The sequence below is a fragment of the Balaenoptera borealis genome, assembly GCF_965194805.1.
Source record: "Balaenoptera borealis genome assembly, chromosome: 1".
Taxonomy (NCBI): domain Eukaryota; kingdom Metazoa; phylum Chordata; class Mammalia; order Artiodactyla; family Balaenopteridae; genus Balaenoptera; species Balaenoptera borealis.
In genome coordinates, this window is record NC_138860.1 from 162,155,499 (window position 1) to 162,638,864 (window position 483,366).

General features: G+C 44.1%; 6 protein-coding genes, 1 long non-coding RNA gene and 4 pseudogenes across 37 annotated transcripts; 4 read left to right on the forward strand and 7 right to left on the reverse strand.

Annotated features, from left to right (window-relative positions):
• Positions 1–2,024: 2,024 nt before the first annotated feature.
• On the forward strand, positions 2,025–16,164 carry PABPC4 (poly(A) binding protein cytoplasmic 4; the record flags this gene model as incomplete). 10 transcript variants are annotated; one of them, XM_082388053.1, is made up of 16 exons in its annotated part: positions 2,025–2,217; positions 5,005–5,198; positions 5,924–6,039; positions 7,284–7,423; positions 7,787–7,881; positions 8,544–8,681; positions 9,295–9,390; positions 11,139–11,411; positions 11,767–11,854; positions 11,999–12,118; positions 12,621–12,707; positions 12,802–12,929; positions 14,100–14,193; positions 14,308–14,438; positions 14,701–14,803; positions 15,856–16,164. In XM_082388053.1, 15 exons carry the CDS (start codon positions 2,025–2,027, stop codon positions 14,788–14,790), a joined length of 1,983 nt encoding a protein of 660 aa, XP_082244179.1. In that variant the 3' UTR covers positions 14,791–14,803; positions 15,856–16,164. The 10 variants fall into 10 exon arrangements, with proteins under 10 accessions (XP_082244179.1, XP_082244182.1, XP_082244181.1 ...); XM_082388056.1 differs by having other exon boundaries at positions 11,999–12,070; XM_082388055.1 differs by having other exon boundaries at positions 11,767–11,839.
• Positions 16,165–23,943: 7,779 nt separating this feature from the next.
• Positions 23,944–34,878, forward strand: LOC309620931 (peptidyl-prolyl cis-trans isomerase E-like; annotated as a pseudogene). Its single transcript, XR_014249837.1, has 4 exons — positions 23,944–24,063; positions 26,507–26,630; positions 32,219–32,416; positions 34,765–34,878. The product of XR_014249837.1 is annotated as a peptidyl-prolyl cis-trans isomerase E-like (transcript).
• Positions 34,879–42,732: 7,854 nt separating this feature from the next.
• LOC309627165 (bone morphogenetic protein 8B-like) lies at positions 42,733–87,066 on the reverse strand. Of its 2 annotated transcripts, none has more exons than XM_082388881.1 (7): positions 85,774–87,066; positions 60,934–61,123; positions 60,346–60,494; positions 46,536–46,730; positions 45,669–45,748; positions 45,001–45,111; positions 42,733–43,122 (listed from the first exon to the last, which is right to left on the reverse strand). In XM_082388881.1, exons 1-7 carry the CDS (start codon positions 86,108–86,110, stop codon positions 42,973–42,975), a joined length of 1,212 nt encoding a protein of 403 aa, XP_082245007.1. In that variant the 5' UTR covers positions 86,111–87,066; the 3' UTR covers positions 42,733–42,972. The 2 variants fall into 2 exon arrangements, with proteins under 2 accessions (XP_082245007.1, XP_082245008.1); XM_082388882.1 differs by having other exon boundaries at positions 44,944–45,111.
• LOC309627064 (succinyl-CoA:3-ketoacid coenzyme A transferase 2, mitochondrial pseudogene) lies at positions 55,356–58,239 on the reverse strand (annotated as a pseudogene). Its single transcript has one exon. The product of its transcript is annotated as a succinyl-CoA:3-ketoacid coenzyme A transferase 2, mitochondrial pseudogene (transcript).
• On the forward strand, positions 86,586–90,417 carry LOC309627602. Its single transcript, XR_014243846.1, has 2 exons — positions 86,586–86,636; positions 87,423–90,417. It is a non-coding gene; the product is annotated as an uncharacterized lncRNA (long non-coding RNA).
• MACF1 (microtubule actin crosslinking factor 1) lies at positions 90,330–436,576 on the reverse strand. 15 transcript variants are annotated; one of them, XM_082387382.1, is made up of 100 exons: positions 436,342–436,576; positions 315,199–315,260; positions 303,027–303,116; positions 299,060–299,137; positions 294,127–294,219; positions 264,748–264,914; positions 263,847–263,959; positions 263,639–263,745; positions 263,099–263,218; positions 262,859–262,954; positions 261,753–261,880; positions 261,577–261,670; positions 261,219–261,373; positions 260,256–260,532; positions 259,098–259,226; positions 258,289–258,366; positions 257,391–257,552; positions 255,933–256,037; positions 255,049–255,144; positions 253,490–253,615; positions 250,672–250,824; positions 248,723–248,877; positions 245,069–245,195; positions 244,487–244,670; positions 243,900–244,069; positions 238,443–238,621; positions 236,929–237,067; positions 236,071–236,264; positions 234,681–234,843; positions 233,773–233,856; positions 230,556–230,663; positions 230,263–230,361; positions 228,204–228,356; positions 227,809–227,897; positions 224,754–224,889; positions 215,791–221,229; positions 215,072–215,225; positions 213,567–213,778; positions 213,327–213,479; positions 209,590–209,823; positions 207,170–207,319; positions 206,008–206,241; positions 204,711–204,914; positions 201,946–202,464; positions 200,972–201,148; positions 200,595–200,718; positions 199,576–199,784; positions 198,878–199,195; positions 187,822–187,988; positions 186,382–186,538; positions 184,342–184,459; positions 180,944–181,006; positions 180,046–180,287; positions 179,091–179,220; positions 178,190–178,389; positions 174,715–175,210; positions 172,553–174,024; positions 144,210–144,371; positions 143,866–144,036; positions 143,064–143,230; positions 139,624–139,783; positions 138,950–139,276; positions 137,921–138,005; positions 137,179–137,420; positions 135,958–136,164; positions 134,469–134,588; positions 133,920–134,027; positions 132,775–132,993; positions 131,759–131,962; positions 129,868–130,099; positions 129,025–129,251; positions 127,800–127,922; positions 127,601–127,702; positions 126,863–126,964; positions 126,596–126,769; positions 126,348–126,503; positions 126,009–126,206; positions 125,326–125,454; positions 124,346–124,519; positions 121,784–121,939; positions 121,473–121,679; positions 121,215–121,334; positions 120,618–120,787; positions 119,435–119,594; positions 118,166–118,360; positions 117,708–117,836; positions 116,394–116,537; positions 115,740–115,928; positions 113,121–113,241; positions 112,400–112,563; positions 110,860–111,022; positions 108,676–108,830; positions 107,720–107,794; positions 106,626–106,643; positions 103,586–103,703; positions 102,713–102,766; positions 96,265–96,476; positions 95,634–95,744; positions 92,946–93,075; positions 90,330–91,800 (listed from the first exon to the last, which is right to left on the reverse strand). In XM_082387382.1, the coding sequence occupies exons 1-100, from the start codon at positions 436,559–436,561 to the stop codon at positions 91,544–91,546; spliced, it is 22,638 nt and encodes a 7,545-aa protein (XP_082243508.1). In that variant the 5' UTR covers positions 436,562–436,576; the 3' UTR covers positions 90,330–91,543. The 15 variants fall into 15 exon arrangements, with proteins under 15 accessions (XP_082243508.1, XP_082243501.1, XP_082243503.1 ...); XM_082387375.1 differs by having other exon boundaries at positions 102,698–102,766; XM_082387377.1 differs by lacking the exon at positions 436,342–436,576 and adding an exon at positions 375,894–376,057 and having other exon boundaries at positions 102,698–102,766.
• LOC309627544 (cytochrome c oxidase subunit 7C, mitochondrial pseudogene) lies at positions 224,896–227,802 on the reverse strand (annotated as a pseudogene). The gene has a single exon. The product of its transcript is annotated as a cytochrome c oxidase subunit 7C, mitochondrial pseudogene (transcript).
• LOC309627189 (uncharacterized protein) lies at positions 279,239–287,870 on the reverse strand. The gene has a single exon (XM_082388920.1). The coding sequence runs from the start codon at positions 283,702–283,704 to the stop codon at positions 282,529–282,531; it is 1,176 nt and encodes a 391-aa protein (XP_082245046.1). The 5' UTR covers positions 283,705–287,870; the 3' UTR covers positions 279,239–282,528.
• LOC309627471 (uncharacterized protein) lies at positions 422,125–435,950 on the forward strand (the record flags this gene model as incomplete). 3 transcript variants are annotated; one of them, XM_082389458.1, is made up of 3 exons in its annotated part: positions 422,125–422,507; positions 432,831–432,877; positions 433,833–435,950. In XM_082389458.1, the coding sequence occupies 2 exons, from the start codon at positions 422,125–422,127 to the stop codon at positions 432,841–432,843; spliced, it is 396 nt and encodes a 131-aa protein (XP_082245584.1). In that variant the 3' UTR covers positions 432,844–432,877; positions 433,833–435,950. The 3 variants fall into 3 exon arrangements, 2 of the variants coding, with proteins under 2 accessions (XP_082245584.1, XP_082245583.1); XM_082389457.1 differs by having other exon boundaries at positions 432,831–435,950; XR_014243747.1 differs by lacking the exon at positions 422,125–422,507 and adding an exon at positions 423,417–423,510 and having other exon boundaries at positions 432,831–435,950.
• Positions 436,577–468,745: 32,169 nt separating the features above from the next.
• NDUFS5 (NADH:ubiquinone oxidoreductase subunit S5) lies at positions 468,746–474,357 on the reverse strand. The gene is made up of 3 exons (XM_082389442.1): positions 474,205–474,357; positions 472,475–472,692; positions 468,746–468,969 (listed from the first exon to the last, which is right to left on the reverse strand). Exons 1-3 carry the CDS (start codon positions 474,347–474,349, stop codon positions 468,865–468,867), a joined length of 468 nt encoding a protein of 155 aa, XP_082245568.1. The 5' UTR covers positions 474,350–474,357; the 3' UTR covers positions 468,746–468,864.
• A 579-nt stretch (positions 474,358–474,936) lies between these two features.
• On the reverse strand, positions 474,937–482,020 carry LOC309627435 (rho-related GTP-binding protein RhoG pseudogene; annotated as a pseudogene). Its single transcript has one exon. The product of its transcript is annotated as a rho-related GTP-binding protein RhoG pseudogene (transcript).
• Between the last annotated feature and the right edge of the window lie 1,346 nt (positions 482,021–483,366).

A 483,366-nucleotide genomic window follows, 5' to 3' on the forward strand; every position in this document is an offset into this window, starting at 1 on the left:
CCTGAGGAGGGGATCTACCTATAGATGGAGTGCTCCCTAAATGTTTCTTGCTTTAATACACTAACTAGAATATAAACTTCATGAGGGAGAGAGGGACTTCCTCTGCCTTGTCCATCATGGTATCCCCCAGCACCTTTATCCGGTGTTGACAGAGAGTGAGCCCATTTCTTTGAATGAATATATAAATACTAATATTTCTTCATTCATTTAATCAAATCAATGCTTTTCAATGGGAGTGTCTGTGTGCTTTTAGTAATTTCCATTTTTGGTCATCACAGTGATGATGAGGGTGGTTCCTGGCATTTATGGAAGAAGAGATGCTGTCTCTATTATATCTTGAAATGCACGGCGACAGTGCCACATGGAGTAGACTTGTCCCATGTACCACATGACTTTCAAATGACCTGCCAGATCCTCATGCAGATGAAAATTCTTTTCATAACTATCAGAGCTTAGACCCTGACTCCCTTTTACATGGGAACAGAACATATTTTGTGCCCTTAAATATCAACTAAATTTCCAGGAACACCACTACCTTGTAAATAGAAAGATGATTGTATTTTGTTTTATTGAAGCTTTCCCCAAATTTGTTCATCTTTCCAGAGAATCCCATCACCCACGGGCACTACTGCATTAGTAGCTGTCGTGTTCCCAATGATTCTACCTTTAGGTCCCAGTATTCTAAAAACTTCAGAACGTCTTCTCCGTTATTTGGGCCCAGTCATTTACATAGCGGAGCACCTGTTATGTAACTATAATTTATTTTATGTCATCTTTATTTTACAGTTAGGCAAGACATCGATTATAAACATGATGCGTGCCGGTGGGTAACTTTATCCCTCGGTTCTAGTCCCGGAGGGGCGGGTGATTTACTCTCTACCCACTCGTAGGGAAAGCGGCCCTTGGGTTCGGCGGAGGCCCCAGCGGAGCGGTCCTCCGCGCGCCAGGGGTCGCTGTGGCGCCGCGCGGCCGTGCCGGGACGCTCTCGCGTGGCCGCCCCGCCTCGGGCCCCCGGGCCGAGTGGGCGGGCACGACTGCGCCCAGGTCGCGAGGCGCCCTTCGACCAGCAGCGCCCGGGGCGGGCGGGTATAAATGGAGCGGTGGCTCCCCCGGCCGCCTCTCTCCGCCCCGGGTCGCCGCAGCCTCCGCCGCTTTCGGGCCTAGTAGCCTGAAGAAAAAAAAAAAGAGAAAAAGATAAAAAAAACCCGAAAACGCTTTAAAATCTTAAAAAAAAAAAGAAAGAAAGAAAGAAAAAAAAAAAAGAGCGAATCCTCCTCGGAGAACCCGCGGGGAAGTCACTTTTGCACGCTTCCGGCCTGCCCGACGCCGCCGCCGCCGCCGCACCTGGGCGTCCGTCGGTCCCCGTCCGTCGGTCCGGTGGTGAGCCGCTCGCGCGCCCGCGTCCACGCGCCTCCGCCCGCCGCCCGGCCGCGCCGCGTGGCAACCCCGCGCCCGCCGCCCTCGCCCCCCGCGCGCCGGCCTCCGCGCTCCACGTGTCCGCGCTGCCCTTCGCCGGCTCGGCGTGGGAGGCGGCTGCGCGCTCCGGCCGCCCGGGGATTGCCGAGTCGGCACCGACAAATATTTGGTTTCCCTCTTCCCCGGGCTGCTGTAATCTTAAACCGCCGGGAGCCCGAGGCCTATATTTATAGAGAAACGCACGTTCCGGAGGCCGCCGTGGGCACCACTGGGTTGCCTCGGGAAGAATTTTTGTAATTTGGAGGACAGTCCGCGTTTTCATTGTTTCCATTTTTTTGAAATTGGGAGCTTCCAGACCAGGACAGCTGAAAATTAACAAACTCCCAGGGAGGGAGGGCCATATTGTTTTTGAGAGCCTTTTGTCTGCGGTTGGGCAGTCTCGTCCGAGTCGTCCCCGCACTCCTCTCCGGCCTTCGGAGCCGACTCCAGCTTCTCTGAGCTCCGCTGCCACCTGTGGGCCGCGGCTCGGAGCGGAGCCCCCTTTGTCCTGTGTGGCCCCCCCCTAAGAAGTCCTCCTGGCGGGGCTCGGGGTGCTGGGGGCTGGGGAGATGAACGCTGCGGCCAGCAGCTACCCCATGGCCTCCCTGTACGTGGGTGACCTGCACTCGGACGTCACCGAGGCCATGCTGTACGAAAAGTTCAGTCCTGCGGGGCCTGTGCTGTCCATCCGGGTGTGCCGCGACATGATCACCCGCCGCTCCCTGGGTTATGCCTACGTCAACTTCCAGCAGCCGGCTGACGGTGAGTACAAGCGGTGGCCACACGTCCGTGGGCTTTCTGGGGACCCTAAGATTCCTTCTCCGGGCAGGTCCCCACCCCCGTGGAGGGAGCATCGCGACAGCACGTTGCCGCAGAAGCCCTAGTCGGGGACGGGCCATGGGGGTTGAGAACGCGGGATCCTGGCATCAGAGGACCGGAGTTTCAGTCTTGCTTCCACAACACTTGCTAACCGGGTGACCTTGGGCTGATGGGTGCTGGTGGGGTTGGAGCCCAAGGAGGCTGTAAAACGGGACCAGAAGGAAGTCGCTGTCATTCTGTATGTGGGCGGTTTGCTCTGTGAGCTTTACCTGGTCAGTGGCCAGGGGTTCGGGCCCCTCACAGGCCTGCGGAAAAGGCAGGATGATTGAAACACAATTCCTTCAAAAATTTTACTAGGCAAAGCTGTTGCCCCCTCACCTAACTGTACCCTGGGCTAAGAGTCTTTGACTTTGTGCTGATAAAGGGGCTTTTCCGGGCAGGTAGGAAGCAGGGGAGCAATGTTGTGTGTTGAACTTGAGCAGGCACTTGTGTTAACACCACCAGAGTGTGTGTCGTGCTGGGCCAGCTCCCTCGTCTGCGTGTTTGCCACTGGGGCGGAGGAGTTCTTTCTCTGGACAAGCCCTGGGCTGTGGAGCGTGGTACGCAGGTAGTCTGGGGAAGCGCCTCTTGGAAATCCGCTAGGCTGGTGGGGATTATCGCCTCACCTGTGCACAGTGCTTTATACTTGTCAAAACCCTTTTACTTCATCCCATCTGAAGAAAATAGGACTTCTGAGGGAGAAAAGCAGCTGCAAAAGGTGGGAGGCTAAGCTGGGACTGTGGGTGCAGTGCTCTGCCAGCCCTGACTGGGGCCATAGCCTGGAGCGTGGAGAGGTATGCTGCAGGCCTGGCCCGAGTGAGGCCAGAAGAAACCTAATCAGGGGCTGCACGTGACTGCAGAATAAAAGGGAACAACTGTAGAGACCATTACTGGGAGAAACAAGCCATTCTGTGGCCAAGGATCTCCGGGTCCCTATTTTTGTCGCCACTTTGTTCAGTGTCCGTGAAGCACAGAGAATGTCACTTGCCCAGGATGCAGCTGAGACCAGAGAATTGGACTTATTGAGAGACACAAGGTACTGCTACTGTCAGTTCAGTGTACTCTGAGTTGTGTCTGGCCACAGGGCACAAAGAAGGTAGCTGAGTGTGGCCTTTTTCGGGGGGAGTAGTGGGCACATTGGCTGTTGTCTGCCTCCTTGACTCTTCTGAGCAAAAGTCCTGTCACTTAGAGATAGTAGCAGAAGCCATTGGTTAGTGTGTCTGCCAACACATACCTCTGCAGGACCTCTCCCTGCTATAAATAAGTGCAGCCAGATTTGTCAGACTAAGCCGAGTTGCCTTGTGCAGCCCTCTCTGGAAATAGACAGGAGCTGTGTTGAAATGGGCTCCTTCGTTGCTAATTCACGCAACACAGTTAGGGGTCCCAGGCTGTGGATCACAGAGTCGTCACAAACGAGCCCTTCTTTCTGTCCCGGACTTGCACTGACTTGGATCTGCCGTCCCCCCTTTCCCTGATCTCCTCCCCTCTCATGCTGAACCAGCCCACCTGAGGAAAGTGGGAAAGATGGTTGGAAATAGGGAAAAGAAGATACCTTGCTGGCTGACCGGACAGCTGAGCCTGTGGAGGGGCAGAGTTAGGGATTGTGTTCCTGTTGTAAGTGAGATGGTGCCTTGAGGCAGGAGAAACCCCCTCTACCCCCATCCCTTCGTGGAGGAGGAGATTCTGGGAGATGTCAGTGCATAAGTCAGGGGAAGTGGGTCTGGGTCCTTGTTACTACCAGTAAAGAGAAGTGTTCTGCTGACAGGTGAGGGTTATTTTGGCCTCTGGTTCTTTAAATGGTCTCCATGGTGTATGCATGGATTTGGTTGGGAAGCTAAGGAAGCATCCCCAAGCACTGGGTTGAGAACTGTGTTGGGCACCAAGGCATTTGAAAGTCCTGGAATTCCGTAGAATGCAGATGAAGGCTTCTAGATAGCCTAGAAACTACTAGGTACAGGGCCTGCCTCCACTGTCAACTTAGGCAGAAAGGGGTTGCAGTTTCATCCTTGTCCTGATACAAAGAACATTTCCATATGTGGCCATCATTTTGATGATTGAGGCTTTTTTGTCTGAATCAATTTCTGTTCGCAGAAATTGAAAATATAAGAAACTGGGCTGAATTTGGAGATAGCACATTTTCCCCAATCGAACGCTCACAGGTTTTTTTAGTCATTTGTCTCATAGACAGGTTGTAAACTAAGTGACAGCTAGTTGATAACGCTGATGCAATACCTTACTGAAAAATAATCAGAAAGTCTGCCATTAGTTTCTTAGTCAGTAGTTAGCTATACCGTTTAGCCATCCTGAACATAAGTTTGTCCATTTTATAAGAGGGATCATTTCACCTCTTCCACCTCCATCCTGGTGGGTAGTAGGCTGCAAAGTCGTTTATAAATGATAAAGCTTAGTCAAATGTGAGGTGTTATTTGATCCTGGTGCTATAAACCCATTTAGATTTTCTTGCGTAACCTCCTTACCCCAGAGGGGTTGAGACTTCTACCATGAAGGAGGACGATTAGCTAGAACTTAGCCCCAGTAGCACTGCAGGCTAGAGGAGTCTGATGTCCTTTAATTTTGATAGAGTTGCATTTCATCAGAGTGCTTACCTTGAAAGTTCTGGAGTTATCTGTTCCTGGGATGGTGGCAGGTAACATTCTATATCCTTGACTGAAATATGTTTCTCTCTTGCAGCTGAGCGGGCCTTGGATACCATGAACTTTGATGTGATTAAGGGAAAGCCAATCCGTATCATGTGGTCTCAGAGGGATCCCTCTTTGAGAAAATCTGGCGTGGGAAATGTCTTCATCAAGAACCTGGACAAATCTATAGATAACAAGGCACTTTATGATACTTTTTCTGCTTTTGGAAACATTCTGTCCTGCAAGGTAAACACTGATTAAATGATTTCAGCAGAATAGTTACAGAATCATGAGAACAAATACCAAATGAGGAATTGCTTGGAATTAGGCGACCGGGTATGATAATTTTCAAAATGCTGGAAATGGCTCTGAAGTCTAAAAGTTCACTGCAGCAAATCTCGATGCCACAGCCCAGCATAAACCAGCAGGCGCTTTCGTGTCTTTGTTTATTCTTCCCTCTGCCTGAAATATCCTTCCTGTTTTCTAGTTTTGGAAGGCATCAAAAGGTTTCTCCTGGGGAGTGGGGGGGGCTGGCAAGTACCAGAGCAATGCCTCTGGTCTCCAGGAAGCTGTACTTAGTCATTTTAGAAGCATGAATTCACCCTCTTCCTTCTCCACACACCTGTTTATGTGGAGCATTTTGTACAACTTGTGTGGTGGTGGTTTACATGTCTGACTCCACACTAGACTGAAATTCTGTTGTGGGCTTGGAAAATGGTTCATCATTCTGTAGCCCTGTGGTTTTGCACCCAGATCTTAATATATTTTAAATGGAGTAAGAAAACATTTGGAATAGAAGCAGCATAATGGTGGCTACCATTTGTAAATGGAACATCATTGGGTACCTGCTGTAGTCTCCTGCCTTTTGAAAATGGATGGGCTACAGGCCTCTCAGACCCAGGAGCCCACACGGCTCTCGAGTCTCTGCAGCTGGGTAGTGGCGCTGAAGTGGCCCGCCTTGTCTTTGACAGGTGGTGTGTGATGAGAACGGCTCTAAGGGTTATGCCTTTGTCCACTTCGAGACCCAGGAGGCTGCCGACAAGGCCATCGAGAAGATGAATGGCATGCTCCTCAATGACCGCAAAGTGTGAGTGTCCCAGTCCGGAGCAACAGCCGTCGCATGAGCCAGCCGTGGCCCCACCTCGGTATTAACTGGCACACACAAGGCGGCTACTGGTTCTCGGCCCAAGTGTGGCCTGCTCCTACCTCTCCACTCCAGGGCTGGTGAGTCTCCCTGCCCGAGCCGTGGCAGCCCTTTTGACTCGCCAAGGTGGGCTTTCTGCCCAAGCCATGGCTGGCCTGCCGCCTCTCCCTTAAAAGCATCCGTCTGTGGGTTTTGTGAGCGTCGGCAACAGGGGCTGGCTGGAAGGCAGCTCTTAAGCCCACTCTGAGCAGGGGTCTTGGCCAGCGGCAGAGTGGAGAGGGCCCTGGACTGACCAGGAGCTGTGTACTAGCCATGTGACCTTGGCCTTCTGTGATTCAGGTCTGTCCGTGGGGTCACTCGCTAGGGGTTGATGCAAATTGTCCCCTCCACTTGGCTAATTTATGACTCGGTGGCCTTCAAATACAAGGCTGGCTCCACAGCAATAATTAATTTGGTTACAGTGAAAAGTTTTGTCCCATAGAAGACTGTTCATAATAGACCTGGTTGCTGTGGTGTGGTTATTTCAGAATGGAGAGATGGGGATCTTAGTTAAGCCATGCAGGGAGAGAAGGGACAATAAATCTTGGTTATGACAAGCAAAAGTCATTTCTGTCCTTTTGTTGTGTTACTGAACAGACCAGGGGATGGCTTGCGTTAATGATGTGCATGTGCCCAGTGGTCTTCTAAAGGTATCACTGAAAAGAAGCCTAAAGAATTTTCATTTATGGATACCTTTCCCTATTAAGTGTAAACAGCACCAAAACAAATAAAGTAAAAAAAGCAAAGGCTACCTCTTAGTTCACTCCAACAATCTCACTCCTAGGATTAACCACTGTTAACAGTTTGGTTTGTATCCTTCCAGACCTTTTCTATGCATTTACATAGATGCACAGAAATGAACGTTTTAAAAACATGGTCATCAGGTTTCTTCACGAAGGCAGTGTGATGTGGTAGGAGGAGCCCTGGCCTGAGCCAGGAGCCCTGGGGCTGGTCCTTGTAGGACAGTCCTGCCTCTTTCTCTTTCTGCTGGGGAGTTGGGACGTCTCTGAGCTTGCTCTCTTGGTGGTTGGATGGGAACTCGTGTGTTTTAACCTCTCCTTTCAGCCTTTAATCTGCATTCCTTCGGGCCCCTGGAAATCATGTTTTGTTCCTCTGAGTGATCACAGTTTTTCACGGTTTCTTTTTAGGTTTGTGGGCAGATTCAAGTCTCGAAAAGAGCGGGAAGCTGAGCTTGGAGCCAAAGCTAAGGAATTCACCAATGTTTATATCAAAAACTTTGGGGAAGAGGTGGATGATGAGAGTCTGAAAGAGCTATTCAGCCAGTTTGGTAAGTCAGGGTCCTTTGCCCCATGTGTCCCCTTTCACAGTCCACCAGACCTGGAATTCATCTATTTTTACTTACCAGATGAGTCCACCTAGACCCAGAAGTAAAATGCCTTGTATGACAAAGGCCACAGGGTAGATAGGAATAGACTCCAGGCCTCGGCTCTTGGCTTCATCCTACTTTGTCCCATCCCCAAGGTCATCTCAGCAGCTTGGTCAGAAGTAGAAGGCCAGGCATGGTGCCTCTTGTTTAGAGTCCATCTGGGCTCAGCAGGAGGTTGCTTCAAGTGGGCTCCTAGAGGAGAAGCCTTCTCTCCTTGAGCTGTGATAGAGATGCTGTTACTAATAGTTCTGTCTTTGGTAATAGGTAAGACTCTAAGTGTCAAGGTGATGAGAGATCCCAGTGGGAAATCCAAAGGCTTTGGCTTTGTGAGTTACGAAAAACACGAGGATGCCAATAAGGTGAGAGCACCATGAGGGCCGGGGAGGATTTGTAGGGAGTGGCCCTAGTGTGTGGGCAGGGCCTTGCCAGCACATAGTAGAGCGGAGCTGTAATTGTCTTAGTACCTAGTAGTGATGCCTGGTCACTGAGCTCTGGAATTGTCTTCCCGAGGGATCTCACAGAACTGTTTTCAAAGCACTTGGCATGTGCCCATCACCTCAGCTCTTCAGCCCTGTAGGTTGAAAGAGTAGGGCAGGCGTTTGTTCCCATTCATAGGTGAGGGAACCAAGGGACCCGAGTTGCTGATCTGATAAAAGAACAGTAGCCACTTCCAGGAGAAGCATTGTGCTAGGCCCTCAACATGTATCACTCAGTACCCTGAAAGAACCTAAGAAATTTAGTGACAGCCAGATTATCAACCTCGGCTCATGTCTACCATGCTTGTATTTATACAGCTGTACAGTCTTTTCACTGAATTATCTGGACCAGTGACCCATTTAAATATTAACCCCATTTTACTGATGAGGAAGTTTGGATTGGCTTAGCTGACTTCAGAGTGAAATTAATTTTTAGCCCTGTAGGGAAGATTTTTCTCTCAGAATATTTGGTGGGACTTAACAGACCTCCAGAGCAAGGTCCCTGCCTCTGCATCTTGATTTAAAGTCATGTATTTCCTCTTCAGGCCGTGGAGGAGATGAATGGAAAAGAAATCAGCGGGAAAGTCATTTTTGTCGGCCGTGCACAGAAGAAAGTGGAACGGCAGGCCGAGTTAAAGCGAAAATTTGAACAGCTGAAACAGGAGAGAATTAGTCGGTATCAGGTAAGAGGTGGTCTCAACCCAGCCTACCAGCAGGGGATGTACCACAAGATGTTGGCAAAAGCATCCTTAGTTTGGCAGGCTTTCTCTTTGGGGACCATGAGTCTCCTCTTCTCATTTCTCTCAAGATCATCAGGTTTAACAGGATGTACCTACCAGATAACAGCAGCGGTTCTGGAACAAGGATGAAGATAATTTATTCATTTAGGGACTCTATGCTGGAAGCCTCATCCTGTTGTTCTTAGTCATACGCGTTCTGTTTACTTAAATGATACCACTTTGTTTGGAACGGTGTAAGGAGAGCCCTGCTAGGTCAGTGGTCAGCCAGACCAGCTGTGAGAAAGGCTGGGACTGTATCGATGGTCCTGTCAGAGTCTTCGGCAGTAGATTCTCAGCTTTGAGCCTGCATCAGAATCCCCTGCAGGGCTTGTGAAAACAGATTGCTGGGTCCCACAGCTTTTGATTCATTAGGTGTGGGTTCTGGCCTGAGAATTTACATTTCTGACAAGTACCCAGAGATACTGCTACTGCATGTCTGGGGCCCATATTTTGAGAACCACTGTCTTAGGAAATGTGTGAGGTATAGAAGTGCAATTAACAGATCTTTCTGCTTCAGGGGGTGAACCTCTACATTAAGAACTTGGATGACACCATTGATGATGAGAAGTTAAGGAAAGAGTTTTCTCCTTTTGGATCAATCACCAGTGCTAAGGTATTTTATACTGAGATGTGGGGATTGAAAGCAAAAGTTGTAAACTTGCAGAGGTTTATTGCATTTGTTTCATTGAAGGAATAGGATCTAAATTTTGTTCATTTCTGAGAGTAGCTACCACATTCATCTAGCAAATTCCTCCTGACATTCGGTTACCCATCTGAGTATATGCTCTGGAGAATGACATTTCGTTAGGTTAACATTGCACTGTCTCCCAAGTACTGGGATGTGGAGATGCATCTGACTCAGTCCCTCCCTGCCAGCCCCGCAAGCGCACCTGAATCTTTCCCATTCTTTGCTGCTTTGTGCTGGTGTGGGGACAGATGGTGCCACAGCATGAGCAGAGGAAATCCAGACGGGTTGTCTTCCATTTGTCTTGAGGCCTGTCTCTACAACTCTGCCACACTTCTTCCTTGAACGAAGGTGTTTGAGGATTTTGGAGCTGGGGTTGGGGACTTCCATCTGGTGTCCTAAAGAAGGAGAGGGGAGTGGAAAGTTTGTTTTCCCGTGTTTTGCAATGTGCATCATCTGCTTGATTTTCTTTGATAATCATAGCAACTGAGTTAGCTGGGGGAGTAAGTACAAACCCCCTTGTGAAGATAAGGAATTGAGTCCTTGAGCAAGAGAATGGTGGTTAGGTGAGGATGTTGTACTGTGTGTCCTTAGTGCTTTGGGTGTGTGGTGGGAACTGATGGCATCGGAAAGGAAAGTTCTGGGGTGTAGCCTGATGCAGACTCTGTGCCTGCTCCACAGAGGTGCAGCAGATGCCACAGAGTCCTTCAGGGGATGAGAAAGGAGGCCAGCGGGCCGGTAAAGACTTGGTGACCCTGCCCTGGCCCTTAGCTTGTCACTCACAACCCAGGAGCATTGTCAGTGGTCGCAGGGCGTTGGCCAGAAGCCACCTCCAGGAATTTCCTCAGTTCCTCACCCCCTCCCTCCTATCACCCCCGTGACGGGCCTCCAGCAGCGCAAGGAATGATAGTCTCTCCTAGCGGACCAGCACAGGAGTCAAGATGGCATTTGCAAGAAGAGAGCAAAAGAACTGTATCTTGAAGTTCCCCGGCACCATGCCCAAGATCAAGGTGTCACATTACTTTCACACACCTTACTGGTCCACCTCGTTGGTAGACAGGTGTTGGGTTGATACACATCTTTACTCCCATGTCCTCCACTTTAGGAGGCTCACCAGGCGGTGAGCTAAGACATGAGTGAAATGTAGAGATTACAGAGCGAGACTAGAATCCAGCTGCTTGTCTCCCGGCTGGTTGTAGTTCTGCTGTGTTTATTCCCATTGAATTAATGGTGGCAGTCATTGATTTTATGACTCCTGCCCACATGTGGTATTTCAAAAGCGTGTCCTAACCTTGCTAAGAGCTTACTAAGTTTTGTTCACCAAGGTCTTGGGCAGATGAGTTTTACAAATAAATTGCTTGATGCTAATGTCCAGATCTGTGTGAGTTCCCAGAGATAGCTGTGCTTCTAGGTATGAGGAAACATCTTTGGGTTCCTGGTTCAACCATTAGCCATATCACAGTATTTGGGAACTTTAGAGTCACCTGGGGATCTGAAAAGGAAAATGCTTAGTTTCTCCCTTTAGAGTTTGTGATTCAGTTGGTGACTCAGTTGGTCTGGGGTCCATCGTGGGACTGGACTGTGAAGCCCTGACCTAGACCTGGTAACTCTTGCAGTGGAACCCAGGTTTTAACACACAGACATCTTTGTCCTAAGTGGCTGGTCTCATTTTGTAGGTGATGCTGGAGGATGGGAGAAGCAAAGGGTTTGGCTTTGTCTGCTTCTCATCCCCTGAAGAGGCAACCAAAGCAGTCACGGAGATGAACGGACGCATCGTGGGCTCCAAGCCACTGTATGTCGCCCTGGCCCAGAGAAAGGAAGAGAGAAAGGCTCACCTGACCAACCAGTATATGCAGCGGGTGGCCGGGATGAGAGCGCTCCCCGCCAATGCCATCTTAAATCAGTTCCAGCCTGCAGCTGGGGGCTACTTTGTGCCAGCAGTTCCACAGGTGGGTCTGCAGTATGCTCATGTCTCCTTGGAACCTGCCTGCTGACAGCTGCTCCTATAGTCCGCAGTGGTTGGGGAGAGGGATTTTTGGATATTGGAGTTCTAGAATGTCACAGTAAAGATCCTTCAAATAAAACAAGGAAGGACTTAACTCGTGGTTTTGCACACACAGTGGCAGGGGTAGAGTAAAAGAGTCCCTGTTAACTGGCTGTCCCTCCCCCAAGCTCCTGAGTAGACAGCGCCTCTGTCCTGAATAATTAGCCTAGGGCCTGGTAGTGAGATGAGGTGAGATGAGATACTTCTCTAGTGTGGCTTCAGGTCCTTAAATAAAAGGGCTTGGCTGCTCTTTCTTACAGGCTCAGGGAAGACCTCCATATTACACACCTAACCAGTTAGCACAGATGAGGCCTAATCCACGCTGGCAGCAAGGTGGGAGACCTCAAGGTAGGTGGTGGGGAACAGTGATTTGATCACCCAGGATGTACCTGTCCTGGGCTCCCCTGCCTCCCCTCCCTGCCCCCTCTGAGGCACAGCCTAGGTTCGGTTGTGTCGTTCATCAGTGATGTGCATTTTTTGTCTCTTCACCAGGCTTCCAAGGAATGCCAAGTGCTATACGCCAGTCTGGGCCTCGTCCAGCTCTTCGCCATCTGGCTCCAACTGGTAATGCTCCGGCCTCTCGTGGCCTCCCTACTACCGCTCAGAGAGTCGGTGAGCAAACTGGCCTTAACGTGTGGCCCGGGGAGGAGGGAGTCAGGACCACTAGGCTCTGCGCAGGGTTGGTCAGTTCGTTGGGCTCACCGTGTTGTCCGGTCCTGGTTCTGTACTCTTAGCTGTGTGCTTAGGTGGGTACTTAAGGAGCAGGGAAACAATATGAGTTCTGAGTGTTGGTTCCTTTTAAGTTTCTTTGCCTCATCGGTGAGTCATGTGAACAAGGTTAATTGTAGAAATTTGTTAGCTGAATGACGACAGAGGCAGCCTGTTCCTTGGGTGGGGTTGGGAGATTCAAGGGACTTTTTTGCAGATTATGTCCTGAGTTCCAAGAGGTGGCAAGAGTTGTATGTTTTCTGTTGGCTCTTCCTCAAAAGTAGCGGTAGCGGCCCCATGTGTGATGTGTGCTGTATGAACATGCTTTGGAATTGCTCCTTCCGTGGGACGTGGCCAGTTGGACATCTGCTGCCAACACTGATGTGCATTTGCTGGTCTGTTGTAGGGTCTGAGTGCCCGGACCGCTTGGCTATGGACTTTGGTGGGGCTGGTGCCGCCCAGCAAGGGCTGACTGACAGCTGCCAGTCTGGAGGTGGTATTGGATGCACACAGAATGGGGAAAGATGGGATTTGACGGGTCTTTGCCCAGACCGAAGGGCTTTAATTTTACTTGTCCTTTTCCTAAGGTGTTCCCACAGCTGTGCAGAACCTAGCGCCTCGTGCCGCTGTTGCTGCCGCCGCTCCTCGGGCTGTTGCACCTTACAAATACGCCTCCAGTGTCCGCAGCCCTCACCCCGCCATCCAGCCCCTGCAGGTGAGGTCCACCAAACAGAGCCCTAGAAGGGTTCCCCCCGCTTCCACATGATTCAAAAGCTGCCTTGCTTGGATTCCCTCAACAGGTATTAAATGCCTGCTCTGTGTCAGGGAGCTGTGTCCCATGTGGTGACCCTGCCCTTGGGTGATGCTCTAGTGGGAGAGAAGGGGCTTGCAAGTGTTCTTCTGATAACGGTTGACTCAGCAATGCCCCAGAGGAGGCAGCTGTGCTTCCTGCTCTCCTCCTCACCACGTGCATGGGCTCTCTCAGCTCTTTGAGCTTCCATTTCACTTTCACATCCAGTGGTCGAGTTGATCCTTAGCTGCTTTTGCAGGTGACTGGGTGGGAAAGAACATCTTAGATGAAAGGTTCATCTTCAGAGGTATTAGGTTGGGTGGAGGAATTGGACCTGGATCTCAGGGTCTCTAAGCTGGAGCTGCTGTCTCTAGAGTTGTGCCTCTCAGGCAGGCCAAGCAGCTAGCTTGTGGCAGAACTCTGCAGTCTGCTTGGAGGAGCTGTGCCGGCCCTTGCTTCCTCCTGCCTCTGTGCTCTAAGTTGGAAATTTCCCAGAACTTGGCACTGTGAGAAATATTTTTGCCTATAAGGCCCTACTTTTAGGACTGTGACTGGTATTGACATTGTGTGTTGATGGTCCTCAAGCATTTAATACAATAAAAACGTACGGTTCAGTAGAAGTGATACAGGATGTAATTATAAGCATTTTCCTATTCATGTTCTTCGACCCAGTCTCTACTGGGAATTCACCCTAAAAGAAAACTAACTTTCTAAAGGGCTACACATACAAATGTTCACAGTACCTTATTTATTAACAAGGCTTCGATGTCTTGGGCAGCCTTGGGTAAATTATGATCATTGTAGCCTTGAGTAAAGTAAAATCATTTGGTAAATGATTGTGTAGCATTGTAGGTTTTTCTTAGTCATTTCCCTTCTCTTCGAATAGCATGTGGCATTTTAACTGTGATTGTTTGTGTTTTTTGCTCACACCACTCTGTTCCTCTCCCTCAATCCCCAAGACTGCAGTCAGTTCCCTGACAGCAAAGACAACTACCTCCTTCTCCTCTTTAACTCAGTAGACTCGAGTGGTTGGGCACATGACCACTGTCACTGTACTTACCCGAGTGCTAACCTGCCGCCTCTCCTGGTTCCCAGGCACCCCAGCCTGCAGTCCACGTGCAGGGGCAGGAGCCGCTGACCGCCTCCATGCTGGCCGCAGCACCGCCCCAGGAACAGAAACAGATGCTGGGTGAGTGACCCACGTGCTTGCAGAAGAGGGGGCCAGAGCTGCTGCTGACCTGGACACCAGCGTCCGTTCTCTACTGGGATGCCACTGGGTTTTTCACAGAATACCTTCCCACAGGTGAACGTTTGTTCCCGCTCATCCAGACGATGCACTCAAACCTGGCTGGGAAGATTACGGGGATGCTGCTGGAGATTGACAACTCGGAGCTGCTGCACATGCTGGAGTCCCCCGAGTCTCTCCGCTCCAAGGTGAGCAGGCTACCAGACCCCCGCGGCTTTCACTCACTCGGCTCAGGGGGACAGGGGGTGGCCTTGGACACCCAGGGGAGGCAGAGAGAAGGGTCTGCTGCCCCGTGACCTCTTCGTGCCTCGCCTGTGACCTGAGGGCTGCTGGCGCGTGGGTATCTGGGAAGGCGGTCAGCACCAGGAGAGGCCACCGCTGGGCCCAGGTGCCAGTGAGGGGCGGAGGGGCTCTCCTCAGATGTCACTGACCACCTGGAGTTTCTCACAGGTGGATGAAGCTGTGGCGGTCCTACAGGCTCATCATGCCAAGAAAGAAGCTGCCCAGAAGGTGGGCGCTGTTGCTGCTGCTACCTCTTAGACAAGGACGAACCGTATGTTTGGCTATTTTTATTTTCTGCAATGGTTATGACTCTTGAATATCTCCCTGAAAGATCAGTGGCAATGTATATGTAGAGCTATGTTTCTGTCCCTTAACCTGATAACTTGGGCATGCTGTCACCTGGGTTTTCTCTGTCACCTGGATGAGTTAATATGGAGAAAAGAGAGTCCTGGTGGTAGATTAGAAGACACAAACAAGAGTTTTCTTCATAAAGAGCACCTGGTTAGATCTTTCTCCAGAATCACCTTTTCGTCTCGAATAATGGTGGGTATATGAGGTGTCGTCATAATCCCATCCCACAGCCTCACTTCCATGAGCATCTCCCTAGTTCGGCTTGAGGTTGTGAGGTCAGTTGTGTGGCATCCGCAGTTTAGCTCTGGAAACACAGCGGGCAGAGGCCTTGGTGTCAGAGTGAGAGAGACAGACACACCTGGCTAACAGTTACAAGGTGTGTTCCCATCAACTTCTGCATTTGGGGGCCAGGGCCTCTGTCTGCAGGGACTTGGGGCAGTGAAGCTTAACTAGGACCTCTGACGAGGACTGGTGGTTGCCTCCAGATGGAGAAGAGAGGACCAAATGAACATGGGCAGAGGCAAGGGAAAAGAGCACATGGTAAGGGCCAGAGCTCGTGTGCTGGTAGGGCTTGACTTGGCATAGTCATAGCTCCTTGTCAAGGGGCTGAGCCCTGTCATTTGGAGTTTAAGCAAGGATGGCCAGGAAGGGTCAAGGGTGGGGCTTTACATACAAGTAGCCTCGAAGGCACTGGTTCTTAACCAGGGGTGCCTTCTCAGAGGACATTTGCCAATATCTGGAGACATTTTTGGTTGTCAAAACTGGGAATATTACTGGTATCTAGTTGGGTAGAGGCCAGGGATGCTGCTAAGTGTCCTGAAATACACCTGACAGCCCCCACAGAATTATCTGGGCCAAAATGTCAGTGGGCACCAAGGCTGAGACCCTGCTCTGTAGTTACTTATATCAGAGATTTCCGTGAGTCTCTGAGGTTTTTTTGATTATTTATAGTGTCGGTGCTTTTCTTTTCAGGATTCAAAAGCCAAATAAACCCTCATGGAATTCAGCTCAAGGTTTGAAGACGTCCTAGCTTGTCCTATGGACCTCAACACCAAGAACCACAAATTGCAAATTTAATAGGTCATTTTGTATCAAAAGGTCAATTATGAAGCACCTAGAATTTTTCAATTAAAAGAATATATTCTCTGGGTTCTGATATGGCCCAAACAGTGTTAACTTTTGTTTTTCTATTGTGAGTTTTGATTTTTTCCCCCCAGAAACTGGTTTTATTTGATGTACCCAAGTCTTAAGTTTCTCAATAAAGAAAAAATCTCCATAAAACTGCCTCTGTTTTTCTCTGACCACAGTTTTCTATATAAATTCCAGTTTTCACTGCAAGTAATTTTTGGATGTAAATAGGGTCAATTGAAGTTCTGTATAGCTTATCATCCTTTCCTGATGGTTATAAGCAGATTATTTTGGATTAGCAAGGAGTGCAGAACTGTCCCATTGTGTTCTACTGTGGGAGGACCTTTATATTGGGAACAGAAGTCTAGTACAGTCGCAGCAGACCTTGGGTCTGGCACAGGAAAATCGGGTAAAGGGTGGCGTTGGCGTGCTTTCCAAGGACACATGGTGAGACACGCAGAACCTATCTTGCCTCTCCCTTCTTGGACTGTGTTGCTCGGGGGTTTGCCAGTCCCGTCTTATCTCCTACTCTCAGTTTATCCTGCAAGCAGGTCCACTTGCTCAGATTCTGCAACTGGCAGTGGGAAGAGTTTCCAGAGATCCAAGTGGCTGAAGGCCTAAGTGTTCTGTGGATCCTTCAGTCCTTGAAGCGACCTTAACCTGGTCAGGGTCAACTACTCTACTTGCCCTCCCTGTCCTGCAGCAACACTTTTTTTTTCCCTTCTTCCTTGAAACTTGGCAGGCTGTCCTTCCTCAGGGCATTAGCCAGGCGGTCCCTTTCCCTGGAATGTTCCCTGGTTCGTGCCTCTTGGCAGGTTCCCCCTTTTTCTCAAGGTATGCTTTCACCTTAAATAACTGATGTAAAGGCCCAATCTAAAGTGGGTTCCCCTGTTTTCTAATGTCTGTGGTTAATGTGAGTATGTGTGTTTCTTCTATTAACGTCAGACTGTCCCTCCAAACCTCGCTTCCTGGGACCTGAGCGGTGTAGGAGCCTGAGCGCCAGCCGCCGAGGGGGCGGGGCTGTAGGCGGGGCCCAGGTAACGGCTTCCGGCGGAAGAGCCGAGGAGCAAGATGGCTGCCACCAAAGGGGTGTTCAACTTGGGTGAGCTGGCGTGGGGGTGAGGCGGGGCTCGGACTGAGTCCAAGTCGGGGGCCGAGTGGACTGGGTGCAGACTCGGGGCCCCAGGCGGCGTGTGGCAGCCCGGGCCGGGGTCTCTTGTGGGGGACTACCCCTCAGCTTGTGAGCAGCACCTGCGACCTAATGGCTTTGCTGGCCCTAGCTCTGCCCAGAGCCCTTTCCCCTCTGACCCTGGACCCTGGGAGGTAGTGAGATCTGTTTTTGCGACCTCAGACCGCATCCCAAACTGTCATGCTCATTCATTCCCTAAATTCTGCAGCCCTGCCCCCTTAGGTAAAGGAACTCCAAGAATAGTTGGGAAATTACGGAAATAGCCTCGCGATGCGGGTTGGTGAACTCTATGATGCTACTGTATGGCAGTGTTAACAAGAGGCGGGTTGGGGGTTTTGGGAAATGACCACTCCATCCAGAGAGGTAAGAGCAAGCTTCCTGGAGGCACAGGGGCCAGAGATTTGAAAGATTAGGAGTTAAGCAGGCAGCAAAGCTGGAAGAGGCTGTTGCTTGAATGGAGAGCAGCGAGAGTGAAAGCCCAGAGGGGTGAAGCAGTCTAGCACTTGGGGCAAGTAGTTTGCATTGGGGAAGCAAGGAGAGAAGAGGCTAGAGAGGTGGGCAGGGCTCAAGTTCTGAAAGTCTTACATGCCATGCCAATAAGAATTTGGATTCTGTCCTGTGGTCATTGGTGAACTTTTGGAGACTATTTGGCAGGACAGTGATGTAATCGGATTTGCCCTTTCTTGGAATCATTCTAGTGGCTGTGTAGAGGAGAGAGAGAAACTGGAAGCAGTCAGCCCATTTAGGAAGCTGTCAAAATAACCAGGGGCTCGATGTAGGTCTGAAGAGGGATGGTGAGAGGAGTGTACCTCACAAGTCATTTGTATACCCAAAAGACTGTAGGGACCCCTCCTTGCCCTCCCTGTGGCTGTCTTGCTGACAGAGTGTTGCAGCAGCCGTACCAAGAGTGTGGAGGACATCGGTTCAGAAAGCACTTGGTGTCTTTGCAGGTGGGCTGGCAGAGGAGATGGATGACAAAGTTCTTCGTGCTGCTTTTATTCCTTTTGGAGACATCACAGATATTCAGATTCCACTGGATTATGAAACAGGTGTTTATTCAGTGTCTCTCATATTCAGCTGCCTAATGCCAGGAAAAGAACTTGAGGAGACATTTTAAGTCATGAACATTCTGCATATGGTTGGTATGTATTGAAGTTCAGGAGGATATCTCTCTAGGTCAGTGTGACTGTGATCTTGGTGATGGAATGTTCTGAGGACAGCAAGGCCAGGATGGTGGTGTGGTTATGGGCTGAAATTTACAGAGATTGGCAATTTGTTGGATTTGAGGAAAGGCTTTCTCTACCTTGGAATCATTTGGGGGCTTTGATTTCTGATCATTTAATATATAAACCATATAGTAAGAACCAGTGGCGGGGGGTGTGTGTGGGATGAATTGGGAGATTGGGATTGACATGTATACACTAATATGTATAAAATGGATAACTAATAAGAACCTGCTGTATAAAAAAATAAAATTCAAAAAAAAAAAAAAAAGAACCAGTAGGAAGATAGTCTTAGAAAAATCTTAAAAGGTCTGGGTGTTGTATCACCCCACCATGCCTGTTGACCAGACCTCCCTTCTTGGCAGCTATGCTTTTATTTTTGTTTTTATTTTTTTTAATTTAATTTATTTATTTTTGGCTGCATTGGGTCTTCGTTGCTGCACGCAGGCTTTCTCTAGTTGTGGCGAGCGGGGGCTACTCTTCGTTGCAGTGCACACGCTTCTAATTGCAGTGGCTTCTCTTGTTGCAGAGCACGGGCTCTAGGCGTGCGGGCTCAGTAGTTGTGGCTCGTGGGCTCCAGAGCGCAGGCTCAATAGTTGTGGTGCATGGGCTTAGTTGTTCCGCAACATGTGGGATCTTCCCGGACCAGGGCTTGAACCCGTGTCCCCTGCACTGGCAGGCGGATTCTTAACCACTGAGCCACCAGGAAAGCCCGGCAGCTATGCTTTTAAATAGCAGAGGACAGAGGGCAAGCTTAGCCTCGGTAGGGGAGCCTTGGCCTCTGCTCACCTGGGTGAGTTTTCCCTCAGTTGGTGTCACAGTTATATGCACGTTTCTATTTGATCCTTGGCTGTTATTTTCTAAGATAGGAGTTTTAGACCCAGCCCCGCCACTAACTTTGTGCGACACTTAAACTCTCTGAGCCTCCATTGCTTCAATGCTTAAATGAAAGGATAAGATTGGCTTTTTGGTCCTTCTACCTCTGAGTTCTATAAATTAGTAACTCCTATTGCTCTTGCTCTCCACCAACTAAATTAACTTTTTCCTGAGGCCAAGCACTGTGCTTTAATAGTCACCTAACCCGGTAGTGAAGTCAGTGCTCTGTATGCAGTTGATGCTCAATTGGAATGAGTAATTGACAGATTGACAACTTTTTCTACTTTCTGTAAGTCTTGTAAACAAAGATTCCCAAAATGCTTGGAAAGTAACTTAAATCTTCCATTCTGTAGTGGTAGAATTGAATACTACAAAATTTAAAAACTTAGTTCACTATTTAGTATGTTTATTTAAAACACACAAAATGACTTTAATATTTCTGGAAGCATTGTTGAATAAACCAAGAAAAATCTAAAAATTAGATTTTCGCTTTTTGAATGGCATCTGGATATGACACGTTTCCTCCTATTGCCCACATATTAACTACCCATTTCTGCTATTATAGAAAAGCACCAAGGATTTGCTTTTGTTGAATCTGAGTTGGCAGAGGTAAGAAATTTTCCCTGGTTAGTATTAGACTAGTGTTGCTGTTGTCATTGGTTACAAAAGGTGCCACTCTCCATTTGAGCGGATGTAGTAATTTTCTGGGGCTGCCATACAAATTACTACAAACTTTGTGGCCTAAAAAAACAGAAATTTATCCTCATAACTTGGAGGCTAGAAGTCTGAAATCCAGGTGTTGGCAGGGCCGCGTCCCTCTGAGGAATCTTTCCTTGACTCTTCCTAGCAATCCTTGGCATTTTTTTGGCTTATAACTGCATCACTTCAGTCTCTGCCCCCGTCTTCACATGGTCTTTTCCACTGCGTGTATCTCTCTGTCTTCTCTTCTTATAAGGACACTAGTCATTGGAGTTATGGCCCACCCTAATTCATTATGACCTCATCTTAACTAATTTCATCTGCAAAGACTATTTCTAAACAGGGTCACATCCTGAGGTTTGGGTAGACCTGAAATTTGGGGGGACACTATTCAACCCCCTATAGTGGCTTGGTGGTGACAGTTGCCAAGAGACAGGAAGTTCTGGTTGAAGGAAGACCCACAAGCCCTGGTTCAAAGTTCCCTTCATGTAGTCAGAATGTGAAAGACAGGCCCTGCAGAGCCCTGAGCCTTCTGGCCTGGCACTGCTGTTTCCTATTTCCTGTGTGTATTCTGTCTCCATAACCTGAGCACCTATCTTTACACCACCAGCTCCAACAATCAGTTAGTACATGCTCTTTGTTAAATACATACAATCTAGGCCGTAGGAAGGGAAGTAGCATCTTTTTTTCCAAAGCTTGTGGTACTGAGTTTTTATTTGCGTGCTAACTACAAAAAGAGTTGAACTACACACGTCAACTTTTTCCTTGTATTCTTTTGGCAGGATGCCGAAGCAACTATCAAAAACATGGTATGGCTGAGAATCTTGCTTTTCACTGAAGCTGTTTTTTGGTGCTACATGGGACCCTGATGCACATACTGTGTTTCCAGTTTCCACAGTTTCAAAGTTATAGAGGAAGCAGAAGTTGCCGTTATTTGAAAGTATTCACTAGGAACTGGCTGCTTATAAAATTAATTCTTATTCAGAAATCCTCCCCATTTAACATTTGTATAAATGTCAACCATCTTATTGGCCAATCTCTCCCTGACATTTTTATATCTATGTCAGGAGTCAGCAAACTAAGTCTATGGGCCAAGTCCATTCTGCAGGCTGTTTTTTATATGGCCTATTAGCTAAATGGTTTTTATACTTTTAAAGGGTTATGAAAAAAAAAAAAAAAGAAGAAGAAGAACACGCAGCAGAGACTGTATGTATCCCACAACACCTAAAATATTTACTATCTAGCCCTCTATAGAAAGTTTGCCAACCTGTAGGCTAGGGCAATATACTGCAAATAGAGTGTAACTTGATTGCAAGGTGAAATGGTGAATCTTGTATAAGAGGCAGGGTCTCATGAAGTGTATGGAAGGGATTGTGGAAAACTTCTGTAGTTGGCTCTAGTCAAAAATGTGAGGCTTTCTTGAGCCATTGAATAGTGATGCTCTCATAAAGTTAAACCAATTGACAACTGAGAAAGAGAAAACCTACAGAAGGATTATGACAGGTTGGGCACTTCAGAAGAAAATGATTTGAATTCCTGTTGCTGAATTACCACAAATTTGGTGGCTTAAAAACAACACTAATGTGTTATCTTGCAGTTCTGGAGGTCAAAAGTCCAAAGTGAGTCTCACTTTGGAGCTAAAATGAAGATTTCAGCAGAGTTGTGTTCCTTCTGGGGGCTCTAGGGGAGAATGTTTCTTTGCCTTTTTCTCAGCTTCTAAAGAATGGCTATATTCCTTGACTCTTGGCCCCTTCTATCTTCAAGCTGGCAATGGCAGGGTGAGTTTTTTTCACAGCGCATCACTCTGAAACAAAGTCCTCTGTCTCCCCCTTCACATTTAGAGGATCCTTGTGATTACGCTGGGCCCATCTGAATAATCCAGGATAATATCCTTATTTTAAAGTCAGCTGACTAGCAACCTTAATTCCTTTTTGCCACGTAATATCACATATTCATAGGTTCTGGGGAGTCGGTGGACATCTTTGTTTGTTTAATATTTATTTATTTACTTAGGCTGCACTGGGTCTTAGTTGCGGCACGCGGGATCTTCATTGCGACATGTTTAGTTGCAGCATGTGGGATCTTTAGTTGCGGCATGCGGACTTCTTAGTTGCGGCATGCATGTGGGATCTGGTTCCCTGACCAGGGGTCAAAGCCAGGCCCCCTGCATTGGGAGAGCAGAGTCTTACCCACTGGACCACCAGGGAAGTCCCTAGGTGGACATCTTTGGGCAGGCCATTAGTTTGCCTGCCATAAAACCCTTAAATGCTTTTGCCCTTGTTAAAAATCTTTATGATCACTCTTCATGACTAAATGTGAAATAAGGATGTTATTTCATGCTATCATTCAATTTTTTCTTAATCGCTAGAAATAAAATTAGTACTTTATTTGTCTGTTTCTAAGAACAAAGACATAGCTATAATTGTAACCTAAATCTTTAAATTAAGGAATCCTTTTTTCTTTCTTTTTTTAGTTTTCATGAAAAGGCCCCAAACAAACCTTTTTTTTTTTTTTTTAAGTATTTTATAAATTTACTTATTTATTTTTGGCTGCATTGGGTCTTCGTTGTTGCACGCTGGCCCTCTCTAGTTGTGGCGAGCGGGGGCTGCTCTTCGCTGCGGTGCGCGGGCTTCTCATTGCGGTAGCCTCTCTTGTTGTGGAGCACAGGCTCTAGACACGTGGGCTTCAGTAGTTGTGGCTCGCGGGCTCAGTAGTTGTGGCTCGCAGGCTCAGCAGTTGTGGCGCACGGGCCTAGTTGCTCCACAGCATGTGGGATCTTCCCGACCAGGGCTCGAACCCGTGTCCCCTGCTTTGACAGGCGGATTCCTAACCACTGCACCACGAGGGAAGTCCCACAAACCTTTTTTAAAAAGCTGTCTACTTACCTTTTCCTGGTATCAGTTATTCTTGGATTTTGAAATATTCTTAAACATTATTCCATGTTACCATGTTCTCTGTCATTATTTCATCAAACGTGCCCTCAACAGTCAGCAATACTATCTTTTTCCAGTTCAGTACTGCTCTTGTCTTTTTAAGGTGGACTCAGGTACTTGGTAACTGCGTTTACCCTTTTAATTTCAGAGTCCTGAGCTCAGATCCAAAGATTATGCCAACACAGACCTTTCTGTTGTTGGTGGTGAAATAAAGGAAGTGTGTGGTGGCTCAGGGGCTTTCTGTGGTGAGCTTTGTGCTTAGCTGGCCATTGGGGGTTGCAGGCTCCCAACTTAGGACTAATCATGAGCAAGTCTCAGGCTTCTTAGAAGTAACTGGAAGGCTGCCAGGTCTTCTTTCAACCTAACAAGGTTTAAGCAGCTGAGTTGTATTGCACTCTTTTCAGAATGAATCTGAAATGTTTGGGTGGACAATCCATGTCAGTTTGGCCAAACCAGTGAGAATTAAGGAAGGCTTGTCCAGACCAGGTAAGTGGCGGCAACCACAGATACCCCATCACGTCCTCAACTGTGGTCTCTGTTGCATTTTTATCCCTGTCTTACTTCCTGCTGTGGGGTAATGTGCACATGAGTAGAGTGGTGTAGAGTAGAGAAGAGAATGCAGCACCTCCAAGGAAATAAAGAGTTTGAGATTCTCAGAAAGCTAGAGGCCTTGTCCCCATGAAAGTCTTGCTTTGGGACATAGATATAGACTGTGCCCTTCCAGCCTTGACAAGGGCTGGGACTTCCCTTTTGACACGGCTGAGTCCTTCCTCCTTATTCTCACCCACCTCTGCTAAGAGCTGGACTTGAAGGCCTGACATTCCCCAGTGACAGCTTTCATTGCCCTGGGGAGCTCCTAAGACGTAACTTCTTTTCTGTGGCCTGTGAGAGCCACGTCGTGTGTCCACGTAGTGAGTCCACGTTCTGCGTCCACGTAGTGCTGACCCAAGCAGCAAAGAATTGGACGTGGCTCATGAGCAGTTGGCTGATAGCTTGAGTTTCTTAACATCTGTTTGATTCTTTCCTTTCACTTTGGTCACATGATGACTGGTTGAAAAAGTTTTCTAGGAAGACTCTTGAAGAGAGGAAAGAGGAAGAAGGGTCAGAGCTTCCCAAAGTGGAAACCCAGGAGGTGAGATTGCAGGCTGCGCTTCCAGAGAGGCTGGCGCTCTGCACCCAGCACACTTCTGCTGTGGGTGGTGTTGGGGGAATTGAATGGAGAAACTGTGGGTGTCTTGTCCTTGTAGGGCACTGGGTGAGAAGTGCCTTATGTGTGCTTGGTGTCGATTTGTGACGGCTGTTCAACGAGGGGGTATCTCAGATGAGAAAGGACACCACCAGGACCCGTCATCCACCGATCTTTCCCGCTCCGTCACTGAAGACTTTGGCTCCAGGCTCCCTGTCTTCCTGCTCCTACCCTGATTCCACAGAGGCCCCTTCCCCAGGTCCAGGGCTCCCCATGCCTGGGCGCTTTCTCCTGCTTCTTGACACACATCTTGACCCTTGCTCCTCAGAATAATTCAGGGGCTCCTTCTCCTCTGTCCACCCTTTGCACAGTGGTGTTTCTCTGAGTTCCTTCCGTAGCGCTCGCCTCCTTTCTCCACACTGTCCTTGTGCATTTCAGCCACTTTTGTCCCTTGTCTGAGATGATCACAGCCACTCAGGCAGGGTTCTGGTGATTTCTTTATCTCTAGTCCTAGCCCTGACCTCTCTCCTGTGTTTCACATATTTCTGCCTGAATGTCTCACAGTCACCATAAATAAACAAAGCACATCCCAAGTGGATTTTCTCTTGCCTTTCACTCTGGTCTCCCCGTGTGCCCGATTTTAGCTAATTTTGCTGCCTTCTGGTCACTCAAACCAGAAGCTGCAGTTTATTTTAATTCACACATGATGCGTTGCCATATTCTGCTTATTTTATCTTTTAAGTCTTCCTCTTTCCTCTCCTGTTTGTTCCTACTGCATTATCTTGGTTTAGCCTCCATCTTCTGTCCTGTGAATAATGATAGTAGCTTCCTAACTGGTCTCTCTGTCGCAGGCCTGCTTCCTCCTGATCTGAGTAACCAGGAGGAGCTTTCTGAAGGATGGATCTGAGGATAATTGCTCTCCACAAGCATTTTAAGGACCTCCCTCATGTATAGGATTGAGTCTGGGCTACATCAGAGGCACAGAAGGGCTCTCCATGTTCTGACCCTGCTCATCTCTTTATATTGTAGCCCCATTTTACATTCTAGGAAACAAGAGACTATAGTTACCTATAAATCTGTAGTTATCTACAAATTTATAGTTACCTACAAATCTCATGTGTTGTTTTGTTCTATTAAATTTGGCCACGCTGCGTGGCTTGCAGGATCTTAGTTCCCAGACCAGGGATTGAACCTGCTCCCTCGACAGTGAAAGCGCAGAATCCTAACCACTGGACCGCCAGGGAGTTCCCAAATCTCTTGTGTTTTTGCATAAGCAGTTCCTTTGCCTAAAATGACCTTTCCAACTTAATCTGGCTAATTCCTACTCACCTTTCATCCCTCCCTTCTGGACTTGCATGGCCTCTGGGCTTCCATGGGACCTGCTATCCTAGCATTTACTGCATTGTTTTGACATTACTTATTTAACGTATTTTAAATATTGCTTACTCTTTGCCGGGCACTAATGGCTTTACAAATATTTAATCCTATTGGCAGTCCTTTGAGGTAAGTACTATTATTATCCCCAAGTCTAGGTGACGAAGCTAGGGCACAGTGAGGTCGAATAACTTGTGGACGTTACATAGCTCAGAAGTGGTGGGGCTGAGGTTTGAACCACGGCTGTGGGGCTCTAGGATCTGTGTGCCCCTCACAGTTGTGGCTGCCCGTCCCTCACTGAGTAGCCAGTCCTTCAAGGGCAGAAGCCCGATCTTGTTTAATCACCTAGGGCTTGGCCTGAGAGCTCATACCTATGTGTTGACCTAATCCACACTACAAAGAGGTCAGACAGAGACAGTAGAGTTTTCTCTGTCAAACAGATGGGAAGGTTTCTATTGAATGTTTTATCGTCTAATCAGCCTTGTCCATTTGGAGCACTAAGCAAGGCCCAACTTCCTCCACTGTCTCCTGAGCACTTAGGCCCTCCTTGCTTCCACTGCAGCCAGCCTGCGGATACGCAGGGCCAAGCATAGGGGAAGGGGGTGGTGTTGCAGAAGTGGGTCTGTTTAACTGGCTAGGGTGGGTGGGCTTGAACTGGGGTTGAAGTTGTTGAGAGTTGTGTGTTTTGGGCCAGAAAAGCGTTGTTCTGTGACTGCAGGGGAGGGTGAAGGCGAAGCGAGCTGACGTGTCTGAGGCAGTGAGATGAGATAAAATGCCTGAGGGATGGGGCTCCGGGTAGAGGGTGCTGAGGTCTCCTGTCACTGGGTGTCCAGCTGGGGGCCGTGGCCGTGGCCTCCGCCTTCTGCAGCCCCATCAGGGCCCAAGGCCTTCCCTGTCGGTGCCTTGCTCAGCCCGCTCGCTGCAGTGGGTTCTGGGGTGTCTTCAGAAGAACACTCGCTCTCCTAGTCGGGGAGTCAGCTGTTCTCTCTAACCTGGCCATTTCTCCTGCATCTAGGGAGAGCCCGCTGTAAAAAAGGCCCGGTCGAACCCTCAGGTGTACATGGACATCAAGGTCAGGAACAAGCCAGCAGGCCGCATCCAGATGCTCCTGCGTTCAGGCGTCGTTCCCATGACAGCAGGTGAGCAGGACTCCGGTCAGGATGGCCGGGAAGCTAGTGGCTGAGGAAGCTGCCTGGACTCCTGGGCCCTTGACTATTTCTACCTGAGTCTATCTGAGGCGTCTTAGATCCCAGCATCTAGTGACAAATGAGGCAGAACAGGCTTTTCTTTTTTTTGCCACGCCACATGGCTTGTGGGATCTTAGTTCCCCGACCAGGGATCGGACGCATGCCCCCTGCAGTGGAAGGATGGAGTCCTAACCACTGGACCGCCGGGGAACTCCCAGAGCAGGCGTTTTCGAAATTCCATAAAGGCTTAGGACTGTTAGAAAGAGTAAGCAGTTGAAAGTTTTGTGATTTGTTTTAATTACTCTCCCATTTGGTTTTATTGGGTTTTTTTTTTTTATAATTTTTTGATATATTTTCAAATTTACAGATAGAATGAATAAGAATTCTATACGAATAGTACAAGGAACTCTCATATGTCCTTTAACTGTTGATTAATTTACTTTTTTGCCCTTATGCTTTATCATTTTGTTTATATACATACATACATACGTGTATTTTTTTACCCCCATACTAGTTGAGAGGAAGTTGAAGACATACATCATTCTTCAGTATGAATTTCCTAAGAACAAGAATATTCTCTTACATAATCATAGTACAGCTATCAAAATCAGGAAATTTAACATCAGTACAACACTATTAACTAATCTTCAGGTCATATTCAAATTTCATCACTTATCCCAATATTGTTCTTTATAGTAATGTTAACAATTTCTGTTCCTTGACAAGGAGTCACACATTGCATTTAGTGGGTGGGTCTCTTTAGTCTCCTTTTATTTGTTAACAGTTTCTCAGTTTTTTATTGTCTTTCTTGATCTTGACATCTTTGAAGAGACAGGCCAGTTGTTTCTAAGATTGTTTCTCGGTTTGTCTTTGCCTGGTACTTCCGCGTGATTAGACTTAGATTTTGTGTTTCGGCAGGAATACCGCAGAAGAACATTGTTTCCTTGTTAGTGCATCATATGAGGAAGTACTCGAGGTCAGTTCCAATGTTTGTGATGTTAACTTTGACCACTTGGTTAAGGAGATCTCTGCCAGGTTTCTCCCTTGGAAGGTTACAATTTTTAAGTTATAAATTAAAAGCTAAAATTTTTCTCCTCACTATCTCCAGCCCATCTCCCAGAGGTAACTACTATTGACAGTTGTTGTATGTTGCCTATTTCCTTAAATATTCATAATTACTCTTTTTACCTATGATCCTTTTTTTTGTTTGTTTCAATCTAGCTTTTTTTTTTTTAATGCTTATCAAAGTCATAATTGCATACAGTTTAAAGAAAATTGTTCTTTGGAGTTTGTTACAAGACATGACCTTCTTCTGCTCCCCCATCGTCATAATTTTTCTGCCCTGCCAGAGGCAACATTCTTTTCTTTTAGGTGATTATTTTGACTTTTATTGCTGTATCTCTGAAAAATATATTCATGTTACTGCTACTTGATTTTTCTCAGTTTTTGGCTGTTATAGGTCAGTTTTTCTGGGAAACAGACTCATGGAGAGGTGGATGCAGAAAGTTTATTGGGGAGTGATCTCAGGAACAACTTCTGTAAAAGAATGAGTGGAGTAGATGGGGCAAAAATAGAGTAATTGAACAGCCTTGCAGTCACACAGAGACCTCAGCTGATCCCATGGGGAGTTTGGGCACTTGGATATCCCTCCAGAATGTCCAGCTCTGAATTTTAGGCCAGGGGGCCAGGCTTTTGTACCCTCACATGGACCAGTCATGAATTCTGGCTGATTCCCAGGAGTGGTGAGGCAGCTCTCTTTGGCCAAAGGCATTTCCTGGATGGGACCCATCCTGGGGCTGGTAGCATCCAACACTCCTGGGAGGTGCGGGGGTGAGGGAACGCGGGTCTCGGTCTTGGAGAGGATCTGTGGGCTTAACCGCAGCGTCCACTGCAGTCCACCCATCTCGCAACTCGGGTCCGCTTACTTCACCTGGGAACGGCTCCTCCAGGACTCTGGTTGGTCTCTTTTTTCTGGGGAAATTTCTAGAGGAATGTTAATGGAACTATAATCCCATTGCTGCTCTTGGTCTCAGAACCACAAACGATACTTGTCATCTCCCTCCTCTACTTTATTCCAGATTCCTCTCACCCTCACCTCAGCTGGTTTCTCTGCTTGTCTACATGGCTTACCTGATGAGGTGACCTAGACCTTTATCCAAGGGGATTTGAGCTCCTGGTCACTGTGCCCTTCCCAGGCCATGGCTGCCCATCAAGATTGGGCAGGGCAGTACAAGAGAGGTCCCATGGGTCCCCCAAACATATTCTGACCAGCCCTGTTGTGTAACAGCAGACCTACCTCCTAAAGACCAAGGTCAAGAATCCCGCCAAGATGATGACTCCTTTTCTTACCTGCTTGTCTCCTGGCACAAGGAGCCTGAAGTGATCACCCAGTGGCATAGCTTAAAGTGTAATGGAGTCTGGTTGTCTCCACTGGTGAAGGTGTGCCCTCTAGGAGCCAAGACCTCTAGACCCACAGAGGCTTGAGTTGCAGGGATGGAAAGTAACAGGAGTGATGGTAACCAGGACCACTCCAGCTTCTACTTCTTGGTTCCTGGACCCCCAGGGACATAGCACTCGCTAATGAGCACTGATTTAGGGCTGTCCTTACAGGAAATCTTTTTTTTTTTTTTTGGCCGAGCCATTCAGCATGCAGGATCTTAGTTCCCCAACCAAGGATCTATCCTCTGCCCCCTGCATTGGGAGCACGGAGTCTTAACCACTGGACCGCCAGGGAAGTCCCCAGGATATCATTTCTGATATCCTAGTACTGTCCTTCATAGAAACCTTTCTCCCCCTAATCTAGAATCATGCACTGTGTTTGTTGTGTCAGTTTAATCTCCTTTAATCTGGAACTGTTCCTCAGCCTTTGTCTTTTATGACATTGTCATTTTTGAAGACTCCAGGCCAGTTGTTTTATAGAATGTTCCTCATTTGAGTTTGTTTCCTCATGATTAGATTCAGGTTATTTTTGGTATTCTTTGCAGTACTCCAGAAGTGACATGTCTTTCTCCCTGTCACTAATGTTGATTTTTCCATTACTGGTGAGGGTTACTTGGTTAAGGTTGTGTCTGCCAGTTTTTCCCACTCACAAGGTACTTTTATTCCCCTTTGTAATTGATAAGTGACTTTTAAGGAGACACTTTAAGACTTTTCACCTGGTGATTTTTGGTATCCTGTTTTTGATTCTAGACTAAGTCAATTATTACCGTGATGGTAATTTTCTAATTATTGCTCCCTCTGTGTTAAAAACATTAGCGTTTCTACATTTATTCTAATTAGCCTTCTGCTATGAATAAGAGCTTTCTCTTCTTCCTTCCCCCTTTATTTGTTTTGCGTTAGTAGTCCGTGTGTTAGTGTGCACTCATGAGTCTTTTTATTCATGTTCTACTCCGTTACACTCACTCACTCACTTGTCAATTGCTCAGACTGTCCTAAGTTTGGCCATCAGGAGCCCCCTCAAGTCTGTTCTTATATCATATCCATTTGACACTCATTTTTTGAGCACTTCCTTACTTTCTGGTACAATAAAAAGATCTGGGCTTATCTGGTACTCTCTCTGCTCTGACCCTGGAATCAGCCATTTCTCCAAGAAGCTCCTGTTCCTTTTAGTAGGAAATAATAATTAGAAATCAAGATCTGGATCCTGGGTGGGTACACTGCTTCTGGGGTGTCATTGATCCTAGGCCCTTTCAGCCTTTCAGTAGGAAGTGTGTGTGTGTGTGTGTGTGTATCTTTAAGTCATGAATTCATACTGATACTCTAATTTCTGTCTAATACTACATATTTATATCTCTTTTCTCCCACAGCGAGAGCCTTGGCTCCCAATAACATCAGTATTTTCACATACTGTTCAATCCTACAGTACAAAATAGTTTCAGAATTGCTACAATTGTACCACTACCAACAAACAATTTTTTTTGCATTTCTTTTTCTTCAGTCTGTAAAGAGTCCAAATACTGTGTTCAAAGAGTTCTTAGATTCCTTTCTTTCCTTCTGTATGGCTAAGTTATCCATTTAACTTCAGTTCTCACTTGTTTCTCTTTGTGTTCCGTTTTAGGGGTTCCACCCCCACCCCCAGCCTTATTGATTAAGTTTTATTTTTTGAATAAACTCTGACAGTCTTCAGAAATCAAAACTATACCAAGAGGCACACATGGAGTTGTGTCACTCCCTCCCACTCCCTCTGCCCCTATTCCCACCCACCTTCTATGAGTAACCAATTTCATTAGTTCCTGGTTAATCCTCCTTTTGTTTCCTTTTGCAAAAATGAACAGATATAGGAATATTTCCTTATTTCCTTCCTTCTTTCACAACATGTAGCATATTGTGTATTCTCTTTTGCACTTCGCTTTTTTCACTAAACAACATATCCTGGAAATCACTCCATATCAGTTCACAGAAATCTCCTATTCTTGTTCATAGTACTTCACAAGGTGGCCATACCATAGTTTATTCAACAAGATTCTGGTGCATGGGCATTTAGGTTGTTTCCATTATACTGCGGTTACAAATAATGTGTATGTGGATTTCATATCGTTGGAGGTATATCTTCAGGGTCATTCCTAAAAGTAGGGTTACTGGGTCAAAGGGTAAATGCACAGGTAATTTTGTTAGATATTGCCAAATTCTCCTACAAAGAGGTATCATTTTGCATTCCCTCTAGTGATGTGTGGGAATACCTGTTTCCCTGGCTTCACTCACAGATTGTGTTTTTAAGTTTTTGAATTTTGACCAGTCTGATAGGCAAGAAATGGATTCTCAAAGTATTGGTAGTTTTAATTTACGTTTTTCTTATTATGATTGTCAAAGAATATCTTTTTATATATTTAATGACTTATAACAAAAACTGTCCCCCAAAAATGATTTTTTTATGTCTTCTGTCGCTTTTTCTGTTAAGTTTGATCTTTTTTTTCCTTCCAGTTTTTAAGAGTTCTTCATATATGGGGATATTAGATTTTCTGTGATATATGTTGCCAATGAATATTTCTCCCAGTTTGTCATTTTTTGTTGTTGTTTTTACTTTGTTTATGGTTTTTTTGCCATGCAAAAGTTGTTGAATTTTTTTTTTTAATTGCCCCTGGATTTTGAGTGATAGTTGGAAAGTCCTTCCTTACACCCAGGTTATAGAAGAATCCAACCCATGTTGTCCTCTAGTACAGATAATTAATTTTTTTCTTTACATTTAGATATCTGATCCATTTGGAGTTTATTCTTGCAGTGAGGTAAGTTGTAAATCCAACTTCACCTTTTTTCAAATGTTTGTTCATATGTCCCAGCACCATTTTAGAAAATGTCCATTTTTGCCCGAACGATTTTAAGATGACAACTTTTATGAAATACTGAATTATATGTACCTTGGTCTGTTTCTGGACTGTCTGTTCTATTCCCCTGGTCTGTTCAGTCTCTTTGTGTGCCATACCACTAGTAAACGTTTACTTCAAGTGAAGGTAATATATACTTTCTTAGATTCTGAGAGCTGGAGGTTTAACTATCCAGTTAGATATTTTTAACCCCGGCACCTTTTCCTTTCTCGGCGCCAGAGAATTTCCGCTGCCTGTGCACCCACGAGAAGGGCTTTGGCTTCAAGGGCAGCAGCTTCCACCGCATCATCCCCCAGTTCATGTGCCAGGGCGGCGATTTCACCAACCACAACGGCACCGGGGGCAAGTCTATCTATGGGAAAGTTTGACGATGAAAACTTCATCCTCAAACACACGGGACCAGGTGGGACCCGATCGGTGGGTGGTGATCGGTGGGCCGGGCTGGGGCCGGATGGCTGAGCAGGGGGAGCAATGGGCTGTGGTTCCGGTCTCCTCCAGACCGCCACCCAGTGAACAGAGGAGAGGTGTTCAGCCTGGCTAGAGCTTTAGGCTTCTAAGGGTTTTTTTGTTTTTTATTTTGACTTACTCAAGTTCACGCTTGCCTCCTTTTAAGTGGAAGAGGCATATAGCCTGGTCCTGCTGCTACAGTGATGTGTTGTTACTGTTTCTGTAACTTTTTATTTTATATAATTTCAAGTTTACCAAAAACTTACCGGAACAGAACAAGGAGCCCCTGCCTGTAAACCTTTATATGCCGTTCACCCACATCACCAGCTGTTTACTGGTGACCATCGTTCCCCACTTATTCTAGTCTCTTTCTGTATATATTTATAGACAGTGTCTATTTGGGGGCAGCTGTTTGAGAGTAAGTCAGAGACCTCACGCACTTTCACCACTAAATACCTCATTGTGTTATTTCCTAAGAACCAGGGCATTTTTAGTATTACCACAATATATAGTTATCAAAAGCAGAAAATTAACACTGGTACAGTACTGTCACCTACAGTGCATATTCAGGTTTCATCGTGGTCACGGTGATGTCCTTTCCGAGGTATTTATAGTTGAAATGTATCATCCGCTCGCCCAGTCATGGTCCAACCCCTCCCCTCCCCCACCCCCAAAACACTGCCGTTTGGTTGCATCTGCCTCCTCATATCCCAGGCTCCATCACCAGCTGTGCTTCCCTCACTCTTGCCTTCCAGCCGCACTGCCTTTTTCTTGCTCTCTGCTGCTCACCTGGTACAAAACTCGCATGTACTGGAGGAAAGCACATGCCCACGCACCTGGTGCCCTTCAGGGTGAGGAGCACAGCCCAGCAGTCCTCGCAGATCGCTGCTTGATCCTCGTCGCAGTCTGAGAAGAAAACACTCCTTTTCCTCGAGCCTCAGACCTCCAGCGTTGCCCCCGCCACTCTCCCTCCCAGCTAATGATCTTGCTTCTTATCTCACTGAGCAATAGGAACAATGAGAAAGATCTGCTGTGCTCTTCTTCCCAGTTCCCATCAGACCTGGGTCCTCCCCTCCCTTTACTGCATCCTCCAGTCTCCCTCATGCTGCAGTGCTGCCAGCCTTCAAAGAAATAAAATAACTCTCCCTCGACCCTGTGTTCCCCCTCCAGCTGCCACGTTAATTCGCTGGTCCCTTTTTAGCAAAACTTCTTCCGAGTTGTGTAGGCTCATGGCCTCTGTTTCTTTCCTCCGCCCCCTCCAGTGAGACTTTCTTCCCCACCACGCCTTGCTCTCGTTGAAGATGCCAGCAGCCTCCACCTTGCCAGCAGCCAAGCCTCCGCCCTCTTTTTCCACCTCTCAGTAGCACTTGATACTATGAATCACGCCCTTCCTGAGCCCCTTTCTTCACTTGCTGGCAGAGCACCTCATCTTCCGTTCTCGTTGTGCCTCATAGGCTGCTCCTCTTCAGTCTCCTTTCCTTTCTCCCCCCTCCCACCTCCAAGTCGTTAGAGGGACTCAAAGCTCAGCCCTGGTTTTTCTTCTCTGTCTACACTTACTCTTTACTTAACGGTTCTTAACGCATTAGCCTCGTGCCCACCTCTTAGAACTGATACTTTACTATATGCTGAAATGAAAGTCACAGCTAACATATCCTGCCAATACCTAATTTTTAAAAAGTAGTATTATAACATAAAGGAAAGTAATTTAGAATAAAATAATATGCATTTCGATATTTAGATGCTTGGACACAACTGCATGTATGGAATATTTGAACACATGCACTTCTGCCTGGAGCAGGTTAGCAACGTGGACTGACTGACACTGGCGTATCATGTCACCAGAGTCACGGCAGCATGATTTTCTGAAACAGTGAAAATCTCTTGGTAATATTCTGAACAAAAAGAAAGTGACTCTTCCCTCAGCTTATGTGATAGGTCCATTTCTGAAAAAATTCAACATAATAAATCTTTGGATTTACATGTAAAATGGAGTTAGGGTCTAGGCTTAGATCATTATAAACAGATATTTGTCATCTGCATGAATGTTTGTCTGGGCATTGAAAGTCTAAGGATTTAGAATAATTCTTCATTAGGTGGGACATTGCAGGACATGCCTGCTTCCTCCCCAGTATTACTGACAACCAAAACCATGCCTTGAACTTTCCAAGTAGCCTCGAGGGGGCAGCATTACCCTATTTAGAGTCACTGCCCTAGACAATCCTGTCCGTCCCGGGGCTTTCCCTCCTGTCTGCTGAATTTCTCCCGCCCCCACGTACGTGTTGCTGCTGCCCTCCCGCTGTCTTCCCTGGACATCCCAGCGGGGTCGCAGACCTCACGTGCCCAAGCAGCTCTTGCTCTTCGCCCCCAAGCGCTTCCTCCCCATCTCCCCTGTTTCAGCCGCCGTCTACCCGGCTGCTTGGTCAGAAGCTTAGGACTCATCCTTGCCCCCCTCCTCTGTCGCCTGGATGGCAGGTCCATCTGTCTTCAGTTCACCTCCCAGTGCAGCTGCTCTTCACCTTCCTCCAGCACCTCCAGCGTCCCCGAGCTCGTCTCCCTCCTTCCACTCTTGCCTCTTCCCCCGCAGAGTCTAATCTCTGCAAGATGGTCAGAGCAGTCCTTTTTAAGGGTAACTCTCATCACGTTGCTCTCCTGCTGACAACCCCCGCGTGGCGCATCTCGTGTAGCATCTGGTCCTACAGGCCGCTGACCTGGGTCCTGGCCCCTCTCCAAGCTCATGGACTGTGCTGCCCGCCCTCTGTGCCCCCACTGCAGTCTGGCTGTTCCTCAGACACCCAGAGCTCACTGCCCACAGGGCCGTGGCAGGTGCCGGCTCCTCTCCTGGAGGCTTCCTCCTCCAGCACCCACAGGCTTCACCCCTCATCTTCTCTGGGCATCGCCCACAGGTCGTCTAGCCCAAGAAGCCTGCCCTTGCCTCTCTGTCTCAAATGGGCTTTCCTACCATCTCGCTCTTCTTTTTAATCAGCTTCATTTTTCTTCAAGCACTGGTTACCTGAAATCATATTATAGATTTACTCTTTTACTTATTTATTGTCTTATTTCTCCTGAGAATGTCAGCCTCATGAGGGCAGGACTTAGTCTTTCTTGTTCACCATTGTATTCTGGAACAGTGTCTGACACATAGTAAACCTGCAGTAAATATTTAAATATTCAAAACAGATATTCACAGGGCCAGTCCATTATGTGTCAGGCACCCTGATCAACTCCGGCCTGAAAGTAGAGTGGGACTCAGTCCCCATTTGAAGGGAGCACACGTTCTAGAGGCCCAGCCATGAGGGGTGGGGTTTCTTGTTGCCACAGATGAACTGCAGCTCCTCATGCTACACTCCTTCAGCCCCTGCCAAACTTGGGCCTTTTAGACTGAACTCGGATGTCACTTCCTCCAGAAAGCCTTCTGTGATACTGTCACCAGTGTGTGTGTGTGTCTGTCTGAGGTGACTGTCTTTTGTGCTCTCATTCACTGAGCAAACATCTCTGCCACTAGGCTTCACTATTTCAGAGCATAATTATCTTTTTTTTTAACAGTTTCATTGAGATAGAATTCACATACCATTCAGTTCACCCATACATTTCGGGACTTCCCTGGCGGTCCTGTGGTTAAGACTCCACGCTCCCAGTGCAGGGTGTGTGAGTTCGATCCCTGGTTGGGGAACTAAGATCCCGCGTGCTGCATGGTGTGGCCAAAAAATAAAAATAAAGTGTACATTTCAGTGGTTTCTAATGAATTCACATAGTCATGTAGCCATCCCCACATATAATTTTAGAATGTTTTCGTCACTCCCAAAAAGAAACCCCACACTCTTTAGCAGTCATTCCCTAATCCCCTTGTCCCCCAGCCCTAGGCAAACACTAATCTACTTTCTGTCTTTGTGGATTTGCCTATTATGGGCATTTAATGTAAACAGAATCATACAATTGTAGGCTTTTGTGACTGGCTTCTTTCACTTAGCATAATGTTTTTAAAAATGTTCATCTACAATATAGCGTGTGTCAGTATTTCATTCTTTTTTATTGCCGATTAATATTCCACTTATGAATATACCACAGTTTATTTATTCATAAGTTGATGGACATTTGGGTTGTTTCTATTTTTTGGCTATTATGATGCTGCTGTGAACATTCATATATAGGCTTTTGTGTGGACGTATGTATTTATTTCTCTTAAGTATATACCTAGAATTGGAAAACTATGTGTTTTTTGTAGATATCCTTTATCAGATTAAGGAAGTTCCCTTTTATTCCTAGTTTGTTGGGTGTTTTTATCATGAAAAGGTGTTGGATTTTTTTCCTGCATCTATTGAGATTATTATGTGGTTTTTGTCCTTTATTCTATTGATACGGTTTATTACATTGGTTTCTGGATATTAAACCAAGCTTACATTCCTGAGATGAATCAATATTTAACTTGTGAGTGACTCTTTTCCGCTAGACTGTGGGCTCCACCAGGGCTGGGACCAGTGTCCCCAGGGTTCAACACGTACCTGGTTATGAAGTAATAAGTATTTGTTGAATGAATTAATGAAAGGACAAACCAGTATAAAATGATTGGAACAACCATGCTTAGCGTTTCATTGACTGTCAGTTGAGTGGAAGACAAGGCATCCAAGACTCTGTACGTCCCAGAGTCTGAGCCTGCCTGACTGAAAGGCTGACGGCAGTGTGCGCAGGCATCCTCTGAGGGCCAGACATCCCAGCAGCGTTTACGCTCCTCCCTCTGCTCCCAGACGTCCTGAGGGCCGGGAGCAGGGTGGAGGGGGCCGACGTGGTCGTTCTCTCCCCCAGGCCTGCTCTCCATGGCCAACTCTGGCCCAAACACCAACGGCTCCCAGTTCTTCCTGACATGTGACAAGACGGATTGGCTTGACGGCAAGCACGTGGTATTTGGGGAGGTCACGGAAGGCCTGGGCGTCGTGCGGCAGATTGAGGTGGGCGGCCGCCCGGGCCCCCGGGGCACAGCCATGTGGGAGGGCAGGAGCGGGGGCTCCAGGGCCTGGAGAGAGAGGCCACGGCTGCTGCTGGGGGGCGGGTATCCTGAGCTGCCCTTTCCTCTCCACCCTCCCTCCCTCCCCTGATTCCTCCTCTTCTGTTTTGCCTGCAAAGGCCCAGGGCAGCAAGGACGGGAAACCCAAGCAGAAGGTCATCATCTCCGACTGTGGGGAGTACGTGTGAGAGGGGAGCTGTCAGCCCGGGGAACCGGCAGCCAAGGTGTCCCGTTTGCAGCAAGCAGGGCTTTGTGTCCTGGCCCGCCCTTGGGGTCAGCGTGGGGCAGCTCCTCTGCAGGCACGGCCTGGGCCGCCTCTGGCTCTTCCCCAAGTGGGGCCGTGGGCCAGGGTGCTGCCCTCCCCACCGTGGACGGCTGTGCGTGCCCTTTCCAGGCCAGGGCCTCTCCTGGGCCCACCTGTGTGGATCTTGGCTGTATCTTCCGGTAAAATCAATCCTAGTTCTGGTACTGCTGCCACGCAGCCAGGTCCCAGGTGTTTTCAGAGGTTGCACCTGTGACTGACGTGTCCTGCTGCAACGGATGACAGACCGTAGCACCTCCCTTGCTGCTTCCCTCCCCTCCAGGCTGGCCCAGAAGGCACACCCTTGTCAGACCACTGCAGGGCAGCAGAGGTCAGAGCTGCTGCCCAAGTGCCTCTGTCTCCTGTCTCTCACCTGCTGCCCGGCAGGCGAGGTGGGTGAGCCACGCTCCGTTCCTGCCCTCACACCTGCTGGTCTTGAGTCTAATGGGCACAGTGGTCAGTCTCAGCGGCCCGTTCACTTATTGTTCATTCGTTGAACCAATAGTCAGAATTGTATTACAGCAGAGTCCAGGGCCCTTCTTTTGCCAGGCCGTGAGCTTGGTACTGGCGAGGTACAAGAAGCCAGAGGCGGTTCCTGCCCCGCCCCCAGTCGCACCTGGAAGTTGAGCTCTGAGGCTGCGGTTTGTCACCTGCTCTAGGCTCGCCTCTCACCTACACCAGTGTTTGGCCGGCCAGGCCACCTCACAGCAACCCGCCGTGCCGAGGCTGAGCCCCGTCAGGTGCTCAGTCACCAGAAACCTCCTCCAGGGCTGCCACCTGCTCCCCTGCCGCCTGCGACTGGCTGTCTGGATCGAGTCTCAACATTCAGAAACTGCTGGGCTGGGCCGGTTCCCTCAGCCTGTGTTCTCATTTTGGGCTGAGATCAGCTTGAGTCGGGGGGTGGGGCAGCCTGCTGGCCCCAGTGCCCCCAGGTCAGTTCCTGCGGAGGGATGGATGCTAGGCCCCCCTCTGCCGCCCTGTGCCAGCCTGGCTCTCTGCCTTCAGGTGGGGCTTTGTCCCGTCTGGCTGGCTGGGGTCCACTCCCGGGGCTGGGGTCCACTGCTGCAGTATTCCTGGCCGGGGTCCTCACTACTTAACAGAGGTGTTCCTCTCACTGGTGGTCAGCTGTGGCTGTCAGAACACGCAGCAGTGAGGCCAGGAGAATGCCAGCCTCTCGGGGCTGGTGTGATGTCCAGGAGACAAGGGAATGTGTGTGAAGTACTCAGAGTCAGCATGGCTGGCCCTAGGGGCGATGTGGGGATGGGGAGCAGGCTGGCCTGAGGCCCCAGGAGGGAAGACTGGTCACAAAGCCCTTGTGAAACAAGGGCAGGGTGGAGGCGGGGGGGCTATGTCACTGGACCTCCCTGATTGCCCTGGGAAGGTGGGACCAGTGGACTGGCCGGAGAGGCTGGTTGGGGGGTCATCAGGGGCCGATTGCTCACCCTGTCCTGTGTAAGGGCTTCCCCAGAAGCTGCTGCACGGTAATCACCTGTGACCCTTGTGCAGGTGGTGACCTAAGCCTCAGGGCTGAGGTGCCTGGTCCAGGTGTTCTGGGCTAATGGCCAGCCTGGTGGCCATGCCCTGGCTCCCTGCTTTCCCGATGCTGGGCCAGGGCTGCAGGTGATGGGATCGGGGGGCCCACACCTGCCCTCCGGGGAAGGAATAGTGAGCCCTGGTTTGTAAGTGACAAAACTAAGGCAGAAGTCAAGGGATGGAGTGCTACTGCAAACTATGTTCCCAAAGAATATTTAATAACAGAAATGTTCAAAATATGTCATAGATTGAATAATTCAGATCACCAAGCAGTGCATAGAGTACGATCCTAACTTTGTAGAATACCCATATATTATATAAAGAGACCGATAGGAATGTGCTAAGGAAAGAAGCCTGGAAGGAATTATTAACACCGGTTGTCTCCATGTGGTGAGATTGTGTGTGTTTGTATTCTGCTTTTGATTTTCAAGAGTGTCCCCGACACACATGTAATATTTTCTTAAGTGAGAAAAACTTTTTTTTTTTTTTAAAAGAGGGCCAAATGCTTGCTCAAGGCTTCCCAGTGAGGAGACAAACCCCAGAAAGTTTCCCTTGAGCTGCACTAGTGAGCAGGGCCGTGGGAGGACAGGGAGGGGGCAGCGCTGCCATGTCCTCTGCCGGCCGCGACCCCCCACCCCCACCCCACGGAGGGGCGAGCAAGTCCACACCTCACCCCAGGAGACTACCAAGTTTTTATTTTTTTAGGAAAAGCACAGCTTTGAAGTAAGTACAGCAGCACCTCCAAGGACACATTCTGGGAGGAGTGGGTTTTAATAGGAAGGCACACGGGAGAGGCCCACGTTTGCAAATTCACTTAGAATAAGGCCACTAATAATGCTATTCATTCAGTGCAGGTGTGCAGACCCAGTGCCGAGTGCTCCGGACGGCCCTGCTCCCCCTGCTGGCCTTGCCAGGGCAGAGCCAGTAGCCCGTTCTGCAGAGGGAGAAGCCGGCTCCCCGGTGCGCAGTGTAGTCAGATCAACAAGAGGCAGAGCCAGGGCTTGTTGCCAGCGGGTCTGCTGGCTGCAGAGCTCACCCTCTCCTGTCACAGCTTCCTTTCCTATGAAGTTACAGGGAATTTCTTGAAGAATGTCACCTACTTCCCTACATAGAGACACACAAGAATAGGGCTTCGCCCGATGGGCTGGCATCTGGGCCAGGATCATGCTTCGGTTATGAAGATGTGCACCAGGGGTGAGGTGACAGAGCAGTGTGCCCACACAGCGTGGCCCCAGGCGCCGCTGTTCCTTTGGGCCCACCCTCTCTGGCAGCGTGTACTTTGCCGCCAGTGGGCCTGAGTTGACCGCCCTTATTTATGCTTCTCATGTGCAGCCTTGAATGTGACCCAGACTGCCAAGGGCAACCAGATAAACGAGGTGGGCCTAGTGACTGACCACTGCCACCTCATCAGCTTTCTGTCCTTAATTGTCTCCCTTCTCTGAAGCCTTTTCTATTTGATTTCATTTGGTGGCCACCTGGATGGCTGAAGGTGCTAAAAGTGTCAGGAAGGCCATGACTGCAGGACTTTTGGCTTTATTGCACGAAAAGGGAGTCGTATCACAATCCTGTGTTCCTTTTATTCTACACCTCTGATGGCAGGGCAGTCCACATCTTCAAAACATTCACTTCATAAACTTTCCTGGTGCCCCAAACCATGCCAGGTTACATGCTTAGGCACTGAAGAAACCTAACATTGACATTTGTCAAAAGTTTCCAAGCCTCCACTGCCCTTGATGTTGGGAGGAGAGAGCTCTGAATAAGGCCCTGAAATGGCAGGTTTCAAGTCCTAGGACAACTGGGTGCTCAGGCCATGTCTTGGCTCTCTGAGAGGAGAGGGCCAGAGTGGCAGGCAGATTCTCTGGCTGGAACAGCCTTTGGAGATGTGAGAGTCCTTGTATGTCCTCTTGCCAGAGACGGGAAACTGAAGCCTGAATCAGGGGGCACTTGCCCAGACATCAGACAGGTCAGTGGCTGAGCTGGAGCCAGAATACGGGTCTCCTGACACTTGGGCTGGTACCTGGTGCTCTCACTGCCAGCCTGAGCTCAAAGCCCCAGGCTAAAGAGGAGACCACCACCTTCCTCTGTCCATGGGGAGGGTCTCTTCCTGTGCACTGGCTCCCAGAGGCCCTCCCAGGTCCAGGCGGAGGGGCTGCTGTCCTGCAGCAAGGCCCCAGCCTCCACCCCTGCTGCCAGACCTGCGCTCCCGGAGCCCCTCCTTGGGGCGCAGAGTGAATTCCAGGGCTGCACGTCCTGGGCTGTGCCCGTGGGTTGGGGCGGGCCCAGGCTCTGCTTTTAATGACACAGTATTTCAGGGTTCGGGCAGCTGGACGCAGTCTGCTCCACCAGGTAAATTACAGGCTTACCAAGTCAGAAATCAAATAAACACTCCAACTGCCGGCGGCCGCTCCAAGGAGAGCAGTGGTTTCCGGGAACCTCCCCACCCAGCTCAGCTTAACTGCTGCCTGTCATTCCCCTGGGACAGGGGCCTTTTCTCTGGCTCACAGGCCCCAAGAAACAGGACAGGGCTCCTGGGCACACAGGGTGACGCAGACTTGGGTGACCAGTCTGTTTTTGACAGCTTCTGGACGGGGGCAGGTGCTAACAAGCCTTGCCCTCGCTCCACGCCTGGCCCCAGGCTGCCCAGTGTCCCAGAGCACTGGGGGCAGTGGATCGCTCCTTAGCAGGAGATGGCAGGTAGTTTTCACTCCACATGCCAACTCTAATCTGTTGGTGGTGGCCACCTGGAGTTCTGTGCTGGTCATTTTGAAATTCCATCCAGATTTGAAAGAAAAAATATCAAGGTTGATTATTGATGACTGCCGTGCAGAAGGTTACGGGAAACTATGTCACCCGTGCTGGGCATTGTCATCCTGGGCCACCCGCCGTATCCACCGTACTTGGCTCAGCAAAAAGATAACTTTTCCACAGAGCTGAACTCCTGATGGTTCAACATGGTGACCAGATGGGGTCAATAACGCCCCCAAGATTTTTTGTTTCCCTAAAGTGTCGGCGCACTGCATGTCTTCCGCAGACAGCAGAGGCAGGTCAAGGGAGGAAGACAGGGAAGATGAATGCCATCGGTCTTAGCCCTAAATCATGCTGTTCATTTAGCTCTTTCTGGAGGTGACCCACATGCCTCCTTATGGCCAGCGGTTTGGTAATTCAGATCCACAAATATAGCACACCAAGGGCAACTCCACACTCTAACAGAAGTGCCCAGAAATGCCCACTTTTGCACCTGGGAAGGGCAGGCAACTGGAGATGGACCAGGACCTGTCTACACATCCCCAGACCCCGTTGTGGATGGTGAAGGGCCTGGGGTGGCCATCCTGGGCTCCAGGTGCCTCTGAGCTCGTCCCACGTCCGCCCACAGCTGGGCCAGCAGTGGACAAGGGCAGGTCCTCAGACAGGGCTCTGCCAACCGCAAAGAACGGTCAGCCCGTGCCTCTGGAGAGGGGGCTGGGGTAGGACCCTGCTGCGGACGCAGACCACCAGGCCAGAGTTCCACCACCGCCTCGGGCGCCGGGCGGGGGCGGGGCAGAGGGGCCTGGGGAGGACCAGCCCCTGGCAGGATGTGGGCAGCGGAGGGGCGCCCTGGCTGCCGCCCTGCCTGAGCTGTGAGGGCGTTGGGGGTGCCCCCTGCGGAGGGTTGAGCTGACCCGGGAGGGGCGGCGCAGCAGGCGGGGCGGGGCCTCAGTGGCAGCCGCAGGCGCGGACCACCATGTTGCGGTGCTTGCGCAGGATGACGTTGTTGCTGCTGTCGTAGTAGAGCACGGAGGTGGCGCTCAGCTTGGTGGGCGCGCAGCACGCCTTGGGGACCGCGTCAGGCTTCATCAGGTGCACCTGGCGGGGAGGGGGCGGCAGGCAGACGCGTGAGAGCCGCGGGGACCCCGTCCCAGCCCCCAGCTCCTGCCGCCCGGGCTCCAGCCGCTCGCCCCTCCTCGGCTCCATCTCGCCCCGCAGCCCGGCAGGTGCTGGCGCGAACTCTGCCCCGACCCCGCCCCCCTTGGCCACCCCGCCTCTGCCCTCAGGCCCAGCCTGGGCACCTGTGGCTCCTGTCACAGCCCCTCCCCTCAGACAGGACGACCCTGACCCTGCTGGTCCCCGGCACGTGTGCCAGGTCCTGCCTGCGCCCCTGCAGCGCCGCCCCTGGCGTCCCCTCTGCTCCCTTCCCCTCCCTGCGCTTCTGCAACGTCCCTGATAGTGTCTTGTCCGCATGAGCTGTTTCTGGTCCGTCTCCCCTTCCAGACTGGGAGCCGGTGAAGGTCCGTGTTACACCTGCTAGCGGCCAGACTTCTAAGCTCACCCTTGGGGTGTCCGACACTTGTTTCTCAAAGCACCTCCAACCCCTCGTAACAATTTCTAGGCAGGGATTGTTCTGGGCAGATGACCACTGAGGGCACTGGGACCGAGTCACCTGCCCAGTTCCATGGCTGAGGCCGAGGCCGCGGCACGACTGGGACCTGGCACGGGGATCCTGCTACCCTCCTCCAAACAGCTCTGCCCCTAAAGACAGCCCGACTGAGTGAGCTCTTGCAGCCTCTACAAAAATATTTATCTGGAGACTCGGCAGGATGAGCTGCTGTTCACCGTGGACTCTTCATCGGGGCCCCACGTGGAAGGGCCCGGAAGGCAGCTCCCCAGCCTGTCAGGGGCTGGAGGGAAAAGGGAACCTGCTTCCATCCACCAGGACCTCCCAGGCCTCACGGAGGCCGCTGAGCAGGATCTGGGCGAAGCCGTCTCATGGGGACCCCTGTCCAGCAGCCTGGCCCCCGGTCCCCAGAGCCCAGCCTTACCCCAGAAGCCCCAGCTCTGAGCAGCCTGCTGCCAGGACAGGCTCCATCACCCCTGACCTTCTTCAAGGAAGGCAGCTCCCCAGGGGTCCAGCAAATCCCATGTGACCATTGGGAAAGGAGGCATTATCCTGGGGTCCATGCTGCCTTCTTAACTCATTTGCTCTAGGGTATCACCTTGAGCAACCTGTAACTAGAGTGTCCAGGTCAATGTTCTAGAAAGAAGCCTCAGCACAAAAAAACATTTAAAACACTTAGCAATAAGCAGCAGCAACAGTGTTCCTATTAGAAACTTTTTCAGCATTTAAAGTTTCCCCAGACATCGGGGCATCAAAAGCCTGTAGAGACACAAAGAGCCGAGAGGGACCCAGAAAAAAGAGCCAACGGGAAAGGAACGGGAGGGGAAACCAGAAGGGCACGGGGTACCTGGTGACTCCTGCACAGGAAGAGGGGGCAGAACCCACACGTGTGTCACCCCCCACCTCGACCCTGAGGGCGTGTGTGACACACAGGAGGCCGAACGCGCCAGTGAACATGGTGCACGTGTGTGTTCCGAGGGCACAAGTAGCCATGTGGGATGCCCGCCTATCATGCACGGGCTGTGCCTCTGACCACCAGCCGGCAGGCCTTTATAAGTCTGGTACCCACCGCATGGACGTGAAAGTCCCCCACGTGCACGTGTGTACGTGTGCACACCGATCAGCAAGAGTCTAGTGCACGTGTGTTCAGGTGCACGGGTTGGGGGTGCCCCACACGGGGACCAGTTGCTGCACAGCTGTGGGATTTCACTGCACATGCACACAGAAAGGTTTCCATGTAGAGAAAGCTCCCTGACACAGCAGTGCTGCCATCACCTGCTGGCTGCACGCGCCCCTCTCCTCCGCAAACCCCTCCCCTGGGCGTCCAGGCAGAGGGACGCGGTACTGACCAGGGACTGCAGGATGGCGTGGTTGGTGGCGTTCATGCAGGAGTCCAGTGGGAAGGAGCACTCCCCTTCACAGTAATAGGCTGAGTAGCCTTGGGGGGCGATGACCCAGTCCTGGGGGCAGGTAATGGGAGAAGGTGAGTCCCACCCATGTGCCCCTCCCGAGCCCCCCAGTCCAGCACCTGTCACAGCACAACTCAGGGCTGCCCCTTACCCTCCCTCAGCCTCAGGGCCCATCACCCCACCCTCGGGCCCCTCCCAGGGCAGTTTCCCCCAGAGGCCTGACATCCACCCGAAGACCCTCAGCAGACAGGGCTGGGCACGATCTCCGTCCCCTTCATGCGCCATCAGCGCTCAGCTTCGTCCTCCCCAGCCCACTGCCAGTCACAGCAGAGGCCAGAGGCACTGCCCACCCTGGCCTCAGTTTTCCTGCTGCTGCTCTGACATTTTATGGCTAAGGATTCAGACAGTCTCCATTTTCATGGTTTTCACAAAAAAGCACTTTTCACTACAAAAGCAACACATTCTCCCTTTAGAGAACTTGGAAAAACACAGAGGAAAATAAACCAAGAAAATCCAAATCCCCCATGATTCTACCTCCTCTTGGACATACACTTGCCATCTTCAAGGTGGGGACTGTCATTTAGGAAAGAAGGAGAGTCAGGAATTACCAGCCAGCCAAGGTCCTGGAAACTGACATAGAGCTCATGCCGACGGCACACCTGTCGGCCGTGGGAGCCGTGGACGTCGTCTGCGGGGGACAGAAGGGACAAGGTCTTTTCTGGGGGTCATGCTCTGTTCACCTACGACGGGGAGCTCCCGGGGCGGGGGACGCCCTAATGGGCTTATTTGTTGAATAAATGAATGATGGGAAACTAACCCATTTGGTCTCATAAAGCCCATCTCTGCAGCTCTGCTGGCGCCGTGACCCAGGTCAAGAACCTTCGATGGCTCCAGATGATTCCCCGTGGTCACAGTCACCCCACACTCAGCCCAGCCTCCCCTGACTTTCAGCCTGTGACTCCCGGTGGTCCAATAAGCAGCCCGGGGACCCTCTGCCGTCCAGCAGCCCCTCCTCCTTTCCTCCGGAGACACCCCTGACCTCATCCGCCTCTCCAGCCACGCCCATTCCACAGGATAAGTGGCTCCCACTGAGGCCAAGCAAAGCCTGGCTCCCCGTGAAGGAAAGGAGGGCGCCAGGGGGCTCTGGTCCCGAGGGGCTTGGTCTGGTGGGGACACCTTCACACGAACGCTTGGATCCTGCAGGGCGCCCGGGGCAGCACCGAGGGCCACCAGGGGCACCTGATTTTGACCGGGGGGATGAGGGGGCCGTGGTGAGCCAGGGCGGGCAGGAAGGGACTTCAGGGCGGCAGGGGCAGCGAGGGCAGATGCTCAGAGCCCTGATGACCGTGCAGTGGCTGGTCCCCAGGGTGCAGGGGCAAAGTGGTGTCAGGAAAGGTGGCTGGGTGACTGACCATCAGCCTGACCCCACTGAGGCCACGAGGGTTCTGTCCCCACCACCTGGTCCCCAACCTCACCGAAGATCCCCAGCAGTTTGTTTGGGGGCGGCAGCTCGTTGGTTCTTTTCGGCAGCCTCCTTTTCACGGGCCTCACCGCCCGAGGGGCTCGGACGGGGCCGGGGCTCGCCCTGAAAAAGGTGACCACGAAAGGCTGTTTGGAGCGCGGTGCCTGTTGCCCCAGCAGACCGGCCAGGCCAGGATCCACGCTGCGCCCTGAGACAGAGAGAGCAGAGAGGGCGGTCACTCGAGGGTGGGGCCCTGCACGGGGACAGAGTAGGGACCTCTCTGTGGGCGGGCCAGGAGCACGGAGCCTGAGGCTGCAGGGGACCCACTGGGCCTTGGTTTCCTCCTCTGAAGACCCGAGTCCCAAGTCCAGCCCCAGCCCCCAGCGGGCAGGTCTGCAGGAGAGGGGGAGGGTCCTCGTGAGCACAGACTTGGGATTAGTGACGGTCCAGGGCACTGCCAGTGGTGACAGCGCTTTACAGCTTTCAGTCAGTTCACGTGATGATCTCAACCAGTCTTCATGGTGACGCCAGACCCATCATTTCCCTGAGAAACATCAGAGCCCCTCAGTGACAGCTCAGAGCTCCACTACCGGACACTCTCAGAACCAGGGTTCCCACCCATCTCGGGGCTCCACGGCCCGAGTTCTACCTTCCACCCCATCCTTTCTGGGGATCAGTGTAGGATTTACAACACCCGGCTGGCGGGAGCGGCTGCCAGGACTCAGTGCTTGCTCTGCTGAGTACCGCCCAAGAGCAGGCCACTCACTGTCCCGATGCCCCCAAAAGAGACCCCAGACTCCGCAGACAGAGACATTTACCCCAAGTCCACGTTCAAACACCTGCATCTAATTCCAGAGCCCTTCTTATCCATTTAAGTTCTGAACCAGCGGGTTTGTGGTTTGAAAAGGAAGAAAGAGAGAAAAGGCTGTGGGCAGAGACATGACGGGGGCCTCAGCCTAGGAGTAGTGATGCTTGTAAAACTGGGATTTTACCCGCAGCTGCTTAAAGCCTGAGGACGCCGGAGAAACACACTGGTTATCCCTGGAAGTCACCTCCACCGATAAAACTATCCTCCTGTACCTCTTTGTAGTTCCAATGACCTCTTGTTTTTTAATTGTCAAAGTGATATATAACAACTGTAAAGAAACTTAGAAAAAATATCACCCATAAAACCCCTCCCCTGCTACAACGCATCATTTTCATTTTTCTGGGATATTTTCATATGTTAATTTAAATTGTGAGCGTAAGAAAGAAGTCTGTATTTTTCCCAATTTTTCCACATAAACATTTTCTCGCTTGTTAAGTCTCAACTATGAACATTTCAAATGTATAAAATTCCTTTGAGTGGATACATCTGAATACTTAGATATTAGTTCATCTTTAGACATCTATTTCCTGGCTTTCATCATAAAGATGAGAATGTGACAGAACCTCTTTATTTCCTTTCCCTGTGCAATTTTCTCAGACTAAACAACAGGGGATGACTACAAGCTCACTGTTAATGTTTCTTATAACACTGGGCGGAACATCCCACTTCCATGTACATTTCACCCCAATGTTGCAAGAGTGATGCACAGGCATATACACACATGCACATATATGTATGTGTACACACACGTGTGCATTTATATAGCTAGTGTACACATGTGCACATACATAAACATATGTGTTCTATTAGTGGGTCTCATGATCCTCCACTGCACATTACAGGTCAAGGACATCGCCGGCCCTTACACAGCTGTGCTTTAGCCCTGAGTCCATGCGCCAGAGTTGACTAAACAACTAATCGACCAGAGACTAACCTTTGACCTATGACATCACCTGCCACAAACATGCACTGGGCCCATCAGAGGTGCCACTCAGGGATGACCCTGCTGAGACAGGAGCTGACACTGGAAGGGGCCCAGGGAGAAGCCGTTCGGGGAGTTTGGGTCATGGCAGGTTAGGGTCACGAGGAAGAACAGCAGGCCCGTGAGGACGCAGAGCCACAAGACACACAGCAGCCCCGCCACAGAGGGAAAGGCGCGTGAGCGCACCAGGAGGAGGCCGTGGAGCGACGGGGGCAGGGGGGCGGCTGTCGTCCACGCGGCACTGGAGCGGAGCCCCACACCTGGTGGGCACGTGGGGCGGCCTTGGCCCGGCAGCCCTCCGGGCCTGTGTGTGCAGCCGCCGTGTCCTGTGAGTCCCTGGAGAGCCCGGTCCACGGAGAGGCCAGGGGGACCCTCGGTGCTCCCGAGGCCGTGTTCACTGTAGGCTTTTCTTTGTGCAACTGTCTGGTCAAGGATCGTGTTGGGGTCTCCTGGGCGCAGAGAGATTGGGTCACAGGGCAGGCCCCGGCTGTCCAGGTGCTGGCCCCCAGGCTGCCTGGCTCTGGCAGGACCCTTTCCAGAAAGCAGAAGCAGGAACTTCAGGAACCTCTGAGGCCCAGGGTCCCTGCCTCTAGACCTGACCTGTGAGGGTGCTGGCAGGCATGCTGTCCCCTCTGTGAGAGACGTGGGATGTGTGGCCACACCTCGAGGTGGGGGCCACACTGTGGCCTCCCCCCGCACGCAGGTCCAGGTGAAGATGCTGCTCCTCTGGGCCAGGAAGGCCCCCGACACCTCCAGCCTCCCCCCATTTCTGAGACCACCCCATCAGGGCCCGGATGTCTTGGCAGCTCCCCTGACCTATCCCATCCCTGGGGATTCATGCCCCCTCCCCCTGGGCCAGGCCAAGATTGCTCCCATCTCTCCCCAAGGCCTCTTTCTGCTCTGGTGCCACCTGCCCCTTCCCTGCAGCCCCTGCCCCACCTCAGCCTGCGGTCATGGATGTGACCCTAGTGCCACGTTGAAGGACAATCAGGACGCCTGGCTGAAACCCTTGGAGGGGATCCAGCTGTGACCAGGTGTGCTTTTGTCCCACAGGGTATTTCCTCACCGCATGAGAAGTAGGAACTCAGTGCTTTTCCTTCTTTCTACTGTTTAACAGTCCTGTAACTCGTCTGCTTCTAGAACCTCTGCCTGTCCCAGGCTGCTGCTGTAGGACGTCTCCCACCATGCAGGGCAGATCAGGTCCTCTTCCCCGGAAGCCCCAGAAGGTGCTGCACAGTCCACTCAATGACGTCCATCCACTGCCCGCCTGGTCACGGTCCCCTGACACTCTGTGGCTGTCCCCTCAGGTACACTGTCTCTCCACTCCAGGATCCGGGCCTCCCGTCAGGGTGAGGCTTCAGGGAGACCTCTCTGAAAGGCCTTCCTTGACCAGCTGGAGCTTCTTGTTCTTACCTATGAGCTCCCATCCATTTTGTGCAGCCCTAGAGCCGCATTGAGAAAACGTGGGCTCCACGGCAGGCCTGGGTTCGAACCTTACACACGCACACACGCACGCACACACGCACGCAAATGGAAACTCATTTTTTTCTGTTTAGTTTGTGAGACTGTGGATTCAGGATGAAGTACTTCACTGCCCCTCATGAGTTTCAAGGGAGTATGAACAAGAGGCTGGTTTAGGCTCCGTAACAGAGAAGAAGGGTCTAAGTGTCTGATCTGGACGACACAGGAACGCTATGATTTGAGATGAGAAAACCCATCTAAGTCCATTGGTCAGGTTTGTAGAACTCCTCCCATCCTAAGTCGCAGCCTTTGGCCACACACAGGCGAGCTGTTTATTCACAGAGGAGACTTCCCAGCGAAATGTCTGCACCAACGGTCTCTCCCCCTTCAGTTGCCCCTATTACCAGTTTACTGGCTGCCTAAACCGTCTTGCTTCCCTTCTAGAGACATCTATTTAGCTATGAGGAGGAGATATGTGGGGGGCAGGGGAGGTGAGGCTACAAGGAGACAAAACTTAGCGACAAAATGAAAGGCCCCAGAAGGAAAGTCAGAAGGGCCAAAGGAAAAACATCTTTCATTCAGACAGCATTTCTCCCAGTTACAAATTCACATTGTGTATGTTTTTATGGTTCTAATAAAACAGTGCCTTACATAGACTCTGGGTGGAGTTGTTCTGTAATAGGGGTGGGGCAGGTGCAACCTAAGCAGTCCTGCTCAGCCATTGGTCAGTGCCACAGTGAGCCCTTCCCCCAAGCAAGCAACTGTCAACAAGTGACCACTAGTGGTCCTGCTAAGCCATTGGTTGGCACTGCAGTAGTCCCCTCCCTCTTCTCCTCTTCTGTATAAAAGGAGCCCAAATTTGGACTGGGACAAGATGGTGTTTTTGAGACACTAGTCTGCCATCTTCTCAGTCTGCTAGCTTTCCAATTAAAGTTGTTCTTCCTTGTCCCAACAACTTGTCTCCTGATTTATTGGCCTGTTGTCTGCTGAGCAGAGTGAGCTTGGGCTCGGCAACAAATTTTGGTGAGCTGGCCAGGAGCCTTGGTGCTTGTGGCTGGCTGGCCTCAGTTGGGGAATTTTCAGGTAAGGCCCTAGCAGCCACTGGGACCATTTGTCCTAAGGATCTTTCCTTCAAAATTCCCTGAAGTGGCACTGGCTGCCCCAGCGCTGGGCAGCTGAAGTGGGGAATCAACATTTGGGAGCCAATGGGCCTCACATAGTAGGGTAAGTAGCTCCAGTATATACAACTGGGAACATTTTCCCCTCTGTTTGGGCTTTTTTCCTTTAAGGGAAAAGCCAATTTGTTCATTTGATTGGGGTACCCTGCTGGAGAGGGGAATTGTTGTTGGACTCTACCTGCTTTGTGAACCAGTTTGTTGGCTTTTGTTTTGCATTCATTCTTGATGGAATCTCTTTGTGCTTTTGGTGTTAGAATTTGCTTGTGCTTTTTGTGTTTTGTTGTTCTTGAACTTTTTAAAAATTTTATTTATCTAATTTATTTATCTTTTTGGCTGTGTTGGGTCTTCGTTGCTGCATGCGGGCTTTCTCTAGTTGCAGTGAACAGGCTGCTCATTGTGGTGGCTTCTCTTGTTGTGGAGCATGGGCTCTAGGTGCGTGGGCTTCAGTAGTTGTGGCATGTGGGCTCTAGAGCACAGGCTCAGTAGTTGTGGTCCACGGGCTTAGTTGCTCCACGGCATGTGGGATCTTCCCGGACTAGGGCTCAAACCCGTGTCCCCTGCCTTGGCAGGCGGATTCTTAACCACTGTGCCACCAGGGAAGCCCATTTAACTTATAAATATGGGGAATACTCCATCTGTCCCTAAGGAAAGCCCTTTGGGGCGTATCTTAAACAAATGGGCAAAATATAGCTGTGGGTCTATGACTAAAGAAGAGATGATATTTTACTGTAATAGTGTGTGGCCCAATATATGTTAGGATCAGGCGAGCAATGGCCATTGATCGCTCACTTAATTATTAGACGATCTTGCAGTTAGAATTGTTTTGTGAAAGAGCAGGTAAAAATGATGAGATTCTGTATGTAGAAGCATTTATGCTATTGTATCAGGAGGAAAAGAAGTCAGACTGCTGCCGCCTTATGGTACAGCAGTTGAAAGAGAAAACCAAGGGAAAACCTGTTCTACAAGAGGAAGGGGAGAAAGTGAGAGTGGGGACATGTTATTTTGAAACTTACACCCCCCTCTGGCCAGCCCGGCTCCCCCACTGGCCGAGCAGACTGCACCAGCAGTTGTTCTGGCCACCCCCCGCCCACATGCCACCAACATATTCACCGCCTGCTGTTTCCTTTACTTATGAGGATCAATTAGAAGTTCCTATGCTAACCTCCGGGGCACAGGGGCCAGGTTTGGTGTCACCATCTAAGACCTGACAGGGCACCCAGTTTGGACTAGGAGCCACTTCTGGAGCAGGGCAGTTTCCCTTGCACCAATATCCTATAGGAGGCCTTAATGCAGATGGCCAACCAGCTGGGTTTCTATGGATGCACAAGCCATTCTCAACATCAGATTTGTTTAATTGGAAAAACTATAACCCTACTTACTGAGAGGACCCCCTCCGCGTGACTGAAATTTTCACTTCTATCTTTGCCACTTACCATTCCTCTTGGGCATTCACACTCTTATGAATATGATACTTACTGGGGATGAAAGAAGGATGGTCATTGACAAGGCTAGAGAGGAAGCACACCAGCTTCATCCAGCAGATCCAGATGGAACTCCAGAAGCAAATCTGATAGTTCCTACTGCTGAGCCTGACTGGGAGCCTAATAATGGAGGTATGCTGCTCCTAAAGCATTATAGGAAGTGTATCTTAGTGGGTCTTCCAAAGGGAGCACCTAGGCAAAAGAGCTTAAACAAAATTCAGGAGGTACACCAAAAACCCACTGAGGATCCATCAGAGTCTCTAGAATTTATCAATCTTATAGGTGCTACACTGATGTAGATCCTGAGACCCCCGAAAATATGAGAATGCTAAATATGACCTGTATTGGGCAAAGTACCCAGATATAAGAAGAAAATTACAAAAGTTACATGGTGCAGTTGGAATGAACCCTTCTCAATTGGTAGATGTTGCTTTTAAAGTGTTCAACAACAGGGAACGACAGAAGTGAGAGGATGCAAGACGGAATGCCACTTTTCTGGCAGCAGCATTGGATTCCTGGAAGACAAGTAACTGGAAGAGAGGTAAGCCACCATTGAGGAGGGAACAATGTGCTTACTGTAAGGAGGAAGGGCATTGGAAAAAAGATTGCCCTAGACTAAAGAATAAGAAAGAAAACAATAAGAGAAAGACTGGAGCCTCTCATATGGTAGAAAGAGAGGAACACTCTGATGATGAATGAATAAGCCTGGGGGCTCCCTTGAACTTGAGGCGTCCAATTCCAGTTTCCCCACAGGAGCCCCAGGTAACTTTGATAGTGTGGGACAAGTTGATTGACTTTCTGATAAATACGAGTGCAACAATCTCTGTGGTAAACACCAAGGTGGCACAGAAAACATCTCAATCCATCCACTTCACGGCAGTTTCTGGAGAAGTACAAAATTGTTCTTTCTTACAACCTCTATGCCAATGAGGAGACCTCACCCTGAAACACAGTTTCTTATGTATGCTGGTGTGTCCAATCCCTCTTTTGGGCTGAGGTCTCCCTTGTAAATTAAATGCTCAAGTAACTTTTTGCCAAGACAGCTTGACATCAGGGTCCCACCAGCGCACACGGTAAGCCTACAGATGGCATTCATGGATGCCCCAGAAAAGGAGACAGAGCTCTTCCCCTGCACCCACCAGAGGTTTATGAAAAGGTAAGGCTGGAAGTGTGGGCTGACGGCACACCAGGGAAGGCCAAAAATACATGGCCAATACAAATTCCATTTAAAAGGAACACTGGGACATCTAATCTAAAACAATACCCTCTGAGGCAAGAGGCCCAAAAGGGAATTCAGCCAGTTCTCCAAAAGTTTGAAAACAGGACTGGTTAAACCTTGTAGGTCTCATTTAACACCCCTATCCTCCCAGTCAAAAAGCCAAACTCAACAGAGTATCACTTTGTCCAAGACTTGAGGGCTATTAATGAAATAGTCCAAGATTTGAACCCTGTGGTATCTAATCCATACACTCTGCTTACAACTATTCTTGGAGAATACAGCTGGTTCTCAGTTTTGGACTTGAAAGATGCTTTTTTTCTGCATTCTTATTGCAGAAGAATCACAGCAGCTGTTTGCTTTTGAATGGCAGGATCCAGAAACACAGGTAGTCCAACAGTATTGTTGGACAGTCCTGCCTCAAGGATTTAAGAATTCCCCTACCTTGTCTGGGGAAATGTTGGCTAGGGATCTTAGAAACTTAATATTGGATGAAGGACTCTTACTCCAATATGTGGATGATTTGCTTATAGCAATCCTTGCATATGATGTATCTACAAAATACCATAAGAACCCTGAATTATTTGGCCAATTGTGTATATAAGGTCTCCCAGAAAAAAGCCCAAGTATGTAAGAAACAAGTCACATATCTGCGTTTTGTCATTTCTCAAGGACAGCGGGGTCTTTTGCCTGATAGAAAATGGGCAATTGCAGGCTTGGGAACACCCAAGACTCACAGACAAATGAGGGGGTCTCTGGGAATGGCAGGATTTTGTCGGATTTGGATCCCGAACTATGGATAGGCTCATAGTAAAGCTCCTCTATGAGGCTTTAAAGGGACATGATTTTAAGCCCCTTACTTGGACTACAGAGTGCAAAAATATATAATGGGGCCTAACCTACAAAAGACCAACCAGCAAGTCACTCAAAATTGCATGATTTGTGCTAAAAATAACCCAAAGACTGCTGTCAGGCCTCCCCAGATGGGAACTCAACACAGAGGAACCTGCCCCATTGAGGACTGGCAAATAGACTTGACTCAAATGCCTCAAGCCACAGAAAATTTCAGACACCTGCTAGTATTTGTGGACACTTTTTCAGGATGGGTGGAGGCATATCCCACCAGGACAGAAAAAGCCTCTGAAGTGGTTAAAGTCCACCTTAAGGAAATTATCCCCCGATTTGGACTGCCTAACTCCCTTCAAAGTGATAATGGGCCTGCTTTTGTCTCTACCATAACCTAACAAGTATCTAAAGCACTGCGAATTAATTGGAAGCTACATTCATCTGGAGACCACAATCAACAGGAAAAACTGAGAAAATGAATTATATATTAAAAAGGAGCATTGCTGGGCTTTCCTGGTGGCGCAGTGGTTGAGAGTCTGCCTGCTAATGCAGGGGACACGGGTTCGAGCCCTGGTCTGGGAACATCCCACATGCCGCGGAGCGGCTAGGCCTGTGAGCCACAATTACTGAGCCTGTGCGTCTGGAGCCTGTGCTCCACAACAAGAGAGGCTGCGACAGTGAGAGGCCCGCGCACCGCGATGAGGAGTGGCCCCCACTTGCCGCAACTGGAGAAAGCCCTCGCACAGAAACGAAGACCCAACACAGCCAAAAATAAATAAATAAATAAATAAATTAAAAAAAAAAAAAAAGGAGCATTGCTAAAATATGTCAAGAGACTAATTTACCTTGGGATAAGGCCTTGTCAGTTGCCCTGCCAAGGATCAGAGTGGATCCCAGAAGCAGCTCAAATTAAGCCCCACTGAGATATTGTATGGTAGGCCATTCCAGGTGTCTGCCGGGGAGGGAGAATCTATAAATGCTCTGAAAGATCTAGCAGTTGCCAATTATGTTAAAACTCCGGGCACTATACTAACCTCTGTGCATGAGTTTGCTTCCAGTAGGTCTGCCTATCCAGCTGAGGTAGCCTTACATCCTTTCCTGCCTGGAGTCCTCCTTAAAATCTAGAGAGAACAAGGGCCTGAGCACCATCTGACTACAAGGTGGACAGGACCACATGTGGTATTACTTACCACGCACTCATCTGTCGAGTTAGCTGGAGTAAAGCCATGGATTCATCACACTTGGGTTAAAGTAGCCCCACTGTCATCAGAAAATTACCCAACTCCTGAGAGACCTAGAGAGCAATGGGTTTGTGAACCCTTAGAAGACTTAAGGTTGCTCTTCAAAAAGGATAAGTATTGAGATTAAAATTTCATTGTAGAAGAGATTTCATCAGGTTCAAATAGTTGTAGATAAAGAAAGAGAACTGTATTGCTTACTAAAAATTTTAATGAATATTCCTGACCCAAAACTGATCAATTCCATTTCACAATTACCCCCTCATCACCCCTGTTCAGTGGGAAGTAGCCAGAAAGATCATTGCTCCTTCTTCCCACAAGATTGTATAAAAGCAGCCTGAATTGGGACTAGGACAAGATGGGTTTTCTGAGATGCTAGTCTGCCATCTTCTCTGTCTGCTAGCTTTCCAATTAAAGTCGTTCTTCCTTGTCTCAACAACTCATCTCCCGACTTACTGGCCTGTCAGGCAGTGAGCAGAGTGAACTTGGGCTCGGTAACAGTTCCTCCCACATCACTTTTCCCTACATTTCATGATTCACTCACGAGAGTAGGCACTTCAGTGAAACCTTTCCCATGGGATCATCTCAAGCTGCATAGAATTTAATGTAAATATCACAGACAGGGAGGAGGGTGATTGGAGCAGAGCTTTCTCAGAACTCACAGGACATATAAGGTCAATGCCTCTGTTTTCCTTTTGTTTTTAATTAAAGGCATGTCCCTCTTGAGAGAACAAAGCCTATCCAGTGGCAGCCAGTCTGGGACAGCAGGAGAAAGCCAGCCAGATGCTGGTGAAATGTAGAAATGTGATTGCGGCTTTCTCGGGATGCAATCCAGGAGGTTAAAGGGAGAAGCACATGCTCTGGGACCAAGGTTCACTTTCCGGCTAGGTTTCGACCTGCTGCATGGGTCTGAGATTTGGGGAGACGCCGAAGTTTCTCCCTGTGCTCTTTTCGATGTCCTCCGTCGTCAGGTCGCCCCAGAGCTCGATCAGGGTCAGTCCTCTCACGTCAAACACGGCCTTCTCGGTGATGATTTCACCTTCTCGGTCAAAGCGGTCCACACACCAATTCCCAGTCAACAGTCTGGTGCATTACTCCAAGATTTTGGGTTCATTGGCCTTGGTGCAGTGCTCCATGGTGACCACCACTCTGGTCTTGGTACTGGACACCAGATCCATCGCACCCCCCATTCCTTTCACCTTCTTGCCGGGTATCATCCAGTGAGCCAGGTCACTGTGTTTGGAAACCTGCATGGCTCCCAGCAAGGTTAGGTCAATGTGTCCGCCTCGAATCATGGCAAATGATTCATCGCTGGAGAAAAAACAGCCCCCAGGAAGAAGGGTGACTGTTTGCTTGCCCACATTGTTGAGATCTGCATCCACCTCCTCTTTCAGCAGAAACAGACCCAAGCCCAAGATTCCATTTTCACTGTGAAGATGAACGGTTATACTGGGGCTGATGTAGTTGGTGGCCAGAAGAGGGATTCCTATGCCCAAATTGGCATACAGGCCGTCCTCAAATTCAAGAGCTGCCCCCTTGATGATCCGTGTCCTTATACTATCTGCAGACTTGCATATTTCATCATCCTCTTTCCAGATCATTATGTGCTCATTTCTTTTCTCATATTTTTCTCCCTGTATTCCTCGATCTAAGTAAGTGTTAGGAACATGGATGTCCTCTGGGGCAAAGGACCCCAGGTCCACAATTTCTTCAGTCTCCACCACTGAGGTTCTCGCAGCTTTGCACATGGGCACGTTGAAGTTCCTGGCACTGGCCCTGAAGATGGCGTTTCCTGCCCGGTCGGCCTTCCACCCTTTCACCAAAGCAAAATCGGCCGTGATGGCGTGCTCCAGAAGGTAGTGCTGTCCGTGGAACTCCCTCACCTCCCTGGGCTGACTCAGGATGGCGATGTGGCCGTCCTCTAAGTACTTGCTGGGTGCGCCTCCCTCCTGGGCCAGGGTCCCGTAGGCCGTGGGGGTGTGGAAGGCGGGCACGCCGGCGCCCCCTGCGCAGATGCGCTCGGCCAGGGTGCCCTGGGGCGTGATCTCCAGCTCCAGCTCGCCCGCCAGGTACTGGTGCTCGCAGAGCGCGTTCTCCCCCAGGTACGAGCAGACGATGAGGGTGATCTGCTTGGTCCCCAGGAAAAGGTCGAGCCCGAAGTTCCCCTCCCCCACGTTGCTGCTGACCACGGTCAAGTCCTTCACGCGGATCTTGAGCAGCGCCCCTATCAGGTTCTCCGGGATCGCGCAGAGGCCGAAGCCCCGGACCATGATCCTCGCGCCGTCCGAGATGTCTCTCACGGCCTCCACGGGGTCCGCGTAGGACTTGGCACGCGCGCGGGCGCTGCTGGCGAAGCCGCACACACCGCCCGTCGCCAGCGCGGGCACCGAGCGGCCGGCGGGGACCCGGCGGCCGAGCGCAGACTCCAGGAGCCGCAGGGCTGCCATCGTCCGCTCCGCTCCGGCTGGGGCTCCGGCTCCGGGCCCAGCGGGGACAGGCGGCGGCCGTGCGCGCCTCGCCTGCGCGTCACAGGGCAGGGGGCCCCCGGCGGTGACGCGCCCACCCGGCTGGCTCCCCGCCGCCCCGCTCCGTCTCCGCGCTCCGAGGGCGCGAGGCGCCGAGCTTCCCGGGCCGCGAAGGCGGGAGGCGGGACCGGTCCGGACAGTCAGGCGGGACTGGAGGGACCCGGGGACTGGCGCACGGAGGCCCCGAGGCGACGTCCCTCCGGGGAAGCCTGGGAGCCGTCTCCTTCCTCTCCATCGTCACCCTTCCTCCCAGGCGCGCTACTCCCGTCCCCCCGTCCCCAGATCCACCTCCACGTCAGCGGTTCCCACACGCGTGTCCCCAGCACGTACTGTCCTGAAACCACATTTCCATGGATGTCTACCACGACCTCAACAACATCCCTGCCGAAGGACATCTCTTTACTTCCCACCTCAAACCTGCTCCTCGTCTATTTTTCCCCAACTCGGGCAAAAACCAAACCAAACCTATTAAAAAGACCCGCTGGCTCAGCCCCCATCACCCGCGTTCCCTGCACGCACCCTCCTCCATTTCCGCTGCTGGACAAGCGCTCCACCCCCCATCCCAGCTCCCACCTCGACCCGGCGAGGCTCCCGGGGGCCTCTCTGACTTCACTCTTGTCCCCCGCAGTCTACTCTCCCCACTGAAGTCAGGGGATCTTTATTTTGTACATAAGATAAACAAACTTTTTATTTTACCGCAGTTGAGATTTATAGAAAATACGCTAAGATAGTACAGAGAGTTCTCATATACCCAGACCCAGTTTCCCCTGGCAAGTGTAACATCTAAATGATTATGGTACGTTTGTCACAACTAATGAACCAATATTGGTATCTTATTATTTACTAAACGTCACGATCTACCCAGATTTCATTAGTTTTCTCCAGCGTCTTTTTTCCAGGATCCCACCCAGGGTCCCACATTGGCATATAGTCATCACAACTCCTTAGGCACCTCTGGGCTGTTACAGTTTCTCAGACCTCCCGTGTTTTTTGATGACCTTGACAGTTTTGAGAAGTACTTGTCAGGTATTCTGTAGAATGTCCTTCAGTTTCAGGTTGTCTGATGTTTTTCTCATGGTGAGACTGGGGTTCTGGGTTTTGGGGACGAAGACCATGGAGGTGAAGTGCTGTTCCCATCCCGTCAGATCAAGGGTGTCTGGGAGCTACATGACGTGCTCATGGGACCTGAGCACCAGCTGAGGGGTGCCGCTCAGGTTGCCCCTGCAAAGGTACTGCCCCAGCCCATGGCATACTTTGGGAAGCAAGTCTCTAAGCGTAGCCCACACTGAAGGAGGGGGAGTGTCTCAGAGGGTTGTTTGATAAAAAGCTGAATCAGATCCTGTCCTCCTCCACTGCTGTTAAATAAAATAACATTTATTTCATAGTTAATATTTTGCCCACTTCTCTCAACCTCCTCACAGTCGCTGCCTAGTCCCCTGTGCTCCAGCCATGGTGGCCCCTTGCTGCACCTCAGACACACCAACCCTGCGCCCACCAGGAGGCTCTCCCCCAAACACCTGCTAAAGGAATGAAGGTGTGAATCCTCATTCTACAGATGAGGAAACCGAGGCTTAGAAAGGTAAGTAACCTGCCAAGGTCACCGAGTTAGAAGGCTGCAGAGCCGAGATTCACACCCAGGCCTCTGCCTCAGAGCCTGAGGGTGTGAGCGCTTCCCCTCGCCCAGCCCAGGACGGAAACTCCTGGTGCAGGAGGCAGCTCCGTAGAGTAGAAAGAATCTCCCATTTCTTGGGGAGGGAAAACATGGACTCACTCTGAGCAACACAACTGTTTGTCCTGCAGAAGGAGAGGAGGGACTCTCGGCCGGTAGGGGGTCGCCTGCTGTCCCGCACTGCGGGAACCTCACTCTCTACCCACTGAGCCCCGCGGAGGGGTGGAGGTATCCCCCAGCGGCACAGGTGGGAAAGGCCAGGCCTCCAGGGCCACGTGAGGGGCTCCAGCTGCGCCTGCCGCCAGCAGCTTCCTCGGAGGAGCCCCCAGGGGAAGGTTCGCTGCTGACCTGAGTCTTACCATCATCTGTTTCCACATAGAGGCGGAGTCCCAGGTCCTTGTTACGGTTTAAGAGCCATCGGTCACTGGCTGCTGTCACGTCCAACACCAGCCAGCCCTCGTCCCCAGATCGGAGCGTCTGAAGATCCAAAAAGAACAAGTCAGACTCCCTGTGGACACGAAAGAACAATTAACCAAGGGCCGGCACAGCTGCCTTTGTTTCCAGTGCCCTCCTGGGGGACCATTAGTGGGGCATCTACCCCGCCCGGCTCTGACCTGAGTGCCTTACATGGCTTTTCTCACTGTGTCTACCGTACAAAGGTGTTACTGTGCCCGTGTACAGGTGCGGAAACTGAGGCTCAGGAGCTCAGTGACCTGTCCATGGTCCCACAGCTAGGACAGTAGGATGGGGACTTGAATCCAGGACTGATGCTGGGCCTCTCCCCACAGTGACACGAGGCCTCCGGCCAACCATCTTTCTTCTCTGAGGGTGGGCTGCCCAGGAAGGTCCCCTTCTGTCCTCTGGGAAATGTCCCCCCCCGGCACCCAGGGCTGGGCCGGACACTCCGACAGAGGCTTGAGCGGGCCTGTGGGGCGCAGGGCAGGCACCTGTTGGACTGCTCCAGGACCACCTCGAACATGCTGATGTGGAGGGTCCGGTTGAGTGGGTGGGTACTGGGCAGCTTGTAAATCCGGAACTCCGCGGCCGTGATGGCCTCCCCCGCCGGGATCTGGGTCAGGTCAAAGCGGAACTCCTTCCACTGGGGCTCCTGGTGGCCCAGGGTGCAGTCCCGCTCCACTGCAAGACAAAGTGGAACTGGCGGTCACTTGTGGTTCCAGCTCGGGTTCCGGGGTGGGCAGGGCCGGGTGGGATCTGGGGGCCTGGGCAGTCTGGGTGGGACCGCTCCCTCCTCGAGAACAGGCTTGTCCCAGCTCTGCCTCCTGGGTGCCGAGAGGGCTCCGGGAGCTGTGTCGTGAGGCGCCTGGCACGGCACCTGGCACACGGCGGTGCCACAAGGGCAGTGTCAATGTCTGGTCCGCAAGCCCCAAACCCAGCCTGCCCCGCTCAGCACCCTGCTGGCTCTGGGACCCACAGATGGGGCACAGGACAGGTCCCTCCTCTGGGGAGATGGACATCAGACCCAAGGCAGAAAAGGGCCACGGTGGCAGCAGGGACATAGCTGGGTGCACTTGAGCAGGACGGGGCTCCCGGAGTCAGCCAGTATGTGGATGGGAGTTGAGGGGAGAGTGGGCTTGTAGCTGAATTTGGAGCTGGGCCTTGAGGGGTGAGAGTGAATTTGCCACGATGTCAAGGGAGAAGGACAGTGCAGAGGCAGGGTCCAGCCTGAGCAAAGGCCTAAAGCCGAGGAACGACAGCACCAGCAGGGAATACGACAGCCATAAAACCCAGCAAAGGGTGAAAGGATGGCAGGACCCTTTTTGGAACAAGGGGAAGCAGGAAGGGGGGCCGGAGAGAGACATGGAAAGAACCAGGAAGAGGCGAGGTAGGATGACAGCTCCTGGAGATGCTGGGTCAAGTGCTGGGGAAGCTGCAGGGTCCCATGGCATGATCTGAGCAGGCTTCCCGGAGGAGGTGACACCTGAACTGGCCTTGAAGGATGGGACTGAGTCTTGGTAGGTGGATAAGGTGGGGGAGAAGACATTCTAGGCAGAGGTCCTGCACAGGTGTGGGGTGCTGGGGCCGCCCACCATCCAGCAATGTGCGGCTCAGGGCATAAGTCTGGCTGTGGCCTGACTGCGGAGAGCTGGAATTCTGGCCTCGGAGCGTGGGCTGTGCTCTGGCCAGTGGTGGGGTCCAGGGTTTTGGGCAGCAAGGGAGTGTGGTTTAAGGGTTGAGTGGAAGCTATGTGTGGAGGCGAGGGTAAAGCCAAGGCTGGAGGGGACCCGAGGCAGGCTGGTGGCAAAGCTGCTCTAACATTCTGGGCAAGAGACCGCAGGAGCAGAATAAACCCCATATTTCCCCAGCTGCCCGGAAATGCCCAGGACAGTATATTTAGAGCGTCTCACTTTTGCCTCCTGTCACTTTCAAACACTAAAAATCTGTGTTTCCGCAAAGCAGGGGCGGGAGCCTCCCAGAGCCTTCCCCCAAAACCAACACTGAGATTTTAATTACATGTCTGTGAGTCTTTTTAAAAATTCTCTGACTACTGGACTCAGAGACCACAAGTCACCAGGCTGGTGGTGGAGGCGGATGGGGGAGCACTTCCTGTCCTCGTGGTGGGGACCTGGTCCGGTGATGGATGGGCAAACAGCTGTGCTGGGCGGGGCCAGTGGACACATGTTTGGGCAGGAGATGGGCTTTTCATCACCAGACCGGGGAGGAGGGAAAATAGAACCTCCATCATCTGACAGGGTGCTGGACCTGCAGCAAATGCCCACCCACAAGCCACGCTGTTTCAGGGGCAGCGTGACATAGGACGGATCTGGGTCCTCCCACGGAGGCAGGATGTGGAAGGCAGGGTTCTGGACCTTTGCCCAGTGATGCTCGCCATGAATATCACCACAAGAGTCCCATCCTCCCTACACACTCACACACAGAGCTTTAGGGACAATTTCTGTGGATTCGGTAACAGCAGAGACCACCTCGGTTACGTGACTGTGTAAGCATCCCTGATCTGCAGGATGAAATAGGTCCAGGCTGTTAGCTGTCACAGGAGGTGGCCCTGATAGTGAGTAGGGATCGTTTAGTCATGCTCTGCCCCCAACCCCTCTCAAAGCATCCTTAAATGTATCTGCCCCCAAGGCACAGGGGGGTGCTGACAGGTGGGTCACTGAGAACCTCTGTCTGCAGGCCTGACACTGACTCATGTTGGATCCAGGACTGAGGGAACAACCACAAACCTGCCAGCTCCTGCGGGCACCAAGCTCTGTGGCCTCCATCCCTTGCTGACCTGGGGGCCCGCTTGTGCTGGGTCAAGAGAGCCCTCTTCTCCTGGACTGACCTCAGCTCCAAGCTTCTGTCCTGTGGGTTTGTGAAATCGATACCTGCCCCCACCAACCCCCCACCCCTGCCCAATAGTTCCAGCACAGGAAACTGCCTGCCCCAGTGTTCCAGGCAAGCATGAGAGGTGGGACATTTTTAGGAAAATGATTTCATCGGAAATTGATAAAACTTCTGGGATGCGTCATTAAACTGGACATTACTGTAACTGGCCAAAGGAGAGCACCCCCTTTCTTTGCTGGAACCACATGAATGTACAGCTTTCAGTAGTTGCTTCTGTGGATTAGGGGAAGATGTTTCTCAAAAGCTGGTGTTAAGAAACAGCATTTGTTGGGACCTGGATGTCCCCTATGGTAGTTCCTGGGCTGGCTTCCCCTGCTTTAGCCACTAAAACAGCATTAAGAAGTGTAGATGCTCTGACCTGCAGCTGGGGCTTCTGGTCCCAGCCCTGACCCTGTCAGCAATCAGGTACTTTCCCTGGGTGGCCTCAGTCTGCTCATCTGGGAAGTGGGGATCCTAGGATCCTTTCCACATAAGGCTGTGAAAGGGCTTTAAAAAGGACAGGGAGGGAGGAACCAAGATAGTGGAGTAGAAGGACATGCTCTCACTCCCTTTTGCGAGAACACCAGAATCACAACTAGTTGCTGGACAATCATCAACAGGAAGACACTGGAACTCACCAAAAAAGATACCCCACATCCAAAGACAAAGGAGAAGCCACAGTGAGACGGTAGGAGGGGCGTAATCAGAGTAAAATCAAATCCCATAACTGTTGGGTGGGTGACTCACAGACTGGCGAACACTTATACCACAGAAGTCCACCCACTAGAGTGAAGGTTCTGAGCCCCACATCAGGCTTCCCAACCTGGGGCTCCGGCAAGGGGAGGAGGAATTCCTAGAGAATCAGACTTTGAAGCCTAGTGGGATTTGATTGCAGGACGTCAACAGGACTGGGGGAAACAGAGACTTCACTCTTGGAGGGCACACACATAGTAGTGTGCACATCGGGACCCATGGGAAGGAGCAGTGACCCCCAGGGGAGACTGAACCAGACCTACCTGCTAGTGTTGGAGGGTCTCCTGCAGAGGCAGGGGGTGGCTGTGGCTCACCGTGGGGACAAGGACACTGGCAGCAGAAGTTCTGGGAAGTACTCCTTGGCGTGAGCCCTCCCAGACTCTGTCATTAGCCCCACCAAAGAGCCCAGGTAGGCTCCAGTGTTGGGTTACCTCAGGCAAAACAACCAACAGGGAGGGAACCCAGCCCCACCCATCAACAGTCAAGTGGATTAAAGTTTTACTGAGCTCTGACCACCACAGCAACAGTCACCTCTACCCACCACCAGAGCCTCCCATCAAGCCTCTTAGATAGCCTCAACCACCAGAGGGCAGACAGCAGAAGCAAGAGAAACTATAATCCTGCAGCCTGTGGAACAAAAACCACATTCACAGAAAGATAGACAAGATGAAAAGGCAGAGGGCTATATACCAGATGAAGGAACAAGATAAAACCCCAGAAAAACAACTAAATGAAGTGGAGATAGGCAACCTTCCAGAAAAAGAATTCAGAATAATGATAGTGACGATGATCCAGGACCTCAGAATAAGAATGGAGGCAAAGATCGAGAAGATGCAAGAAATGTTGAACAAAGACCTAGAAGAATTAAAGAACAAACAAACAGAGATGAACAATACAATAACTGAAATGAAAACTACACTAGAAGGAATCAATAGCAGAATAACTGAGGCAGAAGAACGGATAAGTGACCTGGAAGACAGAATGGTGGAATTCACTGCTGCGGAACAGACTAAAGAAAAAAGAATGAAAAAAAATGAAGACAGCCTAAGAGACCTCTGGGACAACATTAAACGCAACAACATTTGCATTATAGGGGTCCCAGAAGGAGAAGAGAGAGAGAAAGAACCAGAGAAAATATTTGAAGAGGTTATAGTCGAAAACTTCCCTAACATGGGAAAGGAAATAGCCACCCAAGTCCAGGAAGCACAGAGAGTCCCATACAGGATAAACCCAAGGAGAAACACACCGAGACACATAGTAATCAAGTTGGCAAAAATTAAAGACAAAGAAAAATTATTGAAAGCAGCAAGGGAAAAATGTCAAATAACATACAAGGGAACTCCCATAAGGTTAACAGCTGATTTCTCAGCAGAAACTCTACAAGCCAGAAGGGAGTGGCATGATATACTTAAAGTGATGAAAGGGAAGAACCTACAACCAAGATTACTCTACCTGGCAAGGATCTCACTTAGATTTGATGGAGAAATCAAAAGCTTTACGGACAAGCAAAAGCTAAGAGAATTCAGCACCACCAAACCAGCTCTACAACAAATGCTAAAGGAACTTCTCTACGTGGGAAACACAAGAGAAGAAAAGGACCTACAAAAACAAACCCAAAACAATTAAGAAAATGGTCATAGGAATATACATATCGATAATTACCTTAAACGTGAATGGATTAAATGCTCCAACCAAAAGACACAGGCTTGCTGAATGGATGCAAAAACAAGGTCCATATATATGCTGTCTACAAGAGACCCACTTCAGACCTAGGGACACATACAGACTGAAAGTGAGGGGATGGAAAAAGATATTCCATGCAAATGGAAATCAAAAGAAAGCTGGAGTAGCTATACTCATATCAGATAAAATAGACTTTAAAATAAAGAATGTTACAAGAGACAAGGAAGGAAGGACACTACATAATGATCAAGGGATCAATCCAAGAAGAAGATATAACAATTATAAATATATATGCACCCAACATAGGAGCACCTCAATACATAAGGCAATTGCTAACAGCTATAAAAGAGGAAATCGACAGTAACACAGTAATAGTGGGGGACTTTAATACCTCGCTTACACCAATGGACAGATCATCCAAAATGAAAATAAATAAGGAAACAGAAGCTTTAAATGACACAATAGACCAGATAGATTTAATTGATATTTATAGGACATTCCATCCAAAAACAGCAGATTACACTTTCTTCTCAAGTGTGCACGGAACATTCTCCAGAATAGATCACATCTTGGGTCACAAATCAAGCCTCAGTAAATTTAAGAAAATTGAAATCATAGCAAGCATCTTTTCTGACCACAGCGCTATGAGATTAGAAATCAATTACAGGGAAAAAAACGTAAAAAAGACAAACACATGGACGCTAAACAATACGTTACTAAATAACCAAGAGATCACTGAAGAAATCAAAGAGGAAATCAAAAAATACCTAGAGACAAATGACAATGAAAACATGACGATCCAAAACTTATGGGATGCAGCAAAAGCAGTTCTAAGAGGGAAGTTTATAGCTACACAAGCCTACCTAAAGAAACAAGAAAAATCTCAAGTAAACAATCTAACCTTACACCTAAAGGAACTAGAGAAAGAAGAACTAACAAAACTCAAAGTTAGCAGAAGGAAAGAAATCATAAAGATCAGAGTAGAAATAAATGAAATAGAAACAAAGAAAACAATAGCAAAGATCAATAAAACTAAAAGCTGGTTCTTTGAGAAGATAAACAAAATTGATAAGCCATTAGCCAGACTCATCAAGAAAAAGAGGGAGAGGACTCAAATCAATAAAATTAGAAATGAAAAAGGAGAAGTTACAACAGACACCACAGAAATACAAAGCATCCTAAGAGACTACTACAAGCAACTCTATGCCAATAAAATGGACAACCTGAAGGAAATGGACAAATTCTTAGCAAGGTATAACCTTCCAAGACTGAACCAGGAAGAAACAGAAAATATGAACAGACCAATCACAAGTAATGAAATTGAAACTGTGATTAAAAATCTTCCAACAAACAAAAGTCCAGGACCAGATGGCTTCACAGGTGAATTCTATCAAACATTTAGAGAAGAGCTAACACCCATCCTTCTCAAACTCTTCCAAAAAATTGCAGAAGAAGGAACACTCCCAAACTCATTCTATGAGGCCACCATCACCCTGATACCAAAACCAGACAAAGATACTACAAAAAAAGAAAATTACAGACCAATATCGCTGATGAATATAGATGCAAAAATCCTCAACAAAATACTAGCAAACAGAATCCAACAACACATTAAAAGGATCATACACCACGATCAAGTGGGATTTATCCCAGGGATGCAAGGATTCTTCAATATACGCAAATCAATCAATGTGATATACCATATTAACAAATTGAAGAATAAAAACCATATGATCATCTCAATAGATGCAGAAAAAGCTTTTGACAAAATTCAATACCCATTTATGATAAAAATTCTCCAGAAAGTGGGCATAGAGGGAACCTACCTCAACATAATAAAGGCCATATACAACAAACCCACAGCAAACATCATTCTCAATGGTGAAAAACGGAAAGCATTTCCTCTAAGATCAGGAACGATACAAGGATGTCCACTCTCACCACTATTATTCAACATAGTTTTAGAAGTCCTAGCCACGGCAATCAGAGAAGAAAAAGAAATAAAAGGAATCCAAATTGGAAAAGAAGAAGTAAAACTGTCCCTGTTTGCAGATGACATGATACTATACATAGAGAATCCTAAAGATGCCACCAGAAACCTACTAGAGCTAATCAATGAATTTGGTGAAGTTGCAGGATACAAAATGAATGCACAGAAATCTCTTGCATTCCTATACACTAATGATGAAAAATCTGAAAGAGAAATTAAGGAAATACTCCCATTTACCATTGCAAAAAAAGAATAAAATACCTAGGAATAAACCTACCTAGGGAGACAAAAGACCTGTATGCAGAAAACTATAAGACACTGATGAAAGAAATTAAAGATGATACCAACAGGTGGAGAGATATACCATGTTCTTGGATTGGAAGAATCAATATTGTGAAAATGACTATACTACCCAAAGCAATCTACAGATTCAATGCAATCCCTATCAAATTACCAATGGCATTTTTTACAGAACTAGAACAAATCATCTTAAAATTTGTATGGAGACACAAAAGACCCTGAATAGCCAAAGCAGTCTTGAGGGAAAAAAACGGAGCTGGAGGAATCAGACTCCCTGACTTCAGACTATACTACAAAGCTACAATAATCAGGACAATATGGTACTGGCACAAAAACAGAAACATAGATCAATGGAACAAGATAGAAAGCCCAGAGATAAACCCACGCACCTATGGTCAACTAATCTATGACAAAGGAGGCAAAGATATACAATGGAGAAAAGACAGTCTCTTCAATAAGTGGTGCTGGGAAAACTGGACAGCTACATGTAAAAGAATGAAATTAGAACACTCCCTAACACCATACACAAAAATAAACTCAAAATGGATTCGCGACCTAAATGTAAGACCGGACACTATAAAACTCTTAGAGGAAAACGTAGGAAGAACACTCTTTGACATAAATCACAGCAAGATCTTTTTTGATCCACCTCCTAGAGTAATGGTAATAAAAACAAAAATAAACAAATAGGACCTAATGAAACTTAAAAGCTTTTGCACAGCAAAGGAAACCATAAACAAGATGAAAAGACAACCCTCAGAATGGGAGAAAATATTTGCCAATGAATCAATGGACAAAGAATTTATCTCCAAAATATATAAACAGCTCATTCAGCTCAATATTAAAGAAACAAACAACCCAATCCAAAAATGGGAAGAAGACCTAAATAGACATTTCTCCAAAGAAGACATACAGATGGCCAAGAAGCACATGAAAAGATGCTCAACATCACTAATTATTAGAGAAATGCAAATCAAAACTACAATGAGGTATCACCTCATACCAGTTAGAATGGGCATCATCAGAAAATCTACAAACAACAAATGCTGGAGATGGTGTGGAGAAAAGGGAAGCCTCCTGCACTGTTGGTGGGAATGTAAATTGATACAGCCACTATGGAGAACAATATGGAGGTTCCTTAAAAAACTAAAAATAGAATTACCATATGATCCAGCAATCCCACTACTGGGCATATACCCAGAGAAAACCGTAATTCAAAAAGACAAATGGGGGCTTCCCTGGTGGCACAGTCGTTGAGAATCTGCCTGCTAACGCAGGGACACGGGTTCGAGCCCTGGTCTGGGAAGATCCCACATGCCACGGAGCAACTAGGCCCATGAGCCACAGCTACTGAGCCTGCGCGACTGGAGCCTGTGCTCTGCAACAAGAGATGCCATGATAGTGAGAGGCCTGCGCACTGCAATGAAGAGTGGCCTCCGCTTGCCGCAACTAGAGAAAGCCCTCGCACAGAAACAAAGACCCAACACAGCCAAAACTAAATAAATAAATTAATTAAAAAAAAAAAAAGACACATGCACCCCAATGTTCATAGCAGCACTATTTACAATAGCCAGGTCATGGAAGCAACCTAAATGCCCATCGACAGACAATGGATAAAGAAGATGTGGTACATATATACAATGGAATATTACTCAGCCATAAAAAGGAACGAAATTGAGTCATTTGTTGAGATGTGGATGGATCTAGAGACTGTCACACAGAGTGAAGTAAGTCAGAAAGAGAAAAACAAATATCGTATATTAACGCATGTATGTGGAACCTAGAAAAATGGTACAGATGAACTGGTTTGCAGGGCAGAAGTTGAGACACAGATGTAGAGAACAAACGTATGGACACCAAGGGGGGAAAACTGCGGTGGGGTGGGGATGGTGGTGTGCTTAATTGGGCGATTGGGATTGACATGTATACACTGATGTGTATAAAATTGATGACTGATTAAAAAAAAAAAAAGAGTATGAGGCCAGAGCAGCATTACTAATGCAGTCAACGAAGCACCAAGAGAACACAATGCCCGTCTGGGATCATTTCCGTTCTTTAAAATCTACCCCAGGTGTCTGCCATTTTCCACCTACAAATTCAAAATAAAAGAATACAAAGCTAAAAACAAAAAAAAAGGACAGGGATCATGGGATAGGAGGGATGGCCATTCCTTAGGAGGTGGGAGGGGTTTTGACCTCTAATTTCCTAATTTAATTGACATATCAAAGTAATAACATCCTGCCAGCACCATCGGGAGTTTCATGTGTGAGACTCAAAAGCCATGGAAGAGAAAAGAGAGACATTCAGTTTTCTTCCTCTAAATAAAAGTATGAAATGAAAGATTATATAAAATAAAAATATATCAATGCATCTGAAAGGCATTTGGACGGCTTCAAAGTGCCTCCTTTCCACCTGCCTGACCTTTGTGAAGACACTTGATCCTCTGGGCCTCGGAATCCACATCTGCAAAATGTTTGATACAGAGATGAAATTGAAATGAAAGTGTAAAAAGCCCTGTCTGCAACTGCGGCCGCACTTGGTGTGGTCCAGCAAATGTTTCTAACCTATTATTCAGGAGCATTTCCTTTTCGGTGCACATTCATGCCCAACCTCCACCTTCCCCTATAACCAAGGTCTGGAATCTCCCAAAGATGCCCAGGCCTGGAGAGGCAGCCCTTCAGCAATGCCAGTGGCGCCATCCACTGTGTTCCAGCTCGGGCACAAAGCAAAAACTGACCCCTTCTTTATGAAAGTGCTGAAGATTCCAAAACATCAGAGCTCAAAGGACAGATCACTGCATACAGTCTCCTCCCACTTTTATGCACACGTGGAGACAGATCCCAGGAGTCCTGGCTCCCGTCTGGGTTCCTTTTCACTGCAGTGGCCCTCCACCGTCCAAGGCTACAAAACAGCATAAGCCCTCCACCTTGGAGTTGGCCTGTCCCTGCTTCCTGCCCCGCTGCTACTGTGGGATGCTCTGTAGAGGGAATTTAGGGGAAAGGCCAAGGTCTGCACAATGTGATTTCTTGGGTTTTCCTGGTAAAATTGGCTGCGGGTTGTGGAATTGGGAAGTTCATTCCCGGGTCCCCTGGCAGATTAAGACAGGCTGGGGGGTGCAGGGAAAGGGGTGCTCCTTGTCTGGCCTATGTTCTGGATCCTGGCCATCTGAGATAAGTCCTGCCAGGAATTCTCTCTCCGTGGTCGTCCTGGGGGGACTGCTGATGTTTGAAGCAAGAGGATAGTAAATTATTCCCCCCCTTTGCAGAATCTGGGGTAGGAATTCCTAATCTGGCGGGGGTGGGGGGGGTCCTATAAGTTCACCTTTGGGCACATGGGAGAAGATTCCTGACTCAGCTGCCTTCTCATGCTCTGGAGGTCTTCTAGAACACTCACTTTTCCCTTCATGTTTCCCTGGCACATCTAGGAATTCTAATTAATTTGTGTATGCAACACATTTGAAAGCAAGTCAGTATTTAGGCACTGGGGAAACTGTGGCCCTGTGCCTGTGAAGTTTATGTGCAGGGGGGAAGTCAGGTAGGAAAGAGTGAACAAACAAAGTCATTGTATGCGATGAGCTCTGTGAAGGACACCAAGAGAGAGGTGGGATTGCAGATAATGCAGGGAGGGCGTGTGGGGTTATTTTATGTTTCTAACTTTATTCTGTAGTAATTTTAGATTATTTAGATTCAGAGAAAAATTGTTGCAAGAATTGTTGCAAGAGACTTCCCATATACTCTTTACCCAGCTTTCGCTAATGATAACCATCTTAAATAACCAAAGCACAGCATAATGACCAAAACCAGGAAATTGATATTGGTACAATATTATTAAGTACACTACAGACTTTTCTAGAATTTTGCCGGTTTTCCAACTTATGTCCTTTTTCTGTTCCAGGATTCAATCCTGGATCCCACATTACATTTCATTGTTAGGTCTCCCTGATGTGCTCTGACCTGTAGCAAGTGCTAAGCCATTCCTTGTCTTTCATGTCCTTTCTTTTTTTTTTTTTTTTTTAAATTTATTTATTTATTTTTGGCTGTGTTGGGTCTTCGTTTCTGTGTGAGGGCTTTCTCTAGTTGTGGCAAGCAGGGGCCACTCTTCATCGCGGTGCGCGGGCCTCTCACTATCGCGGCCTCTCTTGTTGTGGAGCACAGGCTCCAGACGTGCAGGCTCAGTAGTTGTGGCTCACAGGCCCAGTTGCTCCGCGGCATGTGGGATCTTCCCAGACCAGGGCTCGAACCCGTGTCCCCTGCATTGGCAGGCAGATTCTCAACCACTGCGCCACCAGGGAAGCCCCATGCCCTTTCTTATGAAGAGCACTGGTCAGGTATTTTGTAGGCTGTCCCTCAATTTGGGTTTAGCTGATGTTTTCTCATTATTAAATTGAAGTTACAGATTTTGGAGAAATCCACCTTGGAATCTGTGTCCTCTTCTAAGCACATCAAATTGGATGATATAATGTCAATATGTACTATTACTAGTGATGTTAACTAATTCTTTGGTTAAGGTGGTATCTGCCAGGTATCTTCACTGTAATGTCATTATTTTTCTTTTGGAAATAATAAATATCTTTAGGGAGAGATATTGAGATTTGCACATATATTTCTCCTCAAACTTTTGCCCACTGATTTTAGCAATTATTACTGTAATATCTGCAATAGTGATTTTCTGTTTCCTTCTTTCCCTCTACTTTTATTAAATGGAATTCTTTTGAAAGGAAGACTTGCCCTTCTTTCCATAATTATTCTGTTATTTATTTATATCATTATGGGTTCACGGATATTTCATTTATTCTATGGGTTATAATCCAATAAAATTGTTGCTCAGATTGTTCTAGCTTTGCCCATTGGGAGCATCTTTGGGTTGGCCCCTTGTCCCTTTGACATGCCCCCCTCCCCATCCTTTTTTTGAGTATTTCCTAATTGTCTGGCACCACCAGATGCTCCAGGCCCATCTTGTGATTTCCCATTCCCCGCTGCTGACATCAGTCACTTCTCCAAGGAGTTCTGGTTCATTTCATTTACCATGTATAGAATGGGGATTTAAACACCAAGCTCTGAGCACACGGTGTGCTCATTAAAATAAAGTGTCATGCTTTTAGGCGCTCTCAGTGGACAGAGCTAGGAAATGTATCTGTGTATACTAACCCATGCATAAACACACATCTGTATTTATTTCTATTTTTCTGGATATATCTATTTTAAAAATTAGAGTTATACCTTTAGTTCCAGTTCAGTGTGGGGTTACTTTATTATTTTTTAAAATAAATTTATTTTATTTATTTATTTTTTGGCTGCATTGTGTCTTCCTTGCTGCACGTGGGCTTTCTCTAGTTACAGTGAGCGGGGGCTACTCTTCGTTGCAGGGTGCGTGGGCTTCTCATTGAGGTGGCTTCTCTTGTTGCGGGGCACAGGCTCTAGGTGCATGGGCTTCAGTAGTTGTGGCACGCGGTCTCAGTAGATGTGGCTCGTGGGCTTTAGACCGCAGGCTCGGTAGTTGTGGCGCACAGGCTTACCTGCTCCGTGGCATGTGGGATCTTCCCGGATCAGGGCTCAAACCCGTGTCCCCTGCATTGGCAGGTGGATTCCCAACCACTGCGCCACCAAGGAAGCCCCCAGTGTGGGGTTACTTTAGATGTGGTACTTTGGAAAAATATTTCCAGAAAGACACTCTAAGACCGGATCAAGCACTCGTGCATTGCTGGCAGGAACACAAAATGGCTTAATCCTTATGGAGGGGAATCTGGCAATATCTAGCAAAATTATACATGTTTTGACCCAAGCATCTCACTTCTAAGAAATTGTCCCAAAGACACACTCACAAAAATACAAAAAGATGTACATACAAGACTATTTGTTATGACCCAATTTTGTAACTTGTTACAGAAAAAGACTGGAAACAACCCAAATGTCTATCAACAGAAGATGGAATAAATGAACCACGGTACCTCTTCATGATGGGGTGCTAAACAGCTGTAAATTAGAACAAAGAGATCATCTATATTCTGCAATAAAGTGATCTCCAGGAGACAGTTTTTTTAAAGAGAACTAAGGTGAAAAGTACAGATAATATACCTTTTATCTAAGAACGGGTCAAAATACAAATATTATAAAAATGCATACACCTCATAGGTACGTATATATGTCATTGTATTTTTAAAATGGAGATAAACTACAAACTAATAAATTAATTAAGAAATAGTTGGAGTGGGTGAAATAGGTGAAGGGGATTAAGAGGTACAAATCTGCAGTTATTATAATAAATAAGTCATGGGGTGTAATATACAGCATAAAGAATATGGTCAATAATATTGTAATAACTTTGTATGGGGACAGGTGGTTACTAGACTTATAGTGATCATTTCATAATGTGTGCAAATGTCAAATCACTATGTAGTATACTTGAAACTAACATAATATTGTATGTCAACTATATTTCAACTTAAAAAATGTAGTTATCTTTTGCTGGAGGAAGAGAACAGAGACAGAGTGTAGGAGACAGGCATGGAAGCCAGGCGTCTCTGAATGTCCCTTGCTTTGTAAATTTTGTAAATATTTCACATAAGTATAAAACAAGAATAATTCAAAATACAAAAACAAAGAGTAATACCTAAGACTAAAATGCAAAATAAAGTAAATAAATGGTGGGTATATTGAGTTGGTGGCTTACCCACACAGTGAGGAATTATTTCAAGTCATTTTCAAACAGAGTAGTTTGACTGTATATCCCTAGTGGGATAGCTTAAGGACAAAATAAACTAAAAATAAATCTTAATTTTTCAGTAATCATATTGTTATGATGATGTTATTCTATACCTATTATACGTGTAGGATATAACATATTTATATATATAATATATATATGTAATATATATATATATACTTGTAGGATAAAGCAAACGACTATCATATTAATGTTGTTAGGACCAAATTATTCAGTGCAAAAGAAAATAGAAATATAAAATATACAAAAAAGAATTTAAGTAAGTCTATAATCCTAAGCTTGAATTGGAAATATTAGTTTGAGGGATAGATTGGGAGTTTGGGATTGACATATACACACTGCTATATTTAAAACAGATAACCAACAAGGACCTACTGTATGGCACAGGGAACTCTGCTCAATATTCTATAAAAATCTAAATGGGAAAAGAACTTGAAAAAGAATAGACATGTGTATGTATAACTGAATCACTTTGCTGTACACCTGACAATATTGTTAATCAACTATACTCCAATATAAAAAAAAAATTAAAAAAAAAGAAATATTTGGGGACTTCCCTCGTGGTCCAGTGGTTAAGAATCCGCCTTCAAATGCAGGGAACGCAGGTTTGATCCTTGGTTGGGGAACTAAGATCCCACATGCCACGGGGCAACTAAGTTCGCTCGCACAACTACTGAGCACGCGGGCCACAAACGAAGAGGAGCCCGCGCGCCACAGCGGAGGATCCCACGTGCCGCAATGAAGGTCCCACGTGGGGCAACTAAGACCCGACACAGCCAAAAATAAAATAAATAAATAAATAAATATTAAAAAAAAAAAAGAAATATTAGTTTGGGGAATTCCCTGGTGGTCCAGTGGTTAAGACTCCGCACTTCCATTGCAGGGGGTGTGGGTTTGATCCCTGATCAGGGAACTAAGATCCTGCATGCCGCCCGGCGGGGCCAAAAAATAATAATAAAAATTTTTTTAAAAGAGGAAATTTTGTTTGAACTCGTGATTTTTTTCTCTTAGAAAATACATATTCCCTAGCTCTGTCCACTGAAAAAGCCTAGAAATGGTGGCCAAGGAGGGACAGTGGGGAGCTCTAATGCCCCGAGTGTAGTCTTAAATGATCAACTCCACCACAAGGCACCAGGGCTCTTAGAGAAATGGCCCATTTCTGACCCAGGGCAGGAAATGCATAAGCACAGCCTGGAACATCTCATCGCAGAAGGCAAGGAAGCTCCCTGAACCTCCTAGGAGAGAGTTAAAAGTACTCTGAAGCTAACCTGAAGAGGCTTCATAATAGGCTTGGAAGGGACAATCTGAGCATCAGAGAGAACTGTAATAGATTGAAAAGTATCACATATATTAATATCCATTAGGTCAGCAGCAGCAGCATTGGTCATCTTTGGACAGAATTTCTCAAACTTGGCACTATTGACATTTTGGGGCAGATAATTCTTTGTCGTGGGTGATAATTCTTTGCTGTGGATGACTGTCCAGTGTATTGTAGAATATTTAGTAGCATCCCTGGCCTCTGCACACTGGATGCCGGTGGCACCACCTTCCCTTCCCCAGCTGTGACAACCAAAAATGTCTCCAGATATTCCCAAATGTCTCCTGGGAGATTGAGAACCACCACCTTTGCAGAATGCTAGGAATCAATTCACTATTCTAAACCCTGGTAAATGAGGGAAATAAATAGTCAAGTCTGGAGGAGGAAAAACCAGTCATGTGAAGAGGTGGTGGAAGAGCCTTCCAGGCAGATGGAACCACAAATGCAAAGGCCCTGAATCTTTGAGAAACATCCAGGAGGCCCACAGGGCTGGAATCTAGTGGTCCAGGGTCTAGGTGTCCAAGATGAGGCTGGAGTGACAAGCAAGGCCAGTTCATGTACAATAAATCCTACTTCTCAGCCTTTAAGAATTCATCACAGTGATTCAAAGAAGTTCTGTGACCTAGGAAGTATTTAATAAAGTTCACCTCTTGCTGATGTTATGACACTTCACGACCCTGTGAGGTGGGTTGGAAGCCACTTGTAGTTTCTTGAAGCCAACAGAGACTCTTGACAGCCAGCTCCATTGAGATACCTGAGTGGTGAGGCATGGGCCCAGCACTGGGGACACACGATGCCACTGCTGGTTCCACAGGTACCTTCTTTTCTACAAAGCTCCGCTTAGGGAAGCAGTCAGAGTGTTTACTTTCTTAACCCCTTATTGTGGCTCTTGGAAAATAAGCAGTCTCAGACCCTCGGCCTTCTCCTCCAGCCTCTGATAAAAAGGCCTCCAGATCCCACATTTGCAGGAAGAGCCTGCCGGGGGCACGAGGCAGCCTCCACCACCACGGCCACCGTCCATGTTCTGCCTTCCCATGTCTGAGGCCTGCACCCTCCACACAGGCTAGATCTCCAGATGTCACACCCTGTATCCGCCAGCCTGACACCAATAAAGGCTTGGGCTATTTTTGTGCCCTGGACCAAATTTAGAGTCACTGAGACAACCCAAATCTGTCTTGTTTCTGACTAAAATTTATCTTGTTTCAAAAGACACCCTCTTCTTCCAGTTCAGCATGCCTATTAAGAGAATGGAATCTGCTTCTCTGGCGGTCCAGTGGTTAAGATTACGTGCTTCCACTGGAGGGGGCTTGGGTTCGATCCCTGGTTGGGGAACTAAGATCCCGCATGCTGCACGGCACAGTCAAAAAAAAAAAAAAAAAGGAATCTTTTGACAGCCACCTATGGATTGGGAGAAAATATTTGCAAATGATGGGACCAATAAGGGCTTAATTTCCAAAATATATAAACAGCTCATGCAATTCAATAACACACACACAAAAAAACCAACAAACAACCCAATCAAAAAATGGGCAGAATACCTAAATAGACATTTCTCCAAAGAAGACATACAGAAGACATACATCCAATAGACACATGAGAAGATAATCATCATCACTAATTATTAGAGAAATACAAATCAAATCTACAATGCAGTACCACCTCACACTGGTCAGAATGGCCATCATTAAAAAGTCTACAAATAATAAATGCTGGAGAGGGTGTGGAGAAAAGGGAACCCTCCTGCACTGTTGGTGGGAATGTAAATTGGTGGAGCCACTGTGGAGAACAGTATGGAGGTTCCTCAAAAACTAAAAATAGGGCTTCCCTGGTGGCGCAGTGGTTAGGAATCTGCCTGCCAATGCAGGGGACACGGGCTCGAGCCCTGGTCTGGGAGGATCCCGCATGCTGCAGCGCAACTAAGCCCGTGCGCCACAACTACTGAAGCCCGCGCGCCTAGAGCCCGTGCTCCGCAACAGGAGGAGCCACCGCAGTGAGAAGCCCGTGCACCGCAATGAAGAGTAGCCCCTACTCGCTGCAACTAGAGGAAGCCGGCGCGCAGCAACAAAGACCCGGTGCAGCCAAAAATAAATAAATAATTTTAAAAACCCAAAAAAACAAAAAAACAAAAAAAAACTAAAAATAGAACTACCATATGATCCAGCAATTCTCTTCCTAGGCATATATACAGACAAAACTATAATCTGAAAAGATACATGCACCTCTATATTCACAGCAGCACTATTTACAATAGCCAAGACATGGAAACAACCTAAATGTCTATCAACAGATGAACGGATACAGAAGATAAGGTATACATATAAAAAAGAACAAAATAATGCCATTACAGCAACATGAATGGACCTAAACATTATCATACTAAGCGAAGTAAGTCAGAAAGAGAAAGACAAATACCATATCACTTATACGTGGACTCTAAAATATGACACAAATGAACTTATCTACGAAACAGACTCACAGACATAGAGAATAGATTTGTGGTTGCCAAGGGGGCGTGAGGGAGGGAAGGACTGGGAGTTTGGGATTAGCAGATGTAGACTATTATATATAGGATGGATAAACAGCAAGGTCCTACTGTATAGCACAGGGAACTATATTCAACATCCTGTGATAAACTATAATGGAAAAGAATATCAAAAAGAATATATATAACTGAATCACTTTGCTGTACAGCAGAAATTAACACAACATTGTAAATCAATTATACTTCAATAAAATTTTTAGAGAGACAGAATGGCATCTTCTGACCTGACAGTCCTTCCTGCCCTCAAACCCTTCCCCAGCCCCTCAGGGTCCATGGGAGGGTCTGACGCTTGGCTCTGCTGTCCAGCCACCACCCCTCACCCACACAGGCTGGCCCTGCCCATCCTCACAGCCTCCTGGGCCTTCTGGTGCAAACACCCTCCCCCTGGAGTCCCTACTCGAAGCCGCTCTCTCCGGGGTTGCCCCGTCCCACCAAGTATAAAGGCTACTTTCTTCTCAGTCCAGCTGTGAAAGCCCCCTTGCCCGCCTCTGACCCCACACACATCAGCCTGCCGGTCTCTCCCTTTCCCTGTCCCGGGGGTCCCCATCGCTGGTTCATCTGCCCTCTGGACGGTGACCAATTTGAGGACAGAGACTGAACAATGTGGGGTGGAAACGGGAGGCCTCAGCGGTCTGCCCCTGGGGCTGCTCATCCAGCCCCTCGTGTCCCGGGGGCCCAGAGAGGGGATGCCCGGCCCCTCATCCTAAGGGCTCCTGGTCCCCAGGACAGCGGCTCAGCATCCAGCAGCGCAGCCCCTGGGCTAGGCGTCCTGCTGGTCTGGGAGTGGCTTCCTCGTCACCGAGGGTTTCCAACCCAAGCCACCCATGTTCTCACTTTACTGTGGGACTCGCCTCCGTTCACAGCCCGGCCCTGAGGTGGAGGACCGGCTCCCTCGGGGCCCCGGAGGCGGATGGGGTGGGCCCGTCTGGCTGGTCCTGCTGGTAACAAGGCCGAGGGGGACCCCAGACCTAAGGAAACACCCGGGTCTCTGCAGCCCATGCGGGTCCCGAGTGAGCTGCAGAATCCATCACCTCCCGGTTCTGCCTCTTCAAGGCTTCCTCCCGCCCAGGAATCTCAGCGCTGCCCAGAGCAGGCCCCCCGCTTCACTTCTGGGGGTATTTTTAGTCAGTTCTCATTACTGACTTTTTCAAGAGCTGTTTCCATAAATGGCTCTGTGCTTATAATTACCGGTCCAGGCCTCAGCCGGCTTCACAGCCCAAATTAAAAGGGAACAACCTGCCCACTGCACCACATCAAGCCCGCCAAGGCCAAAAATAGATCCAGGGAGATGTGAGCAAGAAGGATGTGGTTCCTCCAGTTCAAACCCAGGAAAGACCTGAACTGTGGGGTTTTCCAGAAAGACGTGGTCACGGTGACACATCCCCTCTCTCCCGTGGGGAGTGGGTACCCGTGAGGAGTGGCGGGTGTCCTCCCTCCCTGTGCCTCAGCCCTGGAGGAGCCCCATCAGTGGGCAGGGAGGGTGGGGGACACATTCTTCTGTGGGAGCTGGAAAGGCCTTCGTGGCAACCCTGCATAGATGGGAAACTGAGGCCCAGAGAAGCAGAGACTTGCTGGGGGTCACGTGTCAGGTTAGGGGCCTGGATTAACCTGACATGTGAACTTTGCAGACTTGGAGCCCATGTAAAATGAGTGGCCCTAGACTACCTCTGGGTGGCAATTCTGAGATGGGGGGGGGGGTCACCTGTTCACAAGATTCTTTCATCAACAGGTGCCTGAGAGGTGGCCTGCTGAGGCCACTGTCCTCCAGGCTGGGTCCTGCGGGGATTCGGGTCCCAGGGGAGGGCCAGGGTGATCTGCAAAGACGAGGAGGCTGGCCCTGCTTCTGTGCCACCCGCCCAGGCCCAGGCTCCTTCGCCTGGCTCTGGGCACTCCCTGCTTTCCCGCTGCCTTCCTCTTCCCCTCAACTTTGCCAGGCTGCCCTGTGGCCATGCGGGGGCAGGGGGTACAGTCTGGGGGTTGCCATGAGACGCATATTTGGTCCCTGTTCTCAGGTTATTCATGGTTTCCTGGGGAGTAGCAGAAAGAGGGGTTAGATGTGCCCCCAGATCAGACAGGCAGAATCCTAAGGAATACAGACGATCAAGGCTGAGGGCTCTAATCATGGAAGGAGTCTGTCTCTTTGGGAGGAGGAGGAGTAGGAAGAGTCAGACTTATGGAAAACCCTGCCCATCTCTTTTAAAAGAAGAAATGGGGGTGAATATATTCTATGCAGAGGGTACAATGTGAGCAAAGGCACGGAAGTCGGACGCAATATATCTGCTCCCATTTATTATTCTCCTCCCGTGTGGCAGGCGCGAGGCTGGCCTGACCGCATGTTTCACTTAGTCCTACACAACCCTGGGAGGCAGCCCTTACGAACCTTGTTTTAAAGGTGAGGAAATGAGGTGCAGAGACTTTAAAAGGAAACTGTGTGATGTCTCACAGCTCCCCAGTGGCAGAGTCAGGATTAAAATCCACGTTTAATATATCCACAGAGGAATGTGTACAAGGATGTCCAGATAGCTTTATGAACAACCCAAAACTGGAAACAACCCAAATGTCCCTTAATACGAATGGTTTGCGATGCAAACAACTCATTTACATGAGAACAACATATATAACAAAAACATGGATGAATTTCAAGAAAATACGTTGTGTGAAAGACTAGACCCAGAGTATGTACTGTATGATTCCATTCACACGAAGTTCAAGAACAGAGCAAAGGAATGTTTTGTGATAGAAATCAGAAAGTGGCTGCCTGAGGAGATTGGATGGTAGAAATAGGGTTCCCAGGGGCACTTGTGTTATATGTTCCTCTGTGGTCTGAATTTTGTACAATGAGCATGCATTATTTGTAAACCCCAAAGCAATAAAGACAATTTAAAAACGGGATTCTCAGTTTACAACACACATTCAACACAGTCTAGCTCAGCAGCATGTACTGCGCCTAACGATGGCCCCTGGACTCGGGGGAGAGGCCACTTCTGTGTAGGACAAGAGCAGAAGATGTGCAGGCAGGGAGTTGACCAGCTGTGTGGCCTTGGGAAAACCACCTAGCTTCTCTGAGCCTCACTGTCTTCTTATTAAACAAAGATGTGACAGTAAATGTGAGATGAAATGAAAGGACAGACATGGAGGTTCTGGGCATGTGGTCATCACTGGGTGTCATCTCACACAATCGCTGTACAGCCCCTAGGGTGGGTACCGTGAGTATATCCGTTTTATAGAGGAGACTGAGGTTCTGAGAGGTGGACTGAAAATCCAGATCACACCGAGAGTAGTGGGTGGAGTCAAGATGCAAATTCTGTTGAGTCCCAGGTCAGAACCCCCAGCCCAGTCCTGCCTGCCCTCCCACTGTCCTTCCCCTCTCGGTTTCCAGAGAGAGGCGGCACTGTCTAGACCACGTGACAATCACCCTGTGGCTGATGTACTGTTATCTGTCTCTCCCACTGGAAGGTCAGCTCCACAAGGGGGGACTTAGTTTCATTCCCTGTTATAATCCAGGAACTAGAACGGAGCCTGGCACAGAGCAGGTACTACATGACTATTTGTGGAGTGAATTCAGGAAAATATGCAAGAATTGCCTACTAAAGAACCAAAGAAAGTGACCCTGGGGCTCACGGAGGTGAGGTCAGGGGGCTGAGCAGGACCCGGGCCAGGTCCCTCGCGCGCACTGAGCCCGGCGCCTCCCGAATCCAACAGCCCCAGCTCATCCCCACCCCCGTCCTCAGCCCCCCAGGATCGCGGGAGTGAATTAGTCCAGTCCAGGGAAGGGGCAGGACAAAAGTGAAGATGGCCCATCCAGTTCTGACTACACTTCTGCCTGCAGTGCCGTTTGTGCCTCAGTTTCTCACTCTGGAGCATGGGCACCTGGTGCTCCCAGGACAGGAGGCGGAGAAGGGCTTAGGAGGAACATGCAGAGGTGGTCTCTCCTGCCTCATTCCTCCCTCAGGACTGGCTGGGCCGGCTCAGGCACTCGGGGGTCCCGCCAGTCACACCGAGCTGGGCGGAGGGATGGGTGGTGGTGTGAGAAGCTGCCTCCGGGGAGCCACAGGGCCGGAGCTGGGAGGAACCTCGTCTTTCTGACACCATCGCTGTGGACTGGACAGGAAAGCAGAGGCCCAGAGAAGGGAAGGGGTGTGGCTCGGGACGTGCAGGAGTCCACGGCAGGCCCAGGAGGGACGAGAACCTGGGCGCTGCCTCCCAGATCAGGGCCTCCTCCCCTGAGCTCAGGCGGCACCAGGGACAGGCTCCGTCTGCTCCTCGAGGGCAGCGGCCCCGTCACTGTGTCCTGGCCAACGGGAGCCAAGAGTCCACAGGCGGAGGTCGACAGGCAGGCCAGGCAGGGCCCAGCTCTGACCGCGGCCCTGGCCCCCAACACAGGCCCTGTCAGTCACGACACGGCTCCTAAAGCATCTGCGCAAAAGCAGAGGCCTGACCCCTGGACGGCAGGCCCAGGCCTCTGGGTCCTACAGGTGCCACTGACGGTCAGCGGCCCGGCAAGCACCAGGCCCGGCTGGCTTCTCAGGAGCTGATGAGGCCAATAGCAGAGGTGGAGCTGGAGCCAAGAGGTGTGGGAGCCTCGGCGTGGGCACTGATGCCACGGCGACTCTGTTATTAGACTCCACGGTGGTTCAGGGGCCGCTGACCTTCAGGGGCCTGGAGCCGGGGCCTCCAACGGAGGAAACAATCCTGGTAGGTTCTAATCCCCCACATCAGCCTAGGTAATTACCAGTTAACTCGAACTGAAGGAGTTTTACTAGTGCAATTAGTACATGAGAATAAAGAAGGCCCTCAGACAGCTGGCTGGACTGCCCACAGGCCAGGCTTCCACTGAACAAAGATCTGCTTGTTAATCCACAGCGTCAGAGGCCTTAGACCTTCATGAAACACACAGAGGTGGTGTGGGAAGAAACTGGGATTTGGAATCCACAGCCTGGATGATGCCATGGACGTGCTGTGTGGCCCTGGGTCGGTTATTTAACCTCTCTGAGCCCATGAAATAAGACTGGTAAAACAGAGTTGCTGCATGGATGAAATGAGTATTTATAGGACTATGGAACTTCAAATGCTAGTTTTTATTCAAAAACAGAAACACCTTTGGTTGGCTTTAAAAATCTGTTTCTGGGTTTCACATGTCTACAAGACATGTGGGGACATTTCCATCACATCCACACCAAGGCTGAGCAGCAGCTGGGAGGGTCTGGGATCAGCACTGACCAGGGCCAGGTTCACCCTAAAAAGGGGGCTGACTTTCTGCCCCTCCCCCTCTGTCAACCTATCACACAACAACTCTGAGGATAGATCACTAGGAGCCCCATTTTACAAGGAGAGATCTGAGGCTCAGAGAGGGCAAGGGACTTGCCTAAGATCACAGAGCAGAAGCAGGAGGGCAACCAGCTCCTCCTGAGCTCAGGGTGCTGCTCGACTCACAGCAGCAGCTCCCACCAGGGCTGTGCACCCCTTGCCCCAGGGGATGCTGGGGGAAGAGGGACATGGGCTAGGCGGTGACTCACTCAGATGGACGGCTCCCCTGGAGGCATTCTCAGGGTGGCTGCATCCACAGCTCTTCTTGGTCCTGAGCCCGGGGTCAGCTTGCCCCCAGCACAGAGCTCCAGCCTCAGTTCCACATGTGGTCGCTTCTGTCCCAAGTCCCCACCCCTGCCCTCTAACCAGGAAGGTGGCATCTAGAACCCGCCAGCCCAAGTCCTGGGCCTGGCACTGGGCTCTCAGCACAGGTTAACGGCTGCCTCCTGCTGCTCGCTCCCCCACCTGAGCCCATCACGAGCTCTGGTTTGGGGGGGACGGGCCTCCTTGAGGCAAATGGCTGAAGACCCACAAAACTTACTGTCACTCTGACCCCTGGGTTCCTCTGCCGAAATCCCTCTGAAAGCTCTCTCCACCTTGAAAGCCTGCCCTCCTGACACAGAATGTCACCTCCTTGAGCACTGGATGGAGGGCCAAACAACCTGGGCCTGTCCTGGCTTGGCCACATAGAGGCCACGTGGTCCTGAGCAAGACACTACCTCTCTGAGCCTCACTGTCCTCACCTGGGAGATGGGGATGAATATCATGTCGCTCACAGGGCTGTTGGGAGGGTTAAGAGCGGTGCTGTAGGTGAAGGGAGGCTGGTGGCCACGGCAAGGGTCCTCTCCCTGCTCTGGGTCCCACAGCTCTCCCCACCTGGGGCTGAGCTGTAGTCCTTGGGTCCCCAGGTCCAGCCTAGTGTCTGCCTCAGCCCAGACTCCTGCCCCTCACTGGCCACAGACAGGAGGCAAAGCAGGTGGGGGACATATGTTCATGAATGTAGATTAAAGAGAGTTTAGTAATGGAAAACGTTATCTCTGAGAACTTTAAGGGTAAATGACTCCACGATTTGGAGTATAATTTCTGCAGAGAGGAAAAGCTGGGCTTTACCTGGGAGAACAAAGAGGGTCCAAGCTGCCCATCAGGTCATTCAATGGCCTGGACACTCATTCCATGACAAGCCAAGTCCCGGGTGTGAGCCCAGGGTGACAAGACCACAGTCCCTGCCCCGCCGAGCTCAGAGTCTACTCCTTCCCCACCGCCCCACCCCCCAGCAGCACCCCGCCCCCAGGTGGCCCGGGGAAGAGGCTGCTGTGGACTCAGAACATCCGGGTCCTCATCTCTACCTGGTGCTTTGATGATGTGACCAGGGTTTTCCACGCTGAACTTTGTCCCTCTCTTCAGTATCGCCCTTATCACCATGACAGCATCACAGCCTCTGTTTACTCATCTGCCTCCCCAGGACCAGACTGTCTTCCTGGCACTGCCCGCGTCCACCCGACACTACATGAATCTTACCGTCGGGTGTGTTTGGCCGCGGGTGAATGTACGCCTCTGGGATTCACATCCCTCATCTGTCCCTGCCGGATCGGCCGCTCACCGACCCCCACCCCCCTGAGACTTCGCTGCCCTGACCTGGTCGGTTTTCCCTCCCGCGGTTCCTCGTCCACGACAAGGTGATTCCCCGCTCCCAGCAGGGCGCTCGCCCTGCCCGAAGTGGCGCACACGACCCTGCAGCCCGCGCTCAGCCCCCGAGGGGCCCCTCGGCCCGCCGTCCCCCACTCGCCTTCTCGCGGGGTCGCCGCCGCCCACCCCGGGCCCGCTCTCACCCATGTTGACGAAGCTCATGACCAGGTCGGCGCGGCCCAGGCGCCGCTCGGGGGTCCCGCCGTCCTCGTCGTCGTCGCCGGCCATGGCGCGATACAGGTCCAGCATGAAGAGCGGCGCGGACGCGGGCAGCCGGGCGGTGGCGGGCGGCGCGCGGGGCCGGGGCCGCCCGGGCAGCCGGAGCACCGCCAGGATCTCGCGCTGCAGGTCGCGGCGCTCGCGCGGGCCCAGGCGCCGTTGCGGGCAGCCGGGCGAGGGGCGCGGGCCAGAGGCGCCGCCGCCGCTCAGCGCGCACAGCGCCAGGCCCAGCAGCCAGAGCGGCCCGGGGCGCACAGCCATGGCGGGACCCGGGCGGCCTCACCGCGCGCGCATCCGCTCCCGGCCGGGACCGGCGCTGGGGCCGCCCCGACGGCGAGCGGCGGGCCGGGCTTGGGGCCGGCGGGACGGGGCTGGCGTCGCCCGCGAACGCAGCGCGGTCCCTAGAGCGTCCGGCCCGCGGCGCCTGTCGCGGCTCCGGGTAGTCGGATGCGGCCGCACCTCCTCGGGCAAGGGCTCCTCCGGGGACCGGGGACCGTCGGCTAGTCTGTCTGTGCCGCCGCGCTAGACAGTCCGGCTGCTGCCGAGGCCGCTCAGCTCAGAGGCGTAGGGCGAGCTCCCCGCCGGGCTCCGGGAGGCGCGGCCCCTCAGTCTGTGCCGCGCGCCCCGGGCCGAGGTGGCCTCTCTCAGTCCAGCTCGCAGCCGTCGGGTCCCGCCCCCTCCGGACCCGACCAATGGGGGCACAGCGGCGGGACTAAGGCCGCGGAACAGACGCCCCAGGATGGGCTCTGGATGCCAGGTGTTGGCGACCGTGAGATGCGACCCGCTGGTAGGTGGTCGTCGAGGAATCCCTAGCCCCGCCGTCGGGGGTATCGCGGTCGTCCTGGGCTCCCCTCCCGCCGCTGGCCGCGCTGTCGGGCGGGCGCGGGGACTCGGCCTGGGGACCCAGGGTAGCTGCGCGGTTCGGGGAGATCGGACCCTGCCCTCCCGCGGGGCGTGTCCTTGATCACCCTGCCCGGGCGGCATCCCAACTCTCGATCCGGCCCGAGGAGTGACCCGGCAGCCCCTCCGGGTGCACGAGTGTCGCTCCAGGACCCGAAACGCCTCAGTCGGGTCTAGAGGTAGAGGGACCCCACGGGTGACCGGCAGGCCCGAGAGTGGGGCGCATCCCTCTGCGAGCAGCCGGGCCCGGGTTCCCGGCCACCGCAGCTCCTCGCCGGCCTCTTGGCGCCTTCCCCACAGTCCCCTTGCGTGCGCCTCTGGGAGCTCTCTCCCGGACACCTGACGCCGGCTCCGTCACTGCTCCTGGCGCGCCCACCCGCCTGGCTTCCGCGCGCTCCCGGCTGGCGCCTCCGGCGGGCCGCCCCGGCAGCTCCAGCAGCCGCACTGACACCACTAGGTCTGGCTGGGCGCCCCTCGGACTCTGGTGCCGGTCCAGCCGCGCGCGAGATACGCGCACCCGCTTCCCGCCTCCCGCCGGTCAAGGAGCTCTGGTGCCCTTCCTGAGCCTCTGCGCATCTGAATTGTCACGGCCCTCAGCGGCTTGCGAGAGAAGGCTCCTCACGGAAACCCCTCCATTGACTAGCCCCCTTCTGCACGCCCTGCTCTTCCCTAGGTGCCTTCTCACCGCATTTATTCGTTTACGGTTGAGGCGCTGCGCTGAGAGGAAGAGACACTTAGACTGAGCTCTGAAGGCCGGAAGGAATTGGCTGGGATGAAGGAAAGGTCAGTGGGAGGGGAATGTTCCAGGCAGAGGAAATAGCTTGTGCGAAGGCCGAGACTCCAAGGAGCGTAACAGTGGCAGGTGACAATCACCACTGTCCATGTGCCAGCCATGTTCTGTACCATTTCTTTCACGCTCACACGTTGTCACAGGGTAGATACCTAACCGCCCCCCCCCCCCACCTCATTTAACAGACGAGGAGACCGAGGCACACAAGGGGTAAGGGACTTCCCTCAGGTCACACAACACTGGAGCTGGGCTGCAGCAGGTGGGCACATGCAGGTGAGCTGTGCAGTGGAGGCTGGAGAGCCTGGGGGGGGCAAATGGCCAGCTGAGGGTGAGGCTGGAGGCACTGACAAGGGACAGACCACAAAGGGCCTTGGGAGGCTAGAAGAGGGCTTTGGGCCCCTGACCATAATGGTGCCCTAATGTAAATTCAAGATTAAACTTTAAAATTATGTCCAATAAAATTCACATTTTTCCATGATCACTTCAAAAAAATTTTAAATATCAAATAAATCCTTAAATAATCATCTGCTGTTGCCTTAGCAACAGGCCTAGTCTGTCTTACCCAACAGATAGATTTCCACACCACGTGTTTAGGCAAGATAAGAATGCTGAACTTTATCATAAGGATAATGGAGATAAGCCATTGAAAGTGCCCAAGACAAGACGAGAGCCTGGATGCAGAGGGGACTGTGGATTGGAGGGAGGGAGACTGGAGTCAGGGCCCACAGGTGGGGCAGGTACAGTAATGGGAGGGGCCAGGGGATGATGACAATGATCCTCTAATGGAGAATCATTAGAGGAATGGAGGGCAGAGGAGAAGGCTGTTAGGAGGGCAAATCCACAGGGCTTGGTGACTGCATGCAGAGGCAGGGGGCAGAGTTAAGGGGGTGTTCCCTTGTCAGAGTTGGTCAGGGTCTCTGAATCTCCTTCTGCATTCCCGTGAGTCCATACATCATTGGAGGTCTCCGATCTAGCCTGTAATTCTCCAGTTGTGTATTGTAAAATCCTGGCCTCCCAGCAAGACTGCAAGCAGCCCAGTGCTGGTCTGACTCATAGAAGTCATTTATCTCAATTTAGGATGAGTGGAGATGGCTGTGCTCTTTAAACAATGGCCTCACATTCCCATAAACCAGCAGTGCTGCTCTGTGCTGTGCCCTGAGCCAGAGATGAAGCTGACCAGCTCCCTGCCCTCTAGTGGCTCCCAGGGGTCACCCCAGGGGTGACAGGTGAACATGCAGTCTTTTTGAAGGCAAAACAGAGGCTGTGCTCCGACAGAGGGGCCGGCAAAGTGCCCGGATGGGCAGAGGAAGTGGGGACCGGCGATCTGTGAGTGGAATCCTGGAACTCCTTAACTGGATGGGAACTGACATGGGGAAGGTTTCTTGGAGAAAGTTGTGTCAAACAAGGGCTTCCCCAGCCATCTGGCAACTCTGTGACCTTGGGCAAGTTACTCAACCTCTCTCAGGCTGTCTCTCATCCGCCAGTAAGGCTCATGATTGTAGGACTGTGATGGGAATTACATGAGAATGTACACAGAGCACTTAGCACAGTGACTGGCACACGGGAAGCACTCAATACATGTTAGCTATTGTTACTCAAAGCCCCAGAACCTGCCCTCCTCTATCCTAGCAGACACCAAGTTTGCATTACTTATTTAGCACTTGTATCACAGAACTGCAATTTTAACCCCTTTCCTGCCATCCCTATATTTCCCACATGGTCTTGCACACAGGTGTTCACTGAATGGAAATACACTTCCTGCAGATTGCACCACTAGCTGAGCTTTGTTGCAAAGACTGAGGGAAAACCTGAATTAGTTGGTAAGGAAAACAAGTGACCATGGTCCAGACTTTGAGAAGATGGAGGTCAAGCTCCTTTCAGCATGCTTCTGCAGCCAGGAGGCCTAGAGGGGGAAGCAGATTTGGGTGAAAACACCATCCTACAAAGTTCTGGCAGCCTGAAGTTATTCAATTCCATGGAGAATACAGTAAGCACTTCCTTCAGAATCCATCAGGCTGCACATTCCTTTTAATCTGGATATTTGGCTTCAAACAGCTTTGGCAAACATGTGTCCATCTTACCAAATTCCCCTATCACAAGGGGAGTATGGCCTAATGATCAAGAACACAGGCGGCTGATGTTCAACAACCCCTCTTACCTCTCAAGTTCTCTAGTTATTTCTTAGTCTAATTCCTGTCATCAGAATTAGTTAATATTTGGCTGTTCTAAATATTATAAAGCCAACCAGGGACAGGAGGGAAGAGAACTGCCTGACTTGGACAGGGAGCCCAAGACTAGATTCGAGGTCCTCTTCTGCCATTTATTCATTATGTGATCTCAGGCAGATCACTTTCTCACCCACTTTCCCATTCGTTTCTCCTTCTGTAAAACAAAGGAGATAAGATTTGAGGACCAATTTTGTTTCTACCTCTGAAATTCTATTCTACCATTTAACCAGAAATATCAGCATACTGTGGGAAACTGGCCCCATTTTCTCAAAACCCAGGATCTGTGATTTCTGAAACAAAAATCTTCTTACATACTGGTTATTTGTTTAATCATGTAAGTGGGCCAGATAGCCCTACAGATTTACATTAACAACAGTCTGATTCTTTGTTCCCTTGTTAAATAAAATTAATGAGGATAAAATATATAAGAAAAAATCTATTAATGAGCTCCATAATTTATCCATCAAGATATTTGGATTTGAATAATGCACTGAAGTACCTAAAAGAGTAATATGTTATACATAAGGTAATGGTTCAGAAGTAAAGCAGGAAATACAAAATATTTGTTACTGCAAGCAATTTTAATACAAAAGTGTGTCTTGTTTTTAAACAGTTCATTGGTAGAGCTTCAGTTTCTGCCTCAATTAAAATCAATTGAGATAATCACACAGCAACGTGGTCGGAGCTGAAGAGGAACAGCAGCTAAAAACCAGGAGCCCCAGACAGCCCCTCTTCATGATCACTTGGTCAGCTGACTTTATTACGCACAAAAAAAAAGACGGAAGCAAACGGGACTTCTTAACAAGTGTGCTGGTGAACTCCTTTAAAGGACGAGCGAGTGTTTGTTTTATGTCCACATTTTCAGAATAGGCTTGTGGAATTCATTCCTCAGTTTGTGGGAAGTTGATCGACTATTTTAAATAAATAGCAAAAAATGCAGATAAACAAATCTGTAATTCATGATGCCACCAAGGAGTCTCCCCTTGCCGACGGCCTGGGTCCCGGTGAGCACAGGAGTTATTGGTGGCTGGGTTGGATAGGAAGTTATAAACCAGGACTCTTAAAAACCCCAATGTTCTCACATTTTCTGAACAGTTACATTTACCCCTGAATTCTAGCAGCTATTTGTCCTTTAAACACCTAGTACTGTAACAGTATTCAAAGACAGTATTGCAATGAACTCCTTTTGCTGTACCATGTGCAAACATTACCTAGATGCGGTTCCCTCTCTTCAGCTAAAATTACACGACATTAAAAACAATGGAAAAAGCAGTCAGAAGTGCCCTCCCCTCAGTTCTTGCTAATTGAGGTGTCTGTGATTTACAAAAAAGAGTTCCTTAAACACTGCAGGATTCTTATTTTTTTTTAATATAATTTATCTTGCTGAGACAGCAAGTCAAGTTTATAAAGAAGATGCATTTAGGAATAATCCTAAAAGATAAAGCAGGTTTACAACCCTGCACCGCACAGAAACCCTACTTAGAGGCTTTTTAAAATTTTAATACACATTTGCATCTTGATCTTTTTGCTTATTTTTCTCAAATATTTCATTTCTGGGCCCCATCCATTACAGGGTTACCAGGAGGCAAATTTTATCTACATAAATATTCACATGAAAATAGTAACTTACAAAAAGAAAAAAAATAAGGCAGCTTCATAACACAATTATTCTTTTACACTTTTAACAATATAACTTCTCCCATTCAGAATAAATATACACCCAATGTGTGGAGCAGGATTCAAAGTGGATAGAGGCTTGGGGGTGCTTGTGCAGTGTTACCGCTTGGGACCTGGAGTCCTGGGGGAGGCAGTGGTGGTCTTCTTAGACATGGTGGGGATTTTGGAAGGCTTATTTAGCCCTCTCCTCGAGCTGCCCTGGCCCCCTGCGGCACTGCTCTCTGAAGTGTCTGAACAAGCAGACTGCGTCTCTAAAAGGTCAAAGTCAGAGGCATCGCTTCCTCGCCGGCTGCTGGCTCGACTCCCGGCCCGACTCCCAGCTCGACTCCCAGGGCGACTGGCTGACTTTTTAGGGTCTGGAATTTAAGAATAAAGCCACAGACTTAATAGAGACAGCATTGGAGTGGGGGTGGGGCTGGGGGGGGGGACAAGTTACCAGAGGCCGGGGTTCTTTTTTTTTATTTTAAAAAATTTTTTATTAGAGTATAGCTGATTTACAATGTTGCGTTAATTTCTGCTGTACAGCATCTCCTATTACTTATTAATTTTTTAAACATCTTTATTGGAGTATAGTTGCTTCACAATGCTGTGCTAGTTTCTGTTGTACAATAAAGTGAAATCAGCCATATGCATACATATATCCCCATATCCCCTCCCTCTTGCGTCTCCCTCCCACCCTCCCTAACCCACCCCTCTAGGTGGTCACAAGAGGCCAGGGTTCTCATCCTAATACCACCTGATATGCTGTGTGACCTTGGGCAAACCACAGCCTTTCTGAACCCCGGTCCTCTCACCTACACAGAAGTTGCTGAAACCCTTTCTGGCTTTGTGCTTCTACTTGAGAAGCGTCCTGAGGATTAGAAACCAGCTTCTATCAGCAGCACTGTTACCTCACACGCCCCCACGGTGGAGTCGAGCAGGGCTGTCCCATGGCCTCGGCACAGAGGAGAGAGCCTGCTAGTTGCATGGGCAGACTGAGAATGGGGGCGAAGGGATGGCAAACAGAGAGCAGGAAATGGGAGCCAAATCCCTAGGCTCGCAAAAGGAACATCAACAGGCGAGCAGATGTAATCTTTCCCTGACTTTCTCAGCTCCCCAGCAGCGATAATAAATATGGGGTGTCGGAAAAATTACTAGCAAACTGCCAGGTCCAATACTGGACGGGCTTCTGAGGAAGGCCCCGCTTCAGGAGGCCCTTTTTTCCTTCTACTTTCTCTCAAATACTATCATTTCTGATCAAGAACAGGTGGTCTGGCTTTGGCTGTGAGAGCATCTGCTCTCAGAAGGCAAGGTTCGAGCTACTTGTACCGATAGGAGAAGAAGTCAAGGTCGGCAGGAAATCTGCAGGGCTGTCTTTCGGCATCTCACCTCAGTGCTACTCTCATTATTTGCTCCTTGGGGAGCAGTGAAGCATTGCTGAGAGGCTGCTGTTTCCAAATTCCTAGCCTGGCCACTCCCCTCACCCTCATCCTGCTGCAGAAGTGCTGGGGCAGGTACTTACCTGCCCGATTAGTCTTGGCACCTGTGGAGGCTGGGGAAGAACTATTGCTAGTATCGCCAGCAAGCGATGTTCGACTCGAATGAAAAGTTGGTGTTGGTCGTTTCAACTTGCTGCCTGTTGATGGAATAATCTTAAAAAATAAAAAATAAAAAGGTCATATTTACTTGGTGTAATCTTTGGTAGAAATTCCACTTTAAAAGGTCTACTTAAGCCCTCCTTATGTCTAATCAATTGAAAAGCCAATTAAAAGTCCAGGAAAACAAAGATTTATTTTGAAAATGTCCTAGGTCATGTATTTTTTTTTTTTTTATTCTAAAGGTCATGTATTTTGAGGATTCCCAAAATAAAGATTTCATGTCCCAATTAAAAGTTTTAAAATGTCTTCCAATACCTTTTATCTTACAAATTTCTACTAAAAAAAAAAAAAATCCTCAAATGGTAAGATTATAGTAGTTATAACAAACAGAAACATGGTAAATGAGTAAAGGAAAAAAATCCAAATACTCCCAAGTATCAAAGTTTTGGGGTTAGAAATGTGACATATGAGTTCTAACCCCAAATATTTAACATGGAGATCCAAATATTACTCCAATCCCTACTAGATAGATGCAGTAACTTCAGTCAAGTAAAGATCTATTTCCTCACTGGCAGAATGCAGATTAAATTACTTGACTTGATCAAATAAATGATTAGGAGAGCACGCAAGAGTGGGGCTGTGATGTCAGGAACAAGGCTCTGAACAAGGGGCCAGAAGAACTGAGCTTGAGTCTGGGCTCTTGGCTTATCTAAATTGGCATCTGTGCCTTCACTTCTCCCTCTGGAAACCAGGGAAGGGTCCTGCCTTTCAGACCCCATCCCTACCACACTCCCTCTCGTTCAGTCCACCGCAGCAACCGGCCTCCTGGCTGTTCCTCCTGTAACAGCCCAGGAAAGTTCCCTGTTTGTTGCCTGAATCTCTTGCATTAAAGCAGAAACTCCATAAAAGCAGGGACTTTGTTTTGTTCCCTGTCACACCCTTGGCACCTAATACCACGTCTGGCACAGACGAGGGGCTCAATAAAAACTTGTTGAGTGAATAAGTCATGTGTGGAAGCACTTCCTAAACTGGAGAAGAGCTGGAAAGATGTACATAATCATTACTGCTGCTGATAGGAGCTCCACTTCCCATTTGAGTGTATTTTTTTTTAAAGATTTAATTTGGAGAAAGAATATTTTAAATCTGTTTTAAGTATCACTCATGCCACAGCATGCTATTCCAATTTTTCTTTGAAATCAATCGTGTAAATTGTTTTCCAGGACTTTTAAGATGTTTATACAAAGAGAAGAGTAAAGCAACCCATTGCATGGTGTTTCTTATATCTTTATAAAGAAAGAGCAAAAGCGACAGAGAGGGATTAACATTCCAGCACAAACCCTCCTGGCCCACACAGGAGGAAGAGCACCAGTTTCAGAAGCTACTGCTGCTGGGAAGACGTGGCGCCACAGATGCCGGGCTGGGCGTCCGCGTCAGGACACAGCCTGCAGAACACCAGTAGGTAAGGAAAGATGAAACCTCGAAATGAAATGAAACCAAAGGTAAAACCTTAAGACAAAACAAAAATGCTCATCTATCAGAATCCTATGAGAATTGGCACTTCATAATTAAAACATTAAAAATTTTAGAACTTTTGAGACTTTCATGAAACTGGAGCCATTAAAGAAGAAAAGCAGGATAAGCAGGTTGAGTCGTGGGGTTTTAGTGTCAGTGGGTCCCCAGATCATGTTCTAAGCCAGATGTATTTCTGAATTGGAGTTTTAGCTTGGAGTGGGATGAATCCCAAAGCAGCAAGTCCATTCGTGGGCATTGGCTTCTTGTACCTCCTGCTTCTATTGGCTGAAGCTTTACGTGACTAAAGGCAACGCTACCTTTTGCGGCACAAGAACCCAATGTTTCCCAGCAGGAGCTACAATGCAAATTGTAGCGCTATCACACAAGCCTCTAGTCCACATTTTATTTCTGAAACACTGCTCTTCCAACAGTACTTGGGCATTTTAATGACTGTACTTGAACATGCTTAATTGCTGGCATGTGTATTCAAATCAAGGCTACAGAAACCCAAGTGCCTAGGCCAAGGAATTCAGAAGCTAAAACCTGAGCCTCAGAGCAGTGTTCACTGATACTGTGTTTGGCTGAAGGAGAGGGCAGCACCCACACCCGGACCACTGTGGCAATACCACCACCCCGGGGATGTGGCTCGGGCGGGGGGCGGGGGCACCAGCCACTCTTCTGTCCTAAGCAAAGATAGAACACTGTTGAACATGCACCGTCGTTGAATTTCAAGTGTTCGTAACTCGTCTGTGTCAGATATGACGTTTGGAGGCTCCAAGAGGCCTGATTATAAACAATATCAATAAACAAATCACCACAGATGACCATTGTTTCTCACCCTGAACAAACATCATTCTAAAGACTGTTAGGAAGTTGTTAAACAATTCAGTCTTAGGCATCTCTTATTTATCTCCAATTTTGGTGAATCCGAGTTAGAAACCCCTGAAAAACACTGGACGAGATGAATCAGCTGTGAGAGCAAGCACCACAGAGATGGAAAAGAGCACGGACTCGTGTCAGGAAGAAGAGCTGGTCAAGTCCTCGGCATGAGCGAGGGCCTGGTCTTGACTGTGTCCTTAGTCAGCAAAGCCATACTCTACCTCGGGGCTGGACAGCTGGAGGTCAGGATAGTGGCTGTCCCTGACAGGGGTGCCAGCTTTACTGTTTACCAACCAGGGTTTGTCATAACAGCGAGAGAACTGAAGTGGAGTCTGTGAAACGGAAATCCAAAGGGAAGGACGGGAATAATTGAAAGTGGAACAGAAAGGGAGCAAATTGGGAACATAAAAAAAAAATAAACAGAAGACACTAAATTTTAAAGAAATAGAAGACAAAATAAAATGCGCATCAGTCCAACGGGATGAAAGGGACCAGGCAGAAAGGCAACAGCATTCTTCATCCATCACCCGTCGTAACAACAAACTTCTCTGTTAGCTCCAGCAGCACAGATAGTGCCTGGATTTTCAAGATTAGTAACTGGATGGGCTCAAACTCAAAATGGGAATATGTGGAAAAGAAGCGCTTCGGACTTAACAACCCGAGTTCCTATTTAATAATGTCCTCTTCAGTCATGTTAAAGGTCCGGATCCGTGTACCACTAGGGCCTGGCCAGCCTGGTCTGCATGTCTTCAAGTGCCTCTCCTCACTGGGGTCTTTCAGAGGCTACACTGAACAATGGACATCTGCAAAGCTGGGAGCGGGGAAGGAGGTCACGCTGCAGGTTGTACGTACCTTGGTGCCACTGGCTGGGGTGGCTGGAGAAGATGGCATGGACGTACAGCTGTGGTTACTCTGACTAGCACTTGAGCTGGAGCGGGTAGGGGAGGCTGCCCGGGAAGACGGTTTGGACCTTCGGCCCCGTGATCGGAAAGGGGTCATTCCCTGGGATGCCCCCTCAGGCAGGATGAATTTCTCTCTAAGTTCGATGTTGGTTCTACCTCGTGCTAAAAAGGGAATAAACACACACACATACAATAACAGTTAACCTTGAAAAAATAAATCTTTGATGGTCATACAGATGCTTGACCCCATGATAACAGTTATATAATTTATAGGTTTAGTACCATCTGTGGATTCTTTTAGAATAGGGATAAATTCATGATTTATCAGCCTTGTCATGATTCTTACCCACAGCAGACACACTAACTAATAAGCCCCTTGGTTTGCTGTAATAAAGAAGTCTTTGTGTAGAAAGCACCATCCCATGCTGTGGTCACGATCTTGCCTTGCCACTGTCCCCTGGGGTCAAGAGAAAGCAGATGAAGCAGTTCACAAACCTCTGAGGTTAAATCAAAACCCCTCTTTTCTCTCTCATAGTACATGTGTACTTTTTGCTCAACTGTTGCATGATACACGGTAATGAAATAGTAGAGAAAAACAGATCATTGAAACTGATGTCACCTAGACTCTTCTATTTGAATTCAGTCGATAATAATATTAAAGAAAGAGGTCCAGGAACTCAGGACAGTAAAAAGATCCAGACTAAATCATTAAGAAGTAAACATGTGGGAGGAGAGAGAGAGATCAAGACCATGCACAAAACTTGCCAGTGAGAAACCGTTAAGTCAAAAGCTGAAAGCGATGAGAAGCTGAAGGCACACCTGCAGTGGGAGAGGGACAGCCAGCTGGAGAGTGTGGAAACACCACTGAAGGCCAACAGTGCTGTCCTGCGGCTTCCTGGAGCCATCAGACCAGAACCCAAAATCTGGATTCGGTCAGAAGATACCAAGTACAGCCAACACAAACATTAAATGTGAAAGACGCTATGAATTTAGAAGAAATAATTCCTCTGGAATGTGTTCTTAGATTATTCCTCACTGAAAGGTGCTATTCTGCAACCACCTTCTGTCTGCTCATTCATCCCCAAGCTGCTCACTTTTTAGGATGTACTAGATAGATCTAATCAAACAGAACTGCTGGTAAAGCCTGGGAAAAGGGAACCATTAGAAACAAAGTATTTGTCTTTCTTTCCTATATTAGATTTTTTACTTTGGCCAGAAACTACAAGTTTAGAAGATTTCAGGTAATTGTGCCTACCCTCTCTCCTGCCCAACTCCACATGTCCTCAAGAAATTTGAGGAATCTTGGTAGAATCGGATTTTAAATCAGGTTGCATGAGTGTCCAAGCAGAGAGGTTCTAAATTCCTAAATCAAATCCAAATTCTTTTCAATATACTCAGTTGACATAACATATCAAAGTATCAGGTTAAAAGGACTAACCTGCATGATCAAAACCCCTGAGTTACAGCCCAGGCTCTGCCCCCAACTGGGATCCTTCCTGCTCTGGGCCTCTGTTTCCTCAGGCTCACTAGAGGTGATCAATCAGGCTCACTGATGTCCAAGAGTCCTTCTTGTCTGGACGGTCTAGGACTTTTGGTCCCTGGAATGCTAAGCTGTCTCCTCCCTTCTTAGGCCCCAACAGAACATGCCCTTCAAGGTTCATTCCTTGGCCGTCTGCTCCCTACTCATCCATTTTCCAAACTCCAGCACTTTCCTCAGTGTCCAGTTCTCAAAGAGAATTTCCTTCAGCGCTAACCTGGGTACTTCAGTAAGATTCCACATCGCTAAACACTTATTTATCTTATGTTTGCTAAAGGGCCAAGCACAAGGGTGGACACACAGCAAGCACTGAGATAACACTGACAAATGGAAATCATTACTCAGCTGAGGACTTGGACCCCAAAAGAATTGTTTATGGCCCTAAGCCATAAAGAACTTAAGACGTGTGGTTTAAACCTAGTAGAGATTTAACAGTTCACTGAGCCCACCCTCCCAGAAAACAACACAGTGACACAAGAGGAAGACTTTGAAATGGCATTGCAGATGAGGGCAATGACATTTTAAGTGTAACGATAATAACATGTTCCCCATGCACTGTACAGTTTACAGAGTGTGATCACGTGTAACACTGCACTTGACTGTTATCAGCGACCAGTCAGCATCCCCATGTCACAAAGGAACTGAAGCATTCAGAGGCTGAGGTCAAGGAACGCTGTGGCAGAACTGGGACCAGAACCAAGGGCTTGCACCTGAGCTGCCTTCTGCCCGGCCCAGCTCCTTGCATTCATCTACGCTAGCTCAGCCCACTCCGCCTTCCTTCCCCACCACACTACTGTAATCACTGGCAAAGGGTACCGACAACTTCTGCCTCAGGGGGATGCTTTTAGATTGTAGAAAGGTTGAGATCTACAGAAAAGTACAAAGAATAAAAATTGCTTAATCTTCGGGGACAGGACTACTAAAATGTTGGTGTCTTTATTCCTTTGCACAACCGTGTGTGTATATGTGTGTGTATATATATATAAAAAATACAAAAATATCAGAAACATTCCTCCATGCCTGAAGTGTCTTGCATAACTTCAGCTAGCTGCAAAGTATTGTTTCATCGTACCGACATAATTTATTTCACCAACCTTGTATTTTGTTCACAATTTTTAAAACACTGTACACAACGCTGTGACAAACTACTTGTAAAAAGTCTTTGTGCCCACCCATGATGACTTCCTTAGGATAAATTTCTACAAGTGGATCTGCTGGGGAGAAAGGATGCACACATAAGGTTTTTGATACTTGTCAACTGAACTACAAAATTTTACACCAATGTACACTCTCAAAAATAATGTATGAATATATTCAATTTACTTCACTCCAGCCAATGCTCTGTGTATTGAGAGAGAGAGAGTGTGTGTACACATGGGTATGTATCAGGTAAAAACCTGATAATCTGACAGGTAAAAACACCTCTCTGCTGTTGTCATTTGCACTCGGGGGAGTTACTATTTTGTTCTTGAAACACTCTCCGCCCTCGGCTTCCAGGACCCCCGCTCTCCTGCCTCTCCCCCTTCTCCCGACTACTCCATCCCACCCACTTCTTAAACGCTGATGTTCCCCTGGTTCCATCCACAGTCCTGTTCTCCCTCTTAGACTTTTGATCTGGTGATGAGTTCATGCATCTGAGACTTCAGCGCCATCATACGGTCCTGCCTAACTCTCAAATACATCCCCAGCATAGACCTCTCCTGGATGCCAGAACCTTACATCCAACTGATTAGACACGACTGAAGCCTGAAACCTGGTTGTTGACGTAGGTCCCTCCCTCCTGATGGCAGTTCAGTCTACTATTGATTCCACCTTCTAATGCCTCTTGAATCCCCCTGAGCCTTCCCTGTACCCCTTAAAATTACGTGGTTCATGGAGTATCTCCTCCACCCTGGACCACTGTAACAGGCTTCCAAATGGTCTCCTTGTTTCTCATCTTAACCCCATCCCTCCCTCACTCCTCATTCCCCACACTGTATTTCTAAATAAAAACCTGATCTCTCTAAACAGCTCCAAATCTTTCCATGGTCTTTCATTGCTTACAGCAGAATTTCCCAAACTGAGGTTTTTGAGGGGTTTCCTAAGAAGAGGAGTTTAGTAAACACTGGATTCTACATATCTCTCCCTAATGCAATCAATCAGCATTTTATAAGCTCCGAGAAGTCCTGCAGCAAAGAAACCTGTTTAGTTTTAACTCAGTGTCTTCCAAACGCATTTGACCATGATTTTTTTGGTTTTTTGAAGATCACATCTTGGGGGCCAGACCCCAAAGACAGCCATTTCAAGTTCAGTTTTTCCAACCACCAGAGAGACCACCATTTTCTAAGAGACTACTGCTGGCCACCGATGTTGGCTGGAACAGGCTTATTAGTTAAAATTCAGTTCTATTGTTTAATGGGTAGAGTTTCAGTATAACAAGATGAAGAGTTTTGTGGATGGGTGATTGTGATGGTAACACAACAGTGTGAATGTATGTAATGCTACTGACGTTGTACACTTAGAAATGGTTAGGACGGTAAGTTTTTATGTTATGTGTATTTTACCATAATAATAAAAAAAATCAGTTCTAAGCCAAATTGTGTCTTTTAAATCTTCATAAAGTTTTTCTACATTTTCAGTAAAATTTGGGGAATTAATTTGTCTAATGCTCAGAAATATTCACAGAACCCTAGGGTAAATGTACACCTATTCATTAGGCAGGGACGTTGTTTTACCTCCATCCAAACATCATGATTTCCTTTGCCATGGCTCAATTCAGAAAGTGAAATCTCCAATTCCGGCAGTACCAGGAACCTACCTAGTTGAATACTTTTACCTTTTACATTTGGCTAAAGCAACGTGCAGTCTGAGACAACTTTCATCTTCTTAAACGACTGTGTAAAGGCAGATAACATGATTGTGCAACACCGGTATTATAATCCCGTCATACATTTGGTACAGTCCTCAGAGTAACATTCTCTATGGTGCAGAGAGCCAAGGAAATGCAACCCAAATGAATAAAAAAAATCCACCCCAAGTGGTGCTTCTATAAGCCACAGTAATCCTCACAGAACCCTAGGTAGCTTCAAGGAACTTTTCTCTTTGTGATGTTCATGCCTTTCTAAGTCATGTATTACATCCACCTGGGCCTTTAAGTGTTCCCCTCGTAGCACAATTTTTTATTTGCTTAGATGTAGCTCATCCTGTCCATCACTGGTAGGGTTATGATATCTAAGATGCTGGGAGTTCCTGACCCTGTAGTCAATGGAATTGGGATGAGGGCATTCCTGGAAAGGCACAGGGGAAAGCCTTACCTTGTTTGCTCCAAGGGATGCTGAAAAAGGCTACTATGTTCCATAGAAAATAGCTCCTAGATGGCCCTCCCAAATCTCCTTGGGGTTCCAATTTCTAGCTAACAAGATAAGGAAAAAGCAAGCAGTGTTCTCCTTGGCCAGCAGCACAATGTTATCGTAAAGAGAGCAAGTACAGCAGGCAGCAAACAGGCAGTCAAAGATTCCAAAAATGTCACGTGCAGTATCTCTTTTGTTTGTTTAGTTCAATCACACACAGCATGAAAAATAAAACCTTATTAATAGACTTGGAAAGGAATAATGTTGTTTTACTGAGTTAAGGTTAAAAAGATATATATATATATATATATATATATATATATATATATATATATATATAGCTCCTCATTTAAAACAATCAGAGGGCATTGTTGTTGTTTTTTAAACTTTGAGTTTATTTATTTATTTATTTATTTTTGGCTGTGTTGGGTCTTCATTTCTGTGCGAGGGCTTTCTCTAGGTGCGGCAAGTGGGGGCCACTCTTCATCGCGATGCGCGGGCCTCTCATTACTGCGGCCTCTTTTGTTGCGGAGCACAGGCTCCAGACGCGCAGGCTCAGTAATTGTGGCTCACGGGCCCAGTTGCTCCGCGGCATGTGGGATCTTCCCAGACCAGGGCTCGAACCCGTGTCCCCCGCATTGGCAGGCAGACTCTCAACCACTGCCCCACCAGGGAAGCCCCAGAGGGCACTTTTATATCAAAGAAATTGGTTTGCAATATAATTAAGTTCTAAAACTAATTTAAACCCGCTCCAGTTTTTATCAGAATAGGTGTTTTTAAGACTACTTTATAAAAAGGAAATCCTAATGAAAATTATTACTCTGGTTTATTGGAGTAAATGCAGAATGAGTTAAGAGGAACTAATTCATGAGCGTGTCTGAATTCATGTGAGAACCTTTAGCTTCAAATGCTTCAGATTCTGACTATAAATCACTTCCAAAGAAGTGACATAACAGTACTGTAAACATTTCTGCTCGGTTTATAAGTAAGCCTTACTAATTTAATTATGCAGTTGGAACCAGTAAAACACATGTGAAAAAGGGTGGTGTTGGGTATGTTAGCATCTGAGAGACAGCATGGAGGTCAAGAGCCAGAGTGTGCTGGATGTGAATCCTGTTTCTGCCATTAGCTGCCTCTCCTCGGGCAAGTTATTTAACTTTCCTATGCTTCAATTTCCTATTCTATAAAATGGAGATAGTAATAGTAGCTATACCTCCTAGAGGTGTAAATGTGTTATTATTTGTAAGGTCTTATAATAAAACAGTGTGTGGTATATAAAGCTATAAGTATTTGTTAAATAAACAGAAACTCAGAACGAATTCCATGGGTACTGTCTCAACAGGCATATTTTATGTTTTGTCAAGTTATAATAGTTAGAAAAGCTATGGTTTGGCTATTTCAAAGCATTCATAAAGGCAGCAGATACCACAGAGCCAAGAGATGCTACAGTTTAAAAAAGCAAAGCCATTCTCAACGGGCTGGGATGTGGGTAAGAGGGACAAAGCTTAAAAGCCAACCTATGGGAGACTGACTGGAAATCGAAGAGCTGGAATCAGAGCGCTTTATTTTACTCCCAGGATGGTGAACTAGAATAAAAAATATATAAACACAAAGAAACAGAGCAGGAAACGCAGAAACTGGTCAAGAAAGACAAACTGGCAGACAGTGGGGGAGCCTCCTGTGTACCCACATGCAGCTTGGCTAACAGGAGAAAGGAAAGGAGCAGCTGAACGGGATGTAGCAACTGGAATCTGATCATCCCCCGCCTGCTGCGGCCCTCACACGCCTCTAGCTGCAGATGCCATCACTCACATTGAGTTGACTGTTATCTTTGGCCTTTGGGCTAAAAGAGTAGACCATTTTTGGCCTTTGGGCCTTTTTAGGTTGAAGCAGACTGAGACCCCATGGACTTACTTAGGTGACCATATGCCTTACAATGCAGTGCCTAGGCTCACTGCTAGGTGTTCTCTATTCCTCTCCTGGTTAAGGGAGCTCCCAGTCCTCCCCTGCCTAGGAGGGGCCCAATACCCTCTCTGGGTTTCAGACGCAGGAATTACAGGCAAAGTCATCTGCAGCACTAACAGGGAACCGGCAGGGCTTTATAGGGCTTCTTTCTAGGCTGGTGTTAATTTAACCCCTCACACAGAAACATTTGATGACACCAATAAATTCCCAATTCTCGTTAGTGTGTCCCTAGAAACCCGTCTCCAGCATCAAACCCTCCTGCTCTCTCTCCCTGGTCTGCCCTGCACCCCGAGTCCCAATCTGTGCTAGTGGGATGACACCTGGGCAGCTTAACAACAGAATCAACAAACAGACCCCACCACCAACACCCTGTGGAATCATGAAAGATCAGTGGTGAGGGCGTAGCTAACAAGTAACACGAGCTCAGAAGGGCTTCTTACCTCGGCAGGGGTCATTTTTCACTAGGAATTCATCCAGGGCCATCCATCCTCCCCCAACGCGGACCATCACTGTGCTGCGCAGGATGCGGACCAGCCGCAGCTGCTGGGAGTCCCCAAACTGCAGGGCCAAGGGGAGATGGTGAGCGAGGGCGCCCGAGAGCAGGGCTAGACTTTCTTCCCTAACTAAGCAGACTGTATTCAGACAGAATGACAATTTCACGGTTTGGGGGCAATTTTAACTCTCACTATTTTGCATTTTTCACAAAAAACTTAAAATATGGAAAAGCTAAAGGTCATTATCTTGATGTACTTTCTGTTCCGATAAAGTTAACTGTTGATGGTTGTGACCTTGCTCCAAAGGGGAGGGAGGAGGACAGACAAGGCATTAGCTCACTTTGATTCTTTTAAAGATTCTGCCCAAATTAAAACCCAATGATACAATTCTTTGTTAAGCTAGTTTGTTTCCATAAAAGAAAAGGTAGCTATAAGGTGGATGTCAGCTTCTGAATACAGTGTGCTCGAAAGTTAAATGGAGAACAGCAAATAATATTTCAAGTCTCAAGGAAAACCTTGCAAAGCATCATCATTATTACAAGCTTAGAAGGAAATTTGATTTTCCACATCATTTTCAGAAATAAACCCCTAAGTATTCTCTAATTGTGTTGTCACCAGCAGAAAATTTTCTTCAGCTGAACAAATGATTAGTGTTTATACTAAAATTCAGTTGAAGAAATTAAAATTTAAATCTACCATGCTGATTGTAAGTAGTTTTCAACAATCATTTTGGGATGTTAAAACAAGCATGATTTTCTGATATTTATTTTTCCTTTTTTACTTGCCAAATGTTCCTACTTCCCAGCCCTATCAACATTTGGAGTTTCCCATTGCATAAATTATCCTCTTCCCAAAATAAAAGTTAAGAGGTAACAAAAGAGAATCATGCTGAGATCTCAAAACAAAAATCAAACGTATGGTTGGAGAAATGGAATTCCTAAAATTGTTTAATTCAAGGAGAATGTTGAGGGGGGTAATTTAATCACTTAATTAGGATTTTCAAAGTTATAAAGGAGAACCATAACTTTGAAAGAAGGCACAAAATTGAAAATGCCAGAAAGGATGTTTAAGAAGGACCCGTAACCAACCTCCCTCAAAATTAATATTTCTGTGGTAATTCTCTGTATTACTTTACACTGATTCAAGCTGTTTATACAGGCAAGATGATTGAAAAAATATCATCCCCCACCCAAGCCCTTTTCTCTGGAAGTAAAAATGGTCCTCCATCTTTCATCTCATGCAGGTTTTAGGTTTTCATACAAAGTGACTGCAGCCACAGCATGGTGTAGTGTAAAGAGCACTGAAGTCAGGACCCAGAAACATAAGGGGATAAAGGTCCTGTCCCGGGAAGGAAGCTGCCCTCAGACACTGGCCCCACGCGTGGGAACGGGGAGGCCCTTTGGGAGGAACTGAGGATTCCACCAGATCCAAGGGCAGTGCCGGCCCAAGTCACTGTTTGGGGTTCTCTCTGGATAAGTGAGGGGAAGAAGGAAATAAGGGCCTATGTGTCCTCCAGAGGGAATCAGGAAGGCATCCCAAGCGGTACTTTATTCTTACATTACTGTGCCCTGTAATTTATTTGTCAGCCTTTAGAATTAACTCCATTGATTTCATTCTTGTTTCCCCCTTAATTTCTTACTAAAGCTCTCTCTGAAAGATTCTAACTTGCTTTTACTGAGCTATAGGGATAAGGAGGTTTGACCCAAGCTGGGGGCCAAAGTGTCTGGGGGAGGCCAGAGAGATGAATGTGGAACGAGTTATAGCAGCTCTAAAAACAGGGACCTGCAGAAATCCGGCAGAGAGGGGTTGCCAGTGAGGCAAAGACCTCCAAACAGTCTTAGAGGCGACAGTAAGGTCTGTTTCCTTCTCTGCGTCACTGCTCTAACCTTTGCCGTGTGACTGTTGGCACAGTTGTCCTTAAGGCCTCAGGTGCCTCGTGTATAAAGTGAACTTCATAATTCTGTTCCAAACATTGGAACTAACCCTCTGACCCTCTGCTGGTCAGTGGAGTAGAGGAGGACATAGGTGCCACTTCAAAGGGGCCCCTGGTACCCACATGCAGTCACTAGCAAACAGGTACAACCTTTAGGTACTACTTGGCACTCTTATGCAATGATTTATTTAAAGCCAGTTTGACTGTTCTTGTCTTTAGTTTCTTTCCATCCTTTGTTCTTCCCACTGGCCCAGAATGTTACTGTAGTTGGTGGTTAAAGCAGTGCCTGGAACTTTGATTGAAGGCTTCAAATCAACTCTTAGTGTTTCTGATTTCATATCACAAGACAAATTTTACCCATGCAACTTCCTTCCACTTTAAGACATAGGACCCCAGAGCCCTCAAAAAGATCTAAAAGGTTAGAGTTACCAAGTGGAGTCAAAAGCATTCAATCTTTGCAAGTCTAATTTGATCCCATTAGGTTATGCTGGCTGGCCATAATCGGCAAACGTCAGGCTACAGCCAAGTATGAGTTCCACACTCTACTTCTCACATCCCTTATGATTATAAAATATAACATAAGCACAGATAACTAAAATTTTAGTAAGGTATTTAAACACAGTACCTTAAATACCCTAAGACTTTTCTGACTTAGTGTGCGTTATAAAATTTGTGTTAACGGTCAAAAGACTTGGGTGTAAATCAGAACTGTGCTGTCTGGTATTCTGACAAGACTGGGCTCTTTTTTAGAAGTGGGATGGATTGATACCATAGCTTTAACTTCCCCAGAACCATACTACTTTTAACTCAGCCCGCCAAAATATCATCTTCAGCCAATCTAATTTTAAATGGAAAATTATATATACTTATATCCTTTTGCTTCTGAGACAGCTTTACAATACTAGCCCTGCTAGCAGTTTCTCCACTTGGTAAGACTACCAGACATGACCCAGGCATGCTTCAGATTACGTCCTCTCCCCACAGCAAAGAACAGGCAGCATTAGCCACATACACCATTTCCACCAAAAAGAACATTTGCAAGGCACACTGTACCTGATTGCCGAGGAAGAACTACAGACAGTAAGAGTAAAGGATGGAGGAAAAGGAAGAAAAAAAAAAAAAGAGAGAAAAGAACGTTTTGTCAAATTAACACTAAGGAATGAAAATCATGTAATCATATTACCAGTTCCAAGCAGAACGACACATACTGACCATATTCTTTAAGTCATTTCTCTCACAGGTAATTAAAAAAAAAAAAAAAAAAAGAAAACAAACCATTATAAGATTGCTTGGAGCCTTATTAACTCAAAGCCCTGGGCTGGATCCAAGGCAGAGTCACCCAACACTCCACTCCCCGGCTCAGAGCAGCACAGTGTAGCTCTGCTGGACCTTGAAGACAGTTGTGATGTGCTAATGGAACCTCATTTTCCTGTTTCTAACTGGGTGCACATAACTGTGCTATCTGGCCACCTAAATCCTCTTTGCCAATCCTAGATCTTCCTTAGGACTGTAGAGAACCCTGACAAACTGCTGAATACATTTTAGGGGTCCTGTCATAGATCCCTTCTATGCCCCGCCCTGGTCCCCAAAGAAGCTAAAACACAGCACGGTTCACTGTCAGTTACGGCGTCGCTCGGCACAGCTTTCCAGGGAAGACTACTGAGCAGGTTGAGCGTCCTGTGGGGCCTGGACAGAGCTTCTCCAGCCCTTTCGGAGCCTGAGAGCCACTTGGGCTCACAATGACCAGCTCCCTGGGGGCAATGGTCAGTCATTAGATAATTGTTTCCTTATCTTATGATAAAGGTGCCTCCATTTCCTCAAAGACCTGTTCGGCAGTGAAGAGAGGGCTCTGAAATGTCTCCTATATTGGATCCCATACAAGCTACTGCTGGCTAGATACGGCACTATTTTCCAGATGCAACTATCTGGGGCACTAAAGCTCAGCCCACAGGACACCTGACATTTGGCACCTACAGAGGTGAGGGGCCAGAGACTGATCGCATTACAAGTCCCCACTGGCTTTGGTACTCCAAGCATCGGTAACGGGAAGGTGGGATCAGCCATCTGCTGTGTGTCAGGCTGCTTTCACCTGTAAGGGCCACACAGCAGGAATGACCACCACAAAGGACTGATTTTCTCTTTCTTACCCGGTATTTATTCTCTCCAATCTGCTCCACCTGAAACCTTTTTGCACATTTGCACTGAGCCACTTGTCTTGTGACCTATTGGTTGTGAACAACAGAAAAAGAGAAAAGTGTGAAGGGTAAAGCAGGACTTCCTCTTCAGAGAAACAAAGATTTTTATATGTCATCAGAGAAGCTCTTCATTACATATTTTTTAGGCATCTCAGGCTTTTGACACATGCGTTTATCTTCTATTGTGAGTCTCACTAACTGGGATACTCAGACGCTGAGTATGAAAGAAATTCCCCAGTAATGATACAACACATTCTTCCATCCTGCTTCAAAATTTCCTCAAATGTGCTAATACGCATGCATCAATATTAACTGACTAATAAAGCAAACTAGGAGCTGATTTAAATTTCAACCTAGGAGCCCCAAATTCCCTGGAAGTCAGTCCTGGGCTGCCCCAAGCCACTCTCCAAGACCAGGCCCACTGCCTCTCCCATCCCAGGATCAACTCTATGTGCTCCCAATGAATTCACACTTTTTGATGTGATACAATTTTCAGTGTGATACAGTTCTTAATTAGGCAGAAAGTTTGTTGGGTACACACCATCTTAAACATTACTTTATGTTTCACCCCTTAAATGCTACACACGAAGACGCTCTCCTGCATCCCGAGGCAGGACCTCAGGACTGTTCTAAGCAACATGGTGCCCTGGAGAGGTTCGCTGCAAGCTGCAGAGCACCACACAGAGGTGACTCATTTAGGTACCAATGCATCGAGACTGAGATACAGCTCAAGAGTTGGCGATCCACTGGGGCAACACCATCCAAAAGGGGATCCCCAAAAAGAACTCCAGATAATCACCTCCCAACAGACACGCTGAAGGGCTGATATGGCAATTACACCCAACCAAATTCAGGACAGCAGTAACCTATGGTCAAAAACGTACTCAAAATACAACTGTTTCCCGTACCTCATCTTCAATTTTATCTGCATCAGTTGTTGGTCGATAAGCATCCTTGTTGGGATGGAGAGCAGCCACGAATTCGTAGTAATCAATGTAGCCATCCCCATCACGGTCAAAAATGTCAGCAACAGCAGTCATCTCTAACTTGGTAGTAGGGAACTCTGGAGAAAATCACATTTTGGAACATTAGCTAAGAGGGCTTACTTGGTTGGTTGGTGGTTATATAAATACTTCTTTAAAAAAAATTTGTCTTGATTTTTTTCTGGAAAACAGTACATACTCCCTTTAGAAAACTTAGAAAATATAAAATATTATAAAGAAGATAAAAGTCACCAAAAAAAATATTACACAGAGCATACTCAGTTTTTTGGCATTTTTGCTTATAGACTCATCTACCCCGCTCCCCAATGCAATTTAAAACCAGAGGCCTACCAACAAACTTCAGAATTTATTTATCCACTCCACTGTTGTTGGAATATATAGATTATTTCAGGAGAGTGACAATTTGGAATTAATAGGATAAAGTTTTTCTACATTTAGATTACTGCCTTGGGTTCTTGACAACTGCTTTCCGAAGTGTGAATGTTTACAACAGCCAGAGTGACTTATTAAAACGTAAACTGGACTATACTGTCTCTCAGATGGAAACCTCTGCTGGCTGCCCACTGTCTTTAGAATAAGATCTGATCCGTTCATGATGGCCAACAAAGCCCTGCATTGATGGCTGTTTCCTACCTTTCCAACTTCACATCTTACCATCTCTAAGGTCATGACACTCCAGCCGTGTTAACCTTTCCATTCCTAGAACATGCCAACTTCATTGCCATCTCAGCACTTTATATCTGCTGTGGCTCTGCCTCTATCTCTCCCCTGAAATCTTGACATGGCTGGATCCTTATCATCACCTAGGTCTCAGCTCAACTATTACCTCCAGACAGGCCTTCCTGGGCCACCCATGTGAAGTAACACAGCTGTGAGATGTGCTTTGTGATCTTGGCAAGTCACTTACAACTTTATGCCTTATTCCTTCTGCTGAAAATAAATGCGATCATACGTTTTGTAAGCTGTTATACAGATGCCAGAAACTGACATCATGACGGACGTGATGTACGACATGATAAATATAACTAATTAGCACTGCTGTATGTTACATATGAAAGTCGTTGAGAGAGTAAATCCGAAGGGTTATCATCAGATGGAAAACAAATTTTTTTCTATTTCTTTAATTTTGTACCTATGAGATGATGGATGTTCACTAAACTTATTGTGATAATTAGTTCATAGGCTGTAAATCAAATCATTATGCTGTACATCTTACACTTATACAGTGCTGTATGCTACTTATATCTCAATAAAACGGGAAGGAATAAAAATTTAATCTGAATTCCTATTGAGAAACTGATATTGTAAAAAACTTATTTTAAAAAACATTTTACAGGTGTACGTCATGTTACTGTGCTTCGCTTTACTGCACTTCACAGATATTCTCCCTCCCCCTTTTAAAACAAATTGAAGGTCTGTGGCAACCCTGTGTCAAGCAAGTCTGTCGGCACCATTCTTCCAACAGCATTTGCTCACTTCATGTCTCTGTGTCACAGTTTGGTAATTCTTGCACTATTTCAAACTTTTTCGTTATTATTATATTTGTTATGGTGATCTGTGATCAATGATCTTTGATGTTACTATTGCCAAAAGGATTATGACTTGCTGAAGGCTCAGCTGATGGTCAGCATTTTTTAGCAATAAAGTATTTTTAAATTAAGGTATGTACATCGTTTTTTAAGATATAACGCTACTACATACTTAATAGACTACAGTATAGTATAAATATCAGTTTTACATGCGCTGGGAAACAACATTGCAATATTTGCTCTATTACGGTGGTCTGGAACCAAACCTGCAATATCTCCAAGGTCTGCCTGTACTTAGAACCTCGTTATTCACAAAAGTTAGCTTTTTTTCTATACCTCGAATGTGTTTTGCTTGCCATAATGTGTCAAACAACACCTGCTTTTTTTATTCCCAGCAAAATGATGGAGGTTCTTCCCTCCATCAAAACAATAGACCAATTTTAGTAAGCAGGTACATTACTTCTTCCCTAAGACTACAGCTTTAACTTGAGAAAGACTGTTTAGCCAGAATATAGCCTGCTTCTACAAAGCAGGTGCAAGGAATTACGACTGGACTCACTGGATGCTAGAATGCCATCGATAAACTCCTGACGTGTTATCTTCCCATCCTGGTCCTTGTCAATTCGCCGGAAGAAATCCATCACCCGAGACTTTTTGTGATTCATCCAACGCATATACTTTTTCCTCCAGACATCAAAGTCAAAGTTGGCAAATTCCTTCAACTAGACAGAAATCAGAGGTGTCAACAAGACCTATTGTTTGGCCTTCAAACCTGCCCAGAGCATACCAAAACTTTCAGACATCCAGCAAAGCCATGCGGGCCTTTCGAGGGGGACCAACAATGATATCTGTGTATTGCATCTTTTGGGAACGCACACTCTGGCTCCTTCACTTAAAGCCATGATTATCTACACAAGCTGTGGTAAAATGGAGCAGCGAGAGAAACGGTAACTGAACAACCACCATGGAAAATACGGAGCACGCAGAACAAGAATGGGTGGAGCCAGCCTTGCTTTCCCTTGGCACTTTTTCCCCTTAGATGTAAGAGAATGGATTCTATCCCAGAAGAGACGTCCTCAGCACTCCTCACTTAAGTGATTTTGAAAGGAACTATAATCACACAGAGGCCTATGTTTTCGAGGCTCAGCCCCCCTCCCCACTGGTCTTCTGAGATAATTTGAGTTCCGGTTGGAAGCATCAAGAATCCAGTCCTGCACCCAAGCACATTTCTTTGGGATGGCAGCAGAGGGAGTGAACTGTCCTTCTGACTCCCATTTTAAATATTTGGCCCTGGTAGATGGCAGCAGGCCTATGCAGTGGGCAGAATGATGCTGAGCTACTTGGACTATGTCAGTGACACAGACTCAGAATGACTTAAACAGTGCAGCGGTTTTCCCCCTGGTCTTTCAAACTCCAAAGTTGGAAGGAATGGGGAAAAAAGAAAAAGCCAAAACCAAATATGCTTAAAACTCAACTGGATCTACAGAAATAACAACAAAAAACACAGAACACTCACTTCTGGGCATAGCTGCTTTGATATGCACAAATAAAAAAAATATAAAAGATATTAGAAATTTGTTTTAGAAACTAGGAAGTGAAGTACTATATTTTTTAGATTGGTTAATGATACTTCAAAATAGACTTGCTTTTCATAATCTACTGAAGAATAATATTGATAGAATAACAGGACGATAAAAAAATTACTCGTTTCATAATTGGGTAGCTTGCATCTACACAAAAGGCTCAGGAATGGTCATTTTTGTGAGAAACTCCACACTTGGCGGTGACCTTGCAGTTATGCTCCTGATCCTCAACCAAGGCCAGGTGCTGAGGAGGGTCGCGCCACAGGCCAGACCCTCCTGGACTGGCTGGCTGCCTGCTTTCCACCACCAGTGCTACGGCCTATCTGTTGTTGGTTTCCTCACATGTGTCTTTCCTCCCAGGGGGCCTGGAGGACAGAGTCCCGGCCTACACTGCTCTGTTCCTCCTTCTGCGTAAGTGGGTCAAGGCACACAGGTCATGTTCAGAGGGCCTCAAGAAGGGCTGTGTTTTGATAAAAGTCACCTCCCTCCAGGGAAGGCTGCTTGGCGGGGCCTCACCTCCTCCAGCCTGTCCAAGGCGTCGTTCAGCTTCCGCTGCCGCTCCAGTGCCAAAAGCCACACCTGCTGCCAGCGGGCAGACAGCTGGTTGATCCGTGGGTTTTTTGCTTCAGATTGTGAAAGGATTGGCATGGGAGGAGGTGTTGGCTGACTCAAAGACTTTCCTGAAAGGAAAAATAATCAAGAGGTTAGAAAAGCTGCTTTTGTCAGTTCACAAAGAGAAACTGCCATCTGTATGAACCTAAAAGATCTTCATAATGGTATCTGGTCAGTAACTGAGAAAAGGAAGTCAGGACCTGGCTACACTTAGACATGGAAGCACACTGACTTAAAAACCATTGATGCTCTTCCCCAGCCAACAGGTCCCTGTCTCATACCTTTAATCGATTCTGTCCTACCTTAGCGAACAGAGGAAATGTCAATGGTTCTGCAGGGGCAGATTTATTTTATGATGAAATTAGCGCAACAGTCAGCGCTGATGACCAAAACATAGAAAGGTTACTGCAAAAGAATCTGCTTAACCACTCCAAATTTCATACCAATTCAAAAAACTGGAGTCTAGTTACTGTTTGTCAGTGTAAGAAAAGTGAGTTTCAAAAAAAGATTTTCGTTCAAATCCAATATGGTTTTTGAAAATGGAAAAGAAATTTCTGCTGGGCACTTGGGAAGCACTCATCAATGAGCAGGAAGGAAGCATCCTGCACAACAGGCTGCCACGTACTGCTGCCACCGCGGGACTTCTCCATGAAAGGCGCATGGGCTGGCTCTATGATCTTCCTTTTGTACGTCTTGGTGACCCGGTCCACGTCAGGCTGTTTGCGAGTCATCTCCTCCATAAATGTCTGTTAAACACAAACAACAAGGAAAAGGGTTGAGAGTTTTCTTGGACTAAGATGGAATTAGGCAACTTCTTACTAACAAGGGTCAAGCCTGTGACAGATGGACCAATTGCAAATGCCTTCGTACACGGCTGCACTCCTTTCAAGAAACGTGATTGTGGCCTTGAGTGAGGCGCTTCATCAGGTGCTGGAGACCTGAAGGAATAAGACATGGCTCTGCCTTCCAGGAGCTCACAGCTGAGTGAGGAAACCAGATAGTCAGAGCAATGAGTGGCACCCAGGGCTCCGAAAGAAGGCCTAGGACAGGCAGCCACAGCCCGAGGTGGGGAGGAAGGCTGCCCGGAGGCTGGTGCCTGAGCTGTGTGCCGCGGGATGAAGAATGAGCCGAAGACTGGGGGCAGGGCAGTCCCACGGAAGCCTGACAGTGCAGCGAGCCAGGGCCCTGCTGATCACTGGCTGAGCTGAGGATACACTCAGAGGAGACGCAAGAGGGACGGCTGGAGTGGTAGGCAGGAGAAAGGTCCAGAAAGGCCTTGTGTCAGGCTAAGGGACTGGGGTTTTATTCTGAGAGCAATCTGTGTGTGTGTGGGGGGGGGGCGCGGGGGGGTGTTTACGGGTGGGTGGGCAACTGAAGGATTCCGATCCATAGAAGAGACACAATCAGATCTCCGTTTTAGAGCTATCATTCTGGCCTCAGTGTAGGAGGGAGGATGGAAAGGGGGGAGGCAGGCAAGTTGGGAAGCCACTGCAGTAATTGAGGCAAAACACAGTGAGGGCCTGAGCCAGGGCAGAAGAGAAGGAGCCAAGAAGTATTTCGAAAGTAGGACAGGTAAGACCTGATGACTGGCTAAATGTAAGGGGTAAAGAAAAAGGAGTCACTCCTGTGTTGGGTGACTGGGTGGATGAGGAGAGAGGAGGCAGGGGTGGAAGGGAGGGGTGGGGTCAGGGCCAGGAAGCAGGGATGAAATGGAGTTTTAGAGCTGCCTCTGGATTCCTGCATGCTGCAGACAAGCCAGGAGATGTGGAAGCCCTTGGTGTACAGGTGCTGGCTGAAGGTGTCGGGCCAAATACAGCCTCAGGTATGAGAAGAGGGTCAAGAATGGAACTTCGGGGAACAACGTTAACAAGTGGATAGAGGAAGAGGAACCAGCTAAGAAGACTGAGAAAGAATTGTCAGAGAGATGGGGGGACACAAGATGGGGGAGCTTAAAGGATGAGAGGTGATAACAGAAGGGAGAGGGACTGGCCCTGATGGAAGAAGATAATCTCACTCAGGAGAGAAGGGGTCAATGTAGGTAACCTTGACGGGAAGTACAGGGAGTCCTCACTGGCCAGGCTAACTACATATGCTAAAAAGACCTTATGTCCACAGTGTAACTAGGCAAGATCCATGCTTGCATTTCGTGTAAATTATCATGGTTAAAACCCACATTTGTCTCCTGAGCTTTCCTCTGTTCAGTTTAGTTTGATGTGTTGTCTGGCCCATCTCTGAGTTCATGCAAGAGGTCTTTCTGAATCCAGGTGTAATGGGATAGGTCCCAGGTAATGGGACCTTGGCACAGAGGCAAGTCAACAGAAACAGGATGCGGCAGGCAGATTTCTAAGCCAGGCCCCAAGACTCCTGACATACATGTCCTGTGTAATCTCCCCCTCAAGTGTGGGCAACACCTGTGGAAAGGGTGGGCAGTCACTCCCTGGATTATGTTTTAAAAAAAAAAAAATTAATTTATTTATTTATTTATTTTTGGCTGAGTAGGCTCTTTGTTGCTGCGCGCAGGCTTTCTCTAGTTGCGGCGAGCGTGGGCTACTATGTTGTGGTGCGCGGGTTTCTCATTGCGGTGGCCTCTCTTGTTGCAGGGCACGGGCTCTAGGCGTGTGGGCTCAGTAGTTGTGGCTCGTGGGCTCCAGAGCGCAGGCTCAGCAGCTGTGGCGCACGGGCCTAGTTGCTCCGCAGCACGTGGGATCTTCCCGGACCAGGGCTTGAACCTGTGTCCCCCGTGTCAGCAGGCGGATTCTCAACCACTGCGCCACCAGGGAAGCCCTGGATTACGTTTTATTCTATAAGATCTGTCAGAGCAGGATGGAGGGTCTCCTGCTGGCTTTGAAGACAGACGCTGCCATGCTGTGAGACTGCCGTGTGCCTAAGACCCGAGGGTGGCCTCCAGGAGCTGACTGCCAGCGAGAAAAGGGAGACCTCCATCCTACACTGCAGTGAAATGAACGACACCAACAACCTGAAAGAGCCTGGGTGGGAACTGCAGTGTTGGCCGACACCTTGATTTCAGCCTGGTAAGACGTCCCCTGGTCCCCTAGATGGGGAACCAGCTACTTCAGGCCCAGAGCCCCGCCCCACGGAAACTCTGAGACAGTAAGCGTGTTTTAAGCTGCTAAGTCTGCGGGAGTATGTTCAGCAGCAATTAAAACACGGATGCACAGGGCCAAGGAAACGGGCTCCATGAGCCATGCAGGAAACACGCGACCACACGACGTGGTGAGGATACCTGGTGCTCAGCGATGAGGGCTTTAACTCGGTCGATGTTCTGAGGGATTGGCTCCTGATCCCGCTGAATGAGGGTGGTCTCGGCCCACTGGATCCACGCCAGAAGTTCTTCCAAGAGCTCGGCGTTGGCCACCAGTTCTGACAGGGCGGCTTCGAGGCGCTGCTGGTGCTGCTTGGCCCACGTCAGGACCTGCGGGGGAGGGAATCCGTCGGCTCTCAGTCAAGCACATCCCTCGTTTTCAAAGCCCTTTTTTGTGTGAGCCTAACAATGACTTTTAGGGGAAAGACCACCCAAGCAGTCAAGAGGCTTCACTCTTATTCTGGAGACAGAGCTGGAATAAGAAATAGCTCCCCTGAAAGCAAATGTAGCACGTGGTATTAGACACAAAACTTCTCAGGAAGGAGGGAAGAACACACCACGTGTCCACCGGATGTCATCAAGGAACACATCACAACACCAGCACCATCCTTCCAGGTTTCTGCACATTATCAAGAAAACAGTCACTACTAAAATGCGAATGACTTGATTCTTGTTGAGATATTCACAGTGAGTGAAAGATTCCTTACGTGGCGGTGGGGAAGCTCTGGAGTATTTTACTGCTGTTCACCCATTTGACGGGGCACGTGCGGTCTTCCTCTAAAACTAGGAACTCACCTCCTCAAAGCGAGCCCGGATGATGGTGATCCAGTGTTTGATGGTGGTGATGCAATCAGGATGGCAGACCGCCAGGATGACTTCTCCCATGGCCACTGCTGTGTTAACATCCACGCGCTTTTCTTCCACTTTCTTCATGAATTCCTAAACAAACAGGATTTGAAACCAAAACCTTAAACCTAGTCTAGCAGCGACTGTTTACACTGAGAGGGAAAAACAACTTTAGTGTGTTTTTCGACTCTATATGTTGACACAGACCTCTAAAAGCCTGCATTTAGGCATCTCTGTCATTTTCTTTCCAGTTCTCAGAGGTGGGGGGAAGCGAGGGATTTCATAAAAATGACTTTCTCTGCACAGATGATAAGGACTAGAGAGACAGAGGCATGACCCTTTTCCTGATCCCTCTTTTTATAAATTCCTGCTTGGATTCATTTCCATATGTGTAAATGGTGTTGTCTTGGACACATATAGTGACAGCTACAAAACACTACAACGTTTTTTGTTTTTTTTTTTTGTTCAAGATGAGATAGGAAAAAGATTATGAATACTAATAGAACAGAAGGCAATTGAATGACCATAGCTTTTCTCCTGGACTCAGAGACCAAGTGTCCTTCCTAACAACCAGAGAGGAAGCTCCTAAAAGACACACGTCTGTGAGCTCCACCAGCTCCCAGCCCTGTCTTCCCATCAGAATCACCCCAGGTGCCTCAACCCCCTCTTCCCAAACTTCATATATGCACATTACGTTACAAATTTCAAAGGCAAATCTACTTTGTTGCCAACACTACAACGTTTTAAAAATACCTACAACACAATGCAATGACAAAACCATGATTAAAATCTCTCGGTGGGAAACACCAAAATTAAAAAAGGAAACATTTCCCACCTTGTTAGCACAGTCACACTGAAGCCCCAGACACTGTATTATATTCTGCAGCTTGGTGAGCAGTTCTAGGGGCACACATCAGGGCCTGGAGCTGGTAATGTAAGGAAAGTCACACAAGGCGTGTGCAGGTGGGGCGTAAAGGTAGAGCAGCCCATGTTTTCCTCTATATTAACACCAGCTGTTTGACTTGTTTACAACCAGCATGTGCTACTTTTGTAAAAATGAGTGGATGAGTGGTCTTTAAGGGGTCACAAAACCCACCAATCGTTTCCCTCTCATTCCTGATAACCAGTAAGCTGGGCCCATTCTGGCTTTGCTCCTTTTCACATGAGGTCTAACGTTTCTAAGCAAAAGCTGCTTTCCGTTGGTAGCGGGGCCGCCCTCCCCATGTGGGTGGCATGGGTCCCTGCACCCGGGGGCTGGATTACCTTATGAGTGTCGATGAGAGATCGCAGGGCCTCTGTGTCATCAGGAAGTGCCCCCCGAAAACGCAGCGTCTGCTCGGCTTCAGAAAGCCACTCCAACAGCATGTGAATTGTGTCCCGAAACTCTTCTGCCTGAAATAACCAAGCACAAGAGACTGAACCTCTCTCTGCAGCCAAGGCCCTGGACATGGTATGCCAGGGAACCGTCTGGCCTGAACTCAATGGAGTATCACAGGCACTTGAAGGCTCTATCAAAGCCCCACAAAGGTCATCTTTCATCTGTGCAACTTGAAAAACCAACTAAATTCATTATTTCTCTAATACGGATGCGGGTTAAAATCTTGTTGAGCATTTAGAATATCAATTCTTGACTTTGTGTTCCTTACAAGACTCGCTGAAACCGATCCTGATAAAGAGGCTAGACTGACTCTGCTCAGGCCCACCCCCAGGCGCTGCCTGACCTGCTTCAAGGCCTGCTCAAGCCGGCTCTGTTTGCAGACAGAGAGTTTACACACGGTGTCCCAGCGAGTGCTCAGTTCCTGGAGCTGCCCTTTCACCCAAGTGGTGTCATCTCGACTGTTCTCAATCAGCTCCCGGCCTGATCGCTTTAGGACCTGAACGGTTCCCGTTCGCTTTCCCAGTTCCTTCTGGAAAACCTGGAAAAGAAAACAGGAGAATTAGTTTGTCTTACAAATGTTTTGAATTCAAGAAGTAAAACCACAGAGAAAGTAGTCATTTCCTTCAATTCTCCTTGGTAGGTTCCAGTTGTGTGTCTTTTATGCACAGACGGAGGTGGGACCACAAGTAAGAAAGAACCACCACAGGATGTGGCTCTGAATGTGAGCGGCGTGACTTTGGGTAAGTTGCTTAACTGGAGTCCCAGTCTCATCTGTGAAACAGGAATTACGCTGTACTATAGCATCTCCAGAATTGTGGGAGTTTTTTTTTTTTTTTTTTAATTTTTATAGTTGATTTACAATGTTGTGTTACTTTCTGCTGTACAGCAAAGTGAATCAGTTATACATATACATATATCCACTCTTTTTTAGATTCTTTTCCCATATAGGTCACTACAGGGTATTGAGTTCCCTGTGCTATACTGTAGGTTCTTATATCTATTTTATATATAGTGGTGTGTACATGTCAATCCCAATCTCCCAATTTATCCCTCCCTCCCCCCTTGCCCCGTGGTAAGAGCCCACCTGCCACGCACATAAGAATTTGGTGTAACTTCAAGGTAAAGCTCAACGCTTTGTGCTGAAGCAGGAGGACAGTATGTAGTTCAACGTACAGGTGTAGGGTTACACTAAACGCTGGTGTGCACAGAGCTGGCTTGTTAGGTTCAGAAGTAGTTTAAAAAGCACTCATTTTCATTTTAAGAATCAGTGGAAATGGATATCTTGAGGGTTTCCTGAATTTAAATCCATTTCGACTCAACTGAGAGATATAAACAGGAAATTGCAGGGGGGGTGGCCCTCAACGTGAAGTTTACACACTGGCAAATCTGAATCAAACCAACTTTGGTAAATTCCTTGTGGCTGATGCAGAATCCCTGTAACAGTTTGTTTAAACACACAGAGCAGGGAGCTGCCTCTCTGACAAGCAGAGACACAGGCTCTTTCAGACTTCCTTTCTAGGGGAGCCGTAGAAGGGCAGCATGGGCAGAAGGCACACACAGGTGCAGGACCCAACGGCCTTGCCCTCCACGCAGCCCAGATCTCGCCACTCACCTTGTGGGCATCCATGAGGTTCATGACCAGGTCCAGGTCCCCGTGCACAGGCTGGTCCTCAGCCAGCTGCGGCTCCACCTTGTACAGCCAGTCCACCAAGGCCTGCAGAGCGTCCATGAACTGGCCCGAAAACAGCAGGGCCTCCTCCAACTTGTGCTGCCTGAGAGAAGCACACAAACTTCACTGGTTTTAGTGGTTCTTTTATGAATGCCTCACAATTCTGACCACTGAACAGGAATACTGCTTGAACTTTATCTAGAGAGGGACCGCTGTGTTAGAACAGTTAGAAATACTGTAAAAAGTGACTAAGAGATGTTTAGACATTTTAAATTAAACCACTCTCTAAAATGGATTAAGCATTGCAGTGCAGGAGACCGGTGTAGATGCCCTTCTGGCATTTTAGAGTCCAACTGCTATGCACACGCTATGTTATGCACACCCTACAACCCAAGGTCTTTTTATTTACATTACACCACTCCAGTAGAGGGTGGTGGTTCTATTAATGATCTGGAGCCAGGAGTTCAACTCCTAACTCTCCACCAGTTGTGAGACTCTGGCTGTCTCTTTGAACCTCAGTCACTTCATCTGAAAAACTGGGAGTACAAGTAATACAGAGGTATCATAATGCTTACATAGCATAGCTGATACAAGTGGATAAAAGTACAACTTTTAGAACCAAATCTCAGCTCTGCTGCTTAGTAGCTGAGTGAGCATGGGGGAGTTAAGAAACCTCTTTGTGACCATTTCCTCATCTGTAAAATGGGAAGAACAGTACCCACACCTCAGTGGTTCTTGTGAGGGTTAATGAGCCTCAAGATGGTTAAATGAGATACTACATTGGAGGCTTCATACAGCGTCTGACACAAGAGACACTCATTGAGACAGCTACTGGCATTACAAATTTGTGATTTACATGTACTTAGAGTTACAGATCTTCTATTACTGTTGGCCTGATTTTATAGGCTTCTCTCTTTGTAATACAGTAAGGTTCAAGTTTAAAATATGATAATTTTAATATATTTGATTCAAATTATTTCATAACTCTCACTGAATTCAATGGAGATAGCAAGATGCTACTGTTACTGATACATTAGCTTTATTACCACTTTCTAGAATCCTGTCACTGTCTCCTGGTTACTTTGGGGATAACACACAGATCCACAAAAGGGACATTCACACTCACCTCTCCACAGACTTGCCACAAACAGTATCCCATTTGTCTCTGACTTCTCCCAGTAAGTTGTCAAGTTTCTGAGTGTCATCAGGAAGCAAAGTCTTTTCTTTCAGTGCTCTGCCTGTTCTAATTGTGGTATCATACACAGGCTGTTTGCCACCAAGAGTCTTCTGGAACTCCTGTTCTCAGAAAGGAAAAAAAAAAAAAAGAAAAAAAAAAAAAAAAAACACGCTAAAAGTCAGATGACATTGAGTTTTCAGGTGGGTAACCAGAAACAGTATGAATGTCACTACTTCTTGAACTAAAATTAACAACAGCTTACCCTGAAGAAATTTATAAGGTTTTGTCTGTGCCACATACAGCAGTGCATGACTATTTCTAAAAGCCCACAGTTTTAGCTGGTTACTCCCACAGTCACTTTGTTTGAACTCTTATTCAAATGAGCAATTGTCATGGTTAGACACTGTCCAGATACAAAATGGCTCTATGATCTTGGCTGTTTAACATTAACCGATTAGTTTTCTTTTGACTAGTTCTGTGTTTTTATCAAGCTACAATCGTCAGTGAATACCAAGCTCAGGACCTAAGAGCAATGAATTGCTGTACCTTATGCTTTGAGAGCTGAAGTTTAATTTTGTCTGGGTCGTTGGATATCTCCAATTCTGAGTCCAGGTGACTCTCTGCATCTTCTAACCAGTCAATCAGTTTTTTCCAAGCTTCATGGAACTAAAATTATGTAAGAAATAAGTTATAACAGGAATGAATATGCACACTACACAGCACTTTTATGTGAACCAATGCGGAGACTCAACACCTGCAGCCCAAGGTTGTTCAGTAAATTAGTATCTTTCTTTTACAACTTACTTGTTTTGCCCGCTTTCTGGCATCATCCAGCAATCGCCCTCTTTCAATAGATCGCTGGACAACCTTCTCCCATCGAGACTGGACGCTAACCAGCAAATTTTTGATCAGAACAACGTCCTGTTTCTGGCTAAGGAACTTTAACTGATTCCCGGTTTGATCCAGCTCAATGATCTGGTCTCGATGAGCATTTACTTCATTAGCAAACACCTGAGGGGAAAATATTGCTCTTTTTAAACTGGAGATAAGATCAAGGAGCATCACTTTCAATTGGTGCTTTCAAAAGGAAGGCAGCATCATAATGCCATTGTTACCTTGTGCTCCTCTATCTGGGAAAGGACGGTGTTTAGAATCAGGCTGGGAGGAGAAGCGATGTTTAAACTCTGCTCTGCTAGAGTGAGCCAGTTGATAAATTCTTGCAGGGAATTCTGGAATTCTGTTGCCAGGTTGAGGGCCTCTTCCAGCTTTGACTAAATTTTAAGTAACACACACACACACACAGAAAAGTGCCAAATTCAAGAATTATAGCTTTAAGGACAAAGGCGTGAATTGTACACCAAATGAAATGACTTCTAAGAAGGAAGCCTCATTTAATCAACCTCCAAACATGCCCTGTTTGCAAAGAAGGGGACATTTTAGTGCCAGTGTTTGAAACTGAAACAACTGTGCTTGGAAAAGGAAAGAGCACAGTTTGCAGCTAAGTTGCTTTCTCTGCCATTCCCCACTTCCTGGGACATTAAAGAACAGGAATAAAGGCATTCAAGCCATTCAATAAATGTTAAGTGAACAGACCCTTTAGTGGTGACAGCTGCAGGATCTGCAACCTGCTTTGGGCAAAGTCTCAGTTTCCTTTAATGTCCTTTTTGTGGCATAAAACAACTAAATGAAAAGCACTTTACTGTGAAGATGACGGTCACTGCAGTGCTATTTGAATATGTTTTCAGAAAATATGGCACTTGAAAACGCCTGAGTCTGAAACTTATGCTTATGCTACAGCAGCAAAGGTAATAAAAGCCAGAACATTTCAAACAAAAATGTGACAATTTACAAAGATGTAAATTTTTAGTCATTTTGATCTAAATCAGAATGACAAAAAAGACTGGCTCATTCAGGGTGTGTGCTACTCTCCAAGAGTACATCCCAGTTCCATAGTCTACAAGCTCCATCCTCAGACACCTCTACCCCGAACATCTGGGTGATGGCCTCTGCCCTTGGCCCGTCTACTAGGCGGGCAAAGTAGAATAATGACAGGTTGTTAAAAATGAATATATGCAAAATATTCACAGAAAGAAACCCCAGAAGTATACTAAAAATGTTCATTGCTGTTAAATGGGTTGTGTATTCTTTCTACTTTCCTCTTGGTGTTTTCAGGTTACTTCTGTAACCTAAAAAACACTGTGATGAACATTATAAAAATGCATAGACCCCATCTAAACAAGTTCAGTGGAAAAAGGAAATCTACCTCAAATCTACCATAGAAATGCTTAGCAATTAATATATTGCAAGTTCCTAGATGGCAGGAAATCTTTTTACATCATTTTATCTACATAGTCTTTAACAGGGCTTAAATAATTTTAGCGATCCTGGAATGTAATGTTCTTACAAAATCAGAAATAACTATCACTGACAGCTAGCCTTTGCTTAATCAATTCACCAACTAATGTTGACCCCTTAACAACATGGGTTTAGGGGTGTCGATCCTCCGAGAAGCTGGAAATCCGTGTGTAACTTTAAAGTCAGCCCTCCACATCCACGGTTCTGAATCCAAAGATTCAACCAACTAGGGATCATGTAGTACCGTAGATATATTTAGTGAAGAAAAAACATCCTGCATACAAGTGGACTCGCGCAGTTCGAACCCATGTTGTTCAAGGGTCAAAACTATATTCCTTGAGGCAACTTGTTCCACTGTGGCAAAACCCTCTAGAAACTACTTGATTTTGAGCCAGAATCTACCTTTTCTTTAATTAGTCTTAGTTCTACATTCAGCAGGTGAATTATAGACAGACCCTGTCCCAAGTATTCGAACACAACCATACACTCAGGTCCTCTGCCCACTCTTCATGCAACGAAGTTACCAGACCCCACACTAGAGGGACCCTAGGAAATTAATGCTTCTCTCAAAATGTTCATTTTTATGTGTGAAGATGTGGTTTACTTCCGTCTGCACATTAAAGTTCATGATGACAGAGGTCATGCCTTTATTGTTTCCGCTGTACACCTAGCACAGTGCCTGGTACATACATGCTTAACGACTACTTGTTCAATGGATGTGGCCAATGGATTTGGACACATATTTTACCGTTTCAGCTGCCCAGCACAAAAACTCTATGCAGAGTGATATTCTAGAACTCTGTACTCATAAAAAACAATGTTTTGGGGCAAATGCCTTGATCTCTGATCACTTTTCATTTGAGGAGAATCTGATTTTTGAGGAAGAGTAAGAAGAAGACATACAATTTACTGCTCTTGAGTTTTAGTGACTAGACATCAAATTCTGTGTGAGGAATAATTAGTGATACTCCCTGCATGCTGTTCCCAACCTCCCAACTCCAACAAAACCTATTTTTAAGTCCATCACTGAGCAGTAACAGGTAGTAATGCCTTAACTGGTAGATGCAGAAAAGGAATGCAGTATTATAAAAGCAAGTATCGGCGGAAACTATCAGCATCAATGCAACTTGACATGGATGGAAAATAGAAATGTAACGGCAGAAAAGATGGCTTGATTTAGCACAAAGCCAGTTCTGAGGGTATCAGTTCTGCTAGCTTGCTACAATATAATGAAAAATCTTCCATAGAAACTAGATGATAATCGCATGTAATCATTAAGCAAACTACTCAAACAGTAATCAGACTGAATTTTGTGGTGATACCTTTCTTTCTTCCATCTTACTGCTGACCACATGCCACTTCTGTTCCAAGAGTGCTACGCTCTGTTCTGTCTTTGAGCCAGATCCAGAATCACCACGGCTGAGAAGCATGAGCCTGCCCTTGTCAAGCAGTTGATTGTAAGTCTCTTCCTTGGCTATGAGCTGGGAATAGAGTTCCTGTAAGGGCAAGAAAGATATCAGTAATGCCAATCCCCTGAAAGATAACCACACAGATTTACAAGCACAGTTTGGAAAAGCCAAGGCAGGTCTCATTTTGATTAAAATCCTTTCTTTTGGATTTAATTCAACTGCTGAACAATTAGGAAGTGAAACCCACCATTCTTCCTTAATTTAAAAATAATCCTGTCCCCAACAGAATTTTTAAGGGTCAGAGATCACACAAATAGACCCCAATAGTTTATTTCTCCTTTTCCTGAGGGATTTGCCTAGAAATTATGTTGCCTTTTGTTCTCAGCCACTTTCTTAAAATACTGTCAGTTTCTATTCGATTTCCCTAAATCCCCCTCAAGTAGTCTTTTCCTTTAATTTTTTGGCTGCTCCACGCAGCATGCGGGATCTTAGTTTCCCAACCAGGGATTGAACCCTCGGCCTCTGTAGTGGAACCACAAAGTCTTAACCACTGGAAGGCCAGGGAAGTCCCAGCAGTCTTTTTCTTAAATACAACCATATCTGTGTCAAGTATTTGTCTTCTTGATGCTCTCACCTTCAAATCAATATTCTTGTGCCAGTCAATCTGATCAACTCGAAATTTGCCAGCTCCCCAGGGCATTGCTGGTTGACTCTTCCCTGTCGCTGCCTATCACAGGGTGTTAAAAGCCTGTACATAAGCAGCAATCCCCAAGTACTATATTGTCAGTAACAATGCACTACTTTGTAGACTCCCAACTACATGTATCTCTGTGAATTCGGAAAGGAGCTACTGAAAATGGGATACTTATGCTCAATTTCAAGAAATCTATTACCATATGTGTATCAAGCTGTTCCCTAGCCGTTTCAGGAAGTCCTCCTGTGGGCTTCGATGCAGAAAGTTGGGTCTCCATTCTAGTCAGTTCCAAGAGGAAATCTTCAATTTCACTATGGAAACCCTGGGCCTTTTGAGAAAAGACATTAGCAAGGTCAGTAGTCAATTCTAGTTTCAAAAGTAAACTTTCTAAATGACCACATGAGGAGTCTCTTTGAGGGAGGAATTTTAGGCTGCTCACAGGCAGGGTTGTTCTGTTGCTGGATGATTATGGGGCCATTATATTTACTTATTTTCCGAATTGAGCAGAATCCTTCAGACCTCACTGTAACAGAGATGTCTGCTATAACCTGATGAATTGACTGACTAAGGTACTGCTGAATATGGATATGGAGGGACCTGACTTGATCCGAGAAATAACTAAATCTGTGAACAAGGTTTGTTATAGCAAAGATCTACTAACTTTGAATAGTAGATAGAGGGACTGGACCACAAACTAATCCAAAAAGAATGACCCAGTTAAAAGTTGTTCTTTCCAGACAAGTCCAGCACAGAACTGACCCTCCTCTCAAGGCAGAGGGGGTTCTACCCAAAACTGCTTTTCTTCTGTCGACTTAAGTGGACTTTCTGCTGAATGCTGCTATGAGCACAGCCCCAGCCGCCTGACTGGGACGGTGCACGCACCTGCTGCAGTGTCGACTGAAGCTGCTGCTCCCTCTCCTCTGTCTTTTGTAACACTGACTCCCAGCACTGGTTCATGGTTTCTAAACGGCTCCTTAAGCTGCTGGCATCATCTCCAGCGCTAGATTCAAGAAGCTCATTGCCAGCTTTGTTGACTGTTTCCACTGTGGCTTGATGGGCCAGAACATCATTTTTTAGAACCTAAAAAATGTTGAACAACATAATTTATCTCTATAGGTATCATTAAGCCTGGCTAAGGTACACACAACATCAAAAAGCTTCTGATGGCAATATCTGGTCTCAAACCAATAGGCTTAGAGATGAAAAAATGAGAATACTTACGTGGTGCTTTGCGAGCTCAACTTCGATGACTTTTGGGTCTCCACTTATTGGTCTCTGAGCATCTAGCAACTCTTCAGTGTGAGTCAGCCAACTCATTAGTTCCTCTAAGGCATGCTGGAACTGGCCAAGGGCCAAGAGAGCACCTTCCAGCTTATGCTACTCAGAAAATGATTTAAAGGGAACGTTTGTTAGGAAATTAGAAAACAGTAGATAGTAGTCCACTTTATGGACTCTACCATTTGCCTTACCTGTCTGTGAGCAATTTTCTCACCCAGGTTCTCCCAGAGGTGTTTAAGTTCCGTCAATGGTTCTCGTATAATGTCTCTGTCCGTTTCATCAGTAGCTTTCTTTAACATCAGTTCACCCTGGTGATTGAGCTTCTCCATCTCAATTTGCTGTTGGTAAACTTCCACTTTGAACTCCTGTCAAAGACATTCTGAATGTTAACATCAAACCAAGTCTTTAAAAACTAAAAAGAAGCAACCCTTCTTCAAAAACCATTCCCAGGTACAAACCTTCATTTCATTTAACTGATCTTTAACAGTGTTGAGGTCAGTGCCGACAGGGGGCATTGTGCAGAGTTTAATCACAGTGTTATCTAGCCAGTCAAACATAGCCTAAAATAAACATACAAATAAACAGTCAAAAAACAAAACCATGAGGACTTGGGAGACAATTAGCATGATCTCTGCTAATACAAGCAGAGATAAATCAAAGTATCAATACTTTGTGCTGTTGGTGCTCTGAGGTTGGGGGCAGAAATAAGGGATAATGATCTTTATTTCAGTAATATGGGGACTTAAGGATGAAGCCAACATGACTGGAATAATGTCCAAAATAAATTACAATCTGGAAAAACTAAATATGAAAAAAAACTACTATTTCTTATGGCCAGCTAGCAAGCCCACAATGTGCTGAAGCTACTGTACAGTGCTGTGCTTTGAGAAAACCTGGGTTGGGACCTCTAGCAAGCAACGACTTTGACAGCAAGGCCAGCTTTACTCTACAGCCACTGTGAGGATAGATAATATGATGAGCACACGATGAAAAACATGGCAAGAAGACTAGAAATTCGGATGTCAGAACTCTTCTTGCTAGAAGTGAGAAACTTTGGCTAGATATAAAGAAACAGCCTGTCTTTGGTTCGAGAATGTTGCAGTCCTGTGAAGGTGACCGACTCACGCTGGACTCAGAATATGACAAAGAGACCACGGAACCTGTGTTTCCGTGGTGGTCACCTCGTGGCCTCTCACCTGAAGAGTGTCCTGATACTGCACAGCGGCTTGCATGGCATCCTCAAGCTTTTCCAGCCTCTCTCTCCATGTTTTGTTTAAGTTCTCCCAGGCATTATTCATCTAGGGGAAAAACAGTGGATCAGACTCTCCAATTAATCCCACTCTTAGTGTGAGTCCAGTAACGTTTTGTCTGAACCCCTTGTCCACTTCTCCACACCTCATCAATGCTCTTCTTCACTTCTGGCTTCTCAGTTTCTCCACAGGCAAAAATCAAATCTGCTCCAAGGATTCGAATAAACTCCAATTCCTCATGCAGACCATCTGTCTCTTCCTTAATAGTCTACATGTAAATGAACAGAACATAAGCCAAAACAGAAAGCAGAACAGAACTTCCCAAACTTTGCAAATGTAATTTATACCCCCATCGATAGCAGATGTTGAACAGAACAGTCAATTTCATTAAAGTCTTTCAGTGTTCTTAATATTTCACTCATCTAAATAGTGAAGCTTCAGAGTCTGGTTATTTTTCTTATATATACATCAAATATATTTTTATATATTAACAATAAATACAGAAAACAGCCTGAGAAAGGTATAATGAGCTTCAATAATTTACCAAAGGTCCCAGGAGATTATAATCTACAACCAGAAGTCTATTACAGAGAAGAAAATTAACAAGGATAAAATAATAGAGTACAAAAGTCACATATTTAAGAGCTGGGAGATGAGCATAATAGGAATGTCAGGCTATATAATCTCAAAGAAAGTCAGTTCTGTGCCAGATCCTAAAAAATGGTTCATGGACTGGCAATGACAGGGGTGGGGAGGTGGAAATGGCTGAAATAAAAGAAAGATATGAGTGATAAGAGAGAGAATATAGAATAGCAAGACAGTCTTGCCTTGGGCTAAATGGACAAAATGAGGTGAGAAATGCATTTAATAAAAACTAGGATCCCCAAAAAGACTAGAAAAAGGTATGTGAAAGTAACAATTGTTATTTCTGGATGATGAGTCCAGGATTTATTTTCTTTTCTACTTTCTATTTTTCTACAATAAAGAAATTTACTCAAAAAATAAGTACACCAAAGAGAGGACTAAATTCAGAAATGAAAGCAAAACTGGATTTTTAAAGCACATGCTACTAATATGAATTAAGTTTAAAATTGATGACAGAATTACTTTTGTGTGATGGATCTGCTCTATATCACGACCAGTGGAGGGTGTATGTACCTATACAAAGTGGTAAAACTTGTACATTAAAAAAAGAAAAATCTATAATGAGCAGGTGTTTTTTTTCTAGTGTAAAGACATACTATTAAACTTAAAAAAAAAAAAACAGAACTTTTAAGGCACTCAGCCTGGCTAAGCAGTTAACACAACATACTTGGATACAGTGCTTTCCCAGAGGACAAACACATGAGAGAAGGGGTTTTGTTTCTTACCTCGGCGGCTTCAACCTGTTGTTTGATAATGGATGGGTCAATGCCAGGGCTTTCCAAGTCATGGACGATGTCCTGGGTGTCTTTGATGGTGGTGAGGAGAGCTGCCATATCATACCAGAACTTCTCCGCTAGTTCAAGGACATCAAGGAATTTAATTTCTCGCTCTTCAGCCCGAGCTTTGATGTCCTCCCAGAAGAATACCATTTGATCCAATTTGTCCTGGATTTCTGAGGGGTACAGAAGAGTGAACAGGCCTTTTCTAAGGACTTAAAATCAGCCTCATCAGAAATTAGATCTAATCCTATTTTCACTGAAATTATCCTTAAAAGGCTCTAAAAATGTATAACTGAAGGACAGTTTTCTATCTTAGCTTTATTATTAATTATTTCTATATTCTTATTTTCCACTTACGTCGGTCTCCCACATAAAGAGATCACAGAGGTAATCTGGAAATGAGTTATCATCTACTATAAAAGTACTGCTAAGATACTTACAAAGGAGCTGGAATGAGAACTCTGTTTGCAGTGTTCTGTGTTGAACCTGCTATGTTTCCCATGGAAAGTGTTATAAAAGCTAGTTATGTTCTACCCACTACTGGTACTGCAGTTTCCTCATATTAGGAGGTAAAGGAGCATTTGTTTCCTGGTCTGGGAATCTAACTACCAATTGTAACCTTATTTCAATGGGGAGATGTGTTCTGAATTCTAAATGACTTCATGGAATACTCATTACTTAGGCACTGCCTTTGCATTCAACGAAGTACATCTGGTGGGATGCTGGAGGTAACCACAGCCTAGAATTTATTCTATCGACTTTTTAAAAATGATTAGATTAATCAAGCACCTTTTGCAGCCAGATCCTTGTCAGCTCCCTGAGATCGCCCAATGAGCTCTTCTCCACGGCGCTTCAGGGCCTCAAAGGATGGCTGCAGTTTTTCCAGCTCCACGGTGGCACTCTTGTTGTCACTGATGCACTCTCTGATCTTGTCTACTTCAGCAGGGATCAGTGGTGGCATACGCAGGCGAGAGGAAAGATTCTCCAGAGTCTCCAACATGGGCTCAATTTTATCATGGAACTAAACAAATGTTGGACCATTAGCCATCACAGGAGTACTTCATCACACTTCTGGGGTAAATGTTAGGGATTAAGGCCAGTGTATAAATCTACTACTGTTTAGGATAAAAACCTATGCTCAGCCTTAGCCCCATGGCTGTCAAGTGTTGGGTTTGGCTAAGAAACTCTTTTGGGCATAGTACACCAGAGCTGGCCCATCAGAAAAAGTAAATGTTTAAGAATCAAAAAGCTATTACTTACTATACGAAAAATCAACTAAAATCCTTAATGCTGCCACAATACTTCCCCTATTCCAACTAACGTGATGAAAAAGGGACAAGACTATGAAACCAGTGAGAGTCAGTGTGTCAGCATCTCAGATGACAGTTGCATGCAACAGAGTAGACCAAGAAGTTAGATGCCCTCCACCAACTGTATAAATGGATGGGGAACTCAATATGCTACATGACTTGGAGTTTAAAAGTATCATGGCATGCAATTTGACAACCCACCAGTGTAACAGTAAGAAACTAAAATGTCGGCATGATGGAAGATAATTAGGGAAGGCCAAATCTAACCTTAGAGAACTACTGCCCTTTCCACTTTTCTGGTACTTTGAACAACATGTCTATAATTGTAAAATTTCAATTTGTAATATGAAGCAGAGAGGGGACAAAAGGGAGCAAAACAGACAAGTCTGCCCCCTAAAGCCAACTCTGGATTCATTAATAACGCTTACCAACTGTTAAATGTCCTATAGGAAATAACATGGTATACAAACAAAATCCCTTCCCATCACTCCCTCACTTCTAGGTTCTGCCCCAAATGAAACTGGCATAAAAAACTGCATTAATAAAATTTATTCCACTAAAGTTAAGGGAAATTTCCTTATAGATAATCCTCTCAATTCTCAGCTTCATAAGAACACCCTAATCCCAAGGGGGTGGGTACCTTACCTCTGTAATCTGTAATGGTGGGCGCGGTCAACACAACAATGAAATGTGACGATGTGGGGAAGACAGGAGCAGGCAGCAACAACACAAAGTAACACATTCCACAATGTGAGTGAGAGATGGGACGGAAGGTGGGGGGGGAAAAACTTGAGTAAGTACAAATATTAACCAAGAATATTGACTAAACATAGGAATAAATTACCCAGACATAACAGTAATATATTAGTTGGAAAGTATGTAGTTACATGCTTTAAACTCCACTGCTGGTGGTTTGTTTCTCCTTGACTCCACCTTCTCCCTAATCAAGCATCTTTCTCTGAACTAGGAGCTAGCTGGTGGCCTCTTGAATAGGAAAACGAATGTGCTGTCTAAATCTCGAAAGCAACAGGCCCAGTAGGAATTTGACTTCTTCAGGCATTTGTTGCTTCAAGATGAATTTACCCAAAATCATCCCTGCTAAAGGATTATCACAAAATAAATTTTCAAGGAAACCATCAACAGGCAATATATACCAGCCAAGATGCATTTCACCCTCCTTATAGTTGTCAGTATAACCAATGCTCCCTGGAATAAAAATGCAGACAGGCAAAGGCTCCCAGTCTCTTGATACTGTATCACCAACATACTAGTCTGGACATTCCTGAGCATAGGGGCATACTGATACAGAGTCTCTTGCTTAGACTAAAGGACAGTTGAAGGTTATATGAGTTTAAGAAACACACACATACCTGAGCTGACTGGGAAATAGCCTCGTCCAGAGCCAGGGCCCGCTGGCGCACCTCCTCTTTAATTTGGGCATACGTATTTTCTGCTTTCCGGTATTTTTCTTGCACCATTTCCCCCTCTTCAGGGTTTAACTCCTTTAGTTGAGGGCCTATCTTTAGCAGCTTATCGATATGAGGTTTGTGTTCAGCAATGGATTCCCTTAGTTGCTATGCAAAGAAATATGGGTTAAAATAAAATGAGCCTTCTTATACCAGGAAGCTTCCCAGAAATCCTCTCTCACTCTCACCCTCCAATACAAATGTATTCCACCGTCTTCTGTACGTGTAAATACTCCTCTGTACTCTACTGTAGTTTGCGTGATTTCATGTCTGTCTCCCTGCCCAGACTGGGAGACACTAAGCATGACCAGCTACAAACAGCAACATTTCTGGTAATCCAACCGCTCCTTGACTTTACTGCTGGCTACTTCCAGTTTACATCCTTCCTCTTACAGGAATACAGAGAATGCAATAAGCACGAGTCATATACCACAAATAAAATAAACATTAAAAAAACTATCTTTAATGGTAACAGCATCAGCTGAAGTGTCTACAAATTTCCCTTTCATCTCAACTCTAGGCAGCAAATGCTTTCTGACATTCCTGAGTGGAGGCTCTCACTCCAGCTAGGGCCTAACCACAAGGAAAGGGTCACCCAACCACAACCAAGTCTAATAACACCCCACTGTCACTGGGAAGATTTTAAACTCCCTTGATTTTTACGTGGTGCTTTGTTTACTTCTGCAATACCCAGGTTCCTGACATCTCCATAATCTTATTCTTTAACTGATTCATATTAAAGGACACAGGAAATAATTCAGATATGTATTTTTACTGTGCAAAAAAATTCTAACTGGTTAAGAATTAATTTCATAACATTTACTTATACTCAGTAGGTACTAATAAATAGGCTGTTTTTGAATAAATTGTAGAGCCCATTTTCAGTTCTGTGATTAAATAAAACTCGGCATGCTCCTTACCCTCATTTCCTCCTGTTGCTGCCTGAGCTGCTCATGATCAATAGCCGGAGGAGGTAACTGTGCTATTAGTGTCCGAGTTTCCTCAATCCAGGGGCTGAGCTCCTCATATGTTTCCCAAAACTGGTTCACCAAGACCTGTGCCCGTTCTAGGCGGGCGTAACGCTCTGAATTGAGCAGACTAATGGCTTCGTATTGTTGTATTAGAGACTCTGTCTTTTCCTGTGAACAACAAAAAAAGTGTAAGCATTATTATCATGATGAACCCTTCTTTAAAGTAAAAATGTAAGTATATATAGGTATATATATACACACTAAAAAGTTTAAAGGAATACACACTAAAATGCTAAAAAATATGGATTAATCTAGTAAGATTACAAGTGATTTTTATTTTCTTTATACTTAACTGAATTTTTCTATCATACATATGCATAATTTTATAATCTTTAAAATATGAAAGTAGTTTCACAAACAGTAAAATAGCACAAGCACAACACACCAAAATTAACCTTTTAGTGAACACCTTTTACAACTTTAGATACAGCAGTATTGTAATAGGCCAGTTTGACTGAATCTCTCAGGGGCTAAGATGGGTATTTGCTCATCAAGTTTCATTTGTCTTTTTCTCTCTGATAAATGTCTCCACAAACCTGGCATTTATGCTTTATATTTTTAGGATGAGTAGCTCAATTTATGAAGACTTCTGAGGAAACAGTGGTTACCCATACCCTTTATAAAAAACAAAACTGGTGTACAAATGGACTCTGTTGGCCAATTCTTTTAGAAATGGGTAATGATTTTTTAGAAGGACCTGAAGCAGAAATTAGTATCTGTACAGTTCTGAAAGATCTATCTACCTGGAAAGGTAACTCAAAGATAACTCATTATGAACTGAGGATGAGTAGCAATTCCTCTGTTATAAAGAAAATGGATTTGCAGTGTATTTCACATTATACAGTATGGCTGTTTAGACATCTGTGAACACAGGGTTAGGAGTCTGAATGCCCCAGAACATCAAGCTGGACTTAAATATCACTACCAGTAAGAGAGGGGAAAAAAAACTTCTTAAACTATCATTTCACAATTGTACTTCTAATTCACCATGATCAAGATAAGAACAATATGGTGAATAAATAAATGCAGTTTACCTGTAATATAGCTTTTTGCTCCTCCCCACATGTGCCAAAGATTTCACCACGATGACTGAATAGTTCATCCATGGAATCTTTGTGTCGAATGATGTCAATGGAGAAAGCCTTTGAAAAGTAAACTATTGTTAAGTCAAGAAATACAAGAAGCCCGAGCCTGTGTTAGTGAAAAGTTAGACATACCCTATGAAAAATTCTTTGCTTTAAAAAAGCCACATCAAAAACTGTTCTTATAAAGTTTGACACTTTGCCTATCCACACATCTTCAATGCTTATCTTTTAATAGCTTACAAGAATATCTGCCCTCCTGAAAACCAGGAAGAAAATTGCTAACTACTCTTTCCTGGATTAATGGGCCTATTTCTACCCTTTTCACAAAGCAAAAAATCTCTTCCTCATCCTAACCAAATATTTATATAATTAGTCTCTATCCACCATCATGACACTGACTCATTCTACTTTACTTGGGATAGTCAGAAACTCTCTGCTAGTCACTCTTAAGCGACTGATGATTCTTCTAGCTCAGGACACAGTGAATACGTGACTTACCTTCTGTACCTGCAGCTGAGCTGTGGTCTGGTCCTGTTCCAGGCGGATTGGACCCAGCGCCATCAGTTTCCGTTTTGTTTCAGCAACCCAAGCTAGCTCTGCATCAGCAGCTTGCTCATACTAACAGACATATTGAAGAAAAATGGACATATTACAGCCAACGTCCTCCTTCTGAGAATTCTGATTTATTCAACACAGACAGGCCTAGATTTTCAGTAATACGGTTTACATCTCACAAAGTAAAGCCAAAATTGGTGAGAATTTCATAAGATCACAAATCAAGATGCAGACAATTTAGAGTTGATTATACTTCAACAAATATGAGTTGATCCTATTTCAACTGCTTTAGAAAGACGTTACAGAACCCAGTTAGTGGTTCTACAGCTAGAAACCACCATGGAAACCAAGACTCTTCAAAAGAAATACACTTCCTAATGAGAGTACTTCTATGAGGCTGTGCTCTTTTTCTGCCAATCCTCTTTCCTACCCGTGCTCTAAACAGTAGTAGTCATGTGTTTAAATACAAACTAACATGGCGGCAGATGGCTGAGTCAAGTTAACTTGAAGTACTTGCTCAGCTGAAGAAGCCTAAGACCCCAGAAGAACACCAAACCTTTAAATGGAATGCAATAACGTATGCAATGACATCAACAAATACAAAACCTAAGAACATGTTCTATTCGACCATTGTTTAATGAGGTCCCTCAATCTTTTATCTCTTCCTCGTCAACGTTGCCAAATTACACTAATATTTAAAGGAAAGTGAACTCCCAAGCATGATAAATTTCATACTGAAATATCTGGCCAAGATGAGGGATATTAATTAAGACACAACAGGGATGCACTTGGCATCAGAGCAAACTTCTCTGTGGTTCAGAAAGCATTTGCTTATCACTACGAACTCAAGGAGTCATGTTATATTAATTTATTTTTTGCACCATGGCACATTAATAGGTGCATATCCAGCTACAAAGAAAAGCAAATAACTTTTCCCAGAAAGTAGGAAGGAAAAAGGATTGAGGGAAATATGACACCTGTGTTTACTTGGGAGGGTTCTATTTTGGATGGCTCTGCTATTTTGGTTAGCATATTTGATAGTAATTATAGTTCTTGGTTCTGTCCCCTTTTCCATCTAATGCTAAAACAGCTGATTATGTCAAACTAAGATTGTGATGCACTTGGACCTTTTGGATCTAGATATTATCTACCCCCATCACCATCTGCCTCTTAGCAGGGCAGTAGCAAGGAGGGCTCACACACTCTCTTCTCCAAGTTCTTTTCTGCTCAAAGGGGTCAAGTATTTTTGGTCAAACCTAGATCCATCCTCACATACCCTTTACCTAATCAGTTCCCACCACTGAAATGATTCGTCGCATCAGATTTAGCTTGATCTCATTTATTCCTATTCCTGAGCCCGTATTTATGTGGGTCATAGTTCTGTACTTCACGCTGCCTAAAATATTAATGCAGAGGTGTCTATAAAGATTACCTGTTGTGATCTCTGAATAGCAGCATCGATTTCATCCACCCTTTGTCCAACAGTGTCACTGACCAGCTTGTACTGCTCATTGGCATCAGACACAAGTTTATCCAGCCCTTCTCTGGCTCTCCAGGGCACCAGCTCTAAGAGAGCACGGCTCACCTCATTCACTGTGTCCAACACCAGCCTGTGCTCCATGACCTCCTTCTTTAGCTCCTAAAGAGGGAAAAAAAGTTTTCAGGCCATTCCTTGCTAAATTAAGCACATTAGCAGCTGTGCTGGGTGGAAAGTGCTCTCTCTACCACACATCCCAGCAGGGCTCTGACCTCCTTCCTTCACTTATTTTTTTAATTTTTTTTCTTGTCTCAGATTTTTCAATCACTCCACAGCCTGACTTTAGGCTTAGCCGCTTAGAACTGTCTGCAAGACTTCTCGAGCCAGACTGTCTCTGGGTAACATGAATGGTGCTTTTTGCTTTTTTTCTCCTTACTTCAGTAGAAATGATAAATAATGCTTTAATCATAGGTATTTAACCTCAACAAGTACCTACACAGTATTTCTGCGCATCTAGAACTGCACTAGATCCTGCAGGAGAATCAAACATAACCATGAAGTACCCTTTTAGAGAATAAACTATGACAGTAAATTCTAAAATGTTGCATACAAAGCAAGCTTCTTAGGGTTTTTTTTTTTTTTTAAATTAATTTTATTTATTTATTTTTGGCTGTGTTGGGTCCTCATTGCTGCGCGCAGGCTTTCTCTAGTTGCAGTGAGCGGGGGCTACTCTTTGTTGTGGTGCGCGGGCTTCTCACTGCGGTGGCTTCTCTTGTTGCAGAGCACAGGCTCTAGGTGCGCGAGCTTCAGTAGTTGTGGCACACAGGCTCAGCAGTTGTGGGCTTAGCTGCTCCACGGCATGTGGGATCTTCTTGGACCGGCGCTCGAACCCGTGTCCCCTGCATTGGCAGGTGGATTCTTAACCACTGCGCCACCAAGGAAGCCCTTCCTAGGGTTTTGAGAGTCAATCTTTTTTCTTCTTCAGACCATAACAAGTGCTCTTATATAGGTCTTTATATCGAATTTTATTTTCCAAGAATAAACAAAAAACGAGGCAGGCAGAAATTTTTGGTTTACATTTAAGGTATAGATAGTTGGTATTAAACACATGAATTTGAACTTAAGGATTCTAAGAGGAAAATTTTTTTCCCTTTACAGTGTGAAATGACAGCTCACCTTCTGCCTTTGCTGAAACTGGGGTATTTGCTCCCCTGTGGGAGACTGTCCTCCACTGGCTGCCAGCTCCTCCTCCACCTCCCTCAGCCACCAGGTCAGCTCCTCATACGTAGACTGGAACTTGGCGGCCAGCTGCCGAGCTTGCTCTAAGGTTCTGAGGGCCTTGGAGCTAGTGAGTGTGATGTCTGCGTAGCGAGTCTTTATGCCATCCAGTTTCTCTTGGATAAGCAATACCTCTTCACCTGTGGGAGACAGCACACAATTATTCACATTTAATAGGATATGAGGGAGCCCTCTTAACCTCCCTTTCTTCAAATCAGAGCTTAACTTTTATAGATGCTCTCTCCCTATGGCAGTGATTTCACCTAGCATCCCACACTAAGGGAGGTGGGAAATACACCTTCAATCAATAAAAGAAGTGACTTCTGAGATTATTAAGATCTGAGTTTGACTGCAGGTGTTCCTAGACATTCCCAGCACCTTTCAGTAAATGCTGGCATTCATATTGGAGGGCAGGGGGAGCCTTCATCTATAACCAGATCTGAGACAACACAGTGTTTTAGTTTTCAGAAGATTGAGCAGGAAATAGGAACCCAAGCTGCCAGTCACCTGGGAGCACATGGTAATACAATCGGTGAGTACTAAGCTCCTCCTATCTGCAAAGAGAAGTGGCTACTGCAGGGTGCTGATGTAATTGTCTGTGGGACCACAGAGGTGCTAAGAGATGCACTTTTCAAAGTACCTGTGGTTTGTTTTAGAAGAGCCTGGCCGTTTTTAATAGCTTGATCTACATTCTTCTTTCTATTAACAATTTCTTCATTTAACGCCTGAAAGGAAAGAATACCATTAATCCTAAAACTATGGCACAACAAAGGGAAAGAAATGTGAGCCCTTTAAGAGACCAAATTTAAAGTAAAGAGATGAATATCAGTTTAGTTTAAACATGAGATATTTGATTCCTTCATTTTCTCTTTGGTTACCCCCTTCTTTAATTACTCAAAACAATGAAATCAGCTACTTACAGGCAAACTTTCCTTTGATGAGAAGAGATTTAGGACTAAATCCACTTTACTAATCTATTGGTACCAAACGTGAACCCAAGAAAGGTAGAAGTAGAATTCAGCAAAAATGTCTATGTCCAAAATAAAGAATAAGGCAGAAAGTTCAACAGAAGAAAGTCAGCAAGAACGGGCTGACTTATATCAGGATCCTGGTTAAAAACTGTCAATATCTGAAGTCAACGAAGCAGAAGAATCTAAGATTATTAAAACCAAAACACTGCTTTGCCGATTTTTACCATCCCCAAGGAAATGTCACAAAAACGAAAACGAAAAGGGGCAAATTGTTGTTTCTACTCAGATGACACAGAATCCCTGGAATTTGAGTATATAAATTCTAGAAACATTAAAAAACCCTAGGCACTACTATTTAGGTAATCTGGTTTTGTTACAGTACATTCTCTTTCACATAATCGCTCAAGTGGAAACTGAATGATACATTCCTTAATGACGTAAAACATGAGTTGGAATTGAGATGGCCTGATTACATTCTGGACCATCTTCTAGAATTATTGATTCAGTGTGTTAAGTACAAGCATTTCCGTGCAAATCATCAAAAAATAGATTAGCCCAGTCTGTAACTATGCACTTGTGTATAAAATAAAGTCGAAATGTTTGGAATTTAAAAAAAGAGAGAGAAATGAAGAGAAACATGAATCAAAATTACAAAATAACTTAGTAACATAATCAGTAAGAATGGAAAACATGAATACCAGGTGGTCAGCATGCTGCTTCTGCAGGACATCCTGTCTGTAATCCTTTACGAACACTGAACTGAGCTTGTCCTCAACCTCAGCCAGCCAGTTGAGCACCTCCACCTCATCCTCCCCGAACAGCCTAGCGTTAGACAGTGCTTGTTCAAGCAGGGCTGCTTTCCGACAGCACCGGTCTTGAATCTCACTGAATCGGGCCTGCAATGAGTCTAGCTTTTCACACAGTACACCCTGCTCTGCAGAACATGTCAGGGAGGAGAGGGACTGCCCAATTTTGACTGCCTGGTGCACATCTGTTGCATGGCTTTCTATTTCTTCCTCCAGAGCCTGGAAATCCAGATGGAAAAAATGAATAACAGAAACAAAATAAATGAAAAGTAGACATGAAACAATGAATCACAAATGATATAATAAATAATAATATAAAAGTTCACCTACTGAAGGGCAAAAATAACATAAAAACAGAACAAAAGCTGTTTTTCCTGATAGCAGCCTATTAGTCCATTTCTATTTTTACTTCAAGAATGTGACTAGTCCAATTAATAACTGGACCATATTTTAAATTAAACTTATTAAAAAACCCCCACAAAACACATCTTCTAGAATGCTGCAGGCAGTTTTCTAGGATTTCTGGTTCCAGTTCTGTGTTTTCATTTACCATAACTACTTCCTACCTTGTGCCGAACAATCTGCTGCTGTATTTTGGCAGTCTGAGTGCCAACAGGTTCTGAGTTAGCGAGCTTTTTCTCTGTGACAGATAAGAAGTCAGAAATAGGCTCAGCTGTCTCATGGAATTGTTTGGCCAGAACCAGGATATCTTCCAGCTGTTTTTGCCTACACAAATATATAGAACAAGCTGCTCAGGCAAAAAGTCACATTAAGACTGATAATAGTACTATATTCAGTAAAAGACCAATCTTAATGAGGCACATTTGAAATATCAATAGTAAACAGAACACACATAAACAGCACTTTGCTGTTTTAAAGGCTTTCGTAAGCAGTACCTTATTTTGATTCTGTCATGCCCTTGTAAGGTAGGCAGAATTATCCCACTATTACAAAAGAGAAAACCAACCCTGAAGGCTTAAAGAAAGATCTGTCCAGGTCAGCCACTGGGTAGCAATAGTACAATGAGGATTATAATCAGACCTTCTACTACTCTTTCTCCTATTGGATGTGGCACGTGCATCCTCTGTAAATGTGATCAAAATAAAGTTTCAAGGAGTAAAAAAAAAAATCGTCAGTTTTCATTTTTCTTTCCCCATCACGGCTACCTTCACTTGTGAGTGAAGGGAAGAGAGAGCATTTGAAAAGCAAAGGCAGACCAAGCTATGAATGAGAACCTCCCTTCCTATCTCCCCCAATCCAGTCAGGCTTCTAGTAATTTCAAGCCCCAGAGCATAACTCTGAATTCTGATTCAAGGCAAAAAATGACCTCAAACTAGCTGAATTTGCCAAGGCAAACAGCAGCCAAAAGATCTATGGACTTTATAACTGGAATCTTAAATCTGGAATCTTAATTCTTATTTAATGTAACATCCACACTTAGCTTGGATTTCAAATACCCTGTAGATTAAAATCAGCAAATTACAAAAGGAGAGAGGAAGCCTGAATGCTGGAGGCAGCCTAATAAGCAACAGACAGAAAAACCACCGCAGAACTGCATGAGCACCCAGATTAACAATCAAAGGCCATGACGATGACACTGGAGCATTAAAAACAGACTCAGTGCTATGTCATCTGAAAAGGCCCTGGAAGCATGTGACTTTTATTTCAGAAAACCTTCACTGAACACCTACTCTGGACAAACTTATCTTAATACGAAATGATTTAATATAAAGATCTGCGATCTTAATTATCTGGAAATTTAATTATGCTCGAGCATAAAGAAAAATGTATTTCTAGATGCTATTTTTAAATGTCAATATACAGTATAGAATTTCCTTTCTTAGTTTATGTCAACTTGCAAAATACATCTTGAATTAATAATACAACTAAAATATATAATCTTAAATATTATTAATCAAGAATTTCATTTTTTAAATATTGCTTGGTGGATTATTTTAATTGGTTAATGACCTGCTTATAGATTTTATTCTTTTTTTAAAAAAAGAATAAAATATTATATTTTATACTGGAGTATAGTTGAGTAACAATGTTGTGTTAGTTTCAGGTGTACAACAAAGTGATTCAGTTATACATATACATGTATCTATTCTTTTTTAAATTCTAAATTTAAAAAATTTCATTCTTAAAAAAATTGCCCCTAATTTCTATGTCTTTCTGACTCATCTCTGATTTTGGAATCTGAAAGTTTGAAGAAATCAATGTAATAGGATTTGGGGTAGCAAAGAGAAGAGCTAAAAAATAATTTAGAGGCATCAAAAATCCAATATTAAAGAATCTAAACAAAAGTCTTTAGGATGTCTACAACAAATGACGCTGCTCTTGGTATTTCTCTTTAAAATATTGGCTCAGAAACTGTGTTAGACTAGGAGGATGGAAGCAAGTAGGGTAGAAGGAAAGAGTCATAAAAAAGATACATTAGGAACAAACCATGACTTTAGTGAGCTTAAGGACCTAGGAGATAAGTACATAAAATAATGACCATAATACAAGGTACAGATGATGAGTTATGGCAGTTAAGAGGAAAGTGAAATTGTTTTATGCTTGGGGAATAAAGAAAACCTTCATAAAAGCAGGGGAGATGAACAGAAGTATTTCATGGAAGATGCAACACCATCAGCAAAGACAGAATTAGGGAACTGACAGAAGATACTGAAGAACCGAATACGGTTTACTGTGCCCAAAAGGAATGAGAATAGTGGAAACTAAGAAAGGTAGGTTAGGGCCAAACAGTAGAGGGCTTTGAATGTTGGATTAAAGAGACTTTATTTTATAGGCAACAGGGAATCATTAAATGTCTCTGAGCGTGCAAAGAGGGGAAGGCCTGAGGGTAAGTAAGCAGCAGTAGAGTGATGATTAGTTAGGAGGCTACCTCAGGTAAGCTACCTCATGGGAACTAGCCCAAGTGAGAGTTTGTAAGTCATGAACTGAGGCGAGTGGGAATTAGAGAAAGGGACGGAGAGGAAAGACACTGTAGAAGTAAAATGGACAGAATTTAGCATCCTGATAGATATGGGACACAAAGCAGGGGGGAAAAAAAGGGTAAAAAATGAGGTTGAGGTTTTAAGCCTAGGAAACTGGAAGGTTAATGGTGCTATTAGGGGAAATGGATGGAGAGACAGAAGAAAAGTGGTGCAATTTGGAAATGAAAATAAGTTGAATTCTTTCATTTGTTTCTCCCACTAACGTGGAGCCAGCAAATACTTTGTAGCTCAGATAAGAAATAAGCAAGCCATGGATGGGTAGAAGTAAAGAGACTGAAGAGGGGGTTATCTGAAGACTGCCCGTGGCTACCTAGATAATAAATGATCAACTCTACAACTCTCATACTGATTTCTGATTAGTTATCATTTATTTTTAAAACTGAGAACAGTATAAGCTAAAAGTAAAGACATGGTGTGACTTATTAAGCTCAAGTGACACTGGGCTAACTTACAGCTATGGAAAGAGAAAGCACTTCCTTGGAGGAGAAAAGTATACTGCCTGTCTTGTGGCCATTTAGTGAAGAAAGTCCATGCATCTCTTGAATGCTCATTTAACAGAACCACAGACTAGCTCCTAGATGTAAGAACATCTAATATTAGGATAAGCTAACAGAAAAGAACATGATAAATTTCAATTCCAAGTATTGAAAACATTATTTATAAATATGAATGGAAAAAATCTGTTTCCAAAACTCAGAAAATAACTTGGCTGGATTGTAAGAGTCTGCGTCTGCTGTTTGGAACCAAGATTATATTGCAACAGAACACCACCAAAGAGCAATGAGTCTTCCAGGTCTCAGAAATTTATGGAGTAGCTGAGGCTCATTTCCTGAGTTACTCTGGTTATGAGGATCATCTCTAAAAACTTATCTCTCTTCAAGATAAAAGCCGTTAAACACCTACCAAAGCACTGTATGAATCATCCAGGGGCTTTTAGAGCACCTCAGTGATACAAGTCAGAAACCGCCTCTGACCTATATTCCTCAAAACCCCAGTGGCTTTACCTGGCTGCTGCCTTGCTGAGTAGTCCTGTCCATCTACTTTCAAGACTCTCCAACTGCCCAGTGATCTTCTCTCTATCAGCCCGCTCAGCTGACTGGGCTATTCTGCCTCCTTCTGCTTGAAGCATGTCTACTGTGGCCTTTCGATCATCTAGGAGCCGCTGGAGCAACTGATGTACATGTTTAAAAGGAATGAAAAGTGATAACATGGGGTCACTTTAAAATCTGAAACAAGGAAAACAAACAAAATCCAAAACCTCACCCCACTGAGCCCTAAGTTTAATTGAATAATGAAGCTTTTTTTTTTTCAGCCTGAGGCAAAAACATGAGATATAATTCCTACCACCCATATAAACTTTTCATACACTTAGGTTTTTAAATGGAGCAGTGACTATCATTATGTGACTGATAGGGAACTTAGTTTGAACCAGGAGAAAAAGGCACTGAAATGGAAATTCAACCAAAAATATATACATATATAGGTAGAACCTTATACATGATATACATTATTTAAATATTGCTGACCCAAAAAACACTAAAAACCTCTTAAGATAAAGTGGTGACTGAAACACTGAAATAGGATAAGTGAACAAGCAAAATTGTTCAGTTCAATACATGTCATGGTAGTCTAGGAGATTATAAAGTAAGATGATGAAAATCAATTTCCATCTTTCTTTTCTGGATCACACAAGGTAGGTTAGGATTCTACTAAAACTCCTGAATATGCTCCTGAAACCATAAGCAAATGTGTTGTCTGTCATTCCCTACGGCTCCTACAGTTCACTGCCCCAACACTCTCACTTACCTTCTGTTCTTGGATCTGTGCTTTCACCACTTTATACTCAGCAGATGGGGGTTTCTGATTGGCTATGAGCTCCTCAGTGTCTGCCAACCAGCTGAGCAATGGCTCCAAGGCATCTTGGAACTTCCCACAATGCAACAAAGCCTCCTGGAGTTGTGCGATTCTTTGTGCAACCTGTATCACAGACATGGAGGTTCATTACGAGAAAGGAGAGAGCTTTTAAATGACTACTCACCCCTTTTTGTAACTACAGATTGGAACTGCAAATTTTTATTTGCATTCAGGTGCCAGGGAAACCAGAGATTGCAATGTCTCTTTTCTCTGCCCTCCATTCCCAGTACACTCACCTTTTTATTCAATGTGTTCCACCGAGCGTTGATCTCTTCCATGTCATGTTCCAAACCCTGCACATCACAGTTTTTTCCGGCACTCTGGATCAAGCCCTGGCCGAGTCCATTCACCTGCTGTAGTTTCATCTGAAGAGGATCCACCTGTTCTTTCTGAAACATCTAGATAATTGTAAGCCAAAGAAGATTTAATCTAAAGGCAATGAGATCCTCTACACCACACAGTGACTGGTTATTCTTGGGAGATTTATGATTTAACAAGGAAGGGCCAGGAATAACAAGAGAAAACAAGCCATTTGTACGGGAAAGTATCAAGGAAACATGTGGTTTCATATTTCAATACATACATTCTCTTACGGACAAGTAATTACAGAGAGTTACAGCACTACTTAGGCATTTAACCCAGTGACTCATGGTTTGTTTTTGTTTTTTAATCTTCTTAATTTTTAATGCAAAAAGCTATAGAGAATAAAAGCAGCACCAGCCTCAAGATATCATGAAAGTGTGATGCATATCAGTCCTAAAAGGGAAGACTGACTAGTATTTAAGATTAAAAATACCTTGGGGAATAGCTTTAATTGACCACTGATACATGCAATGCTCTTCTCTGACTTGGACTAATAACTCAATTAGCCAAAACATATTAATAGTGTGAAGAACACCAACCTCATAGCTTAATTCCCCTGTGGCTATTTAACTCCATTCTGTTCCAAGGCCAGAGACCACACATGGCCAATAATCTTGAAATAGTATTCCTCTGATTACAAAGGGGAATGGGCCAGTAATACTGGGAGATGTCCTTAACAACTTCAGACACCTACTCTGAGTAAGATGCAGGTATACATAAAATATTTTTAAAACAATGATACTATATATCCATGTTCACCATGAAACAATGGAATTTTAAAACAATATGAACAAGTGTAACAAGCAATGTGAATGTTTCTTTCTAATGCAGTCAAGGTCCATTACTACTTGGAACTTTCTAAAAGGAAACAAAGAGTCACAAGAGAACAGTACTTTTGCCACTCTAATGGTATTAAGGAAAAGAATGAGATAAATATTTGTCCCTAAGATCAGATTTCTCTCAATTATCAGAGGATAAAATGAGCCATATTTCCACTAGTCTAGATCTATTTCCATTCTTTTCTCTTCCATAAAAAGTTCCCTCAGTTTCAGTGAGACAGGTGAGCCAATTAAAGCCAAAGAATGACAGAAAATCGAAGAGGACAAAAATAAATGTAAAAGAAAATTATAAGTTTGGGTAAGACTAATTTTGGCCTATGTGAGACCACAGATCACACTAGGATTAGGAAACTGATTCTAGCAAGAGTGGTCTGTGGCTGAACAAGTGAGTCACCAGGGAGGAAAGGTTCCAGGGAACACTGAAAAAGGAAGGTTATACAGGTACTCACCAGTGGGCTTCATTTTACACTATAATCCGATTACACCATATTTTGTTAGGCAACACTACAAGGCAGTTCAGCTAAAAATGACTGTTACTCCGACAGCATGGTTCCCAGAGAACGCAAGTGCTATGATTCTATTTTGTGTTAAAGATGTTTTCACTGCAGAAAAATCAGAGCAGAGGGGGGAAAAACAACTCCTATGGCTTAAGCTGCTTGAGTGCAACAAAATGGCTGTGGGGCAGGGGCTGGAAAGGCAAAGAAAGCAGAAATGCCTAAGGTACAGAGAGAAGATGTCAAGTCCACACCGAAGAGCCCCCTTTTACTCAGTAATTAAATCCTGTCTCATGCTATGACTGACATTTAATTTTTTCTCTGTTGTGCCAATATGGTAGCCAACAGCAGCTACCTGTGGCTCTTTAACTAGAAATTCAGTTCCTCAAGCACACTAGCCACATTTCATCGGGTCAACAGCCACGTGTGGCTAGGGCCTAATGTATTGGGCAACACAGAGAATACCTCCTCTTCTGGCAAGAAGCTCTACTGGCTATCGATGTAAATGACACAGAAAAGCAAAAATAAAATTTAAATAGCTTAACAATCTCTTTCATATAACAGAGCGAATTCTTTTCTTAAAATTTGGATTTACTTTGTTCGTGAACATTTCACATAGAAGCATTAGAGGTTACTTCATTTCCCATGTCCACTCTATGGATTAAGTTGACAGGGAATGGGTATTTGTCTCATTTTTTTCCTCAGAAGTTTAAAAATATATGAAAGTGCCTCTAGATACTAAGTACTGTTTAAATACTTATATTGAACACCAGTGAAGAGAAATGTTAAAGAAAGTAAATTTGAAAACACTTGCTCCTTTCTCTCAACTCCCAAGTAAAGTTGTTGTACAAAACCAGTGCTTTTAAGATACATTAAATTCCTACTCCTTACTATTTCAATGGGACTGTGCCATGTTATTAACTAACCAGTGCTGGCAGACATTTCCCAGAGCAGAACACTAGTAAAAATTACTGCAAGGCTGTAAGATGCAACAGGGATAGAAAACAGAAAACTTCCCGAAGAACTTCTTCAAATGCTTTTATCTTTGGTAACACCACAGTCTCCCAGTTTGCATCCTGACTGATCCTTTTTTGATGTCCTTTGCCCTCTTCCTCTTCTAGATCTCCAAATGTTAGCCTTTGGGGGTAGGGATAAGAGTAGCATGTCAGTCCTGAGCCCTCTTCTCATTCCACACTCTCCTCTAGGCAATTCTATCCATTCCTATGGCTGTAAATATTCACCATGATAAATGCTCATCACTCTAAAATTCATATATATCTTCTGAATTTCAAATCTGGATATCCAACTACTTGCTTAATATTGCCATACAAATGAATCACAGGCATCTTGAACTTAACCATTCCAAAATAGAACCTGCTAATTTCCTCTCCCCCAAATCTGTTCTTCCCTAAGCAATTTACTACTGCCCCCATTGTATGGCTGTGAGCATAAGTGACGCCATTTTGGGCCCTTAGAGCTTCTCCTGTCCTTTTGCAGACCCAACCCAGGACTGTACCGTACAGTAAATCACTTCTCTGTTGTCACGGGCTTTGTAGATAATAGATATTGTTTAATAATCATCAGGACCCAGTAGCCCCTATGTTTTGTTAGTCCCCAAACAATGATGAAAACCTTCGCTGACATATATTCCTGGCGCCCATCAGACTAGTACCCATTCATAAATCTTGACTTAGGAATGCACGTCCTGTTTCCAAGCACCTGCTGCCCCCACCCCATAAACCCCAGACCCTAGGTTAACTGTAGAATTGTCCCAGTGGCCCCCTGGGTGGTGCAGAGTGCAGCTGCAAATGCTTCGAGTTGTTGTCTGTCTGATCCCACCCTGACTGTAAGTTACCCTACAATAAACTGATCCATTGATTATATGGAGCTACCTGCCTCCTTTATCGGTCTCAAGATGCCTTCTCGGTTTAATGAGTACTTTTTGTTCCCTCCACCCTCCAACACCCATCCACTCAGTTGTGCAAACCAGAACCAGAAGCCATCCTTGATAACTCCCCCTCACTCCCTCCCAATATGAAAGCCATTATCAGGTCTTATTGATTCTGCCTCCAAACTGTATCTTAGATCCATCCAATTGTCTTCAAATCCACTGACATCTCTCTAGTCCAAGCCACCTGAACAATTGCAGTAATCTAGCAGGCTTCTTTACTCTGTCCTTGATCCCCTGCAATCCACTCTAAACACAGTAGCCAGTGTGATTTTTTTTTGTAAGTTGCAAACCATTCTGTGTTTTCTGTATTCCACGTCAATTATAATATGAACTAACAAATATAAGACAAAAGAAATCTGAGATTTATAAACCCCGGATAATGTTGAGAATGTTTACTGTCAGTGTGAACCAGTTTTCTCTATCTTTAAGCTGAGAGTCATCTTTTAAAAAACGTAAATGAAATCATTTCACTCCCCTACTTAAAATCTTTCAATAGCTTCTTACGGCTCTTAAGGTAGAAATCCTTTTGAGGACTTCTTTCTCAGCCCCTGCATCATCTGGCCCCTTCCTAACTCTGCAGGTTTACTGCAAGGCACTCTTCCGGAACCCTTGCTCACTGTGGTCAAGCCACTTGGCTTTCTTTTAGTTCTAACATGCCAAGCTCTTCCCAGTTACCATTTCCTTTGTCTGGAATCCTCTTCCCTCTGACTCTCTAAGTAACTAAGTAACTTATCCTTCAGGTTTTAGTTTTAAAATTCCTTCCCTGACACCACAATTGAAGTTAAATACCCCTACTGTTTCTCATCATAACCTTTATTTTTTATTCAAAGCATTTGCCACATTTGTAAGCATGTACTTTTGTCATTTTTGCTTAATGTCTGCCTCCCCTACTACAGTATAAGTTCCACAAGGGCAGGGACCATGCCGATGCTATTCACTGCAGAAGCCCTAGTGCCGGGCTCAGAGTAGCTACACAATAAATATTTATCCAGTAAATGAATGAACCCTTGCATAGAAATGGTGTTAGAGAAAGCAAACAAATCCATAAAAGTTCTGCTGATCAGCTGAGTATTCAAACACTGAACTGAAGTTGTGGGGCTCCCCAATTTTTGCTTAAAAAGACTTTCTTGGCAAATTTTAATTTTATAGAACCACTGTTTTATACAAAACGTTTTTTTCTTCCATTGAACCAATGACTGGAAATAAGACTAAGGAAGTCTATACATGAGAAGAGGGCTTAAATAACCACATATTGTTCTTAGTGGGCCTAGGATCCCACTACAGAAATAGCAAGCAAGTTCTGGCCTTTTGTTTCCTCAATCAAACCTTCTTGTGACTGCTATTGGAAAGCTTATATCTATTTTAACCATGTATACATGTGTACATTTGTACATACACGTGCAGAGGATCTAAAGCAGTTCATTTTAAATCACAGATTTTGCAGCTGGGCTACTATTTCCTTCTCCTGTCATTTATATCAGGCAATATTTCATAAAATGGCAACCTCCTGTAGCTGGAAGGATCCTTAGAGATTACCTAGCCCCACCTACTCATTTTGTAGATGGGGAAACAGAGATCCCAGAGACTGATATTAAGAGTTTCTCTGAATATTCTTCCTTTATGCAGATTTGACTGGCTCTTTATAATGTAATCCCTATATTTCATTGATTAGTGCTGTAGGCTTTATACTAGAAATATTCTGTATAATCAAGAATGCTGGTGACTTTGGATAGGTTGCTGGGATCTTAGTGTCAATCCCAAATTCAGTAAAACTCAGAAAACTGAATCAAATCCCTCAATCTGAAAGGTGATGCATTCTAATTTGATGGGATGCCTAATTACAAAATAATTGGTGAAGCCCAGGTGACACTACCACCACTCAGCTAAGCAGGAGGATCTGTGGCACAGTTGACGGCTTATAGCCTACAATCAAGATGATTTTTCATTGCTGGCAGCTGCATGTTTAATTGGTCCTCTAGCTAAGGCTGCCCTGAAAGGTTCTGCAATGGGGTGAACCCATCTTTCTTGCAGCATCCATGGATATTCAGGAGATTAATATTCATCCACTCGCAACAGGGAAGGCATACTACGAAGAAGGCACTGTTTTGGGTCCCGGGGATGGTGTAAAATCAAAACCACCTCCTCACTCAGTAACCCCTGACTGTATTTGACTAAACTTCTAACTCCTTCACTCCTTACCAGCGACCAAATGACGACAGGACAGTGAACTGTAGAAAGCTGCCACTCTCAAAATCCTTTGACTAAGAATGCTCAAGGATAGGAAACCTGGGAAAAGGGTTCACAACACATTCTGTTTTCTAACATCAGGAGTCTCAAAATCCTGGAGCTAAGAGAGACCCAGGAGGACATCAGCCCAATTCTTATTTTATGGATTAAGAAACAAGAGGTCCAGGAAAGGAAAAGTGACTGCTTCAGGATACAAAGTTTGACAAGAGGACTAAAATGCCTCTTTTTCATAAATATTACTGTGCCTTATTAGGCTTTTAAAAACACACATTTGTATTAAAAAACTGTTATTCACACATCTATATATGGCTTTCCCCCAATCCGCCTTGGTGAATTCTTCCAACTAACCAACATATCTATTTGAAAGGGAAAGGGGGTGGGGGTGCTTCCCTGGTGGCTCAGTGGTTAAGAATCCGCCTGGCAAGGCAGGAGACATAAGCCCTGGTCCGGGAAGATCCCACATGCCGTGGAGCAACTAAGCCGCTGCGCCACAGCTACTGAGCCTGCGCTCTAGAGCCCGCGAACCACAACTACTGAGCCCATGTGCCACAACTACTGAAGCCCGTGCGCCTAGAGCCCGTGCTCCACAACAAGAGAAGCCACCACAATGAAGAGTAGCCCCCGCTCGCTGCAACTAGAGAAAGCCCGTGAGCAGCAACAAAGACCCAACGGCAGCCATAAATAAATAAATAAATAAATAAATAAATAAGGGAAAGGGGGGAGCATATTGATAGTAATTGAAATCTTCTATGTTTGATGCATTGAATGGATTATCTCATTTTATCCTCACAACCCTCACAGGGTTCTTCTGCCTTAACAAATGAAGAAACTGGAGCCTCAGGACATTTAACTGTCTCAGAGTGGTTAAAAAGTACTCCAGGTCTCACTCCAAAGTCCACATTCTAGCTTCTACCTGACTGCTGACATCACCGATGAATAAGCAGCCTCTTGATTTAGGGAAGAACATGCTTATTGTAAAATTCAAAAGCAGAATCACCCTTTCCTGTTAATAATCTTTTTCAAAATGTAAGCCAAAAACTGTTTACATCCCTGTTTTCTTTGGGTTTTGCTTATGTACGAATTAAAAACAATGAGAGAGTCTGAATTATAAAGTTTTTCAGCAGATAAAAAACACATTTTCCCCATAAACTCAATAAAAAGACCAAAAAAGACCAGAAAAGCCCAGACACCCCAAAGAGAACCAAAGAAAGAACAATCTGTGCCCTTTCTAATCACCACCAAGTCAGAGAACTTGCAAATCTCACTTTACTCTCCAGATCCTTCCCCAACAATATGAGCAACAATTACCTCATTTGAATTTAATCCATCAACTGCAGCCAGAGGCACTTTCCCATGCAGCACTGTGCCAGTCACCTCTTTCATTCCAAATGCTGGGGAATCAAGGTCCTCCTTGATCCACATTCCAGCAGGGGAAGCCTCCTCTAGAACAGGACTTCCTTCTTCTAAGACAGGCACTGAGTCAGTATGGGCAGTATCTCCCTGGAAGGGTACGCCAGCAGGGAACACTTCCTCCAGAGCAGGCACTGCAGCAGCCGGGGCGGCAGGCTCCTCTGCGGTGGGCACTGCAGCAGCTAGGGCTGCAAACTCCCCTGGGGTGGGCACTGCAGCAGCTGGGGCGACAGGCTCCCCTGGGGTGGGCACTGCAGCAGCTGGGGCGACAGGCTCCCCTGGGGTGGGCACTGCAGCAGCTAGGGCTGCAAACTCCCCTGGGGTGGACACTGCAGCAGCTAGGGCTGCAAACTCCCCTGGGGTGGGCACTGCAGCAGCTGGGTTGACAGGCTCCTCTGGGGTGGGCACTGCAGCAGCTGGGGCTGCAAACTCCCCTGGGGTGGGCACTGCAGCAGCTGGGTCGACAGGCTCCCCTGGGGTGGGCACTGCAGCAGCTGGGGCGGCAGGCTCCCCTGGGGTGGGCACTGCAGCAGCTGGGGCGGCAGGCTCCCCTGGGGTGGGCACTGCAGCAGCTGGGGCGGCAGGCTCCCGTGGGGTGGGCACTGCAACAGCTGGGGCTGCAGGCTCCCCTGGGGTGGGCACTGCAGCAGCTGGGGCGGCAGGCTCCCCTGGGGTGGGCACTGCAGCAGCTGGGGCGGCAGGCTCCCGTGGGGTGGGCACTGCAACAGCTGGGGCTGCAGGCTCCCCTGGGGTGGGCACTGCAGCAGCTGGGGCGGCAGGCTCCCCTGGGGTGGGCACTGCAGCAGCTGGGGCTGCAGGCTCCCCTGGGGTGGGCACTGCAGCAGCTGGGGCGGCAGGCTCCCCTGGGGTGGGCACTGCAGCAGCTGGGGCTGCAGGCTCCCCTGGGGTGAGCACTGCAGCAGCTGGGGCTGCAGGCTCCTCTGGGGTGGGCACCACAGTAGTGGGAGGTGCAGGCTCCTCTCGAGTGGGCACTGCAGCAGCTGGGGCGGCAGGCTCCTCTGGGGTGGGCACTGCAGCAGCTGGGGCTGCAGGCTCCTCTGGGGTGGCCACTGCAGCAGCTATGGCTGCAAACTCCCCTGGGGTGGGCACTGCAGCAGCTGGGGCTGCAGGCTCCCCTGGGGTGGGCACTGCAGCAGCTGGGGCGGCAGGCTCCCGTGGGGTGGGCACTGCAACAGCTGGGGCTGCAGGCTCCCCTGGGGTGGGCACTGCAGCAGCTGGGGCGGCAGGCTCCCCTGGGGTGGGCACTGCAGCAGCTGGGGCGGCAGGCTCCCCTGGGGTGGGCACTGCAGCAGCTGGGGCGGCAGGCTCCCCTGGGGTGGGCACTGCAGCAGCTGGGGCTGCAGGCTCCCCTGGGGTGGGCACTGCAGCAGCTGGGGCTGCAGGCTCCCCTGGGGTGAGCACTGCAGCAGCTGGGGCTGCAGGCTCCTCTGGGGTGGGCACCACAGTAGTGGGAGGTGCAGGCTCCTCTCGAGTGGGCACTGCAGCAGCTGGGGCGGCAGGCTCCTCTGGGGTGGGCACTGCAGCAGCTGGGGCTGCAGGCTCCTCTGGGGTGGCCACTGCAGCAGCTATGGCTGCAAACTCCCCTGGGGTGGGCACCGCAGCAGCTGGGGCTGCAGGCTCCCCTGGGGTGGGCACTGCAGCAGCTGGGGCTGCAGGCTCCTCTGGGGTGGGCACCACAGTAGTGGGAGCTGCAAGTTCCCCTGTGGTGGGCACTGCAGCAGCTGGGGCAGCAGGCTCCTCTGGGGTGGGCACTGCAGCAGCGGGTGCGGCAGGCTCCTCTGGGGTGGGCACTGCAGTAGTGGGGGCTACAGGCTCCTCTGGGGTGGGCACTGCAGCAGTGGGAGCTGCAGGCTCCTCTCGAGTGGGCACTGCAGCAGCGGGTGCAGCAGGCTCCTCTGGGGTGGGCACTGCAGTAGTGGGGGCTACAGGCTCCTCTGGGGTGGGCACTGCAGTAGTGGGGGCTACAGGCTCCTCTCGGGTGGACACTGCAGCAGCTGGGGCAGTCCCCTCCAGGGAGGATTCTGCAACAGCTAGTACATCCTCCTCTGTGATGGCCACTGGAGCAGGTGGAGCAGTCCCCTCAGGAGGAGGCACTGCAGCAGCTGGGGCAGCAGCCCTCTCTGTGGCTGACACTGCAGCAGCTGGGACATGTGCCTCCATGGTGGCCACTGGAACAACAGGTACATCCTCCTCTGGGAAGGGCACTGTAAGAGCTGCTACAGCAGTTCCCTCTGGGGCAGGCACTGCAGCATCTAGGGCATCTTCTTCTACAGTGGGCACTGCAGCAGTTGGGTCAGGCTTTTGTGGGATGGGTATCCATTCCTCCAAAATTGGTTCCGTATTACTAGCCTTGGTAACTTGTTCCTCCAGAAGGATATTTAGCAATGCATCTGAATCTCTCATTTCTGTTTCCCCTCCCTCCAATGAGGCCACATTCAGCTTGGGCTTTATGTCATTCACAGCTTCCACTCCATCTCTGCTATGTCCCAGTCCTCCAACCTGCAGGTGCAGACTCAGGATCTCTGACTCTGGGGACTTCCTCTGGAGATCCTGGGAGACCCACTCTGGGAGGTCTCTAGGAAGATGTGCTGGGGCTCGGTCCTCCAGCCTGGCATCATAACCCAGTGCCTGTGCTTCACCATCCTCATCACAAGCTCCTTCCACGGACAACAATTCACAAAGGTCCACATCTCCCAAGGAAGTCAGACTGTTATTTCCTTGATTAATAGCTCCTTTCTCACCTTCCCAATGAATCTCATCTGTTAGTAAATGTGAATCATATGGTAACGCCTCTACTTCAGATCCTGAGGTAACATCTATTAGTTCACAGCTAACAGCAGAACTGAGAGGGACTCTCTCCACACACTCCTCGGCATCCCCCTCAACTTCACTACAGTCCAGCTGGGACAAACTGCCATTTTCTTTGGCCAGCTTGGCTTCAAAGCCTGATACATTTTCTTCATGAGAAGCCCTGTGATCAGAGTTGGACAATCCTCCTGGGTCTGGCTTTCCTGGTGACTCCAGATCAGCCGGGTGTCTAAAGTTAAATTCCCCTGCAGTCTCGGGGCTAAAAGGCACTTTTTCACCCTCCTCCTCACTAACAGTGGAAGCGTCCCTCACGGTATCAGAGTAGGCAGTAAGTTGCAAAGTATTAGGCACCTGAGAAGAATCCAGGGCATTAAAATAGTCACAATCCAACCCAGGATCAGAGTCCTTTGCTCTTACATTTAAAAGGCCTACATGCTCCTTTTCTAAGGCAGCCCCTGGAAAATGACTAATTACAAGTGAATTTTCTGCATCCTGGGATGGGGCCAGCCCTTCAGAAGAGGCTTGAGTCTCCAGCTCAACTAAAGGAGTTACTCCTTCTTCACATAAACACTCCTTTTCAAGTTCAAGAAACATCTGCACTGAATCTGTGTCAGAGAGCTGCTCTGAACTGGCAGGACCAACAGTGCATTCTAAATCTGAAACAAGACCCTCTAGCCCCTGAGCAGTTCTGTTTCTCAGTTCTCCTACAGCACTCTCACCTGTTAGAACACAACTGTAATCAAGAGATGCATCCTTGAGAACAGACGCCAAAAGGTTCTTAGCTGGCTGTGGGTCATCAGAGCAACAGATCTGACCAAGAGCTAGGGGGTCAAAAGTCCCCAAGACAGCAGCTGAGCAGTCGGCTCCTTCCTCCACCACTGCTACAGTGTTTGCTTGCTCTCTTTCTTTGAAAACATCTGCCAGGCTGTTCTTTTCCTCATCTGCCATTAGAAAAGTCTTTCCTCTCTCTGACAGTTTCTCTTCCTCCCACTCCTCCTCAGCCTCCATCATGATCCATCGCTCATCCTCCTCAAACTTTAGCTCAGACTCTGTTTTCTCTCTCAGGCTGGGGGTTATGAGAATATGCAACTCTGGATCCAACAGCTCTTCACTCAGGCAAGGGGAGAGAGGTGGCATTTCTACAGTGCAACCTGTGTCCTGAAGGGGGTGCTGCTTCTCGCCAAAGCCTCCCTTAGCCAAACTTTTCATGGCTCTGGGCCAGGTTGCACTTGAGAATATGTGTTCCTGCGTTACATCTGTGTTACCACTTGCTGCTGCAGCTTCTGACTCCAGAGGCTGGAATTCACGTGGAGAGAGCTCACTGTGCTGCTGAAATCTGAAGTCCTGGCAATCTCCATCTAAGTTTTTCACATCCTGCCCTTCTGGAATACCTATGGATTTGGACACATGTTCCAGAGTTACAGACTCTGACTGAGGTTCCCTGTGGTCCAAATGACCAGAACTTTCTGTTAATGCAGAACTGGATTCCTTCTTCTCTTGCAAGCAAGGATTTGAAGCACCAGCTTCGGACACCTCACTGAGAGAAGCTTCCATCCTTTCTGCAAATTCTGGGAAATTCGGTGGCATGAAGGACTTCCATGATCTCCTGTTAACATTGTCTTTGCGTTCTGCATTTGGCCGCCTTCTGGGTGGCACAGGTGCTGACTTCTGCACATCACTGCTTAGCTTTAGTGCATCAAATATTAGTCTCTCATCCAACTTTTTGCCTTCTGGTGCTCTGGATTCAAAAACATTAGCTGCTGCTCCTAATGTACCATTGCTGGATATACTACTTCCTTCTATCTTTTCCATGGTGCTTTTTGAAGTCTGATTAAGCTTTGACCCCTGGTCAATTTGTTCATTTATCCTCATTGTATCATATATAGATCGCTGCGGAACATAGCAATCCTCTATATAGCCATCCTCTTCCTCTCCTTTCCCCAGGCAGATGGGGTTCTGCCTTAAACAGTCTGGCCTGCTGAGTGGCTTACCCATATTTTTCAAACAAGATGAACCATCAACCTTTAAAAAGTTTCTCACGGGTTCCCCCAAAATGCATTCTGCATAAGTTAAAAATCCTTTTACATGTTCGTAACCTCAAACCACCAATTGGAACTTCCCTCCAGAAAGGCCTGGAAGTCCCACTTTGAAACCATTCTGAGAGACGCTCTAAGAAGAACAGCTTTTTCCTCACCGGTTAGCAGCCTCATAGTTGCAGGCAGATAAATGGTATAATGTATTCAACAAACAAAATAATTCCTTCTATGGCTTTTTTGTTTTTTTAAGAGCACTGCTCTTTCCAATTCAGTCAGTTAAAAATCATCTGATATTGACAAGTCTTATTCAATATCTAGTTCCACTCACTTCTCACCCAAGCAGAGTTGGAAGCAGAGGATTTATATCGATTGTGTCCTTTAATAACAATGGCACAGCCCCTCTGGTCTTCAAGTATGGCCCAAGCTCCTAGGAATTCCTTTCATTTTATCCTCAGTTCCAGCCCTGGAGAGTCCAGCTGGTCTGAATTAGCCATTCGTCCTCCCTAGTTCGGGTGTTTGCATTTGAACTGGGCTGGTCGGCGGATATTCCTGCAACTTTAAACACAGGAAGTCCTTCATTCGCGGCCAGCTTGGGGCTTCCTGTCTCCAAAACATCATGGCATTGTTGTGGCTCCCAGAACAGCCCTGCGCCGTGGCCGCCAAACAAGGCGAGTGGAGCCCGGCGCCGGGCCTTTCAGAGGCCGGCAGGCTGCAGCGGCGGCCGAGGGTCACTCGGAAGGGCTCGCTCAGCGCTGCTCCCCCGCGCCGTGCCGCGCGCCCCGAGGGCCAGGGTTGCCTCACCGCAGGCTGGCAGGTGGCTCCCGGCCGCGCCGGCCTCCGGTCCCGCGCTCAGGAAGTTAGTTTGTCCCTCCGGCAGATGAGTCCCGCGTGCTGTGGGCGCCGCCTCCCGTCCCCGGCCCGCAGCCGCCGCGCCGCGGGCTGCATGTCAAGCAGCCGCCTCTATTCTCCGCCGCCGCCGGCCCCGCCGTCCTCCCCGCCCGCAGCTGTCACGGTCCCGGCATGCAAACTTCTGGCTGGGAACAAAAGGCTCCGCTCGGCCCGAGCGGGGGCGAGCCCTCCTCCCTCGCGCCGCGCGGCCCGCTCGCCCGCCGCTCGCTGGAAGTGCTCGGCTGGCGGGCGGCTCTCCTCCCCTTCCCCGCGCCGCCCCGCCCGGGCAGCCCCGCTGGACGCCGGGGAGCGCGACGCGGACAGCTAGGGGAGGAGGGCAGGGGCGGAGCCGCGGCGGGGAGCTGCCCGAGCGGGAAGGAGGGGGCGGCGGAGGCGATTGGAAGCCGAGGCACCGAAGGAGGGGCTTCTGCGCGGCTCCTGGCGAGGGAGCCCGGCGCCGGCCGCTCGGCTCACAGGCCCACGCCCACCGCGCCCCGCCGGGCCGGAGGGAGAGCCCCGCCCCCCGAGAGGGCGAGGGGCGGGGAGCGACACCCGCGTGAGTCTCGGCCGCGCCGCGCAAATCCCTTGACAAAGGAAAGCCCCGCCCTCCTGCCGCGGGCCGGGCCCCCGCTGCCCCCGCCGCCCCCGCCGCCCCTGCCGCGTACCAACCCGCCGGGCTCCTAGCCCAAGGGCGAGCGAACCCAGAAGGGGCGCTCCCGCCGCCCCCCAGCCAGCCGGCTCTGGCGAGGGCCACTCTGGGCCCCATCTGCCGGCAGGGTAGCGATGCCGCCCGCATCGCTCCCGGATTCGGCTCTGCCACCAAAGGGGTGTCCCTAGTCCCTCCAATGTCACCTTTAGCGCGCCTCTGCCGGGCCCAAGAACACTCCAGCCTTAAACCTGGCACTTAAATTCGGACCAAGTTATTGGATAAACTCCAGCACCTTCTCTCGTCGGCTCCTCACGTACGTCAGGTCTTGTTCCATTCCCCCACCAGGATTTCTTTGCCCACAGATGTGAATGGTGTTGAGGACTAGGGAATTGGGGGGCTGCGCGACGGTGGAGATGCTGGCAGCAGTGCCCCACGCCCAAATACCTGGGCTCGTTTATTGCTGGGCACATCCAAGGAAACCTGAGCTCCTTGGGGCCAGCTGAAAAGCATGGGTATTTCAAGTCTCAAGATGGAAAATACTAGAGAAAAGTGGCCCACAATCCCGTCCACAGCTTTCTGGCTTTTAGAAAAGACATCTAGCACTTCCCTGGTGGCGCAGTAGTTAAGAATCTGCCCGCCAATGCAGGGGACACGGGTTCGAGCCCTCGTCCGGAAAGATCCCACATGCCGCGGAGCAACTAAGCCCGTGCGCCACAACTACTGAGCCTGCGCTCTAGAGCCCGCAAGCCACAACCCCGCGAGCCACAACTACTGATGCCCATCCGCCTAGAGCCCGTGCTCCACAACAAGAGAAGCCACTGCAATGAGAAGCCCACACACCACAACGAAGAGTAGTCCCTGCTCTCCACAACTAGAGAAAGCCTGTGCGCAGCAACGAAGACCCAAAGCCGCCAAAAATAAATAAATAAATTTATAAAAAGAAAAGAAAAGCCATCTAGTCACCTGGTGACTGTTAAAGTACAAAGGGCAACCCACGAAACTGTCCACCAGAGGCAGCTGCATATCTGAAGGGATGTAATATGCTGCTCCCTTTGTGATGGTCATTTTCTGATTTTATGAAGGAAAAAAAGTCTATTAAAATCACTGAATTGACCAAGTGGTCAATACAGGTAGTAAAACTTATGGAAAAGTTATTTCTGTCCTTTACACAGAGAGTAAGTGAAGCCAATAGTTGGTGTATGGAGATCTGGCAATGATAAGCTGAGCCTTAGGCTTACTTGAGCCAGAGAGGTCCTTGGCAAAAATGAAGTGTCAGCTGAAGCCTGTGATCAGAATTAAGCAACCAAAAGACTGGCAAAATGTCTTACACTTCATTTCTCACTTTGAAGCTGATCAATTTCTGCCCACTCAAATCCAGAAGACTCTATCTGTAACTGAAAGGGAGGATGTGCAGACTAGATTGTGTCTTGACAGCCTTTCTAACTTGAATATTCTTTAGTTCTAAAACTGTTAAAGGAGCTGCCCCAGAATCCTGAGTCCTCCTGGTCCTATACTGCAAGACACTAGAAAACTGTCCTCTGAGGAACAAACAGCAGAAAGAACCAAGAATGCTTGACCTAGAGAAGGTTCCAAGCAATATGATGAAGTATCTAAAGGGCTGGGAAGTGGGAGGAAGGAAGCTTGTTCTGGATGTCTACTGAAGCTGGCACACTAAGATCCAAGGGCAGATGTCAAACCAACAAAGAGCTTTCTCACAGCTATTCAAAGAATAGGGTGTCCCCTAAAGGGATGACTTTTCTGACCCTGGAGGTGTCTGAGCAGAAATTGGCAGAGATTTGGGGAACGAGATTTACAATTCCTCTAACAGTTTGTTCAAGATGAATTTTAAGGTCCCTTCAAACTCTAACACAATGTGACTGGAAGGCTTGATAAGCTTACAGATCTGATACTTTATGTTTCAGGGAATCTGGGTTTTAATTTTCCTTTAATTATTAAGTACAACTGGAAAAACCCAGGGAAGGCAAGATCAATTTCACTAGCAAATCTCCCTGGCCAAATACACTCACTTATGTGTTGAGATATCATAACAGACTGTTTAGTGTGCCAGGGGCCCTCTGGTTGGAAGAATCTGAGGAATTCTGGCTCTGGACTAAGGGTGGGTGGTTATTCTATTATGAAGAATGATACTGATGTGGAATCACAAACTTCATGGCCAGAAATTCCTTTCCTGTTTCCTCACCAAGGCAGGTGCCAGTCAATTCAGTCTTTTCTTAATCCCTCCCCACACCTATCTACCTTATTCTCACCACTCTCGCCAATGCTCCATATTATAATACAAATAAATAAGTGGAGCATTTTAGCAACTATGAAGTTCAGATTCAAATTACTTATCAGCTTAAGTCACACTCTCTGACTAGTGTATTAGGAGACCATTACAGATAAATCTCCCCAAAATTCAAACACAGCCCAAAATTCAAACACAGCCTTGTGGAAAGGATTACATAAAGTTGGCCAATTATCCCCCCTCCCCTGCAAAAAGTACTTCGCTCCTTGTGTAAAATCATCAGTTTGTGTTTAGAAGGAAAGGAGGCACAAAGTCTCTTTCCTCCATGTCTTATTTTTTTTTTAATCTGTTCATGAGTTTCTCCTTAGTTTTGGTATGTGGAACTCTGCCAATAGCCATCTCAGTGACTGAAATAAATACCTGATACAGCTTTCAACTTCTTGTTACCCTGACAGCTCCAACAAAAAAAAGCATCTGTTCATTTCACATGCTGTGTGTAAACTTTTAAAAAGAGAAGTACAGGGAGCATTCCCCCATTCCTATAACACAAATATCTGTGCTGATGCCAAATTTCAAATTAGTTTCCAATTAGTTGATTACAGAGTTCAAAGAATTCTCTACTCATTTCAAAATTCCTAAGAACAGAATTGGTGTCAGATTTTCCTTTGGTGAACTTGGAAGAAAGAACAATCCTGGCCCTTCCTGCTATCTCCTAATTAAAACAGCAAGGTGGAGTCTCCTCACACCCTAACACAGCTCCCTTTCCAAGTTTTGGACTTGGCACTTTGCCTTTGTCTGCTCCAGACTTTTAAACCACCAGCCTCCTAGGAAAATCTGGAGACCCTAGATCCACACTTCCTCAGATTCTATACTGCCTTTTCATCCACCTCTCTCTCGGAGGATTAGTGCTGACTAGAGGAGGGGACAGAAGACTGGTTGGATCTTGCACATTTAAAATTTACAAAATGCCTTTCATCTTAGGATCTCTAGACTTTACAAGCGTTTATTTAGTGGCAAGTGGAAATTCCACAGTATTCGTCTGAACCTGTTGGGCATCAGTCACTACCATCCTTTTATTACATAAAGATGGCTACAGAGTGGCTCATTAAGCAATGCAGCATGATGTGAAGCTTGCTTTAAATGGGACACTAAGGATTTTGATGCTATTTGAGTTCTCGTGTATTTTTGAACTCATGAGAAAACTTTCCACACACTCTTCAGGAACTCTCATGACCTCTGTAAGCCCTTTCCTGCTTGTAGACTTTCCAAAAGACAGTGTATTAATCCCTCTTTAGCCACTCCCCAAGACAGTAGTGATGACAAAAGCAGAGGGCTTTGTAAGTGAGAAAAGGCCTAACAGAAGAGTGGGAGGAAGGAAAGCAGGGGATTACGGAGGGAATCACATTTACTCATTAGGATCTGGATATACAGAGACAGTAAAGAAAGGATTTCTAAGTGAAGGACTAGAGGCAGGAAACCTAAAGAGGTAGGGACCCTAAAGAAGCAAATTCAAGGTTATCGTGGTTTAAGTTATAGGACATATGCAAGGGAAAAATGAAAGATCAGAATGTTAAGTAGCCCAAGGCCAGTTCACCAAGGCCCTTGAATGCCAAGCATGAACTTTTGCTTTATTCAGAACACCATGACTACACCAAGACTTACTTATTTAACTTACCAGGGGGTCATGCGAGTTATTGAGTGGTGTGTGGAAAGTTTCCTAAGAATTTGAGCCTGGCTGCTCATTCAACTGCCGTTTAATATATATTATTGCATTAAAAAAATCCAAATCCTTAATTTACAAATGACGCTTGGGGTGCTAAACTTACTTTTCCAAAGAAACACAGCTATTAAACACCTAAGCTCTTAAGATTTGAGCCTAGGTCTGCTGATACTGCCCTGGTATCAATATGTATAGAACAGAGCGTAGTTGGGGAAGATGGAAGGTGGAACAATCAGCTAGGAGGGTTACACAGTTTAGGTAACAGGTAACAAAAGCCCGGACTCGTGAAAGTGAGGAAGGCGGCGGTAAAGAAATTGCAGAGGCAGATGATTTGGACTTTACAACTGATCCGATAGAAGGTAGAGGTTAGGGGGAAAAATAAATTTAAAATAAGGCTGTCATATTACTCTTGGATGACTGAGGGCACAGTAGTACTATAAAACAGCAGCAGAGAGGAAGAAAATACTGAAGGAGACAGCACATTCCATGTGGAGCATACTGAGTGTGAGGGACTCAAAGGCTACCCATGTGGAGGTGTCCAGAAAGACTGAAGTTCAGGGCAGAGATAGATACGTGGAAACCTTCTCTTGTAGAACAGTGAGGGGTTGGACATCCTGGGGCTGAGTGTGGAGAGAGGGGAGAAGAGGGCAGATGACGGGATTTCAGGCACCACATGTTGGGGAGGTAGAAAGACAAACCAAAACAGAAAGCAGACGAGCAGCCAGAGAAGAAAATGGAGAGGGCACAAGGTCAGGAAAGTAAATGGACAGGAGAGTTTTAAGAAAGAAGCTATGACGTTAAATGGTGCACAAGGAATGAGGAAGACAATGAGTTAGACAAGGCCACTAGCCTTGGCAACTAGGACGTCAGTGAGTACTTCCGAAAGAATGGTTTCAGTGCAGTGATGGGGGCTGGGTCAGACTGTAGGGGATTAAGGATAAGCAGTGGTGAGAAAGTAAGTATTGGTCCTCCCTTATTGCGACTCTTCTTTTGGCTTCCATGACACTGTGCTATACTGATGGTACCTTTCTAGCCAGTCCTTCTTTTGTGTCTTTGGGCTCCTCTTCCCGTCCTCTTAAGGCAAGTAATTCCACAAGGTGTAGCCCTGATTCTTTTCATTTGTTCAACAAATATTTATTGGGATCTACTATGTGCCCTAAACTATGCCAGACACTAAGGGAGAGAGTGATGAGCAAGACATGATCAGGAGCCTACGTTCTAGTAGAGGAGACAGATATTCATTTTAATTCAATTGCAATAAGTACTCTGAAGGAAAAGCAAACAGTGCTATGAGAGCATCTGTCAAGGGCCCTGATGTGGTCTGGAAGTTCAGGGGAGACATCCTTGAGAAAGTGACCATGTGGGCTTTCACTTAACACCAAGAGTAGCCTTTCCAATTCTAGGATGGCATGACTTCACAACTTTCACAAAGTAGCAACTTCACAAAGGTGCTTAGCTATTTCTATGAAACAGATCCCTGGGCTGAATCTCTAAGGAATCTTGCTGTAGGGGTCCTCTCTCCAATATTAGAAAAGGAGGTAAAATAAGTAATACAGAGTCAAGAGATTTTTGAAAACTCTTTCATTTTGTTACTAAAGCAATTCTTATCACTGATCACAAACAAACAAGTTAGGTTTGAATTTAAAGAATTAGACCCAAATCAGAGCTCTTCCTCTGGGAGTGAACTGCAAGATGAGAGAGATATTAAATGGTTTACTTGAATGGATGCAATGAATTCAAGCTGGAGAAGACCTAAGACAGGTTCAATTTCTTTGAATTCTTATCATCTTCTTCCCTTGCTCACAAATACACGTAACCAAATACTAGAAACATATATTTGCTGAAAGCTTTTCTGTAAAACATCTTGATCTGGTATATGTGCTTGGCAGAGAGATTAATTATATCTGTGTTTTTAAGCTGCTTCCTCTGAAATTAAGCTGATATTTTTTCCCCTCACATCTTAATGTTTTAATTAAAGATTGATTAATATTAAGAGGTGTCTCTCTCCAAAGATGCTGACTTGGTAGTTGCCATTGTATGGCAACAGAGGAAGGTAACATGGTCTATGCTATAAGCTAATTAGGCCAAGGACCCTGAGATCATTAAAGCTGATCTGCTAGGTAACTGAGTGTCTGGGGAAGTCACTGAGCTGGTAATGGCTTCTGGTTAATTCTGGTTAATGATTTGAAAATAATACTGATTTGTAGAGCACATAAGCCAAGGTCAAAATGGTCTCAGAGAAACTTGCTGGCTGTGGGATTCTGATATCAATGAATGAATAAATTAATTAATAACCATGTATATGTGTGTATGTGTACATACAGTATATTTAAAGCTGTGTTAAGGAGTCATGACCTAAACCTGCCTATGTATTGCTGGTATAGGGCTGGAAACGAGCTCTTCATTTGTTCCCCAGAAAAACTGCTCAGGAAGGCTCTTTGTCCATCCACCTGTTTCATTGCTGTCATCAAACTAATTTACTTTATCTTCATCATTTCCATTTTTTCAAGAAGAAAAAGAACTAATGTAATCTGGTGCTGGGTCTTAGATCAAATCTTCTGGGGAATGATCAAGCTGTAGGCACCAAGGGAATAACTTTTCTTATTAAAAAGATTTCATAATATTATAATTTGTGTGTCTGGATAAACTTCTTAAAAGAATATTATCATTTATTGAGCACTTAATATCTGCCTAGGGTTTTCATCTACATCACTTCATTTAATTCTCATAAAAACCCTAAAGGTAGGATTTACCACTGTTCACATTTTATAGTTGAAATAACTATACAGAGAGGTTAAGTAATTTCCCCCAAGGTCACTCAGCTAGTAAATGATAGAGCCAGAATTCAAAGTTGAATATTTCTGACTCAACCTCATATTCAATTTTTCTCACTACGCCAAGCTGAATGAAGTATGAAGATTCTTCTTGGTGTCAACTGGTTGAGTAAATGACAATGACTCTAATGTAATGGGTAAGTAACTACAAGACAGTATTTCAGAACCTGGCTTTCTTCAGGTGCATCTAAAGTAGTAAATTCCTTAGTTTTACTTTGTTCAGGCTAATACTGAAATGAAACTGTGTTCCTTTAACATATGCTAACTAGTAGAGAAGGAAGGGAGCCCAGAGGCAAGATGTAGAGGTGAGGAATCCAGGCTAGGATTAGAATTTCTCAGGACACACAAGGATTTACCTCAAGTGTTGCAGAACAGTCAGCATTTTGAATCCTACAGCTCACGTGGCGCATGAGAAATAAAGAGCATTCACTCAATCAGTCAAATATTCACTAATCTCCAACTATGCATATACCCATATGCTAACTACTTTGAGAGACACAAAAATGGATATATTAAGATGAGGGATGGGACAATGCATATAATCATTAAATGCCAAAATTAGGCAGTATATGATGAAGGCCAAATGAGTTACACATATTAAGTGATTTAAGAGAACGGGAGAAGTAGTGAGCTACCCTGGGGGGGAAGCGATCAAGAAGGTTTTGAGGAGATCAGGTATGAGTAGAAATCAAATAGGTAAAATGAATAAGGAGTGTTTGGGATAAGTGGATGGAGTGGATGGTCTATATAGGAAACAAGACTGGATAGACAGTAGGGATCAAAAATGTGCTTTCTAAGACTGGAGAAGCAAAAGAGTGGAGGCACAGATACAGACCAGTTTTGCAGGATGCCACCACTTAATCCATCAGATCGGATGGCTCCTGTATTGATCTGGGGGAAGGATAAGCACTCACAGAAAGAAGGGTGAATACAGACAGATGCTAAGGGAAAACCACCTTGGAGGCCCAAGTTTTAGAAGGCTACAACATAATTTATGTCTGTTTTTTCCGTGGGAACCATGTGCGTACACGCTAGCTGTCCAATCACACTAGTTCTCTGCATTCCTAACAGAGGATCTTTTGTTCCAAATGGCAAGGCTCAAAAGAGACAGAGTCTGATAAAATCACACTGAGGTCAGTACTCCCAGCTGGTGCAGGGCTGATGCCATTCCACAACACACCCTACAGGAAGCAGCTTGAGATACACAGCTGATTGATTTCCACAGCAGGAACCTTGTGGCAGGCAGGGTGGGGTGGGGACTGGTGGAGCATGGAGAGAATTCTTTAGCCACTGACTCAAATTAGTTCCCCAAGATCCTGACTTGATCCAACGGATCTGTACAAGTCGTTCTCAGAACCAACACTGTTTCTTAACTAAATTTTGAAAAAAGGGAGGAAAACCACGAAGCTTCCCCAGGCAATGGGACTATTTCATCAGTTAACTCTTACTTGTTATGGAATCTGAAAAGGGCAAAATATCAAAACCCCCTACATTTCTAGAAGTGGGCTGAATAACCCTTTATTGTAAGGGGCTATCCTGTGTATCATAGGAAATTTAGCAGCACCCACTAGATGCCAGTAGCAACCTCCCCAGTTGTGACAGTAAAAAATGTCTCTAGACATTGTCAAATGTCCTCCAAGGACCAAAACTGCTCCTCCCACCCCCATTGAGGGCCACTGGTCAAGCACGAGTTTTGGTGCCAAACAGATCTTTCCAATCCCGGCTCTAACATTTATTTGCTCTGTGCTTGAACAAGTTACTTTAACATCTTCAAATCTCAGTTTTCTTACCTGCAACTGGGATTTTAAATGTCTGATTTACGGGGGGGTTAGGATCGGAGATAATTTAGACTTAGGTCTCTCTTACTGTTCTTACCACTATATCACCACCACTGCAATTCTTTGTGCCTGTTTCTCCTACTGCACTGTTAACTAGAGACTATCTGAGACCCCAGCTCTCACCACAAGGACTGGCCCAGAGCAAGTGCTCAATAAGGATGGACTGAAAGGAATACAGAGCCCCTTCCTCCTAACCCCCAAAAAGTGATCCACGGACCACCATCTTGCAGCACTTATTCTCATCCCTGGGTGGCCAAAGTTCTGAAAGGTCCACATTTCAAATCACAGTACTGGTGGTAGGAAAATAGCTTGTGAAGGCCCAGGGGATAAGTGTTATCCCATTAATCTTCCACAGTCACTAACAGAGACTGGTATTTGAAAAGCACTCGGTAGTGGCACTGGCAAAGTAATAAGGAAGGTGGGGAGGGAGTACATTCTCCCCATAGCTAGGTTTTTCCAACCAGGACAGCTGAGACTTGGGAAGAGTCTGTCTGGCAGGAGACAGCCTTTTGGTGCAGTAATGCTTTGGTGCAGTGACCTGACCTGACCTGACTCCCTGTGGGACTGATTTTATTCCTGGTAAACCAACCACCTCTAACAACAAAATGCCCTTAAAAGCAACTCATCGTACTTCCTAGAGAATCACCACTTATAGCTCGTGTGCCAGCCAGCTAGCTGCAAAGTGCCCAGGACTAGGCTAAGGCTGAGACCACTTAACATGCATTCTAGATACAGCGAGAAACAGCCCCGTTCTGCCAGTCTGTGCTTATCTCAATCATGTCCACTAATCAAAACTCAACAATAAACACAAGTTCTGCACAGGATAAATTCTAGTTTTTCTGGACACACATGTTTCACATGACGATCAATCTTGGTTGCAAATGATACATGCTGACACTACATGTGAAGAATTTCAGTAAACTCAAAGAGAAACTCCTCACTCCTTCCTTCTGGTTGAGGATATATTCGCTTTTGCTTTAAAATCTTCCCTTTGCTATCAAAATTTCCAGACGGATTTTTGTGAAATCCATCAACACTTTCTTGACGCCCTTCCATTTGATTTTACTACCTTCACTGAGGCGTGAGGCTCCTTCAAGATGATGTAATGGCAACAATCTTGGGATTTTGCTTGTGGTGCTGATATTTAAAATATTAATGGCAAAACTTTAAAATGGGGCTGGAAAAAGTTCAACATGAAGCAAACTTAAGGGTATTAAAGGCTCCTTCACCTTCTCCCCACCCAGCTGCTACGGTGTGGGTGGAGAGGATTATTACAGAGCATTGGAATTCTTGTGGGGGGGGAGGGAGGTGCAGAGGGGGATGGTCACATAAGGGTTATAAATATCAGCAGCGAACTGTGAGCTCCTGGGCTGAGAACAGACTGTAGTCTCCCCTTAAAGGCACAGAGCAAGGAAGCTCCCTCAAGTATTTCCACAAAGGAAGTTCCTCTTCTCCATAGAAATGCTCCATCAGCTGAACACCTGCATCAACCACTCTACGCAAAAGAAACCGCAGCTGCCAGGAAAAGTGACTGAGATTTTTAAACCAAACACAGATCAGCACCAGCAAAAATAAAGAATCCAGGGCCCAGCCTAAGGGTGTTGCTAACTACACAGTCATAATCAGATTACCAGAAGGTAGCTTGCCACGTCAATATTTATCTTAACGAGCACCTTTTCCAACTGAGTCCTAAATTTCCCACATACAGGTGGCAATTTTCTCCTATCTAGGGCAATGGTTCTCAACTGAGGGAAAATTTTTCTTTCCAGGGGACATCTGGCAATGTCTAGAGGCATTTTTGGCTGTCACACTGGGGAAAGGTTGCTACTGGCATCTAGTGGGCAAAGATCAGGGGTGCTGCTACTCAACATCCTACAATGCACCGGACAGCTGCCCCCAACAAAGAATCATCCAGCCCAAAATATCAGGAGTGCTCAAGTTGAGAAACCCTGTTCTAGGGCATTCGTTTTACTTCCTTGGACCCCAGTAGTTCCTATTGGAGTAGCCTTGTTTAAGGAAGAAGGAAAAAACCAAGGCAGGCCAAGGGTCAGCACAAGGCAGTGCAGGCAGGGGTGGTGAGGGTCTACTCATCTTATCTTGACTGCTGTAAAGCTGGAGATACCTAAACCTCCGCTGACAGACAGGTCACACCAAGTGTGATTTCCTTTCTCTCCAAAGGCAGGTAGATAATGCTAACCTCACTTGCTTTCTTCTCTGGTAAATCTAACTGGCAAAGACGCAGATGAGCTGATACTGCCTTTGTAATTATTTGAAAGTAAGGAGTGAATATCTATCATTGTGCAAATTGGCAGTCTCTCAGCTCCATGGCAGGCCCTGTCCTCCAAGAGTTTTCACATGTGCTCACAGTGAAGCTTATGCTTGCGTTCCATGAGGCCCAAAAATCAGATGAACAGGTTTATGGGGCTTTCTTGTTCTGGCTTCATAGTAGGATAGAGGTCCCCAGACAGAAGCTGCAAGTGTATGCAGTCCCTGACCCTGGGCTCTACTCAGACTGAATCAGGACTGAGAACAGTCCTAAGAAAGCCTGCTGCCTTACCTGTAGCCCACCAAACCCCAAACCTCCACATGTCCTGACTGAGAGGCAGGTGTGGTTCCTGAGGGCGATGCAAGGGAGGGGCTGGTGTAAGACTCAGAATGATCTCAATTCTTGATTACAAAACCTACATAGGGAATTTCAAAATGAGGAAAGCTTCTTGTTATCCTCAGACTTATAGATTTCTTCTCCAAATCTGGAGTCTTTCTCTTCCCTTCCTAGGAAGGTCACCCTGGGGGAATTCTTTGACTTAAGTTTCAGTGAAATAAAGGTCCCTCCTTTCTTGTTAGACTCTAGTTATATATATATATATACAGTTCCTTTTCCTCACTAATCAGAGACTCTCTTGTTCAGGAAAACGGAATTTCCTGAAGAGATTAGCCAAAGTCTTTTCCTTCCAGTTTTCTGCAAACATGCTCAATATTCTCTTTCGTGATTTCTGGAATGGCTTCTTCCTTTCTACTTCCAACAGAGAGCAGAACCCAGTAAAGCGCCTAACTCAGGAGGTTTGAGGTTTTTGCCTGTTTAGTGGGAAAGGACTCTCTTCCATTCCCATCTGATAGGTCCTCACTGGCTGTCCAGATTCTATCAATTATTCAGAAGCAATCGAGGGAAAAGTCTTTCCTAGGAATAATGACTTTCAGTTTTTCACATTCATTTAAGAAGGAAATAACTTTTCCCAGAGGCTAACTGCCTTTCCTAGCATTTTTCAGCACTGTTGCACAGTCCCAAGTAAGCCTGGGGTTCTCCACAGACCTGACTCATTTGTCTATTCTGACCATCCCCAGTGGAGTCAGCTAGGTCAAAGCACAGCCCACGTTTCCGTCTCACAGATTCATACCCTCTTCTCTACAGCAGATTCTGTGCTGAGAGCGTGATCCCATCGTAAAAAGACAAGAGTTGAAAACTTAAAGCGAACACTGTTTTTTTAATACTTACCTTCATCTCTGTTTTTTCTTATTAAAAACAATTTGAATCTGAAAGCAGAGTCACACTGTATGCATCTGGTCTGCTGCTGGTGTGAGGGGAAGATTAATCTATCGCTGGACTACTCAGCACATTAACCCAGGAACTCAACGCTCAGATCATGAAAATGACTCAGTCCTCAGAATGGGTCCAAAAAGACCTTCCCTTGGCTCAGCCTCTAGGGAACTGTGAACTGACACACAGAGCTTTTCCCTTCTCATTGTTTTCACTTCCCATGAGCTCAGCGTGAGCTAAGCCAGTACTGTATTCCTCCCCTCCTGCCTGAAAACCTTTGCTGGGAAGAGGCAAAAACTCTTCCCAAAGCCCTTGACTTTACAAGGTGGACCTGTGGAACCAGGCTTCTGATTTGCACCCCCAGCTGGAGGAGGGTACACACGGGCACCCAACTTCACCACCCTCCTTCTCGCACTCATCTTCTCATCTTGCCTTGTCACCACCAGTTGCCTGCAGATAAACACACTGGCCCCAGCCGCCATATCCACAGTATTGGTGGTGGGAGGCTTCTTCTTAGAAAGCAGCAAAACAAGTCTGTTATCCCAAGCAACTAAGCAGCTACTGAACCCTGAGTGCTGCTGGGCTACATACTAGGATACAAATAAAATACGGGAATGTCCAATAATTTCTCAAAAGCTTTCAGCAGCGTCAAAATTCAGAATGCCTCTAGAAACCAAGGATTAAATGAAAAGGAAACAATCGCTTGTCCTCAAATCCAAACACTATATATGCCTGCCTGTGGATTCTTTTTTATATCCTAGGTCATATTTAATGCAATTTTAACAGGCTTGTTTAGTTTGTTTTCTAGCTCACTGAAGATCAGAAGGAAGGGACAGACTGCTCAAGGCAGACTCAGTGACAGCAGTGAAAAGTAACAGCAGTGAGAAATAATACCTGATATCAGGGTAATGGGGGAAAAGGCAGAAACTACATCCCCCCATGTATACATACACATACACATACATCCAACCCAACCAGTACAGCAATTAGAGGCCCTGAACAAGGACTTCAATACAGAACTCAAACTGCACGGTAATTTAAGAACATTTAGTACAAAGCAGCCTCACCATAGTAGAGAACAGTATAATCCGTTTAGTAATGTTAACCTGCACTCATAAAAACTTACACACAATATAATGTTTAGGAAATTAGGCAAATAAAAGTTAAAATAATTCCATATAAACCAGAATCTAGTTTGATAAAACTATTTTGGTGCCTCAAGGGATAAGCTTCAATTTTCTAAAAAACTCATTTAGTTGGTTAGACAGTTGATTCTAAGTAACCCAGATCCAAGTAAATCAGATAAATGAAGCATGCCTGTAGCAGAGCCTCTGCTTTTGAGGGGCTTACAGTGGAAGAGGGAAGAGAAGCCCACGTGGTGAAGCAGGAAAGGCCACCCAGCCACTGGATTAGGTGTGGGCGTTTCCCAGAGGATAACATGTGGGCTCATGGCTTTGAACCTTCTCTACCTACCCCTTCCTCCCCCGGTGCCTCAAGAATCCCAAATACGACGACTTGTGTTGCTCCACATTGCACTGTAAGGGGGTCTTCAGCCAATGCCTCACCTTAGTGTGCTAAACATCCCCCAAGCTAGAGGGCCCTTGTGAAACAGCCACCTTTCTGCATCTGGGTCCTGTCTACAAATTTGTGATCTTTTTCGGGACCACGTGGCTCTGACCTGGCGTCAACACCACCTTTCCATCCATGTTTTTAACAGAAAGAATCCTAACAGGCAGGGGCTCTGAGAGAACAAATTAACTCTGATGGCAGTGTTACTGTGTAAATAGGAACAATCACCACTGGTGATGGAAGTAAGGTATCCTTTCCAAATCTACCCCAGGCACCAAGAAGGAAAGAGCAAGCAAACAGGCCTCCAGCAGGGAAGCGAGGCGCTTTTAGGTAAGTCTTGGGGTGAAAGGCTCATGCAGTGAGAGCCAAGACCCAGCAGACAGCCCTGGGTTCCAAACCCAAACCTGGCAAATTTGCGCTTTTGAGTCAACTCCTCTCATCTTCCCGGTTGTTTTAATATAGACTCACAAAACCTCAGGACTGGAAATTCTGACTCAGGCAAAGAATCAAAATATTTTTGCAGTTAAGGCAGTGCTTCTCAAACTCTCATACGGGCAGAGAACTTGTGCTCTTTAGGAGTCTAAGGTGTAGTCTTAAGCACTACTTGCTACAAGTGGAAAATTTCTTTGAAGTGTCATGTTTCGTCTTAATAATTCATGAGAATTTTTCATTTTATCTCATAATACATCAATAATTTTCCCTCAAAATCTGTGAAAAAATCCACACTTTAGCAAGATGAGCCCATGTTTATCTTATGGATTCTCACACCTCGATACGAAAAACAGGGCCCTCAACAAACATTCACTACTGTTACAAAATTGGTTAATTTGAAATCTCAAGAAATCATAGGAGAAGATTCTTAGAGTAAGAAATAAGGTTTGGACATTTCTTTCCATACCCTTAATTGGTTATAAACATTAAAATAAATTACAATAGAAAAATGTTTAAACCAGTTGCCCAGAAGTCCAAGAGACTGTCTAGTCTCCAAACTGTGTGCTATGGTGGTGATGGAAGTGAGAATAATGAAACCAGGGACAGAAGTTAAGATGTGTACTCAATCGGTCTCCAAGTTACAAGAAAAGAAATACACATATTAGACAGAAAAAGATTAAAAACCAAGGGTAAGACTTACTTTAAAATCTGCTAATTGTTGGTTGATGACATCCACCTCGGTCCCCACTACCCACTGGAGCGCCTCTCCCTCCTCTGCCGCTGTGGTCATGTCACTGAGTGCTTTCAGCTTCCGATAGAAGTCCTCGACCCGGCCCAGGGTCAGCTCCAGCTGCTCCTGCCGAGCTTTACTCCTCTCCATCAGTTTGCCACACTGTTTGCTCAGGGCTTCTAGCTCCCTCTTGAGTCCTAACAAGTCCAGAGTCCCTTCTTCCTCCAGCATTTGTCGGCACTCTGCTTCAGAGGCTTCTATGTCTAACTTGAGGGCTTGGATTTTGTTAAGGAACAGCCGTACATCCTCGATCTGGGACTGGAGGCTATCAGTGTCTCTGCCGATAGCACCCATGCCATCGAGCTCATCGTCCAGGTCTGCCAGCTGAGAAAACATTTCTCGGACTCGGCAGTGAAACTGGCCAATGCCCTCCAGCTTGTTTTCCATTGCCATGCAACCACTGTTCACTCTTTGCTTCACTTCTAGGAACTCCTGCTGGGTGACCTCAGCTTGACGCAGAAGTTGGGAAGCATCAGATCCGTCCGGGGCATCTTCTACCAGGCCCCGAGTGAAGTTCCTCAGATAGTCCACCTGTGGCTCCAGGGTCTGCAGCACTTCCTGTTGGGCTCTTAGCTTCTCCAGGTTCTTGTTGCTGCAGGCTTGAGAGCCAAGAGCATCAAAGATCTCAAGTTGGTGTTTGGCCCCTTCAACTTTCTTTTCAATATTCTTAAAGCTTTCCTGGAACTCCTTGAGCCTCTGAGTCATTTCTTCAAGGGACCCTGTTTTGGCCTGTAGCTCTTCTGTAATGGAATCCATGTTCTGGTTGATCCCAGCCTTCTCATCCCGGATATCATCCTCATCCGTTTCTGAAGAGTTGATCAGAATGTCAGCAGCACTGTTCAGGATTTCTAGCAGGGAGCGGCGCTTTTCCACCTCACTCAGCATAGCCTTTGATCTCAGGAGGTTGGACTCCAGCTGCACTGGATCCAGAGTGACCTGCAAGTCAGACACCTTGACCTTACAATCTTCTATCCATGGCACGAGATCTTCCACGTGCCACTGATATTTCTGAGCTTTCTGCAGACAGTCCTTGAGCCTGGACTGTCTGTCTGCAGTTTTTTTACTAAGCTCTTCCCAATGGCTTTTGAGCTCAAAGAGCTGGTTTTGTAAAGTTTTCTTCTCTTCTCCAGGAGGTACAGAAAGAAGCAGAGATTCTCCTTCTGCCACAATCACCTCATAGGAACCACTGTGTTGGTTAAGGTTCTTCTGAAACTCTTCATTCTCCTGTAGCTGAGACTGCAGCCGCTCTAATTTTGCAGAAATTGGGCGGTTTTTTGCTTGCTGGCTTTGTTTGTCATCCAACCAGGTTCTCAGCTCATCAAACATCTGCTGGAACTGCTGGGTGCTGGCAAGAGCTGCCTGGAGTCTGTTCATGCGATCGGCTGAAACGAGAAAATCAAATTTAAATCGTCAAGTCTGAACATGGCATTTAAAATGTTTGCTGAGAGCACACGGTCTAATCTTAGGAAAAGGAGGAAACTAATGCTAACTGAGGGTCTACCATAAAGGAAGCACATAGCTAGGCTCTTTCATATACTATATCCTATTTAACCCTCATATCAACCTTGTAAGGTGATCTGAGTAACAGAAGTAAACTTTTAACTTCTAAGCTGGTAAAAAGCCATAAATGTTTCTAGAAAAAGAGGCAACAAATTAATGACAAATTTTTTCTTGTATAAGGCCATCCTAAAAAGTCTAGAACATGTTCTAATTTTGTATATATGGTATATGTGTGTGTGCGTACACATACAGTATGAAGAAAATAAGTGAGTATCAGTGAAATTATGTGTGTAACTCCACCTATAAGTACCTCTACGAATCTCTACCTGCTGGCTAGACTTATATTAGTGTTCTTATCTCTTAGATTATGGTGTGTAAAGCTTCACATATTGCTAGTGCCCAATCAATGTGTAATGACCACGGCAGTCCTCACTGTAGGTGGACAAAGGGATAGAGTAAGTAACACTATTCTGAGTCCAAAAGCTACTTAAGGGTCGCCCTAGATTCTTGGGACCACTAATCCACTCCTCCTTTTGGCTTGCCACTAATAATGGCAGCAGTGTATTCCTCACCTGCAAGGTCTTCTAAACCTTGGAGAGGCAGGGCAACAGTCTCCAAACGCTTCTTCAGTTCATCCTTGAGGTACTGCTCTCCAATGAGCACTGAAAGTTCATCGCAGAGTGTCTGCGCCTCCTTAATCTTGTGGTCTAACTGCTCCACGTCAGATCGGATCTCACTGGTCTCCTCCAACTGCTGCTTCACAGCCTCAGGTTGGGTGCTGATGGCCGACTGGCCACTCAGTCGCTGTCTGACTGCCTTCACTTTCTCTGACAAGTCCTGGAGCAGTTCCTGGTACTGGGTGCTTCTGACAATAGCTTGGTCAATTTGGCTGGAACGGGAATTAAGTTTGTCAGTCAGCTCAATCCACTTCTGACTGACGCTCTGGAGCTCCTTCTGTACTTGGCTGGTGGAAGGAGAGACATCTCCAGGGCCTGTTAGGATGCCCTGAGCTGCCTCGTTCAGCTGCTCATGCTGTTGCCTACGTGCTTCAAATTCCTTCAGCATAAACTGTAATAGAAATGACACCAAGATGTTTAGAGAGAAAAGACAGATCTAAAAACACTGTCGAAACAAAAACTGATTTTGGATTGTGCCAAGCAGTGCCAACTCCTTTTGAAAATAAACCAGAAAACTCCAAAGACCAGGCTACTATGAAAATGCAGTATCACTTTTAACAACTGCTTAATAAAAACCTGTTGTTTTTAAAGGATCATTGATTGTGTCTATTTTATTTCTTTTCCTTATTTGTCCTATACTGTTTCAACATCAGTTACTAAGGTTGGCCTTGGTTGGGAAACCAAAGTTTGTTGACTGGATGGGCACTTGTCAGCTTTGCCAGGCAAAACCCAGGCCTCTGAATTGGGAGTTTGGGTTTGGAACCCTGGGTCCCAAAGTGAGCTATATCACTGGCTGGGCTCGCCATTTCAACTCTTAATGCCCTACTTTTCTTAGTTCCTTTCTCGAATTTCCATCAGCACATATAATCTGCACATTATAATATAGCACAATTAGATAAAAAGCTTCTTTAAAGCAAGTACCATTCCTTTTTATTTATTTCTATTCACTGTTTCACTCATCAAAGAAGTTGAGATTACAGGCTCTGTAGTTAGACGCCTGGGTTCAAATCCTGACTCCATCACTCACTAAACTGTATAAACTTAGGCAACTTCTTAAAAGTTCTCCAAATCTCAGCTTCCTTATCTGCAAAATGAGGACAGTAAACTACTTACTTGGCTGTTGTTAGGATTAAACAAGAAAACTTATGGAAAGTACTCAGCACTTACACTGCATAAAAATAAATATGACAGGACCTCAAGGACTAACAGATGTGTAAATAATGAACTATAATAGAATGTAACAAAAGTTAAAATGATAAAATGCTGACGTGAACGTGGAATTGTGAAAGCAAGAAGTAAAGGTGGTTAATTCCTCCGGGGATGACAAGAGCAGAAGAGGGAAGTCAGGAAAGGCTTCACAGGTGACACAATAAAGAATATGTGAGTTCTCCAAGAGAACAGAGAGTAAGGCTGGTTCAGAGGAGGGCCTGGGATTAGCAAAGGCACAGAGATCCTGAGATCTATGAGTGCAGTGTGTTCAGGAAAGAACCCGTTATCCGGTGTGGGAAGAAGCCCAGGTATATGGGGGAAGAGCCGGCAAGACAAACTGGGACCAGACTGTGAAAAGCCTCATGCACCACAGTGAGCAGGTATTTGAACTCTGTTCACTAGGCAGCCAAGAGCCACAGAAGCATTTTAATATATTCAGATATATGATTTAAGGGGATAATTTGATAATTGTGTGGAAGATAAACTAGACCAAGAGGCCCTTTAGCGAGCTGCTGCAATGCAACAGGCCCAAGATCCAGCCCACCAGCATTTAGGGTGGAGGAGAAGAGAAGCTTAGAATGGTGGTTCTCAAATTACGGTCTGGTGGCCCCTGGCAGTCCCTAAGCCCTTGCATGGGGTCAGTGAGGTAAAAACTATTTTCATAATAATATTAAGATGTTATTTGCCTTTTAAAATTCTTGTTCTCTCACGACATCCGATATCACAACAGACTGAGTGCAGAAGCAGATATGAAAATCTGTGAGACTGTTCTATTAGCCAGACATTTTTATTTTATTTCATTTCATTTCATTTATCGCCATGCCTTGCACGTCTTAGTTCCCCGACCAGGGACTGAACCCGGGATCTTGGCAGTGAGAGCGCGGAGTCCTAACCATTGGACCGCCAGGGAAGTCCCAAGCCAGACATCATTAAAGAGATTTGCCAAAGATATAAAACAATGTCACTCTTATTCAATTTTTTACAGTTTGGAAAATGTTATTTTTTCATAAAAATGTTATGTATGTTAGTGTTATGGTTGTATCATCATAATTTTAAAAATTAATTTATAAATATATACTTTAAAAATTCCTCAGTGTTTTAATACAGTTAATATTAATAGATATTAGTAGATAAACACAAGCTCTTTGGGATCCTCAATAATTTTTAAGAGTGTAAAGGGTTTTGGGATCAAAAAGTTTGAAAACCACTGGATTAGAAAAATATTTGTAAGTAGACTAAATAGGACTTGATAATTAACATGGATGCAGGGGCTAAAAGAAAGGGTTCTTTCAAGAACTACTCTTAGGGGACTTGGTGGGTGGTGAGAAGAAACAGAACAAGTTTAGGGAAGGATATAGAACAAGGAAAGGGTCTAGGCAGGATTTCACTGGAAATGACATAATTGGACCAACCTAAATTTCGCAAACGTTGGGTACAGAGATCTGATCAGCAGAAAATCTTTAAGTAAAGCTGGCAGATATAAGATACTGCATGAAGTAATGTGGATCACTACCACTGGGGATTGAAAATAAAATATGATTCTACCATTTAGTCAGAAGTTCCCTGTCTCCCATCTGCTCATCTTACTGCCTCAGTCAACGATATTAATAACACAGTTACTGACATTAATGATATTAACAGGGGCTTCCCTGGTGGCGCAGTGGTTGAGAGTCTGCCTGCCAATGCAGGGGACACAGGTTCGGGCCCTGGTCTGGGAGGATCCCGCATGCCGCGGAGCAACTGGGCCCGTGAGCCACAATTACTGAGCCTGCGCGTCTGGAGCCTGTGCTCCGCAACAAGAGAGGCCGCGATAGTGAGAGGCCCGCGCACCGCGATGAAGGGTGGCCCCCGCTTGCCGCAACTAGAGAGAGCCCTCGCACAGAGACGAAGACCCAACACAGCCATAAAAAAAATAAATTAAATAAATTGAAAAAAAAAAAATATATATATATATAATGATATTAACAATAGTGTTTGCTATTTGACAGGCACCATGATGAAGACCTTACAAGCATCTCATTTAAAGTGAGGAAATGGAGACTTTGAGAAGTTAAATGACTTGTCCAGGGTCATGTAAATCTACCTGTTGAGAGCAGCATTCAGACCCAGATTCAAGTGCCTCTGATTTCTTTGCTCGAAAGCTTTCAGCCATGCTGCTCACCTGCACCTGCTGCTTCTGCGCATTCAGCATGTTGGGATCAATAGACAGGGGCCCCAGCACCCCCATCATCAGCTCTTTCTCCATTAGCCAGGGCCGGAGCTGGGCTTCTGCAGCCTGGAAGCAGGCCAGATGACTTGCGGATTCCTCCAGCTGCCTTTGCCGAGCCATCGTCACCTCGGTGGCCATTTCCCATCGGGAATCTGTAGAGAGGAAATGAGAGAATGTATTCTTTTACCCTCATCAGCCACTAGCCTGGTCCCTAAATTACGTTCCTAAAATACTACAGGAAATGACCCCTGGAGCATTATTTAATATTTTTTTAAGTTAAAAATAACCTGCATTTAATTTTAACTAAAGTAACAAACAGTTTTGTATCTTGACTGCGGTGGTGGCTATAGGAAACTACACATGGGATAAAACTGCACAGAAGTACGTACATACATACACAACGCATGTAAAATACCTTATGCGACATATATATTATTTTATAACCTGTTTTTAAGCTTACTAATTATGAGCATCTTTCATGCCAATAATTTTTTTCATACCAATACACATTCACCTACATCATTTATAGTTCAATATTATGAGTGCAGCATAATTTATTTAATTCCTTCACAGAATGTTTAGATTATTTCCCATTTTTTATTTTTATCATCAATGCTCTTTGTCACAGCAGACTGTCAGTTTGACTTGCCCAAGAAAGCCAATATTGATGCTTTGAGTGGAATCTCTAAATTTTTTCCACAATCAGGCTCATTCTCTAACCCCACATGCCCCTTCTTGCTTGCTTATGACAATTAACTAAAAATCACTCCTGTTTGTTGGGTATGCCGAAAGCCTGTGTTTACTTTGAAGATAAGGAATTCAGTGAATTTGTAACACCCCAGTGATAACATACTGAGCTCCTCTTGCATTTTCTTCCAGTTTTCTGCTTCTTGTGAGTTGGGATATGTTATCAGTAATCCAGACAGGGCTTCCTTTACATTTTGGACTTTTGGAGAATTCTGTTCCAACTCAGCCAGGAAGGCCTAGGAGAAAGAACATCATGAATGCCATGAGATTTCTGGACAGGAAACAAACCTGTGAGTGTGGAGGAAATGACGGGAAGAGGGGGCAGCAATTACAGGCTCGACTTCTGATTCTATCCATGGCTTGTTTCATGATTTTAAGATACTTAACCTTTCTGCTTGAATATTTACTTAAAAGGAAAATCTAGATGGCAAGATTTGAATTTCTTTTATGTACAACACATCAGTAACCCAATAAGAAAATTGCTAATCCCTATAAACTAAAAGTGTCAGGAATTGATGATGATGATGACGATGACGATAATGGCGATGTTTACGCAGTTGTAGGATATGACATGCTAGGCTCAACAGGAATACTAAAATTTTTGGCAAAAAATTTTTACCGGATTTTCTACATGGTCTTATTTCTTCTGACATTTTCCCTAGGCCTACACGTCAATCTTAAGAATGAACTGCAATCACAGCTGTTTAGATCCCTCCAAGAGTTGGAAAGGTGCTTTGATGGAATGGTTTGGCTTATACCATCACATTGAAAATGAGATCCCATTCTCAAGGAACTGATGGTTCTGAGGAGGGCTATTCTCCTTCTGCAAACAGATCTGGTTTTGTTTCTCAGTCTGATGTGTAACAATTTCTAATTTCATAGGTAAGAAAATGCTCTGGGAGAGTTTAGGCATACTAGTCATTTGAAAGTCAAACATGCTGCTCGTAACGACTGGGTGGTTGGCTATGTCTCACTCTCAGGCCCCCGGGCTCAGGCGGGAACACCGGTACAACCACCCCTTCCTCTTAGTGTTTGAGATGCAGCTAATGGGAACACAGTACCTTGTTAGCTTCAGCTTGGGCTCTCACTGTCTCTGTCTTGGTTGGAGATAAAGAGGCATCCATGCCTTTCAGGACTTCCTCTTTTAATTCCAGCCACTGCAGCACCAAGCTTGCCTCCTTCTGAACTTCCTGCATTCGGCTGAGGACAGCCTGAAGACTTTCCTGGCGTTCCCGAAGCACTTCCCCGAGTTTCTCATATTTCAGGTTTACATCTGACATGTCACACTGGATCTCCGTCAGATCTAGCATCATAGAAACAGAAATCAGACTGGGAATAGCTCTCAAGCATCCCCATTGGTTCCTCACTAAATTATTCATCAGGATTAAGTATCTCTCCCACTCCTTCTAGTGAACTAGAGATGATCTTCCTGCTAAATCACATAGAAGTTCCTGTTTACATACAAAAAGCAAAAGAGCTCTCATTAATCGGATTTCTGATTTTGGCATTATATACTCAGATGTATAAATAAAATGCTAAGCAAACATGCGAGCAGCAAAAGTGAAGGGAGTGAAGGATTTGGGGCATTCTTCTACTTCCTCTTCTTTAAACTGCAGAGAAGAAAACCTAGCTGGGAGGCTGAGGGCTAGATTTAGACCACCTCTAGTATAGCTTCTTTATAACTGAAAGATTTGCATATATTTTCTTCTAGGTCTTTCCTTATTGGTCTTATCTAGTGGTCCAGTTTATTTGCTTAGTAACTTTATTTCACTGGTTGCCAACCTGTTTAGCCTCTAGCTAGCAACAAAGAGCCATCACAGTTGCTTCTCCCCAGACTTTTACCCTCACACCCATCCTGGCAGCAATCCTTCCACACATACGGAAACATACACAGATGCAAACATGAACACTGTCCTAACACACCCAATGAAGAGGCACTGTTGAAAATGGCATTCTCACCTTTGCAGGTGTGGTATCCGTTTACACTGCCTACAGAGCTTCCTACAGAGGGCAGTATGGAACCTGAGCAGAAGGACAGAGAGACAAACAAGGCAAGACAAATGTGTTAGGAATACATACAGGCACCGAATTTATTCTTTGGCACTCACTTTAAGCTCAGATATCAGGAAGTTAACACAGCACAAGACAACATACTTATGGAAAGAGACAAATCATTTTAGCTGCCGGGCAACAGTGTCACTCGAGGAGTTTCAGCTCCTTAACCCTAACCCTAACCCTTTCTAGAGGAAATCCAAATTCTCTTCTTAAATCTCCAATTTGGATTCTTTGAACCTTGCCCTAATTTTGTGAAGCAAGTATTAGTAGAATGACTAAGGCTTTAGACTGGCATTCGACATACTTTAGAATGAGGATTTATAATACAGCCAAAAAGGTTCAACTTTAACATCAATGTTCTTCAACATAATAAAAATAAACAATAAGTACAATTAAGGACATAAAAAGCAGCATTCTTTTAGTAAAGACATTAAAATGAGCCTTTCCTATATTGTTTCAAAAGATTCCCTGTTTTTTTTTTTTCATGACATTCTGCTCCCCTTCCCCCACCAGAAAACAGAAATTCTAAGCGTCAATAAATCTGGCTCATAAACATTCCCATAAATTCTGTTTAGGGTCTTTGGTTCTGTTTCTAATTACCACAATTTCACCTCTATTCTCCCCAAGTTGATTCCTTGTGTTTCAGAAGTATCCCAAGTAAGTAAAAACCAGATCATGTAATTACAAAGATTATAAAGAAATGTGAAGAACAGTCATGACATAATGTAACATTCAAAGGGCAGAATAAGACTCTCACGTGCACTGATTTCACTGTGGAAAAGGTCAAGTGCAAGGTTATATTAGACAATAATGACTGTAAAACTTTTAAATGTTAACATTATTGTAGTTTCAATTTAAAAAATGGATCAAACCAAAAGATCATATTCCACTGCAGTCTGGTGATGACCAAAAAGAAACCGGACTAGTAATTTGGAGAAGACAGTCGTAGCCAAGACTGTCACTAACTCAGTACGTGAGCCTTAATCTATGGACAGACCTCGGTATCTTCTCTGGGATATGAAGAGAATACTACCTATCTTGTCAGCTCTCATGGGGTTACTGGTGAGAAGTAGTGAGGTAGTGTACGTGAAAGCACTTTATGAAACCAAAAGAGCTCCACGACCATAAGGAACTAGAACACTCATGGGTTTTCAGAGATGGAAGAGAACTTTTTAAGAGCACTCAGGCTAGTGATCTTCAAACTGGTTTTCAAAGCACCCTGAGGAGGTGCTTTAGGGACTCTGTAAGTGTTTGGTTTAATTTTAATATTCAGAATATATTCCTAAGTACTTAGAAATGGCAGTAAAACATGCACATTCAATTATGTTGAACACCACATTTTAACCCAGCAGATATAGCCAATTTATGCTGCTTTTTGGGGAGAATAAAGTAGCTCCTGCACCTCTGTGCATACATTTAAACTTCTTTCTGAGTGTAACTGATGGGAAAAGTTGTAGTTCTTCATTAGCACTCTATAATTTTCAAACCTACATATGCCCACTTACGTACAAAGAAAAACATCTACAGCACACATGAATTCCATTAAATAAAATGACAAAAAAGGCTGAGGTACATCTACTCAGAGCAGGCTCTCATCAGAGTAGAATTGTGTAGTAAGAGAATTCTTAGCACTTCAGATTGTAAAGTGAACTTTTAAAAACATTTGTCATCATTTGCAACTATTTATCTGTGTGAACTGTATTTTCTGCATACAATGCAACCAAGGAAAAAACTGAGAAATAAATAATAAAGCTGTCATTCAAAAATTCTTTTTTTCCAAATTTTCATATTCACTAAGATAGCCTCAATATTCTTTTATTTATTTATGTATTTATGTATTTATATATTTATTTATTTTTGGCTGCATTGGGTCTTCGTTGCTGCGCATGGGCTTTCTCTAGTTGCAGCAAGCGAGCTTCTCATTGTGGTGGCTTCTCTTGTTGCGGAGCACAGGCTCTACGTGCACGGGTTTCAGGAGTTGTGGCATGTGGGCTCAGTAGTTGAGGCTCGCGGGCTCTAGAGCACAGGCTCAGCAGTTGTAGCGCATGGGCTTAGTTGCTCCGCGGCATGTGGGATCTTCCTGGACCAGGGCTCAAACCCGTGTCCCCTGCATTGGCAGGCAGATTCTTAACCACTGCGCCACCAGGGAAGTCCCAATAGCCTCAATATTCTCATTGATGAATTTCATAATAGATAAATGCTATAAATTCACTTATATTTTTATCTGTCTTATAGTTCTACTTGAGATTTATTTTTAAAAAAGATTACAGTACTTTAAAAAGTTCGAACAACCACTGATCTAGTCCCGAAGTCAGAAAACTTTAGTGCACCAGCCAAATCTGTCCCTCCGCCTGTTTCTGTATGTGAAGTTTTACTGGAACACAGCCACGCCCATTCATTTATATATTGTTTATGACTGCTTTTGTGCTACAATGGCAGAGACATGTAGTGTGACAGAGACCATATGGCCCACAAGCCTAAAATATTTACTCTATGGCCCTTTATAGAAAAAGTTTGCTGGGTGATGTCACACACTAATAAGTCACTGAACTTAGAAATTTAAGTGTTAGAATATAAAAATCACCAATTCTCTGAAATGTTGTCACTTCTAGATAGTTCTAAGACATCTTTAAACTTTAGGATACAATAGGAAAGTAGCCATTCTCAGGAGGAAAAAAGAAAGTAAACTTTGCCCTTACTATTTAAGTGACTATAGGAGTGCATTAACATAGTCTGGTAATAAAACCTAGGAGATCCCAATTAACAACCAGCAAGTGACTGTGAGCTCAGAACACATTCTGTTTGAAAGACTTAATTTGTAGGCAGAGATACTTCATATAGTTGGGCACAATCTTTGTATGCACTTCCAAGAAGTGTGTCAGCTCCTGGTGTACCAATACTGACTCCTAAACACTTAGCCTCTCCCAAGATATCATGCTTATACCCTCCAGGGCTGACCCTAATTTAAAGTTAATGCATAGCCATCCATTCACATATTTAAAAGACAGAAATTCCTCAAGATGGAAAATCCTATTTTAATCCTTCTATGTTCATTTGACAGTTCTAAGTGGGCCAACTAGTCCCTTTACTTTTTCCCATCACAGGAAGGGGTTTTGCAAAATAGAGCAATGTTACAAAGGAAATGGGAAAACAGATCAGGTTGAGGGGAAGACTGCTTCATGAAACATCCTTGGTTTTCATATCCAACCTTGATTCTAATGTTTATTCAATAAGGGGTCATCACCAAAGGGCAAAGGGAAGAATGATGTTTATTCACTACATTTTCAAGAGCCCGCACTCACCTGTCTTGGCTTGAGAATCAGGTGCTGTGATCTCCATGATGAGATTTTCTAAAGAAGTACCTTTGCAATTGATTTCTTCTACCAAAGTTCCCTTACTTGTCCAGTCATCTAGAAGACCCTGTTTAAAGAATAAAATAGCAAAATGTAATTATCTGGAGGCGTTCTCCTCATAAGTAGGGACACCTGTTCTACATACACTCCCTAAAGTTTTGATAAGCATTAAGCAATCATCCTCATTTATTCAGCCATTTCCAGATCTTGGTTTAGCCAGCCAAGATGTGGGAGAATGATATCCTGGAATATTCAGGCCCTTCTCATTCATTCATTCATTCATCAAGCAAATATTTTTTGAGCACTTACTATAGGCCAGGCATTGTGCCAAACACTGGGGATACAAAATAGGATTATGACACAGTTCCTAAAACCAAGAGTTCAGATTATCAATGGCATTATAATGTGATAAATGCTATTACAGAAATATGGACAGCCACTAGACTCTGAGAGCACAAAAGGAGACACATCTAACTCTCGCTGGAGAGAGGAAAGACTGGAGTTAAGATAAGAGTTTGCCAGGTGGACAAAGGGAATACCACGCTTGTAAAGAATATAAAGGAAATGGTAATTGGAGGGTAAAATGAGGAGCTAGATATTGAGATGTAGAGAAACATACAAAATCATAGGCTACACTTTGCCTTTTCAAGGGAATTTTATATTGGGTTTCAAGTCAGAGCTCAAACCACCATAGAAAGCTGTTAGGAAACAATGGCATTTGCTCTAAGACAAAAGTATCTGGTCATGTTGTCTCTAAGCTGTGAACTGCCTGCTACAGAAGTAGAATTTTACTCTTTTCCAAGCTGGGACACCATCCTAGCCTTCAATCCCTTCCTCCATACTGAATCTCCCTCACAATCTACTTAGTTTGCTTTTGACTTCAAGCTGCAAAGCAGCAGCAGAGAAAGACATCGAGCCATGAACATCTGGCAAGCTCATGCTGCCAAACTTCAAATTGAACCTTGCCAATTCAGAGTTTGTCAGTTCTTTTATTAGTCACTCTTGATTCCAAAGAGCCAACAGTTCCCAAACTATGCACTGACTCACAGGATATTTTAAATTTTTGAGGGAAAAAGAGTGACATCTGTTGGACACCATGTGAACAACTACTGCTAAGCTGTTTGGACCTGACCACATAGTAAGTGAGGTTTTTCAGTTTTTTGGGTGTTTTTTTGTTTGTTTGCTTTTTGCCTTGAGATGCCATGAAAAATGTCTTGAAACACAAAGGGAACCATGAACCGAGAAATCAGGGAACCTCTGTCCTAGGAACTCCCCACAGCAAACGCTCCTGGCACTCTCTCTGTGAAAGCTCTTCTCTTTCATCTATTCAAGATAAATCCTGTTTTACTAAGAAAATAAGGACAAATGCATGAGAGTTAGTTGGAGACTGGTTTCAACAAAAATAAGAAACATGTTAGAGGTGCAAATAGAGCTGGATGACTATGAATCAAAGATAGGAGAGAAGTGATTCTGCACCAGATGGGAGAAAGGCTGATGCTACCCTTGCAGGTACCTTCCAACCATCTGATTGTAACTTTTCCTTCATAAGTTGTAGTAACTTTTCTTTATTAGTTGAGGAGAAATTCTCTCCTCAATTTTCTGATCACATATCTGGTCACTTGCTCACATATAATTGTCTAATTCTCAAACATACAACGAGAGTGTAAGCTTCTCAAGACTGGACTCTGACAACTGTCTTTTTTATGACCTACCACAGCACGACAGGCAACCCCAAAACAGCTGAAACTTTACAGATATCATTCCCAGATTACTTTTTTGGTTTTGGTTTTTAAATAGGAGATGTTTTGGTGCTCAGTGCTTGGGTAGGGTAGGTTGGACTCACGTGGAGAGAATGGAGGAACTGCTATTCTGATACACATGGATAACTTGGATTTCTCACACCATTTGCCCACCACAGGTGGAAATGAGTCCACACAAGATTCCAAACTGCTGTCCAGCCTGATTCCTGGAGAGACTTTGTTCACCTACCTTCAGGTGTTCAATCTGTTTTTCCAGCTCTTTAGTGCTCACGAAAGTCTCTGTAGGTGGAATATTCCCTTCAGTTTCCTTCAGCCATTTCTGGAAAGTCCTAACCAGCTTCCGGAATTCATCTAATTGCTCCTGGCAAGATGATGCATCTTCCTCTCTGTCAACAGAGACAATTTGTTACTTGCCAGACTAAGCTTGTAAAGAAGTCAACGTGAACTAAAACTATATTCATTCTAGGACTCTAGGCATCAGTTTCCTAACAGGGCCTTTCCTTCTCATAATCTTTTCCATGGCAGCTTTGGCTAAACAACCACATATAATGTAGGAGAGCATCAAACTAAGGAATCTGTTGCCCTTGTTTGGACATTTCTGGGGAAAGGAGTCTTCAATCTTACTCTAGGCTAAAGTGAAAATGAGAAAAACTAAAGGGAGCCTGCTATTTAGGTACTATGATACAATGGAAAGAATGCAGGCTTTGGATCTCAAGGCCAGCTCTGCTACTTTTTAGGTATTTGACTCTTTCAAGGTCCAATTCAAATGCTAATTCCTTTAACAAGGAAGATGCCAAAATTGAGGCTCAGAGAAGTTAGGTTAAGCACACCAATGAGTAAAATAAATCAAGGAGAAAGAAGAATTCAATTTTGAAATTAAATTTTGGAAATGGTCACATCTATTAGACTTCAAGCCAGAGATCCTGGCTCTTCGTATAGCTAAACGGCCCTCAGCTGAGGGCAAGAAAAACAAAGCCTTCTTGGCCTTTGTCCTGTCCCTGTCACCTGCACTAAATAACCGCTGCTTACAGTGGTGATTTGAGCAACTGCTTTCCTCTAGTCACTAAAGCCGTCATCTGCTAAATCGAGATATTTATGGCTAAACCAAGAGAAGTCTTATCAAGCTTTTAAACCCACATGAGGCTTTCTAATGGAGGAATTATGGCTTTTCAACTGTGAGCTAATAACCTGAAATCATCCACCTTTGTTGTATATTCCAATGTTTGCCTTAAAAGAAGAATCCAGAAACTCCTCCATAACAGCAACTTAAATGTGGTCAAAACAAGCAGTGTGAGTTCCAATATAATCCTTAATTATGTCTGGGAAGTCTCTTCCAATTTTTCTCATTATTTCAAATCCTGCCACAATCCAACTTGCTGCCCCAAATTCGTTCTGTTTGGTCCAGGTGACCTGGGCTTTTGATTGTACTGAGGAGGAACTGAGTCCCATTACTAAGAAGGAACTCACTATTTACTAACAGAAAAACCACTAAGAATTAAGTAGACTGAATAGCTTTGTCTGAAAGAGGCACTTTCCAATCTCCTATGGCTCAGTAGCAGAATTTTGATGCCATCTTTTCTGGTGAAGAAGGAAGGAGGAGAAAGTCATTTCATTCAATAGCAAGAAAAAATTAGCTCCATGACACTGATCCATACATACGAAAACTCACCTTTCTTTAACTGTCTTTTGTAGCTCTGTGAAGTCCTTTTTGAGTTTCTGTACCCTGTCCTGGTGCTGGGACAGGTCCAGGGCAAAGCCACAGGAGCTCAGGTCAGTGACCAGGTGCTCAAGAGTATCCAGGTTTTCCTGTTGGTCTTCCATTTCCAAATTGAGCTCCTGTCAAGGAAATAAGGAAATGTATTCAATCCTCTGGTCCTTGTAAATAATGACTCTAAAGAAGGAAAGATATCTAGATTAAAGCTGGGGCATGCTCTCCCTTACCTGTAGAAAAAGAGGGAACAAGGAAAGAGGCATGTTCACTGGGTCAACTGCTAGATCAAAACATTAAATATGTAGGATTTCTCCAATCCACCTGAGAGTGGCTGGAAATTACAAAGGAGTCTTGTCTCCTTTAAACAAATCTTTAAAGATGCCAGAGGCAGCATGACAGAATAAAAAGAATGGAAGTTTCTGGAGTACAACAGACCTGAAAGTCGATCATGGTTTTGCCATTTACTAGCTTGTGATCTTAAGCTATTGAACTTCTCTAAGCTTCCGCAGTCTGTCTCTTCTTTAAAACAGGTAAACACACTCTTCACTATTATTTAACACTGTATTGACAATATTAGCCAATGCAATTAGGTAGGAGAAAACAATTTATGGCATAAGAATTTGAAGAGGTAAAACTATATTTGCAGATTACATGAAAGTATATTTGTAAAACCTCAGAGAATCAACAATATAACCAAATTGAACAGTGAAGTAATACAATAAGCAAGAATATAAAATCAACATATAAAAATCAAGAATAATATAATAGCAACACAAAAGGTACAATTTTAGGAACTGTACAAAACCTTTATGAATAAAACTTTAAAACACTTCTGAAAGACATGAAAGCAGACCTGGAAAAAAAGGAAAGATGTCCATAAAGCTATGTGTGTATGTGTATGTATGCATCTATGTGTGTATATATGCATGTGCGAATGAGTAAAGTAATGTGAGCCAAACAAAAATACCAACTTTTTTCTCTAGGACTGATAAAGTTGATTCTAATGTTCATATGGAAAAATAAATGTACAATTATAGCTATGAGAAATCCTGAAAAAGAAAAAAAAAAAAAAAGAAAAAGAAAAAAGAAATAAGGGAGATTAGCCTTACCAGATAGTAAAACATACCAGAAAGCCTCTAGAATTAAAAATAGTATGCTATTGTTAATGAATAGAAAGACCAGTGAAATAGAATAGAAAATCAAGAAATAAACTTCAATACATAAGACATTTTGTATGTGATAAAGACAGATTCTCAAATCACTGGGGTAAAGACAGACTTTTCAAATAAATGATATTGGGAATAACTATACAGAACTTTGAAAAAAGATGAACTTGTATTCATACCTCATACCATACCTCACAATAAACTTAAATTGTTGAAGTATTCAAATGGAAAAGAAAAAAAAGAAAAGAAAAAAAGAAACCATTTGGGTAAATTCCATCATAACCTGGGTGTGGCAAAAGGCTTTCAAACTATGACTAAAAATACAACTTCAATGAAAGAGTGGTATCTCTGGTTTCAAGCTATACTACAAAGTTACAGTAATCAAAACAGTATAGTACTGGCACAAAAACAGACATATACATCAATGGAACAGAACAGAAAGCCCAGAATATAAATCTAAATGGATAAAGAAGATGTCACACACACACACACACACACACACACACACACACACACAATGGAATATTACTCAGCCATAAAAAAGCATGAAATCCTGCCATTTGTGACAACATGGATAGATCTAGAGTATATCATGTTAAGTGAAATAAGTCAGACAGAGAAAGACAAATACTGTTGATCTCATACTTGAAATCTCAAAAACAAAACAAATAAACGAACAAACAAAAACAGACTCATAAATACAGAGAACAAACAGGTGGTTGTTAGAGGGAAGAAGGTTAGGAGAATGGGTGAAATAGGTGAAGGGAATTAAGAGGCGCAAACTTCCAGTTATAAAATAAATTTAAGTCATGGGGATGTAATATACATCATAAGGAATATGGTCAATAACACCATAATAACTCTGAATGGGGACAGATGGTTACTAGCCTTATCATGGTAATCATTTCATAATGTATTTAAATGTTGAGTCACTATGTTGTACACCTGAAACTAACATAATATTGTATGTCAACTATATTTCAGTTTTAAAAAAAGTGATAAAATCTACTGTGTAAAAAAAAAAAGAAAAAAAAACTTTTATATGGCCAAAAACACCATAAGCAAAGTCAAAAGACAAAGGACGAACTGTCAGAAAATATTTCCAACATGTTATAAAGGACTAATTTCCCTAATACAGAACTCCTGTAAGTTGAAAGGAAAAAAAAGATCAAACTCTTGACAGAAGATAGCAAAATACATAAACCAATGATTTACAAATAAATGTCTCTTAAATGTATAAAAATATTTTCAACTTAGAGAAGAAATAAAAAATTAAAACCACATTGAGATATGTTTTATTAATCAGATTAGTGAAAACTCAAATGCTTGACAATACATTCTATTGGTGAGGTTGCAGGGGAAATACATAGTACTGTCATACACTTCTGCTAGGGATGCAAAATGGGGAAATCCTCATGGAGGGAACTTGGCTACATCTAACAAAACCACACAACCGTTTACCCTCTGATGCAACAATTCCACTCTAGGAATTACTCTGAAGATACACTTCCAATAATACGGGGAAAATACACAAAATTATTCACTACAGTGTCATTTTTAATAGCACAATTTTGGAAACAACCAGAACAAAAGTCTGGTGGAATAAACTATGGTTCATCCTCAGAATGAATGTATAGTTAAAAAACAACAAAAAAAGAGGAAGATATCTATGAATTAAGTGATTTCTAAGACATATTAAGTAAAAAAGGAAAGCGCAAAAGATTATGTATTGTACCCCCTTTTGTGTAACGAAGAATTGGAAATGGTGTGTTTATTTTGGAAAAAAGAAATGGAAATAATAAATGTGAAATCCATTACCTGTGGGGGTGAATGGGATAGAAGACACACGGAAGAGAGTGAGAGTATATCCTTATTCACTTTTCTAACCCTGAGTATAACTTTTTGAAAAGTTTTGACTTTTGAGCTATCTTTTTTTTTTGAAATTTGAATTTTATTCTTTTATACAGCAGGTTCTTATTAGTTATCCATTTTATACATATTAGTGTATATATGTCAATCCCAATCTCCCAATTCATCACACCACCACCACCCCCTGCCACTTTCCCCCTTTGGTGTCCATATGTTTGTTCTCTACATCTGTGTCTCAATTTCTGCCCTGCAAACCGGTTCATCTGTACCATTTTTCTAGTTCCACATATACGCGTTAATATACAATATTTGTTTTTTTGTTTCTGACTTACTTCACTCTGTATGACAGTCTCTAGATCCATCCACGTCTCTACAAATGACCCAATTTTGTTCCTTTTTATGGCTGAGTAATATTCCATTGTATATATGTACCACATCTTCTTTATCCATTCATCTGTCGATGGGCATTGAGGTTGCTTCCATGTCCTGGCTATTGTAAATAGTGCTGCAATAAACATTGGGGTGCATGTGTCTTTTTGAGTTATGGTTTTCTCTGGGTATATGCCCAGTAGTGGGATTGCTGGGTCATATGGTAATTTTATTTTTAGTTTTTTAAGGAACCTCCACACCGTTCTCCATAGTGGCTGTATCAATTTACATTCCCACCAACACTGCAAGAGTGTTCCCTTTTCTCCACACCCTCTCCAGCATTTGTTGTTTGTAGATTTTCTGATGATGCCCATTCTAACTGGTGTGAGGTGATACCTCACTGTAGTTTTGATTTGCATTTCTCTAATAATTAGTGATGTTGAGCAGCTTTTCATGTGCTTCTTGGCCATCTGTATGTCTTCTTTGGAGAAATTTAGGTCTTCTGCCCATTTCTGGATTGGGTTGTTTCATTAATATTGAACTGCGTGAGCTGTTTATGTATTTTGGAGATTAGTCCTTTGTCCGTTGATTCATTTGCAAATATTTTCTCCCATTCTGAGGGTTCTCTTTTCATCCTGTTTATGGTTTCCTTTGCTGTGCAAAAGCTTTGAAGTTTCATTAGGTCCCATTTGTTTATATTTCCATTTCTCTAGGAGGTGGATCAAAAAGGATCTTGCTGTGATTTATGTCATAGAGCGTTCTTCCTATGTTTTCCTCTAAGAGTTTTATAGTGTCCGGTCTTACATTAAGTCTCTAATCCATTTTGAGTTTATTTTTGTGTATGGTGTTAGGGAGTGTTCTAATTTCATTCTTTTACATGTAGCTGTCCAGCTTTCCCAGCACCACTTATTGAAGAGGCTGTCTTTTCTCCATTGTATATCCTTGCCTCCTTTGTCATGGGTTAGTTGACCATAGGTGCGTGGGTTTATCTCTGCGCTTTCTATCCTGTTCCACTGATCTATATTTGTTTTTGTGCCAGTACCATATTGTCTTGATTACTGTAGCTTTGTAGTATAGTCTGAAGTCAGGGAGTCTGATTCCTCCAGCTCCATTTTTTCCCCTCAAGACTGTTTCGGCTATTCAGGGTCTTTTGTGTCTCCATACAAATTTTAAGATTTTTTGTTCTAGTTCTGTAAAAAATGCCATTGGTAATTTGATAGAGATTGCATTGAATCTGTAGATTGCTTTGGGTAGTATAGTCATTTTCACAATATTGATTCTTCCAATCCAAGAACATGGTATATCTCTCCATCTGTTGGTATCATCTTTAATTTCTTTCATCAGTGTCTTATAGTTTTCTGCATACAGGTCTTTTGTCTCCCTAGGTAGGTTTATTCCTAGGTATTTTATTCTTTTTGTTGCAATGGTAAATGGAAGTGTTTCCTTAATTTCTCTTTCAGATTTTTCATCATTAGTGTATAGGAATGCAAGAGATTTCTGTGCATTCATTTTGTATCCTGCAACTTCACCAAATTCATTGATTAGCTCTAGTAGGTTTCTGGTGGCATCTTTAGGATTCTCTATGTATAGTATCATGTCATCTGCAAACAGGGACAGTTTTACTTCTTCTTTTCCAATTTGGATTCCTTTTATTTCTTTTTCTTCTCTGATTGCCGTGGCTAGGACTTCCAGAACTATGTTGAATAATAGTGGTGAGAGTGGACATCCTTGTATCGTTCCTGATCTTAGAGGAAATGCTTTCCGTTTTTCACCATTGAGAATGATGTTTGCTGTGGGTTTGTCGTATATGGCCTTTATTATGTTGAGGTAGGTTCCCTCTATGCCCACTTTCTGGAGAATTTTTATCATAAATGGGTATTGAATTTTGTCAAAAGCTTTTTCTGCATCTATTGAGATGATCATATGGTTTTTATTCTTCAATTTGTTAATATGGTATATCACATTGATTGATTTGCGTATATTGAAGAATCCTTGCATCCCTGGGATAAATCCCACTTGATCGTGGTGTATGATCCTTTTAATGTGTTGTTGGATTCTGTTTGCTAGTATTTTGTTGAGGATTTTTGCATCTATATTCATCAGCGATATTGGTCTGTAATTTTCTTTTTTTGTAGTATCTTTGTCTGGTTTTGGTATCAGGGTGATGGTGGCCTCATAAAATGAGTTTGGGAGTGTTCCTTCTTCTGCAATTTTTTGGAAGAGTTTGAGAAGGATGGGTGTTAGCTCTTCTCTAAATGTTTGATAGAATTCACCTGTGAAGCCATCTGGTCCTGGACTTTTGTTTGTTGGAAGATTTTTAATCACAGTTTCAATTTCATTACTTGGGATTGGTCTGTTCATATTTTCTGTTTCTTCCTGGTTCAGTCTTGGAAGGTTATACCTTGCTAAGAATTTGTCCATTTCCTTCAGGTTGTCCATTTTATTGGCATAGAGTTGCTTGTAGTAGTCTCTTAGGATGCTTTGTATTTCTGTGGTGTCTGTTGTAACTTCTCCTTTTTCATTTCTAATTTTATTGATTTGAGTCCTCTCCCTCTTTTTCTTGATGAGTCTGGCTAATGGCTTATCAATTTTGTTTATCTTCTCAAAGAACCAGCTTTTAGTTTTATTGATCTTTGCTATTGTTTTCTTTGTTTCTATTTCATTTATTTCTACTCTGATCTTTATGATTTCTTTCCTTCTGCTAACTTTGAGTTTTGTTTGTTCTTCTTTCTCTAGTTCCTTTAGGTGTAAGGTTAGATTGTTTACTTGAGATTTTTCTTGTTTCTTTAGGTAGGCTTGTGTAGCTATAAACTTCCCTCTTAGAACTGCTTTTGCTGCATCCCATAAGTTTTGGATCGTCATGTTTTCATTGTCATTTGTCTCTAGGTATTTTTTGATTTCCTCTTTGATTTCTTCAGTGATCTCTTGGTTATTTAGTAACGTATTGTTTAGCGTCCATGTGTTTGTCTTTTTTACGTTTTTTTCCCTGTAATTGATTTCTAATCTCATAGCGCTGTGGTCAGAAAAGATGCTTGATATGATTTCAATTTTCTTAAATTTACTGAGGCTTGATTTGTGACCCAAGATGTGATCTATTCTGGAGAATGTTCCGTGCACACTTGAGAAGAAAGTGTAATCTGCTGTTTTTGGATGGAATGTCCTATAAATATCAATTAAATCTATCTGGTCTATTGTGTCATTTAAAGCTTCTGTTTCCTTATTTATTTTCATTTTGGATGATCTGTCCATTGGTGTAAGCGAGGTATTAAAGTCCCCCACTATTACTGTGTTACTGTCGATTTCCTCTTTTATAGCTGTTAGCAGTTGCCTTTTGTATTGAGGTGCTCCTATGCTGGGAGCATATATATTTATAATTGTTATATCTTCTTCTTGGATTGATCCCTTGATCATTATGCAGTGTCCTTCCTTGTCTCTTGTAACATTCTTTATTTTAAAGTCTATTTTACCTGCTATGAGTATAGCTACTCCAGCTTTCTTTTGATTTCCATTTGCATGGAATATCTTTTTCCATCCCCTCACTTTCAGTCTGTATGTGTCCCTAGGTCTGAAGTGGGTCTCTTGTAGACAGCATAAATATGGGTCTTGTTTTTATATTCATTCAACAAGCCTGTGTCTTTTTGTTGGAGCATTTAATCCATCCACGTTTAAGGTAATTATCGATATGTATGTTCCTATGACCATTTTCTTAATTGTTTTGGGTTTGTTTTTGTAGGTCCTTTTCTTCTCTTGTGTTTCCCACTTAGACAAGTTCCTTTAGCATTTGCTGTAGAGCTGGTTTGGTGGTGCTGAATTCTCTTAGTTTTTGCTTGTCTGTAAAACTTTTGATTTCTCCATCAAATCTGAATGAGATCCTTGCCAGGTAGAGTAATCTTGGTTGTACGTTCTTCCGTTTCATCACTTTAAATATGTCATGCCACTCCCTTCTGGCTTGTAGAGTTTCTGCTGAGAAATCAGCTGTTAACCTTATGGGAGTTCCCTTGCATGTTATTTGTCATTTTTCCCTTGCTGCTTTCAATAATTTTTCTTTGTCTTTAATTTTTGCCAATTTGGTTACTATGTGTGTCAGTGTGTTTCTCCTTGGGTTTATCCTGTATGGGGCTCTCTGCACTTCCTGGACTTGGGTGGCTACTTCCCTTCCCATGTTAGGGAAGTTTTCGACTATAATCTCTTCAAATATTTTCTCAGATCCTTTCTCTCTCTCTTCTCCTTCTGGGAACCCTATAATGCAAATGTTGTTGCGTTTAATGTTGTCCCAGAGGTCTCTTAGGCTGTCTTCATTTCTTTTCATTCTTTTTTCTTTATTCTGTTCCACAGTAGTGAATTCCACCATTCTGTCTTCCAGGTCACTTATCCGTTCTGCCTCAGTTATTCTGCTATTGATTCCTTCTACTGTATTTTTCATTTCAGTTATTGTATTGTTCATCTCTGTTTGTTTGTTAATTATTCTAGGTCTTTGTTAAACATTTCTTGCATCTTCTCGATCTTTGCCTTCATTCTTTTTCCGAGGTCCTGGATCATCTTCACTATCATTATTCTGAATTCTTTTTCTGGAAGGCTGCCTATGTCCACTTCATTTAGTTGTTTTTCTGGGGTTTTATCTTGTTCCTTCATCTAGTACATAGCCCTCTGCCTTTTCATCTTGTCTACCTTTCTGTGAATGTGGTTTTTGTTCCACAGGCTGCAGGACTGTAGTTCTTCTTGCTTCTGCTGTCTGCCCTCTGGTGGATGAAGCTATCTAAGAGGCTTGAGCAAGTTTCCTGATGGGAGGGACTGGTGGTGGGTGGAGCTGGGTATTGCTCTGGTGGGCAGAGCTCAGTAAAACTTTAATCCACTTGTCTGCTGTTGGGTGGGGCTGGGTTCCCTCCCTGTTGGTTGCTTGGCCTGAGGTGACCCAACAATGGAGCCTACCCGGGCTCTTTGGTGGGGTAATGGCAGACTCTGGGAGGGTTCACGCCAAGGAGTACTTCCCAGAACTTCTGCTGCTGGTGTACTTGTCCTCACGGTGAGACACATCCACCCCCCACCTCTGCAGGAGACCCTCCAACACTAGCAGGTAGGTCTGGTTCAGTCTCCTATGGGGTTACTGTTCCTTCCCCTGGGTCCCGATGCGCACACTAGTTTGTGTGTGCCCTCCAAGAGTGGAGTCTCTGTTTCCCCCAGTCCTGTCTAAGTCCTATAATCAAATCCCACTAGCCTTCAAGGTCTGATTCTCCAGGAATTCCTCCCCCTGTTGCCAGACCCCCAGGTTGGGAAGCCTGACGTGGGGCTCAGAACCTTCACTCCACTGGGTGGACTTCTGTGGTATAAGTGTTCTCCAGTTTGTGAGTCACCACCCAGCAGTTATGGGATTTGCTTTTATTGTGATTGTGCCCCTCCTACCGTCTCATTGTGGCTTCTCCTTTGTCTTTGGATGTGGGGTATCTTTTTTGGTGAGCTCCAGTGTCTTCCTGTCGATGACTGTTCAGCAGTTAGTTGTGATTCCGGTGCTCTCACAAGAGGGAGTGAGAGCATGTCCTTCTACTCTGCCATCTTGAACCAATTTCCAATCTCCGATACTTTTTAATTCCCAAAATAGTTTCTTCAAGATAGATATTATTATTCCATGAGCATTTAGCCACCTGCTGATCCTTTAGAAAGCAGTCTTGGAAAATCTGAGCTTTCTTAATGTTTCACATATTTAAAAATAAAACTTTACAAAGAAAAATAAAATCCTGGAGTTGAATACAAATAGAAACAAAGAAAGCTAATTATATAAGAAATTACAGGGAAAAAAATTTTCAGGTAACTTTGAACATAGTATACAGTAGGTCAGAGTCTCAGGACAAAAAGAAATCTAAAGAAATCTTGACTTTTACTTAGTAGGTTTGTTATTGGTAGAAATAACAGTGTAATTACAAAGTGATCTTATTTTATTATAGGATATAGCAAATAATATATTAAGTTGTTGGAAATGAGGGTTCTCCCTGTAGGAAGAGGAAGATACAAATAGGGAATGGAGGAAGAATCCTATGGTGTTGAGCTGGAGCTGGATTATCAGTATGAATACATGATATAAAAAACTTTCAAGATTTCCTAATCTTATCCACTTAAAGGACCTAGAAGCATTGACACCCTAATGGCTCATCTAGTATCTGGATTTTGACATCTAATTACAATTCCCCAGTAAAAATAGGGCTCCTTGGAGAAACAGGTGATTTCAGGTATGGGACAGGGAAACTACAAGGTGACCGTGACACATCTTATTGTACCAGAAAGTAAGAGAGTATTCATATACTGGTAGGGACATGTCAAAAAGATACCAGGAGACAGCTTAAAGGGGCACCCATTGACCAAATTTGAAAACGTCTGAGCATAAAAAAGAACAATGATGATAATGAAAATGGAAGCCCATAGTGATACTCTTTTACATATTTATAAAGAGAGAAAAAACAGCAATTGGGGCTTCCCTGGTGGTGCAGTGGTTGAGAGTCTGCCTGCCAATGCAGGGGACACGGGTTCGAGCCCTGGACCGGGAAGATCCCACATGCCGCGGAGCAACTGGGCCCGTGAGCCACACCTACTGAGCCTGTGCGTCTGGAGCCTGTGCTCCGCAATGGGAGAGGCCGCGACAGTGAGAGGCCTGCGCACCGCGATGAAGAGTGGCCCCCGCTTGCCGCAGCTAGAGAAAGCCCTCACACAGAAACGAAGACCCAACACAGCCAAAAATAAATAAATAAAAAAAAAATAAATAAAATAAAATAAAAAAAAAAAAAAAAAAAAAAAAAAAAAAAAAAAAAAAAAAAAAACAGCAATTGGTGGATCCAGGTGAAAAGTATGCTGATGTTTATTGTGCTGTTCCTTTTACTTTTCTGTAAGTTTAAAAATTTTCAAAACAAAAAGCAAAAAGTTAGGAGAGCAAACCAAACAAAACAGTGAGATCACAGTACAATATGGAAAACGTTAGATAGTTGGATAAACCCAAGGCAGCGATGTGGGAATACAGCAATGTTGAGGTGCTACAGGTGGGAATGTGGGCAGGTGCAGCCATTCTGGAGCTCAAGTTAGCTACTACTTGGTCAAATTAAGTACAGGCAGGTACTATGACCCAGCAATTCTGCTCCTGGATATACATCTATATCTACGGGAGGTAATAACTCTTCACCAAAGATTTTCAGCTCTGCACCTACTAGATATATGGTAGGATTACATTTCTCCACCCCCTTGAAAGTCAGCTATGGTCATGTGAAACTTGCTTTGACTAATAAAATGTAAATGGATATGATATGTCCTCTTTCCCTTGCAGTAGTAATCATGAAAACATATGTCAGGATGAAGTTTCCATCAACTTGAAAGACTGAGTGACCTTGATGAGCTAAGTGTTCCTGCTGATCTGGGTTGAACATGTAATATGAGTGAAAAATAAATCTAGGCTGTGTTCTTAAAAAATGAACAAACAATATCTAGCTTACAGGATGGCTGTGAGAACTCTTTAAGACAATGCAGGTAAAGTTTCCAGTACACTGACTGACATATTATGTGTTCAGTAAATATATTTTTTTCCTTGCCTTTCTTTCCCCTTTATTCTGCCCATCTGGCAGATATATCCTCACCTGGATCTGCTGGAAGAAATGTGCAATATCTTGATCTGGCTGATTCCCAGAGGCCAGCAACCGACTTTTGTTTTCCATGAATCGCTGCAGCTTATCAGAGAGATGCTCAAACATCTCTGCCTGGGGCAGAAGCTTCTTTAGGGAGCTCTCCTTTTCTTGCTGCTGTAGCCGGAGCTGTTCGAAGCGCTGGCTCACCTCGGCCAGTTTGCCCTGCAGCACTGCGGCCGAGGTGCTGTCTGCTGTCTCCGTGAATCGGGTCACCATCTCACGCGTGGCCTCCAAGCTGCTCTTCTGCCGAGCAATGTCCTGCTTCAATTTCTGTCATCAAGAACATGTCTGTCAGCTCCTGGCTCACTTATTCTAGGATATCTGAGCCACAAACTAATAAGCTTCTAGTAACTACATGCTCACCTCCTCAAGGAGGGTTGGAGGATTGCAACTGAACCTTCAGAATACCATCAATACCCTTAGTTCTCCACCCCATGCCACCAGTGACTTTGCCATCACCACTTTTCCTCAAGCTTACCAATGGTTTGGAAATTGGGTAGACAAACCTTTACATGGATTAGTCAATAATTCTAAGTCTTATTAGATGATTCATGGAAATGAATTCTTTTCCTGATACTTTTTCAAAATGATGTCATTATGGAACATGGCAAATATACCCTCTATGCTAACTCTTGGGGCACAGGTCTCACCATGTTAGTGGCCAGGGCTTCTTGGATGACTCCTGATGACAGCGGTGCCACCTTCTCCTCTTCCAGGTTATTTTCAACTTCACTGATGGACTGCAACAAGCTGTCCAGGCTTTCTTGGACACTCTGAGACTGGGCAATGGCTTTCTGCAGCACAGCAGAGCGCTCTGCCAAGCTACTGGAGAGGCTTTGGAAATGGCTGAGTATGGAATCTGGAAATTCAAGGCCATGAGAAGAGAGAGTGGGGACAATTTTTGTGTTGCACTTGAAAAAGAAAACGTATTTAAATTGTACATGTTAGTTATAATAACAACAGAAATCAAGACAAACAGAAAGAATAAGCCTAAATACATCATTATTTGAACCAAATTCAAGAAGCATTATATATTTAGCACCTACTAAGTGCCAGAAATTGTGCTCGAATCTGATGACTAAAGATTATTATGATAAAGTCCCTGCCTTCTACAAACCTTAAAACTCAAAAAGAGAGCATAGGTAGTGGAAGGCACATCAACTAACCATAATAATAAAATCATAAGTGCTATATTGGTACTAGGAGTACTGTACTAGAGAAACCCGAAGGAAGAATGACTATTTCTTATCTTTTACTTCTTCTTGGGGGTCGGGGCGGGGGTGGTGTCAGGACTTTACAAAGGAAGTAACTTCCCGGTTACATCTTGAAGCATAAGCAAGATTTCATCATGTATGGTAAGGACTCAATAAATGTTAGCAGCTAAGCAATAGGAAAAACTTCAGGGGTATAGTAATGAGGAAATGACTTGGGAAAGGAAAGAAGTCGGGTGTGGCTAGAAGGCGAGTGCCTGGGGAAAAGAGGTTGAAGTCAGACCATGAAGGCCTCGTATGGTGTAAGAATAAAGTTCATTAGACGGTGAGCTATTCGTGCTTATATCCACAGCCCCTAGCTAGCACCACAGATACTTGTACAACACAATGTGATATGTTACAGAACAGAGGCACATACTAGGAATTAGGGGAACGCTCTGGCTATTGCTGCTTCATACCTGTAGTTTCTTGAACACGCTTGTGGTCTGGGGCTGGCTCCCCTTCAATTTCCATGAGGTCATGAGCTACTTTTCGGAGCTTTTCTACAGGTACTTGATGCTCAGCCAATTCCTCCTGCAACTGCTGCTTGTCCATGAAAAAGGACACAAGAAAACCATCACAGTGCATAGTCAAAGCTGGTTCTAGGGGTCGAGAGCTACTGAGCAGCTTTACAGAATAATTCTGTTTATACATAGCCACAGACATCAGAATAAAGTATTTAGGAATCATATGTTGTCCAAGGCATCCCAACCACTGCCTTTAACCTATGCAAGCATCTGCTTTGCTTTGAAGCTACTCTAAGCCATGCAGTACAACAGCTTGTGTATTGGCTCACCTTTGTGGTCACAAGCTGCTGTTGCAGGACCCCAGGGTCAGAGGCGACAGTTTCTGAGAGGAGCTTCGCCACATTGGCCTCACAAGCTTTCATCCAGGCCTGCAGGCTTTCGGCACTGCTCTGGAACTGCTGATACTGGCCCAGCAGCAAGTTCAGGTGAGCGCCCAGTCGTGTACACTGTGCCATAAGAAAAAAAAAAAAAAAAAGGGAAAGCAGACTTAAGTGGGTCAGGCCAAAGGCAGCAGCTTCCCAGGCACAGTCCAAAGAGGTCTGGCTATGTTACAGGGAACTGACTGTAACTACGGTTAAGGTTAGTGTGGGCCCCCACAGATAGATGGTAGCAACCATTTTCTGTAAGTGGGGTGTGACTGTTTGATCCATACTATCCACCCCCACTTTATTATATACCTGGGAAGATTTAGTTGTATGACAAGCCACCAAAGAAATATACATCAGGTTGCAGGCAAAGGTGGGGACTGAGAGGTACAAAACGTGTTCCTTTTGGGGGGTGAAAGATGTTGGCAAAAAGCACAAGACAAGTAAGAAGAACTGACTGGATTCTATATCTTGGGAGCTAAAGGGAGTTCTTTGATAGGGAGGAAGATAAGGATTTACCCTAGATGTTCTGTCCAGGAATAAAGACTGTATATTTCGTTTAAGTCTCCCTGTGCTCTGTCTCTTGGGAGGCCATGGCTGCTGGTCAGGACACAGGGAGGTGAGCACTTCCACCTTCACCACTGCAGTGAGACATACCCCTGGATATTGCTCAGATCAGGCATGAGCCCCTGGGCCTCTATATTTTGCAATTTTTCAGAACTCATAAACACTCATAACTCATTCTACCCATGGTCAATCTACAAATCAGCTTGTTCACTGTGTCTGAGGTTCTTACTGTAAGCCCCAGAAACCACCCACAGTTGTGTGAGGGCTGCCATGACTGTTTCACCAGGGGCTGCCAGGAACCTCTCCTCTACCTTTGAATGGAGAGCACTGTATCTTTCTGCTGCATCCTTCAGCTTGTCCTTCACTAAGGTTCCAGCTGCTGATGGTTCTTTGCCTTCCTCAAGGCCATTTTCTGTGTCCAAGACTTTCTGTCCTGAGATAGTCACAAATCTCAAGTCTCCTTTGTGGGAAATTACATCCTCTGAGAAGCTCCCCTGTCGCTTTAGTAGGGCGGGAAGGGCCTCGGGGCTGCTGTCTCGCTTGTGCATATTCTCCAGCTCTTTCTCAGACCGTTCCAGCCAGTTTTCAAACTCTCGATGATCCTGCAGAAACTTCTGCAGCTCATCCCGTAGTGTCTGCACCCGCTTCAGTTCTGCCTCTGACTGGGCCAGGGAAGTCACATACTGCCCCTTTAGTTCTCCGAGCTTTTCTTGCAGCATCTGCTGCTCCTCGGGTGTGAGATTGTGGCCATGCTGGTCCAGGAACGTCTGAGCAGACTGGGTGGCCAGGATGAAATTTTGCTGCTGAGACAGCAATTCTTGGTGACGAGCCTGGCAAAAATCCCCCCAAACAAAGGACAATCAGTAGGGACACCACAATAACTTGTTTATGTCTACAGCTAGAAGTAGGGAGAGATCTCAATATGTCACTTTTCCAGCTGCTCAGAAATCATCAATATCTCTCACTCTCTATGCATTATGCCATCTGCTAATCCCAGATGAACTGACTCATCTAGGATCTGACAGTTTCCATGTATTATCTCATAATACTCGTGCCACCATCTGCAGTGTAGGCCGACCATGTAATTCCCATATCAAGGATTGGATAAGTGAATACCAAAAAGGTGTTGTATGGCTTGACTAAGGTCATGCAGATAGTTAAGGGACAAATTGTGACTTGAACCTGACTCTCTTCACTAAACTACCCCGGATCTAAGAGAAGGTACAAATGGCCAACTAAAACTACCCACACTGATGGAAGGAGACAGTAAGTTGGATAAGTCATACATATGACAGCATAAAACCTGCAAATGCTAAGCTGTGAAATATGTCATTCACATATCCTTGAAGACTGTCCCTACTAGAAAAAATGTTGGAAAATTAATTCTTTAAATAAACAATTTGTATATTAGTGAGAATAAACTGTATTTCTGGATAGTATAGGTAATATGTACGTTTTATTTGTATGTGTTATGTCTATATACAGACATGTAGACCTTTTTTCTGTTTCAGTGGAACATAAGTTCTTTTAGGACAGTTGTGGTTGCTTGGTTTTGTTCCTAAAATGTTCTTCCTGAGTCTAACAGAAGTCACCGGGAGCTCAGTTAAGTGTTCTTAGCTATCTATACTGTTTATGCAACTCCCTAGAGAAGGACAACAGCAACCTGATAGCTTCAGCTTCCGACGTCATCTCAGCGAAGCTGGGGTGACAAATATATCCTGCTCAAAGAGACAGAAAGGGGCAGTACTACAGCTTGTCTGTATACTGCCCAGATGTCCCCACTCTCATCCACCCACAGGTAAGACAGTGTCCTTCCTAGGTGGAGCTGCCAGCAAGCAGTATCAGGAAGCCCCTGTGACAGCAGGACCATTTCTGCTCTGTGCCAAGACTGCCATGGCTTTAGGGTACACGCTACAATGGATCTTCCAAGCACAGAAGTAGCATGCAAGAGGCAGAAATCCTATGAATACAAAATAAGGCAATGGCCCACACAGGCTGTTCAACAGAAGCATTTCAGCTAAACCAATTTTGTATGCTATAAAGGTATCACTAACATATGTGATCCGTGTGTTTTCTAAGTTCCCTAAATATGTAATAGTCTTTCAATCATGTAATACAATATGCCTGCATATGTCAGTTAATGTCTTGGAGATGGTGGATCTGGCTGGTTCACTGGTTTATCTCCAATACCTGTCATGCATCAGGCCCTCAATATTTGCTGAATGAATAGATGAGTAGAGATGAGTAAGAAATAGTTTCCTGAGGGCAGCAGGGAACTATTAAAAGGGTTAAGCAGGGACACAGCATCTTAAAAAGATCACTTAGTAGTGTGGGAATGGATTGGAGGGTAAAAGCCAAGAGGCAAGGAGACCAGTTGAAGTTACTATAACACAAGTGAGAGCTGATAGTAGTCTGAAATGCAATAATATCTCGATGGAGATAAAAACATGTGGATGACTTTAAAAGAGCTATAAGAAGCGTGGGATTTGATGACTGATTCAATATGGGAGAGTGAGGGAAGGAAAGGAATCTAGGATGATGTTTAGTCCAGGCAAGTAAGTGGGAATATAGGAAGGAGTACATGTTCAATGGGGGAGGGGTATTTTAGAAAATAGGAGGTCTATTTCTCAGGTTGAGGTGCTTGTGGTTCCAAGTTGCAAATAGGCAGATGGATTTATACACTGGTTTGAAGCTCAGGGCAGGCATCTGGGCTGGAGACAAATATATACATGGAAACCACTAGTACAAATGGGAAGTGAAGTGTCATGGGTGGATGAGATTACCCAAGGAAAATATATTCTGAAGACAAGAAGAGGCCTAGGCTACAACCTGGAAGCGTATCAGTATTTCAAAAGCTGGCCAGAGGAAAGGGAGGAGGATTATCAGGGCAGATAGTGCTATGGAAACAAGGGAGAAACTATTTCAAGGGGAGTGGTCAAGACTGTCAAGGCTGCTGAGAAATCAAAGAAGATATGAACTGAGAAGTGCTCACTGGATTTAGGGCAGGAGGTTATGGTGACTTGCCCAGGGCAGCAGAGATTCACCCAGCATTGTAAGAACAAGCTAACATGCTCACCTTCAACTTCTCACATTGCTTGCCCAGCGTCTCTGGGGCTTGGTTCACCCCCATGTGACCATCAGTGGTATCCAAGGCTCCTTTCTCCAGGTTATCTCCTGAGAGCTGCTCCATCTGTCCACCCAATGATCCCACTGAAGTCAGCCAATCCAAGAGAGCATCGATCTTACTCCTGTTCTCTTCCAGTTCCTTTGCTGCTTTACTCTGAAAGCCACAGGGGGAGTCTAGTGAGAAGGCCTTAGATACTCAGCTATCAGCCAAAGGGGTTAAGTAAAAGGGAAGACATTTAGGCTTTAAAAAAAAAAAAAAAAAAAAGAAGAGGCTCTAAGGCTGGGTATAAGCAGTCTTTGCACCCACAAAGAAAAATAAGCATCTTCTAAATCTGTTGAAGAATAATTATTTAAAACAATCCCTAAATTTGATCTACATCTCACTGCTTTTAATAAAGGAGCAGGAGGGCGGCAAATCCCAGGATTTGAAAGGGCTTTGTTAAGAGATGATTTAGTCCTGGCACCTCCAAGCTTTATGGAATCCTTTCTAGGTACGCAGAAGTTATACACTGCCTTGGTAGGATAAAAAATATCACAGTCACACTCAATTACCTGTCTGTTTTTCCTTAAGGAAAATGCAGACTACTCCCAGCATTTTCTCTGCCAAGTAGAGCACTGAATTCTGAAACTTGTCTCTCAAATTCTATTTTCTGACTCTTCAAGTACTTTAATAAAACAGGTTATGCCAAGTGATATATTCATGTATTTCAGAATTCATCTTCAGGTAACTTACTTCTCTTTCCACATTCTCTACCTCCCTCATTAGTGTACAAGTTCACAGCCAGAAAAAGAACTTTGATTCAATAAGCCAGTGCTGAGTGGGATGCAGAAGACCATGAGACTTTACCTTCTTTTAGGTTTATCCCAGTGCCATGACTTCCCACTGAAACTATAGTGGCAGCTTGAGGATAGCCTGTGGCCCATTAAGACTGCCCAGGTATTTTCATTAGTACCCTTGGATCACCAGTCCAGATTCATGTTAGAAATATGTCATTTGCTTTTTCCCCAAGGATGATGATGATGGTGATGATTTGGAATATGAATTTACTACCAACTACTCCTAACTTAAAGTCCTTCAGGATGTTTCTTATAAAAATAAATATTGACTCACAGATCTGCTCCTGAATTAACCCTTTTTTGTGATTCTATGCTCTCTGTAAAGCAGTTTCCCTTCATTACCTTTTATTTGTGTAGGTACCAAAATTTTCTTTTTTGAAAAACACCAAGCATCATAGCAGTCTGGTTACCTTTTCAGTCTCCTGCTGTAAGGCTGAGGTCACCACTTCCTCCAGCTCCTTCTGGGCCAGCTTCAACCTTTCCTGGAGAGCCTCATACTGTTCCTTAGCCTGATGAAGTTTTTCCCGGAGAGCTGTCAACTCATGGGGGCTCAGCTTAGTTTGGTTCTCTTCCAGGAACCCTTCAGCGTCTTTGACAACACTGGCAAATGAGGTGGCATGATTCTGAATGTCATCCTGTAAATCCTTAACACATGAAAACAGGATGGCAGAGGCTTCAACTTTAGAACTTCTAAGACCTCTCAACAGCATGAAGATGAATGACTAGGATGACATTATCTGCAATTGACGTATGTCCCTGAGTATAATTTGCTTAAGGTTTATGCCTAAACCAATGGAGATAATAAAATTTTAAATGCTTTTTAATTAAGAAACTTTTTTAATATTTAATTTTCTAAGTAAAATTTAAATTTAAATTTCTAAGAAGATTTTTAGTGAAGACAAAAAAGGAGACTGCCCACAAACATGATTTTTATTCTGCAATGAGTTATCCTCAAAGAGATCATTCTTCTATAAAGAAGAGTTGACAACAGGATTCTAGCGGAGTTGAGGCCTGGTTGGTCCTTTATAACTTTCTTGGTTATCGCTCCTTAATCCTAATGTAGCCTATAAGGCCCAGAGTGATCTGGGTCCTACCCTCCAGACTCATCATTCACTAATCTTCCTTTTTTTCTTCGCAGTCCAATTGAACTAGCTTTCTTTCAGCTCTTGAATACATTGTGCTCGACCCCATTCCCACCTCCAGACTGATGTACAGGCCTCTGCCTGGCAATTTTCTTCTTCCTCCCACACTTTCATGCATCAACCCCTACGTACCCTCTGTTTCTCAGTTTAAGTGACACTTCTTTAAGGTAATCTTGATATCCAAGTCAAGATTGGGTCTCTCTGTTATATGTTCTCATGTAACTTTTCCTTTATAGATATAATACTGAATAAATCATATGTTCATTTTTGTGATTATTTGTGCAATGTCTGTCTCTTCCACTACACTGTAAGCTTCATGAGAGCAGGGACGTTTACCATTATGTTATTGGCACTAAGCACTGTGCCTGGCACATAGCAAGCCTTTATAAATACTTGAAGGAATGAAAAAAATGAGTTAGCTCTTACTGACCTTCAAGTCACTTTGGTTCTTCTGCAAAGCAGGGAGATCCTGCTGGGTGGCTCTACCTTGATGGCCAGCCAATGCTCTTTCTGCCTGTCCTACCCAGTTGCAAAGATCCTCCAATTTCTGGTGACAGGTATTTTGTTGTTTCTGCAGGGTCTAATTAAAATGCAAAGGGGCCAAGAGACAATTAATGATTCTCATTTTATAAATACAAGATAACTCTCTGAAATGTAAAATAGGAAGGTTATATCTCAAGGATGGAAAAGTTGGTGGGAGACTAGAGGAGGAAAAGGCACAGAAATCATATTCAGAAAGCTCCCCTCAATTGGATCGTCTGTTAATCTTGGGCTATGGTCGGGATTATAATCAGCGGTGATTTGGGGTGAGAACGCTCCCAGGTTTTGGTCTGGAAGCTCCTTTGCCAGACTGCTGTTATTATCCTTGGAAATGGAGAACAGAGAGCCCAGATGCTTAAAATCCACAGATGATATTGGTGGTAATAATAAATTAGCGGTTCTGATCAATTCTACTGGAACTGGATGATACACTATATGTTAAGTCATAATATGGAAAATTAGAAGGACTAGACTAGGAGTAAAAATCAAGAAACTGGATAATTTATAAGCTAATTGAGTTTCTTAGTAATTGAGCTGATTTTATATAAATCAAATATCTCACAAATGCAGACACCCATTAAATGGAATGATTACATGCCAGGCATGAAGGGCTTGGCTATTCTGAGGAGAAGGGAACTGCCCCAGAATAGCAACGGGCTCAGTCCTTCAGGTGTCTATACCATTACCCAAGAGAAAAGCCAGCCCAAGGGGAGGAGGGAGTACACTTCTGTGCCTGATCCTTTCTCCAGACCTCTCAGTCGCATGACACTGAAGCACCTGATTGAGCAATTGAGCATGATGTGTTCTCCTGACCATCCTTCTAGAACCGTTTTCCACCAGTTTCTACCTTCTGATGGTGTTTTAGTCACCTGCACTTACAAACAGGTGCCCAAATTGGCCCTCTCTCCCCCTCTTTAGGACAAATAGAAGGGCTCTGGAAGAGAACTCCTAAGAGTTCTTCAGCTGTAAAACAGGATCTTCATGGGTTAGGATGGGTGCAGACTGAATCTGAAAAAAGCAAAGCAAACAAGTTAACACACAGACATACACATGCATTCAGGGCAAATATAGAGAGAAGCAGAGCATTTCTGACAATAACAAGGTTAATAAACATTGTGGAATTAATTACACGCTTAGAGAGAATGTTCACATGCAACTGTATCACCTTCTGCAGCTCAGGAGCCTATCCTGGATGTGGGCTGTGTCCCTGGATGTGGGTCTGGTGGCCCAGACCAATGCTATTTCGTTAATTATCCATAAGCTACACCAGGCTATATAAATTCCCAAGTGAGGACACTGCAAATTTCCAGATATGGAAGGTAACCTAACATATTTCATTAGTATTTTACTTCAAATTCAATACAGCTGAAACAACTAAGCAGTAATAAGGGACATAGAGACTTGACTTTAAGCCTTTAATATCCTTTAAGCCTGACTCAAAAGCTCAATTCTACTTTGCACAATATTTAATAAAAGAGACCCTGAGACAGTTTTGCTGGTGACAAGGACAATTCTAGTATCATCTTGCTGAATTCCAACTTATTATTCAAACAGCAGAAATGGCATAAGCATCATTCTTGGTATTATAAGGTTATGATGTTACCATTAATGCAATTATGTTGAGTCCTGCAAGAAAAGGCTTGTGATAGAAGGTGGTGAGATGATTAGTTGCTTCCCCCCACCCCCCAAAATGTATCAAGAGTGCCTCTACACACAGTTTTCCAATAACTGAATAAGCACTGGGCACAACAGTGTAAAGAACGGTGCTAGAAAATAATAATTTCAAATGTGCTTAAAAATTAATATGATTCTGATAAACATCTTTTTGTCAGCTGTTTGAAGGTGGTCAAGGAATCTTACTGTTAATCATTTGAAAAGCCCCAGAATAAAACTGATTTCAGGACCATTCTTCTCAAGAGCTCAGAATACCTAAATGTTCCTAACAGTCCTCAAGAGAATGCTGAGGGAGAGAGTAGGAGAAATAAGGGCTAGGGATCAAAATTTTCATCTGAAAGTCAGAGACAATGAGACACAGTGACAGTAGAGTCTCACTAAAAAGAAAACACTTGCACATGCATACACATGTAAACACACATATTCTCTCTCACACACACACACACATAAAACCAAAAACACGGCAAGAAAAACAGCCAGAATAGCTGCCTCCTGGACCAGAACCAAACTGGCCTGAACCAATCAAAACTGGTAAACGCAGGCTCCTGGAATCATGACAAACGGAGTCTGGCCAGAAAACCCAAAGATAGAGGACATCCAGAGACCAACTGAGCCCAGCTTCTGGTTCAGCCTGACCTTAAGCCGGGCTGCCTGCTCCATCTGTTGAAGACGGCCCCGCAAGGCATCCACCTGGGCTGCGGTCCGCGCCACATGGTCCTGGAAGGACCTCTGCAGTTCATTCAGAAGCCTTAGCATCTGTCGGTTCTGCTGAGGAGGCAAGTCCTGGGCGTGCTCAGAGATAAAGAACTGAATATCAAAGGCAAGTGCATCCAGCTGAGATTTCCTTTCAGCCATGGGCTGTTTCAAATCCTAAGGTAAGTGGGGAAAGGAAGAAAAAGAAAAAAGAAAAGAAACTTCTTATTCTCTATAGAAGCAGAAGCTGTTGGTTCTAATCAAAGAATCAACATGATCAAACAGAGGTTAATTTCTTGCATTTTTATAATTGACACTGATAATTTCTAGGGCCAAACCGAAGTCTCTCTCACTTCTGGCCTCTCCAAACCCCTCGCATATTACAGTTAGGTTTCCTTTACTAGCCCTTGATTTCTAAATGCACTAAGCTTTCAATTATTTATAATACCAGAATTACAGTACAGCTAATCCCAGGTGTCTGTGAAAAAATGTATTTTTTTAAGTTTTGGAAAGTATAACATGATTGGTCTGAGATATATCTGTCTAATTGTATTTCCTTAGATTCAAATACCTATTTGTATTTGTCTAGCCCTGAGTACCTGGTAGGCCAGAAGTGAGAAAATATTCAATTTATTTTTGGTTCACTGAAATTTGACTTTTAGAGTAAATAATGTTGCTTACATATTTTAAAACTGTAAAGGATTACAGTCAGACTTTCTTATATAATAGTTATATTGCTTCTTTAAAGCAGTAGAAAACTGCCTAAACACTAGAATTTATCTGTTTTCAGACAATTAAAAAGCATGCAATTTTCCCACAAACATTTAGTGATCATCAACTATGTTATACTGGATGCAATAAAGAACATAAAAACAAGTAAGATATCTACCCGTCTATCACTTTGAAATTGAGCGTAGTCAGCAATCTTGAAAAGCAGGCTGGGAGAAGGGCTTCTTGGATATTTATCACAAGACTATACTTCCTTCATGTGTGAACACATGGATTTGGGAAACTGTCACTAGGAAAATGAGGCTTAGGCTGTGGCTCTCTTTCTATAACAGAATTTGTGTAAGTTATAACTAGGCAAGGATCCCAATGCATGAGATGCTCTGTTTTCATATCTCGTACTGTATCTTAGAAATTTTTCTCACCCTTGCTTCTTTTAGTACTCTGCCCGTGAACAGATAAAGTATGCTACTCACTCCTCCAATGGTATATTTGGATAAAAGGCTATGAAAGAAGGCAGGCCAACTCTTGCAAGATAAAGAGGGACGAGGTTGCATACAAGGAAGCCTGACCACAGACAACATTTAGGTCTGTGTCTCCTAAGACTGGGGAAAATGAAGAGGATGGAATAGGATGGAACATCTCTAGTTCTGCTCTGACTTTAGAAAGAGTTTTAGGAGAGGAATATCTATAGCAGAGCGTGGATAAACCAATGTGAGTATTATCTGATATTACCTTAAGTATAACCAAAAGAAACAACAATGTTGAAGGTGGGGATGGGGGGAGAATCCTCGGCTCATATGTATCTCAGAATCTTTAACTTTCTCTCACTGACTTATAAAAAGAATCAAGTAACTTGGAGTTTAACAAGAAGAAAACCATCTCTCGAGATCAGAGGTCGGCAATCTACAGTCCCTGAGCCAAATCTGCCTGACACCTGTTTTTGTAAATAAAGTTTTATTGTAACATGTCCACAACCATTTGTTTATGTACTGTCTATGGCTGCTTTCATGTTTCAACAGCAGAGCTGAATGGCTGCCACAGAAACAGGTCACCTGCAAGGCCTAAAATATTTACTATCTAACCCTTTATAGAAAAAGTTTGCAAACCCATGCTCTAGATCACTGATCAAAGCTGGTGTGTGACAGGAAAACACAGGCAGAACACTCTGTGACATAAATCACAGCAAGATCCTTTTTGACCCACCTCCTAGAGAAATGGAAATAAAAACAAAAATAAACAAATGGGACCTAATGAAACTTAAAAGCTTTTGCACAGCAAAGGAAACCATAAACAAGATGAAAAGACAACCCTCAGAATGGGAGAAAATATTTGCTAACAAAGCAACTGACAAAGGATTAATCTCCAAAATATACAGCTCATGCCGCTCAATATCAAAAAAACAAACAACCCAATCCAAAAATGGGCAGAAGACCTAACTAAATAGACATTTCTCCATGGAAGATATACAGATTGCCAACAAACACATGAAAGAATGCTCAACATTACTAATCATTAGAAAAACGCAAATCAAAACTACAGTGAGGTAATCACCTCACACTAGTCAGAATGGCCATCATCAAAAATTCTACAAACAATAAATGCTGGCGAGGGTATGGAGAAAAGGGAACCCTCTTGCACTGTTGGTGGGAATGTAAATTGATACAGCCACTACGGAGAACAGTATGGAGGTTCCTTAAAAAACTAAAAATAGAACTACCATATGACCCAGCAATCCCACTACTGGGCATATACCCTGTGAAAACCATAATTCAAAAATAGTCATGTACCACAATGTTCATTGCAGCTCTATTTACAACAGCCAAGACACGGAAGCAACCTAAGTGTCCATCGACAGATGAATGGATAAAGAAGATATGGCACATATATACAATGGAATATTACTCAGCCATAAAAAGAAACAAAATTGAACTATTTGTAGTGAGGTGGATGGACCTAGAGACTGTCATACAGAGTGAAGTAAGTCAGAAAGAGAAAAACAAATACCGTATGCTAACACATATATATGGAATCTTAAAAAAACAAAAAAATGGTTCTGAGGAACCTAGGGGCAGGACAGGAATAAAGACGCAGATGTAGAGAATGGATTTGAGGACACGGGGAGGGGGAAGGGTAAGCTGAGATGAAGTGAAAGAGTGACATTGACATATATACACTACCAAATGTAAAACAGATAGCTAGTGGGAAGCAGCTGCATAGTACAGGGAGATCAGCTCAGTGCTTTGTGACCACCTAGAGGGGTCGGATAGGGAGGGTGGGAGGGAGACGCAAGAGGGAGGGGATATGGGGATATATGTATACGTTAGCTGACCTCACTTTGTTATACAGCAGAAACTAACACAACAATGTAAAGCAATTATACTCCAATAAAGATGTTAAAAAATAATAATAATAATAATTTAAAAAATACTGGTGTGTGTGCACCAAGGGGGGAAAGCAGGGGGTGGGGGTGGGATGAATTGGGAGATTGGGATTGACATATATACACTAATAAGTATAAAATAGATAACTAATAAGAACCTGCTGTATAAAAAAAATTAAATAAAATTCAAAAAATAAAAAGCAAAAAGAAAGAAAGTCTAGAATCATTAAAAAAAACAACAACTGGTGTGTGCGCATAGGATTAGATCTTGGGCAAAATAGAAAAAAGGGATACTAGATGCTCAGTTATAAAGAGAAGATTAAGTTGGATAATCATAGGCCATTCCACAGATTCTCAGTACAGCTGAAAGGAAAAATAATCATAATCACTGAAGAAGCTCCAGAGGTATGATAACCTAAAAAACTAAACGTAGCTGACTTTATTTCTCAAATGGAAAGTCAGACTTTCTAAGAAAGGCAAGTACAGATACCAGTTTGCCTAGCAGAGAAATAAAATTGATACAACTCAAAAGAACAAATAAAACATGCTTGAGAACTGGTGGACTGCTTACCTCATACTGCTGGAGATAGTGATTCAGGCTGTCGACGGTATCTGTTTCATTGACATGCTCCTTGCTGTTCAGAATAAGATGGGTATTGCCAACCCAGGCTCTCAGATCTTGAAGTCTGCCTTCTAGCTGTTCATACTGATTTAAAACTCTAGTCTAAGAAATAAATGGCAAATTAGATGATAAAACTCTCCAAGCCTACCCAGAGTTTGTGAGCCTTTGTGAATAAAAACAAGAAGCTACCTTTTTTACTTCTGCAGCATTCTGGAGGTGGAGTAGTCTGGAACCCCAGGTGTCACTCACAGAGCTGAGGGACTTTTGAAGATTCTTGGCATCTTTTTCTAGAGCCTTCAACAGTTGAGCCGGGACTTCCTGAGGCTGGCTGATGATAATCTGATTCACACATTCCAATTCCTGACTCACCACCGTGGACAGATCCTTTAGCTCCCTGTCTACTACCTGAGGGCATAAAGTGGAGTTACCTCCAAAATCAAGACTAGAAATCTTGCTGTCTAGGAATAAGCTGTGAACATATTTTTCTGTCACCTCAGGCCTACACAGGCTTTAGGGTTTATAAAATGTTTTTATAGACATTCACTAGTTTATTTGGTTCTCACAATAATTCTTGAAGTAGGCAGAGTAGATATTATTATCCTGGATTAACAGGAGAGATTCCTCAGTGCTTAAAAATGTGAATTTGTTTTCCCCTGAGGTCGCCCAGCTGATAAGCAAGACAGCCAAGACTTGGATTCAGGTTTTCTGACTCAGTGCAATGCTCCTTGCACTACAACTTGCTGCCTCTCCAAGAGTGTCATTATGCTTTACATAATGTTATGCAATATAAGTCAATCAAAGGACAAGTCTTCCACTCCAAAGTCCAAGGGAGCAGAACCAATGAACATAAAAATATCCCAAGCCAGCTTTCCCACTCAGCTACTCCTCAATAGTCTGCTCCTCAGTAGAGAAGCCAGAAACAAGCTGGGGAAGAGCTCGGTAGTTCTTCTGGGCATGATCCTCATTTCCCCTTCAGCCCCCCTGCCCAAGGCCATACTCTAGATACTGAGAGAACTGGTAAACCTCTACAATCTCTGTCCTCATCGTGACTCCAATCCTGTGACAACTCTCAGCCTCCAGTTCCAGTCAAAGAGCTATTCCTCCTCCTGCTCAAGGCTGTCTAAGTCTATGCCTTTCCATGTCCTCAGGGACCTCATTCCACCAGTCAGCACTTCCTCTCTCCTCTAACTTCAAATTCTCCTTTTCTATTGGTTCCTTCTCCTCAGCCTAAAAATTCACTCAAAACATTCCTCTTTTAGTCCATCTCCTCTAGCTAGTGTTCTACCTCTTTCCTTGCCTGCATTATCAAGCTTCTGGAAAGAATGACATATGTTAATTGTCCGTACCGTCCAACCTCCCGTTTATTCTCAGTGCCACCTAGTTTATATCCCATGACCGCACTGTAACTGTTCTTATCAAGGTCCCCAGCGACTCTCAGGCACTAAACCCCCTTTTAGTCCTCACTGTACTCAGTCTCCCTACTGTATTTAACACTGCCGACTACTCCTCCCTTGACTCTCTTCTGCTTTGGCTTCTGTGAGACTGGTACTCCCTGGTGTTCTTCACAGATCTCTAGTTACACTTTTCCAATCTATTTTTTGTCCATTAAATGGTAGTGTTTTTGAACACATTTTTCTTCCTGAATAGTCTTTATTTTCTCCACGCCGATGGGCCTGGAGGAAGTCTCTGGGAACCTACCTTGGCCTGACACAGCAGATCCTGTAGTTCTGCCAGGTTTAGCTCTAGAGGTTGAATTTGTTTGGTCTTCATTTCAATGTCTCGTAATAGAGACAGATAGGATACCAACTTCTCATCATGTTCTAGGCAGAGCTGCCGGTTAAATACATTCTGTGGAGCCAAAAAGAAAACTCACTCACATCTGACATACTCCTTTAAGTCTGCTTTTTAAGCAGGCAGGGTCTTAGAATAGAATAGAAATTTTTACTACACATTGGATGGAATGAAATAAAATATGTTATTTTGTCTAAATTGTCGCAAATCAATAGACAAAAAAGTGATTTTATTAAATTTCCTCAGGGAGCAGCAGCTCAAAATTATCAATCTATAAGCATCATTTTAGCAAAACTTCCAAAACCTATTCTGACTTCAGGTACCATAGCCTCAGTATTTTAAATTAGCTTCAACGTTACTGTCTAACTTAAAACCCTTGCAAATTTCAGAAAGACATTCAGAGCCACTGCCTAATTTTCCAACAACTATGTTACAAACAGATGATGATTAAGTTATATCTTAGAGAATCATCTAGTGCCCTGAAGTGTATTTATGTATACAATTATACATATGAAAGCTCAGTATCTTGTCAAGAGTCTTAGCATGAAATTAGCTATCACACACACACACACACACACACACACACACACACACACACACAACACACCACTGGGTAACTTACTTTGGTAGCTCTGAAGGGCTCCGGGTTCACACTCGTTCCCCCCGCTGCAGTCATGAAGGGGGTTTGTTCACTGCCAGGCTCTGACCTCTCTCTGAGCTTCTCCTGTGGTGTCTTCTCATCCATCTTCATTGTGGGGTATGATATTAGGGGTACCATCTCTTCTCCACTGGTCTCTGGAATAGGACTAATGGTGGCATCCTCTTGTCCTGTACTCTCTTTTCGAGATACATCTTTGGACAGTTTCTCTGGGAGAAGAGACACTGAAACTCTGGGAACTCCCTGAGTAACTATGCCTTCAAAAGACCCTGCTTCTGCACCTGTAACTATAGGGATTGACATTTTTAGAAATTTCTCCCCCGTTATTTCCTGAGGTGTTACTATTTTAGATTCAAGAATTCCGCAACGTTCACGATCACTTTTGCTGTCCTGAGGATGAAGGTCCTTTCTGTCTGAGAATTCCAAATAACTGACTTCTTTGGAGCCTACTCTAATTTCTTCCAATTTAACAGCGCTTGTTGAGTCAAAAGGTACTTCTTGGTATGATTTTTCTTTACTTTCACTAGATGAGAAAGTCAGATCTTTGGTTTCCCTAATCTTAAAAGTAACACAAGAATCTTGATGATAATTGGTCTCCTGTCTGGTGGTTCCTTGGAAAGACTTGTCTGTTGTGAAAATCGGGGATGTGTCTGCAACTTGGGCTTCTCCAACTGGTTCCTGGTAGTACAGTCCTTCAGGTCGTGGGGTCAAAGAAGAGAGTATTTCACTCTGGGTCCCAACAGTAACTTCTCGAGATAAATTTTCTTCTGGTTTTAAAGTCAAGCAGCGGCTTAAATTTTTCACATCTCCTTCACTGACCTGATTAGAGTTGAAGAATGTTAAAGCATCTTGATTTCTTACAGAAATTCCTTTGGGTATCATTTGGGAAGAAGAATCTTCAGCTTCACCAACAACAGAAAATCCCAGCTCCCCATCAGTTTCTTTCCCTTTTTCACTTATAGTTATTTCCACAGGTTGACTCTCTATATTAGAGTCATGGTCATCTCTAATGGCAGTTTCCTGATTCAGCTTTGCTTCTGAAAGAACTGCTGGTTTGCATGTTTTGACACTTTCTTCTACAATCATCTCCCTCTTTCCTCTCTTACCTTTCTCCCTGGTTTTCACTGGTTTCTGCATAACCTGCTGACTAGGCAATTTGCCCGGAGTTTCACAATTTGATTCTTGTACTTCTGAAATAATTTCTCCTTGGTTTCCCCTTATTTCTTTAGAATCTAGACCTGATATAAACTGTTTCATTTGAGAAATAATTTCTGTCTGTGCCACTATTTTTTCTTGCTCTTCATTTGTATTTTTTTCCATGGTATTATAAGCCACCTCTTTGGGGTTAAAATCACAAATTTCTGAGTGAGGGTGTGTCACTGAACCTTGGCCCAATGATTTACCTTTACCATCACTAGAAATTATGATACTGAAAGATCCTTTAGCACCTCGAGAAGATCTCCTATCCTGACCCTTGCATTCCAATTCCTTTAATGACATTTCCCTGCTCTTTTTTGCCTGCTCCCCATTAGAAACTCTCACTTTAACCTTTTTCCGTGCAGATTGGTTTTCAATTTGAAATAATTTCTCACTTTCTCCTTTACCACAACTCATTTCAGCAGTCTGACTACAAGCAATTAACATTTCCTTTCTTAGAAATTCTTTCTTTAGTTCACATCCTTCAATTCCACCTTGCTTTTCACTCTGAGCCTGGTGATCACTGGACTCGAAGGTATCTACTTGGATTATAGTTGCCAGTTCAGGGCTAATAAGTCTTTTCTCAATAGCTTCCTTTAAAGTCACTCTCTGATCATTAAATATGTCAATAATTCCTCCATCTAACACCTGACGGGATGCAATAATTCGGACCATGCTTTCATCCACTAATTTCTGTTCCAAAGCTGACGCCAATGTCAATCTTTTCCCCGTGGCAGTGTCTATGATTCCTCCAGCATTTGCCTGAGCTTCCAGAACCTTCAGTGTAGCTGCAAAATCTACTTTTCCAAGCTTAATTGCTTGAGACAATGTAAGTACTTTGTCACTTGCTCCATCTTTAATGTCTGAGAAGGGAATTACTTCTAGATACCTCTGTCCAGATTCAATATCAATCTTACACTTTTTTACTAATTCTGCATAGGGAACAATTCTGTAATTCTCAGGATCTATAATCCCATTCATCATTCCTGAAGACAATATTTCTTTATTAGTTAAGAGTCCTTCTTTTTCAGCTTCTGCCAAGGTCAATCTCTGGCCAGAAATGAGATCTACAAAGCTTCCAGTCAAGGCCTGAATTTCTTGGATTTCTCTTTTCAAGTCCAGGGTAACAAGATCTAATTTTATGGCTTCAGACAGGGAAATAGTTTCCTTTGTTTCAGGATGAGAGAACTGATGGAGGCTTAAGTTCTCAACTTTTTTGAGTTGCTCGGCTAAATCTTCATCAATGATGCCACGTTTAAAGGCACTATCAACAGAAAGTCTCATCCCAGATATATGGTGAATGATACCTCCATCTACCACCTGCTTTGTCAACAACCGCATGGCCTCATCCCTCTCCAAAAGCCCTCTGTCAATGGACTGCACAACTGTTAAAGGGGCTTTGCTGTCAGGGTCCATAATTCCAGTTGTTTCCAATTGTAAGCTAATTAATCTCTCCCTGACTGCTTTTTCAGCATCTCTGCCTTTAGAAGCTTTCTCCAGATTTATAAGCTCTGTCTGGTCAGCACTGTCCACCAAGCCCAGATTTGAGGCCAAAGTTACTGAAACCTTTTTGCCTCGTTTCAGGTCAACAATTCCACCAGTCACCACCTGCCCCTCTAAAATTCTGGTGGCTGTTTGTGTGTCAAGAAGTCCAATGGCAACTGCTTCCTTCACAGAGCAGAGTGTGTGGGTACGAGGGTCTAAGACACCACTTATAGCTTTGTCTGCCATGAGGACATTGTGTAACAATTTCTCATCCATTAGACCTTCATCAATGACTTCTTCAGTTTTCAAAGACTCGCAGGTCTGAGAGTCAAAGAAGCCCCGAAACATGTTCAGCTTTCCCAAAAGTTTCACAGCAGTGTGACTAGGCACAAGGCCTCGGGCTATTGCTTCATTTAGTAAGAGCTTTTGACCTGTCTGTTCATGAAAGATACCGCCCTCTAGTAATTGTGCAGATAATATATTTAAGGTAGCTTCTTCAAGCAACTCTGAAGGATGACTGCATGACAGGGAAGTTTCACTGCCATTAGCTTCCTTGTCTGTCTTTTCTAACAACATCATACCACCACCTGCCATGTTGTGTCCTTCTGTACTTTGTTTATGGTCATCCCTACCCAAACAAGTCTTATTTAATGCTTTCTTTCTGCCCAGAGAATGAATAGTCTTATCCTTTTCAGACTTTAGTTCCGATTCTAAAACTAGAGTTTTCTCTACCTGAAATTGTGACTTTTTGCTTTGGGGTTTTATGAGAGGTCTTCCAGTTTCACCTAGAGTATATTCAATTTCAAGTGTGTTTGCTTGTTCCTTCTGACACATAAAGGAAGTCTCTCTGAGAGTCTGCCATTCTTCCTTTGGTGGTTCAACAGGAAAAGGATCTTTGTCCTCCACCAAAGTCACATCTTCTGCTTCCTCAGGAGGTACCGTAAGGAGAAATCCTTTGTTGACATTTTCTCTGGTAGATACTTCTATTTGGTCTTCCCTTTCGGTATCTAACAATTGCCTTTTAAACTCTGACTTGACTTTATCTATGACCTTCAAAGTATCAACATTTGGATTTCCCACTTTTTGTTGCCCTACAAACAGGTCCCTTTTGGGGTTCTCTTCTGGTTCTACAATGGTCTTTTTGCCTTTTGCTTCAGTGCAATTTGCCTCATCAGGATCTTCTTTGCTCCGAGAAGAAAACTGGAACTCACGTGGCCTCACAGTCAGCCCATCACAGAAAGTTTCTGTGATTTTCACGTTCACCGATTCTTGTAATTTCTCAGGAGCTTCTAGTCTCTGATGCCCGCTTCCAAACACTTCTGGAGGACCTGCTTGATCACCTCTTGCTGTTAGTGCCTCTATCAGCTCACTGTCCAACAGGAGCAGCCTATGTCCATCCCGCACATTAATATAGCTGTGAGTCATCACATGAAACAGCAGCTTCTCGTTATGGCTTGCGATGCCCTCAGTTTGGCCCTTGCCGCACAGCACACCTGCCGCTCCAGGATTCGCGTTCAATTTGCTTCGCTCTGAAGAGTCTGCTAATTGCATGTGGGGCATCACATCGGGGATACAAATTGACTTCAAGTTATTGGCAAGATCTTTGTCTAACATACCATTTTCTATTGCTTTTTTCCAGGACCAAATCTCTGTGGTTGCTGGTAGAAATAGGGCTTTAATATGCTGTCGGCCACTAAGGATTTTATGAGCTAGGTCAGTAGACACAATACCTTGTTCCAGGGCATCTGTAATTGGGAGAATCTCTCCAGACTCGGGCCATAGCAACCCCATGAATGACCAAAGGGACTCCAGAATCACAAGTGCAATCTTAGCAGCTATTAGATCGTTGCTCACTGCTTCATCTACTGTCAGCCTACGCCCAGTGACAGTGTCTATGATGCCTCCTGTCTGAAGCTGCCTTATGAGAAGAGCACAGGCCATATCTTGGTCAATCAAATTATGTCTCACAGCCTCTCCCACTGTAAGTCTGTGTCCTGTTCTTGGATCTACTATGCCTCCAGCAAAAAGCTGAGCTTCCAGCACCCGGACAGTGACCTGCCTATCTATTAGCCCTTCCTGAACTGCACGGAAAATGCTAACCTTCCGGCCTGATTTCAAGCTCACCATTCCCCCTGCCAATTGCTTGACAGGCAGCAATTTCAACCCTGATTCCTGGTAGACAATACATCTCCGCATCAGATCCAGTAAACCGATTTTCTCAGCTGTGTTTGGGTCTATCAAGTTCTTGGATGATCTCAGGTGAGACTCTAACACTGAGTAAAGCCAGGCAGAAATGAGGCCTTGGTGAAAAGCCTCCTCTAGGCTAATACAGTTCTCATCAGGGGGGAGACTGAAACCTCCAGTTGCCAGGTGAGCTTCTAAGATTTTCAGTCCAACTTTCTCATTGATTATTTTCTTTTCAATTGCTTCCACCACTGAAAGAGGGCCTTTGTTCTCAGTAAGCCTGCTGATTAAGGACAGGGCATCCTCTAGCTCCTGGAGCTGCTGGTACATCTGGGGATTAATGAGGTTTCTGGCTAGGCCTTCCTCCAAAGACAGCTTTTCACTGGTCTCAGGGGCAATGAGGCCAGACATGATAACCTGGGATTCCAGGAGCACAAGGCCTGTGTCTTGGTCAATGAGGCCCTTTTGCATGGCTCTGAAGATGGGAAATATCTCCACTGTGCCTAGGTCAATCACCCCAGCAACTGCTCTGCAGCCCTACAAGAGAAAATGAAAAAGAACACTGAATCAGAGAAGCACAAATGTTGGAAAGAGTCATTCAAAGAACTACAGTATATCAAATTCTGACCACAAGAAAAACCCAGCCTGGATGAGCCCCAGCCTGTAGGAAACATTCTGAAGCCTGGCAGTGTTAATGCTAAAAAAGAATTTTTCTAAACTACAGAATGTTTAACATGGCCAGAAGTTCACAGATTACTCAAGGGATGGTAGCATTAAGCATATCTGAGTGACAAGCTCTACAAAGTAGCAAGCAGTGAAAGTGAGGGGACAGCTATTTATAAGACTAAATCACCACAAAGGCTCCTACAGACACATACCAGCTCCCCCAAAGTGAGAATTCAACCCCACACAACAACTTCTCAGTGTTGCAATCCACGCAGAAGACTCTTGAAGTAGGACCTCCCTGCCGATGAGTTCAGCGCGATGGGTCCACAGGATTCGAAGAGAGACTTAAGCAGCCCAGCAACAGCTGTGCGGCTCAGTAAATGGCCCTGTGTATATTACTCAGGCAGCTGTTTAGCAACTGGAGCGGTCATACTCTTGGTGGCCAGTGCTAGCGTGTCCCATGGCAATGGCTCTGAGTTAAATTAGCTCTAGGAATTGGAAGTAGCAAGTCAAGGAGGGAGCAGACTAGGGACTCTTGACTCTGGAACCACTAATAACTTTTCTTCTAGTCCAGGCTAGAATGGGTAGTACAATCATCATGATGACAGCTACTACTTGTTGGGCACTTAATGTATTTATTAAGCACTGACAACCTCACAACAATCCTATGAAAGCAATTATTTTAATTTTTAGTTTGCAGATAAGAAAATGAGGTACAGAGAGATAAGGTAACTTGTCCAAGGTCACAAAATGAATGAGTTCCAGAATCAAACCAAGATCTTACTCTAAATCTCAAGCTATTATACTGCCTCCCCAGTCAGATCCAGAAGAGCAGGAAGGATAAGTACAGTAGAGCTGCATCTTACACAGGAGTTAGGTACTAAGGACAGAGAATAAGGCAAGCCTTACACACTGTCAAAATTACCCTCACAAAAAAGCGTGAAAACAGCTTCTGAAGAATTCCTATTTTGAAGCCTTTCATCGCAATATGATGTTATTCAGAAATTAAGTCATTCCAGTGTTTTACCACTTAGAACACTTCATCACTTTTATTAATCTCCAACTTTCCACTTCTTCTTGTTAGTGTGCATTATCTTCGTCTTCTATACATGCTTTTATCTATCTCTCTTTAGTCAGTGTTACTTTTTGATCCTTATTTAACTCAACTTATTCATGGAGGATCTTATTGAAGTAACTGCCAATCACTTCCTTGCCTCCTATATAATGCATTTCATTTCTGTCTCAGTGAGAAGTAAGCTCCATAACAGCAGGTACTTTGCCCAGTGGATGTCCAGGACTCGTACCAGCAGTTAAAGAAACATTTGATGAATAAATGAATAAACTGATAAATAGTAAGGAAATCCTTAAAATCATTAACCTATTTCCCCCAGATTTTAAAAACATGCCCTGAGGACGTCAAGCTTGATTAGTTGCACACTATCGGAGACGCAGAACAGACAGCAAATGAGGAAGCAGATCTGGGTCGCATCTTCATCTCACTGTATTTGTTCAAATAATGGAATAACTGAGAATTCTCCACACTACTTAAAATATTATGTGTTATTCTTCATCTTCCCTCTGTTTTCTGACCCACAATGTAGAGTTTAACTTGTATAAGGTAAACGTATGCTATGTGAATCTACAAGTTATCTAGTCTTTATAGATTGAAGGAAAAATCCCACTGGCATGTGACTCTCTGAAATATATGAAAAATTTCTTTTACAAAATCCACGTAAAGACTATTCAGAGGCAGACAATATGACAAAGGAAAAGATTCTTTGGGGAAACCTCTAATTTCTTCCATGAGTTCACAGAGTCTCAGAAATGCTGGTATTGAAAAAAGGCCTGGAGTCCAGCCAAAGAGAAAAGACTGTTCTTTCTAACACCCTCGTAATTGGAGGAGAGGCAGGAATCACTGTATCGGGAAATAATCCAGAGAAATTCATTTCGGCCCCACCAAACATGGGCATTCTGACCTCAACAAGCAGAAAAAGACAGAGGGAGAAGACGAAAGAAAACATAAAAGGCTTCTACTTACCAGGGTTGCAGGGTGTGCCTTGGGCAGATAAGAGAGAGAGCCTTATGGGGCAGCTCAGCCGTATCGCACACACAGTGTAAGCTTGGTGTTAGCGTCCAGCATGCGACTGTTTGTTTTTTTGCAAAAAAGAACCCCAAACAGGTCGTCCTCTTTTCCCTTTGTGCATTTGTGCTTAAACTCCAAAGGGTTAGTGAAACTTGTAAGCAAGGATGTCAGTTAATCAGAACAGTACTTCACATGAAACACACAAACGGTAACAGGGGACACATCATGCTCAATGGAGTGGTGCTCAGCAGCTTGACTTTCTTTCTTTCCTTCTCCCCTTTTTTCACCTTTCAAAATGAGAACTGAATGTTCTCAGCAAGCAATTGTTAAAACTCTTCACGTACTCCCGTATATGGTGAAGCAATGAGCCATTAGAAGTGGGCTACCTCACACAGAGCATGTTAAACCAGCACGTTCTTTTCGGAAATCTGCTCTCAAATAAATCATAGCTGGTTCTGCACTGTGGTCTTTACAACTCTAGCCCCTGCTGCACAAATTTCATGACCAGAGTCAAAGCATGTTTTGTATGAATATCATTTTGAGCAATATCTAGACCAAATCTGATTGCCACAAGAGCTTCAATTCTGGCCTGCCCCCACGGAACTTGGCCATTGCTTCACAACATAGGAAATAAGCAGGCAAACACACATATATATCCCAGAGACACATGTATATAATATGGTAAGTTTACATATACACACAAGTATCCAGGAAGAACTTAGGACAACCAGCAGGAACTTAACAACTTCCATATGGTCCAGGAAATGAACATGAGAGGGAACTGGTAAAGATGTCACATGATGGGGCGACTATGGGTAAGGGGAACCAGTGTCTCAGTCAGTGCAGCTAATCCACCAGTTTCTTTTGGAAATTAACATTTCTCATTTATTTAGTAGACAGGGAAAAAAGTATGGGGGGAAGAGGTTCACAGCCTTTACTTCCCAATATTCAGAACTCTTGGCTATCAACTTTTGAGTTGACAATGCCACAGAGTAACCTTATTGCCTTCTGATCAGATATAATATAGCATTTAGGTTCTCCTTGACTGTGGTCTGCCACAAAATGGAAGATCACACAACAGTGAACCAGGTCTAACGGGTTAGCCGTTAAGCACCTTCTAGTGATTTTTGACTGACCAACACATCGTGGAACCCCAGTAAAGAAACACGAGACAAATGGCTGCTACAGTGAGGTTAAAAATCAAGTCACACTGGTCATGGAAAGCTAGTGATCATGACTCCCAATCAGCAAAGCTGCCGTCATACCGTTCAGAAGATACCCTTCCAACATTTGGAGAGAAAACTAAAAGTACCTTTTGTTCTGTCTGCTGGGCCAGCTGGCTCTGAAGCTGCTGCAGCTGGTTTGCTGAACCATCACAAAGGTCATGGTAAGCCTTATTCAGGGCATTCAATTGCTCAGATATCTGTTCCTTCTCTTTTTCTGAGAGCCTGGAAGATGAAGCACGAAAGCTCTTTTAGAGAAAAACCTTTCCCCAAACTCTCCTCTGTTGCCTCAAAATGACTTCTCCACCGTGGATAGTATTCTTCTTCATCACTGTTCATGATGGGTCATCTGGTCACTCTTCCGTACTCAGTGAACACTTAGGCATCTAGCTCACAGTTTTCCTGTCTATCTCCAACCAAGCCATGATTCTTGGTTATGTCAATGCTCATGTCACCAATTATCTAACACCCGATGCTTGTAGTCCTGCGACCTTCTCAATCCAAATGCGCTCCACGCCACTTCAGCCCCACCCGCACATGGTAAACTTGGCTGCTACCATCATCTAAAATTATTCCACTTCTGAAATTTTATTTTATTTTTTTAAGGATTTATGCCAGGAATTTATTTACAAACATATCTAGGATGCTGAGGTTCAAGAGTTTGATCCTTTTTCCAAAGAGACCGCACATCTTAAAATGCTCCTCTTCGTATCTGTCTCATGGATTATTTTTTAAGCAGTTGGTGTCTTATTATATAGAAAGGTGCAGCAAAAGTCAGAACCAAAGTACAAAGTCATCGTAGCTAGTGACCGCCATTTGTTTTCCACTGAAAATGGTAAATTCTTCCCTGGACCCTCCTCATAGTGGCTCCTATGGATCACAGAGGTTGTGAACCTCTGGGTGCTTTGTCCCAACATAGCGCTGTCAGAAGCCCTGCGAAAGGCGCAGAAACTGAAGGCGGAAGAAATGGCGGCAGCACACCAAGCACTCCTTTCCTCAAGACCTTGTTCCCCTGTGTGCAAGGACCGTCCACTTCTGAAATTTTAAACTTCAAGAATCTACTATCGGATTGTAACTCCTGATTATAATCCTACCTGGCTAGTTTTCCTTCTTTACTCCTACACCTCTTCTCTTTTAAAAACAAAATATCTTAAAGAGACAAAAGAGAAGAATAAAATATACTCTCATTTACTCATTACCCAACTATCCAACTTTACCAAATTTTATTGTAGTATTTTACCAAATTTTCTTCAGATCCTTCTCTTAGACATAACACATTACTGATAAAGTCCCATGTGTATCTGTCACCAACCCTGCTCCTATCCCTCGCTCCCCAGAAGTTATCACTATCTTCAATTCCTTTTCTCATTCTACATTGTGTTTTTGAGACTGAATCCTGTGATTCATCTTACAAGTATCCATCAGCTTACTGAGATTTCCCAAACCTTCCTTGACTCCTCCATCTCTCTTAATCCATCAGTCCTCTCCATTACCTTCAGTTTCTTCTCTTTGGAGTCCAGACCCACAGGCCACCATCTCAATTACTCCCTATTATCTTTGCACTCTCTCCTCACTATCAAGACTCCAGTCCCAGATCAACCAAACCCCTGGACTTCTCTGTTCCCACATGCAGCCTAAGTCTATCTAGTGGGGGGATTCCAAAACCATGTATCAACAGAAGAGGTCTTCCTGGTTTCTAACCTCTACTGGACTTCCGTGCTTCCTGACAATCCTCTTGGAGGCTCCCACTCTAACTTGCAGCAAATAACCTCTCTCCCTATTTCAAAGAGAAAATACAGACCACTGGGCACTAATTCTCTCACTTTCTAACTTCACTTCTGGCATATTTATCTGTATTCATACCTTTCCTAATCTCCTTTTCCTCAGACCTCAGAGGAAAAGGTGTCTCAACTCCTGTTTAAGGTTGTACTTTCTACCCATGGATAAATTTTATCCTCTCCTACATCCTTTGCAACCCCTCTCCTATGACTTCAATTTCTCTCTCCCTTTCGGTCCTTGAGACTCAGTCCATAAACACTGTTAAGTCTCCATGATCTTTTAACAAAACAAAACCTCTTCTTGATCATAAATTCTGCTCTAAGTATTTGCTGTATTATTTCTCTCCTTTCCCATGGCCAAGCTCCCTGGAAGAGTAGTCTCATTTCATTATCACTACCTTCCATGCCTCACGTGCTCCCCATTACTCTAAATCAGACATCATCCCCCAGCTTTTCACCAGAGTCACCAAAAGCTTCCAACTCGCCAAATTTAATAGCCATGTCTCATTCTTAACTTTTCTTGACTTTTGACCACTCCCTTCTTTTTGGAGCTCTGTTCTCTCTTAGGTTCTAAGGTATCACTCATAATTTCCTCTTACTTCTCTAAGGCTTCCTTTATAGGCCGAGAAGCCCTTGAACCCTTGTAAGCTAATCCAGTCATGGTTTCTTCTATGCTAACGACTCAAATCTCTGTCACTTCAAACGTCTCTCATTAATTCTAAATTTACACATAAAGCTGCCCACTGGACAACTTTAGTGGAACTACATAAGGCATAAATAATGTATCAGGTACTTCCAAATACATACTGGAAGTTTACCCTCTGATGTCCTGTGGGATCTTCACATTCATAATGTCTGAAACTATAGCTGCCTCCTTCGTCCTCAACCCATACTTTCTCCTGTACTCTCTGTCTTGGTTATTAGTAGCATCACCAAATACCCAGTGGCCTAAGCCAGAAACCTGGGAGTTATATCTGATAATTTTCATTGGTCACCAAACCCTGTAAGTTCATTATCCATACTATCTTTTGAATCTTTGTCCCCTCTCCATCTCTCATCGTTTCTTGCCTATATTATCAGAACAGCCTCTTAACTGGTCTCTCAGGCCTCTACTCTTGCCCCATGTCTATCCATTCTCTATAAAACTGTTCTAGAAACCTTTATCAACAATGTCCAATCATGTTTAAAATCTTTCCCCATAGCCAACAGGTAGAATGCAAACTCTTCAGGATGAACTACAAGGCTCTTCATAATCTGGCTCTTGCCACCCTGAATTCTCCAGCCCAAATTCTGATCATGACCTGAAGTTTTAGCCAGGTAGATCCAGTTCCCCCAGATGTGCTGTAATCTCTCATTTAATACTCACTTATGACCATGCTTGGCCAAGAAGATCTGTGAAGTTTTAATGGCCTCAGAGACTTGTTCCCTCTTGGTTGTTAGCTCCTCTGCCAGAACCTATGCAGTAGAAGAAAAAAGTTTCAGAACCCAAGATATTAAAGAACCAAAAATCATTTGAAATAACTTAAAATAAAATCCTAGGGAAAAACTTAGCTTAGGTAAGATGATTATTACCACTATATACAGTGATCTAGAAAGCAGAAGTACAAATAAGATGACGTCTTAAGTTTCTTTAAGTCCTGGAAGTTAACACTTAATGAGATCATAATTGTTCCTGGGTGGCCCATTGTGACATATTATTCCACCTAATGAGTAATCACATATTATGCTACCCAGGAAGTGACAGATGGACCTTCTACTCACCTGCTGTTCTAAAATAGCTTTTTCAATGTCTGTTGATTCTTTGGTCTGGGATGAGGTAGCTTTGCTTTGTGTATTCTTTGCTAGGGTAGACACCCAGCCCAAAAGTTCTTTAACCTTCTCCACATGTTCCTGTTTTTCTTCTTCTACCACTTTCTAGAAGATAAAATAGAAAATCAGTATCTTGGTCAATGTCTTACTACACCGGCCTGATTCAGAGTTCCTAAAACAAAGACATGAATGTTACCTAAATCATAGCTAAAATAACCCCAAGTTAAATATAATTTACCCAGCCTACAGCAATGCTCACCAGCGCCTGGGTGATACTAATAGCTAAATTCATTATATCTAGGCTGGCACTTTTCTAAAAAAGCATGCTGTTTTCATATGTGATGGGTAGTCAATAATTATTTACTGATTTTAAAGAGCCCTTCACGGGCTTCCCTGGTGGCACGGTGGTTAAGAATCCGCATGCCAATGCAGGGGACATGGGTTCGAGCCCTGGTCTGGGAAGATCCCACATGTCGTGGAGCAACTAAGCCCGCGAGCCACTGCTGAGCCCGTGAGCCACAGTTACTGAAGCCCGTGTGCCTAGAGCCCATGCTCTGCGACGAGAGGCCACCACAATGAGAAGCCCGCACACCGCAATGAAGAGCAGCCCCCGCTTGCTGCAACTAGAGAAAGCCCACGCACAGCAACAAAGACCCAGCACAGCCAAAAATAAATTAAATAAAATAAATTAATTAAAAAGCCCTTCACATATAGCATCTTACTTATGTTCATAATTCTTAGATTTACAGATGAAGAGATGGACATCTACAGAGATTAAATGAGGTAGGTACTGACAGAAAGGAAGTCTTGTGCTAATTTACATGGGCAAAAGTTGGTATGGGTTAATGTTTCCAACAGCATTTCTTTTATAAGTGTTATTGAATATGCGGAAACTTATTTTGCAAAGACATAGAAGATCTTCATAATTATAAAAAAAACCTGGGAGTTATATCTGATAATAATCTGATAATAATGAGTATGCTACTGCATACTCATTACAACAAATTCAAACAATCTGAAATTCATAATATATGTTCCTTTAATCTCATTTCCCCAGGAATTTGGTATATATATATTTCTAAACTTGTTTGTATGCCCATATTGTCCCTTTGTGGTACACACAGTTTTGTTATTACTGAAATCATAATTATACATAGTATTTCAACTTGCTTTTTTCCTCAAATAATATATTATAAATATCTTTCCTTGTTGGTTCATTTAAATCTATTTCATTATTTTTAACAGCTTCATAGCATTCCATCATATGGAATTTGGATATTTCCACTATTTCCCTTTAACAAATTACGCTTTATTAAGGATCTTTGTTCATATCCCTTTCTTCATGCTTATAATGTTTCTGTAATAAAGATACTTGGAAGTGGGAGTGTCAGACACAAGACAGTCAGTCCTCATTATTCATTAGAAGGCTGTGATGTGCCTTATGGAGAAAATGCGCTTAATAAGCTTTGTTCAGGTGTGAGTTATATTGCTCTCGGCCATGAGTTCAATGTCAGTGAATCAGTAAGATATATTTTTAAATGTATTTTAAAATAAAAACACACATAAAACCAGGTTGTGCATTATTCGTTGACAAAAATGTTGTGATGTGACCAGAAGCTGGCAGGAACCTAACCCTGTGTTCCCCTGGATGCATGAATTCAGAATTTGCTGGTACATGGGAGATCAGCTCGGTGCTTTGTGACCACCTAGAGGGGTGGGATAGGGAGGGTGGGAGGGAGATGCAAGAGGGAGGGGATATGGGGATATATGTATAGCTGATTCACTCTGTTATAAAGCAGAAACTAACACAACATTGTAAAGCAATTATACTCCAATAAAGATGTTAAAAAAAAAAAAAAGAATTTGCTGGTGCAGTGTGCACAGTGACTTCATAGAACATGACTACTGTGAACAATGGTCATCGGCTATGTGTGCATTTTAAATCTTGATAGATGAGGTTCAAGATTTTTCATTCTACTTTCAAGATGATTTAGGACCCTGTTGCCCTCACCTCCTCCTCCTCCAGCCGCCGGAGTGCATCACTGATGTATTTCACGTGCTGAGTTGTTAAGGTCACCAATGCTGTGTAGCGAGTCCTTAAGTCCATGAACTACAGTTCAAAAAAAAAAAAACAATTTACAATTTAGATAAGTTATCTGCCAGAAAAGTCAATTTAAATAGTTGACAATAAGAGGAAGTTTTCACGAAGTCACACGCTCGACAGTAATCAAGCTGTAAGGCCTCGATGAGCGAATCTTTCCTTGAGGGAGGACAGCTGCACAAGTCCTTGCCCCACCCTTTCACCTCTTGCGTGATGGCATCTGAAGAGGAAGGCGTGCGACGGCGCTTGCCCGGGGATTTCTGCTGTGATTCCACAAAGGCCTTGTATGTCATCAGTTGCAATTCATAGTCCTGGGGGAAGAAGACATTGAACTACGTTCACACAGGGCTTATAGCTCACACTGTCATGCAGTAGCATCACAGCATTTCAATGGTGAAAGGCATTTTGACGATCCTTTAGAATAGAGGTTAGCAAACTTTTCCTGAAAGTGGTACTGTCTCAGTCATGGCTACTCACCTCTGCCACTGCAAGTGAAAGCAGCCATAGAAAGTAAGTAAATGAAACAGCATGGCTGTATTATGATAAAACATGACTTAGAGACACTGAAAGCTGAAGTTTATATAATTTTCATATGTCGTGAGGTATTCTTCTGATTTTTTACAGGCATTTCTCATGGGCCATATAAAATAGGTGTGCAGGCTGGATTTAGCCTGTGGGTCAGAGTTTGCTGCTCCTGAATTTGCAGTTTGTTGTGTGCTGACCCCATCCTTTCATCTCACACATGGGGCAACTGAGCCAGGAGACAGGAAGTGAGCTTCCCTAATTCACTCAGTGGGTGAGTGACACAGTCAGGATTGGAATCTGTCTTCCGTTCCTAAACCAACGCTCTTCTCATGTCGCCATGCTATCTTGTCGCTTCCTCTGCAATCCTGAGAGTACTGCCCTGGTCCAGGCCCTCTTCATAGCTCACGTGACGGTGCAACAGCCTCTTACTCTCCTGCTTAGAGTCTCACCTCCAATTTACTTTCTGTCCTGCTACTAGCATAACTTTTCTAAGTCAAAAAGGTGACCACTTCGTTCCTCTGTTTGAAAGTTCTCAGTGACCTAGAGAAGATCTTCTCAAATATCAACATTCACCTGGGGATCCTGTTAAAATGCAGATCCTGATTCAGCAGGCTGAAGATTCTGCATTTCTGACTAGTTACCAGGTGATGTCAATGCTCTTGGTTCACAGACCATGTTTTGAGGAGCAAGAACAGATGGTTGTATAAAGCAAATTTTCCAAGAGAGAGAGATAACCCACAAACCATAATTTGCAATTATATTCTCTTGGTAACTTAAAGCTTGAGGAAGGTTGAATGTGCTTAGAGATGGTGCTGACTCAAATTAAGTCAGCAACAATGAAGAATAAAGTGAATACTCCCCCCCCAAAAAAAAGAAAAGAACAGATGGTAGATTGGGATTGACATATATACACTAATATGTATAAAATGGATAACTAATAAGAATCTGCTGTTTAAAAAAATAAATAAAATTAAATTAAAATTTAAAAAAGAAATCCAAAAAATAAAAAAATGAAAAAATAAAATGTTATTCAGATTATTTATCTTAACTTCTTACTATTTTACTTCTTGGCTGACTCCTCTATGTTCTTAGAATAAAATCCAAATGTCTGTGAGCCCCAGCCAGCCCTGTCTACATGTTCAGCTTTATCTGATGCCACTCTTCTTGCTCAGGCTGCCCAGGCCATAACCTGTCAGTTCTGAGAACCCGTTAAGCTCTTTCTTATTAAAAAAAAAAAAAAACAACAACAACAACAGATGGTAAAGACAAAGGAACTGAACAAGGCCTTTCAAAGGTTGGCCCCAATCTCCTCTCTCATTTTCCACAATCACTGTTTCTCAAGTAAAGTACACCTTCTAGCTATACCAGAATTGCTAGAATTTGCTATTTCCTCATATAATCATTGGATTTTATTCCTCCGTGCCTTTGATTATGCAGTTCCTTTTGCCTAGAATGTCTTGCTTTCTGTTGTCGACTTTGAAAATTCTAGACAGGAGGAAAATACTGAATGAGTTCCGTAAGCAGTCTATTTAAAAAAATAGTAGTAGTAACAATAAAATATTAATAATAATAAAAACACGTGCTACCATTTACTGAATGTATTTTAAGTTTGAGGCATTGTCCTATGTATAAATGATCCCATTTAATCTTTGCAAACACTTTGCAATCACAAGTGAGGTACTTACTGTTCACATTTTGTAGATATAGCAACAGAAACTCAGAGGGGCTAAGTGTTTGCTCAAAGTCTTAAGCCTAGAAGATGGTGAAGCTAGGATATGAACTCAATTCTTTGTGACACCAAGTCTTCTGTTATTAACTGAAGAAATGTATTCATTTAAAAAACTATTTGTTGAGCACCTATTATGTGCTTGTCATTGTTCTGAGTGCTACACGCATAGTGGGAGACAAGTCAGGAAAAAACCTTCCTCCCCTTGAACTTACATTCTCGTGGGAAGGCACATGTTAAACAAATAAATATATGAGAATCTCAGGTCATTTTTTTTTAAAGACCTTACCAGAGAAATAGGGAGCGGGGAGCCAGATCTTGCATAGCCTCATAAACCACAAAAGCATTTAAAATTTTAGTACAAGTATGATATGAAGCCATGAGACAGTTCTGAGCAGAAGAGTGACAGGATCTAATCTATCATGTTTCAGCTATGGTAAGGTACACATTTCCCTCACATTTTAGTATCTCTAAAATCTGCAATATGTCTTACTTGACATGTGCATAATTGGTGGAGTTTCTCCCTTTTTGGTAGTGCATAAAATAATATGGCTTATAATCGATGGTGTCTGAGGTTCTGTGATGTGTGGTATGTTCTTAAAAAGTGAGTCTGGCTACTGTGTGGGAAAACAGCTTGTGGGGGCAGGAGCAGAAGCAAGAGAGCAGCGCAGAGTACTGGAGTAGGCTATGGCAGATTCTTCACTTAGATGTGAACCAGGAAAATGGGGGAGGGAGGGGCAGTGAGGGGTAGTCAGATCCGGGACATACAGAAAGATGAAGACAACTTGTTCCCAGACTGTTGTTAAACATAAAGTTTAAGGTAAAGAGAAGAGTTAAGGATGACTCTTGGGGGGGTTTTTTGCCTCAGCAACTAGGAAAATGGTGACACTATTTCCTGAGATATGCAAGATAGTGAGAAGCATATTAGAGAAGAAAACCCAAACATTCTGTTTTTCACATGGTAAGTTTAAGAGGCCTGTGGGTCATCCAGATGGAGACTCCTCAAATCTCAGCTGATGTCTGGTACCTCTCTGAGCATCCCCAAATATGTGGCCATGAGAAGCACACATCTGCATTAACCTAAGGGTGGAGCAGAAGAGCTCTGCTTACTTGTCCAAAACCAAAACCTGGAGACGACTTATGTTCCTTCTGGGATATGGTAGCATTACCTTTACAATAGTGGAGTACTGCTGGGAAAATTTTTGACACTGGTCCAGTTTTCTCTGATTTCTCTCGATTTCTGCAAACAGCTCCTGGGAACCGAAATATCACCACCTTATCATTGTCATTATCATCACTGAAACAGCTGAGCATTTACCATGTTCTAAAGCAGTGGTTTTCAAACCTTAGCTGCATCAGAATCACCTAGAACACTGGATAAAGCATAGATTGCTGGGTTCCACCTCCAGAGTTTCTGATTCGATAGATTCGGGTTCGGGTGTGGGAACTCGCATGTCTAACATGTCCCCAAGTGATGCTGATGCTGCTACTCTGGTTGTCCACACTCGGAAAACCATCGTTCTAAGTCTTTTACATGTATCATTTCATTTAATCCTAACTACAAAAACCTCATGAGGGCAGTTGAACCAATAACGGACTATGTCCATTTTATTGTTAAGGAAAGTAGAATACTAAGAGACTAAGTAATTTGCTCAAGTTCTCATAATGAGTGAGGGAGCCAAAAAAAAAAAAAAACCCAAAATACCAACAAATAAAAACTGTTTTGAATGAAATAATTTTCTTCCACTCATAGCTTTCCCTGGGTTTTCATTCCCCTATATTCTAATCCTGGCAAAACAAAATGTAATATCAAGAAATGAAATAAAGCAAGATAATTCTACTCTGCCCATCTAGTGCTTTCAATATATACTCACAGAAACTCAGGACTGGAAGGGGCCTTACAGGTTACCTGGCCTAAATGCAAAACCAGTACCTAGAGACCATCCTGCTTGAACCCTTTTCAGAAGGAGCTCAGAATGTCTTAACATTGGAGGGAAGCTAATTGCTAGCATATCATCTTCTTTATGATGAGCTAGCTTCCCCCGTGCAACTTCCACTCGGCTACGGCCACACCCACCGTCTGCTGGCTGAGCTGCTCGGATAGCACTCTGCTGTCCTCAGCCTGGCCTGGCTTCATCATTTCCTGCTGGGCAGTGGTTTCCTCAATCCATTTGATGAGAGTTCCATGGCAGGCTCGGTAATCTCCCAGAACTTCCTGGATACTTTCTAGCTCAGATTGGCTGCAGAAGCAAAGGGAAACTGCTATCAGATATCTTGGTATAAATACAATTAAGTAAATGAGTCAATTCCCTCCAAGCCCAGTTGGGCTTGACCACAGAGGATACATCTTTATTTTGAGGAAAGAGCAAGGCAGCACTGAGTGGGAGCTATGCATTTACCCACTACCCTATGGGGTGAAAAGTGAATAGAAACCAGTCGTGCCCTGCTAGGCCTGGAATCGGCTTTGGGGCCTGGCATCCCATGATAATCCTTGTCAAATTTTTCACCTATGTTGCCAAGGATTACCACGTTGCCAATAATACACTGCCTGTACACTTTTGTCTCCTGGTGACAGAGTACCTGTCAGAGTACTCCAGCTATGATTTATGAATCACTGTAATTTCTTGGGGAGAAAAGTAGGGGTGGAGTGGGTAAAAAATAGTAGTTATTGACTGTTAATTCCAGTAACAGCTTCTTATACCACTTTTGTTAGTCTAACTAGCCTTGGGATAGTAATTCAATTATAGAGAATCAATCCAAGCTTATTTGAGTCTCTAGAACCCCTCTTCCTATATATTTTCCTAACTAGCCTAGCCTCAGATAGGTAGTTTCCGATCTTTGCTACTCAAATAAGTCATCAAAAGCAGGACCTCGAATAACAGATAAAAACCACTAAATCAGCAAATGAAAAGGAAGCAAGAAATTCTACAAAGCCCCACTATGAATAATAACTCATATTAAGATTCAAAGCTAGGGACTTCCCCGGCATGGCAGTGGTTGAGACTCTGCACTTCCACTGTAAGGGGGCGCAGGTTCGATCCCTGGTCGGGGAACTAAGATCCCGCATGCCGTGCAGCACGGCCAAAAAAAAAAAAGATTCAAAGCTAGTAAAACAAGAGCTAGAACTCAGGTTTTGTCCTTGAGAAAAGATCATTAAGTCACCTTTCCAGTCTATATTCTAAGACACCACTGTCATCATGGCTTAAATGGGTTAAGACCAGGGACACAGGAGAGGCACTGCTAATAGGACCATCACTGTGCCCCAAAAGCAAGCCTCAGGACTGCTTTGGGGTTGGTGGTCCCAACCTCCTGTCACTTACGTTGTCCAGAAGGTATACTGTCACTTAATTTCTACCCCTCCCTATCAATTCCTGCCTTTAAACAAGCATACACAGAAATAACTCTATTTTTGTTTAAAACCTGGTTCCTGAACCCTAAGAGAAGAAAAGGGCGGGGCCGCCACTTACCGGGTCTCAAGCTGGGCAATGACCCGGTGCCAACGCTCCTGCAGCTGGGAGCCCTTCTCCTGATAGCGCTCCAAATCCAGGTTTCGCTCTGGGGTCAGACGACTCAGCTGCTCTGCCACCACCTTGGCCTTCGCAATTTCCTCATCCAGGACTGAAAACACTGAATTCTTGTCCTTTGCATCACTAAGCCAGTGCTATAAAAACACAAGGACAGCAACAGGTTAAATATATTCCATGCTAAAAAAGGACTCAGACTAAGGTAAAAAACAAGGACGTTGTCTACAGCCAGCTCCATATAACATCTGTGATTCGGAACCTGGACTCTATACTGTTCGTGCCAGAAATGCCTCCACAGTCCTCATGCAAACTAGTCAGCCAGTAGAGTACAGAAAATGTGCAAAGAACTTGTGTCTGAAACCTGGCTCTACCGCTTATAAGCTATGAAACCATGATAAGTCACTTAGCCAATCTGAATCTTGGTATTCTATATGTAAATAGAGATAAAAATCCCTTCTCTATCTACCTCACATAGTTGCTTGTGAGAATCAAAGGAGATAACAGCTAAGTGATTTACAAACTTATAGCACAACCACTGATTATATCCAATTAAACTATGACTTTACTGGGGAGAAATAGGAAGAAATAAATAGAGAAGCATAGTCCTTTATCCCCCCTTTCTAGCTAGACATATTTCTCAATCCTTTCTTCTTTGGACCCACATCAAAAGATATTAAGTTTGATATTCTGCCTAATTCAAATGCAAACTTAAATCAGTGTCATGCCATCCAAAACTGCATTTCTCTGCTAACCCCAAGCAATGGATATGTTAAGTCAACCTAAGAACTGAGAACAACCAACCTGTAACGTAGACCGATGGGACTCCAGAGCTGAGAGATCTGCTGGTACTGTTTCTTCTTGACTCAGCTTGATTTCATAACCTTTGACTAAGAGTTCAGCATCCTGGATGCTACGCACTATAACACTGATTGTCTTTAGCCTGTGAGGATAAAATCACTTCCATTAACACACACATTTTAAGAGCTGAGCTACAGACCTGGAGTACTACAGAGAGATTCACCAAACGTAACTGTCAAAATCAACTTCGCAGGCTTCCTTGGTGCCACAGTGGTTAAGAATCCGCCTGCCAATGCAGGGGACACGGGTTCGAGCCCTGGTCCGGGAAGATCCCACATGCCGCGGAACAACTAAGCCCGTGCGCCACAACTACTGAGCCTGTGCTCTAGAGCCCGCGAGCCACAACTACTCAGCCCGCACGCCACAACTACTGAAGCCCGCGCCTAGAGCCCGTGCTCCACAACAAGAGAAGCCACCGCAGTGAGAAGCTGGCGCTCCACAATGAAGAGTAGCCCCCGCTAGCCGCAACTAGAGAAAGCCTGTGCACAGCAATGAAGACCCAATGCAGCCCAAAATAAATAAATTAATTAAAAATAAATAAATTTATTTAAAAAAAAATCAACTTCGCCATTACTAAATGATGACAGGGTTTCATAAAAACAAGAAAGCATGGTGTAGTGCTGCAAATTTAAGCCAATTAAAAATGAAGTTCTGGGTGGCACTGGGACACACACAAACATACACACACACACACACACGCACATGGTAGTCTCATGGGAAAAAAGGCATGAGGCCAGAAATCCACTCAATACCATGAAGACTCTAAGATCTTGCTTCTCAAGGTCATGGGTAGGGATGGGTGGGTAGAGGGAAGACCCTCAAAGCCTAGTATTTAGTTTGCTTATTTATTTATTTATTTATTTATTTATGGCTGTGTTGGGTCTTCGTTTCTGTGCGAGGGCTTTCTCTAGTTGCGGCAAGCGGGGACCTCTCTTCATCGCGGTGCGCGGGCCTCTCACTGTCGCAGCCTCTCTTGTTGCACAGCACAGGCTCCAGACACGCAGGCTGAGCAATTGTGGCTCACGGGCCTAGTCGCTCCATGGCATGTGGGATCCTCCCAGACCAGGGCTCGAACCCGTGTCCCCTGCACTGGCAGGCAGATTCTCAACCACTGTGCCACCAGGGAAGCCCTAGTATTTAGTTTAGATGAAAAATTTTCTTTCTTTAGTGTCCCTTTTTCTTTTTCAAAAGAGGTATCTAATCAATCAGAAATGGGGTTCAAAATAGTCCTAAAACTGTCAATCAACTCCCCTTCTGTATTCCTGGCATTTGTTCATTGCAGCCCAAATGAACCCACTCCGTGTTATTTGAAACTAAAGCCAAGGTCTCTTTTTATTGGTACAAGCTCTTTTTATGGGTGCACTCTCCCTGAATTGTTCATGAAACATTCCAGGCACTTTTTTTTTCATCTGAATGGAAAACATTGCCCTCTGGACCCAAATTCTCAGCTCACTCACTTGTTCAAATAGACAGTGGAGAGACCATACACATGGTCCATTTTCTCCACCAGCAGATTGAGTTCTGAGCGCAGAGTTGGGACACTCGAACCAGATGGGGACTGATGGAGAAAGCTGCTGCATTTCGTGGAAACAGCATCCAAGTCTGACCTCAGTTGCTGCAAATCCTCCTGGGTGTGCTGTCAGGAACAAGACACACAACAAACACAGAGACAGAATTGAACAAAGAAGTTAAAAAGAAGTCCTTGTTCATAATAGCAAAATATTGGAAACAAACCAAATGTCATATATAGGAGAATGATGGAATCAACTAGGAAACAGCAATGCAGGGGGAGCTGGGGAAAGAATATAGACAAGTAACTTCTGAACAAAGAATTGACTGTAGGCATACCTTCAGGATAAACACAAAAAGAATTACATTAAACTCTAGTTAGTAGGTTTGCTTTTTGTAATACTATGAGTTAGCAGTTCTGAAACCATTATCTGTACATGTTAGAACTGAGCAATAAATAAATTTACTGTGGATAATGTGAAGGAGGTTTTTCAGTCTTGGGGGAGTTACATATATGGAAAAAGGAAAGAACAGAAGAAGCCCTGAGGTATTGGTTTGGAACTGGATGGAAAGAGATACATACGAATTCGTGATCACTTGTACACTCTATCTGCTGAGCAGGCCTAGAAGTGGACACCCCAATAAAAATGAGCACACTCAGCACCTGATCTTGGTTTCTAAATAAAGGAACCTAAAAGGAAGCAAGACTCTTAGGAGAGACGCTGATTCTAGGGTTGGGAATGGTAAAGGCAAGAGGAACCCAGAAAATCCTGTTTTATTGAGAAATAAGAAAGCACTCAAAGAATGAGGAGGGCATGTTAAAATGACACAGGACCCAGCTTGAAGGGGCTCCCAATGGCTAAATTTGGGAAATTTTGAACATCAAAATAAAGACAGTAGCAAATTATTATACAAACCACTGAATTAAAATAAGAATCCATAAGTCCATACTGACATAACAAAGGAAGAAAGGAGGGAATGGGGGAGGCAAGTTCTTCCCTTTTGATAGAATGGAAAATTTTAAATGTAAAAGGAATGACAGAATTAGAAAATCACCTTTTGGCAAAAGTCATACTAATAATTAATTCGGTCAGAAAACTACTAGAACTAATCAATGAATTTGTTAAGGCTGCAGGATACAAAATTAATGCACAGAAATCTCTTGGATTCCTATACACTAAAAATGAAAAATCAGAAAGAGAAATTAAGGGAACAATTCCATTCACCCTCACAACAAAAAGAATAAAATACCTAGGAATAAACCTACCTAAGGAGGCAAAAGATCTGTACTCAGAAAACTATAAAACACTGATGAAGGAAATCAAATATGACATAAACAGATGGAGAAATATACCATGTTCTTGGATTGGAAGAATCAATATTGTGAAAATGACTATACCACCCAAAGCAATCTACAGAGTCAATGCAATCCCTATCAAACTACCAATGGCATTCTTCACAGAATTAGAACAAAAAATTTTACAATTCATATGGAAACACAAAAGACCCTGAATAGCCAAAGCAATCTTGAGAAAGAAAAACGGAGCTGGAGGAATCAGCCTCCCTGACTTCAAACTATACTGCAAAGCTACAGAAATCAAGACAGTATGGTACTGGCACAAAAACATATAGATCAATGGTACAGGATAGAAAGCCCAGAGATAAACCCACACACATATGGTCACCTAATTTACAACAAAGGAGGCAAGAACATACAATGGAGAAAAGACAGCCTCTTCAATAAGTGGTGCTGGGAAAAGTGGACAGCTACATGTAAAAGAATGAAATTAGAACACTACCTAACACCATACACAAAAATAAACTCCAAATGGATTAGAGACCTAAATGTAAGACCAGACACTATAAAACTCTTAGAGGAAAACAGGAAAAACACACTTTGACACAAACCACAGCAAGATCTTTTTTGACCCATCTCCTAGAGAAATGGAAATAAGAACAAAAATAAACAAATGGGACCTAATGAAACTTAAAAGCTTTTGCACAGCAAAGGAAACCATAAACAAGACAAAAAGACAATCCTCAGAATGGGAGAAAATATTTGCAAATGAAACAACAGACAAAGGATTAATCTCCAAAATATACAAACAGCTCATGGAGCTCAATATCAAAAAAACAAACAATTCATTTAAAAACTGGGTGGAAGACCTAAATAGACATTTCACCAAAGAAGACATACAGATGGCCAAGAGGCACATGAAAAAATGCTCAATATCACTAATTATTAGAGAAATGCAAATCAAAACTACAATGAGGTATCACCTCACACCAGTCAGAATGGCCATTATCAAAAAATCTAGAAACAATAAATGCTGGAAAGGGTGTGGTGAAAAGGGAAGCCTCCTGCACTGTTGGTGGGAATGTAAACTGATACAACCACTATGGAGAACAGTATGGAGGTTCCTTAAAAAACTAAAAATAGAACTAATATATGGCCCAGCAATCCCACACAGGCATATACCCTGAGAAACCATAATTCAAAAAGAGACATTGCACCACATTGTACCACAATGTTTATTGCAGCACTATTTACGATAGCCAGGACATGGAACCCACCTAAATGTCCATCTGACAAATGAATGGATAAAGATGTGGCACATATATACAATGGAATATTACTCAGCCATAAAAAGAAACAAAATTGAGTTATTTGTAGTGAGGTGGATGGACCTAGAGTCTGTCATACAGAGTGGAGTAAGTCAGAAAGAGAAAAACAAATACCATATGCTAACACATATATATGGAATCTAAAAAAAAAAAAAAACAAAACCTAGTAGCAGGGCAGGATGAACCTGCTAGCAGGGCAGGAATAAAGACGGAGACATAGAGAATGGACTTGAGGACACGGCGGGGGAGGGGGAAGCAGCGGCGAAGTGAGAGTAGTATCGACATATATACACTACCAAATGTAAAATAGTTAGCTACTGGGAAGAAGCAGCATAGGACAGGGAGATCAGCTCGGTGCTTGCGATGACCTAGAGGGGTGGGATAGGGAGGGAGGGAGGGAGGCTCAAGAGGAAGGGGATATGGGATGTATGTATGCATATGGCTGATTCACTTTGTTGTACAACAGAAACTAACACAGTATTGTGAAGCAATTATACTCCAATAAAGATCTATTAAAAAAAATCAGGGCTTCCCTGGTGGCGCAGTGGTTGAGAATCTGCCTGCCGGTGCAGGGGACATGGGTTCGAGCCCTGGCCTGGGAAGATCCCGCATGCCGCGGAGCAACTGGGCCCGTGAGCCACAATTACTGAGCCTGCGCGTCTGGAGCCTGTGCTCCGCAACAAGAGAGGCCGCGATAGTGAGAGGCCCGCGCACCGTGATGAAGAGTGGACCCCACTCGCCGCAACTAGAGAAAGCCCTCGCACAGAAACGAAGACCCAACACAGCAAAAATAAATAAATAAATTTATTTAAAAAAAAAATCAAAAAAAAAAGAAAAGAATCAACAATAGATACTATAACTGGTTGGTGAAAGTTTGATGTAAAACAGGATATTTACATAGTCTCAAAGTATCTCTTCACAAGATACTTAGTAATCACAATGAGGAAAATAGCAACAAGTGATAAAAGCTATCACCAGTAATGGGACAAATCAACATCACATGCCTCCTGATAGGATGCACCAAGGACATACTATCACTTCTATGGTATTCCTGCCAAAAATGTATAACCTATATTTAATCTTGAACAAGCCTTAGATAAACACAAATATGGGGACATTCTATAAAATAAATGGGCTGCACTCTGCAAAAATGTTAAGGTCATGATAGATGATGAAAAATCAAGAAATTGTTTCAGGTTAAGAAATCTAAAGAGACGCAGCAACTAAATGCAATGTGGGATACTGCACTGAATCCTACACCAAAATATTCTTTTTTGGGGGGGAATTATGGGAGTGGGGGTACTACTCAAAAAGGCATTTATTAGGTCAACTGAAGAAATTTCAATTAAGGTCTTGGATAACAGTATTATACCAATGTTCACTTCCGATTTTAATCACTGTCCCATGGTTATGTGAGACTATCCTTGTTTTGGGAAATGCACATTGAACTATACAGGGGTAAAGGAGCACCATGTTTGGAAGTTACTCTCAAAAAAAAAAAAAAGATTATTATCAATATTATGTATACATATGTAGAAAAAAATGATAAAGCAAATGTAGAAAAATGTCAACATTTATGGAATCTAGGTGAAGGTTATATGAGAATAAAAACTTTTCTCTATATCTGAATCTATTCCAAAATAATTTTTTTTAAAAAAAATGGTCCTTTAGAAGAGCTCAATATTAACCTGTATTTCTTTGACTGTCCTATTTTGCATGACTACAGAATAGTAAAAACACTTTAATATGAGAATTGCAGGTGCATATGACATGCCTCACACAGACATATTAGGTCCTTCTTGACCAAAAAAAATTATACTGGGCTCACATCCTCTTCTCCAGGCTTAGCAATTACTGAGAAATTTCTCAAGTTGAGAAAACTCACTCTTCATTAGGCATTCCTTTCCATTTCCTTTAAGCTCCCAGATCAAATCTAACATTCTTCATAGAGCTCCCTCAACACACCCCAAGTAGAAATGTTCCAGTAACACTCCACATTCCTACAGCAATGTTTGCTTGGCAATCTGGAAGTACACTAGGTACTATCTTATGACATCTTTTATACTTGAAGCCTCTAACTGTAACTTTAACCTTTTCTTCTTCTTTACACTAGGAGCCAAAAGCAAGGAGCTTTGGCTTACTTTCTTTGCATGCCCATGAGAACTTAATAAAGCAATTAATATTTGCTGCTTTTATGTCAAGAATACAACCCCACATTTTTACAGCATTCTACTTTTCCAGGAAGCTCATGATATGTACTATATCACTTAATTTTCAAAACAACTTGTGTGACTCATATATTACTACCTCCATTTTATAAGAAAGGAAACTAAGGAAGAGAATTTGCTCAGTCACAGAGAAGGTGTGTATCAGAGCCATAGTAGAATCTGAGTCTTTCCTTACTATTTTTAGAGTCATGTGACGGACAGTAACCATGTCACAGAATATAAAACATATCAATACATATAAGGGAGAGAGCAGAGAGCAGCATCTCTACTAAGTAGTCTTAAAATATGTAGCCCAAAAGCAGCGCTTAGAACAATTTGCCAGTGTCTGCCTTCCCAACTGTGTAGGAAACTAATCAACATTCAGCAATATCCTGGGAGCTGAAACTATGCTTTTCCATGGGTGAAAGGCATTTACAGGCTTCAGGGGAGAATTCTGGAGTAGGATTGCCATGAGTCTGTTGCCTTATTCCTTAGGATCCACACTCTCTTGCCCTCCAGTTCATTCTGAAACTGTTTACTCTGTATCCAGCACCCGTTGCTCTTAGGGCTTACCTCTTGTTCTGCGATCCTTAATGCACTGTCCTGCCGGGCATCTCTGTCAGTCCTAGAGCTGGCAGGGGATTGAATTCGTTTGATTAGCCTCTGTTCACAGTCCTCCAGGCGCAGCCGGATATTCTTCAGCTCTGAAATGTACATCTTGGCCACAGTTTCCTCTTTGTCCTCTGTGAATGCACAAGCACAGAAGACCATTAAGCACGACAACAGAGATCAGCAAACCTGAGAACAACACTGGTTCCAGCAGACCTGATACTCCATGAATGAAAGCAAGGCCTTATGCGGGGAACCTTCTGCCTGTTCCCAAACTCCCTGCATTATATACTAATCTTTAAGGATCCAAACACGTAATTTCCACAGGAAAATGTGATAGGTTGATAAGCAATAATGAATGAAATATGGCCTCTTCTTCCATGATCTCATTTTGAGAATTCATCTCTACAAGTTTTTCTCTATCTCAAGTTTTTTTAGCAACTCAAGTGGTAAAAAGGTGGTGATGATACTTTCTAGTTTATATGAAGGGTCCAGCAGCACCCTTCAGGGCTCTCATTCCACTTTCCTCTCCCTCTTCCCAAGGCACACACCATTCTCCATGGACTTCATCAGGTGCTGGAAGTGGGTTTTACAAGCCTCCACCTCCTCTTCCAAGTGCAGACGGTCAGCCACTGAGAAGAGCGCCGAGTCACGGCTCTCCTGCAGAAAGTCTTCGTAGTGGGCCTGCAGGTTCTTCATAACCTGGTGGTACTCCCCAGGTGCTGAGGAGCGGAGCTGCAGAGAAAAAGCCAGAGGACATTTCAGTGGAATGGGAATGTAATACAAAATAGTACACAAACCATAATTATAAACATGCTGATTTTTCACAAATTGAACCTGTCCATGAAATCAGCATTCAGATCAAGAAACAGGACATTACTAGTATCTCAGAAGCACTCTTTGTGCCCTCTTGGATGTAAACCTTAATGATGGTTAATTCAACAGTATTCCCCTACTCCACACACGTATGCAAAAGTTTCTGGTTCCTAAGAGCCTCAAGCCCCTAACCCCAAAACGGTATCCCTGACTCCATTTTACACCAATTGGGTGAGTAGGAGTCTCACAGTAAGAAGTTCCTTCTGAAAAAAACTTGCCAATAGGTTCTGAGCCTGTGGTAAAGCTGTCATAATTACCTTTTCCAGGTTCCAGGTCTTTACAAGGTCAAGGTCCTTCCTCAGATAGTTCCAGGAGATAAGGCTTTTGGTGTTAACATGTAGCTGATGCCAAAGGGCCATCACCTTCTGATAAGACTGCTCCACCCTACAAACAACACAGAACCTGGCTATAGCTTTTCTAAGGCTTCAGCTCCACACTAGAGACCTTCTAAGGAGAAAATGTGATTGCCTTAGCAGAACTGAGCTTATATGCTGAGCAGAGAAAGGCAACAAGTCAAATACTAACAACACAGGAATCTTTAGACCTAAATAAATTGAGATCCTCAAGCAATTTGCTACACTATTATATACACTATGTCAGCACATATTTAGCAATCTCATAAATGTTACCTGAATGTAATATAATTATGAGAAGTTAGAGAGAGGAATACCCAGGGAAGGCAATGATAGAGAAAAATAGAGACAAAGTAACTCCATTTGAAATTGCTGGAAAATGACAACAATGCTTAAAAAGCGATTTGCTGTGTTCTGTATTTTTACAAAACCGCTAAAATGTTTAAAAGTTAATAGCAATTTAAGAAGTTCACCTGGCATATAAAACGAAACTGTAGTGTGAAGGGCTTAAGAAGATCTTTTTCTTAGCATCCCATACCTAATTCAATCTCAACTTACGGATGACTTACAAACTCAGATACACAGACACACTCAACATACACCAAATTACCTTGAATTTCTTCAAGCTAAGAAATGTAAGAATAGGATGGAAATAGAAAAGGATGGAAAACTAGAAGCTAGGATGTCAGACATTAAACCCATTAGTTTAACTTTCCGTTTTCCAAAAATCCCACTAAAATGACTGTAAGGTTGACATAAAAGTTCAGAAAATCTCAAAGAAGAATAAAAATACAGAGGTATAAAAAACAGAAAGAAAATAAGAGAAAATGAGAGAAACAGTTCAGGAGGTCCAATAGCTGACAAATGGGAGTTCTTGAAAGCAAGAACAGAAAAAAAACATAGAAAAGGAAATAATTAAAGAAATAATCCAAGAAAAATTTCCCCAGATCTGAAAGATATGAGTTTCCAGTTTGTGTTCAGGGTTAGCACGAGAAAGGCTCACCCGGAAAACACAGCATCCCCTTCAAAGATTAAAGACAGAGAGGAGTTTAAAATCTTCATAGAGATAAAGATTTCATTCAAAAGGTTAAAGTATTAAACTGTTCTGTATCACGACTGTGGTAGAGGACACAATTCTACGCATTTGTCAAAATGACAGTATTGCTCACTACAAAGGGAGAATTTTACAGTTACATAAACTTAAAGAATGATAAAAAATGATAATCGTACTGTACTTCTCAACAACAAACCCTGGAAGCTGGAAAACAGTGGGACAGTGCCTTCAAGGTTCAGAGTGAAAAGAATTTCCAGAAGAATTCTGTAACTGACCAATTCATTATGAAGGGAGAAGAAAGACATTTTCAGATATGACAGGATTCAAAAAATTTACTTCTGCACTTTTTTTCAGCAAGCTACTGGAGAGTGTACTCTCCCAAACCAGGGAATAAACCAATAAATAAGACTTAGAACCTAGGAAGCAGAGGGTCCAACACAGAAGAGATGTAAAGGGAATCTTCAGGGTGAAGATGAAGGGAAATGCCAGGGAGGCAGTAATGAAGCAGGCCTACAGAGCAGGTTCAGACTGGAAAAGGAAGACAGAATGGTTCAGAAGAGACGTTTCCAAGAGAAAATAAAACTGAAAATTACCTGGTGTTTGGCCATACTAAGAAGCCTTTTACAGTAAAATAGGAGAGTTTGGGAATAAATTCATAAGATACAAATAGACAACTAAGCAAACGTAAAAACAAAACAATTATCAGCTCTAAGGAAACATAAAGTTATACAAAATAATTTGTTCATACATATATTCAATCACCTAACTCGTTCATTCTTTTCTTTAACAACCATTTATTGAGTACCTACTACACGTCAGGTTCTAGGTGATGAGGATACAGAGGTAAACAAAACAGACAAAAACCTCTATTCTTTTAGAACTTCTAAGGGGAGGGGAAAGGCAATAAACAAATTTATAATCTTTTGGACAGTATTAAGTGTTCTGGAGAACAATAAAGTGTTCTGCTGGGGAGAGGAGATAGAAAGTGATAGGCAGTGAGTGGGGTGGTAGTATATGAAGGTGATTAGATGAACTAAAGATGTGAGGGAGTGAATCACGTTAATATATGAAGCAAGCAGAGGCAATGCAAAGGCCCTGAGGCAAGAGTATGCTTGTAGTGCTTGAGAAACTGGAGCTGAGCACAAGCAAGGACAGTGGCAGAGGATGATTTAGAGAGGTAAGACATGCTTGGGTAAGGCTTACAATATGCCCTAGAGTACTATGCGGTTCAGCTATAAACAACTTAATGTAAAAATAACAAACAAGATACCGATTTTAAACAAAAATCATGACATAACTACATTTGGAAGATGGGTAAAGGAGAAGTGAATTACAGGTGTGTAGAAAACTAATTGTTAGAAAACTAACTGTTAATTTCCTAGAGCAGGAAGACAATAATTTCCGAAGTTGAAAAAAAATTAAGAAGTAACAGGAAAAAAAATCACATTATTTAGACACTTGATGTTAAAAACCAGAAAAATCTGCTCAAAGAGTTGAAAACAGTTCACTTTGGGAAGCAGAACTCTGGGGTGGGGGAGGTGATTGCTAGTTTTTACTATAAGTTTTGTGGTATAATTCAACTTTTTAAAATCTTTATACATATTTCAATAAAATATAAAGAAGAAAGCTAGCTGTCAGTACAAAAATCAACTATTGAGAGATAACTGTTTATAACCAAGAATTATTTAAAAAAGAATTATCACTGTTCTTTATCCATTCACCTGTCGATGGACATTTAGGTTGGTTCCATGTGGCACATATATACAATGGAATATTACTCAGCCATAAAACAAACGAAATTGAGTTATTTGTAGTGAGGTGGATGGACCTAGAGTCTGTCATACAGAGTGGAGTAAGTCAGAAAGAGAAAAACAAATACCGTATGCTAACACATATATATGGAATCTTAAAAAAAGAAAAAAAAAAGGGTACTGATGAACCTAGTTGCAGGGCAGGAATAAAGAGGTAGACATAGAGAATGGACTTGATGACATGACGTGGGAAGGCGAAGCTGGGGCAAAGTGAAAGTAGCATTGACATATATACACTACCAAATGTAAAATAGTTGGCTGGTGGGAAGCAGCAGCATAGCACAGGGAGATCGGCTTGGTGCTTTGCAATGACCTAGAGGGGTGGGATAGGGAGGGTGGGAGGGAGGCTCAAGAGGGAGGGGATATGGGGACATGTGTATGCATATGGCCGATTTGCTTTGTTGTGCAACAGAAACTAACAAGGTATTGTGAAGCAATTATACTCCAATAAAGATTAAAAAAAAAAAAAAGAATTATCACTGAATATATCTCAATTGACCATAGCATTTACTGAAAATCTACTATGTGGCTGGCAGTACAAGACTTGATATCGTAATAGGAGGTCTTTCCCAAAAGGATCTGCAAAACTTGGTCTCTCTGTTCAAAATCACAAACGCAGATTCATAACCTCCATCAGTTCACCCAGCCAAACAGCAGAGGTGGAAGTACAGAGCGGCAGTTGAGCTGAGTTACCTGCTGGCCATCTCCATGGCATCCTTATTGGGTGGGGGGATAAGGAAGCAGACTGATGGCACCATTGCCTCATTCCCTGTGGGGCTGATCACTTTCCACTTGGTCCTCTGTGAATTATCTTCCAACACACACTCATCGTTCTTGCAAATAGTGATCTGAACAGACAAATTTACAAATCATTGCTAATGGATAAACCAACAACCTATTATTACCTGGTGGCTGATCCCAAGGCTATGAAATCCTTAAGGAAAAATCGTTTTGGAGATCTCCAATCGTTTGGAGTTCACCTAGGGAGAGTTTCTGATTTAGACAAAAGGATAATGTGTATAAATAAACAACCTAGGGAAAGTTGTGAAATGAAATAAATCAAGGAAGCAACTGTTTATTAAATGCCTGTTACATGTCAAGTAACTCAGTATATGAAATTTATAAGGAGACTGTAAGACCTGAAAGAGCAATCTCTCTGAACCTACAACCAACAGGGTAAAACTTAAAGGGACATAATACTCACAACTTTGCATTTCTGATACTTCTTCTTCCTCCCTTCCTGTCACCCCACCCAAATCCCTGAAATGTTTAAGCCTTGAAATCACCAATTCTTTCTCTTAGGAGACAAGTAACCAAAAATATCATCTCTATTTTGTAGACAGAAATACTGAGACAAAGAAAAGTACAGGAAAAGTTCATTTGTTCCTTTGTATAACAAATATTATTGAGCCTATTATGTGCTTGGAAGTGTGCTATGCCATTAGAGATAAAAATGGTTAAAATGATAAGCCAACAAAACCATGGTCTATATTCCACATATTCTGATGCAGTATTTGGTTACAACACTGTGTGACAAATGCGATTTACCAGGGAATGCATGGAAGGCATGAGGCCCAGTCTTGGTTAGAGAGGTAAAGAGATTATTCAGGACCTTAAAGCCACATTAAGGAATTTAGACTTTCTACACAGAAATGGGGAATTGTTGTAGGACTTAGGCAGGGGAGTGATGTTAAAAAAAAAAAAAAAAAAAAAAAATCACGCTGGACTTCCCTGGTGGTCCAGTGGTTAAGACTCTGCGCTTCCACTGCAGGGGGCGTGGGTTTGATCCCTGGTTGGGGAACTAAGATCCCACATGCTGCGCGGCGTGGCCAAAACAAAATTAATTAATTAATTAATTTTTTAAAAGACCATGCTGGTGGTAGGATAAAGAATGCATTGAGGGCTTCCCTGGTGGCGCAGTGGTTGAGAATCTGCCTGCCAATGCAGGGGACACGGGTTCGAGCCCTGGTCTGAGAAGATCCCACATGCCGCGGAGCAACTGGGCCCGTGAGCCACAATTACTGAGCCTGCACGTCTGGAGCCTGGGCTCCGAAACAAGAGAGGCCGCGATAGTGAAGAGGCCCGCTCACCGCGATGAAGAGTGGCCCCCGCTCGCCGCAACTAGAGAAAGCCCTCGCACAGAAACGAGGACCCAATACAGCCATAAATAAATAAATAAAAAATAATAATAATAATAAGAATGCATTGAATGGGGAGGCTGATGCAATGATCCAAGTGAAAGAAACTTAGTGTCTAACTTGTAGTAGCAGCAGGGGCAGAAAGAAGTACACTTGAGGGATACTTATTTACAAGGTATTGATACTACTGACTTGATAGTCCTACTAGCTGTGGGGAATAAGAGGGGAGGAGTCATGGATCTCTCCTGGGTGCTACAAAGCACCGTTTCTATCCACACTTAGGCAACTGGGTGGATAATGATGCCAATTACTGAGGCAGGGAGCAGGTCAAGATCATAAGAGTTGAGGCTTATTTTTTTCATGATAGAAGAGATTTGAGCATGTTTAAGTTCTAATAGAAGAATTCTATCATTTGACCTTTCCCTGTTATCATAACCCTAACTGAAGGCTTCCCTTCTCCCTTGCTTCCTTCTGGAGCGGGAAGTACCCTTTCCACCTCCTCACCTCGATCTGCCGGTAGTCACAGATGGCCTTGATGGAAATGGTGCTCTTTAGCACATGGTCGGGACTGCGTGGCTTTAGCTGAACAATGGATTTTGATCTCCCAACAAGACTGGCAACGGAACTCTTGGACTGTATAAGCTGCTCCTTTTCATCCTACAAAATGGGAAGAAAACCAAAAAGACATTAATGTTGCTCCTTGGGAGACTCAGTCAACAAAGAAAACTGAATGCTCCACTCCCTCCGAGAATGTCACTTCTCGGTTAAGTAGGGATCCTTGGTGGAGCCATCTTAGAAACATAGGGATAAAGAAAACAGCAGAGGATGCTTCTGTCTGCTACCAAGTGCTTTTATGCTCAAAATTTGCAGCGTTCTCCCTGTGTCCTTTTCAATGAACCATAAAGCCACATGCAAAAACAAATAATAAATAAATTTAAAAAAAAAGAATTTCTAGCTGCCAAATACAGCTATACAGCTAACAAAGGAGTTTGCCAAATAAGGTTCAGAGAACATGGAAGTTAAAAACAATGATAATAACTAGGTTGTGGTTGTTATTATTATTCAATTTCTCACTGGTAGAAGCCAGTTCTTGCCTCTCTGCTTAGGAGAAGCTAGAGTTGTGCTCTTTTAAACTTTTCTTTTTTTAAATAATGTTATCTCCCAAGCTCTATTACAAATATTTTACTTTCTTAAATTGAATCAAACTTTCTAGAGAAAGATCTTAGCTCTTCAACCAACAATCTATAAACCAATGCTGTTGGTGAAGGTACTGGGACAAATGATTTAAGGTTTGCCTTTTAGAGTCTTGCTGTGCTGTATTTATATAAATTTGATTGATTTGAAAGAGGTCTCATGCAAAATTGAAATACTCAAGTCTCTGCAAACCCAATTTTCTTAAAAACTAATGAACTTCCTGTCAACGAAATTGGTAGCAATCTACTACCAATTCCATTAAAGAGTAAAAGATAAGCTTTATCTCTTAACCAGGATGTTTCAAGCCCATTTTGAGGTATAAAAAAGTCCCCGGAAGAGGGCTTTCTTAGGATGGAAGTAGATGTGATGAGAGTAAAGAGTTAATAATGTTAAGAAATGCCATTAAAGAATTAAGAATATGCAAGTATGGGGAGGGTGGGAGGGAGGGAGATGCGGGAGGGAGGAGATATGGGAACGTGTGTATATCTGTAGCTGATTCACTTTGTTATAAAGCAGAAACTAACACACCATTGTGAAGCAATTATACTTCAATAAAGATGTTTAAAAAAAAAAAAAAAGAATATGCAAGTAAATAAAAAGAAATGCTTAAATAAACTACCTGTGCCTGTCCCCGGGAGCATGATTGGAAGAAATACAACTTTAACTTATTAGTTAAGAAAGAGGAATGGAATAGGTCAGGGAGACAGCCACACTGTTCCATTCTTGAGAGCTGGTCTACCCATTTCAGGTTCCTTGCAATAAAGAAGTCAATTTCTGTCTAACCCACAGCCAAACGTCTCAAGCTCCAGAGACCAAGTGCTCAGCGTGGTAAAAGGTCTGAAAAGAACCAGAAGCCATGACAGATGCTCCCGAACCTGACGGACAAGCTGAGGACAAGCTGAGGAGCAGACCCAGGTGACTTCATGCCCCGATGACGCCGCCAACCCGATGCCCCTGACCTGGAGAGGAGGGAACAGAGCAGCGACCCTCGAGAAGAGAAGATATGACAACAATTGCAGAGGAGTTACCCTATGACAGGAAGGTACTCTGTGGGAGGGAGGAGATAATAGCCACGGATTATTAGATTCCTCCTTCATACTTGATGTACCTCCAAGAGCGACATTCTAGAGACAACATCGGAAAAGTCAGGTCTTTACCCTTCATTCCAAATTAATTAAATTCACAGGTTATTTGCTCAGGTGAAACACTGAATCTAAACCCACTCATAGCTTTACAATACCTGAAAGTGTTTTTTAAAAAATCAGCTCATGTTCACTAATTCCCAAGTCTCACCCACGAATAAAATGACACTGTTTTGGGTTATTCTGGTTCTCTTATTTATAATTTTCTACTGAAACGTGAGACTACTCGCATTTCTCACACAGGAAAAGTAATCTCCCTATTACATATACATTTCCATCTTAATCAGAGTTGTAGCTGGAGCCCTGTCTTGCGAACTCTGTGTACTATATGCTCAATAACTATAAGTAGTCTGCTGGTGATTTTACTACCACCACCCCTGAAGGAATAGTTCATTGGAGAAAATAAATGTAAAACTGATTTGGATTAAATACTACTTGCAAAACTATTTTTAAAAAGTTAATACCACTACATAAATAAACTGAACAAATACGGCATTACACCTATATAAGATTTTAATGTTTCAAATACCTCATCATTACCGAAAGAAAATTCCCAAGGAGGAAAAAATTGGCTCAGGTCTAGTTCACTGGTGTTTTGTTTTATTCTCTTTGCACGAGAGAGCAAAAAAGAATTTGGTGCCAGCTAATCCCGTCAACCCTATTTTTCATGCTCCACACCCCCATCTTTGGCTCCAACGACTGAATTAAAATAGGAACCATGCGAAGAAACTCTGATGAGCGCTACGTGGCTCAGGGGCACATGGCTGGGCCCTTGCTTCAACAGCACACCCAAGGGACTCATCAGCCACTTCTTTAAGAAAAGAAAAAAGGAAAGGAACAACGCTGATTACACTCTAATTGAATGTGAGACAAACTTTGTAATGGGGACCCCCAGCCCTGGTGCGTTCAAGGATATAAAGAGCAGCAGCTGATAGGGTTTTTACTCTGCTTCTCAGAGGCAATCATCCCACTGACGCAACACCCACCATGGAGTCCTGCAGCAGGTCCTCCAGGCGGGATAAGCTGGTGCTGTGGTCGCAGGAGTACTTCCGTTTGATGGATTCTTGGAGGTTCCTCAGGAATGACTCCAGGTCTCGAGCGTCACTGAAGAACTGTCGGGATAAGAGGGAGCGGTGCCTTGCGCTCAATACGTCACAACACCAAGGTGATAATGGAGAAAAAACAACCTGACTGTGCCTGCTGATTACACAATCGTGGATTACAAATGCCATGCCAGGGAAACAGTAGTGACAACTGCCACAAAGCCCGCTGAACCCAATAGAACAGTTAGTCTGCTTCACTCCTCAGAAATCACCGCTCTTTCCCCTTGAGTTTTGGCTAGTGACAGCACTTGACTGTCAGGTTTATTTCATGAAAAGCCTAGAGGTTGAGTGTCTCAATTCACTGATATGATTACAAAATGATCAGGGAGCTTATTTAATTAAGAGCAAATCCAAACAGAGATAAGAGCTTATTTCCTCTTCCCACCCTCACCTGAAAACAAGCAGTATGTTGGTTTTTTTTTTTTTATTTTTTATTTAATTTATTTATTTTTGGCTGCATTGGGTCTTTGTTGCTGCACGCGGGCTTTCTCTAGTTTCGGTAAGCGGGGGCTACTCTTCGTTGCAGTGCACGGGCTTCTCATTGCGGTGGCTTCTCTTGTTGCGGAGCATGAGCTCTAGGCAGGCCGGCTTCAGTAGTTGTGGCAAGCGGCTCTAGAGCACAGGCTCAGTAGTTGCGGCGCACGGGCTTAGTAGCTCCGCGGCATGTGGGATCTTCCCAGACCAGGGCTCGAACCCGTGTCCCCTGCATTGGCAGGCAGATTCTTAACCACTGCGCCACCAGAGAAGCCCAAGCAGTATGTTCTTGATGTAGCAATAGATTAAAGAAAAAAAAAAAACCAAAAAAACAAAAAACGGTTCTAATATTTTACAGCCCCTCCCATCAGGAGGTGGAGTCCATTTCTCCCCCGCCTGAAGCTGGGCGGGGGAACATCACTTGCTTTAGTCAATGGTACATTAATACACGTGACAGCAGAAAAAAATGCTTGTGCACCAGGGCCTGCCTTCTCTGGCTGCTTGTGGAACACAGCTATTCTGTGAAGGAGCCTAGGATAGCCTACTGGATTCTAGAGACTTGCATGTGGATTTGTACCCGATCACCCCAACCAACTGTCAGACATGTGAGTGACACCATTTGGGGCCAACCAGCCCCCAACCTGCCTGCCCACTGCCTACAGCCACACGTCACCCAGGCAAGATGAAAAAAAGCCTTCAGCTGAGCCTAGCCCAGACTGCCAACTCACAGAATCTCGAGCTAACGGTTGTTGCTCTAAGCAACTAACTTTTGGGGTGGTGGTTTATACAGTAAAGGGTAACTGATACAGATGTGTTTCTAACCTCACCCCTCCCGTGTGCATGCTTGCAGGCACACACCAACACACGCAATCACACTCACAATCTCTTGCCTGAATGAAAAAAAATATCCTCCTCATCCTCTCTGCGTGCGCGCACACATACACACACACACACACTAGCCCACGTACCTGAAAGTAAGCACTATTCTCCTTCACATGCTGCTCGACACACAAGCACAGCTGCTTCATCCACTGCAACTGGGACTGGACAGCAGCACTGTAAGCCTGCAACGACCAGGCACACGGACAGAAGGGCATGGGTTTAACAGACCTGCTACACATGTGCGATGTGCTCTTCCAAGTACACCTCTGCTAATGCTAGAGAGGCCAACAGAGGATAAGTGGAGATACTTGACTGGCATCTGCTCAAAGCTTCCCACGAGACAGAGGTTTGTCTTTCATCCTACATGGTTTTGTTAGGAGGGGTTACCCAGAAAAGGCCTCTTCCACACTCACTTGCAACTAAATGACCTGGTCAGCAAAACCCAGGCCTAAGCCAGTCTCTCCTGGCTTCCTCCGCTGCCTCTCTTCTCCGAGCACAGGCACCACACCAAAAGGCACGCAGGGTCTGTCTAGACAGTTATCTGAAAAACTATGGTTCAGAATTCCCTGGTGGTCTAGTGGTTAGGACTCTACGCTTTCACTGCTGAGGGCCCAGGTTCAATCCCTGATCAGGGAACTAAGACCCCACAAGCCTCACAATGTGGGGGGGAAAAAAAAAAAACACTTAAAAAAAAAAGAAAAGAAAAGAAAAGAAAAAATACGGTTCAAGTCACTTTCCCCGTGAAGCGAGGAGTCAATATCGTTTCTGTTGTTTCTCGTAGTATCCTCCTTAGACTATTAACAAAACTGTTTGCAGTCTTTTGGGGGCTGGGAAGAAAAGGGAGAAGATCCAGGACACATGATTCACTGACACTTGCTCCAAGTCCCTCAGCAAAGCTAAGTCTCTGCTTTGAATACTTGTATAGTAACAACCTCTGAGCACTTGACCCTCCCACCTTCAAGTCACACACCTCCACAGTCTGCTTGGCTGGGTGGTTCTCAAGGGACAGCAGCTCGGCTGTATCTTGTAGAGACCGAAACACGTCCTGTTTCTCCTCCAGTTCCATTGTCAATTCCTGAAAATTGAATTCAATTGTTTTCAATAAGTGCCTGTTAAGGGAGGAGTAGCTATAAAGAAAAAACCGTGTTCCCTGCCCTACTTTAAAGGAGCCCGCAACCCAGGGTTAGTGCCAAAATGAGAGGCATAAACAGTACATGCCAGAAGATTTCAGAGAAGAGCAAAAGTGCTGGAATTACTGGAGAATGATTCACAAAGGATATGGGATCTGAGCCAGACCTGAGTAAGTGGGGTCACACAGGATGAGACTCAAGGCAAGAAAGGAGGGAACGTGGCTGGATGGTTCACGTCAGCACCCACCGAACACGGTACCTGATCCGCATCCCTGACTGGCTGGCTCTGCTCAGACTGTACCCTCAGCTGCAGTGCCCTCCTCCGGCTCTACATTCTGTTAACACTTTAGGACCTGCTTTAGATGCCAGCTCTTCTGTGCAGCTGGGCACTGATCCTCACTATCAGATTTGACCCCTTCTCCTCGATGCTCACTTTCTTTATGTCTCTACCGTAGCCTAATTTCTGTTCTCATACAGACTGTTTATTGTATTACAGTATCTATTGTTTCTTCTTTACTTCAGAAGAATCACATACCATTCTCTAATGAAGTTAAGTGCTATTAAAAATCTTCCTGTTTTCATGGGGTTCATAATATCCTGAAAAACTCTCTGAAATGTGGGCAAACTGAAAATAACAAAAAAAAAATCCTACTTTATATCTTTCACTGAAAAGCATAAAAAGCATTGTTGCATCGGCCAATGCTGAATTTTCCTTCCCATTTTACAAACCAAGAGATGGAGACCAAAAAATTGTTGAATGAATTAAAGAGAATTCAGAATTTGTAAGAAGCCAAGAATATACCTCAGTTAAACAATATTAAGCCCTATACTAAGTGCTTTGCTATATTAACTTACTAAATCTTACTTAACCTTTTACACAATGCTTTGAAGTGCTACTATTTTCTCATTTTACAGAGGTCTAGGGAGAGTAAATGACTTGCCAAGGTCACAGAGCTAATAAGTGGAGGAATAAGAATCTGATGTTAGGTCTATCTCATTCCAAAGCCTATAACCTTGACCACAAAGTTATATTTCTTCTGAAATGATTCAATTTGCAGACTGCTGCTCTCTTCACCCAAGACCCTGCCTTTCTTAATGCATTCTAAATAAATTCATTCTAGGGCTCGATTTCCCCTCTCTCCATATACACTTTCTCACAGGAACAGATGCATTAAGCGGGGTCCCTATTTCTCTCTAACAAAATGCAAATCCAGAAACCCAAGCTCTCAGCAGACTAGCCCCTCTGGCTCCTTCTGCTGCTATTACAAAATATGACAGGTCTGTTGTGCTAGACTCACAGAGAAGTAATTTTTCTTGGCTGAGATACTGGGATTGTTGTCACTCCAATCATATGCTAGTTCCTCCTCCTCCTTCTCATTCAACCAGATCAACTCAGCTGTAGCTCTGGAGACAAATTTATGCAGACTCTGAAGGTGCCTCATCCGGAAGCTAGAAGTTTCCTAGACAAAGGCAGGATTACAAGGTTAGACTGCTAGGCTTTCATCTGTAGGATATATCATATTTGACATCAAAGCAAAGAATAGCTGAGAAAATGAACTTAGCCTTGCTTTTTCAATCTCTGGGTGCTTCTCCACAGACTTAAATTTAGTACAAGTTTGGTATAGGACTCCCAGAGAGCCCGTGTCAATCCCAGCTAGAAGTGAGAACACGCCAGGTCTGTGTGGGGCTCCCTGGATAAACAATGATCCTGGAACTGTCCTACTCTGGACATCTTGAAAGACAGGAATGAAGAACAACAGACAGAAGAGAAGTCCCCTCCCTGTCAATCTTAAACTTTTGGTTTTTGGGAATTCCCTGGTGTTCCAGTGGTTAGGACTCCACGCTCTCACTCCCGAGGGCCCTGGTTCAATCCCTGGTCGGGTAACTAAGATCCCGCAAGCCAGGTGGGGGTGGCGGCGGGGGGAGACTTAGTTTTGATGCCTCAGAGCACATATACCCACTGCTTTGGTGAAGTATGATAACTAGGATAAGCTCTACTTACTTAAAACTTCCTGGGGCAGTGGTTTTTGATCCATTAAGAAAATTGAGAAAATGTTATGATACATATGAACAACTGCACAGTAAACAATATAAACTAATAAACAGAAAACCAAAACAGGCTCAAACCAAGAGCCTTCTGAATTAGGGAACCACATTCTCCAGGAACAGAACAAAAGAGAGTTAGTCAAAACTCACCTTCAATTTACAATACTGTGTCTCCAGCTTTCCAAGAGTTTCAACATAACTGGTATGAAAATTTTGGGACATTTTTCCCTGATAAGAAAGGAATGAAACAAAAATATATTAGAGAAAGAGTAAGTAAACTATGTCTACAGCATGATTTCAACTATGTAAATATTACGTCTGCACATAGACAGAGATTGGCTACTCTGAGAAAACTTGAAGCTTTCTCAGCAAATCTTGCACAGCAAATCTCCAGGTGAGATTTGATAGCTCAGAGCAGCACTGAGTGAGGAACAGTCCAGCAGAGTGAGCACACCTGCGTGACCTCATGGTCTTGTGCTTCCAGCAATTCTGGGAGGTTTCTAAGCAAAACCTATACCTGGTGATTCCTCCAACTACTCAGCTGCTTTTTGGAAGAGGGGAGCTGAAATTTAAAATGGGAAGATAGAAAGAGTGAGAGAGAGGAGAGACCAAGTGAAGAGTTTTTCTTACCAGTTCTCTATTGCAGGTAGATGGCGAAGTGGAAAGAGCATGAACTTTTGGAGCAGAGGGCTTGAGTTTGGAAACTGCATTCACTACTTAACTAATTTTGACCTTAGCTTTCAGTATCACTATTCTTTTTACTAAAAAGGGGTTAAATAAAAAACACCTTTCTCACAGGGTTATTTCAAAGAGCAAGAGACGCTTCATGTGCTGAGGGGAGCTGTGGGCAAGTGCTGCAAGTGGGTACCCTTCTTCTCCGCAGGAACAGCTGCGCTGGGCACTGTCCCGTCGCGCACAGCCACCCCAGCCTCCCACAGTGGATTCTGAATGCCACACACCTCATACAGCCTGGCCTCTTTGACACTTGAGCCCAGTTCTTCCACACTGGCGTGGATGTGCTGCTGTGCTTCCAGCTGCAACTCCACACTAGGCAGGTCATTGCCCCACTCCGCTCGCTCCAGTTTCATCTGAAAAAAAGAAAAATTACGAATATAATTTACTGCTAAGTTGGCAGAAAAAGAAAACTGTCACAATCGGTTTTGGACAAGGGGGCTGGGGAGAGGGGATAAAGAAAACTGTCAGAATCAGTTTGGACAAGGGGGCTGGGGAGAGGGGATTGAGAAAAAGGACATCTAAACTATCTCCATCTTGGTCTCTTACAGGAAAGTATGCCATAACCACCCCCAAGGAGCTGGAGAATAAACCCCAACACCTATAGCAGCAGAAGCAGCCTTTTGCTGCTGCATTATGGGAATACGTCCCTGCATTTGCCAACCAGAAAGGCGTTCCCACAGGCTGAAATGCTTAACTTTATAGTTTAGGCATTTCCCTTTATGGGGTCTCTTCATTTCACAATCAGAATGGAGATAAGAAATAAATATCTGTAAATACTAAGCTTCATTCATGCCACCAACTATTGGCCAACGGAAGATAATTGTAAAACAGCTTGCCTTTGAATATTTTTATTTATTGGTACATGGAAAATCCATCCTCAGACGATGGGAAGAATTTAACACAAAACAAAAGGGTTAGAGGATAAGAGGACAATCTCGAACTCGAACCATTATCCTAGAATACATGTAAATAATGTCCCTGAGAACTGTGAAACACAGCAGTCTTGCTTACTCTTAAGAGCTGAGACAAAAACAACAGTAGAGAAGCAGCTCCTCTGACAATGAGAGCATTTCAGAAAAGATAACAGATTTACAGACTCTGCAACTTCTTCCACCAGCTCCCACTTAGAGCACAGTTGGCTGAAGGGAAGATTCCTGAAGGGCTTCAAATTAGAAAAGCCTATGCATTTAGTATGGGATTTTGAGGATCTGAACTGAACCTACCCTTTCAAAATTTAATAGAGAAGGAGGCTTGGGACCCAGGTAGCAGCAATAATTGAGGGGATCTATACAAGGCACATAGAGCAACCTAACCCTCTGAGACAAGCTGCTGGATCCAGTAAACCTCAGTGCACTGCATAAGCATTTGGAATATACACCCACCTGCATTTCTTCCACCCAAGACAGTAGTTCATACACAAATCGGAGGTTGCCTTCATCTTCAGAGGAGGAGATAGACACAAGTTCAGCCCGAGTCATGGGCTTTCGGAACCAGGAGGTAGAAGAAGAATGGGTTCCTTTGGTCAAGGGTTCTGCCTTCAGATGAGTAGTGGTTAAAGTAGAGGGTGGAACCAATTCAAGTGAAGTGAAATGGCCCTTCCGATACAAGTTTGTGCACTCTAGACGCAAGGTAACCAGCTCGTCCTGCAAACGCATGACCCTGAAGTGGAAGACGAGAAAGAAAAGATTAAATCTGTAACGTGCTTTTTAAGATAAAATCCTCCCTATCCATTTGACAAGGATGAAGTAAAAATAAAAATGAGATCATATTAGGAAAAGTGTTTTGAGAAAGAAAACGTGTTCTGTGAATGCAAGGTGATATTATTAACATCTTCATCGTTCAGAGCTGTCACTGAGGCAAATGCCAAGTCACAGCATTAACTCGAGGCAAGTAAATCAATACCAGTTCCTATAACTCTTGGATGATATAACAGAATAAACCATGGATTAGGGGTCAAAAGATGCGGCTCTTAGTCTCGGCTCTGTACAAAGATCCTCATCCCCTCTGTGGGTGTTGGTTTCCTCCTCCATGAAATGCTACATCGAATCACCCCAGCAGTTCTAAAAGCAGACGTGGTCCCACACGGCTGCAGTCACCCTGAAGCATGTGGGGGCGTTATAAGATGCCACACAAAGATTAGGGAACCCTACAGGTACTTAGTGGGCAGGGCCAACAGTAAAGGGAAAACTGTCTTCTACCATGAGAATTTTCCTGCCCCAAATACCTATAACATCCCCACTGAGACGCTGACTTCTAGCATCCAGGTTACAAGATTCAGTGCCCGACTCTTGATCCTTGAGCCTGAGCAGTAAGCAAGCCCTCCGTTTGAGTCCCATGTTCCTCACCTAAAAGCCAACTCTTCTAGCTGGTAGTAATTCTCATCCCTTAGGATCTGGAGATCCACCTGCAGCTGTCTGATGAGACCTTCACACTCCTGAATGTACATGATGACATCTGACTCACACTGCACTGGTTGCCCTGATTCCAGGTGAGCAGCGTCCTGAGAGAGAAAGGGAGAAGAAGAGTGGGAAAACTCCCATTACTCCCACCCACCAGGACCAAGGGAGCCACGCGGTTCAATTCCACTGTAATTCCAAGAGAAAGGAAGCTGGATCCCTTAACTGTTGACTTCAACCATTAGAGCACAAGGTTAGAAGTGGAAAACATGTGACATAAGAAGTGAGATAGAATAGTCAGACTTACAGCCTGCAGTGTATTCTTAGCTAATGTCAGTTTTTCTTCACAGTTCAAAGCACCATTCTGGATTTTGTTTGCAATCTGTAGCAGCAATTCCAGCCTAAAATGAGATCAAGACCACAGTCAAGTGCAGGGCTCAAAGCAGCCCAGTAAGTAATGTCACCTTCAGGCTCTGAACCCACCTCTCTACAGCTGGTCGAAGTGACTTCTCTCGCTCCAGCATCTCAATGATGAGTTTTCCCCACTCTTCTTCCACATCATTAGGGTGATAACCTTGAGGCAGTTTAATTCGGCCAAATTCAATCCATACCTAAAAAACCCAGAGATAACCCTTTTAGTCCCAAAACAGCCATGCCCTCAGGTCCCAGTTTTAATTAATTCTTTGCTTCTTTACCCAGCCATTCAGCAGTTTTCCCCATTGTCTAATAAGAGAAAACAACCAAATATTTTAGCAGTACCTCACCTCTAGGTGAGAGAAAAAAAATCACCTCTAGGGGGCTTCCCTGGTGGCGCAGTGGTTAAGAATCCGCCTGCCAATGCAGGGGACACGGGTTCGAGCCCTGGTCCGGGAAGATCCCACATGCAGCGGAGCAGCTAAGCCCGTGCGCCGCAACTACTGAGCCTGCGCTCTAGAGCCCGCAAGCCACGACTACTGAGGTCTGTGCGCCCAGGGCCCGTGTTTCACAACAACAGAAGCCACCGCAATGAGAAGCCTGTGCACCACGACAAAGAGTAGCCACCCACTTACCACAACTAGAGAAAGCCCGTGCACAGCAATGAAGACCCAACACAGCCAAAAATAAATAAATTTATTAAAAAAAAAAATACATGGACCACTTGCTTGAAACCCTTCCATTCCTTCTATACTTTCCATAAATCCTCCTGTCCTCTCCATACCCCTCCCCTCCACTGTGGAAAGGTTAAATGCCCATCTCTACAGCTTCAAATTCTCTAGGAATCAAAATGTGAAGGAAAGTCTCTTTTCTTTCTATCCTAGGGAAAGAATTAGCTTCCCTCTGAGAAACAGGAAAACATGTATAAAACTCAAGATTTCTGAATAACTGTATGCCAATTTTCAACAGGCCCTTTAAAAAACAGAGATGGCTGATACTTCCCCTTGACCGTCAATCTTCAAGAGCAGCCTGAGAGTGATGCTCGATTTGTCACCCTGAGAATACTGCTATTACAATGAAGGTTCGGAAGAAGATGCAGGGAATCTGCCTAACAAAGAAGCAACAAAGAGCACACCAGCAAACCCTAAGTCTCAGCAAATGATAAGTTTCCTTACCTCCAATAATTTATATAATTCCTCAATTCTTCCTTTTTCTCTCTCCTTGGCCAGAATTTCTGTCTCTTTGAAGTGTATATATTGATTATAAAGTGCCTACAAAATTAATATTTGGTGAATGAATGCAAGCAACCCGGTCTAATTTTTCATACCACCTCACCCAGGAGCCAGCAGCAACAAGCTCTGAGACTTACTCCCCAGAGTGAATTTACAAAAAACAATTTAAGTCCATGACTTTACCTTTAGTTCAACAGGGTTCTGGGGAAAAGATTTATCTGACATCAGTATTGTATGCTGTTTGATCCAGGGAATGAGGGAGTCCACTCGGCTTTGGTATTCTTGCCACCTGGCGTCTACTTCCTATTGCCAAAAGGTAGATATCACACACCTTCTGGTTAGCAGTATGCAAGACAAGCACAGGAGAAAGCAGCTCAGGCCATCCCAAACCACATGAAATCCTTTCCTCTAATTGCCTACACAGACACAGCCATTCAGTTTAATGCTCAGAGTCCCAGTTTCAAAGCTCCTCAAGGACTCTCAAGATGGGATTTAATTTCCTGACACCTAGAATAGCCTATGCTGGACACTGCAAAATTAGTGATATCTAGACTCATTCCCACAGACCAAGGACAATAACCATGTATAAAGATGATGTGGATTCAGTCTGCTCTGTTTAAAAGTGCTCTGTATACACTGAGTGCTTAAGAAACCTACTCTAATCAATACATTCCACCCAAACAAATCATAGCCAGAAGGTATTTTAGGGAAGTGTTCTTTTACCGTAGCACTGATCCCTTCTCCACCCTCAGGGACTTTAGGGAAGGCATCATATATAGAAGACACATAAGTGATTACAGACTTTTCATCTGGAGATGGCACATCCACATCTGAGAGACAAAAGGCAAGAAATTTCTTAGAACAAAGGAACCCGCTGGGGGAAGGAATAATGAATATATGTCAAACATCATCAACTTCAGTCAGCTCTCACCTTCTGCATCCAGTAACCGGGTGACGCCCAGTCTTTCTGCTACTTCGAAAGCCTGTTCCAGATTCTCTCGGTTACTCTGGATCTGTACCCTCTCCATATCTACCAGATCAGGTCTGTAAAAGTCCACCAAAGTATATGAAAGGCCCCCAGCTACATAGCACATGGGAGTTCACACAAAGAAACCCTCTTAAGAGTACTCAGAGCTGAAAAACACTGGATGAGTTAGAGAGAAAGCAAGAGGCTTAGAGGAGCGCTAGTCCCATTTTTACTCACACTCCAGGAGCCCAGTGCTCCATAATTCTAAACTTACGTAATAGTAGGTTTGTTGGATTTCAAGGGAAAGGTATCAACTTTCCCTGTGAGTGTTCATGACCACTAAGAGTACAATAAATTTTGATTTTCGTCATTCAAAATTCCTATCTTCCTCACCCACTCCAAGCAAGTCCCCACTACAGGCCCTTTGCACTTGTTATTTCCTCCGAGTGAAACATGCTGAGCCTAGAGACCTGCATGGCCCACTACTCCTCATCTGTGACTCTGCTCCAACATCTTCATCAGAGAGACCACCTCTGACCACTCTGTCCAAAATGCCACAACCCCCATCATTCTCTTTCCCTCCACTGCACTCACCACTGTAAGACAGCATACACTTATTTGTTTATTGCCTATCTTCCCCACTGAAAAGTAAGCTCCATGAGGGCAAGAATTTAGCTGTTTTCTTCACTGCTATATGAGCCCAGTGCCTGGAATAGTAGGAGTTCAATACATATTCCTTGTTAAAATAAATAAAATGAATCAGAGCCTGGATTGTTGGTTGAGGGGAAATGTGGCATTATAGCTGATTACAAACAAGAGATGAGAAGAAGCCTCTCCAGGCCCACTGAAACTCCACTGTATTTACCTGTATCGGTGAATAAGTGCATTGAACATCTTCCCATCACTCCAGCAGGAGGAAAAGTTGGTGCATTTGATTCCTGTGTAACCAGCTGTCACTTTCTGGGTCCACAGGAGCAGCTTCTCCTTAGCTGACATGTCCCCTGATTCTCCACTAATGTAGATGTCAGAGATCTGCCAAAAGATAGGACGTGAAGTAATTTAGTATAAACATGATGAAGCCTTTTAACCTTCTCTTCATACATTATGGCTCTTAGAAGAAGAGGGAGATCCAAGGCTGGCAGCACTTCAAGATGACAACTCCAACATATATTCACCCTATTTGGTAGTCAAAGAAATGCAAATTAAAATTTTGAGAGGTCATTTTTTTACCTGTCGAATTAGAATAGATTTTTCTTTTTTTAATGATACTACTCAGTATTGGAAAGAATATCTGAAATTGGGTATTCTCATACATTGCCACTGGTGAGAGTATAAAGGGCATAATTTCTCTGGAGGACGGTTTTTAATAAGTCTTAAAATACACATACACTTGATAGGAAGTCATCAGAGAAATGTGCAAAAAATTTTATACAAGAATGTTTATCAACACCAAAAGGCAAAGGCAACAAAGGCAAAACAAACAACAGGGACTACAGCAAACTAAAAGGCTTGTGCACAGCAAAGGAAACCATCAACAAAATGAAAAGGCAACCTACGGAATGGGAGAAAATATTTATAAATCATATATCTGATAAAGGGTTAATATCCAAAATATATAAAGAATTCATTAAACTCAAAGCAAAGAAACAAACAATCCGATTTAAAATTGGGCAGAAGATCTGAATAGACATTTCTCTAAAGAAGACATACAAAGGGCTATCAGGTGCATGAAAAGGTATTCAACATCACTAATCATTAGGGAAACACAAATCGAAACCATAATGAGTTATGACCTCACACCTATTAGAATGGCTGTCATCATAAAGACAACATAACAAGTATTGGTAAAAATGTGAAGCAAAGGGAACACTCGTGCACTCTTGGTGGGACTATAAATTGGTACAATCACTCTGGAAAACAGTATGAAGATTCCTCAAAAAATTAGAAACAGAACTATCATATGATCTAGCAACCTTACTTCTGGGTACATCCAAAGGAAATGAAAACAAGATATCGAAAAGATATCTGCACTCTCAATGTTCACTGCAGCATTATTCACAATAGCCAGGATATGGAAACAACCTAAGTGTCCATCAAAAGTTGTGGTATATACAATGGAATATTATTCAGCCATGAAAAAGGAAACCCCGTCATTTGTGACAACATGGATGAAACTTGAGGGCATTATGTTAAGTGAAATAAGCCAGACAAGGACAAATACTGCATGATATCACTTATATGTGGAATCTAAAAAAAAAAGAAAAAGAAAAAAGTTAAAGTCATAGAAACAGAGAGTAGAATAGTAGTTGCCAAGGGATAGTGGTGGGGGAAATAGGGAGAGGATAGAAAAAGGGTATAAACTTTCAGCTATAAGCTGAATACGGTCTGAGGATTTAATGTAAAAGATAGGTGACTACAGTTGATAACACTGTATGGTAATAACTGAAATTTGTCAAGAGAGTAGAACTTAAATGTTCTCACACACACAAAAAAATGCGAGGTAACGGATGTGTTAGTTAACTAGAGGTGGGAATACTTTCTCAATATATACATAAAGGCACACCTGGGAGGCACTACAGGTTCAGTTCCAGACCACAGCAATAGAGGAGATATCAATCACAATAAAGTGAGTCACATGCATGTTTTGGTTTCCCGGTACATATAAAAGCCATGTTTACACTACACTATATTATCAATACATGCGCGACAGCACTATGTCTTAAAAAAACAATGTACACACCTTAATTAAAAAACACTTTATTGCTAAAAAATGCTAACCATCATCTGGGCCTTCAGCAAGTTGTAATCTTTTTGCTGGTGGAGGGTTTGAAATATTACAAGAAGTGAGCAAATGCTGTTGGAAAAATGATGCCAGCAGTCTTGCTCAACGCGTGGTTGCCAAAAACCATTTGTAAAAAACGCAGTATCTGTAAAGCACAATAAAACAAGGTCTGCCTGTATATCAAATCACCATGATGTACACTTTAAATATGTCACAAAAATGCTTATCAAAATATGATAAATATTTTATAGCAAAATGCTATAAAGAGCTTAAACTCTAACGAGGGATTGATTGGTTACCAATTATAGCACATACACATGGTAGAATTCTTTGTAGCACTTAAAAAGGTATGCTTTAGGGCTTCCCTGGTGGCGCAGTGGTTGAGAGTCTGCCTGCCAATGCAGGGCACACGGGTTCAAGCCCCGGTCCGGGAGGATCCCACATGCCGCGGAGCAACTGGGCCCGTGAGCCACAATTGCTGAGCCTGCGCGTCTGGAGCCTGTGCTCCGCAACAAGAGAGGCTGCCATAGTGAGAGGCCCGCGCGCTGTGATGAAGAGTGGCCCCCGCTTGCCGCAACTGGAGAAGGCCCTCGCGCAGAAACGAAGACCCAACACAGCCATAAATAAATTAAATAAATAAATAATTAATTAATTTAAAAAAAAAAAAGCCAATAAAGAGGCAAGCCTCGTGGAAGGGAAAGCTTGCTAAAAAAAAAAAAAAAAAAAAAAAAAAAAGGTATGCTTTAGTAAAAAAAAAAAAAAAAGAAGTAATTGATGAGGAAAAATAAACAAATAAAATGAAATAAAATAAAATAAAAAAGGAAATGTGTTGTCAAATAAACTGGCTGCCTTTGCTAAGTCTTCCCCTAGTGTAAAAATACTCTGAGATATTTCTACCATATAAAGTTTGCTGATTTTATTACCAATAAAAAATCTTATTTATGGAAAAAAAAGATATGCTTTAGAAAACGTTAATGATAGGAAAATGATCACCATATTTTACAAAAAGAAAAAGAAAACAAACAAAATAATATATAACACTGATTTTACATGAAAAATATACAATATATAGTTAAGTAATAGTCATATATATGCATAATGTATGTGATAGATGCATATATGTATGCGTATATACACCAAACTAGTAATCATAGTTATCTCTAAGTGGTAGCATTACAGATGATTTTTATATTTCCCAAATTTTCTACATTATGTATATTTTTATATTTAGAAAAAAGTTATTTTAAGAAACCTCCAAAATCTAGCACAGGACCTACTTTGAAGAAATGTCACTCTGAGAGAGGAGAAAAGTGCATGCCTTTGATTCCACACAAGCCTAGGGTTGAATCTCAAGTTCACCAACTATAAGCTGGACCTTGGTTATACCATCTGTAAAGTGGGAATCACACCTATTACCTTTTCAGGATTGCTGTGACAATCAACGATATTATACAGTGAAATACCCAGCCCAAACACAGGGCTAAGCTCGACAAAGTTCCCTTCTCTCTTCCTTGTATAAATGGTGGTTCTCCTTCAGTTACTGCCTGTCTAACTCCCACAGCACCGTCAGTCTATATCATCAATTAAATGCTATCTTTTTTTTTTGATTTTTAGAAATTTCATGTAATGTCTGAAACATTTATATTAACATATTTCCATACATATTTCCATACAAATACAAATATGATTTTTAGAAATTTCATGTAATGTCTGAAACATTTATATTAACATATTTCCATACATATTTCCATACAAATACAAATATAAGATTTTTAGAAATTTCATGTAATGTCTGAAACATTTATATTAACATATTTCCATACAAATAAACCAATGAAAGTTTAGTATTAGTTGTTTTGTTTGTTTTTTTATACTGCAGGTTCTTATTAGGCATCAGTTTTATACACATCAGTGTATACATGTCAATCCCAATCGCCCAATTCAGCACACCACCATCCCCACCCCACCGCAGTTTTCCCCCCTTGGTGTCCATATGCCCATTCTCTACATCTGTGTCTCAACTTCTGCCCTGCAAACTGGCTCATCTGTACCATTTTTCTAGGTTCCGCATACATGCATTAATATACGATATTTGTTTTTCTCTTTCTGACTTACTTCACTCTGTATGACAGTCTCTAGATCCATCCACGTCTCAACAAATGACTCAATTTCGTTCCTTTTTATGGCTGAGTAATATTCCATTGTATATATGTACCACAACTTCTTTATCCATTCGTCTGTTGATGGGCATTTAGGTTGCTTCCATGACCTGGCTATTGTAAATAGTGCTGCAATGAACATTCGGGTGCATGTGTCTTTTTGAATTACGGTTTTCTCTGGGTATATGCCCAGTAGTGGGATTGCTGGGTCATATGGTAATTCTATTTTTAGTTTTTTAAGGAACCTCCTTATTGTTCTCCATAGTGGCTGTATCAATTTACATTCCCACCAACAGTGCAAGAGGGTTCCCTTTTCACCACACCCTCTCCAGCATTTGTTGTTTGTAGATTTTCTGATGATGCCCATTCTAACAGGAGTGAGGTGATACCTCATTGTAGTTTTGATTTGCATTTCTCTAATAATTAGTGATGTTGAGCATCTTTTCATGTGCTTCGTGGCCGTCTGTATGTCTTCTTTGGAGAAATGTCTATTTAGGTCTTCTGCCCATTTTTGGATTGGGGTGTTTGTTTCTTTGATATTGAGCTGAATGAGCTGTTTATATATTTTGGAGATTAATCCTTTGTCCGTTGATTCATTTGCAAATATTTTCTCCCATGCTGAGGGTTGTCTTTTCGTCTTGTTTATGGTTTCCTTTGCTGTGCAAAAGCTTTGAAGTTTCATTAGGTCCCACTTGTTTATTTTTGTTTTTATTTCCATTACTCTAGGAGGTGGATCAAAAAAGATCTTGCTGTGATTTATGTCAAAGAGTGTTCTTCCTATGTTTTCCTCTAAGAGTTTTATAGTGTCCAGTCTTATATTTAGGTCTCTAATCCATTTTGAGTTTATTTTTGTGTATGGTGTTAGGGAGTATTCTAATTTCATTCTTTTACATGTAGCTGTCCAGTTTTCCCAGCACCACTTATTGAAGAGACTGTCTCTTCTCCATTGTATATCTTTGCCTCCTTTGTCATAGATTAGTTGACCATAGGTGCGTGGGTTTATCTCTGGGCTTTCTATTTTGTTCCATTGATCTATGATTCTGTTTTTGTGCCAGTACCATATTGTCCTGATTATTGTAGCTTTGTAGTATAGTCTGAAGTCAGGGAGTCTGATTCCTCCAGCTCCGTTTTTTTCCCTCAAGACTGCTTTGGCTATTCGGGGTCTTTTGTGTCTCCATACAAATTTTAGTTCTGTAAAAAATGCCATTGGTAATTTGATAGGGATTGCATTGAATCTGTAGATTGCTTTGGGTAGTATAGTCATTTTCACAATATTGATTCTTCCAATCCAAGAACGTGGTATATCTCTCCACCTGTTGGTATCATCTTTAATTTCTTTCATCAGTGTCTTATAGTTTTCTGCATACAGGTCTTTTGTCTCCCTAGGTAGGTTTATTCCTAGGTATTTTATTCTTTTTTTGCAATGGTAAATGGGAGTATTTCCTTAATTTCTCTTTCAGATTTTTCATCATTAGTGTATAGGAATGCAAGAGATTTCTGTGCATTAATTTTGTATCCTGCAACTTTACCAAATTCATTGATTAGCTCTAGTAGTTTTCTGGTGGCATTTTTAGGATTCTCTATGTATAGTATCATGTCATCCGCAAACAGGGACAGTTTTACTTCTTCTTTTCCAATTTTTATTCCTTTTATTTCTTTTTCTTCTCTGATTGCCGTGGCTAGGACTTCCAAAACTATGTTGAATAATAGTGGTGAGAGTGGACATCCTTGTCTCGTTCCTGATCTTAGAGGAAATGCTTTCAGTTTTTCACCATTGAGAATGATGCTTGCTGTGGGTTTGTCATATATGGCCTTTATTATGTTGAGGTAGGTTCCCTCTATGCCCACTTTCTGGAGAGTTTTTATCATAAATGGGTGTTGAATTTTGTCAAAAGCTTTTTCTGCATCTATTGAGATGATCATATGGTTTTTATTCTTCAATTTGTTAATATGGTGTATCACATTGATTGATTTGCGTATATTGAAGAATCCTTGCATCCCTGGGATAAATCCCACTTGATCGTGGTGTATGATCCTTTTAATGTGTTGCTGGATTCTGTTTGCTAGTATTTTGTTGAGGATTTTTGCATCTATATTCATCAGTGATATTGGTCTGTAATTTTCTTTTTTTGTAGTGTCTTTGTCTGGTTTTGGTATCAGGGTGATGGTGGCCTCATAGAATGAGTTTGGGAGTGTTCCTTCCTCTGCAATTTTTTGGAAGAGTTTGAGAAGGATGGGTGTTAGCTCTTCTCTAAATGTTTGATAGAATTCACCTGTGAAGCCATCTGGTCCTGGACTTTTGTTTGTTGGAAGATTTTTAATCACAGTTTCGATTTCATTACTTGTGATTGGACTGTTCATATTTTCTATTTCTTCCTGGTTCAGTCTTGGAAGGTTATACCTTTCTAAGAATTTGTCCATTTCTTCCAGGTTGTCCATTTTATTGGCATAAAGTTGCTTGTAGTAGTCTCTTAGGATGCTTTGTATTTCTGCGGTGTCTGTTGTAACTTCTCCTTTTTCATTTCTGATTTTATTGATTTGAGTCCTCTCCCTCTTTTTCTTGATGAGTCTGGCTAATGGCTTATCAATTTTGTTTATCTTCTCAAAGAACCAACTTTTAGTTTTATTGATCTTTGCTATTGTTTTCTTTGTTTCTATTTCATTTATTTCTGCTCTGATCTTTATGATTTCTTTCCTTCTGCTAACTTTGGGTTTTGTTTGTTCTTCTTTCTCTAGTTTCTTTAGGTGTAAGGTTAGATTGTTTACTTGAGATTTTTGTTTCTTTAGGTAGGCTTGTATAGCTGTAAACTTCCCTCTTAGAACTGCTTTTGCTGCATCCCATAGGTTTTGGGTCGTCGTGTTTTCATTGTCATTTGTCTCTAGGTATTTTTTGATTTCCTCTTTGATTTCTTCAGTGATCTCTTGGTTATTTAGTAACGTATTGTTTAGCCTCCATGTGTTTGTCCTTTTTACGTTTTTTTCCCTGTAATTCATTTCTAATCTCATAGCGTTGTGGTCAGAAAAGATGCTTGATATGATTTCAATTTTCTTAAATTTACTGAGGCTTGATTTGTGACCCAAGATGTGATCTATCTTGGAGAATGTTCCGTGCGCACTTGAGAAGAACGTGTAATCTGCTGTTTTTGGATGGAATGTCCGATATATATCAATTAAATCTATCTGGTCTATTGTGTCATTTAAAGCTTCTGTTTCCTTATTTATTTTCATTTTGGATGATCTGTCCACTGGTGTAAGTGAGGTGTTAAAGTCCCCCACTATTATTGTGTTACTGTCGATTTCCTCTTTTATAGCTGTTAGCAGTTGCCTTATGTATTGAGGTGCTCCTATGTTGGGTGCATATATATTTATAATTGTTATATCTTCTTGTTGGATTGATCCCTGGATCATTATGTAGTGTCCTTCCTTGTCTCTTGTAACATTCTTTATTTTAAAGTCTATTTTATCTGATATGAGTATAGCTACTCCAGCTTTCTTTTGATTTCCATTTGCATGGAATATCTTTTTCCATCCCCTCACTTTCAGTCTGTATGTGTCCCTAGGTCTAAAGTGGGTCTCTTGTAGACAGCATATATATGGGTCTTGTTTTTGTATCCATTCAGCCAGTCTATGTCTTTTGGTTGGGGCATTTAATCCATTCACGTTTAAGGTAATAATCGATATGTATGTTCCTATGACCATTTTCTTAATTGTTTTGGGTTTGTTTTTGTAGGTCCTTTTCTTCTCTTGTGTTTCCCACTTAGAGAAGTTCCTTTAGCATTTGTTGTAGAGCTGGTTTGGTGGTGCTGAATTCTCTTAGCTTTTGCTTGTCTGTAAAGCTTTTGATTTCTCCATCAAATCTAAATGAGATCCTTGCCGGGTACAGTAATCTTGGTTGTAGGTTCTTCCCTTTCATCACTTTAAGTATATCATGCCACTCCCTTCTGGCTTGCAGAGTTTCTGCTGAGAAATCAGCTGTTAACCTTATGGGAGTTCCCTTGTATGTTATTTGTCGTTTTTCCCTTGCTGCTTTCAATAATTTTTCTTTGTCTTTAATTTTTGCCACTTTGATTACTATGTGTCTCGGCGTGTTTCTCCTTGGGTTTATCCTGTATGGGACTCTCTGCGCTTCCTGGACTTGGGTGGCTATTTCCTTTCCCATGTTAGGGAAGTTTTCGACTATAATCTCTTCAAATATTTTCTCGGGTCCTTTCTCTCTCTCTTCTCCTTCTGGGACCCCTATAATGCGAATGTTGTTGCGTTTAATGTTGTCCCAGAGGTCTCTTAGGCTGTCTTCATTTCTTTTCATTCTTTTTTCTTTAGTCTGTTCCGCAGCAGTGAATTCCATCATTCTGTCTTCCAGGTCACTTATCCGTTCTTCTGCCTCAGTTATTCTGCTATTGATTCCTTCTAGTGTAGTTTTCATTTCAGTTATTGTATTGGTCATCTCTGTTTGTTTGTTCTTTAATTCTTCTAGGTCTTTGTTAATCATTTCTTGCATCTTCTCAATCTTTGCCTCCATTCTTATTCCAAGGTCCTGGATCATCTTCACTATCATTATTCTGAATTCTTTTTCTGGAAGGTTGCCTATCTCCACTTCATTTAGTTGTTTTTCTGGGGTTTTTTCTTGTTCCTTCATCTGGTACATAGCCCTCTGCCTTTTCATCTTCTCTATCTTTCTGTAACTGTGGTTTTTGGTCCACAGGCTGCAGGATTATAGTTTTTCTTGCTTCTGTTGTCTGCCCTCTGGTGGTTGAGGCTATCTAAGAGGCTTGATGGGAGCCTGAGGTGGGTTTCTTAGGAGGCCGGAATACTGGGTCTCTGCGCTGAGTAGCGGGTGCACCCTCGGGTCTCCCTCCTTCCTGTCCTGGATGTTGCAGGACTCTGGGGTGCAGGCAGGTGTTCAGAGAGGCTTCCTTCACTCCTGTGGCCTATCATAGAGCAGCTGGGTGACTCGCTGCCCTCAGCAGCTCCAGGGTGTGAAGCCAAGCTCAGCAACTCTCTGGGTCAGAGAGCAGACACAGCTCCAAAGTGCCTTTTCCTTCCTGAGGAGGCAGTTCTCTCTGGGTTCCTGGGCCAGGTCCTCAGGCTGCTCTCCCAACACTTGGTCTTAAATGCTATCTTGCATTACTGACTATTATTTAATGTATTTTTATTATTTAATATCTCCCCAAGACCAGGTTTCCTGAGGTGCTGACACTACATCTTAACTATAAGAATGACCTAAAATCATGGCAGCTGCTATGAAGGAGAGCTCCTCAACACAGGATATGTCCCAGCAGAAGCTGGGATGCAGCTCTGAGATTCAGTGATCAAGGTCCTTCTGTATTGCACCTAGTGTTGTGCTGGTCATATGGTGGACACTTAACATGTTTTAATTAATAATCACTTGGTTAATAAACAAAATAATAAAAATAAACAAATAAATGTATTTGGGGGTAAGACCCACCTAGAATCCTGAGACACATTACTTTATTGACAGCAAACTTACCTAGCAAATAATGTATATAATGTATATAAGCAAACAAGCCAAGGACCCAATGATGGATTATGGTGCCCACGCCATCATCCTGTGAGTCCAGTGTAAACAGCCCCTCACTAGTACCAATTCTCTGCCAGTTCTCCTCAACGACATTTCTAGCTATTTATTTCAGTGGCTAAATGCCACCCACACTGACATATCCCAGTTCTTCCACTGTAGTGCTTCACATACATATTAAGGCAAAACATTGCTGGGAACAGGAGATAGATTTGTTGAAGTGAAAAGGGATAGAATTTGAATAAGCAAAATGGAATGTGAGTATTTGGGCTCTTTACCCAAAAAAGAAATTCCAGTTAGTCAATTGATATTGTATCTCCACAATATCACAGTCAATATCTCTGATGGCATCTCCTGTCTGCCAATCACAGTATCTTTGTATATTGCATTGGAAACAGTTCAATGAACAGCTGTACTTCAGATTTTCCACATAGCTGTAATGAGACAGGGAAATATTTAGATCCCTCAGGGGAAGGAAAAATACCCTGTTCGGATTAGGGCCTTTCCTAGATTGTGAACTGGATGAGAAAAATGGGATTATCATCACAATCATCTCAATAATTAAATTTGGCTTTCGTCCATCTTTTCATGTGATTGCACAGTGCTGTCCTTTGGGATATGCAGAAGCTTTTACCTTAATCTCCCAAATTGAGAATTCCAGCTTCAGTGTCAGGGAGATTTCTCCCTCATCTGGATGTATAAAAGGAACCATTTGGAGAGAGAGCACAGCCTCATTACCATCTCAGAGACTAAACTCATCTACCTGAATTTTCTTTCAACGTACACTTCCCATGGCTTGATTAATTCCTTCTCTGAAGCATTATCTAGAAACTGAGCATGCTCCTAATAAGTCAGTAAGTTTTTATTGAACATCTCATCTGTGCTTCACACTGTGTCAGACACCATATGTTAGGACGAGGGAGAAGAACAACAACAAAAAAGTCAATCACCATGGGACTGACTCATTCTGTTGTTATTTCTTGAGCAACACCTATGTTCTAGGAGCTGTGTTCAAGTTCTTGGTATCTCAAGACAAAAGCACAACCTTGGGCCTCAAGCTCAAGCAATTTAGTAGGGGAGACAATATACCAATCAGAGAGATCAATGCTGTGACAGGTAAGCAAGTAACCCAAACCAGCAGTGCTGAGGAACTTTGCAGAGATGATAAGACAACATCTATGCCGAGTTTTAATATCTAAGTAGAGGGCTTCCCTGGTGGTGCAGTGGTTAAGAATCTGCCTGCTAATGCAGGGGACACGGGTTCGAGTCCTGGTCCGGGAAGATCCCACATGCCGCAAAGCAACTAAGCCCTTGCGCCACAACTACTGAGCCTGTACTCTAGAGCCCACGAGCCACAGCTACTGAAGCCCACGCACCTAGAGCCTGTGATCCACAACAAGAGAAGCCACCCCAATGAGAAGCCCACGCACCACAACGAAGAGTAGCCCCTGCTCGCCGCAACTAGAGAAAGCCCACAGGCAGCAACAAAGACCCAACGCAGCCAAAATAATTAATTAATTAATTAAAAATAAAAAATAAAAATTTCAGCATATTAAAAAAAAAAAGACATGAAAGTTCAAACTGGGAATTGATATAGGAGAGAAGATTAGAGAGATTATGGAGGGGTTGGAATACCAGGCTGAGGATTTTGGATTTTGTAAGTCTACATAAGTCTCAGGTAATGAACTAGATGTAATGAGCTAACAGATACTTGATTCACATGTCCTGAAGTTTCTAGCTGACTTCATCCTGCTACAGTGAAGGCATCAGACTTTGAAAACTTCCATTCAAGAAACAGGTGAGGGCACAATGCAATAATTCATTACAAATGCCTGGCTAGAAGGATCTCATGGCAGCTGTGTTTATTACCTACAGAAGAGTTAGGTAAAGATCAGGGGTGCTCCTTTCAATATTCAAGTTCAGAGTCATGGAGGTCTCTCTAGGGCAGGGGTCCCCAAGCCCCGGGCCACAGACCAGTACCAGTCCACAGCTCATTAGGAACCGGGCCACACAGCAGGAGGTGAGCGGATCACACACCATGATCAAGTAGGATTTATTCCAGGTATGCAAGGATGGTTCAACATCCATAAATCAGTCAATGTGACATAGCACACATTAACAAAAGGAAGAATAAAAATCATATTATCATCTCAATAGATACAGAAAAAGCACTTGACAAAATTCAACAACCATTTATAAAAACTCTCAACAAAGCAGGTACAGAGGAAATGTATTTCATCGTAATAAAGGACAGAGCTAACATTATACTCAGTGATGAAAAGATGAAAGCCCTTTCTCTAAGATCAGGAACAAGACAAGAGTGCCCACTCTCGCCACTTTTATTCAGCATAACATTGGAAGTCCTGGCCAGAGCAATTAGGCAAGGAAAAGAAATAAAACGCATCCAAATTGGAAAGGAAGAAGTAAAACTGCCACTATTTGCAGATGACAGGATATTATATACAGAAAACCCTAAAGACTCCTAAAGATATCAAAAAACTATTGGAATAAACAAATTCAATAAACTTGCAGGATACAAAATCAATATGCAAAAATCTGTTGTATTTTTATACACTAATAACAAACTATCAGAAAGAGAAATAAAGAAAACAATCCCATTTATAATTGCATCAAAAAGAATAAAACACCTAGGAATAAATTTAACCAAGCAGGTGAAAGACCTGTATATAGAAAACTATAAGACATTAATGAAAGAAATTTCAGACACAAATAAATGGAAGGAAATTCTGTGCTCGTGGACTGGAAGAATCATTACTGTTAAAATGTCCATACTACTCAAAGCAATCTACAGATTCAGTACAATCCCTATCAAAATTCCAATGGTAGTTTTCAAAGAAATAAAACAAATAACCCCAAAATTTGTATGGAACCACACACACACACACACACACACACACTGATTAATCAAAGCAATCTTGAGAAAAGAACAAAGCCGGAGGCATCATGCTCCCTGATTTCCAACACCATTACAAAGCTGTAGTAATAAAACAGTATGGTATTTGACTTACGAAACTGAAGCAAAAACCCAGAAATAAACCCATGCATATGTGTTCAATTAATTTACAAAAAAGGAGCCAAAAATACACAGTGGGGAAAGGACAGCCTCTTCCATAAATGGTGTTGGGAAAACTAGATGGCCACATGCAAAAGAATGAAACTCAACCACTGTTTCACACCATACCCAAAAATTAACTCAAAGTGGATTAAAGACTTGACCATAAGACCTAAAATCATAAAATTCCTGGAAGAAAACATAGGCAGCAAGCTCCTTGACACAGATCTTGGCAATGATGTATTTAATCTGACACCAAAAGCAAAAGCAAAAGTAAACAAGTGGGATTACATCATGGTAAAAAGCTTCCACAACAAAGGAAACCATCAACAAAATGAAAAAGCAACCCACTGAATGGGAGAAAATATTTGCTAATCATACATCTGATAAGAAGTTAAAATCCAAAATACAGAAAGAATTTATACAACTCAACAGCAAAAACACAAACAATCCAATTTAAAAATGGGGAGAAGATCTGAATAGACATTTTTCCAAAGAAGTCATACAGATGGCCAACAGGTACATCAAAAAATGCTCAACATCACTAATCATCAGGGGAATGCAAACCCAAGCCACAATGAGATACTGCCTCAAACCTATTAGAATGGCTCTTATCAAAAAAGACAAGAAATAACACATACTGGCAAGGATGTGGAGAAAAGCGAACCCTTGTGCACCGTTGGTAGGAATGTAAATTGGAGTAGCCACTCTGGAGAACAGTATGGAGGTTCCCCAAAAACTTAAAAATGGAACTACCATACAATCCAGCAATTCCACTTCTGGGTACTTATCCAAAGAAAATGAAAACACTAACTTGAAAAGACATATGCACCTTCACTGCAGCTTTGCTTCCAATAGCTAAGATATGGAAACAACTGAAGTATCCATCAATGGATGAATGGATAAAGGAATTGTGGCACATATACACAATGGAATATTATTCAGCCATTAAAAAGAATGAAATCCTGCCATTTGCGACAGCATGGCTGGATCTCAAGGGCATTACACTAAATGAAATAAGTCAGACAGAGAAATACAAATACTGTATGATCCTTCTTATGTATGGAATCTTTAAAAAAAAACAAAACAGAAAGCTCATAGATTGAACAGAGAACAGATTGGTGGTTGCCATAGGTACATGTGGGGAAAACATTTTTTAAAAAGACAATAATAATAATAAAAAAGATAATAAACTCATTACATGTTAATATAAATAACAATTTGACAAAAAATACATTTTCCAAAACAAAATAAATTAGTGAGAAGAGCAGCAAAAAACAAATCAAAACCCAGAAAAACAACTTTCCATTTGAAATGGAAAATATCAAATATATACAAAAAAGGCAGAATGGTATTATGAACTCCTATGTACCCATCACCCAGTTTCAACCATATCAACTCATAGCTAATCTTGTTTCATCTACACTCCACCCACTTCACCCCTCCCCTATTATTATGAAGCAAATCCCACACTATCATTTCCTCCAAAAACACTTCAGTATGTATCTCTAAAAGAACTCTTTTTTTTTTTTAAACATAGCCACACCACCATTGTTACACCTGAAAAATAATGATTCTTTGGTAATATTTTTAATTAAGCAAAATTTTTTGAAAGGGACTTCCCTGGTGGCGCAGTGGTTAAGAATCCGCCTGCCAATGCAGGGGACACGGGTTTGAACCCTGGTCCGGGAAGATCCCACATGCCGGGGAGCAACTAAGCCCATGCACCACAACTACTGAGCCTGCGCTCTAGAGCCCACAAGCCACAACTACTGAGCCCATGTGGCACATGGCAAAGAGAAGAGAAGCCATCGCAATGAGAAGCCTGCGCACCGCAACGAAGAGTAGCCCCCACTCGCTGCAACTAGAGAAAGCTCGCGCGCAGCAACGAAGACCCAACGCATCCAAAAATAAATAAATAATTAAAAAAAAATTTTTTTTTTTTTAAAGAAAATTCCTTTCTTAAATGAAGCTCTAACTGTAACTTTAACTGCTATATTCCTCCAATAGTATCATCTGGTTAATTTTGCTTTCTTCTTGTAATATAAAGCCAATATTAGTAAAACTACTTTCCCTATAATTAAAGAGGAGAAATGGGAAAGGGATACTTATAACTGAAAAGGCTCAGCCCAGAAAATAATATATCAACTGATTTCTTTCTCATCAATTCTAGCCCCAGTGCTTTCTGACTATTCATTCGAAATCTAAGGATTTGTGTCAAGGGCAATGGTATACAGCCAATTCTCCATCAACAGAATCCACTAACAATTGGCAGTGGAGCCAAGACAGAGAAAAGAAAGGGATTTTCAACAATTTTCCTTGTTCCATTAAGCCAGGTATTATGGCTATTGATGGCAGCTGGGAGTAGGGAGTCCTCCTGAGAGATGGAATGGACCAGCAAAGGCCTTTGTCTGACATCAAAGTACAACTGCTGTTAACTCGTTTCCATCCGGCTCCAAATCCGAGTCTACTTATTCTGAAAACCATTTTTGTCCCCTGGCCCCTGTCATCCTGTTTCTCTTGTTAACTGTTTCCTGTCAAGAGAAGAATCAACTCTACCAGATGAACAGAAAAGCAGACCATTTGTCTTCTACTACCTAAACCCGGCACTCAGCAAGCATCAGAGTCAGTTCCCATTTCTCTCTATCTTGAAAAGAAACAAACCCACTGCCAAGTTTCTGTGCAGCCAGAGCCTGGCCCCACTCCCATCACCATACCCTGGAGTGATCAACGGGAGAGACAACGCGGCCTGAGTTATGCCAAGGACAGATACCACTCTGAAGCTCGAACTGTTTCTGCGAAGGGTTACTACACTGACATGTTAAAGACAAAACAAAATGAGCACCAACAAACAAACAAAAAAATCAACCCTGTTGAAGCGCCTGCTGCCCCTCTCCGCGAAGGAGTTGGTGTGTGACCAGCAGCGGCCGCTTTTCTGACCCTCGTGTCCTCCCAGGGCTCTCACTCCAGTCAGACGTTCTTGCCTTGAGGTTCAATCCACATTTCACAGGAGGTCTGCAATGTCACAACACGACAACACGCTGCCCTGTCTCTCGGGGCTGCCGCTGGCCCCAGGCCGTGTGAACAGGCTGCCAGGGAGGGGGCAGCTCCCTGAAGACAATGCCTTCAGAGACCAGAGAGGGTTTGAGGCCCCTGTGACCTTAAGGACTTTCATCCTGAAGGGATTTCACACTTATCTTGAGAAGTCACTTCTTATCTGTCATACAGAATGGTCAGTCTGTGGTCCCTGCATCACCTGACGGACACAGAGCCTCAGAGATGTGTCAGCCTTCTGAGCTGACTCCGGGCCACCTAGTTTTTCTGCCTGGGCCATAACTGAGTAGTCTGGCTGTGTCTGCTCTCAAGGGGTAGCTGGGACAGGATGTAGAGCCTCGCTGCCCAGAAAACGCCACACACCAGTATGCTTCTCATACTGAACAGCCCAAGAATCACACTGCTGTTGCTTCCGTTAAACTACAGATCACAGTCTACTCCCACCAATCTTTTCTTGGAGACTCCTCACAGAGTTGTGCAGAACCTTCCCGCTCCAGGGTGGAGATCCCACACCAAAAGCACCACAGTCACTTATGGGCCATTATCTAGAACTGATTTCCACTAGGAGTCCCTTCACATTTTATACTCCAAACTTTCTGAAAATCTCACACCGTATTATGAGCATGTATCCTAAATCATCGTGATGCCTCCACGGCTTCAACTTTAACCCCAGGAATATCAAAGGAGCAGTCAGTTCAGCAGTTGGTTCTGCCACAATTATGCTACATCTGTTCTGTACAAAGATAAAAGTTGACTTTGGCATTCCCTCTTATCCGATGAACCTCAAATACACCCCACCCCCCGCAGCCTCACTGCCTCCCTCCCTTCCCACTTTAACACACACACACACACACACGCACACACACATTTTTATATGGAAAAGCCCAAGGATGCCTCCTGCCCAACCGCATAATAAATATTTTTCAATGGCCATCTTTTCCTCCAACTGTTTGGAGTCTCCAAACTCTATAATAACAAAGGGCACTGAAATGGGCCTATCCATGGGGGAAATCCATCACCCAAAAGGTCATTTTAAGTACAGATCAGCTTAAAATTTACGTCTCTCCTCAGCCTCATACTGTTGATGACTAGCAGGGCACCTGTAGGTGGGCCACACTGTCTGCTCTGCAGACATCAGGGCAGCTGCCCACAGCCTAGCAAGGAAAATGCCATGCTCCATCTTCCACCTCTTGCCGCTCTGGGAGCCTAAGTTTTTATTTCTTCTGCTGCAGAGACTGACATGCCAATAAAAGTTCTTCAGTCATTGATGAATTATAACTTTAGTCACCTACACAATCACACACCTATGTGACAGACCAGACCCTGTGCCACCCAGGGTCTTGCTGAGTCTCCTTCCCTCTCAGTGTTCAGAGCTCTTGAATTCTCACTTGCTCCTTGACCCCTAAAAACATTCACAGCACCCACCACCTAAAACTACCACCACCTCCACTTACGTCTGAATATATATCTCACAAACAGAAACATGTTAGAGCCATAAACAAGTCCAATCAGAAAACAAACTGTTTCTAGCCTTGAACCTTCAAACTGCCCTAACTCCCTCTCTACCCCCTCCCCCCAGCTCTGGACTAATCTCCAGATAAATCCATGCCCCTCTCCTCTAATGCTGGAATTAGGAACCAAAGGAGGACTAGCCTCTCCACCTAAACACATGTTGAATGGGTGTTGTCGTTAGCAGTGTCCCCAAGGGGGGAATTACAGCAGCTCCAATAAGAACATCATTCTCCAGGGGAGAAGAACAATCACACCCAAGTCAGTGCCTCACCCCTCACCCCTTCCACACTCATTTTGGAGTCAGCTAGGCCTCCCCATCACCTCCGTGCCATACCACAACTTCCTACAGCAGGGACGTTGATAAACAGACCTGCTGAGAGTTAAGTATTACCTAGCACTGCACCTGGAGAGATAACCCCACCAGATAGCTTGAGCAATTACGTGGCATGGTTACCCAGAGTCAGGGATTCCCCAGAGACAACAAGACAGTTTCAAGCATCAAGGGGCAGACCTGAAATAGACTTTGCTTGTCAAGCGCAGCAGTCGCTAACTACTAGTACTTGACTAACAGGTAAAGTTTGAGAAGCAGCACCAAGCTCCTCACTCCTCGCCACATTCCACTTTCGTAAGTTTGAGGCCAGTAATACAAACCACTGTTTGACTAACCCTTGAACATGCCCACCTACCTCCTCCAGACCCCCTAAGGGGGTGGGACTTGCCTCCAAAGAAAGGGTGCCATCCTCTTCTGAGAAGGACGTGGAGCTCTTTTCAGGCTCTGTACCTTTAGGCCGGATCCCTCGTAAGTGCAGCCCGTCGCTGCCATAGCCAGAGGAGGAGGGCAAGATGCTCACAGTCAGGCCACTGATGGATAAATCACTCTGAGAAGCAGGCAGTCTGGGAACCTGGGGGGGCACTCGACCCACATGGGCAGGCTCTGTGCAGCTCTGGCCTCTCGACTGGGCCAGGAGTGATGAAGGAGAACGTTCCACAATCCAGGAACCGGTCTGAGGGGCACTTAAAATACCCTTGGTTCCTCCCCCTACACTCCATCCCTCGGAAAGATGGTCTTGGTTTCCTGTGTCGGTGGGGCAGTCTGTCCTGGGGAAAGTGCCGCTCCCAAACCCAAGCTGAGGGTCTCCTTCCTCCACGGCAGCCCCTCCACGCAGAGGCAGCAGCACAGCCCTGCTGCTGCACAATGCTGTCCTCGGAAATTCCACCAGTTGGCTCACTGACTTCTCACAGTTCCTTTCTGCGGGGTTATCGAGCAGGTGAGCGATGACAGTCATCCCCTCTTCCAGGGAATCCCAGACCCCTCTGGCAACTGATGACTCATTCTCTGACAAAAGCTGAGCAGTCTGGATCTCCCCCTGGAATCGCTCCTTCACCTGCACGATCATCCCCTGATCTCCCACCCCTGAGCCGGGGGCCGAGTCCCCAGGCAGTAAAATGTCTGTGGGGGGTGGCTCTATGCCTCCCACTCCTCCCTCCTTCTGGAGACTCACTGTGAACTTCATCAGGGTTTCCGTCTCCTCGATGACTCCAGTTCCTTGCAAGGGTTCTTCCTCACGAGGGACCTCTGGAGTAGGGGTTTTCTTCCCCCTCCACTTCCTTTTGAACCGAACCCTTTTCTTAGGAGATATGGGAGTCTTCTCAGCAACAGCTATTGAATCTTTCGGCTCCTTAACGCAGCCCAGCGAATTTCCCATTGCTTTCCTCTCCTAATCTCGGCAAAAACGCAGCTAAGCCAGTCCTGGGATCCCAGAGAAATCCCAACCTTGGCTTCATCGGATTAGATGCACGTTTAAAAACATGCACTATGCCGGCGATCCCTCCAATTCTTCCTCCCTCCCTCCCCGCCTCTCTCTGTCTCTTCCAGCCGCTGCCGATTCAGACAGCCATCTTACAGGCTCAGAGCTGCAACAAGACAAATTCAAAGCATCTCACTGCAGTTCAGAAATCACTTGACCTAAAAGCAGACAGAAACCGGATTGGCTACAGCTTCCTCTCTCCAAATATGAGGTAATTGGAGCACTGCCTTCAGAAACACAAACAGAAAGCAAAAAGGAGCTAGAAACCAGGGGAGGGGAGGAATTAGGGAGGGCAGGAAGGAGGGAGGGAATGTAAGAGTAAATGGAAAAGGGAGGGGGAAAGAAAAGAGGCCCTGGGAGAAGGTAACGTGAAGGAAGGAGGAGGAGAAAGAGGGGAAAAGCAAGCCAGCGGCTGGTACCAAACAGGAAGGGAAGGGCCAAGAGGAACCAGGGCCGGGGACTATGGCCCCCAAACTGTGAAGTGAAACAGATTTCAATTGCTGCACCAAGAATGTCCAAAAGAAAATATCAAGCAGGATTAACATACTCTCGATTTTTTCAGGTCAGAAACAATAAAATTATAACCAGAAGAGAGACCAGTGAGTAATCCTCATAGTTACAAAAAGAAACACAAGCTTTAAAGATCTAGTCTCCTGTAGCATTTATTTCCCTACTTTTGAGAGAGAGAAAGAGAGAGAGAGAGAGAGACATCTGTTAATTCTGCTGGCCAATGACACACAGAGGAAAAACCCGGAAATCGGCTTTGAGTACAGTATATGGATGCTCGGTAAAAAGGACACCACTTCCATATACAACAGAGAAGCAGCGTTTCTGCTGAACAATACTTGACACGAATGTCCAACAGTAATTACTGCTGCTACTGACAGCTAACACGTTTTTAGCATTTGTCATGTGCCACGCCCCATGCTAAGCTATAGATTGTCTCATTTAATTCCCACAGTAACCAAATGAAGTCAAAACTATTATTTTACACTTTACAGATAAAGAAACTGAGGTTCAAGAAAGTGGATTCCTTTGCTCAAGGCTACACAAAGTGGCAAAGCCAGAACATGAACCCCTGTTTAAGACTTTGAACTTCAAACCCTTGTTACACTGCCTTCTACCTTCAGCAGGGATGGAAGTCTGTACTCAGTAAAGTAAAACAGGAAGATACTCCACTGTTTTGAATTGGCAACTAGACTCACATGGACCAAGGGCTGAAACAAAAAGATAACTCTTGCTCTTTGGGAGTAAGAGAGGAAGTCACTAAAATGAGGCCCAGATGGTTTTTACTCAAATTGCAGCAGGGCAGGAAGTATGAATTAAAGGTCTAAAAAGTTGGTGGGACCTCCCTGGTGGTGCAGTGGATAAGACTCCGTGCTCCCAATGCAGGGGGCCCGGGTTCGATCCCTGGTCAGGGAATTAGATCCTATATGCATGCCGCAACTAAGGGTTCTCATGCCATAACTAAGGAGCCTGTGAGCCACAACTAAGACCTGGTGCAACCAAATAAATTAATTAATTAAATAAATATTTTAAAAAATAATTACAGGAATTACTTTAAAGCTCATCTTTAAAAAAAAAAAGTTGGATTCAAAAACCACCCTGTTGTGCCAGTGGGATTTGCCCACCCCGGTTTTTTTAGTATAGCATGTGACAGATGAGATAACAGCACAATCCAAAGGGCTCCAAATGGAGTGGAAGGACAGAGCTTACATGTGTTTCCTCCTGGTCAAATCTATTTATTCTATTCCGAAAGGATCGAGACCACACTGCAGAGAGAAACAGTCGGCCTGGCTCTACGTAAGCCTACCCAGCTCTCCTGGAGACCTGAAAAGTGCCCGCCACAAAAGGAAAGCAATAAGAGCCCCTAAGCAACAGCTTCCACAGCACTTCTGAGACCCTGCTGATGCCCCACCTGCCTCACCATTGCAGGAGGTGTTCTTTCTCCCCTAAGCCTTTACAAAGGCTGACTGCGAAGCTGTAGCACCATCTGATGGCCATTGTAAACCACAGCAAGAAACAAGACAAGGAGGTTAGCATGAGAGAGAAACTCAGTCAGACTCCAGAAAAATCACTTAATCAGCAAAAAATCTGACGTTAGAGTATAATTCTCCAGGCAGGCACCAGGCCTCTACTCCTTCAACGAAGAGCGCTGGAACTATGGAACTTCTCAGACGTACACCCCAAGGCTCAAGCTTGAATTTTGCCCATGAAATACAAGCAAACTGAATTCCTGAAAACGATCAACTCAGGGGCAAGAGAGACAGCCTCTGGATATGACTGCTGCTGCTGCAGTTTTCTCTGACAGATGGGCCTGACAGAGCTGAGCATACTTCTAGGAGCCTTTTCTTTCTTAAACTTCTGCATATGTTGGGCAAATCAGGCTTTCATTTCCTTCTGCTCCAGAGGAAAATTGGTCTAGGCAAAGAGCAGAGAGTTCAGCAAGGTAGACCTACGTTCAAATTCCCAGTTCTGTTAACTTAGTAGCTAAGTAACTATCTTGCTAAGTGATTCAGTCTCCTTACCTCTAAAACATGGATACTACCACTTACTTAATGGGGTTGTAGAGAGGGTTCATGGGATGGTGTCTTTAAAGTGCTTGGCTCCCTGCCTGGTCTACAGTAAATCCCTTTTCTCCTCATTTACTACTGGAGCTAAGAGGTATGAGGCACTCCACCACCACCAGGGTCCTAATACACTCTTTTTCTTGATTAGGCTCTAAGGAAAGTAGCTATGTTCTAACGTCCAAAGTTCAGGTGCTTGTTTTTCTCCATAGGGGCGCTGCTTCCCCTAGTTCACTGAGTAAGTTAACTCTGATCACAAGGACTTTCCCCTGGACCTTCTCATCTAGCCTGAACTCTCAACACATGGCCAGCTGCCTTCTGGGAGAGCAGGTTTCTAGTGCCCACATATTTTTCACGTCTTCTCCTTTGGCTTTTTCTAGTTAACTGTTTACTGCCCATAGGTCTCCCACAGAGACAGCGGGCATGAAAGACTCCAGAGCAAAAAAGCTCATTCATTTACTCCACAAGCATGAATGATGCCTCATCTACATGCCAAGCACTAAGTGTCATAAACTACACACAAATGCAAACCCAACTAAGACCACTCTTGACCTAAACTCCCAGACTTTTTAAATTTCAGAGTGCTATACATACACTAGTATTTAATAAACATTTGAAAGTTGGAAAGCTAATTTTGTCAGATTCTGATTTTTAAAGAACTTATCTTCCAGAAAAATCATAAATCCTAACATGTACCTTAAAACAGGCTTGGACAAAATCAAGAGATAAGAAATCCTATTATTAGTATCTGGATGTATAACCTAAAAAAGTCAGTTGGTCTCTGGGTTTCAGTTTGCTCATCTGAACAATGGGCACAGGAAAACAGACACCACAGTCTATTTATCTGGTCTACCTACACCACAGCTTCGAGGAGACCAATTTCATACAATATCCATTCATTTAACGAATACTTATTGAGTGAAACAAATAACCACGTTAGACAGCAGTATATGTCACACAACCCTGTAAGTCATACTGGCCTTCTGAGAGTGACTGAAAAAACAAAAAGTATTCTGAAAAAAAAAAAAAAAAAACCATATATAAAAGCAAATATAAAATATTAACATCTGTTTAATTTTGAAGGTGACTACACACATGAAGATCTGTTATATACTTTTCTGTACTTCTCTGGGTAATTAAAAATTTCATAATTAAAAACTCAAATCGGGACTTCCCTGGTGGCACAGTGGTTAAGAATCCGCCTGCCAATGCAGGGGACTTGGCTTCGAGCCCTGGTCCGGGAAGATCCCACATGCCACGGAGCAACTAAGCCCATGCGCCACAACTACTGAGCCTGCGCTCTAGAGCCCGCAAGCCACAACTACTGAGCCTGCATGCCGCAACTACTGAAGCCCGCGCACCTAGAGCCCACGCTCTGCAACGAGAAGCCACCGCAATGAAAAGCCAGCGCATGGCAACAAAGAGTAGCCCCCGCTCGCGGCAACTAGAGAAAACCCGCACGCAGCAACGAAGACCCAACACAACCAAAAAAATAAAAAATAGGGGCTTCCCTGGTGGCGCAGTGGTTGGGAGTCTGCCTGCCGATGCGGGGGACGCGGGTTCGAGCCCTGGTCTGGGAAGATCCCACATGCCATGGAGCAACTAGGCCCGTGCGCCACAACTACTGAGCCTGCGCGTCTGGAGCCTGTGCTCCACAACAAGAGAGGCTGCGATAGTGAGAGGCCCGTGCACCGCGATGAAGGGTGGCCCCCGCTTGCCGCAACTAGAGAGAGCCCTCGCACAGAAACAAAGACCCAACACAGCCAAAAATAAATAATAAATAAAAATAAATAAATAATTTTAAAAAAGACACTTGTGGTTTAAAAAATAATAATAATAATAAAAATAAAAAATAAAATCCTTTAAAAAAAAAGAAAAAGAATACATTCTCCTGCAAACTAAAACTACAAGTGGATACCATTTCACACCCACTATGATGGCTATAATCTAAAAGACAAACAATTACAAGGATATGGAGAAACAGGAACTCTCACAATTGAGCTAGTGGGAATATAAAATGGTTCAGCCACTTTGGAAAACAGTTTGACAGTTTCTTAAAAAGTTATATATAAACCTACCCTATAACCCAGCAATTCCACCCACAGGTATATACCCAAGAGAAATGAAAACATACATCCACACAAATATTCAAATCAATGTTATTTATAATAGCCAAAAAATGAAAACAACCCAAATGTCCATCAACTGCTGAATAAACAAAATATATGGTATATCCATACAACAGAATACTCCTCAGCAATAAAGGAATTAAGTACTGATACATGCTACAACATAGATGAACCTCAAGAATATTATGTTAAGTGGAAGAAGCTAGACACAAAAGAGCACATATTGTAACATTCCATTTAAATGAAATGTCTGGAATAGGCAAATCTGTAGAAACAAAAAACAGATTAGTGGTTGCCTGAGGCTGGGGATGGGAATGGAGAATAACTATAAATAGACAAGAAGGACCTTAGTGGGATGATGAAAATGTTCTAAAATTGGATTATGGTGATGGTTATACAACTCATAAAAATCAGTGAATTACACAATGAAAATGGGTCAATTTTAAGGTACATAAATTATACCTCAATAAAGTTGTTTTTAAAAAAGAATGTATTTTCTTAAACAAACAATAGAATGATAACCAAAAGATGTTTTAAAACAATCAGCTAACTATATGGAAAGGGAAGAAACAGGATGGAGGGGGCAGAGATGAGAGCTAGACTTCACTGAGCACACCTTGTGTTCACTTTTTAAAATTTCCCTTTGGAACAGTGTATATGGTCTATAAAATATAAAATAAATTGAAAGGGAAAAAAACAATCCCTAAAAACTGAAGGAATATAAAAACAAATGAACCTAACTGTGTATTGAATTAATGGCTTAACAACACAGAGAGAAGTTACTTCAAATGACTATAAAACAAAATTATTTGTATGTCCTTAGGAGATAAACACTAAGGACAAAAAGAACTGCAAAGAAATCACAAACTTTTCAGTAATCGTGTTGTTAATAATAACACTGTCATTGTTATTTTGATTCAAATATATTACGTACAATATATGATTTTATATGCTATAATATATGATTTTATGTATGCGTGCATCCGTGTGCTTGTGTGTGTATGAAAAAGGGAAAAAGTAATGTGTTACTTAGATAGCATCAAGATTTTCAGCATAAGAAAAAAAGGATACAAACATAAAGTCAAAGAAGTTGAATAAAACTCTGTAATTCTGTTTGAATTAGAAACATCATTATAAATGCTTGGCTTTTTTAAAAGAGAAAAATACAAGCGTTAGCTAGCTCTGTCCACAGAAAACACCTAGATACAGTGACGAACCCGGTAGCACTCAGATTGCTGTCAACAAAGAATTTCAGTTCCTTGGAGAAGTTGCTAATCCCAGGCCTGAAACAGGAAATATACAAAAAATACCTCGAACAGCTCTTCACGCAAGAAATAAAAGACATTATCAAAGACTATGGGGATCATGACAAAGGACTCAGAGTCAATTTGAAAAAAGTCATTGGCCAAAGATGGAGCTGAGTATTAGGAAAAATGACAGCTGTATTTGATTAGAACACATTTAAGTCTGTTAAAAATCCATGAGTCACACTGATACTAAGGGAAAATAAATATCAACAAAGAAAATTTCATTGGTCTTTGGAGAAACTTAGAGTACCAACTAATTATTCTGAAAACTGGTAAAACACAGAGGGAAAGATGAAAGCATTTATCTTGGTATCTTGCCTTTCCTATAGAAGCTATCTCTCAGGGTAATGGATAAGGTAAAATTCTACTTTACAAAAGAATTACAGAATTTTGAGTATCACCATTTTGCAACTTCTAATGAAATAATGGAACTAGCAATGACAAACAGTAGCTGCTAAACTTTTAGGTGAAGAGCTAACAGTGAGTGGATCTACAATGGATGGATCAGGCTGATAACATCTGAACCAACTAATCAAGCTTAACATCACGAAAAGACAGACAACAGACATTATGTGCCTTCTGATGTGTAGCAATAAAAGTATACAACTCGGGACTTCCCTGGTGGTGCAAGGTTAAGAATCCGTCTGCCAATGCAGGGGACACAGGTTCAATCCCTGGTCCGGGAAGATTCCACATGCCACAGAGCAACTAAGCTCGTGCGCCACAACTACTGAGCCTGAGCTCTAGAGCCCGTGAGCCACAACTACTGAACCCATGTGCTGCAACTACTGAAGCCCATGCGCCTAGAGCCCATGCTCCGCAACAAGAGAAGCCACGGCAATAAGAAGCCCACACACCGCAACGAAGAGTAGCCCCCGCACAGCAATGAAGACCCAACACAGCCAAAAAAAAAAAAAAAAAGTATACAACTCAACATCACCATCCTTGCCCGCTCCCCCCCACAAAAAAGGGAACCTGAGTATGATCCAGCCTCAGGTCTAAAACACCAGTTTACAGGCAATACAAAAGAGGGATGGAGGATGCTGTTAGAAAACATCTCAGAGATGTCACCAGCATCTTTACATAAATTGCATAGGACAAAAGACCTGATTTATTCAACAAACCAAAAGGGGAGAAAAAGAGGAGGGGAAAATTTAATACATATGTGGACTTTGTTTGGATTCTGATTCAAACAAGTCTTTTTTTTTTTTTAATAAGTTTGTTTATTTATTTACTTTTAGCTGTGTTGGGTCTTCGTTTCTGTGCGAGGGCTTTCTGTAGTTGCGGCCAGCGGGGGCCACTCTTCATTGTGGTGCGCGGGCCTCTCACTATCGCGGCCTCTCTTGTTGCAGAGCACAGGCTCCAGACGCGCAGGCTCAGTAGTTGTGGCTCACGGGCCCAGTTGCTCCACGGCATGTGGGATCTTCTCAGACCAGGGCTCGAACCCGTGTCCCCTGCATCGGCAGGCAGATTCTCAACCACTGCGCCACCAGGGAAGCCCACAAGCCATTTTTTTAAATGAGATAATTGGGGAAATCTGAACAATGCTCAGATATTCAATGATGTTAAGAAATTACTGATTTTTACAGTGTTATAACACTGTGGTTTGCTTAAATGAAGAGTCTTTCAGAGATACACACTGAAATATTTACAGATGAAATATGATGTCTGGGACTCCTTTCAAAATAACCTATTGGGGGCTTCCCTGGTGGCGCAGTGGTTGAGAATCTGCCTGCTAATGCAGGGGACACGGGTTCGAGCCCTGGTCTGGGAAGATTCCACATGCCGTGGAGCAACTAAGCCCGTGAGCGACAACTACTGATCCTGCGCGTCTGGAGCCTGTGTTCCGCAACGGGAGAGGCCGCGACAGTGAGAGGCCCCCGCTTGCCGCAACTAGAGAAAGCCCTCACACAGAAACGAAGACCCAACACAGCCAAACAAACAAACAAAAAATCTTCCTAAAATCAAGTGGAGGAAAACAAGCATTTTATAAAAAAAAAAAAAAACCTACTGGGGGGTGTGAGTGGATCAGGATATAGACAAAATAACACTGGCCATGAGTTAGTAACTGTAGGGCTAGGTGATGGGTACATGGTGGTTCTATACTATTTTCTCTGCTTTTATATATGTTTGAAATTTTTCATAACAAATTTTTAAAGAGAGAGTAAGAGAGAACATTTTCCTGATGGAGTGTTCAGTTAAGGAACATAACCACCATCTCCTCTGTCCCAGGAAAATTTTCATTAGCCAGTTCAATTTTCATTCCTTGGCCCCTGAATTTCCCTTTTGTTGAATTTAGTTGCAGTCAGGAGAAACAAAGACCCAGTGGACAGCTTCCTCTTACCTCACACCTATGAGGAATAACATTGGTCTTTCAAAGTGAAGGCAGGTTTGTGGTGAAATACAAACAACCAACAAAGTTTCTCTAAAAAACCCCTCTTTTCATAAGGGTGCCAAGAGGGTAACTCTCTGAAAGCTCAGCAAAGTTCTCGTTCCCACCCTGCCAAGGCACACTGCCAAGTTCATGTTCCTGGTTATCCCTATATCCGAAGCATGCCTGAGGACATCCTGTGGTTCCACAAAAACACACGTTACCTCCACACTTTCCTAAGCCTACTTATGCTGCAGATTGCCAGCACTGGTTCCAAACCAGAGCCCCAAGAAATAGACCCTGAGCTCTCAGAATTTCTCAGATTCTCAGGAATTCTGGGACACCTGCTGTTCTGAGTTCACCCAGCAGGTGGCGCTGAATCCCCAACTGGGACATCACAGCAGCCACAGCCCTGGGAGTCACTCACTGCCTTGAGATATTTATAGTATAGCCTTTTCCTACCTGCTCAAGAAGTGCTCCCCTAGGACTTCCCTGGTGGCGCAGTGGTAAAGAATCTGCCTGCCAATGCAGGGGACATGGGTTCGAGCCCTGGTCCGGGAAGATCCCACATGCCACAGAGTAACTAAAAGCCCGCGCCACAAATACTGAGCCCACGCCCACACACCACAACTACTGAAGTCCATGCGCCACAACTATTGAAGTCCATGCCTAGAGCCCGTGCTCCACAAGAGAAGCCACCGCAATGAGAAGCCCACGCACCATAACCAAGAGTAGCAAGAGTAGCCCCACTCGCCATACTAGAGAAAGCCTGCGCGCAGCAACAAAGACCTAACGCAGCCAAAAATAAATTAATTAAAAAAAAAAAGAAGTGCTCCCTGTAATCGATCAGCCTTGTGTACAGCTGTTGGGTATAGGAGAACTGTCTGAGAAATAGTTTTGTTTAGTTGAGCTAACGTGATTCAAGATAGTCTTCTTATAAAAATAGGGCTGTGATTTTCCAATAGCAATCCAGACTTGAAAAGGATTTACCTTCTTAGGGGGGACCAACAGAAAGGCTGTGTGACCATGTGAACACTACCAACATGCCACTGTTCTTGGGTGTGATGGATGCTACAAGGTTGTGATTACAAACACATATACAAACCCAGAGACCAAGGTGCTTGCTATGAACTGAATGTTTGTGTCCCCTCGAAATTCATATATTGAAGCCCTAACCCTGATATGATGGTATTTGGAGGTGGGGCCTTTGGCAGGTAATTAGGTTTAGATGAGGTCATGGGAGTGGAGCCCTCATAATGGGATTGATGCCCTTATAAAAAGATGAAGGGACACAAGATCTCCTTCTCTGGATGCATGCCCCAAGGAAAGGTCATGCAAGGGCATAACTAGGAAAAGGGCCCTCACCAAGGAGCCAACCATGCTAGCACTCTGATCTTAGACTTCCAGCCTCCAGAAATGTGAGAAATGAATGTCTGTTGTTTAAGCCATCCAGCTTATGGTGTTTCATTATAACAGCCCGAACTGACTAAGACAGTGCTACAATTAACTAGGCTTGTTTAAGATCATTAGAGATGAGGAAAAGTCTACAACAAAGCAGGATTATAAGGCTTTGCTCCATCCTTCTAGAGCATCAAATCCAACATCTCTCCCCACCCCTCACATTCTGAGTCCCTGAAGAGCCAGTTTTGACTCAGCTGAGCAGACTTTTAATAACCAGACTGCCAATGAAAGGGCCAAAGCACAAACAAGTGAAAAGTCCCATTTCATCATGCAAATGATGAGGAAGTTCTGGGTTTACACTGCAAGAGCTTTGTCTCCAGGCCACTCTAATCTTCCTTTCCAACTCCCACTCTCACCCTCATTCACTGCCAAATACAGAGAAGCAAGCAAGCCTCAGTGTGCCCTTGGAAGGCAGAGCAACCTCTAACTCTTCCTAGGCCATGCCCAAACCAAGCAACCAGGACCCCAAACTTCATAGACCCTACCTGGAAGTGCAAAATAATGGTCCAGATCAGGCCCAGGGTCAGCTTGGGGTTGCCATCTGTGATGTCATCGTTGCGAATATTCACTAGTTTCACCTGAAAAAGAAACAAAAGCTGGTCTCAGAGCTCTGTGACATTTTTGTTTTGATTTCATTTTTATAGATTTTCATTATTTATATGCAGTTAAATTGGTTTTTTTGGTGTACAGTTCTGAGTTTTCACACATGTACAGATTTGTGTAACTACCACCACAATCAGGATAACAGAACAGGTACGTCAACCCGAAAGGTGATCTCGAGCTGCCCCTTTGTAGTCAAACCCTGCCCCCACCCCTAAATCCTGGCAACCACTGATCTGTTCCCAATTTTGCTTTTTCCAGAATGTCATATAAATGGAATCACACAGTAGGTAATCTTTTGATAATAGCTTTTTTTCACTCTGCATAATGTCCATGAGATCCCCATCCAAGGTGCTGCATGTAACAACAGTTTGCTCCTTTTCGTTGTGGAGGAGTATTCCATTATACCGATATACTACACTGTAATTATCCACTCATCTATTGAAGGACATTTGCGTTGTTTCCAGTTTGGGGCAATTATGAATAAAGCTCTGATACTCATGTACAGTTTTTTGTGCGAGCACATGTTTTCATTTCTCTAGGGTAAATTCCTAGGAGTGGGATTGCTGGGTCATATGGTATATGTTTAGCTTTATAAGAAACTGCCAAACTGTTGGGTTGGCCAAAAGGTTCATTCGGTTTTTTCCGTAAGATGGCTCTAGTAGCACTTAGTTGTCTTTAACTTCATTCGAAACAATTTTGTTAGATTGTATTGTGACAGCTGTCATATCAGTGCGCATTTAAAAAAAGACTTATCAAAATTGGTGAATTTTTGTGTACCCATTTTAATGTTGAAGATAGAAGAAAAAAAGCAACATTTTGGCATATTATGCTTTATTATTTCAAGAAAGGTAAAAATGCAACTGAAACGCAAAAACAAATTTGTGCAGTGTATGGAGAAGGTGCTGCGACTGATCGAACATGTCAAAAGTGGTTTGCGAAGTGGAGATTTCTCGCTGGACGATGCTCCACAGTCAGGTATACCAGTTGAAGTTGACAGCGATCACATAGAGACATTAATTGAGACCAATCAACGTTATACCACGCGGGAGATAGCCGACATACTCAAAATATCCAAATCAAGCGTTGAAAATCATTTGCACCAGCCTGTTTATGTTCATCGCTTTGATGCTTGGGTTCCACATAAGTGAAAAAAACCTTCCTGACCGTATTTCCACACGTGATTCTCTACTTAAACGTAATGAAAACGTTCCATTTTTAAAACACATTGTGGCAGGAGGTGAAAAGTGGATACTGTACAATAATGTGGAACGGAAGAGATCGTGGGGCAAGCGAAATGAACCACCACCAACCACACCAAAGGCTGGTCTTCATCCAAAGAAGGTGATGTTGTGTATACATGGTGGGATTGGAAGGGAGTCCTCTACCATGAGCTCCTTCTGGAAAACCAAACCATTAATTCCAACAAATACTGCTCTCAATTAGACCAAGTGAAAGCAACACTTGACAAAAAGCGTTCGGAATTAGTCAACAGAAAACTCATAATCTTCCATCAGGATAACGCCAAGACCATAAGTTTCTTTGATGACCAGGCAAAAACTGTTACAGCTTGGCTGGGAAGTTCTGACTCATCTACTGTACTCACCAGACAATGCACCTTCAGATTTCCATTTATTTAGGTCTTTACAAAATTCTCTTAATGGAAAAAATTTCAATTCCCTGGAAGACTGTAAAAGGCACCTGGAACAGTTCTTTGCTCAAAAAGATAAAATGTTTTGGGAAGATGGAATTACGAAGTTGCCTGAAAAATGGCAGAAAGTAGTGGAACAAAAGGGTGAATATATTTGTTCAATAAAGTTCTTGGTGAAAACGAAAAATGTGTCTGATTTTTACTTTAAAAGTGAAGGCACTTTTTGGCCAACCCAGTATCTTCCAGTGTGATTGTACCATTTTGCAATCCCACCAGCAAAGCAACCTTGCAAGCACATGCTATTATGAGTTGCTTTTTAATTAAGTCATCACAGCCCTGACTTTTTTCTTTTTCTTTCTTATTTCTTCAAGGTTGAGAGAGAGAGAGAGAGAGATCTGCCCCTTGTCCCTCACTGGTCTCTTGCCTGCTCCTGCCTATTTCCCCTCCTTTGTCGCAGACATCCCCACCTGCCCACACCTCCCATAGCATATGCTTTACTCCTAAAATCTCATTCTAGCAACACGATGTGCACAGACACACAGGCCCTTCCCCCACCAGGGTGACCAACCATCCCTGTGTGCTGGAAACTGAGGGGTTTCCTGGGACGTGGGCCTTTCAGTGCTGAAACCAAGAGTGTCCTAGGAAAACCAACCTACTTCCACTTCCACCTCCACCCCTGCGAGTGTCTGTCGTACCCTCACGGAGGTCCTGACAACTGTGGCAAACCGTCCTGAAGCTGCCCTCCCTTTATCTCTTCAATTGAACTGAAATCTTCATGTACTAAAGAACCTAGTGATCTCAAACAGAAGCCTCACTTCTCCCTTACACTATTGTGACCGGTGCTGTAGACTGAATGTTTGTGTCCCTCCAAAATTCATATGTTAAATCCTAACACCCAATCTGAAGGTATATGGAGGTGGGACCTTCTGGGGGTGATTAGGTCTTGAGGGAATGGAATTAGTATCTTTATAAGAGAGACCCAGAAAGCTCCCTCGACCTTTCCATCATGTGAGGTCACAGCTAAAATCCATCTCTGAACCAGGACCTCACCAGATACCAAATCTGCCTCGATCTTGGACTTCCCAGCGTTCAGAACTGTGAGAAATAAATTTCTGTTGTTTATAAGCCACCAGGGCTGTGATATTGTGTTACAGCAACCTGAATGACCAAGACACCTGGGCAAATTCTTTCCCTTGTCTGTAGCTCAGTTTCCTCTTCTGTATATTGGGAGTGGGACAACCTGCTTCTGGTCTGAGTGCAGGTTTTCTAATCACAAGCAGCCCACAGCTGGCAGGCTGGCAGTATCAGCCAAGTCCACGTTCCTCAGTCCCACCTCTGTCAGCTTTCCCCTTGTTTTCTGAAGTCTACCTTCCTTGGCCAAGCCACCTTCCAACCTCTGCCAATCTGTTCCTTGGAGACTTCACACCTAACTCCTACCTTTCCTACCTCATCTTCTACCACCTTTCTTGGTAACTGTCACACTCATCTCGATGACCCAAGTATCACCCATCTGTACAAGTCGTCTGCCTTCCCACTTCTGATGACTTTCATTTTCAGTCTGCTTTGGACACCTGCACAGCTACAACCTCACCATAAGCAAGAACTGCTCTAGAGTTCTCTCTGCCCTTCTCTGTGTCCACTGTTAACCTCTCACATTTTTACTGTAGCCGAGTAACCAATCTCCTCTCCATCCTTATTTACATTTCTAGCTAATCAGTTCTCCTCAATTCACCTTTTGCCCATTAAGGCCCTCTCTGGTTTCCTGTAACTCTACATACAGACATTCCAACGCTGCTCTCTCTGGTCCCCTAAACACGTCAGCCTCCACTTCTCCTACCTCTTTTCATTTATCAATTTATTCAACAAATATTATTAAGTGCTGATTATGGACCATTCATGATGACAGGTGATGAAGATAAAAATGTTAAGTAAGATCACGTTCCCTGTCCTCACGGGCCTACAATGCATTAGAGCAAACAGAGAAATAACAATAAAGTAGTAAGTATTATATTAGAAGCAAACTGCTATAGGAGTACACAGAAAAAGAATTTCCCAAGTTAATGAGAATTACTGATAAGAGTGACAAAAATGAACTAACTCCAAAAACATATGTACCATCTAATGTCATCGTGACCGGTGCTGTTGCCTGGCGACTGCAGCTATAACAAATCTTTCCAAACAGCTCTCTAAGCAGATGATCTCTGACTCCCTCATCCATCCACCTTCCTCCTCTCCACAAACTTTCTCTGTGTCTTTATCCCTCCTTCCTTCCTCCTCCCTGTATCTCAGAAGAGGCATTTTTTCCTTTCTTTTTCAAAGAAACCACGTCAGCTGTACTCTGTATCTCATCCCTCAATCCCTGGGCTTGGCTGCATCAATTAGGAAGCAATGGGAGGAAGAAACGTGTGTAGAAAGCAGCACGGAAGGAGCATTAAACAAATGTCAGGAGACCTGGGTGGAAGTCCCAGCTTTGCTCTCTACCTTGTGTGATCTGGGGCGGGTCATTTCTCAGTTTCCTTTCGTATGAAACAAAAAGGCTGGACTAGAGGATCTCCAAGGCACCTTCCGGGGCTAACATGCTCTGACTCGTACTCCTCCTCACTCTCATTCTGTTTTCCTCTCTTCACTGCCTTCTCCCACTATGTCTAAAAATATGTTGCCATCTTCCTTCTTTATCTAGGGAGGGAAAAGCTTCTTTACTATGTCCTAAATACTCTTCTGCTCTATTAAGACTGTTCTCTTAAGTCACCAGTGCTGCACAGCTGAGACCTTCCCCTCAGCTCCATGTGCCGTTCAGCCACCCTGACCATCCCCTCACCCAGTTCTCATGATGACGGAGCACTCTGGTTTTCCCTCTTCCTAGACGATGTACCTTTTCCCATCTTCTGTGCTGGTTTATTTTTCATCTTCCCTTCGACCTCCACCCGAGGTGAGTCAACCTTTCATATCGTGCTCTTCTCTAAGACTCTCCCCCTCAGACAGGCCACAAACTCTATGTAAGGAACACCAAAGGATTTGTCCAAACACAATACAGCTGCTCACTAGCAAGTAAGGCTCAGAACGGCATCGGTCAGATTTACTGAGGACTTGCCAGGGGCACTGAGAACATTTACGGAACCGATGCCAACATTCCCTGGCAGAATGGGGAACACACGGGATACTCTTACCTGTCGCTGCTTTAGGAAGTCCAGGGCAATCTGCACATTCTGCAGCCTGTGAAAACGCATCCTGCCCTTCTCCCGGGGCTGCAAGCAAACAAACAAACAAAAGGGATGTTAATTTCAGCTGCACCAATTTACCCATGCAGACCTCTTTCCTCTTTCATTTCAAGGACTGAAAGACCACAAAGAATTCCTCATGATTGAAGCCAGGCGTGGGAGCATCACATAAAGCACCCCCCAGGGCAGGACCTGTGTGTGTTTTCACCATGCTTGCTGAGGCTCCAGAATGCCTTGATTACCACTAGGATCCCCGTGAACACACAGCCCGTGTGAATGCAAACGCTTAGGTAGTGCCGCAGCTCCTCTACGGGTTCTTCTGCTGTCGTACGTGGCAGAACTTGATTCTGGATGTGACGTTAATGGGAACAAAGACTTGCCTCTATGGCTCCCAGAATCGCAGTTAAATGCTATTGTAAGGAAGGGTAGAAAGTCCTAATTGCATACTGCACAGTAATGGACAGAGCCAACTGTATTACAAACCTGGCAAAAGAAACTAGAGGTAGCCAATTTTATACTAGGGAATGAGGAGTTACACGTGCTCAACAAGCAAGTGAAAAAACCTAAAATGGAAGGCAGAAATCAGGAAGAAACCTATTTTCTAGGAAGATGGGTGCTGGTGTAGCAAAGCCACCCTTTACCCCAGTATGAAACACCCAGAGCAAACAAGACCTTGAAGATGTAGGGCTGTTCAACATGGTCCTCCAAAGAAAGGTATTTCCTGCCAGTCACTCAGTTCTGGATGTCATACAAGCCACAGGGGAGAGGCCCACCTTCACCCAGTGCCCCTGGTGCCCGTCCCCACCGCCTCGTCCACTGCTCAACTCCTATCCATCCAGAAGTGCAGGAAGTCTGTTTCCCCAGTGGGTACAGGCAGGGACGGCTACCTACCTCTGGAACATTTTCTCCTGCTCACTTTCCAATATTGTTTTTATTTTACTACAATTGGGACTATAACATTACTCTCACTAGATCATACCCAATTCATTTGTAAATGTCAAATTGGTACTAATTAAAGGCCAATAAAATACAAGGTAGCTCTGTTGTGGGCACCTGCACAGAAGAAACACTGCCCCAGGTTGAAATGGGCAAAAAGTAACCCACCACGTGGAAAGATGGGGTGGAAGCATCTCTGTGGGGGTCCCCTAACCCTTCTAAGCAAAACTCCCAAACCAGAGTAATCGACAGAGAGGATGAGGCCTCTCTGTGAAACAGGATAACTTCATAAGTCAAAGTTTTAGGAAAAATCTTCTTAGTGAGAACCTCTTCTCAGTCATTTCAGCTAAACTAATTGTGACTATAGCTTAGAAGATGACAGAGCCTGTGAAACTGAAGACTCTAAGGCAATGGGAAGGGAGATCAATGAGGTGAAAAGATGACTTTAAGAGGACAGGGAATGGGGATACTGCCTAATCCCTATTTCTGGAGAAAGATCATAGGCTATAACTTAAAGCCTGCAAGCAGAAAATGGCCCTCTTACACACTCTAATCTTTATTCCTAAGTACTCCCCACCAAAAATACCCTTAAGAACATGCAAGTTAAATATCTGTCCTCTACAGCAACTAGAGATGTTATTGACCAAGCAGAGTATCTCCATGCAGTGAGTGGTTTGCAAACAACAGGCTCTTCTGAAAACAAATGACATGGTGTGTGGTGAGAACCTGGAGGCCAGGGAGATGGAGAGTCCCCGTTAGTCTGGAGTGTGGAGTCATAAGCAATAACTTGTCATGCTGTCAACTAAGCTTCCCACGATTCTGCAATCTAGACTCAGACAACATAGCAAGGCCACCAGAAAGCCATGGGTCTCCAGGTCACAAAGGGACTTGATGCCACCAAACACCATTATTCTTTCTGTGCCAGCTACTCTCAGATAAGCGAAACAATTCCCACTCCAGGATCATCTAACAGTGGCAAGGGGCACAATTAGTTTTAACCACTTTCTATGGGACCCAAATTCCCAGGTGGACAGGGAAGAAGGCAACTGGTAACTGAGCTACTTGGAGACCTAGAGAACCCCAAACTCTCTGATGGCCCTGCAGTGCCGGCTGGGATGCTGGTGTCCCCAGGAGGACCTACTACATCATCATCATCTTCCTCCTCCTGCTCCTCGCTGTTTGTATGGCGCCAGGAGGGCATGCTCACCAGACGGAGGGTCTTCAGCCCTGCTGGCTCCTTTGGCCACCAACCAAGACAAAGACACAACAGAGTAACAGGAAATTCACAACACATAAATGACAAGGAAATGAATGCAGGAAAAAAAAAGGTGAAAATAAATAAGAAAATACCCTCCCACCTCCAGAAAGATGCAAAAACCAAATTAAAACCAGAGCAGATGGTTATATTGAACACTTCTTATGTTGAAACACAGCTTTAATTCTCCACAGCCACCCACCCTCCCTACTTCTGTGAATCAAGTAAAGCAGAGAGGATGATGAGAATAACCATGAAAGACATATTTGGGTGGTTTTTGGTGAAAAGATGATATTTTACGACTATCTCCATAAACACCTGTAGGTTTTCAAAGGTTAGGAAAAGAAATTAGATTGGAGTGGTTTTAACCTGTTTTTTAAGCAACATCACTGAAAAGGATCACTTTTCAATATAAAACCACTACAAGTTCATCAAATATACCAGCCAAATTGCCCAAAATATAACTTCGTGAGCACTGTTAAGTCCAGCACAGTGAAAGTAAAATTCTGATTACTTAGGAGATTTATAAATGAGGGCCAGAGAAGAACTAGAATTCATATGTACTGGCTATGTTAATAAAAGCATCTGTCAATTTTAGGCCATTAAACATTATAAAATTAATTCTATTGTAAGACCAAAACAAAAGTGAAACCAAAACAAAGGCCCCAGGGGAAGGCAAGCTCCAACCGTGGAAGAAGCTATTACTTAGGGAGTGAAATCTAATGTGCCAAATCCTGCCCTTGAAACACAACAAACAATGACTAAGAATTCACCAAAGGCGGTGAGCACTCTGGCTCCACCAGCTCCTCGAGCTGTGTGCCTCTCCAGAGCGCTCCTCCCTCACAGGTGTTTCCTGGCATTTTCTAAATGAAAAGTATGTTGTCTACAACACTCGAGATAGAGCAGGAGCTGCACAGGATCACAGGCTTCCATTAGGCTCCCATATAGGAAACAATTAGCCCACAGCAAGGTTACGCTGATCCCTCAAACAAAGTGAAGATAAGAACTCATGAGCCAAGAGGTTCAGACAGCCTTTGCCCTCAGATAGGTAAGTGTTTCCACAAGCCACATTTAATACATCTGGGGAGGAAGCAGGCATGTTTAATTATCCAAGGAGCCCAGATGTACTCCGTCTGGGGCTATGCTCAGACATCCAACTTCAGCACTTCTCCAATCCTGCGAAAGACAGTGAATCCCAGAAGGGAGAAAGTGGGGTGATTTGGGACAAAATGACCCTAAACACCTGGGCTTTTAAATGTAAATTTCAGGTCTTTGTTGAATATAGAAATAGAACAATTCATAGTAGAAGCGAAAATAGGAGGAGTCTATATAGACTAGAAATAAAGCTGTAGCAAGAAAAATACACCTTATTCAAAAATCTTTAAACGTAAATCTGCTATTCCTGAAACACTAGCATCTATAAATAGATAAAGAACAAGTAAGGAGAAAACATGCAAATATGAAAGGAATAGAACTGATACCTGATTCCATCAAGAAATGAGAATATATGATACATCAGGTTAAATTAAGATGAAATTACACCATTTATAAAGTGTTAAGTCTGAGTTAGAAATAAAGTCCGCCAATTACCTCTTCTACTTTTTCCTCCCATGTAACAGAGCACACAGTGACAGCCACTGCCCTAGCACGCAACAAGGTGGACCCATATGTCATTAATAGGGCCACACCTGTGAGGTTAACTCATTAGGAGAAGAGAAAGCTCACCAGTTTGATGCCTGAGAGGACCTCCAGCAGAGAGATCAGGTTATGGCCATCCCGCAGATCTTCATAAAGATCATTGATGTGCTTCCGGACCTGTGCATGAGAGTGAAACAGACTGATTTTTATTCTATCTTGAATTATTTTATTATCTACACAAGAATCTCTGGTCCTAGGTAAACACAATTAAAGAATTTGAAACTGGAAACAACAAAAAATTCAGGAATTTTCAGGTTGGAGTACAATACATATGAAATGGTAACACAACAGAAGTGTATGTGTGTTTTTTTTAAATTGAGGCCAGGGACTTCCCTGGTGGCACAGTGGTTAAGAATCCGCCTGCCAATGCAGGAGACACGGGTTCGAGGTCTGGTCCAGGAAGATCCCACATGCCACGGAGCAACTAAGCCCGTGCGCCACAACTACTGAGCCTGCGCTCTAGAGCCCACAAGCCACAACTACTGAGCCTGTGAGCCACAACTACTGAAGCCCACATGCCTAGAGCCCATGCTCCGCAACAAGAGAAGCCACCGCAATGAGAAGCCCACGCACGGCAATGAACAGTAGCCCCCACTCACCACAATTAGAGAAAGCCCACGCGCAGCAACAAAGACACAACGCGGCCAAAAATAAATATAAAATAAATAAGTAAATTTATAATTAATAAATTGAGGCCAGATCCATTACACACTCTAGCCAACCATGAAAAATACTCCAGCAAGTTTGGACTAGGGATGGGGAGTCTTAATCATCCTGAAACATCTCAGGAATTATTATGGACCAAAATGTGATATGACGGCCAATGATGGACAGATGAGACCAGTCAGAGTCAGAAAAGCCTTCCAGAGTGCTACGAAGGAAACTAAAATGCTAGATACCCAGTATTCCATACGGTGTACCTTAATTTAACCCTTTTCTTACCAAATACTTTTTTTTTTTTAATTTATTTTTGGCTGAGTTGGGTCTTCGTTGCTCCGCGCGGGCTTTCTCTAGTTGCGGTGAGTGGGGGCTACTCTTCGTTGCAGTGTGCGGTTTTCTCACTGCGGTGGCTTCTCTTGTTGCAGAGCACGGGCTCTAAGCACGTGGGCTTCCGTAGTTGTGGCACGTGGGCTTCAGCAGTTGTGGCACGCGGGCTTCAGTAGCTGTGGACCGCGGGCTCCAGAGCGCAGGCTCAGTAGTTGTGGCACACGGGCTTAGCTGCTCCGCGGCATGTGGGATCTTCCTGGACCAGGGCTTGAACCCGTGTCCTCTGCATTGGCAGGCGGATTCTTAACCACTGCACCACCAGGGAAGCCCCTTACCAAATACTTCTAATAGTGAACTTGAGAATTACTTTCCTTTTGGGAAAAAACAATTCTAATTTTATAACTGAAACTATGCAAAAACAAATAAATATCACTTTAGGAAAATGTGTGGGTAATGTCAAACATTGTGCTAATGCTTTAGATGTTATCTCATCTATCCCTCATATCCATAAGGTAGGTATTATTATTCCTGTTTTACACATGAGGAAATGAGGCACAAAGAGGTTAAGTAACTTGCCTAAGGTCACAAGTGGAAAAACTGGCCTCAGTTTGGTCTTTCTGATATTAGTCTTTGCCATTACTACAATGCTTTGTAACCAGACATAATCTCATTTTATTTACTTAATCCAAACAACTGCCCTGTGAAGTTTATTTATTACTCCCATTCTATAACAGAAACTGAGGAAGCTAAGGCTCTGAGAAGTTATGGTCACATAGCTGTAGGAAGTGCCTAAAGTGACTGATTCATTCCAAGTCTAGTGACAACTTCACTGAGTGATATGCTCAAACACAGAATCAGAAGACAATTGGAAATTACAAGGAAGAAGATTCTTTCCAACACAAATAATTTTCTAGACAATAAGAGAAAGGGTTACTCTCAGAATAGTGGATTTCTGGTCACTGGAGTTTTTCAAGCAGAGACTAGGATATTGGAATTTCTACATTCACCTGGAAGACTGAACTATAAGTCCTTTCCAACTATAATATTCTAGCATTCAAAACAGATTGCAAATCAGAAAAGATAAAGGCTGGAAACATCTCAGTAAACTTCCTAGAAAAGAAAGGACTTGAAGGATTAGAAAATGTTTGATAGAAAGAAAGAGGAGGGGAAAACCACATAAGGCTAGGTATAGGGGTGGAAACATGCAAGACATGCATGTTTGTACGTGTGTGTGAAGGAATAAGAAGTTGACAGGTAGATAACCCAACTGGAGAAAATGGTTCATGATAAACTGAATAATAGGTTTCAAATATTTAAAAATTAAATATAGGTTTCAAATATTTAAAGAATATTTCTTCAATTTTTTTGTGCTACTGACAATATGACACACATTTTAGTTTAATCTGCAATATTAACATTTTCTCCCTCACTTTCTTAAGTTTAGACAATGAATGAAACAATACATTTACCTCAGACTTGTATCACTTGTTGATTTCCATGGTGTAAATACTCTCTTGAAATGACCAATTTCAAGCTATTAATATAATATCACTAAAAGCAATGTTGGGAAGAAATGTACAGTAGCACACCAATATATAGAATTTCCATCAGAGAGATACAACACACATAACTGACCTCAAGAGCACAGATGGTAATAACATAGTAAAGTAACTGAAGTGATGAGCTTTGAATATTTATTACCTTTATTTAAAATATAATTTATTTAATTGTAAGTTTACATAATTTAATTTTTAATAATAGCTGTGCTTAGCAAATAGCTCACAAAATTCCTGAAAGTTTAATATTGGGCTCTCATGAGCCCATGACAGTTGACTCCAACACACCAGTGGCTCTAAGATTTCAAGACCCCTCCCTCACGTGGGTCCAAGGGTTCAACCACAGTGCACCACTCAAGAAATTACCAGGTCATAAGAGTTGGAAAGGAAGTTTGATTTGACAAGTTCAATTTGAAGTATGTTGAATTTAAAACAACAGCAAAGGAGCTACAAATGGAAATGTTCTTGAAGCAGCTGAAAATACCAGAATTTAACCTGGGGCAGCTGAGAACTTAAGTTTAGAAGTCATACGCATAGAGGTGCTAGCTAAAGACATGGGAAATGTTGGGCTTTCTGGGTTAGGGCAAAAAAGAAGAGCAGAGTGCTAAGGACTGAGCCTGAGGGAAGAGCCAAAATTAGAAGGCAGGAGCTGGGAAAGCAATCAACAAAGGAGGGGGGCAGGTAGGGGAAAAGGCAGTGAAAGAGGTAGGCAACAAACCAAGAAAGTATAATCAAGGAAGAGATGATCACCAGTATCAAATGCTACAGGACAAGGAGGATGAAGACTAAGAAAGGCTTTCTGAATTTTCCTACAAATAAGAGTGCTTTTTGTGAGAATAATTTTCTAGAGAGTGGTGGAATGGAAATCAGATTTTAAATGAATAGTAGGTTTGAAAAAGTCAGAAATTATTAAATACTTGATATTAGGATTAAGAAGAGAAGAAACAGGGACTTCCCTGGTGGTGCAGTGGTTAAGAATCCGCCTGCCAATGCAGGGGGCACGGGTTCGAGCCCTGGTCCGGGAAGATCCCACATGCCGTGGAGCAACTAAGCCCGTGCGCAACAACTACTGAGCCTGTGCTCTGGAGCCCACGAGCCACAACTACTGAGCCCACGTGCAACAACTACTGAAGCCCGCGCGCCTAGAGCCCGTGCTCCGCAACAAGAGAAGCCACCGCAATGAGAAGCCCGCGCACCGCAACGAAGAGTAGCCCCCACTCGCCGCAACTAGAGGAAGCCCACATGCAGCAACAAAGACCCAACGAAGCCAAAAATAAATAAATAAAACAAAATAAATTTATAAAAAAAAAAAGAAGAGAAGAAACAATAATGAGGGATTTATTTTTGACAGGTAAGACCTGAACATAGGGTATAAAAATCGGGAGTGGTCATCAAGTAATTATTTAAATAAATTACACAGGGTTGTGGACCAGGTGAGATCGTGTTATCAATAGGATACCAAACACCATGGAGTGCTGAAAAGAAAAAGGAAGTATTTGAAATGTAAAGTTAGTTTTATATCAAGGCCCCAATATCTCCTTCTGAAAATTCAGGTTATGTTTTACACCTGTGAATAGCAAAATTCAACCATCTTACAAGAAATTTAGATGAGACCTAGTTTACTGTTTCTCAGTCTTTGTGTGATTATAATAACTAAGTAACTATGAAAACCAGTAGAGAGATATAGACAAAAGTAATGGGGAAAGGGAGTGTAGTGAGATTTTTTTTTTCTCGGATAATTTTCAACAGAGAACAGTAGTCTGTTTCTGAAGCATATTGGACACAGCTCTGCCTAGAGAAGGATAAAGAACTAGGGGCTTCCCTGGTGGCGCAGTGGTTAAGAATCCGCCTGCCAATGCAGGGGACACGGGTTCGAGCCCTGGTCCAGGAAGACCCCACATGCCGTGGAGCAACTAAGCCCGTGCACAACTACTGCGCCTGCGCTCTAGAGCCCGCGAGCCACTACTACTGAAGCCCGCACGCCTAGAGCCCATGCTCCGCAACAAGAGAAGCCACCGCAATGAGAAGCCCACGCACCGCAACGAGGAGCAGCCCCCACTCGCCGCAACTAGAGAAAGCCCACGTGCAGCAACAAAGATCCAACAGAGCCAAAAATAAAATAAAAATAAAAATAAATAATAAAAAAATAAGGAACTATGATAATTAAAAAAAAAAAAGAACTAGCTAACACTTACTAGTGCTTTTACATCAAAAAATTTTCAGATGCAGAGGGGGGATTCGGAGGGCTCAATTAACATACCAAGATCATACAGCTTAATGACCAGGCCAATCAAATCCAGGTCTGCCCCCTTCTAAAGCCTTCACCGTTTTTGTACATGCTACGTTGCCTCTGAAGTTTTCCACAAATCTCCTAAGAAAAAGTCTGGTGGACTAAGCACCAGAAAAGCAATAGAGGCAGCCAAGTGAAGCCAAGAGTGCTCAGGAGTCATCCATATATATGTTTCTTACCAACAAATAATCATGCTGCTCTGTTAACAAACAAGATGAGTGGAAAACTTCAACTATCCAGGTCCTTGCCTGTTTGTACTCCCTGTGAAAATCACCATCAAAATTAGTTCTTTAGAAATCTCCAAGGAATATGTACAAATGGCTAACAAACTCATGAAAAGATGCTCAATATCATTAGCAATAAGGAAAATGTAAATCAAACTACAGGGAGATACCACTTCACAACCACTAGGATGGCTATAATCAAAAAGACAGATAATAAGTGTTGATGAGGCTATAGAGAAACTGGAACCCTCATACACTCCCAGTGAGAATGTAAAAGGATGCAGCTGCTTTGGAAAACAGTCTGACAGTTCCTCAAAAGGCTAAACACAAGTTACCATACGACTCAGTAATTCCACTCCTAGGTATATATCCAAGAGAATTAAAAACATATGTCCAGAAAAAAAAAAAAACAAACTTGTACATGTATGAATGTTCATAGCAGCATTCATTGTTCACAATAGCCAAAAAGTGAAAATAAATCCAAATGCCTAAATATTATGATATGTGAAAGAAGGCACTTACAAAGAACCACGTATTGTATGATTCAATTTATATGAGATATCTAGAATCAGCAAATCTATAGAGACCGATAGTAGATTGGTGGTTGCCTAGGGCTGGGGGAGAGGATGAGGGTTGGTTAGGGATAATGATTAAAGGGTACGGGGTTTCTTTTGGGGGATGAGGAAAATATTCTAAAATTGATTGTGGTGATGGCTGCGAAACTCTGTGAATACAATAAAAGCCATTGAAATGTACACTTTAAATGGGTGAATTATGTGATATGTGAATTAAATCTCAACATAGCTATTTTTAAAAATTAATGTATGGGGCTTCCCTCATGGTGCAGTGGTTAAGAATCCACCTGCCAATGCAGGAGACACGGGTTCGAGCCCTGGTCCGGGAAGATCCCACATGCCAGGGAGCAACTAAGCCCGTGTGCCACAACTACTGAGCCCGTGTGCCACAACTACTGAAGCCCACGCGCCTAGAGCCCATGCTCCGCAACAAGAGAAGCCACCATAATGAGAAGCCTGCGCACCTCAACAAAGAGTAGCCCCCGCTCACCACAACTGGAGAAAACCCACGCACAGTAACAATGACCCAAGACAGCCAAAAAAAAAAAAAATTAATGAATGACTAAATTTTGAGACCAAGCCAATCCTCCCCAATCACCATGCATTAGTAAGCCAAGGAAAACTCTGCTCTCCCAATTTTTAAAAGATTGGCTTGAAGTTATGAAAAAATAAACAGCTTCCCCCAATTTCTAAGTGGCTTTAGCAAAGAGAATAAATTGCACTTAAGTGCTTGGAATCAGAATCTGAGCCCAAAGGGACTTTAAAGATTACTTAACTCTAATATACTCAGTTTACAGATGAGAAAAGCATTGTCTAGAGAAGTTAAATAACTTTGTAAGACCATTTAGCTGGAAAGTGTCAGATCACTGCCTCTTGACTCTGAGTTCAGGGCTCTTTCCCCTCACAAGGCTTCCATGATGCTTGAAGGGTAGAAACAACATATTAACAACATTATTAAATTATAAGAGCCCCCCTGCAAAAAAAGAACCAAGGATTGTCATGTAGTATTCTTTAACACCTGCAGAAAGCCCGATCTGGAAAAGTTTTGCTCGAAGACTCTTAAAACACAAGCGGCTCAACTTCCTTGATCCACATTATGTTGAAGAGCAATATATAGGTCAGAGGGGAAAGTTTTAAAGAGAAGAGTCTGTCATTTACTCTCATCTACACTTATTAAAAGATATAGGGAAAGTAAGAGTGAGCCTAGTAGCTTCAGATGGATTTCTGAATTTACAGATTTCTAAACTGTAAGAGGGAAAATTCCATACTGATTCAAAGGCCAAATTTATCCTCCAGAAAAGCCCAATACTAAAAAACACAGATAACAGTTGTCACAGACTTTTCACTCTGGAGAGAACCGTGCTCGAACGCAGGGAATAAGAGTGGGGGCTGAGAGTCCCTTTTGGAGTAAGTAGAGTGCGATGGGGGAGCAAAGTGTGAGGCTCTTTGCAGATGAGAATCCTATCGCCTCTCTGTTTTGAGAGTTCCTTAAGTTTTAAGGAATCTGACAGTGGTAACAGCCAACCCTGATTAACAAAGATTCTCTGAGGATGAGGAGGATTCTAAAATCCACCAAGGGTATCTTTACTTAATAGGCAGGCACTAATGGTCAGGGAGTAGAGAATCCAAGTCCAAATGTAGAACCAAAACCTTCAGTGGGGGGTCGAGATGCATTCAGGGTGAAATCAAGCCCTGAAAACTCAGGTCTAGGCAGGCATGGTCACAAACCACCACCACACAGTCACAGTTGGGCAACAAAGGCAACACTCCTCTCCTCAGCATCTGACCAGCACGACTCCATCAATCTCTTAAATTACACTCCACTGCCAGTCTCCATCTCACGTGGCCACAGCACAGAGGCTGCACAGGAGAGGGTGCCTGCAACCATTAGAGCATTCTCCCACCCTGTGTTCAGCTAGAGAGCCTCAAACAGGCGGAGAAAAATTGAGAACGTTAGTAAAACTTTGGAGTTAAAAACTTTTGCTGGTTTATCTGGAATTCTTAACTAAAATTCCAGGAAGGCCAGTTGCTTCTACACTGTGTACATGACTAAAGATGGAAAGAACTAGTCCATCTGTTAGATTAAATGCTTTCCTTCCTTTCTACCCACTAACGTCCCCAGTCAGTAGAAACCGACCAGAGAAAGCCTTCCTCCTCTTTCTCAGGAGCTCATGCTCTCAGTTCTGTCTCATCATCTCAGCCTTTCTTGAAGTTCTCTTTGGGATACTTTATCAGCTACAAGAATCCAGAGACATATCAAGGATAATGTAAATAAAATCTCACTTAAAACTCTTAAGTTTTTATTTTTGATGGTTCTGGCATATGAGCAGAACTCTTCGATTTGTAGGACTTGTGTTCTAAAATTAGGTTAATTATATATTTCAGATGCTTACATCCTTAAATCTCTTTTATGATTGGACCAACAGTGTTCTCAGCTAATAAAGAGGAATTGATTTGCTTATGCAAGAACAAACTGTTTCCTAAAGAGATATTTGGGAATCCAAGACATTAGGTCGACTAAATCTAGAACTTGACGGACTTGGTTGTTTTGATCTTACATCATTCTACTTGCCAATGGCAACACTAATGTAGTTCACGTGTACTTGCGGAGCAAAGCAAAGGATGCCTGAATTACAAAAAACAGATCTTGATCCCTAATTCTCAGCCCAAAGTTCAAAGAATTCCAACATGGAGCTATGATTCTGATGAGCAGTGAATCTCCGTGAAATATTCCAAGATGAGAAAATGCCATTGGAACTGTAAGGCTGGGGGCCTGAGAAAAGATGAAAAATTGCCAAGGATTTAAGTAAAGCTCTGGCTGGCCTCCAATTTCTAACAATGCTATGATGTGTTCGTCTAGTTTCTCCCTCCCTGGGCCTCCTGTCATCACACAGCACTGAGGCAGAGGTTCAACAGGCAACATCAGCTAGAAGTGAAGAGCAGGGAGCCAGAGCATTTGCATCCAACTACAAAGTTTAGGGGGACAAGCCTGAAGCAGGATGAATTCTGTTCTTCCAATTGTTAAGAGATGAGGTATGAAAGCAGAGCAAGGTGGGGGCATATTTAATAGTAACAGCAAGTAATTCCGGCCAGAAGACTCATGACTGCTCTTTAGCTCCATCCTTCACTAGCTATATGACCTTGGGAAAGTCACTTCATTCTTCTAATTCTCACTTTCCTCAATTGTTAAAACTGAAAGGATAAAATACCTTTACCTCCTTCAGGGTTACTGTAAGGATCAAGTCAGATTAGAATATGCTTTGTAAGCTAAAAAGACTATTGAGCTATTATTTACTCAAGGTAACAAATCCTTACTGGATACTTCTCATGCTCCGGGTGCAGTACTTGGCTGAGACAGTAGCACAAGTCCTAGCCCTCAAGGAGCAGAGGACACCGATGTGTGAACACACAAGCCCATCTCTTCAAAGTGGTATGGCACAGAGATGGAGCTGCAATTAATTTAGTCCAAGGGATGGAGGTCAGAGCCTCAGGAAGGGGATACTGGACCTGGGCCTTGAAGGGTAAATGGGTGATGGCCAGGCAGAGGAGGCCAAGACATGCATTCAAGGGAGAGAGAAATGAATAAGCAAAGAGGTATGAAAGTACACAGTGTTTAGGAAGCAGTGAGATGTTTCGTACGGCTACAGCACAGGCTATGCAGGGGACGATGCCTGGTTGGAAACAGGCTGTGAAGGGCTCTGCACCATGACAGAGTTATGTGCCACCAAACTAGAGGCAACTAACTGGTAAATGTTGAAGAAATTAGAGGAAAATTGCAGGTTTTTTTCTCCCTATCTATTTTGTCCCGACTAAAAAAATAGGACACAACATCAACCTTCAAGTTACAATCTGGCAGAAAGATGAATGTTGCAGGTGCTATAACGGAAGTACATAACGAATACAGGGAGGGCACAAAGGAAAGGCCAGTCAATTCCAGGTGGGAGAGTCAGGAAAATATCTATTGAGGAGGTGTTAAGTTGGTGTTGTCCAGGCAGAACAGAGTTGGGGAAGGTAATCCACGCAGAGGGAGCCCCATGAGCGAAGATACAGAGTCATAAATAGCATGGCAAACAGTTCAGCAAGAGCTTAAGGTCTGAGGGGAATATGACACTATGAGCCTGGAAAGGTAGGCAGACCAGTGTCAGTACTGCAGATGTTAAGAGTGCAGGTGCTAGACTTTAGGCTGCCTGAGTTCTAGTATTTTAGCTCTTCTTCTTTCTAGTGGTATGACCTTGAACAGGTTATTTAACCTCTCTGAACCTCACTGATAAAATGGGACTATTAATAGAATCTACAGCATAAGGTCAGTGAAGAATTAAATGAGATGATCCATGTAAAAGACTTAGTACAGGAAGTCTGATTTACAGTAAGCACTCAATAAACTACTACCGTTATCATTACATTTGTTCTTATAGAAAACTTTATTAGGAAACTATTATGGCCAGGTCAAGAGAGGAAGAGGTCCTGGACTAGAACAGAGGTAATGGGGATGGAGAAGAGAAACCAGATGCAAGCATCTTTCTGAGTTCGAAGTGACTGACTATAGTTGGTGACAGGGAGAGATGATGGGCAGGACTAAATATAGTATGATTCTAGGTTCCTAACTTGGACAGCTAGGTACATGAGTGAAAATACTGAGCAATTCGGGATGTGTTGAATATAGGACATGTCTGGATAACATCCAGATGACCGTGTCAAGTACACTGTGAGATACAGGTCCTGGGCTTAGGAAAGAATGCAGGAAAAGGCACTATCATCACCTCCTTATCTGTATCTTGTAGCTAGAAAATCGCCCTCATTTGTAGTTAAACAAGTGGCCCTAATGAGCCATGTTTGATTTATATAACCACCTCCCCGGCCATAGTTTACTGAACTAAATCGACAGACCACTGACCCACGGAGGAGAAGAAAACCTCAGCTAACCAGATCGCTTGTGTTTGTGTCTTTAGAATCATGTAGCTGCAGGGGTTTACATTACCATTTGAGGGACAGCCACCATGGCTCACACACAAGCAACGGGAGGAACGCAGAGAACTAAACGTAGGAGACACACATAAAGATATAAAAATGAAGAAACACAAGGCCTCATAAAAAGAGAAAGAGAGAGTAACTGCCCAATAAAGTTTAGTCTTCATAAAGCTCAGATGCATCCAGACACCAGACTCTGGAGATCACCCTGTATCCCTTTCTACTTATGATTCCTTGCATTCCACGCAACCGAATGATCCCCGTGGCTAACACAAATGAGACTGCCAAAGAATACAGAGAAGAAAACAAGAAAATGGTTAGGACCCAGGGAACGTCAACATGGAGGACTCAGACAGAGGAAGAGAAGCCAGTGAAAGAGGCATTCATGGAGGGAAGAGGTAACTGAGGAAAAAGCAGTGTCCTCGAAGGCAACATAAAAGAGAGCTTTAAAGGAGCAGTGAGGGCTTCCCTGGTGGCGCAGTGGTTAAGAATCCGCCTGCCAATGCAGGGGACACGGGTTCGAGCCCTGGTCCAGGAAGATCCCACATGCTGCGGAGCAACTAAGCCCACGCACCACAACTACTGAGCCTGTGCTCTAGAGCCCACGAGCCACAACTACTGAAGCCCGTGCCCTTGGAGCCTGTGCTCTGCAACAAGAGAAGCCACAGCAATGAGAAGCCCGCACACCACAAGGAAGAGTAGCCCCCGCTCGCCACAACTAGAGAAAGCCCGCTCACAGCAATGAAGACCCAACGCAGCCAAAAATAAATACATAAATAAATAAAGTAAAATAAAATAAATTTTAAAAAAAACAAAGGGAGCAGTGAGTTAGTCAACACTGTCAAATGCTACAGAGAAATCAAATGAGAAGAAGATAAAACTAGGCTACTAGATACAGCAATTAAGAGGTCACTGGTAATCTTTCCCAGAGCAGTGATTATTATAACTCACAGTTATTTGAGTTGAGTAATTATTGTAACTTAAAAACTTTGTTTTCAAATCTGACTGCCACATTAGTCATACTGTTTATCCTTAGGTGAGTATTTAATATGCCTCTGCCTTGGGTTTTCCTCTATTTAAAAATAATAATATAAAAAAAATAATAAGATCTCCCTCCAACCCTAGCCATTTTGCTCTGTATTTTAAACTGCATGGGGGTTACACCTGAATATACATATGAAAAAAATTCATTAAACTGATCATTCAAGATTTGCATACTTTAAGAGAGAGAGAACAAAATCCCCTCTGCCCCATCCTTCCACAGTAATCAGGTTAAAAAATTTAAAACAAGAAAGGGGCTTACAAAATAGTATGTAAAGTTTGGTGCAAAGTGTTCTTGGAATCCCAGGAATCACCCCACGGTATCCTCACCCTCAGCCTCCTCAGGTAACGGAGGTGTTACTGTCTTCACCAAGAAACTGATCAGTGGAAGTTTCCGCGTTATTCGGACTATGTTAGATATTAAAAAAAAAAAAAAAGTCATGTGTATCCCCATCAACTGGAGCACATGGCCAGCAACATGAACTGAGAGAAGGGACTGACAGATCCAGATCAGGAGCAGCCAGAGGGGCCAGGGCGGCATCCATGAGGGGGTCCTACCTTCATCAGGTGCTTGTTGACCCACTTGGTGAACGTCTTCTTCTGCACACGGTCCCGTTCATCTGTGAGGAAACAAGGAGAAGGCACTGGCTTAGCGCTACCCGGCAATACGTTCCCCAAACACTGCCTTGCCCACACCCAGATTCTCCGGGACGGTGGAGACAGTTTCCTCAGGACTATGAGACAGCGTCTTGTTGTTGGGAAGGTTCAGTCTGTCTGAACTTCCTCTTCTGTCCTTACCATGTTGTCACTTTACGCATTAGACAGAATCATGTGCCTCAAGAATCTTGTCATGGCAAAGTCTCCTTCGCACCGTAATTCTCCGGGGAGCACAGTGATTCCCTGCTTCCCCTGCCCCCAGCAAGCTCCAAAAAGCCAAAGCTGTGAAAACCCCCAACAGAAGGGGTGGAGTGCCCTTGGCGTTCGGGACGCCTATAGTGCAGGGTTACATCTCACCCTCCACACACCGGTCCTCTTGATCAATGCTCTCCTCCCACCCCCTCCTCCCCAGTACTCCCTCACTCCAGCTTCCTCCCCAGCCTCACCAACCAAACTCTCAGAGCTGCCCACTATGCCCTGCCCCGCACACCTCCTCCCTCCCTCCCTTCTCCCAAGTCTTACAGAGCCCCACCTTTTTTGTAGGCAAATTGTCTTTCATTCTCAATTTTGTTCACCTCTTTAACAGAAACATGACTGTCAACAGTTGACAATGACTGCACCACAGAGGCCTGATCCTACGGAGGACTCACCTTCTCCCACAACACCACCTCCAGACCACTGATTCATCAGCTCCGTTCCTTTTCTACTTATTTGAAGCCCTTGCCCTCCACTATACCATCTTGTTCAAATCATCCTTTCTGTCATCGACCATTCCCTGCTGCCTGCCCCCTCCACGTGGCAAATCTACGTTAACTTCTCTTAACAACTTGGTTCACATTTACTATCTCCGAGGGTATCCTACGGCATCATCCTCAAATTACTTCAGCGTATGTGTGGACAATGCATGTGAGCCTGCTTGGCTCCACTGACCTTCATCTCCAATTCACAGCCAGCCACCACCATGCCACTTCCTGAGCCTCATTCCTTCTCCAAACATACCTATTTAGCAGTCATCTTTATCAATCTTTCATACCTCCTCATCATTCTCAACCTTCAATCACTCCCTTCTTATTTTACCCTGTTTATTAAGAACACCTAAGATGATCCCAGTCTGTGCTAGGCAACATGGTTAAGCAATTCAAAGCTGCAGTCACTAATACCCCAGGGAGTCTCACCTGCCTAACCTTCTACTAGTATGTTCACCAGGACAATCCCCAAACCTGAATGACTACCATGGCTTGACTCCTCCACTTCTTCTCCAACTCAGAGAAATTTCAGAAGAAAGTAGCAGAATTATGTAACTCTGGCTCACTAGTAATTCACATAAACTTCAATTAGGTTTTCTCTCCCTACTGCCACAGTTATTCCTTCTTACTGACTCCCAAGTAAAAGCCACACAGGTACCGTTTCAAACAATGCTAAGGCTTTCTCTCCACTTCCAGGTGGATGCACTATCTTCTTATTTTTCTGAATCTATAGCCATCCAGCAAGTGCTGCTTCATCTGTCTCTAACCTTACCTCTACCTCTTCCTTTCCTGCTTAATTTGCAAGGAACAGTGATCTCTTCCTATTACAGACCACAGAACATAGGAATTAGAATGGATCTAGTCTAATTCCCTGCTGATTCACAAATCCCCTCAACAACAAAGAATCATATGTTCAGAGTTGAAAGGTCTGTCCAAATCTTGCATACATCTACAATATTATTGACTCTTAAAACTTAAGATAATAGAGAATTCACTACCTCATAAAGCAACACATACTAACTTAATAGTTCCATAACATGTCAATCTGCATCCTTCTAAATTCTACCTATTGGCTCTCACTTGGAACTGTTGGGATTTTTTTTAAGTCTTATCTAATTTTCACTTCATAGAGTCCTGCAAGTATTTGAAGCCAGAATTTTTATTAGATTTGACAACTGTCATTCCAACATATTTTGATCTTTTGATCTTCTTTAGATGCTGATTCAGTTATCTGACCTCTTCATCATCCTTTCCAAGCCTGTATCATCTGCAGACTGAATCAGAATCAGCTTGCAGCTACAATCTCATCTAAATCACTGACATTTGTTTTCTCTTCATGGCAAGCTACTTTCTTCCTCTCCACCTCTCCAAATGCTACTTGACTCCTCCTTTTATTCTTTAAAATTCAGCTCATTCTTTCACTCATTTATTCTTTGCATAAGTCCTTATTAAGGAGCTAGCTGCTTGGAATACCCTGTGTTACACAAAGTCACAGTCCCTACCTTTAAAAGTCTAGCAGAAAGGAGACAGTCTAGCAGAAAGGAGAAATAACTTCAATGCAGCTTGACAAGTGCTGCTAACAGAGGTAAGCACAGAGCGCTCAAGATCGTAAGAGAAATGGCTAAGCCTGTCTGAGTAGAGGAGGGACCCATGGGAGGTTAGTGAACGTTTCCAGGTGGGTGACTAACTAAACCTTAAAAAATGAGTACAAGTTAGCCAGAAAGAGAAGGGACAAAGCTACTACATGAAGTTCTACCTAGTGCCAAGTCACGGAGATAAGAAGGAGCTCATGTTCAGACAACTGCACAGAATTAAGGATGGTTGAAAGACAGGACATGTAATAGGTAGTGGTGACACTTAAAACTGGATAGAATGGCATGGGTCAAATCACGGCCTTTCATGACAAGCTAAGGAGTCCGAACTTTATCACCAAGAAACTGGTAAGGGGAAGGTAAGGGAAAGTATTGAAAGATTTTAAATAGAAGAATGACACGGTGAGATTTGTGTTTGAGAAAAATTACTCTGGCAGCCTTTCCTGACAATTCCATTTCTCAATAGTCTCTTTGTTCTCCAAATTTTTATGGTACTTACTATGCTAATCACTCAATCCATACTTAAATAATTATATAAATTCTGATCTTTTAATATGCTCATTCTTACTCATCAATGAGATCATTAACTCCTTGAGGAAAGAGATCATGCTTTACTTTTCTGCATGTCCCATAGCTTCTAACATCTAAAGCTCTTCATTATAAGACTAAAATAAATCCTTCCCCTTACCTGAACTGAAAGTCAGCTTTTTAGCTACTGGAAGCATGACTGATGAGAAAACATCTGGTTTCCCTAGTGCATTATCCCCATGGGAGGGCTTGGTAGGTTAACAGAGTAACTATGGGTAGAAAATAAAGAAGACTCAATTGTGTTAATCGCATCTTCAGGTCTAAAAGAACTGAGGCAGTGGACTAAAAAGAAATCACATGAATTCCACCTCTTTAAAATATTGGCTGGTTTAAAAGGAAATCTGTTAACTTTTTCTTTTCCATCTATGTATTGTTTAACCTATTATAGCAAACCCATATTACTTTTATAATAAAAGAAATTCTATAAAGAAAACCTGTGTCTTCAGAGTGAGAACTTTGTAAAATTAGAAACAGACTATTCTTGGTTATAAGGGTAATAAATAGAGCAAAGCAGAGTGGACCTGGCATTGGTGAAAATGTGGTGGGCAGAACTTTTAGTTAGCTTTAATACTGTTTTTCCATTATGTTTGCATGTCCCAGCAAACAGGTGATACTTACTGGTGTATCTGAGTTTTTACATATTGGACTAGACGTTTTTTTTGTTTTTTTTTTTGGCCGCACCACGCAGCTTGTGGGATCTTATTTCCCCTACCAGGGATCGAACCCGGGCTCCAGCAGTGCAAGCCCCGAGCCCTAACCACTGGACCACCAGGGAATTCCCTGGACTGGACTTTTATAGGTAATAAATAAACATTCTTGATTGGCCAATATATGATTAGAAGACTGGCTAAAGAAACACACAGAATGAAATCAAAACCAAGTCACTTATAAGAGTTCAGTCCACTGCCTCATTTCTTTTAGACCTGAAGATGCGATTAACACGACTGAGTCTTTTAAATTTTACTACCCACAGTTATGCTGTTCACCTACCGAGCCCTCCCTTGGGGATAATGCACTAGGGAAACCAGATGGCCTCATATCAGTCATGCTTCGAATAGCTAAAAAACTGACTTTCAATTCAGAGGGAAGAGGTCCAAGTACTAATTCTGAAAGTAATCACTAAAAGCAGCATGATTACAAGTCCTTCCCAAGAGCAGCTAGCCTGCTTAGAGCCAAGCTGTAAGTTCCTCAGGAAAGGGTTTTATAGAACAACCTTGCCCCAAAGCCGGAGGATCCTCTTTTAGGATCCTTTGTTGCAGACCAATCAATTACATGAATGTTCTCTCCTGACTTAAGCATCAGGATAAGAGGATACTGCAGTGCCTGGAGTTTAAGATCTTAATATCAGCAAGGAAATTCATTAGGGAAGCCAAAGAGCAACTTTATTACAGAGACCTTCAGAACACTCCAAACAGCTCAGACTTTGAAAGTTTTTAATAAGTTTTAGGTTTGATTCCCTATACATAAATCCTTCATTTAATTCCAGGCCCAGTGAAGATCTTTCTACCTAACACTGGAGATAGAATTTTAAGAAGGTACCCTTATGTAAGAAGAAAACAGTCAATCACAGGAAAGGTGATATTCTTTTAGATGCTTCTTGTAAGCTCAGCCCCACCAAAGGCTATGAACTGACCACGAAGAACCCAACAGGCCACTGCGAAATTCTTAGATTGAACATATTGAGGCACCAATTAATCATGTGAGGGTTGCTTAATTAGAGGGATTTACTACTTGCTTCTAACTTTATTAAGACCACTATAGGACACCGAGCTACCAATACCTACCCTAATTTTCTTTTAGTTTCATTGGCAGAGATGTCCCTCCTTGTTACCTAGGCAAGTCCTTCCCTCTGAAATCTGGATCCTATATCTTCCCTTCTCCTTGAGAATTTAATCCAACCATCATCCCCTAGCTTGTATATCTTTAACGACTCCTCTCCTTTCCCCTCGGCTCCGGAACAGTGCGATGACAGTGTTCACTGTCTCTACTTCTGCACCTCCTGCTCCGCCATGTGACCTGGCTTCCAGCCCCACCAATTCACTGAAACTGCCCTCCCCACAGTCACCTAACTGCCAACCCAGAAGACACTGGTGACCATTCCTTTACTTTTTAAACCCACTCTCCCTCTTGATTCTGAGACTTCATTCTACCCTGGTTTCCCTCCTTCCCCTTTAACTGTTCCCTCTCTTCTGTTCACCCCTTAAATGTTTACTCATTCTTAGCCCTCTTTCCTTTTTATTCTGTATTACAGCTTCTTAAGATATCCATGGGCCTGGGCTTCCCTGGTGGCGCAGTGGTTGAGAATCTGCCTGCCAATGCAGGGGACACGGGTTCGAGCCCTGGTCTGGGAAGATCCCACATGCCATGGAGCAACTGGGCCCGTGAGCCACAACTACTGAGCCTGTGCATCTGGAGCCTGTGCTCCGCAACAAGAGAGGCCGCGATAGTGAGAGGCCCGTGCACCGCAATGAAGGGTGGCCCCCGCTCGCCGCAACTAGAGAAAGCCCTCGCACAGAAACGAAGACCCAACACAGCTAAAAATAAATAAATAAATATTTAAAAAAAAGATATCCATGGGCCTAAGGGTCCATAAATGGATTTGCGGGGTTGGGGGGAGTCATAAACCACCTAAAATCGCATGCAAAATTTTTGGTGTTATGTACACTATGGCATGGAGAAAAAAAAAAAACCTATAGATTTCAAAAAAAAGTAAATAATACCTGTTCTCTACATTCTCCCAGAATGATTTAATCTACTTCCACAGTTTCAACTGTAACCTGTACACTGACAATTCCCAATCCGTATCTTCAGCTCAGGCCTTTATCCTAAACACCACTCTCATATGTCCAACTGACTCCTAAAAATTTCATGCTCATTTCAAGCTCAACTTGTCTAAAAATGAACTCTTCTTGTCTCCCTCTCTGCTTCTAATAGGTTTCCCTGCTATAATCTATCTGTTATGGCCTGAATGTCTGTGTCCTCCTGAAATTCATATGTTGAAGTCTTATCCCCAATGTGACAGAAGTAGGAGTTTGAAGCCTTTGGGAGGTGATTAGGGCATGAGGGTGGAGCTCTCATAAATGGAATTAGTATCCTTACAAAAGGGACCCCAGAGAGCTCTCTCATTCCCACTCCACCACGTGAGGGTGCAGCAAGAAGACGGCTAGCTGTCTATGAACCAGGAAGAGGCCCTCACGAGACACCAAACCTGTAGGTGCCTTGACCATGGACTTCCCCACCTTCAGAAGTGTGAGAAATCAATGTCTGCTGTTTAAGTCACTGAGTCTATGGTTTTGTTACAGCAGCCCAAACTGACTAAGACACCACCCTCCTCAGTGCTGCCGGCACTATGGACAATGTTGCCCACACTAAAATCCTGCAGTGAATCCTTATCCTAATAATATTAACAGATAACATTTATCGAGTCTCTACTTATATGCCAAGTACCTTACATATATTGTTTCCAATGCTCAACAACCCTGAGAGGCATTATTTTACAGGAAAGATAAAGCCCACAGAGGCTAAGTAACTTGCTGGAGATTACAAGGTAAGTCTGAACCCAGCTCTACTGGATTCTAAAGCCTGATGCCTGCATTCAGGATAACATTTGAACTTTTTAGCTTGGGACCTAAGGCCCCATATGATGTGGCCACTCTTCCCTCTCCACCCTTTCATAAAAACTCTAACTTCCAGCCTTGCCGAATGTACAGTTTTGCCCAAATGAGGCATGTGCTCTCACCCTTCCATGCTTTGCATTTACTGTTCTCTCTGCATGGAAGATAGCTCCCCCATTTCCTTGACTACTCATTCTTCAGCATTCAACTCAGCTGTCACCTCCTCCATCCCTTATATACACTAGTTGAGTGATCTCCCTCTTGTGCCTATTTCAAGGTATCACAGTTTGCTTGTCCATCTGTCCTACTCTACTTGGAGCATTTTGAGGATAGGCCTGGGGTCGGAATGAAAGCCTGCATTTGAGGCACACAGTTCTGTGTTCTATTCCAACATAGCCCAACACAGCATCATGAATCATTAAAAAAGCAAAGAGAGAAGAGCCTCTGCTTGTTTCCCTGAGGGCCACAGAAAAATGACAAGTGGTTCAAGAAGCCCAAGAAGCACCAACCACCTGAAAATCTAAAAATGAGATACCTGGGACTTGCCTGGTGGTCCAGTGGTTAAGAATCCGCCTTACAACGCAGGGGATGTGGGTTCAATCCCTGGTCAGGGAACTAAGATCCCACATGCCGCGGGGCAACTAAGCCTGCGCACCGCAACTACTGAGCTCGCGCGCCTCAACTAGAGCCTGCGTGCCGCAAACTACAGAGCCCACACGCCCTGGAGCCTGCGCGCCTGAACTAGAGAAGAGAAAAACCCACACGCCACAAGTAGAGAGAAGCCCGCTCACCACAACGAAGAGCCCACACGCCACAACTAAGACCCGACACAGCCAAAAATAAATAAAATAAATAAATAAAAAATAAATCTTTTAAATAAATAAATAAATAATGAGATACCTGAGCTGACAAAAAGGGAAATAAATATATAGAAAGTTGGAATTGGCCTGTTCCTTGACCACATGAGGTCAATCTAGTGGCGGAGACCAATATGTAAATAAATAATTAACAATAACACCACGCAAATAGCACACCAGATACAAGCTGCACAAAATCATGCTGATAAACAAAGCTGATTAATTCTGACAGATGGATAGGAGAAGAGTTCATGAAAGGTGTGGTATTTGAAGTAAACCTTGGGTGACAAGTATGATTTTGGCAGCCCAAAAAGAGGTTAAGGAATTCCAGAGTGAAGAATAAGCACAAGCAGTGACTTGGTGATATGTGAGTACACAGGATACATTGGAAGGAATGGTGTGGCTACACAAAGCATACAGTTAAGCCATGTAATGAGAAGGGAAGCTAACAAGGTCACCTGAGACCACATCACTCCAGAGAGCAGGAATGAGGAGCATCTACTTAATTCAGTAGATAAAAGGATACCACTGTAATTTTCTGAACCAGAGGGTGTTTTGCAAAGCTTAATCTGGCATTGGACGGAAGGCCAGGCTGCAGCAGAGACACACTAAGATGTAGAAGCAATTAGAGGCCTACCGTGTGTGACAGACCAAGAAAGAAATCTAAGAGCATGAATAGGGCAGGGGCAGCCAGATCCCCACTCCAATGTAGAGGAAGAAACAATAGCCCTTAACTACTGACTAGATGTTAAGGAAAGGGAGAGTTCAAGATAATTCTAAAGTTTCCAGTCACAGGGACTTCCCTGGTGGTGCAGTGGTTAAGAATCCACCTACCAATGCAAGGGACATGCGTTCGATCCCTGGTCCGGGAAGATCCCACATGCTGCGGAGCAACTAAGCCCGTGCACTACAACTACTGAGCCTGTGTCTAGAGCCGGCGAGCCACAGCTACTGAGCCCACGCACCACAACTACTGGAGCCCGCGCGCCCTAGAGCCCGCGAGCCACAGCTACTGAGCCCACGTGCCACAACTACTGGAGCCCGTGTGCCCTAGAGCCTGTGCTCCGCAACAAGAGAACCCACCGCAACGAGAAGCCCGCGCACCACAACGAAGAGTAGACTCCGCTCGCCGCAACTAGAGAAAGCCCATGCACAGCAACGAAGACCCAGCGCAGCCACAAAAAAAAAAAAAAAAAAAAAAAAGTTTCCAGTCACAGCAACTGGGAGGAGTGGTACCTGGAGATAAGTAAAACAGGTGGCACAGACTGGGTGAGGATAGGTTGAGTAAAGTAGAAGAAACATAATGAGATGTCAGCAGGCCCTTCCTGCAGACAGTTGGAACCTTAGGTCTAGAGTTCAGAAGAGCAGGCAGAATTGAGGATACAGATTTGATGCTAACAGTTGATAGCTGAGGCCGTGGCAGGTAGTACAGCCAGCCTATTTCAACAAGTCTTTCTAAATCACCACTTTGCTCGTATTACCCCTCTATTCAAAATCCTTTAGTGGCTCTCAGATGGCCAGAGGCTCAAGCCCAAGTCCTTTGTTTCTACTGTCCACTACAACCCTCTGAAATTCAATTCCAGTTTTTATTCACTATGTGTTAGGTGGTTGGAAGAGATAAAGATAAGACATGGTCCCTAACCTGAAGAAATTTACAATCTATCTACTCTTCCAACTTTATCTTTAGACTCTCCCCTGCATGACTCAACTGCAACCATTCTGACCTCAGTTTCCAAACATACCTTGCACATTCTTGCCTTTGTTCACCTATTTCTCCCTACTGAAATATCTACCCTCCTCTTCTTGTTTTATCTAATTTAGAGCCTCCTTACAAGGTCCAGCTGAAGTCCACTTCTTCCTTTACACCTTTCTGGCTATCCCAGCCATCTCTGGATGCCTGTGTTTATTTAATTTACTTGGCACTGAACATATAAAATCTATTGCTAGATATCTTTACATGTAAATCCCATTTCTCTATCTGAACTTTAGTTCTTTGGAGTCAAGAACCATGTTTTAAATTTCGTTAAATATCCAACATTTAGGGGCTTCCCTGGTGACACAGTGGTTGAGAATCTGCCTGCCAATGCAGGGGACACGGGTTCAAGCCCTGGTCTGGGAAGATCCCACATGCCGCGGAGCAACTAGGCCCGTGAGTCACAACTACTGAGCCTGCGCGTCTGGAGCTTGTGCTCCACAACAAGAGAGGCCGCGACAGTGAGAGGCCCGCGCACCACGATGAAGAGTGGCCCCCACTCGCCGCAACTAGAGAAAGCCCTCGCACAGAAACGAAGACCCAACACAGCCAAAAATAAATAAATTAATTAATTAATTTAAATAAAAAAAATATATATATATCCAACATTTAGGACAATAGTAAGCACTCAGGAATGCTCATTTATTTAACCATATATACTATGTGAGAGCCCACTGTGTGCCAAGGTTATATCTATATGGATACTTTATGATGGTATTTTCAAAGTCAGACTAAAAAATATTCTCAAATGATAATTAAAAGACTGCTTTTCAGCGGAGAGCAGGGATCTCCATTCAGACATCCCTTCCACAGTTACAGCTTTTCTAAATTCTTCTTGCCACATCTAGACCCAGGAGACTTCACACCACTTAATGTGAGCTCAAAGAAAACGATCTGAAATGGAGATCAAGCGATTAAAACGTTTACCAATAATATACAATGGCACCAGTATTATAAATGATTCCTTTCCTTAGAAGTATATAAGTCAACTTTGGGAGATAAGAATGACTTCGATATTTATTGTGTTTACTCCATGTCAGGCACTGTGCAAGGCCTGTCTCATTTAGTATTGATATTTGACTTAATCTTCACAATTCTATCAAGTACACATTATTTATCTTCATTTCATAGTTCAAATTGAGGCTCAGAAATGCTTATTAATAATTTGCCCAATGTCACATGGCTACTAAGTAGTAGAATTGAGATTCAAATCCAGGTCTGTCATGGACTTTTAACCACCACACTCTCCTGCCACTGTGAAATTATTAGAAGGCAACCCAATATAGTCCTATATAATGAAGGGAAGAGGAGAGGTGCAAACTACAACTATAATAGGGATTCATGAAAGGTATCTGTCACCAAGAGCAGGTGAAGACTCAGAACGTCTCAATGAGGATTGAGACGTGGGAATCTAGGGAAGTGATAACTAGGGACTTCAGGGCAAAATTTAAATTTCATGTTATTTCTTAAGAAAATCTGAACTTTGTTACCAGTAATTCTTTGCCCTACTGGGAATCAGAGAGTACAAGGCAGAAGTTACATAAAGAAAGCCTGGAGTAAAGGAGTAAGCCTGGTGGCAAAAGAAAGAGCCACAGAGACAGAACGAGAGGCTTATACGGAGAAGGGAAGAGGGAGAAAAACACAATAGCTTCTAGAGTATTTAATGGAGTATCACATTCAGAAAAAATAAAATACTTCACAGATACAAAGAGATATAGGGGTTAACAATCCTCAAAAAAATCATCTTAAAGATGAAGAAATCGAAGCCCAGATTTAAGAATTTAGATAAGGTTACAGAGGGGCAGAATCAGGGCTATAACTTGAATTTCCTAGCCTCTACTCTGTGGCTTACCTTATAGGATACTCATCTCCCCTCTGTGAGCCTGAGTTTCATTTATAAAGTGTGGAGTCTGGACTAGGTCAATGGTTTCCAAATACCAGCTGTGAATCAACAATATCAAAATCAGCAGAGGAGCTTGCACTGACCTAAGCTCTTTAATATCATATACTCCTCATAATGACTGTATGAATTAGGGCCTATTTCAATCTCTCTCTCTCTCTCTCTCTCTCTCTATATATATATATACATACATATATATACATATATACACATATATATATATGTATATATATGTATGTATATATATATATGTATCTCCAGGGGATTAAACAGAGTAGGATGAGCTAGGAGAATGATGTTTTGCCCTGAAAATTTCAATAAAGATTCTAGACTTCTTTATACTTTTCTGTTGATTACAGAAAAAGGGCCCTTTTATCTCTAAGCATTTTCAGATGCAGAAGAATCTTTCCTCTAGATCTCAGGGAAGAAATCTCAATGATACTGGAAAGATAAAAAGCTAGACTCCATGGTAGTAACTGACTAAAACTGCTACTCCTTGTGCCCAAACATTATTACAGTACCAACTCTGTTTCTCAGAAAGCACTTAAAAATTTGGCAGTACTAGTCTAGCAGTCAGGAGACAGGATTGGAACCCTGGCTCTGCTACTCCCCTTCTGAGATTTCTTCTGAGGTCTCCTCTTGATCAAACAACCAGCAATCTCAATTTTAGTGAAAATCCACCTGTTTGGGTCACAATTTTGTTCTGCTTTAGAGACTAAGAATACAAAACCAAAAGATATTAGTACTAGTATCAATCCAGTAGTTCCTAAACTTAGATTTCACAAACGAGTAAATATTCCAAAATAAATTAGAAAACCTAATATAAAGTTGTCAACTTTTTATTTTGCTAAGTAAAGATATCTATCTAAAACCAAACTACCATCTGACAACAATTCTTTCATAAAATAATGGACATTTTAACATCAAAAAAGTAGAAAGGGCACTTTCAGAATAAAGGACAGTTCTTTAAATAAGTTTATCTTTATGAAAGGCACACTACATTTTCCTTATCTTTTCCATTTTACCGGAAATTGATGACGATACCTCCAGCATCAGTCTGTACACCCTCCAGTTTGGAAGCCAAGGAAACCTATGGCCAAAAAAAGCTAGGCTACTTGCTCAAGGTCACTGAACATTATCTAAATGAACTCCTCTCCTTTATCAAGAGAGATCTAAGCCAACAAGACTCTTTTCCTAGCCTCCAACTCTTCTTAAGATCCCCATCCCCAGACCACTTTCAAGCCTTTTTCCCTCCTCACAGCCGGCAAGAGAGTAAATGTAAGAGAATTAGCAATCAGCCCCAAAGAGGAAACCTGGGTCATGACTCCACCCTCCCCTCCTCCCACAATCCTGTCTGCTCAGAGGTGGCTCTGTAACCAACCAACTTCTCCTAAAAATACGCCCTGGACTTTCAGAACTATGCAACATAACTTAAAAGTGGTTTCCTGATACAGACAGAAGCATGAGCATGAATTCAGTCTCTATAAAAAAGTCCCACACCCAAAGCCTAGGCTCTTAACTGCCAGTCACTACAAGCTTAAGAAGTTCCCCAGGAAGTCGGGCACCCCCCGTCTCTCCCACTGCACGTTTTAACAAGCCCAAAGGCTGTTAACGCCTCCAAGGCTTCAGAGCCCATGCGTTCCTATGAGTCAGTGAGAGTCAGGGCTATTTGGGATCCTCAGGCCCAGGCAAGGAAAAAAAACTTCACGTACTAACCCATGCAGCACATGCGGCAAACCAGGTGGGTGCTGAACTCGTGCTCATCTTGGTAACTGGGCCACATGTCGCCAGCGTCTGCTGACCCTGCCTAGAAGGAAGGTGTGCCAAAGAACCTCCGGCTAGGGGCCTGTGCACGCCCTGCAGCTCCTTAAAAAAGGCTGCGAGGTGAACAGAGACAGACAGCCAAAGGGCCGTGCTATGAACAGAGACAGCAGAAGTTAGGAGAAGTGGCTCCACCCACCACTTCCTACTGACCTCCTCCCTCCCCTTGAGGTCAGAGAGGAAGCTCCTCCCTGGGGCACTTCCAAACTGGGTCCAGGTCTTCATGCAAGAGGCATCCTATTCAAAAGCGCCACCAGCTCAGTGTTTTCAGACCAACAGCAGCAGGCGAGGTGGGCGCTTCGGATGCAGAAGTCCAGCCGAGTTAGTGAGTGAGTAAGCCTGTGCAGGCAGAAGCCGGTCTTTGAGGTACCCTCCACTTGCAGAGCAGAAGCTTGTGACCCGGTGAATCTGAGACAGTTGCAGGAGGGCTGGTGAGGTAAAATGGGCCGAGACAGGCCGAGTGCATCCACTGCCCAACAACCTGTTGCTAGTGCTGGACTCTTCTCAGGCTGAACTGTGTGTAAAGTGTTAACCGACTGAGAAGGCCCCACGGTCGGGGAGGCTATCACGGGGCAAGCCCACATGCTGTCCGCTGCCAACGGATTTCCTAGATTCCACAGGGAGCTTCATGTCCCAACTTTGAGCTGCCCAAAGAGTCAAAGTCTCTCCCCAGTGATTCCACCTCCTTACAGAGTAGCCCGGCCCCAACCAGCCTCTAGGGAGATCTGGCACAGCAGATTTCATCAGCTTCAAAAATACCATTTGCTTGTTTGCTCCATTCTTTCCCCTCATCCAGCCAGGAATGTCATCCCAAAGGCACCTTCCTCTTCCCAGACCCTCCCACTTTGTCTCTGCAGTCAACGCACTTAACTCAGCTGTGCCAGAAATCCCTTTATCCTTCAGTGGAAGGCTGCTTGCTTGTTTGTCCAACTTGTTTTCTGAGTCTTGGCTAATTGTACCAGACACTGGAATGCTGAAGAAACACAATGAAGGGCTTTTTCATTCAGATGGCCCGGCCCATCAGTGCTTCTTCATAATTCTGATGCAACCAGGGGATAGAAAAAGCCGAGCCTCTGTTGATGTTAGGACAGATGCTCCGATCCTGTCCCCACACCACTCAGAAAGGCCCCACTGCAGATAAGGGCCTAATCACTGGCCCTCTGCTTTAGCTCCCTAAATAGAACAACTTCTTCAGGCTAATGCTACTTCCAGTCCCGTTCCTGAAGACAGGGAGGGAGGGGCAGCACCCAGGAAAGCAGGTTTCCAGAAATTAGCCCAAAAGACTGCAAGTGGGAAAAAAAGTAAACACAAGTTTACCTAGCAGGTCACTCAGTTTAAACAAGCCCTGTGACCTGCCTCAGTTCCCTGACAGTTTCCTTACCCCCTATTGGGCATCTCTCCCACCTACAAACTGGTAATAATCCTGTTACTACTTACTAATAACGGGACTAACAGCTGACTTTATCCCTCCTTGACTAAGCTCCCAGTCACCCCGATAACCTGTGACAACTCTACTCAGTTTGTTCCTCTTATTAGAGTCTTCTTAGTCACTCTTGGAGGAAGGGTCCTTCTAGAATTTACCTTAACCTAGGAAAAGAAATGCATAAGAAATAGGGAAGAGAAAATAAAAGGGAATAAAGATTTCCTGATTCATATTTAGTAACCTTTTCCTTTATCAGATTTAAATTCCTTGAGTGCAGGGACTGTCTTCTTCATATCCCAGTTTCTAACACATTTAGAAGGCACTCGATAACCCAAGCTAAAATTAATTGAGCACCTACTGTTAGTTCACAGGCAATGTGCTAAAAACTTTAAATATCATTTCATTTAATCCCAACAATTCTCTAAAAAAAAGTATTATCATTTCCATTTGAGAGATGAAGTTACTTTTAAAAGGTTTAATAACTAGACCAAGATTACATATCCATCTGTCCTGCTCTAAAGCTAGGCCTCCTGCTACACCATGCTGTCTTTGAGAGGGACCTAAACCAGAGTAACTAAACTGGGGTAGGGAAGCTATATATGTAAGGAGGTAGAATGTTCCTGGCAAGTTAAGAAATAAAAACACTTACCTACAGCCAACTGAAGATTTAAGGCATATCCCAAATGAGTATGTAGAGCAACTTCTAGAAATACTAAATAATTTCACAGTCTCCAAAAATCAAAATAATCATTACTGGGTAAGGTTTAAGGAAGGTGAACCAAAGCGTGCCCTTTTTCTCACTCTTCTGGCATCCAGGCAGAACTTATTTCCCCGGAAGGTACTACAGACTGAGGAAAATAGGAGAGAGTTTTGGGGACAATGTCAGTCTAGCCACCAGGAGACAGGCCTTTCCTTTAGGATCCTAGGAGATCCTGAGCCTCAAAAGGGAAGCCGCTGCTAACAGGAAAGAGAGGACCCTGATGAGGACAGTCAGCTCTTAATTACCCAGAGGAAATCAGCCTGTATAGTGATTATCCGGGCCAGTCCACTTCCTTTTTAGCCCAACGTTTAGCCATTTCATAGTTCACTAGATGTCCAGAGATGTGAGAGGCAAGAAAAGGTGAATCTGGCTGCTACCTGCAGATTCATTAAAATGCTGAATGGAAGCAAGAGATTCAAGCCAATATTTCCACACATGGCTAGAAGTTATCTAAGAATTTACAGCTACTGGCTTTCTTACTAGCACAGAAAACTGAAGCTATACATTTATTTCCTAAAACATCAAAATCACCCACTATTGAGGCTAGTAAAGCAGACGTAGTCTTTCCTTCTAATGTGTGAGATAATGATTCATAATATATCACTAACTTTTTAAACACTTCCACATTGGCTTCTACCACATTTTTAAATTCCCAACTGTAAAAATAAGCATTTATATTTTGTCCCAGGAGCCCACAGGAAAGTGCAATGTCTTCACTGATATCTTTTGTCTTGTTAAAAAAAAAAAAAAAAAAGTATAATGATAGCAAACAATTATATAGTCCTTAACCATGTGCGGAATATATTCTAAGAACTAACTCAAAGCAACCATGCAGTATTATTAACCCTATTTTACAGATGAGGAAACAGAGGCCCAGACAGATTAATGTCACTCTGCCAGTAAGGGCAGAGCTAGGATGAAAACACAGGCAGTCTGACCCCAGACTCTCAACAAGCTCTCAACCACAATTCCATACTACATCCAAGTGTGGGCCAGATAATCATACTGCCAGAATTGCAGAAAACTAGAGACTTTAGTCTTTTTTCTTCTCATGCCAATTAGAAATTCGAAGTCCAGAGGAATTAAGTGACCTAACATCACATAGTAGTAAGCAGAAAAGCCAGGACTTAGAATCCAGATCTTCTGACTCGAAGTTCAATGGTCTTCCTACATACTGAACAATCTAGAAAAAAATAGCTAAGGAAAGAAAAAGAGAAAGACTACATCTCGACTACAACACCTATTGTTTTAGTTATTTGAGCAAAGATATATTAGGTATATGACCATTTGTTTAAATATTTGCATGTCTATTACATGCGTAACAAAATTTAGGTACTACAAATGGAGGATGCACAGCTAAGTCATAAATGGAGGAATTAAAATTCAAGGCAACTGCAAAAATCTACACCAAATCTCATAGGACAAAATTTCACTAGGATGCCTTTAAGTCTTACGCTGAAGTTCAAGAAAATCAAAGGAACAGCAGTCTCTGGAGGGGAGACAACAACAGTTCATGCACGAGGTTTGGCCATTTTATAACTTATCTTAGGTTAATGAGACTCAACAATGTAATGGAGCTGCTTTAAAAAAAAGAAAAGGCATGGTACAATTCTAGATTGTACTCCATATGGTCCAGATCCAGGGATTATAGCTGGTCCTCCTAGTGGGATGCTGGAAATGGAAAGAACCTTAAGAGATCAGATTGTCCAACTTGTTCATTTTACAGATAAAGAAAACAAGACCTTAGTCTGTCCTTTCACAAACAAAAAATTCAACTGTTCTTCTCAAGTATATAAATAAAGCCCTTTTCCTATTTACACTACCACGACATGGATATTAATAAACTAAAACACAGGGCAACTCTATATTATTCAGTTAACCTATACTAAGCACTCACCTCGGGCCACACATCAAGCTAAGCCAAGCCCTGTAAATATAAAAATGAACAGGGCATGGTTCCTGTCACAGCTTAATCTAATGATATCTTAATTCCTTCATTTATCTGTTCAAGTAACATTCATTAACATCTATTTTGTCACAGACACTTGAGAAACTGAGATGATTAAGAGTTCCTGTTCTTAAAGATCTTACAGTCTAATAAAATCTAATTAGTGGGGAAAGAAACAAGCTAAACAAGATGACCACAGAGGTTTGAATAAGAAGTATTAACAGAATGCTACTGGAGCACAGAAGAGGAACTTTTATTCCAGTCAAGGAAAGCTCTCCAGAAGTGATAACTACTTACCTTGAAGGACAAGCATCAAGTTGTTAGTTAAAAAGAAGATACAGGCATTTCGGGTAGTGATCTACAAGTTTTTAAATGATGCTTGAGTACTGAGTGCTTATAAGGCCAAGACAGGATGTGAAACTAGTGAAATAGGCAGGGGGCAGATCATGAAAACCCTTTTATCTCCTGATGAAGAGTTTGAACTTTCTTTTAAAAGCAGAACGAAAGCTTTAATGGATTTTAAGCAGAAGAGTGACACAGACAGCTCTGTAGTTTAGAAAGATCATTCTGGTTACAGTCAGAAGACAGACTAGGGGCGAGAGGGCGGGGGGAACACAGAGAATGGGCGAAACAGATTATTTCAACAGTCCTGGAAAAGAAAAATGATGATGCAAGCTAAAACAGTAGGAAGTTTGGGGAGCAATGAGATAATATATGTGAATGCAAGTGTGGACAGGGTGTACTGAAAGCCATTTAAAATTCCAAGTATTCATACTAAGTGAGTGCTAAATTCTGTCTGACAGGTATTATGGCTTCAGTACAAACTGTGTCTTCCTGTTCTTGTTTACATCTGCTGAAGAGATGGTGACTTGGGAACACCGTTGTAAAAGCCATGTACTTAATATCATATAACGAGATCTCACCAATGGACTCCTAACACCTAGAAGAAAAATGGCGAATGAAAGCTAAGAAATAGTAATCAGAGATTCTTTCCCCACATTCCTGCTGTACTCCCCTCACCTCTCTACACACACACGGCCACCACATTTTCAAAGCAAAAATAATCAACTTAACTGTCCAAAGGGAACACTAGAATGATAAGGAGTTAGGAAATTGTATGTAGTATTAGAAAGGGAAGTGTCTAGGCTGGCAAAGATAGCCTTCAAGTATAAGCAAGCCTGACACCTAGAAGAGGGAGTACAGATCTTCCTTATGATGCAGTTACATTCCGATAAACCCAGCGCCGGTTAAAAATATCCAAAGTCGAAAGTGCATTTAATATATCCAACCTACCAAACATCATCTCTTGGCTTAGCCTACCTTAAATGTGCTCAGAACACTTACATTAGGCAAAATCATCTAACACAAAGCCTATTTTATAATAAAGTGCTGGACAACTCTTGCAATTTACTGAATACCATACTGAAAGTGAAAAACAGAACGGTTGTATGGGTACAGAATGGTTGTATCCGTTGTTTACCCTCGTGATCACATGGCTGAATGGGAGCTGCGGCTGCTGCTACTACCCAGCATCAGGAGAGAGTTATGTACTGCATGTCACTAGCCTGGGAAAAGATCAAAATTCAAAGAATGATCTCCACTGAATGCATATTGCTTTCACACCATTGTTAAAGTCGAAAAATCTAAGTCGAACCAATCTAGTTGGGGACCGTCTGTATACCAGATCTTTGCCAGGCAGAACTTGGCTGATGGGCATAAGTTACAAAGAGGCAACTTTCAGATTAAAAAAGAACTCCATAACCAACATAATGAATAAGTCCATCGGTTGTATGTTCTACAGAGGCCTTCAAGCAAAGGAAGAATAACTTCTGACAAGAAGTTATTAGTACCACTCTGACAAGAGTGGTACTAAGTAAGAGGTTGCGTTGGTTGATATGTAAGGTCCCTTCCAACTCTAAGAGCAATATAGAATTTGTTATCAACTTTAAGAATGGAAGAAATCGGAAATCTATACAAACACAATGAAGATTTACTAGAACATCGTATCTTAGAACCGTAGCACTAAAAGGAACCTAGCAGTTTTCAACTCTGACAGAACACTTTTTAAAACAAATCTTACGTGGAACTCAACATATATAACATATAATTTCAGTATTAAATAGCATAAATCAATTTTATAGATTCAAATTTATGTTACTTATTTTAAAGCCAAATGGCATAACCAATCAGGTAATTTTGATTGAAATTCGAGATTACTTAATTACAGTTATATCAGTCTCAGCATCTTGTTTATTTCTGTACTGTGCTTTACTGCAGGGAACCATTTTTTTAAAAACTGTTTTATACAAATAGAAACAAATAGTAACAGTTTCATAGTTTGCCTGTAATCTCAGGATATTATTCAAATAAATTAATACAAGAGCATGAAGGAATTGCAGACATATTTGTTTCAAAGTTAAATACCTTCAATATCTAAAAACTATGTACATCCTATAATATGTAAATATGACTAGAAAAGTGGAACAAGAAGCACAAAACCTTGTAGTACACACTAAGCCAATATTAAAATGTTATCACTTAACGATGTGTTACCCACTCACTATTAAGGACTGAACACCTGAGACTTGCCTAGAATTTATTAGGCACAGGACCTATGTTCTACAGTATGTTCTGCAATAGTGTACACACCTCCTATTAGGGGAAGAAGAAAAAAAAAAAAAACAAGACCAGACTAGAAGACACAATCTTCACCTTTTTTAATCAAGTATACATTTATAAGCGTTGTAAATATATACAGAGAGATGGCGGGGGAACTTTATTCTGGTGATGTCCGACTGGCAGGTAGTACAGTAGAGTATACACGTCATTTAAAAACACATTTTAACAGATAAAATACATCTTAAAATTGAAATTAAAATAAAATGGGTACAGAAGCTCTTAAGTACTCCTGTGAAAGTTTTAGAATCCATACTCTCTAATTGAAAAAACCACTGCTCTAATTTTACAGATAAACTGAACATAGCACATTCCCAGTATAACTATTAGGTACTAGAATCAATGTTGTTTCATAAAATAAAAAGCTTTTACAATCTATTTTTCTTCTGTTTATTTCAATGTATTTCAGCTGTTTATGAAATTAATATTTTTAAAACATAAACAAGAAAGCACTTCAAAGATAGGGCTACGGCTTCTAAGTTCAACAGCAAATCCTATATTGAGGATAAACTTCTTAAAATATTAATCAACTAGTGGTTTAGAAACGCCATTACCATAATGCACAGGAAAATGAAAGCAGCAACCTTCGCCTAAATAATATTTACTTTCTCATTATATATGACACAGTATATACAGCCAAATAACTCATGCCTGTCTACTCCTTTCCTTGTAAGCTCAAATACAGGCTTACATTTCAAGAAAGCCACTTTGGACTACCTTTTAAAACACACCACTACACAAGCAAACATATTTCTAAATGTCTGTCTGCTTTTGCTGATACAGACACACATTGGGATCTGAGTATTTAGTCATAAGCTTTTCTGGGACTTACTGGAAAGACACTGGGGAATGACTGAATCTAATTCTAATTCTGTCAAGCATTCATGAACTTCTAATAAGAAACTAAGTAATAAATCATCAAATCTCCATCTTAATTGTAAGATACAAGTAACAAGTGTCTCAATAGGTTGGCTTGAAGGCAGTAAGCAGGTCACAAAGACAGTACTAAAGGCACTGAGATCCAAGGGTGTACTCCAGCAAAAGCTGGACTTTATTATTCCTCAACTATGGAGATTTAGAATCAGCTAAACAGGGGCTGATCCCACCACTGGGCGTTTAGAAGCCAAAGGAATATAATGTAACAAATAATAAGGGGGGGGGGGGTTCTGCTACCACTTAGAAAAAAATTTTAATATCAGGATCCAAATATTCGCCTGCGGGAAAGAACAGTTAACTTCCTTGCATTGAACAGGACGCAGGATGGCTTGGATACACAGAGAGTAAACTGTGTAGCTGCCTGAGGGGAAAGGAACAGTTTAAACCCTATCAAAGAGAACAGAGGCACCCCCACCCCGTGTTCGCAGATGCACCTCAGCAAGGACACCCTGTGACCCTTTCCTCTCACTGACCTTTCCTCCTCTGCCTTTTCTCACCCAAATATACAGCAAATCTAGAAACTTCTCTAACCCCACAAGTTCTCCCACATTTACACCTGAAGGAGGGTTATACAGTTACTGTATGTTTTTGGTTTTTTAAAATAAAAAAAAAAGATCAAAAACCACTTTGAGACTGAGAAAGTAAAGAATGGAAGGGCTTGATTCTCTGAGGAAGGACAAAAGTCAGCACAATTGCCACTTCCCTCAGCCTCCAGCCCAGACATCATCTCATCCAACCTACACCCTCCAGCCAGACGAACCTCACAGAACAGGAAAGGGTCCAGGTCCCAAACTGGTCCCAGGACAGTCTGGTTTCCTCAGTAGATCCCGCACACACTCAGGTCTGACAGCACCCAGCCCAGAGGCTGTACTGGCCCTTTAAGGAAAGCAACTGGGAAGGCCTCCGTCATCCACCCCACCCTCGAAAGCCCCACAGCAGATTTCAAGAAGCACTGGGCACCCATTACCTGCTCTGCCTCTGGCACATCTCTTCCAGTATAGAACACCGGCAATTCCAAGAATGTGCGTCAAAATAAAGATGGCTGGTGGCAAATAAGATGAATCTAAGAGAGGCATTTCCAGGCCCGTCCTTTCTCCTCCCCTGAATTAGCCACAAGCCCACAGCTCAGCGCAGCCTCTAAATGCCTTTCTCCTGAGGTTACTGCTGTCCTGTACTATCAGCACAAAGGCAGAGGCCCGCAGCTCAGTGCTGTCAGACACTTCCTGGTGGTTTCTCCTCCATCTCGCCTCTGTTTTACAGCAGGCAGTAGTAAATGGGGACTAAAACTCTACAGTGTGTCTCAGACAAAGCCCAGGAAACAACTGGCCAGAGGGGGAGGGGAAAGGGAAGGAGGAACCAGGAGAGCAAAAAGGGGCGTCTAAGCTACTGCTGAGCTGACTCAAACTCTATGTTTGGCATCCTCTGTTCAGCTTAAACAAACAAGCCTCAGACCCTTCTACAAGAAGGGAGGCTGTCAGAGGACGCCACACTCTTAACTTTCCACTCCCAGCCTGGCTGGGATGGAGCCAGAAGCAGAAAGTTGCAGAAACACTAGGGAACCACTTGCAGGGAGGAGGGGAAGTATGCAAGGATGTGTAAGTGTCCACAAGTTCCCTGGCCTAGTCGGAGGGCAACCCTTCCACACCCACAACCCGGGAGGAGGAGGTAAGGGACCCGAACATCACCACAGTGAGGAATCACATGCAGAACAAGCTCCGCAGAAAAGAATGCCTTCAACAAAGCTAAAGCCTGCTTGCAAATGAAAACCTGATACGGATATTGTAGCAGCAACTGGAAACACTTTAACACTTACACACCCAGTAGAATGACTAAAACTAAGAGTCCTGGCAAGATACAAAGCAACTGGAACTCTCATACACTGCTGGTGGGGGGTGAAACTGGCGACTCTAGAAATTACTCTAGAAAACAGTCATACACATACCAGGGTGACCAAGCAGTATCACTCCTAGATACTGACCCAAGAAAAATGAAAGTGTGTCCACACAAAAACTTCTACATAAATGTTTATAGCAGCTTCATTCAGAATAACTAAAACTGAAAACAACCCAAATGTCCATCAACTGGTGAACTAATAAAAACTGTGGTACATCCATCCATACAATGGACTACAACACAGCAATAAAAAAGGAACATACTCCTGATACATACAACAGCGTGGATGAATCTCAAAAGCCTTATGCTACATGAAAGAGGCCAAACACAAAAGGCTACGTACTGTGTGATGCCATTTATATGACATTCTAGAAAAGCAAAACTACGGGGACAGAAATCAGATAAGTGGTTGCCAGGGGCTCAGGGTGAGGGAAGGGAACAGACTACCACGGAACACAAGAAAACTTTATGGGGTAATGGAAATGTTCTATATGCTGACTCTGATGATAGTTCCACGACTGTATACATTTGTCAAAACTCACAACATTGTAGACCGAAATGGGTGGATTTTATTGTATATAAATTATATTTCAATAAACCTAAGAAACACATTTAAAGACTAGAAAGAACTTTGTACAACCTAAGCTGAATATGCAAAGTTCTTGCAGTACCACTGCCCCTCTTCTCATCTACTTTTCTATGAAGAGATACTTTATAAAATGAAGTGTGGACACACAAAAACACAGAAGACCCAACGGCCAAGAGTACATCTAACACCCAGGACCCTTCACTCAGAGAAGGGTTATGGCCTCATCTTTCTACCAAACTAGCTTTTTATTTATTTCTACAGTGCCTTTTACATTATGGTATATAAACATGGTGTATTACCACAAATAAGCTTTAAAAATGCAACCTGCTTTAATATCTCTAAAGTTACCCCCTCTTTTTTTTAATAAAAGGGAAGGTTTTAGATTTGAACAATCTACTAACCAGAAAGATGACAAAGGGCCCTTGATGGGGGAACTAATATTTACAATGTGTATGTTTTAATCTGGCATCAAGACCATATACGATTTTGTGCTAACCTACATTTTATTCACCAAATATTTACCATGTACCAGGCCTTGTTCTAGGTACTGGTAACAGAGTAGTGAACAAAACAAAGATCTTGCTCTCATGGGGCTTATATGCTAGTAGGAGAATAGGAGAAGACACAAAATAAACATAAACAAGTAAATATATACTAAAGGAGATGAAGAGGAGAAAGGAGAGCCAGAGGGGGCATGTTTACAGTTTTATGTACAGGATGGTCAGGGAAGGCTTCTCTAATAAAATGACATTACGAACCAACAAGTCATGTGGCTTTTTAGAGAAAGGATAAGCCCAAAAAAGAAACGAGCAAGTGCAATGTCCCTGAGGCAGAAGTAGGCTTGGTGTGTTCAGGGGACATCAGGGAAACCAGAATGGCTGAAGCTGAAAGCAAAAGGGAGTGTCCGGAGATGAGGCCACAGAGGGGTCGGATCATCTATGGCTGTATAGGCCATTCGTAAAGAATCTGGTTTTTATTCTAAGTGAAATGGGAAACCTTTGGAGGGTTTCCTGTGAGCAAGTGATAGGATTTAACTTAGGTTTTAAAACGATCACTCTTGCTGCTATATTGAGAACAGACTAGAGAGCGACAAGAGCAGGAGCAGGGAAACTAGTTATAATGCCATTACAATAATCCAAGTGAAAACTAGTGCCTGAGATACGATAACTGAGACCAGGGTGCAGTGGTAGAGACGGTGAAATGTGGTCATATTCTGGACAAATTAAAGAGTCATCAGGGACTTCCCTGGTGGCGCAGTGGGTAAGAATCCGCCTGCCAATGCAGGGGACACGGGTTGAAGCCCTAGTCGGGGAAGATCTCACATGCCGCAGAGCAACTAAGTCCGTGCGCCACAACTACTGAGCCTGTGTCTACAGCCCGCAAGCCACAACTACTGAGCCCACGTGCTGCAACTACTGAAGCCCGCGCACCTAGAGCCCGTGCTCCGCAACAAGAGAAGCCACCGCAATGAGAAGCCCACGCCCCGCAACGAAGAGCAGCCCCTGCTCGCCGCAACTAGAGAAAGCCCGTCTGCAGCAATGAGGACCCAAGGCAGCCATAAATGAATGAATGAATAAATTTTTTAAAAAGATTAATTTAAAAAAAAAAAAAAAAATATATATATATATATATATATATAAAGAAAGAAACATCAGGATCTGCTGATAGACTGGATGTGGGGTGAGCAGGGAAAAAACAGAGTTGAGAATGACTTCCAGGTTTGGGGCCTGAGAAATTAAAAGGACCGAACTGCTATTTCCTGAGATGGGAAGGGCAGCCAGAGAAGCAGAGGGTTTGGGGTTCATTGGTGGTTGCAGTTGTTTGGGGTGGTTTTTGTGGGGAGTGGGGTAGGAATTCCATTTTGGATACATTAACTTTGAAATGCCTAGTAGACATTCTAATAGAATTTTGAATAAGCAATTTAATATATGAATCCAGAGTTCCAGGAGAGACCCAGGCTGTTGCTTTAAAGCCAGGAAACTAGATGAGATCACTTAGGGAGTAAACACAGAGAGAGAAAAGGTCAAGTTCAAGGACTAAGCCCTAGAAATGCTCCAACATTAGGTAGGGAAGAGGAAGAACCACAAAAGAGACTACAAAAAGAAGCCAGTGGATTAAAAGAACCAAAAGAGCATGCTGCCCCAGAAGCCAGGTGAAGGATGTGCTCTAAGCAGTAACTAAGCTGTTAATGTGTCAGGAAGAGGACTGAGAATTGACCATTGAATTTAGCAATGTGGAGGTCGCTAGTGACTTTAACAAGGGCAGTTTTGATGGCATGGCAGAGAAAAGGTCCAACGGGAGTGACTCAAGAGGGAATGGGAACAATCAGTGACAATAACTAACATCAACTCTTTTAGGAAGGAATTTTGCTGTAAAAGGGAGCAGAAAGAGGGATGTAGGCTCAAAAGAGAATTTTTCTTGGCATGTGAAATGTGTCAATAATTGTGTTTGCTGAAGGGAATAAGCAATAGGGAGGAAAAACTGATGGTGCAATCCAGTGGAGACTAAGCCAGAGCTCCCTCTGGAGCAGGGCTCTCTTGTGAAACAGAGCACTTCATTCATTCATTCAATTTAAAATATGGAGCATTATGCTAGACACAATGGACACAAAGATGATGATGACATCCCTCTTACTGTGGAGAAGCTCCTGAGCTGTGATGGTCAAAGAAGACAGACTTGCTTGGAAGGGAAACTGATATTTATTAAGCAGCTACTAGAAAGCATCTTCAATCTGTTATTTCAATGTAATCCCTGTAATATCCCCTAAAATATCCCTATTTTATAAATCAAGAACTTGAGGCTCAGAAAATTCAAGTTATTTTGCCCAAAGTCACAAAGTAAGTAAGAAGATGAACTGACATCTGAACTTTTATCTGTCTGGTTTCAAATCAATATATTTTAATCACACTGCCTCCCTTTGCTGAAAAGTTCTGGCAAAATCAGTATGCTAACCTGAAGCTAAACAATTTTAGATATTTATATGTTTGGAATACTTCCTCTTTGTAAGACAAGAGCCTGTAAATGGCTCTACCCAGCTCTAAGGAAAGAATCTCAATTTCAACACAAAATGTTACAGTGCTAGTGCTGTCTGTGTCACCACTGTACAACACTTTTTGCAGTCTTATAAATATCTTCACCATATTTTCATTTCCCAAAGTGAAAGCCATTTCTCTGCCTTATTCTGCTACCTGAAGCCATTGCAAAGCTGTCTTAATTAGAAAATCATATATCATGCTTGTGCCATTCAAAAACACCTAGGAAATTTGAAGGAAAAAAAAAATTCAAGGACTCAAATATCAAGATACATTCTGAATCTACTGTTATTATTAGAGAAGACAATGAAAAGTACCCAAAGTAATTTACTCTTCGTAAGATCTTTATAAGATGACATGCTGGGGCTTCCCTAGTGGCACAGTGGTTGAGAGTCTGCCTGCCAATGCAGGGGACACGGGTTCGAGACCTGGTCTGGGAAGATCCCACATGCTGAGGAGCAGCTGGGTCCGTGAGCCACAATTACTGAGCCTGCGCGTCTGGAGCCTGGGCTCCGCAACGAGAGAGGCCGCGATAGTGAGACACCCGTGCACCGCGATGAGGAGTGGTCCCTGCTCTCCGCAACTGGAGAAAGCCCTCGCACAGAAACGAAGACCCAACACAGCCAAAAAAATACATAAATAAATAAATTAATTAATTAATTAAAAAAAAAAAGGAAGGCCATGATATTTGCTCATAAATTTAAAAAAAAAAAAAAAGATGACATGCTATACCTTGGATACACCATTTTTCTACATATGACAGGTTAAAAAGTTTGTTTCCAGCCTTTGTGTATAGGTATGTACGCATGTTTGAAGGAAGAAAAATGGGCAGGGAAACTGCCTTTGTGAAAGTAACTTTTTCACTCAGAAAAACTAAGATGGATCTGTGTGCTGTCATTTACAGGAAGTGGTTAGAAGCTGGCAGGAGGGAGTGACTAGTTTTCTTTTTAGAGATCATTTAATATACAAAGAATAGGCCATTTAAAGACATATTTAGCACCCCCCAGGATATCCCTTGCTAACAGCCAATGGCAAGGGCCCCAAACCATCAGAAAGCCTTGTAGAAGCAAGACTCTGAACTTCATTAAGACTTGAGACCTGCCTTTCTATCAGATTACTTCACTCACAAGAATTTAGGATGGTCACCCACAACCATTACCCACAAGAAATCTTGGGCAACACCCCAGAATCACTTTAGTGTCTGCGACTGAGATGAAAGCAAGCCTGTGAGAAAGGAGGCTGCATGTTTTATTCAAACTGTCATGGAGTATACCTGGTCTCAAAAATAACTGACATCCACAAGCATCAGAACTTCAGCAGATACTGACTGAAAACTTAAGACCCATATGATTAAAAGCCTGAAATCTTGAAAAATAATGCATACAAAGAGAGACTTTAAAATATATATATATATATAACTGAGATTAAAATTTTGGTGGAGAGACTAGCATATGACTAATAGGATTGGAAACCTTGGGCTTCTGGAAATGGGAGGCCCAGGCCTCAAAACCTGGCCCTGAGTGCTTGTCATCTGTTTTCTCCTATGAGTCCAGAAGGCAGAGGATGTGGGCTTCATAGGAGCTAATTAGGAGACATCCATGACTCCTGTCTCTAAGGTTTAGCAATATGGTATTGAGACAGCAATAAACATGCAAAGGCTCAGAACGCCTACAAAGAATTTTCTATATACCCCAGAGTCACCAAATACAATAAAGTTAGGAAAATATCCAAATTTCTTGCTCAATAACCTAGATGCCATAAGTATTTTAGTAGAATGGCAATTACAGGCCCAATCTGAAGCCAGGCTGCTTGAGTTCAAATCCAGACTCTACTGTATATGCCACATTAGCACCTGTGGGCAAGTTACTTAAATGACTTCAAGGAACCTCAACCTCCTCACCTGTAAAATGATGACAGTAATAGTACCTGTCCCACAGAGCTGTAGTGAGTATTAAATGAGTTAATGTATTTAAAGTGTTTAGATAGTGCCTGGCACATAGTATGTGCTCAATAAATATTGCCTATTATTATCATTATTTGGAGGAACAGCAAACAAACTACATCTGATCACAAGACTTCTGAATACTGCTCAAACTTTACAAAACCTTGGTAAACTGATAATTTACCTAACCTATAACCAAAATTACCGAATCTAATTTACCTGATCCCAGTCTCCAACCTGCCAACCCTATCCTCATTCACTGTGAGATTAATCTCCCTGAAGCATGCATAATGACTGGTGCATCTTAAATGCTCAATAAATGCTCATTTGTAATTTAATTCTAAAGTTTTCAATTCTCCACAGTCAGCAAATTAAGTCCAAAACTCTCTGGCTTTACAATATTTCCCTCGCTTACCCTGGAATGTACTGTATTTCCTTCCCATCTCCGCAAGTCAAAGTCCCACTCCTATGGGTCAGTTTAAACCAGTACTTCCACAGAATTTTCCCTGGTGACTCCCTCCATCCCAGTTAGAAGTAAACACCTCCCTTGAATTTATACTTTATATGTTTCTCTCTCATAACATTAAGCAGTTTCTACTTTATAATATAGTTGTGTGTATATTTTGACTCCACTGAAGTTTTTGAAGTTAGATGAATGTTCTCCTGTATAAACTCTCATCACTAAATAACTACTTGTGGAATCAGTGAATAAATGAATGAATGAATGAACAAAAAGAGCAAGAGGATCTGAAGAGCACTGTGAGGGCCAGGAGTACAAGGGGGGAGCAAACTAGAAAGAGTAAAACTGGGTCCAACAAATCATGAAGATTCCCAAAATATAAGCACTCCTTGAGAATCCATCTATTTTCACCAAAAAAACATACACCAGAGAGCAAGTGCCTGGAAAACTATTCATCTTATGGCAGAAATAACTCAGTATGCTCCTCTAGATAGGCCCAGCAGATTACATACACTAACAAAGGAGCCAGGACACTTTTAACAACGAACTTCCAAATCTACCTGAGAGTTTAAGAGAAAAAGTTAGTTTACTGATTCAGAAATTCCACTTCTAGAAGTCTCTCCAGATATGGATTCTGTCCAACAGCCAAACTCTCCCCAAGCCCCGTTCTTCTATCTCTTTCCCTCTCTCTCCCTCTCCCCAGAACTCTAAACTTAACATAATCTGTTAGCCAAACCTTGACTCAAATTCTGACTTCATGGTTTCTAGCTGTATCTTCGGACCAATTACTTAATCTCTTTAATCCTCAATTTCTCCATCTGTAAAATGGGGATAATAAAATTACCTCTTCACAGTGTTACAGTGCGAATTAGGTGATAAAATGCATGGGCTATTCGGCACGCAGTAAGCATTATTAACTATTTTTTAAAAATTAAACATTCCCTCATTAATGTTAACTATTGTTATCATTGTTCCTACACTAAAACATTTATGTCCTAGCAAAGCATCAAATCATCTTCAGTGGCCAATGCAAGGAGGTAAGTCAAAGCAAAGTGTGTTGTATTTAACAGCTCTAAACCACCAACTCCATGAATAAAACAAATTGAGCTTCAATGGCACTGCTTCAAAAAGGAAAAAGACAAGAATATTAGTCAACCTTAGTATCCATATTACCATTTTAAATAATCCCTCTCTTTGGGGTTCTGACCGTTTCCCCCAAGAAAGTAAAAATAATAAGATCTAGCTATTAAACTTTTTCCAGGATACTCTGAGAGTCAGTATCTTAAGTAAATGGAGAAAAGATGATACAAGAATAAGAAGCCCTGTCTATGGGGATTGCTCCTGAATTTTGCCAAGGCTGTTATTTTTGTCCAGAAAAATACTGTCATTCCAAGTAAATGCACATTGAAGGAGAGTTAGCATCTTACTCATATCCCACCTAAATGCATTTTTTAAATGCTTTTCCAGATAAAAACAAAAAGTGGTCTCAATGGGAAATGTCTTTTAGTGTGGTCTGGCTAAGAACACGTGATCGACTTCAGTTTTCCTGAGATACCAGAAAATCAAGAACGCAAGAGAGTAGAATAAGCATGCAGCTGACAGAGGGGTCAGGAGCTCAACAATGATGTAACCGGGCAGGCTTGAGAATGCCTAAGGTAGCAACATTCAAGGCTCAGAAAAGAGTCCAGGCCAAGATAAGAGGTAGGTAAGAGAGACCAACTTAAACTATTTATCCATGGAAACCAAGCTTTGCACACAAACAAAGAGCTAATTTTAGATCTCTGTGAGACAGTTTTCCACATCCTGGCAGTAGCCCTAAGTGAAAAAGATGTAGAATTTGCCCACTGAAGACAAAGACAGATTTGTCAGCTTCTTTCCACTTGTGAACTCTTGGAGCCTGCTCCGAACCCTAATTCAACACAAGAATTATTTTAGTCTTTCTCAGGAGAGTCTACCACCAGGCTCTGCTTACCTTCTAATAAAACCTTCAGCTCTCGTGACCCCTTACCAGGGTCCAAGGACCAAAGTCAAATGAAACATGGCTAGTAGGATCTCCCCTGACAGTATCACTTCATAATTATGTGACCTTAGGGAAGCCACTTAATGTTTCTGAACTTTGGGTTCCTAATATGTACAATGTGTATATAAATCCTGTTTCTCAGCATTGTTGATAAGATTAAATAAGGAATATATTTAAAGTATGTAGGTATACATCAGATGCTTAATAAAAAGTTTTCTTCCCCTATCTCCTTACATTTTCTTTAAAAATTGCTCTTCAAATCTTACTCATAAAATCAATTCCATCTCAGCCTTTGGAATAATCTGCTCTTCAAATACTTAATGATCCAGAACGTTCTTTTTTTTTTTTAAATGTATTTATTTTATTTATTTATTTTTGGCTGCATTGGGCCTTTGCTGTTGCACGCAGGCTTTCTCTAGCTGCAGCAAGCGGGGGCTACCCTTCGTTGCGGTGCGCAGGCTTCTCATTGTGGTGGCTTCTCTTGTTGCAGAGCATGGGCTCTAGGTGCACGGGCTTCAGTAGTTGTGGCACGTGGGCTCAGTAGTTGTGGCTCGCAGACTCTAGAGCGCAGGTTCAGTAGTTGTGGCGCACGGGCTTAGTTGCTCCGCGGCGTGTGGGATCTTCCCGGACCAGGGCTCGAACCCGTGTCCCCTGCACTGGCAGGCGGATTCTTAACCACTGTGCCACCAGGGAAGCCCATCCACAACGTTCTTAAAACAAGTTCACATCTTTTGTTTCTGCTCTAATATTAAAAAAAAAAAAAAAGATAGTACTCTGTACAATAAAGACAAGGAATCTGATTGGTCTATCATAGGATTAGGAGTTTCTCTCATTTAGAGCTTAACACCCCAGTGACCCCTACTGGACAAAGATAGATGCAGAAGACTGAATTTTATAACCAAGACAAAGAGACTCTGTGATTGCTTTATTCTAGTGAAATCCTTACACACAGAACTTAATATTATACAAGCTCAAGCTTGCCTCAAAACCCACATACACCCATAACATAGAAGACTGTCAGCTCATTCCTTTCACAGGAGATATCATCACCACAATTTGGTTGGCTTACTGGCGCCCCCAACTGGATGCCCAGTATTCACAGCTTTGTGATGAGTCCTTATAGAGAAAAGCACAGGCAGAGAAGGAACAGTCACTGGCACACAACCCCTACCCCCCACCCCTGCAATTTTTCCATTCCCTGAGCTGACTCACTCTCACTCTCTCCGCCTGCAGCCAGGGCCACTGTGCGTGCCTGGTGAGTAATGCATCCTCCCAGCTGCCTCTGACTTAACGAGTAATAAAAGGAAATGTGGGTAACAGTTTTAATGGAAGAGAACACACACCCCGTCCTGCAAACAGTGATGGCTCCTCTCAACCCCCTGCAGGGACTCAGAGCTATAGTGAATTCCCTCCCATGACAGCCAGGTGGCAATGAAGAAACAGGCAAAGGCAGAAACACCAATGAGTACATCTAAAATCTGAGGACCACAGGTTCTATTTTGGATAAAACCAAAAGGGATGGGCACGAAGCAGAGCCCAGCCCAGCCTACTGGTCAGTTCTGGTTCATTCCACCATAGACTGCTTGTCTAGCAACAGCTCTGCCCAATGGAGACTGCAAGCCAGCCCCAGCATCAGACCATCTGCTATCATGCAGCCTTATACTGTGAGGCAAAGCACGATGAAAACCACATCTCAGAGGAAGAGGCAGCCTCTTAAGTACCTGCCCATCCACCCTCAAGTGCCCAAAGTAGGGAGTGAGGAAAAGAATGGCAGCTGGCTTTCTTATTAGTGACTGGCACAGTTGATATTCAATAAATCCTAAATGGACAATAGCTACTGTTCAACTTTCTCCCAACAGATATTCCTAGATCTTCTAACCCCTCAGACACGATGAATCTATGAAGCCATCTCAAACATTCTGGAAATGACTGCCAAGAGCTAAATAACTCAGGGAAATCACGGAGGATCTTTGACACAATTTAAAGTACTTCAAGCAATAATCCTTGATGTATTTGATATCAAACGGCAAAACTTTAACTAGGACCCAACTAGACTGGGTCTGCCCCCTACTGTATGCACTCTACTACTGAAGAAGAAAAAGAATCGCCCCACATAACATCATAATCGGATTTTTTTTTAATTTTCCTGAAATCAGGGCATTTCCAGTTCAGTTGCTTATATTTTTCTCACCTATAATCCACGGGTCCCTGAGGCCTTGGAAGAAAACTATTATGCAACTCAGTTTTTGACAAAATTCAGAATATTCAATATCCTGATTTGTCAAAAAAAAAAAGAAAAGAAATTACCTAAGACAAAATTACCTACATTACTAAGACCAAAAGATATGTATAAAAATTTTCAACAAGAATGAAACAGAAAGTGCCTTCTGGTTAACTCTGGATTAACCAGAATATTTAATTAAGCATATATCAGATTTTATCACTACATTTAGCAGTTTGAGAGCTAGATGATGAGGTTACAGCTCCAGTTCAGTCCCTAGCTTATTATATGACTCCAGCATCGTTTAATCACACTGGATCTATTTATTTATTCATAAAATGAGTTGATAGTCTAGATCTCTAAATTCTTTTCCAGTTCTAAAATTCTGCGGTTCTGTGAAATATTTAGTTGCCTAGGTTCTACGTTAATTGTTACCAACAACAGAAAATTTACAAACTAGTCTTATACTATCCTTTAAGAGTTCACAATCTAACAGGGAAGCAGTAAGTGTATAAAAAATTATAGTATAAGGCAGTATATGTTTTGTCATGAGGAGGGCAAGACCACAAAAATTCAGTAAACGGAACTTTAGTAACTCAGTCAATGGAATGGTCATTGTGCGGGAGGGGGGGGGATAAAAGGCTTCCGTGGATTGGGGGTCTGGAAGAATATGTAGGATTTCAACAGTCTGAAATGAGAAGAGTAGACATTCCAAGAGGAGAGATGGCACAAGCAAGATCATGGAAAAAAAGGAAGAAACAAGCGAAGCTAGAGCACAGGGTTTGTGTATTTGAGAGAGAGAAGTTGGGAAGATTCACTTCTGCCCACCTTAGGTTACACATGGCAGACTTAATATGCACATTTATCTCCACTCCCTTCTGAAACCTCAGAAAAATGACAGTAAAGGAATAAAAATGGCACAAAACTACAGGAATAAAGAATTCAAAATATCAACAGAAATTTGACAAACTGGAGAACGGAAAGATAAATGGTCACTGATTTAAATTTCAGCTGCTAAGTGCTTGTAGGGGACGGGGGACGAGGCAAACAGTGCTGCAGGACTCCAGAAAGGCTCAAGAATTAGAAGCACTAGGTACCCCTGAAGGCTTGAGGGGAGGGGAAGGAGAGCTGCAGGGTGAGGCAGAACACAGGCTGGTTGAATGTCTTCAGGCTCACATGAGGTCAGAAGTGAGGTACCTCACTGAAAACAGTAGCACTGAATGAAATTTGACATAATGAACAACAAGACTCTCCCCCTGCCCTATTGCCCTGCTTCCAGGCTAAAGAGGTCCCAGATAGGAGACCGGCCAGTTCCTCCCTGGGGAAATGGACCTCCCCTACCTGGTTATTCAGTAGAACATACCAGGCAACAAGCCCCACCAATCAGCTTTTTAGGCTTCCAATCAGCTTTTTTAGGGGCTAACTCTTAATTATGAAGATCACCAAGAAACATCAGACATTCAGAAGAGTCTCTAACATGAAAGACAGAGACCAAATGAACAAACAGAATGAGCTTGAAACAGAGACAATACTGGAAGCAGAGGAAAACACTGATAATTAATACCTTCAGAGAGCCCTAAAAAGCAATATTGCTATAAGACAAGAACAAGTATATAAAAAAGGAAATATTTTCTGAGTGAATGACTAGGTTTTCACAAAGGCATGAAGAGGTAGTATGTTCAATTAAACATCCCATGAACTTTAAAGAATTAGGATGTAACTTCACTAGGAAAAAAAACTCTAGGTATCCTAAATACTAATATAAACAATAACCATTTTTATTTATTTATTTATATTTATTTATTTATTTATGGCTGTGTTGGGTCTTCGTTTCTGTGCGAGGGCTTTCTCTAGTTGTGGCGAGCGGGGGCCACTCTTCATCGCGGTGCACGGGCCTCTCACTGTCGCGGCCCCTCTTGTTGCGGAGCACAGGCTCCAGACATGCAGGCTCAGTAGTTGTGGCTCACGGGCCTCGTTGCTCCGCGGCATGTCGGATCTTCCCAGACCAGGGCTCGAACCTGTGTCCCCTGCATTGGCAGGCAGACTCTCAACCACTGCGCCACCAGGGAAGCCCCCTCCTATTTCTTGGCAGCATCCTATGCTACCTAGAAGTCCCTATCTCCACGCCACTTTCAGATGAACAATACATAAAGCACAAAAGCAGAAACTGATATTGCAAAGCTGTCTCTCCCCAGATATTCCTTGAGACCTGAATCCTAAGGCAGAGTACTAGCAATAAATACCCTCTCTTTTATCTTTTTATAAACTGCTGATTTAGCCTCCAACCTCACAATCACACAGACTCTGGTAGGTGCTAAAACACAGTGATGACACGGACCACTCCTTACAGTCTTAATATAAATGGGAGCCTGAACACCTAACCAACTTGAGTGCTTAAATGGAAAGATTCGAAAACTTATCTATCCGTCCTCCTGACTGTAAGTTCCCCCCACTTATCAGCTTCATCCATACACACCAAGGAGGGGACCCAACTCAAAGAAGAAAAATAAAAAACAGGAAAATTAACTAAGATTAGAGCAAAGATCCAGCTCTTGCCAAAACACTGGAGGGAACCAGAGCACTTCTGGCAATAAGGTAAAGTCCCTGAGATCTGACCTTCTGATATCTAGGCAAGTTCCTGTACCTATTGATAATACCTCAGGGGAAATGCCACACCTCGAGCCACCATGAGCATGTGATTTTCAATTCTCAGACACAGACCCTGCAAGCCATGGAGCTGATGCACAGAGTGCAGGAGCCCATACACACCACACCATGTGTGAAATAAGTCCATGACTGGCACCGGATGTCATGAGATGTCTCACCCAGATAGAAACACAGTACACCTAAGACAGGCATAGACTTGCATGCTCTGAAGGCACTGAACAGCACTGCCCGCACCAGGCCTCATGAGAAAGGAACTGAAAAACAGGTGACGTTTCTTGTGATCCATGCCAGTCAATCATTCTGACTACCTTGGCAACCGTACTATCCAACACCTCCCTCCAGCACCTCAATCAAGGTTCCTGTCTCCACCTGCTCCTCTGACATCATCCTGTCATTATATTTTCTTTGAAATTCCTTTGATGAAAAATGAGTCACCTCTTCCTGCCAACACAGGCCTAAGCCTCTATCAGGCAAGTCATTCTCATTTGTCAATCTTCTGGGGGCAAGGCGCCACCCAGAGGCTCCTTCAGCTACCTCCACACCTCCCAGGAAAGAATGCCACAGAGCAAGATCAACAGCCAGGAGGAAAAATGTAAGAAATGAAAAGAAGCAAAGGTTCTTGGTGGAGGTGGGAATGGGGCCTGGGACCCAAAACATAAACTATCTATTCCAGAGGGACACACAGTTGAGAGGATAAATAAGCACTAGGGTAGGGCACAGACAGTCACACTTAAAACTTGGAAAGGCTTCAACCTCAGAATATTCACCTTAAAAGATTTGGTTCCTGATACAAAGTGCCATCAGCTATTCTCCTGCAAGAAATAATTGCAAATATAATTTCTCACCTCAAGGTGAGAAAGGCTTTGGGGCAACAGTCACCTGCCTCAGTGCTCAAGACAGTGATGCTCTAACTTCAAGATTCATGGTGGCAGGGATAGGAGCCAAGTTCAAACTGACAAAATGCTATTCAGACATACAAATCACCCTAAATTTTTTGCATAACAGCTTTATTTTTTTTTTAACATCTTTACTGGAGTATAATTGCTTTACAATGTTGTGCTAGTTTCCACTGTATAACAAAGTGAATCAGCTATACATATACAAAAATCCCCATATCTCCTCCCTCTTGCGTCTCCCTCCCACCCTCCCTATCCCACCCCTCTAGGTGGTCACAAAGCACCGAGCTGATCTCCCTGTGCTATGCAGCTGCTTCCCACCAGCCATCCATTTTACATTTGGTAGTGTATATATGTCAATGTTACTCTCTCACTTCTCCCAGATTACCCTTCCCCCTCCCAGTGTCCTCAAGTCCATTCTCTACACCTGCATCTTTATTCCTGTCCTGCCCCTAGGTCCATCAGAACCATTTTTTCTTTTTTTTAGATTCCATATATATGTGTTAGCATACGGTATTTGTTTTTCTCTTCCTGACTTACTTCACTCTGTATGACAGACTCTAGGTCCATCCACCTCACTACAAATAACTCAATTTCGTTTCTTTTTATGGCTAGCAACATTCCATTCTATATATGTGCCACATCTTCTTTATCCATTCATCTGTCGATGGACACTTAGGTTGCTTCCATGCCCTGGCTATTGTAAATAGTGCTGCAGTGAACACTGCGGTACCAGTCTCTTTCTGAATTATGGTGGTTTTCTCAGGGTATATGCCCAATAGTGGGATTGCTGGGTCATATGGTAGTTCTATTTTTAGTTTTTTAAGGAACCTCCATACTGTTCTCCATAGTGGCTGTATCAATTTACATTCCCACCAACAGTGCAAGAGGGTTCCCTTTTCTTCACCCCCTCTGCAGCATTTATTGTTTGTAGATTTTTTGGTGATGGCCATTCTGACCGGTGTGAGGTGATACCTCATTGTAGTTTTCATTTGCATTTCTCTAACAGTTAGTGATGTTGAGCATCCTTTCATGTGTTTGTTGACAATCTGTATGTCTTCTTTGGAGAAACGTCTATTCAGGTCTTCTGCCCATTTTTGGATTGGGTTGTTTGTTTTTTTTGATATTGAGCTGCATGAGCTGCTTGTATATTTTGGAGATTAATCCTCTGTCAGTTGCTTCATTTGCAAATATTTTCTCCCATTCTGAGGGTTGTCCATTCATCTTGTTTATGGCATAACAGCTTTATCGAATTTCATTCACATACCATACCCATACCTTTCAAAGTATATAATTCAATGGAAGCATATTCACAGAATTGTGCACCATCACCACCATGTAATTTTAGAACATTTCATTACCCCCAAAAGAAACCCTATATCCATCAGCAGTCATTTCCCATTCCACCCTCCCCTAACCCCTGGCAACCACTAATCTACTTCTTTCTCTATGAATTTGCCTACTCTGTATAATGGAGTCATACAATATGTGGTCTTCTGCGTCAGGCTTCTTTTACTTAGCAGAACGTTTTCAAGTTGGCTCCTTTCTCTTAGCATATTTTCAAGTGTGATCCATGTTAGCACCAATTAGTACTTCATTCCTTTTTATTTATGAATAATATTCCATTGTATGGATATGCCATATTTTGCTTATCCATTCATCAGTTGATGGGTATGTGGGTTGTTTCCATTTTTTTAGTTATTATGAATAATACTGCTATAAGCATTTGTGTACAAGTTTTGTCAGATATACATTTTCATTTCTCTTGGGCATATACTTAGTGGAACTGCTGGATCATTTGGCAACTCTGTCTTTAACTTTTTGAGGAAACACCAAATTGTTTTCCAAAGCAGCTACACCGTTTTACATTCCCACCAGCAACGTATGAGGGTTCCAATTTCTCCACATCCTCTCTGTCTTTTTTTTTTTTTTTTTTTCATTTATTTATTTATGGCTGTGTTGGGTCTTCATTTGTGTGTGAGGGCTTTCTCTAGTTGCGGCAAGTGGGGGCCACTCTTCAACGCGGTGCGCGGGCCTCTCACTATCACGGCCTCTCTTGTTGCGGAGCACAGGCTCCAGAAATTGTGGCTCACAGGCCTAGCTGCTCTGCGGTATGTGGGATCTTCCCAGACCAGGGCCCGAACCCATGTCCCCTGCATTGGCAGGCAGATTCTCAACCACTGCGCCACCAGGGAAGCCCCTCTCTGTGTCTTTTTGATTATAGTAACCATTCTAGTGGGTATGAAGTGGTATCTCACAGCAACTTTGACTTGCATTTCCCTAATGACTAATGATGTTGAGCATCTTTTCATGTGCTTATTGGCCATTTATATATCTTCTTTGGAGAAACGTCTATTCAAATCTTATGCCCGTTTGTGATTAAATTATTTGTCTTCCTACTGTTAAGTTATAAGAGGACTTAATATATTTTAGACATAAGTCCCTTATTATATATATGATTCACAAATATCTTCTCCCATTCTGTGGGGTGTCTTTTCACTTTCCTAATAGTATCCTTTGAAGCACAAAAGTTTTTAATTTTGACCAAATCTGATTTATCTACTTTTTTCTTCTGCTGCTTGTGCTTTTGGTGTCACAGTCAAGAAACCATTGCTTAATCCAAGGTCACAAAGATTTATTACTAAATTTTCTTCTAACGGTTTTATAGTTTTAGCTCTTACACATAGGTCTATGAGCCATTTTGAGTTAACTTTTGTACATTGTGTGAGGTAGGGGTCCAACTTCATTCTTTTGCATATGGATATCCAATTGTCCCAGTATAATTTGTTGAAAAGAGAATTCTTCCCACATTGAACTGTCTTGGCACTTCTGTCAAAAATCAATTGACCATAAATGTAGGGGGTTATTTTTAGATTCTCAATTCTATTCCATTGATCTAAATCTCTATTCTTATACTATTACCACACTGTCTTAATTACTGTAGTTTTGGAGTAAGTTTTCAAACTGGGAAGTGTGAGTCCTCCAATTTGTTCCTCTTTTATCAAGATTATTTTGGCTATTATGGGTCCCTTGCATTTCCATATGAATTTTAAGATGAGCTTGCCAATTTCTGCAAAAAAAAAAGCCAGCAGGGATTTTGGTAGGGACTGATTGATCTGTAGATCAATCTGGGGAGTACTGCCATCTTAACAATATTAAGTCTTCCAATTCATGAACATATAAAATAAAAAGGAATCTGAGCCACTGTTTTCTGATACTTTGAGACAAAACTACTCAAATTTCCTTATACTCTAGCAAATATTAAATATACTGGAGACACTTGATTTTAAAGATTCCTCCCCAAAAGAAGTGATATGCCATGCTGCGGAGCAACTAAGCCCGTGAACCACAACTACAGAGCCTGCGCTCTAGAGCCCGCGAGCCACAACTACTGAAGCCCATGTGCATAGAGCCTGTGCTCCGCAACAAGAGAGGCCACCGCAATGAGAAGCCCAAGCACCGCAACGAAGAGCAGCCCCCGCTCGCCACAACTAGAGAAAGCCCGCGCGCAGCAACGAAGACCCAACACAGCCAAAAAATAAAATAAAATAAAATAAGACAAAATAAAATAAATAAATAAATAAATAGAAGTGATATGCTAAAAGATACTGATTATAAAGCCACAACATGTCTTTCATATTGCAAAGCAACACATTACGCTGTATAACAAGTTTCCAAAACAGCTGAGCACCCAAAGTCCTAAGACCTAGAGACTTAGCCAAGCATAACTAGTGCTGAAAGGAACAGCAAAGGCCCTGTGCTCTGCCAGGCCCCACTGGCCTTGACTCATTCCACTTCAGTAAAGGAAAAAGGATGGAATAACCATGATCCACTTCTCCACCACAAATGCGTCAAATATGACAAAATAAAAAGTGTTCAGAAATTAACTTAACATCTTCCTTTATATAAATTGGCCACAAATCATTCCTGAGAGAAATAAACCTTTGCATCAGTATTAGAGTAGGAAAACAGAAATTTTATATAAAATGGACTCGCATGTAGCAATCCAGTTGGAAAAAGAGAAGCAATCATAGTAAGTCTTAATTCTACATTTATATATAAACTCTTTTCCCTTAAATTTGTTTATTTAGAGTGGCTGAGGAGGGGGAGGTGATGAAGACTATGGGGAGTGGGGGGGCTAAAGGCCCTCTTAGCTCTCCTTTGGGTTGCTACTACACTTACTAGACAGGAATAAAGGCAAAGAATAACATAACTTCATATTATAATATATAAACTATACAATTAACATGTAGTTAAATAGGCAAAAAGCTAACCAAAGGCAATCTAAACCCTACCATCACCTCTCACCTCTCCAGTCACACAGCAAAACTCCTACTTTTTTTCTTTTTCTTGGCCGCCTGGCATGCGGGACCTTAGTTCCCCAACCAGGGATCGAACCCACACCTCCCGCAGTGGAAGCGTGGAGTTCTTAACCACTGGACTGCCAGGGAAGTCCCACAAAGCTCCTACTTTCAAACACAATTAAATGCCTACTGTGTGTGCCAGACAATGATCTTTACATACATAACTCTAATCCTCTTTAATTCCTACTCTTTCAAGTAGGAATTATCACCCCCATTTTATAGAAGAGGAAACTGAGACTTACAGAGATTAAGTAACTTGCTCAGGATTATACAGCTAATAAGTAGCAGAGCTGGGATTCAAACCCAGGCAACTTCAATTCCTTATCTGGTGCTTTTCCCACTAGTCCAGTGGCTTTTCAAATATCCCAAATCGCCTATCTATGCTTCATCCCAAGACCTTCAAGAAAGAGAAGACACAGAAGGGAGTCCCACTCCAACTGTTCTGAGTGAAACTGGTTTTCCCAGACCAATTAAAGCAACATAGGGGAGGTAGGGAAAGAGGCAGAGGTGAAGTGGGGTGAGAGAGAAGGGGAGAGGGGGAAGGGGGAAGGGGAAGAGGGAGAAATATGACCAAAGACAAAGATGGACATCAGTAAAGAAGTATGTGTGGGAGTTCCCCTTACAGCTAAAAATGAAACTGAATAAGGGCAGACAAACTCTGGCCAACAAAGATGACCTCAGTCAAACTTTTTTTCCTGATGATTTCCATTTCTCCCCTGTAAACAGTAGTTAAAATATCACTTAATCACTGCTTAATTATTCTCCACAAGTTCACTGCGCTTTAACTCCTTATATTCTGACAGTCTCCAGCATGCTCCTAGAAAATCCAGGAAGGGAACTAAAGAAACCATCAAGAGATGGCTAAAGCTGACAAGAAAGCAGAAGGAAACTTTCAATAAGCATAAGGCTCCAAAACCACTTTACCAAGCCGGAAGTATTATATTAAGCTCACAGGCCACCTGTTCCTTCAGCTTTCCAATCTGACACCTACTTCATGCCATGGCCATGGCTCATGCAGGGATTCCATGAGTGAGACGCCAGACCAGATTTCACTCTGAGGGCCAGGGCTTTAAAAACGCTGGAATGTGCCCCATAAAGACGTGGGGTGTCTGGGCAGCTGAAAGCCCCCAAGGGAATTCAGTAAGGACAACTGCTTTCCCTCAGCCTGAGGTTATTAGTTTAAAAATAAATCTTGGTGACCCTCATGCCTTAAGAATCATTTGGGAAAGAATGTTGTTGAATCCAGCAACTATTTGTCCCATTAGGGTGAATGAAAGAGAGGGGAAAAAGAGAGAAATGTTCTTGCCACCTCTCTCAAGGAGTCTGATATGACACGAAGATGAGGGAAATCCCCAGTTGGCTTCCCCAAGAACAAAGGCTTATAGACTACAGGGTATTTCTATATTTCTTATATTTGCAGATTTTAGGAAGGATGTTCATACACGCGCAAATACTAAGATTATGTTCAGTATATAAAGTATTTTTTAAAGGAAACACTACAGTGTAACTGTAAGGCAGTACGCTGGCAGGCCCCTGCGGACTGCCTGTCTTACTGAGGACAGGGATACAACCTTAGACCTCATGCTCCTCTCCTGGAATTTGTACACAGAAGCAGAGGGGAATAACTGTTTCCCTGACAGCCTAGGTACTGCGGAAATCCCCTTCTCAATGATCTCATTTCTCAACTTGATTAAAATAACTACTACCCAGATTCTTGGAAATTGCCATTTTCCTTATTCAATTGGGAGCTTTATCACCATGGCAGTGCAGCTTTTCCTTTGAGCCAAATAGCTAAAGGATTTTAGCATTATTCTCACCCAAATGCTTCTGAAGACTTGAAGGTCAGTGGGAACAGCCTAAGGGTACTTCAGAAGGCAATGGCTCTCCCATTCACACAGCTGCTGGTGGAGACAGCAAAGTAAACAGTGCACAGAGCAGAACTGAGACTGCTCCACAAAGTCACATCGTGGAGCTCTCTGAGAGAAGGCTGCATTACGGATGCCAATCAGAAACTGGGCATGGGCCGTGCACATCTACCTTCCTCTACACAACCAAACACTCCCACCACCACCACCAGCCCCCTCTTGGTGAGCAACAAAAATGTTAAGAACGTCACATGGAGTGGTTCCTGGGCCCCTCTTTGATGTTCCCTTCTTGAACAGCAAAATGATGACAGCCAGAGCCTGACATAGTTATTTGTACATTAGCCATCAATCTGGAAAACTCCTGTAGTATAAGAAACCCCATTAGGTGGTCCAACACCAGAGGCTCCACAAGTCTATCACGGCTGTTGAAGTTTTTGTTTTATTGGAGGGTTTAGTTGTTCATCTTTTTGTTTTGTTTTTAGTTTTACAGTTTTTCTGGGACAAAGAAGAAAGGTACCTGGCTGAAAATAACCCATTTTCCTTCCTTAGGATTGAGAAAACAAGGACTACAGCTTTGAACTTTGTTACAATGTGATGTTTTAAACCAACAAAAGCTGAAGGAGCTGGGCAAACTCACAATGGATGGCTGGGGCAGGGTTGCAAAGGTCAGAACAACTGTATGATCCTCCCAGCCAGAAGCTCCTGCTGCCTCAATGTCTGAACACACTGCATAAACTTCTCCCAGGCCCGACTGACTGCTTGATTTACATGAAGCAAGGGTTATCTTTTGCAAATCATTTTTCTCATTAGTTATTTTTTTCTGATAGCGCCCCCCCCACCCTCCGCTCAAAAGAAATAGTTTAAAAAAAATTTTTTTTATTTTAGAAAGTACCTTGCTTAATACTTACCAGTAGAAAGGGGGAGGAAAGGGTATAAAGAACTCCATTTTCCCCACCTAACCTTTTCACTGAGTAAACACAACCGGCCCTTGAGACCCTGCGAAACCCCACCTTGCCCTATTTGAGTACTAAACTAGCATTCAGTACCTTATATTTTCAGATTTGTTCAAGGTCCCAATGAACAGCAATTCCATCTCCTCCAGTTCTGTGACCAAATCAGGACAAGAGAAATTACAGCCTCACTGAGCTCGCTCTCTAAATACACATACTACCTTCTTTTTTCAAGTTGAACCAAGGGACCATGAGTCCCTTGTAAGCAGGGACTGTGTCGTCTCAACACCTAGTCATGTACCTTGCAAAGAGCGGAATTCAACAGATGTTTGTTGACCTTGACTACCCTTCTGTGTGCCAGCTGATTCCCTACACAAACCCTCGCCCTCCTGGAACTATGGTCACCAAACTCCCTGGTCTCAAACCTCTATGCCAGTGACAGTGATTCCCAGTCCTAGAAGTCGTAACACAGCTCTAAGTTTTTGTCAAGAGATGCCACATAATTCTCAAATAGATCCTTGACAAGGAACTAAATTTAACCCTCTTCAAGTTCATATTATCTAGCATTTTTGTTAAGGAAAGGAACTGAAATAAAATTAAACAAAAGAAAAGAAGTCACAATTCCCCAAAGTCTGGGAGAAGGAAAAAAAAAAAACAGTTACAAAGGACTGCTCCCATCCAAGGCTTCAAAGGCAAGCAATGTGATTAGGGGAAAAGGAATTCAACTCCAAGTCAGGAACCTGGGTCATGACGTTAGCTTGTCAATAATCAGCTGTGTGACTTGGGGAAAGTGTCCTTTGACCTCTCTAGGTGGGCTGCATACCTCGTCTATCTCTTCATGATACTATGATTTTGGGGTTGATCCATGTACCAACTAATCATCTAGAGCTAAAACAGTGATGCATAGTAGGTATAACAAGAATTCATTTCTAACTGGCCTAACACAAGCAGAAATTTTCTATTGAAGAATGACCTAAAGGGGGAAGAAAATGAAGGAAAGAAAGGGCCTTATATGCAAGGGGTAAGAACTGTTAAGTTAGCAGAGGACTGGAGAGGAGGAGAGTGGAAGCTATGACTACAGAATTAAATGAAGACTGTTAGAGGCCTTCCACTCACACTCTCTCCCCCAAGCCCCCTTTAAAGAATCCTGAACACTGAAAATAATTAAGAAAGGCAACAAGCAGCCACACAGATAAGCATTTTGGATAAGAGAAGAATGCAGAGAGCTATAAGACATGTTTAGAAGAAGAAAATAAGGATTTAAAAAGTGAAGTAAGAAAAACAGAAAGCACAAAAGAAGGATACTGGAGAATCTCAACACACTTGCACTGAATTACAGAAACTTGACGAGAGAGAAATAATTTAAACATGTGCAGAGGTTTACTCACGATTCCACTCAGTGAGGTTTCACACCAAGGTGAGGTTATGTACAAGGTGAACATGAGGTGACAGGACTTGAATCTGAGACATCAGCAAGTCTTGGTTCCAGTGTACCTCTCACATTATGAGCACCTTGAACCCTGAATATGATTCTAGTGTTTGAGAACACTTATCCTTTCATATAAATTTCCCCCTGATTGCAGGCCAACTACTTCATATGGTGTTTCAACTCTGTCCTGGCATGTATACAAAACCGGGTTTATATACTTGGATTTATGGATCATTTGAGATATTTTTCAAGGATAATTTTGATTATTTGGGACATTCACTATATGTGCTAACTTTAGAAATGAACCTCCTGCAAGAGGTGAGATGAGACTTCACCTTGAGGGATTGGGGGGGGGGGGGGGCAGACATGGAAATCCTTCCTGAAAGCTAAAGGCAATACAGACAAGGACAAGAAAGAGACAACAAATGTAAATTTCTGTCACTTCCTTAGCCACCCCCAGCAATCTGGGAAAGGAGGTGGCAGCTTTATAAAACAGCTCAGAGGCTTATTAGGGTGAGTCATTCAGCGGGTCGCTTACTTACGGCCAGGGAAATGCAGTGGCCAGGCACTTTCTCGGAGCTTCCATTAATGACACTCCCCAGACCTGGTACTAAAGTCACTGGGACCAGCCCAGCCCTGAGGATGCCCCCTTTCCCTACTAACATGCCTCCTGCTTCTCCCACTGCTGTATATTTGAAGGACCAGAGGCCCCTCCTCTTTAGCTTAGTTCAGGCTCTCCTGGGGCACAAGAAACCTCACTATCCTCAGTCAAAGACCAAGAAAGAAAGTCATTACCTGCTTTAGTCATGACCCACTCCCACCCAACAAACAGCCACTGCTTTTGCCAAAGAATAGTAAGTTCCTCCTAATGAAATGGATTCCCTTACTGACATTCAATTAAGGACACACTGAGCCTCTAAGAAGTGTCCACACAGAGAATAAATCTTTCCCTTTGCCTCTGACTGATAAAAAGATCATGCCCAATGGGAATGTTTGCCTCCTTTTCACTCTAAAAAGACAAAGGCCTGACTCTGACAGCCCTAGCAAGCCACAGCTGGAATCAGGAAAATAAAGCTACACTCAGCATTTGCTACAGATAGGAGTAATAGTATTACTGAGATAGTTGTCGATATTTACTGAGCACTTACTAAGTGCCAAGCACTGTTCTAAGTAATTCCTACATATTACTTCATTCAATCCTCATTAAAACTCTATGAAAATAGCACTATTATAATCCTCAATTTGTAGCTGAGAAACTCACATAAAGAAAAAGGTTAAATAACTTGCCCACGGTCACACTAAGTGATAGAGTGGGATTCAAGGACGTCTGTATGGTAGGTCCTTGGGGAACTACTGTTTTGGATGGATTTCATAAAAGACAGGAAGAAAGAAAGGCTAGTAAAAGCAGTCACCAAAAATTGGACTGATTTTATTATTTTCTTTTTTTTTTTTTTAATCTCTTCACAAATGGGTGGCAGAGCATGATTAAGTCTCTCCTGGTTCTATTTAGCTATCTTTCCTTCCCCCAAGCACAGCACCTTCAGAGGCTCTGAAGTCTTCTCACAGCAGCTCAAGGAAAAAAAAAAAAAAGAGAGAGAGAGAGAAGACAGCCTTAATCAAAAGCCCTTTTCTCCTGGCAAACAAAAGGCCTTGGTATTTCCACAGACAGACTGGTTATTCTTAACCCTAACCAAAGATTCTTTGGCAGAGAAAGAAATATGAAAATGTTAGGCTTGTGGGAATGGCGTGTGCTTTGGGCTTTTGTGTCCCACTCAGTAAAGCCAGCCCACTGAAACACAAACACAGCAGCCCCTCAGCAACTCTAGGCCAATTCCCTGAACTCCACGGTGTACGGGGAGCGACAGCAGAGTCTCTATTCCTGGTGGTCTAACTCCTTTCTCCTCTACCTGACAGGGAATGTTCAAGAGTTTTAAAAGTACACTAGGAAAAATGCATCTGAAGATACAGACACATAATGGATCAAGAAATGCAACACGTGGTAGGTGCACGGGGCAGGGATTGGGCCTAACTCCGGTCCTCTCACCAACCTCTGTGCTTCCTACCCCAAGTCAACAATTCAGAGTTTTAGCACTTTCTTAAGTGTAACTGTTAAGATCTGGCAATTCAGTGCTTCCTCTACTTACACTGGATTTTAAAGACATAGTGTGACCCTAAATGGCCTTAAGTGGTAGACATTTTCCCAGCAGGGTAAAGAGAAATGAAGACTATTTTATAAAATGGGTCAGTAAGGAAATAAAAAGGAGCGGGGGACAGTCTGCCAGAAGACAAGAGAGTCCCAGCAGCACTAATCCCAGAGCTATCTGGGCTAAACTCAGCATCTGACACTCCACCCCCCATGCTTTGCATGAACATGGTAACTTCACTGTAACAAAGTGCCTGAAGCCTTTAGACCCAGGCAACAGCACCTTCCCCTTGCTGCTTTGCCAGGATACTGTGACTAAAACCACTCTGAGGCCACAGGCCCAATGGCACATCTCCTAGCAGCCAGGTCTCTGTCACAATGGGGAAAAAGAGCAGCTGTGTATGAGGAGTCTCAGCCTAGCTGTGAAATCCCCCGGAGGAAGCAGTCCCAAACCTTGAGGTATTAAACCAAGAGGTAAGAAGGTCCTGTGTGGCTCAGGACTCTGAATCCTGATTGCCCTGGAAGCAGTTCCAGCATCTTGCTCCCAGGCAGGACCAAAGGCCTGTAGAGTAAAAGGTACTGCTTGGCCAGGCTCAAACCACTGGCAAGCTTCAAATGTCTGGCATATAGTAGGCTCTCAAATATTTGTTGAATGAATAAATGAATAAGACATTTCATCTTCAACTGCTATACTCAGTTCCTTCCTACACCCAAGGGGGTGGAGGGAGTGTCAGAGAAGACTTCTAGACAGTACGGGGGTGAAAAAAAAAAAGAAAAACCTTTCTTTTCCCTGCCATTCCCTGGCGATCAAGCTCTTCTGTTGCAAAGTATAATGCTCCCTTCTGTATAAAAATCATTTCTCTCCTGTTCTCCCTGAGAGTTGGCTAACAGGCCACACTATCCTAATCAAAGACAACGGTTCTTCTGCAGCTGGTGTGCAACATACAGAGTCCTCTGAAAGAAGGCAGAGCACAGTCAGGGAGACGTCCATTGCAGCAGTTCTGATAACAGCAACAACTTGGAAACAATCCAAATATTCAACATTTAACATAATGGCTAAGTGAAACCAGTATCAATATTATAATGTAAAATTATAATGACTATAAGGAAACACTAAAAAATCCTTATAATGTCACATGAGAAAGGCATATATATATATATATATATATATATACAACGAACTGAAAGAAGCCAAATATAAAAGGCCACCTGTTATATGATTCCACTTATATGAAATATCAAGAACAGGCTAGTGGGACTTCCCTGGTGGCGCAGTGGTTGGGAATCCACCTGCTAATGCAGGGGACGTGGGTTCGAGCCCTGGTCCGGGAGGATCCCGCATGTCGCGGAGCGGCTAGGCCCGTGTGCCACGGCTGCTGAGCCTGCACTCTAGAGCCCGTGAGCCTTGACTGCTGGGTCCGTGTGCCACAACTACTGAAGCCCACACACCACAACTACTGAAGCCAGCGTGCCACAACTACTGAGCCTGCGCTCTAGAGCCCACATGGCACAACTACGGGGCCCGCATACCGCAACTGCTGAAGCCTGCGTGCCGCAACTGCTGAGGCCCACATGCCTGGAGCCCGTGCTCCACAACGGGGGAGGCCACCGCAACGGGAGGCCTGTGCACTGCAGTGAAGGGTGGCCCCTGCTTGCCACAACTGGAGAGGGCCCATGCACAGCAAGGAGGACCCAATGTAGCCAAAAATAAATAAATAAATATTTTAAAAAAAAAAAAAGAACAGGCTAGTGAGCAAGCAGATTAGTGGTTGCCAGGGGTTGGGGGAGGGGAGGGGAGGGGAGGGGAGGGGAGGGGAGGGGAGGGACTGCCTAATGGGTATGGGATTTCCATTTGGGGTCATGAAAAAGTTCTGGAACTAGATAGTCACGATGGTTGTTCAACACTGTAAATGTACTTAATGTCAATGAATTGTACACTTTAAAACTGTTACAGGGCTTCCCTGGTGGCGCAGTGGTTGAGAATCTGCCTGCCAATGCAGGGGACACGGGTTCGAGCCCTGGTCTGGGAAGATCCCACATGCTGCGGAGCAACTAGGCCCGTGAGCCACAATTACTGAGCATGCGCGTCGGGAGCCTGTGCTCCGCAACAAGAGAGGCCACGATAGTGAGAGGCCCGCGCACCGCGATGAAGAGTGGCCCCCGCTTGCCGCAACTAGAGAAAGCCCTCGCACAGAAACGAAGACCCAACACAGCTAAAAATAACTAAATTAATTAATTAAAAAAAAAAAAGAAATTAAAAAAAAAAAACTGTTACAATGGTAAATTTTATTGCATGAGTATTTTACCACAATAAAAAAACTGGATTGAAAAAAAATGTATATACAGACCAGGATCATAATTGTGTAAAAGTAAATATGGATCAGGGCTTCCCTGGTGGCGCAGTGGTTGAGAATCTGCCTGCCAATGCAGGGGACACGGGTTCGAGCCCTGGTCTGGGAAGATCCCACATGCCGCGGAGCAGCTGGGCCCGTGAGCCACAATTACTGAGCTTGCGCGTCTGGAGCCTGTGCTCCGCAACAGGAGAGGCCGCGATAGTGAGAGGCCCGCGCACCGCGATGAAGAGTGGCCCCCGCTTGCCACAACTAGAGAAAACCCTCGCACAGAAACGAAGACCCAACACAGCCATACATACATACATACATACATACATACATACATACATAAATATGGATCAGAAAGGAACACTGACAAGTCCCAACATCTGTTAAATTAAAGTGGGACTTCACTGATGTTAGATGATATATAAAAATCAGGAAAGGAAAATAAAAATGCCCGAAGCATACAGCCAGCCCTAAAGCCACAATCACAAACCTGCAAATAAGTGCCTACCCAAGTGGGGGACAAGTTACATAGCTCACCAGGCGCCAAACAGCAGGTGTGTGTGCTATGGGGTGAGGGAGAGAGGTCTCAGGCCCTCTTCAGCCCAGTCCTCTAATCCCCCTTAAAAACACTCCCTAGGGCTGAGAAACCATCTGTTTCAACAAAGCCTAGAGCCCTACAAGCATATTAACTCCTTCACTGCTGACCTCTTACAAATGGGCTTCACCCAATATTAAGTGCTTTTCATTTAAAAAAAAAAATGCCTCTAAATGTTAGAATATAAGCTTTACCAGGAAAGGGACTTGATCTTGTCTTCTGGTATATCCTTAATACCCAGAATAAATCGATATCAGTGGATACTTAGTAAACTACTATTTGCTCCATGAATCCATGAAATGCCTCTGTCCTACAATAATTGTTTCATTTAGGCCTTGTTTTCTGAAGTCTCCCTCTTCTTTTCATTTGTCCTCACTTAAAGAGTCTGACCTGGTTTCCTCAAATTCAGGTGACCAACCAGTATTTGTCTGCTTATATACAGTGTAACTGGTCTCCTCAATATGTGGTTTATTGCTGGACCCCTGTGCATAGCCCAGCACACACGGTAGGTGCTCATAAATATTTGTCAACTGAAAGAAGGATTTGCTTTTGGTCACCATGCCTTGTAAGTGCTCAGTCTCCTCAAAAAGCTTACGGTTTCAATAGGAGACAAAACTAGAGTGTGGGAAAGTGACACATCGACGTGGACAATGATAATCGAGACGTCTTCGTGGAGAAGAAAGACCTGCAGTGAGGCTTGAAGGAATGGATGGATTTCAGTGAAGTATAAAGAACCAGGGCACTCCAGGTAAAGAGAACCGCACAGAAAGGGCAAGAGGAGATGAGGAGGCGGATCTGTCTGGGGCTAAAGGTGTGTTCCAGGAAATCATGTGAGATAAGCCTTGATAAGGAGGAAGGGGGTCAGAGCATAAAAGGTCTGTCTTACTTTGGGTAACAGAAAACAGTAGGAAGTAGCTGGCAGTGTTAACTGGAAGGGAGAGACAGGACACAGGAAACAAAATACGAGGCTGTCACAGTAATTCAGGCGTGAGGTAATGAGTGACCGGACAAGAGTCTTGCCAAAGGGAATGGGGAGGAAAGGGCAAATTTAGGAGAAATTCTGAAGAAACAAAAGAACTCGATGACAGAATGAAAATGGGGGTTGATGAAGAGAGAAGAGTCAAAGATGTCTCCAGGGTTTCTGATCTCGGAGACTAGAGAATGTGGGAACAGTTGTCAAAAATGGGGAAGAAGGGGGGGAAGCCAAGCTGAGTTCGAAGCAGTATCCAAGTATGGATGTCCTGTAAGCAGTTGGGAAAAGAGAGATTAAAACACTGAGAGATTTTTATACACATAATGGAATATTATTCAGCCTTTAAAAAGAAGTAAATTCTTCATATGCTAAACATGGATGAACCTTAAGGATGTTATGCTAAATGAAATAAGCCAGTCACAGGAGGACAAATGCTGCATGATTCCACTTATATGAGGTTTTTAAAGTAGTCAAACTTAAAGAAGCAGAAACTAGAATGGTGGTTGCCAGGGGCTGGGGGGATGGGGAAATGGGAAGTTGCTGTTCAACCAGTATAGAGTTTCAGTCCTGCAAGATGAAAAAGTTCTAGAGATCTCCTGTACAACAAATGTTCATATAGTTAATAAAAATTTGTTACGAGGGTAGATTTCATGTTAAATAGTCTTTACTACATCTTTTTTTTTATTTTTTAATTGAGAGATTTTAAACAGTAGAAGACAGATATGGGAGTCTGCAATTTAAAAGAAAAGCTGGAGCCAGAAGAAATGGCTAGAGAAAGAAAAGAAGGTCAAGAGCAGCCTAATAATAATGCCAGCTATGTTTGTTATGTGTTTATGTGCCAGCCTTGTGTTAGGAGCTTTACCTATGCCATTACTTTAGCCCTCACAATTTTATGTGGGAGATATTATTATCCCTGTTTTACAGATGAGAAAATTGAAGCTCAGAGAAAGTGAGTAGCTTGTCGAAGTCACTCACCTGGTAAATGTAGAGACTGGGATTTTAACCCAACCTAGCCTGGATCCAAAGCCCATGTTCTTCCCACCTCCCCACACTGCCTCACCCCTTAGCAAACTATGAGAGTGAGTCAGAAGAAGGAAAAGATCCAGCAAAGGCAGACAAACAGCAATCAGATAGGTAAAGGAAAACCAAGAAATGCCCTCATTGAAGCTAATAGAATATTTTAAATAGGCAGGGATGTGATCAACAGTGTCAAACGCCAACACTCAACATAGAACGAAGTCAACACATGAAATCTCTCTGTAGAGTCATGTAAAGATGGAGCCCTGGGCCAGGTACTGTAGTCCAGAGAATTTCAAAGAAACAAAAGTCCTACCCAGACCTAAATGGGCCTCTTCTCTCCCTCTTATCACTGACAGACACCTGGGGCTGCTGGTCTCAGCTACTCCACAGGCCTCATGCCAAGGTGCATCATCTGACCAGTCCCAGGAAATATCAACCCAAACACAGAACATTGCACAACCCGGGGTCGGGTTCAACTTGAGCTGTGGGGAAAGTGGATCTCCACTCAGGCTATAGTTCAACAAAAATTTGTTTGTTTCTAAAACCAAACTCTCTTTTAGAAGAATTTCACATGCCTGCTCTCTTTATTTCTTCTCTTATCCTAGACAAATAAAATCAGATACATACAGCCCCACCTTAGCTGCAGCCTTACCTCCCTATAAATGACCTTTCATTCTGCTGCCAGAGTTATACTTCTCCCCCACCAAAAAAACTCCTGTTTATATCATTCCTCTGCCTTAAAAATACTGAGTGCCCCCTACTACCTACATTATTCCTTAGCCTTTTATAACACAGGCTCAACTTTCCATTCTAGCCTAAACAACTACCCATTCTCTCCAGCTTCCTGCTTCACAACACTTCTCACCTTCCCCAGAGGAAACAGAGACCTTCATGAGTCTATTCCTTTGCACACCCTGTTGTCTTCCCAGAATATCTTTTCTTCCTTTTTGACTGGCAAACTCTATCTAAGTTCAAGATTCAGCTTAAATACCAACTCCACTGTAAAGTCTTCCCAATCCCCCACCATCTGCCCCTAGTAAATCACTCCACCTCTGTCCTCACAGCACTTTGTTCATATTTCTATAATAGCACCAGCCACGAATATATTTATATATCTCCATCCCCACTAGGCTGCGTATAGGACTGACTACCCCTCAAGGACAGGGACTGTCATTTATCTTCGTATTCCCAATGCCTTGTACAGGGCCCGGCATAGAGAAGGTTCTCAATGAAAGGAAGGAAGAAGACAGATAATGGGGGCTTCCAGTGAAACAGACAGGAAGCATGAAACATTATCAGCAAGTGAAATAGTTAATTGATAACAAATTGTAAAAAATGATCTTCCACATCAAAAGATTCCAAAATACATCAAACCAGGAAGTCTAAAAGGTTCCTGCCACCCCACAATGAGCAAAAGACGCTGTTTAGCAACTGGTATTCATTCAGAGGGACCATCCCCACAGTTGTTGTAATGAGGAACATACACAGTTAGGACAACTAGCCTGGGGTTTCTCTAGGAGAGTAGCCAAAAGAAACTGTGGCAGAATAGTGCAGACAAGAGCCTTACCTTTCAGAACTGCCTACTTCAAAAAAACACAAGACCAAGGATGGGGGGGAAATGATAATTTATTCTTTGTTAGCATATAGGCTCACTCTCTGAGAAAGAGGGAGAATATAACACTTATCCCCTGTTGTAACCAAAAAAAAAAAAGCCCCATCCCACCACAGAACTAACCCACACATTTGAGAGTCTAGAGTACTAACCATTACATCATGGAACCCCATAGTCCCCACACATTTCAAACCAGCACAGAATGCCCCTCTCCAGCCCAGTGGCAAGCAGTAAGCCTAAAAATATACAATTAAGGAGGGGATATACTTTAATAGTACAAAACTGCCAAGCATCCAAAAAGTATAGGATATACTGAGGGTCTAGTAGGTGTAAAAGGTGTTGACAGATCTTACTCCAGAAGCATGCAGACTCCTGAATTCCTTGCAGAGGAGAGAACCAACCCATTGTGATAGGTTTGCTTAAGGGCTCTGGGAACGAGAGAGGCAGGCAGTTCTCACTGGGAAGGATGCAATCCTGGGGGTGACTCAAGCCATCTTCCACCATCCTGGATGCTGTCGGGATGTTCTTATTGACCCCGGCACACAAAGCCCCACACACGTGCCTTCCTTCTCTCAGTCCTCAAGGCTAATCCCCAAACACCGTCTATCCAGTCTATCATCAGCTGGAAAACCCCACATTGTCTGCTGCAGGATGTCAACTCCAAGTCAGAAACAAGACTGTACTCTCATCATAACCTTAAGGGCTGTCAGTCCCAAGTAACAGAAGCCAGTTTGCACTCGACTGCAGTATGTTGATTTAAACACACAGCACCATTTCCATTTCTTCCAGAGGCAGACACCTACCATAAGCAAGCGTGATGACACAGTAGAATTTGTCAGCCTATTGTATCAGGTTAAGCTGGCGCAATTTACTAGGTAGATGCTAGCTCAGTAACAACAGCAAAAGAAAAAGAGAATCTCAACCTTGTACCAATCTGGGGTTCCAATGTGGAATCTCTATACAGCATTGATTAGGTCATTCTTGGTACTACAGTTTCCAGATCAACATTATGGATCTCTCCTGATAGAAAAGGAAAAGGTACTACGGTGGGGAGAATCAGTGAAGCCATTTTTCAATGAAGGTTGGAGCTGCTGGGGAAAAAGCTTCAGAGTAAGACAGTGCAGTGATATGATGATGACATGTGGGAGCTGCTAAGTGAGAGAGACGCTTGGCACCTGTCCCATGATGAAATTAACTGGATAATAAAACATCTGAACCAGCTGGCCACTAAGCTCTAAGACAGGGCTGTCCCCGGAAGGCAAGGGCCGAGAGCCATCAGAAAGGTATTTAAAGGGCTACAGGTAACCTCAGTAGCTTTTAAAGGTGAAATAAAGTTAAAAACCAACATCCAGAGCTCTGAATATATGTATTAAGACCAGTAATTCCACTTCTAGAAATCTATCCAAAAAATATAATCAGAGATGCACAGAAAAGTTTATTTACAAGGATGTTCATTATAATATTATAGCACTGAAAAATTAGCAAGGTACACACCCCACAATTGGGGGACGTTAAATAAATGACCCTTACATTTGATGAAATTCCACACAGCTGTTAAGAAATGATATTGCAGACAAATAGTTAAAGGCATAAAAAAATAATACTCACAAAATAATAAATGGCAAGACAGAACTAAATTACGATAACAAATATATAAAAACACAACATTATATATAGAGAGAGAGAGAGAAAAAGACTTGATGAAAATACGATAAAATAGGAACATACTGATCTTTGGGTTGTAGGATTTTAGTAATTTGGGTGTTTCGTTTTTCTATTCTTTCTATAAGGACAAAATACCGCATCTATTTAATTGCAGGGGGCGGGGGGGAATCTAAGTTTTTTTTCCTAGGGTTCTTTATTAGTCACACTGAAGAGGGGAGAAAAGTCCCCCAAAAAAGGCCACTTTGGGAGGCCCCATGTCAGGATGTGAGGGCTTGTCCTGCTAGCCCAGATGTGCCAACTGGGAACAGGCTTCCAGGCTGGTCAACTGAGTGGATGTCCAAAGTAAAGCTGTAAGATAATGAGAAAGATGACTTGACAAACACATCAGAACTAAGAGAACCAAAAATAAGCATGCCTCCTCAGGAGTCACCTAGTTCACTTATTCAACAACGTTGCCGCTGCCCAAAATATACCTGGAACCCCTCCTTTGGAAGTGCCTACAGACTAGTAGTACCATCTTTCCAATGTCTTCCAGAGCAGTACATTTCATTCTTTGAGACTGGAGTTAATGTTTCAAAGAGCCAACCTTGGATAGTATCATTTTTTGATCAAAAATTAGGTACGACTATAAAATGAGTATGGAATTTCTTATGGGCATCACAATCTGGCGCTGAAGAGAAAAACTACAAAAAGGATTTTATAAATGTATAGAGCATGGGCACCATTGTCAGAGTTGTTTTGGTATTTTTCTTTTTTTAAACTGTCTTTGGTGACTACTGAAGGACACTTGGATACATGAGTTTAGTGTAATTCAGTTCTTCAAATGTTTCTTTCATGCCTAATTTGTGCCAGGTACTATGCTGGGTCAGGAAGATACAAGAATAAATGAGACACAGTTCCCACCTTTAGCAACAGTATAGCTAACATCTCCTGGGATCTTAATTTGTGCTAGATGTTATTATATTTACTGTCTCATTTAACTGGTGAGATAAATCCTATTATCATCCCCATCTTACAAATGAAGAAAAAAAAAAAAGAGGTTTACAGAAGTTACAGGAAGCTTGCCCAAGAAGTAAAGACTACCAGGAAAAATCAAATGTTTAATAAAGTAACTATACCATAATGTGATATCCTTAAAATAAATATGTTTAAAGTGCTATAGTAACACAGATGAGAAAGAGAGAATAAATTATATGTGGAACTGCAAACAAAACAAACAAACAAAAAACCATGGGGGGACAGTAAGACTGAGCTAGGCACTAAAGGATAATAGAAGTTTGACACAAGGAGAAAAGGAAGGATAGTGGTCTTCCAGGCAGAGGGAACAGGACAGTATATATATGCAAAGGAAGAGAAGGGTGAAAGTACATGGGTATGTTGGGGTACATTTGCTTTAAAAAGTCAGCTATTATCCCACAGACCTATCACAAATTTTTCTTAGCAAAGGCTAGAGAACCACTTTCTCATTACTCAACCTCACCTACCTCTCTGCCTCCCTAATTAATCCCTAATTACCAGTCACAGCACAGGCCTGGGCTCTGCCAAAGGGCGGGACTTGGGCCAATAGTTCAACCTGTCGTGCCCACAAAAGTGGTGCATCTAGGCAGAAATCATTCAACAGCTGTGGGTGCTGGCAAGCTTGACAAATAAAGGTCAAAGCCTTCCAGAGGAAACAGGAGCAATGGAATATACTGCACCTCAATCCTGGCATCAAAGCATCAAAGATTCACAGGAAATTGGAGACAGGAACTTCAAGACTTACACAATGTCTCTATTCTCCCACAGGGCTCCCTTCAACAGTTACCCACTAGATGGAGGAGTGCTGCAAGCTGAACCATGTCAAGAAAAGCAAAGTCAGTAACTAAACAAAGAGGGGAGCCAATTACCTGCTTCCGTCAGGCCCTCCAGAATACACAAAGGTACAGGTGAAATGAAGAAGGGGAGTAGCTATTCACCATAATCAGGGGACAGTGGGTGAAACTCAACCCAGAGGAGAGTTTGACAAAGGCCACGGTGTGTGTCTAAATGTTGCCCTGTCAACTCAGAGTTGGGGGAATACTTATCTAACACCTGTAGCAATGTTCCAGAAATGATTATAAGGACTAAACCAAAACAACTACATGCCCTCGTTCCGGGCACCTCTCCCACCCGAAAAAGAGTCAGGTTCTGAGAGACAAGGGAGTTAATCAGACGCTTTCTTTGAGTGAACAGGACAAACTGCTGTATATTATACATTTTATGCCATAAAGACTATTATACAGCGTATATATGTGAATGAAGGATTAGAAAACCGAACACAGCTCAAGGAGGCTCGTGTGGAGAGAGAAGATCTATTGCCCTCACTCCAAAGCACCATACTGCTGCTGTCGCTCAGAGGAAGGTACCAAGTGTGTTTCACACATACACTCAGTCAGACTTGGGTATTCTCCCTACTTCATATGGTCCCCAGTATCAGACAGCTACACAATACAGCCATCTCGGCTGCTATACTCCCAGGCACTGTTATCTCCTCAGCAGGACAGATGACCCTGCTCTCGGGCCAGCCAAGCTTTGGTTGTACCACTGTAAAGAGCCTATGTTATGGCAATATTATAAGCGCTGCACGGATTAATACAGGGAAGTGCTCAGAGCAGTGCCTAGCCCATAACTAACATTTGCTGAGTGCATAATATTTTTAAGAATATCACTAGTGCTGCTGTCTTCCAGTCTCAACAATCAGTGAGATCAAGTAAGACCTGGAACCAAACATGTGGATGGGTGACTAGGGCTACAACTCCTCAGTCAGAGGGTGCCCTGATCCAGCTCATCCTGGACCAGTGCGGGCACAAGACTCACTGTGATTCAAACAAGTCTCTGGGAGGAACAGGAGAAAGAAGAGGTAGAACATTTGGTAAATTCCGACCACATACCAGACACTGAACTAAGTGCATATGTCTTCTTACTTATGTCCACAGCAGTAAGTGTTTCTGAGTTCACCTTAGACGTGCAGAGCCAAAATAACATGGCAGACAGCCCCAGTGTCTGGGTAGGAAGAGTGGAGCGGGAGCTGCTGCGCTCATTTCTCTTCTCTGGTTTCCGCCCCATACAGGACACCCACTATGACAGGTACATCTAGTCTGTCACTCATTCATTCCTAGCCATGTTATTCATTCATTCCTAGTAAAAACAGAGCAAAGGAAGGAGAAAAACAAACAAACTTTATAGGTGAACTGAGAAAACAAATGATTGCCAAGCTGGTTTCAATATAACGTCTTCCAAAAGCAAAAATATGTATGTAGCGTGTAACTTCAAACCTCTACAGCCCTGAGAAGATCAAATCAAGAGCTACTTGTTCCATTAGTCCCCTGAGAAAGTCAGGAGAGTTACAGGAAACTGGGGACCAAAACAACTCCTATTTAGGGAGTAAACATCCCATGCATGTTTTATGGGAGGAAAACAAGAAGTGCCCCCCACCCCTGCACTTTGTTCCTGAAGCACATACAGCAGAGGAAGACAGAGTTATGAGTGGAATGGTCTCCTGAGAACCTCAGGAATCCACTTAGGTCACTGCTAAGCCTGATCCACATAGGCTGTGGCCATCCTATTGTGGTTCACTGCTCCTGTAAACCCTTGACCAAAGGGGAACCAAAAGGAAAAGTTATATTAACCCCCTATAGTTTCCACCCACCGCCAATACGTCTTTAGAAAGTTCTGGCCCTTTATCAGAAGAATGACAGTAAGGATAACAGGGAATAAAACTATATTAAGGAGATCAGCGTCCAAGGAGAGGCCTAGGATTCCTACTCTGAGGCTTTTTTTCTCCTGAAGGAATAGGCAGGTTAATTAAGTTTGATAACCCTTCCATGAGTTTTGTAAACACAGGAGAAAAAAGGCTCCTGCTGTTGGGTGGGCTTCATGCCCAGGAATACAGAAGGATCCCCTAGGACAGGAAAGAGGGCAAGAAAAAGGGCTCTTGTACGGGACAAGGGTACAGTCCTGCACCTTCGTACAGTCCCCAGCAAGGCCCAGGAACCGGAAGAGTCACTGAGAAGCGCCACTGGTTTCTGTCCCCACCTGCCATCTCTCCCCCATGAGTCTGGATAAAGGAGTTCAGACTCTTCCTGGCCTCTCAAAACTTCCTTTGACAGGGAAGCAACAGTTGATGTTGCTCATTCTTGCTAAGACCTGTCTGATGCGTGATGAGCTTGGAGAGCCCTCAACCTAAAAGCGATTGGCTCCAGCTGTCAGAAGTTCTGGAAAAAATGTTTGTATGGCATGGGGGGAGAGACAAGGGAAGAGAAGATAGAGATCAATGAAACAATACTTTTTAGTTGTATATCCCTTTGTAGCATACAAAGCTCTTCAGGTATGTGTTCTCTTAGAAACTGTTCTTCTACAGATAATGAAAGAAAGTAAAATATCTATAGACCCTGGCAGGATGTGAGTCCAGATCGCCTGCCATCCCCCTCAACCCTGAAGGAAGCAACTTTACCCTTTTCCTCTATCTCCCCTGACTCTCTCCACACCCCATGGTCACTCTGGGTCCAGAACCCTGACTGCCAATGGAAGAAGGATGGTTTGAGCAGCTTCCTAAGAGATGGAAATAAAACTACCTATTAATAAGAAAAAGGGAAGTAAAAAGATTTCATTCATTTTCCTCCTTAATAGCCAAAAAAGAGTCTTGCATCATCATACCTGACAGCATTTTTCTCATATATTATATAATCAGTGAAAAGTTTGCCAACCATGCAAAGCAAACACTAATCCCTTTAAATATTATTTTAGTAAAAAGCTGTCCCCTTTAAAGTCACTGATTTACCCTTTACAATGGCGTCTCTGCCCTATCAACCTGCATTCCTCCTCCCCTCCACAACCATTCCCGACTCCGTGTTCTCTCTCCAGATGGGGCTCTGACTCACTGTAGACACAGGCGAGTGGAAAATCTGGCCCAAGAACCCCAGCTACACCTAGGTGAGGCTGCAGGGCCCAAAGCAGGAGCCCTCTGCCCACCCTGCCGGGAGCACCCTGAGCGCTGCTGAGTTCAAGGGGCCGAACGTGGCTTCAGTGCCCATTCAAGCAAGAGAACAGGCTGCGGCTGGAGCAGCTGCGAGGATTCCCTCCCGTCACCCACTACTGCATTTACAAACTCTATTCCTTCTATGTAATTGCCCAAACACAGAAAAAACTATGGCCAGCTCTGAGTCAGAGGCCTTTCTAAGCCCCTAGGGATTGATGGAGAGTAAAGACCCCATACAACACACACCACAGCAAGTGTTCACACAAACAGCAAGGACAAAAGGCGGGGAGCCAGAAGCCCTGGAATACCTCTCAGGTTGTTGAGCCCCTCCAGGAACTTCTGGTACTTGTAAGCGTTCATGCCCCGGGCTTAGCTGTGTCGGCTCAGTGGCTGGAAGTAGGCACCTTGGCACAGTGACAGCTGAGAAGGGAGAGCTCCACTGCCGTCTCCTAGCCCCCAAGAACTGGACTTTGACCACACTTGCAAGTGACGTCACCAGAGGAGCCTCATTACATTACAGCCCTTTGTGCGCCCTCATTTGCTGCAATGAGCGGAAACACCTCCCCAGGATAGGCCAGCCCCTCCTTTGTGCAAATGAGTCAGGAGACCACAGCAGCCCCTGCCTATCATCTGCCACCTCATCTGCTACCTTCTCTTTAGACACCAGCCCAGGCTCCACTGGGATTACTGCTCCTCTGGTTTAAACTCTAGGGAGAGAGGCTTAAATGCTTCTCAGGACACCAGCTAGGGGCTCATCTAACATCTGAGAATGAAACTTTTAAAGGGCCACACTCACCATAAGAATGTCACAACACGAGTTCCTGGGCAAATATCACATGGCAATGAGACAGGTTTTACAAAATAAACAACCAACCCTGCACGCTCCTCACAGCAGTCATGTTTACAGACTGGAATACAGCCACACACAGACGAGGCACTGCATATGAACACAGTCCGGAGAGAAGCAGAAACTGTTCTGGGACGCCACTCCCCAAATGCTAAAAGCCCAATTCAGGGAGGCAAGACCTTCCCCAAAAACAACAAGGGAGAAAATGCAGCCCAGACACCACCCGCATTCTCCCCATGCTGGGGCACTGTTTCACTCAGCTAATTTGTTTTTACTTTGCTTTAGTGATGTCAGTAGCTGATGCAAATTTCCTTCTACTCCATCAGCCTCAAAAAGATGACTAACCCCCCCACATACACACACAATTGTCACAGGCTCTTAGGATAAGCTACACAGATTATAATTAGAGGAAAAAATTAGCAAATTTCTTCAAATTCCTTAGCATCTTTAAATTTCTTAGCATCTTTAAATTTCTTAGCATCTTTGTTGTAAGGCAAAGTAGTTCATCTGCATTGTTATATTCATCTTTGAAAATGTTTTTATGAAAGTAACATGTGAAAGTAACATACATATGAAAGTATGTAATTTTCATTTACAGATGAGAAAATACACAGAGTTAAGCAAACTAGCCAAAAGTCACACATCAGGCCAATAAGACAGCATGAAAAGAACATACATTTCCCAAACCTGAGCTAAGTATCCATGAGCAATAACCAAGTCAGACTCCACTGAACAACCCCTCATAAGAAAGACACCCCTCTCCCAGGTATGAAGTTTTTCAGAGTAACCTGCCAGGCAGGCTGCCATTCAGTGACCTGAAAGAACTCACAGTGTGCCAAACACAATGTTCCACAGAACTCCCAATGATGCAGGCTGGATACAGGTGGAGAAACTGTATAAGTAGCATTGTGAAAACAAAGAGAAAAGGGAGGATGTCTACTTGAAAATATCAGGCTAAATAAAATTAACAGCTGCTAAGATAATGGAAAGGGAAAATCTCTGGATAATAAAAATAACCAACCCAAGCTTTTGTGCCTTCCTATGCTACTAGTCAGTCAACAGTGCCAACAAGGTAGCCAGCCACTGTGCAGATCTTGAGTGTTAGGAGTCACGGGGCACACAACACATGGTTTCTTTTCTCAAAGAACCATTTAATGGGCAAGGTTAAAAGAGAGTTTAATGCTTACAGAGCATAACAAACAGTGGGAAACAGTAAACACATACACGCACACCAAATATAGATTCTACAACATACTACTCTGAGAATCAAAGTGTCTTTGAGGTCACCTAGTCCAACAGACCAGGTGCCTTGGATTCCTCACCTCTGAAATGAAGCTGTGGATGAGAAAGGCAAACATTAAATGACAGTTCAGATCACATATGTCTGTTTCCTGGTTTTATTCTACTATTTCTCCTGGAAGAGTATGGATAAGAGAGCACAATGGAAATAACTTTGGTTATAGAGTCAAGATACCTGGATTCCAGAGTTTATCTCAAGATCCAACTTTGCCATTAACTAGCTATGTGAGCAGGAGCTCCAAATTCCTATAAAATGCTAGTTCTTGTTTTGTTTTGTTTTAGGCCACAAACTCCAGTCAGAATCTGATGAAAACTAAAGATACTCTCCCTAGGAAAAGGCACATATTCACCCACCTACAAACTTTTGTTTACAAGTGGATAGGGGTTAGTGAACCATAGGTAAAGAACCTCTGAACTGATTTCTAAGACCTCGTCTGTGTGAAGATCTGAGAGCAATTAACATAGAACAATCTGAATGTAAGTACTGAAAAGAACAAGGTGTAAAGGAATGATCAATCAGCCGGGGAAGAGCTGGGCCCCCTTCCTTTAATGCCCCCATAAAATTCTGTCTGAGACTCCTCCCACCTAAGGGAGGAAAGCAGCCCAGACAACAGGAATCTAACAGCAGGAACAACTGACTTTTAAAATAGCCACTTGAACTAAGTGCATTTAAAAGACAACACATGCTAGTCTGTCATTTCCTCTGCATGTTTCACCATTGAAATTGTTTAGTAACATTTTATCAGATAAAAATTAAACAAAAACAAGGATGTTTAGAACTATGAAGTGAGTGATGGTTAACTTGAGGCTCTTGGGAAGTGGGGAGGGGGGACAGTGGCCTGGACTCCAGTTGTTTTCTTGCACACCAGGGACCTTTCCCCAGAATCAGAGCATTTCAAAGCACCATAGTCCAACAACTCTCTGTGCTCCTCATGGCCATTCATCTTTTATCCTCATAGGTCCCATGATGGCAAACAGTGAGAGGTAACCTCGGGTGGTAAGAGAGAGTCTGCCCTAAGTTCCAGACAGAGACAGACAAATGTGAAAGGCTCAGGATCTGGCAGTCTAACAGACACTCTGGCCAGCTGCTGACAAGGGGGAGCCCTGCTGTCTCCAACAGCCTTTACAAAGGCGCAGACACCAAAGAGCTGAGTGGAGCTTGACTGAATGCAGGCAGATCAGGAAGTCCAGACTTCAGTGCATGAGGTGTGGTCCTCAGGGCTGCTGACTGTATAGTGACAGGATGACAGCTAAAAAGGAATTACCTGCCCTGCCCTCGGGTGGGCTCAGGGACGCTGGAGCCCAGGTAGAGAGAAGGCCTGAGTCAGATTCAGGATATTACTCCTGAAACAGGAGAGCAAGTCTGCCAGCAGAGTTTCAGCTGAGGAGAAAGTTCGAGGCCCAGAAGGAGAGAACAAGTCCTATGTTGGAGTTCCCACAGTTCCCCAAAGCCTCTAGAAATCAAGACCTTCCATATTCCTTTGAGGCAACCTTTCTCTTAAAAACAAAGGTTGTCCTCCGACAAGGCACCCTCACGTCATCAGGGTCAGTGACACTAAATATGCACAGTTAAGGAATTCACCCATTCCACACACATCTGCTGCATACTCACCATGCACCAGGCCCCAACCTACGTGCCTGGAACACAGAACTCAGAGCCTAAGGAGAGAGCAGAAGGAAAAAGGAAGGAAACTGTCTCCTCAGACTCAGAGAAGATAAGGGTCATGCGTGGTCAAAGTGAAGGCCCAGCTGCTCACTCTCAACACCAACCCTGAAGACAAGAGGTCTAGAGACATGAAAGGTAATGCTGCTTGGGATTTCCCGCGTGGCGCAGTGGTTGGGAGTCCGCCTGCCAATGCAGGGGACGCAGGTACGATCCCTGGTCCGAGAAGATCCCACATGCCGCGGAGCAACTAAGCCCATTCGCCACAACTACTGAGCCTGCGCTCTAGAACCTGCGCTCCACAACTACTAAAGCCTGTGCGCCTAGAGCCCGTGCTCCACAACAAGAGAAGACGCTGCACCGCAAGGAAGAGTAGCCCCCGTCGGCCGCAACTAGAGAAAGCCCGCGCGCAGCAACAAAGACCCAACGCAGCCAAAAATAAATAAATTTAAAAAAAAAAAAGAAAGGTAATGCTGCTTAAAGACATCATTTTCTTTGAGGCAGGACTGACACCCTGACAGCCAGTTGCCACCGTTACCCCCAAGCAGCTGCTGACCCAGGAAGACAACAAAAATGTTTCCAGTGACTTAAGAAGCCAGTAACAAAAGCAGGTGCCAGGTTCACAGTCCTATTCAGGGAGCAACAAAGATCACTTTCTTCATTGTCTCCCCTGGCAGCAGTGTCTGATGGAGCACGGGGTTGAATTACACCTTGTCCCACTGGTCCTATACAGAGAAAATGAGTTTACCATCTGAAGAAGGGTTGTCCCCAGGGCCAAGGCTGTCTCTGCAGGGCTGAGGAACTGAAGACAAAAGAAGTCAGACCTCTTGCTTAGAAGGAAAGGACTGAAAGGGCAAGACAAAGGGAGGCTGTAACGGGAACTAAGTGCGGGTCCCAGGAGTTCTGCCCACCCTGCACTCAACCGTGGCCTGGAGAGGTACTTTGTGTGGTCAGACCTATACTAAGGCCCGACAACAGGCTTAAAGGGGGTTTGTGCTTTAGGCCATGGACCCTCAAACCAGCTCCCTCTCCTTGATCCTTTTCTTCTTGGCTGTGTGGTCCATGGAGAAATGGGTGAATCCTATGCATCCTCTCCTCCCTACGGTGATTACATAATAGTACAAGTCCAAACAAGGTAAAAAAAAAAAATGAGCAATTGGGAGGGAAGGCAGAAATACCTGCTTCTAGGGTGAATCTGAACCTGCATGACCTCAGATTATAGCCCCAACTGAAACTAGGTTTATAAAATCATAAAATAATGTAAAAGCCTCATTGCTAGGCACTCTGAGGACCTACGAAAAAGGTCAGAAGCAAGAGTCACCTACCAATGGAACAAGGTTAGAGGTCTCCAGCAGAGAGACGGGAGGGAAGGAAATTTATCTCAACAAAAGCCTACTGAAACGGCTACAGGTATGCAGGTGTAATAGAGATCAACAGCTTCCCCCCTCCAAGAACAGTCTCTCTCATCAACTCCATCAGGACCCAGACACAGCGGTACCTCCAAGTCAGTTAAAAGTAGGCGCCTGCTAAGGAGAACCACATTTAGTTATTCTGACAAAGGGGAATGCGATGCTGTGCTTCTAGCCCAATTCACCTGGGCTCCTCCACCAGCAAATAAAACAAGTCTCCAAAAAGACAGGCCACCAACTTCCGGTAGCATTTCTTTGTTGCTTTTGAGCAGAGAAAGGAGGCAAAATAAACATTTTTGAGAGTCAGATTGCAGGTACTAAAAATAACACAATGGATTTCTCCTCTGAAGCTGTCTTTTGCTAACAATGAGGTTATACATATTTTTTTAAGTTCAAGACAGACTGCTTAGTGGTGATTCCAGGATGGCAGGGTATGAGTTCTGAGAAACTTCTTACTCTGAGTCTAAGATAACATACTGTTGGAGTACCCTACAGTGTTAAGGTGGTACTAAAAGCATCTAGCAGACAGAACCTCAGTGAGGGTGTCAGCACAACACCTGTTTAATGAGTAGTGGGTACATATGTAGAGGATACATATGTATATGCTACAGTATTTTCTATACTTGTTTATATGCTTGAAATAGTCATAATAAAAAGTTAAAGCAATGGATGAAACTATCCATCAAATTTACAAATATGCATATCCTTTGATCCAACAATTCCACACCTAAGAATTTTTCCTAAAAATATACATATGTAAAATGACAAGTGTACAACAAAGTTTTTCATTTTAGCATTTTATAAGAGCAAAAGATTGGCAGCACCCTTAATGTCCATCAATAGGGAACTGGCTAAATAAATGATAGTACATCCATACAATGAAATAATAAGCATGGAGGAAAAAAAGGTCTATATGTGCTGATATGGATTAATAGTCAAGATACAATAAGTAAAAGAAAATGTCAGAACAGTGTGTATAGTACCTCTCATTTACGTTTTTAAAAAGAGGAAGGAGGAAGAATATATACAATTGAGACTCCACAAAGACAGGGATTTTTATCTGTTTTGTTCACTGTTTGTCCCCAGAGCCTAGCATAGTACCTAGCACATGCTAGGTACTCAATAAATATTTGCTGAATTAATTCCTTAATTCATAAGATATGTGAATGAATTCATAAGATATGTGAATGAATTCATAAGATATGTAAATGCACATATCTCTGGAAGGAAGCACAAGAAACTGATAAACTGACCGTCTTCAGGGAGAGGAAAAAGGGTGGCTGGGGTGAAGAAAAAAAAAAAAAAAGGCTTTTCACTGTATATCTCTTTGTACCTTTTGAATATTCAATTATGTGCACACGTTGCCTAGCCAAAAAATAAATGAGCGTTTAAAAGCCAAGAATTTGAGATTCTGAATCCTGATGCCAGCACTGCCGCTGACCACTGAACCTTCTCAAGCAGTCATTCATACATTCAACAAGCCTACCCTGTGTGTCTGCCCTGGGCCAAATGTGTAGAGCGCTGAGGATGGAGATGAAGAGCTCAGAGTCTCTTCCCTCAAGTAGCCAACAATCTAGTGAGAGAGACGAGCAAGTGAACCAAACACAATGTAGCGCAGCTGATGCTGATGAAGGTGCACAGAAGCGAAGAGAAGAGGAAGCAGGGAAGCAGGGAAGCCTGGGGAAGGCTTCCCAGAAGAGATGCTGCTGGAACTGGGACTTCAGGGCCAGAGGGAATTAGATTGATGGCGACAGGAGTGTCACAGACAAAGGAAACAAAGTAGAAACGTGAGAAAACATGATATATTTATGGAACTTAAAATAGTTTGATATGGATAGCGTGCAGGGTACACACTGCCCTGGAAGAATGATGGCAGGACATGTAAGCTTTGCACGCCATGCTAAAGAAACCATATCTCGTCCTAAAGACAATGGAAAGCCATTGAAAGGGTTTAAGCTCGGGAATGACTTTTTTGATGATCAGATTTTAATTCTAGAAAGAGCATTTAGCAGTAGTGAAAAGGAGGGAAGCAAAACAGAAGGGAGGGAGACTAGTTAGGACACTGTTATGGTTGTATGCTGAGAAATAATAGAATCTGAACTAAGAAAATAGTATTCAGGATGGGAAGAAATGAAGGAATGTGAGAGTAAAATTACACAGCATTTGATCACTGTTTGAGTTAGGGTGGGGTAGGGTAGATGGACCAAGAGAGGGAAGACTGTCAAGTCACTTGTGTGACTGGGTAGAAGACAATGCCTTAAATAAAGGGAGGAATAGCAGGTTTCCTGGAAAGAAGATGAAGGGTTCAGTTTGGAACATGTTGAGTAAAAGATACCTATACAGTATCCAAAAGAAGTTCTCCAACACTCAGAGACAAGTGTCTGGAGCTCAGGAGAGAGATCAGGCCCAGCAGTTGAAGCCAAGAGTATGAATAAGGTCACTCGAGAAAATTATGTAGAGGGCCAAAGACAAAATCCCAGAAAGCACCTTTATTTAATGGAAGATAAACCTGTAAACGAAGGAAGAAAATCAGGGAAAGATGAGGTCATAAAAGGTTAAGGATGGAGAGCTTTCAAGCAGGATGGAGTGTTTCATTTCATGGTGTCAAGTACCACAGAAAGGTCAGGTAAGATCAGGGCTGAAAAATTACCATTGGATTTGGCAATTAGGAGATGATTGGTGACCTTAACAACAGCAATTTCAGGAGAGCGGAGGGGGTTAAAAGCTAAAGGTCAGATATATACTACTCTTAAGAATCTTAGGGGAAACAAACAACAAGTAAAAGAGGATTCTCACTTAACATCTCCTGTCTACCACTTCCCCTCCCATAATATTGATATATCTGAGTATTATTTTAAGAAAAATAAGTAGGAAAATGCGCAAAAAATAGTGTTTGCACTTTATTAGGTGTTAGCTGTAGAATGATAATAATCCAGTGTATTACTACTACTATATTAAAGCTGGTTCCACTTACTCCATAAATCACCAAACATTTTGGGACACTTATGTGCCATATACAGAGCTGGCAATGTTGGAGATAAAATGGAGTTTACAATATAGTCCTCAACCTCTAGGAGCTTCCAATCTTGCAGAAGAAAATAAAGCATATGTACAAATAGGATGTTAAAGTACAATATAAATGATACTTTAAAAAATTGCCACTAGAATTTAGGAAACTAGGAACTAACTTCCAGTGGGGTGATCGGAGAAGGTTTCCTAGAGGACTTCGGGGTGGGTTATGAACAAGGCGTAAGATCTGTACAGCAGACACAGTGAGTGAAGACGCTCCAGAAAGACAGTCTTGTCGGGCTTCGATGTGAGGAGGTAGCTGGAGAGGATGCTGGGAAGGTTATTATGGAGGGCTTTAAAGATCAGGCTGAGGAGACTGAGCCGGCCTCTCTGCTGACTGCTGCTCTGCAGTGCCCGCTGCCTGTGGGGTATTTCCACCCGAGCATGCCACAGCAACTAGAACTCAAGTTATTAAAAGTGAATCCACATCTTTCCTCCTCAAATCAATGCCTCCTTTGAATTTCCTCCTTTGAGTAATGGTACCATCCTTTGCTCAACCCACTATCAAGTCCTATCGGTTCTTCCAAATACCTCTCACGGTCACCTCCTTTATTCAATAGTCAACCTCTCCTGTCTAATTCTCACTACCTCTCACCTGGATTGCTTAAACAGCCTTAAAAAAAAAAAAAAAAAAAAAAAAAAAAGGACTTCCCTCCTTCTCACCCAATCCATGTTGCATGTGCTGCTAGATCAGTCTTCCTAAAACACAGCCTTAATTCAATCATTCCAATAGATAAAACCTCTGACAGAAACACAAAACCTACCACAGGTGGAAAAAATCTCAATGAAGTATAAAAACTCAACCACATGGTACAACTTTTATGGAGAGGGGTTTAGCAAAATATACCTAAAAATTTTTAAAGTGTCCAATAACTTTTGACACAGCAACTTCACTCCTAGGAATTTATATAAAAGAAACGTGGTTAAATGTGCAAATACACACACACACAAAGTATATTCATCCCATTGTTTATAACAGCAAATGATGCAAAATTACCTAAAAGTCCAACAATTAGGGGGCCATCTCAAGTCTCACTGCACCACACACAGGAATGTTGACAACAAGGTAAATTATGATAGGAGTACATATTTTTGACACTGAAAGATTTTTACCATACAGTAAGTGAAGAAAACAAGTTACAAATAGTATATTTTTACAAATTTGTATTTATATGTATATATTTGCAGAAGAAAATGTATGAAAGAAAATACAGCGAAATACTTACAGTGGTTATCCAAAAGTGGTGGGATTTTAGGTGAGTTTAATTTTATAGTTTTGTTTATTGTTTTATAATTTTCATACAATAAACAAGGGTATTTTGTGAAATAAAATGAGTAGAGCAGATGCTACCACAGCTAATATCCAACAGCAGCATAGCTCCTTTAGACTTTCCAAACATCCTTTATCTGGAGATAGCAAGACCTTTGTATACAATTCAACCAACCCAACAATTCAACCAATTATTATAGTACCAAAAAAAAAAAAGGAAGAAGAAGGCACAGTCTGCCCTCATTGAACTCATGGTCTAGGAGAGCCAAATACACAGACAACTGTAGAACACAACGATAAGTACTATCACAAAGGGATGTATAAAGTACCATGAAAACTCAGATGAGGAGGTAAGTTAAATTTTTCCTGGAGAGAAGGAAAGAAGCTGGAACATCATAAAAAGCTAGTTCATTTTAGCTGGGATGAAGATTACTTAACAATATGAATAGGAGTTTGTGAAGCTGACAAAATGCAAAGAACATCCAAGGCATAGCAAACAACATAAACAAGGGATACAACTGAGAATCACACCCAAGCCAAGTCTGAACTTTACCTTGTGGAAGAACAGAAGGCAGTGAGCATTGGAGTTTTTAAGAAGAGATACAGCATGATCACTGACAGTCAGCCAAAGATGATGAGTGCCTAAAACAGAGCAGTGGCAGGACATGAAAGCAACCTAAGTGTCCATCGACAGATGAATGGATAAAGAAGATGTGGCACATATATACAATGGAATATTACTCAGCCATAAAAAGAAATGAAATTGAGTTATCTGTAGTGAGGTGGATGGACCCAGAGTCTGTCATACAGAGTGAAGTAAGTCAGAAAGAGAAAAACAAATACCGTACGCTAACACATATATATGGAATCAAAAAAAAAAAAAGGTTCTGAAGAACCTAGGGGCAGGACAGGAATAAAGACGCAGATGTAGAGAATGGACTTGAGGACACGGGGAGGGGGAAGGGTAAGCTGGGACGAAGTGAGAGAGTAGCACTGACATATATACACTACCAAATGTACAACAGATAACTAGTGGGAAGCAACCACATAGCACAGGGAGATCAGCTCGGTGCTTTGTGACCACCTAGAGGGGTGGGATAGGGAGGGTGGGAGGGAGACGCAAGAGGGAGGGGATATGGGAATATAAGTATACATATAGCTGATTCACTTTGTTATACAGCAGAAACTAACACAACATTGTAAAGCAATTATACTCCAGTAAAGATGTTAAAAAATAAAAATAAAATAAAATAGGGCAGTGGGTCCAGCCAGGATGGATGGGAGGGAAAGGATGGATGTGGAGATGTTTCTGCGCTAGAACGAATAGAACTTAGTGTCAGATGTGGAGAACGAAGGAAGACAAAAAAACAAACCAACCTGAATTTTCCAGCTTGGGCAAACAGGCAGAGAGTGATACTGGTATCTGAGATAGTGTATATACCAGTAGGAAGTGAAGCATGTTTGGGCAGGGAAAAAAAGGGGGATGAGGATAAGCTTGGTTTTGGATACGTTACATTAGAACTTCTATAGACTTCAAAGTGGAAAAAGGCAATAGTCATCTGGTAATACAATTTTGGACCTCAGGGGAAAGTTCGTATTCAGGGATTTTGATTTGAGAGTCATCACTGTACACGTAGACAATGTTGATAAATGAAATCACCAGAGTAGGTAAACTCATCCAGGGAGAGCACACAATGAAGGGAAAAAAGGAGGCCCAAATATAGTGTCAAAAGCTGTGACAAGGGACTTCCCTGGTGGTCCAATGGGTAAGACTCCATGCTCCCAATGCAGGGGGTCCACGTTCGATCCCAACTTGGGGAACTAGATCCTGCATGCACGCCTCAACGAAGATCCCGAGCACCACAACTAAGACCCGGCGCAGACACAATAAATATAAATAAATAAACATTTAAAAAAAAAAAAAAGCTGTGACAAGGTCAAACGTGAGAACTGAAAAGAAACAGTGAATTCTGCAGGTAGGTCATCATAAGTGAGAGCGATTTCAGCTGGGCAGGTGAGCACAAAAGCCATGCTATCGTGGGTCAAGATGACTAAGGGAATATAAGAAAGGCTATTAAAGAGGTTTAGGGGTTTAAAAAAATAAAAAGCAGAGTTAGGTCGAAGAAGAGACAGCTTAAAAGACGTTTCTTCCTTAGGATGGAGAAAACTTATGAAGAGTCACTAGGTGGGGAGACACTAAGAATACAAACTATGTACATGCCCGGAGGACTGCCTCTGAAACAAGAGGGAATGAGGTGAGGACTGGGGAAGATTACAGAGAAGCTGAGAGGCAGAGCTATGGACAGTAAAAGGCTAAATGGCTTGTTGAGAGTTTACAAGGTGGGGTGGAGCAGAAAGTTGGAGGAGAATGGTGAAAGTCTGGAATAGCTGCTGTAAGGAAAAGGAATGGGAGTCACCCAGGAGAGAACAGAGAGATTTCAGGGCAGGGTTGAGAGTCAAGCTGTGGCTGGAGCTCATGAATCTGTGAAGGAGCCCGTCAGCACAATGCTATGCCGCAGAACTCAGCAGCTCCGTGGGGAAAGTGAACACGGCGGGAAGGACAGGAAGGTGTGGGAGAAAGAAAGAGACCTGAGAACGTCAGTGCAAGAGTGGCCATGCAGGACCGATGGGAGGACAATGACACCACGAAGAGGCTGAGAGACTAGGAAATGAGCAGAGACCAGGTTTCCTGGGCATAAAGGGATGGGAAAAGTGGAAGAAAGGAGGTTGTGACCAGATTCTGGGATTCCTAGGAGGAGGGGGGCAATTTCAGGTCACCTCAAATCTCTTCCCCAAGAAACTTAGCCATCTCCAAGACCAACGTTGATGCCATGCTGCCTTCCAAGCCCTGCTCTGATATGTAAACTAGTTCTTCAAATGGGACTGACACCTCTAAGGTTATCAGAAGGAATTCCAGTGAGAGAGTGGCAGGGTTGAGTTCTTCTCCTAAGCACCTTCCTTCCTGGACTTTAAGATTTGATCCAGATCTCTGGGTGCAACATCAGTAACTATTCTTTTTACTAACAGGGAGATTTGGGAGTCGTCGTGTGTGTGGAGTTGCTGAAAATAAAAGTTTAGGAAACTGCCCAGCTGCAAGTTTAGCAATCCCCCCAGGGCCCTAGAGCCAGCTGATACAGGACAAGAGTCACTGTCCTTCTTATGCCAGGGCCTTGGATCCTTCCCCCAGTGCTAACTTACAACAGTAAGGGTGACAACTCGAGCATAATCATCATATTTAACAGGGAAGCAGAAGCTGGAGGTCTGCTAATAAGGTAAGTGACATCCAGGAAAGAGAAAAGTGAGTTCACTTCCTTTCACTTGCAAAAACTGAATCTAAATCTTGTCTCACAAGGACAGGAAAACCTAAACAAGCTACTCACTTGTTCCGTAAAGATCTGGGCTCCCATCCAGCTTATTATCCCAGCCTGTACAAAAGAAAAAGATTCAAATCCTCTCAGAGGGGCTACAAATGAAGCAGAACACTGTCACCAGAAGGGACTGCTGGCTTATAGCGCTGACTCACTGTAAGAGCCCCAACTTCCTTTCAAGCCTTCCCCTATCACCCAAAAGACAAAGGGTACAATGATTATAAAAGGCTCTCTCTTACACTAAAGTACATCGATGGAAGAAACGAGCATTCAAGGGTGGCTGCCCATCTTCATAAGCTTCTGGAACTTGGCCCCCACATCAGCCTGGTCAGCGATTCCATTGGGACTGAGGTGGGTGGGCCCTGCTATATGCGAGACAAAAAAAAGTAACTCCCAGTGTTTGTTTAATGCAGCTCTGGTTCACCTTCACTTGGGTCACCGCTTTCTTCTGCTCACAAACACTTAGTTGTCTCTGAAAAGTAGGTCATCGCCTTGTGGAACAAGCTGGAGGGGGAGCTAAGACCCAGCCTATCACTCCAGCAGGCCTGGAGAGGCCCAAGCCGTGTCTAGGAGACCAAGACCAGTCAATGGCGGGCATGCCGAGAGCGCTCCAGGCACTGCAGGAGGCATCCTGGCTACCGCCATTCCTAGGTGGTGATTCAGCAGGCTGGCGGAGCAGAAGACGCCCGGGATTTGAGGGTGAGGCTCATGTCAGCCCAAGGAACACCTGTCCCATTGTGATGGCTAATGCGGTGTCCCTGATCATCCCTGAATGGAGGGAGCAAGAGGTGAACAATGAGACTGCTAAACTCTTCCCCACGGCCCATACGGTCCCTCTGTAGAATACCAAGCATTGCTCAACCATAAATGGAGCTGTCTGGGCTTCTCCCCACTCCTTCTCCCAAATATTTTCTTCAGGACACCCAAAAATAAACACTGCTCCTTCCTTACCCATGAGCTAGAGAGAGGCACATTCTTAACACTGTAAGCTGTCACCTGAGCACGCCCGACAAAGAAGGGGTTAAAGTTTTTAAGCAGGATACATCTTGTTCCTAGGCCCAAATACTCCATCCATCCAGAATTCTGAGGTGGGAGAGACTCCCCGTCAATCCTCCTCCAACCCCTAACGGGCTAGTTCACTAAATATAGGATATGGCTTCAAAGTCGAAAAGAAGGGGCCCAGGGAGATGCGGCAACAGAGGGCTGGCAGTTCGGGAAACAGTTACCAGAGGGTCAGCTGTCCAGCTGGCGCTGGAATCTGAAAACTTCCAAATCTAACAACTGCCTTTCTCAGCAAGAATCAAAAGTATGTGAATCAGCTGTGGAGGATAAAGGCTGCAGAGCCCAGTTTCAGAAGCCAGTAGCAAACCACTTCCTTAGCCACTGTTCCCAACAAAGAGCAAACTGCCAGCAGCTTCACCTTCAGACCAGCTAGCAGCTCTAAGAAGAGAAATGGGAAAAGGAGTTAGTTCTCTCTCTGGCCAACAGAGTGCAAGCATCTCTCTCTCTCTCTCTCAGTCTCTCTTTCTCTGTGTCTCTCAGTCTCTCTCTCTGTCTCTCAGTCTCTCTATGTCTCTCTGTCTCTCTTTCTCTGTGTCTCTCAGTCTCTCTTTCTCTGTGTCTCTCAGTCTCTCTTTCTCTGTGTCTCTCAGTCTCTCTTTCTCTGTGTCTCTCAGTCTCTCTTTCTCTGTGTCTCTCTCTCCAACACCCCCACCTCCAATTCTCTGGTTGTAAAACGGAAACCACTGACCACCCCAACCTTTCTCAACTCTGTACTTTTCCATTACCTCCTAGTCCCAGGTACCTCCTCCTCCTCCTGCTCCCTCACTGCTTCTCCTGCCCCACAGCATACACACACTTCACCTCTAAGGCCCTTGACAGTCAGAACCTCGTGAACTAACACCTAATTTCACATCATTTTATCATTTATTAGGTTTAAGTCTATATGTCATTAGACTGCAAACTCTACAAAGGCAGGAACCATGTCTTATCACCATTACTGTAGCTAACAATGCACGTTTACTATGAACTAAGCACTCTACCTGTATTAGTTCATTCGATCTCCATGAGAACCCTACGATGTAGGTGCTATCGCTGCAGACACTTCACAGATGAGGACTGATGGTAAACAGCAGAGCTAAGATCCAAACCCTGGTAGCTTAACCTCAAGAGTCCATGCTCTCAACCCCTATACTCTACCCAAGTGGTCCCACACCGGCAGCATCTCCTGGGAACTTGTTAGAAATATAAATTCTCAAGCCCAACCCCAGACTTACTGAATCAGAAGCTGGGGGTGGGGCCCGGCAATCTATGGCTTAACAAGCCCTCCAGGTGATTCTGATGCAGGCTAAAGTTTGAGAACCACTGCTCAATTCACAAGCTGTGCTGCTTCTGCTTGCTTTATTTGAGACACACCCAAGACAGAAAGGAGTTCAGGAGGAACTTAACAGTGTAAAAATATCCCGAACAACTGATTGTGGCATGATGGTTAAGAGTACGTGTGGATTCTAGGGCCGACCGCCTGTCAGTGTAAAGCCCAGCTCTACTACCTGTGTGACCTTGGCACATCACTTAGCCTCCCTGTTGCTCAGTTTCATCAAGTGTGAAATGGAAATAGCAGTACCCACCTCATTTTATTGTTGTGAGGATTAAATGACTTGGTATCAGGCAAAGCATTTATAAAAGTGTGTAGCACCTGGTAAGTGCCATATAAGCTCTTATTAACTATGGCCTTTGATTCATTTTACAATTAAATTCAACAAATATTTATTAGGCATCTATGTGCCAGGCACTGTGCCAGGTACATGCATTCATCAACATCTCCCCAACACATCATCAGCCTTTCAAATGTTTATCGATGCCTTATTACATGCAGTACTCTGTGCTATGGGATTATGAGGGCCACAAAGAACAAAGCATTAACCCTTCCTTTAAGGACAGCACAAAGCAGTGCATCAGGCATGACATTTACAGAAGTAACTGCAACACACAGCAGCAAGTGATAAGAATCAGCAGACAGCATTCTTTGATGGAAGGAACATTGCGTTTGAGGTCACAATATTTAGACTCAGTTCCAGCTGTGTGTGACCTCAGGCAAGTCACCTTACCTCCTTGAGCCTTAGTTTCCAGGGCTGTCAAGCAAAATAACTACCTGTGAGGCACAAAAGAGCTAATACATGCGAAAGCATTCTGCAAAAGGCCGTATGAATGTCAGTTGTTACTATTACTATTACTTTTAAGTGAATTTCTTTCAATAATATTATGTAAGTTTAGAAAGATATGACTTGTACCTGAAGGGACCAGGAAATGTTGCACCAAAAAAAACTGACATTAGAGATGGATGTGGAAGGACAAGTAAGATATGGAAATGAAAGGAAAATCCAGGTAGAGGAAAGAGCATAAGCAAAGGCATGAAAACACAGGGCATATATGTGGGGCGGGGGTGGGGGTGGGGGTTACTAGTTCATTCCAGCTGTAAAGAATAATGGGAGATAACATTAAAAAGGCAGGAAAAGGGCAAACAAGGGGGAAGAGTATGTTCACTGTTCACTTTTCCTCCTATAAGCATCTTTGGTACTTCAAGTAGGAGTAAATGATGAAACAGTGGGTTAAAATTAGTTTCAGGATTTATCTATGAGCCTGAAGTATTCAGCATGCCTCCACTCCATTTTCAGGGGTCAAGAACCAGCTATACTGTATGTATGGAAAATGGAATAACTATAATTATGTAGTTTGTGCAGGGGCCAGTTTGAAAACGATACTGTTATTCCTCATCAAAGCTGCTCCTCGGGAATCCAGGAGAGAGAGAGCTCACAAAGACTGGGCCTTTCGGACCATTCGACATCATTATTCAATTAAGACAAATCTTTGTTCACCGAACACCAGCTACAAAATGAAGTGGAAAGTGTTCAACCCTCTTAGCCATTTTTCAAGTGTTTGTTGGTACCTCTATTTAAATACACATGAGTACATTTACTTTGGTTTTTTGTTTCTTTTCACTCATTGTTTTTTGTACGAGAAAGCGTTTAAACAAGATCCTTGAGTGACCGGTAAGCGCATAATCTAGAGTAACACAAATTTGTTGATACAGAAATTGAGGCTTCCAATAGACTGTTTCAGACAAATTTTTAAAGCTTTCTATGTTGTTATAGTTGAATGAATTAATGTAATTTTAACCTAGTAATTCTTGCTTGCCAAAGAGTATCTGAAAGTAAGAAAATAAACTTAACAAACTTTGAAGAAAGTCCATTTTTAGTCAACAAGGGTAAATATAACTTGTTCATCATGCCAAATATCTTTATCTTTAAAATTCAACTGTCAGTTTTACCTAAAGAAAATTGCCTAAGGAAAAAATATTAACTTTCCAAGGAACAAGTTAAAGTTCAAAAATCAAACTGAACACACTTGTGCTTGTCTTTACTCCACTGTCATACAAGTGCCCCCTACTGTCGTTCATATTTAATCTATGTTTCTCTAAAATAGATTTTTTAAGGTTTATTTTTAGATCCTCTCCTGTAGCAGCCTTCACAAAGCATGACCATAATTCTTTAGTCATAAGTATTTATACAACTAGAACTGAATAGTAAGTGTGATCTTCATTAACTTAATATAGAATTAGTTCACTCACATTATATTGACAACATAAAATCATCCTGAATAGCTTCTGAAAGATAACTGGTATAAAGACAATGAAGGTATGGAACAGGAAATATGCGGGTAGATCAAGATGGGTGGAGGAGTGCACTGAGGGGATGTGCCCCTGTATCCCTAACACAATGGGGCAAAAAACCCCAATGACACTGAAGTTCCCTTAAGCCCAGAGAGGGACTGGGGACAAATCAGTACAGACTGTCCTTCAACCCCTATAAACAAACAAGAGAGTCCACACAGAGGGATCCAGGAGTTTGGAGGGGCTGCCTCTCCTTCTCGACCTCCACTCACTATGTCCAGCATAAGTGAAGGATGCAGAAGCCTGAGCTCTTGGACTTTTCCAGGTCAAACTCAGGCCTGAAGATGGGCAAAGTCAGAGCTGCAGAGTACTCTCTTCAGAATTTTGGTAGAAACTGCAAGAGACTATCCAAGCTGTCAAGACCACCGTGCTAAGATTCTTGTGCTTCAATCCCCTTGGAGACCTCTACCATCATCCTGGGACCCCCCGTTGCCAATGTACACATTTTAGTGGTGGACTTGGTTGAGAGGAAGCCAAAGGAGAGCATGTAGCTTCTATATTGTGTCAACTGTCAATGACAGGATGTGTGCATATACACATGCATATATATGAACACATACATATATACATACACGTGTACACACGTGTGTATATATCCTACAAATCCTACAAGCCAGGCTGGCACACAGCTGGCCGTTCATTGTACGGTCGTTATGACAATTGCCCCTCAGGCCCTGACCTGTGTAAAACAAATTAAGAGTCTAGATATGTCACAACAGCAAGAGTCCTATTCATAGTAAGAGCAGAAGAGGGCAGGAGGAAAGGCAAAGCTGGTAAGCTACAGGCACTGAAAAGCAGTCTATTCCTGGGGAAAAGTCTAATCCTTGCTTAGGCTAAGAAGGAATACTTTTCCCCCTGGAGTTCTGCCAGACCTGGACCCTCTATATGGGCTCCAATCAGAATGGGCTCCATTATTTGTCAGACTCCAATCAAAATATGTCCTGCAACCAAAACCCAGAGAGATGACGTCGACACACAAACAATGTATCTTCCCTCACTTCAACCTCTTCCTCCCAGCTTTGGGAGTTCTAACTATAGAGAATCAATCCAACAATATTGCTACTGAAAATAATCATATTATTAGCAAGCTAAGGGTCCATCAACGCATGAATGAATAAACAAAATGTGGTACATACATACAAAGGAATATTATTCAGCCTTAAAAAGGAATAAAATTATGACACATACTACAATATGGATGGACTTTAAAGACATTATGCTAAGTGAAATAAGTCAATCACAAAAGTATAGATATTGTATGAGTCTACTTATATGAAGTACCTAGAATAGTCAAACTTACAGAGACAGAGAACAGAACTGTGGTTGCTGGGGGAGCGGAGGAATGGGAATTACTGTTTAATGGGTATGAAATTTAAGTTTGGGACGTTCTGGAGATGGACAGTGGTAATGGTTACACAACAGTGTGAATGTACTTAATGCCACTGAACTGTACACTTAAAAATGGTTAAAATGGTAAATTTTATGTACATTTTACCACATTAAAAAAAGCATTAGGACTTCCCTGGTGGCACAGTGGTTAAGAATCCGCCTGCCGATGCAGGGGACACGGGTTCAAGCCCTGGTCTGGGAAGATCCCACATGCCGCGGAGCAACTAAGCCCGTGCGCCACAACTACTGAGCCTGCGCTCTAGAGCCCACGAGCCACAACTACTAAGCTCATATGCCACAACTACTGAAGCCTGCACGCCTAGAGACTGTGCTCCACAATAAGAGAAGCCACCACAATGATGAGAAGCCCGTGCACCACAACGTAGAGTAGCCCCGGCTCGCCGCAACTAAAGCCCGTGCCCAGCAACGAAAACCCAACGCAGCCAAAAAATAAAGAAATAAAGAAATTTATTTTAAAAAATTATTTAAAAAATCATATTTTATCATGACTCTTACTAATAAAAAGAAGCCACAATTGCATACCTACAATGTGCCAAGCAAAATGCTTTCCATATATTAATTCATTTAACCTTTACAGAAACCCTACAAGATAGTTATTATCACTAACATTTTGCAAATGAGGAGTTAGAAAGATCACACACAGTGGTTAAGTGACTGTCCAAGGTCACAGAGCTTGTAAGTACCAGAACCAGGATTCCAACATTTACACCCTTTCCACTATAAGATGCTGCTCTCCACCCTAGAGGGGAAATTTATCTGATACTATAAAATAGCCACAAACCAGAAAGCCCCTAGAGCAAGGAGAAGGGTGACATGGTCAGAGGTAAAAGGAAGAATTTACTGTTAGAAGTCACAGCATGGGGCTTCCCTGGTGGTGCAGTGGTTAAGAATCTGCCTGCCAATGAAAGAGACACAGGTTCGTGCCCTGGCCAGGGACGATCCCACATGCCACAGAGCAACTAAGCTCGTGCTCCACAACTACTGAGCCTGAGCTCTAGAGCCCGCAAGCCACAACTACTGAGCCCACGTACCACAGCTGCTGAAGCCTGCACGCCTAGAGCCCGTGCTCCGCAACAAGAGAAGCCACGACAACGAGAAGCCTGCGCACTGCAGCAAAGAGTAGCCCCCGCTCGCCGCAACTAGAGAAAGCCCGCGACGAAGACCCAACACAGCCAAAAATAAATAAATAAATAAATAAATTTATTTTTAAAAAAAAAAGTCACAGCATGCTCACTAATTCCACTTCTAAGGCTGTTCTTCCTCTGATGACCTCTAAGAACTTTAAACATACCAATTACCTAGTCACGTAAACCCTGGCACACTAAGAAAAGCTGTGTTACACACAAAACCCAGAAATGACATTTCTCATAACCTACCAAGCAATGTCCTATTTTGTAAGAATTTTTAAGGACTTCTCCAAAGTCAAGAAAAAAAATACCTAAAGAGTTATTAGCGTGTCACAAAATTAAACCCCAGGTCCCCAGACACTAAGCAAAACTCCAGGAGAAGCAAAGGGGATCACAATGACTACCTCCCCACTCCTCCCTTTTCTGTCTTCTGCTCTCACTCCAGATGGATGAGGAGCAGGCCAGTCTGGATGGGCAGAACAGAAACAGCTGTGTGGGTCCACAGGTGGCCCCGCTTGTTAATGACCAGCTCCCACGCCACCAGAGAGGAAGCTGCAAGTAAGGACAGAGGGCAGGAAATCTGGACAGCCAGATTCCAGTCCCAGCCTGTGTCACTCTGTCAGGGCTCAGGGGGGCATCCTGCCAGGTTCCATTCCAAGAACGGTGTCACTTCCACCAGGGACTAACAGTTGCTCCCCGGTAGATTCAGGCACCAAAAGGGCTGACCAGAGGATGAGGCAAGAGTGGAATCCACGGCATGCCGGCCCCGTGAGGGGCCAAGCTCTTCTGGCCTAAGTGGGAGAAGGGGCTCCACTACCACAGGTCAAGTACGCACAGCCCAGGAAAGGATTCAAAACAATCCCTCGGGGCCCTGTGTCTCTCCCGGGGGCACGGGGAAGCTTGGGTTCGTGTGTATGTATATCCCTCAGACGAAAGCAGTTCTGCTGAAAACAAAAGCGGCTTCCATCCCACCCCACAACCCAGATGATTTACAGCCAGCAAGTGTCTCCTGGTACTCAGAAAATATGCTATCCAACAGGAAATGAAAAACCACCCATTCTTCCAGAAGGAAGGGGGAGGAATCACATCCCTACAGAGACAGGAAATCGGCCGACCAGGATCCCAGCCATGTCAGGGAAATGACAGCCCTCTTCTCAACGCTGGGGCTTAGGAAAGCCGAGTTCCTCTCAAGCTTCAGTCACTACCTAGGTAAGAATTTCCAAGCCAGGGCTGTTTTGTTATAGCTATTCACTAGTTAAGATAGTTACTAGTTAAAAGTGGAAAATGAAAGCCCCTCATGCCCTAATGCCAACCAAAAGCACAACTCCACAAACTTCCTACTTTTTCCTGATGTAGGAAAGAGCCAAAAATTATAATCAGAGAAACCACAAGGGACATTTGCCAACAGGTACAGGTGACCCCAATATTTAAAGTCTGCATCCACCCAATCTGAGGTTGTGGCTGGGTGTGGAATACAAACCAGGGAAGAGGCTGAGACTTTCTGTTGCCAACAGCAGCCATCATAATAAGAGCTTTATATTTCCACAGTGCTGGCTAGCAGGGTCTCAGTGCTTTCTTTCCTATGCACAATCTAATCCTGATCCCCCCCTTAGCTGAATCCCTCCATTTAAGAGGTACAGGCACGTATCTTTAGTCCTTGCTACAAAGAAGGTCAGTGACTGGAAGCCTTATGGAAGGTCATTAGCTAGTCAGATGGAACTAACACTCAACTTTTTAATTTTATTTTATTTCTTTATTTATTTGTTTGTTTGTTTGGCTGCGCTGGGTCTTGGTTGCGGCATGCGGGATCTAGTTCCCTGACCAGGGCTCGAACCCCGGCTCCCTGCATTGGGAGGGCAGAGTCTTAACCATTGAACCACCAGGGAAGTCCCCTAACGCTCAACTTTTAAATGCTTTCTTACATAAAGGAAGACTGCAAAACAACTGTTTCTCAATAAATTCTTCAGCAACAAAAATTCCCTATGTCCTATTCACAAAAATTCCTTTACTTATCTCTCTCGCCTATCTCCGCTTTCTACTAATGCCTCCCAATTCAATATGCTAGGCGTGCATCTGCCGGCACACAATGCATTTAAAGCCTCCCTCCATTATTCAACTCAACATACATTTGTAAACACTTACTTCAAGTTGGGCACTGCGCTAAACTTTGGGGACAAAAAGATGGATGAGATGTTAGCTCTCAAGATGCACAGTCTCATGGGACACAGAAAGACAAACAAATAACTGTTATTCAGAGGGATCGGTGACATCAAAAAGGAAGAACATACGCTTAGAATGCTTCAGTTCTCAAGCCATAGCATCTAGGGAGAACTGGTGTGCCCAATGAAAGGAACCTTCCTCTCAAGGAACCTCTGAAAATATTTTTACTTTCCTCATTCCCAACTTGACACCTCCAAATGATGTTGTCCCAAATGCCAAGGCTATAAATTGGTATGGTATGTAAAAACAAGAACACTACCACAATGGAAGAGAACTCCTGAGTCAGCTCTCAGAGGAAGCTCTGCAGAACCGCACCCAGGAAATAACCTGAACAATGAGATGAGTGTACAAACTTTTCCCCACTGTCCATCCCTCCCATAGCCAGAGAATGGGACACGTAGGAGGATTTATCTGAAGGGAAAGAAAGGAAACCCATATTATTCCTGTGGACCAAAACTCTCCCCACCAAGACAGTCTCAGTAACATCACAACGTTTGATGATTTAAGAGTCATTTAGTATTGTTATTCCCTCCAGATTGGTCCACAGCTAAATCATCCCACAAAAAGTAGGGAGACATCTAGCCTAAAACAACGTACTTTAAAAAGGTATTTTTAAAACCAAGGCCCCAGACTTCCCTGGTGGCACAGTGGTGGCCGCCAATGCAGGGGACACAGGTTCAATCCCTGGTCCGGGAAGATCCCACATGTCACGGGGCAACTAAGCCCGTGCGCCACAACTACTGGGCCTGTGCTCTAGAGCCCGTGAGCCACAACTACTGAGCCCGTGTGCAACAACTACTGAAGCTTGCGTGCCTAGAGCCTGTGCTCCGCAGCAAGAGAAGCCACTGCAACAAGAAGCCCGCATACCGCAAAGAAGAGTAACTCCCGCTCACCTCAGATAAAGCAAGCCCGCGCGCAGCAACAAAGACCCAATGCAGCCAAAAAAAAAACAAAAACAAAAACAAAGCCCAATTACTATAAACGTATAGTTTATAGTAATTTATAGTAGTTTATAGTAACTATACTATAAACGTATAGTTTAGGGTCTTAGCTATATTTATACTGTTATACTCTATACTACGTTCAAAGCACTAATTTTCAACTTCTGATAATGAGAAACCACTAATGGAAAAAAAATCAAGTCCAAGAGTGATCTTTTTCCCTTCGGGGGCAGGTACCAAACCCTCAACACAAGACTTTTCCTAGGTCCACATTACTCACAGAAAAAGAATGAAGAATGAAGTGAGGCCTTTCTATCAACAAAAGAATAGATTCTCGTATTAGGAGACCCCAAGACCCCTAAATCAAGCAATCAAAACATTCTGCCCTTGGGACTTCCCTGGCGGTCCAGTGATTAAGACTCCATGCTCCCAATGCAGGGGGCACGAGTTCGATCCCTGGTCAGGGAACTAAGATCCCGCATGCCACACAGCGCGACCCAAAAAAAAAAAACAAAACAAAAAACAAAAACCATTCTGCTCTCTAAGCCACAGAAGAGTTTGAACTATCATACTCTATTTCCCTTTCTCTACCTTCCTATCATTTGGGGAGGGCAGAGGAGTGGAGGATAGAAAGACAGATTACATTCAAGGCCTGGGCAGTTAACGGCAGAACGTCCACTGCACACCTGGGCCTCAGAGATGAGGCTGATGACTAGTGTGTGCGGCAGGCGGGCATCGGTGAAGGAAGGAAGAAAGATGGGCAAAAGGAAGAAGTAGGGCTAGAAACAAGAGGTTTTATACTACTCCAGTAGCAACCGCTACTAGCAAACGCAAGGAGATTCTGGCAGCCCCTAAGGCCTAGGGCTGGAAAGACAAATGAAAGGACTATCCCCACCCCTTTGCCCACTCTGACTATTCTGCATCTCTCTTGGATTTCCTAATTCTAAACTAAGCTCTCTCTCCAGACTCACCATAATGAGAAAGCAAGTAGCTGGGTGGTACAGTTTTATGGCAAAGAAAATGAATGGCAATAACTGGTTAGCGCCAGAGAAGCTGATTTACTTAGTCAGCCTACTGGTTCCAAGAAGCTTCTCTCTGCCTTACACCATCCTTTTATTTATGTTTTTAATAAAGTCATATCCTCATATCTAATGATACAGCATCCTCCCTTCCATCCCCTTGTTAGCCCTCCTCCTACACTTACTATCTCTTTTCCCCAGTGTGGAGTCTGAATCCCATTCATGAGGAGGAAGCATAAGCTCTTGCACAAGTATTTCATCTGCCAACACTCCTCAGTGGCACACACCCCTCGTGATAGGCAGCCAACATGATGTCATCAGTTGAATGCTCCCTCAGGCTTCCGGCTCTGAGCACCTGATCTTTAACAGGGTGTGAAGTACTAAGAAAATCCAATCGCACTGACATTTGGTGAATACCTGCTAAATGTAGGGCACTGTGCTAGGCAAAATGACAAATAATCTGTGAGCCCCAGAGCACAATCTAATTGGGCAAATACACGGGAAGTTAAATAACAAATGATAAAATACAAGTGATGATATACATGGTCAACTGGCCAATGAGTGATAGAAATGAACATTGTGAGTTCAGAAGCAGAATGAGTTATCACAGGTTAGCATGGTTTGCAAAGGATTAATGGGAAAAGGGAGGACTCAATCTGAGCTCCAAGGACAAAGAGGATTTCATTAGGCGAGGTGAGAAAAGACTTTACAGAAAAGGGGATGGCTCTAGCAGAGGCACAAGTCCTAAATACCAAACGAAGGCCCCAAAGAAAGCCAGATATATAGCAACAAAAATAAATGAGGCAAATATAAACTAAGAATATATCACCCAGCAGGCCACACTACAGAATATTAGTACAGGGAGCTTTCAGGCAGAAGGAAAATTATCCCAATCAGAAGACTGGACATGCTAGGAGAAAGGAAAAGCAACTTTTAAAAAAGGTAAATATTTGGTAAATCTAAATGAATATTGTCTGCATAAAGCAATAATAATCATTATGGGTTTTTTATTTACTTAATAAACACAAGAAAAATATACTAAAACATTTGCATTAAAAATAAATGCTATGATTAAAAAAATAATATATGCATGCATGGAATATTAAAGCAGAGAGAAGAGAGTGGCTAATTCACCCACTCAAAAGAACTCAAAAAGTTATCATTAAGAACATAACATTTGGACTGAGTCAGGAAGGATAAGTTTTTCAAGAGAATAGATTTAGGAGGACTCTGCAGACAGAGGCAGTAATATGAACAAGACAAATGAACCAGAAACAATTTGGAGTGTGAGTAAACTGCATGCAGAGGGGTATGAATACAGCAAAGGATTACAGGGGTATAAGGCAAGGAATGCAGTGAGTAGCCAGGGTGTGGAGAGACCATGTCTTCTACTAAGAAATTTTGGCCATATGCTATACTGGCATACAATCTACAGCCTATCTCTCCTACATAGCCCTTCCCAATAAAAGGCTGCTTTTTATAGGGTATGTAGGTGAATGCCACCCTGAGTAAATAAATAAATAAATAAATAATATAGATATAAATAAAATAGAGGTCAGGCTTTGAGATAAGAAGAGATATGACCAACATGAAAGAGTAAAGGAGGGTGAGGGGCAGTTTCAAAGTAAGCCTGGCAATAAAAAAGAATGAAATAATGCCACTGCAGCAACACGGATAGACCTAGAGATTATCATACTAAGTGAAGTAAGTCAGAAAGAAGAAGACACATACCATATGATATCACTTATATGTGGAATCAAAAATATGATACAGGGACTTCCCTGACGGTCCAGTGGTTAAGACTCTGTGCTTCCAATGCAAGGGGCACAAGTTCGATCCCTGATCGGGGAAATAAGATCCCGCATGTCGCACAGCCCAGCCAAAAAATTTAAAAAAAAAGAAAAAACACATATATATGATACAGATGAACTTATTTACAAAACAGAAACAGACTCAAAGACATAGAAAATAAACTTATGGTTACCAAAGGGGAAAGGGGGTAGGGGAAGAATAAATCAGGAGTTTAGGATTAGCAGATACAAGCCATTACATATAAAACAGGTAAACAACAAGGTCCTACTGTATAGCACACGGAACTATATTCAATATCTTTACAATAAAGTATATTCAAAAAAAATATGAGGGACTTCCCTGGTGGCGGGGTGGTTGGGAATCTGCCTGCCAGTGCAGGGGACACAGGTTCGAGCCCTGGTCCGGGAAGATCCCACATGCCGCAGAGCAACTAAGCCCGTGCGCCACAACTACTGAGCCTGCGCTCTAGAGTCCGCGTGCCACAACTACTGAAGCCCGTGCTCCACAACGAGAAGCCACCACAATGAGAAGCCCGCGCACCGCAACGAAGAGTAGCCCCCGCTCGCGACAACTAGAGAAAGCCCACGCGCAGCAACGAAGACCAAACGCAGCCAAAAAAAAAAAAAACCAAAATAAATAAAAAATTAAAAAAAAAAAAAAAAGTAAGCCTGGCAAGGAAAAAGCTGAAAGAATACAAACTAAACTTAAACTCCAGTTACCCTAACCAGTGGCACTAGATGGAGAAAGACTAGAAAAGAGAACTTTTACCTTTTTCTTTGTACTGCTCAAATTTACAATAAGCACGTGTAATTCTGCAGTAATAAGAAAGAGAGTTAGATAAGCATAGAAAGCCTGTGTTTTTTCCTCTTCAGTTCTAGAGCAGTATTTTTTGTTTTAAAGTAACTCACAATGTCCCACACCTGACTAGGGCCCCTTGGCAAGACTTAAACCACTAGGTAAAAAGTGCCAACTAAAGTCACACTCCTTTTCCCACTCACAAACAATAAGAGCTCCCAAGACTGCACGTAAAGGTCACTCCCCTGACCCTTCAGTCGGCATGTTTCCAGAACTAGGACTTTTTAGAGAAAAGAAGGAGACTCGGGCCAGACAATTCTATTCAAGGAGATGTATAACATGGTGGTTAAGAGCAGGAGTTCTGTAGTCCCACAGAGTTAGATCTGAATTCCTACTCTACCGTTTACTAGATGTGACCTTGGCCAGTTATTTCACTGGCTTGAGTCTCACTTTTCTCCTCTGTAAAATGATGATCATAATAATAATATCTACTTCATGAGATTGTTATGAGAATTAAATGGGCTAGTGTATATAAAGTGCTTAACACAGTCCCGGGCACATGGTAAAAACTCAACTAATGGGAGCTATTATTATTATTAATCCATTCGGCTCATGAAAGGAAGTCATCTCCCACCAACGCTATGTACCAGATCCATTTCCACTCTCTTTCCTAAAGGATGCCAAAACCAAGGTGCAGAATTAGCAGGACGAGGTGTGAACCTGGGTTCTCCCTGTGTCCCTACCAAAAGAATCTTAGTAATAAGTGCTAAGAGACAAGCAAAAGTTAATTTCATACATGCTCTTCTCTTCAGGTTAGAAGTAGCTAAACTAAACTATCTGTTACAGGTTGAATTGTGTCCCCCAAAAGATGCTGAAGTCCTACCTCGGAGCACCTGTGAACATGATTTTATTTGGAAATAGGGTCTTTACAAATGATCAAGTTAAAATGAGGTCACTAGGGTGGACTCTAACCCAATATAAGACTGGTGTTCTTATAAAAAGGGGAACTTTGGACACAAAGACAGACACATACAAGTGATGTGAAAGCACACAGAGGAAGGCCATTTACAAGCCAACGAACGCCTGAGGCTAGCAGAAGCTGGGCAAAGGGCCTGGAACAGATCCTCCCACACAGCCCTCAGAAGAAATCAACCCTGCTGACACCTTGATTTCAGACATCTAGCTTCCAGATCTGTAAGACAATAAATTTTTGTTGTTTAAGCCACCCAGTTTGTGGTACTTTATTATGGCAGCCCCAGGAAAGTAATAATACACCATGTTTTTTTTTTTTTAACTGGCATTTATCCTATTATAAGCTATGTATTTTTTAAAGGAATTTTAATTTAAAATCAAAAGGTGGGTTATTTAAAAATGACAGGACCTGGGGACTTCCCTGGTGGTCCAGCGGTTAAGACTCCACACTCCCTGGAAGAATCAGGCTCCCTGACTTCAGACTATACTACAAAGCTACAGTAATCAATACAGTATGGTACTGGCACAAAAACAGAAATACAGATCAATGGAACAGGACAGAAAGCCCAGAGATAAACCCATGCCCCTATGGTCAGCTAATCTATGGCAAAGGAGGCAAGGATATACACTGGAGAAAAGACAGCCTCTTCATAAGTGGTGCTGGGAAAACTGGACAGCTACATGTAAAAGAATGAAATTAGAACACTCCCTAACACCATACAGAAAAATAAACTCTAAATGGATTAAAGATCTAAATGTAAGACCAGACACTATAAAACTCTTAGAGGAAAGCACAGGAAGAACACTCTTTGACATAAATCACAGCAAGATCCTTTTTGACCCACCTCCTAGAGAAATGGAAATAAAAACAAAAATAAACAAATGGGACCTAATGAAACTTAAAAGCTTTTGCACAGCAAAGGAAACCATAAACAAGATGAAAAGACAACCCTCAGAATGGGAGAAAATATTTGCTAACAAAGCAACTGACAAAGGATTAATCTCCAAAATATACAAGCAGCTCATGCAGCTCCATATCAAAAAAACAAACAACCCAATCCAAAAATGGGCGGAAGACCTAGATAGACATTTCTCCAAAGAAGGTATACAGATTGCCAACAAACCCATGAATGGATGCTCAACATCACTAATCATTAGAAAAATGCAAATCAAAACTACAATGAGGTATCACCTCACACCAGTCAGAATGGCCATCATCAAAAATTCTATAACCAATAAATGCTGCAGAGGGTGTGGAGAAAAGGGAACCCTCTTGCACTGTTGCTGGGAATGTAAATTGATATAGCCACTATGGAGAACAGTATGGAGTTTCCTTAAAAAACTAAAAATAGAACTACCATATGACCCAGCAATCCCACTACTGGGTATATACCCCAGGAAAAACACAATTCAAAAAGAGACATGTACCACAATGCTCATTGCTGCACTATTTACAATAGCCAGGTCATGGAAGCAACCCAAGTGTCCATCGACAGATGAATGGATAAAGAAGATGTGGCACATATATACAATGGAATATTACTCAGCCATAAAAAGAAATGAAACTGAACTATTTGTAGTGAGGTGGATGGACCTAGAGTCTGTCATACACAGTGAAGTAAGTCAGAAAGAGAAAAACAAATACCGTATGCTAACACATGTATATGGAATCTAAAAAAAAAAAAAAAAAAAAAAAAAAACAGATTTTGATGAACCTCGGGGCAGGAGAGGAATAAAAACGCAGATGTAGAGAATGGACTTGAGGACACAGGGTGGGAGAAGGGTAAGCTGGGACGAAGTGAGAGAGTGGCATGGACATATATACACTACCAAATGTAAAATGGATGGCTGGTGGGAAGCAGCTGCATAGCACAGGGAGATCAGCTCAGTGCTTTGTGATCACCTAGATGGGTGGTTAGGGAGGGTGGGAGGGAGATGCAAGAGGGAGGGGAAATGAGGATATATGTATACACATAGCTGATTCACTTTGTTATACAGTGGAAACTAGCACAACACTGTAAAGCTATTATACTCCAATAAAGATGTTTAAAAAAAAAAAAGACTCCACGCTCCCAATGCAGGGGGCCCGGGTTCAATCCCTGGCCAGGGAACTAGATCCCGCATGCCGCAACTAAGAGCCTGCATGCTAAAACTACAAGATCCTGCAAGCCGCAACGAAGATCCCGCGCGCCGCAACTAAGACCCGGTGCAGCCAAATAAATAAATAAATATTTTTTAAAAAAATTAAAAGATAGGGTTTCCCTGGTGGTGCAGTGGTTGAGAATCCGCCTGCCAATGCAGGAGACGTGGGTTCGAGCCCTGGTCTGGGAAGATCCCACATGCCGCGGAGCAACTGGGCCCGTGAGCCACAACTACTGAGCCTGCGCGTCTGGAGCCTGTGCTCCGCAACAAGAGAGGCCGTGACAGTGAGAGGCCCGCGCACCGCGATGAAGAGTGGTCCCCGCTCGCCGCAACTAGAGAAAGCCCTCGCACAGAAACGAAGACCCAACACAGCCATAAATAAATAAATTAATTAAAAAAAAAAAATTAAAAGATAAAATAAATGACAGGACCTGACTATACGTATACTTTTTTCTCTGCTAATTCTCATCTCCCAACAATGAAAATACCCTTATGGGAAAAAGACACTAGGACCAAGATAGATTCTTACTCCTTTTGAATCTGGTATATCTGCTTCCCTAACCATTGCTGGATGAAAAGAAAGAAGGTAAGAGAACTCCTGTACATTGAGAATCTACTGTGTGCCTCACATGTTAGGTGCTAATACACATTATCTTATTCAAACTTCACAACATCCCTGCAAGGTATGAACTATTCTCCCCATTACTAGTGAGGAAATCAATGCTTAGAAAGGTTAAGTAAGTTGCCCAACATCATACAGCCAGAAAGTGGCTGAGCCAAGATTCAAAACCCTTGTTTTTAACTAAACCAATCTGCTTGAACAAGTACTTCTGAACCAATTCCCTAGATATGATTTTCTACCAAACTTTTGATTTCAATCACTACGTGTTGAGTGAATCAATGAAGAGACCTTATAAATCCCAATCTAGTTCTCCCATTTTTACAGTAAGGCAATGGGCCCAAAGAAGTAAACTGACCTGACCAGAGTCACAAATAAGTTAGTGTCAGAATTAGGTATCCAACCCAAGTCTCCTGATTTCCATTCCATCACATAGTACATGAAAATAGAGAGCATGGATGCTAGAATCTGACTACCTCAGTTCAAATCTTCGCTCTGCAATTTTCCAACTGCATGATCTTGGGCAAGTCACTTCACCTCTCTGTTCTGTTTCCTCATCTAAAAACGGAGATAGTAATACCTATCTCACATGGTTACTCTTAGGACTGAATGAATATATACATAAAGTACTTAAAATAGTGCCTGGCACATTAATAAGCATTATGTTTGTTAACTACTTCTGCTACAACTATTATTAAATAATGCTAAGTAAAACACCAAAGAGTATATACACACTGACTATAGTTTTATAAAACTGCAGACAAATGCACTCATTGAGAGATAAAGAGAGAGAGGAAAAAGAGAAAGAGGCTCTTTGTTCCTGTAAATTTGCCTAACTTAGTTATTAGTAATAACATTTATTATTTACTCTGTACCAGGCTCAGTACTTGGTATGTTACAGCCATTATTAAACTTCATTAAATCTAATTGCATCAATTCCATCAATTGCAGAAAGAACCAATATTTCATTTACTCTCCCCAACAGCACTATGAAGTAGAGAGTTCCCTTATTCTGCAGATAAGAAACTGAGACACTGAGAGGTTAAAGAATTCATCCAAGGTCACACAGCTATTCAATGGCCAAACTGGATTTCAATCCCAGATTTGTCAGACTCCAAAACCCCTTACACTGAACCACTTTATTACCAACTCGGTGCTGCTCAAACTTTAATGTGCATGGAATCACCTGGGAATGTTGCTAAAATAAAAACTGATTTAGCAGGTCTGGGGTGGAGCCTAACACTGCAGTCCTAACAAGCTCCCAGGTGCTACAAGATGCTGCTGGTCCTGGATCACCACCAAGTGTCTAACTATTCTGCTTCCATTACAACAAACTCCTCCTCCTCCCCCTCCTGGGTCTCCACCCTCATCTCAGCAATCAGCTAATGAAAAGGATTTTAACTCCCAAAAGACAGAGGAACCTCCTAATTAAGCCTTTGTTTCTCTGCCACCTTCACTATTCCTTCCTCTCCCCTCCTGGGCCCCTTAGCTCAGTCTCCACTCTCCTTTCTAAGGCAGGCTACACAAAGCTACCGAGAGAAGCTAATTGGGAGTTCAAAATGAACGGCTGCGGTACCTAAGGAGACCTCTAACGAAAAAAATGTTAACCTTATGGTTGGATGATCCGGGGTGACAAGGTGCCACCTCAAAGTCCACATGACTACTGTGACTCTGAACAGTGAGCAAAAGTTTCTGGAGTATACTGGAAACTAAGGATTATTTACTCCCATCATTTCTCCAAAGATAATGGGTGTGACCTCTCCCCACCCCCACTCTCAGCTCAGGTCTCTGAGCAACACAGGTAATTACGGTCTGCCTACTTACTACAGAAACAGCTAGTTTCAATCAGGCTCGGTCCTCTCCTGCTCTACCTGTCCTACATTTTAGGCATTGTCTTTGTGCTCTTAGTGTTTACTAGCTCTACCAAACATACTCAGAAGTGCTGCACTGCACGAGCCTTTCTATAGTGGTCCTGGATGCCTAGGATAGAAAACAACTGTGAAATTCAGTTATACATGATATAACTGAATGGAGGGATACAGCACTACCCAGAGCACAGGATTGTTTTTTGACTCAAGAGCCTGCAGACTCCTCTTTATTACCACGACCCCACTGTTCCATGGGGTTGTCTTAAGGTAAACAGTACTGCAACTCTGTTTGAGCAGTTCACATCAGACCATTTTCAAGAGTAGTCTGACCTGAAAATCTTAAAGCAACTTAGACTACAAAATCAAAATTTATACTGCCCCTTAAGGTAAGAGGGCCAGTGGAGTTCAGCAGGCCTGGGTGCAAAACCCAGTGCAGTCACTTACCAGCTGTGTGATCCTCAGGGAACTTATTTAGGTTCCTTAAGCTTTGGTTTCCTCGTCTGTAATACCTACCAATGTCATTGGACTGTCATAGGATGCTATTTGTGATGATTAAATGAGATAAAGCACCTGGCATTTAGTAAGGCCTTAATACATGTTAGTTTCCTCTCCCCACCCCTGCTCACAGGGATATACAGTTAAGCTGATAATGCACATCAGTATCAAATCACACAAAGGAACTGTGATTAAGCATGGTTTCATAAAAAAAACACCACTCACCTAGTGATATCCGGCTGTAGCACCAATTGGTACATGACCTTGAGCAAGTTACACCTTTCCATGCCTCATTTCATTTCCTTCCAAGGAACAGGAGTGAGCTGAACTGATCATTTCCAGTTCACTCATTCAACAAATATTTACTGAGCACCTGCTATAGACCAGGCACTCTTCTGGGTGTTAGGAATACAAGAGTTAATAAACAAAAGAATGCAGGAGCTTCAGCTCTGCTCTCAGACAAATATGTAAACAAAGGGAAACAGCTAATAACAGCAACAAATATTTCCTGCCTTATTAGCTCCCTTAAAACTGCCCCCACACTATCTTCTCTTATTAACATACTACCAAATGTAATTAGTTTTGCACTTTTGAAAGTTTTTTTTCAGGTAGGAGTTTGGAAGAAAGAGTGACGTCGGAGCAGTTAGGAGCAATCACAGCAGTCCCAGTAAGAGATAAGGCCCTGAACTCATCTATTAGCAGTGGGGCTGGAGGAGATGACAGGTGGAGAGAGTTGTAGGAGATGGAATCCACAGGACTTGCTGACAGACTGGCCCCCTGGGCAGGATGAAGGAGAGGGAGGAACTTGCATGAAGCCCAGGTTCCTGGCTTGGACAACTGGATGGGTGAGGAAGGCATTCACTGAGCTGGGGGACCCAGGAAGAGAAGCAGGTCTGGGAGTAGGGAGGAGGACAGTGATGCCCATTTGGGATGTATCAACTTTGAGATGTCCGTGGGACGGGTGCTGGAAGCTGCCGGAAAAACAAAGAAATATGACCACCACCACCATCTGCAAAGTGGTTCAGTTTGTGAAGTACATCATATGCATCTCATTTGACACAATCTACACCCTGAACAAGATCACAATTAGGTTGGAAAGTTCAGACAAATATACACAAAAAGTTAAGTAACAAAAAAAAACAAGAAATGCTACCAGGCAATTTTGGTTTGTGATGAATTGCAAGAAAAACACTTGTTATACTTAAACACAATAATCAAATCCCCAGGACTTCCCTGGTGGCACAGTGGTTAAGAATCCGCCTGCCAATGCAGGGGACAGGGGTTCGATCCCTGGTCCAGGAAGATCCCACATCCCGCGGAGCAACTAAGTCCGTGAGCCAAAACTACTGAACCTACACTCTAGAGCCCGCGAGCCACAACTACTGAAGCTCGCACGCCCAGAGCCCGTGCTCTGCAACAAAGAGAAGCCACCGCAATGAGAAGCCTGCAACCATGACGAAGAGAAGCCCCCGCTCGCCACTACTAGAGAAAGCCCACGTGCAGCAACAAAGACCCAACGCAGCCAAAAAAAAAAAAAAAAAAAAAAAATCCATCCCCACTCAGCTTTCTAATCTCTGGAGCTTGTATTTACTCAACTTTCCATATCGTCACAAGCCTATTTGTTGAAGGTATTATACATCTTTACAAGCCAGAAAATGAGACGTAATCAACAGGAGGAGGTAGAGGAGGAAAGAATGCAGGGGTTTTGGCTCTGCTTTTAGACAAAGGCAAAGGGAAGCAGCTAACGACAGCCACGAAGATTATACGCTGCCTCTATTAGCCCCCTTAGTAGTGCCCCCCACACCGATCGTCTCTTATTAACACACCAACTGTGCCACAGCTACATCAGCTCCTGCCTCTCATCCCTTCTCAGTGGCATATTCATGCTAGGGCCTCCACCGCCTCAGCCCTTCCCAGGAGCCGCCCAAAGGCTGAGGAGGCCTGAGCAATGGGAATCTAATGCTCCCTCTAGCTTTGTCTTCCACAGGGAAGGTGGAGGGAAATTCCAGCCCCTCACAGACGCCCATTCTTCCTAATAAAGGCAGTACTACATGAATAGTGTTATTATACTAATTAAAAATAATAACAATAAAAACAATGAATCAGTCCTCTGGGAGAGGTGAGGATCTCAAAGCACCCCACCTGAAGTAGTCTGGTTCCTGTTCTCCGTTTGGGAAACTAACCAACAGAGGCTGGGGTGGGTCCTACATTCTCATCCCCAGAGGCGCCCCAAACCAGGCCAGACCAGCTTCTTTCCAACCCAACTCTAACCGCATGGCTCATTTCTGGTGTTTGTGTGCACACGAGCATTTGCAGTAGGTCTGGGATGAATTTCCTCACGTTACAATTGCACAGAGGACCCAGGCCTTCCGGGTGTTCTCCTGCCTACCACTCCAGCCACAGGTCACGGAGAGTGAGGGCCCCATTAGGATCCTGACCCAGCTGTATGGAGAGGGAACAGGGCAATAAGGTCTTGCACGACTAGAAAGGACATTGAAAGGAACTGTCTGGCACCGAAGGGCCATGGATGGGAGCTCCCTGTCACTCTGGTTGGAACAGAAGGTAAGCTTGACTCTGTCAAACCCCTTTCCCTCTGGACGAAGTCACTTTTTAGGAAACCTTCTACGGGGAAGATGATAGCTGCATGAGGAGCAACCATCTATTTATTATTTGTTCAACTGCTTATACATTCTTTATTGTCCTTTGTCATTTGTCACATCTGTTGTATACTTTAACTCCCGGGGGCAGACAGAGGGTTTATGAACTCTACTTATTCAGTGTTAGATACTGTACTACATTCAAAGAGGCTCTTAACAGAGGCATTTTTGCTGATGGTGATGACAAGGATAGTAGAGGGCGTCCATACATGCAAAGTAGCCTCCCCTGGAGTAGACCGTCCACTGCACTTTGTGAAACCGGAGGCAAGGGACAAGCAAGCATACACACACAACTCTTGCAGGACTTAGAGAGAAATTGTACCAGATCAGCCAAACCAGAGACAGAAATGAGATCAAAGATTCTCCAAATTAGTGGAGACACACCTGCCACTCCCAGGGGTGACTCAAATCAAGTTTACCCAACACAGAGTCCAAATTTACAAAAAAAAAGAGCAGAAAACAAGTCACAATGTGGAGAACATACCAGTTAACAACTAAAGCAGGTAGAGTGGGTCAAAGGAGTAAGACCTAAGTCAATTCTTAAGGTAACCTAATACACTAGGAAATTTCCTCTATAGTAGACGAAAGGTGAAGAACCCAAGCAAGTAGAGGACAAAGGAAAGGGTAACTAATACGCTTTGTAGATATAAAGGTCAGATAAGCTCTGAAGGACACTATCATGATTTGAAAAGCAGTGATTATATTGAACCTGCTAAGGTAAGGCAGGGAAGGTTCTGAGTCAGGCAAACAAATCGACCCCATTCGCTGTCCGCCTGCCAAAATAAACAAAAAGGAGGCTGCAACCTCCACAACAGCCACTCTGTCTAGTCTTGCAAAGAACCTGATCTTCACAAGCCTGGTCCAAATAGAATAGGGAATACTAATCCTGCAGTCTTCATGGAAAGCACAAACATTCCTAAACTCAACTGCCCTGGGGAGAGTAAGTGAAGCTAGCCCCTGAGGTGTATGCCAATGCTAAGCCACTCTCCATATCAGACAGTGAGATGAGGATTAAAGACCACAAGTGAGAAAAGCCTCTATGTCAAGAGTCAAGATGCCCCTGACCACAAAAGTCAGATTAAGTCAACAAATAGAGAAAAATCAATTTCTGACATGCACTTTAGTAAATGATATAAAAGAATACAAAAGATACATATATGGTTCCTGCCCTGAAAGAGCTTACAATTTTGCTGGGGGCACAAAATACAAGTCAGCCAGAGAATACAATGTATAACAAAGCAGATGTTACTTTTTTTTTTTTTTAGAAAGACACCTTATTCTGTAAGGACCCCTTGTTCTTCCATCAAACCTACACTGGAAAACTTGGATCCTGGATCAATCCACCTGTCTGCTTTCTCAGTATCTACACTCAGGTTGTTGAGTGCTTCGGGGGCTAGAGGGAAAGAACGAACGAATGCACCCCTGCACTCGCGCGCACACACACAGCCCCTACTCTCGGCAGATAACTTCACCCCCCTACTTTTAGAGAGAACCGGAGCCATCAGGGGAAATTCCCTCGCCTCTAATCAACCAACTTGACCACCTGCATTCTTGCCTTCCTCCCTCTTATCTTTCTCATCAGACACATTCCTCTTTTGACTCCAGATCCCATGCTCTCATCCATTATTCTCTCCCTCCCTTGAATTTTATTCTTTCCTCTGCTGACTCTTCCCTAACAGCACTTAAACACGCTGAAGTCTCTTTTGCGTTACAATTAACAAACAAAACGCCCTCTACCCTGCATCCCCCTCTACATAGTCATGCCTTCCTCCTCTCTGTTCCATCAAAGTCTAGGTTTCAAAACGCACCTCTCATTCACTCCCCAGCCCACTGCTTTCTGGACTGCACTTCCCACATTGCCACTGAAAATGCTCCAGGATAGGTGACCTTTCTATCAGAGCCTGCAGCCCTTACCTCGCTTGACCTCTATATAATCTGACAATGTATGGCAAACCTTCCTTCTAGAACTCACTTCTCTCCTCTTCCTCCTACATCTCTGGCCACTCCCTTTCGGTGGACAGTTTCCTTCACAGGATCCCCTTCCTCTGTTCCCCAAACCACCCTCCCTTTGGAGTTCCCCAGAGTTTTTCTGTCTCAAACCTCTTCTCACTGTACACACACCTGCTCAGCAATCTCCTGGTCCATCCACTCCTGTGGCTCTGATTCCAGAAGCTGACAGCTGCCCCATCTATAGCTCTCCTGAGCTCCACATTGTATACAACCACCTACTGCAGGGCACCTCTGCCAGCATCCCACAGAAACCTCAACCTCAACGCAACCAAAGCTGAACTCAGTACCATCCCCTGCACCAGCACTGCCACCATGTCACTGCAAATAACCTTCCTCTCCTTATACTCCCAATTTTAGTTAATGACACCACCCACCCACGCAGAAACCTGCAAGTAATCCTAGGTTCTTCCCTCTCCCCTCATATGCCACATTCAATTATAGGCATCAAAATACATGGGGGCTTCCCTGGTGGCGCAGTGGTTAAGAATCCACCTGCCAATGCAGGGGACACGGGTTCGAGCCCTGGTCCGGAAAGATCCCACATGCCGCGGAGCAACTAAGCCCGTGCGCCACAACTACTGAGCCTGCACTCTAGAGCCCGTGAGCCACAACTACTGAAGCCCACGCGCCTAGAGCCTGTGTTCTGCAACAAGAGAAGCCACCTCAATGAGAAGCCTGCACACCGCAACGAAGAGTAGCCCCCGCTCGCCGCAACTAGAGAAAGCCCGTGCACAGCAACAAAGACCCAATGCAGCCAAAAAAATAAATAAATAAATACATGGATTTTACCCCTTAACGTTTCTTGATTTGTCCACTTTACATTACTAGGTCCACAACCTTAGTTTACACTCTAATCACTCCTAAATTACTGTAACAGCCTCCTAACTGGTCTGTCACTAGCCTTGCCCCTCTCCAATCCTCCTTCACGACTCTACCAAAGCAGGGATATTTCTAAACTGTAAATCCAACCCTAGTCTTCCTTGCCTAACATCCTTCAATGGCTCCCAAAAGCCTGTAGGATGAAGTCTAAACTCTGCAGTATGATATACACAGCCAGTCAACATTCTAGCTCTGCCTACTTTTCCTACCTCATCTCATTTCTCCTTCCCTCACATCCTGCACTCCAACCTTACTAAGATCCCATATTTCCTCTCCTAAGGCTCTCTCATCCCTACTTCTGTTCATGCTGCCCAGAATGCCCTTTACCTGAACTTTCTGCCCAGAGTTCTGAATTCTTTAGGTGACAGCTCAGTCATTTCCTCTTGGATGTCTTCCCTGGCCCTTTCTCACCCTGGCTGTCATGGGTACTACTCTTCACTACCATGGCACCAGACTCATCTGTTCAATAGCACTCCCTACAATGGACAGTAATTGTCAGTTTACCAATATGTTTTCCCTGCTAAACTGTAAGGTCATAGAGATGCAAGGACAATATCTTTGTTCCTTCAGCACCTTGCCTAATGCCTGGTTCAGAGTAGACACATTCAATAAATGATTACTAATTAAATGAATGAATGGATCCTCCAAACAAGCCCCCTAACACCCTGGGAGATTAGCACTTCAAGATATAATGGAAGATTTTAGAAGGGATTGAAGAGGATTTCTTATGCAATTCTTGGCAGGTATTCCTGGAAGCATACAATGAAGGTTATCCAGAGAATGGGTAGAATAGGTATTCTGAGGCACTCAGCATTGTTAGTTTAAATGAGAAGTAAAGACCAAGAAACACAACCTCAAGTCATAGATTCAAAGGTACAGTCCTATCTAACAAGTTCAGAATGGAGTAAAATGTTTAAAAGAAGATTTTTATACAAGAAAGAAGACTTTGTTTTGGAATAGCCCTGGCATGAGGGGTAGTTAATTCTTTTTTTTAAGGCAAAATCTTCTAGAAAGAGTTAGCAATGTTAGTATAGTATCTGAACTTAAGTCCCTGTACCTGCCCAAAATGTCTCTCAAATATGCCCCTCCCTCTTTAATATCCCTTAATCTAACCTCTTGACTCAATTACAACACTGACCTCCTAGAGAGTCAGTCTCCGCTCTCATCCGTCACTTACACAGCCACTACGTTAATCCTGTCCATTGCATAAAACTCAGGCTCCCCGTATGAACATTCACAGGACCTTCTTTCCCTCCACCCCTAATCTTAATATTTTTTCAATGCCCCTAAGTGCCCCCCACCTCCCCGCTAACACACTCCCCAACACAGTGTCTGCTTATAGCTACTGGTAGAATACAGTGTACACAGTGAGCTTATTCATTGTTGGTGACCAACTGGAAAACACAGCCAAAAAAAAAATCCCTTCCTATATATCTCAATCCAACATGCTCCTGCGGGTTGAAACCATCTGAACTCCAAAAGACACTTCAAGCAAGCTTGTTCTTTTCATCGACACAAAGGAACTGTGTTTACATTTCTGAGTAAAAATGATGAGAGAAATTTGCTATGGTAAGAGGGAAGCCAGCAATACAGCTGGCAAAGCCCTTGCCCAAAAGAAAGATGCTGACTGACCAATTAATTAACTTGTCCTAGGCAACAACCCAAATCATTCTTGATAACAGGCATACATCCCTGATGACTGACACATGGTCATGCAGAAGAAAGCAGTTTTGAACAGAGAAAGAAAAATAAGTGTTTGGGCCCAGTGAAAGCAGACTCACAATGTAACACAAATTTATGGAGCCAAAAGCAAGCTAAGGTATCAGATCCCAGGCTGGCTAAAAAGGGCCTATCCTTGAAAGCTGCATTCTCTCCAGCTAAAGCACATCTATCTGTTAATTGGCTTGCCTCTCCACACTCCCCCTACACACACACACACACACACACACACACACACACACACAGACGGAAGGCATATTATCTGAAGTTCTATACACTGTCCTGTATTTTTTACCATTTTCTACATTAAACACATACTACTTTTACAATACGAAAATAAAATTGTTTTAAAATATGACTTGAAAGTGCTATGACTGCCCTTTCTCTTGAGAGAAATTCCCTGCCAATCGACCACATGCAAAAGAAGTATAAAAAGTCCCTACAATGTAAGAGTATAAAACCTCATTAGGGAAACAATTCTAACAGACATGAGGCAATGCAAGAATAACACAAAACAGTATATAGTTAAAGGACTAATTATAAGGTAGACATTCTAAGAGATCAGGGAAGGGAGAGATGAATGTCTGATAGAGGAATGGAAGAAAGCTGCATGGAGGACACAGGGCTTGTGCTTAGCTTTAATTAAGAAGAAAGAGATAAGACTTGAAGAATCAGAGAGAAAGGGAGAGGGCATTCCAGGAAGAGAGAACAGAAAGACACAGAGGCAGGTATGAGGACCCAGGGGGAAGGATTACTGAGACCTGCCCAAATGAAGCAGAGAACCAATCACAGTGGATATAGTTAGGTATGCAGGACAAGTCAAATTATGGAAGGCCCCAAAAGCTGGAGACAAAGAATCAGAAATTCAGTGTAATTTATTCCAGGAACTGAGGAGTTCTGGAAGGAAAAATAATATTTTATTAGAAGTAGCAAAAAAAGTTGGAATAAACATTCTTAGATACTGCAAACCAAGCCAATGGGCCTGAAAGGGCTCCTACAGGCCAGGAAATTAGTAAATGCCCCTGACAGAGGCAAGAGAACAGAGGCTTAAACTCCAATCAAAACCGTGAAGAGCAAAAACAGGAGCTTTAGCGCACCACACAACCTAGCTGCAACGTGGCTCAACATATAATAATTACCAGAAGCTGAAAGGGCCAACCTTACTTAGTAAAAGGAGGGCCTGAGTGTTTTCAAGATCACTGAGAAAAAAACACTACCAACTCATTGTGCAACCCATAATTGTTCACTTGTGACTTTGATCCTGTTCCCAGATGTGCACTCTGAAGTATTCTCTCTACTGTGATCTGTAAAACCTGAAATTGGCACTGAAAAGTACCAGGACAATAAGGCCTCAGCTGATGCATTTCCCTGGTGTGCATGATGTCACCTGCCAAGCAAGCAAGCAAGCAAGCAGTAGCTCTCATAAGCACTGTTAGCACACGCACACATTTTATGATTTCAACAGCATGAACGTGGCCAAAGCTTGTGATTTCCCAGCAGACGGACTTGACTCACTTTCTGAATTAACAGTGTTCATGTCCAAAAGTAGCAATTAGTCTATTGTTCTGTCTAGAAGCTATCCACTCCAATTCATGGGCTGTGTTCTAAAAAGGAACTTAAAAACTGGGTGTACATTTAACCAAGAGGTTGCTTCAGAGTATCGCTTGGATAAACAATACCAAATCCTAAGCCTGTATTTTCCAACCACTGTGTTAACAAAACTTTATCACTTTGCACTACACTGCTTTTGTATAAAAATTTCAAAGTGATTTATATATCATGAAACCTCTCCCATAATAAAAGAAATCCTTCACAGTTCAGAGATCCAGTAAGCCACATAAGGTGTGTGACTGTAGTTCAGAGGCTAAAAACTGTTAACAATAATGATACTAACATACAGTGATACTAACAACTAAAGCATTGTCACAATCAACCAAGTCACTGCTCTGATTTTTAAATTTCCTTCTATAATACAGTATGAAACCTTCATCTAGAAGCCTGGATCCTCTGGCTCTTGGACAATAATTTAAGTCTCTGCCTAAATTTGCCCAGGTGTATAACACTTTCCTTACAGGATATTATGGAGATCAAATAAGATAAAGAATATGAAGCTGCTCTGTAAAATACAAGGTACTATATACATGAAGGTTTTTCTAAACATTAAGGGCCTAATATGTGCCAATAGCTCGTTTATATTCTCATGAATCCCAAGGAGTTAGTATTATCATCCCCATTTTAACAGACGAGAAACACAAAGATCAGAAGTTAAGCAACTTTTCCAAGGTCACACAGCAGAAGTTAAGTGGCAAAATTAGGACTGAAGAAATTCAAAGCCTTGTCTCTTTCTACTATATCATGCTGCCTTGCTGGTTTTACATATTAAATAGTAGGTAGACCCTTCACTCCTAACTGTCTGTGCAGTAAGTTTTGTTAAGTTCTTTTCTGTGATATGATAAACAAAAATCAGTCCTAATTAGCTTCATATAACCCATGGTACCTAGTGAGAACTCTGAAGTTTTTAAGTACCAGATAGTCCATGTTACCAACGTTGAAATGTGAATGTTCTCTTTTATTCCTAGTCCAGCCTGGCATGTAAAGGCTTTTCAGTCTTTAGGGCTTTGTGAAAACAGAAAGTATAATTCCTCCTGAACCAACTTACATATTACCCTTGCTGCTTAACCAACCACCTCGAATCCAGATTGTGTTTGTTTTTAAACCTCCTCCCTAAAACCTAAAACTCTGTCCATATGTGGCCTAGAATAGAGTTTGACTCTACACTAAGAAAAGAATCAGATCCTGGTTCTCCTACTTCTTCGACTACTGTTGTTTCTTAGTTTCCGTTGGTGTTCACAGGGACCTCAGACTACAGAGAGGAGAACTTTGTGATGGGCCCATATCACCATCTGGATGAAACATTCCTCTTTTCTTTGTTTTCATGTTTACCAAGCAACCATCTGATTACAAGCTTCATAAGCACTTTGGTATAAGGAAAAGGGTGCTCCAGATAGCAATGTAAATATTTCCAATCACTGAACAGGTATGTCCTCTATTATGAAGTAATAAAATTGGCACACGAATGGCTGCTTTTTTTTTTTTTTTTTAACTTTCAATGACTGACTCCCCCAGTGCCTAAGGAATAAAGCCACAAAAGAACCTTTACAAGCTGGACTCTGAATTCTTTACAGTATCATCTGCTCCCACAAAACTCTAGCCCTTCAGTCGGATCCAACTACTCCTGTTCCTCGAACCGTTCATCCCTTCATGCCTTTGCACGTGTTATTTATTCCCTCTGCCTTCTCCCCTCCCTACCGCCCTCCATCAGTCTAAATCCCATTCATCCCTAAAGGTTCTCTCAAGTGTCACCACTTTTGTCAAATCTCCCAGTGAACCCCAAGTAGGATATTCATCCCTCCTCTTGCTTCCATAGTACTTTATCCACACCTCTGTTCTAGCATTTATCACATTTTGCATATATCTTTCCCGTGCTAGATTGAATAACCAAGGGCAGGATCCAGATATCATTCATAATTCTGGCATCTCCAGTGGCTAACGCTGTGTTATCTCTAACAGATATATAATAACCGTTCGTTGGAGGACTGGAAGAATGAAGAACCTACCCTGAATCTGTCGGGGAGCTGCCCACTCTGAAATGTTAGGATCCAGAGTTATTACCTAATACCTCCTGTTTGCTGGCCAGTCAGGCTCTGAAAGAGGCTTTGGGATATTTAGGAAATGAAACAGAGTGTTTATGTCCATGCTAAATCATCTAATCCTGCCAAAACCAGGCTCATGACCAACATACAGGGAAACGGTTGCCAAGCACAATTCTGGAAAACCAATGCTTGACAACCATCCTTAATACAGCTGCAATACATACTGCTTTACTCCCTTCACAATGCAAATGCATCACCTCCCTTCTCATCTTTGTCCCTTCCAGGGCAGTTGATGCAGCTGAAAACTTTAGCTCTCCTTCAGAATACAAAAATCCTATGTCATTTGTAGAATGAGGTGACTACAAATTAATAGCAGCAGAAAGAGAGATCCAAGTAATTTAGTGGCCGAACAGTGAGTGTCTAGGACCCCATCATCGTCAATATCTCTTTCCCCAAGTCTCTCCAAATCTAATTCCTGGCTTTAACCTCACAAACTACCTCCCCTGCTCACTCTATTGATTCCAGCTTAGGCAAACAGTTCTCCAATAAGGTAGTAAGGGGATTTCAAAGTCTGGAAAATGCAGGAATTCCACACAGCAAAGTAACAAAAGGCCAGGGTGCTAATCCACCCTGACATCCCAGTAAGAATGGTGCAGTGGGGGGAAGAGAAATTCTTCTACACCTATCATAAAGCGGACTGCACAACAGTCTCATACAGTTCAAGTTAATTTACTCTGGCCAACCATTTTTGACTCATTCTTCCCCTCAAGAGAGAGATCTGTGTCTGCGAAGGACCAAATTCCTATACACCTGATCAAAGTCCTTCAGAGGAAGGCCAAACTGAGAGAGACAGCTAAAAGGACTGGACACAGGAGCCGCTCCTGGAATACGTTCTACTTCCCCCTTCTTTCCTAGTTTCATAAGGCAGCAGTTCAACTTCCTTTCAGCTGGAGGCCACCAGCAATATGATTCACTGAGGTACTGGGATTTCTTCACCTATTTTTGTTTTAATTCTGCTGGTTTTTAAAGCTGTAACAGCCAACACAGGCCCAGAGGGTCCTCCGTCTGAAGAATGCAGAGTTGCTCAAAAGCCTGCAAAGGAAACTTAATGAAACCATCCACTTAGCAGCATTTTTTTTTCAATGAAGTTCAGCAGCACAATCTAACCTCTTTGTGCTCTGAAATGAACCACATTTCTTAAAAGAAAGACCACAGGGGGGTGACAGAAAACTTGCTGCAGGCAGGAAAACCTGGACAGCTTACAGGAGCTGATGCAGAAGGGAACAAGTAGAACTCCCAAGCAGGTCCATTTCAGCATTTTACCTCTCTCTCCCTCCCTCCCTCTCTCTCTCTCTGCTGCATTCCCAAGCAGAACTCTAATGGCACGAGGAAAAAAAAAAAAAAAAAAAGCGTTTTACAGCTTCTTCATTAGTTTCCCTTCACTGAGTAGCTGCCATAAGCAAGTATGCTGGACTCGGTCAGAAGGGCTTAAGTTTTCTCTCCTTCAGATGAAAAGAAACTAAAGGCCCAGTCACAAGGGCCCCAGCTGAATAAAATAGGAGAAAGTGCTGCCTATGTAGTTTCTGGGAAAATCTCCATGTCTGTGGAAAGCACAACTGCCACACAAAGCAAAATCCCAGAACTGGATGTTAAAGATCAAAGCAGGGGCCTCCCAAGGCCACGCATCCCTGGCTTCCACTAAGGGGCACCTACAGCAGTTAGGGAAATGCGGTCCACCGAGACTCTGGGCCTGTCAAAACTTTCTCTGCAGATACCCGGGCTCTGGATGAGGCATTAACTTGCAGAAGTGCTTAGCAAAAGAGCTTCCAGGGGCGGAAATCCGAGCTCCAAGACAAGTCTTTGTGGGGGGGTGGGGGGGAGCATAGACCCCTGCCTCGATCAGGCTGGAAGCCCCGGGGCTGGGGGTGGGAGGAGGCCTCGCCACCAAAACTGTACATTCACCGACCCCGGCCGGTGCTCGACCGTTGCCCCCCCGACCCCCAAGTCACCAAGGTGGTTCACAAGCTCGGCTGCCACGCGACTGAGCGGAGGCCGAGGGAGACAAAAGGGGGCGAGGGACCCTCGGCGGGCACGCGGAGGTCCGAGCCTCTCCAGGAACGGGTGGCTTCTCCCGCCCCAGCTCCTCCTCCTCCCCTCCTCCCCTCCTCCCCCTCCCCGCACTCCCCGCCGCGTTAGGTCGCCGAAACAGCGCCCGGCCTCGCCTCCTTCCAGAGGGAGCCAGATAACAAGGCACAGAATGTAACTAGTGCTATGAAGGCGCCGTCCCAGGTGGGAGAGGGCTCGGAGGCTGTTCTCAACTCTGGAAACGAGCCGGTCCCGGCCCCCGGCGGCTCCGGCCCAGCCCCAGCGCCGGTGGGCGCCACCCCGCCCGCCGCCCCACCTGCCGCGGGCCCCGGCTCCGGCCAGTCCCCGGGCCGCCCGCCCGCCGCCGCACCTTTGTAGCGCTCCAGCACATCCTCGTACGCCTGCACGAACTCCTTCTCCTGGCTGCGGTTGGCCGGCTGCTGACCCGGCACGTAGCCGGCCATGGCCGCCCGCGCCGCGCTCTCCCGGGGCCCCGGCGGGCGCCGCTTGCAGGTCCGCGCGCTGAGGCGACGGCCCCAGCCTCGGCCCTTTGTGCGGCCCGGGGACGGCGGCGGCGGCGCCCTGGCTCTCGGCTCTCCGCTCCGCGCCTGCCCTGCCGGCCTGCCGCTCGCTCTCCGCTCCTTAGCCCGCTCGCGCTCCGCCGCCGGTCCCGCTGGCGTTTCCGCCTCCCCACCCCTCGGCTCCGCTCCTCCCTCAGCCCACCCCGCCGGCGGCGGCGGCAGCGGCTCCTCCCGTCAGGAGCGCCAGGCCCGGCCCGCTCCCCGCCCCTCTTCCCGCCGCCTCCGCGGCCCGGCGCGTCCTCGGCCCTGGGGCGGCCCACCCAGGTCCCCCCCACAGCCACACACACACACACACCGGGGTCTGTGGACCTGCGCGCGGCCGGGCAGGGGAGGGGGCTGGGGTTGGGGGCCGGGAGGCCGGCCCCCGCGGGGGCGTTCCGCCGGAGCCCCGCTGGGTGGGAGGCCCCTGGCGCGTCGGGATGAAAGGCCAGGCCGGCCGCAGGGGCGGCGAGAGGCCGGGGCCCACTCCGCGGGGCGGGAGGGCTGCCCCGCTCGGGGCAGACCCACACCCGGAGCCGGGACAAAGGAGGGAGCCCGCTGGCTGGAGAGAAACCGAGCTGGGCCTGTGCGGCGTCTGGAGAAGAACCCAGACACACTGAACGGAAGGGAGCGAGCCAAAGACCTAGATAGATCGCAGGGCCAGACGCGGTCCGAATGAGGCCGGGGCAAGATCCAGAAGGGCTGCCGGGTGAGGCCAAGGGAACACTCAGACCACAAAGAATCCCGGGAACAAAGGGTTCTCCAGAAACGGAAGAAACTGAACTCGAAATGAGAGAGCCTACCCAGCACCATGAAGTAAACCAGGCCCAGAATGAAGAGCCAGAGCCTGAGAAATGACAACTGAGGGAATGAAAACAGGATTCTGACTGCACCGTGGGGTGAATAAGAGGAGAGACAGGAGGACACACATCTATAGGGAAAAGATGCAACAGGATTATTATACTGTGACAGCCTCAGGCACAAAAAGGCTTAGATCAAAAGGGAGAAATGTGGGAACCTGAGACTGAATCAGGACTGCTAAGGAACAAAGAAAAGAATTCTGGAGCATAGCTGCTCAGGGAAGAAAAAGGGAAGCCAATTATTCTCTGTCATCAGGGAAAAGGAAAGAATGAAGTAAGGACGCTGGTAAATATGGGTAGGGATGTATTGGGGACAGTTTTGAGGAGGGAGTTCCCAGTATCCTCTGATCCTGCATTCAGTTGTGTATCCTTCAGACCCAATATTCACGGACTGCACTGGGGCCAAGAGCAGTGAACGAGGAACTCAGGTAAATGCAGGTGATTTTTTGCCCACATCTACCCCCATCCAGCCATTATCCTCCCCAGCCTCAACAAGCCTGTTGATTTGGGGGATGGGGGAAGCAGGTGGAAGAGTGATTGTGGGTTAAAAGCTAGGCTGGCTGATCTCATAATAACAGCACGCTGGCAAGTAAAAGGAGAATTCATGTGACACTGAGCAGACAAAACTGGGACTCAGGCTTCCATTTCAGTTCCCATTCTGAGATTTTTAAGAGAAGCGTCTCACCCCCAGGACAAGGCCTGCATCTCTGTACGCTATGAGTAGTGCCAAGTATTTGGTCAATGCTCAGCAAGCACATTAATAACAAGAAGAGATGATAGGGCTTCCCTGGTGGCGCAGTGGTTAAGAATCCGCCTGCCAATGCAAGGGACACGGGTTCGAGCCCTGGTCCGGGAAGATCCCACATGCCAGGGAGCAACTAAGCCCGTGCGCCACAACTACTGAGCGTGCGCTCTAGAGCCCGCGAGCCACAACTACTGAGCCCACGTGCCACAACTACTGAAGCCCGCGTGCCTAGAGCCCGTGCTCCGCAAGAAGAGAAGCCACCGCAATGAGAAGCCCGCGCACCGCAACGAAGAGTAGCCCCTGCTCGCCGCAACTAGAGAACAGCCTGCGCACAGCAACGAAGACCCAACGCAGCCAAAAATAAAAAAAAAGACGAAATGATGCTTTTCACTAATAGGTGCACGATGGTTGTTTCCACATCATACCATGATCAGAAATCTGGTGAGCAAGTCATTAATCATATCTTTTTCCAACAAGTTTTGCTGGCCTGCCCAAATTCTAGGCATAGAGACCATACATGGAAAGGCCTGAAAGAGGACGGACAGGGAGGATCCTTGGGCAAATGCTCATTTCCTTCCAGTTTAGTCCTGTGTGCTCAAAAAAAGCTAGTTTGCAGTTTGGCATCAGTGGCTAATGAGCTCAGTTTAAGAAAAAGAAGAGAAGAAGCTTGAGGTTTATTCTCTGTAAAATAAATAAAAAGCTTTTAGTAGAAAATGCAGAATGAAGGAGTCGGTGATTGATGGCATAAGCACATTTTTCGTAAACAGCAGAGAATATAGAAATGCTAACTCTGAGGATCTTGACTGTATCAGTGCTGAGTCATCTGCATTTCCTATATTATTTTATACCAGTGGGGCTAGGAAGGCCCAGACACAAACACACAGACACACACCTTCCAGCCTCGCCCCCAAACAGACATCTGCCTCCTCATTTTCATCACAGTAAATAGGAAAGTCCCTCCATCCCCTCCTGGGGCTGCTACATACACCACTTAGCAGGTTCCTCAAGAATTGTGACTGAGGTTTGCCAAAGGTGAGGAAAGACAAGGGCAGGAAGGGAATAAGCGTCTGTTCTGGGAACCAGGCTTTGCTGAAGGCCTGGGGGCGATTTGGGGGAGAGGGCAAGGGGTTGAGATTACCATTAAGAAGCATGGTAATCAAGGAAGAAAGTTCTGGTTTGGGTTGTGGCTAGAAGGGCTTCTCAGACTCAAGTAGCTTTCTTGGCAAGATTTGCATTTAAATGCTCCTAAGAGATTTCGAAGTAATGCATTCTTCTAATGAATGGAAAGGGGGAAGTCCACATGTTTGGCTGATGTTCCTGTTTTATACAGAGAAAATTTTACAAGGATAGAGGAACAAAGCGGCTGCTGGGGGGATGGGAAGAAGGAAGCATAGGAAGGAGAGGTTTTTGGTTTTTTCCAAGCAACAGTCTAAATTTATAGCCAGACCACACAATTGGGACAGCTCTGAGGCTTTCTCCTTTTGGTCTATGATTTTCCTTTGCTCCAATGGTGAGAATGCTGTTGCATTTCTAAAGAGGCTGCAATGGGGTAAGCTGAAGGAGGCAGGGTGTACTCAGAAGGGCATCTAGTGGGGGGAAGGGGTAGCGCAAGTAAATAAAGCTCTCTTTTTCTCTGAGTGTCCTCCCCCACTTAAAGCCTCACCAGGTGCCTCTCTCCCTGAAGCTCAACTTCTTTCAGCTCCTCCAAGGGGCTCTCGCCTCAGGGCCTTCCCACCTGCTTTTCTCCCAGGCCAGAACCCTTCACTGCTCTCCTCTTTGGGCCTGGCTCACTCCTACTCAGGCCTCTGCTGAAAATTCCGCAGGGAAGCCTGCCTTCATCCCCCAGATGAGTAGTCCTTCCTGCCTCTCTACTCCCCTTTGGTAATAACCATCACACTGAAGTTATAGGTTCAGTGTCTTTCATCCTTACTAAATCATTAGCTCCCTGAGGGCTGGGGCTGTTGTGTGTCTTGTTCACCACAGGGTCCTTAGAATTTAGCAAATGACCTGGCACGTAGAGGGCACTCATTAAATATTTAACTTTTGATTAAATGCGTGAATGGCTGAACCAGATGATCCTAAAATACTCAGCTGCCTGTAGCTTCTGACTAGCTAGAAGGCTAATGTATTTAAGAAGAGACTATGCTTCTCTCACAGCTTCCCTTATCTCTGCCTGGCATTCAAAGTCCTCCATATTTTGACATCTACCTTCCTTTACAGTCTGATCACCCCTTATACCCTCACGTTCAGCATCTTCCCCTGTAATCAAACTCGGAGCCTTTGCCTGGAATGTCCTCCACCCCCAACTCCACCTACTGAACCCCTACCCATCTGGAAAGCTCACCTGAAACGACTTGAAGTTATTTTTAGTCAATCCAGGTAGAAGAGGCTCTTCTCCTCAAAATCCCAACTGCATTTTCTTTCCCCTATTCCTCGGGCAACCACACGCACTGTGCATGTCTGCATCACTGCCTCCTTAACCTCCTGGTTCATAAGTTCTTTGAGGCGCAGGCATCTATTTCACCTTCTTCATCATAGGGCCTAACACAATGCTTTGCACCTAGCGGGTGTTCAGTAAATATTTGTTGAAGGCGTGGATGCCTCGATAAAGACATATGGGGATGGGGGTGTGGGCTCGATCTGCGATTCAAGACAGTTGAGCGTCCAACTCCGTGTCCACTCAGTGGCCAAGAGCTGACGGCATTTCATGTGCAGGGAGGAAAGAGGGAAGTGCAAAATCATTTCTCCTGTTAATGCTCCTCTTCCAATCTCTGGAAGATTTACTCCTAGCACTTCTTCAGCTTGGCTCATGCTGCATTATTTTACATGTGTTAATTAATGCTTTATAAATAAATTCTTTGCTAGTAGGGTGTGTGTGTGTGTGTGTGTGTGTGTGTGTGTGTGTGTGTGTGTGTGTTTTCTCTGTTCCTCTTTGAAGGGGTTAGCTGTCTCCTGTGCCCTAATAGTAGCTGAAGCCAGACAGCCAGACACTGAAGGGGCTGCCCCAAGCCCTATCCTTTGGCCAGCTCTTGGGAGAAAATCTAGTTCTAGGCTCAGAAGACCCATCTCCAGGTCCAGCCCCACCATCCTTTTAGACACCAGCTTTAGCCAATCCCAGCCAAAGCTCCTTTTCGGCCCAGACCCTGGAAACCCTTGCTAAACTTTGCCTCAAGTTCCCAAATCTGCTCTGGGGTAGGAAGGCTTTGCCCACTATCGCGCTGCCCTCTTCTGTTCAGAAAGTGAAAAATTGCTAATTTAAGAGGCCGGGATGGTGCCAGCCACCCAGGAAGACAAGATCCCAGCCACCGGGCAGCCCATCACCCCGTCACCATAGCAACCTTCAAAATGGTTACTCAGCCATCTGGGTTACCATAGCAACTGGCCAAGTCTCTCCACCTCAGCCTCCCCCTGGGTCCCCTGGCTTGTCAGAGCCAATGCCAAAGAATCTTCCCTCTTTACTGGGGGAAATGAGCAGAAGCTGGACCCCTGATAGGCAGCTGTCCCAAAGGGGCATGCAACGCCTTGCCCGCCCTGGGCTTCCCGAGGCTCAGTGGAGATAATGGGTGTTAAGGCACTCTGTGAACCCTGAAGTGGCACACAGATGTTAGCTGTCATTAAACCACTGTTCCTTGTAATGGGGAAGGCAGTGGGTTGCCTTAGGCAGAGCTAGTGCCATTCCCAGCTTGGTCCCCTCACTGGCTGGGAGACCTTGAGCAAGTTACCCAACTCTCTGGGTTTCTGTTTCCTCTACTACAGCACGTCGGCCTCCTAAAGTTATTTTGAGGATTAGGTCAAACATAGCATGTAAGATCCTAAGCACAAAGCCCAGCATTTGGAACATATCAATAGTAGCTGGCAAAGGTACTGGCCCCTCGCCTATCTCCCAGTCTCTGTGAATATAACTGTTCCATTTTCCTTTTTTAAGGAATCAGGCCAACCTGAGCCCTATTTGCTCAACCGCACCCAACCTCCCTTCCTGCTCTGGGGCAGGGAAGGGCCTCATCCTGTGTGGGGCCTCCCGAGTTCCTACCAAACAGGGCCATGGGCAGTCTGTACCCTTTGGGGAATTGGGAGGTTCCCCAGATTAGGAGCTGTGACTCGTGACCTAGGAAGCTCCCTCCAGCCGACACAACATCTCCCCAACCAGTACTCCCTCAGGCTTTAGAGAGTGGTGGCTGCTGCTGATTGAGATCACAGTCACATGGAACAGTTCACCGGCAGCAGGGCAGGCCTGGGGCACAGGCCCCTCTCACAAGAACAAAATTCCTTCCCTCTGTGGTTTAAAAGACTTCACTCCTATTGCATCTCAACTTCAGTCTCTCAAGACAGAATCCTCAAAATCTATGTTAGGGGTACTTTCCTCAAGTACGTCGGCAGGGTGCTGACTCAAACCCAGGGTCTGTGGCTTTGAAGTGTTTTAGGCAAAACAGACAGACACATTCCTCAGAAACCAAGTTCACTCACAGAACCAGGTATGCTCCAGCCTAGCTCTGTGTTTCTGGGAGTAGGGCATGAACCTCAAGCTAGAAGGAACTGAGGATCAGAGACAAGCGACACTGAAATACCCCTGGGCCAGGAGGCAGAATCCCCCCTGATATTTCTGCGAAATGGTTCACTGGAACTTGACCAGACTTCAGAAAGAACTACTGAGCAGATAAACTGATATATTTCCTACTGGGGGAGAGGCAATATAATATCAGAGTTTAAAAGTGTGGGAGGTGAAAGTATGCGATTTCTGGAACTTCCACCTATGTAACTGGGGAGGCAGAATTGGGGTGTGTGTATGAAATAAGAGTGGCCACGAGTTGATAACTCTTGAATCTGGATGATGGGGGTTCATTGTAGTCTCGCTACTTTAGTACACGTTTAAAGCGTTCTGAAGAAAGCTGGGAACTTGGAGTCCGGCCAACCTGAACCCCAGCAATGAACAATTCCGAAGGGCACATGCCCGTGTTGTGTTTCAGGGGACGTTGTGCGCATTCAGCGATGCTGCATCCCAGCTCCACTACTGGCCAACTGCATGAGCTCAAACAAGTTCCTTAACTTTCCTCTCTGTAAACAGGGAGAATAGCACCTACTTCCCAAGGTTCCATGAGGATTAAACGACATATGGAAAATGCCTGGCACACACCTCAGACTCAACACACAGGAGCTTTTCCAGCTACTGTTTACTAGGGGATCCCAGCTGGCATCAGCTCTCAGGAGCTCCCGGACTGAGTCCCGAGTTCAACTCCCCAGACTAACCTCTGGATTCTTTAACTCCTAACTCCCACCAGCTGTTCTCTCTTCATTTCCCTTCCTTCCTTTCTATTGAGGCCAAAGAAAGGAGAGCAAGAATAGAAACAAGCAACAGGGACATGCCCTCTCTTTTCAGACTGTCCTGGCAAATTCCTATTTCTTTTCCAAGTCCCAGATCAAATGCCATCATTGCTCTAAGCTAGGAGGCAGGGCAGAAGTAGGAGGAAGCCCTTCCCTCTCAGAGAATGTCCTCACAACTCCGGGCTTACAATGTGCGCAGCTCATGTCACAGCCTAGCTGCCTTTACAGGTGGGAGCAGCGTTCTGAAGCCCAGTCTGAGCCTAGCACAAAGCAGTCCTAGGAATATGTGTTAAATGAACATGTGCATGATCAATGAATGAGCAAAGAAATGAATCAATGCGGTCATGAATTAGTGAACAAGTGTATGATGAATGAATGATAGTAATGAGAATAGCTAACACGTATCAAGTCTGACTGCATAGCAGGCATGGGCCAGGCCCCTCACTCCCACTACCTCATTTATCTCACTCTGCAAGACCTGGCGGTGGCACTCTTGCTCCCCCATTTTACCCATGAGAAAGTGAGGCTCAGTGAGGTTAGTAACTTCTCAGGGTCACCCAACTGATGAAGTGATGGAACTGGGACTCCAGCTGACTCCCAAAGCCATTCCCTGGAGTGAATGAATGGAAGATTTAAGAGGGAATGAGGGGTTTCCCTGGTGGCGCAGTGGTTAAGAATCCGCCTGCCAATGCAGGGGACATGGGTTCAAGCCCTGGTCCAGGAAGATCCCACATGCCGCGGAGCAACTAAGCCTGTGCACCACAGCTACTGAGCCTGCGCTCTACAGCCTGCGAGCCACAACTACTGAGCCTGAGTGCCACAACTACTGAAGCCCGCGAGCCTAGAGCCGGTGCTCCACAACAAGAGAAGCCACCACAATGAGAAGCCCGCACACCGCAAAGAAGAGTGGCCCCCACTCGCCACAACTGGTGAAAGCCTGTGCACAGCAACGAAGACCCAACACAGCCAAAAAATAAATAAATTTATTAAAAAAAAGAAAAAAAAGAGGGAATGGGAAGGGAAGAGGATGCCTAAAGACACACCCACTGAGGCTCCAGGCAGAATCCTCCCCTTGACCACAAGGCAAAAGCCTGGTACCCTCTGGGGTAGGGGTGGGACACAGCTGAGAACAGAAACTTCAGCCCATAATCACTCTTCAAGTTACAGGGGCTTCCAGACCTTCTCTGCAGCAGCATCCTAAGTCGGGGCGGAGATTCGAGCCAGGGGCACCAGTTCTGCTTCTGCAGGAGAGCCAAGGCGGAGCCAGGAAGCTGGCTGGCTTCTACCTGACAGGTGGCAACAGGCAGACCAGGGGCCAAATCACAGCAGGTCCTAGCCACAGCAACTGGCCAAGCTCAGGATAGCACTTTGGTGTTGATGGGTTCTTAACACTCACACCCAGGTGTGTTCACAGACCTTTCCCCAGGAGGAGGACTGCTGGAATAAAAGACGAGTGCAGCCCCAGATCCTGCTGCACTGTCAGCGCCTCTGGAGGCATCAAGTCTCTAACCCCACGGGGCTGAGAAATGACAGCTTTCCACAGCCCCCAAATCAACCCATCCTTCCTCCGCATTCCTAACCTCAGTCCTAGGCTGCTCCAGAACAGAAAGGCGTGAGTCAGACTGACATTCCAAACCTGTCTTTGTGTCACCGGGGAAGTCACTAGAAAAGCATGATGGGAATCCAGTGGCATAAAGACGGCACCTTGCAATGTGACAACCACCTTCCCAGACTAGCTGCGGTCCCACAGGGACCCTGAGCCTCAGAAAAAGGACAGCTTGGCTGTCTTTTCTGCTGCCTGCACAGAATTCTGCCCACGTGGTCATTTTCCATCCCTTCAGCTAATGTGACCCAGATTTACTTTCAAAGAGCTGGAGCCGAGCCGGTGGTGTGTAGCTGCAATCCATTCTGCCCCACTTTCAGGGACTCTCTCCTGTTCATCTCTCCTGCTGCTGAAACGGAGCTCCAGGACAGGGTCAGGGACTCTGAGGATATTGCCAGGAAGAAGCAGAGAAGCTGGAAAGGAAGAGGAGCCTTGGGCTCAGGAGTAGGGATTCCCAATAGAATTGCTTTTAGGGCTCCATTTTCCACCCCTGCATCCCCTTTTTCCCATAATGGCTTGGCCAGAAACACACACACACACACACACACACACACACTTACTTCCATCTGCTCTCTGACAAAGCCCTGGAGTGAACAAAAGAAAGGGACAGGACTAAGAGGCCTGGGGCCACTTCCTTGCTCACCTAGGAAACTACTGGCTTCCTGGAGTCCCCACTGCCTCTTCTAGTTGCCCAGGGAAGATACGAGGAATGACACACTAAGTGCAGTAATAGACATGTTAACCCATGTTTGTCTAGTATGTTCTGACTTTCATCCAATGATCATTCGAAGCAGATGTCATCATCTCCCCTTTACAGATAAGGAAACCAAAGCCCTAAGAAGTGAAGTCATTTGCCCAAGTTTCCTGACTCCAGATCCACTTGTCTTCACAGTGCCTGGCACATAGCTGGGGCTAAACCCACTTTTTAAACTGAATGAATGAACAAGCAGCGAGGCACCTTCTGAGAGCTTCCATCCTGGAGGAGAGACACATGGGCACAGAGGATCAGACTTCTTCCTCTGACCAGGCACAAGCTCTTAAGGCTATCTCCCCAGGAGTGAGCCCTTGAGTGACTCCAGCAGCTGAGCGTAGGCTCTGAAAGCAGGAGCAAACACCAGCATCCGAGTTGCATTTCACAGCCCTCCCTGAGCCTCTAGCTGCTAGAGCCCATGCTTTCAGAGGGAGATCCTGGGGCAACACCATGAAGGATGAGATGGGCCTCCTGACTACAGTGAGCTCTCACCAGCAAGATCTGGAGGGGGAAACATACCTGGAAACAATGAACTTTAATATAAGGCCAGCTGAAACAAGGGCTGGGTAGAGATACGATTGCTCTCTGACTGGAGAGATCAGGGAAGGCTTCCTGCGGGAGACCACGTTGAAGCAAATGTTGGGGATGATGACTTCACCAGCACCTGCTGGGAGGTTCCCAAAAACAAATCCTATAGATTTCTACTGGTTCACCGGGAGGCCAGTCCTTAGCCCTGAGTCCCTGTGCTCCCTTCTTTCATAATACATACAGGAATGTAATTATTTTGTCCCTTCTGTCCTCTTAACTAGACTGAGTTCCATGAAGAACGGATCACATCTTCAGTCATCCTTAAGTATCAATGCCAAGAACAGGGAGGGTCCTGAATATGTGATGTTAAGATGGTTGAATACCTGATTGATAGGTAGATAAGGAATCCTTCCTGCACCCAGCCCTGCCCAAACAGGGTCCCTTCCTCCAGATACTTTACTGCCATCTGCAGGAAATTTGCCACAATACAAACCTACAACGACAAAAGTATGAATGGTGCCCCCTAGAGTCGTGCAGTGTACAACCATGTGACATGGTCCTGCACTCTTGTTTATTCCCCCCACTCCTCATAAGCCCCAAGGGATACAGCCTTCTCTCCTCTCCCCTCTTCTACGCTATGCGGTTGTGTTCCTTGCTCAAGTACCCTCCTGAGCTCCCCGCTTCCTGTCACCCCGCCACCCCACCGATGAATAAGGATATTTCTATTGCTATTCAATAACAGAGAGCTAAAGGGCTTCAAAGAGTCAGCTTACTAGATCTTTGTCTCTGCTTTTCTCTATAGGTCAGGATCCTGAGGCCTCTCCCAGAAGTGACCAGAATGACTCTCTGGTGAGTCTGGAGACCAAGTCAGCTATTTAGATTGTCTCCTGCAGAAGTTTCCGGCTGGCCTGGTTGCCAGGTATTGCCTAAGGGAATGGAAATAGCAATGTACCCGGAGTTAGAAGATCTGGGTCTACTGGTCCTGTATGACTATAGGCAAGTCCCTTAAACCCTTTGGGCCTCAGATCCTAACACGTGTCCCACCTAACGCACTGTCACTGTGAAATCTCTGTGATCAACAGAAACAAGGTTTTCTCGTTAATGACTATTATTCCACTTCAATGTGGCCAGGCTTAAGGAGTTGAGAATAGGGCTAGCAAGGACGAGAGAAAGAAAAAATGGAGGGAAAGGATGAGGATGGGAAGAATAGGGTTACATCATGCGTGGGGCCCCTAGAACCTGTTCTGACTTTGTAGACTGCGATCCGCAGCTTTCTCGGCCCTGACATGCCTCTCCATCTGACACGTGTGATCAGCAGGGGTCCCCCATCCAGCCTCTCCAGCATAGGGGAGGCCCTGAGACCAGCGCAGGACACCGAATGGGGCCAGGGAAGGGGGCGGTCTATGTATTTGGTGAGACTGATTCAGACACCCCCGCTTGGCTTCAGAACCCAGGCCCATGGGGAGGAAAAAACTGCACAGGCCACAGCTGGCTTCCAGGATGAGACTGACTTCATTTCCTCCCAGAATGTAAGTTCTAACTTCAGAGAGCTTCAGCGCACATAGGGTCTCCCAGACGTGCCCTTCCTGCACCTCACAGGAAGCAATCCCTGAAGAAGGAAGGCTGCCTTTTTAATTACTCTGGTAGAACCCCCAGGATGTTCTAAATCACAGGAAGATCTCAGCCAGGCCCAGAAGTAGCGGTCCCGCCTCTTCTCTGCTGCCTCTCTTCTCTCCTGCTAAAGAAACACGCCCAACTGCAGCGCACAAGTTATTTTTAACCATGGCAGTCTCCCCGTTTTCAGCCTCACTGGCCCAGCCCCCTTCTCAAGACAGTTATGTGGCAGTGTCAGGACGTAAAGAAGATCAGCCACGGATGCCGGAAGCAGCACAGCAACCCCCCAACCCTTTGCTCAGTGGACCCAGCAGCGTTCTGAGGGATTAAGCCCCCTTGCCCACTCCATTTCTGTTCTAGACTCAGAATGTTAAACAGCAGGCAAATCATCCCTTGGGGTTCTTCAGAGAAGACTGGACGGGGAATTCATCACAAAGGGATCTATAAGTACGGTCAGTTATCCCTCGGTATGTGCGGGGGGATTGGTTCCAGAACCCCAGCAGATACCAAAATCCACGGATGCTCAAGTCCCCTATATACAAATTGATGTAATACAGTTGACCCTCCATATCTGCGGGTTCCACATCTATGCATATGGAAGGCCCACTGTGTTCATGTGTGATGGAGGATGGGGCTGGAGGGTGTGAGGAAGGGAGAAGGAGGCCTCCACTCTGCTGCCTTCAGGAGAATGAGGGGTTTGTGCGTCCAGAGGCCCCTCAGTGGGGACCCTTCAAGGCTGGAGACAAATAAAGCCCTTCCTGCATCGTAGGGACAGCTCTGAAACTCTTTTGACTGGCTGATGCCATAGGCCCAAAGGTCTCGAGAAAGACTAAAGAGTCCTTCCTCAAGGGCTTCCTATTGCCCACAGAAGGGGTTCAAACTCTCCAGCCTGTCTTCCAGATCTCCTCCCTTGAAGCTCACCCCCTCTCAAATCCTTTCCTGATTACTTGAGCCCACATAGCCCTCTCCCCACCTAGCTTTCCACTACAGCCCACTGCCTGTTCCTGGATCACAATCGGTCACACATTGAATGAATATGTGAATGCAAGCACTCCTTGCATTCATTCATTCAATACTGGTTGATCTCCAACATGCGCAAGGCCCTGTGAAAGGAGCTGGGGGTAAAAACATAAACAAGACATGGTCTGGAATTGCTTACAGTCCTAAGGGAGTGACGGGCACCCCGTGGGATGACTGCTATGCTGTACCAGGGAACAGAGGAGAGAAAAGTATGAAATGAGAGCGGAGGAGGGAGCTCTGGGTACCTCTGGGGGTAACAGGGAGAGGGGAGGCGGCCCTTACAACAGGAGGAGGGGCTCCTGGCACCTCGCAGAGAAGAAAGTTCAGGCATGGAGGCCTGATCCTGCAGGAGGCACACCTGTGGGAGCCGAGGTACAGCTCAATGTGGCAGGGTGCCTGGAAGTAGCGCTGATTTTGATGGGTGTTTATGCCATAGCCTTTATTCCACAGGGATGAAAAGCCAAAGAAGGTGTGTAAGCAGCTGAGTAACAGGATCAGGTCTGCATTTTTGAACAAAATACTCTGTCAGTCATGTGGAGGAAGGGGGGCAAGACCAGAAGGAAGAGAACTATGGGATGGAGGTTGGAAGGTCCAGGTGAGAGATGACAAAGTGGAGGCAGGCAGGGTGCCTTGTTGGAGGGACACAAAGGAGGTAGCAGGACAGGCCTTGGTGATGGAGTGAAAGTGGGCGATGTCACTGAATTCGCTGCAGGCGCTGCTCTGTCTGTCTTTCTGTCTGCACTCTGGCACCAACACCTGCTGAGATGCTGAGTACAACCCACGGAGGCAGCTCTGGATGCCTCTGGTGGAAGCAGCAGAGAGAGCACTTCCCCCTTACAGAGCCAAGAACCGTGCGAAGAGCTTTACATACATTATCTCATCTAATCCTCAAAACAGCCCTGCACAGGAAGCAGTCTCAAGATGAGGCAGGTGAGGCTTAGGCAGGGCGAGAGACTTGCCCAGAATCACACAGCTGGTCGGTGGCAGGGCCACAATCCAGCACCTTCCCTCCCTGACTCCAAAGTCCGGGCTCGTGACCACTGCACTGCACTGCTCTGCTGCTTGGCAAAGGGGCAGCAGCCCCAGCCCTTGCCCTGCAGAAAGGGTAAACATGGGCCACATTTTTAGAAGGCAATGTGCATGAAACTGCCTTCTCCAAGGACTTTATTCCAAGGAAATAACTCAGTGGAAGTCAAGTATTGTTATTCATAAAGATGTTCACTGCAGCATTGTCCATTGTGGCAAAAAAAAAAAAAAAAAAAAGTGGAAAATGAGTAGGATTTTTTAAATCATGAAATATTACACAGCCTTTAAAAATGGTAACTATAAAGCCTAAGATGTAACGTGGAAAATCTTTTCGATGTAGGAGTTAAGTGAAAAAAGTCAGATCCAGAATGGTACATGAGCCATGAAGGCGACTACACGGAAAATATAACTGCATGGGGACAAAGGCAGGGAAGAAGATAAAAAAAGGAAAACAGGGCTGGCTTTAGCACACAGGCATTAGGAGTGGCAGACTTTCCTCTTCAAATTTTTCTTTAATGTCTTTTCATCATCTTTCCAGTAGTAATAATACCAAATTGGACTCCAGCTGTCAGAGAGCCCAGGGAGGGCACCTCCACCACCCCACCCCCATCCAGCACACCCTTGGTCCCCAGCTCACTCTGGGGCTCTCTTACCAGCGACTCTGACCACAGCACGCTCCGCAGGGTCCAGCACCGAGTCCTGGCTTTTCCGCTTTTTCTGTTCATGCAGTGGCAGATTCCAGGGTAAGGTGTCCCCTGGGGGACAGGGAGACAGGCTCCCTGACCGCTCACTCCTGTAAGATCGCTCGCTCCGACATGACCGCTCGCTCCGGCATGACCGCTCACTGAGCGTTTCTTCATCTGAGGAAGACATGGCCCAGGCAGGGGCTGCAGCAGAGGGGCCTGGGGCCCAGGGAGAAGTGATCTGTAGGGGAGAGAAGTGTATGTGAACAGACCGAAGGGGTCACAAAAGGAACGCTGGGACTTGGGAAGCGGAGGTTCTAGTTCTGGTTCTGCCACTGACTTGATTTCTTTACCTCTCTGAACCTCAGTTTCCCTATCTGGAAAATGGGGATAATTATACTACATGACAAAACTATCTCATGGGGTTTGGGGGAAATCACGTGAAGTAATATATGTGAAGGTGCCTATAAATCTTAAAACACTATGTAAAAGTTAGCTCCTATTAGTCCAGTGGTTAAGTCCAGTGGTTAAGACTCCTGGCAGTCCAGTGGTTAAGACTCCACGCTGGCAGTCCAGTGGTTAAGACTCCACGCTGGCAGTCCAGTGGTTAAGACTCCACGCTTCCAATGCAGGGGGCACGGGTTCGATCCCTGGTCGGGGAACTAAGATCCCACATGCCACGAGGCCACCCCCCCAACCAAAAAAGTTAGCTATTACTAGTAACCACTATTTTTGTTACTTAGTACTTGTGGAGGATTAAGCTTTCAAGTCTTATAGATAGATATGGATTCAAATTCTACCCCATCATTTACTAGCTGTGTGACCCTGGGGAAGCCATTTAACCTCTTTGAGTCTCAGCATCCTCATCTATAAAATGGGAATGTAATAGCACCTACCTCACAAGGTTGTTTGCAAGGAATATATGAGATCATGCAGGTAAAGTGCTTAACAGAGCCCGGTGTCCAATAAGCACTCAACAAACAGCATCTATTATTACATTCCTGTTCTACTTACCTCCTGGGAATGTTATAAGGATAAAATGGGGCAACAGATGGGAAGTATTTTCAAAAAGCTAAAGCACAATCTCAGTGGTAGGCATGCAATAAAGCATGAGTTAGAATAGGCAGAAATTCTTGATTTCTCCTGTACTGTCTCTGGCAAAAGACAGAGATTAGAAAAAGCACTAAACCTGAAGTAAGACAGACCTGGGTATAGCTTCCGGTTTGGCCACTAAAAAAATTGCTGTGATCTGGGGCAAGTCATTTCACTTCTCGGAGACTCAGTTTCCCCATCTGCAAAATGGGGTAATATTTCAACTTCTAAGTTGACGTTTTAAGAACACAGCAAAATGCAAATGTAAAACACTGGCTGGTGCCATGCGTGGCACACAACAGGCATTAGATAAAATGTTCATTTGCCGGGCTTCCCTGGTGGCACAGTGGTTGAGAATCTGCCTGCCAATGCAGGGGACACGGGTTCGAGCCCTGGTCTGGGAGGATCCCACATGCCGTGGAGCGACTGGGCCCGTGAGCCACAACTGCTGAGCCTGTGCGTCTGGAGCTTGTGCTCCGCGACAAGAGAGGCCGCGACAGTGGGAGGCCTGCGCACCGCGATGAAGAGTGGCCCCCGCTCGCCGCAACTAGAGAAAGCCCTCGCACAGAAATGAAGACCCAAAAAAAAAAAGAAATGAAGACCCAACACAGCCAAAAAAAAAAAAAATTTAATTAATTAATTAATTTTTTAAAAAAATGTTCATTTGCCTATTCTATTCCAAGGGCTGTTGTGGAAGTAAGTGGCACAGCGTGGGGGTGGGCGAGGTGGTACAGAAAGTCCATTTTTCTGGTCAGTTTAGCCAGTGGAGGGATCTGAGTGGAAATACAACCACTCTGGGGCCAGCTGGGCTCCACCAGCCAGACTGGGCGGCCTTCCCTCGGCCAGGCCAAGCTCACTGCCTGGAACCACGTCTGCTGCACACGGCCCACCACCCCAACAGCCTCTTCAGAGCCCCCCAACGGCGCATGCCCGCAGCTACCAGCCTCCCTGCAAGCCCCAAATCCAGCCCAAGTAACCAACTCTCACTTTGGCTCCAGGGTCCAGGGAGGGCAGGAGACTATCGCCTTTCACTTATGGGGAATACCTGCACACAGGGCTGTGTGGAGACAGGGAGCTGGCCTAAATGGCCGGACACCATGGGTCTCTGGGCACAGCCCCTTCCTGGATTCTGGGAATCTCAGCCTGGAGGCAGCAAGGGTCAGAAACACCTCCTGGGTCACTGGCAGATCCCTACCATAGGCACAGAGTGAGGAGAGATAACAAAAGAAACATCCAACGGTGCGGAAGGCTTCTAGGCAGCCTCCAGCAGGCAGAACAGCACTGCCAGGGCACCTCCTGTGCCAGCAGCATTTGGGCCTTCTTCCCATGCAAGATCAAGAAGGAATCCAGCCCCAGAAGGCAGAGAGGAAAGGACCCAGGTCCTGGCACAGCTTTGCCTTTTATCCTAGCATGTAACCCCCATTACCGTCTGGTGCCTGCCTCCCACTTCGTATAGCCTAGTCAGGTGCATGAATGAATGCCCCCATCGCAGGGAAATTCAGCCCGGGCTTCCATCCCTACCCTCAGCCCGGGGCAGGAAAATGCCTCTCCTCTCAGACCACCTGCTCCCTCCCCGAGACGCCCATTTCACTACAAAGGCCCGTTCAGCCAAGGCCTCCTGCCTGAGAACCCGTCCCTCCTCGACTCGACCCGGGTCAGTCTCCTGACCCTCACAAACACCTGTATGACCTCGGGGCTGCCACCCCACCCCTCGGTCACCTGAGCCACTCCATCAATTCCCAATTTACTGGAGCGCGTGCCCACGCCCCCAACCCGTTCCGAAGGTCGCAGGCCAGGTCGGCGACTGGCACCTCACCTGGAGCTCTCCGGTAGCGGGCCTCCCTCCCTCTCGCTCCTAGTCCCATTCCCCACGGTAGGGGAGGGGCGCGCCGGGAGCCAGGGGCGACGCGGGTGGGTCCGCGTGCCCGCCGCGCGCGGCTGACAAAGAGCGGGGCCGCGCCATGCGGACGCGCGACCAGGGACCCAGCAGGCGCGTGGGCCAGCTGCCGAGACCTGGGACCGTGAAGCCACCGTCCCCGCCCGCCCCTGCCCGCCCCCGCAGGTCTCTCGCCCGGCCCGGGAGGGCTCGGTGTCCCATTTTCCCGGAGAACACGCCTCCCTTTGGCCCGGGCAGCGCCCGCCGAGGGAAACCCCGAGTCCGAGCGCTCGGCGCTGCCCGCCGCCGGGACTGCAGGTGCGAGGCCCGGACGGCCGCGATGCCTGTGCCGGTCAACCCGCCCTCCCGCTGCGGCCCGCTACCCGGGCTCGGGCGCGGCCGCCCCGCGAGATCAGGCACCGCGCCCCGGCCGCCGCCGCGCACCCCGTGCAGCCGGGCGGGGAGCCTGCCGCCAGCCCCGCGCCCCGCGCCTTACCCTGTGAGCCGGTGCGGCGGAGGACCTGCGGCAGCGGCAGCAGCAGCGGCAGCGAAGGCGGCGGCGGCTGGGCGCGCCCCGGGCAGAAGCGCAGCGGAGGGGAGCGCCGCGGAGCCGAGGGGAGCGGCTCCCACAATGGCCGAGCTCGCGGCGCCGAGCCCCCCGCCCCCCGCGCCCTAGAGGCGGCGGCTGAAGCGGAGCCGGCGCAGCCGCCCAACCCACTCCCCCACCCCCGGCGCTGACGCCGCCCCCACCCCCCGATGCGCGCTCCCCGCCCTGCACCCCACCCGCGGCAGCTTCCTCGCGCCCGCAAGCCCTCCGCATCGACCCCACGTCCTCTCCCAGGGTCCTTCCCCCCGTGACTCCTCCCCTGCGGCGGCCCGCGTCCTCGGGGCCAACTCACACCCCCACATTCCCCGCCTTCGGCTCCGGAGCCCTCTCTGTCCCGACCCCGCGGCCGCTCGCTGACCCGGGCCTGGCTCACGCGGCCCGCCCCCTTGGAGCTCCTCACCGCAGGTCCCCGGGTCGCTCTCCCAGGCTGCGGGGCTGTCTCTCAGGCCCGGACCCGGTTCTCCAACAGCCCGTTCCCCTGCCTGACCCCCTTTTGCCTGCTTCCCCTAAACCCATATTCCGTCCCTACTCCTGGGGCTCCTGCTCCCCCTCCCGAGAGCACCCTGCGGGTCCACTTACACGCCGGGCTTCGGGAACTGAATGTAGGAGGGACCAGAAAGAGGCCCCGTCTTCCCCGCGGGGTAAAGGGCAGAGGGGAACCAGGCCCCAGGAAGAAACTCAGACTCTGCTTTAGACAGCAGTAGCCCCATTCAGAGCCTTGGAAGAGACTTCATCCACTGAGAAAACATTTATTGAGCTCCTTCTGTATGCTCTGCCTAGTGATACAGTAAATAAGAGCCAAGAAAGAGTGCCTTCAATGCTCTCCTAGTACAGATCCATGTACATGTCCAGAGAAGGAAGGGTATTTGTCTAAAGTCACTTCACTAGTAGTCTGCACAGCAACAGCTACCATTTGGGCGTGCCTCCTGCGGACCATGCAAGGTGCTTCACCTGGGTCATGCCACACCTAATCCTCACCATGCTATTCATTCATTCATTCAACAAATATGTACCCTGTGCCAGACCCTGTGCCTGGCGCTAAGGATACAGTGATGAGCAAGATGCATAAGGTCCCTGCCCACTGGCTCCACTGGGTTAGCAATAAAGATGGACAATTAGCTGTAAGTCATTGTGCATCCCATGAGGCAGTGTTAAGATCAATACGTCAATTTCTGGATGTGGAAACAGATGATTTATTCAGTCATCTGGGAAGAAAGGAGCCAATCCAAGACTGGAATCCGTGTCTTCACACCCCGCGTCCTGTGTTCCTTTTCACTGTAACTATTGGGGAAATGTGGGTTGGTCCAAATTACTGAGGCCCTTGACCTTCAAGCTAAGAAGTTTGGTCTAGGGACTTCCTTGATGGTCCAGTGGTAAAGAATCCGCCTTCCAGTGCAGGGGATGTGGGTTCCATCTCTGGTGGGGTAACTAAGATCCCACATGCCGCCGGGCAAACCACCCTGCCACAACTACTGAGCTCGCACACCTCAACTATAGAGAAGCCCATGGGCTGCAACTAACGCCCGACATAGCCAAAAATAAATAAATAAAATATTTATTTAAAAACCGGTACTTAAAAAAGAAAAGAAATTTGGTCTAAATTATATGGTTATGAGCAGCCAAGGAAGGTGGAAACCAGAAGAGTGAAAGAAACCAAGGACAGGCTCAAGATAAGTGTGGATGGTTATGCTGGGAGACTACTGCAATAGTCCCAGCAAAAGGTAAGGAGGCTCTGATCCCAGGTAGGGACAGTGGGGATGGGAAGGGATGATTTCCACTCACGGAAACCTTCTAGGTTTCTGTTTGCATGCATTCTCCCCCATTAAATAAGGGAAAGGAACTATCACTTACTAAACTCCTACTAAGAACTAGACAATGCCCTGGGTATTTTTGTATATATTATCTTGTTAAATCCTCCCCATAACCTTGTACAGTAGGTACCTTTATTATCCTCATTTTACAAATAAGGAAATAGAGACTTTGAGAGGTTATGTGACTTACTAAAGCCCACAAAGCAAACTAGTGTTGAGGCTTGCCAGGCCTGCCTCCAAACCTCATGCTCTAACCATCAGTCTCCACTGTCTGAAGCCAAAGCAAGGAACCCAAGTCCTTTGACTCAGTCAAGTGTTCTTCTCCTTGGACCACAGGTACCGCTTAGACTTCCAGAGAAAGGTCAGGAGTCCACAGTTGTAACCTAAACGGTACCTGGGCCGGTAGTGCAGGTCCCTGTGTGGGATATCTCTCCACAGAAACCTGCAGAGGCCTCAGCCCAGGAGAATTCTTCAGCCTGATTCTTAAGTTCCTTTATGCCTTGAGGCAAAAAGCTGAAGAGGCAATAAAGGAATCACTCTCAGCTTAGAAATGAGTGCAAAAGCCCTTGCCTGGTGAGACGGGAACATGGGTGCCAAGGGGGAAGACCAGCTGAAAGCATAGCCGGAGTGTGGGGAGCCTGGGGATGAAGCTGAGTCTCCACAGGTGCCGGGATCTGTGGGCAGGACCTTGGGCCAGCTGAGGGGAGCTCATGGGGGAGGGCTGTCAAGTCCCCTAGGACGCCTGCAGTCCCAGCCTCTGTGACTAGAGAACATCGAAAGGTTTTCCTCCTCTCCAACCTCAGTGTCCTTCCCAAATCTGACCACCAATCCTGTCCTGAATTATTCATGCTGTGGGCTGTGAGAAGGTGGAGCTTCCAGAAGCTTCTGGACTTAGGACATTCAGTTGTGTCTCCCCGGGGCTCCAGCTCCAGCAGTGCTACCCTGGGGTTGAGTTGCTGGTGAGACATGCCAAGCTTTTTGCAGCTGGCAGCCGGCCAGTAACCTTGGGCTACTGGGCTTCGATTCACTTCAGCAATTTTTTATTCAGGAATACTATGTGCTGGGGACAGTTTTGAGTTCTGCTGGGAACACAGATGTGAATCCGATCAGGTCTTTGTCCTTGAGGATTCACAGGGTGATAGAGGGGGCAGGCATTTAAAAATCATTGCCTTCTATGGGACTTCCCTGGCAGTCCAGTGGTTAAGACTCTGAGCTCACAATGCAGGGGGCACGGGTTTGATCCCTGGTCGGGGAATCTAAGATCCTGCATCGTGCATGCCACACAGCTCAGCCTTAAAAAAAAAATTATTCCCTTCTGAAATGTCCTCTGGGCCTGATAAGTGTTCCCCTCTACTGTCCCTTATTTCACCAACTGGAGGTCTCTGCCAATTCCCTCCAGAAGTTAGTAGCCTTGGAACTAGGGAACCTCACACCCTGTACACCTGAGCAGAGTTCTCTCCTTGGAGGGGTGCCAGAACAACTTTTTATCCTATTTGGAGTCCTGAACTAGGTTCCCAGACTGCTGCTTGGGCCACCAGCTTTCCAGACACATCAGAAGAATGACACTCACTCTCCATTCAGCAAACACTAATTAAGCATCGACTCAGTGCCAAGCACTAAGCTTTGTGCTGATTCATTTTTAAAATGAACCAGAAAAACACGGCCCCTGTCCTTGTGTTGCTCACAGCCTAGGTGGGAGATAGACAAGCAAAAGGGCAGTTATACTTCTACTGATTCATGCTGAGATGGGGAAAGTACAGGATACCCTGGAAGGGAGCACAGAGAAGGGACACTTTCTAGAAGCTTGAGGCCAGATATTTTTACCAGGCATTTCATCCTTGTCCTTCTAGGTTCTTGTTCCAGTGGAAAATTTCAGTCATCCAGCTTCATGGAAAAGCTTGCTCTTCAACAGTGTCTATTCCTTCTATCCCCACCTGCTCCTCTGGACCCTCTGGAATTAGACAGGTGTCCGACTGAAGGTGAAGATGAAACAAGAGCATGGGTAGAGGCTGGAGCCCTGTAAAGTTCAAGTATCCACATAGAGGAAGTAGCACAGAATCCTCAAACTGGGAGGGACCTTACAGATTTCTAAGCTCTGCCTAGAATGTTTTCTTCCCATCTTTCTCTGATTGATTCCCCCGCATCTGTACACTGATGACATCCAGACTTAATGTCCCATCTGTAGCTCCAGCTCTCATCTCTCTCCTCCTAGCTCCAGACTCACATCCAACTGGCTCCTTGACATCCCCATCACTACCTGGATGTCTCATAGGCATCTCAAACTCAAAATGTCCCACATAGAACCCTTGATATCTGCCCCCTACCACCTACAAAACTGTTTCTCTCCCAGTCTTGGCCATCTCAGAAAATGGCTCCACTACCTGCCCATTTACTCAAGTCAAAGATCTAGTAGTTACTCTATTTTTTTAAAAATATTTATTTATTTGGTTGCACCGGGTCTTAGTTGCAGCACACGGGCTCCTTAGTTGCGGTGGGTGAGCTCCTTAGTTGTGGCATGCGAACTCTTAGTTGCAGCATGCATGTGGGATCTAGTTCCCTGACCAGGGCTGGCACCCGGGCCCCCTGCACTGGGAGCACGGAGTCTTAACCACTGCGCAACCAGGGAAGTCCCTAGTAGTTACTCTTGATTTTTCTTTCTCTCATTCCCCTCAGCCCCATCAGGAAGGTCTGACAAAAGGCCTCCATAATGTATCCTGAATTCATCCACTTCTTCCGTTTTCCTCTTACTACCTTAATCCATCGCTCACCTGGACAACTGCGCTCGCCTTCTGAATCATATCTGTTTCCACTCTGGCTCCCACCCCATTTCGATCCACGAAGCAGCCAAAGTGAATCTTTTTAAACATAAATCATGTCATGTCATACACAGTTCCAGTTTGCACTTAGAATAAAATATCAACTCCATATAATTGTCCATAATGCTTTATACAATCTGGCCCTTGCTTAGACCTAATCTCAAGATCCCATGGTCACTGGATTCCAACAAATCAGACCTTCCTGTTCCTTTAATAAACATCTCATTCTCATCTTGGGGCTTCACAAAGCTGTTCTGGTTGCCTGAAATCCACCCCCCTCCTGCCCCCTGCCTAAAATCTGTGCATAACTGGTGCCTTTTTCATCATCCAAGACTCAGCTTACAAGTCACCTTCACAAACAGGCGTTTTTGACCACCCATCTAAAGTAGCGACTTCCTTTAAACCTTGTTTTATTTCCTTCTTAACATTTATTATTTTGCCATCATCTTGCTTACGTGTTTACTGGTTTATTTTTTGTCTCCCCCTCCAGGATGCTTCATGAGAGGGAGGACCGTCTGTGCTCTTCACTGCTGTATCCCTACGGTGCCGAGCACATGGTAGGCTTTCAGCAGATACTTGTTGAATGAATGAAAGCTTGAATCAAATGGATCGATGAAGTGAGGACAGCAGAGGAAGAGACTAACCAGATCAATATGTACAAAGACCTGCAGTTGAGAGGACAGGGTGCTCAAGGAATTGAAGAAGTTCAGAATAATTGGCATAAAGAGCACTACGGGAATAAGTTGTCCAAATTGAGGCTGGAGAATGTTGGGTTTCAGACTCTCTTCCAAGTTCCATGTGAAGCCATTGGAGAGTTGATTTATTTTCAGCTTTATTGAGGTTTAACTGCAAATAAAATTGTAAGATATTTAAAGTGTGCATCATGGTGATTTGGTATACATATACATTGTAAAAGGATTCCCCTCATTTATTTAATTAACACATACATTGTAAAAGGATTCCCCTTGTTTATTTAATTAACACATCCATCACTTCACATATTTGTCTTTTTATTTTTATTTTTTGGAGGGGTGAGAACATTTAAGTTATACTGTCTTAGAAAATTTCCATTATACAATAGTGTTATCAACTAGAGTCACCATGTTTTACATTAGAGCTTCAGAACGTGTTCATCTTATAGCAGAAAGTTCGTACCCTTTTATCAACCTCTTCCTATTGCCCCCACCCCCCAGTCCCTGGCAGCCACTTTTCTACTCTCTCTTTCTATGAGTTTGACTTTTTTTTTTCTTTTTTGTTTTAGATTGAACGCATAAGTGATGCTGTACAGTATTTGTCTTTCTCTGTCTGGCTTATTTCACTAAGCATAATGCCCTCAAGGTCCATCCATGTTGTCATAAGTGGCAGAATTCCCTTCTTTCTCATGGCTGAGTAATATCCCCTTGTATATATAAATATATATACCACATCTTCTTTATCCATTCATCTATTGATGGACACTCAGATGGTTTCCATATCTTGGCTACTGTAAATAATGCTGCAATGAACATAGGAGTGAAGATATCTCTTTTACTTCTGTTTTCATTTCCTTTGGATGTATACCTAGAAGTGAGACTGCTGTATCATATGGTAGTTCTATTTTTAATATTTTGAGGGACCTTCATACAGTTTTCGTAGCGGCTGTACCAAATTACATTCCCATCAACAGTGCACAAGAGTTCCATTTTCTCCCCATCCTAACACTTGTTATCACTTGTCTTTTTGATGGTAGCCATTCTAACATTTTAAACAGGGAAGGACTTCATCCAATATGCATTCTAGAAAAAAAAATCACTCTGGGTGCTGTAGGAGAATAGACTATAGGGAGCCTAAATTGAGTGTGAGAAAGCCACCAATAGGTGCCAGTTAGGAGACATTTAAACGTGTCCTGGCAAGATTGGACAAGATCTTGGATGAGAGTGACAGCAGTGAAGATGGGGAGAAGTGCATAGAATCAAAGGTATAGAGAATGGCATCCACAGGACTTAAGGATGAAGTCATTGGGGGGTGAGGGAGAAGAGGTGCCAAAGAGTGACTTCCAGATCTCTGTCTCAGGCAGATTAATAGTGTCATTCTCTAAGGTTACATAGAAGGAGGAGCAGGTGTGGGAGAAAGATGCTGTGTTCATTTTTAGATATGCTCCCTTTGAAGTGCCCTTGGGCTACCCAGTGGAGATCTCCAGGCCTGGAGCTCAGGAGAAAGGCCAGGTCTGGAAATAGATGTGGGAATTGTCTGCATAAGGATAGAAGGTGAATCCATGTTGTACCCACCCAAGACAAGTATGAAGAGTGAGGAGAGAAGATTGAGGACAGAGCCCTGAGCTGTATCAACAGTTAAGGGGAGGGAAGAGATATGGGAACATATTGTATGTGTATAACTGATTCACTTTGTTATAAAGCAGAAGCTAACACAAAAAAAAAAAAACAAAAAAAAACTTTTGTTGCATTATGTAAAAAAAAAAAACAAAACAAAACAGTTAAGGGTTAGGTGGAAGAGAAGAACCCAGAGAGGTAAGAGAAAAACTAGGAGAGTCATGGAACAATGGAAAGGCCACGTTCAGTAAGAAGAGAGTGGTTGAAAAGTTGAACTTGAAAAGGAATGAAGGGACTTCCCTGGTGGTCCAGTGGTTAAGACTCCATGTTCCCAATGCAGGGGGTTGGGGTTCAATCCCTCGTCAGGGAACTAGATCCTGCATGCCGCAACTAGAAGAGCCTGCACGCCACAGCTAAGACCTGGTGCAACCAAATAAGTAAATAAATAATTAATTAAAGGAAAAGAAAAGGCATGAAATTGACATCACCTAACCCAGTCAGTGGTGGGTTTTCCTCTGGCCATGGGGACTGGTTTTGGCATGGACCTGGGACCACTTCAGACCAGAAACACAAAGAACATTAGTAAAGATTCCTTACTCTCAAGAGAGTTACCAGGAGACACTTTTGCTGTTGCTTTTCTTGTTGTCATCATTTCGTTCCTGTCGTCCCTGTCGTCATTTCAGTTACTTGACTCAAGAGACCTTTGGATTTCGTGACAATTACACTTATTAATTAATTAAACAAGTACTTATTGGGAGCCTACTATGTGCCAGGTACTGTTAGAGGAGCTGGGGATACAGGGATAAACAAGACCAAAGAAATTTCTGCCCTCATAAGACTTAAATTCTAATAGCGGAGACAGATATTAAACAAATAGCTAAATTTGCAGTATAGTGCAGTTAATAATAACTGCTATGAGGAAGAATAAAGTAGAAAGGAAAACATGAGAGTGGGAGCTGCTTTTTCTTTTCTTCCTTCTTTTTTTGGCGGTGCCATGCACGGCCAGGATCTTAGTTTGGGAGCCAAGTCCCCGACCAGGGACTGAACCCAGCCCACAGCAGTGAAAGCGCCAAGTCCTAATCACTGGCCTGCCAGGGAACTCCCATGGGAGCTACTGTTTTAAATAGGGTGGGTAGTCAGAGAGAGTCACATGGAGGAGGTGATATTTCAACAGAGACTTGAACAGAGGAAGAGAGCAGCCTTGTGACCATCCAGAGCAGTGCTGTCCAATAGAAATATACTGCTGCCGCACCTGCAATTTTAAATTTTCTAGTAGCACATTAGAAATGTAAAAAAGCAGAGTAGTTGCCAAGGGTTATGGGGGAGGGAGGGAAGAATACGCAGAGCACAGAGGATTTTTAGAGCAGTGAAACTATTCTGTAGAGTGGACACGTGTCATTACACATTTGTCAAAACTCACAGAATGTACAACACTAAAATTGAACCTTCATGTAAACTAAGGACTTTAGATGATGATGATGTGTTTATGTAGGTTCACTGAAGGTAACAGGATGCGGGATGTTGATAGTGGAGGAGATTGCACGTTTATGGGGGTAGGAAGTATATGGGAACTCTCTGTACTTTCCATTCAATTTTGCTGTGGATCTAAAACCGCTATAAAAAAAAAGTCTATTTAAAAAATAAAAAGCAACAGGTAAAATTAACAATATATTTCAATAATATATTTCGAATATCAGCATATTAGGTCCTCACAACAATCCTACATATCTAACATACCCCAAATATTATCATTTCAGAATGCAGTCCATATCAAAAGCATTCATTTGATATTTAAAATTCTTTTTTGTGTGAACTGAGTCCTCAAAATTCCGTGTACATTTTACACTTAAGGCCCATCTCAATTTGGAGGAGCCACGTTTCAGGTATTCAGAGCCACCAGGGGCTAGTAGATTCTGCGCTGGAGAACGCAGAGGAAAAACGTTTCAGGCAAAGGAAACAGTAAGTGCAAAAGTGCCCAAGCAGGAGTGGCAAGAGTACGTTGTGTGTGTTTGAGGAGAGCCAGGAGGGACAGAAAGGAGTGAGGGGTAAGTGGGTGGTGTGACAGATGACGAGGCTGGTTGAAGAGAAGGGCAGGAGCTATAGTCCCTGGGAGGCCTTGTACAAGCAGTTTGAGGCTCATTCTGAGTGTGATTGGAAAACCGCTAAAGGGCTCTGAGCAGGGAACATATTCTGTCCCATTGTGACACGAAATGCAGTGCAGATGTTCCTTATCATTCTACTGTTTCCTGTTACAGGGGGGGCAGCGTGGGGCCCTCTATGCCTCTTCTGCTGCACAAGGAAACCAGCTACCTCTCGTTTCTCACTTGTACACTAGAGGTCCAGAGACATAGAAGGCCTGCACCAGGATGCAAAGCAAGTCTTCTATTGTTCTTGGTGATTGGGCAGGAGCAGGCCCAGCAGATTTTTGCAGGGAGAAGCCAGGCTGGAGTGAGTGGAGGAGTGGGAAGGAGACAGAGAAGTTTGGCAGTGAAGGGAAGGAGGAATGGTAGGGTAGTGACAGAGGGGATGTGGAGTTGGGTGTTTGTTTGCTTATTTGTTTTTAAGCAGGGAAAGATTTGAGCATGTTTAAGTATTGATCTGAAAGAAGTAATAAAGAGGGGGAGGTTGGAAAGAATGGCGTACAGATGATGTGAGGCTCCTGAAGAGGCGGGAGGGACCGGCTGTAGAGTGGAAGAAGGGTAAGCAGGGATGAAGGTAGGGGACTTGGTGGCGGCAGGCTCGGCTGCCTCTGTTCCAGCCTTCTGTAGCCCCTGTCCCTTCGCCATCTGGATTCCTGGGACCCATGTGCTGTCTCAGTCCTGCTGCCCACTCTTCTTTGCTAGTTGCTCTCAGAACCCCGCCCAGGGCAGAGATGATCCTGGGAGGGCTGCTGCCCACCGTCTGCCGCTTCTCCAACCGCTCTGAGCTCCTGTGCTCCGGCTGGGGACAGCTGCCTAGAGCCTGCTTCTCCTTTATGCTCTTCTGTTCTCTTGTCCCAGTTCCTGGATGCTGAGTCACTCTCCCTTCCAAGCCCTCTGCACAAGGCTCCTGGTTCTGACATACAAAACTCAAACATCTACCGTGTGTTGAACCCTTACTGTTCAGGCACGGTGCGGTGCCACATGCTTTGCAAATATCCGTATAGTCAGTCCTTACAGCCCTACAAGGTGTGTGTTGTCATCATCCCATTTTACAGATGAGGAAATTAGGGCTCAGAAAGCATAAGTGGCTTGTGCAAGGTCTCATAGCTTGTAAGTGCCATAGGGAAGTCATAAGCTCCCAAAACTGACTACGTTCTATGATGCCACACTGTCTTTTAGGTGTCAGGAATAAAGATAGATGCTTTGCAGATCTTTTCTCATTTGGGCAAAGGAGAAAATGGAGCTCAGCCATGGGGATTGGTTCCAAGGGAGATTGTAAGTTCTATGAAGGCAATTTGTGCCTGTTTGGTCACTGCTATACCCCCAGTCTCCAGAATACCATCTGGCACATAAGAGTGCTCAATAAATATTTATTGAATGGATGGATGAATAGACTCTAGCCTCTGAGAGGGCTGGTCAAAGCCCAACCAGAGGGAAGGCATTGAAGTGAAGTCAGACAAGAGTACAAGGCAGGGACCAAGTTCCCGGGACTGGTCCAAGGTAAGGCTTGGTTACAGGAAAGAGACAAAGGTCCAGGATTCAAGCTCAGGGCTTCTTCCCCAACCCAGTGGGAGGGATCTTGTAAGCTAAGCCTAAGCCAATCAAGACATTGCATTTCTTGACCACAATAATCAATTTATTTTTAATAAACAGCTGCATGTTATTCCATTGTATGGTTGTATCATAATTAATTTAACCAGTACCCTACTGGTGGACTTTTAGGTGATTTCAAATCTTTTGCTATTGCAGTGCTGCCATGAATAACCTTGCATATATGTCAATTCTCACATGTGTCATATCTGAAATATAAATTTATAGAACTGAAATTCCTGGGTCAAAAGGTATAAAAGGTATATGCATTTATAATTTTCATAGATATCGCCAAATTGCCTCAGCATTGAGCTTGTACCAATTTATACTCCCTCTTGAAGGGTATGAGAAGATCTGCTTACCATATTCTGACCAAAACAATATTACCAAAATCTTTGATCCTTGATAGTCTGAAAGGTGAAAAATGAAATGCCAGTTTAGTTTTAGCTTGCATTGCTCTTACTGTGGGTGAGAGTGAGTATCTTTTCATGGGTCTAAGTGTATTTCTTTAAATCCTACTAGTTAAAAAAAAATTCCCTGAAGTAAAAAGTAAAAAATTGCCTCTAGTCCTAGATCCCAAAATCCATTACTGTCAAAGTGTTATTGTGTATCTTCCAGACTTTTTCCCAAGTTCACATATTTATATTTATATAGATAATTTCAAAGAAAATATATGTATGTAATATACCTGAACTCTGAAGCTTGCATTTTCTTTTAATCTTTCACCAATCATGTTTTTGTTCGTTATTTTAGACGTCTTGCATTTCTTTTAATGTAGAAATTTTTCAAGGTCTGCCTCTCCTTTCTTATGGCTACTTAGTATGACATTTGGGGTATGCCAAATCTATTTCCCTATTTCCTCTTTGACATTTTGATTATTTGCAATTTGTTAAATCCAAACAATGCTACAACAAATATTCTTCTACATGCATTTTTATGTACATATGCTATTATTTCTTTAGGCTCTATTCCTAGAAGTGGTCTTTGGTTGCTAAAATGATAAATTGTCTGAAGCTAAGTAGGTTGGTCTGAGACATGAAAGGCTTCTATCTAAGTATTTTACCTACTGTCTTCATGTAAAACAAGTCCACTCACCAATTTGTTCTTAAATATGAACTTCCCTTTCATATCATAAATAGCTGTGTATCCCCCTGAAAAAATGGCATTACAATTCATCAGTGGCAAAGGATTCTTCAGTGACTGCTGGATTGTAAGGATGGAGAGGGTTAGAAAGACATCGGAAAGTCCTGCCCTCCAGCTCACAGTCTAATAGGGAAACAAGATATAGAGCGAGAAATAACAACCTGAATGATACAAAGAGTAATCGCCCCTGGTCCAGACTTTCTTCTCTGATGTCCTGGAGCATTTGTTCTCTAGGACAGAGAGGATATAACCTAAGGTTGGCTGGTTTTATGTGCTTACTCTTTGGACCACAAGGAGAGGGAATGGTTCCAGACATGTTAGCAAGAGACAATCTAAATTATGCTATTATGGGGGAGGTCAGAGCCTCTACCTCCTCTCCACCAGGCCTCTACACGACTTCATTGGTAAACACTGACCTATTTGTATTCCCTGTCAGGTGTTGGAGAGGCAAGGGAACCCTTGCATTGAAGCGCTCAGTAATAGATGTTGATTTGTAAGGTATTGGGTGGCAAAAGGTAGAAAATACCAGTGTTTGGTCTAGAAAAGCTCAGGTTAAAAACATATTTTGTTTAGTCCACACACTTTTGTTTTTTTTGTTTTGCTTTTGTTTTTGTTTTGACTTTTGATTACTCGAAAAATCTTTATTTGTTTTTTTAGACACAGATTGGATGACTTTTATTTAGTTATTTTTATTTATTATTTTTTTAAATTTCTATTTATTTATTTATTTTTGGCTGTGTTGGGTCTTCGTTGAAAGCCCCCTGCACGCGGGACTTTCTCTATTTGCGGCGAGCAGGGGCTACTCTTCATTGCGGTGCGCAGGCTTCTCATTGCGGTGGCTTCTCTTGTTGCGGAGTGCAGGCTCTAGGCACGTGGGCTTCAGTAGTTGTGGCTCACGGGCTCCAGAGTGCAGGCTCAGTAGTTGTGGCACATGGGCTTAGTTGCTCTGAGGCATGTGGGATCTTCCTGGACCAGGGATCGAACCCGTTTCCCCCACATTGGCAGGCAGATTCTTAACCATTGCACCACCAGGGAAATCCCTATATTTTTGTTGTTCTTTTTTCCTACCCAGTGTTCCAAGATTCCTTCTGTTACTATTTCCTTTCTGTTTAGACAACTTCCTTTAGCAATCCCTACAGGGTAAGTCTGCTGGAAATTAATTCCTAGTTTTCCTTCATCTAGGCATGTCTTGATTTTTTTTTCCTCAGTTCTGAAGGATGTTTTTACCAGGTATGATTCTAGATTGACAGTTCTTTTCTTTTAGCATTTGAAAAATCTTGTGCTACTTTCTTCCGGCCTCTATGGTTTCTGACAAGAAATCTGCCATCATTTGAATCATTTTCTCTCTACAAATAATGTGTCATTTCTCCCTGGCTGCTTCCAAGATTATTTCCTTTGACTTTAATTTTCACGGGTTTGACTCTGATGTGTCTTGGCATAAATATCCTTTCTGAGGTTTGCTCAGCTTTGTGAATCTGTAGGTTTATGGGTTTTTTGCCAAATTTTGGGGGAATTTCAGCCATTATTTCTTTGAATACTCTTTCTCCTCTTCTTCTGTGACTCTGATGACATGAATGTTAGATCATGTTATAGTTCCACACATCCCTGAGGCAATGTGTTGGTTTTTTGGTTTTGTTTTGCTTTGTTGTGTTCCAGTCTATCTTTTTTTGCTGTTCAGATTGAGTAATTACTCACTTTCTGTCTTCAAGTTCACTGATATTTTTCCTCTCTCCTCTCCATTTTGCTGTTGAGCCCATGCATTGAGTTTTAATTTCCATTATTGTATATTTTTATATCTAAAATGTCCACTTAGTTCTTATTTATTGGCTGAAGCTTTATATTTCTTTGCTGAGAGTTTCTATTTTTTCATTTGTTTCAAGTGTGTCTGTCATTGAACACATTGAAGCATTTTTATGATGGTTGTTTCAAAATCCTTTTCCGATAATTATAGTGTTTGTGTCATTTTGGTTTTGGGGTCTATAGTTTGCCTTTTCTTAGTCAAGTGCAGATTTTTCTGGTCTTAGTATGACAAGTAACCTTTGATTAAGACCTGGAAAATTTGGATATTGTGTTGTAAGACTCTGGATCTTGTTTATATCTTATGTTTTAGGAGGCCTCCTCTAACATTGCTTCTGTGGGAAAGTGGGGATGCTGCCTCATTACCGCCAGGTGGGTGTGGAAGTCCAGGTTCTCTTGGCCTCTGTTAACACCTATTTCTGGGAAGGGGTGGGAGTTCAGGTGTCCTATTAGGTCTTCACTGATATCACACTGGCTGAGAGAGGAAGGAGGTCCTCCTCACTTCCTCCATTGGCATTGTGGGGAGAGATGACCTTGTTATTGCTGATCAGTGGTGAAAATCCTGAGCGGATAACTAGGCCTCTTCTGGCACCACTCTAGAGGGGAGGGGAGATGCCTCATTACAGTCTGGGGAGGGTAGAGGTCTAGGCTTTCCACCTGACCTTCGCTGATGGGTATAGAGGAGGGGCTGGAGTAGAGGGAATATTGTCTAAGGATTGTCTGTCTTTCTAGGCTGCTCCTTTTCTGGTACTTTGACCAGAGAAAGCAGGCTTTTCTCTTGGGACTTCTGCCTGTACCCACTGGCATTTTTGGGTTGCTGGCTTCTCCAGTACCCAGTCTGACATATATGAGGCAAAAAGAAAACTCAGGGAACTCACTGCTGGGTCATTCCTTGGGTCTTGAGGTCCCTAGCCGGTCTGCTTTCTTCTCTTTCAGAGTCTTGTGTTTGTTTAATATATAATGTCCAGGATTTTTATCTGTGCTTAGTAGGAGGAATAGGGAAAAGTATATCTATTCCATCTTTCTAGAAGTGGAAGTTGTTCCACATCCTTTAAAAAATTAAAGGCAACACTTGAAAAACACATATTTCTCATAAAAATGTAGACTTCTGGTTTCTCGTATAACACTGGAAGCTAAGTCATCCTGGCCTGCACTTCTGCTTGGTAATGATTGGCTGGAGCTAGGCATCCCCTGACCCTCTGATGAGCTTATGTAATGACACTGTAATGAGCTGACCATAGGTCCTGCTCCTCTTGCAATGACTGTATTTATACCGACAAAAGGCTTGTATTGCTAGTTCTTACATTACCATAGGAGTTTGGACTTGCTGTCTCTGTTTCAGAACTTGTGTTTGATTTCCAGGAAGTGTTGGCCACAACAAAGATTGGATGTGACACCAGAAAAGGAGCTATTGGCAGAATCCTTAAGGATCCTACTGCATCACTGCAGAAATGTTCTCTCTTTCCCAGCACAAAACTCTGCTTTAGCACACACTGTTCCGAGTAGTTACAGTAAGAAAAAAAATTCCCCTCTCTCATCTCAGGAAACAGCTAGCTCATTCCTCCTCTTGAGAAACCCCTAATCAGGACATGACCCAGAGTTAAGCTCCCAGCCCATTCTTGTGGAAGCCCTACAGAGTGAGCCAGTTGGCCCATAGAAACATGTAGGTCAGCAAAAGCCTTAGATTCTCAGTGGCTACAAAGTAAAGCCCCGAGGGGAAGCAGCTTTGTGTTCTAAAACAGCAAAGAATGCTGTGTTTGTGGCTCCAGCCAGACTGGTGATCCTGGTAATGTGAAAGTTTCAATAGCTCCAAGGAGAGGCATAAAAATGCTCTATTTCTCTTCATGGATTCAAACAAGTAGTTCTGGATTCAAACAAGAGCCTGGTCAGCTCTGCCATTTCAGTGCCCAAACCTGCAGGCACCAGTGGGGCAGCAGAATCACTCTCAAGGCAGATGTGTTTCCCTCATGAAACTGAAAAGTACTTTCTACCATGAACTGTTTATTTTTGCCCATATTTTCTCTCTCGCTGTACTGTGAGCTCCATGAGGGCAGGGCCATGCTCTATCATCTTTAACTCTTCCACAAAGCTCAATAGAGTATCTTGTACTTGGTTTCATGCTTAATCCCATGTCTTGAATAAAAATATTAGGTAAATGAAAGTAGGTTGGCCAATCTCTCCTTCATCCTTGTGGATAAGAAATTTCTATCCCTTTATTTTCCAAACTGTGTATAATAGAACACTGGACCCAGGAGATGCTTCATCAAAAATGGGTTCTATCTCCAAATACAATTGGGCAACGTTATATTCTATCCTTTTCTTGGAGATTCACAAAACATATTAGCATAGTGAAGGTTCTAAAACGTTCTACAGTTAAAAGATAATAACTCAGTTTACTCAGCATTAATGTATTTGACCTCTTACAACTCCCCCAAAGAATACCTATTGACATCCCATAGAAGTAGTTCTTTACAGCACACTTAGGAAATGCTGTTCTAAATTCCTTTTGAAAGCCTGATCCTCATGCAACTGTCTTTCATATGACCAAGGAAAACATTTAGGAACCTGCTTTAGGTCAAATACAGCACTGATGTTGAGTAAGACTGCAGCATCTTTCAGATCTGCGACCTTTTTCCCATAGGTAAGCACTAATAAGAGGGACATGCACGTAGGGAAGGACTAAATTTATTGCCTGTTTTCCTTCCTTCTGCTGCCCCCTCTTTCCCAGATATTTCTGGAACCTTGTACTCTTGGGTAAGAGTCTTCAGCCTGGCAGTCATGGCCCCAGTTGGGCCCTATCCACCTTTTTAGTTTTCTCCCCACTGCTCCCCAACACACATCTAACCTTCACTCTAAAGACAGAGTTCTTGCTCTTCTCTGAGCAGAGCTTGTGCTTCCAGTGACCACACCTTTGCCCATGCGATGCTCTGCCAGAATAGCCATTCTCACAAGTCTACCAGTGGAAATCCTGCCCCATCTTTCAAGGCCTCAATGCAACTGCATTGGATGAGCTGGAAGTTCATAGATCAATGAACTTTAGTGTTGGAAGAAAACTTAGATATGATCCACTCCAAAACCCCCTTCATGTTAGGACATCAGTCAGATAGGCTTAAGTGACTTAATTATAAAGCTCAGTAGAGGGTAATTCAGGAAAGAGCTCCTCTTCAGAGCCTCTTAAAGTGCCTCTACAAGGGGGTATTTCCCTGGTGGTGCAGGGGTTAAGACTCCACGCTTCCACTACAGGGGACACGAGTTCAATCCCTGGTTGGGGAACTAAGATCTCGCAAGCTGTGCTGCCAAAAAAATGAAAAAAAAAAAAAATAATAAAGTGCCTCTCCAGTTGTATTTATACTGTTTTGTTTTGAATTATGGTTAAATTGGAAGTCCCTCGAAGGACAGAATTTATTTTTTATTTCCATTGATAAATCATCAAAAGACACTATTTAAAAAGTGAATAGGCAAGCCAAGATTGGAAGAAATCTGCAAAATACAATGCTCTAACCAAAGAATACAGATAGATAGATGTGGATTCAATACCTTTCAAAAATATAAGCTTTGGAGTCCCATAAACCAAGATATTTTAAAATTGAGGTAAAATTACAAATAAAAAGCACACATTTTAAAGTATATAGATCTGGGACTTCCCTGGTGGTACAGTGGTTAAGAATCTGCCTGCCAATGCAGGGGACACGGGCTCGAGCCCTGGTCCAGGAAGATCCCACATACCGTGGAGCAGCTAAGTCCGTGCGCCACAACTACTGAGCCTGTGCTCTAAAGTCCGCGAGCCACAACTACTGAGCTCACATGCCACAACTACTGAAGCCCACGCGCCTAGAGCCCATGCTCCGCAACAAGAGAAGCCACTGCAGTGAGAAGCCCGTGCACCACAACAAAGAGTAGACCCCGCTCACTGCAACTAGAGAAAGCTCATGCGGCAACAAGACCCAACACAGCCAAAATTAATAAACAAATAAAAATAAATAAATAAATAAATAATATAGTTCTGTGAGTTTTCACAAATGTAAACATTCATGCAACCACCACCACAATCAAAATATACAACATTTCCATTAACGCTAAACGTTCCTTTGTGTTGGTTCCCAGTCAGTCCCCTTCCCTCCTCCCTCCCACGACCACTGATCTACCTTCTATCACTCTAGGTTCCATTTGTCTTTATTACAGTTTTGTATAAATGGAATCATACAACATGCACTCTGTGTCTGGCTTCTTTCGCTCAGCATAAAGATTTTAAGATTTATCTATGTTTTTGTGTGTTTCTATAGTTTATTCATTCTTATTGCTAGATAGTATTTCATTATATGGATATACCACAGTTTATCATACTGATGATCATTTGGATTTTTCACTATTATGTATAAAGCTGCTATGAACATTCATGTTCATAGCGTGAATGTTATGAACTTTGTTTAAACATGTTTTCATTTATCTTGAGAAAATATCTAGTAGTGAAATTTCTTGATCATGTAGTAAATGTATGCTTAACTTTATAAGAAACTGGAAAATAGTTTTCCAAAGTGGCAACACCATTTTATACTTCTACCAGCAGTGCAAGAGAGTTCCAGATGCTCCACATCCTCACCAACATTTGGTGTTGTCAGTTGTTTGTTTAATTTTGGCCATTCCAATGGGTGTGAAGTGGTATCTCACTATGTGTTGTTTTGTTTTGTTTTGTTTTCTTCTGTTTGACTGTGCTACACAGCTTGAGGGATCTCAGTTCCCTGACCAGGGATTGAACCCAGGCCACAGCAGTGAAAGTGCTGAATGCTAACCACTAGACCACCAGGGAACTCCCTCTCACTATAGTTTTAATTTGCATTTTCCTGATTACTAATGATATTGAGCACTTTTTATGTGCTCACTGACCATGCATATATCTTCCTTTGTGGAAGTATTTTGCCATTAAAAAAACAAAACCAAAACCAAGAACAACAACAAAAAACACCTAAGGTTGTTAGCCTTTTAATTATAGATTTAAATTTTTTTTTTAAATAACAGAGGTCTTTAAAGTATTTGTTTATTTATTTATTTTTATGGTCCTGTTGGGTCTTTGTTTCTGTGCGAGGGCTTTCTCCAGTTGTGGCAAGTGGGGGCCACCCTTCACTGCAGTGCGCGGGCCTCTCACCACTGCGGCCCCTCCCGTTGCAGAGCACAGGCTCCAGATGCGCAGGCTCAGCAATTGCGGCTCACGGGCCCAGCCGCTCCACGGCACGTGGGATCCTCCCAGACCAGGGCTCGAACCTGTGTCCCCTGCATTGGCAGGCAGATTCTCAACCACTGCACCACCAGGGAAGCCCTAATTATAGATTTGCAGAAATATAAGTAATATATACATATGTGTGTATATACACCAACCCACACACACATATATACATACCCTGGATATAAGACTTTTGTCAGATATATGTATTTTGAAGATTTCTCCCAATCTTGGCTTACCTACTCATTTTTTTTTAAGTGTCTTTTGATGAACAATGTCTTAATTTTGATGAAATCCAATTTATCAATTTTTTATAATGGTTAGTGATTTCTGTGTTCCTTGTCAGATATCTTTGCCAACCCCAGCCCACAAATACATTCTATTATATTTTCTTCTAGAACTGTGCTATTTTTCTATCTTCAAGTTCACTGGTTCTTTCTTCTGTTATTTTCATTCAGTTGCTGAGGCCATCCAGTGAATTGTTTGCTTTGGTTACTCTACTTTTCAGTTCAATAATTTCAGATTGGTTCTTTTATGTATTTCTTTACTTGCTGAGATTCTTATTTTGTTTCAAGAGTTCATAATTGCTTGTTGAAGCATTTTTATGATGACTGCTTCAAAATCTTTGTTAGATAATTCCAACATCTAAATTATCTTAGTGCTGGCATCTGTTGATTATGTTTTCTCATTCAAGTTTCTAATTTTGGGGATGATGAGTGATTTTCTATTGAAACCTGGGCATTTTGCATATTATGTTATAAAACTCTGATCCTATTTAAATCTTCTATTTTAGCTGGCAGTCACCCTACTTAGCTTAGTGTGCAGGTCCTGGCTTAATTTTGTGGGCTATCATTCCAAACATGATTTCATTTTCATAGTGTTTGAGTGCTATTCTGGTCTGCTTCATTTGTGTGCTACCAGAGACCAATCTGAAAAGCTGCATGATATTCCACACTATAATTCAGTTCTCAAATATTTGCCATATTGATTCTATTCAGTTTGACATGTGGGTCACTCAGGAGTCTGCCTTGGACTTCATACACAGGTTTAAAAACTCCATTCATCAGTTTCTTCTCTTCCAAAATCCTCCTCTGGATGGATGAGGGTCACCTTGTTACTGCTGGGTGATGGCTGGGGAGGAGGGGCAGTGTCAAAGTCCTAGGCAGGTTAAAACATGGGAGCTGGCTTCTTCAGAGTGAGCAAGTGAGAAGAGTGAGTGAGAGTGAGGGAGAGAGAGAACCAGCAAGATGGAAGTTAACAGTCTTTTGTAAACTAATCTCAGAAGTGACATTCCATCACTTTCACCATATTCTATTTGTTAGGAGCAAGTCACTAAATCAGGTCAACATGCAACAAAAGGCGATTACATAGGGCATGCATGTAAGGGGATGGGATCACTGGGAGTCATTTTAGAAGCAGCCTATCACAGTCACCTTTAATTTCTCTCATCATCATTTTGTAGTTTTCAGAGACATTAAAGAAGAAAAAACCTACTTTTACATTTACTCATATATGTACCATTTCTTAATTATTAATATGGTTGGATTTAAGTATACCACTTTGCTATGTTTCCTATTTATTTCACCTGGTTTTTCTATTCCTTTTTTCCTGCCTTCTTTTAGGTTAATTCCATACATACAGTGAAATGCACAGCTTTTAAGTGCACAGTTTCATGAGTTTTGATGATTGTGTATATTAATCATCACTACAATCAAGATATAGAACAATCACCATAGAAAAGTTCTCTCATTTTTTTTTTCCCCATCGAATCCCTATCCAAATGCTTCTCTAAGCAATTACTGTTTTGTTTTCTATTACCAGAGATTGGTTTTCCTGTTCTTGAAATCCCTATGAATAAAATCATACAGTATATATACTTTCCTGTGTCTGATTTCTCACATGTGACCTGATTTTGAGATTCCCTTTATTGTCTTTTTTGCTATCCCTCTTTGATCTTTTTTTGTTGTTGCATTGGGTCTTCATTGCTGTGCGCAGGCTTTCTCTAGTTGGCAGCAAGCAGGGGCTATTCTTCATTGCAGTGCACGGGCTTCTCGTTGTGGTGGCTTCTCTTGTTGCAGAGCATGGGCTCTAGGCATGTGGGCTTCAGTAATTGTGGCACGTGGGCTCAGTAGTTGTGGCTTGCGGGCTCTAGAGTACAGGCTCAGTAGTTGTGGTACATGGGCTTAGTTGCTCCGTGGCAGGTGGGATCTTCTCGGACCAGGGATCAAACCCATGTCCCCGGCATTGGCAGGCAGATTCTTAACCACTGTGCCACCAGGGAAGTCCTGATCTATCTTTAATGTCAGTGAAACTTTCTTTTACTGTCTTCAATTTGTTGTTATGCCTATCTAGTGAATTTAAAATTTTAGATATCGTAGTTTTGCATTCTAAAATTTCATTTGGTTCTTTTTCTGTGTTTTTATTTCTTTTCTAAGATTTCCCATGTGTTCATGAACTATGATCATTTTTTCCTTTAAGCCCTTGAACGTAATTTTAATACATGCTTTCAAGTCCTGGTCTGCTAATTGGACTTCTGAGTCATCTTGGGGTCTGTTTCTGTCGACTGCTCTTTCCTTTACTATGGGTCACGCTTCCTGTTTACAGTAAACATGTCTACTGTATATTGAACATTGTGAATATTGAACATGTGAATTATAAAAATTGTAGAGACTCTGACTTCTGTTATTTTCTGAAGTTGATTTTTGTTTTGTCAGGCAGTTATATTACTGGTTGATTTCCCTGAATTTGTGGAAACTTGATTTTATCCAGTGCTAGGATGGGTCTGTGAAAAAACACTCTAATTTGTATATGGTAACTAGGGATCCAACTTCATTCTTTTACGTGTGGATTATCCAGTTGTCCCAGCACCATTTGTTAAAAAGACTATTATTCCCCCATTAAATAATCTTGGCATTCTTATCAAAAGTCAATTGACCATAGATATGTGGATTAATTTCTGGACTCTCAATTATATTCCATTGATCTAAATGTCTATCCTTACACCAGTACCACACTATCTTGATTCTGTTGCTTTGTAGTAAGTTTTGAAATTGGGAAGTGAGAGTCCTTCAACTTTCTTCTTCATTTTCAAGATTGTTTTGGCTATTTTGGGCCCCTTATAGTTCTATATGAATTTTAGGATCAGTTTGTTGATTTCTACAAAGAAGCTAGCTGGGATTCTGATAGGGATTATACTGAATATGTAGATCAATTTGAGAAGTATTGCCATCCTAACAATACTGTCTTCTGATCCATGAATGCCTTTACACTTTTAAGATTTTCTTTAATTTCCGTCACTAATATTTTGTACTTTAAGTTTTACCCTTTTTAAAAAAATTAATTAATCTATTTATTTATTTTTGGCTGCCTTGGGTCTTCATCACTGCGTGCAGGCTTTCTCTAGTTGCGGTGAGGGGTGGCTACTCTTTGTTGTGGTGCGCGGACTTCTCATTGCAGTGGTTTCTCTTGTTGTGGAGCATGGGCTCTAGGCATGCAGGTTTCAGTAGTGTGGCTCACAGGCTCTAGAGTGCAGGCTCAGTAGTTGTGGTGCACGGGCTTAGTTGCTCTGCAGCATGTGGGATCTTCCCAGACCAGGGCTTGAACCCATGTTCCCTGCATTGGCAGGTGGATTCTTAACCACTGTGCCACCAGGGAAGTCCCAGTTTTACCCTTCTTTTGTTAATTTTTTTTGTTTCAATCTTTACGAGGCTATTATAAATGGAATTTTCTTAATTGCATTTTCAGATTGTTTTCAAATATGTCATATGCTGTATTGTCTCTTTCCTCTCCTTTTGAGACTCCAATTGTATGTAGACTGCTTTACATGCACATGAACCAGCTCACAGTTAGGTGCAGTCAATAGAAAGAAGTTCTGTAGGACCTTCATCTCACCCACAGGTACCTGTTGTCTTGCCTCTTAATCATGTGCCTTTTTGTCCCTGTGATGGTGGAGTTGGTGGACTCACTAGCGAATCTGTCCTACGTTTCTTTGGGGAGTGATTTCCTGGAAACCTGGCGTTGCCCCATCACGGCACGTTGTCTGAGAGGAGGTCGTAAGTTGTTCCTCTGCCTGAGATGGGGGCTTCTTTCCTTTCCTGGAGTTGTGAGAAAGCTTCTGAGACTCTGGGGCTTCTGAACTTTGGACTTGGCTCAGCAAAAACCCTGATGGTGTGGAACAAAGTTGTTTGGGCCATGAGGGCAACAGAAAGGAAAGTCTGAGATCTGCTCAGCCCAGTCTTCCACTTCTCCGTCCCCAGCAGTGATTCCCAACCCTGGTCAGTGCTTCCCCCAAGGGACAGTTTGGAAAAGGGTGGTGGGTGGCCTGGAGGGCACCCAGTTGTCACACTTTGGGCCTTTTGAGGATGTGGTGGACATCCTGCCTTGTACAGAGTCCTGCACAGTGAAGAACTGGTCCGAGCCTACACATCACCTACGTAAAATTCTGGAACATTTTCATCCCCCCAGAAGAAACCCCATACCTCTTAGCAGTTATCCCAGTCCCTGCCTGGTAACCACTCATCTTTCACAGTCTCTATCAATTTGCCGATTCTGGACATTTCATATAAATGGAATCATACAGTAAAAAGAACAACAACAAATCTGCTTTATATTATTCCATAGATAACTGATTCTTTTTTTTCTCCCTACAATCTTTTTTCCCTCTCTACTTTAGTCTTGATCATTTTTATTGAACTGTCTTCATATTAACTGATCCTTTATTTTACAGTGTCCAATCTACTGTTAAGACCATTCAGTGAGTTTATTTCAGACATTGTATTTTTCAGTTCTAGAATTTTCATTTATCCATAACAAATTTCTTTATATTTACAATAGTTTGGTTGACTTTTCCTCCATGATTATGGGTCACAATTTTCTTAAACTTTCATAAATTTCAAACATTTTCTTACTTCTTTGCATGTCTCATAATTTCATATTGTATTCCAGATACTGTTTCTAAAAGAACAGAAGCTAATAAAGTATACTTCTTGCTTATTTCCCAAAAAGTAGAAAGCCCGTCCTCTAAGCATTGAAGGAAGTGATCATTCAGATTCTACCTAGAGGAGGGTTGGAGCTGAGTTGCCACTTTAGATTGATTTCACCTGTGATTAACCTAAATGCCAACCTTCCTAGGTGCTGGTTTTTGATCTTGTTAGAATTTGAGCTGGGAAGGTGTTGGTTGCACTTCTAGATACTTGGGGTTCATCTTTAGAGTCAACTCTGATAGGGTCCCAGAATGTAATCACCCCTGAGAATGTGCACAACTACATTATTTATGCTTGTCAGCAATAAATAGTAAACCTCCTCAGCATTAAATCCAGAGGACATATCCTTCCTCTCTTCCAGGATTCCAAGCAAGAGTCATTCATTGGCTCCAAATGGGTCATGTGCCTGCTATGGATCATTCTTGAAAATACAGTAAGGACAGAAAGCAAAATGCATGAACTATGTGCACAATTTGCTACCATTTGTTTCCAAAAGGGCAAAGAAAATGTGTGTATGTATGTGTAGACACAGAATCTCTAGGATACTCAAAACACTGATTGCCTCTAGGGAGGGGAACTGGATGCCTGGGGAAGATTTTTCATTACATATCCTACTGTACTGGTTGAATTTTGAGCCACATAAATTACCTATTCAGAAAAATTAAATGAAAAATTGAAATGCAGTTGCCAAAATATTTAGTGGTTTCCCTTGTGGCAGTCGGGGTTAAAAAGCAGAGGCCAAAGAAGTTATAAGTCCCATTTACCAGAGTGAAGAGACGGGGCAAGGGCAGCAAGTAACTTAGTGTTTAATCATCAACAGCAAAGCACCTCACAGCTTTCTCTCCCTCCTGCCCCCCCAATCTCAGTCCTATTCTAGTCCAATGTAGTTGTTCAAAAAGATACAGTCCGAACTCTGCTTGTTCTTATTCAAATGCTTAAAGAACAGGGGTCTTGGAGCTGGCTCCTTGCTTTCACCAGCTCATAACACTGCTGTCTTACTTTCTCAAAAAAGCAATTAAGTCACAAAGTTTGCTAAATATACAAAGACAAGAGGCAGGGTTGCTTATCCCAGAGCTGTTTGTTTATGGGTATCTGATGTGAATGAAGGCTTCTGATATTCTGTAAACACATCAAGGCAATGCTTTCCAACAAACACAACTAAGTGTTCTCTATCACTCATTTTTTTACCTTTAGGTAAATACAATCTTATGGGATTCCCTTCATTCTACAACCCGGAGCTCAAGAATAAAAGATATCTTTGAATGAAAGAGCATGTACCTACATTAAGCCTTGATTAACATTCTACTTTCCTCTCTGGCATTTCCAACTGGCCTCTGCTTTTCCATAAATATGTATGCACCTAAAGCCATTTGGGGCTTTAAAAATTCAGAAAAGTTTGTGTGTTTAGAGCACAATAAAACAACCTAACACAGGGCCACAGCACAGGATCTTGCTGGAAGGCCTCCAGTTTTCTTCTCCATTGTGATTGATTAATGATTAGTTTAAGAAAACTCTGCTTGGCTAACACAATGAATAAGCAGGGCCTGCTCAAATGCCAAATCCCCAATTTCCAATATTGAGACTAGGACACAATGTACTTTCCCTTTTGAGGAGAACTTATATTCAAGCCTTACAGCTGACATTTATGACTCAAAATGCTGTAAGACTAACGATGAACAATCTGAAAAAAAAAAAAAATTACAAAAACAATTCCATTTAAAATAGCATCTAGGGGCTTCCCTGGTGGCACAGTGGTTAAGAATCTGCCTGCCAATGCAGGGGACACGGGTTCGAGCCCTCGTCCACGAAGATCCCACATGCCACAGAGCAACTAAGCCCGTGCGCCACAACTACTGAGCCTGTGCTCTAGAGCCCACAAGCTGCAACTACTGAGCCCACGTGCCACAACTACTGAAGCCCGCATGCCTAGAGCCCGTGCTCCACAACAAGAGAGGCCACTGCAATGAGAAGCCCGTGCACTGCAACAAAGAGTAGCCCCCGCTCGCTGCAACTAGAGAAAGCCCACGTGCAGCAATGAAGACCCAACGCAGCCAAAAAAAATTAGCATCTAATAGCTAGTCAACAAGGACCTACTGTATAGAACAGAGAACTCTACCCAGTACTCTGTAATAACTTATATGGGAAAAGAATCTGAAAAATAGATATATGTGTATGTACAACTGAATCACTTTGCTGTACACCGACATTGTAAATCTACTATACTCCAACATAAAAAAAAAATTTTAAAAATAGCGTCTAAAAAAATACTTAGGAATTAACTTAAGGAGGTGAAAGGCTTGTACAATGAAAACTATACAACACTGCTGAAAGAAATTAAAGACATAAATAAGTGGAAAGAAATCTCACGTTCATGGACTGGAAGACTTACTAAAATATCAATACTACCCTAAGCAATTTACAGATTTAATTCTGTCCCTGTCAAAATCCCAATTTTTTTGCATAAATAGAAAAACCCATCCTAAAATTCATATAGGATCTTAAGCGACCCTGAATAGCCAGAACAATCCTGAAAAGAACAAAGCTGGAGAACTCAAATCAGGAGGACTGTTGACTTCAAAACTTATTACAAAGCTACAGTAATCAAAACAGTGTGGCACTGGCAAAAAGACAGAAACATGGACCAACAGAATAAGAGTTCAGAAATAAACCCTCACACATATGGCCAAATGACAAGGGTGTCAAGATCATTCAATGGGGAATACACAGTCTTTTCAACAAATGGTGCTGGAAAATCTGGATATCCACATGCGAAAGAATGAAGTTGGACCATTACCTAACACTATATTTTTAAAAATCAATTCAAAATGGACCCATGACCTAAAAAACATAAAACTTGTAAAATATAGGGCAAAAGCTTCACAACATTGGATTTGGCAATGATTTCTTGGATATGACATTAAAGGCAACAAAAGAAAAAACAGAAAATTGGACTTCAGGAAAAATTGTTTTAAAAACCCCAACTCAATTCAAAAATGGACAAAAGACTTGAATACACATATATCCAAACAAGATATACAAATGGTCGATAAGCACATGAAAAGATGCAACATCACTAGTCATTAGGGAAATGCAAATCAAAACTACAATGAGGACTTCCTTGGTGGTGCAGTGGTTAAGAATCCGCCTGCCAATGCAGGGGACATGGGTTCGATCCCTGGTCTGGGAAGATCCCACATTCCATGGAGCAGCTAAGCCCGTGTGCCATAACTACTGAGTCTGTGCTCTAGAGCCCGTGAGCCACAACTACTGAAGCCCGCACGCCTAGAGCCCGTGCTCTGCAACAAGAGAAGCCACTGCAATGAGAAGCCCACGCACCACAACGAAGAGTAGCTCCCGCTCACTGCAATTAAGAGAAAGGCCGCACACAGCAATGAAGAGCCAATGCAGTCAAATAAATAAATTTAATTTAAAAATAAATTAAAAAAAAAAACTACAATAAGATACCTCACTTCCATTAGGTGGCTATCAAAAAAACCCAGAAAATAACAAATGTTGGTGAAGATGTGGAGAAATTAGAACTCTTCTGCAGTACTGGTGGGAATATAATTGAAAGCAGGGTCTCAAGGAGCTATTTATATACCCATATTCATAGCAGCATTATTCACAAAGGCTAAAACATGGAAGCAACCCAAGTGTCTATTGACAGATGAATGGATAAGCAAGATGTAGTATGTACATACAATGGAATACTATCAACGTTGAAAAGGAAAGAAATTCTGATATATGCTACATGTATGAAGCTTGAGGACATTATGTTAGGTGACATAAGCCAGTCACAAAAAGACAAATAGTGTATGATTCCACTCATAATGAGGTACTTAAGAGTAGTTAAAATCATAGAGATAAAAAGTAGAATAGTGGTTGCCAGGTGCTAGGGGGAAGGGGGAAGAGGGAGTTATTGTTTAATGGATGTAATTTCAGTTTTCCAAGATGAAGAGTTCTAGAGATGGATGGTAGTGATGGTTGTGCAACAACGTGAATGTACTTAATACCACTGAACTGTACACTTAAAAATGATTAAGATGATATATTTTATGTTATGTGTATTTTAACACAATAAAAAATAGTTCAAGAAAGGCTGCAGGATATCTGAGGTTTCCATTATATTCTCAACACTTACATTAATTTTCTAGGGTTCATACCTTTCCTTCTACATCTGAAAACATGTTTTTAGGGACTCCCCTGGTGGCTCAATGGTTAAGAATCCACCTGACAATGCAGGGGACACGGGTTCAAGCCCTGGTCCAGAAAGATCCAAAACGCTGTGGAACAACTAAGCCCGCGCGCCACAACTACTGAAGCCCGAGTGCTCTAGGGCCCGTGTGCCGCAACTACCAAGCCCGTGTGTTGCAACTACTGAAGCCTGCATGCCTAGAGCCTGTGCTCTGCAACAGAGAAGCCACCGCAATGAGAAGCCCGCACACTGCAACAAAGAGTAGCCCCCGCTCGCCGCAACCAGAGAAAGCCCGTGCACAGCAACAAAGACCCAACACAGCCAAAATAAATAAATAAAAAAAAATAAAAAACAAAAACCAAAGAAAACATGTTCCTAAGCATATCAGTTAGCAGTACTAATATACCACTAATATATAACACACATAACACACAACACTGATGGCAAACTGAAACAATGGTGTTGCCTCTTCAAAATGAGGTTATCTGAACTTGGCATTTTCTTAGCCTTAAAGTTACACTTCACAGACCTTAAACACACAACCACCCTCTGTACTGCCTCTCCCTCCCGGCCCAAGTTGGTGCTTTACAGAAAATAAACCAGAATCAAACACTAAGGAACACTGCAACTTCTTAAATGAGTTACCATATTTAAAGTACCTACATAGTAAGCATTCGTTAAATGCTGCTTATTATTCCCTAGATGCTAATTTTTAAGATAAACACATTTTCTCAAACTTAAAAAATAGGTTGCAACCTCAGTATAGAGAAGTATGATCCATGAGAATATAGAACAAATAGGATAGAGCAATCCTTTATTTTTAGACACTTTCACAAAAGGGTTTTCAGTACGTAAAGTTTCCAGCAGAGAAGAGAGAACGTGAAAATCAGCCTCCAGCCACCGGCAGCTGCTCTGCTCAGGGCCGAGGATCCTCCTTGCCCAAGTGCTGAGGTGGAGGTGTGTACTTCCCTTCCTTTATTAGCTTATCCCGCTGCCTCTTGATGGCACTCAGACGTTTCATCTGTCAAAGGAAGAAAGTATTTAAAGTTGGGGGAGATATGCACTGGAAAGTGAGGGCTGGAGAAGCTGAATAAAAAATTGGTTTCATTTTTAAACTATGGAAGTTTTTCATCCTAGAGGGCCTCTGGGATAAATCCCTTCTTTAAAGAACCAATTTCCCAAGCTTTTAACAAATAAATTTCTGGTATATATAATAATATCTCCTTGAAAACTAATAACTAAAATGTTCCTATGATATACAGGAATACAGGTATTTACAAAAACAATACAGATCCAAAGGCTTTAAGAGGTATACTTGTGTATATTAAAATCTTTTAAAATATTAAAAGCTGAGATCATTTCACAGCTTATATATTCCTGACCTCTCTATGTGAAGGTGGCACTGCTGCTGGTGACTGTTCACTGGGTATGAATGAAGCAGAAATAGCCAAATGAGGTCTCTGGACCACACTGAAAGAAAGACGTGGTATGTGCTCAGCTACTAGTCACTCGGATAGGCAGAGCCTTGAGTTCTGCCTCTTCTCCTCAGTAGGACATTTCCAATAGAGGAAAGCCATGCTATTCAAGATTGTATGAGAACCCTAATTCATGGATTCTGTGACATGGAAAACAGACTTACTAATCCTGACTGCACTATTCTGTGGCTCAAAACCCAACGGCTTTCATCTTACTGAGAGGAAAAGCTGACTCCTTCCCTGGAATGACTTAAAAAGCCCACGTCTCTGACTTTATCTCTTAATACCCTTCCCCCGGCTCTCTGCTCCAGCTCAGAGACCCTTCCACTTGCTGTTTCCTCTGCCCGGAACATTCTTCCCTCATATGCATGTGGTTCACTATCTCAAAGCCTCTGCTCAAACGTCTTCTATCACTGAGCTCTTTTTGTAGCACTCTATTTAAAAGAGCATACATGCCTTCTCCTGCTTCCTATCCTTCTCCTGTTTATTTTCACCACTGCACTTGTCAACACCTGACACACTATCTTCCCTTGTTTGTAAATTTTCTATATCCCACCGCTCACTGTCACCCCCACCCCTGCCCCACTGCCCTGCATATAAGCTCCATTAGGGCAGAGGCTTTTGCTTACTGCTATATTTCTGGTACCTGGAATAGTTCCTGACAGAATAGGTGATCCAGTAAATATTTTCTGAGTGAATGACTAGGTTTTCACAAAGGCATGAAGAGGTAGTATGTTCAATTAAACATCCCATGAACTTTAAAGAATTAGGATGTAACTTCACTAGGAAAAAAAACTCTAGGTATCCTAAATACTAATATAAACAATAACCATTTTTATTTATTTATTTATTTATGGCTGTGTTGGGTCTTCGTTTTTGTGCGAGGGCTTTCTCTAGTTGCGGCAAGTGGGGGCCACTCTTCATCGCGGTGCGCGGGCCTCTCATTATCGTGGCCTCTCTTGTTGCGGAGCACAGGTTCCAGACGCGCAGGCTCAGTAATTGTGGCTCACGGGCCTAGTTGCTCCGCGGCATGTGGGATCTTCCCAGACCAGGGCTCAAACCCGTGTACCCTGCACTGGCAGGCAGACTCTCAACCACTGCGCCACCAGGGAAGCCCCAACAATAACCATTTTAAAAACTGTATTCTTGGTCTTCCCTGGTGGCACAGTGGTTGAGAATCCGCCTGCCAATGCAGGGGACACGGGTTCGAGCCCTGGTCTGGGAAGATCCCACATGCTGCGGAGCAACTAAGCCCGTGCGCCACAACTACTGAAGCCCATGAGCCTAGAGCCCGTGCTCCGCAACAAGAGAAGCCACCGTAATGAGTCTGCAACTAGAGAAAGACCGTGTGCAGCAACGAAGACTCAATGCAGCCAAAAATAAAATAAATAAATAATTTATTTTGTAAATAAGTAAATAAATAAATAATAAAAACTGTATTCTTAACATTTCTCTATTAAAGAGTCTCCCAACAGACTAGTCATGGCTGAGCTATCACACCATCATATGTCAAATCTTTCTCCCAGCTAGAACCAATCACCACTTGGTGTTCTGGATACAAGCACAGGGTCTGGAACCGGCACTGCCAGGTTCAAATGCCATTTCCACCTCTTACTGGGCTATATGACCTTAGGTAATGGCCTTAATATTTCCTTGCTTCAACCTTTTAATCATACAGTGGGGAAAATAAAAGTAATGCATCTCACAGGAGATTACTGTAAGAAATAGATGCATTATTACGCTCTAAGAACTTAGAACAGTGCTTGATTCTAATTCCTTGATTCACTAGCTTCTTCACTTAGATGACCTCCAAAATGGTAACATATCTGTTCATAAATTCACAGGATGAGGAGTGACCTTAGAGTAACACTTTATATTTCCAGATAAGGAAACCAAGACTAGAAGAGAAATGACTTGCTCAAAGTCACGAAACTAGTGGTGGCAAAACCAGCATCAAAATCAAGCTCTCCAAACTCCCAATCTAATGTTCTTCCCGCCTCATCACACTGTCTCTTCTTGGTGTTAATTTTCCATAATGAGTAAAGTCTTAATCTGAGCAAGGAATAAGTGGGGCCCGCAGAAGACAAGTTAAGACATACTGTGAACTAAATAGCTGGTAGGTGGCCAACCATGACCCATTCCTTGTCCCTCAATAATACTACAATATTACTCAATGATTAATATTCCTTTAGAGATCAATATAAAGTTATTACCTGACACCCCTTCATTCCTTCCAAATTTGGCTTCACATAATCCAAATGCCAAGAGCAGATTATAAAAGACAAGAAATTTTAAAATTTTGATACAGATAACTTTGAGAAACATTTAACTGAAAATCTAAAATGTATCCCTGAACCCCAAGGAGTTAAGAGTAATAAAAACATTTATATTTGTTATATCTGGAGCACAGAAATAGGCAAAATGACGGCCCACAGCCAAAGATTTCTCCTCTAAGGGAGAACAGGGCCCTACATGTTATGCAATTCATTCAACTCTTGAGGAAGTAGACACCATGCTATTAACTTTTTTTTCCCTCTGCATTTTTGATCAGGCTCACCTAAAGCAATCTCATTAACACCTTCATCCTCCCCAGGTAGAAATCTATCCAGAGATTGTTTTATCAGTTTCAATGTAATAGATCTACAGGATTTTAATCTCTTCCCCAATGAGGGTCTGATGAATTTGAAATATACTCACCCAAAGATTATCAAGGACAAACACCCAATGCTGGTTGGTATTCTTTACCTTATAGCCCACGCAAAAATGGAAATATACACATGAAATTTCTAACCTGGTCGCTGCAGCAGGGTACAATGCTAAGGAAAATATGTGAGAACATTAAGAAGAACACTGAGGAATAAGAGGCCCTTCTCAGATCTGAAGGCTTTTAACTTCCTTGACATGGTACCTAAGTAGGGAAGGAGTTTCACCACAAAAGTTTTGCCAATTCACATTGGGCAAACTAAAGCCCAGTGACCAATTAAAAGCACTTAACAGTAGCCCCAAAGAAATGAGGAAGTAATTCAGTGCCTGTCTCCATCACTTCCTCACCGTTTTCTGTCGAAGCAGACACTCTACGAAATCATCGAATTCTATCTTGCACTCTTTCTCCGCGCGAATACCACCAATACCATGTGCACACTCTATCCATTCTTTTTCAAAAGCATGGCATCGACCTGGAATCTTGTGAGGCTGCTCAGCACTCTGGACTGTCATCCAGCGGTCTAAGTCAAGACCCAGCCTTTTCTGCACGTCAAAGAAAGGCATGGCTGAAATGGAAGAAAAAGAAAGAAAGAATGCCGTAAAACTGCAATCAAATGAGAAACTTCTGAGAAAAATGAAATAATTTAGATACATAGCTCTCAAGAAAGATATTTTATACTATTCTCCCAACTTCTCCCCAAACTTTTTCATTAGACAGGTTCTTCCAGTTTACAGTAGATGAGCAATTTCTGTGCTTTCACAAAACTCAAGGAAAAGACAACTAGAACTAAAAAACAATGCATTAAAATCCTCTATATTGACAAGGTCATTTTTATCAAGTTAAAAAAAGTGTTTATATTTTGACTCAGTAATCCCAATTCTTTGAGATAGATCTGAAGAAATAACTGAAATAAACAAAAAAGCACAAGCATGAAAACATTTCTTTACATTTTTCGACCCATATAACTTAGATGACACTTCTAAGAAGCCATCCTGAAATGGGTATGTCCCTCCTGTGTTAGCACAGCATCATCGACTTTTCATAGTACTTTGCACACCCCTGTAATGCACTATCTACATGAATGCCTCCCCTACTGAACAATGAGTGCCTTGAGGGCAGGGACCAGGTAGGAGCTCAGTAACTGTTGGAAAAAAAAAAGAATTTCAAACAACTTTAAAGTGCAACAACAGAGAAATGGATAATCAAATCTGGTACCTATTTGGTAGAACATGAAGGGAAAAGAATAATACACATGAAACATACACTTGAATATTGAATGGAAAAAAAAGGGGGGGGATTACAATAATGCCCCCCCCAAAAAAACTGCCTGCAAAAGAAGACGGGAAGAAAGCACAAAAAAGGGTCAATAGTTACCTATAAGTGGCAGATTTACAAATGAATGTGATCTAAAATTTTTCTACCCATTCTTTCAGTCATTTACTTAGTAATACCGTTCCAGACACTGGGATGGGGAGGAAAAGCAGCTGCAACCTAAGCACTAAAATGGGGACACACATGTGGAACTGGGAACCCAATGGAAGAGCACAAGAGGTAGAGCTCGAAGGAGGAAGCACCAATTCTGCCCAGGAGACTGGAAAATGCCTTTGATATGGGTTGCGCTTGCCAAGTGAAGCTCCGTGAGCAGAGTATTCCAGTAGGGCACACACAGCACGAGTTACAGCCGGAGGTGCTGGGTATATCTGGGGGACACTGAGCACCCAGACGTGGCTGGAGCGCAGAGTGCATGTCGGGAAGAACGAAACGAGCTGAAGAAGTTGATGGGGCCCAAATCCCGCAGGGCCATGCAAGCGGGGACAAGGGGCGTGGACTTCAGGCTAAGAAACAGAAGGCCAAAGTATGAGTCCGGCAGAAAGATACGTTAACCTGGAAAGAGAGCCGAGAGACGCGCGGTCTACAAGCTTCGGTGACACTGGCTGTGTGGACCAAGGGGCCTGGAAAAGCAGAAAACACGGCCAGGGAGAACGGACACCCAGCAAGCCAAGAGAAAATCTGTTAAAGAGATCTCGGAAGGAAGCTCCTTGGGCTTAATCGCCCCGCAAACAAACGCAGCCCCTACCGTCCAGCAGCCGTGCCCTTGACTCCTTGCTGGCCGCCGCTACTAGAAGATCCTCAGGCGACAATGAGGCCTGCCGCAAAGGAAGCCCGCAGCGCGACGCTTGCAGCGCGACGACGGGAGCCGACCTACCGCGCCCTGGAACCATAGAAACCAAGCCTATCGATCTGCGCCTGCGCGACCGGCTGAGTTGGCTTCCGGGGACTGCGGATAAGCCGAGCTGGCCCAGGCAACTGAGTGAGAGGTGGCCCGGGGGTTAGTGATTTCCTGCTGCCTCCTCGCGCTGTACCTTGGATTCTCACGATAGCAGTGATTGGTGAGGGACTTAACCAAGGGAGCCGCCCTCATCCCCCTCCAGTAGCGGTTAAGCTCGTGGAGTGTGGACCCACCCAGGGTGGGTTCCAATTCTGGCTCCGCCACTTCTGTGTCAGCCTGGCAAAGTTTCTTAACCTCACTGTGCCTCGGTTTCATCTTAAGATAAAAATATCTTAAAAGACAATAATGGTACGTACAGAGTAGGGTTGCTTTAGGGATTAAATGAGTTATATTAAAGCACTGAGGCGTTTCCTGGCACGTGGAAAGCGCTCTAAGGCAATTGCGGTTCTTTGATGTCTCAGTATGTTTTTACTTTGCGGATTCGGGAAAGTCGTCAGAGACCATGCCCCTCCTCTGTTTCAGAAACTCCAAAGGCTCCCTTTGATTACAGCAGGGGCTCCGAAGTGATGGTGGGGGGGGGGGCTGGGGGGGAGGTAACATAGGCAGTGTGTGATACGATACGTTGCGGGAGTGGGAAGAAAATACTAGAATATTTCTAATTTTTGTGTTTTTTAATTTCTTGTTTGTGTGTTAATGTTTATAAAGAGCATAATATTACATTAGTTGTACATATAAATAACTTGTAAATAAATATTTATTTTGGGGGGTTTGGGCTGAGAACTTCTTTTCCTTTTTTTTTCCGCTGGAGACAGGAGGTTTTATTGATGCTGATGGGAGTAGGTGGGGCCCCCTGGATCCCGGAGGGGGTGGGGGTGGGGCCGAGTCAGTCAGTGGATGCAAAAGGCCTGAGCACACGGGGTGGGGGGGTGTCGGGGGGGTAGGTTAGGGCACATTCATCTTCTTAGGATTCTGTGGCTCCTTCTCTGAGGAAGGGAGAGAGTATCTTGAGGGGGAAGCAATTTGAAGAGCAGCGAGGGAGAGGTTAGGGATGGCTGAGAGCTCCTAACCTAAGAGAAGTCACCACAGTAGGCAGCAACATCTGTGTGGAAAGCTGGATCAACTGGTCAGTAGAGGAAAGTGGGGAGGGGGCGCTGGGTTGGCTTCTTGGGGAGGGGTCTGACCTTGGCCTGGGTGAGCTCTCGAGAATACCTAGTGTTCCCAAGCAGAGTGGGGCAGGGCCCAAAGCCCCTTTCCCTGTGGGCCTCCTTAAGGAGAAAAGGCTTTCGGGGAGCCCCCTTGGCAAGGGGTGCCAGAATTAGTCGTAAAGGCACAGCTGGGGGCAGACAAGGCACAAAGGCACAACTGGTGGGGGGCAGGGGCAGCCTCCAAGCTGAGTGTCAGGGTCACAAGAGGACACAGGACCACCCACGCTTGCTAGGCATGGGGTTGACCACGGCCTGGACAGCCTCAGCAAACACTTCCTTGATGCCATCCTGCTGCAGGGCCAAGTACTCGAGGTAGCGCACAGCGTGGATCTGCTTGGCCAGCACCTGGCCGTGCTCCTTCGGGCGTCATAGGGTGTCAGGCTGGGCTCTCAGGTCCTTCTTGGTGCCCACCAGGAGGATGGGCACATCGGGGCAGTGGTGGCACACCTCTGGATGCCACTTGTGCCACATATTCTCATAGGAGGGCAGACTGGCAGTGGAGAAACAGATGACAAACATCTTGGTCTGAGGGTAGGAGAGTGTGCGGAGGCGGCCCTACTCCTCCCAGCCCACTGTGCCCCACAGGTGCAGGTTCACCGTTCGCAGGCACTGCAGGCGCTATAACTGTCGAACACTGTGGGGAGGTACTCCCTGGGGAAGGCGGTGGTTGTGTAGCAGATGAGCTGGCATGTCTTGCCCACAGCCCCATCGCCTACCACCCCACACTTGATGCTCTGCATGGTGGGTGCAGCTGCTGCGGTGGAGGCTATGCCTCCTTCCCCTTCTGGGCCCCTCTGGATGCAGTGACCTGGTGCCCTCCCCGCCACAGGGGAGCTGGGGGCAGCAGCAGCAGCTCGGGGCTGGAGACTTCTTTTCAAGTGATGTGCTCTCAAAACTGTTTAGAGAAGTCTGGCGTTCCAACCTTGCCAGCCTCATTGTCCCAAATCCCCTGCCTAATGCTCCAACCAAGAGCTTGCTCTTCCAGTGTCTTCCAGGAGAAGTCCTGCCATCCAGTCTCTTTGATTTTTTTTTTTCTCCCTTTCCCTGGAATGACACCATTTCCCCCCATCCCGTCTCCATTTTTGCATGCCAAATTCCTGCTCTGCTTCAGGACTTTTGCATAGGTTTTCCTCCAAAATGGATTAACTATCCCCAAGCCCCAGGTTCATCCACTGTGGAGAGAATTCCTAAGGTCCCACAACGTTCTGGTTTTGTTCCAGCATTCCAATTCTCCCTTCCTTCCCCCCTCATCAGGTATACCGCACCTGAGATCAGTTTCAGTTCAGCTAGAATTTCCTGGGCACCTAATGCATGCCCAGCACAATACTGGAGGATTATGGAATTGGTAACTCATGGCCCTTGCCCACAAAATACTAGAGGTAGCAAGGTAGTGATCACCACCACCCCTTCCACTTCTCCCACTTTCTTATGTTGGTGATATCATCTTCCCAGCCATTCAGGTAGGAAACTCTGAAGTTGTATTTTGCCTTTTCCTCATCTTTCATCCAATATTTAATTACTGGCCAAATTCTTTCAAATATTCCTTCAATAGGTTTCCAATTTCTTTCTTCCTTTCTGCCTCCCGGCTCCTCACTTCAGTCTGTTTTGCACTGACTAATCTTTCTAAAATACTAATTTCATTGTATCACTCCTCGGATACCAGGCAGGATAGATTAGTACAAGGATGGGCAACTTAAACACCTCCAAGGCCAAACAGAGCTAGCTCACTGTAAAGAAATGAAAACAAAAGCATCATGATAAATGGTAACTGGTACTTGGCCTCAGTTTAAGGGATGGAAGGAGTGTTGGGGAATGTGACAAACTGAAGAGCATATGTCCTGTCTAAAGGGGGCAGCAGCTACTCAGCTCCATTCTGTTGCTGTCAAGAATCAGGGCCCCAAATTGTCAAGTCTTCAAATTTTTCAAGAGAAGCGAGAAATCTTTTGTTATTGTTTAAGTGTGAAACATTCCACTTTAAAAATGTGGGGCAATTAATCTTTTTTTTTTTAAAGCACTGACCAAAAAAACCCCAGGATGGAAATGGCCTTGAGCTGCCAGATTTCAACCCTTGTTTGGAGGGAAAATTGCAGGCTGGAAAAGCAATTTACTTTGAACTCTGATGATTTTTTACATCCAGCCTTGCTCTCTTCTTACCCTCTCTTCTTAATGTTGCTAATTGCTTTTCTAAAAACTGAAATCTGATCATTCAAAAAACACTTCCTGAGCTCTTATCACACGGCCATGATCCTCGTTGAGCTCTTGGGACTAAGACACAGCCAGAAGGCTGTGGTAAGTGATAAAACAAAGATGAACAAAATAAGGGAGAACGCAAAGGAGGGGGTCATTCATATTGCTTGGGCTGCGTGTGAGGTGTATTCAAGAAAAGGTCCAAATTCTTGGGTTTGGTATTCAAGACCATGATCTGATTTCTTCCCATTTCTAAATCGTCAGATCCCATTGTTCACCAACCCCTACTCAATACCCTGGTGATCTCAGCCACCCAGAATTGCTCTCATGCTTACAAACTTTGTAGGAGCAGTTTCTTCTGCCTGTAGTGATCCCACTTGCTACCTTCCCACTGTCTCCCAGACGAATGCATTAATCCGTCCGCATCGGTTATCGCACGGTTTTCTGTGAAAGCTTCCCGAATTCCTGAGCATTTACTAGGCCTTTGTTGAGGTCCCACCAGCCCTGTTATATATTGTTGCCTATTATAGATGTTGTTAACTGTTGATACGCCGAGCCCCGGTGTCGGCGCGGCTGTGCAAAGATGTCGGTGACAGGTCGTCTCCTCTCCCGCAAAGATGGGAAAACTACAATTCCCAGAAAACCCTACGTCAGAACGGAGCCTGCGCCGTTGCTACTCTCACCACGGGCGCCCGCTTGGATTCCTACGCTTTGCATTACGAGTGTTGTAACTCGGCCGTTAGGGGCGGGTTGCCGGCTCTTGTAACGCCCGTCATTTATCTTTTATTTTCCTTGTTCTAAGATCCTCACGTGGAAGTGTAGTTTTACAACGAAATCAAAGGGTTTTATGCGCAGAGAGGCAAGCCTGAGCTGTCGCCTTCTTCATTCTGTATTCGGGAACCCGAGGCTCAGAGAACCGGTGAAACAGGACTAGGCGTTCGCCGCGGGGTCCAGCGACCTGTTCTTCCGCGATAGAGCCTTGCTCCCATCTTCAAAGCATAAGAGGATGGCTCAATGTTAATTGAAGGCCCCTATGCCCACTCCTCTGAAAACTAGCCTCAGCTGCTGCGTGGACGGTCACAGGCCATTTAACGTCCCCCTGGGTCTCCATTCACTGGACTTCTGTCCTTGACCTATAGGATTTCCTCATGTTTACACACCTCAGTCATAACCCGAGAAAAGCTTTTAACGCTACCTTTCTACAGGTAGGCCACCTATAATTTAGCACATTGGGAACTTTAGGTCTGTATCTGATACCACTGTTACAAAGATTTGAATAAACTGGGTAGCCTGAGGATCCTAGCACATTTCGGGAAGTCAGTGAGTTTGGAAACTTACCCCCCACCCTCACCCCCAAGCCAGAGCTATAGGATAGATTCAACAAAAGCAATAAGCAAAGTAATCTGAAAGAGAAAGTAATGGGTCCCAAGGCCTGGAATATAATGGAAATCAGAGTGACTGTTTAAAAAAGTAAAAAAGGGACTTCCCTGGCAGTCCAGTGGTTAAGACTCCGCGCTTCCAATGCAGGGGGCGTGGGTTCCATCCCTGGTTGGGGAACTAAGATCCCACATGCAGCGTGGTGTGGCCAAGAAAATAAAAAATAAAAAAAAAGTAAAATCATGCCATTTGGGGGTAGATAAAATATCAAGTCGAAGATGCAACAGAACCAGGAATCACTGAAGCAAACTGAAGTGGGGAGGAAAGCTGTGCCAGGCTTGTGGTAGGGGTAATCTGATGTTGGTAAACATTCCATCCCTAGAATTAAACTCCCCTCATTCTGATATGTGGAGCTATCTCTTGACTTTAATTAGGCTTCCCAAGTGATATGATTACATGAAGAAAACACACTAAGGCCAATGGGGCAGTCTACTGCACCTGACATATTTCTCATCATAAATTAACACACTGGAGTCTGGTTTTATAGACCAATATAGCTTTACTAGTCAGCTTTCCTGAGTACAGATCAGGGTAATTAAACTACCTGGTGGGAAGCTGCTGAGAGTGGCCTTCCCCTGGAAACACCCTGATTTCTCTGTCCAGGTGCACAGAATACTTACCAAAGGAAGTTTTATCACATTCCTGCCCAGAGACTGTGAGCCTCTCTAGGGTAAGGAGCCTCTCTAAGGACGGCATCTCTCTTACCTTGGCTGCAGAGACAACGTGCAGAAGGCTTAAAGTAATTTGAGCTGAGAGCTAAGGAAGAGTTTCAGGTAGTGCACTGACTACCGGAAAAGGAGAGGAGTAGCCACATAATTCATTTAGTCATTCATCATTTAAGAGCCAAGAATAGATAATAGCTCAAGGTGCTACTAAGGGCTCAGTATAGTGGAAGAGTCATGTAGACCCATATAGGCATTACACGATTACCTTCCTCAGAAAGGTCTCTCTTACCACCCAATTTAGGCATCCAGTTACTCACTATCATTCCCATTTTATTTTCTTCAAACACTTTTAAATCTTGGATGAAAACAGTGTACTAGTTTGCCTTTCTTGCCTCACAACAGTGTTAAGCACCATGAGAGAAGGGACCTTGTCTGTCCAGCTCAGTGATATATTCCTAGTGCCCAGAACAGTACTTGGCAAATAGTAGATGCTCAATAAACATTCATCAAATGACTAAGTAACACTGCCTTCAAGAAGGGAGCAGAAAGACAACTGCCACTTGAGTAGGCCATTTGTCAAGTGAGAAGGTGTTAATTCCAGGCAGAAGAACAGGAGCACCATGAAAAATGACAGTTTGAGAGGAAAATTTAATAATCCATGCAAGAGCTAACCAGAACCTTTAAGAATAGGTGGATTGGGCTTCCCTGGCGGCGCAGTGGTTAAGAATCCGCCTACCAATGCAGGGGACGTGGGTTCGAGCCCTGGTCCAGGAAGATCCCACATGCTGTACAGCAACTAAGCCCGTGTGCCACAACTACTGAGCCTGACACTCTAGAGCCACAACTACTGAGCCTGCGTGCCACAACTACTGAAGCCCACACACCTAGAACCCATGCTCCACAACAAGAAAAGCCACTGCAATGAGAAGCCCACCCACCGCAATGAAGAGTAGCCCCTGCTCGACGCAACTAGAGAAAGCCTGCGTGCAGCAACGAAGACCCAACGCAGCCAAAAAAAAAAAACAAATAAAAGTTAAAAAAAAAAAAGATACTGGGGATGTAAGACAGACTAGGGCTATTTAACAGAACTTGTCAGGCTTTTAAAACTCATAGGGTATTCCCTGGCGGTCCAGTGGTTAAGGCTTGGTGCTCTCACTGCCATGGGCCCGGATTTGATCCCTGGTCAGGGAACTAACATCCCACAAGCTGCTCAGTGTGGCAGAAAAGTAAACAATAAATAAATTTAAAAATACATGTATCTGTCCTCCATAAACACATAACTCAGAAGACACCAGTAATGCTTGCTGAATGACTGAAAAACATTCAAAAGCCAATATAAACATGTCTTTCCCTACTTTTCTCCCATTAACATGAAGGCACACTGGGTACCATGCCTCAGGAAATGTGGATCCACCTACTAAGACCAACTAGACAACTGAAATATAAAAATCATTTTCTTAAGAGCATAAAAAGGCTAACTAGGTAATGAGGAATTACTGAGCCAACATCTAGATAAGAACCCAGAAAGCCTAGAACTCAAAGCATCTCTTCCTCTTAAGGCATTTGCCAATCTGGAAAAAGCCCCTGGGTGCCTGAACTACGCTTTTAGGAGCCTCATGGACTGATGGGGACAACTGCAGCTATAGGAGACTACACATACTTTGAAGGCCTTTTCAAGGGAAGAACCACCAGGGCAGCACAGAAGTCACTGTTCCTTAACAGTATTTAACAAACTATCTTTAAATCCATGCTATCTTCTGATAAACATAAAATTCTCACACCCACCTTTGTAACTAAAATTTCAAAATTAAGTATGCTAAAGATAAAACTGGTCATTCTGAAGAGTATGCTCCCTGTCCCCATCCTAGAGAACCATTACTCTAAAAAGTTCATTAGCTCTTTCTGGAAGATGTTCACTTTGGCAACCAGTTTACATTTGTAAGCAGAATTTTTCATCATACCTCAACCTGAGGTGTGACTCCCCCATCCATGATGCACCAAATTTGCCTTGTTTGTGAGCTTTCTCAAGTGTCTATCAATGCTACAGTGCAGGGGCCCACACACTTTTCTATAAAGGGCCAGAGAGTATTTTCAACCCTGTGGTCCATACTGTCTCTTGCTCTGGAGTTGCAGTATGAAAGCAGCCACAGACGCAAACAAATAGGCGTGGCAGTGTTCCAATGTAACTTTATTTACAAAAAATAGGCCATAGTTTGCTGATCCCTGCTGAGTAACAAAAATACAGATTCACTGAAAGGCATTACTGAATTCACTTGTCATTCATCTTTTATTTTTTAGTCAAACACTTAAAATGTACAAATTCTAATAAGAGAATGTGAGATTTCATGTTAACAAGGGGCTATTCGTTCTGGAAAGTTGAGAATCACCACTGCAGAAAGAAAGGTTTTGGTCTTCAGATCTGATGAAGACCACTGTAAAGAAACCTGCTGTAACATTTTCAAGTGCATATTATATGCCCCAACCTGTGCTAAATATAAATACTTTCTTTACATGGACTATTTAATCTATTTGAAAACAAACCCCAATGATGTACATACAATTAACCCTCATTTTACAGATAAGGAAACCATGGCTCAGAAAGTTCAGTAGCTTGGCAAGGCTCACATAGCAAATTAGTGGCAGAGCAGACTAAACTCTAGGGCTACAAACATCCAAAGGCCATTCCTTTAGCTACTATTCTAAACAACCAATCCTCCCTGGTGGGCAGAGAAGATTCACCGTGTGTGGAAGGTTGGCCCAAGTTCATGTGTCTTCTGATGTTTTTCTTTTCCTGGGAGCTCTTGACAGTTATGACTGCCTCACAAACTTTAATCTCCCCTGTACTCCTCTGACCTAGGTATGCAGGGACACCTACTCCTTTCATTCCCCTTAAGGTGAAGACTTTACTAAAAGATAATGAATGGAATTCAAACAGAAAAAAATTTTAACTAGCTCACTAGATACAAATCTTCTGAGACCACAGGTCCTGGCCCATCCTTACGGTCTCTGTAGGTTGACTTCTTCCCTGGGCCTTGACCTATTTCCATGAGACAAAGACACTTCCCTACCTGGGAATGCCCCTACGTTCAAGTCCTAGAAATCAAGGTCTAGGAAAAAACACCTTTCACTAGTCTAAGGCTTACCTTACAGGTCCCCATTTTCTGACCTAGGAGTCATCTTTTCTCTGCATAAAACATTAAACAAACATGTCCAGTCCCTTTTGAAGAGATCCCAAAACCCAGCCATGGTGGTGTGGTCTTACTCTGTGGCCCCAAAGGGCAACCATATGATAATAAAACAGCCTAACAACACTAGGTGCAGTGAGAGAGTGTCTGTCATTTTCCTTGTAGAAACCTACTCTATTTCCTACCCAGCAGCCATTTAGTAGGAACGGGGCTGACACCTGCAAAAGTGAGTGAACATACCACACTGATTCTGTAACAAGAAGACTTCAGTGAGGCAGCGTTGCCCATTCCTGGCCCATCCTTCAGGACTTCGGATGGCCCCCACAGATG

Coding starts and splice junctions, on each gene's coding strand:
- LOC309627165 (XM_082388882.1), bottom strand. CDS start 86,110: ATGGCTGTGCGCCCCGGGCCGCTCTGGCTGCTGGGCCTGGCGCTGTGC. Junction 46,731..60,345: donor CTATGTGGAAACAGATGATG/GTAAGACTCAGG, acceptor TCTCTGTCTCAG/GGCGCAGCGTGGATCCTGGC. Junction 43,123..44,943: donor GGGGTTTGCGGAGGAGAGGG/GCGCGTGCAGCC, acceptor CCTCCCCGCCAG/GTGCACCTGATGAAGCCTGA.
- LOC309627189 (XM_082388920.1), bottom strand. CDS start 283,704: ATGGGAAATTCGCTGGGCTGCGTTAAGGAGCCGAAAGATTCAATAGCT.
- MACF1 (XM_082387375.1), bottom strand. CDS start 436,561: ATGTCTTCCTCAGATGAAGAAACGCTCAGTGAGCGGTCATGCCGGAGC. Junction 180,288..180,943: donor CGGATACCACACCTGCAAAG/GTGAGAATGCCA, acceptor CTATGATGCTAG/ATCTGACGGAGATCCAGTGT. Junction 124,520..125,325: donor AACAGCTTGATACACATATG/GTAATAGATTTC, acceptor TTGCCCTTACAG/GAACTCTATTCCCAGCTCAT.
- NDUFS5 (XM_082389442.1), bottom strand. CDS start 474,349: ATGGTTCCAGGGCGCGGTAGGTCGGCTCCCGTCGTCGCGCTGCAAGCG. Junction 472,693..474,204: donor AAGGGCACGGCTGCTGGACG/GTAGGGGCTGCG, acceptor CTTCCATTTCAG/CCATGCCTTTCTTTGACGTG. Junction 468,970..472,474: donor GTCTGCTTCGACAGAAAACG/GTGAGGAAGTGA, acceptor TTCCTTTGACAG/ATGAAACGTCTGAGTGCCAT.